At 42.8% G+C, this 407582-nt stretch overlaps 5 protein-coding genes, 3 long non-coding RNA genes and 2 other non-coding genes across 20 annotated transcripts; 6 read left to right on the plus strand and 4 right to left on the minus strand.

Moving 5' to 3' along the window:
* Positions 1-10585: 10585 nt before the first annotated feature.
* On the minus strand, positions 10586-16919 carry Pebp1 (phosphatidylethanolamine binding protein 1). The gene is made up of 4 exons (XM_005336827.5): positions 16669-16919; positions 15515-15624; positions 14748-14848; positions 10586-11517 (listed from the first exon to the last, which is right to left on the minus strand). The coding sequence occupies exons 1-4, from the start codon at positions 16801-16803 to the stop codon at positions 11300-11302; spliced, it is 564 nt and encodes a 187-aa protein (XP_005336884.1). The 5' UTR covers positions 16804-16919; the 3' UTR covers positions 10586-11299.
* Positions 16920-32236: 15317 nt separating this feature from the next.
* Positions 32237-38279, minus strand: LOC144375197 (uncharacterized). The gene is made up of 2 exons (XR_013434686.1): positions 33429-38279; positions 32237-33292 (listed from the first exon to the last, which is right to left on the minus strand). It is a non-coding gene; the product is annotated as an uncharacterized LOC144375197 (long non-coding RNA).
* Positions 38280-55264: 16985 nt separating this feature from the next.
* On the plus strand, positions 55265-79221 carry Trafd1 (TRAF-type zinc finger domain containing 1). Of its 3 annotated transcripts, XM_005336828.4 has the most exons (12): positions 55265-55418; positions 58558-58622; positions 66646-66781; positions 66922-66975; positions 70648-71053; positions 71970-72176; positions 72694-72770; positions 74136-74366; positions 75038-75158; positions 76126-76453; positions 77031-77103; positions 77369-79221. In XM_005336828.4, exons 2-12 carry the CDS (start codon positions 58576-58578, stop codon positions 77426-77428), a joined length of 1740 nt encoding a protein of 579 aa, XP_005336885.2. In that variant the 5' UTR covers positions 55265-55418; positions 58558-58575; the 3' UTR covers positions 77429-79221. The 3 variants fall into 3 exon arrangements, with proteins under 3 accessions (XP_005336885.2, XP_040145355.2, XP_077895184.1); XM_040289421.2 differs by lacking the exon at positions 71970-72176; XM_078039058.1 differs by lacking the exon at positions 58558-58622 and having other exon boundaries at positions 55299-55418.
* A 6156-nt stretch (positions 79222-85377) lies between these two features.
* On the minus strand, positions 85378-263241 carry Hectd4 (HECT domain E3 ubiquitin protein ligase 4). 7 transcript variants are annotated; one of them, XM_078039056.1, is made up of 76 exons: positions 262786-263238; positions 208561-209078; positions 206533-206622; positions 205749-205879; positions 202180-202288; positions 201417-201555; positions 198820-198990; positions 188057-188249; positions 181286-181444; positions 178647-178760; positions 177848-177988; positions 174587-174819; positions 174077-174222; positions 172035-172105; positions 171308-171413; positions 170624-170744; positions 169851-169973; positions 167786-167910; positions 166067-166220; positions 165509-165609; positions 162868-163066; positions 160631-160750; positions 159427-159531; positions 158015-158178; positions 157203-157436; positions 155628-155820; positions 155329-155433; positions 154574-154662; positions 154029-154204; positions 152809-152944; positions 152537-152678; positions 152272-152438; positions 149525-149671; positions 148548-148732; positions 147010-147163; positions 145565-145845; positions 145032-145221; positions 143835-143916; positions 142436-142638; positions 141437-141572; positions 140412-140594; positions 139565-139729; positions 139073-139242; positions 137396-137511; positions 129236-129339; positions 127356-127517; positions 127091-127239; positions 126545-126624; positions 126075-126238; positions 125220-125457; positions 124334-124470; positions 123753-123879; positions 122187-122324; positions 120411-120547; positions 117480-117640; positions 115113-115294; positions 113262-113467; positions 112808-112938; positions 112333-112538; positions 110137-110316; positions 106134-107440; positions 104910-105117; positions 102320-102543; positions 102079-102230; positions 100354-100460; positions 99625-99748; positions 96953-97143; positions 95721-95867; positions 94679-94798; positions 93907-94062; positions 92261-92364; positions 91825-92046; positions 89116-89282; positions 88609-88804; positions 88146-88368; positions 85378-87678 (listed from the first exon to the last, which is right to left on the minus strand). In XM_078039056.1, the coding sequence occupies exons 1-76, from the start codon at positions 262954-262956 to the stop codon at positions 87542-87544; spliced, it is 13245 nt and encodes a 4414-aa protein (XP_077895182.1). In that variant the 5' UTR covers positions 262957-263238; the 3' UTR covers positions 85378-87541. The 7 variants fall into 7 exon arrangements, with proteins under 7 accessions (XP_077895182.1, XP_077895180.1, XP_077895181.1 ...); XM_078039054.1 differs by having other exon boundaries at positions 160631-160777; XM_078039055.1 differs by having other exon boundaries at positions 169845-169973.
* Trnaa-agc (transfer RNA alanine (anticodon AGC)) lies at positions 240335-240405 on the plus strand. The gene has a single exon. It is a non-coding gene; the product is annotated as a tRNA-Ala (tRNA).
* Positions 263242-279545: 16304 nt separating the features above from the next.
* Positions 279546-283086, minus strand: Rpl6 (ribosomal protein L6). The gene is made up of 7 exons (XM_005336830.5): positions 282981-283086; positions 281870-282106; positions 281692-281790; positions 280887-281030; positions 280512-280560; positions 279859-280043; positions 279546-279739 (listed from the first exon to the last, which is right to left on the minus strand). The coding sequence occupies exons 2-7, from the start codon at positions 282104-282106 to the stop codon at positions 279587-279589; spliced, it is 867 nt and encodes a 288-aa protein (XP_005336887.1). The 5' UTR covers positions 282981-283086; the 3' UTR covers positions 279546-279586.
* A 35-nt stretch (positions 283087-283121) lies between these two features.
* Positions 283122-291497, plus strand: LOC120891306 (uncharacterized). Of its 2 annotated transcripts, none has more exons than XR_013434688.1 (4): positions 283122-283410; positions 285322-285398; positions 285978-286156; positions 290820-291497. It is a non-coding gene; the product is annotated as an uncharacterized LOC120891306 (long non-coding RNA). The 2 variants fall into 2 exon arrangements; XR_013434687.1 differs by having other exon boundaries at positions 285978-286152.
* A 5534-nt stretch (positions 291498-297031) lies between these two features.
* Positions 297032-382532, plus strand: Ptpn11 (protein tyrosine phosphatase non-receptor type 11). 2 transcript variants are annotated; one of them, XM_078039059.1, is made up of 16 exons: positions 297032-297264; positions 323539-323661; positions 331013-331207; positions 332992-333184; positions 334673-334789; positions 336257-336370; positions 351209-351305; positions 353954-354033; positions 354161-354319; positions 357392-357523; positions 360702-360868; positions 361780-361847; positions 362373-362524; positions 375377-375489; positions 377012-377108; positions 378369-382532. In XM_078039059.1, the coding sequence occupies exons 1-15, from the start codon at positions 297251-297253 to the stop codon at positions 377079-377081; spliced, it is 1794 nt and encodes a 597-aa protein (XP_077895185.1). In that variant the 5' UTR covers positions 297032-297250; the 3' UTR covers positions 377082-377108; positions 378369-382532. The 2 variants fall into 2 exon arrangements, with proteins under 2 accessions (XP_077895185.1, XP_077895186.1); XM_078039060.1 differs by having other exon boundaries at positions 297033-297264; positions 360714-360868.
* On the plus strand, positions 337179-337368 carry LOC144375526 (U2 spliceosomal RNA). Its single transcript, XR_013435595.1, has one exon. It is a non-coding gene; the product is annotated as a U2 spliceosomal RNA (small nuclear RNA).
* An 11350-nt stretch (positions 382533-393882) lies between the features above and the next one.
* Positions 393883-395099, plus strand: LOC120891709 (uncharacterized). The gene is made up of 2 exons (XR_013429687.1): positions 393883-394056; positions 394883-395099. It is a non-coding gene; the product is annotated as an uncharacterized LOC120891709 (long non-coding RNA).
* Positions 395100-407582: the final 12483 nt, after the last annotated feature.

Genomic DNA, 407582 nt, shown 5'->3' on the forward strand with positions numbered 1-407582 from the left:
TTTCTGAAGCAGCTTAGTTCCTTAGCGTTTATGTATTAGAAACACAGGAAAATAATGTTTCAGAGGGCTCACAAGGAGACACAGAATTGCTCTAATTTGGATCTGAAATATCTTCAAAGGCCCATGTGATGAAGGCTCTGTCCTCCTGCCATAGGCATATTGGAAAGTCTAGCACTTTTAGGGGGTGGTGACTAGTGAAAGGAAGCTAGCTTGTTGTGAGGTGGGCCCTTGAAGGAGACTTGGGACCCCAGCCCCTTCCCATTTTCTGTCCCTGGTCATGCTGTGAACAGGCCTCTGCTGCCACAGGTCCAAAGCAACAGGGTCAGTTGAATGAAACAATAAGCCAAAATAAATCTTTCCTCCTTTAAAGTTGATTATCGCGTGTGTTTTGTCACAGTGACAGAAAGCTAACCAACCACAATAATCATCCCCCAAAACAGGTGTGTACTGCACACTGTGCTTACCATGGAATACCACCCAGCACTTCACACTCCAGGAAGGAAGCTCTGATCAGGGCAGTGGCCAGGCGGGGTTGAATCAAGACCTGTCTGAACTCAAAACCCCAAAAGGGCATCCTGGGCTGAAAAGCCCTGTCATCTACTTCATCCTTTCCTCTGTGGTAAAAAAGGTCTAAGCCACTTTTTTGAAAAGGCCATGAGACTGTGAGATTGCAGGTGCTGCTGTTATAAAAGCCTCCTGTGACCCAGGGTCTAGTTATCAGAAAGAAGGAGTGCTGGTCCCTGCTCCTAACACCAGGTACGCAGTGAGGCTTCGTCTCCTTTAAGTGCCGCTTGAGGAGGTGGCAGAACCCAGGTATGAAAGACAGCCGTGTCCTGCATTCTTCCAGCATGTGCTAAGCTCCCTGAATTAACAAGAATTATGTGTTATAGGTTTGTCACACCTATTGATAAGGGATAGACTTGGATTTCTCCCTCAGTGAATAGTCACCGAGTACCTTGAATGTTTTACCAGGGTGCATGCATGGCCCAGGTCAAACAGGCAAAGATCTGTGCTCTCCCGCAGCTTCCATAGGGCTGGGAGGAAACCAGTGACAATAATTACAATAACAAGGATTTTATATGGTAAGAGGTGCTGTGGAGATAAGCAAAGGAAAAGAGGGTAAGAGATCACAAGGGCAGGAGCAACACATTCACTCCTTCTCTCAAGGAATATTTCTTGAGCACCTATTTTTTTTTTTAAAAAAAAGAGTGAGAGGAGAGGAGAGAGAGAGAGAGAATTTCCAACATTTTTATTTTTTAGTTCTCGGCGGACACAACATCTTTGTTGGTATGTGGTGCTGAGGATCGAACCTGGGCCGCACGTTTGCCAGGTGAGCGCGCTACCGCTTGAGCCACATCCCCAGCCTCCCATCTTGAGCACCTATTATGTCCCTGGGGTGCAGCAGGTGCTACTGTGCTCAGGCTCAAGGTTTAAATCTTCAGTGGACAGAAGGCAGGCAGCAACAGACTTGGTAAGCAGTGACTTAGTCCATGACAGTGCAGGTACTGGGTGCTACGGACGTTTAAAGGAACTGCAGCAATCCCAGTCATGGGGACATCAGAAGATCCCTAATTCGCTGGGTAAACTTATTTCTTGAATTTATCACAATCAGTTATCCGCTTATTTATGTATTGGAAAAGAGTATTCCTGGGCCACTGGAAATGGGCACAGGTAAGAATGGCATGGAACCCTCTGATTTTTGTGTGTGTGTAGTTGTAGGTGGACAGAATGCCTTTATTTTGTTTATTTTTATGTGGTGCTGAGGATCAAACCTAGGGCCTCACAAGTGCTAGGAAAATGCTCTACCACTGAGCCCCAGCCCCAGCACCCCCCCTCTGATTTTGATCTTAGCACTTATTTTGTCACAGAAATACTTCCTCCTCCCAGTACTGTGAACCCAGGGCCTCCAGCACACTAAGCAACTGCTCTGCCACTGAGCTACACCCCCAGCCTGTTGGAGAGATATATTTAGGTTGTTCCTGGTTAGCAAGGCAGTGTAAGTCTCTCTCCTGAAGATTAAAACTAAAACCAGGGAGAAACGCAAAAGCATCTACCTAAGGATGCTACGAAATAAAAGGTGTCTAGGAGCAGCCACCTAGACAGAAACAGAGATGAAACCAAACCATTGGCAGTGAAGAAAAACCAGGAGAATCGTTTCCAGCATTATTTGCCCTGAAATAAATGCTGTTGCCAGGTGTGGTAATGCACACCCATAATCCCAGCAGCACCGGAGGCTGAGGCAGGAGACTCACTCAAGCCTAGAGTATCTCTTTAGGGGGGGAGGGGGGGAAGTTAAAGGAAATCCTTCATACTAGGGGAGTAAATTCAAAAGAAATCTTGGATTAGTAGGAAAAGCAACAGAAATGGTAAATATCTGGATAAATATAAAAGACTTTCTCTCTCAAGTAGTCTAAATCTATAACACTGTAGAAAGCAAAAGTTAAAACACTGGTAAGCATTTTAATGTCTGCAGATAAAATCCATAAAACTATAACAAAATGTGGGGGTTAAAGATCTATATGGTTGCAAGACATCTACATTTTGCTTGCAATGCTACAATTTCTGTTCTAAGGAGACTATGAAAAGTAAAAATGTAACCCCAGGAACCACCACCAAAAAGAAGACCCAAAGAATGATAGCCAAAAATCCAAGAGGTAAAATATTTGAATAATCCAAGAGAAAGCAAAAGACAAGAAGAACAGAGAAATTTTTAAAACAGATAAATAAATCATATCATAAAATAGAAGACCAAAAAAGGCCACCATATTAGTAATTACATTAAATGTTGATGGTCTCTGTTCAGTCCAGTAAGAAGGCAGAGATTGACAGTGGATAAAAGGATCGATCACATGCTGACTATAAGAGACAGAATAAATACAAAAGCACAGAGAATTTGAAAATAAATGGATGGAAAAATGCCAAACAAATAGTCAAAGTCTGCAGGGGCTATGCTGATGGAAACTAAAACTGCCTTCAGAACAAAGAGTATTACCAGAGATTTAAAAAAAAAAAAAAAAAAAAGCCTCAGTCATAATGAAAAAAAAATTCAAGAACTCATAAATAATTTTAAATATACATACACCTAACAACAGTACCTGGAAATAAATGAGTCAAAAATTGACAGAATTAGGGCTGGAGTTGTGGCTCAGTGGTAGAGCACTTGCCTGGCACATGTGAGGCACTGGGTTCAATCCGCAGCACCTCAAAATAATAAATTAAATAAAGGTGTCCGTCTAAAACTAAAAAATACTTTAAAAAAGAATGAGAGAATTAGGGGCTGGGATTGTGGCTCGGTGGCAGAGTGCTTGCCTTGCATGTGTGAGGCACTGGGTTCAATCCTCAGCACCACATAAAAATAAATAAATAAAAGTATTATGTCCATCTACAACTAAAAAAAGGGGGCTCAGGTTGTGGTTTGGTGGTAGAGTGCTTACCTAGCATGCATGGGGAACTGGGTTCGATCCTCAGTACCACATAAAAATAAAATAAAGATACTGTGTCCACCCTAAAACTAAAAAATTAAAATTAAAAAAAAAATTAATGACAGAATTAAATGGAAAACTAGGGAAAAAATATATCTTTTAACTCCCCTCTCTCAGCAATTGACACTAAACACAGAAAAATAAGAAAAAACAGATGTGAACGCTATCAGTGACCTTGACTTAATTGACATTTATAGGACACTGTCTCCACAAACATCAGAATACACTTTATTTTCAAATATTCATCATATGTTCACCAAGTTGAACCATATTCAGGACCATAAAATGACAAATTTTTAAGAATCAAAAATCATACAAAGGGGCTGGGGTGGTGACTCAGTGGTAGAGCGCTTGCCTGGCATGTCTGAGGCACTGGGTTCAATTCTCAGCACCACATGTAAATAAATAAAATAAAGGTCCATTAACAACGAAAAAATATTTTTAAAAAATCATACAAAGTTGGTGGCTAGGGGTGTTGCTAAATGGAAGAGTGTTTGCCTGACATGCATGAGGACCTTGCTTTGATCCTCAGCACTGAAGGGGGAAAAAATTCCCATCACAGTACAGATGTTTCTTAACTTAAATAGAGATATATCCTGATAAAGCCATTCATTGTGAATAAAGTGGAAAAATTTCTAAGTATAACCATTGTAAGTCAGACCATCTGTATGCCATAAGAATATGCACTACTTAGAAATAAAAGTAAAAATGGAGTTCTGAGATCTCTATACTGAAACAGATTTAATTTTTTCCCCCAGTGCTAGCAAAGGAACCCAAGACCTCACACAGGCTAGTCTAGCACTCGACCTCTGAACTACATCCCCAGGCAAGATTTAAAGTTTAAATGGAAGAAAAAAATGTAGTATATTTGTGGATCAAAAGACTATTAAGAGGGCTGGAGATGTAGCTCAGTATTAAGTGCTTTCCTGCCTGCGTAAGGCCCTAGGTTCAATGCCCAGCACAATTAAAAAAAAAAAAAAAAAAACTATTGAGATGTCAATTCTCTCAAAACTGATCTATGGATTCAAAGCAATCTTAATCAAAATCCCAGCAAACTTTCTTGTAGAAATTGGCAAGTTGATCCTAAAATGTATATGGAAACACAAACAGAATAACAATAGCAATTTTTTAAAAGAACAAAGTTGGAGAACTTACCCTACTTGATTTTTAAGAACCACCATAAAGTTATAAAATCAAGACACCTGGGTGTTTGTAAAACAGTAGATGTAAAACAATTGGCCAGTACAGACAATTAGGAAATAATGAATTTATTGGTGAACTGGCATTTTACAATGATGCCAAGATAATTTACTGAAGAGAGAAAAATCTTTCCAACAAACAGTACTAGACCAACTGGATATGCAAGGTAGGAAAATTAAAGCCTATTTTTATCTCACTATACACACAAAAAAAATCAATTCAAAATAATGATAGACTTCAAGAATGTAAAGTAAAACTTCTCAAAGAAAACACAGGAGAAAATCTTCGTGGCCTTCAACTAGGCAAATGTTTCTTAGAACAGAACAAGTATAAAATGTAAGAGAAAAAATAAGTTTGATTTTTATCAAAATTAAAATTGTTTACTCTTCAGGGGCTGGGATTGTGGCTCAGAGGTAAAGTGCTTGCCTAGCATGTGTGAGGCCCTGGGTTTGATCCTCAGCATCACATAAAAAATAAATAAATAAAGATATGTGTTCACCTCTAAGTAAAAAATAAATATTTTAAAAAATTGTTTACTCTTCAAAGCCACCATGAAGTCAAAAAGACAAGCCATAGGCTGAGAATTTTCATAGTACATTTATCAGGCAAAGAATTAGTATTGAGAATATGTAAAAGACTCTTACAACTCAATAATATGAAGAGAATCCCCATAAGAAAGTGAAAAAGGATGGGAATTCTTTCTAAAATAAGATACACAAATGATCAAAATGCTCATGGAGGGCTTGGGTTGTAGCTCAATGGTGGAGCCTCTCACACATGAGGCCCTGGGTTCCATCCTCAGCACCCATAAAAATAAATAAAAATAAATATATTGTATTTATCTACAACTAGAAAAAGAAAAAAATATTTTAAATGCTCATGGAAAGTTTAAATGCTCATGGAAAGTAAGATGGCATCCACGACTGTAAGAGTATGTTGGAAAACACAAGTTTTGTTGAGAATGTGGAACAACTAAAATTCTCATAAAGAAAGATGGTACACCCATTTTTGAAGATAGTTTGGCAGTATTTTATAAAGTTAACCATATCTCTTGCAAGCCCATTCCTAGATTATTGGCACAAAAGAAATGGAAACCTGTGTTCACAGAGAAACCTATACATATGTCCATAACAGCTTCATAGCAAAATTAGATATACCTTGTGCCACCACCAGGTAAATGGGTAAATTGGGTCAGATCCACGTAATGACTGTTGTTTGACAATGAAAAGGAAACATAGCTATATGCAGCAACATGGATGAATCTCAAAAAAATAAGCCTAGACGGGCTGTGGAGGTAGGTCAGTTGGCAGAGTACTTACCTTGCATGCATAAGGCCCTAGGTTCAAGCCCCAGCACCAAAAAAAAAAAAAAAACTAGCCTAGATTACAGTAATCTCCCCTTATCTGTGGTTTTGTTTTCCATAGTGTTACCCTTGGTCAACTGGGGTCCAAATATATCAAATGGGAAAATTCCAGAAATAAACAATTCCTAAGTGTTAAACTGGGTGCCATTCTGAGTAGCATGATGAAATCGTGCCATCCTGCTCCATCCCACTAGGATGTCAATCATCCCTCTGTCCAGGGTATCCACGCTGTATATGCATGCTACCTATCTGTTAGTCATTTAGCAGCCATCTCAGTTACCAGATTGACTGTCAAGGAACCACAGTGCTTGTGTTCAAGTACCCTTATTTTACCTAATAATGGCCTCAACACCTAAGAATACTGATGTTGGAAACTCAAATATTCCCAAAAGAAACCGGAACATTCTTCCTTTCAGTGAAGTTCTCAACTTAGTAAGGAAAAAAAAAAAAAAAAACAACAACTGTTGCTGAAGTGCTAAGATCTACTGTAGAAATGAATTTTCTATCCATGAAATTATGAAGAAGGAAAAATAAATGTGTGCTAGTTTTGCTTGTATACCTTAGACTGCAAAAGTCACAGCCTGAGTATTACACTGCATGATAAATACTTAGTTAAGACAGAAAAGGCATTAAATTTGTGGATGGACAACATATAGCAGAAAAAGCATTTTGACAGGCTGCGCAAGTGGCACCATAAAGACTTCAAAGGGATTCCAAGTACTTCAGCAAAGGATCCCTAACACAAATGACCCTGTCATTTACTGTAAGGGGTGGTTGCACAAACTCCGACACAGGTTTGAACTGACTTCCATAAAAGTCACTGGAAAGATGGGTGCAGGTGCTCACTGTAATCCCCACAACTTGGGAGGCTGAGGCAGGAAGAGTCACGTTTGGGGTCAGCCTGCACAATTTATGAGACCCTGCCTCAAGATAAAAGTAGTTTTTAAAGTGTTGGAGGCATGGTGCAGTTGTAGAGCCCTTGTCCCGTACCACCAAAAAAAAAAGCAAATTACTGAAGTCTGCTGGTGAAGCTCCTGCTGCCACATTTCAGGCAGAATTGAAGAAAGAGAAAAATGCCATCGAAATCAAGTCACCAAATGTGATGCAGCTGGGCTCTTCTGAAGATGCCTCATTCAATAAAATGCCAAGGAGAGGGGGGCTGGGTGGGGCAGGGTGGAGCCCATGCGCATGCGCAGGGCCCTGGTCGGAATGGGGGGGGGGTGCAAGGGCATAAACCATGGTTTTCAATGGCAATGTTCTTTCAAAAGGCTTGGGAGCAGAAAACAAACTTCAACTGTTAATGATCCCTAGCCATCAACGTCCTCTTGGCTCTGTGATCAGAATTACCAACAGAAATAATCTCCTTCTGATATATGTCAAAAGGCCAATAGTCCCTAAGGCAGCGTCATGAGGCCAGCGTCACTCACAGCTCTTCTTCTCACAGAGGCATCTTTCACCTCAGATCATCACAGGAAGAAGGGTGAGTACAGGCCAGTAAGTTATTTTGAAAGATCCACATAACTTGTATTATAGTGTACTGTGATCTTTACCATAGGTCACCATTAGTGGCTGCTGATCTCTAGCTGTGCCTAATTCATAAATAGGTCGTCATCATAGGTGTGTGTATGTACAGCAGAATAAAAGTACTTGTGGGGTTTGGCACTACCCTTGGTTTAAAGCCTTGGCGGGGTTCTTGGAACATATCCTGACAGATAAGGGGACTATGGTTGCTACTACATGACTTCGTTTACATATGTCTCATATATATACACATATATATGAAAATGGAAAATATACTGACAGAAAGCAAAACAGTAGGTGGTCAGGGGTAGGTGTGGAAGGAGGGAGGAAATGTGAAGACACTAGGAAACTTTGGGGGTGATGGAAAATCCTACACTTATGTGTGATAGTGTGCCAACATTATACTTCAATAAAAGTTGAAAAATGTGTATTCTATTTATTGACAGGCTAAGAAGTGAGCTTATCAAAGTAGAACCCCAGATATGGTCCTATCCATACTCATGAAATGTGGTCTTAAGATTACTGGAAATTTTCTTACCCATTTGAATTTCTTCAAGAAAAAGGTGTGTTTGGGCTGGGGTTGTGGCTCAGGGGTGGAGCACTCGTCTAGCATGTGTGAGGCACTGGGTTCCATCCTCAGCACCACATAAAAAAATAAACAAAATAAAGGTTAAAAAAAAAAAAAAAGAAAGAAAGAGGTGGGTTTGGGGAAGAGGGATTAGGAGTAGGAACAAAAAAGAATTTGAGCCAGACACAGGGGCGCACACCTGTCACTCCCCCAATTCATGAGGCTGAGGAAGGATCACAAGTTCAAGGCCAGCCTGTGCAATTTAGGAAGACCGGCTCAAAAGAAGTGGGGGTGGTTGGGGCAGCAGCTCAGTGGTTGAGCACTTGCCTAGCATGCATTAGACACTGGGTTCGATCTTCAGCACCACATAAGTAAAAATAAATAAGGTATTGTATCCATCTACAACTAAAAGAAAAAAAAATTTTTTAATTTTTTTTTAGATGTTGATGGACCTTTATTTTATTCATTTATTTATATGTGGTGCTAAGAATCGAACCCAGGGCCTCATTCATGCTAGGCAAGTGCTCTACCACTGAGCCACAACTCCAGCCCTAAAAAAAAAAAAAAAAGGTCTGGGGATGTGGCTCAGTGGCTAAGCGCCCCTGGATTCAATCCTCAGTACCAAAAAAAAAAAAAAAAAGGTGTGGGGAGGAGGTGGCTGGGGAGGCAGCTCATGTGGACAACATGAACAGAAAAAGCATTCTGATTGGCTGCAGAATGTGGCACCAGAAAGCACTGAACCTATACAAAGGCTTCAGCCAGAGATCCCTGAGACAAGTGACACCATCACTTAACTGCAAATAAGGGACGGTTCCAGAGACTGCAGACGGCTAAAGCATCCCTGGGTTCAATCCTCAGTACCACAAAACAATAAAAAAATAAAGAGAGGAAAAGGGGAAAAGATGGGAAGCCCCAAGTGGAGGGACCACCAGACCAAGAACCCAGGAATGAGAGCGGCTTTTTCAGGTTCATAGCCATCAGAACCAGGGAACTGATGATGGGCTTTGGGGGGCTCTCGTGTGTGGGGTGAATCCACGAGAGGAAAGAAGGAACTTTTGAAGTATAATGTGTGTTATACAGAAGTCCCTTCCTGTAATCCCAGCTACTCAAGGAGGCTGACAAACAGAGGACTACAACTTTAAGACCAGCCTCAGCAACTTGGTGATACCCTATGTCAAAAACTAAAAGGGCACGGTGGCACACACCTGTAATCCCTGCAGTTTGGGAAGCTGAGACAGGAGGATCATAAGTTCAAAGCCAATCTCGACAACAGTGGAGCACTAAGCAACTCAGTGAGACCCCGTCTCTAAATAAAACACAAATAGGGCTGAGGGTGTGGCTCAGTGTTAGGTATCTGCTCAGCATGTGTGAGGCCCTAGGTTCAATCCCCAATGCCACCCCCACCCCCCCCCACAAAAAAAATCACCTTTACAGTCAATTCAGTGATCCACGAGGTTTCAGTTTATGTGAGGCATGTCAAGGGCTGGGGTTGTTGAGCAGGACCTTCTCAACGACCCTTATGAAGGAAAGGGTCTAGTATAATAGAGATAAATATTAAATTGAAAATTAGACACAGAGGCATGTTTAGCCTCCTCAGAAAAGCCCAGTTAGTATTACTGTCAGAGGGAAAGAGGACCAGCAGCTGCACTGTAAAGTCCAGCCCCGAGCAGCCAGCATGTGCAAGGGAGTTTAACAGGAACACAAATTATGAGAGGTGGAGACAAGTAGGGGTCAGGTGAGAGGATGCTTATAGGTCACCCGTAGGATCTGGACTCCATCCTCAGAGCACCTGCAGATTGCCAAAGGGTTTTCGGTAGACAGAGGCCGATGGACTTGGCACCCATCTAAGGACAGATTCAGGGCGCGTGCTGCTGGTCCATACTGGAGACACACCAACTCTGCTGCCGAGACCTGGATTCCTGTGAGCATGTTTTATTCAGGGCTCCAAGTGGTGGCTGTGGTGTTGCACATTACGTTCAGAATGAGCCGTCCCAAGGTCCCTTAGAAAGGCTGGGCTCTGGCAGGGCTGATAAGGGCGCCCTGTAATAGATGCCCGTCTTTATTAAACCCTCGTAATCACACTCTGGGTAAACACGTACCAGAAACAGCCCTGTGGAAATGGGGGACAAGCCTTTTGCACTCTGTCCCTCTGGCAGGCAGGTACAGTTCGCCACTTACACACATTAATTCCATCCATCATTCCTTCGTCTCAACAAAGGATTGTTTTGTTATTCAACAACCCTGTGAGGGGAGGGGAGGCTGACTGAGGACTGGAGGTCGCTCGCACTGTAGATCACCAGCACCTGTAGAGGCCATTCTGGAGCAAGGAGACCCTCTCTGTGGCCCACAGACTAAATCCCGAGAGCTACTGGCACTCAGGACCCGCAGAGGCTGTCTATTGACATCTCCCATTTAGAAAACGCATGCCCAGTAAGGCAAAATACCTGGAGGTCTGGATCATCCCATGCTTTTATTTTTATTCAACAATAAGCGAACAGCAGAATTAACACAACATTAAGCAACTCCAGATCGCTCATAACCAGAGACATGTGATCGCCTCAGATTTCAGGACCCCCCAACAGCTGGGGCCCAGCACCGCCACCCTTCTAGAGGGCTAGGCCTCAGTGGCAGCAGCAAGCCACCCTCCCCCTCTTGCTTTATCCAGCTTTGTTCTTTGAAGGAGCTGGAGCAGGGCGCTCACACCTCCTGTGGTACCTGAGTCCGTGCTGGGGTGCAGCTGAGACGCCAGCCTCTGTTTTGCCAGAGACAGCACTGTAAAGACACATCTCAGAGGTGTCATCGTTCACAATCTGGACTCAGAGTCACAAAGGTAAAGGCAGCAAATCATCTGCTTTTTCAAACTTTCCTTAAAGATTAACTGACACTTGGTTCCTGTAGTATTTTTACCTGGGTTGCTATTCTTTGACTAACAATGCATTGACCCCCTCGCAGTACCAAAATATCCCCCAACAAGAAGTTCAAATTAGATCAAAGCATAAACTGGGATGTGACTATCTAAAATCGTAAAGAACAGGCAACAGAAGTCTCCCTGACCACCTAAAGCACAGCCCTGCCCTGTGCCCAGGGAGTGGGAGGAGCCCTCCATGTGTCACTTCACTAGAGAACACTACCCAGGGCCAGGGCCACTGCCTCGCGGAGCTTCCCCTACTTCCCAGACAGCTGCTCGTACAGTTTGGGCACATAGTCATCCCACTCAGCCTGGTAGCACGTGCCGGCCACAGGGGGCCCCAGTTTGTACTTCTTGCGGAAGGCCGACACCTTGAACTTGCCACGGTTGTCTCCAGAGCGATTGCTGAGAATGGGCTCGTCACACTTCAGCGGCTTGTCCTGCTCGTACACCAGCCAGACATAGCGGTGGAGGCCTGGAGGGAGAGGCAGAGGGAAAGTGGACACCTGGGGTGGACCTCACCCATCTCCACACGACATTTCAACTCAGAGGGACCGCGCCACCCTATTCACCAGGACACTGAGCCCAGAGAGGCAGGACAGGTCAAGCCCCTCACCCAGGGAACAAATCCTTCATTCGAGTCACTGGGGAACTGCAGGCTCCAGCCTTGGCCCATCCCTTGAGCCTCACCTCCAACCTCCCTGCTGCTCAATCCAGCCCACGCCACACTTCGGCCACCTCAAGTCCCTCCCAACACCCCATCAGGACGCCCATCCTTCTTCCACCACAGTAACATCAGAACCTAAAATCTAAGTAAAACACTAACTTTGTAACCTAATCTCCTTGTTAGAAATAACAGCTCTATTAAGCAGTGGTATTCATTCTGTTGCTTCTCATCTCCCTGAATTACCCTAAAATTCCTGGCACATAGAAATGCTAAAAAGAGGAAAAAAGAGAGACATAGATGAAGGAAACAGCCCGTCAGGGGCTGGGGGGCCGTCACACCACACTCAGGCCTCCAAGGTACCAGAGAACATTATGGTTCTACCTCCAGACTTATCTATTGGAAGATGAGAGATCTGCTTTGAAATGACCCAAATCCACTTTTACCAACTAAACAGCAAAAAATGTTTTAGAATTAGCAAGCCAGGTGTGGCGGCACACACCTGAAATCCCTGCTACGTGTGAGGCACAGGCAGAAGGAGATTGAAAGTTGAAGGGCGGCCTTGGCAACTTAGCAAGATTCTGTATCAAAATAAAATAAAAAAGGCTGGGAATGTAATCCAGCGGTACAGACCCCAAGGTTCAATTCCCATTGTGAAGGAGGGGAAGCATCTTATTAACTGCAAATTAAGTAACTCCACTTAAGCACTAGACAGAAATGAGTACCATAAACTTGTTAAAAAGTTATTTAACAGGGTTGTGGCTCAGTGGAAGAGTGCTTGCCTAGCATGCGTGAGGCACTGGGTTCAATCCCCAGCACCACATAAAAATAAAAACAAATAAAATAAAGGTATTGTGTCCATCTACAACTTAAAAAAAATTATTTTTAAAAGTTATTTAAGTATCTACACATCTATGTACCATTCACAACAGCTGAGAGCTGGAAGCAATCCAAATTTTTAGCGATGGGAGAAATGGATAAACAGAATGTACTATATCCATACAGTGAAATATTATTCAGCAATAAAATGAAGATTTTGATGCATTACAACATGGATGAACTCTGAAGAGATCATGCTAAGTGAAATAAGCCAGTCATAAAAAAAGAAAAATATATGATTCCACATGAGGTATCTAAAGAATCAAAAGCATGCACAGAAAGTGGAATAGTGGCTCCCAGGGACAGTGGGAGAGGGAACTGCAGAGCTCTCGCTCAGTGAGCGGAGTTTCCTTTCCATTTGGGGAGATGGAAATTTCAAGGTAGGTTTCCCAACAGTGTGAACAGTTAGTACTACTGAAGTATCCAAGTAGTAAGTTTTATGTTATGTTTTTAATATAGTTTAAAACATAAAACATTTAAAAAGCAAGTTACAAAAAATCATGGTCAATAAAGAGACCGGCTCAACATCAGCCACCAGATCAGGGACCAGAACAACGCAAATGCTACCACTTCACATATACCAACCACAGCACCTAATCTCAGTATGGGGCTAGGGGTTAGAATGTAAAACTGTCAGTTGTTCTGGAGAACTCTGGGGAAGCTCCAAGAGGAACTGTCCACATGAATGTATAGAGCCACTTATTCATAAAATCCAAATGCTGGAGAAACCTGAATGCCAAGCAGGAGAACGGCTCCACAACCGTGCCGTCTTGGAATAGGGAGATGCTACTTAGAAACCAAATGGAATGAACTACTCATACAAGCAACAGCCTGGAAGAACCTCAGACATGATCTTGAATGAAAGAGACCAGTCACCAATAAATGCACCCTGAGACTCCATCTGTATGAGGTAGCAAGATACTCTATGGAGAAAGGGGTCAGAAAACTGGTTGGCTCTCAGGGAATGTAAGTAAAAGAGGATCCTTCTAGGGTGATGGAAATGACCTATATCTTTTTGAAGTGTTTCTATGTGTATGCATCAGTCAAATCTGCTGCCTGAAAACTTACAATCTATGTGTTTATTATATAGGAGTTAAAACTTACTCAAAGAATCTGAAAAGAGAGTGACTGAGGCCTTTTTTTTTTTTTTAATGAGAACACAGCTCCTGCTCAAGAGAATTGCTTTATTCTCATGTGTATTCTCCCCGTAATTAAATTGGCTATTTTAATAACTGCCCTAGAGAACTTAATAGAGCTCTAGGAAATCTGTCCCTTTACCCTCCCTATTAGGAATACATAAGGGGGTTAAAGCCGTCTGGAAGCTTTTAGGTCTAAAAGTAAAACATGAGCCCATGACCAGCAGTCCTCACTCACCAGGTACTTCCTTATAACACTCTGTACTGACTCAAAGCAGAACAATGTGTGCAAAAGCTGGTATTCTGCCATGTTTCACCCACCACTATGTCCCCTTCCCAGCAAATGGGGACATCTTGTAATGAACAACAGGGAACAGCAACCCCCTATGGCTTACGGAGCTCTTATCTAGCTGGAGAGCTGTGATGCAGGAGTCTCTCACCACACATGCTTACACACAGAACAGGACACTGCACAATGCATGCACAGACCTCCAGTATAGTTCTGTTGCAGTCTTCTACATCTTTCCAAGATACCAAACCAGATTTTTGGAAGGACCTCCAGTGATAAATAAGGCATTTTTTTCTAATTAATTTGAAAATTATGATCACTTGAGACTTTTTACAGGAATTAGAAATTGAAACATCACACGGGAAAAACTGCACACAGAAAAGACATAGTTTATCTGTGTTCAACCCACGTGGAACCACCCAAAAAGTATCTAAAACATCATTCCCTTATCCCTGGCTTCCCTGCTTATTAAAGGCCCAGAGCCCAAGAAGCAGACCTCTACAATGAGAATCCATCTGACCAGAACCCAAAGTCCTAACCCCCCCCCCCACTCCTGCAGGTCTGAGCGAGCTCTGGAAGGCAGAGAAGCAAGCAGCCTTGTTTCCAGTAGGGTAAGGGATCTTGTAAATAAAAACAGTACAGCCTGAAAAAACAGACTCAAAATGGCAGCACTTTGGGCCAACCCTGCTGTGTACCTAGCCTCCCTTCTTGCCTCCCTAAAAGCAGCCTTTACTGACCTGTGCCACTGGGAGGCCCGGAGCCCACATAATCAGAGAGGACAGTACCACTGCTGATGTCGTTGCCCTTCATGTTGACCACCAGAAAATGGTGCCATTCCCTGTGCGGAAGAACACAAGACCGTCAGCACCACAGGGGTTAGCAGTCACTGTACACTAGCAGCTGAACATCTAGCACATACTGAATGCCAGGAGACAGAGATGAACACTGCAGGCCCCGCCAGTGCAAAGCTTGTTCAAGATCTGCAGAGAAAGGACCCAGTCCCTTCTCTGCCCTGAGATTCTCTAGGGCAGGGATCAAAAAGCTTTTTCTGTAAAAGACTAGAGAGTCAATGCTTGCAGCTTTGCAGGCCATACTTCTGTGTAGCAACAACTCAACACTGCCACTATGGCTGGAAATTAGCCACAGAGGACAGATATATAAGGTATCATGGCTGTGTTCCAGTAAAAACTCTTATTTATGGACATTGACCTTTGCATTTCATATAATTTTATATCTCACAAGGTATTATCATTCATTTTTTCTTATCCTTCTAAAAATGTAAAAGCCATTCTTAATTCATGGTGTCATACAAAAACAGGCTGCAGGTAGGTGGATTTTGCTATTGGTTTTAATTTACAGACTGGAGAGCAAAGGGGCAGGAAATGCACACTCTGGCTTAAACAAGGCACTAACATCCCACACTAGGTCTACTTCTTCACATTCGACAAGAGACTTATACCAGGTAGGTCAGGTCTCCACCCTCCCCCCTCTTTCCCCAACCTGCCTGTATTTGGGAGACTGCCTGCTGGGAGCATCCGGGTCTGTCAGGACCAAGGTGTAGAGTTTATCTGGATCGAGACCATCCCATGTAATGCTGGTGGGTCTGTTCTGAACCTGTAGGGAGGAATAGTTTGGAGTTCAAAAGTCAGAAAAACTGAAGAAAACAACTCACTTTCTTTGACCTCAGGCTCCTCAAAGGTAAAACCAAAGTAGGAGTCAGAAGCAAAAATGTTTATATTATAATTTTATTTTCAACACCCCATGGAGCTAGTATACCCTAAGTGGTGGGGTCTGGATTAAACAGGACACTGGCTTCTTCTCATAACTAAAACTTTACACTGTCTGGAATGACAATGTCTTTGGATTGGTGACCAGGCAGTCACTGGAGCCTGCCAAAGTGAAGTTGGCATCAACTCAACATTTAAAAGCGCAGAGAAATGTGGCTGAGAGGTGGACAGGAAGTCTGGGAGGGGAGGCTGGCACTGCTGCCTAGCTGCGCAGTTTCTGTGATTATTCAAAACAGTGAAGGGTCTGGGCAACTTATTCGAATCTCGCCAGAGACTTAATGACCAGCAACGAGCAACGGTGTCGAGAATACCAGTTTCTCCACTTTCTGCAGCAGCCTTAGTCCTGGAGTCAAGAGTCCAAAAGCAAAACCATAAGCCTCCGGGCTGCAGAGCGCACCCCCTCGGGGAAGATGCACGCTCTAGAACGCTAAAACAAAGGAGAAACCGCCGGGCGGCACTCGTCACCGGTTACATAATGCGTCACAAAACTCCCGGGTGCCGCGTCGGCTCTCCAAACTGCGGCCTTAAGCACGAAGACTCGGTGGAGGCTCTGGGGGCGTCCAGGGCGGTCAGGGCCCACCCCGTCCTGACTGCGACCCTCGTCCCCGACCCTGCCCGAGGAAGGCATTGCTTGTCTTAGGCCCCTCCTTGATGTCCCGGGAAACGAGCTGGATTTCTCCAGCGGGTCGATCTCCACCCACCCCAGACCGGGTCCTCGGGGTGGCCCCCAGGCCTGTGGCGTGGGCACAGCGACCCCGATCCCGGGGACGCTGCGCACGCAGGCTGGAGCAGCCTTCGCGCCCCAGTCTCACTGGCTCCCACCCGATCCCAGCACAGGCCCCGGCCGCGCACGCCCACCGCCCTGAGGCACCTGGGTCGGCGTCAGCACTTTGCCCAGCTCGTCCACCTCCAGCCCGGCGTAGACGACCCTCAGTGGATGCTGGGGCTGCTCCTCCACCTCCTGCAGGCTCAGTGGCCCGTTCCACTTGCTGAGGTCCGCCGGCATGGCGAGGAAGGGCAGGCGGTTCGGCCGGGAGGACTGCGGGAGGCCACGGACAGACACACGGCGCTGAGTCCGAGCGAACTGGACGGAGGCGGCGGCGTGGGCCCAACGACCACGGGAGCGCACGCACGCGGGTGCAGCCCCGCCCCGCCCCGCCCCGTCCCTCCAATCAACGGTGAGGCCCCGTCCACTCTGCCCTCTGATTGGTCGAACCCTGAAGCGCGGGGCAACTCACGCTCCCGGGTCAAAGCAACCTGCTACCAGCAGCAGCCGGGTTTTGCAGTACTGTAGCTAGGTCTGAAAGGCCTTTGTTTCCGAAAATGCACATGAGCTCGTCTGAGTTTTTATTTTTGTTTTAATTTTTTTGCACAAATATTTGCCCCACATCCTCAATTCAGAAATAGTACGGCCTTGCTTTTCTCTTGCACTTCTTAAAACGAGCCAGAATATTTCACTAATGGGTGCTCTCCCCTGGTGGTAATTGCCTAGTGAGAAGTCCTGAGTAAACATTTGGCCATTTTCTCCACAAATGCGTTTGCACGGATAGCTCATGCACCATCCCCACTTGAACTCACAAGTTTCCTGAGAAATTTTTCTGTTTTTCTTCTTTTGAGAAATGAATTTTTGAAGCATAATTAATCCTATTTTGCTGACAATCCTTATTTTGTGGATTCTGTGACCACCAACTGCTTTCTTTTTACTGAATATAATGAGCACTACTTAATGCGCAGCATGGACAGAATCTAGAGATGTGCAAACCAGCGCCCCCAGTTCAGTTTCCTGATCATTACCACTGCAATGTACCAGGCCCTGACATTCAGCCTCTCATTTTTATCCTTACACCAACCCTGACATTATTCCCACTTCACAGATAAATAAACTGAACCGTGGAGAGAGACGCAGAAGTGAGAAAGCAGCATGAGATCCTGTCTGACTGTAGAAGGTGGCTCTCACTGCTCTAGCTAGAGAAGAGTCCGGTGTAGTCTCTGGCCTCTAGGAAGCTCTCCCCTAGTGCAGGTGTTACATGGCAAATTACCTGGAAGACCCAGAAGCAACCAAGAGAATATGCCACTCAGATCTCTGATAGCTGGGGAAGAAATTGACCAGGGTCCCAATTGCTTTTAGGACCTGGGCAGGGAAATTAAGGCAGGCACTGCTCCAGGATGCATGGGCTTCCTCTGCTGTCAGGACAAACTAGCCTGCTTTCTATGAACCTGCCCTGCAGGCTTAGATGCCTCAAGTATTTAGGTCAGCTGTCTCTCCCAGCCTCCCCTTCTCCTTCCCAGTTCTCTCACAGTCATTTCCCCCAATAAATTCCTTGTACATCTAATCCCATCTCATCATCAGCTTCTCTAGGACCAAGAGTGACACTCCAAGGGTGCTGGGTGTGGGCCAACTGGCAGACAAGGCTGGATACGGCTGAGGGGATAGGGAAGGAAGTGCTCTTTAACTATTTTTATTTTTTATTTTTTGTTTGGTAGCAGGAATTGAACTCGGGGGCACTCAGCCACTGAGCCTTATCCCCAGCCCTATTTTGTATTTTATTTAGAAACAGGGTCTCACTGAGTTGCTTAGCATCTGGCGGTTGCTAAGGTTTTGAACTCAAGATCCTCCTATCTCAGCCTCCCCAGCCACTGGGATTACAGGCGTGCCTGACTTAACCTTTTTTAAACTACAAAAAGTTTTAAAATGTCTGCGTTACACATCTGCCACGTAGCATAATCTAAAGCCACAGGTATGGAAATGAGTTCAGATTCCAAATCATCACCTAGTTCCTGTGAAACCTTAGGGGAGGGTGTTTGGCAGAAGAATGGCTTCTCCCTTTGCCCAAGTCCTAATGCCCAGCGTCAGTGACGACAAGGCAAGAGGAATTACGGCTGCATCTGGATTTAAGATTGCTAACCTCATGACCTTAAAATAGGGCCATTATGCTGGACTATGTGGGTGTGCCCAACACCATCAAGAGGGCCTGAAACAGGGAAGAGCAAGGCAGGGTTGTCAGAACCAGAGTGAGGCCTTGTGAGGAAGACTGGCCCAAAGATCGAGGGGACCCTGAGCCTGGGAAGCAGGAAAAGGAAGGGAAGTGGATTCTCCCCAGAGACTCCAGAAGGAACGCAGCCCTGATGACACCTTTAGTCCAGTGAGACCCCCTTCTTCATTTTTTATTGTTTCTGTTTCCTCAAAGTTGTATTTTTATGTTTTTATAATACAGGTATAATATATGATCCACATGAAAATACATATATAGTCTGCATTGTCTCTGGCTGAATATTTTATTTGAGGATAGGATATGTTCTAATATGTACATGTTCACGTTGGCTATGTAAATGGCCGGGGTTTGGGTCCCACCAAGGCGCAGGTGTTACAGGCTCTGTCCCCAGCTTATTAACGGGAGGTGGCCTTGTAGGCAGGTATGCCCAAAAAGGGGTTGCGGGACCCAAGCCTCTTCTTGTGCTCTTTCTCTTTCTGGCCACAAGGAGAGCAGTTTTGTTCTGCCACCACCACACCATGCTGCCTGTCACAGGCCCCACAGCCAAGGGATCACAGACTGGAACCTTCAAAACTGGGAGCCCAAACAAAACTTTTCTCTTTATAAGTAGATTGTCTCAGGTACTGGTTATAGTGTCAGAAAGCTCACACAAAAATATCCCTTTCAAACGTGTATTTTTAAACAACTGCTTACCATGACAATATCATGAATTATGTAATCGTGAACTTGCTGTTAGATGTTGAGACTGTTTCTCATTTACCCCTTCATTTGGCAGTTCAGGAAGCTGCCAAAGGCCTTAATCCAACTGAGAGGGGACCACGGTACAGGGCACCTGAAGGAGCACCATTTCCCAGGCAGAGCAAAGGAGCCAGATGTGGCCACAAATGTCTATAGAAAGTCATCTGTATTCAGAAACCACAAAATGCCCTGAAGTCCAGTACAGATGCAGCCCTGGGGGAATTTGGGAGCTCCTGGCAGGGAGCAGACACTCGTCACTTGCTGCTTACTCAGAACACGGTTTCCGGATGGGGTGGGTCTGGTCATCTTCCCTTACTATGACAAATATCTGGTGCACATCTGTGATCCCAGAAACTCAGGAGGCTAAGGCAAGAGGACCTCAAGTTCAAGGCCAGCCTCAGCAACTTAAGGAAACCCGTCTTAAAATGAAAGCAATAAAAAGTGCTCGGTACGACATTGAAGATCCATGTATTAAAGGAGGTGGGGAAAGCGGGGGAAAAAAAAAAGGAATGAAAAGAGAAAGAAATTTGGCATTAGAATTTTTTTTATGTGTTCTAATCAGTTATGCATGACAGCAGAATGCTCTTTGATTCATTGTACACAAATGGAGCACAATTTTTCACTTCTCTGGTTGTACACAAAGTTGATTCACACCATTCATTCAATCATACATGTACCTAGAGTAATGATGTCAGTTTCACTCCACCATCTTTCCTACCCCCAGGCCCCCCTCCCCTCCTCTTCCTTCCCTTTGCCCATTGCAAAGTTCCTCCACTCATCCCATGCCCCCTCCCATTAAATTAGAATCCACTTATCATAGAAAACATTCAGTCTTGGGTTTTGGGGGATTCCGGCTTACTTTGATTAGCATGGTATTCTCCAACTCCATTTATCTGCAAATGCCATAATTTTATTCTCTTTTATTGCTGAGTAATATTCCATTGTGTGTATATACCACAGTATCTTAATCCATTCATCTGTTGAAGGGCATCTAGATTGGTTCCACAGTTTGGCTATTGTAAGTTGTGCTACTATAAACATTGATGTGGCTGTGTCCCTGTAGTATGCTGTTTTTAAGTCCTCTGGGTATAGAGGGAGGAGTGGGATAGCTGGGTCAAATGGTGGTTCTATTCCAAGGTTTCTGAGGAGTCTCCATACTGCTTTCCAGAGTGGTTGCAGTCCACCAACAGTGTATGAGTGTGCCTTTTCCCCACATCCTCGCCTACACTTATTATTGCTTATATTCTTGATAGCTGCCATTCTTACTGGAGTGAGATGGAATCTTAGAGTAGTTTTGATGTGCATTTCTCTAATGGTTAGAGATGTTGAACATTTAGAAATTTGGCATTTATTAGTACCCATCTAGGGTCTGTTAGCCTTTCTAGGCTGCTGTCTGTCCGCCTGCCTGTGGAGGCTGGGAGCCTCAGGAGACAGCTGCTGGTCGACCCAAATGAATGAGCCATAAAACCACAGGTTGTTTTTGTTTGTGGAGCGAGGGCAGGAAGTCCACTGATGTGGTTCTCTGTGGAATGGCTTCATACCAGTTTCACTCTTGTGTTTCTCCTAGGGACAGTGGGACAGTGTTCAGTACAGGAGGATTGAACAAAAGTAATGCTCCATCCTATAGCCACAGCTTGAATTCAGAAACTGCCATTGGGGTTCTACCAGGGGCTTGGAAGGGTGCCTTTAGGGGACAGAAAAACCGGCTGCTGGCCAAAAATCTGGGCTAAGGCGTCATTCTGGAAATTAACCTCTACCTGGTCCCTTGGATCCCACTTCTTGGGATTTTTTATATTGAAATTTTTTTTTGGTGGGGAGGGTGGGTTACCAGGGATTGAACTCAGGGGCACTCGACCACTGAGCCACCTCCAAGCCTTATTTGTATTTTATTTAGAGATAGGGTCTCACTGAGTTGCTTAGCACCTCACTAAGTTGCTGAGGCTGGCTTTGAACCCACAATCCTCCTGCCTCAGCCTCCCAAGCTGCTGGGATTACAGGCATGCACCACTACACCCGGCTTATATTGAGATTTTTGTTTCTCTCTTTGAGAATTTCAAAACCTTAAAAAAAAAAAAAAAACCATACTTGACATTCTCATTGACATCTTCTACATGAAATATTTCTTGAAAAGAGTTATCTAGAAAATTGGGGCTGGGGACATAGCTCAGTTAGTAGAGTTCTTGCCTCACATGCACAAGGTCTTGGGTTCAATCCTCAACACCACCAAAAAACAAACAAACAAAAAAAAAAACACCACAAAAAAAAAGAGCCAGAAAATTAATTTAAAAAGCTGGCAAATTCTAGTTCTGCAAAACATTAAAAAATAGAATAACCATATGATCCAGCAATTCTACATATGGATTTATTCAAAAGAATTAGAAACAGAGTGCAAAGAAACACTTGCATCACCTCGTTCATCACACCCATATGCAAAATCCCAAGAGTGGAAGTAACATCTGTGGACATACCGCCTGAGAAGGAATGGATAAAGTGTGATGTACACACAGCCAAACAGTTCCCAGTGTTAAAAAGGAAGGGAGATTTGGTGCATGCTGGAGAATGAGTGACCGTTATGAAGTTGTGCTAAGTGAAATAGGCCAGTCATAAAAGGACAAATATTTGGACAGTGAGTTTTTTATTTTTGTTGTTGTGTTTTTGTGGTGCAGGGGCTTGAACCCAGAGCCTTGTGCATTCGAGGCAAGCCCTCTACCAACTAAGCTATATCCCCAGCCCTGACAGAAAGTCTTTAATGGGTATAGAGTTTCAAATTTGGCATGATGAAAAGGTTCTGAAGATTGGTTGTGCAACAATAAGAATACACTTAACACTACTGAACTAAAAATGGTGAAGAAGGTCCATTTGATGTTATGTCTGTTTTACCACAGTTAACATTGTAAAATATGAAAACAAGCAAATTCTAATTCATAAATATTATGGAATTTTTTAACAAATATTTATTCATTTATTTTAGTTGTAGTTGGACACAATACCTTTATTCCATTCATTTATTTTTATGTAGTGCTGAGGATGGACCCCAGGGCCCCGCAAGTGCTAAGTGAGTGCTCTACCACTGAGCCACAGCCCCAGTCCTTATTATGGAATATTTTTCATGAAAAGGAATGAAGCATGAGAGATGCCACCGTGAGGATGAAGCTTGAAGACACAGTGCTAAGAGAAAGAAACCAGGCACAAAAGGTCACAGATGATGTGATTCCATGTCTACAAAATCCAGAATAGGTCAGTCCCTGGAGACAAAGAGCAAATTAGTGGTTGCCAGGATCTGGGGCAACAGGTAAATAGGGGATGAGTGAGGACTAGGTGGGTATAGGGCGTCTTTTTTGGGTAACGAAGAATTTTTAGAACTTGTTCTAGGCGGTGGTCACATGGCATTGTGAATGTACCAAATGCTACTGAATTAAATGCCTAAATTGATATTAGGTAAAACTCACTTCAATAAAAATAATCAAATTTTAAAAGTCATAGACAAACATATTTGCAGGCAGGATTTCCCCCCGAACAGAGCATCCCTGCAGAGAAAGGAAGGTGAGCATGGAAGAGGAACAGATGTAGACACCATTGTTACTGGTAACAGTCTCCATTTCTTTCTTCAATTAATAGCACTTCTTTTTCCTCTGGGAAACCACTCCTCTGTCACTCTCAGTTCATGTGAGTTAGGCATGGTCATGTGATTCAGACCACCCAATCAAAGCATTGCACGCCTCTGGCTTCAGTGATTGGCTGAGAGACATAAGGCTAAACTAAACTAGGCCAATGAGACTGGGTCCTGGGACTGTATCAGTCTCCTTAAGCTGCTATAACAAAGTTCCCTAGAGTGGCGGGCTTAAACAGCAGAAGTTAACTTTTTCACAGTCCTGGAGCCTGTAAGTTTAAAGTTGAGGTGTCAGCAGAGTTGGTTTGATTTTGTTTTAACTTTATTCTTATTTGTTTATTTTTTTATGTGCTGCTTAGGATTGAACCCAGTGTCTCACATGTGCTACACAAATGCTCTACTACTGAGCCCCAACCCAGCCCAGGGTTGGTTTTTTGAAGACCTCTCTCCTTGGGTTACAGATGTCTGTCTTCCTCTGGTGGCCTCACATGGTCCTTTCTCTGTATCTGTCTTTGTTCTTCTCCTTTTTCTCTCTCTCTTTCTTTCTTTTGATGGTACTGGGGATTGAACCCAGGAGTGCGCTACCTCTGAGCAACATCCCCAGCCCTTTTTTAATTTTTTTTTTTTTTACTTTGCAACAGTCTTACTAAGTTGTCCAGGCTGACTTTGAACTTGTGAACTTCCTGCCTCAGTCTCCGGATTCACTTGGATTACAGGTCTGTGTCATTGTGCCCAGCCTCATTTCCTCTTCTTGTAGGGACGTGGTCGTATTGGATTAGGGTGCACCAGTAGCCCCTTTATTTGCCTTTATTACCTCTTTAAAAGCCCTATCTTCAAATCCAGGCACATTCTGAGGCACTGGAGTTCAGACTTCAATATCAGTTCTAACTCATAGGCTTGGTTGGAACCCCTGGAAAGAGGACTGTCTCTTCTAGTCAGTGTTGCTGAGGAGAGAGGGTGTCCACATGGAGCTGCTGGTCAGCCTTGCCCTTGGCACAGGAGAGGCTGCCCAGGAATGGAGCCAACACTGAGAAAAACAGCGGAGATGAAGACAGAGAGACCCGATGACAGTGGCATTGTTTGACCCCTGTGTCGAGCCAAGCATGGAGCAAGTCTGCCCTTGAACTTTTCAGACACGTGGAGCCAACAAATTCCATGTCAGGCTTGTATCTGTTTGAGTCGAATGTTCTTCACTTGCAGGAAGAGCCCTTGCTTAAAACAGGGGACCACCCATCAAAAAGGAAACCAGGCCTCTCAGATCACAAAACACTGTGGGCTCATTCATTCAGACATTAGTAATGCCAAATTAGTGATCACTCAAAACGGAAACTTTACCATGGATCTGCAAAATGACTTTGCCTTGTGTCTCAGACAATCCACAGAATGCATACCGGGCTCACAACTCTGGGACATCCTCAAGGCCTGTCCCCTGAGGTCCCTGACAGCCAATTCATGGGCTTGCCAAGCCACCTGTGAGGTACTAACCTCTTGAACTATCACTAGTCTAGAAAGAATCACAGGTAGGAGTGCACAGTAGGAACTCCTGCAGAAAGGGGGTGATGCAGAGGGCACAGAAGGGCCATGCCGAGCCTTGTGCAGCTGGACAGAGAGACATGCACCTGTAATCCCAGCTACTCAGGAGGCTGAGACAGGAGAATCACAGGTTTGAGGCCAGCGAGACCTGTCTCAAAATACAAAGGGCCAGTGATGTAGCTCAAGGGTAGAACCCTGGCCCAGCAGGTGTGAGGCCCTGGGTTCAAATCCTGATACTGAATAATAATAATTTAAAAATTTTAAATGCCTTGTGCAGACAAAAGATCAGAGGCAGCAGGAAGTGAGGGTGGAAGTTTGGATGGCGGGGAGCAGAAACTGCCGTGTCCTTGGCAGTGGGAAAAGAGACCAAGTGCTCAGCAAGAGAAGGAAACACGCGGAGAAGTGCTGTATCCCTGACCTGCAGAACCGACCCACTGCACAGCAGCCTCCAGACGGGGCCAGGCCGACACCTTGCTCTTAGGGTCACCTAGACACATCTCTCTTTCTTGAAGCCCAAAGAATCTGACCAAATTATTATTTTTTTATAATAATCAGGATTATTAGAGTTGCAATTGATGGAAGCCCAGTGCGAACTGGTGTTTTTCAAGAAGAGAATTCATTTGTTCTTGGGTTGGCACACAGTGGGTGGTCTGGATCCAGGTGCTTAACTGATTCCACAAATATCTGCCTGCTCCCCTGCTTTGCCTTTAGTTTCAACCTCAAATAGACACTCCTTCTTACTGGGGGTGAGGATATGGGAGATTGAACCCAGGGGCACTTAACCATTGAGTTATGTCCCCAGACTTTTTGTTTTGTTTTTTTTTTTTGATACAGGGTCTCAATAAATTGTTTAGGGCCTTGCAAAGTTGCTGAGACTGGCCTTGAACTAGTGATCCTCCTGCGTCAGACTCCTGAACTACTAGGATTATAGGCATGTGCCACTGTGCCTGGCCAAACTCTGTTTTTATGTGTCCAGAGAGCCACTGTGATAGGCATATTCCAAGATGGCCCTGGTGATTCCCATGTCCTGGTATTCACAGCCCTGAGTGATCCCCTCTCCTTGAATAACTTGCTTCTAACCAATAACATAAGACCCGTTAATGGGATGTCACTTCAGATGGGGTTGTGTGACACTGGGACTTCCATCTTGCAGTGCATACTCTCTGTTGACTTCTCAGCTTGCAGGCTTGTTGGCTTTCAGGCTGTCAGCTGACATGTGGCAGAGGCCCACCTGTAAAAAGGCCCAACCTTGCCAACAACCACCCCGAGAGCTTGGAGGTGGATCCTTCCCCATTCGAGCCTTCAGATGAATAGAGATCAGATCCTGATTGCAGCCTCTGGAGAGACCCTGGGTTTATAGGGGATCCAGCTCTGTCATGCCCAAACTATGAGGCCCTGGGTGGTGACACACACCTGTAATCCCAGCTACTCAGGAGGATCCCATGATCAATGCCAGCCTGGGCAACTTAGACCGTGTTTCAAAATAAAAAGGACTGGGGATGTAGCTCAGTGGTCGAGTGTCCCTGGGTTCAATCCCTGGTACCATGAAACAAACAACAAACAAGTAAAATTCTGAGATTTTTCTGGCTAACTACAGGCAATCACAGGGGCTTCACTGGCGGGTCCCAGAGGGTCCCCTCCCACACCAGCCTGATGCCTTGCAGCCTGTGGGGGGGGGGCTTAAAGTTAAAGATTCAGGCCTCATGTCTGGTAATGCCATCGCCCATACTCATGTTCGTAGCCCAGGCCCTTCATTCTGGGGTCTGTTGACCTGAGACCTGGGCAGGGATCCTTTGAGCACTTCTGCCAAGGACTCCTGCCGGGGTGGGTGGGGCCAACCCTGCGGACACTTGGCTCCTTTCTGACTCAGCACCCAGGGCTTTCCACCTGTAGCCTGTCCCCCATCACAGTGGTGAGTGCTAACTCTTTGGGCTGCTGCATTAACTGGCTCAGATACCTGCTCAGACACTTGACAGACCTTGTCCCAGCTCATCTGAAATGAACCCTCAGCCTTGGCCCACACCTTGATTGCAGCCTCTGGAGAGACCCTGGATTCATAGGGGGTCCAGCTCTGTCATGCCCAAACTACTTAATCCACAGAAATTATGAAATAATAAATCTGTGTTGTTTTAGGCAAGGTTGTGTGGCAATTTGTTTTTCAGCAAAAGGCAATGGAGCCACCAATAGCTTCCGGCCTATGTGCATTCCCATTAGCAACCCCAGGGAAGGAAGGCTTCTCCCTCCCCACAGCCCTAGAAGAAATACAGTGACGTCCTGCCACTCATCCAGGCTGCACCCTGTGGCCAGGTGATAATTCTGACCTGCCTGTGTCCTCGCCCACCCCAGGCCCCATAGGGTGTGAGAGGGGGTCACTGTCCAAAGGAAAATGAATGTGCATCTTCCAGGGTGGAGAGAATTAGAGGCAGAAAAAACAAAAGCAAAACATATGCTCTGTGACTAGCAACGGTGATATGCCTGTCCTCTCAGAGACCTTGTTAATCAGTTGAAGAGACCAATATTCAAGTCCCATAGCAGTTAAGTGTCTTGTACACAGCTAATATTAATTATATATATTGGTCACTTAATTAAAAGACTCCATCTCTGCTTATCAAAATGCAATGAGCTTACTAGAATTTTCTACACACTCCGGATATTAAGAAACTGTATTTATGAGAAAACACTGACCCAGAATTCATTTTGACTTCCCAACTAGTTTGAATTGCCAAGGATTTGCTGTAATTAACATTTGTCCAAAAGTTCAAGGTAAGTAAGCAAAAAGATTAGATAATAAGAGGGTACCAATCCAATTCCATGAGTTGGATCAAAGTCCTAGAAGAACAAATGTTACAGATACAGAAATACAAATTTTTTGCATGTTAATCTGTTTTGCTCTCAGCTGAACTGAATTGGGGTTGCTAGTCGCTGCAGACACAGGAATGTTGATGGGGGGGTATTCGCATGTTTTGTGGTGGGAGGAAGAGTTCTGGGAGAAGGGGAGGAGATGCTTCAGTGAGGTACAGCGTCCTCATTCTCTTTACAGCCAGTGGAATGTAAAGTCATGGTCCAAGGGCTCACAGGAACCCCGGACTAACACTGCACCATGTCTTTTGCATAAGCCTGGGCCGAGTGTCAGTATGAAAGGTCATGGTTAAGTGCAGTTCCCAAGCTACTTACACTGTTTCTCTCCTCCCTGTCTCTCCCTCCAGCCCAAGGTTAATACGTTGGAATTCACATGAGTTATACATGTAGATGTTCCATTGTACAATAAGGAAAAAGAGGTCCAAAATAGTCGACAGATGGAATAAGTTTAGCAGAGGGAATACTTGCTTATATACAGGCAAAGAAAGTTCTCTTCAGTGTAGAATCAGATATTAATATCCCCAATAGGTAGGGTAGCTCAGCAGTACAGTGCTTGCATGAGCCCCTGGGTTTAAGCCCTAGCACTGCAAAGTGAAAAATTATAAAAATTAAAAATTTAGTAGCAACACTGGAAAGTGAAAAGAAACAGGTATAATTGATTTTATTTTAATTATTTTACTGTACCGGCGATTGAATCTGAGCCTCATGCCTGCTAGGCAAATGCTCTACCATTGGGCTATATGTCAAGTCCTTTATAAAATTTTTTAATTTTGAGGCAGGGTCTTGCTAAATTGCCCAGGCTGACCTCCAACGTGTAATCCTCCTGCCTCAGCCTCCTGAATTGCTGAGATTACAGGTGTGTTCCACTATACACACCTGCAATTAACTTTAATAATTTTTTTTGTTTAACAAATATTTCCAAAACTTTATCATTTCTACCATGTAATCAATTTCAAGTTGGAGCGATTTCAAGGGCATGTCCAGGATGTGGGGAGAGATCCAGCTCACGCAGCTGAGGAACGAAGTCTTTTGAGGGGGTCATTGGCAGGACTTACTGAAATTTCACAATGCTTGCCTTTTACCCAGTTATACCTGTTTTGAGAATGTGTCTTTGTGATATTGTGAAATATATATTTGGTCTTCTTCCCATTTCCTGGCACACAAATCCTAAAATCCTTTGGGTATTCAGAGTGTTTTTTTGTTGTTGTTGTTGTTGTTGCTGTTTTTTTTTTTTTTTTTTGATGTTACTGAGTTGTCTGTTGGCTGGCTGCCCCTAGGGACCTTCAGGATGGGGGTTGTCCCTGGGAAGACCAAGTCAGGGTCAGAGTCATCGGGACCTTCATCCCCAACTCCCCAGGGAAGGGAGAGGGGCATAGATCACCCCTGGCTGATGATTTAGCTAATCATTATGGAATGTAAGCTTATGTAATGAAGCCTCCATCACAAACCAGCCTGGACGGGGTTCAGAGAGCAGGTGGTAGCTGAGCCCAGGGTTCCTGCAGGACGGCATGCCCAGAGGGCGGCAGCTTGGCACCCCGCCCCACAGGCCTCGCCCTGTGCATCTCTTCTTCTGGTGTTTGCTGGTATCCTTTGCAGAATGTCCTCTCTCATAAACTGTAACATTTAACTAAACTTTTTCTCCAAGGTCTGTGAGCCACTCTAGCGAACCCAGGGCACCCAAGGAGGGAGCTGTGGGAAGGAAGCTCCACTGACGGCCACATGGTCAGAAGCCCAGGGACAGCAACCTGGGGCATGCCATTGGTATCAGAAGCAGAGGACTGAGCCTCCAACCTATGAGATCTGACACTGTCTCCAGAATTATTGGAGTTAGAGGCCACCCAGCAAGTGTCTGTCCCAGAGCTGCTTGCTTGCCGGCTTGTGGGGCGGGAGATGGGATGGGTATTCCGAAAAAATTGGGGATGCACAAAGAAACAGGAAGGTGGACCCCTCTGGCAGTGGGTTCTCCCCACTCCCGGGGCTCATTGCTTTGTTCTGTGTTAGCTGATGGAGGACAGACCTCTACGGCCACCATGACAGACAGCATAGACTACTGAACTAGTTTAGAACAGTCATCTAACAACTCTATAGCAAAAGCAACAACCACGTGCTCTCCCAGGGGGGAGTGGCGGGAACCTGATGACCAGAGTTGTTACATCATCATCATCATCATCATTATTAAAAATGTCCACTTTAAAAATATTAGGAGATATGAAAAATAAAGAACAAGAAAGTAGGGATCATACACAGGAAAATCCAACAGATATAAACTGTCTCTGAGGAAGCCCAGATGTTGGATTTACTCGACTTGAAGCCAGTTACTCTAGTAAGGCCAAAGAACCAAAGAACCAAACCCAAGAAGCTCAACATCACCCAGCATCACGGAAATGCAGCTCAAAACCAGGTGAGAAGCACCTCGGGCCAGTGAAAACAGTCACTCAAAAAATAAGCAGCAGCAAAAGAAAGTAAGAAACCTGGTGTCCAGGGTGTAGGGAAATGGGGGTCCTGCACCCCAGGGTGGGCCTATGGGAGGGGCAGCTGCCATGGAGACAGTGTGGCTGTTCCTCAGCCAACCAGCCCAGCCGCCTCCACCCAGGAGCCTACTTCAGGACATATTCAAGAGAACTTCAAGCAGGATCCCAAAGGGCCATTCGGGTACCCATGGTCCTTCACGGTAACCAAGAGGTGGGAGCGACCCAGTCACCCGCTGACAGGTGAGTAGATGAGAGTGGCCAACACAGACAGGAGAGAGGGAAGGAGCCCTGTCCCGTGCCACCCCGTGGCCACATCGGGAGGACATTAGGCTAAGTGAGATGCCCACCTGCCAAAAGACAAGTGTGTAAGACCCCACTTACATGAAGAATCTAAAGTACTCAAATTAATAGAAACAGAAAGTCCAACGGGGTCAGGGGGAGAAGAAGTGAGGAGTTGTTCAATAGGTTCAGAGCTGCAAGACAAAGAGCTTCCAGGTCCATCGCACACTTTATTGAACCACACACTTAAAAACAGTTGAATTTGGTGCTTTGTATTTTTACTACAACTTAATCATGTGTGTGTGTGTGTGTGCGTGTGTGTGTGTGTGTTGTGAAGGATTTAACTCAGGCAGACTCTACCATCTGAACTACCTCTGACTCTACCTCTTCCCAGCCCTGTTTTTTAATTTTATTTTGAGGGCCTAAGTCGCTGGGGCTGGCTTTGAACTTGTGATCCTCCTGCTTCAGCCTCCTGAGTTGCTGGAATTACAGGCGTGTGCCTCTGCACCAGGTCTATTTAAAACTTTTAATGAAGTATTGGTGCGTATCACAGCAGGGATGCATCTGGAAAACACTACAGTAAGCAAAGGAGGAAGGTACAGAAGACCTCAGGGCCTGACACAGGGGATCCACAGAGGCTGCTGTGGGTCAGCGGTTGTCAGGGGCTGGGTTGGGGGATGAGGAGTGACCACAGGCAGTGTTTCTTTGTGGGTAGGGGGTTAAAATGTTCTGAAATTAGAGAGTGGCCCTGGTTACACAAAATATACAAAACCTCACCAAATTGTACACTTCAAGAGGGCTTTTTAAAAAGCACGTCGCTTAACAACAGGAACAACAGGTGACCAGGGTGCATTGTTATAAAAAGAATAAGACTGGCTGCTCCCTGGTCCCTGGCTCCTGTCCCACTGTGTGATCTCCCCCTCAGGATGCCATCTGCCATGCTGGGACACAGCCAAAGTGGCCCTCATCAGAGACCACATAGAAGGGGGCCATCCAATCTTGGACTTTCACCCTCCAAAACTGTACGCTAAATAAACCTCATTGGGAGATTAGAGTTGTAACTCAGTGTTAGAGCACTTGCCTAGCATTCACAAGCTCCTGGGTTCCATCCCCAGCACCACAAAAGAATAAAAATAAAAGTCTTTTTTTTATAAAGTATCCAGCCTCAGGTATTGTGTTATACAAATGGAAAAAAAAACTAATATAGTGTATGAACTCATTTATGATTTTTTAAAAATCTCTGGGTTTATGTGCCATGTACAATGCAAATGCATGAAAATGCATATCTGGAAAGATAAATATCAAATGATAATTTTTTAAAATATCTTTTTTAAATTAGTTGTTGGGGCTGGGGATGTGGCTCAAGCGGTAGCGCGCTCGCCTAGCATGCGTGCGGCCCGGGTTCGATCCTCAGCACCACATACCAACAAAGATGTTGTGTCCGCCGAGAACTAAGAATAAATAAATAAATGTTAAAATTCTCTCTCTCTCTCTGTCCCCCCCCCCACTCTCTCTTTAAAAAAAAAGTTTAAAAAATAAATAAATAAATAAATAATAAATTAGTTGTTAATGGACTTATTTATTTATTTAGAAGTGGTGCTGAGTATCAAACTCTGTGCCTTGCTCATGCTGGCCAGGCACTCTACCACTTGAGCCACAACCCCAACCCTAATAATAGTTTTCTTTAGGGAGAGAGAAAGAATTTAGGAAGATTTATTATAGAGACTTTCACTTCCCACAAATAAATGGATTTTTTATTATTCTTTTACAAATTTCCTTTCAAGACAATTAGCATATTTATTTTTAGTTGATTAAGAAAAAGAGTTTTCTTTTTCTTGAGTTCCTTTTTTGAAAATTTGTTCTTTTGGGCTGGGGATGTGGCTCAAGCGGTAGCGTGCTTGTAAGAGGGGTCCGGCGGAGCGTCGGAGGGAGAGACCACACAAGAGACTTACTCCATGCAATTGGCAAAAGGGGATTTATTGGGGATCCATTCCAGCGCGCTGGGGCTCCGTGCTCACTCAAGAAGGGAGAGCAGCCCAGAGCCCAGAGCAAAGGTCAAGCAGAGCTTAAGTACACTTTCTGGAGAGGGCAGTGGGCTTTGCATACATCAGAACAAATCATCATGAGGTGCGGGAAAATTGAACAACAACTCTGAGATTTGATTGGCACATTCATTGGCGGGAACAGGTTGGGTGGGGGTGATTGGTCATTCCTAAGCGGGTTACACATTCAAACTGATTGGTTCAGGCCCTGTGACAAACTGCACAGGCCCCTAGGCTAAATGGCCAGTAGGGCATTGTCTTAACTATCTCAGGAATCTGGGTGTAACAGAGGAACTTAATAATACCTAATCTTTTACATTCAAGCTTTCCAGCTTAGAAACTTTACCCTTTCATTCCCCACTCCTTTTTCTGACTACTTTTAATCTTAAAAGTAATGAATCATAATTATTGGGGAGTCTCATTTTTCATCTCTGTCAGTGGAGCATATTGCCTTCTGATTACCACGAGTTGTCCTGTGTTTCCTGGAATCATTTTTAGCATGGCCTCCATTTTAGATTTCACTCGGTATTAGACCCCGATTTATCTAACTACACTGACTACCTAACTTTAAATCCGGCTTCATTCCCCCCTCTAATTTGGGAACTCCTTACTGCTGTGAGGAAGGGGGACGAAGAGGATCTCTCTGGCTTCTTTAGGCTGAAAAGAGACGGTGTGGGGCAAGCAGTTTGGAGTCCCCCTTAAAAATATCGGGTCTATCGAGTGGTCCATGCTAAAAGTCCAATTGAGAAGTAATAGGCTGGAGGGCCATTCAAGTGATAGGTGGTCTATAAGAGAAACAAGAATTCATTAGTACTGGAACCAGATTGATGCAGCAAGAAATGCCACAGCACAGAAATATGCCAATGAGTATAATGGCCAAAGTGGTAGCGCGCTCGCCTGGCATGTGTGCGTGCGGCCCAGGTCGATTCTCAGCACCACATACAAACAAAGATGTTGTGTCCGCCGAAAACTGAAAAATAAATATTAAAATTCTCTCTCTCTCTCTCTCTCTCTCACTCTCTCACTCTCTCTTTAAAAAAAAAAAGAAAATTTGTTCTTTTTAGATATACATGACAGTAGAGTGGATTTTGACATACTACACATACCTGGAGTACAACCCATTCCAATGAGGATCCCATTCTTGTGGTTGTACATGATGTGGAGTTTCACTGGTCATGTATTCACATGTGAACATAGGAAAGTTATGTCCAGTTCATTCTACTGTCTTTCCTTTTTCTATCCACTCCTCCCAACAAAATTTTAAAAGTTGAAGGGAAAAAGCAAGCTAAATAATTAATAATTTGCTGAGGGTCATTGCCAAGTAGGAATGACACATCAAAATTTCCTTGCCAGCGTACCCCATGTTAAATGGACTTGCCTTGGAAATTCGCTGTGACCTTGCATGTGTGTTTGAGAAAGATGACCCTGCTCAAGGACAAGGGTGGATCCAGGTTTAAGGTGTATCCTGCAGGTTTGAGGAAGTATCCCACTCCTTGGGTTTAGGGCGTTCCAGGTTTAAGACAAGTTTAAGGTGTTCCCGGTTTAAGACAATCTGGGTTTAGGGAAGTTCCAGGTTTAAGGTTATTGCTGCTGGGTATAGGGTGTTCCTGCTGCCTGAGTTCCCCTTGAGTTCTCGTAGAATTGAGAAAGTATTTGGGACATGAATTATGCGGGCAGAACTTGGATTTCCCCAGAACGTGTGGAGAGGCCGGTGTGAGTTTGGGAATAAAGAATTGCTGTTTGAATCTACAAGCTGTGAGTGCCTCCTGATCTCGTGCCCAGCCAAGACTGTGGCAATAATTAGGGCTGGGGATGTGGCTCAAGTGGTAGAGGGCTCCCCTGGCATGCATGCAGCCCAGGTTTGATCCTTAGCACCACATACAAACAAAGATGTTGTTTCTGCCAAAAACTAAAAAATAAATATTAAAAAATTCTCTCTCTCACTCTCTCTAAAAAAATAATTAATAATTATATGGAGATGTCCAGTAATTGACATATGAGATGTAGGGGACAATTTATAAGGCAGCGTGCATATTCTACACATGCAAGTGGCACAACAGACTTAGTATCCTACATGCTTTGTCCCATATAACCCTGTTCTGAGGTTAGAACCATAATTAGTTTCCCATTTTACACTTGAAGAAATGCAAAAAGATAAGTTGTTCGGGTCTCAAGGCTAGAAATATAAATCCAAGAATATTTGATCCCAGAGTCCAGATCAGAGAAGACTAGAATGCAGTTGGGAAACAGCAGGAGAAAGAGAGGAAGTCACTAAGGAATAAGAGTTTAGGGTCAGAGCAGTGTATCCCTTCCTAGGACACTGTATGAACTTAGGTGCAGACACCAGTAAAGCCAGCCCACGAAGGACAGGTGTAACCTAGGGTAGGGAAGACAAGCGACTCCTAGAGACCAGACGTCCCCTGGCAGGAGAGGCTGAACTGATTGCCAAGGAGATGGTTTCAGGCAAGACAGAACCAACCATCTGAGAGATGCTAGAGCTTTATGAGCAAGCATCCCCAGATCAGAACCTCTCCTGAGTGCTACCGTTGGCATCCTTCCTGCTTCTGTTGGTCACAAAGCTCTGTTCACTTAGCATTCACTGAATGTACCATGTGCCACCCCCAGGAGGCGCTGCGGCTTCGAGAGGACCCAGGAAGACACGGGGGAAGAGAGATGAAAACCCAGAAAGGCAAAGGTTGCAGCCGTTTTCCGCAGGTGCTTATGAGAATAAAAAGAGGGCGCCAGTCCCCGCCTGTGCACCAGGGAAGTCCTCTTGGCAAAGGTGACGGCATGAGCTTGAAGAATTGCTGGGAAGTCGCCAGCTGGAGGGAGTGGAGGAGCAAGAGCAGGGCTGGGGGTGCTGGGGCAGCAGGGACAGTTCAGCCTCGAGGGCACAGTCCATGTTTTTTCCCCCAGGTTACCCCAGGACCCCGCACCGTAGCTGGCACTCGGTAGGGGCCAGGGATGCAGTGAAGATGGTAGGACCTGGGAGGAGGGGATGGACCTGAGGCTGGGATGTGGGAGCGGATGGTGCGCACCTCGCAAGAACCCTGGCTGGAAAGTGAAATTCCACATCCTTGAGGTTTTGCTTTTTGGGGAGTAGTGGTTTGGATGTGTTTGAGTGCGTCTCCCGAAGATTCCAGGGCTGGAAGCTCAGTCTGCTGCTGCGTGGCAACCGGAGGCGGTGCAGCCGTGGAGGGGCGGAGCCAGGTGGACAGTGCGGGGGGGGTGGGGCAGAGCCAGGTGGACAGTGCGGGGGGCGGAGCCAGGTGGACAGTGCCGCTGAGCCAAAAAACAAAGTCCACCACGTCCAAGGAAGGGGCTGGGATGTGGCTCAGTGCTAGAGACTTTGCCCAGCACTCAAGAGGCACCGGGCTTCTGTGATCATCCGGGCTCTAAAGGTGAATACATATTGCCAATAGAAAGGGACAAGGAGCATAATTATATTAACAAAGACAAATTCTTGCTTTTCTCCTGCCAGCTGAGAACTTTTAGTTACCCCCAGAAACTGAGGCTCAAAGAGGGAAGAATACTTTTCCGGAGGACTCATAAGGAAACCTGACAGCTAGGAGGACCTACAAGCAGGTTAGAGGGACCTCCTCCCTGGAAGGGGGAGTCCCCTCCACCCTGGGAAGTCGCCAGCTGGAGGGAGTGGAGGAGCAAGAGCAGGGCTGGGGATGGTGGGGCAGCAGGGACAGGTCAGACGTGCACAGAGCTCCCCCCCACACACACACACACCCAGTTTAGAAGGACCTCCCACCTGGAGGGGGGAGTCCCCTCTACCCTAGGTGCGGTGGGGAGCTCCCCCTGACACTCAGGTTACAGGGAACTTTCTCCTGGAGGGGAGAGTCCCTTCTACCCTGGGTTCACTGGGAAGATCCCTGAGACACCTAGGTTAGAGGGACCTCCCCCCTGGAGCATGGAGTCCCCCTTACCCTGTGTGCGATGGCATACCAGCTACCCCCAACACCCAGGTTAGAGGGGCCTCCTCCCTAGAGGGACGAGTCCCCCCTACCCTGGGTGCCATGGCATACGAGGTGCCCCTGACACCGAGGTTAGAGGGATCTCCACACTAGAGGGCGGAGACCCCCTACCCTGGGTTCGATGGCAAACCAGCTGCCCCCGACACAGAGCTTAGAGGGGTCTCCTCACCAGAGAGGGGGAGTTTCCCCTACCATGGGTGCGGTGGGAGCTGCTCCCTACACCCAAGTAAGAGGTGTCTCCCCACTAGATGGCGGTGTCTCCCCTTGCCGGGTGCGGTGAGAGCTGACCCTGACTCCCAGGTTAGAGGTATCTCCCCACTAGAGTCCCCTCTACCCTGGGTGTGGTGGCATACGATAGGTCTCCCCAATAGAGGGGGGAGTCCCCTCTACCCTGCGTCTTGTGGGAGCTGCCCCCGACCCCCAGGTTAGAGGGGGGTCTCCCCTCTAGAGGGTGGATTCCCCCGACCCTAGGTCACGTGACATATAAGCTGGCCCCGATACCCAGTTTAAAGTGGTGTCCCCCCTCCAAGGGGGAGTCCCCCTACCCAAGGTGCAGTGATATACGAGCTGCCCCCGACAACCAGGTTAGAGGGGTCTACCCCTTGAGGGCGGAGACCCCCTACTCTGGGTTCGATGGCAAAAGAGCTGCCCCCCCCGACACCGAGGTTAGAGGGGTCTCCCCACTAGAGGGGGGAGTCCCCCCTACCCTGCGTCTTGTGGGAGCTGGACACCCAGGTAAGAGGTGTCTCACCACTAGATGGCGGTGTCCCCCCTTGCCTGGGTGCGGTGGGAGCTGCCCCCTACCCCCAGGTTAGAGGGGTCTCCCATGAGAGGGCATATGAGCATAGGAGATGACCCCGACACCCAGGTGAGAGGGGTCTCCCCCCAAGAGGGCAGAGTGCCCCCAAATTGGGTGTGGTGGCATGCGAGCTGCCCCCCATACCCAGGGGAGAGAGGTGTTCCATCTCGAGGGGGGAGTCCGCTCTACCCTTGGTACCGTAGCTTACGAGTTGCCCCCGACACCCGGGTTAGAGGGGTCTCCCCACTTGAGGGCCGAGGCCCCCTGACCATGGGTCGATGGCATACAAGCTGCCTCCGATACCCAGGTGAGAAGGTCTCCCCACTAAAAGGGGGAGTCTCCCCTCCCCTGTGTGCCATGGCATAATAGCTGCCCCCGACACCCAGGTTAGAGAGGTCTCCCCCCTAGAGGGTGGATTCCCCCGACCCTGGGTCAGGTGACATACAAACTGGCCCCCACACCCGGTTAGAGGGGTGTCCCCCCCCCTTGAGGAGGGAGTCCCCCCTACCCAAGGTGCAGTGGCATACGAGCTGCCCCCCGACACTCAGGATAGAGGGGCCTCCCCACTAGAGCACAGAGTCCCCCCTACCCTGGGTGCGATGGCATATGAGCTGGCCATGACACCCAGATTAGAGGGGTGTCCCCCTTCGAGGGGGGAGTCCTGATACTCTGGGTGCGATGGCATACGAGCTGCCCCGGACACCCAGGTGAGAGGGGCCTCCCCCCTAGAGGGCGGATTCCCCCTGACCCTGGGTGCACTGGGAGCTGCCCCCGACACCCAGGTTATAGGGGTTCCCCCCTAGAGGGACGATGGTATACGAGCTGCCCCCGACACCCAGGTGAGAGGGTGGTCTTTCCCCTAGACCGGAGCTCCTTCCCTACTCAGGTTAGAGGTGGCTCTTCTCTCGAGGAGGGAGACCCCTCTAATCTGGGCATCGAAGGGGAGCTCCCACTGCACCCAGGGTAGAAGGGACTCCCCTAGAGTTGGGAGACCCCTTTAACCTAGGTTTCGGGTGTACACCATCTTCCCCAGGGTAGAGGCGACACCCCTTCTAGGGGGGAGTCCCCTCTAACCTGGGTGTTGGGGGGGCATTCCCATCACATCCAGGGTCGAGGGGAGTCCTCCCTTGAGAGGGGAGTCCCCTCCACCCTAGGTACGGTGGGAGCTCGCCCCAACACCCAGACTGGAGGGGTCCTCACCCTGAGAGCGAGGGAAGTGCCCTCTACCCTGAACGTGGTGGGGGCTCCCCCCCAACACCAGGGTAGATGGTTCTCTCCTCTAGAGAGGGAAGTCCTCTCTACCCTGGGTGCGGTGGTACACGAGCTCCCTGACACCCAGGTTAGAGGGTCTCCTTCCTTGAGCGGAGAGTTTTCCCCACCCCGGGTTCAGCTGGGGTCCCCTTTCCGAAACCCATATTCGAGAGTCTTCTTCCTGGAGGGTGGAGTCCCCTCTACACTGGTTGCGGCGGAGGCTCCCCCCTTCCATACCCAGGTTTGAGGAGTCTTTCTTCTGAAGGGGGGCGTCCTCTCTATTCTGGGTGTGGCAGGGGTATCCCCCTACGCCCAGGTCAGAGGGTTCTCCTTTCTGGAGAGTGGAGTCCCCTCTTCCCTGGGTGCATTGGGATTCTAGCTCCCCCGGACACTCCCGTTAGAAGGGTCTTACCTTTGGAGGGGGTAGTCCCCTCCATCCTGGTTGCACTGGATCGAGCTCCCCCAACACCCAGGTTAGAGAGGTCTCCCCCCTTTACGGGGGAGTCCCCCTCTACCCTGGGTGCAGTGGGAGCTTTCTCTCCCCCCCACACACAATCTGGTTAGATAGTCCACCCCCCCAGCCCTCCCACCCCCACCCCTCAACGGATGAGTCTCCTCTACCCTTGGTTAGGTGGATGGGAGCTCCCCCCACACCCAGGTAATACATCCAATCAGCAGTCTGAACTCATTGCCCTCATCAGAGCCTTCACTTTTGAAAAGGGAGCATCTACATTGTCTACATTGACTCTAAATATGCTTTTCACATACTTCTCCCCCACTCTGCTATTTGGAAGGAGTGCAAATTCCCTACCTCCAAGGGAACTCAATTACTAATGTCCCCTTTATCTCAGATCTCCTTCAGGCCTCAAAGCTTCCCACTGCCATTGGAATCTCACATTGTAAATCCCATCAGGCAGACACCTTAAACTCTCTGCAGAGGACCTACAATTTCTCTCTACCCTCTTTGCCTCCTGTGAAATTTTCCCAAAAAACCAATCCCACTTTCAATCTCTGCCCACCTGCTTTTCTTTTTACACCAAGCAAGAGGATATCTCCCTTGCTCTAATTAGCTGCTGAATTTCACCCTTATGCCCCTGGTCAAGTGGTACAAATTTCTCTCTGTACTTTCGACACCTTCTTGGGATGGGTCAAGGCTTTTCCTTCCACCAATAAATATGCCAACATCCTCCTTGAACACATTCTTCCCCAATTCGTCCTCCCCTCCTCACTCCAGTCTCATAATGGTCCTGAATTTCCTTCCCATGTTTCACGGTCTGTAGCTAAGGCTCTCAACATCCCCTGGCATTTTCATATCCCCTACCATCCCCAGTCCTCTGGCAAGGTGGAGCATACCAACCATACATACCTTGAAGAACATTCTCACTAAAGTGTCTCGTGAATTATATTTAGATTGGACTAAACTCCTTCTCTTGGCTCTTCTTAGGTTATAAGCCCTCCCAAAGAAGCCACTTAATATCTCCCCTTTTGAGCTCCTATATGGATGGCCTATATCCCTGCTCAGCTCACCACTCTCTGATTATCTGCTACCCCTTGCGCCTCGTCTTTTCTGGCCCCTTCTTGCATACATTGGGAAGCTTCTTTGGCAATACGGTAATGCTGTTCTGTCAAAGCCTCGTTCTGCCTCTTCCCCTTCTTGGACTCTGTCTCCTGGAGACCTGGTACGTTTTAACTACCCCCCAATAGGCTCACCTCCTCCTCTCAACTCTGCAAAACAGACTGAACCCTATGGGGTTATTCTTATGGTCTACCTTTAGGGCATCCCATGTTGAGTTCATAACTCCCATTTAAAATGGTTTTATCCACCCTTTTATACAGTGACACCCACGGGCCCTCCCAAGCTACTTTCTCCAAGGCCGGAACTCCCAATCTTCCTTCGGTCTCTGAGGACCATGAGGATCATGAATACCATCTGCAGAACCATGAATATCATCCTTCCCTTTTTTTATTTTTGCCCTCCTTCCTCATTCTGCGCTCGCTTCCCAGGGGTACCATTACCAGGAATTACCATTCCAATTTCTAGGAGACTTAGAGTCACTTGCTAACCATGCAGTCCCAGCTTGATTCTTTAGCTGCTGTGATCCTGCAGAATCGAAGGGGCTTGATCTTTTTATGATTGAAAAAGGCAGACTTTGTCGGTACCTACAGGAGGAATGCTATTTTTATGTCAATCAATCTGGTATAGTAAAGGATAAGATAAAACAACTCCAACAAGACCTTGAGCATCAGAAAAAACAGCTCTCCTCTGCTGAAGGATGGCAGCTAAGTAACCGCCTTCTCCAGTGGGCACTTCCTTTCCTGATCCCTCTCCTTGTCATAGGCCTTCTGTTAATGCTTTCCCCCTGCATCATTAGACTGGTTCAAGCCCAGATCCAAAAAAATATCTAATCAAACTATAAACCAGCTTTTGTTACAGGAATACCAATCCCTCCCTAAAAATTGGGGCATGGAGAACAGCATTCCACCTGTTAAACCACGACGCAAAGAAATGACCACTGACTCCAATTTAAATCAAATAAAAGCAAGCTTGTAATTCCGGCCAGCCAGGGCTGTCTCTCCAGAAACCCGTGGGAATAGAAGACAGCCCCTCAGCTCTCTAGGAGGAGTGCAGCTTTATAGTACAGAAAGTTGCAAAAGAGTGGCGAGGGTGTCTGGAGAACTTACAGATAACAGAATTTTGACAAGCACAACACAAAGGCAGGTAGTAAGTTAATGGTCTAAATGGTTCAGCACTTAGGGAGTAAATTTAGATCCCAACATCAGAATTTATGAGGCACCACTAGAGTTTCAGAAAGGGTTGTTATCTGGCCAGGGAAAGCCAGAATTTATGAGGTGCTATAATGCCTGCCAGATTTGTGGGACCCCAATAGATCTCCAGGATCCAAATCCATTGCAATCACAGAGTTTTTATTGCAAGCTCGAGCCTGGACTCACAACCATTTCCGACCCAGAGGTCCTGAGGAGTGAGTCCTGGCCCTTAGTTCAATGAGGATCTATAGGTTTTTTGGAGGATACTCTATGTGTCACAACATCACACAGCAAATCATTTCATACCGTGGGAATATCAAACAACTCTTTTTTTTTTTTTTATGGACACAACACAATGCCTTTATTTTTATGTGGTGCTGAGAACCAAACCCGGGTCCTGCCCATGCTAGGGGAGCGCTCTACTGCTGAGCCACAATCCCAGCCTGAAACAACTCTTAACATTGATTAGCACATTCGCTGGCGGGAACAAGTTAGGTAAGACTGATTGGTTAGTACAAGAGGTGGATATGTTTGAATTGATTGGTTTAAACCATGAGGGGTGTATGCGCTAAACTACACTGTTTCCTAGCATTTTATCAATCACCGAGACTACTGGGAGGGTCACCTGGCATTTCAGGTATTTTCACTGTCTCACACTGATTGCTGGTTGCTAGGGGATTGCTATGGGTCCTCACCTAGGGTAACTGAGTCAGGGACACCTGGTGCTGCAGATCTCTCCTGTTATTTACAAACAACTCAACAGGGTGGGTAAAGGCCCCGCTGGACAGGCCTTGAGGTAGAAGCTGATTTCTCAAAAATGGAGTCACATCAGTTTCTCAGTGCCACTAAAGTTTCAGAAAGTTGTTATCTGGTCAGGGAAAGTCAGGCATGGGTGAGTTCAAGGCACAGGCAGGAATTCCAAGCAAGTTTAAAACATTAAAAATCCAGCCAGGCTAAATAGAAATCCTAATATTTTACAGAAAACAGAAATGAATCTTTTATAACTTGTGACAAGATAGCTCCTGATCTTAAGAGAGAATTAGGCTGGGTTTATCACACCACCACCAACCTCCATCATCCTTCCAATGACATCCTGCACCCCTGATGAAGGGTTCAAACGCCAACCTTTCCCAGCAGGAAGCAGTTCTAGAAGATTGACCTATATCCCTGTTCCCTAAGGTACCCAATAAAAAACAAAAAAGCATCTGGATGGCCATCTTAAGTGTCAGCCCTGCCATTTTAAGAAAAAAAGTTTCTTTTTTCCGCCCAAGAGCCTTTCTGAGAAAGGTTCACCATTTCCTCGTACCAACCAAACCCCTAACCGCCCACATTAGGACCTGCTTGGCTCTGATTCCTAAGCCTCCCCCATAAAAATCCCAGAACCCAAGCCTGTTTTGCCTCTCTCTCCTATAGAGAGATGGCCCTTATTTATCAGCTCTGACAAGTAAACTCTTATGTGTATCTCTGCCTGGTTTGCATCTTTCATGATTCTGCCCATCAGGGGCTTTTAAAGTGACTCACAGGCTACTTTCCACTTGTTCTTGTTGTGACAGTCATTTCTGAGATTTTCTGGTATCATTCCCAAAGCCTGGACAGATAAATTTTCCTAAACTGCAGAAAGAAAGGTATGCTATTTCTCCTGAGATTAGTCGGGACAAAGGAAGAGAAAGAAACTTGTGTGTTGAGAGCCACAATTTAGTCGGAATGACGCCTGGCATTTTGCTAGAGGGAATGGTTGAAAGGTGACCCTGTTCTGGGATTAGGGTGGCTCAGGGATTAGGGCATATCCTCTGGGAATAGGGGGACTCTGGGATTAGGGCAGATCCTGCTGGGATTAGGGAAAATCCTGCCACCTACTTTGGAGTTCCCTTGGAGTTCTCTTGGGGTTCTGGGAGAATTGGCGCGTGGAGCCCAGTGGAGGGAGTGTGTTCCTGGGAAGTGTGTGTAGAATGCCGGTGAGAGTTCAGGAATAAAGACTTGCTATTTGAACCTACAAGGCTTTGTGGTGGCTCCGTTATTTGTGCCCAGACAGACTGCGGCACTTGTGCATTTAAAAAATAAACTGTAGGGATTTTGACTGTGGAAATGTACAGGGAAAATTCCCCTGGTGAGAAAACTCCCTGGTGAGTAGTAACAGGCACCCTGTTCCCCAACTTTAAAATGCCCTGTGCCACTCTACCACCTTCCCTGCCTCTGCACCTTGTCTCTATGTCTCCTCTTTATTATTATTTCTTTATAACTGGTGACCAATGTTGGGGCACGAGAAGACTTTTCTCCCCACACAGCCACTTACTCCACAGAGAGTTTGGGACAACAAAATCTGCCCTAAGAGAGACCCCTCCAGACGTTGACAGGTAACAGGGAAGGGAATAGTTACTTATGCCTGGAGTAGGCTTTTAACACATCTGTCATTGTCTGGTACCGATCCCTTATCAATAACTATGGGAAATTCTCTTTCGGATGCTCACTGATGTCGTTGGGCAGAGCTTTCTTTATTACTTTGCAAGGCTGGACCTGCCACTGTAAGCAACACTGAATTTACTGTCTTGCTGACAAAAATAGATTCATCTTGTTCTTGGTACCCAGAAAGTGGCTCATTATGGTCAAAAGATTGAGAGGAGGTAGGTAAGATATTCCATGAGGAACCTCGTGCCCCCATTTCTGTGTTACAAACTCAGTTTCTTTGTAGAGATACTACTGATAAAGCTTTTTTCAACCTGCCTGCTCTTCTCCTCTCTGTGCCTGCTATGCGGTCCCTTTAAATCCCCTATGGCTCCTGTCACAGCAGCAACACAGCCCTGACAACAGCTCTCTGCCTGGACTCCTCAAATTCATTGCCATTGCCTCCATGGCCAGCTGTGGCAGCTGCCCTGCCCCTAGCTAAATCCCAGTTGATTAAGTGTTTGGGACAAGCGGAGGAGGATGGTGGGTCTCCTAACTTAACTGTCTGTCCTATTAAGATAAATTCTGCTAACCAACCTAAAAATGAACCGTTACCTTTGACTATATTTAAAAAGTTACAACTTTCAAATAAAAGAAAAAATACAAGTTTGGACTCTACTGCCATTGAAACATGTTTATCAGTTACTGCTAACTTAAAATGCCCCGGGCCACTCTAATTAACAAATTAATTCTTTGTTTAAATAAACAGTCAATTACAGGGTTATTGGACACAAATACTAAAGTCATGGTAATAAATACTTTTATGGTATATCTTTTTTTTTTGAGAGAGAGAATTTCAATATTTATTTTTTAGTATTTGGCGGACACAACCTCTTTGTCTGTATGTGGTGCTGAGGATCTGAGGATAGGATCGAACCCGATCGGAGCACGCTACCACTTGAGCCACATCCCCAGCCCCTTTATGGTGTATCTTTATGTATGGCCTCAAGAGGCCACCCCAGTCTGGGACAAATAAATAAATAAGTGTCCAAAACTTCCCTATGGCTACCATGCTCTATTCTTTCCAATCCACAGCAAATCATTACTTATATTCAACCATATGTAAGATTTACAAGATTTAAAACAAAAAGAAAAAAAAGAAAAAACTGCACAAAATATGTAAACACAATACTTTATAACACAATACTTTTAAAAATTATCGTATAAAAGAAAAGGGGGAAAATAGTTACACCAGTTTTACCAACATTTTAACTTCTTCTAGATCTCTAACTTTCCTAGCCTTATATTTAAAAGATAAATTACAGGACCTGCAAGATTTATTAAACTTATTAAAAAAAAAAAAACAGTTAAGACAAAAAAAAAAAAAAAAGTATCTCTTTTAAATCCAAACTGCTTGGCTAACTGTCTTATCTATTCAACTGACTTTCTTGACCAGTTCCTCCCTAATGTTACAACACGAAAAGAAAAAAATTAAAACATTATAAATGTACAAACTTTCTTTTTAAAAAAAGTTTTTTCTTAAAAATTTCACAGGCTTCCAACTGGCTCTTATCTAAACTAAAAGTACACTCTAGTCTGATTAAAAAAAAAAAGTAGTATTATGGCAATATAAATTTTTTAATATTCTATATAAGTTGATATATTTTCCTGATCAGTTTTATTTTATCTAACTATAATGGTTTTTACATTCTGTCTTTATCCAAAGTCCAATTTCTCCAAAATTAACTCTCAAATACATTCAAAAATTCTTTTTAATAAATCCTTAAACAGAAATAAATATCATTATGTTAAAAATAAGACTGATAAGTGTCAAGGACAAAAATGGCTAGCTAACTTGAAACTTAATTTCAGTGTCTATGATACCTGACATTTCCAATTGTACAGGCCTGTCTTATATCTATACATTATGTACTTTATATCAAAATTGACATTTAGACAAATAAACACTCATAAATAAAAATTCAAGTAATTAAATAAATCCAAATAACCTAATTCCAATCGAGTAATCAAATAAAAAATATGAATGTCTTTAAGGTTCTAACTTATAGGTTTTTCTAGGTGACCAAACAATAAAGTCTTAATTTCTAAAAATTATCTAAAATATAATATCCATTACTTCTAAAATTTTTCTTCAACAAAACAAAAATGATTAATACCATTAATCATATTTTTATTATATTTTTGTTACAATTAAAATAAATAAGTCATATTTAACATAAAAATTATATAGATATAGTTTCTTAAATACATAAATTAAAAATTAAAACTAATGCCAAACTAATGTCTCAATTTTTCCAATTGTTAAAAAAACAATATGCTGCCTCTTTTCTTTGTTTAACTCTTTCTTTAAAACAGACTTTACAAAAAATTTTTAAAAATTATCAACAATAATGGTAAATCAACTTTCAGTCTAATGTGTCCTTGTCGTTAATAGTTTTTGTTAGGGTCAGGGTTGTGGCTCAGTGGTAAAGTGGTAGCCTAGCATGTGTGAGGCACTGGATTCGATTCCTGGCATCACATAAAAATAAAAACAAATAAAATAAAGATGTTGTGTCCTTCTACAACTAAAAACATATTTAAAAAAATAGTTTTTGTTGAAACACCTTATACCTTTACAACAGTAGTTACTAATTATAATAAAAAATTATATATATTAAAATAATTATATTGTTCTAATTTTTCAGGCTATGATAATTTGCCTTTTACTGTTATATATACTCAATTAATTACTAATGGTCATACTAAAATTTTATCCTTAGCAAACATAAACATTCATGTTTTATATCTTACTTATATAAAAAAAAACTTCATATCTCCAATATTTACAGTTCTTCCTCTGTAAATATTGTTAAAAAATTAACAAATTTTTTAACACCAATTAATTTCACATGCCTCATAATGGACAATTCTCTTTGTTATATCAAGTTATACATTACCCTTCTTTAATTTCTACCATTTCTCTTGTAATATTTGTTCTTATTAATAATAAATAAACTAACAATTATATCCTACCTCAAATCTCTCCACAAGAAGCTAAGTTAACTACCATTGTCCTGACACTGACTATTTTCTACTACTTTAAACATTATTACAAGTTCTCAATATATAACTAAAACTCGTTCCTCATATTTTTATAACTATATTATGCCCTCATTTAGATTTCAACTTACTATCTCTCTCTCTCTTTTTTTTTTAACCCTTAAACTCTTTTACAACATCATATGTCTCCTATCTTCCTCTCTTATATACACAGCCACACCAAAATTCCTGGGCCTTTAATAAAAGGTAACATTCATACCGATAAAACTGTTAAAATTCCTTTGTCCTTTATTTTCAGATACTATAAAATCCCATAATTTTTTTTCATCAAAATGCCCAATCACGGGCTGAGTTGGATCCTCAGTACCACATAAAAATAAATAAAATAAAGTTAAAAAAAATGTCCAATCACTAAAAAAAGTCTTCCATCTCTTCTCAACAGGTTTATGCTATAGTTAACAACTGTTCTCACTATATACCTCTCCAAACTCCTATGTAAAAATTTATAAATTCACAAGACCTACATTCCAATACACTTTGACAAATAAATGTTCCCCATTTCCCTCTTTTTCACCCTTACTCCTTTCTTTATGTTTTTATTGATACTCATTCTAAGTTCATTTGGGCTAATGTGAAAAGGTCTTATATGTTATCTACTTACATTTCTCATTTATTACTTTGTTTTGCCATCATGGACTAGCCTATTTGTTTAAAAACAAATAATACCCCTACATGTACATCTCATACTTTTACACAATTTTATAATATTTTATAATCAATAAAACATAATTTTAAATCATGATATTCCTTATAATCCTACTGGACAAACTTTAGTTAAACAAAAACATCATGCTTTTAAAACTTGCCTTTTAAAACAAAACGAAAAAGGGGATCCAGGCTCGATCATGTAAATAATGCTTTAGATATTATTTTATTTACAGTTTATGCACTCAACATGCAACACAAAGTTAATACTGACAATTGGTCATCTACTTTGGATAGACATTTTATTCCCAAACAGCCATTACCAAAAATTTATGTAATATATAGGTTTCTACCAGACCCAGGATGACAAGCCCCATTGCCTCTGATCACCTGGGAAAAGGATAGACTGCTATGGTTACACCCACAGATCCAGTTTGGATTCCAGCTCCGGTGTGTGAGACCTATCAATTTAATTATGAATGGACATCGGGGACTTCACAACCTAATCCCCCAGGTTTTGTTTGATTGTAAATGAGGAGAATCCCATCAAACAAAAGGACAATGATCTCTCTCCTCGAAAGAGAAGATACACTGAAAGAGGATCCCAAGATACTAGATTTCCGGGGACTTATAAAATCATTAACAACATCAGCTCAACAGCTCTTGGCTTAAATGAGGTTAAAATGTACTCTAAAAAACTTAGTTACTTTATATCAAAGAAGACATTTGACATTTGTTTTTTAGGGCTTGGCTAGCTTCACTTAGCATAATCTGCTCTAATGCCATTCATTTCCCTGCAAATTCTATGCTTTTGTCATTTCTTAGTGCTGCATAATACTCCATTGTGTATAGCTGCCACAATTTTTTTATCCATTCATCTATTGAAGGGCATCTAGGTTGGTTCCACAGTCTAGCTATTGTGAATTGTGCAGGTATAATCATTGATGTGGCCGTATCCGTATAGTGCGCTCTTTTAAGGTCCTCAGGGAATAATCCAAGAAGAGCAATAGCTGGGTCAAATAAAGAGAGCCACTAAGAATAGAACAGGAAGGAAGACCATGAGGAAAAGACTAACAGTAAACTAAGAAGAATGGGGGGGAGAGAAAGGGAGAGAGAAGGGAAAGCATATGGAAATGGTAGGAGACCTTCAGTGATACACAAAATTATAAGAGGTTATGAGGGGCAAGGGGGAGGGGGAAAAAAAGGGGAGAGAATTGAACAACAGCAGAGGAGGTAGAGAGGGAAGATGGGAGGGGAGGGGAGGGGAGGGGGGATAGTTCAAAACCCAATTGAGTCAAATGTATGAAAGATGATATATCATGAGCTCTGTAATGTTTTGAACAATCAATAAAAAAATGGAAAAAAAAACCTTAGTTACTGCTTTGATTGCTAAACTTACACAAAACTCTGTAAATACTTTGGTCTTAACAATATTGTTCTGTAGTTGTACTCCAGCCATGAAATTGAGTAGAGTCAGACTCTTTGACTTCTAAAACCCATTATAATATCTGGGTTTGCTTAACTAAAATTGTTATTTACCTACAAAAATGTCTCATGGTACCCATTGTTGTCTTAGCAGACTAACTGTGTTCTTACCATTCCCACAGGATTTAATAGGCCACCATCCTGATACTGCCACATCGATGTTCATAGCAGCACAATTCACAATAGCTAGACTGTGGAACCAACCCAGATGCCCTTCAATAGATGAATGGATAAAAAAAAATGTGGCATTTATACACAATGGAGTATTACACAGCACTAAAAATGACAAAAATCATGGAATTTGAAGGGAAATGGATGGCATTAGAGCAGATTATGCTAAGTGAAGCTAGCCAATCCCTAAAAAACAAACGCCAAATGTCTTCTTTGATATAATGAGAGCAACTAAGAACAGAGCAGGGAGGAAGAGCAGGAGGAAAAGATTAACATTAAACAGAGACATGAGGTGGGAGAGAAAAGGGAAATTGCATGGAAATGGAAGGAGACCCTCATTGTTATTCAAAATTACATATAAGAGGTTGTGAGGGGAATGGGAAAAAAAACAAGGAGAGAAATGAATTACAATAGATGGGGTAGAGAGAGAAGATGGGAGGGGAGGGGAGCGGGATAGTAGAGGATAGGAAAGGTAGCAGAATTCAACAGTTACTAATATGGCATTATGTAAAAATGTGGATGTGAAACCGATGTAATTCTGCAATCTATATTTGGGGTAAAAATGGGAATTCATAACCCACTTGAATCTAATGTATGAAATATGATATGTCAAGAGCTTTGTAATGTTTTGAACAACCAATAAAAAAAAAAAAACCCACAACATATCCATAAAGGTCTATTCCCCTTGATAAAAACTGTTGCGATTCAGTAAAACTTCTAAGACAAAATTTAACGCTTTGACATTTTCCTTAGTGGGTATCCCTAAACTAACTGTCGGGGCTTATAAAACCACTATAAAACTGGCTTGAGCTATGGTAAAAAATATTAATCATACCTTTACGACAATCAACATGCTTAATAAAGAACAAAAACAACATTATCAAGCCATACTTGACAATTGTGTTACAATTAATTATTTGTTATTATTACATCATAAGGATGTCAGGAGTTTAGTAAAATGTGTTACTTTAACTTAGTGGTAACAGTAATTGTATTTTAAAGGAGTTAGATTACTTTAAAGATATCATTGATAAGGTCCAACAAGATGATGGAGGTTTAGACTTATTGGATTGGCTAACTTCATGGTTACCCAGCTTTACTTGGGTCAAGCAATTATTCACAGGTGGATGTTTTTTAATATTGGGATTATTATGTTGTGCTTGCTGTTACCAATGTTTACCTTATTTTTTACTCTGCTGATGTTTAAGAAAAAACAAATATTATTCATCAAAAAGGCCATAAAAAATAAAAAAGAGGAGATGTAGGGATTCTGACCATGGAAATGTACAGGAAAGTGTTCCCCTGGTAAGAAAACTCCTGGTGGGTATCAGGCACCCGTTTCCTACCCTTAAAATGCCCTATAATCTCTCTTAGGATCTAATAATATAGCTAATATATGTGCATTGTCTAGCTGGTATGGCAATGCCCTGAGATGCCTCTGTGTTAGAGCCTCATCAAGCTTCAACCTTGATTGCAGGCGCATAGCTCCTGGAAATAGAAAAACTTGTTTGCTAGATAACTACAATGTTTCATCAAGCCTGGAGCTGCCTGCCTAATAGTAACTTCAGACAATGGACTTTCTTGATAACTGCACAAAGCTCCTAACATTACAAATTGTAACTGTAAAATGGTATGTGTGAGGCACAGGGTTTGATCCTCAGCACCACATTAAAAAAATTAAAATAAAATAAAGGTATTGTGTCCATCTACAGCTAAAGCACCAAAAAGGCTTATCCTAAGTTTGAGATCATCATTATTTCTACTTTATTCTTTGCTACCCTAGACCATTTGTCTCCTCTGCCCTTATAAACTTGGAATTCAGAGGAACTTATGAGTCACCCACTCAAGGAAAGACTGTTGATCTCAAGAGCCAGGACACCATTCTGTTGTTTATTTATTCAAAATGTATTTATACCAAGTTGGCAAAGTACATGGAGCAACTAGAACTCTCTACTTCTGGTGGGAATATTAATTGCTGCAGAATATTTTGGAAAACAGTTTGGCAGTTTCTTATAAAATTAAAAGACTTCTACAATGATTGATGTAGATGGTGTAACAATTCCACTTTCAACTTGTTTTGATTTGTTGGGTATGGGGGATGGAACCCAGGAGTGCTTAACCACTGCACCACATCCCCAGAATGTTTTAGTTTTTATTTTGAGACAGGTTCACTAAACTGCCTAAACTGGTCTTGAATTTGTGATCCTCTCAAGTCCCTAGTATTATAGGGGTACATGACCTCTCCCCCTATACTGGGTTGGAATTTTTATTATCTGTCTCCATTCTTTTAGTGGTTGTCTACTTTTTTCTTTTCTTTCTTTCTTTTTTTTTCGTACCAGGGATTGAACCCAGGAACACTCAACCACTGAGCCACATCCTCAGATCTTTTTTAGAGACAGGTTCTTGCTGAGTTGCTTAAGGCCTCACTAAGCCTTTGAGACTGGCTTTAAACTCACATCCTCCTGTCTCAGTCTCCTGAGTTCCTGAGTTGCTGGGATGCCTCTAAGCAATTTAGCAAGACCCTGTCATAAAGTAAAAAATAAAAAAGGACTAGGGATGTGGCTGAGTGGTAAAGCATCCCTGGGTTCAAACCCCAGTATCCTTTCCCCTAAATTAAATCAAAAATTTTTAAATGGGGTAAAGAAGAAAAAACACGTTTTATATCATAGGTCATTCAAACAGAACACGGGGCAGGTTGGTTCCATGGTAGAGCATGTGTTTAGTATTCACAAAGACTGGATTTAATCCCCAGCACCAAAAACCAAAACAAACAAACATGGATGGTGTTGTGGCTCAGTGATAGAGTGCTTGCCTAGCACATGTGAGGCACTAGGTTTCATCCCCAGCACCACACACACACACACACACACACACACACACACACACACACACAGCATACAAAGCAAATATCATGGTATAAAAACATAACTTATCTTTGGTTAGAGTTTTTCCCAAAAGTTCCTCTTGTGAGGATTAACATATTTTTTTCCTAGGAAGTAAACAGGAAGGGAATAATTACTTTTTCATTTTCTTACAAAATTCTTTAAAATGTAGTAACTCAAACAGAATACATAAAATTTTTCTCTCAATGTTTATTTACATTTAATATTCCTTTTCTAAATGTGAGAAAAATATTCAATTGAAAGTCAACACAAGTATTGAATTTCTTTTTTTTTTTTTTTTTCACAGTATTGGTGATTGAGCCCTTGGGGAATCTACCACTGAGCTACATCCCTAGCTCTAATTATTTTTATTTTGAGACAAGGTCTCACTAAATTTCTAGGACTGTCCTCAACTTTGTGATTTTACTCTCTCATCCTCTTGTGTAGCTGGGGTTACAGGCTTGTGCCACTGTGCCCAGCAGGTGTATAATTATTGCATAGAATTACTTAAACAATTTTCTTTTTAAATTATGAAATATTTCAAATATATAGAAAAATAGATAACACTCCACCACTGAGCCACAACCCTAGCCCACCATTCTCTTTTATTGCAATACTGGGGAATTAACCTAGGGCTTCAAATATGCTAGGCAATTGCTTTACCATCTCCAACACACTATTTTTTTTTTGGTGGGGGGCACCTGGGCTTGAACTCAGAGGCAGTTGACCACTGAGCCACATCCCAGCCCTGTTTTGTATTTTATTTAGAGACAGGGTCTCACTGGGTTGCTTAGCACCTAGCTTTTGCTGAAGCTGGCTTTGAACTCCTGATCCTCCTGCCTTATCCTCCCAAACTGTTGGGATTACAGGTGTGCACAGGGTGCCTGGCTCCCACCCCACTTTTTCCATTTAAAATTCTATTTTTTCTTTGTTTCCTAGTTACCAGAGAAATTCAATGTGAAAACAGAAAACAGCTGGGTGTGGTGGTCCATGGCTGTAATCCCAACAATTTGAGGTCAAGGCATGAGGATTGTAAATCCTTGCAAATTAGCAAGGCCCTTAAGCATTTAGCAAGATCCTTGCTCAAAATAAATACATGCTGGGTGCAGTAGTACACGCCTGTAATCCTGGTGGCTCGGGAGGCTGGCCCGAGAATGGTGAGTTCAAAGCTACTTCAGCAAAGGTGAAGCACTAAGCAACTCAGTGAGACCGTCTCTAAATAAAATACAAAATAGGGCTGGGGATGTGGCTCAGCGGTCAAGTGCTCCTGAGTTCAATCCCTAGTACCAAAACAAAACAAAACAAATAAATAATAAAAAGAACTGGGAGATGTGCCTCAGCGGATAAGTGATATTGAGTTCAATCCCTGGTATCAAACCAAACAAAAAACATGGAAAAGCATTTGGGAACATATGAAGACAAAGATTCTTCATGTTGCCTATCTAGTCTGATCTGTCTAGTTTTTCTTTTTTTGGTACCAGGGATTGAAATCCCCAGTACTTGGCCACTGAGCCACATCCATAGCCCTATTTTGTATTTTAGAGACAAGGTCTCACAGAGTTGCTTAGCACCTTGCCATTGCTGAGGCTATCTTTGAAGTCGGGATCCTCCTGACTCAGCCTCCTGGGCTGCTGGGATTGCAGGCATGTGCCACTGTGCTTGGCTCAGTCTTTCTTTTTTTTTTTTATATACTAATGAATATATGTATATCACTTTACACACTGAGATATAGAATACTTCCACGATCTGGAAATCCTTCTCATATCCCCTTGAAGTCTGTACTCTTTGAATGAAACCAGTTCCTGACTTCTCTTACCTCATATTTGTTTTGTAACAGTGGTCCACTTTCTGCTTTGAATATAACACTTGCTGCTCTGCCACTACAGTTTATTTTTAAAATGAACATGTTTCTTTTTCTTTCTCTCTCTCTGCTCCTCCCTAATCTCTCCCCCTCCTTAATCTCAGAGGAATAGGATTACCTTTCTTCCCCATTCTAAACGGAGTTATCAGTCCCTGAGTACACACCCACCATAGGAACAAAGTAATCCAGACTTTGGGGATGATACAGAAGAGGTCAGAAATGACTAGAGAACACAGAATAAGTGGCATGTTGCTGGTGAGTCACCTCTTTAAAAGGCCCCCTGGGGCTGGGGCTGTGACTCAGCAGTAGAGAGTTTACCTAGCAAGTGTGAGGCCCTGGGTTTAATCCTTAGCACGACATGTAAATAAATGAAATAAAGGTCCATTGACCACTTAAAAAATATTTTTTAAAAAGCCCCCCAGTTCCTGCTGATGGGCAGAATCACAACCTTTGGGGTAGGAGTTCCCTGTGTATCTCCTTTGCTAGCAAAGCAATAAACCTGATTTTTCCTTTTCCTCAAAGCCTGTTATTGGATTGGCATAGGAAACAAGAACGGAGCTTTCGGCAACATCTTTGCCTGTTTTGACTTATTTATTTATTACTTACTTATTTACTTATTTATTTATTGCTGTAATAGGGATTGACAGCAGGGGCACTTTATCACTGAGCTACCATCCCTACTCCCCTCACCCCCCTTTTAAATTTTGATACAAGTTCTGGCTAAATTGTTGAGAATTTATGATTCTCTAGCCTCAATCTCCTCAGTTGCTGGAATCGCAGGCGTGAACCACCGTGCCTTGTTTTTTTTTTTTTCCCTTGAAATGTTTGAAATTACATGGAATATACTGAATATTTATGGTATTTCTTTTTCTTTTTCTTTTTCTTTTTAAACTAGTGCTAGGGATCCAACCCAGAGTCTTGAATGTGCTAGACAAGTGTTCTTCCACTGACCTATACCCCCTCTAATACCGTATATTTAAACTAACTAGTCTACCTTGTTATAAGTATTGCTTCATAACCTGATTTTCCTGCTTAGGACTATCTTACGAACATTTTGCAATTGTAATCTTCAATATAACCGAAATTCTGAATAGCTATGTTGTTTGTATTACAGGCTCAGTTATGAAATAATACTCTTACTCTGGAGGGAAGAGGAGCTCAGAGAATCCATTTCGTCTGCAAGCAGAAATACTGGCTCTCAAACCCGCATCCCAGGCGTTTATTCTTCCACTGCAAAAAAGCAAAGTGCTTAAATATGGTCCTGGATCTTGCACAAGTCTTGTACGAGGGCATTATAATGACAACAAGAATGACTAATAAGTATTAATGGCTCATGACAAGAGAACAAATGTCATTAATTATTTTAATATATTAGGCATGTTAGTAATGCTTGCACAGTATTATTCATGCAAACATGAATCTGTGTCAGCAGCAGTTGCTAGATCCAGCTTCAGGTTCACAGCTCAGCTCAGCCTCTCATTCCAGATGTGCAGGGGCTGGGATTTCTAGGACACGCCCCCACAGAGCACTAAGGAGCCAATCGGAGCTCGGAGGGCGGGCCCCTGAGAGCGACAATGATGCTATCCAATGGGCCTAGATCCGGGGCCGCCCCTGGCCAATGAGCGCGCTATTCTGCGGCAGTCGGGGGCGCTGAGGCAGCTCTCGGGGCCGTTGTTCAGTGCTTGGACTGAGTGAGGTGGCTCCGAGTCTGTGGCTGTCTCGACAGCTCGACGTTCCTGTACTCCTCCCAGGTGAAGCGAAGCGGCGGCCGCGCTTGCGGCGCTCTCGCGGTCTCCTTTGCGGCCGGAGGCCGGAGTCTGAGGGAGGGGCGTGTGGGCGAGGGGCCGCTAGGCCAGGGTGGCGGCTGCGGGAAGGTGGCGGGGCGGCGGCGTCTCCTCAGACCGTGAAAGGAGGCCGCGCTTTCTCCTCGGGGACCCGGAGCCTTGGCAGCCCCGGGCGGCGCCGCCCCCTTGGCGGCCTGGGCCGGGGGCGCCGAGTAGCGGGCGTCGTCCGCCTCGCCGCCGTGGCCGCCGCGCCCGGGGCGGAGCTGGGCCCGGCGCCGGCCTGGGCTTGGTGCCCGTGCCTCCAGCCGCTGGCGTCCGGGGTCGCGGGAGGCCCAGTGAGGCCCCTGGGCCGAGCGACCCGGGTTCGAGCCCCGCTCCGACCCGCTAAGCGGCGGGTAACTGCCTTCGGACTTCCGCTTTCCGCTTCTGTGAAATGGGATGATGACTTTCACCTGCCAGGATTGGGGTCAGGATGGAGGGTGGTTGGTGTGAGCGTCGGGCAGCGAATGCACGCAGGGTGAATGTCAACTGATATTTACTTAAGGGGCTGCCGCCTCTCCTCTCCCTGAGCCCGCGGTGGCCGCTCTGGAAACCCGGGGGATGGCCCTCCCTCCTGAGGTTGAAGGCTTTCTCTGTGCCTTTTTACTCCTCAAGAAGACCCTCGAGCTACCGTCATCGTCTGTCGTAGGCATCTGAGGCCCAGATAGGCTGAAGACACGGGGGTCTGGAGGGGCTGGTGGAAGCCTTGCCTGTGGTCACTTCCAGTCCCCTTGCAGCTAGAAAACTGGGCAGTTCCTTCGTCGTAGGCGCTTCGTGGTAGTTGAGAGTGGCCATTTAGTGGACTAGAATAGACTACACCTAGAATCAATCAGGTAGCCCCGAGAAAAAAGTTGTCAGACTTTCCCTTTCAAGGGACAAACTTTGTTTTTGTGCTTGTGTGCTGCCTGTCCCTGGTTGACATTTCAAATGGGAGTGGATGGCTTGAATCAGCTCCTTGCCTAGTTAAAAACCCTCAGTGATTTATCATTGCTCTTGGAATATAACCCAGTGTCCTTTCTGTGCTATATAATAAGGCCTTCTCAAGTCATCCCTTTTTTTTCATTATGCTCTTCCAGATCTCCGTTTACTTTCTCTTTCATTTCCTTAGGCCTTTTGCTCTTCCCAGTGACTGGAGGGGTTTTCCCCTATTTCCATTCTATCCCTTTGTTTGTCTATGCCTGGCTGGCTCTTTGCACTTCAGGTCTTAGTTTAAAAGTCATCTCCCTGGAACATTGAACTCAGGAGCGCTTAACCACTGAGCATATGCCACCCCTTGTTATTTTTTGAGACAGTGTCTCCCCAAGTTTCTTAGGGCCTGGCTAAATTGCTGAGGCTGGCTTTGAACTCTCAGTTCTCCTGCCTTAATCCCCCCAGCTGCTGGGATTACAAGCATGTACTGCCACACCCCACAGACACCCTATTCCTTTTTGCCTATGTACTTATCCTTAAGATCCTCACCTTAAGTTAGGTTTATTTTTTGTTGTTGTTTATTGTTTTTATTGGTCACTAAATTGTTCTAAGTCAGATGCTATATTTTTTTTTTAGAGAGAGAATTTTTAAATATTTTTTCTCAGTTTTCGGTGGACACAACATCTTTATTTCATTTTTATGTGGTGCTGAGGATTGAACCCAGCGCTCTGCGCATGCCAGGCGAGCACGTTACCGCTTGACCCACATCTCTCTATATTTTTTTAACTTGTAATATATTCTTAGTGCCAGGGCACAGTGGGTTGTAACATGTTGTAACAACAACAAAAAAATGTTTTTAAAACTGACAGTTTTGGGGCTGGGGATGTGGCTCAAGCGGTAGCGTGCTTGCCTGACATGCGTGCGGCCCGGGTTCGATCCTCAGCACCACATACCAACAAAGATGTTGTGTCCGCCGAGAAGTAGAAAATAAATATTAAAAAAAAAAATTCTCTCTCTCTCTCCTCTCTCACTCTCTCACTCTCTCTTAAAAAAAAAACAAAAAACAAACAAACAAACAAAAACCTGACAGTTTGATAATGCCAAACCTGTTGGGGAGCCTTATTAAAGGTTTTTTTGTGTATCATGGAAAGGAATAATACAACATAAATATTGGTAGTAAAGTTGACAGCTCTTTGCTTTCTTAATTGACATCTTGTTTAAGAAGAAGGAAAAATTTTATAGTGAAGAAACCTTGCACACACCCTCTCAACTAAATGCTCAGAGTTAACGTCACCAATAATAATACTGTTGTTGACATCATGTGTCTTCTGATATAATGCACCAAGATGAGCATAATGTCACTTATATGGTATTTTGCCAAAAATGAATTTAATCCTGAAAAGAAAAATCAGTCAAACCAAAACTGAACGACTTCCTACAAGATAATTAAGCAGTAACTACTAACTGTTAGTAATTAGTTGAACAAGGTCATGAAAGATCTTTAAAAACTGTAGTAGCATCAGGATCACAAAAGACAGGAGAAATAACAACAACTAAATGCATTATGCATACTGAGCCAGAAAAGGGGCATTGGTAGTTGTGTTGTAATTTGAAAAAGATCAATAGATTAGTTACTAGTATCTGTAGAGTTAATTTTCTATATCTGAGAAAAATTATTTTGGGGGTAGGGTACTGGGGATTGAACCCAGGGGCAGTTGACCACTGAGCCACATCTCTAGCCCTATTTTGTATTTTTTTTTTGCTTAGCACCTTGCTTTTGCCAAGGCTGTCTTTGAACTCTAAATCCTCCTTCCTCAGCTTCCTGAGCCACTGGTATTACAGGCTTGCGCTACTGCACCCACTGTATATCTGAGAATTTTACAATGGTCATTTGTGATGTTAACTTTTGGGGAAATTGGGAGAGGTGCCTAAGGGAGTTTTTCATACTGTTTTATTGCAACTGTTTTGTAGCTCAAATTATTATAAAAAGAAAATTTAAAAATAATAAAAAGAAAAATCCCAAGGGTGTTTGTTATCAGAATGCCTCAATGCACTGGTTTTGATCCCATTTTCTTTATGCTAGCTTAGTTTTATTTATTTTGCATGTCATCCTTAAAGCAGAAATGAAATAGAAAGTTCATATTTTTTTACTTTGTAGTTTTCAGGAAGAGTAAAGATGGCTGAATTTCTGGATGACCAGGATACTCGACTATGTGACAACTGGTAAGAGATTAAATCTAAAAAATATTATTGAAATGAGGACAAACCAGCTTTTATAAAAATTGGCTTATTTATTGGTAGGTTAAAATTGGAGTTGTATGGTATACTGTGCAAGTAAAATGGGATCAGAGCTTTCTTTTTTTTCCTACTGGAGATTTAACAAAGGGGCACTTTACCACTGAGCTACATCCCTAGATCCCCAGCCCTGCCTTTTTTTCCCCCCTGGTACCAGGGATTGAACCCAGAGGTGCTCAACCACTGAACCTCATCCCCAACCCTTTTTAAAAATATTTTATTTTGAGACAGGGTCTCACTAAATTATTCAGGGCCTCTCCAAGTTGCTGAGGCTAACTGAACTTGATGGCTTTGAACTTGTCATCTTCCTGCTTTAATCTCCCTAACTTGGCATTACAGGCATGTACCATGCCTGGCTGAGAACTTATTTTTTGTATGTCTGAAAAATATTATATAGTGGGTGTGGTGGTACATGCCTGTAATCCCAGCAGCTCCAGTGGCTAAGAAAAGAGGGTCACAGCAACTAAGCAAGAACCTAGGCAATTTAGCGAGATTCTGTCTCAAAAAATAAGAAGGGCTGGGGATATGGCTCAATGGTTAAGGGCCCCTAGGTTCAGTCCCTGGTACCCTCCCCCCCCCAAAAATTATGTAAATAAAATATTTGGAGTAGATTAGTGTGTGTTCAAAGTATGATGCCAGGATTTCCTTGAGTCACTCTAGTACTAGGAGCAAGGTTTTAAGTACTTGAAACTTGCTGTATATTGAGTGACAACAGTTCAACCAGAACAGCTCAGACAACCCTTTTTTTTTTAATATTTATTTTTAAGTTGTCGTTGGACACAATACTTTTATTTATCAATTTATTTATTTATTTATCTATCAATTTATTTCTTTATTTATTTATATGGTGCTGAGGATTGAATCCCAGAGCCTTGCAGGTGCTAGGCAAGCACTCTACCACTGAGCCACAATCCCAGCCCTTAACTCTTTTTATAAAAGTTTTGCTGCTTAAAAAAATAGGGGAGGAAGTCCAACCTTAATCATTTTCATTTCATGGTTCCACAGCTGTTAGTGAAGGACTGGCTTAATTTTGAATGTTAAGTCTTCAATTGTGTTTTTATTTTTTAAATATTTATTTTTCGTTATCAGCGGACACAGCATCTTTGTTTGTATGTGGTGCTGAGGATCGAACCCGGGCTGCACACATGCCAGGCGAGCGCGCTACCGCTTGAGCCACATCCCCAGCCCTTCAATTGTGTTTTTAATGCCCATAGTGATAAGAAAGAGAAACTCTTTCCTCCTGAAATGAAACCTAGGCAACTTCTGGTTTCTGAGCTGGTTCCTGGTGGGGATTTCTCAAGAACTTACCTTGATTTTTTTTTTTTGATGATACACAACTGCTCGTACTGAATGCTAAAACAAAAAACAAAGCAGAACTGTCTATGCTTTTTAACTTACAAATTGTGGCAGAAGGAGATATTGAATAAGGAAAATAGCTTGTTGTAGATTGAAAGGTTTGAGCCAGATAAAATTTTTTTGTTGTTGTTGTTGCTTTTTTCTTTATGTTCAGCCTGACTTTCAGCAGAATTAGGATATAATTAGAGCAACTTCTAGTCGTAATATTCTTTAACTATATAGATCAAGGATGTCTTAATAAGGTGTTTCTTTGTATTAGCCATTATCACTTTTCTGCTGCTTACTAAACTATTTTGGCATTGTTTAAGTTTATATGTATAATTGTTGATTTCAAATTAATCAATAAAGCAAATGATAACAAGAAATTATTGTGATTTTATAATAAAACACACTGGTTTTATTTTAATTTCAATCCACACTTGAAGGAGTTTAGATCCTAGGACAGCTTGTAAATAACTATGCTAAGGAAGTTTAAGAATGGTGTGCTAATAGAAACTAATGAAGACAAGGTTATTCAAAACCTGAGCAATTTATTTAAAGAAGAAAGCAGATTATCAGGGAAGGCTGAATAAGACTATACAAAGCCCTCCCATCTAAGCAATTTTATTTAAATTTCTTTCTTTAAGCAACTCTTAATATTTCTTTCTTTTTTGGTAATGGGGATTAAACCCAAGGGCACTTTACCAATGGGCTATATCATACCCCAACGCTTTTTTCAAAATTTTTTATTTTGAGACAAGATATCATTAAATTGCTTTGGGCCTTGTTATGTTGCTGAGGCTAGTCTTGAGCTTGGAATCCTCCTGTCTCGGCCTCCTGAGTTCCTAGGATTATAGGCATGCATTACCACAACTGGCAGCTAATTTCATGTTTTAAATTTGTCTTTAGAGCTTTATCTCTATATTAAGGAAAGTCAAAGTCCTCATCAATATTGAGCTGTGATTAGATCCCAATAGGCAGCCAATAATTTGTTGTGACTGAAGATGTTTGCAGTTCTCTCTTTTCTTGTGATATTGTTTGATCCAAGGGAGGTGTAGTTCTAGGAAGTGGAAAGGTCAATGTTAGAAGGCTAAGACTGTACATACTCAAGAATAGATTTGTGATTCTTTATGTTTTGTAGAAGCCTTGGCTTGCTTTTAAATCTTTTCTATCTAAAATGAAAGTTTACTTTTTAACTTGGCTTGGTCCTTCCTTGGAGTTTTAGCAGTATTATCAAGGTAAGCAATTTATATCTTTTAAGTTTGCTATGTAGATAGTTTTTGCTATGTAGTTATGTAGATAGTAAATGCCCTGTGGACTTACCTGACAGCTGCTTTGATTCTTGCTGGTTAGGTACCCCTGGGTTACATAGCCTCCCCCCCCCCCCCCCCGCAAAAAAAAAAGATCTCTAGAAGGGAACAGCTAAATTAAAATGGTATACCAACAGAGTGAAAGCAGTGCTGTATTATCATTGCAAAGCATATATACAGAAATTCCATAAAAAATTAAAATCTAGGTTCTGGAGTTGTGGCTCAGTGGTAGGATTGAACCAGTGCCTCACATGTGCTTGCCTATAATCCCAAGAACTCAGGAGGCTGAGACAGGAGGATTCCAAGCTCAAGACTAGCCTAGGGGTGCTTAATCCTTAAGGAGCCACATCCTTAGCCCTTTATTTTGAAATAAGGTCTTGCTATTATTGCTTAGGGCCTCTCTAAGTGACTGAGGCTAGATTTGAACTTGTGATCCTCCTGCCTCAGCCTCCTGAATCTCTGGGATTACAGGTGTGCACCACTGCACCCAGGGACTTGTGATTTCAACTCTAAACTTTTTGTTTCATTTCTAAAATTTTAGCGGTCTTGTGTATATAGAATACTTATCAACAGATTATTCTGAGTAATCCTGCAAAATGAAAACTAGACATTTATTTTGTTGATTTTTCTTCTAAAAGAAGATAAGAGCTAAAATGATGAAAAAGGAATCCAGGTTCTTTTTACTCTGTTTTTTTTTTTATTTTATTTTTTAGTTGTAGGTGGACACACAGTATCTTTATTTTATTTTTATGTGGTGCTGAGGATAAAACCCAGTGCCTCACGTGTGCTAGGCAAGCATTCTACCACTGAGCTACAACCCCTGCCTTCTTTTTACTCTTAAGTAGTAATAACTGACTTCAATTTTTTTCTCCCTCAGTATTAGGGTTAGAACTCAGTGCCTTGCACATGCTGGGCAAGTATTCTACTATTGAGCTACATGCCTAGCCCTTCTTAAAATTTTTATTTTTATTTTGAGAAAGGATTGCTAAGTAGCTCAGAGTGGCTTCAAATTTACAATTCCTGTGCCTCAAGTCTCCCAAATAGCTGGTATTATAGCACCCTGCTAGATTTTTTTTATATATATATATTTTTAGTTGGACACAATACCTTTATTTTATTTATTTATTTTTATGTGGTGCTGAGGATCGAACACAGGGCCTTGCACGTGCTAGGCGAGTGCTCTACTTCTGAGCCACAACTCCAGAACCTAGATTTTAATTTTTCATGGAATTTGTGTATATATGCTTTGCAATGATAATATAGCACTGCTTTCACTTTGTTGGTATACCATTTGTAATTTAGCTGTTCCCTTCTTTTTTTTTTTTTTTTTTAAAGAGAGAGTGAGAGAGGAGAGAGAGAGAGAGATAGAGAGAGAATTTTTTTTTTAATATTTATTTTTTAGTTCTCAGCGGACACAACATCTTTGTTGGTATGTGGTGCTGAGGATCAAACCCGGGCCGCACGCATGCCAGGCGAGCGCGCTACCGCTTGAGCCACATCCCCAGCCCAGCTGTTCCCTTCTTGAGACCTTTTTTTTAGGGGGGTGGGTGGGTACTGGCTATGGATCCCAGGGGTACTTAACCAGTGAGTCACATCACCAGACCTTTTTTATATTTTATTTAGAGACAGGGTCTTGCTGAGTTGCTTAGGGACTTGCTAAATTTCTGAGACTGGCTTTGAACTCATGATCCTCCTGCCTCAGCCTCCCAAGCCACTGGGATTATATGTGTGTACCACCATGCTCGGTTTCTTGAGAAATTTTTAACTTTCATTTTTTAAATCATTTTATGATACTTTAATGAAATTATTCATGCATAAACCCAAGAGTGAGATTACTAGGTTTACAAGTCTATGATTTGTTGGGCCCAGTGGCACCAGCCTGTAATCCCATTGACTGGGGAGCTGAGATAGGAACATCACAGGTTTTTAAATAAAAAACAAAAAGGGCTGGGGATGTGGGTCAGTGTTTAAATGCCCTTGGGTTGAATCCCCTGTACCAAAGAAAAAGAAAAAAGAGTGTATAATTTTGTGGTACATGCCTATAATCCCAGTGGCTTAATAATGTTTTTTGCCGGGTGCCAGGGTTTGAATTCAACCACTGAGCCACATCCGCAGTTCTATTTTGTATTTTATTTAGAGACAGAGTCTCACTGAGTTGCTTAGGGCCTTATGGTTGCTGAGGCTGGCTTTCATCCTCCTGCTTTAGCCTCCGGAGATGCTGGGATTACAGTCGTCTGCCTTGGTGCCTGGCAAGGGTGTATAGTTTTGGTACTGAAAATTGAACTCTGGGGCACTGTACCTTTCAGTTACACCCCTAGCCTTTTGTTGTTGTTGTTGTTGTTTGTTTTCCTTTGAGACAGGGAATGGCTATATGTATAGGGCCTTGTTAAATTGCTAAGGTTGACCTCCTGAGATGCTGGGATTACAGGTGTGCACCATCATTCCTAGCTCCAGGTTGCTTATTTTAAGCAGTTTGTATATTAAGATCAGTAATGAATTCCAATACTAGTTTTATAGCATTTTTTTTTGTGTGTGTGTGTGTGGGGGGGGGGTACCAGGGATTGAACTCAGGGATATTCGACCACTGAGACACATCCTCAGCCCTTTTTATATTTTATTTAGAGACAGGGTCTCACCAAGTTGCTTACGGCTTAAGTTGTTGAGGCTGGCTTTGAACTTGGGTTCCTCCTGGCTCAACCTCCCATCTGTTGGATTACAGGCATGCGCCACCACACTTTGCCTTTTTGTTAATTTTAATAGGCCTGATGCAAAGGTGCAAGCCTATAATCCTAATGAGTAGGGAGGCTGAGGGAGGAGAATCACAAATTTAAGTCCAACTTAATGAAACCCTCTTTCAAAATAAAAAATAGAAAGGGCTCTGGGTTACCAAAAACAAACAACAATAACAACAACAACAAAACAGTAGTTTAAGATAACTTTTGAGTTTTGTTACCGATGTTTTTGTTTTTTGCAATAGGCTCTCATTATGTTGTCCAAATTGGCTTCCAATTTGTAATCCTCTTGCCTTAGCCTCCCAGATAGCTGGGATTATAGGTGTGTGCCACCTGTACAGTTAAGATGATAACTTTGATTTATAGCTCTCCTTCCACTATATATTTTATATTCTTTTTTTTTTTTAAAGAGAGAGTGAGAGGCAGTGAGAGAGAGGGAGAGAGAGAGAATTTTTTTACTATTTATTTTTTAGTATTTGGCGAACACAACATCTTTGTTTTTGTATGTGGTACTGAGGATCGAACCCGGGCCGCACGCATGCCAGACGAGCGCGCTACCGCTTGAGCCACATCCCCAGCCCCAATATTTTATATTCTTAAAAAATTTTATTTAGGAGGTTGAGACAGGAAGATCCCAAGTTTGAGGCTAGCCTTAGCAAATTAGTAAGGCCCTCAGCAACTTAGTGACCTGTCTCAAAATAAAAAATAAGACTGAGGATGTAGTTCAGTGGTAAAGTGCCCCTGGATTAAATCCTCAGTATTCCTCTCCAAATTAAAAAGAAAAAAAAATTAGTTATAGATGGACATAATATCTTTATTTTGTTCATTTACTTTTATGTGGTATTAAGGATCGAACCCAGTACCTCACATGTGAGAGGGGGGTGCTCTGCTACTGAGGCACAACCCCAGTCCCTCCCCCAAAATTGTTAAAAATTAATTTAAAACCAGTGGTTCTCATAAAAAAAGAAAAAGAAAAAGAAAGAAAATAAAGAAATTAGGAATTTGGGAGAAATATGGGAAGTTAAATTTGTCAAGTTATTCATAGTTTCCTTGTTTATTCATTTGAGTTTTCATCTCTTATAGTTGATTTCTTTCACCATCCAGCCATATTATGAGAGTTCCTTGGGGTTCCAAACTTGACAGTGTCACCATTGAATGAAAAGAAGTGGTACTTTGGGATGTTTCAGTTTGAGAGACTGAGTATAACTGGAGGCATATCATTCATTCTACTTTGAAATACTTCTTCGACTATGTAGGAAGATTAAAACTATAAAAGGAGTTTTCCTTCTGTCTGTTTCTTAATGCAGTGGAGGGTTCATGTATTCAGCTTCAGGAGCAAAATTTGATTATTAAAGATTTGTTGCTAGTTCCAACTACTCGGGAGGCTGAGGCAGGTGCATCCAGCTTGGGCAACAGCAATGCCTCCATTCAAAGAAAGTTTTTAAAAGGACAAAAAACAATTATTATTTTTTTTCCTGTGTTATATGACTATATTGATTCTGTTTGGTATTTATTTTTCTGAATTTTTATCCTAGGTGACATACTAATAGGTACTTTTTTTTTTTTAATTCAGTCTTTAGCTAGACTGCATAGTTGGCTTTTTCCAGTGACTACATCTAAATGAATAAAGTAATGTCTTTGAATAGTGCATCCGCAGTTTGATGGAATGTATACTCTTTTCGGCTTTACTGGTATCCCTCTTACACTTTGGATTGTCCCTTACTCTAGTCTTCTGTGCAACAGAGATATGATTTTTGGATCACTAAACAGAGTGAGTGAGTGAGGAGACAGTGTGGGAACAGTTTGGATTTCATTTTTGTACAGTTTTACAGTGTATTTTATACTGACCCAGGCAGAGATTTTCAAGGCATGTGGGACATAATGAAGGTAATTTCCCCTTACACTTTGACTATCCCAGAGCTGGGATATATACTCTTTTTGGTTTGATTCGTTCAGGTAATGAAACACAATGAAATTAAACTACTTAAGATTGATAATGAAAATAAATGGTAGGTTGTTTGGTTTTGTTTTTCAAATAATCCTGGAGTGGATGGTTTTAGAAAAGCCAAGCTTGCCAGCTGTGGTGGCACAGGCCTATAATTCCAGTGACTTGGGAGGCTTAGGCTGGAGGATCCCAAGTTTGAGGACAGCCAGGGCAACTTATCGAGACTCTGTCTCAAAAAAAATAAAAAAAGCCTAGAGATGTAGCCCTTTTTAAATGTGCTTCTGAGTTTAATCCCCATTACTGGGGGGTGGGGGAAAAGGAAAAAGAAAAGCCTAACGCAGCTTTTTTTGCATCTGACTTCATATTGTTGGTTGTAATCAGCTCTGACTTTGAGGAAGCAAGGCTGAGAGCTTTTAGAGGTAATGCACATAACTGGTAACTCAGAATGTTGCTCAGAGATTCAGCTTTCAGGATTTAATTCTTGAAGTTGGTAATCTAGGTATTCACTAAAGAGAGATGATGGAGACTAGAAATTGGACAGAACAGATTTTCATTGATAATCACTGCAAGAAAAAGCATAGATAGAATAGTTAGTAATACTTGCCTTTTTCTTTGGCCTATTTCTGCAGCAAAAAAGAAATTCCTGTTTTTAACTTTACCATCCATGAGATCCATTGTCAAAGGAACATTGGTATGTGTCCTATCTGCAAGGAACCACTTCCCAAATCTGACATGGAGATTCACATGGCTACAGAACACTGTCAGGTAAACTACCAATTACCCAAATGTTTATGAATGTGTTGTACTTGCTATTGTCCATAACTGTATCATACTTGCTAATTGCACAAATGTCAGTGGTCCTGTTGTCATTATGTCACTTTATTGATTTTTACTTCTTATCCTAGGTGACGTGCAAATGCAGTAAGAAATTGGAGAAGAGACAATTAAAGAAACATGAGGTTAGTCTTCTTGTACTATGAGGGGAGTGAGAGAACATGGGGCCAGTCCTACTGAGATTCAGAGCCACTTGCACAATGGAAACCAGTTTGATGATGTCTTTGTTCTCTACCAGCTTACATGTATACTGCCTCTTATAGCCTACTGGAAACTCTAGCTGTTGCCTGATTTGGCGGCCTGGCTGTTGTACTGTCTGGCTGCTAAGTCTTCAGAGTCTCTCCTTTTGGAACTGATACTTATCATTTCTGCTGGGGTTTGGTTATTGGCAGTCTTATTGAGTAAATTAAGCCTGGTGTTGCCAATGTAGGGTAATCTATTCAGCCTCCCTTACATGGTGTAATTTCATTATGACTTCTTGATCACTTGCATAATATGCTTTTTTTAAAAAAATAAAAATTTAATTATTGTTGATGGACCTTTATTTATTTATATGTGTTGTTGAGAATTGAACTCATTGCCTCACACATGCTAGGCAAGCGCTCTACCACTGAGCCACAACCCCAGCCCCAACATGCATGTTTTTTACATCTGAAGAAATTACTCATCATTTGGTGAGAGAACATGGTATCAAGGCTGGGCTCAGTGGCACATGCCTGTAATCCCAGCGGCTGGAGAGGTTGAGGTAGAAGAATCGCAAGTTCAAAGGCAGCCTCAGCAAAAGTGAGGTGCTAAGTAACTCAAGAGATCCTGTCTCTAAATAAAATATAAAATAGGGCTGGGAATTAGCTAAGTAAAATATAAAATAGGGCTGGGAATTAGCTTAGTTATCAAGTGCCCCTGAGTTTAACCCCCTGTACTAAAAAAAAAGAAAATTTGGGAAAAGGAGGGTATTACAAGAAAATAAGAACCACTCATGGGGATATAGCTCAGTTGGTAGAGTGCTTTCCTTGCATGCACAAAGCCCTGGGTTCGATCCCCAGCACCCAAAAACCCCCCAAACAAACAAAAACAACAACAAAAAAAATAAGAACCACTCATAACCTCGCAGTCTAGAGAACAACATTTCAAATACATTTGCACACTAATTTTATTATTTTTTTCCTAAGCATTTGATCTTTTATTAGACTTCAGCAGCCTTGGGGATATGATTGAGATCACATTAACAAACATAATGAAAACTTCTCTGGCTGTAGCATCTGCTTGCAGTGTAAAATAACCTCCAATAAACTGTTCTCTCTCCTAACTTCTCTCTTACCTATTTCTGGAAGTCCCTTGGTGATAGAACAATTATTGTAAAGATAGGAATACAGGATATTCCCTAATGTGTCTATAAGACTGACTATGACAATTTTAGGTCAGAGATTAACTATGTAGTGTTTTTTAAATTTCTTCTTTGTTGCCAAGCATGGTGGCACATACCTATAATCTCAGCAACCTGGGAGGCTGAGGCAGGAGGATTGCAAGTTCAAGCTAGCCTCAACAATTTAGTGGGTCCATCAGCCACTTAGCCAGACCGTGTCTCAAAAGGGTTGGTGATAGGTCTCCATAGTTAAGCACTTCTGGGTTCAATTCCCAGTACAAAACAAAAAACCAAAAAACTTTGGTTTTTCTTGAATGCATTTTACTTTATTTAAAATTCCTGGCACTTTTTAAGATTATTAACACAGTACTTATGTGGCACAGGTCAATGATTATTTGTCATTTGTAATTAAAACTTAATCTAGTATTTTTCTAGTGAGTGTTTTTTTTTTTGGCTAGGGGTGGGATACCAGGAATCAGACTCTAAGACTTTTCTACTGAGCCACATCCCCAGACCTATTTTGTATTTTACTTAGAGATAGGGTCTCACTGAATTGATTAGCGCCTTGCTTTTGCTGTGGCTGCCTTTGAACTCGTGATCCTCTTGCCACAGCCTCCTGAGCAGCCGGGATACCAGGTGTGTGCCACCGTGTCCAGCTCTAGTGAAATGTTTTTTGTTTTTTTGGGAGGATAGTGGAAATTGAACTCAAGGACATTCAACCACTGGGCCACATCCTCAGCCCTATTTTGTATTTTATTTAGAGACAGGGTCTACTGGATTGCTTAGTGCCTCGCTGTTCTTAAGGCTGGCTTTGAACTCAGGATCCTCCTACCTGAGCCTCCCAAGCTATTGGGATTACAGGTGTGCACCACTGCACCTGGCTAATGAAATGTTTTTTTTTTTTTTAATTTTTTTTTATAGTTGAGCTTACTAGTGGATACTTGTAATCTCAGTTCTCAATGCTCAGGATGCTGAGGCAGGAGGATCTCAAGTTCAAGGCCAGCTTGGGAAATTTAGTGAGACCCCATTTCAAATTTTTAAAAATGTGAAAGACCTGAAGTCTCACCCTGAAGTTTGTGGGAGAGGGGAGGAGGAAAGGAGAAATGAAGTTTTTTGATTCTCCTAATGCATATGATGAGTCTTGGGGTCAAATGGAATTTGGATTGCATCCCAGCTCCTGAGAAGGGCCTGGGGAGTTTGTGGTAGAACACTTGCCTATCATGTCCAAGACACTGGGTTTAATGGTTCAATCCCCAGTACCACTCACATACACACACACACACAAAAAAAAAAAAAATTCTGAATGAGACATTATAGCTACATGAAAAACAATTTTTTTTTTTTTTTTTTGGTGCTGGGGATTGAATCCAGGCACTTGAACAAACACATGGAATATAATTTTAAAGGCATGAAAGAATATATGTAAAAATTATCTCTAAAAACGTCTTGTGTAGAATCTAGAACATAACTTGAGTTTAATTTGGTTGAAAAGAAATTGTGCTCTTTGATATAGTGGTTGTAAAATATGTGAATTTTTTCTTTTGGGGGGGTACTGGAACTTGAATTCATGGCCTTGTGCCTTCTAGGCAAGTTAATTTTTATTTTATTTTTAGTTTTTTTTTTTGTAATTGAAGATGGACAGCATGCCTTTATTTGTTTCATTTTTATGTGGTGCTAAGGATTGAACCCAGTGCCTCACACGTGCTAGGCAAGTAAGTGCTCTGCCACTGAGCTACAGGCCCATCTAGGCAAGTTCTTTACTCAGCTACATCCCCAGCTCCTATTGTATCATTGTAATGTTTTTATTGCTTTAGTGAGACTTTCCCATTAAATGTAAAGGTTTTATTTTTCAACTATTGAGTATGTTTATACTCTGGGGATCATTGATGATTCCTGGAGGATTTGGTCCAGGTAAAGCCAATGCAAATACAAATGTGAAGATTTAAAAATCAGTGTTTTTCTAAAGCACAGTCTTCCTCATTACTAAATACTTTAGACTGAATTGTAATAATAAGGGGAAATTGGTGGAGCTTTGGTAAAATATCTGAATTGCTTTGCTTCTTTTTCTTTGCTTTTGAACAATGAATGATTTTGTTTAACTTTGTTATGTGTGCACAGAATGATGCTATATTTGGGGTTGCTTAGTAGATTCCTTCTCAGAGGTTCTTTCCTTTTGTAGAACCTGTGGCAGGAATAAAAGGGGAAACTGTGATAATCAAATACATAGAAAGCATAGTAGGCAAAGCTAGGGTGGGAAGAAAAAAATTATTTTTCTTTGTTGTGCTGGGGATTGAACCTAGGACCTTATGCATGCTGAGCTACTTCTATCCAGTCCAGAAGAGAATATCAAAGTATATATTTTTGCTTTCTTTGCCCTGTAATAAAACAGCCTCTCCTAGATGTGCATATTAACTGCCTTATTACTCTATTGCAGGAGACTGAATGCCCTCTGCGGCTTGCTGTCTGCCAGCACTGTGATTTGGAACTCTCTGTTCTCAAACTGAAGGAACATGAAGATTACTGTGGTGCCCGGACAGAGCTGTGTGGCAACTGTGGACGCAATGTCCTTGTGAAAGACCTGAAGTCTCACCCTGAAGTTTGTGGGAGAGGGGAGGAGGAAAGGAGAAATGAAGTTACTGTATCTCCTAATGCATATGATGAGTCCTGGGGTCAAGATGGAATCTGGATTGCATCCCAGCTCCTGAGACAGATTGAAGCTCTGGACCCACCAATGAGGCTACCCCGAAGGCCTCTGAGAGCCTTTGAATCAGACCTTTTCCACAATAGGACTGCCAACCAAAGGAATATGACAGCCCCCTTTCCAATTCAGAATAATCTATGTGAGTTGTGCTTGGAATTAGAAAACTGGAACATTATGAAAATTCCAGAGCAAATGGGAACAGGGCTTTGGGGCCAAATAGATCTTGATTAGAGAAATCTGATTATAGTTGGTTAACACTGGGAAAAATACCTAACTTTCCTATAAAAGGTCAAGTTAGGTGGTTACATGCCTGTAATCCTAGCTATTTGGGAGGCTGAGGCAAAAAGTTCATAAGTTCAAGACCAAACTTGGTACCTTAATGAGACCCTCTCAATTAAAAATTAGAAAATAGGGCTGGATATGTAGCTCAGTTGTAGAGCACCCCTGCATTTGATTCCTTGTCCCGTCTTCCCCCACCCAGCCAATAAATAAATAAATAATAGAAGCTCTTCCTTACTGGTTTGCAGTTAGAGTTGATGATGGTGATGATAATGTCAATGCTGTAAGTAGCTAACATACCTCAAACTTTTTTTTGTGTGGTGCAGGGAATTGAACCCAGAGCCTTGCACATGAGAGGCAAAGCACTCTACCAACTGAGCTATATCCCCAGCCCAAGCAGAGTGTTTTGCATATATTCATTTAATTCTCATTAAAGGAATGAGGGTAGGTAAATTGTATAGCTGAGATTTAAATTCAGGCAGTCTGACCCCTACTTTAAATCATACTGCTGTAATACAAAAAATGTTTAGTACAGTGCCTGTCATAGTTATGACACAGTAACATTTCTTTTAATAATACTTTTTTTTAGAATAATAATGGATCCTTGTTTCATGTCAGACTTACAGTTCAGAGACCCATGAGGGCCAGGAGTACTGGTGGAGTTGGCCAAATGGCTTTAAACTTTGGCCCTTTGCTAGGTAGGGACTTGAGAGTAGGGATGGCAACATCTCTAATTTATCTTGAGTTCTAGCTGTTTTTTTTTTTTTTTTTTCTAGTTGAAGAACAAGAAAGGCAGGAAAGGAATAGAAGCCGTCAGCCTCCCAAAGAGGGTGGTGAAGATAGTGCAAACCTGGACTTCATGTTGGCCCTAAGTCTGCAAAATGAGGGCCAGGCCTCCACTGTGGCAGAACAGGACTTCTGGAGGGCCGTTTGTGAGGCAGATCAGTCGCATGGTGGGCCCAGTTCTCTGAGTGACATGAAGGGTAGGTTTGCTTATTCTGCACTGTACTCAAAGCTGGGATTACAGGCGTGCACCACAGCACCCTGCACAATAGCTCCCTTTTTAATATATCTTTAAATATGTTAAATAGATTTTTTTCCTTCTGTTTGAAAATATTAATACTAAGGTATATTTTTTGCTATTTGTTCCTGTTGGCTCTTTTTATTTTATTTTTTTTAATATTTATTTTTTAGTTGTAGTTGTACAGAATACCTTTTTTTATTTATTTACTTTTATGTGGTGCTGAGGATTGAACCCAGGGCCCTGCACATGCTAAGCAAGTGCTCCATCGCTGAGCTATAACCCCAGCCTCCTCCCACCCCCCACCCCCGTTGGCTTTTATGTATGTATGTGGGGATTAAACTCAAGGGTGCTCTGTCACTGAGCTGTATCCCAGACTGAAGTCAGACTTTTAAATAAAATGTCACAAGGGGAATAAAACGTTGAAATCAAGTTTGTTTTTGTTCCTTTTGAGTCTGACCATGTGGCCTGATACCTAGGTGCAGCTGATGAGACCATGTTGCCTTGTGAATTTTGTGAGGAGCTCTACCCAGAGGATCTGCTGATTGACCATCAGGTATGTTGGGAACTACTTGAGAACTGTGAGGGGAAATGTGAGCCCCATGAAGTCTTGAGAAAACTTTCAATACAGTGCCTATTGTAAGAGTGGCAACTTTTTTTTGTACTGTGGAATGACTAATGTAGGTTAGAAACCGTAATCCTCATTCCAGCAGATCCAATAGTCTCATCCCAACCAGCACACTCTCCATATGGTGGTGACTGGTATATATATTTCTGTTGACCATTTTTTGATCCAGTTTCATTTTGTGCTATATTTTGATTTATTGGAGCTTTATTGAAGTCCTTTCAGTTCCATGAAAGGCTTGATGATCCTTTCTGCCTATTACTTTCTCTTCCTTGAAGGCATGTGCCCTTATGCCCTTACCTCCTCAGTATACCCAACAATGTAGACTGTATTTGCAGATTTGGTTCAGCCATGACTGTTAGGAAACTAGCCTGATGGACACTCTGAAGACTAGGTCAGGAGTTATATGTGTGTGTGCCCTGAGAATCTGTGCCTACTTTTCTTTTCTTTTTTTTTTTTTTTTTAATGTTGTTCTTTTTTAGATGTTGGGTGAGCCTTTATTTTGTTCACTTATTTCTGTGTGGTGCTGAGAATCGAACCCAATGCCTCACACATGGCTAGGCAAGCACTCTACCACTGAGCCACAACCCCAGCTCCCTTGTTGCCTACTTTTCTAATAGCCTATCATCCTGTGATATGATCCTTTTGATTCCTGGTTGGTGGTACCACTTTGCCAAGTTCCTTTAGGCACCTTCTGAGTTCTCCTAGTTTCTAAGAATCTCTCAAAACTTTGTGTATGAAAGAACTCAGATATTTTTTGAATGATTGATGGTTTTTGAGCCATTTAGGAATGATTAGAGAGCAGTACTATGTGTTTGAGGATTACTGATTTCCTTCAACACTTCCTTCGTCTGATTTGGTGTGCCTTGGTCTGGCATTTTCAAGACTGCTAAATAGTCCCTGTGTTCTGGTTGACAGAGCATGCCTTCCTCCTAAGTGGAGAGAACAGTATTTGAATACTTATGGGTTTTGGTTTGGGAGCAGTGAAAGACAATTTATTGATGAGGATGCTAAGGAATATTTGGGTTGTACTTTTACTATATGGCAATGGGAAGAATCTTGAATCTTTTAATTTAAAAAGAATAATCACATGAACACAGCAGGAAAAAACAACAGAAATATTTAAAAGTAAAGTGAATGTTCCACCTGCATTCCCCTATTATTTTTATTAGTCCTTCTCCTCACTATAAAGTGCTATCAAAATGTTGTGACTTCTTGTAGAAAATGTTTTAGGAATGTAGTTTTTTCCCTTAGCCTCTGATTTTTTTATTTTAACCTATGTTTTTTAAATGACAGACAAGCTGTAACCCTTCGCGTGCCTTACCTTCGCTCAATACTGGAAGCTCTTCTTCCAGGGGGGTGGAAGATCCTGATGTCATCTTCCAGAACTTTCTGCAGCAGGCTACAAGTAACCAGTTAGACTCTTTGATGGGTCTGAGCAATTCACCCCTTGTGGAAGATAGTGTCATCATCCCATGTGAATTCTGTGGGGTACAGTTGGAAGAAGAGGTGCTGTTCCATCACCAGGTAAGAATCCCTGACGGACTCATCTCCCTGACTCCATGCTGATTCTCTGTACACAAATGTGAGGCTTCCAGAACTGAAAATCTACTTCAGCCTTTGGATTGCATTCCAGCTTGAATAGAAATCCACACCTGTGGCTTTTGGCCATGCCCTGCACCATGAACTGACTATGTGAGGTATACGGTACCTGTAGCCTTGAGACTTTCTCCACCTTATAGCAACTGAAACCATCATATCACTTGTTGAGGACTCAGGGTCATGGGGCCTTACCATGACCAGGCAGATCCTTCCCATTGTGGTGTCATTTGGGACTTGTATTCTAGGTTAGTTGGGGTCTAGTAAGAAAGTCTTATGATTTGGGATGAAGAGGTAGATGGTTACTGCTGGTTGTCTATTAAATAAGCCCCCATATAAATACTGGGAGCAAAGTATAGAAATGGTTTTCTGGCCTCCCAAGACCAGCTCTTCCTTTACTCCTGCACAGATCAGAGAGTGCCACAGTGCTAATATGAATCAATGCTACATTCCAGGTGTGTGTTTCCTGTACCTAGCACTTTCTTAGTGGTTGTCAAAGAACCCCCTCCAGATGGGGTCTGATCACCTAACCAGCTGTTCTTCCCTTTCTTCTCATCACACTCAGTTCTGAGGTACTAATTCTGCCTTTTATTGTTTAGGACCAATGTGACCAACGCCCAGCCATGGCAAACAACCATGTGATTGAGGGGATTCCTAAACAGCCATCCCAACTTCAAGAGACCTCACCAGAGCTGCCCAGGAGGCGTGTCAGACACCAGGGTATTAGCCAGGACATGGCCCAGGCCACAGGCCCACTGCTGGCTTGGGCCTGATTATCATTCTATGGCTCCAATAGGGTTACCTGATCTTGAGTTACTAAGTCCAGTAGGGTCTCCTAGGAAATTTCACAGCTGGCTGTAGTTCCACATTAGATTACGCTATCCTAAGTATAGACTGATAGGGTAATGGCTTTAAGGACACACTTATAAGCTCATAATAATAGAGTACAGAGATAGGAAATCTACAGGTTATAAGCTCTGACACACTTAGAGTCAGAGCTTATAACCTGTAGATTTCCTATCTCTGTACTCTATTATTATGATCCTTATGACTAGGCAAGTAAACTTATTGAAACTTATCACTTCACAATTAAAAAATAATTAGAAGGGCTCATGCTTGTAATCCCAGTGACATGGGAAGTTGAGACAGGAGGATTGTAAGTTCAAGGTCAGCCTCAGCAACTTAGGCCCCCAGCAACTCAGACCTTGTGTCAAAATAAAAATAAAAAGGAGGCTAGGGCTGTGGCTCACTGCTAGAGTGCTTGCATAGCATCTGTGAGGCACAGTGTTTGATTCTCAGCACTGCGCATAAGTAAGTACAATAAAGATCCATTGACAACTAAAAAAAAATTTTAAAAAAGGATGGGGGATTAGAGACATGGCTCAGTGGTTAAGCAGCCCTGGGTTTAATCCTTGGTTCCAAAAAAACCAAAAACCAAAAACATTCAAGGTTTGCTTGCATAACTGTTCATGTTGATGAATGGTTAGCAGGCTGTATTTGAGTCAGGTAATTAATGTGCAGAGTAGACAAAGTAAGTGTTCTTGATTCTCTCTTGGGGTCATGGGCCCCAGTAGCCTTTGCGGGTGATCAGTTATCTTCTCTGCAGTCTTTTTGTTCTTGCCCTGAATCCATCAATAATGATAAGAGCAGGCTTTTTCCTAAAGGTGTAACTATGTTCTCTTCCTAGGAGAATTGTCTTCTGGCTATATGGATGATATCAAGCAGGAAATAGCTAAAGGACCCATCTACCCTCTGCCCCCCAGCAGACCCATTAATAATATTACAACTACCTGTAACCGACTATCAAAATCAACATCAGGCTCTACAACTGGGTGCCAGCCCAACCCTCCTCGAGTGCTGAAACTCAACAACTCAGACAGCCAGGACATCCGAGGGCGAAATAGAAGCAGCCAGAATGGGGCCATGGACACTGATGCATGCTCAGTTCGAAATCTCCACCCAGAATACCTTGTGTCCTCTTTCCCCGTTGGGCCTTCTGCGAGATATGGAGCCAGGTAAGAATCTAGCGTGGGAATGGAATTTGGAAGTAGCTGAAGAGGATTTGGACAAAAGGTCTAGTCACATTCTGGTCCAGCCTGGGTAAGACTACAGTTCATGCAAAGGAGGGAAGAGTTTATCTTTTTTGGGGTGTGTGCAGCTAATTTAATCCAGGACCTCATGCATGCTAAGCATGTACTCTACCACTGAATTATGTCCTCAGTGTCATGGGGAAGAGTTTCGGTTTTGCCCACATTGTCATCTGATTCCATATCCATGCTTTTTTTGTGGTAATGGAGATTGAACCCAGAGGCTCTCTACCACTGAACTATATCCTAGCCCTTTTTTATTTTGAAACAGTCTCACTAAATTGCACAGGCTGTCCTTGAATTTGCGATCCTCCTGCCTTAGCCTCTTGAGTCACAGGGATTGCAGGTGTGTACCACTATGTCCTATGTCCAGGAGGTTTTTTTGTTGGTCTGCTAGTGGAAGGCTGCTTTTTTTGCTCAGCTACCAGCTGTTTTATTCACTCTTAGTTTTTGGACCTTTACTCAGGAGCATATCAGGAACTGGTTTCTAATCCTATTTTTTCAGTGGTAGGAGTGAAGGTGGCAGAAGTTCCCGGGTCACCCCTGCAGCTACCAACTACCGCAACAGAACTGCAAAGGTAACTAAGGGTCCAGCACATAATACTCAGGGAGGACACACACAGGTGGGAATGGTGAGGCTTTTGAAATCAGAAGTTGCTGCGAGTTGGCTGGCTGTATAGAGGTTGGAGCCTCTTCATGAAAAGCCAAAGAATGAAGGGCTGGCTGTTCTTTGGCTTTTGTTGAGGAGGCTTCTGTGGGAGCTGGGCATCCTCAGGGGTCCCGGGGAGGAGGAATGCTCTTTCACTTCCTGTGTGAAACTTCTTCATTTGTGTTGTTCAATAGGCAAAGCCCCCGAAGCAGCAGGGAGCTGGGGATGCAGAGGAGGAAGAGGAGGAGGAGTAGTGGTGTCTGCAGAAACCCTCGCCTTGGTCCCTACCTATGCATAGCAGCCCTTGCCTTGGTGCAGGCCCTGCCTCTCTGGCTCTTTAGGCAGGGGAAGATTATTCTTTTTCTAGGTTATGGCCATTTTGTGTCTTTTGAGATTGTGCTGTGGGAGTTTGGGGGTTTGAGGGAGGGTTAGCAGGGAGGCTGTTGGGAATTGTTTCAGCCTTAGCTGCCACTTCTTGGTAGCATTGAAATACAGATAATGGCCTCTTAGCCCACCAGGACTCCACCTTTTGAAATACCATCACCACTGCCTCTTGGTGCTTTGTGGTCCTGGTGGAAGGAGTAGAGGGTTCTGAAAATCTGGTTCCCATCAGTGAAATGATTTTCTTACCTGTGGGGTCCTAATTTGGGGGCTTTTGGGCAACTTCTCCCATGTACTGCCCCTGCTTGCTCCAGACTCTGGGCCTCTGGTGTGTGTATGGAGCAGCTCTGGTGAAGTGCTCAGGCCAGCTGCTGGATGTTAGGAACAAGGCCTTTGGAAAAGTTAGCTGGAGGTGTGTGGAGCAGGGGCTATTTCTTTTGTCATTTGGCATCACTGCCTTCTGCTCCTTGTGGGTATGGTGACTCCTTTGTCCTCACTGCCCTCTAATGGGGAGGGCTAAGGGCTTCCTGTTCCCACTAGGGCCACACTGGGCTCTGCCCTGATGAGGATTAAAGCCCCAGTCTCACACTTGCTCTGAAAACCAAGTGTCAGAGCCCCTTTCCCTTCTTATGTTACTATTATAATTATTATCAGCTTTCTTGTAATAGAAATAAAGTTTGTACTTGGAGCTCAGCTAAGTCTTGTGGTTCATATTCCTATGCTTTCTGTAGAGAATGGAGCTCCAGTGTGGGCTCCTTCTCAGAGTGCTTCAGACATTGAAGGTGTAGTATTCTCATCTCCATTTTTGAGGAAACTGAGGCTTGCTGTACCTCCGGCAATGACAGGAATAAGGGGCTACCTCCAACTGAAGAGAAAAAGGCAGATTCTTCAAAAGCTCCAGTCCTGAGAAGTTGAGACTTACGATTATTCATCCCCCTCATAACATCATGGTTCACACAGGATTGTTAGCATCATAGGTCTTTTATTTTATTTTTGGTGCTAGGGATTGAATCCATGACCTTGTGCATGCTAGGCAAGCACTCTACCAAATGAGCTGTATCCCCAGCCCTACCATAGGTAGTTTTGAGCTCAGTTGTTCTCCCAGTAACCTACTGGTGGTGGTGGTAAAGAATTGCCCCATATCATGGGTGTGACATTTCATGGGTGTGACATATGTAACAATATTAATTTATATAAGACTGTGTAGCTAATTCTTGGCATAGCCATTACTCTGAAAAGAATTATCCTAAGAGGAAGAAGCCAGACCAAGGGATATAATGAGGGCTAGTTTTCCTCCCTTTTCCTTTTTTTTCCTTCCTTCTCTATCTCCTTCCTTCCTTCCTTTCCTCCCTCCCTTCTTTGTACTAGATACTGAACCCACTGAGCTACACCCCTGGTTGGTTTGTTTTGTTTTTCTCTTTCATTTTGAGACAGGGTCTTGCTAATTTGTCAAGGCTGCCTCAGCCTCCCAAGCAGCTGTAATTCCAGGCGGGTATCACCACATCTGGCTTTATGATTGTTTTTTGTTTGTTTATTTTTAATATTGAATCTTGTAACCTTTAACTGTGCTAAACTGTAGTAACATTTTTGGTAGATTCTATTAGCTTTTCTGTGTATGTCATCATGTCATCTGCAAATAAAGATGATTTTACCTATGCCTTTTCAATCTGGAAACCTTGTATTTTTTTTTCTTTCCTGAAAATCCAGTAACAATGTTGAATAGAAGGGGTGATAGTCTTGTTCCTACTTGTAGTATTTCATGAATAAGTATGCTATCTTTTATCAGTTTCAATAGTTAAAGGGCTGTTTAATTCATTATTTATTTTGATTTATAAAAGTGCTTTTATCTTCCTAGGAATTTGTTTATTTCATTAAGTTATTTATCAAAAGTGTTTATTGTTTTTAAAAAAATCTGTAATATCACCTCTCTCATTCCTTGTGTTGATCATTTGTCTTTTTTCCCTCCATCTGTTTGACTTTAGCAGGGACTGCCAAACTTTTTCTTAAAGACCAAGTAGTAAATATTTAAGACTTTGCAAATCATGGTCTCTGCTGCAGCTGTTCATCAATGCTGTTACAGAAGGAAAGCAGCCATAGACAGTATCCAAATGAATGGGTGATGTGTTCACAACAGAACTATTTACAAAACCATCTGGATTAGTATGGCAATCCCTGATATAGAGCTTTATAAGTGTTACTGATTCCGCTTTGAGGAGCTTGGGGTATAGTTTAGTGGTAGAGCACTTGCTTAGCATGCTCAAGGCCCTGTGTTCAGTCCTCAGCACCACATGCCCACACAAGTTTGCTTTGATAATATTGATTTCTTCTATTTTAATGTTTCCATTTTATTAATTTCCATTCTGATCTTAATCATTTCCTTTTGGGGTGGGGACCATGAGTTGAACTCAGGGGCACTCAACCACTGAGACACGTCCCCTGCCCTATTTTGTATTTTATTTAGAGATAGGGTCTTACTGAAGAATTGTTTCAGCCTTAGCACCTTGCTGTTGCTGAGACTGGCTTTGAACTTATGATCCTCCTGTCTTAGCCTCTCGGCTGTTGGAATTATAGGCGTGTGCCACTGTGCCTGGCTAATCATTTCCTTTCTTGATCTTAATTTTTTCTAGTTTCTTAAAGTCAAAATTGACTTGTTTTGACTGATTTGAGATATTTTATTATGTGTTCATTGGTATAAATTTCCATGTAAGTGCTACATTAGATGCATCTCACAAACCTTGATGTGCTTTTTAATTTTCATTGCATTACAAATATTTTATAATTTTTCCTTTTGTTTCTTCTTTGAGCAGTGGGTAGTTATTAGTGTGAAATTTATTTTTCAAATATTTGGTTATTTTCCACGTTTGTGCTGTTAGTTTTCTTTCTCTTTTCTTTTTTAATTTGCTATGGGTCCAATTTAACAGTCTGTGCCTTTTCATTCGGGTACTTATGCCATTTACATTTAATTATTTATGGTAGTTGGGTTCCCCCCCCCTTTGGTACTGGGGATCAAACCCAGAGGCACTTAACTACCTAGCCACATCCTCAGCCCCTTTTTTTTTTTTTTTTGGTGATGGAAATTGAACTCAGGAGCCCTCAACCACTGAGCCACTTCCCCAGCCCTATTTTTGGATTTTATTTAGAGACTGGGTCTCGTTGAGGTGCTTAGTCCCTCGCTGTTGTTGGCTGGCTTTGAATTCCCAATCCTTCTGTCTCAGCCTCCTGAGCCACTGGGATTATAGGCATGTTTCATTGTGACTGGCTCCCAGCCTCCCCCCTTTTTTTTTAATATTGATTTTTTAGTTGTAGTTGGACATGATACCTTTATTTTATTTATTTTTATGTAGTGTTGAGGATCGAACCCAGGGCCTCACATTTGCTAGGTAAGCACTCTACGGCTGAGCCACAACCCCAGCCCTTGCAGCCCTTTTTAAAAATATCTTATTTAGAGACAGGCTGTCACTGAGTTCTTAGTGCCTCACTGAGTTGCTGAGGCTGGCTTTTAACTCGAGGTCCATCTGTCTCAGTCTCTTGAGCCACTGGGATTACAGGCATGTGCCACTGTGTCCAGTGGTAGTTGGGTTTTTGTTTTTTTGTTACCCAGGAGCACTTTACTACTGACCTATATCCCAGTCCTTTTAAAAAAATGTTTTATTTGAGACAGGGTCTCACTAAGTTGCCCAGGCTGAACTGAAACTTGAGATGTGCCTGCCTCAGCCTTCCAAATTACTGGGAGTGCAGGCGTGTGCCATTATACTGATGGTAACTGGGTTTAAACACACCGATCTTGCTATTTGTTTATATTTTTCTTTGGTATTGGGGATTAAACCCTGTGTCTTGATCATGCTGGTCAAGCTCTCACCATTAAATTATATTCCCAATACTTCCGTGCCTCTTTTTAAATTTTATTTTGAAAAAATCCCCCAGTCTGGTTTGAACTTGTGGTCCTCTTGCCTCAGGCTCCTGAGTAGCTTGGTTATAGGTGTGTACCACTGTACCTAGTTAGGACTCTTTATTGTTACTTAATTCCTTTAGGTTTCTCTTGTACACCTTTAATTTATTATGGTCTTCTTTCAAGTGCTATTGTACCATTCTATTTTTGGTGTTACCGTAGCATATTTCATTTCTTTCTAGCCTTTGTGCGATTATTAACACCTTTTTTTCTATATTTGTTATAAATCCCCCAGTAGGTGTTGTTTGAACCATTATCCTCCTCCCAGCCACTGCATATTGGAGTATTTTACCACTGAGCTACATCCCAGGCATTTTTCATTTTTATTTATTTGTTTCTGGTACCAGGTTTGAACCCAAGAATGTTTAACCACTGAGCCATGAATCTCCAGCCTTTTTGTAAAATTTTGAAACAGAATCTTGCTAAATTCCTTAGGGCCTTGCTGAGTTGCTAGGACTGACTTGAAACTTGCAGTCCTCCTGCCTCAACCTCTTGAGTCACTGGGGCGACAGGTGCACTACTGCTCTTGACTGAACAATTACCTTTTAGAGAGTTTTAGGAAAAGGAACATTTCTATTAAAAGTTACCCATGTAATTATTATTTTTGATATTCTTTCTATAGATCCAGATATCCATCTGGTGTGTTTTCCTTCTGCTTGAAGGACTTGAGTTTGACATAGTACAAACTGGAAAGGTGTTTATTTCTCCCCTTTTTTTGTGTGTGTATGTGATGCTAGAGATTGAACCCAGGGGTGCTTTGTCACCAGCTTTTTATTTATTTTGAGAAGGTCTCACTAATGTTGCCAAGGCTGACCTTGAATTTGGACTCAAGCTGGACTTGCCATCCGCCTGCCTCAGCCTTCTGAGCTGCTGGGATTATAGGGGTGTGCCACTGTTCCCAGTTTGAACCCAAAGCCTTGTGCATGCGAGGCAGGTGTGCTACCAGCTAGGCTACTTCCCCTGCCTGCTTCTGTTTCTTATGCTTAGGTTCATTAAGCTTATGTCCTTGGATTTATAGTTCTCACCAAATTTGGAAAGTTTTAGCCAATATTTCTTTAATCGTTTTGTTTCTTTGCCCCCATGTATTAGATCATATGAAGTTGCCCGAGTTTACTGATGTTCTTTTCACATTTTTTAATTCTTTTTGCTGTGTTCAGATGGTCATTGCCATTGCTTTTTGCCATTAAATTAAATCTGCATCTCCAACCTGCCATTAATTTATTCAGTGTATTTGTGTATTTTTCACTTCAAAGCAACTCAAATTCAACATGTTTATGTTTTCTATGTCTATACTTACTTAAATTTTGCTAGCTTCTTAAACATGGAAAATTGGCCTAATGCCATGACTAAGTAATTCTATCATTTGTGTAATTTCCATTGCTTTTTTTTTTTTTTTTCTTTTTGGTAGGTCTGGCTAAAATTAGAAGTATCACTGGATGTATTTTTTACTTTTACTTTCTAGGTTGCTATCAAGTCTGATGTCTTTGGACTTGCACTTAAATTTCCTCTTTTGAAGCTTTTTCAGGTTCTCACTCCTTGGTATTTGAAACCTCCCCATGTTTGGTGTGTGCTTTTTCCATTCAAAGAGCTAGGTGATCACTTTCTGCCTGGAAACTCATGACCTTTTTCAGAATTTTCTTGAATCATTATGTTGCAAGGTCTGTTTTTTCTCCCTTTGAAAGATTCTAGTTATAGTTAGATGTTGACACTCTAAAATCCTCATGGATTTTCTCTAAACTTCTATTTTTTTTTGGTACTGGGGATTGAACCCAAGGCTACGTAGTACTACTGAGCTATATTCTTGACCCTTTTTAGAAATCTTATTGTGAGATCAGGCTCTTGGTAACTTTGAACTTGAAATTGTGATCCTCTGGCCTCCGCTTCCAAAGTTGCTGTGATTACATGTGTGCATCCCTATGCCCTGCTTATATTGTTTTTATCCTATTTCATGAGAGATTTTCTTAACCTTGTTCTTTCATCCTTAGAGCAAAATTATGTTACTTTTCAAAACCCATGTCTTTTATCTTCACAATATACCCCCCCCACACACACACTCAATTTAGTGGATGGTTGCTTTTTTTTTTTTAACTCCCTGTGTGGCATAGTTGGGTTTTGGGTTTCTTCTGTATCTGGGAACTTTTTGTTTTAGCATTTACTATTGCAGACTTTCCCTCAAACCTCTGATGCTTCCTGGCTGTGTGTCTTGAGTGTGGCACTCAGCAGCCCTTCCAAGCTCTCACCACAGGGCCCTCAGCTGGCCTTTATTTTCCTTGGAAATCCCCAGATGTCTTTGTCTGTCTTAGTTCAAGGGCTGGGGATGTGCCCCAATGGTTAAGTGCCTCTGGGTTCAATCCTTGGTACAAAATCTGCTGTCTGGGGCTGGGGTTGTGGCTCAGGGGTGGAGTGCTCGTCTAGCATGTGTGAGGCCCTGGGTCCAACCCTCAGCACCACATAAAAATAAATAGAATAAAGGTATTGTGTTCAACTTACAACTAAAAAACAAATATTTAAAAAAAAAATCTGCTGTGTGGCTGGGAGAGGCCTTGTTGGTGCTCAGTGGAGAGATTTTGATTTTTGTCCAGATTTTCAGTCTGGTTCTCTCCTCTTCAAGGACTTTGGTACCAGCGATTGAACTCAGGGGCACTCGAGCCACATTCCCTCAGAGCCAAATCCTCAACCCTTTTTTGTATTTTATTTAGAGACTAGAGTCTCAGTTGCTTAGCACCTTGCTTTTTCTGAGGCTGGCTTTGAATTTGCAGTCCTCTTGCCTCAGCCTCCCGAGATGCTGGGATTATAGGTGTGCGCCACCGTGCTCACAAATTTTGGTGAATGCCATGTGTGGATTTGTTGGTAACTCCCAAGTACATGGTGACAGTTTTCCGAAAACAGCTCCAAAGCAGTGGGTGGAGTCAGATTGCTTCATACCTTCCTCAACCATGTGATTGTCTTTCTACCAGTTTTAATCTGTATTTCTCTGCTGACTCCTGAGGATGAGTCTTATTGGGTGGCATCCTTTTTGATGGATTTAGTTTTTGAGAGGCAGTCTAAGGAGATAGATGCAGCACTGGTGAGCAGGCAGATCCTGGGAGCTTAGGCCTCTTTCTCTGGCTTCTCAAGCCTTATAGGGCTCCTTGCTGCGAGTGGTGACTGTGTTCCCTGTTTCCAGCACCTCGAAATGCAGACAGAAAGAAGGAAGAAAAGCCACTTGTTCCTCATCCACGGCCCTTGCATTCCCTATAGAGACATACTCAGCCTATAATCCCAGCGGCTGGGGAGGTTGAGGCAGGAGAATCACGAGTTCAAAGCCAGCCCCAGCAGCTTACCCAAAGCAACTCTTAAGTAAAATACACAACTCTTAATAAAACTTGTATTTAAGTGCCTCTGGGTTCATTCCCTGGTACAAGAGAATACATGTTCAGGACCTTTCCATGAAAAGATGATTTCAAGTACAAGAAGGGAGGAGTTGAAAATGGACAGGAAGTGATGTGGATGAAGACACCCCACAAAGCAGCAGGAGGGGAGCAATCAGAGAATGGCCTTGGGTTCTCCCAGGTATAGCAGTGGTGGCTCCCTGTGCAACAAGAGGGCCGAGCCAGGTCTCCAGCTCTCTCCTGCATTCATTTCCCTCTGCATGTGTGTGGCTACAGGCTGCCCCAGAAGGAGGACTGTGGTCTAGGGTGGTCAGATGCTTCCGTACAACAGCCTGCTTACAGAAAATCCCCACTAACAGAACATGCAGGGTCAGCCTTAGCCTTGATCTTGGCTTTCCACCCTTTTAATTACACTTTCTACATGAAAAGCATAGACTCAAGAGGTTGGGTAGTTCATAAGCATAAAGTGTTTAAGAATCACGTCAAGTCCAAAGAGACCATAATAATTAGAAACATTTTAATTCCTAGCCACTTGGCGGCACTTAGTATCAGAGCCATCTGAGCATGTCAGCCTTTGAACTTGCTCAGCAAGAGTACATGATCACACACTCTTAGGGTAAATCAGAATTAGATGAAGGTTATTTATTGGTGAGACTTTTTTCCTGTAGTGAGCTTCCTTTACACAGCATGGTGTAAATAGCATCAGATTGAATGAAAAGTCTGTTAAATGCAACCATAAATAACTAGAATAAATATACATCAAGTCACTTTACAGCACATATTTTTAGGGCCAAGGTTTGGATCTGTCCGGACCTCAGTGTGCTCTCTGGGTGGAGCAGCTGAGATGGCAGCAGACATCTCACTCACAGCTGTCATGTGACCGAGTGATGGGCCAACAGAAGCTCCCTGAGCCCCTCCTGGGGAGGAAGCTGACAGAAACCCAAGTCCATTCAAGGGATAAGGATTGGAGGGAACCAAGAATCAGATACAGGGAGGAAAAACCACTTCTAGTCATTTCCAAGGCTCTTTCATTTTGCAGAAATAAGAGGATCCTTGTTGTCAGGAACATATTCCTGATGTGACCCCCCCTCCCCCATCAAGGGGGCTGTGGCCCCGGGGGAGGCAGCAGCCAACCATCTTCCTTTTGAGCAGGGGACCTGCTTTGCGGGCCCTGGCCTCGCCTCTAGGGGCAACTCCTGCATCATGTGACACTGACACAGCCATCACCATTAATCCTAGGTTTGTCTTGCCATCAGGTTGGGGAATCTTTTCTGAAATGGTCCTTACTGCATTTTCTAAGCTTAACAGGGAGGAGATAGATGCGAACAGCTCTAACCCTGAAACCCACACATTTTCCAGCCGGCCGGGTCATGGCAGAGGAAAGTGGAGCACATCCTTTTTCTTAGCCAGTCCGCACACTGAAGCTTCCAGACAGCACTGGCACACGGCTTCCTGTATGCACAATATCATACAATAAATACAATGCTGTAGTTCTGTAAGAACTGGCAAGGCCCAAAATGACAGCGTCCAGCAAGATGGCATGTGCTGCTCTGGAACAAAGTACCATTGGACAAAGACTTACTTGGGGCACAAATGCACTGGGGCAGCGAGTGAGCCTGGAGGCAGCTCAGCCCCACCACACACACACACTCGGGGTTAGGAGTGTTGGGTAGGCCACCAGAGGGGCAGAGGGACCCCCTGGAGCCTCCATCTGGACTTGAAGGTCTGAGTTCTGAAGCAGACCCTGGATTGAGCAGAGCACCTCAGACAGTCTTAAAAATGGGCACAGCAGCCCCTCCACTGCACCCTCACGTGCTGGGAGGAAGGGCCAGGCCTGAAGCGTGTGCTTCTCACTCCTGCGGTTTCAGAAAAGGCCCCATTCGGTCACTGTCCCTCTAGCTCTGAGTATGCCTCAACTCCCACAGCTGGGACACATCTCGACTGTTTCTGAGCTAAGGCCAGGAATGTCCCTGTGTCCTCTGCTCCTGAGCAGTCCAGGGGAAACTGACCAGAGGCCCAGAAGAGACAGGTAGCAGATGGGGTTGTCTTGGTGGGAGACGGGGAACCACCACAGGCTTATTCCCAGGAACAGATTCTAAAGCAGGAAGATTAACACAAAAAGCTCCCTGTGTGTCCCCTGCATGTTTGGGCACTGGCCCAACCACTTCAAGATGGAAGGAGGCCTGGAGGCGCTGCCTCAGAGATGCCTGCTTGAGGCCAGTGGGCAGGGCTGGCCACAGGTGTTTGTGGAGACACTGCAGAAAAAACAGGACACTTTGTGTGGCTGAAGTTATGTCACGCCCAGGCTTCTGCTGCAATGTCCTGTGAAAAGGAACCAGCAGGAGCCATATGGCATCAGAATCTGGGAATCATGAGACACAACTTCCAGGAAGATCAAATTAGACACCAACTGTGTGGGAACTAGACTATCCTACAAATATACCACAAACAGGCAGCAAAAGAATCAAACCCATCACAAAACGTACAAAGACAAAAGGTTAAGTCTTCCAGGAGGCCCCAGAACGTGGACGAAAGTTCAGAAAAGCAAAATGTTGCCAACTCCTCACGCTGGGCCCTGGAGGGATGCGCCTGCAGTCAAGTCGCAGGCTTCCCAGGATGGCACAGTGAGTGCCCTGGTGACAGCCTAATTCTTCGGCTTGCTCACTTCAGCCACTTAGGGGGTCTTCCCTGTAGTGAATGGCACAGCGCAGTTTCTCCAGCATGATTTCCAAAGAGGAGTACTGGGGGAGCTTGATCATGAACATGCAGGTCTCCACCCGGATGTAGCGGGAGTCTGGGGAACCTACAGAAGAAACATGGGGGCCAACGTCAGAGGACCAGGTGCATGTGGCTATGGGGGGCCCAGGGAGGTCGGCTGGCCTCTCTGCCTCTGGGTTTGTTTGGCCAACAAAATTTTTTTAAAAATTATTTTTCTGTATTTAAAAGGAGATTTGGGGCTGGGGATACGGCTTAGGTTGTAGAGTACCTGACTAGCATGAGCCAAGCCCTGGGCTTAAGCCCCAGCCCCCACCAAAATAAAGTTAGGAGATTAAAAAAATACTGGGTTTTCATTTTCTTTGAAAATGCTAGGAGATCTGCACCATCAGGATTGTGTTGCCACAGCTCCTCCCCGGCCCTTCCCCTCACTTATGTTTTGGATTTTGGTCTGTGGGATCCTGTTCGTTCGTTGCGCCAGGCCTGACAGCTCCGGTTCCAAACAGAGAAGGGCCTGAGTGTCCCTACTTGGAATGGGAGTGGGAGGGCCAGTACCTGCTGTGCCATCTGGGGGGGCGATCTTCATGGGGTAGGGGGGTACGTGGGCTGTGTCGGGGCCCCCATCTTTACAGGGGCAGGTGAAGGGGATGCGCTCCTGGTTGCAGGCGAACTTGATGAACCTGCACAGCTCCTCCTGGGTGAACGTCTCCAGGGCCCCCCAGAAGAACTCGATGTGTTGGTCCGTCTCCATTAGCCCCACCTGGTACATGGTATGGGCCTGGGGAGGAGAGACCCCAGATGTGAGCAGGCTGGGGTCGCCGCTGAGCCATCCCAGCCTTGGAGTCTACACATGGGCCACAAGCACAGGGCAGTTATGGAGATTACAGTGACAGTCCATGGTGAGGACAGAGTGTGAAGACAAGCTGTTGCTGCGGCCTTCCATCAAAGGTAAGGGCAACGTTGGGTGCCAGGTCCACTGCCACAGCCTGCTCAACCGGCCTGGCCCAGGGCTGCCTACCTTCAGGAACTCGAGGTTGATGTAGGGGAGGCCACAGGTGCGCAGCTCCATCTCCAGGGGGCTGAGGGTGGTGAGCAGCTGCAGGGGGATGATAGAGCCCAGGCCTGCGCGCACGGCTGTCACGCATTCCACGTTCTGCAGCTCCCGCAAGCGCAGGCTGCGGATGGCTGCAGCGTAGATGTCCTTGTTCTCCCACCTGGGGTGAGGGAGAACACCCAAGAGGCTGACAGGGTGCGCCTGAATCTGGGGCCACACTGCTGCAGCCAGAGGCCCCCAGCCTCTCCAGTGGCCTCAGACCCAAGCGCCCCGGGGTCCCAGTCCTGGCAGCTCAGCTCACTCCTCCCTGGCTTCTGGTGTGCCCTTGAGAAAGGCCTTCAGCTGAAGACCATCTTTCTTGGTGCCCAATGTCCCCTCCTTTGGGAAATTCCCACCTGTCACTTGACCCAGGCCCAGTGCCACTGTCACCCTGGCTGACTGGTTTGGTCAGACCCTCCGATGTATACTCACGCCACAGGGATGTGCCGGCCGCGGCTGCACAGCTCCACCTCCTCGCCCGTCATGGTCAGGTAGGTGAACCTGCAGCAGGGCTTGCTGGGGCCGTCAGGACTCTCGGTGGCCAGGTGCTGGGAGGCAATCTCGGCGCACAGGGCTTCCAGCTCGCTCTCGTCGTTGATCTGCAGGGACACAGGCAGGGCAGACTCAGGCTTACTGCCCGCCGCACTGCCAATGCCCCTGGACAGTGGCACTCAGAGATCTATCTGGGCACCACACAGCTTGGCTGTGAATGGGCATGGGACACAGGCCAGGCTGTCAGTTCAGCTTTGGGTCTGTGCCCTAGACCCAGCTAATGAGATCCAAATTCCTGGGTTTTTCCTAATACTGTGTTCAAGGGGCAGCCTTCTTATGCTGGTGTGACTCTGATGACAGGATGGCACCCCTGGTGCTACGGAGGCCATCTTTGCCAGCGTCTGGGAAAGACTGAGACTAAGTTTTCTTTTGGTACCAGGGATTGAACCCAGGGGCACGTAACCACTGAGCTACATCCCCAGCCCTTTTTGTTCTTTGAGACAGTCCCACTAAGTTACACGAAATTGCTGAGGCGATCCTCCTGCCTCAGCCTCCTAAACCGCTGGGATTACAGGCGTGCGCCACTGCATCCAACCTAAGACACCTGGATTCGGCTCTGCCCAAAGCCAAACCTATAAAGAGTGACTATATATTTTTAAATATTCTTAAGTTAGTTGAACCTGGTATTCCTGTCACCTGCCACCAGAGCCCAGACTTAATTCTACCTGTGGAACATGTACAGGCCACTGCCTTCCACCATTTGCCAGAATAAAGGTCCAAAAGTCACTGGAAGAAGTGTACTGGGCTCCTGGGGAGATGACAACATGATCCAGAGGAGAGCAGCCTGCAGCTGCTGAGGATAGTGACAGTTGGGAGTGCTGGAACCCACCCTCTGTTCTCGGTGGCACCCTTCCCAGTGAAGGCTGCAGGCATCCTGCTGGCAGAAGCACAGCTAGCCTCCCTTAATGGCCTTGTGGTCCCCTTCAGCTGAAAGCCTTGGCTGGACTACTATCTGCATTCATGTAGCATCCCTAATTACTATCTTGTAGTCCCAGTCCCTTGCTGTCATGCAGAGCCCCAGAGGACTTCTCAGAGCCGTGTCTGACAGAGATGCTTACACAGGGGGCAGACCCCTTGCTTAGCCCCTTTGGGTGACTCAGCAGTCCTATTTCTGCAGAGCAGCAGGGTGACATCTAAGACCCCTGCTTTGTTGCTCCCATGGCTGGCTGCTTACAGAGACCCTGGCCACCAGGTGCCTCAGTGGCCCTGGAAGTTGCTGTTGGTAGAGTCACCTGAAACCGCCCTGTGGAGGTCTGCGGCCATGGATAGCAGACGGAGGGCCCTTGCAGAGGAGGACTGGAAGGGCTCTCCAAGACCCTCCCCACACTGCTGCCATGGTTCTCCAGCTGAGGAGCCAGGCGGAGTTCTTTGCCCTTCTGCCAGCGAGGATGGCCAGGGCCAGCAGGGCACTTCCCATAGCCCTTTCCCGGGCTTGTGAGGATGGACTAAAACCTCAGCATGGGCCCTTACATACAGGAAGCAGTCTGGAAACTTCATGAAGACAGGAAGTGGGCCCAGAGCCCGGCCCACCTGGGCCTCAGTGATGCTACGGGAGGAAGAGAGGCCCAACAGCCTCAGCCACACCAGCAGCCGGGGAGCACAGGCCACCTGCTCCTCCAGGAGGGGCTGGTCTGATGTTGCCGTGGCCTCCACTGGTGTCTCAGGTGTGCTCAAGGAGGGGAGGAAGGACTCCATTTCAAAGCCTTTGTGGTATATCCCAGATGATCCACAGGGCTGACCTCCTGCGGGCTTTCTGAGGCCCCTGAGCGACTCTTAAAGATGAAACTGGATATGAGAGAGATCACTGGGCCCTTGTGTGCGTATGTGAGCACGCCACGGCAAATTTCCCCTTCCTGTGTATCTATAAAGCATGCATCTAAAAAATATATAAATAAAAGGAAGGGTGAGGGCTGGGGCTCAGTGGTAGAGTGCTTGTCTAGCATGTGTGAGGCCCTGGGTTCGATCCTCAGCACTATATATATATATAAAGAGATCGATATATAGAGATATATAGATAAATAAATAAAGGTATTGTGTTCCACTACAACTAAAAAATATTTTAAAAATAAATAAATAAATATAATAAAAGGAAGGTTCAGTAGAGGAGAGGGGAAAAGGGTGGGAGGACAGGGGAAAAGGGTGGGAGGAGAGAGAAAGGGGAAGTACTGGGGACTGACGTGGGCCTTAGTATGTTGCCTATATATATGACTGTATCCAGATGAACCCTGGTATTATGTATGACTATAATGCACTGGTGAAAACATTTAAAAACTGGACCAAAAATAAAGAAACCAGACCTTCTTGTGGTGCCTCCCCCTGCCTCTTCTCTTTGAGCTGCCAAGAACCCTCCACCTGCATCCTCAGGGACAGACACTGTAAGCAGAGGGCCTGGCAGAGCAGGTCACATCACCCCCGATTTCTTCAGTCAGCAGGGAGGGGCCAGAGCTCCAACACCAGCCCTCCTGACACCGCTAGCGTTCTCTTGGGGATCATTCCTCATAGTGGGGCTGGGGCCCGCCTGAAGCCAAGTGGAGGGGGGGGGGGGCCCAGGGCCCTGCTGCCACCCAGAGAAAATGAGCCTTCACTTACGCTCTCAAACTTCTTGACGTAATTATAGGTAAGGATGTCTGCTTCCTGCAGGTCCTGGTCAGGGTCCAGGGGCTCCCCCACCAGAGTCTTCCAGAAGGAGGGCAGGAGGTCCAGGGGAAGGGGGACATCTGCCCGGATGGCGATCCCCAGCAACTGGCCTAGGAAGTGCAGCAGCTGCTCCTCTCCGTAGGTGATGGGGCTGGGCGTCAGGATGTACTTGCCCTGAGGTGCAGGGGCAGAGGCAGCACTGAACAGGTGTCCTTGGCGCCCACCCACCGCAGGCAGGAGAGGCTGCCACAGGCCCGAGCTCACCCAGGTGGCACAGCAAGGCCTGCCCACCCAGACTAGAGAGGTGCTTGAAAGGCAGAGAGCTAGGAGGACGTACACCAGGGAGCTGACACCACCCTGCGACTGGACCGCCTTGCCATGGTCTCACCTTGTTCTTGTTGACAGCAGAGCTGGGGCACAGCAGCAGGAGCGACAGCGAAGAGCTCTGCAGCTCCTTGCACACCTGCCACAGGAAGTGGCGGAAGGAGCCACCTGCAGGACAGACAGGCTGGATCAGCACCCAGGGGTCCCCAGGAGGAGTGCCTGGAGGCTCCCTCCCACCTCACCTCGAGACCTGGAAGATCAATCAATCTTTTCTCTTTTTGCAGGGCTGGGGACTGAACCCAGAGCCTCACCAGGCTAGAAAGCCTCTGACAGAGCCACACCCTAGCCCGGAAGATTAATTCTTGTCAACCTGACTGTGGCTATGGTGGAGCAGAACTGGGGGAGCTGAGTAAAATCCTGCTCTGCTGCTCACTCGCTGGGTGACCCAGGGGTAGCCCTGCTCTCAGGACCTCTCTGAATGGGGTTCAGTCATGCCTCTATTGAATGGGGGAGAGGCGGAGCCTTGCAGGCTGGGCAGAGGATTCAGTGAGGTCGCAGCCCAGCCTGATGGGCAGCACCTCTCCTGGTGCCAAGCCTGTCCTGATTTTTAATTTTTTTTTAATATTTATTTTTTAGTTATAGGTAGGCACAACGTTATTTATTTTATTATTTTATTTTTATATGGTGCTGAGGATTGAACCCAGTGCCTCACACATGCTAGAAGAGCGCTCTACCACTGAGCTAAAGCCCCAGCCCAAGCCTGCCCTGATTTGCAGGCTTGTTTGGTCCCTGTTCCTTCCCCTGGGCCCTGCTGGGAGCAGGCGGTCTCCTGGAGCGTGTGCTGATTTAGAGGACACTGACGCACATAGGATGGCCATCTTCCAGCTCTTCTGCTGCTGCCTTTCAAATATCTTTGTTTTTTTTTTTTTTTTTTTTTTTTACAAAACTCCTCATCTGTCCCTGGACTTCCCTGTGAGTGCCCCTGTAGGTGCCCTAAGGTCAGCTACACTCACACAGGGCCCCCCTGAGGCCCAGTATGGGGGCTGATGGCAGGGCCTGGCCACAAGGCAGGAGGTTCCTGACTGCAGAGACTGGGAAGGCCAAGGGCAGGGCAGGGTGTCTGGCCCAGGCCTGGCCTGTTCTGAGTACTCAGTGAATCAGCTGCTCTGCCAGAACTGGGGGTCTGCCAGGGGGCCAGTGTTCCCTGCCACTTCTGGCAACAGTGTCCCAAGGACAGACCGCGGGAAATGGAGGACAGAGCTGGGGGACTTTTCCTCCTCCCTCCCACCTAGTGCACCCAGCTGAAGAGAAGTGAGGCTTCTTCCCCCACCCATGGCGGAGACGCTTCTAGAATGTCTAGAGCTAAATAAACATGACTTCCCAGAGAGTGCAGAGTGCAATGATGCCACATGCCACTGAAATTAGGCCTACCTGGTGCCCTGAGCCGAGCCCACCCAGCCCCTCAGCTTGGGCTCTTCCCGGGAAAAGAACTGACCTGCCTCTGCTGGACCTACCACAAGGACAGTGGCCTCGCCCCAGACCACTGCAGGCACCAGCTCTCACATGGGAATAGGGTTGGTCAGTGGGTCCTGGTCAGTCCAGAAGACCTGGCTCCTGCAGAGCGTTGGGGGGCTCTTGGGCAGCTCAGGGGAAATCAGCCAGGAGGCCCCGCATTCTAAACTCCCTAGGGCAGCCCTGAGAGACTCTTACTGGTGCCGTGGACCTCCTCCCCGGTGAAGCGGATGTTGAAGGCGTAGGTGGGGTCGCCGCCACTCGCCAGCTTGACGCAGAGCTGAGAGGATGGCACAGAGGCCAGTTGCCTGGCAGCCTGGCAGAAGTAGGAGTTTTCAGAAGCTCTGATTTCCCCTGGGAAGCGAGAGAGGAGTGGGTCAAAGCGTCCAGTGGCTGTCCCCTACCCTTCCATCGTGGAAGCAGCCTGCTGGGCTCAGTCTGCTCCCCTGGCCTCTGGGTTGTGCCCTCCCTCTGTCCTCGCATCTTCAAATATCTCAGGCCTAAGCATTTGCTAAGTGGTTCCCACCACTTAGAACCTCCTTCCCTCCTCCAAAGATGAGGCCCAGGTCCTTCTCATCTTCTAGAGGCTTCTGAGTGCCTCCAGGGGGCTCCTCCCTCAAGTCCTTGCATTCTGCCAGTGTGTGGGGCTACTGCAGACTCCAGCCGTCCTGTAGGTGCGCCCCTGCCCTTTGATGACAGAGCCCAGCGATCAGCAGGCACATGGCCATCAGAACCCTGCTGTGCTGCCCCACAGTGAGGCCTGGCCATGGGGTAAAGGAAGGCTCCGTCTCTTGCTGTTGAGAAAGGAGGCCCTGAGGTCACCCTGGGCTTCTTAGAAGCCACATGCTGGGGCTCCAGAGCACAATGAAAGCAGCAGCCAGATGAAGGAGGACTTAGTCGCTCCTTCTGTGTTGGGCAGCCCCACCCAGTTTTTAGGCACCACCATTTTGCTCTCTGTAGCCACCCCTACCTCCCACAATTTCCAATGGGTCCAAGGTGATCTCGGGTGCCGCGTGGTCAGCTGTCCTCTGCACAGTGGCATTCAGCACTCGGTTCATCACGGTCACCTTTGTGTCATAGAAGATCAGCCCTGGAGAGAGGAATTGGGAGAGAAGAATGGGCGGGGCTGCTTCCCTTCCTTCTCAGTCACCTCTGTGTCCATCAGAGGCTATGGTGGCCACAGGGTCTTCCCTAGGCAGGTGCTAGGCAGGGCACTCAAGTGCCACACTGTGGCAATGTGAAGCGTGACTGTGCTATTTATCCAAGTGCTCAGTGCCCTCATGTACCCTCTGATTGCTCAGCGGGGGACCCTGTTCTGCAGTCGACACAAACAAGGAGGGTGCAAAACTGAGTAGACAAAGTGCTCACTTTTATTTTTATTTTTTTGGTACTGGGCATTGAATCCAGGGGCACTCAACCACTGAGCCACGACCCCAGCCTGTTTTTTACTTTTAGAAACAGGGTCTCACTGAGTTGCTTAGGGCCTTGCCAAGTTGCTGAGGCTGCCTTTGAACTCATGATCCTCCTATCTTAGCCTCACAAGCCGCTGGGATTACAGGCACGTGCCACTGCGCCCAGCCAGGTTACAAGGCCCTGCCCCTGCTGTAGTTAAGTTTTTTTTCTTTTCTTCTTGTTGTTTTGGTATCAGGGATTGAACCAGGGGTATTAATCAACAAGCCCATCTCCAGCACCACCCCCCCCCCTTTTAAAATTTTTATTTGGGACAAGGTCTCACTAAGTTGCTGAGGCTGACTGTTTTGGGCCATCCTCCTGCATCAGCCTCCCAGGCTGCTGGAATGACCGTCGTGGGCCTCTGCGCCTGGCTGTGGTTGGTCTCTACTGGAGGCTCTGCTGCTGCAGAGGATGCCCGTCTGCTAGACATAAGGTGGGCAGTGGGCATCTTCTAGGCAGTTTGGACAAAGGCCTGGTCATTCTGCCTGGAGGTTCTGGCTCTAGTGCCTTAAAGGTCACCTCTCTCTTCCTGCAGGGTCCAGGCAGGCCCAGGCACTGACCTTTGGCCTCCTTCAGAAGGGCCGCGATGCTGTGGGTGTACATGGGTGTCTGGCGCAGCTCCACCAGGGGCAGGAAGAAGGTCTCCAGCGTGGTGTTGAGGGACTGCAGCAAAGCGAAGCGCAGGCGCAGGCTCTCAATGGGCACATCTGAGGGGGATAGGACGGTCATGCTGGACCTCCGCCAAGCCAGCCCAACACACTTACCTCAGCAAACTCAGGAGGTCCCTGTCACTGGGGAGGATCATGTACAGTGGGACCGGGGGCTGGTTTTATTCCTGGGACCCCAGAGACACTATCAGTGAGCAAGGACCCTCAACGTGCCTGAACATGTGCCAAACAGAAGGCAAGTGTGGGGTCCTGAGGATGGAAGGCCCTTCAGCCTTCCTTTGGGCCTCGGGTGGGCTCTGGGAGGGAGCCCCAAGCCATGTGCATGCAGGGCAAGGGCTCTACTACTGCCCCAGCTTTATGTTGTTTAACTCTTCAAACACCTGAAATAATTACAGCCTACAGGAAATCCAAAATAGCAGAGTCCTGGGTGCCTTTCAACCAGGCCCCACACCAGGCACGCACCACTGCGTCCAGCCAGGTTACAAGACCCACTGGCACGCTGCCTTAACTGTCACCCTCACACCTGTGGCACACTCCACCACAAGAGACTGAAGTTAGGGACAAGTCCTTGCCCGCCTTTACCCCCTTGTGTCCAGAAGTGCAAGGCCCTGCCCCCACTGCCAGGTGAGGCAGCAGCTCATGGGGCCGGCAGGCGCTGGCAGGGCCTGCTCCCAGGGGCAGATCCAGGTGTGGGTGCTGGCCCCTTATTTTCTGAATATATTCCTAGCTTTCGACAAAAATTCGTTGCTTCCCCATCAGGATAATGCAGGTGGCCATCCCCTCTCACACTCCCACAGCAGCCTGGCCTAGAGGAGCATGTGCACGGAGCAGGGTCCTGGGAGCGGCAGTGAGCACCGTGGTGGGCACTGCCTTCCAGCCCTGCGCTTCTCAGTCTGTGGCCTCACCCTGCTGCAGTGAGCACGGGAACAGGCCTGAGACTCCCTTGGCCGTGGTCACAGCCGCCTGTCTCTCCCCCTCTCTCTACACACCTAGCAGGTAGAAGGAGCCCCTAAGTATTTCTGTAACAGATGTCTAAATGGCATCTAGCCCTTCTAAACACTGCTTGTCACAGGGTATGTCCCCACTGGGCATTAGGGAAGGGGTTACTCCAAGGGGCCACATACTCAAGAGACAGGCCACCCTGGGGTCAGTGGCATCGGCAGGGTCCAGGTAAACCTCGTGGGGGTGGAGCCTTGCAGGTGTGATGGCAAGGTGGCGGCACAGCCGATTGATGTACTGCACGAGAGCTACATCCATCTCCAGGGTCCACTTCCTTGAGGCCTTCTGCGCATGTCGGACATCAATGCAGGCACACCTGGGGCAGGGGAGGGGAGAAGGGCCAGGTGGGGGGCTGTCTTCTAGGATGAGGGCTGATTCCTCCTACAGAGCCACATCCAGCCCTGGAGTGTGCTTGGAATTGCCCAGCCTCCAGGGCTTTCTTGGTGTTCAAACTGCTCCTCACCGGAAGAGCTCTTTCAAAACAGGCCTGTGGAGCATTCCAGGGAGGAGTATGCACAGAGCAACCTCTGGCAACATGCACGTGTACTGTTGTGTTAGGGTGAAAGCAAGGTCACATATGGTGACCCAGGCTAAATGTACACCGACTTTGTGTTTTCAATTTTTTTTTTGGGGGGGGGTACCAGGGATTAAACTCAGGGGCACTTGACCACTAAGTAGCATCCCCAGCCCTATTCTGCATTTTATTGTGAGACAGGGTCTCACTGAGTTGCTTAAGGCCTTGCTTTTGCTGAGGCTGGCCTTGAACATGCGATTAATCCTCCTGCTCAGCCTCCCGAGCTGCTGGGATTACAGGCGTGCACTACCGTGCCTGGCATCTGTGATTTCTTTACCCGTATAATGAGCTCAAAATGGTGCCAGAACCTGTCACATTTTCAAAGGAATTCAGAGAGAGGGTGCTTGCCAAGCACGTGGCCATGCCCAGCACATCCATGTGCACAGGGCCAGCTGCTGGACATCAGTAGCCTTTGCCCTGCGTCCTATTCCAGCATCCACGTGCAGGGCTGTTGGCCCAGCTGGTCCGCAGGGTGCTCAGGAGGGCCTTGCCGTAGGGTTGCGTTAGCACAGCAGGAGCAGAGGCTACTGCCTGCTGCTGGGGCTCTGCTGGGTAGATTAGTCCATGCTCAACAACAGAACGCTGAGCATCATGGGAGCGTGTGCAACACCACCACAATCGGATGACCCCGAGTGGTAGGAGAAAGGCAGACTGCAGACAGCATGCCCTTCTTCAGCTGCACTGAAGTCATCAGTTCCCAGGGCAACACTGGGAAAGACGTCCCCTGAGCATCAGGCAGCCTTCACTTTGGGGCACAGAACCACAGGGAATTGCCTGCCTCCTTGTGTGAGGTGTCCAGTGTGCACGGCCTTCCTCTCCAAACCTTGTGCAATTCATCCGAAAAAGGCAGGGTAGCAACCAGCAGGCAGGCAGGCACCTGGCCAGTGCCTACAGCGCCTCCAGTGGCCACACACCACACTGACCACACCACCCAGGAGGGGGACCTAGGGGAAATTGGGGATGTACCTTCTTGTCTCTCCTCACTACAGGCCACCTTGGTCCCATCCAAGGAGTCTCATAGAGAGACCTAGATCCCCATCCCTAGAGAGGCCCTCACAGCCCCTCTTAGGCTGGCTGCCTTAGACAAATCCCTGGCAAAGAGGGAAGGAGGTGTCAAGGCATCGTGTGACCCCAGACCAGCATGAACCAGGCCTTCTTCTATCACAAATGAGCACTAGGCAATTTGCAGTCTTTTTTTAGCCCAATTTGTCCCTTCCCAGTTAGAAATGAGTTTCTAGTCCCAAATAGGTGATTCTACTTTCCAACAAAACCAAGGTTGTCCCTCTTGCTGATTTATAAAACAAGTCCAGAAAACCTGTCCTTCCGTCATGATGCTGAGCCCCACCTGAGGGCTGACTATGAGGCTTCACTGTGAGATGCTGGCCCTGAGCAGCAGACAATTCTCAATTCTGAAAACTGATGTGTGCAGCAGCCTGTGCAAGGCAGCCCCTCTCAGTACTGAGTGCGTCTTGCTATGGGCAGGGCTGAGTGGGTTTGTGGGAGAGCAATCGAGAGGGCAGGGCTCTCTCTGTCCTGCAAATGTATTTGCTTGGGATCCACGAAGAGACAGGAAGGGGAAACCATGTTTGTTTGTCCCTGGAGACTGGTCAGCTATGCCTTGCTGTTGCCCCTGCCTGGGCGGGACAGAGGGTAGCAGAGACTGGAGGGAAGGGGGAATCCAAGGAAAAGGATCTTTGGAATAGGAAATTGTCCCAGTTATTGACTAAATTGTGTCCCTCCCACAAATTCACATGTGGATCCCTCTCCCCCAGTGTCACTGTGTTTGCAGACAGGGCCTTTTCAGAGGTAACTGAGGTTACATGTAGTCACAGGGGGCCCCACTCTAATAGGTCACCTTATAAGAGGACCTTATGAGAGGAGGATAGGACAGACACATGGACCAAGAAGGAGACTAGGGGAGGCACAGTGGGCAAGTGTGCTTTACCTTGGCCTGCCAGCCCCAGGGCTGTGCTGCAGCCACTGTGTATGGCACTCCATTAGCCAGGCTGTGCTGACTATGCCGTCCATAGTCAGATTTGGAGGGAGAGAACAGGGCTTGTTTGGAAATGTTTAGGAAAATCACCTAACGATTATGAGAATTCAGGAAACAGCTCAGAAGGCTTCTGGGGGGACAGACTGGCTCCAGAACCTGTGTTTTGGTGTCGCTTGCAGTTGCTACCCAAGCCATGAGCTAGCTGGTTCAAGGGACAACAACCCTCTTACCTCTCAAAATGAAGATCGTAGCCACAAGACAGAATTGCCCTCCACACGCTGCGGATGTCCTGCTTGGCTCGGTCGATGACAAACTTGTGAAACCCTTCTAAGGTCAGGTACTTCTCCTCGGGGACTGATGGAAGAGTATTCACAGCGTCAGGAATTTGGTAAGAACTGTGCACACGGGTCCCCAACGTGCTCTCCTGGCATCCCTGTTTGTGACCTGGTCCACCTGATCCATCCCTTCTCCAGGCCTCCAAGGCCAGTCACACTGCAGTGCAGGCACAGGGGAGGCCTCAGGCCTCGGCCTCCCACTGGTCTCCCAACAGAACAGGTCTCCCCCTCCCTCCTCTGTGTGAGTCTCAGAAACTCCCCACCGACATCACAGGGAGCCGCTTTCCCCAGTTCTGCTGGGGCCTCGGGTCACCAGCTGAGGACCAGGCAGGGCCTCTGGCAGGAGTCTCCTGTCACCTCTTCCTTTTTCATCTCAGTGTTCAGTGTTTGCAGAACTACTATTTTCACCTCAACTCAATCAACAAAAATGGCATCCTGGCATGGCCAGGAATATTTTCCAAAGTCTTCGGAAAGGCTGCCCAAACTTCAGACTGTGGGGAGTGGGGGGATCCCCGTGGGAGGGAGCCCGGCAGGCAGGAGCCCAGAGGCTCTGTCTGAGTGGGCTGTGCAGCTCCAGGTCAGGAGTGGTTCCCAGGCTGTGTCCTGTTCACGCTGCTCATTTACCTTCTTGTTTTTTTGTGGGCGACTTTTCTGGATCCTTTTCGTCTGGTTTGCTCTTTTCTGGTGACTTGGGCTTCACAGTTGGTTTCTTCTCACTTAAGGCAGTCCTGCTATAGACCAAAGCACTGGAATTAGAATTCCTCATGTCCACACCTCCTCCCAGGAGGCACAGAAGCACACACACACACACACACACACACACACACACACACACACACACACACAAGCTCCCCCAACCCTCCGCTAAGCAGCTCAGGGCGCATGGTTGAGACAGGGCTGGGTTAAGACTGCCTTGGTTCTGAGTGAGAAAAATGTACTGAGCAAATTTCACAGCAAATCAATGCTTTACAAGGTGCCGGATCTTGCAGATGCTTTTCAAACTCTTTCTACATACTCGAGAGCTACAGTGTCCAACAAAGCAGACACTCGTCAGATGCAGGAATTTGGGGTTAAATTAAAGTTAAGTAAAATCACGAGTTTTTCCTCTCTGGAACACTTGAAATGTGGCAGGGTGAGAGCACTGCATTACACCAATAGCACGGACTTCCATACCCACAGAACGGACGGTGCTGATTTAAAAGTGCTACTCGAATCAAGTAATGAAAGGACACCGAGTTGTTCTGGCTAATTACCAACTTCTCTATTCATTCCTGCCAGGCAAGACTTGGCTGTCAGAGTTTCAACGGTGAAAATTTGAGAGTCATAAACTTATACCTAAAGAAAATTCTATCAAGCACATGTACAGATTCATATATGGAGCATGTTGGAGCACTAAAAAAAGGATGATGAGTTTCTTCTGTAGTGGTCTGGAAAGATCTCCAAAACTGGTACTAAACAGACTAGCAAGGTGCAGACACATGTACACCAGCCAGCTTTATGCATGTCCATGTTCACTCATGTGCTCAGACACGTGAGTGACGTGGAAGGCACGTGAGTGATGCTGGCTGTCCCAGGCAGGGGGGCCCAAGGCAAGGCCAGAGGAGAAGAGTGGCTTTTCACTGCACATGCTTTAAGAAAATAATGTACACACATAAATAAAAGGCTCTGTGTGTCAGTGTTAGAAACAGCTGGTCTGGGATGATCTTTATTTTTTTTGGTGCTGGGAATTGAACCCAGAGCATCACACATGCTAAGCAGTTGCTCTACCACTAAGCTATACCCCCAGCCATAGTTCAGTTTTCCCTATGTACACATATGCATTTTCTAATCTTTCTAATCTATAATAACTATGCATTACTAGCATAGTTTTTTTTTTAAAAAGTCTGTACATTAAAGATGTATACTTTTTTTTTTTTTTTTTTTGGTACTGGGTATGGTGCTTTACCACTGAGCTACATCCCCAGAACTCCTCCCCACTTTTGTTTGTTTGTGTGGTGCTTGGGGATTGAACCCATGGCCTTGTGCATGCGAGGCAAGCGCTCTACCAGCTGAGCTATAGCCCCAGCTCCCCTCGCCTTTTTTTTTGAGACAGGGTCTCACTACATTGCCAGGGCTGTCCTTGAACTTGGGACCCTCCTGCCTCAGCCTCTGGGCAGGCGTGCACCGTCTGCCCTCCTGCCGCCAGCTCTGGCTTTCACACACTGCGGCTGCTGTGAGCTCAGTTTCACAGTTGGTGAGGGCTGGAGGCCATGGCAGCGCAGAAGAGTGCCACAGCCTCTCAGGCGCCTGCTGGGGCCCTGCCTCCGCCCGCCAGCTGGCCCCGTCTTCCCGAGTCCTGCGGGCGTGCACCTGACACTGTTGAGCACGGCTTTGTCCTTGGCAGGCGGCTTGGTGATGGGCCGCTTGGTGCTCACCACCTTCACGGGGTGCTGCTCCTTCCCAGCTTTGCTGTACTTGCTCTTGTCAAACTTGGGCTTCGGCACGCCATATTTCCTCAGGATCTGCAGAGCACAAAAGCAGGGAAAGGGGGTCTCAGGCTCACCCAAAAGGGCACCTGCGGCCCAGCACGGCACAGGGGGTGGGGGACTACCTGGGTGAGCTGGTCTTCTAGCACCTTCTTGGGAGGCCGGACATTGGTGAAGAAGATGTGGAGGAGGTTGCCTGGAGTCTGGGAGTTGATCTGCTCCTTGCTGAGATATATGTCAGAGACCCTGATGGGCTTTGCTGGTGTCAGGCTCAGCATCTGCTCTGAGTGGGCACAGCTCTTAAATATCTCTGTCAGGACCTCTCTGGCCCCAGGCACCAGCTTCTCACCTGCCACAGAAGGGAAGGAGGGCAAAACAGTTCTGCCATGAGCACACTAGGCCAGGACTTGCCCCGTAGTTTCAGAAAGCAGTTTTGAGTGCAGACAACAGGCATCTACTGGAGGTGACAAGATCCCCCTCTCTGGGCACACAATGTGTTCAACTCTCCATGCAGTAAGGTGTAGCCCTGTGACTCAGATTTCAGTGGGTCATGAGCCATATCTGGGCCAGGCTGCTGTCCTCTGCACTTGTCCCCTCTACTGGCTGCCTGGAAATGACAGGCTCCCCTGGAATGGTATGCCTCAGAGCTCATTCTGGACACCGCCACATGCAAGCAATGATGTCCCCTGGGTTTGAGCCATGTGCTCTTGAGCAGTTATTAAATGAGTTTTTGCATTATTGGAGGACATGTTGCAAAACCAGTATGATAAACAGGGTCTGGGAGTTGATCTGCCCTTTGTTGATGTGTGACAGAGACTCCGACCATGAGCTAGAGAAAATATTTACTCTTTTGTTCATAATCAAGCCCTCTAGAAGGCACTCTGCCCTTTCCTGGGGGCATCAGGGACACATAACAATTCTGCACTCCTGCTTTCTCTGCTCCCTTCTCCCCCGACCACTCTGGCCAGACTCTCCAGAGCCCATTTAGCCACAGGGAAAAGACTTCCTGTAGATTTGAGGCAAAAAAAAAAAAAAAAAAAAAAAACCCACAAGGTCAATGCCTGTTACCCAAACCCAGGCACTTTCCAGATTCAAAGTGTGAAGACTGGGAAACCCTCAGGCGTCCCATGTAGACTCCTCTACGCCAAATGGGCAGGAAAGGGGAGCAAATACTCGCCCTCAAAGGAGCAGGGCTGGGACTGAGGGGCAGCAAGGTAGCCTCTCAGATGGAAACTTAAGGAGACACTGGAAAAAAAACAAAACCCAAATACACATGATATTAAAATATAAACAGTGATGTTCAAGCAGTCCTGGAGCCTGATATGGTAGGGAAAAAATGGTAACATTGATTTTGATGCTGTCCTTACATGACATTTTAATTTTTTTTTATTTTTTAGTTGGACCCAATACCTTTATTTTATTTATTTTTATGTGGTGTTGAGGATCTAACCCAGTGGCTCGCACATGCTAGGCAAGCGCTCTACCGCTGAGCCACAGCCCAGCCTGACATTTTAATTTTTAATTTTTTGTTCCTTGTGGATATTTTACATTATTTTTTTTCTTTGGAGATGGGGTCTTTCTGGGTTGCTCAGGCTGGTCTCAAACTCCTGAGCTCAAGTACCTGGTTGTAAAGTGGGCACCACATGTTCAGTTGTATTATATTTGACTTTTCAAAATATCATATGAAAATATTATTCATCTTTTTTTTTTTTTGATAGTGAGTTGGACCCAGGGCCTAGCATGTGCTAGATATATGTTCTACCATTAAGTTAGACCTCCCATCTCTCCAAAATACGTGTATCTTAATGGCTGATTTTGGGGAGCTCTTACATTTTGGGCGTAAGACCTCACTTACTTTCCCCTGATCCCAGCGCTGAGGGAATATTTCCAAATTCCATGACTGGGAACAATAATTTGAAAAAACAAAACCTCTACTCAGTGTTATATATTTTTCCTAGAAAATACAAAACAACTTGACTCTACTATGAAATCTCAAACAATATTAAAGATTTAGAGAAAAAAACACACATTAAACATTTTGAGAGAGACTGATAAAAACAAAATAATGACAAAGAACTGTTGCTAATTATTAGACAGACAACTCCCACTGCTTCTGAAGGGGAGCCTGGGGAGACAGCTGGCTTGGACAGATGCCCCGTCTGGATTCAGCTCTGTGGGCAGTCATTAAATTCCTGGGTTCTGGATGGACACTTGGTACCATGTGGGAAAGCCAGCCATGGCCTACCCCACAAGTCTCCAGAATGACACAAGGGATGGGAAATAGGGCTTTGTGAACAACAGCAGGAGCTGTTTCTTTCCTAAGAGAGGGCTGGAAAGGGTAAGGCACAGTGTCCCCGAGCATTTGAGCAAAGAATTATCAGCAAATTCTTTGTTTATTCTGGCTGCACAGGACAGAACAAAATAAATACACACGTACTTGGATAAGGGAAGCCCTGCTAGACAAAAGGGAGAAACTGCCCAGAAGGCAAGCCCCCAGGGGAGTCTGGAGCAGGAGTGCCCACCTCCCCAAGTCCCTGAGTCACTCTTCCGCTCATTTCAAATCCTGCAGCTCCTAGGGATGGTAGTGGAGTCCTTGAATGCAAGATGTTCAGAGTAGAGGAAATGGCGGTGGTATGGAGGGGAAATTTTTGATCAATTTTTCTATAAACCTGAAATTACTCTCAAAAGGGTTCTGTTTTAAAATCCAAAACCTACCTTTAATTGACTTATCATTGAAATAATCTTCTAACCCCGGGCTCCCTTGAGTATCAAACAAACTCTGGTTCACTACAGATACAGTCAGAATCTCTTCTGTGGACATTTCCATCAATTCATCTTCACCATCCAAACTTGATAAGCCAATTAAATCATTATTGTTAAATAAACTTGCTCGAATTTTCTCAATCTTGGCTCGGGATCTTATCTGGGTGAACAAAGAAAAACGGTCAGGATGTGAATTGAGAGTGAGCACTCGGTATGCATGGTATCTTCCCTCCCAACCTTTCCCTAGAATCCTGTCCTCATCTTGAGCTGCCCGCCTTGTGTGTGCTGGACTTCCTTAGAAACACCCCAAATGGGGACTTCTTAGGGGACAACTCAAGTGGGAATCTATCACTAAACCCTGGCTAGGCCCATGGCTTCACCCTGATGCTCAGGGAGTTAACTCCACATGGAGCTGAGGAAGTCCCCAGGAGGAGGCCAACAGACTGAAAGAAGTGGCTGCCGGCCACACTGGGGAGGGCAGTGCAGGCAAGTGCTCCACCTGGCGCTTCGCACTTCCAGTGGCGGGAGGACAGTTTTTACTCCACCTCCTTTTCTTTTTTCTTTCTTTTCTTTTTTTTTTTTTTTTGGTACCAGGGATTAAACTCAGGGGCACTCAACCACTGAGTCCCATCCCCAGCCCTATTTTGTATTTGATTTAGAGACAGGGTCTCACTGAGTTGCTTAGCACCTCGATTTTGCTGAGGCTGGCTTTGAACTTGCGATCCTCCTGCCTCAGCCTCCTGAGCGCTGGGATTACAGGCGTGGGCCACTGTGCCTGGCTTGATGCAGGATTTCTAAACAAGGGAGCACAATAAACAAGTGGAGCCTTGAATTGGAGTGAGTCAGCCATGTGCCCACCGTCTGAAACTCATACTGCCCAGGGCAGAGTGTGCATCTATTCTATGCTGGGGGCACCTGGTAAAGCTCACCCATCATGAAGGTCAGCTCTGCGAGCCCCTCCGCCTGCTGCTACTGTTGGCATTTCCCTTAGGACATGGGCCTGGAGGGGCACTCTTAGAGATGTGACTTAGAGGAGCTGCCCCAGAGAGTCCCTAAGTGCTCCAACATCACCTGTTGGCTCATCCCTTGGAAATAATTTGGGAAGATTTTTAAAAAGGCTCAGGGGATTCAAAATGGCCATGCTGTGAGTGGCTGCCAGGGCTGGAGAGCCATTACCTCCACGACGGCAAAGCCTTTGATGGGGCGTGCCGCAAGGGACTGGTTGTCCAGGGAAGTGACTGTGTACATGGAGCCCATGTCTGACACCGAGGCTGTCTCCGCATTGTCTAGAGGCTCCCCCAGGCTGCCCAGACTGCCCAGGCTGCCAGTGCTGCACAGGGAAATATCCAGGCTCTCCTGGCTGGACACCACGTGGGGCTCCAGCAGGCCAGGAGGAATGGGCAACTCCAGGCCGGACGGCAGTGGGTCCACCGAGAGGTCGCTGACGGTCTGAGAGACCCCCTGGGAGCTGCAGACAGAGGCTTGGCTGGTGGAGGCAGAGGCACTGATGCTCATGGCCGGGGCCAGGCTGCTGGACGTGCTCCCCTCCAGGCTGTCTGCACTGGGGAAGCCCAGCGTCTTCTCCGGCTCGGCCTTCCCATCGCCACCTTCGGCCTTGTCTTTGGGCTTCTTGGGGTCTTCTTCCTGCAGTGGAATGTAGATCTCATCTTTGAAGACCCCGCCGTGGGCATTGCAGGCTTTGCGGATAGCACCTCTGACGATGCCCTCGTCCAGGTGGGTAGGGATGCCAGAGATCACCAGCAGGCGGCTATGGGCAGTGGGGCCCACTAGGGCCTGGCAGGCATCTGCAATGGCATCGCTGGTCACACCCAGGCCCTGGGGGTCCTTCCTGGTGAGGTGCCGCAGAATGATGAGCAAGGTGAGCGCGCGGTGGAACCAGAGCATGTCCTCAGGCTTGCTGCCCCCGATGCTGAGCACGGCGGAGTCGGACTCCACTGTGCGGGAGGACTGCCGCTTCCCAGAGGAGGAGGCCTTTTCCCGCTTCATCTTGACTTTCTTCCTCTTGGAGAGGAGGCTGGGACTCTGCGGTGTCTGTCCTGGAGAAGAAGAGGAGGAGGACGACGAGTCACTGAGGTTTGGGGTGGTTGCTGAGGTCACTCCACTGGCTGTGACACTCATGTTGGTAGGCAGGGTCACTTCGGCAACTGCCAGGCACCCTTCCATGAGTGCATGAAAGTACGTGGAGAACCTGCCCTGGTCGCCGGTTGCCACTGCCCCAGAGCCCCCACAGGTGCTGCCTGAGACCCAGCTCTGGGTCTCCTCGTCATACAGCTTGTGCAGCTCTGACTGCAGGGCCATCAGCATGGCCAGACAGGGGTTGAGCTGCAGGGCAATGGAGGAGGACAGGCCGGCGGGGTGCTTCCTCTGCTCTAGTGCGTGCACCGTGCGCAGGAGCTCTGCCAGGAGGTGGAAGACAAGTTCCTTCACGCAGGCTGCCATGTCTGTGGTCCACAGGAAATTTCCTGAGGCAGACAGAAAATAACAGCGATCACTTACGGGGCAACGACTCCGTGCCAGGCACTGTTCTGGCACCGCAGCAGATGCACGCATTCTCACAACGCCCCGCGGGCAGTTCCTACGTTGTTCTTTCCATTTTGCAGATGAAGAAACAGGTTCAGGACTGAAGCACAGGCCCACGGTTATACAGTTCTCAAGGGAGAGCCAGGACTCAGAGCTGGCAGGCTGGTCAAGGCCTTAACCTCTGTGCCACAGGATGGCAAGCCTGCCTGCTTCTAGAGGTCAGGACAAAGCCACTGCTTCTGTGCCCCAGGCTCCATCCAGCAAGGTGGTGATAAGTTATCAGGACAGAGCCTCCCAAGCACAGATGCCTGCTCCTGGGGCACAATCACACCTTACCACTCAGCATGGAAAAGCTACTCCCTCCTACACTTCTGTGAGTCTTGATTGTGTGATAGGGGCTGGGGGTGTGGCTCAGTAGTCTAGCATGCCTGAGGCCATGGGTTCAATTCTAGCACTGAAGGGAAGGGAAGGGAAGGGAAGGGGAGGGAAGGGGAGGGGAGGGGAGGGGAGGGGAGGGGAGGGAAGGGGAGGGAAGAGAAGGGAAGGGAAGGGGAGGGAAGAGAAGGGAAGGGAAGGGGAGGGGAGGGGAGGAGAGGGGAGGGAAGAGAGAGAGAAGGCTTACTTTGGGTTACTTAGTTAAGTTTATTTATTTGGTACTGGGGATCGAACCCTGGGTATTACACATGCTAGGCAGGCACCCTACCACTGAGCTACAGCCCCAGCCCTTTTTATTATTTTGAGACAGGGTCTCACTAAGTTGGTGAGGCTGGCCTTGACTCTGCAATCCTCCTGCCTCAGCTTCTCAAGTTGCTGGGATTACAGGTTGCACCACCGGCCTCTGTTTATTTATTAAGATTTGATGAACCTTTATTTTATTCATTTATTTATATGTGGTACTGAGAATTGAACCAAGTACCTCACACATGCTAGGCAAGTGCTCTACCACTGAGCCAAAACCCAGCCCCTGTATATTTATTCTTAACAGAGTGCACCATGAACCCCAAGCTTTTGATAGGCAACGCTAGTTAGCTAGAATTTTGTAACAGCAACTGTATATTTTCCTTGTATTTCTTTTACAGTTATGGCAAAAGATATAAATTTTCCCTTTTTATAGTAGCAATATAAAGATTTAGGGGAATACTACCTAGAACAAGCTGTCCCAAGGTCCCCCTCATAAAAGATGTGCATCTTATATTCTCATAGTCCATGTTACCTGGAACTGAACGGAAATGGAGGAAGCTTGTGTGCATAAGCCATTAGGGCTCATGAACATTAAAGGCCCACATCCCACTGAGTCTGCTGAACTCTCAGCTGCAAAAAGCAGGCTTCAGCTGGCTACACAGGACGGGTCTGGACAGGGGAAGATAACTGGACGGGGAGTCTCCAGAGCTGGAGATAGGGCTGACCACTGGGAGCCTCTGGTTAGGTCCAGCACCTACAAACGAGGGGCTGGGTTCCCTGCTTTCTTTCAGGAGCAATGCTGTTTGAGAATTCTCACTGGAAACAAGCTCGTGATTATCCTAGAATATGGGGTCCCCTGCAACCTACACAGAGGCTCTCCTGTCTTCAGGGGCAGGCCGAGGGATGCTACAAATGCTCTTGTAAAGCTTCTTCACTGTCCTTCTTTGACCACTGGATATTTATGTCAGAGGCTTTAGAAAGAAGTGTTCACCAGAACTGAACATGGTGACCCATGAGCTGCACTGGCTACCGCCATCTTGTTCCACAGACAGTGGTTCCCTGCTTACCTCCCACAGGCACCTCCTGGACTGCTTTAAAGAATTTCATTTAATTGTCAGCATTTAAAAACTGGGGAATTCACATTGCATCTGGAGTCCCAGCTTTTCTTGAAGTGAAAATACCAGTTGTGGCAGAAACTTCAAAGATTGTGACCAGTTAGGGCTTAGCAGCCGCCGGCCAGGGCACACCCTCCCTCTCCTTCTTTATTTTTCCCATTGACATTATCTGACCCCCAGAGGTGTCTGGGTTTGCAGTTTTTCCTCACCAACATTTTATTATGATAAAATTCAAAAACAGAAAAGTTGAAAAAATTATACGGTAAAGAAAATTATATGTTCACCATCTGTATTCCACCATTAAAATACTACACTTGCTTTATTACACATATATCCATGTCTTTATTCATCTATAAATCAACTTAATTTTTACTTTTTTCTGAGTAAGTTGTGGATCCCAAAACACATCTGCAGACAAACTATTAATGGAAGACCAATATTTACTTAGAATGTCTTTAAGGTAAATCTGCAGATGGCAAAATGCACTACCTTTTCACCCTTCTGGGGGCTGTGCAGGCATGACACCTGATTCTGTAGCATTGCTTATTCCCACACCACTCTTCACCCCTAAAGTTACAATAATGGCACATATTTACATCTTAAAATAAAGTATGACAAATGATCTATTTTCATGGTTAGTTGCCACCTAAAAATGATGGATTTTTAATCTACAAATCATGCATTTAGGGGTCTAGGCTACGCTACAGTCTATTCTTAAGCCCACCTCAAATGAGGAAGCGGCGGCCGCCTGGGCTGCTGGTGGTCCCTGCCCCACTCATCTGCAGCTACCTCCTCAGGCCCTCGCTGCCACCCAGTGGCTCTTGAGGGAAGGCACGCCTCACCTAGCAGCTCCACCACCTGCAGGAGGACTGAGGTGGGAATAGTGTCAGGCTCATCTTCAGACTTCCCTTCGCCATCCTCCGACTTCCATGACAGCAGCTGCTCTGCGAAAGCCATAGCCAGCGGGAACTCCAGGGGCAGAGAATGCAATACCAGCACGGCTCCAGGAGGGGGAGACACTCCTAGAAGGGCCCAGAAGGAGAATGTGTGACTCTGCATCTGAGCCAAACAAGCCTGCAAAAAGGACCTCTCTGAGGTGCATGTGGAGAAACAGAGGCGGAAAGCCCAACCCTCATCAGTTCAGGGTGGGAATAAATACATGTCCTGAGGCTCCACACTGCAGATGCCCCAGCCACAGGGAGGACAGAGGCCAGCTCCAGATGCACTTGCTGGTGTGCAGAGAGTAGCAATGGGAACAGAGGTGGATAAACATCCCCCATTCAGTTAGAAACCAGTTGGTGGTCTAGGTGCAGTGGTGCTCACCTGTAAGCCTAGCTGAGGCAGGAGGATTATAAGTTTGAGGTCCACCTCAGAACTTAGACCTTGCCTCAAACCAAACCAACTGGCCTTTATGCCCAGAATGGGAATTAAGTTATACTTTAAAAGATACTTCACTAGAACTCTCCCAGCTTTGAAAAGAAATAATTGATTCTTTTGCATGACTGCAATTGCATCAAGACTTTTAAGCCTATACCAAGTGGACCAGCATGGTGTCCCCAAAACCCAAGGTACTACCAGGACTTACTCTCTCTCTCTCTCAGATCAAACACAGGACTCTACTGCTGAGCTACACTCCCAACCCCTCAACCTTACTGCCTTCTGTTAGTGTCATGGTCTAAGCTTGACCCTGCAGCCTGCAGTGAGAGGGAGGAAGCTCTAGACCCGCTCCTCCTCACATCCCGCACCATCCCAAGCCCCATGACAAACACTGATCAGATCAAGTCGGTGTGCTGGGGTGTGGGTGAGTTAGGAGGAACCGTGCTGGCTGGCCTTCTTTGGAGTGAACAGTCACATGGTGGTAACTGTGGAATGGTGGGCAGAGATCTCAATTTATTTTTTAATTTTCATTTGGGGGTTTTTATGGTGCTGGGATTGAACTCACAGCCTGGCACACAGTAGGCATGTGCTCTACCACTGACTCCCACTCCCAGACAGATTGTTTTTAACACCAAGTTTAAAAACAGCTATGAAAACAACAGACTCTAATAAAAAAAGATCATAAAGGCTGGGTGTGGTGGCACAAACCTATAATCCCAGCTACTTGGGAGGGTGGGCAGAGGAAGATTGCAAGTTCAAGGCCAGCCTCAGCAACTTAGTGGGATCCTGTCTCAAAAATAAAATAAACATGAAAGGGCTGGGTTTGTAGCTTGGTGACAGAACATTTGCCTGGTATATGCTAGGCTCTGGGTTCAATCCCTAGCACCAGGAACACAGATCCAGAGATCCTAAAGTTGTTTAGCAGTGACCAAATCACTGAAGAAATGTCCCTCATCCCTTTGCCTAAAGATGCAAGGTCTCAAGGATGAGGGCTGTGAGATAGAAGGCCCATTTTAATGGCTGAAAGTTCAAATATAGTTTATCACTGTCTCTGGCCAACGTGTGTCCATCTTTTCTTGTCAAACATGCCAGTGAGGAGCAGTGCAAGATGGGGACTGAGATGCTTTCCCTTTTGCATCATTCCCTTTCCACGCACACCAGTCTGTGAAGATGACAGGCACCTAGAGCTTCCACAGTGCAGAGGTGGGATCTCAACAAAATACAGAACTCGGGAGACTGCATCAAGGAGGCCAGGGAGTTGAGAGCAGGTGGGTTCCCACCTGGATGGGGAGCAGGTGCTCATTTTGGTCAGTACCCCGTTATACACTCCAGAATTCGGTTTCAATGAGAACCCGAGGAATGGCAACAGGGTCATGGGAGCCGAGGAGGCTGTGAGGACGGGACTGCTCTGTTAAGATCATTCTGAGCAGTACAGATCCCAGGGCACCCTGGTGAAGGAAGGACATCCCTACTGTGGCCTGGGCAGCCTCTGACAGGCTGTGAAATCTATTGCCTCTCAAATACCCTACCCCAAGCAGTCCTGTTATTTACCCGTAGAAACTGGGACCCAGCAAGACACAAAATCCCTCCTATCTTGCAAAAGAAAAGCAGCAGAGCAGGGTGTGCACTGTTGGCATCCCCAGGAGCCGAGACAGACTCACCTAGCTTGATGTGCACCCTGTCTGTGGAGAGCACCACAGAAGGGTACTGGTCAGCTGTGGGCGGAGGTGCAAGCCCAGTGTTGGCCGGGGACGCATCCCGTGGGTAACAGGCAGCCTCGATGAGGTTCAGCTGGCCGGTTCGCTTCACTTTGTGGCCAAGCCCGTACACGAGGACGCGTGCCCAGGGTGCCTTGTACAAAGAGGAGCTGAGAGGGAGGTGGTGTTAATACAGGCTCTGGCCACGCACACCAGAAAGCTGAGTGTGAACGGGCACCTGTCATCTCTATCACCTGCCAGAAGGTCATCTGTATAAGGTGATTTCCCTACCCATGGCAATGTGGGAAGAGATGTGAGTCATCTTTAGAGATGCTACATGTTCACAGCTGAAGATGAGCCCTTCTTCTCCACCACTGCTCCCAGAATCCATTTGGCTTTTCTCTCCCCATCACCTTCATTTTGAGAAAGGGCAACTTACTCTTTGCGGAATCCAGATTGACTTTCTTTACAAGACACCACAACAAAAGCCGCCCCGGGAAAATTAACATCCATATTGACTTTGGATTCGGATATCGGGAATTCTTCGGAGGGGAACTGCTCTGGTGCTGTCTGCAAAGAGATATTAAATAAGGAAAGCCACAGGCTAAACACAGGGAGAGTGTTTTGTCTTCTCATCTCATGAAGCTAAAGGATCCAGCCAAAGCCCCGAACAGAACAAAACAAAAAAGCCTGGAAGGAAGGAAGCTCCGGATGAGACAAGCAGAAGAGCTTCTATGAAAAGGCAATCAAAACGGCCAGTGGCTTGGGGGAGAAAGGGGAGCCATTTTTAGGAAGCTATTAAGACTTGTAACAACAACAAAAAAACAACCAAACAACAACAACAAAAAAACCCCCGAGAACTGCAGTTCAGGTCGTCAGCTCCAGACTTCTACCTGCAGGAAGGAGCAGATCTGCCTTGTGAGCTCCAGAAGGCTCTCCTCGCCCTGGTGCAGGGTGCGGGTGATGGCCACACTCAGCCACTCTCTCACTGTCTGGGAGCTGCCCTGGTAAAAGAGGTCCGTGGCGGAACAGTTCTGGGAGTGTATGCAGTGCTGCAGGGACTGCGCCAGGAGGATGGAGCTGGAGCTGATGGTGCCATCTGGGGACAGGAAGAGCACAGGCATTTACAAGAACCCCACAGCCGGCTTTGTGACCACCTGAGTCAGAAATAACAAATGACCCATCTGGGTAAACTGGCCTGGATGGGGTCACTGTGGATAACAGACATCACCACCAGTCAGAGCATCTAGCAGGGTGGCATTAGTGGACACAGCTAAATGTCTGCTCTCTGTTTAGCAGCAAAACTGCTGCCTAGAATAACACTGGAAGCAGAGGCTAGCAAATGGGTTGAAGCGGGGCCGTTGGGATGAGAGGCCAAGAACCCCATCTATTCAGCTGCTCGGGGCCACCCTGGGCTGCTCCAGGGTGCCTTAGAGTGGCGTTAAAGCAATGTGTCTGTCATCATTGTAAAGCTTCCCACAGGTAGATTTCAGAGTCTCCAAGTTCTCAGGGTGAGCTGAGGGACAGCACTCCACCCAGCAAGCGTAGATAAGACACACACAGGTGCTGGCCGGGACCCCAGCGCCTGTGAGCTGGGAGGCTGCTGGCTGAGAGGCAGCTGGCTGAGAGGCTGCTGGGTTCAGAATACTGCCTGCAGGGGACCTCCCTCAATCTGGTTCCCACCTCTGTTTTGGGGAAGTGAAGGGGAGCTGATGGGGCAGAGGGGCATTCCTGGGGAGCACCGAGAGCCCCCACCAAGGGCCTCAGGCCAAACAGATACACAGGAAGCCTAAAGCAGCTCCCCTGAGGTCCTGGGGAGTTGGACAGTCTGCTCTGGAGGTGTCTGAAAGCAGGGACACCTTGGCTTTCCACCAGGCAGAATGTCTGTGGCAGCAGTACAATGACTAGGTTTCTCCTCTTCTTTTTTGGGTACTGGGAACTAAACTCAGGGGTGTTTTAACACTGATCTACCTTTTTCTTTATTTCCAGACAGAATCTTGCGAAGTTGCTGAGGCTGGTCTTGAACTTGCACTCCTTCTGCCTCAGGCTCCTGAGCACCACTACACCTGTTTGTCTTTGCTTTTGTGTTGTAGAAGAGGTGGCTCTCCCTCCACCCAGACCAACTCTTTAGTGTTTTAGAACTCACTCCATCAGTTATGTGCCCTGTGCCAGGAGTCAGCATCTCTTCCCAGCTCCTCTCACCCCATGCACATGTGAGAAATTACTACAAAATGCACATAGTGATTTAAAAACGCTATTTATCATTCCTTGTGACCCTCTGGGTTGACTGGGCAGTTCAAGGCCTCATGTGTTACTAGTTAGAATCACCTGTGTGACTCCATTTGTCTGAGCTCGTCTGGAGCTGGAATGACCAAGAGAGCCCCTCTCACCACAGGCCTCTCCATGTGGTCAGTTGCTTCACCTGTAAGTCCTTACAGCAGGGTGCCAGGTTCTGGAGGTAGGAGTGTGATCATATTTCCTAGACAATAGTCCATGTTCCCTGACCCACAGTTAGTTTGGAAAGTTCAATGAACACATCAGATTAATAACTAATGTGAATAAAATACTTCCATTTTTCAAAGTGCAAGCAAGCACAACTGCAGTTCTTGGGCTTCGCTTAGCCCCTGGTCTCACAGGACCGTGTCTCCTCCCTCTGTGGGGACGAGCAGACCAGCACAGTCTTGCATGCCTGGCGCAAGCTCAGGGCTCTTCTCATCTGCACTGATTTCTGGGCTAAGTCTTACCTGGGAGGGGAGGGGCGAGGAGCTGATTGGACAGCAGTTGCAGGTGCTCCAGAGTGATGTCTCGGATGGCAGGGATGTGGAAGAGGCGGGTAAACAAGTGAGGGAACTTGGGGGCGAAGATGTTGAGTAGGGCCATGCGGCAGTAGAGCCTGGCCAACGCAGCCTCACACCGCAGCAGCTCCCTGCAGGGGAAAGCGGGAGAGAGGCCCTGAGTACTGAGGGCCAGCAGCAGGGCTCTGAAGGGAAGGACCTCAGTTCAGGTTCCTTTCCTGGCCCACGTTCTGTGCCCCAAGTGAGCTACTTGTGTTCTAAACAAAAACCACATTAGTTATGTTTGATTTTTCCTAATTCAAAAGCACTGTGGGAAAAAAAATGAAAATGTCTACACAAAAACTTGTCCACGTGTAATCACAGCAGCATCATTTGTGAGAGCCAAATATGGAAACACCTCAAATGTCCATTAACTTCGTGGCATGTCCATAGAATAAAACATTATTTTGCAATAAAAAGGAATGAAAGGAAGACCTTTTGGAAGAGGGGATCACTCACTGGGATCTGCATGAGAAGAGCCAGACGGCCCCGTAGCGTGATCAGGAGGAAAGGAGCCTGGCGTGAGGGCAGCAGAAGAGTCCTCCCTGCTGGAGCGGAGGTGGGGAAGTCTACTCCTGGGGAGCAGGGAGCCTCAGAAGGTGAGAATCAGAAGAGTGAGCTGGGATCTGTTTCTAGAGATCACCCTTTTAGAGTGGCCACATCCATTCTGGCTGTTATGGAGGACTAGACTGTATGGCAGTGCTGGAAAGGGAGGGACGGGGACAGATAAGATGCGGCTTGCTGACGGCTCACAGGCGGCAGTGAGGAAGAAGGATGGCTGTGCTGTACTTTCTAGGTATGGGAAAGCCAGAGGGGGCGGTTTTGTGGGGAACTCAGGTTCTACCTTATGAATTACATTTTAGGTGCCTATGAGATGATGTGTGAGTCAAAGGTCAACAAGACCTTTCCTCCATAGAATCACCTTTGGTTAGTCTCCTATGCTCTCAGTTTCTCTTAAAATCTGACAAAGAATGACAGCACGTGACTAGCCTCTTACTGTGAAAGTGAATCCTGACTGACAGGCAGCATCTGGACTGCGAGGACTGTGAGGAAGGACACTCTCAGTGGGAAGCCACAGCTGCTGTGCCTTCTGGAGCGTGGCATGCCTCAGGCTGGAATCTCTGGAAGAGTCACAGGAGATCTGGGCTCTGATCCAGTCACAGGATGCTCAACTATCACAAGAACCTTGCTGGGTTTGGTCGACCCTTCACTCCTGAGCAGTCACGCAGCCCCTGACCTTCTGTGTGGGTCTCTGTGGGTGCTGGAGAAACACTCTTGACCACGCCTCCTGCCCTCTATCTTGCTACTTTGTCTTCCAGTGTCACCTATTTTGGTCTTGTGGATCTGACTAACTGAACTGAGGACTTTCTAAAGGCAATGCAGTATCTGAGTGGACATGGTGAGGAGACAGCTGAACACACGGACCTGGATTTGTAGTGATACACGCTGAGCTTGGTTCTAATCGACACCTTGTGGAGGAACTGTGATGGCCAGGGAGGGCTGGCATGCACAATAGTACACAGAGACCTTCATTTAAAAACTCACTTATTATTATATTTTCTCTGAATTGTTATAAGAATTTTTAAGACCAAAAGGAACAATTCACAGGGAAATTGTATTGGTACACAGCAGGAACTTTGCCATATCTTTCTGTTTTAGTTTCGTGTGTGTGTGTGTGTGTGTGTGTGATTTCTTGTAGTTGTTGTTATAGTTGAACACAATACCTTTATTTATTTTTATGTGGTGCTGAGGATTGAACCCAGTGCCTCCTACGTGCGAGGTGAGTGCTTACCACTGAGCCACAGCCCTGGATGCTGGGTCTTTTGGCTTTAATCTGCTGGCGCAGGCAACTGCCATAGTACTTCAGTTTGCTTCCAGGGCGTGTCCAGTGCCAGGCACAGAGCCAGCATTCCTGGGACACCTGCTAGTTTAGCGAGAACAGTGGGCTGACTGCTCCCACAGTGCCTGGGCCTCTTCCTGATTCGCTACCTCTTCTTGAGTTGCTTTCCTCAGAATAATTTTTCCACTCTTGGAATCTCTAGCTGTCCTCAGCCCCCCAATCTATAGCAGAGTGCTTGTGGCAGAGACCAGATGATTCTATATCCTTCAACTTTTCTGCCTAACTCCCAAAATTTTTCTACTACCTTTTCTGGTTGTCTTCTCTCTTTCTTTAACCCTCAGCTTTGGAAGGAAAGCCTTCTTGTCAAGGATTAATGGTACATGCAGAAAAACACAGTGGATTTCTGTGACTCCTCAGAAAGAAGGGCTCTACTTTACCTGTGAATTTGAAGGTTGGTGTTGTCCAGTGTGACCAGCCCATTGGTGGCAGTCCTTCGGTAGCCTGCAGGGGGCCTTTCCAACATGTCAATGGGGTACCAATACCGCACCAGCACCCCCTCACTCCGGAGATATGTTTCCACCTGCACCAGCTCGTTCACCTACAACAGGAAAAGGAAATGTCCGCTTTTTAGTAACTTTGTTTTCCAAATTTATATACATATACAATATACAAAACTCCCAGTTTTTAGCTATGATGCTTATAATTTGCATCTACTTGTTATTTCATGAACAAAATTAATAAACTGAAAAGGAATTCATAATACATTCTGTCTCTCTCTCTGGTGCTTTGAATTGAACACTTCTCTACGAGAAGTGTTCTGCCACTTAGTTATGCCCCTTGGTCTCCTGTTTAATAAATTCTTAATTATAAATTAACACAAAATAGAAAGGCTAAAAGCCAGTTATTCCAACAAGCAAACAATGCTCAAAGTAGAAAACAAAAACTAAAACAAAAAAACGCCAGTTTGGTGGTGCACACCTGGAATCCCAGCAACTTGAAAGGCTGAGGCAAGATTGCTAGTTTGAGGCAGTTCTTAGTGAGACGTGTCTCAAGATAAAACATAAAATGGACCGTGGATGTAGCTCAGTGGTAAAGTACCCCTGGGTTTAATTCCCAGTGACAAAAACCAAACAAACAACAAACAAAACCCCACAAAGTAGAAAAAACTTTAAATAAAAATAAACACATATGTGTACATGTCTACATGTATGTACATATATCCACACACATGTACAAATGTGTGTTTACATATAATCTGCAAATTAATATGTATTGTCAGATTATAACAATAAATGCTAGTTTCATGCCATTAAGTCTAAAAGTTCACATGTGGTTGGTACTGAGAGTGTTTTAGTTTCCCATACCAGATGGAAAATTTTAATTGGTATAAAAAAACTAATGAAGACCTTCAATGTAATAATAAGTTAACAATTTAAAGAAGGGGCTGAGGATGTGGCTCAAGTGGTAGCGCGCTCGCCTGGCATGCGTACGGCCCGGGTTCGATCCTCAGCACCACATATAAAGAAAGATGTTATATCCGCCGAAAACTAAGAAAAATAAATATTAAAAAAATTCTCTCTCTCTCTCTCTCTCTCAAAAAAAAAATTAAAACAGTGGAGGGTTGGAGTTGTGGCTCAGCGGTACAGCGCTTGCCTGGCATATGTGAGGCCCTGGGTTTGCTCCTCATCACCACAAATAAATAAAAAGATTCATTGACAACTTAAAAATAAGTAAAAAATAAGCTCACATATATCATGCATTCTGGATTTAAATGCCAATGTGATTTTTACTCAGGTTCAATTAAAATTACTGAAGTAATCAAATTACTTGAGAAATAATAGGATGATTACTTTACAAAATTTCCATGTTTCTAATTTTTATTTTCATACATTTCCATTGCTGAAAAATACCATTAGCAATTATCTTCTGATAACTAAAATTGGAAGTCTGTATTAGATGGCAGTGGGAGATTCAGGATTACTGATGGAGTTTTCTATTTAAATGGTCACCTCATTAAACCATTAGTCAATGACCCCTCTGAAGAATTTATTGAGTTACATTAAGTCCTGGTAAAATGTAGTCAGCTAAAGTCGTAAATTTTTAAAAGGTCAATTTCAAAGCATTAATGGTGCTATGCATGGTAGAACATGTCTGTAATCCCAGTGGCTTGGGAGGCTGAGGCAGGAGGAACACAAGTTCCAAACCAGCCTCAGCAACTTAAAGAAGCCCTAAGCAACTTAGTGAGACCCTGTCTCTAAATAAAAAATAAAAAGGGCCAGGAATGTGGCTCAGTGGTTAAGCACCCCTGGATTCAATCCACAGTACCCCCAAAAAAACAAAGTATTAATGGTACCTAACATTATCATACCCCTGAATGACGCTGAAGCTTGTATCTACCTAGTGAAAAAGACAATTCTTTATCGGAGACTCATAGGTTTGATTTCATTAGTCTTTCTTACATGGGAAAGTTCAAAACCATGTAGTTACAGCTTTCAAACAGAATCCTGTTTTCAAAAGTCAGTTCTGGCTTTGCCTTCTCTCACTCTTTTCTGTACTTCCTCTGTCCCGGTCACTCCGAATCCTCATGAGCCCCATGAGAAAGTTTCATAAAATGGAGACAATTAGTGAATGAGTTTAACGAACTCACTTGACAGGTAGGGAAACTGAGGCTGAGACAATTAGTGAGATGATGTGATCCAAATGACAAAGCTCTTTGGTCTGTGTCTAACAATCCTGACAGTGCTGTGTCTAACACCCATTCCAGAACAACGGGAGAACTTCCCCTGGAACTTGGGTGGAGATGAGGTTTGGACACGGCTGTGTGGTAGAGCTGGTGTGGTCTTGGGGAGTTGATGGCACCAATAGTTAGGAGCTAACAGTGAGCTATCAGTCCTGATTCCTGGTTCGAACACACGAAAAAAAAACTTAGGCAAGAAATTTCACATGAGAGCATTTTTATTTGGCATCCTTGTCCTTAATTTGAAGAGAAACCCAAATGAATCATCCCTTCTTTCTGCAGTGCTGGGGACAGAACCCAGCACCTCAGGTGTGCTAGGCATGTGCTCTACTACTGAGCTGCACCCCTGCCCACGAGCTCATTTTCATTTGCAGTTCTGGGGCTTTCACCCAGGGGCGCTCTGCTACCGAGCCATATCCCCAGTCCTTTTTATTTTTTATCTTGAGACAGGGCCTTCCTAAGCTATCTAGGCTAAACTGGAACTTGCCATCAAACTTTTTGCATAGCTTGGATAATGGGCATGTGCGCTGTACCTGGCTTCCCAGAATCACTTTTTAAGGTGCATGGGAGTCTGGGCACGAAGGCCTCAGCACATGAGAGGGCTGATCACTCTGAATGGCTGTTCACTTACTGAATCGACATCTAAGACGACTCCATGAAGTCCAAAGGTTTTCAGCATCCCACGGATGGCAAATTTTGGCAAAGCAGTTCCAACGGTACTGCTGGCTACATTATTACTGTCTGGAGAGCGAGTTACAACTGTGAGACCTGAGGAGGTAGAGGTAGAAACTTAAGAAGAAGTAGCATGTCACTTTGAGACCCTAGATTATAGGGTCAAAAATAGCTCTATGGCATTAAACAATGCCCTCAGCATTTTTACAACAAAAAAAAGAACACATCTCAGCCTGAAAAGCAATACAATAGCATGTTTTAAAGACACTTGTAATTCACGGATGAAAATACAAAAACGCCACTTAAAAATAGGCAAAGAATTTGAATAAACAGTTCTTCAAAGAGAAGGAAAAGATAACACATGAAAAGATGTTCAATATTAGTTATTAATCATTAAGGAAACGCATGTCAAAGCCACAAAGAGATACTTCACACAAAGTATACAGCTAAATATAAAAGACAATAACTAGTGCTGGCAAGGATATGTGGGTATTAGAACTTTCACACATTGCTGGTGGGATTGTACTGTGCTGCAGACATTTTGAAAAATAGTTGGGCAGCTCCTCAAAAAGTTACACCAAAAACCACCAAATGACCCAGCAATTGCACCCCTATGTACACACCAAGAAGAAACAAAAACACATGGCCACACAAAAACTCGTGCACCAATGTTCTCTGCAGCATTATTCATATTAGCCCCAAAATGGAAACAGCTCAAATGTTTATTTTTTTATTACTTTTATCAAATATTTGCTAATGGATGAATGGAAATGCAAAATGGAACATGTACACACAATGAAAAATTATTTGGCCACAGCATGGATGAACCTGGATGAAGAAACCACATGACATGTGATTCCATTTGTAGGAATGAAGCAGAATCCAGAACAGGTAGATCTACAGAGACAGAAAGCAGAGCTGCGATGCCCAGAGGCTGTGGTCACCCTAGAAAAACTACAGGGAGTAACGAGGTCACAAGATTTTTTTGGAGGGGGGACGGAACTGCTGAGCAACTATAGAGGAGCAATCACTGGGTGGTCACACAACTTAGTGAACATATTCAAAACTCCTGAGTTGTACCTTCAAAAAGGTAAACTTTTTTTGGTGGTGGTGATGGTGGAGGAGGAGGAGGAGGAGGAGGAGGAGGAGGAGGAGGAGGAGGAGGAGGAGGGGAGAAGAAGAGGAGGAGGAGGAGAAAGAGGAGGAGGAAGAGGAGGAGGAAGAGGAGATGAAAATAAATATCTATTCCTGTGCCTGCCCATGATGTTCTGGTACTTTTGTGAAGGTCATCTGGTAATTCTAAAAGTGAGCTGTTTTAAATTCTATTTTTCTGTGCTTTCTGTTTTTTTCTTTTTCCTTAAAACATGCAATAGTTTTTAAATTAAGTGACTATATTCTATTAAAATTTTAAAATTTAACCATGAACATAGGGCTTATTGGCTCAGAGCTGGGCCCTCAGCCCAGGCCCTGCTTCCCCCCTTGCACTCCCAGCCCTGCCTCAGCTGCCCACATCAGAGAGCTCCAGGAACATGGCAGAGATACCAAGGGCCAAACAGTTGCTGATGCCTACCCCTGCCCTTGAGGGCTTCACATGGGAGAGCTTGGAAGAGGTCAAATTATTTGGCATATGGAGGTCACCCTAGGAAAACTACCAGCTGCTTGGTTCATGCCTGAGAAAATTCAACTACTGATATCATAGGAAAGTTCACAGGTGAATTAAGGAGGAAAGGAAAACCTTTTCGAACTTTGTCAATTGTGAACTTGTTTGCTTCATCTTTAATATCCTCAATGGTGGGAAGATACAGGTCTCTTGGGATGCCGCCATTCTCCTCATATAGAAATTCCACCGTCTGCCGGGCAATATCCACCATGCCTGAAAACATAACAGACCCAGTAACTCTCCACAGAGCATGCAGTCTTGAGATCAACCATGACACTGACAAGTATCTGGAGTGAAATGACACAGAATCTTTTAAATACTATTTATGGGACAGTGTACTTCTTAGAGAAGGCAACTATGCAGTTTCTACCAAGTGTAAAATACTAAAGGCATTACTTCTGAGAATCTCTCAGACCTCTCTTGCAGCAATACAAGCACCAGTGTGCAAAGATCCAAGAACATTCACTGTAGCACGGTTAGTAAATAATAACCACAAAATGGAAATAGCTTAAGAATTTATCAATACAGGATGGTTAAAAATGATGGATCATTATTATGCAGTCTTTTTTTTTTTGGTACTGGAGATTGAACTCAGGGGTGTTCTATGACTGACTACATCCCCAGTCCTTTTTTTTAAACTTTGAGATAGGGTCTTGCTAAATGGCCTTGAACTTGTCATCCTCCTGCCTCAGCCTCCCAAGTAGCTAGGATTATAGGTGGTACTACTGGGCCTGGCAAGCACCTCTTTTTAAACAAAGCCTATTTGCATTACATAAACCCACCAACTTTATTTGCTATCTTGCTGTAATGAAACGTTATGACAATTTTCTAAGCATAGTTTAAAAAGAGATTGTGATTATAGAAGGATGCTTATGGAAAGAAGCGTCAGAGAGAACAAACAGAAACTGTGGCTTAATACTAAAACATTTTGGAATTAAATGATCTTTCCAAATAGTGGAGAGGAAGAAAAAAAATACTATCCAATAAGCAGGAATAAGAGTCAAAGGGAGAATGCCAAAGTAAAGCTTGTGGAGGCCAGGGATAGATAGCTTCATTAACCTTCTCCAGGGGACTTGATGACAGGAGGCTGATCACCATTACAGAGGAATCCTTTGGGCACTATGAACCATCTACCTATCCTCCTTTCAGCCTTTCCACTGCTCTGCTGAAGGGGAAAAGTCTCACCTCCATCATTACCATTGTGACATGCAGAACTACATTAACTGAGTGCTTACTTTGTGCCAGGCACTGCTCTTAGGAGTTTCAACTACCTATATCAGTCCATTTATTTCTCATACACAAATGAGACTGTTACCATACTGATTCCATTTTAAAGATGAGGAAAGCCCAAGCTCCCATGGCTGATAAACAGCACATCAGTGACTTTAGATGTGACTGTTAACCACTAGGTTCTTCAGATTCCCAGGACAACCATTCCAGCTAAATTTAGCAGTTCATTTGAGTTAAAATGACAGGTAAATAGAGCCTATGAAAGCAAAAGATCCAGAGCTCACTGGCAGTATGGGAGAAGACAAGGTCAAGTCAGGCTGGACACTTGACGAGCACCTCTCCTGATTTTACATCTCCCCCATCTCTTCAAGCCATGCAATAAGCTCCTTGGGAGAACAAAAAGCACCAGACCTAGTTGTAAAGCACCCTTGATCTGGTCCAGGCCGGATTTCCTCTCTGCTTCATTCCGGAAGCGTCTTCGGATGGTGGGAAAAACCTTGGTCTCCCAAGCTTTCACCAGCAGGGCATAGTGGTCCTCCTGAAGGAGAGGCAACCCATGAGCAGAGGGGAGCGCCTCGAGCCGGCAGCATGCCTCCCTCCCTTACAGCTCTCGCCCAGTGGCCTCGCCCAGGTGACACCAGTGATGGCAGCAAGGGGCAGAGCCTCAGATGCCAGGGAGGAATAGCTCAACAAGCTCTTCCCTTCCCTCAACAGCCACTGAAACGCTCTGAGCTCACTGCTGCACTACTGCCACCAGACTGCCCCTCTCCAGCACCTGGACCTGTTCTTGGCCATAGCCCAGCAGAGACCGACATCAACGGGTGGTGTGGAAAGATGAGCACGTCACAACCGTTCAGGCACAGCCACCCAGCTGAACCGTACCAGCGCTGGCCTTGCAACCTTACACCAAAATCATTCCCTGAAGCTCATGGCAGCCATCAGGGAGCTAAATACATATGGCCACCTCCTAACCTGGGTCTCAGGCCTCTTACCTGTGGAATGTCATCATCGTCATCATCATCACTCTCATCGTCTGCAATGGGAGGCGGGTGAGGGTCTGGGCCAGAGGTGATGAAATTCTCATAGCTGAGCTCAACTTTATAATGACAGGAGGTGTCACTATCGTATTCTATAACAAAGCAGGACGACAGCAAAATCAACCAAGAGCAAGCTAGAAAGACCATTAACTTCCTACCCTTGGAAAAGCTGGACTTCCTGAGTGTGCATCATGGGTAGACTCCTAGCAGGTGGACAGACTTAAAGCAGAGTCAAGAAGAACTAGGCATCTATGATTAGCCTGAATCCCAAGATAGTTTTTATGGGTCTGATTTATTCAACTCAGAGAACTTGGAAGATTCTTTCCTATGAGAGAAAAGCAAACACTTCACCAATTTGCAAACCAGCATCCCAGGGGCCAGATGTGGCTTACAGACAGCTTCAGTTTGGTGAGCTCAGTTTTACTCAATTTTATTAAGACATTTTTCAAATACAGAAAAGTTTATGATAGACACCTATGTGCCTACCATCCCGATTCTATCATAGGCATCTTATTATACTTTGATGGCCACAGTTTTGAATCAACTTTTTAAATGAGTTAACTATAAAATGAGAGATTTTATAAATGCTCTGTGATCCTTAGCTACCTCATTCCGTTCTGCTGCCGCTAACCTGTGACAGCTCCCTGAGTTGGAAAGCGCCTCCCTGGCTGCCATGCCTCCCGCCCCCTGTTCTTTCACTTGGACTGGCCCGCCATCCTCAGGTGACCTATGGTACTTAATTTGAGGTCTCCGTAATGGGGATGGCCCAGTGAAATGGGCTTATGGTATGCACAGCACTCTCAACCCTGGCAGAATGGGGCCTCAGGAGGAGGTGACTTACGTTGCTGAGCGGTGGCCACGGCTGCAATCCGGCACAGTGGCCCATGAGTGCCTGGGTCTGATGCAATACTGGTGCCGGCATCGTTGTCACTGTCAGATGCCATGGCAAAGGGCAGGGCCTCGAAGTTTGCGCTAATCTCCTCTGCCAGGTCAGTGCATAGGTCAGCTGCGTTGCGATGGGCCTGCCCCTCGGCATAGGCAAATGGGCGGGAGCCAAAGTTGGCTCGAGTTTTGGTGTTCTGGAAGGAAAGGGCATGAAATAAAGGATTTGAAAGGTCTCTGGTTTCTCTCTCTTCATGGTACAGGGGTCTCATTAAGTTGCTGAAGCTGGCCTCAGCCCTGTGATTATCCTGCTTCAGCCTCATGAACCACGGGGATGATAGGCATGCGCCACTGCATCCAGATTTTTTTTTCTTCTTTATTATTTTTATTTTTTAAATATTTTTTTAGTTGTAGTTGGACACAATACCTTTATTTATTTATTTATTTTCATGTGGTGCTGAGGATCAAACTCAGCGCCTCACATGTGCTAGGCAAGTGCTCTGCCACTGAACCACAGGGTCACTGTCAAAACCTAACCACAGAATCATTTTACCAGCATCTGAAGGAGCACTGCTACTTTTGTCCTTGTACTGTTGTTAGAATGATGGCTAGAAGGAGTCAGAGCAGTTAGACTCTAAGTGCTTGCTAGACTGTGGGATCAGCACGTTGCTTAGGCTCACTTTGTGCTCCTTTCTGTTAACCATGCACAATGAGGTATGTACAGAAGCACACACATTTACTGCCTTTTTCCTTCTCCTTCCTGATAGAAACAAATTACTAAGATCTGCTCTCTTCTCCCAACAAGGTGATTTACCTTTTTCTGAATGTGAACCACAGGCCACATCCCACCAGAGACATCCTCAAGGTATGGTGAAAGGCGCTGCCCGCAATATGTGAAGTACACCCGGCCCTTGGCTGGCTGCCCCGGTGGAGGTGGAGTACCCTCGGTTCTCTCCCAGCCAATTCCTGCCACGTCACCTATAGTAGAGAATAGGAAGGACACACACACATTTCCTCCCTTTATTGACTCTCCAACAAACTTGTAATTTGCAACCTGTGTGGCAGCCAGATAAAGAAAAAAGTGCCCCCTAAGTTACCAAAAGGGTAATGGCCTTATAAAGTGAGAGGTTTGGTGTACACTAGGGTCAGCAATGACAAGAACTTGGTTTTCACTAAAAGACAAACCACATTTCCAGTTCCCAAGTTTATTAACTTTAACCCATTTAGACCCAAACTTGGGACCACCAGAAGTATTCAAGTTAAAAAAGCCCCCACTGCACTCACCAGGAGAGAGAGTCACGTCTAAGCGAACGCTCTTCCACTGGAGCAGACTGGAGCCGTTGTAGTGCACGGCTCGGCCATTGCTAGGGAGAGAAGGAGGGAGTCAAGGGCGAGATGCATCAGCCCACACAGCGGCAGGCGAAGTGCACGGGGAGGGCATCAGCAGCATGAGGGCCACCAGGAACCCTGAAATGTGAGTGCATTTCAACAGGCATTTCTCACATTTTGTGGGGGCAGAGACTGTGGTATCACTTTAGCATCAACACACCTACACCGACGTCTCCCGAACTGTCTTCATAGAATAAAGGATGCGGGCTCAAATCCATTTGGAAACAAAACCAATCTCTTATTGCAGGACAATTAGGAAGGAACGAAGCCAATAGGCACTGTGAATGTCCAAGCGAGGGAAGCAGCGGCTCCTTTCCTCAAGCTTATTTGAAGACACACCTCGATTTTGGCTTCTTATCTACACTTTGTGGGAAGCTGCTGTTCTCTGAAACACTGACCCACTTTTCTTCTCTTTAAATAAAAGTAGTAGCAGTCACTCACTTGTGGAAAAGGCAAGTGCCCACTGGGTTGGTCCAAGCTCCATCTCGTTTCTCGGCTTCTGTAGCAAAGCCAAAGGAAACTATTGGTCCAGTGTCGTCATCAGTATCTCCATAGGAAACAATTTCAATTTCCCAGTAAAAAGATGGGGCCTGAAGAGACACCAGCAGAGGGCACAGTCAGGTGGCTCAGTCAGGGCCCCAACCACTTCCTTGCTCTTTCAGTTTGGAAGAAGCAGCTAAAGGCAATGTGCTGTGTGCTGTCTCACCTGAACTGGCAGAGGTGAGGTGGCGTAGATAAAGGTGCCCCGGGGCAGACCTCCCCCAGCGCTGGGGTCAGCCAGGAATGTGACCGAGGTCAGGTGAGATGAGAACATGCAGGCCCGCACTGGAGGAAACACTCGGGAGGGGCTCCAAGTTATCTCTTTGGGCTACAAGGGGTAGGATGGGGGGGAAACCTCATTCAATAAAATTGCAGACACAAATGCCTCTATCTCCCAAAGAAAACAAAGGCTATCTGATGGTATTAAAATACCAGCATATTCAGTTGTGTACATATATATAAAATAATTTTACTTTTTATTAGAAACATTGGTTTTGTTGGTGGTGCTGAGGACCAAACCCAGGGCCTCACACACGCTAGGCAAGTGCTCAACCACTGAGCCACGCCCCAGCCATATATATACAAATTTTGATTTTTTTCCCCAAAGGGAACTTCTTTTTTTAAAGGCTATCTCCTTCACCACTCCTGTTCCCCAAGACTATTTTCTCTTTTAACTCTGTAAATGTTAATGCTAATACTTTAATCAACCTAATATCATGAAATAGTCTTCTCTATCGGACACAGCCTGTCTTTTTGACCCCCGATTTCACTGTATCCTACAGAGAGAACTGAGAGATGAGACGCAGGGAAAGACTGAGCTCCAGAGACGTGCGTCAGGTCGCCCTCATAGAGGTAGCTCAAGTCAACCTGGATGCCTGGCAATAACAGCTCGAGCACACGCTCCGCTGCTGCTGGCTGACAGAACAGGGAGGGATTCGCCATCTACAGAGGAGAAAGACCTGAGCATCAAAAGTACAGACAGAAATTCATTTGTGTTTAAAAAACTTTTATATCAATGTGCTGACCATGGCAACTGGAGACGATGATGTTTAAAGGGATTTTTTCCTTTTATAAGTTTTATTTTAATTTTTTTACGTGTAGATGGACAAAATATCTTTATTTTATTTATTTTTATGTGGTGCTGAGGATCGAACCCAGTGCCTTACACATGCTAGGCAAGCACTCTACCACTGAGCCACAACCCCAACCCCCTTTTATACGTTTTTAATGTCTTTAAAAAATAAGTTTAAGATCACAGAAAAACTGCAAGAATACAGCAAGTCTTATATACTACCTAGATATTCCAACTTATCTTGTGTAATTCACATAATATACAATTCTCCATTTCAAATACATAAGTCAGTGGTTTTTAGCGTATTCGTAGAGTTGTGCGATCATCACCATGATCTAATTTTAGAACATGTTTTTCCCTGCTAAAAGAAACTGTGTACTTCAGAACTCAAACCCCATCTCTCTCCTTCTAGCTCCTGGCAACCATTAATCTGTTTCCTTTATCTATGGATGCGCCTGAACTAGAAAGTTTATGTAAATGGAACCAAGAAACATGAGGTCTTTGTCGATTTCACTTGGCATGACTTTAGGGTCCATCCATGTCATAGCATTTATTAGCACTTCATTCCTTTTTATGGCCAAATAATCTGTTGCTTGGATATATCATATTTTGATTATTCATTCAACACTTAATGGACACTTGGGTTATTTTCACTTTTTGGCTATTGCAAGTAATGTTGCTATCAACAATCAAATATATAGCAATTTTAAATATTTTGTCACTTTTGTTTTTCAAAGGGCTTTCTTTCTCTGTTGTTAATAACAAAGAGAACTATTAATAAATCAATAAATTCTGCCCCTAATGTAATTTTTCAGTATTCATAATGTCAGCTCAATATGCTTTGATATTCGGATGACCGCAAGCACCTACAAAGGGCTTTGCAATGCTCATCCTAAATGTCCTCAACAAGCTGCTGGCCTTCTTTAATGATGTGTGTTGCAGCCTGCAGCCAGGTAGGAGGTGTGAGGGCTCACCTGTCTCCGGTCAGCCTGCAGGGGAGGGGGCGGGGGCCGGGCGCAGTCCCGATAGAGCATCCTCAGCCGCTCACACTGCACCTCCACAACAGCAAGTCGCTCTCCTGCAGAGGGGCACAGGGAATCTGTGGAAACAACTCCTACAACCCTGAACAGAACTCTGACTCCTCTGGAGTAGCACTGAAGCAAAATTCATTTATAGACATCATTTAATTCCTTACAAAGGAGCAAATGCCCTGGGACATCTTTGACTATGACACAGTCAGCAGCATGGCCATGTGGCCGCGTGCATAGCTTGGATGAGGCTATTTAGATGCAGAACCTGGCTCTACTACTCTGTATTCACTTCTCACTTCCAATACAAGGGTAATAATAGTGCCTAAATCTCATGGTTTTTTTTTCCTTTTTAATTTTTTTTTTAGTTGTAGATGGACACAATATCTTTATTTATTTTTATGTTATGCTAAGGATCATACCCAGTGCCTCACACTTGCAATGCAAGTGCTCTACCACTGAGCTACAACTCCAGCCCTCTTGTAGGGTTTTGAGACGATGAAATGAATTAACTCAGTTAGAGCCCTAAGCTTAGCTCCTAGCACAGGGCAAATAATGGGAACTATTATTCATATTTCTAGTAAATGAAGGCTATTATTCTTAATATCTAAAATGATTTTTAAAAATTAATGCGTATTGAGCCAAATGCAGTGGGGCACACCTGTAAGCCCAGCAACTTGGGAGGCTAAGGCAGGAAGACTGCAAATTCAAGGTCAGCCTCAATAACTTAATGAAACCCTGTCTCAAAAATAAAAATTGCTGGGTGTGGTGGCACATGCCTGTAATCCCAGTGACTCGGGAAGCTGAGTTAGGAGTATCATGAGTTCAAAGTCAGCCTTAGCAACTTGGCGAGGCACTTAGCAACTCAATGTCTCTAAATAAAATACAAAAAAGGGCTGGGGATGTAGCCCAGTAATTAAGTACCCCTGGGTTCAGTCTCCGGTATCAAAAAAATAAAAATAAATAAAATAAAAATCATCTTTATATATCAGTATAAAATGCCCTAGGTCCAGTCCCCAATAAAAATAAGCCAATCAATAAATTAATTAATGTCTATTGAGTGCCTCCTATGAACCAGGCACACTGCTAGATATTGGAGAATATGAAGACATAGGAGGGTATATAAAAAGTGTGAGCATGCACACAAACACACATCCACACAAAGGAGCATAAAGCTTCACTGTATGTTTATGTGACATAAGGCCTAAGCCCAGGCACAGATGAGTGGGCAATAATTTCATTCTAGAATCCATACAGGCTTAATGAAGATAGTATTGACTTCGATCTTACAAGAGACAGAAATGCAATAAACAGAGAAGAAAGAAAATTCTGGTGGCTTGACACTATGAGAAAAGGTCTAGAAAAGTCAAGTGCAAGAGGTATTAAGAATATTTCATGGGATGGGATCCTGGCTCAGTGGTAGAGCACTTGCCTAGCATGTGTCAGTCGCTGGGTTCAATCCTCAGCACCACATAAAAATAAACAAACAAAATAAGGTATTGTGTTCATCTACAACTAAAAAAATTTTTTTTAAAAAAAGAATATTTCACACAACACATGGAAGTTAACACACAATGGATCAAAAAACACCTAAACAACATAAACCCTATAGCTAAAACTATAAAATTCTTAGAAGATGATATAGGCGTAAAGACTCTAGTCAGGCCATTTGGACTATAAATCCGCTAATATTTATTTCATTCCATTTTTAAGGTTTTTTGCTGTTGTTTTTTTGTTTTTGTTTTTTTTTTTTTGGTACTGGGAATTGAACTCAGAGGCACTTGGCCACTGAGCTACATCCCCAGTTCTATTTTGTATTGTGTTTAGAGACAGTATGTCACTGAGTTGCTTAGTGCTTCATTTTTGTTGAGGCTGGCTTTGAATTCATGATCCTCCTTCCTCAGCTTCCTGAGCTGCTGGGATTACAGGTATGTGCCACCATGCATGGCCTATTTCTTAAGGTTTTAAAACCATTAAAAAAATTTTTTTTTTGTAGTTGCAGATGGACAGAATGACTTTATTTTACTTGTTTATTTTTATGTGGTGCTGAGGATAGAACCCAGCACCTCAAGCATGCTAGGCAAGTGCTCTGCTGCCGAGCTACAATCCCAGCCCTTAAACCATTTTTATAGACACAAATTTACAACAGATACTAATGGTTTTTAGATATGACACCAAAAGCACAAGTCACAAAAGAAACCTGGGTAAAGTGATTTCTTCAAAATGAAAATTTTTGTTATTTCAAAGTATATTATTAAGCAAGTGAAGAAACAACCCATAGAACAGAAGAAAATATTTGCAAGTTACATTTGTCTTGGGACTAGTATATCTAGAATACATATAGAACCCTTGTTACTCAATAATAAAAAGACAAATAACCCAATTTAAAAATTTCCAAGGGATTTGGACAGAAATTTCTCCAAAGATGATGAACAAATGGCTAATAAGAATGTGAAAAGATATTCACCATGATCAGTTATTAGGAAAATGTAAACTAACACCATCATGAGGGACCATTTCCCACCTGTGAGGATAGCTATAATAAAAAAGGTAGACAACACCAACATTTGTAAAACGTGGAGTAACTGGAGCCCTACATGTTGCTGGAATGTAAATGATATGGTCACTTGAAAAACAGTCCCTCAAAAAGGAAAGCAATTCCTTAAAAGTTAAACATAGCCAGGTGTGGTGGCACATGCTATAACTCCATGTTCCCAGGAGGTTGAGGCAGGAGGACTGAAAGTTTGAAAGCAGGGTAGGCGAATAAGAGATTCTGACTCAAAGTTAAGTAAGTAAGTAAATAAATAAATAAGTAAAAGGGCTGTGGGTGGAGCTCAGTAGAGAACTTGCCTAGTATGTGTGAGGCCCTTGGTTCAATCTCCAACACCACCAAAACAAAACCACAAAAAAACCCCACAGAATTATCATGTAAGCCAGTAGTTCCACTTCAAGGTATATACCCAAGAGAACTAAAAATATATACCCAAGTAAAAACTTATATAAATGTTTACAGAAGCATTATTCATAACAGTCCAAAGTAGAAACAACACAAGTATCCATCAATCAATCAATAAATAAAATGTGGTCTATTCATACAACAGAATGGGATTAAGCCATACAAAAGAATGAAGTACTATAATATGAATGATTATGAAAATATGATGCTGGTGAAAGAAGCCTGACCCCAAAGGCCACATACTATATGATTCCATTTACATGAAATGCCCAGAAGATGCCAATTTATAGAATAGAAAGCAGATTCGTATTGCCAGAGGCTAAGAGTAGAGATTAGGGTAGTAACCACTTACTGTGTATATGAGCAGTTTTTTGAGAGGACAGAGGTAGAAATATTAAGGAATTAGTGGTGAAGCTCACTGAATTGTCCACTTTAAAGTGGTAAATATTATAGTCTGTAAATTATTCCTCAATTTTAAAACATTCCTGGATTAAAAAAAAAAAAGTAAAGTACACAGCCAGGTGCCTATGATCCCAGCAACTCAGAAGGCTGAGGCAGGAGGATCATTAAGTTTGAGGCCAGCTTCAGTCACTTAGCAAGGTTCTGTCTCAAAATAGAAAATAAAAGGATAGGGGATGCAGCTCAGTGACAAAGTGCCCCTGGGTTAAATTCCCAGTAAGAAAAAGCAAAGCAAAGCAAAGCATAGGGTTTATGTCAGACAGTGGCTAAGGACTAATCTACTTACACTGTAGCTACAGACACATAGCCACCTAAGGGAAGAAACAGACACACCCAATGTAATCCCATGATATGAATCACGAAACAAGAGAGATAAGGCAACTTTAAGACAGAGTCAAAGAGGGGCCATCAGTACAGCGGGCCCATAAGGTGTGTGCCTGGGTCCTTTATATTTGGGGTACAAATGTGGATCTTTGTTTCCCAGTGGTCAGGAGGAAGAGAGAAACTGTTCAATTATAGAGCTTATGGAGGCCATAAATAAGTCACCTAGTCATAAGGAGACCAACTATTTCTCACATACACTTTCTAACTATTTTGTTTAAATGACTTAGAAAATTATTCTGGACGACCTCACATATAGAATAGATGATACAATGACACCTGCAACAATGCTGTTATAATTAACCAGTAGCAGTTTCCATGGCGAAGATTCATGCTAAATAACAAGGTAGAAGCTATGCTTGGGGTTGGGGAAGGGAACAGAGCTTACTTGATAAACTTCATTTGCCATGAGGTTGGCTTAAGGTAATAGCAGACTCTATAGTGTCTGGTGTGAGAATTTAAAAGTCCTACACTTCAATGAAGAAAAACCTTGTTCTTCCCTGTCATAGTAATAAGAAACTGAGTGGTCTGCTGTGACTCTGTCCAGGGCACAGGCAACAGCTTGGCATCAGTAGCTAGGAAAACCAGCCACACGGGGCAGCCGCTGCTCCTGACAAGCAGCCACTCAGATCAGGGCTTTAGCAAGATGATAGAGGTGACAGTGTGGAAAGAAACAAGGTGAGAGGAAAGAGCTGGGAGCACAGTGCTGGTGGGGAGCTGGTGTGGAGACTGGTAGGGCAGGGCTCAACTCCAGAAGGATGTCGGCAAGAGACATGAGGACAAGGTGGAGGCACTTGCTCGGCTACTCCTGGAGCAGCCACAGTACTCGGAGTATTAACTGGAGCAGGGAAGTCAGGAAGGAGAGCTGATTCCTGAATAATCGGCAACTCTGATTATAAATGTGGCACATTCCTGAGGCTGGGGAGGGGACATGGTGGAGAAACAGCCAGCAGGCCTGGATCTCCACAGAAGGGAGACAGTGAAAACTCAGGAGAAGGGCAAGGAGAAGATGGTTCAGGGTAAACTCAGGGCACCATTTCCTGGAGTTTGGTCTGAAGGTCACTGTGCCATAACCACCTGGGCCACTCTTTTTTTTTTTTTTTTTAAAGAGAGAGTGAGAGAGAGAGGGGGACAGAGAGAGAGAATTTTAGCATTTATTTATTTTTTCCTTAGTTCTCGGTGGACACAACATCTTCGTTTGTATGTGGTGCTGAGGATCGAACCCAGGCCGCACGCATGCCAAGCGAGCACGCTACCGCTTGAGCCACATCCCCAGCCCACCTGGGCCACTCTTAACAGCCCTGAGTTTCTGGTGGCTCTTGGGCAGCAGTTTATCTTTTTCTATTATTTTCTTGGGAAGTAGTTTAACATGATTCTGAGTTTTCTTAGGAATTTTCAGATTGAGAGCATCTAGGTCAAGAAATCTGTAAATTAGAAAGTTGGGAGAGGGAGAGACAGCTGAACCTGAGGTTCTGGTTCTCTAAAAGTGTAAAACAAGTCAAGACCTCTTTTGGTTTCCATGGGCTTTGTCTTCAGGTTTGAATCGTGGCTTCCCTTGCTGTTTCAACTCAGAGATCCAGGTAACCTCTTAGGAGTACTACTTCTTCATGGGAACAGCTCCTGGGAGTGCTCCCGTCCTGTGTGACACTAAGTGCTCTCCTCTTTACACAGAGAAGTTATAAGATTTAGATCTCAGTTATTATTACAGTGGCCATATCTGTTACTTAAGTAAGACCAGACGAAGGAAAATAGTGGGAGGAATTCATTGAAATATTTTTGAAAATCTGAGGATCAATATTTACTGTTATAAATTTCATGACAGTTTTATATATCAAATAAAAGGCATTAAAAAATTAAAATCCTAAACTGGGTGGAGTGGCACGCACTACCTGTAATTCCAACTACTTGGAAGGTTGAGGCAGGAGGGTGGCTTGAGCCCCAGAAGTCCAGGGCCAGCCTGGGTAACATACTGAGACTTCATCTCTGAATGAATGAACGAATGAATATCCATTCCATTCTGGCTTCTCTTCATGCCCCACCCCTCCTAATATCACTTATTAAACAGAATTTCTCCTGAGCAGAACTATAATCCCACCTGGGCCATAAGAATCCACTGCTCTGTTACAAAGTAACCCAGAGTACACGATGTTTTCTTTGATTATGGGTAAGTGACCTTGCAGTAGCAAAGTTTGATATTTACTTAAAGCTTCAAGGCTATTTCTGGGAATCTGATAAGTGAATTTTTAGTCACAGTTATTAGTATGCATTTCCCACATGGTTCTCTTTGTTCTTTTCCAATAAGGAATACAATTAGGTGGACAATGATCAAAACCATGTGAGACTACTGCTCTAAACTACTACAAATCTTGGCTTGTACATTAAGCACCAATGTTAATTTTACAAATTAAGACCATTTTATTCTATAAAATATGTAGAAGAGAACAATGAGGAATGGTCCTGTAGAAAAAAAGTGATTAAGTCAGCAAATTTTATGTTTGCAAAAAAAAAAAAATTGTTTGCTACAATCAATTGAAATATTTCTTAAAATGTTTTCTAAGCCAAGAATACGAAAAAAGCAGAGGCAGTGAACTAAGGACCTACCAGAAGTAGCAAACTAAACTATGGGCAAGGACCTGTCCGAAGTAATTTTACCCTAGCAGCCCAGGTAACTCATTTTCTCCCATTTTTTTCTCTAGTCACAGATCTCTCTGAGGTTTACATATGACTGGTTCTTCCAGTTGGAACTTCTACTGAATCTTCTTATAAAAGAAGAGATTTGAGAAGTAAATCAGATACAAATAAAGACAAATATATTGGGGAGAAAAAAAGAATAAAGATAAATTAAGAAATGAAAAACAAATAAATCCCAAGAGAAATGACCACAGGGAAAAAGAATAAAAAAAATATGCACAGAAAAGGTATTAGAGAGTTATGGACAAAGTAAATGGTCTAAGAAATAATAAATAATATAGATTAAAAAAATGACCAAAAAGAGGATTTAAAGAGATTTAAAGGCAAAAACAAATAACAGAAAAAATGCAAGGCAACTACCAATTTATAGGAAATATGAGGGCTAAAGAGCATGTTAAGTGACACCTATAGGGACACAAGCAGCAAAATCAAGACTGGGAAAATCTTTTAGAAAATGTATACCATGCCAAAAAATAAATAAATAAGAGAAAGAGGAAACTATGCTTTATAAGAGTTGTATAAGACATAGAAATTATACCATGAACTTTATTTGGGTCCTTATTCAAATAACCAAATGTAAAAACAAATATGATCTTTATAGGAAAACTAGGAAGTGAAATGCTGACTAGATGTTTACTTTTATTAAAGAATTATTAATAAACCTTATGGGGCTCTCCCAATGAGCTGTATCCCTACCCCCATCCCTTTGATGCCAGGGATTAAACCTAGGGGCACTTAACAACTAAGCCATATCTCCAACCCTTTTGAGTTTTTATTTTGAGATAGCGTCTCACTAAATTGCTTAGGGCCTTGCTAACTTACTGGGGCTGGCTTTGAACTTTTGATTCTCCTGCCTCAGCCTCTTGAGCCACTGGGATTACAGGTGTGCACCACCATGCCCGACTGTAGCCCTTTTTATTTTGAGACAGGGGATTATGAGGTTGCCAAGGTGGGCCTTGAAATTGCATTGTCCTGCTTTAGCTCCCTGAGTTCAAGGGAGGATCATAGGCGTAAGTTACTGTACCCAGCTAAGAGGTCTTATATTTTAGAGAAACATACCAAAATATTTACAGATAAAATAATATCTAGGATTAAAATTATCCCAGGGATGATAGCATAGATGAAGTAGGATCCCCTGTGAGTTGAACTATTAAATTTGAATGATGCAAACACAAGGGTCTAGGACACTGTCCCCCTACTTCTGTATGGTTTTGTACTTTCCCTTAACACCTACCCCCAAGGATGGATGTCAGTGTAAACTCAACCTTGAATTCAAATGTAGCCCATGACAATAGTCAGAATATATATGCCACCCGTTAGGGACTTCTTATTCATATTTCTGATAGGGAAATAAAGGCAATGAATTAATATAGATGGAGAAAAGAAAATATTCTAGCAGGGGCCTAAAGGTAAACTGAAGAATGCCTGCTTCCTCGCTGGTATGACTGAAAGCTTTTGACTTATATCTGTAGGTCTGGGATATAAGTGAGTTGTGATATACACTCTCCTAGAACTCAGCTGCCTCATGTATGAACACAGTTAATAATCCATTATCAAACAGTAGAGGTGCTGATTATGTGCCATCAAAGAGAGTGGTAAGGAAAGGTACAGGTACTTACCAGCACTGCATTCCTGGGCTACCAGATTAAGAACTTCAACAGCTGCTGGACACTGCTGTATGAATTCTTCACAAAATAAGCTGTCTTCTAAAAGCTGGGCCATGACCAGGCATGCTCTTAATGTTAAAAGATTTACAATATTTCAAAGTCATCAATGTTTACTCTCTATAATGTCAACTGTGAAAAACATTTCAATCAATTTTGTCCCCCAGTTTAGACTCTCTACTCCTCTTGCTTTTTCTTTTCTTAAAATATTTATTTTTTAGTTGTAGGTGGACACAATTATTTATTTATTTATTTATTTATTCATTCATTCATTCATTCATTCATTCATTCATTCATTCATTCATTCATTCATTTATTTATTTATTAATTATGTGGTGCTGAGGATCGAACCCAGTGCCTCATGCACGCTAGGCGAGCGCTCTACCACTGAACCACAACCCCGTCCCCTTTGCTTTTATTCTTGGCTGGACTGGCTTGGAAATATACAGTCAGTCCTCCATATCCATAATATCCACAGGAGTTTTGCATCTACAGATTCAACCAACCACAGATCGAAAATATTTGGGAGAAAAAAAATTGCACCTGTACTGAACATACACAGACAATTTTTTGGTTTGGTCATTATCTCCTTAATAATACCATCTATCAACTAGTTATAATGTAGTAGGTATCCTAAAGATTCTATACAGGGCTTAAAATATACAGGAGGATGTGTGTAGGTTCAGTGCAAATACAACATCGTTTCATACAATGGCTGGAACAACCACAGATTTTGGTATCTGAGGCAGGCCTGGATTCCATCTCCCACAGAAGTCCAAGAACGACTGTATTAGCAACTTTTCTCACACAGTAACTATTGAACTGCTTAGATAGTCTCCACTAAACAGATATGCAAAATGCCAGGTGACCAATCTTTTTTTTTTTTTTTTTTTTTTTTAACTGTAGATGGACACAATGCCTTTATTTTTTATGTGGTGCTGAGGATGAACCCAGTTCCTCACACATGCTAGGCAAGCACTCTACCACTGAGCCACAACTCCAGCCCCTAGGTGACCATCTTAAAAGCTTTCTCTAAACTGTGCTATTTGGACAATAACAGAGTTCCAGAAGCAAGAGAGAAAAATATATATGCTGATTTCTCTCTCAGGATTCAATGTACATATTAGAAATTTCTGAGAGGTTCCATGGTCAGAAAAGAAACTTGTTACTCCTATTTAATGGTAAATAAATGTATTTGCGGGAAGAGATTGCTTTCCTTTCCAACACAGATAATTCCCTGGTCTTCTGGTTATCGGTTTGGAAAATGATAGACCAGAAACACACCATTGTGGCTGAAGCCATTTGAAAAAATGGCAGTGTTATTCCTGTGACAGAACAAAGTGCTTCTGCCAGAGCAAACCATGCAGCTCGTGTATGCATTCCACATGTAGTAGCTCAACTGCTTGCTTATTTTTTCAGGAGGACAGCTCAATTTTATTTCCGAGTGCAGAAACAGGATGCAACAAAAACTGCAAAAATCAGGCACTGCAATGAGCTACAGTAAACAGTACAAGACAATGGTTTCTGTTCCACAGCTGGCATGAGCTTCAAGCTGTAGACCCTTAAGCCCGAGGTGGTAGGGCCCACCCAGCACCCCAGATAACCTGGGAAGCATCTGGGGTGGGTGCTTACCTTGTTCTTATTTCAGCCAGGAGCCGGACGACTGCCATCACAGGTGCAGAGCCATCTCCTGTTGCAGGAAGCGAGGTGTGAATTGAGAGACTGCCTTCCTGTGGAAGCAGCATGGACTGAACTGCCTGTACCACCTTTTCAGTAATGGACAGTTTGTGGAGGGGCAGTGCCTGAAGGTGGGACAAGATGGGGACAGAAAGTTAAAGTAAAATCATCAGAGAAAGTCATAAACCAGATCAAATTTATCAAAAATACAATATACTATGGAATATTCCTAACCAACAAAGAAATGAATTTTGTTATCTAGAGGAAAAATTTTCATACAAATGTAACTCTTCAGTAGTTACAACCAATATATAAATAAATACACATCACAAGTAAAATTTAAAATACCAAAGTATCTGTTTCTTTACTTGGCAAGTGCATGTTAACTATTGCAGAACAGCTACGATTTTCAGTGACATTTTATAAAATATTTCAAAATCATCTTACCTCTGACCTTGGAACACAAAGTCTAGACAATGGAATAGTCAATGTGTCTGACGCTTGAGAAGTCTTTCGACAGTCTATGGGTGGAAATCTGACTGTAGCGATACCTTCCTGTTCGTTGATAGAAGCCACTACTCCAATGCTTCCTGATATTCCTCTACCTAAAACCTAGAGACAGAGATGGATTAGCACTACCTGTCAGCTCTGATGTGTGTGCAGCTATCTAAAGTGACAAGCAGGAAGTGTCCGTTTACAGCTGTCATTACCTGCACTACAGTAATCATTTATTCTAGTGTGGGTATTAGCCCAGGATATGAATCAAAATAGTAGGTTTAAAGGTGATCACAACATGCCATCATCTCAAGCTTGCTTGCCTTCCTTCCATTTTCTTTCTTTTTTGGGGGTACTGCAGACTAAAACCCAGAGACACTCTACCTCAGAGCTACATCCCCAACTGCTCTCTCCATGACTTTTTTAAAAAAAATTTCTTTTGAGACAGGTCTCACTAAGTTGCTGAAGCTGGCTTTAAATAGGGATTCTTCTGCCTCAGTCTTCTGAGTTGCTGGGCTTACAGGTGTGTGCTATCATGCCTAGCTCTCAAATTTTCAATTCTAAAATATTGCCAATATTAATGACTTTAGAGAACACACATATTGCAGTTAACATTATAAAGTGTTTCATTAGTTTTTTGAAAAATGTATAGTACCCTGTAGATTAAAATTCATGTTGCTCAGATTCCTTATTTATTTTGAAGGAATGAGGGCTGGGTTTTTTGGGGTTTGTTTGTTTGTTTGTTTTTTAGCTGCTTCTGTATGGGGGAAGCAATGAGGGGGAAATGGCAGTGGATTACCTGAACCTCAGATCCTATCTTGATTGTCTCTTTGAAGCCTCCAAGTGCACACAGTGCAGCGACAGCCTGGCGAGCAATTCTCTGAAGTTTGGCAAGTTTTCTGCCACTGCTGCTGCCATTTTCCAGAATGCTTTCTGCATGTTTCCCCAGTTGTGGAATGTACATCAATGCACGAGACAGAACCTAAGCACAAGAGGCAGCCTGGGTGTCAGGAGTTACACTTGGTTGTTTGATGCCAGGGATAATGAAGTGTCTACCACAGTTCCTGGGTTGTGTTTGTGCTGAAGGAATTTTGGATACAGGAGGTACCAAAAAAACCCCAGGTGTGGCCAATGACATTTGGATACAGGAGGTACCAAAAAAACCTCAGGTATGGCCAGTGACATTTTATATACATACCTTATATAATCAGACAAATCTGAAAAATACACTACCTAAAAATATGGGAGAATCAAACACTGTGCTTCTAAAAGCACTAAGATAAAGCAATCACTCGTCTGAAGGAAGCCCATCTCAGCTTACAGCCTGCCTTCAGCACTTAATTACTTTTAGGACTTCATATAAGATGTTCACTTGAAGAGTGACTATGGAGAGGGGGAACTGATTACAGATATTTGGTTTTGTGACTTGGCTACTATTATAATGATGAATTACTTACTGATGGGGCACTCAGGCAGTGTAAGTCACAAAAAGGCCTCCTTAAAACTTAGTGAGTACACTTAACACATCCAATAAGTGAAGGCTGCATGACCTCCCAATGTCAGCACCAATCTAACACAAGCGAGAATAGGCACTGCCATTTCTCCCTGAGAAACTATCCTGAGCCAACAATCACAGGAGACAGAGATTAACAGAGTCGAAACTGCTAAATCAAAGCAAATTCCAGCAGAAAAGTAGTCTGTATATCTGGTTAACTTGGAAAGTCTTTCTTCACTAAGACGTCCATTGCTGTGCGTGATTCTAAGGCTGAGGTGGAAAGTAGCTCCCTTCTTCCCTCCTCAGGTAAGCAGCAATGCCACACTAACCTTTTCTGCTGTTGTGGTCCATATTTGAGCCGCGTTAGATTCAGGTGCCATTAGCAAGCTATGAAGCAAAGCGATCACTTCTGCAGCCATGCTGTTTGCCACATGCCCACTGATGAAGGGTCGGACAGGGTCAGTCCTGCAAATGTCAATAGGGAAAACTGTCAATACCCAAGGAGGGTTAAAAGTGGTGCAAAATCAGCACTAAGAAGAAATCACTTCTCCCATGACAACCCTCTCAGAGGGTTTTATGTCGTAAAAGCCTGAATCTGGCCCTCCCCACTCTCCCTGTTCCTGGCTGGACCTGTAGTTACACATTTCTGCACACACTCCCATCATCACTATCTGTTGTGTTGTGACGCAGCCCAGAACTGGGATAATGCCAGCACCATGACCTTGAACCTCCAAATTGTGAGCTAAGTAAACCTCTTCTCTTATTGAGCTAGCTATTTCAAGTATTTCATTACAGTGATACGAAGCTAATAAGACACTTTGAAACAACAGACCTTAAATATTTTATTGCATGAGCCATAGAATCAAAGAAAGACCCTGTGCTGCAGCTACTCTTTGCTTGCAAGTAAAAACATCTTGTACAAACTCCTCTGAGGAAATACTCACCTATCCCTTCTATTCCTACAAAAAAAAAAAAAAAATATTCATGCGTTCAGTGGGGAAGTCCAGTTTGAAAGGAAAAAACGTGGCAAAACAGGAGTTTATTACCTATTTTGAAGCATTCCCTGGCTCTCTACATAATGTCCACTACATCAGGAGCAACTCCCTGGGCCTCCACTGGACAATCTCAGATCTACCTGAATGGGTTTGCTCCTTGATGTAGCCCCAGACTCTACTTTGAGAGCAACTTCTACAACAGATGGATATTTTTAGGCCCCAACCATCATTTTCAGTAAATTAAAGGATGAAAAAAAATTAAAACTCTAAAAATAAGCCCATTACAAAGCCAATCTGAGACGAATGGACAGATTCTATCAGTGGCAGGTTTACCTGGCGAGTTCTGAGTTCCTCTCTCTGCAGATGGAGGTTTGGGCAGTTTTCTTTTTGTCACCTGTGGATAGTCCACTCACAGTCTCTGGATTGACAGACTCTACTGGTGGCCCAATGCTGACGATGAGGCCTGACTGTGCCCACTTGGTGGCTTTCCGAAGGGCGGCTGCAGCCTCTTCTGTGATCACTTCGCAACAGCCACCCTGGGGGTTGATTTGAAGAAACTCGTTTCACCCCCAAGCACTAGGCACTTCCAAATCCCCCTCTATTACCAAAGTAATCCAGCAGGTTCATTTGTAAAAAATTCTAACGTCAAATATTACACAGAGAATATCAAATTTCCATAAACATCCCATGCTCTCACCCAGTCTGATCAAGTTGTGAGTCCTCTAGATTTTGTTCCTGCAAATCACAACTTCTATAACCATGGGATCCTACTACACACACCTTTACAATTTACTTTTATCAGTTTGCCACACACATATTTTAATAGTTGCATACTATTTTATTTTACAAATTATGAATTTCTTTAACCAATCTCCTATTTATGGGTACATGGACTCTATTTTGTTTTTCAAACAAATCTCTGAAAAACATGCAATGGACATGTTTTTTTGTTGGACACTTGAGAATGTTTATGTACTCTCACTTGAGAATAATGGTACCATCAAACTTTGCTAACATTACCTGTGTGATAGGTAAAGAGTAATATGTTACTGTTGCTTTTATTACTTTCCTTCAATTGTTTTGGGGTCTGGATATTTAAAAAATATTTTTATGTCTTTAATTATTAAATACCTGTTATTGTCTTAGCAACCTTTCACCTCTCTTAAACTATTTTTAGGTTCTAAAACTATCTTAAGCTGATAAAAACTCATAGGTCAACCTAAGAATTCTCTATTACATTTTTTATTGCATTTCTCTATTATATTTTTAAATTAATGACAAACTGATTTTGACTATTTTCTACCTCTGCCTTTTTTCTTTTTTCTTTTTTTTTTTTTTGGTGGGGATGGGGGTGTGCTGGGAATTGGGGATTGAACCCAGGGCCTTATGCATGCTAAGTGCATGTTCTACCACTAAGCCACACCTACAGGCTTTTCGAGTTCTCTTTGTTCTCTTTAACATGGCCTCTTAAGCCACTGGCTTTAACTTCTTACCCTGCATTTGTGGAAAATCGAATTTTTTTTTTTTTTTTAGATAGGGTCTCACTATGCTGCCTGTGTTGCCCAGGCTGACCTTGAACTCATAGTCCTTTTGCATTGGTCTCTGAAGTAGCTCGGAGTATAGCTACTAGCCACTGTGCCTGGCAGAAGTAATTCTTACAAAAGTTTTCGTAAATGTGGCAAATGCTCATTAATCATGGGTTTACTATAGCAGTTTCTCCCATGAGGTTTACCTTGGTCATGTCTCTATCCATCTTCACAACTTTCTCCATGTTGGCACCAGTACCAAGTCGGAAGGGCCGCCCTTCTGAGCTACTGAAAAAGGGAAGGCAGAGAGTGAGTGGCCTTAGATACACTACTGGAGGCGGCTGCTCGCTGCCAGGCAACTCTGTCATGCTTACGCTGTCCTTAGATGCTAACCCTGGCTTTTAAAATCTACAGTAAGACCCTGCATTTTTCAAAAAGGAATTGATTTATTGTTGCATAATCATAGCACTTTTGAAGTCCAAAAAAACAGCTGTTTTAGAGTTGTGATGGTATCTAGACACCCACAAGAAAACGATGTGCAACAATAAAGCTGAGCAAAGCAGATGCTCTGAAGCTAGCTACAAGGAGGGCTGGTGCCCAGGAGGCACTCCGAAAGTCACCTCCAAGTCATAGCAGGGAAGTTTCACCAGTAGCTAGACTGTGGCTCCCTGGGGGAAACACTGAAACTTCTTTTCTAATAATTCAGCTTTACTTCCTCCTAAAACAGACACTCCTTAGAGATATGCTCACCTGAGCACTGACCTGCCTGACCCTGCTCTCACGACACCTCTATTCTCTCGGCTGTCGCACTTGCAGAAGAGGTGCAATCATGAGGGTGACAACCTGGTCGGGTCACTCATGTGAAGGGATGGCTCTTCCATCTGAGACAAACACCTGTTCTAAATTCCCCTGTGCTAAGCGACAGGCTTTCCTGTCACTCTAGATCACTATGGGATTGTAACATTTGGGCAATAACTATGCTTTCACTTTCTTGTTGAGCAGCTGGGCCATTCACATTTCAGTAAAGCTTTCCAAAAGTGTCTCTTTCTCCACCTCACTCTATATTTGCTGATGGCTGAAAGATACCAACAACTGAAAACCAAACTGTGTTACTGCCCCTCATGACCCAAGTTGTGCCATGGACTCTGCACCTAACACAAACAGCAAGGCGCTTTCAGCAGGGCTCCAGCTCTGCTAGACTGCGGATACCACCTGAGGTCAAGGTGTCAGTTCTGCCTCACTTTCTCCACGTGTCTCTGCAGGGGTGACAGCAACATTGTGGGTCTGCTGGTGGTGTTAGGAGGGCTGCATAGTCAATGTGTGTGAAGGGTTACTCTAGTACACTGTCTGTGGCATGAATAGTGCTTGGTAACATATAGCTACATTATAATCATTAGAGTCACCTTAGTAATGGTTGGAGAACTTCGTGGGAGGACTGGTCTTCCCGTTTGTGGATAAATATGGAGAGCTTGCCGTCCACTGCTTCACTCTCTTCTCCAGGATCTTTATCTCCTTTTAAAGAATTCTTGGGACTGGTTTTTGTTAATGTGGTATCCGGTTCAGAAGCAGTTGGAGAAAGAACTGTCTGACATCCTTAAAGAAAAAAGCAGGCCCATTCAGAAAACAGCAGCATCGTTTCCCCCTAATGAGCAACATTGGTTTGGGAATCTCTCCCCACCCCCCAGCTCTTTCTTCTTCTTCTTTTTTTTTTTTTAATATTTATTTTTTAGTTTTTGGCGGACACAACATCTTTGTTTGTATGTGGTAATGAGGATCGAACCCGGGCTGCACGCATGCCAGGCGAGCACACTACCGCTTGAGCCACATCCCCAGCCCAGCTCTTTCTTCTTAATCACAGGAAGTTCAGGTACCATCCTGGGCCTGACTCACAGGAGGCGTGCAATCAGTGCCATCCTCCTCCTGGGGAGCTTCTCACCTGGGACCACGTAATCTGCCAGCTTTGCTAAGAGCAAGGAGGCGATCTTGGAAGCTGGGTCACTGGGATCCTCCTGCTCACTGTTTAGGGAGGGGACAGAATAGCTCCATGGCGGGAGTTCCACATTTCCACAGTCCTCTACGCTCATCAGTGGCAGTGCCGCCCGGCACAGTTGAAGAATGATAAGGACCAATTTTGGAGATGGGCGCTGGTCAAGCAGCAGGGAGAGGAGCTTGGACACACAAGCTGGCTGGCTCAGGATGGCTTTCCCTATGTGGCTCCTGCAGAAAGAAGAAAAGGTCCAAAGTGCTGGAAAGGCTGACCTACAGACACGCAGAGCCAGAGTTCCCTAAGTGAAGTTAAGCAAATGGAAGAAATCAGACTTCAGAAGGAAGATGTAATGATTTAGCAGTATGCTTTTATGAAGGAAAATTAAGGGTTTTTTTTTTTTTTGGTAAACATTTGATGAGAGCTCATAATTGACCAATAAGACTTTTTTAAAAAGATTTTTGACTATTTTCTGATCTCTGATGTCTACTTAATTGACATCCTAGATTCAGGGCTTCACAGAACGCCGAGACTGGGAACCTAAACTAGAAGCCTTTCAGTTACTCATTTATTCCTTTTTTTGGTGGTGGTACTAGGGATGGAACCCAGAGAGGCTTTACCACTGAGCTACACTATGGTGGGTAGTCAACCACCATAGAACTGCTTGTTTTAAAGACACAGTATGAGAAAGTAAGCTAATTATAGGCTCTGACTCATGATTCTTTTAATCTTGCACTGACGAGGGTAAGATTTTTGGCTATGAAATGTAAGCCCTTTTTATTTTGAGACAAGGTCTCGCTAAGTTGCCCAGGCTGACCTTGAACTTGCCGTTCTCCTGCCTCAGCCCCATGAGTACAAGCTTGAGATTACAGGCATCCACCAATGTGTACCTGGCATCATTCATTCCGTATTAATAGTATTTCAAGAGTAAAATTATCACACAGTGGTGTACAGGCCCCAACACCTGGGGAGCTGCCATGTTACATTCCACGAAGTAAACAGTGAGCTCAGCATCAAAGAACATGCAGTCACAGGTGGACAAATTCTTATAGGCCTCTTACTCACATGGGGTAGTCAACCACCATAGAACTGCTTGTTTTAAAGACACAGTATGAGAAAGTGAGCTAATTACATGTTCTGACTCATGATTCTTTAATCTTGCACTGACGAGGGTAAGAGTTTTGGCTATGAAACATAAATGCATGTATTCGAAAGGCTAATGGCTATTAGCTATACTAAAGCCAATCAGAATACATTATTTCATGATCAATCTTGAAGCAGAACCTTATGGAAAGGGTGTAATAATCTGAATATCTCAAAAGAACCACCATCAAAAGACACTGCAACTATTCAAGGGAAAAGTCAGGTGCCCCCAGCTCTGGATGGACCTTCCACACCTCGAGAGGTCGTTGAGCAGACTCAGGACATCCTGCAGAGCATCATTTCCTGCAGCCTGGTTGCCACAGCACTCAGTGGCTCGGGCAAGATGATTCGTGAGAAGGCTGGACACCTGCCGAGCCAGCCCCGAGTGCACAGCCTCTGTGGAGCCACCTTCAGAGGTAAAAAGAAAGAGAAAAAGCACAGTGACAACTCAAGGAAGCCATGATGAGCCTGAGGGTGTGGTAAGTCCTTCTCTTGGCCTCCTGTATTAAAAGCTCTTCCCTTGACTAAATGTTCTTTACCTGGCTCAACGCCTCACTAATCCAATCAGTGTCTCCTCATTAGACAATATATATACATAAAAAAGTCAAGTTACTCCAAAAACATCCAGTGTTCTTATTGAAAACCAAATACAATTAATCCAAATATGACAAAGGAACATGCACTCTAGGGAAGAATTACTGTTTTACTGGTGATGAAAACATCTTGATCCCCCTCCTGCTCCATTTTGGTATGTGGGATTGAACCCAGGGATGCTTTACCACTTAGCTTCATCCTCAGCCCCTTTAACTTTTTACTTTGGGACAGGGTCTAAATTGCTGAGACTGGCCTTGAATTTGTGATCTGCCTGCCTCAGCCACCTGAGTCGCTGGGATCACAGGCATGCCCCACCACACCTGGCAAAACATCTTGTTTTTTTGTTGTTGGTTGTTGTTGTTTGTAAGTCATACTTTCCTCTTCTCAAACTCTCTGTGGTTCATTCCTGCATCAGGCTCAGTGTACTTCCAAAACTCTTTAAACATCCTTTGTAAAAGCTACAAAATATTATTCATCATTTCTTGAATTTCCCATATGCTTTTGGATCCCTGAGCCTCCACATGCTGTTTACTATGCTTCCAAGTCCTCCTGATCCTTCAGGAGTTGCTCACATGTCACCTCCTCTGGGAAGCTTTGCCTGATACCTAGCACAGCTCATCTCTAGAAGCCTCTGTGCTTCCACAGCACTTTGTAAGAACCTGATGATGGCATTGATTGCACTATTTCCTCTGTCAGACCAAAGTTCTTCAAGGGAGGAACAATGCCTGATTCATCTTCTGCTGGCATATAATAAGCTCTCAAGTCATTAAAATGCACAGCAAATAAACAGATAAATCAATAAGTTCTATTTAAAAAAAAAAGACCTGGGATACTGTGGGGAATTCATCCTTACATTTACTTTTTAAATCAGATTGGTCACTAAAAATATTATTTCAAAATATCCTCTTAAAAATGCAACTGAACAGCTATTTCATAAACCTTTCTACATAGGGCCTGTTAACAGTGTTGACAATTATCCTTTCAATTTTCTGGGGTTGCCACACCTCTTGAAAGTACTAGGATCTCACTTGGTGCTACAGCATAGTTGTATTTCACAGAGCCGTGCTGGGGAAAGGCCTTCATGAGAGCCCATCCAGTCCTGTGATTTAACAAAGCCTTTCTCCCAAGCCCCATCCAGCACACACACACAACACACAATTCACCAACACAAGAAACTGGTGAGTAGGAAGTTTCTCACCTTCCTCTTTTTCCCACTCGACACAGCGGTTGGCCAGCACCTGGAAGGCAGCCCAGGCCATGGTGGCCACTTTCTGCTTCTTGGTTTGTTTCTCACTGGAGCTGGACTCGGTCTGACTGCTCAAGCTGCACAGTCGATCCATGAGCTGGACAAGGCCACTGCGCACCAGGCACTTCTCCTCACTCCTGATAAGGGGCACAGACACAGTGAAGGAGACGCAGCTGACCAACTGAGGGAAACTCGCAAGAAGTTCAGATTATCAAAGGTGCATGACACAGGTTGGTGTAATTCTTTGTCAACAACTGAGGACAGTGCCATGTGCAATTAACAAAGAACTATTTTCTCATAATGGTGACTTCCTTCCTAAATAAGGAACTTCAAATTCTCATTTGTTCATATAGAACAGCAAAGTAAAACTTAATGGAATCAATACAATGGATGCCATGTGAGAAAAAAATAATATATTTTATCATAAGGGGAGTCAAAGAATAACTCCATAAGCACTTGACGTCTTCAAACTACTATATGATCCAAGAGAGGAAATAAATGCATCTATCCAAAAAATTCCTGCCAATGTGGTGGTCCATGCCTGTAATCTTACTGACTGAGGAGGCTGAGGCAGGAGGACTGCAAGTTCAAGAACAGTAGCCACCACCTCCCAAAGGAGGAAAAAAAAAAAAATAGAATCCTGCCAAGTGTATAAGTAATTTCCCAAGGACTTATTTTTTTATTTGAACCTCCCTATCTTTATAATGTAATGTAATCCTAAAGGCAGTAGAAACTCAATCATAAGGAATTTTCATAGGAACTTTATTTGTGTGTCAGGAGGAAAGCTTATTTGTTAAGTATTGAAATCAAATAAAAAATTCAATTTTATAAATTCAATTTTGTAAATTTTTATTTAATGAACTCTTATGGCACAATTATTGTATAATTCCTTTATACAATAAAGGAATAAAGGGCATTTCTATGCTTACCTGGTATAAGGTATGGTACACAAGAGTCCAATGCTATTTGCACAAGCGATAGGGTAACGGGCACACAGAGACACAACCGAAGTCATGGTTTCGCCAAAGGCTTCCTGAACCTGCTCAACCATCCCACCACAGGTGAGCTCTTCAATCCTGTGACACAGAAACCAAGGATAGCGTTCCTGAACATGTCAAGAACAGTGACTGGGGTTAGGGGAGCAAAAGAGTTCTTTCCAGAAACCCAGAATGCCCAGATAAATCCAGAACTGAAGGGACCTTGGAGATCATCAAACTTGGTGTTTGATAAACTACTGGACCATAGAAGACCACTGGTCAGGATTTCTGAATGTGCCTCAAACATCATGGCCCACACTCAAGAAAACTCCAGGAAACCCTGGCTTAGAGAAAGTTCAATAGGGTCCTTTACTGCAGAACTTCTAATAAATTTAAAGGACACAGCCTCTTTAAGAGCAGAAAAATAGTATTCAATATTTACCAAAGCCATTTGATAAAAAAAAAAAAACATTATTTGAGATAGGTCCACAACATCCCATGCAGCATGAATTCTATAAATGCAATTGTATGAGAAAACCAAGGCCCAGATAGATTAGCTAAGCGTCTTTTTCAAGTTTATACTTCAGATGAGCACGGTGGTACAGCCTGAAATCCCAGCGGCTCAGGAGGCTGATGCAGGAGGATTGCAAGTTCAAAGCCAGCCTCAGCAAAAGCAAGGCACTAAGCAACTCAGTGAGACCCTGTTCCCTAAATAAAATACAAAATAGAACTGGGAATGTGGCCCAGTAGTTGAGTACCCCTGATTTTAATCCCTGGTACCCCCCCCAAAAAAAGTTTATACTTCAACTGTTAGCAGGGTATGGGATGCCTGTTGATGTGAAATAAGACTTTCAAAAGTAAAAACTCAAGATGGGATCAATTCTACAGAAATTAATATTAACTGAGAACTGAAACAATCAGGATTTATCTTCAGAAACATGCAATATAATATTTTATGCTAGCAAAAATTTTAAAAAGCAAAACTAAGGTGAGGTTTAATAATAGGGAATTGGTTAAAGAATATGATGCAATGCTACACAATCCCCCAAAACACCAGAGATGATACTGACAGAACAAAGAACAAACACAATAAAATATTAGCAGATGTTATTTTAGAATGATGGATTTACAGGTGGCTTTTAATTTTTAGAAATTTCTGCATTTTTCAAATATTCTACAAATGACACTGAAAATGGGGTGGAGAAAGGAGAATGCTGCTGTGTTGCAGAGAACTAACTTTGGAAGCAGCTGTGGTGCCCACCAGTGCTCCTCCCTGAATCCTCCCTCTGGGCACCCCAGGGCTGAGAGGGCTTGTGGCCAGTAGAGATGATGAGCCAGAGCTCTGGGACAAGGAAACAATTGCTCTCAGGACTGCGGTCTCTGTGGCTACCTAATGACCACGAGCCAGGAAGTAGTGAATTGCCTGGCCTCTTCCAATTGACAAGAAATTTCCCAAGATATTTACTTTAACTCTTAGTTAACACATCTTTCTCTACCTGATCCTCTCCTGTTGTCCACAGTTCCTCAAAGAATTGCCAGGAGGCACAAGCAGCCACCAGCAATCCTAATTCAGGACAAGTAGAGAAATGTCTTTTCTATTTCTACTTGAGGATCTTTGAAGCCCAGCAGGAAACTCATACAGAAAAAGTCTTCCCAAATTAGCTACAAAATCTTCTTCTAGCTGGGCATAGTGGTGCACACCTGTAATCCCAGTGGCTCAGGAGGCTGAAATAGGAGGATCATGAGTTCAAAGCCAACCTCAGCAAAAGTAAGGTGCTAAGCAACTCAGTGAGACCCTGTCTCTAAATAAAATACAAAGTAGGGCTGAGGATGTGGCTCAGTGGCCACGTGCTCCAGAGTTGAATCCCCAGTACCCCCTAAAACAAACAAGCAACAACAAAAAAACCCTTCTAGCCAGACACAGTGGTGCACTCCATAATCCCAGAGACTTGGGAAACTGAGGCAGGAGAATTGCAAATTTGAGGCCAGCCTCCGCAACTTATTGATACCCTGGCCCAAAATAAAAAATAAAAAGGGTTGGGGGGACTAGGGTAGCTCAATGGTAGCATGCTTGTCTTGCATGTGTGAGGCACTGGGTTTGATCTTCAGTACTACATAAAAGTAAATAAATAAAGGTATTGTGTCCATCTACAACTAAAAAGTGGGGGGCTGCTAAGGATGTGGCTCAGTGGTTAACACTCTGAATTCAATCCCTAGTAGCAAAAAAAGGGACAAAATAGACCTATTGTATTGATGTGAAAAGACAGATAACCAAGATATGAGTGAAACAATTTTGATTATAGAAAGGCATATAGAATACAATCTGATTTATGGAAAAAATGATATACTCTTATATGTGCAAAGAGAATTAAATAGCCATTTATACATGTAGTATTGATACAACAAACTCTCACCGAATAGAATAACACATAGACACTTACATTCTGTTATGTATACTGAGATTTTTGCAAAACCAAGTGCCATGTCTATAAAAATAAAATATTCTAGGGGAAAACATCAGCAAATGCCACTGCCTATGCTCTCAGCCTGACAGTGACCTTTGAATAGCTCTGCCCATTCTGGAGAGGACACTAGTTTCTTGATTCAAATAAATTCAGATCCATTGTTTCCAGAGATGGCCTTTGTCTCCTTTTAATCCTAGGTTTATTAACTGCCATTTATTAACAGAAACAACTGACCTGGGTCCTCCCTGGAGGACCATAGTCACTGGCCCCACAAGATGTGTCACTCCCCCAACGCGCACGGCAGCTGTGAGCAGCTCTCGCATGTGCACCAGGGCCTGCTTGCGTGTGTTTCCCCTCCGCCACCTCGTCTGTGCAGCAAGAAGGAAGCTGCTGCTGGACACCTGAAAGGCATGAGAAGGAAGAACACTGACTCCTGCTGTCACAAGACCCTCCGCGCTGTCAGGAACTTTTCATCTGTAGTCTGCAAAATGTGACATACAGCTTGGTCGGGATTGGTGCCAATGAAAGCAAACAGCTGCCCCAGCAGGACGCTATAGGTGGGCTTGTCCCTGCTGTCCTCAATGGCCAACGATTGTAGGAGTGTAAAGGAGCTGCTCCGGTGGCTGGTCACATGTCGACGCCTACAGGAGAGACAAACCAGCCATTGGTCAAACAAGATATGTAGTGGGGAGGGGGAGGGGGAGGGGGTGTTGTTTCAATCAACACATTCAGCAGCATGTGGGAATCCAACCCTGGCCATTAGCCATTTACCTCTGATTTGCTCTAGTAAATTCCAAATCTTCATTACCAATCATTTCTAGATCAGAAGGAGCCGACATACTACGGAGAAAAACAGGCTGCCGGACGGCATGAGATATCACCTTTGTTTCAGAAGCTGATTTACAAGCTGGAACAAAAAGAGGACAAGGTTAAACTTCCTGCTATCCAATGTGTGAGAAGCTGCAGCAACAGCTAAATGTAACACAGAACTACCAAATGGTGTTTGGCAATGGGCTTAGCCATCAGTCCAGTTAGCACAGCACTGATGAGTTTTAGGCCAATTTATTTTGTAACTATCAATGTTCACTTCAGTACAAACATTATAAAAAGCAACATAGGACACAGGGAGTAACTTCTGGAAGCACTAATTTCTTTTTTTTTTTTTTAATCTTAATTTTTTTTTTTTTAAATTTTTCGGTGGACACAACATCTTTGTTTGTATGTGGTGCTGAGGATTGAACCCGGGCCGCACGCATGCCAGGCGGGCACGCTACCGCTTGAGCCACATCCCCAGCCCAGCACTAATTTCTTGATTCAAATAAATCCAGATACATTGTTTCCAGAGATGGCCCTTGTCTCCTTTTAATTCTAGATTTATTAACTGCCATTGGGTGATTGCTCTCCTTTGATTATAGTTGATAGGAGTAAATATCATACTTGAGCTGGAAGGGGACTGACCCTATCTATTGGATATTCCTTAACCATATCAAGGAAGTGGTTGTTTTATAAAAGAACATGTAAATGGAAGAGGACAAAATTATAGGTAAAAACCAGCTAAGAAAAAACAATGTTGAAAAAGTGGAAATGTCATTTTGTCTAAAGAGTAGTTAGAAAACTTAAATCTAATAATTCTTGAAGAATTAAATTTATAGGATTCTATCTTTCAAGTCCTGAAGATACTACTGGTTCACCAATTCAGAGATCAAGAGCCGTTTGGAAGCCTTACTGAGTGGTTCAGGTCTTCACACAGGAACCTCAATCAATTTAGGTGTACATGGCCAGGAAGTGGTAAGTATACTGGACCTCCTTGGCATGTGATCATACCAACACTCAGTACACGTCTCTCTCCAACACCTGTATACATCCTTTGCCCTCCTTTGTTTGTTTCTTTCTTTCTAGGAGTACCCTGGAGTGAATTTTTGACAAAGTGGCTGATATCTACATTATAAGCACAGTGGCACCAGAAGCTGTGAAGGGGTCTTAGAGAGTACCCGGTGTCTCTGCAGGGGTTCCCGAGATGCTCCTGGTGAGGCCAGATTGGGCCGCAATGGTGACATGCAGCAGCAGCTCAGCACGGTTCATTAGACTCTTCACTAATGTCTTCGTTTTAGCCAGTGGATGAGAGGGCTTCTGAATAAGAGAATTCACTTCTTGTAGGAACTTCTCCCTATAAAGAAAGACTGATGTGCACTTAGTCCTCTAGCTTACCAAAATCATGTTTTATTAAAATGACAGAGGAGATGGGAGGAAACTAAGCAAAACAAACCTAATCAACATTGCTTACCCACCCCTTTCTGTATCCAAAGGGAGTGACTATAAACTCGATCACTTTTAGTTCCCCTTCCTGTTCTCAAAGCCTATGCTGCCTTTTGAAGGTTTAAATCAAAACTTCCAGTTTACCAAATGAGTTCCAACTCTCAAATATTTGAGGACTGTATGACATTTACAAAAGAATCTATTGAAAGACTAGATCTTCACAATTTGTTTTGAGCATCAAGGTGATAAATTAGTTTTAATAGTTATTAACATCACTAACCTCAGTGATAGGACCATGTTTTCAAGATCATTTCCATCAAAGGAGACTTCCTTCATTGAACACAAAAGTTCTAGTTCTTTCATTTTGTTCTAAAGAAGAAAAAATCAAGAAAAGATGGTATGCAGATCTACAGAAACCAAGTTTTACTGTTAAAAGGAACAGAAAAGGTCAGGGAATAACTACCACCTTTGGTCCATAGTTCTATTCTTTTTTGTTTTTTAAATATTTTTTTAGTTGTAGATGGACACAATATCTTTATATCTTTATTTATTTGTTCTTATGTGGCACTGAGGATCAAATCAGTACCTCACATGTGCAAGGCAAGTGCACTGTCACAGAGCCACAACCCCAGCCCCCATAGGTCTATTCTTAAAGCACATTTGTAAGTTATTATTTGATATTCTAATGGTTAAAAATGACATGGGTTGCTTTCTGAGGATTTCTCTGGGGATTATTACTCTGTGTTTTGTTTTTCAAGACTTGAAAGAAAATTTTGATAATAATAATCATTTCTTTAAACTTTAAAACTAATCGAAAATAATTATATATATATATATATATATATATATATATATATATATCAACATGACTATTGACATGTTGTTCTAATCAATTTTCATTTGATCCTTTTAAAGAATGAGTGCATTCCTGGTGTGTTCAATGGTTTAGGAAGTGACACTATCTCTGCACACACATGGCTATGCCTCTCTTCCATAATGGCAAAGCCCCAATGGTAAATCACATCCTTTGCTCACCTCATTAAAATGGTAATCATAAAAGAAAGGCATGTTGTTCTCCAGTTTCCCCTGCATGGCATCATCAACCTCACTTTGCCACTTCTGTTCCAGTTCTGCAACACTCTAACAGAGACAAAAATAAAACAGTGGGTGAACAGAAGCAAATTGAAAACAAAGGCAATATGCAACTTCAGACATTGATTTTGTAACAGTAATTTAAAAATTTTTTATCCTGTTTCAAACTTCTCTAACTTTCCAGGAAAGAAATTACTTCTAACAGTTTTAAGACGGGTAAAAACATCTTAGCTTTCACTTACCTGCAGCTGTCTCTCCATGGCATTGAGTTTCTTAAAGGTCTCTCCCATAATTTTACATAGTAAGTCATATTCCTCAGCATGTTCTTCTTGATATTGGAAATTTATTAGGGATTGCAGTGCATCGACCAAGTTCAAGTGCTTAATAACACATGATACCACCATTTCCTCCATCACATCTGGCTGAATCACTTCCCTGGGATTACAATGAATGTGAGTCAGGTATTTTCCAGGCTCTCAATTTACCAGTACTGTACTTTGTATGCTGAAGAATGCAGGAATTGATTTAAACACATTAAGTATTTGGCATATTTCCTTTATTACAATATTACATGTGTATCAATGGTGCATTGTGGGGCTGTATGTTGACAGGTAATACAGCATATTCACTGATAAAACTCAGTTTTATTAGCCAATAAAGCTGAAAAATCAAAATTAAAAATGCTTCCCCTTATTATGATTTGTATATTTTGAGCTAGAGTCATCGGAATTGGAATAGGTCTAAGGATAAATAAAGATCCTCAGAATCATTTAGCTACTAATTAATATTATGTAGTACTAAGGATTGTGATATTTAATGCATATGGACATTTGGAATAGAAATAATAGTGTTTTCTGTATTCATTTTGAATTTCAACCATTCAAATTTTTGTCTCAGAAGTGGCCAGTCTTGCCTGGGAAGGCAGGCCAAAGGCTGCAAAACAGACATAAAACAAGAACACCACAAATACATTTGAAACTACGAGCCTTCATGCTTGCTACTTTTTTTTTAAAATACCTTATTTTATTTACTTATTTTTATGTGGTGCTGAGGATCAAACCCATGGCCTCACACATGCTACTGCTGAGCCACAACCCCAGCCCCTCATGCTTGCCACTTTTGCAGGAATCAAAAATGAAGACATGGGGTTGGGGTCATGGCTCAGTGGTAGAGCGCTTGCCTCGCATGTGTGAGGCACTCGGTTCAATTCTCAGTACTGCATATAAATAAATGAATAAAATAAATGCCCATCAACAACTAAAAAAATATTTTTTAAAAAATGAAGACATGGCTCTAGACTCTAATCAAAGTAGGGTCTGAGTACTAGTAGAAGGTCAAACTACCAGAGAAAAACCTAGAACTTGCCAAATTTTAGTGTTTATGAGTCACATGGGAAATCTGTTAAGACATAGTTAACTGGGCTCCATCCTCAGAGTTTCTGACTCAGTAGGTATGAAAAAGAGACCCAACCACCAACAAATTCCTAGATGATGCTAATGCTGCAGATCACTTTGAAAAATCACAAACTAGAATACTACCTTGTGGGGTGAGCTCTCCAGAGTTCTCAGTTCACATTAACATAACATTTAAAAAAAACAATTTTTTTTTCTTGGTAGAGCAGGATATCAAATCCAGGGCCCTGTGCATGCTAGGCAAGTGCTCTATCACTGAGCTACACCCCCAGCCCTAAGTTAACATACAATTTAAGATTCATTTGCTAGACCAGGAGAAGAAATATAACCCCTTCCATAGTCCAAATGGTTGATTTTTTTTTTTTTTTTTTTTTTTGTCATTGGGGAGAGAAAAATGCAACATACTTTATACTTGGTCTAAATTGAGGTCTAGCTCGCCCAGAAATTTCCCTGAGCTTTATCATGATTCCTGGAGGCAGCCGGATCCGGGGCAGGTCAAAGTAGTTCCCAACAGGAGGCACGAGGACATCCGAGGGGTAGGTGAACTCTCGGTCTTCCTCTATGGTCAGAGGCAGTGGAGAGGGACTTGGGGTGAGGGCAGGCGAGATGACGCCATTGGCCTCCACCTGCCACTGGCACCTAGGCAGACAATAAAGAGGTTCTTCATGCTCTCAAATCAAGATTACTAGAAAGCTACTTGCTGCTTGCAGATATATCAACATATGAAGGAGCTGATGTGTTAGATATTTATTCATTAAACCTTCTTGAGAGGCTAAAGAAAAATGAGCAATGTATGAAAACACATTTTTGCGAATTTACCTCCTCCCCAACATTTTATTCTGAAACTTTAAACATAAAGAAAAATTGAAAGAATTACAGGGTAAATATCCACATATCAACTGCCTGGATTCTACAATTTACACTATCATATTGGTTTATCACGTATCTACCCATCCTTTTGGGGATCCCTCAATTTAATGTCACACTATTTGGATTGGAAAAAAACTTAGGCAGTTCAAAGACATAAATTTAAATTTAGTAATGCAAGGGTCAGAAAGAACCATGGTGTAATTTTCCTCTTATTCCTCAGACCCAAAACCAATGAGATGGTCAGGCCATAGGCACAATTAGTAGGGAAATGTATAAAAAGTCGTTTTCCACATAAAGTTCTTTTTTCTTTGTGGGCAAAACAAGCTCAATTTGAACCTTTTCATTACCTTTGTAAAAGTTTGGACCGCAAAAGCTCCTGACAGGCTTCCTCTTCTTTGGTAATTTCTGGTCCATTGTACAGGATTCTTAACATGGAACAAGCTAACACAGACAGACCTAAAGCCAGGTCCACCAGAAAAGGCAGGCCTCCTGAGACGTCCTCCGAGGACTCCTACAATGCAGACAGGCAAACCACACTGGTCAGTGGACACCGCAGAGCTTTCGACCTGGTCTGCACCATCCCTACCATGGGGATTCACAGAGCGGCAGTGGATGTCATCCCTATGGTACCCAAGTCCAGAACCCAACATCGACAGTAGGTGGCCACACTGGAATGACCTCTGAGTGAGGTTGCGTCACAATTCTAGAGAGAGAATAGCTGACAGGACTGCATATCGCAAACAGCATGAACCATGTGCAAGGAGCCCAGATTGTCTCGGTAGCTCCCTCCCTGCTATGCCCATCCACTCACAAATCACTATTTCTTTTTGTCATCTCAGTCCTGTGCTCAAACCACAATGCTTACAGTGACTGTACTGAGTTCATTAGAAAATGTTTGAGGGCCTTGTGTGTACAGCTCTTCTTCTAGGTGCCTGAGATATAGCACAGGGCAAAACAAAGATCCCTGTCCTCATGAAGCTTACATTCTAGCAAACAGTTCCCCTTTAGAGAGTATTTGACTTAAGCAATTTCCCAGTCAAAATATATTTTTTAAAATTCAGCAACTAAAGGGGTCAGTGGAACTCCTATTACCTTTATTTTTCTTTAAGTTTTTTTTAGTTGTAGATGGACACAATACCTATATTTTATTTGTTCATTTTTATGTGGTGCTGGGGATGGAACCCAGTGTCTCACACATGCTAGGCAAGTACATCCCCAGCCCCTCCCCTATTACTCTTAAAACCCAAGTACTTCCTTTCTACTGAGTGTTAGAATCTTCTTTGCCCTAGCGGCTGGGGAAGTGGCTCAAGCCGTAGCGCGCTCGCCTGGCATGCGTGCAGCCCGGATTCAATCCTCGGCACCACATACAAACAAGGATGTTGTGTCCGCTGAAAACTAAAAAATAAATATTAAAAAATTCTCTCTCTCTCTCTCTCCCCTCTCTCTCCTTTCTCGTAAAAAGAAAAAAAAAAAAAAAAAAGAAAAGAATCTTCTTTGCCCTATGAGCAGATGCCAGAGTTAGGGCACCTCTCCAAGTCTTGAAGATGGAGCCCCTGGCAATGAATTATTTGTGTTGCTGAACTGATTTTAGGTCACAGTTCATTTTACTCCATAAAACTATTACTAATAGTAATTTACTACAGCCAGATGGAAGAGATGGATGGAAAGCGGCCCTGTTTCCAAGGCAAATATGATGTATGTAACCAAGGCATATAGGAGAAAGTACATTTTTCCCACAGCAGCGGTTAGGTTCAAGTACCTGAGCGCGAACTGTGCACGCAAAGCCCCACATAGCTTTATCAGGAGTGTTGTGTTCACGGCCACTTCTCATTTCAAAGGAGAAGGTGACTGTATCTCCTTCCACCTTAAAATTTAAGGGGGGAAAATACACTTTAAAAACAAGACATATAACTTTCAAGAGAGCAATGAATGTTAGAGATTTATTTTCCAAAGGACCACAGAAATGTCTCACTCCTTTTCTCACTTGCTTTTTGATTCAAATTTCATTCCCTCTCATTTAGACGTCAACCTTTTAAGTGTCCCTTCTGACCAAGCAGCCTTAGGGAGAAAGCATCTGTGAAATGGGCTATGACTGCCCAATAGTAGGCTCAGAGTAAAGATTAGTCAAATCTTGAGCATAATCCTAATGAGTTTCTCATATTTCTATTCTTTCTGCTCTCTTTTTGCCTCTTCCCCACTTCACTGGGTCAAGAAGGCAGGCAGATGACAAGCTCTCCTGAAGAACTCTGTGGTGGGAGGCCTGGCTCTGTGATAGGGAACTAGTTCCACAAGTAAGGAGCAAAGGCAGTGAATTAGAGAGCAACCACGAAGGGTGCTGATCCGGATTTGAGTGCAACCAGACTACATCCTGGAGATCATCAGCTGTCTCTGGCTGAGTTACAAGGGTACATAATATTTGTCAATAAGGGACTAGAAACAGACTTAGGAGACATTTTGGGGTTTGATGGACTTCTGAGTTCATATTCACATTCTAGGCACATACTAATAAGTAATTCAAGGGCCCAGATTACAAAGCATGGCCCTAATCGCATCAGTTTGAGACTGGGCCATTATTTTTCTCCAAAGGCCCTAATTTGTTTGAAAACATTAACTCTACACTTTTAAACTGCAGTGGCCTGTGGTTCTGGCTACTCAGCATCAGGAAGTCTGGGGAACTAGCAGACCTTTTAATGAACATGGAAGAAAATGCCATGACAACCTCCATCCATGGAGCGATCTGAGGAAGGGATCCCTGCTCTGGAGTGGACAGGGATCTGATATCCTATAAGTGAAAGGAGGATCATTCTGAAGGGAAATGGATGAGTTGACAGGTTTGGCAAGGTCCCACCTCAACAAAAGTCCCCATGACAAATGTGTTCTAGGACTATAGTTGGCATTTGGGTCCCTTAGGAACTTAGGTTCACTTTTCTTTTCGAGAAAGTGACCATAACTGGATACCATACCTTCACCAAGTCCTTCGGCCAACCAGTTCCTAAGACACTACGGCTGCCATATCCCAGAGTATTGCCTCCATATTCAGCAACCTTCCTACTGTTTGTGTTAGGCCCCGCATATATCACCAACTTCAAAACAGAAAATAGACTGTTAGACTGTAAAAGAAAAACAAAAACAACATCTACAAATAAAAAGGCTGCAAAAAATATTTGTTTAAAAACACATTTATAAACCAGGCACTGGTGTCATAATATAACTAATATTTCCTGATTTTTTTGGCTATAACTGATACTACTGTCAAAGCAGTCAATCATTGGTATTATAGGAAAATCACAGAGAAATAACAATGATTAACATAAAAATATACTTTTTTATATTATCACACTTTAATTAGCTTGGGAATCTCCATTAAAATATTAATATTTTTTTATCTATATACATTTTTCAAATGCTATTTTTTAATCCTAATTATTAATATATAACTCATTAATAATAGGTACAGTTTGACCCCTTAAGACCTCCCCAAAATTAATAAACTGAGCAAATACAGATGGAAAGATGATAATATCTAACATAACAACAAAATAAAAACATAAAAAAAAATCAATGAATACATAGGATTTTAAAAAATGCAACACATTGAAAATAAGCCATATATAATTAGAATGCTGCTTAATGGCATAAAAGGAAAATAACACAAATTTGGGCCAGAAATGGGGCTGCTGCTTCTTAGGTCAGCTTACATGTGTCAAAGACTTTTTTTCCTTACAGGCTGCACATTAATGTCCAGCTGGCTGACTTCCTAACCTGGAGGAGAAACTCTGATAGCCCATTTGGCATTGCAACAATTCCACAGGAGAAACAAAGCTCTGGCTTCTGTCAACACCAAGCCCTGTCCCCACAGTGCACTCTGATTACCTACACTGCACACCAGGTTTGTATCTAAAAGCCGCGTCTTTAGTCCTGGATGTTTATCGTTTTGTGATTTCTTACCCTTTTGCTGACCCCAGCCAGGGACCTCTAGAAAAGTAAATGTACTTTTTACCCATGTAGTAAGCTTTTCGTGCTCCATCACTAACACTAATGTCCACTACAGGCATGAATTAGTGCACATCAGAAGATGCAAACTACTATTTTTAAAGGAGAAACAAAATGACACCAACTAAAATGGCAACCTCTTCAACTTGCACTTTAAATAATCACTTCACTTAAACCTAGGAAATGGGGGTAGCTAACAGGAGGAGCCACGAAGCAGGCTAGACTGATACAAGGGGATATGTATTTTGAAAGGTCCACTAAAACCCGTGTTCTTGCTTCTTGCTCCCAACTAAGGTGAATTCTGGAGATGCCTCCAGGCATCTGGGACTCCTGACTATACTAAAAGGTAGTGGGGAATCAATAATCCCAGTCATGTGTTTTACCACTTCAAGGCAAGTAAAGTTAGGAAAGCCTTTATTTTTAACCTAAAAACCTCCCCTGGTGGAATTTAAGACCACATGTCCTCTCTGAATTCACAGAGGACAGAGATGACACACAGCTAACTAGCTACATAAAAATAGTGTATAGAGAGCTATTTTGTGTGTACAAAGCTATTAATCATCTAGTTGTTCTTTCATATTATCTTAGTTTCATTAGCCTTTCCTCAGAAGTTCAACATGATTTATAAATAAACAATTATCAATAGAAGAAAATACCCCTAATGCAATTCCTGTTCTTTGCAACAGTAAAACCACCAAGTTGGAGACTACTCTTCCGCAAAATCTATATGGGCTCTGAAGTAATGGCAAAGAAGAACAAAAATGTAAATACACATAAAAGAAAGCTTTAATACATCTGATTCCCTTCCACCTTTTCCAAAAAGATGCATGAGAAGCCCCAAGAATGGGGCAGTAAGACCTTTCCAGATGAATGACCATAAGGTGTCTACAGGAATCCCAAGCACAGAGGGAAGGCAGGAAGTCAGCAGAATAAAAGGAAATTTCCCTTTGACTCAGAGTGAAGCTTCCGAAAGCTTACAAAGGTACGCTTTCAACTTGCCATTAAAACACTGTTGTTAGGCTGCAGAGGTGATGGCGCTTAAGTCCCTCAATCACTACCCTTCAAGGCATTATTTTAGGAAAGTCTTCCTAAAAGATATCTGGAGACAGAAATAAGTCAGGAATGGTGACCAGCAGCAAAGAAAAATAAGAAGCATCTAAAAAAAATCAGCTTAGGCAGAAGCAACAAGAACCCAGTGCTTGCTTACTTTGTCATAGTCATATTGTGAAGAGCATCTGCTATCAAATCTCAGATACAGGCAGCGAGCTCCTGGGATATGAACAGTTTCTTTAAACTTGTAGTTGTCTCTGACAGGGTGTACTGTTTCCACGGTTTTCCCAGCAGCCCAGGGGGCGGGAATCTTTAGGCCAGTGAGGAAGCCTGGCTCCTCTTTTTCTTCCAGCATTCTAAAACCAGAGGAGGAGAAAGTGGCTTAGCTTAGCAGCAAAGAAAACAATAACAAGATGGAAACGCAACAGAAACAAGTTCAGTAAATGCGCTTAAATTTCCCACAGAGTGCACTATAACACATTGTAACTTTTTGGGGGGTTGGGGCTTACCAAGGATTGACTCCAGGAGCACTTTACCACTGAACCACATCCCTAGCCCTTTTATTCTTTATTTTGAGACAGGTCTTGCTAAGTTGCTTAGGGCCTTGTTAAGTTGTTGAGGCTGGCTTTGAACTTGGAATTCTCCTGTCTCAGTCTCCCAAGCCACTGGAATAATAAGTGTATGCCTTAGCCCTTGGCACATTGTGACTTTTAAATACTAGCAATAAGAAGTATTTAAACATTTCTTGTATTTGAGGGGTCTCTCCCCCTTGCTACTGTTAGATGCTATATACTCACAAAGTAATATATAAATTTAGAATATATAAACTTAGAATACTATTTTATTTTTAAAGACTAAGTCCCATTGATACCCAGTAGAAGACCTCACTAACTCTCATTTACTCAGGGGAAAAAACAGACACTGTTAAAAACCTTTTAGGTTTGATCATTTTCCAAATCCTTTGAAATTGCCTTTTGTTCATTTCTACATGCCAACTATTGAAAATCCATGAGTCTATGGGACTCCTGTTCACCGTGATTGCTGTTACAGAAAGGAATCTTCGAGAGCCCTTTTTCCTACTATCACTGAACTCTCAAGGTCTTTAGGGTGTGAGCTCATGGAACACAAACTCCTAAGTCCTAAATTTGGCTGCCAAGGAATTATTCTCTTACTCTCTTTCAACTCTGTAGGTGGAGCCGAAGAGCTGTATTGTCTAATACAGTAGGTGTTAGTCATAACATAAGTTTAAATTAAGGAAGATGTCAAATTCACATCCCTGGTCACAATGGCCATAGTGCAAGTGCTCCCTAACTACTTGTGGCAAGGTGTTGGAAAGCACAGATAAAAGTTTTCATAATTGTAAACTGGAAACAACCTGAGGTTCAATAGGATAGCACACTGTTCTTGAGAAACAGGGCAAATCCTTCCTTTCTGATCAATTACTTTTTCAGACAGCTTTAGTGAAACATAAATATGTTTCATAGATACTTGCATCCGACTTGGTAAGTTTGGACATTTGCATACAACCACGAACTTTCCTTCTTCTCTTTGTAATCCTGCTACTCCTTCCTTGAGGCAGTCATATTTCTGTCATTAGACAGACTGGTTTGTAGATTCTAGAACTTTATATAAATGGAATCTCATAGTGTTAAAAGTTTGGATCAAGAATGTCCCCTAAAGGCATGGTCTCCAGCAGGTGGCACTAGGAAGAGGTGGTGGAAACATCAAGAGGTGTGGCCTAGTTAGAGAATGTAGGTAACTGAGGGCAGGTCCTTGAAGGGTATATCCTGTCCTTGGCCCCTTCTCTCACTTTGCTTTCTGGCTGCCATGAGGTGAGCAGCTTTACTCTGCCATACCTCCTAGCCGGGATACTCTGCCTCTGCCTCACCACAGCTCCAGAAACAACAAAGCCATGTGCACCAACACTGTAAGCCAAAATAAATTTTTTCTCCCTGAAGTTCTTCTGCTGAAATCTATTTTTTTTTTTTTTTGCATTGACAGAAAGCTAACTAACACACATAATATGTGACCTGGGAAAATCTTGCTTCTTTCATTGAGCTAAGTATTCTGAGATTCACATACAAATGCACCTATATTCACACGTTGCATGTATCAAGAGCTCATGTCTTTTATTGCTCAGTAGGAGTCCACTGTATGTATATGTCACAATTCGCTTATCCATTCACCTACTGATGGACATTTGGTGTTTCCAGTCACGAATTATTCTAACTAAAGCTTTTATAAACCTTCATGTCAAATCTTCTAATAACCTATTCTTTTTTTTCTCTTGCATGCATACCTAAAAGCAGAACAGCTGGGTCACATGGCAGGTGTATATTTAATTTTTTTAAGAAACTTCCAGCTGGGCATAGTGGCTCTTACCTGTAGTCCCAGCTATTTATGAGGTTGAGGTGACAGTATTATTTGAGCCTAGGAATTGAGGGCCAATCTAAGCAACATAGTGCCACCCTTTCTTTAAAACACACACACACACACACACACCCCACACACAATGCAAAACAACCCCTGCCAAAATGTTTGCCTAAATCATAATATTTTACATCCTCATCATTAGGGTATGAGATTTTTGGGCCACTTTTGAATTGATCTCTTAATTCATGGGAAAACTCATTCTAACTTGTTTCTATAATTCTATAAATTAATTCTATCTGTAAAATTTTGATCCTGTATCTTTTTCCTTTTTTCAGATAATCTTTGCTAAAAATTATTGTTGTAAAAGGAGTACAAGGCTTTCACCAGAAAAAAAAAAAAAAAAAAAAAAACAGCAGTCTCATTACCTCTCATCGGGGAACAGCCTACACTTCTGGTCGGATGTGCCACATGGGAAGCAGCCCACTTCAGCAAACACTGGACACTGAGTTTTAAGCAGCAAAGCCGTCTGCAACATAAAACCATGGGTGCATCTTTAAGTGCTTATTGTCAGTCACCTGGATGGTACTAGAAACAAACAGAATTTCCACTTGAATCACCTTTTTGCAATCCCTGTCTGCTTTCCTTCACTAAGAAATGCATTGCTACTGAGGCCACTGAACACCATTTTATTTAACACATTGATAATGGTTACTCTTAGATGGCGAGGACTAAATGTAGTAGTAGGTTTCAGTTGTGTTGTACGTTACCTTTTTATAGCCTATTGACAACAAAAACTTGCTGAAAGACTACAGTCAGTAATTTAATCCAAAAAACAATAAAATGTGTTCCCTTAACACTCTAGCTTCTTTTTAGAGCAGGATGTTTTTCTTGGTTTCTGAAAGGCATAATTATGTTTGTTGTGTCTCCTGCACCATGATGCAGGCTGGCTGGAAAGCAGGTCAGTGGGGTGCTGAGGGTCCCACCTGGCTGGTGTAGAGCACCAGCTGTACCAGCTGAGGCATCAAGGCGTCGGCCATGGTCAAGGTCTGCAGATTGGGGTGCATCAGGGAGGTCAGTAACACTGGGAGAAGGTGACCGAGCATAGTGGCCTTGGTAACTTGTTCCAAGCCTTTTAACCTACAAAAAGTTCAAGAAAACACACAGCCTAAGCAATGCCTGAGCATGTAGAGAAACCCCTGATATCATCGGTATCTAACAAATTCTTTTAATCATGTCTCCTTGAACTAGTGAAATAGTTCTGGCAATTCAGTCCTCAAATTTCCTACCTTCTACCACTAAGGGAGAGAGGAAGAACAGAGAGTTATTAATAGATTGCACTTTCAACCTGTGATTTGGCCAAAAAATTTAGGCAAGGCATTTCATAGCACCTTCAAAGCATTTTACAAATGGATTCTAAAATGCAAATGCCTGCTCTAGGTGGTTACTAGCTCGAAAGTTCTCGGCCTCTGTGGCTGCTGGCTACAGGCTGCTTACTGCACTGAAATTCTGAAAAGGATAAAGTGAATGGCAATAATACTGCTTCACCTGCCTTTGCTGTGAAAGCGGCTCCTGACCTTGAGTAATTGAGGTTCATGTGGGCCAATGCTTTTTATTGTGGTAAAACACACATAAAATTTACTATCATTAAGTATACATTTTAGTATTATTAATTAATGTGCAATCATCACTACCAGCACTGTAAAGAAAAACTCTATGCCATTAGGCAATATCCCCCACCAACAGTCACCATTCTACTTGCTGTTTGTTTTTTTAATTAAAAAAATTTTTTTAATTTGTTGTTTCTATGATTTTGACAACTCTAACTAGGATGACTCAGTAGATTTTTAACTTCTCTTTAAAATCACATTCTGAATATTCCCATCCTCTGCTAGGAATTAAAGTATGCAGGTCCCCCAAAGAAAGAAATAGGTCATGTAAATTCTCCAAGCTAAGAGGACATTGGTGTTGAACACAAAAGTAGACCTCATGTCTCCAGGCTACATATTTTAATAAGCCCCAAGGCAACACCTATCTGATTATATTGGTCTCAGCCCCCAACTCCCATTTACTCTCTGGAAATTGGTGAAAACCAAGGATGTGGGAATTGACAAAAGTACTAAAACAAAAGTTACACTGCAGGATTGTTTTAGATCAATATCTCTAAAATATGTTCAAAAAACATAGTACGCAACTCATTTGTAATAGCAAATGATAGCAGGAATTTTAATGTGAAGTGCTAAGAAAGGGACTTGTTTCTGTGAAGGGAAGGTTACTCCCTATATTGGTCACTCCTATATTTGAAGAAATCAACTTTCAGTAAAGTCTTGAGATATCGTGTTAACATCATCTTTTGTACAATAGCTGATTATCTGTATCACTAAGCCACTTCTCCTCCTGAAAGTAAGTGGGTGTGGCACCAAGCTAGACAATTATAAGAAAGGCCAATTGGGGAGTGATGATAGAAGTTCCAAAAATCAGAGTGGAGGGCCCTGGAATGTGGCTGATGGCCTAATCTTACCTAAAAGCATTCTAAAGACTTGAGTGGCATTTGGCTTTGAAACAGTTGCTGTTTCAAACCATTCTCTCAAAAATGCCTCTATATTGAATAAACATTTGATGTTCCATTCTAAAAAGGTTTCACTTTTATAAGCAGATTTTTCTTCCTAAAGAGCAGCAAGTCAGTTTCCAATCCATTTCCTCACCTCTGCTCCCGATCTGCTATGTCACTGTTTATGAGGGCAGTGGTGACCTGCTGTAGCATTTCCAACACTTCATCACATCCAGTCAGGATTTGGGTGGCAAGAGCCAAAATACTGACTTTTAGCTCCTAGGTAGAAAACATCATAATATTATTTTTAAGGTCTGTGATGAACAGTCCCTCACAATGACAACATGAAATGATGTATTTAATGATGCATTTTCAAATGAAATGATGAGGTGGCCAAAATAAGCCCAAAGCAGTAAGTTCCTCTGGGATGGCCAGTAGCAATTAATTTGGGAGGCTAAGGTCTGGAGTGTGGACAGAAATATGCAGTATCTCACAGGGAGCACACTGCGTGCCTAGGAGAAAAGGCCTAGCTCCCATCCCATCCAGCATAAGAGAGCGCCTGGTGGCCAGCCCAGAAACTCCAGGTGGAAGATTGCCTTGGGTGGTATGAGGATAGCTAAAGAGAAAAACAGAACAGTAAAAGGCGCATGTATAGGCGGTGGACAAAATGAGACAAAAACACAACATTCTGAAAAAGTACAAGTGACCTTTCACTTAATATTTTAAACCTATTATGCTTAAAATTCAGCAAGTTAAAAAATTCAGTTAAAGCAGCAGGTGCTTACGGGCTATTAAACATTAAAAATTAAGAATTCCTGGGAATACCAATGAGTGTTTTAAGAAACACTAGTTAATATCAGAGAAATGTTTACAAATATTTTCTATTAAAAAATAGAAATACCTAACTTTAGGTGACATCTATGTGTTCTCACATTTTTCCCTGGAAATACTAGACAATTGAACCTATTCTACCTTTACTAAGAATCTATATTTCTCTCCATGGTTTAATTAAGGATTTATGAAATTTAGCCTTTCAAATAGAAAAAAAAACACCCTTTTTTTGTTGTTGGGATTTCTTAGGGTCTTTTTTGTATTATTATAATAACTTTTATCTTTAAAACAAAAGGAATTCTGACCTGTAGAATGAGCTGAACTGTGCCTGAAGTCACACTCATAGTATCAGTGATTATCTAACAACCAGGCAAGGATTAGTGACCTTATAAGCAAAATGCTATTGTCCCTTTTTACTAATTAGGAAACCAAGGCAAGAAAATTTAAATAAATAGTATCAATAATTCAAATTAAAAATTCATGCATGTCCACTGTTTAAAAACTGGTCATAGGAGACAAACTCGTGAATGCAAACTAGCACATCTGGTTTATATAATACATGTGCATAAAGGACTAAGAAAGAGCAAACTGCCACAGTTTATTTGGCTTCCTCGGGAGATTTTCCAGTGTGTTCAAGTCAACAGTGTAAAGAATGAAGTTCTCATTGATTTCTCTAATTTTCCCACAGAGATGAAATTTGTATAATGCAAACAACCACCTTGAGTATCTGTCAAAGTTATAACCACTGCTAGAAAAAAGTCTTTAGACTGCTATAAATTTTTGTCCTGTAGGAACAGATAATCAAGTTTACATAGAAGCTGACCTAAATTAACAACAAAATGAAATGAACTATATAGGTTTAGAAATTAAATTATTTAATACAATATTGAAATAAAATTATCACCTTTTAAAGTCATCTGGGTTGAGACTATAATAATCCATTCAAAATATCAAAACTGTTTAAAATGTTATGCTATCAGATTTTTATATATACATATATATGTACGTATGTGTTTATGTGTGTGCATGTATGTATGTGCATGTAGATGTACATAAACATATATATACATATATCTATATATCTTGCAGGTGTGATGAGATCACTTGTGAGTGCCATATTTTACAGTTCTTAAAAGATGAAAATAAACAAAGGCACGAAAAGACTGACAGGAGCACATGGATGACACATTATGAAAGTGTCACAAATATGGTAATTACTGTGCAATGACATAAAGATCTATGAAATGAGTGGCCTAATACCTCTCACAAGAATATAGGTTACATGGTGAATTCTGACATCATAATATACAGAGATTTAGCTGAGTAAGCTGTGCTTCACATACTAGGTAGAAAGCATTGTTAAAATCAAGCTTGGTGTTTACCTGTACCTTCAATGTCTCTCCCTGCAAGGAGTTGTCACTGTCATCGTTCTCATCAGGTTTAATCAAAATAGTGTTACTGAGAAGGTGATTCTGAACTGCCATCAGATAGCGCAGGCAGGAGGATGCAGCCTTTAATACAAACAAGGGCATTTAAATGATCTAACCCTACTCAAAGAAGGGATCATGTAATCCTCATGTTTTCAAAAGATTTTGACAAGAGAAACAAAAAGAGAAAGTACAGAAAACAGACCAAGTTAGTTTCTCAAGTGATTTGCATACACATGGCTTTCAATGACAGACTTGAACAAATTTACTGTTTGTCTTCTGTTGCGCAATCCTCACTAGTCATTCAAACAAATCTTTCCTCTTAATACTTCTTCTTTCCCTATCCCCATCTCCCATAGAAGACTCTACACAAACCCTTAAAAACCTTTTAGTTCCTATCAGTCTCTGCAAAACACTAATAGTTTAGAAAACAATGCTAAACTACTGAGGAAGGGGGACCCTCATTAGATAAAAGAAAAACCCCCAAATTCAGTCAAACAGTTTATTGCATCAAGCCATAAATTGTAATGAAGTCTTAGTAAAAAGCACTTCAAGTGGATTTTTCTAGTTCTATAGTTCTAGGATAAGAACAATCATTCACTGACTTTCATAAATTATTTTCAGTCTATCTTTGTAAAGTGACTGTGTGTCCACACACACACCTCTCAGTACAGAAAAATGAAAACAGGGACATTTGATATAATTGTGCTTTCAGTAAATACATTTTTACTTACAGGCACAGTTGAAAGGAGCTTTTGAAAATCATCTTTAGAGACAGTTTGGCACTTGGTGATTAAAATACAGGATTCTCGTACAACAATCTTCAGAATGTAGTGTAAAAGTTCATCATTTAGTCTTTAAAATGCAGGAGAAATGTAACAATAAAATGTTGATGGTTTATTAGTAAAAGGAGAACTTTTATATAATTGATCTGAGATAACAAATACAAGATACAAAATTAATTGACTCTACAAGCAAATCATCTTATTAAATAACAATGCTAGCAACTAGGTAATATCTAAGCCAAACATAGCAAAATGGTACCCAATCACCTAATCAAAGTATTTTATAAATAGCACAGAAAAATGACATCTCATTTCCTCTCCCCAGCTCTAACACACATAGCTTCTTTCATAGTTCATCAATTTGCACTGCTTCTCCACTAAGATTTTTGGAATGAGTTCCACTCGTATTTTTATTAAATACTTCCCCTGAGCCCAAATTACTTTACTAATATAACTTACATGTCCTATCAACTGTAGAATTTGTTATCTTTCAATTGATCCAGTCTTTTCAGGTTTAACATGCTAATGACCCCATTAGCTATAACTAGAGACAAACACTGATCAAACACATTTAAATTATGTATTCAGAAGAACACAAAGAAGAGACTAGGAAAATAACATAACTGGTGTCACCTGTAATGATCATCTTCATCACTGCCAAATCGGTTGTTTTGAAGCTGTTCAGCTAAATTGGTTAGGATCACATCTCGAAGCTGGGACAGTCCACTGTTTCTCTCTCCTAACACACAACAAAACTCCATAAAGTACCCTGATAAACAGCACTTAGAAAACTGATGTTATTTTTTAAAAGTTTTTAAACAAAGTATAAGTCAACCACCAAGGGGCACCAGGTATGGCAGATATATATAAAACAACAGAGGCAAAACTACATTGTAACCAATTGGAAACTGTTTCTAGCCAGAGCTTCTTGATTTAAGTGTGACTACCTTCTTGATCTATCATGAAGTGTGATTTGTAATTCCTCCAATTAATTTTGCTTTTAAATGCAAAGTATCTTTAACATACCTTTGTTATTGTTGTTCAGTCCAACTTGAAAAGTTGGATTTAATGTGTGAAAAAATAGTTAGAAATCACCCCAAAATCATTATTTTTAATTGGTAAATATCTACAGCCTGATATATGAAGTTAAGCCTTGGAAACAGATGGGCTTATAAAGCTTAAAAATACATAAAACATGATTTCTGCATTCAGTCTGACTAAAGTGTTGGTATCTATGCAAATACATTTTTAAAATATGATAACAGATAAGAAATAAGAATCTATTATCTTATCATCCAGTTGTTTCCTTAGGGATAAAAAAGAATAGTTGTTCAAGGATAATTTAACAGATAATTCTCACCTTCTGTCAAGACCAACTTAAGTAAGTTATTGATTTCAGTTTCGCCTGGGTACAAGATATTTAAACCAGAGCTGAAATGACAGAAAAGTCAAAAAGTTTTGAAACAAATGTTTAGAATCTCTAAATATTAAATTTTTTCTTTTTATTAAAGGTGACAGTTTGATTACATAAAACTGAGAGCTGGGGATGTAGCTTGGTGGCAGAACACTTGCTTTGCATGTGTGAAGCCTAGGGTCTGATCCCTAGACCACAAAAGAAAAAAAGAAAAAATATCCTGATTACATATATCTGAAGTAAGCATTTTTAATTTTCATTACTAAAACAGCATTTGAACCTAAATTCACTGTCATGATTTAGTCCAATCTCTTCCCTGAAAAACAGGATCCCTCTCCTCCTTCTGTCTGTGAATTACTAACATGATAACTTGTGTGAGGTGCCATGCAGAACTGGTAAGTGATGAAAAGTCAGTACAGTTGAGCCAGTTATAGAACAGATTGTGTCTCAAGTGCCCCTTCTCCCCATCACTCAAGAAAAGGATTCTTGGTTTTTCCAAAAAGGCTGGAAGCATAGAATGACAAACAGTATAAGAATTTTTCCTTATTCTCTTTTTATTGAAGTTTGACATGAAGTACACATATTTAAAGTGCACAATTTAATAATTCTCATGCATATATACCTACAGAACCACCCTAAATAAAGACAGTGAATATACCCATCACCTCTACAACCTTCCTCATGGCTCCAGATGTTTTTCTTTTCTTTTTTGTACTGGGGACTTATCCCAAGGGGCACTTAACCACTGAGTCATATTCTCAGCCCTTTTTTATTTTGAGCCAGGATCTTGCTAAGTTGCTTAGGGCCTCGCCAAGTTGCTAAGGCTGGTCTTGAACTGATGATCCTCTTGCCTTAGCCTCCTGAGCTGCAGGGATTACAGGCATGTGGCACTGTGCCCAATATGGCACCAGATTTCAAATACTGACTTAATGCTCAACAGAAAACAATCTGAAGTATAATCTACTGTGGAAGAAAAAGAATTCCTTGCCCTCTGTGCTCACCCCTACCATATGACTCTTTCAAACCAACCACTCAGTTCTCTCTTGGTTACTAAACTAGACTTGGTGACATTAAGGCCACCCTCTTAGATAAAAAGTTCACCGAATTAAAAAAAAAAAAAAGGTTAAATGACAATAGAAAATGGTCAATAAATTCACAAGATTTTAATCAGGTTAATAAAGGTCAACATGGTTGATATAACTTACATCAGGCCTTCTCTTATGAGAACCTCACAAACCTAGACAATAGATGTTTTTATTTGTTTTGTCCACTTTGAGTCAAGGTTGCCAAAGCTGGCCTTGAACTTGTGATTCTCCTGCCTCAGTCTCCTGAGTTGCTGGGATTGCAGGGGTACACCAACTCATCTAGCTAGTAGGTACTTAGAGGGGGGGGGCAGAGGGGTACCAAGGATTGAATTTAGGGGCACTTAGCCACTGAGCCACATCCCCAGGATTATTGTGTATTTTATTTAGAGACAGGATCTCACTGAGTTGCTTAGCAACTCACCTTTGCTGAGGCTGGCTTTGAACTCACGATCCTCCTGCCTCAGCCTAGGGAGCTGCTGGGATTATAGGCCTGTGCCACTGGACCCCACAATGGATACTATTTTTAAACCCGTTGAATAGCTGAGACAATGGAAGCTTCAAACCAAGGTCTCAGTGAGTAAGGGGTGGAGAAAAGACTAGAACCTAGGGTTGCTGGTTGCCAAAGCTACTCCTAACCACACTGCAACACTTCCAATGAGAACATCTGATTGCAACACACTGTCCACTAACAGGGATTTTGTTTTCATTTTAAGGTTCAAAAGGTGGGATGAAGAAATGCAGGTGCACAGTTGCCTTTGGCCCAGAAGGACTAGCTCAAATCCCTATCTATATATCATTCCCAATGCACTAAGACTGGGCTGCTAACAGCTTGCAAGAAAGAATGCAAAGCCTTGCAGGAGGATAATTTTACAGAGAGCATTAAGAAAAGGATTTGCTGTTTACCTGATGGCAAGACAGACTTCCTTCTGAATTTCAGGACAGATTTGATCTTTTGGTGCCATCAACAACTGCCATAGAAGCAGTCCTGACCGTCGAATGATGTCTCGGTTCCTTTCAGTTTGTGGGCTGAAGAAAAATTTAAACACCACCTACAGAAACAGAAGGGGTATGTCTAAAAGTGCTCATTCTACTGGGGATAAAATTATTCTCCTGAAGAAATCACATTTAGATACTCTTATAAGTAGACAACTGGGTAGATTATTAACTGCTATCTCTTGTGTAAAGGTATAATTATAGTAAATATTTTACATATAGTAATTGCAATAAGCTAGATATAGCAATATTCTGTTAATTGCAGTGAAATGAATATGATTCTAATTATATGACTAAAAAGTGGCAAAATGCAAAACAGGAATGTTATTGAATTCTTACTCTGGTAGAAATTAGCTGGCTAAAGCTGAGGTTTGTGTTTTTTTCTCTACCACTTTCTTACCTCATATCAGTGTTATTTACCTGAAAGACAACGAGAATGCAGCGTATGATACAGGTATCTCCATTAACCATAGCCTTCTCCATGATGTCACAAATGCTGCTCAGATGGTGGGCTTCAATTGGATGCTGCTTGCCCAAGACACTTGTGATGGGAAGATTGGGGTTGGTGGCCAAGAGATTGAGCTGGTGTATGCACATGGCACCAACATGGTGCAGTAACTGGTTTATAACCTCATTTGTGGTTATAGCCTCTTCTAGAAGAGAAGATGGAGACTCGGTGAGGAAAGATGTACTATAGATGGCCCCTGAGGAACAGAGCATTCGTGTACATCAATCAGGAAAGACTACTTGGCTCCTGTCTCTTCCACTGCTGCTGGAGAACAGAGTGTTCCACCACAGAGTGCAGGGGTGCAAACACTTGGGAATTTCAATTCTTTAAGAACAGAAGTAGTTACCATTCATTGAGCCTGTTTTTTTATGCTGGGCAATGAGCTAAATGCTTTTTATACATTACTTTACAACATAGTTATAAATAAGTGAAAAAATAAAATTTCAGTCTGAGCATATGAGAGAATGGGAATCCATATACCAATATATGAAAGACTTCTAGGTACATATTTTGAGAAAAAGAGAAATAGGGAGTTTGTTTTGACATGTTTAGATGGAAATGCTTACTAGATGACCAAGTAAAGGTGAATGCGTAGTCTGGAGTGTAGGCGAGAGACTTGGGAGCCACTAATAAATAGGTGACTCTCTATTCTTTTGCTATTTTTTGTTTGGCTGGTTGGTTGGTTTTTTGGTTTGTTTGTTTGTTTTTTGGTGGGAGGGGGGACAGCTTTCTGAAGATATAATTTGAATACCATAAAACACAATTCAAAATTTTAAAAAAATTTTTTGTTGTTGTAGATGGACACAATACCTTTATTTTATTTATTCATTTTTATGGGGTACTGAGGATCAAACCCAATGCCCTACATATGCAAGGCAGGCGCTCTGCCACTGAGCCACAACCCCTGCCCTTAAATATTTATTAATTATGGTAATAATTAGGATATTTGTCCACAAATTCTCTGATAATATTCTTTCTAGGAGGTGGACCTTAGTTCCTCTTCCCTGAGGGTGGTCTGGACTTAAAAAATTGCTTCTAATAATGCATATGGAAAGTGAAAAGCAGTAACTTCACAGTGGAAGAGCCTGGTAGACATTACTTAAACAAAAGGATCAATTTAATTTTTTGCAGTGCTGGGGATACAACCCAAGGCTTCACACATGCTAGGCATGAGCTCTACCATTGAGCTACAGCCCCAGCTCCAGGTGATCAATTTAAAAATCACTAGTAATAAATCAAGTTAACATGTATTCTGGAATATAATGTAACGTGAAGAGGACATCAGCTCTGTTGTAATTCTTCCCCAATATCCACAACCTCAGTTTAATCATGAGAAAATATCAGACAAACCCAAACTGATATGCATTCTTTGTTCCAAGTTTTCTGATTATTTTTCCCACCAACTAAATCTGTTGCTGAGCTACTCTAATGAATGTCTCTTTACTTTTTAAATCCAGAATTTCCATTTTCTTCTTTTTTCTTTTTGATTTTGTTTGATTGGTTTTTGTTTGTTTTTGATGTTGGAAATTAACCCCCAAGCTAGGCAAGTGCTCCACCACAGAGCTACATCTCCAGTCCTAAAAATTTCTTTATTGAAGTTTTCTGCTTGTTCAGTCATAGTATGATATTTTAATCTTTTCAGACATGGTTCCCTTCAGTTCTTCAGACATATTATGTATTATGGCTGTTTAACGACTACATGTGCTAAGTACAGTATGCATTTCACTGCAGTGTATGTTTACTGATTTCTCTGCTCGAGTCGTTTTTGAAAGCCTTCTTTCTTTTTTTAATTTATTTTTATTATCTTATTTATTTATTTATTTATGTTCTAGGGATTGAAACCAAGGCTTCGTGCATGCTCAGTATGTGCTCTATCACTGATTACATCTTCAGCCCTTGTTTTGAATTTTAAGTCTAGCTTCCCAGGGGATATCCCAGTTCGTTGTCAACCAACAATTAGTACCGTGAGCCTTGAGCCAGTAACACTTCCATCCTGAATGGAGCTATGTATTTTGCAAGAAGGCATCGAAGTTCAGGCCTTGTTACACTCCATCCAGTTTCTACTTTCTGCTGGAACATCTCACATCTCTGTATATCTATGTAGGCTCATGTTGAGCAGAGACGTCTGAACAGTTGGGCCTCTCCCAGCCCTCTTCTGTGTAGATGTGCAAGGAGCTTGTCAAGGTCCCCAAACCTCACTACTAAATTTCTAGCTAGCATGCTGATCTGCTGCTTGTGCTAACCAGGGTCATAATTTAAGCTGAGCCACTGGCCTTCTCTGTGTGTCGCCAAAGCTACTACTACTACTGGTGTGAGATTTTCTCAGCTCTGCTTCAAATCAAGTCAGCCCCTCTGGCAGCAAAACTGCTGCTTTTCACAGTCTGCCCCTTCCCCAGGACTGCTGTGCTGAACAAACTTGAATGCGGGATGGGAGCAGTTCCAGCTAAGATCACCACAGGACTGGAGCCACTTCTCAATTTGGTGTGCCTTTGACCAATTTCCAGAGTCTGGTTGTTTTTAACAAATTTGTCTGTTTTAGGATTGCTTTATGGGGAGTGAAACTGCTGAGCTCTTCATTCCTCCACACCAATCTAGCTGACTTTAAAGTCACAAGATTTTAAGTGAATTTTAAGAATTTTAAGAAACAAAGATCCTGGGCTGGGGATGTGGCTCAAGCGGTAGCGCGCTTGCCTGGCATGCGTGCGGCCTGGGTTCGATCCTCAGCACCACATACCAACAAAGATGTTGTGTCCACCGAGAACTAAAAAAGAAATATTAAAAAAAAAATTATTAAAAAAAAAAAAAAGAAACAGAGATCCTTCATTGGTAAATCTAAGTTTAGGTATGAATAAGTTGTTATCAATGTAAAGCATTATAACAGCATATAATTCCAAGCCAAATACAATAATAAACTCTTACACTAAAGTTCTGACAATGGAGGGACATATGGATTTCTCTTTGAAAAAGTCTATGGACTATTTCAATACCTCTATTTATTTATACTTATTTAAGCATAAACCAACCTTTCAGGATCAAGATAACAAAGGATTGTGGGTTCCTAAGTTCCAAGGGGAGGCTGGGATGCATTTGTCGGTGCTCCAAGTCCCTACCTACTTAGGTGCTGCTGCAGTCTGTGGGTGGGATCTTAGTGCAGGACCAAGAGTGCGTCTCACCTTTAGGTTCAGTGATGATGTGGCTGACTCCCAGCCTCTGGCACACATAATGGAAGGCTTGATTCCCAGGATTACACCACTGATCGATGTAATCATTTGAGCATGTCCACAGCATATTGTTCACTGTATCATAACAGGCGCCTGTGGAATACAGACATTATTTAGTTGTTGTGTAGCCAGCTGCCTCTACACATGTTTCTTATAAGTACTGCTAAAGGATGGAAGGGTAAGGATTCTAATGCTGACAACCACATCTCTGCTCTCACAGATTTCCTTGGCAAAGTGCTAGACTGGGACTCAGCAAGAGGCCAGGATTTAATTTTCAGTTTTGCTTAACTCCTATGTGAGAAGGAATAAGTCTTGCAAAGCATATAGTTCTTAGCAACTGATTTACATGTGACCTACTTCCAAAAAGGGTTTAAGTGGCTTACATTAAAAACCTAGGTAAAAAGAGGACCAACTAACAATACATACAACAAAAAGCCTAACAAAGAAAATAATGCAACATATTACATCACGTTGGTTCTCTACTAAGCATATTCTTCACAGGAACTTTTTTATGGCAGAAACTTTGAGAATTTGTTGTAGGCATCATCATACAACCTAAGAGACAGTATCTTCAATAGCAGTTTATGCAGAGAATTTTACACATGGCAATTTCTTGTATTAATTCCTCAAAATTAAAGGGTAGTATTAAAATTCTTTTCAGAAAAACTAGAATGCCACAGGAATTGACAAGATATTTCCAAATTGCAGAACCTTTAAATTTTCTAAGGAAACATGTGCATTTATTTCTTACCCAATCCTGGTACAAGAGCACCACGACCCAGTGAACTTCCAGCAGCATCTATGAGATCCGCACGACTTGTGAACTGACCATCCGAAATATTATACACCAAGCTGGAGGCTAGGACTTTGGAAACAAACAGTAAGCTATTTAATGAGCCTAAAGATTACTTTTCAAAGATTGTAAGAGTTTGCAGATGAAGTGTCCCCCAAAGACCCATGTGTTGAAGTCTTAGCCCCACAGGTGGAGCTTGTAGGAAATGACTGAATCCTGAGGGCTTCTGACCACACCAGTGGATTCATCCACTGATGACTGAATGAACTACTGGGAGGTGGTAGAAACTGAACATAGTGGGATACAGCGGGGAGCAAGAAAGTCAGTGGGGGTATACCCTTGGGAACTTTATCTTGTCTCTAGTCCCTTTCTAACTGCTTCCTGGCTACGATGAGCTGAGTTCTTTCCTCTGCCATGCCCTTCCACCAAGATGTTCTACCTCAACTCAGACCCAAAGCAATGGAGCCATTTAATCATGGACTAGAGCTCCTAAAATGGTGAATCAAAGTAGACCTTTCCTCCGTAAAGTTGTCTATGTCATGGCAATGAAATGCTAATACAAAGACTTTTATTAAAATCATACCTTTTTTGTTGTTTTCTACTGGTGATAACAATGAGGAGGCAGAAAATATGCAAGACCACTAAAATAAACTATCACAACAATATCTTCATAAATTTGGGCATGGTGCACACCCAGTAATGGTCCTGGGTAATGGGGAGGATGGAGAGAACCATAAGTTTGAGGCCAACTTGTAGCCCTTCTCAAAATAAGATCAGAAAGGCTAGGGATGCTACTCTGTGGTAGAGCACCTGCCTAGCCTACTGAAGGCCCTGGGTTCAGTCCCCAAAACCACAAAAACAAACAAACAAAAATTTATAATGAAATGTTTTTTAAAGTGTTTTTAAAATAGTAACTACTTCATGAAAGTTTTTTCAACATGGATTATCAAAAGGGCAACTGCACGAGTGGTTATGATTATTAACCTCACAAGGCAGCAACATTCACAAGAAGCTTCACTTTTAAGTTGGTGCTCAGTAATGGTGGGTAGACACACAATGGCTCAACTGCTCTCCTTCAAAGTCAGATTTTGACACTAGCAGGCACTTAAGCCTCTACCCTTAACACAGGGTGGAGGAGTGTTGGAAAGCAATGGCTTCAGGTTTTTGGGTTTAAATACCAGCTCTACCACTTCTGGGTGACCCTGGGAAAGTTACTGAACCTCTCAGGGTCCTCATCTATAAAGTGGAGCTAACAATAAAAGTAACTACTTGACACTGACTGTAAAGATGAGTTTAAAACATGAAACCTATGTGTTAGTTACTAGTAGTGACATCCTGTTTTCTTCCCTATTTTAGAATATAAAATTCTGGCACTGTGCCTCTTGAATGTGTTTCTTCTTGTTCCCATCACCTTAGTGATCTAGATCCTCATCCATCTGATTTGAGTCATACCCTAATCTATACTCTTTCTTCTCTATTTTCTACTATTCCACCCTGCACACCAATAAAATTATCTTCCCCCAAATCTCTTTTTTATTGTGCATATTTGCTTTCCCTCCACTTGAACACTTCTATGAATAATACCTGTTTTCCATGCTTGACACTCAAGACCTCAGGGAGTCTTTCCTTCCTGTCCCACTCCACCATGATCCCTTCTTTGATTCTGCAGCATGTACATCTGCTCCCCTTGCTTTGAGCAGTGAGACAGCACCATCTACCGTCTTCTAGTTGTTTCACACATCTCTATGATTTCTCCTGACTAGACTAGGAGCTCCTAAAGGCAAACACCAGTTCTTTCTTGTACTGAGCAGCTCTCACAATAACCAATGTGGAACATGGCAGAGGGAATTTAAGCATCTACCGATTTGTTAGACTAAAACAGAATCACTGTGTCAACTATACTCTCCTGAAAAAACATGGCACCATTAAGACCTGCTTTAATCAACTGGGGCCAATTTCAATAGAATGAAAAGACATGCTAAGGAGACTAAAAAAGTTTAATAGGATTAACGGCCAGCAGAAAGACAAATAGCCCAATTTAAAAATGGACAAAGCATTTGAATAGATATTCCTCCAAAGAAGACACACATAGCTGGGAGCAGTGGCGCACACTTGCAATCCCAGTGGCTCTGGAACTGATCACGAGTTCAAAGCCAGCCTCAGCAACTTAGCGAGACCCTGTCTCAAAATATTTTAAAACGGGCTGGAGATTATACTCAGTAATCAAGCACCCATGGTTTCAATCCCAGGTACCAAAATAAATTAAAAAAAAAAAAGATATTCAAATGGCCAATAAGCATATGAAAGATGTCTAGCATAAGCAGGTGTGGGGCATCAGGCACTCTGCATGCACAAGGCTCAATCCCCAGCACCAAAAATAAATAAGTAAATAAAAACATATTTATAATAAGCTTAAACATTAGATATTTAAAATTTTCTCCTGACTTATAATGACATTGATAATTATTATTTTGTGTTATCAGAGAGTTATTGCAAAAAAGTGTTTAACAGAGTAGTTTAAACTAATTAATAAGAAAGTCTTAAATTTCAGAGTTTGAGATAAATCAGGGAACGTGTCATAAATGAAATTCACTTACTTTTTAAAGATGACAAGCCACTTGTTCCACCAAAAAGAGAACGAGTAGCTGAGCTGCCTGATCCTCCTGGAGGTGGGACCAGCATGACCAGGTATGTGCCACAGGTATAAATGGGTGTCTTCCGGAGCATTTTCAAAGGTAGCCCACAGCTAGTATTTGCTGGAGAAGAAAATGAAAATGATGAGTAAAAATACCTGACACAGATTAATTTGATTATCAGACCAGATTAGCATATAATGAAGGAGCCCCAAACCCAAACAAAGATACACCTAAACTTACTAATGAAAAAAATAATTATTTTCTTGCTTCAGAGTCTGACCAAGACTCCTATTATATGTATAACCATTTCCTTCTTTTTTTAATATTCAATTTTTATTTATCAAAAAAAAAATGAGGAAATTCTTCCAGATGGTGTACATCTTGTTCTTTAAATTTTGACTTTAAGATTATTAATGTCAGTTAATGATTTTTGCCTGAATCAGTTTTTATCGTAATTACTGAAAAATTATTTAATTACTAAGTTTATTTTCTTTGTCTCAAGGTCTGATGAACTCCAAAGCCAGGCTGGATCAGAAGGACTGTGCGGGGCCTTTGGTGCCTGTCTCTGCCTCCTGAAGTCCTGTTTATAATCTTTTATCATCTCCAGAAGGCTTGGCTTAAAGTCCCATCAGGAGGGGACACTCCCAGAAAGACTTAAAAGCCTTAGGGACCAGAGTGATGATATCAAATATGCTGGATTTGTCTCTATGTTCACCATGTTCTAACTTGAGTTGCTGGCCAACTGGTGCCACTGGACTTTTCTGTTGAATAAGCCAGAAGGATCCAATTCTTCCTCGGTAGTAATTTCCAAGTGCATCTCCTTGCACCTTGGAGATGACTGCTGACTCTCAGTAGGTCACTGATGCAGGTGGCAGGACATCTGGCCAAACTGAGTTCAGAGTTAAGTTCTGCTTCTGGCCTGAATAAGACACTGTTCCAAATACATATTTCAGAATACAAGATTCCTACCTTGCTCTTGGGGATCAGCCTTGCTTCTGTCTTCTCTTAAATACTTTTAAACTCCACACAGATGGTTAACAGGAACTGAGAGAGGGCAGAGGTTGAAGCATACTGGCAATGTATCTATCAGGTAGAACCAGAACTAATTCTGCCCTACTTCCACTAATGCCAAAGTACTTTTCAGTTTGAGAAGGAAATTGGTTACCAGCAACAATGTTACCATTATAGTTTGGATCTGAAAGTTTCCCCAAATGCTCTGTGTTGAAGGCTGGGTCCTGCAGTAGTGTTCAGAGGTGGGGCTTTTGGGAAGTGACTGGATCACAAGGGCTCAAGTTGGTGCCATTTTATGTGTCTTCTATACCTTGATCTCTGACAGAGACCTTGCCCCTGAAGCTGTTGGAAGGATTCATCAGGTTCTTTTTTTCTATGCACACTAGGTCTATTTTGAAACCAAGTTGGACTCTGGTCTCAGGAAGGCTGATTTCCTTAGCAAGCTGTTCTCTGGAATGAATCCCAGGGTAGGGGTTGTCCGTGAAGGCCTCGATGAGGGTGTGCAGCTGAGGGGCTGTAGGTGGCACAACACTGTCTGACCTCTGAATCTGTTCCCAAAGGTGATCTCACCAGGGCCTTGGCTTGATTCCAAAGCCTCCTTAAGTTCTGGCATTATCTGGAATCAGTGCCTAGCTCTGTGACTCTGAAACCAAATCTGGATTCTTGACTCTTCAGTGCTGACTTCCAAAACATACTTTTGTTTGGTAGTGTAACTTGGGTGCAGCTTTTGGTTAGAGGTGTTGATAAGAATTTTCAGCAGCTCTTCAATGAATTTGGTGCAAATGTGCCTACAATTCATATGCACAGGCTTAAAGAGCTATCTTGCTCCAGTTGGAAAAGTTCTGATGTCTAGGCATCCATCTAAGAGCTGTTATGACCATTTCTTAAAGGTGTTCCCAATATTCAATTCCTTCCTGATTAATAAAAATCCTTTCAAAAGAATGAATCCTCACATGGATTAAATCTCAAAATAAGAATCCTACTTGTGTTCTCCTGAGGAAACTAATACTCTACTAAATATTCTTTTTCTTTTCATTTTACATAGAACAAATTCTTGATATATTTGTGATATTATATTGCATATTAACATGTTAGTCACCCTCTCTCGAGGTTTGAACCCAAGGCCTCCTGTATACTAGGTCAGCACTCTGCCCTCTGCCCTCTGCCACTGAGCTATATATCCTGGTCCTATATTCTGGATATTAATCTCTTTTTTTTTATCACTTTTTTTTTTAAGAGAGAGAGAGAGTAAGAGAGAGAGAATTTTTTAATATTTATTTCTTAGTTCTCGGAGGACACAACATCTTTGTTTGTATGTGGTGCTGAGGATTGAACCCGGGCCGCACGCATGGCAGGCGAGCGTGCTTCCGCTTGAGCCACATCCCCAGCCCGGTGATATTATATTAATTACAAATAATTTCAAATATTTAATCAACCAAAAGTTTCAACCTAGTAAAAGCTTTCACAACATCTATCACAAAATAATACCTACATAATTTATGACAATCTATTAAACATATTTCTTTATTCATGTTCAGTGGCATAAATAATCATTAATAAAATAATTCTTATTTCTAATCAAGAGGTATAAAGCATACTACAATCTCCCTTATTGGCACAGCTGAAATGTGATGTGAATTTTTTTTCTGTATTTCTTACTGGCACATTAAAATTATACATAATACATACCATTGTTACATATTCAAAAATATAATTTGGCCAATATCATTCCCTAGTATTACCCTTTCCCTCTCCTACAGTGAAGTTTCCAAAGATGTGTTGTTTTGTTTTTCTTGTGGTGCTGGGTCTCGTGCATGCTAGGCAAGCACTCTATCACTGAGCTGTACCCCCAGCCCTGGAGTGAATTTAAGGATTGTCCATATAATTAGCCTAGTAAAGACTGATGATGTCAATGGAAAATGAAGCAGAGCACTTGACTTGGGTAACGATCAGGCTGTAAAACAGAACTTATAGCTTAGATGGATGTCAAATCATTTTCAGATAGTTTAGATCAGAAAAATGAGTAAAGTGAAACCTAATCTGTCTGATATTTGAATACTTGTACTTCTAAAAAGCACCATTTAAAAAAAAAACTGTAACACACACCAAATATATTATTAATTCAGGACATAAATTCCTAGCATAAATTTTCATAAATAAGAAACCCCTGGGCTGGGGTTGTGACTCAGTGGTAGAGCACTTGCCTAGCATGGGTGAGGCACTGGGTTATCTCCTCAGCACCACATGTAAATGAATAAATAAAATAAAGGTCCATCAACAATAATAACAATATTAAAAAAGAAAGAAATCCCCAAACAGCAATGACTGGAGATTTAGCAACTTTGTGGGCTTAACATTTTCACAAAGATGTCTCCTATTTTCTTTTCTTTTTTTTTTCTTTTTGTTTTCACTAAGAGTTGTTAATCAACATTCTTATTAACCTGGTAATAGGTATTAATTTGTCATGGAATGAAACTTCTAGATCCTCTGAATGTTCAATTAATTTTCAAAAGTCCAAAAAAAAAGAAAAAAGAAAAAAAATTTTCAAAAGTCCATTTAAGCTGGTAAATTTTTAATGTAGCAATATCAGATTAAATGAATACAAAGACTATAAATAAGAGTACATGAGATCATATGTTTTGAATACAGATACCATTTTTAACAAAACTCTAAATATACTTTTGCCTTCTGAAGTCTTTTTTTTCTTAATATTGCACATATTTTCTTATCCAACAGATATTCCTTAGTATGTCCATTGTTTAAGTAGGAATCAATTTTCTCCCAACAGACAAACCAAGATCAAGAATTCAGCCTATTCAATGACTTTCTCAATAGGACCCTAAAGCTCAGAAAATAATGCCACCAGTTAATAAATAGGCTGGCATCAAATTAAAAAGCTACTCCATAGCAAAGGAAACAATTAGGAATGTGAAGAAAGAACCTACAGAGTGGGAGAAAATTTTTTTTAGCTATTCTCCTGACAGAGGATTAATATCTAGAATATATATATAAAGAACTCAAAAAACTTAACATCAAAAAAAAAACAAAAACAAAAAACAAAGAACTCAATTACTAAATGAGCAAATAAATTGAACTGACACTTCTCAAAATAGGAAATACAAATGGCCAACAAATATATGAAAAGATGTTCAACACCATTAGCAGTTAGAGCAATGCAAATCTAAACTATACTGAGATTTCATCTCACACCAGTCAGAATGGCAGTCATCAAGAATACAAACAATATGGTTTGGGATTGTGGCTCAGCACTCGCCTAGCATGTGTAGGACCCTGGGTTCAACCCTCAGCACCACATAAAAATAAATAAATAAAATAAAGGTATTGTGTCCAACTACAACTAAAAAAAATAAATATTAAAAAAAAGGAATACAAACAAGATATTATAAATGGATCTGGAGACTATCATGCTAAGTGAAATAAGCCAATCCCCAAAAACCAAAGGTCAAATGTTTTCACTGATAGGTGGAAACTAAACCACAATAAAGGGAGTGGGGAGAAGTCCAGTAGATTAGACAAAGGGGAATGAAGGGAAGGGAGGGAGAATGGGAATAGGAAAGACAGTAGAATGAGTCTAACATAATTTTCCTATGTACATACATGAAAATACCTAAGTGAATTCCTTACCATCGTGTACCCACAAGAATGGGATCCTAATCAGAACAAGATATATTCCATGCTTGAATAATTTTATCAGAATGTATTCTACCATCATGCATAATTAAAAGAACTAATTTTAAAAAGAATACAAATGATAATAAATGCTGGAGAGGACAGAGAAAAAGGAACACTTTTACACTGTTGGGGGGATTGTAAATTAATACAACCACTGTGAGATATCAGTATGGAGGTTTCTCAAAAGACTAAGCATGAAACCACCAGATGATCCAGCTATACTGCTCCTCAGTATTTAACCTAAAGAATTACAGTCATCAAAATACAGAGATATATGCATACCCATTTTATATAGTAGCATAGTTCACAGTAGCCAAACTATGGAACCAGCATAAGTGTCCAACAATAAATAAATGGACAAAGAAAATGTGGTTCATATACACAATAGAGTTTTATACAGTCATTTAAAAAAAAATTCTGACATTTGCAGGAAAATGGGTGGAACTTGAGAACCTTATGTTAAATGAAATAAGTCAAACTCAGAAGGTCAAGGTTAGTGTGTTTTCTCTCATATGTGGAAGCTAGAGACGAAGAATGAAAAGAAAGGTGGGGGATGATTACATGAAAAGCAAAGGCAGACCAACAGCATAGAGGAAGGGGATGAGGAGAAGAGAAGAGGGGAAGGAAGGGGGAAGTGCCAGGGAGGGTATTGGCCAAACTATATTGTTATGTTGTGTGCATGTGCTGATATGTAACAACAAATCCCACCATAAAGCACAACTATAATGTACCAATAAAAAATGTGGAGGAAAATAAAACACTTCATTCATCCTGTCATGAAAATATTTACATAGGTGAAAAAGAACTGCCCTATAAAAGTATTTCCTGAACTCAAATTACACACTCATTCAAGTTACAACTATTAATACTTTCTCACTTATGTTTAGTATAAGCAAGGCCTGAGGCAATACAATAATAGCCTTAAATTCTAATAAAAACTAATAAGGATTTATTTAATAGTCTTTAATGAATGAACCATAAATATTTTTATTTCCTAGTGTTTCAAACACTAAAAAGATTAAAGCATAAAACTGCAATAAGTTCATATTAAGATACATTTTTCTATATATGGCATCTTTTTCTAAATTTATCTTTTACTGCACTTCATGATTTGTCATAAACCAAGGCAGTTGATATATAAGCTGTGAACTTTCTTAGAATAATTGTTCTTAACTTTTTTGGGGGGTGTTGAAAATCAGATGAAAGTTATGATGGACATATATGAAATGTTATTTAAAACTGGAAGAGCATGTTTATGAACCCATTAAAGGCTTATCTTAATTAGGAATTCCTGCCTTCAAGGAATAGACAGTGTTTATAATATGATACCTTTTATTTTTAAAAAGGTGAAAAAAGAAAACATAAATTTGGCTTTAATTGCATTTGCATTAAGAAACCCTGGAAATGCAAATAAAATTTGATAACTATAGTCAACTAGAGGGGAAGAGCACAGAACAGATTACCTCAGTGGGAATAAGACTTCTGTGCATGTGGGTTTAACATTTTCACCAAGATGTTTTTAATAAAACACATTCTTATTAACATGTTAATAGGTATTAGGTTACCACATCGTTTTGACCTTCAGACTTTGTAAATATATCATCTATCTTAAAATATTAAATGATAAAAATTAAATGATAAATTCTAAATAACAAAATCTCCACTGTAGACAGTATATCTCTTGCCTGCTCAAGATTGAATTTAGTGAACATAATGCTAAATATCATCTTTCACATTCATGAATCATATACTAAACATGAAATCAATTAATGTATCCCAACAGTAATGATGGTAAGATATTCACAGCTAAAGCTAGACTGTTTGAATTATTACAGATTCATATGAATTCATGTCCACAACCCACAACAGGAGTTAACCTGGAATGAAACTGGACAATGAGGAGAAGATCATATAAGATGAAAACTCTGCAAAGTAAAGCACTTCAGATGGCACAGAGTAAGTGCTCAATAAAAAGATGCTGAATGGAACCATCCCAAGAAACGGGCCTGAAATGGCAGAGCCACCTACCTGCTTGATCCTCTTTCAGCGTGTTGGAGATGGTGGACCCAGTCAGGGCTGCGAGGGTCGCTGATGGGGAAGCTCTATACCGAGAAAGTCTACTCAGAAGCATCTCATTAATGCTTTTGGCAGATTCACCCTCTTTTCGCATTAGAATTGTGCGTTCCTGAAGTGGGTTGGCTACAAATACACCATTTTCAACCTGATATTTAAAGAAAACAAGATCCTGAAATAATATCTGTTTCCATTTAGTTAAAAAATGATTACTTAATATTATCGTGACCTCGTTGCTTAAAAACAATGCAAAATCTGCATCTGGGTACACCTACCGCTCAAAATTTAAGACCTCCACAGAAATTACTGCCAACAAAAGGAAGGCTATGTGAAGTCTGAGTGCTCTCGTTTTTCATTATGGCCTATATTCAAAATGTAATGAGCCAAGTTTAAATTCTAGGAAAAGTTGTTGATTAAAATTCCTTTTACTCAATTCTACAGGCAACACTCACTAATCATGAGCCTCTGACAGGTACAAGTAAGATGAGAGGAAAACAAATCAGCCTTTGATTTACTGCTAAGGGGAGCTATGAGGTTAATGCCTTCTTGAAATACAGTTGGTGGCTAACATCCAAATTCTCCACCAGCAGTGGTTCCCATTGGCCCTAGCTGCTCGGGTGCTGGCAGAGCCGCCAGGAGGGAGGCAGACTTTGCTGGGAACATATCCCACTTCACCACCACTGAACCCAGCAGTTCTTTCATTCATCAACTGATTATTCCCCAGGAAAATCTCTGGAATTATGATGCCAAAATTCCTTCACCATTCTGGAGCTTGACTTCCAGCACACCACCCGGCTCCCACTTTTTCTTTTTCCCTGGCTTTCCTTCTTGATAAATATCTCTTCCTTCTCATTTCTCTTCCAACCCAAGAATCTTTAGATGCAGCTCCTGGATCTGGGGAGAAACAGGCCCCACCTCTGAAGGTAGGCAAGACTGGCCTGCGGTGGTGGGCTAAGGAGACAGGAGGAAATGGAAGTCTTCAGAAGCCAACAGAAAATGAAGCAGGAATGCAAGGGAAAGTTGGTAGCAGAGAAGTTGGAGGTAACAAGGCAGCGATTCATACAGTGATGAAGCGTTCACAAGGACTTCTTAGAGAGTGGGAAAATGCTGCCTGTTTCCTTACCCTCTGCTTCCTATTTGTCTGAGCTCAGCACCCTCGAAGGAGCAGACATTTTGATAGCCCACCAGAAACTTAAAACCAGAACCATCCACCTTATTCTGGACTTCCTTGCAGACTGAGCGTGGCCAGCCCTCTTGGGATTCTCTGTCCCTAGCCATGGTGGTGGAACACAATCCTGGTTTGTTTCTTCACCCATGAGCACTCAGCTACAGTAAGGCACTCACTGTGCTACCTTGTGGAGCCAGCCCAGGGTGCACCGGAACTCCTCTCTTGCTTCCCTGCTGTTTCCACTTCTCAGCTTGCTGAAGTGGTGCTTGTCCAGGGTCAGCCCTAGCCTCTAGTCCTCAGACCCTCATCTGGACCCTATCCCTAGACCTTTCTGTGGCTGGCTCTTTCCTATCATTCAGGACTCAGGTAGAATGTCACCTACTCAAAAAGGCCTTCCTTTATTGCCAGTCTGAAAGAGAACCTCCTCCATCCCAAGCCAGATCACATCACACCGCTTTATTTCAGCACAGCTCTTACCAGTCTATGGAATCATTTTGCTCATTGGCTCATTCACTGATAGCCCTTCTCCTGCCCTGACTGCATGCTTGCTGCCTGAAAGCAGAGATCCTGCCTCTGCTTGGTCTCCATAAGGTTCCCAGTACTTAGGAAACCTTCAAAAAAAACACTGAATAATCGAATCAAGGCTCTCTCTAACTCAACCTACCTTTCTGTGGCAACTCTGGCATTTTATCTACAGATCCATCCTTGCCACAAAGATCTAGCCCCACCTTTTAAATTTCCCACAACACTCCGCATTGACATTCCTACTTGAATAACCCCTTGTCACCTAAAATGTAACATACCTACTTCTTGCTGCATTGCTTTACCCCTGCCCTCCTGCTGGATCAACGTTTAGTGGTCTTAAGTCTATTTATGTTGCACAACTCTAAATATAACCCTGCAAAGACAGCCAAGATAAAAATCAATCACTTTAAGCTTGGCATTCAAAAACATTACCCATCTGGCCCTATGAGAAAATCAATGGATAACTTAAAAAAAAAAACTGCATTATTGTGTTTGAGTACTTTGAGAATATTGAAAAGAAAGACTGAGGGCTGAGGCTGTAGCTCAGTGGCAGAGCACTTGCCTAGCATGTGTGAGGCACTGGGTGAGTTCCTCATATAAACAAATAATAAAGATATAAAAACGGTATAAAAAATACAACAACTCAAAAAATTTAAAAAAAAACTGATAAAGCACCTTTGAGAAGCAAGGAGGATTGGGGTTTGCTGCACACATGGCCAATTGCTGGGAACCTCTACTTTAGCAGAGCAGCTCCTCAGAGGCTAACAAGCACTGGTTTAGGAAGGAGGGAGAGAGTTGAGTGGGGGAGGAGCAGCACAGTGCTGGGAGTGATGGGAGGCTGCCCTGCTGGCAACCACATGGGTCCAAGCCACTATCATCTAGAGCTGGATGACTGGACCAGCCCCACAACTAGTCTCCTGCTTCAATCTGGCTCCCTCTTCAGCTGCCTCAATCAACCTTTCTCACTACATGGCCCTGTCCTCTGCCCCCTGACTCTAGGCCCTGTTACTTGCTGTACACTATCTGCCACTTCAGTTGGCCAAGACTACCCTATTTTGAGCACTGAGAGGTCCATGCCCCACAGATCCCTCAATTCCAAGCAAAGTGGAATGGCTGGCTACCCTGTGTATCAGTGGCTGCTTCTCATAGTTTAGGTCTGAGTTCAAGTGTCCTTCCTTGGAAAGTCCTCACCAGTAACCCAAATTAGAGTAGCTCCCCTTTCCCATCCACTATCACATTAGCTTGTTCAGGTGTCCAAAAATATGTTTTTCCCCCCCTAATTACAAAGTTAACATATGGTCTCTCTTGGAAATCTCAAGGAGAAAGAGAGGGGGAGGGAGAGAGAGATCGAGATCATAAGTAAGAAAATAAGCCTGCGATTAAGGAAGGAGGATCCCAACTCCATAAACACTCTCAGCAACTTAGTGAAATTCTGTCTCAAAAATAAAAAGGGATGGAGATGTGGCTCAGTGGTAGAGCACTCTGGGTTTAAATCTCAGTGTCACACACACACAAAAAAAGCCCCATTATTCTATTTAGGGATAGGCAGTAAATGTTTTAAGTTCCAGCATTTAAAGAAACCAAAGATAGCTTTGGATACCGCATGTTATTATTGGGATCAATAAAAGGATGCGTCATCGACTTTTAAAAAGAAGACATCCTGGGCTGGGGTTGTGGCTCAGTGGTGGAGCGCTTGACTAGCATATGTGAGGCAGTGGGTTCAATTCTCAGCACCACATAGAAATAACAAATAAAATAAAGGTATATATATATATATATAAAGAATACATTCTGAATCTCTTCCCTTTATGTCCCCCAACACGACTTCACCATAGCAATGTGCTCTCTACTTGGTCCCCTGCAGTAGCCTCCTACTGATCCCATTCTTGCCCCCTATTTATGCTGTGTTCTTTTAAAAAATGTTTCATTATGAAATTTTTAACAATACAAAAATAAATACAATAATTTTATAAAATCCATTTATACATCATCTGGATATGAGTTGAAAAATACCATATTTTCTTCATATATCCCAAACATCATGTTATTTCACCCTTACATGTTCAATATGTATTCCTATAAAATATATTTTCTTAAATGACTACAATGTAATCACACCTAACAAAGTTAACAATACTTCTTAACATGACCTAATTTTGAATCCATAAATTAGATCCAAATAAAACAATTAGAACAATCTATACATTATACACATTTGGTTCATCTTTTTGGTCTCTTCTATGGTTATTTTGCTTCTAAGAGTCTTTATATGTGGCTTTTGACTATTCTTGACCCAACAGCTACAACAAACCTTTAAAACAAAATCCTATCGCCTTTTTGCTCAAAACTCTTGTCCAAGAGCTTCTCATCTCCTTGGAATAAAATCCAAATAACTTTCAGGTCCTATAAGCAAAGGGCCTGGCTGTTCCTCCTATTGTATCATCCATTGCTCGATTCACTCTCTCTTCCCTCTACTTGAGCCACAAAGCTCTTCCTGCTGTCCCACCCTCAACAGGCCAAGCACATCCCTGCCTCAGGGTGGCTGCACAAGCCATTTCTTCTGTCTATAATGCTCCTCTGCCTGGTCTCACATGCCCCATGCCTTGATTTCTATTCAGGTCTTAGGTCAGATATCACCTCCTTAAGACAGGCTCCCCTGCCCATTACCTAAAATAGCCCACCTCCCCCAAAAATCATTTTTCTATTACCTCACTCTACTCCATCTTCCTCATTATACTTATCACTGCTTGAAAGTGGATGCCTATTTCCTCTACTGGAATATAAGCTTCAGAACACTATGTTCCAGGCTCCCATGATACTACCTGGCATGCAGAAGGCCCTCCTCATTCATACCATTCATCCATAATGTTGAAGAGGTATAAATGACAGATTCAGAGGTGGCTACTGAAGGATATGTTCAGGACTCATGGGAGTAAGGTTAAATGAAAACGTCCATTTGTATACAGTGGCTAGGATCACAAGCCCTCCACAAACTAAAGATGCCAGAGGGAAAAAAAACTGTGAGGAGGTTGTGGAGGGGATTTGAATATCCAATGAGGAAACAAGAAAGATCGTCACAACTCCCCTATACCAGCTCAAAGCAGCACCATTTGTCCTGCTTGTCACCTTTAGAAGTCAACTGCAGTTACAAGGTTCCAAGAGAGAAGAAAACAATTAAGCTACTGTGAGTTTGTCACTGTGGGAAAGAGGTAATTCTCTGCAAAACCAAATAAAACTAACAAGCTACCAATCACAGATGCTCCAACCTGAGGGTACAGACCAGCTAACCAAATTTCTAACATAGGCTCTCACCACCAACCTATTCAGATTTTCTCCTCAGGGGACAAATTCCTTCTCTACATCTGCTCCTGTGCTCATTAGATCAAGTCCTCTACCTCCATTAAAACCTTGCCACAGCTGGGCACGGTGGCACACACCTATAATCCCAGAGACTCAGGAGGCTGAGACAGGAGGATCGTGAGTTCAAAGCCAGCCTCAGCAAAATCGAGGCCTGAGCAACTCAGTGAGATTTGTCTCTAAATAAAATACAAAATAGGGCTGGGGATGAGTCTCAATGGTCAAGTGCCCTGAGTTCAATCCTCAGTGCCCCCTGCCAAAAAACCTCACCACAATGAATTTTACTCTCCCCTCTCAATCTCCCACCATATTTTTTTTTTTTTTTTTTTGGCAAATCAAGAGTAATACCAGGCTGGGGTATTACTCAGTGGTAGAGAGATTGCCTCTCACGTGTGAGATCATGGGTTCGATCTCCAGCACCACATAAAAAAATAAACAAATAAAGATATTGTGTCCATTTAAAAAAAAAAAAGAGCAATATCAAATGATAGTGGCCAGCACTGGAAGGGCACCTCTGCTGTTAACTGAAAAGGGAAAGGAAGAGGAGCAGGTCTGGGATTAAAATCAGGAGTTTAATTGGTGGATATTTAGCTTTAGGGGACTATCAGACCTTCAACTGTAAATTCTACTATTTTGTGCACATACAAACAACCACATTAATGTGCACATAGTTTTTTGGGGACAGGTTTTGGCTAAGAAGCAATTTTGAGCATCCTCAGCAGGTGAAGGTGCTTCCGGAGACAAAATAAGATGAAATCAACTGAAGAGGAAGAGCAAAGAAGCAGATGGAAGGTGTCCTGGATACAAGTCCTGGTGCTCATGATTGTTAAGAGTGGGGCAGGCGAGGCTCAGAAAGAATAATCAATGAATTAGAATGCTATGGTGGCCACAAGCCAGGTGAAAACAGGATTGGGAAGGAGAGACTGACCCTATTAAATATTGCTAAAAGACCAAGTAAAAAGAAGGCTGAGTTGACCACTGAAGTTAGCAATGTGGAAATCACTGGAACCTGGTAAGAGCTGTTCAGTGGTGTGAAGAGGATATGAGACTGACTGCAGAGGTTCAAGAAAGAATGTAAGTAGGTAAGATAAAACAGTAACAATAAACCCATTCCAGAGTTTTGCTGTATGTAAAGGGTGGGTATGGTGGAGAGAGCCGTTTCTGTGCATCAGTATGCCTGGGGAATGTTGATCCACTGAGAAAGAAAAGGTGTAAACTCAGGAGCACAGTTGAGAAGAAAAGAAAAGAAAACCAAACCCACCCCCTACCTTTCTTCTCCCATAGCAGGGTCTGAACCTAGCTTATTGTACTAAACAATATAACTTAAAAATTAATCTGTTTCACTCTATGCCTCATACTTTTTAATGACTACACAGCGTTCCATTCTGAGAAAGTATCAGAGGCAGTATGCTAGATACCTATGTTCAGCTCCCAAGGTGGCATTTTAGGAAAGCTGCTAAATTAGTGGCCACTGATGACTTAAAATTATTTTAATTATTTTATTTTTTACATTTTGAGACAGGGTCTCACTAAGTTGCCCAGGCTGGCCTGGATCTTGAGATTCTCCTTCACTAACCTCCAAAGTTGCTGAGATTGCAGGTGTGCAAATCTACCATGGCCATAAAAAAAAAAAAAAAAATTAACAATGAAAAATCACAAACATATGAAAAAAGAGAAAAAAGGATAATACATGTCCATATGTCATCATCCAAATTCAACTATTACAGATATTGCCATACCTGTTTTGCCTACCTTCTTTTTGCTCAAATATTTTAAAGTGTATTCCAGACACCATGTGGTTCTACTTCCAAATACTTCATGAAACATCTCTAAAAATATACACTTTTAAAATGTATCCACAATGTTAATTTACTTAAATTATTTAAAAATAAACTAATTTCCTTAAAAAATAAATTAAGACTAATCCTCTGGTTTCATCTAATATTGCTAATACTTTCATATTCAAATTTCAAATGGTCTCCAAAAGTTCTTTTTAGTTGGTTTTTACAGTTTTTTACAGTTTTAAGTTTTTACAGTTGGTTTGTTTGATTAACTCGAAAAATGATTCAAAGGTGCTTCTTTTAACCTACAGCAAGCTCCTTCCTCCCCAACTTCTTATTTCACACTGCGGGCAGGGCCTATTTTAGTTGTTCCATTTCCTCTAGGGCAGGTATGAGCTTTTGATTATATAACTACATGTCTAAAAATATCTTTATGTTGTCTTCACAATTGATTAATACTTTGGTTGAATACTGTCTTCTGGGTTGAAAATAAATTTCCCTCAGAGTTTTGAAAATGCTTCTCCATTTTTGCAACCAGGAATAAATGCTATTGAATAGCTTGGTGCTTTTCTAATTCATAATTTGTATGTGATTTTTTTTAATTTCTGGAAGCTTTAGAATCCTCTCTTTATCCTTAGTAATCTAACATTTCAGAGGATGTTCAGTGATGTGGGCATTTTCTATTCCTGTGCCAGATCCTATTCCTTTTTAGCCAAGACAGCAGCATCATTTAGTCTGAAATTTCTCTTTTATTATTTCTTGATCATGGAATCTTTTTTATTTTCTTTGTTCTCTTTGGAATTCCTATTAAGAAGACAATGGATGGGTCACTCTATTATATCTTTTATTTTTTTCTCTCATATTTATTGTTCTTTATGTATTCTATCTTCTGGGAAGATAACACTAACTCTTATGAATTTTTAATTTTGGATAATCGTAGTTTTAATTTCTAGGGGCTCTCCCTCATTCTCTGGTAGTTTTTTTAAATGACATTCTATATTATTTATTTTTATTTTTTTGCAGTACTAGAGATTGAAGCCATTAGTGCTCTACCACTGAGTTATATCCCCAGCCCTTTTCTACTTTTACATTTTTATTTTAAGCAGGGCCTTGTAAAGTTGCGGCAGCTGACCTAGAACCTGCCATCCCTCTGTCTCAGTCTCCTGAGCAGCTGGGATTACAGATACGCACTACCGTGCCCAGCTCTCTTCTGTCTTATGAGTACAATATCTTCTCATATCTCACAAAGTAGTCAGTGTTGATGAAGCTTTTCTCCATCCCTTCTACTTCTTTTAAAGTTTTCATATTGGAGGCTTTTCCTCATTCGTCTCATGATCCTTAGTTATTTGCTCTGTTTTTTAATTTTTAATTAAAAAAGATGTAAATGTACACGAAAAGAGAATGGTAGCAGCATGTGTTCCCTATGTGCCCTCCCCAGCTCCAATAATTACTGATGTTTTGCCAAATTTTTTTTTATCTACTGCTCTCCCTTCCACACACTACCTCTCCAAAGTTTGGGGTTTGGATTTTGTCTACTCTTTTTTCTTAAAAGTTCAGCACTAGTCAGGAATTCTAATGACATGGTTAAAGCTTACATGGTAAAACACATCACCAGTGGGTGATTGGCCACAGAAGCAACTCTTTGCAATTCTAATGTCTGTACATAGAGATCTTTTTTTCAACCAGGGTCATTTAGTTTCTTCAGAAAATAAATGTCTAGTCTTCTGCCTGGGCAGCAAGCATCTGAGTGCAAATGTGTGTGTCAAGAAGTGGGCGGACAGGACCTGGGTCAACTTTCAGTCTAGAATCCTGGTCTCCCAACAGCTCTGTGCCACATCTGATGCCTCTAACTCCTGTGACACTCTAAGGAGGAGTGGGCATAAACCATCTATCTTCCTCCTGGCACCCTGAACATATATTCTTCTACTCTTGACATTCCCCACACCAAAGTGTGGCAAGGGTCATCACACTCTACATCTTCTAAAGTGGGGACAAGAGAGAGTGCCTAGAGCTAATGAACATGAAGGAAAGGTTTAACTGTAAATCACAGGAATAGCCAAAGGAAGAACTAAAATGCATGAAATAAGCACATTGGGAATAATAAAAGAAAGGGGAAATTTAGCCAAATCATCATCACAGAAAAAAAAATCGACAAAATCTGTAATTCATAAATAAAGAAACAGCAACACAAGCATTTCACTTAGAGACATGAAGGTAACCAGGAGAAGAATTAAAAACCCATGAAAGTGACAACTGTGACACCTGCTGGGGGTTGGGGGAGGTGGAGCAAAGGAAGCTCCTTTCAGTATGTGAGAGGCTGATGTTTGAAACCTTGCAATTGGGTTTCTCTGATACAATATCTTCTTTTAATTTGACAAAAGCATATCAGGGAAGAAGGGGTTTCAATGTTCCATTATTCCTCAAATAAAGATCTAAAGTCTTGAAACAGCTGATGAGCCTGTTTAGGAAGAAATAAACAAGGAAAAGTTTTCTTACGCTTTTAAAGGTAAGTGTAAGAAACAGTACAATCGCTAACAGACCTACTCAGAGAACACTCTGATGGGACTATTTCAGAGAACTCTGTGGGTCATGGCTTCCTTAAGATACCAGTTTATAATATGCTTAGGAGGAGGAGAGGGGAGGAAGAGGGAGGTAGGGAGGGAGGCAGAGAGACAGGGAGAGGGAGAAAGAAAAGTGTGAGACTAGTAAACAAAGAAAGAGAATGTATTGTTTAGGGCTACTGGACTCCTGACTAATGGTCAACTGGTGGGAACAGAACAGGCTTGGAACCTTCAAGGTTTACTAGACAATTGCTATCACATTCTCTCCCCTTCAGAAATACTAATCTCTTTCCAGAAGGGGGTTCTAAATCACATCATGAAATAAGTTTTATTACAGACCGAGTTTAGGGTAATTTTCTCTTTGGTAAATGCCTACAAATACTATCTACACAAGCTCATACAAGAAAACTTTCTTCAATGATGGGAATGTTCTCTGTCTTTCCTGTTCAACACAGCAGCACTAGCCACAGTGAGAGCTTGAAATGTAGCTAATGTAACTGAGCAAGCTAAATTTTCATTCTACTTAATTTTGATTAATTGAAATTTAGATAGCCATGTATAGCTGGTGACTTCTGCATTGAACAGTGCAGATCCAGACCCTGGGTGCCCGAGTTCTTCTCATTCAAGCTTCTCTGTATTCCAGCTACCCTGGCCTGCCTTGATTTTCCGAAAACATGCTTGCCCCTGCCACAGGAACTTTGTACTTATGGTCCTGTCTTCCTTGATGTTCTTCATTTGCCACCTCACTCCCACCCCCTATTCTTTATCAGGTTAACTACTACTTTTTTTTCACTGACTAAAATTATTTTGTTCACTTATTTGCTTACTGTTTATCGTTAATTTTTAAATTTCTCCACCACCATCACCCAAACCACCCAATTCCAGAGACAGAATTCAGTTAATTTGAGTAAGATACTCTGCCTACCTTGCCCACTACTGTCTTCCCATCACCTGAGTACAACACTGCTTGAATCACCTTCTCACATATGTCTCTACTCTTGAACACTCCCAGTTTCTCTCTACAGAACCAGGCTTGCTACTGAGTTTAGTCCCATACTCCACCACCCATGGGGTTTCTCCATAAACACCCCACTGTCAGCACATCCAGGAATGTCACTGCCAGATTAAACTTTTAGAAAGCTTGGCCTTTTATGCATCTAACCTCAAACATAAAACACCTTCAAAGACACATGAAAGGAAAATTAATTTTAAGAAAACATTGAACATACTGTACGTATGCTAGGATCCCAGGCCATCTGTACATTAATATAAAAAGAAAATAGAAGGGGGTTTCTGTAAAAACAAAAATAAGAAAGCTAAACTTACCACAAGTTCAAAAATGTCCATGAAGACAGAATGTCCCTTTGGTGTTTTTTCATTCAAACTGGCAGGAGACCAGATCCAATAGAAGTAGGTACCATCTGAAGAGAGGTGCACGGTGCTCATAGTACTGCCAACAGGGAGGTGATTGGCTGGCATGGCCACTGTCTGGCACACCTGGACACCAAAGGGAAGAAATTCAGTCCATTGTTAATGCTACTTACTAAGTCACAAATGATAATTCAATAGACTTCCTGGGCAAAATTAAATAATGTGTGAAAAATACATGGCAAAAATAAAAATGTTCATAAAATGAGCAATAAAGTAAACATGAACAACCATGTAACAGATGAAAAGATAGATTATTGATACTAATTCAAATTACTTTTTAGTAGGAAAAATAATTACTAAAACACTTACAGGCTGGAATATGATCAGTGGTAGAGTGCCTAACATATGTGAGGCACTGGGTTTGATCCTCAGCACCATATAAAAATAAATAAATAAAATATAGGTATTGTGTCCGTCTGCAACTAAAACATATTTTTAAAAAACACTGAATCTGCTATGCATATGTTTTATCTAACACTTATTAAAAAATAAATTTTAGACAAATAATACTTTCTGAAATTTCTTAGTAAAGAAATTTAAGACCATAATTGTATTTAAAAGATAGGAATAATGTCTTGTTCATCTTATATCCCAAGCACCTAATTCAGAGCCTAATTAAAATGAATTAGTAAATTTGGGAGAAAGGAAAAAAGAGACAGCAGGAGGAAGTCAAAAGGAAAACAGAAGAGGGAGAAGGGAAAAGGAGAAACGAAGTTTAAAAATATTTAAAAATGACAGTCCGTGCCAGGCACAGTGGTGCATGCCTATAATCCTAGCAATTAGGGAGGCTGAGGAAGGAGATCTTGAGTTCAAAGCCAGTCTCAGCAAAAGCCTCAGCAAAAGCAAGGCACTAAGCAACTCAATGAGACCCTGTCTCTAAATAAATAAAATACAAAATAGGGCTGGGGATGTGGCTCAATAGTTAAGTGCCCCTGAGTTCAATCCCCAATACAGAGGAAAAAAAAAAAAAAAAAAAGACAGCCCATGAAGGAGCCTAACTTAGCACATAGAGCCTCAAAGAAATTGACCATGTCCATCCCTGTGTACTGTGAAAACAAGTGTTTCCAATATAAAGCTTTCTTCAGTTTCAGCATCATTCTACATTAAACACATAGTTACACACTATTTTGATGCCAGAGATTAGCACTTAAAATGAGGGCACATGAAAACCAAGAAAATTGCTGACTAGACCTTTTTTTTTTCCTTAATTCAGGAATAGAAGAGCTGAAAACATCAAAATAAAACTCATTAGAGAAAGTTAATGCCTTCATAAGAAAGTAAGAACAATTTTTAATTATTCCATTGCTTTGGGAGGGTCACTAGTTTTCCCCAGGCAATTCTGACTCCTCAATCCATGAACTTTTATCCAAATTTGTTCTTTCTACCTGAAGCACAAAAACTCATTTAGTTGCTGTAACTACACTTTGAACTTATCGTGCCAGGAAGTCTAGACAGTTGACAGCTACTAAGTGGCCTATGGTGCTCCCAGATTACTCCCAGTACACATATCTAGTTCATGACAACAGTATTGCTTTCTTGGACAGTGTCAAAAAGTTTTTGCAAAAACACAGGGAAAACTGGCATTGCTTCAAATGTAAAATATGTTCTGAGATTTAACATCTGCTTAACTCCTGGGCTTATCATTTCTGTTTCAAATAAATATGAGATGTTCTTATATGTTTGCATTAGTGACAAACAATAACGTCAACTGGACATCCATTTATTCATTAGTTCATTTTTTTTATCCAATAATTATTGAGCACCTACTATGCTCTGGAGATGGTAATGGTGAACAAGATTCAATCCCTGTTCTCTAGGAAAGACATACTTGAGTGACAAACTAAAAGTGATGTGAGCTGGGCATGGTGATGCATGCCTATAATCCCAGCAACTCAAGTTCAAGGCCAGCCTCAGCAACTTATCAAGATCCTGTCTCAAAATAAAAGATAAAAATGGCTGGGGATGTAAGCAGCGGAAAAGCACCTCAGGATTAGATCCCCAGTACCAAAAAGATAAATAAAGAAAACATAACAGAAAGGGTTGGAGGTGTGGCTCAGTGATAGACTGACTCTGGGTTTAATCCCCAGTATTGAAAAGAAATACAGTTAAAAAGTTTATTGTTTGAGGGCTGGGAATATAGCTCAGTTGGTAGAGTGCTTGCCTCACATGCACAAGGACCTGGGTTCAATCCTAAGCACCACAAAAAAAGTTTAATATTTGAGGCAAGGGGCATAGCTCAGTGGTAGCACAAGTGCTTAGTATAAGCAAGGTCCTGAGTTTGATCCTCAGCACACACACACAAAAAGAAAAGTTTATTGTTGGACTTTGAAAGATAAAGAGCACATTCATTCAGATCATGTGGGAAAGTTCAAAGACAATGAAGAAAAAACAAAAATGTCCAAACTATAACAATTAAAAAGAGGCTACTTCTAATGACATCAGGAACTTCTCTTACTGTCTCCAAAATACAAGAGCCATGGTTTTCTGTTTACCTGAAGGGTGTTCTGATCAATGACCTGGAACAGGGAGTGAGGTTTATTATCGAAAGACACAGGCCTGTGGAGAAGACTGCCACTGCCAAAAGCCACCCACCCTGGCTCCAGCTCCTCATTCCGGCAGTACACAAACCCTCTGTGGAAGAGAAAGAGACATGGTGGACCATCGAGCTATGCCTAGAGCCTTACCAGGGACTACACTAGGCACATAGAACATTTTTTGACCTATTTTTTAAAATGACTAGGTAAGGGAGCCAAAGAGTGAATGTTACATAAACTCTGGAACTGACAAACTATGGCAAATATCAACTTTCCACAATGAAATAGAGAGGAGAGAAAGTTGGGGAAAAGGCTTCACTGAATATACTTGGGGCTTTCAAACTGCAATTTCTTTTGACAGGAATTCATAGATCTTATATCCCAACTGAAAAATCACTGCTAATCTAATGTTAAATTCAAGTACAAAAAGACTTAACTAGAAAAATGTCACTTATCAACATGTAGAAATCTTGATCACAGAGGAATTTCTGGCTGGAAACACCGACCTTAGGGGCACCAAACTCTACAGAGTCAACAGTACAATGCATTTTAGAACAACATACTGGGAGGTGACAATAAGATAGGACCATTTGAATTAATTCTACTTGTTACTTAGTAGTAGTGTATGGGTAACCAGGACACACCCACTGCCCTTCTTCAGAGATTTATAAAAGAGGAAAATGTTCCAGCCAAATCATTGAGCAAGTTCCATGCAACTGACCTTAGAGTACCATGTAATCCAGACCCCAATTTGCTTACTCCTCTTCCAACTGAGTTAGTAGTGTACAGGTAAAGACCGTCTGCAGTGAGACAGCGTCCCAAATCAGCATCTAAAATCGTTTTTGTTTTTTTTAAAGAGAGAGTGGGGGGGGGGAGAGAGAGAGAGAGAGAGAGAGAGAGAGAGAGAGAGAGAGAGAGAGAGAGACAGAGAGACAGAGAGAATTTTAATATTTTATTTCTTAGTTTTCGGCAGACACAACATCTTTGTTTGTATGTGGTGCTGAGGATCGAACCTGGGCTGCACGCATGCCAGATGGGCGCGCTACTGCTTGAGCCACATCCCCAGCCCCTGAAATCGTTTTTTTTTTTAACAAGTAAATTAGATGTTTTTTCTAATGAAATTATAAACATGCTTTTTCTAATGAAAAAGTCATTAGGAAGTTGAGTGAAAGACAATCTCCTGCTTAAGGAGAAAACAAAAAAAGTGCTACCCCTAAAATCTTGAACCCCTAAAATCAAATATCTAAAAACATGTGGGAACAAGGAAGATAAGGGAAAGACATCAGGAAAGAGGGCTCATAGTTATTGGTAGAGGGACCTGGTTCAGCCTGCCAAATGTTTTTTCTTTTGAAAAACAAAAGTACTGAGCCAAGCTTAAACATTCCTAATTCTAATCTGAAATGACTAAGAATGTAATTTTACAAATGAATTCATAGTAAGAAAGGCATGAACTCTTAAGAGCCTTGACCATTCATTAAATGATCTTGGATGTCTTTGAACTTCGGTTTCTTCTTCTTTTAGATAAGGATAATAATATGTACTTCTAGGGTTACTGCGATGGTTAAATCAGAAAACACACCTACATTGCTCACTGCTACCAAGCCAGGGTTCCATAAATGACATATTAAATTATGTTGATTTACTAATGGTGTAAGCAGAACTAAAATCTGCTTCTGTGGATTTTCTACTCGGATACCCTAATTTCAGTTCTGGGTGGTATATACCTATAATCCTAGCAACTCAGGAGGTTGAGGCAAGAGGATTACAAGTTCAAGGCCAGTCTCAGCAACTAATTTTAGTTGTGGAGACAAATAACAGCATTAAAATATAATCTCTGGGGGCTAGGGGTATAGATCAGTGGCAGAGCGGTTGCCTAGCATGTGTGAAGCACTGGGTTCGATCCTCAGCACTACATAAAAATGAACAAATATAATAAATGTATGCTGTCAGCAAGCAACTATAAAAATAAAAAAGTTACCTGCATTTATATGTATGTATATATCATACATATATAAAAAAATCTCTCTTTTTTTTAACTTGTAGATGGACACAGTACCTTTACTTTTATTTTTTTGTGGTGCTGAGGATTGAACCCAATGCCTCACATGTGCTAATCAAATATTCTACTAGAGAGTCACAACCCCAGCCCAATAATCTCTCTCCTTTTAAAAATGGTAATTATGTTTTCTCTTAGCTTATCTTCCCCAACTAAAACAGTTTCTCTACGTAACAGTAAATGGTTTCCTAGATTATATTCCCAAGAATTTGCCTTAAAATTGGGTTTATAGATAAAGATTTCTGTGTTTATGTTCATAATCATTCCATTCACTATGTTTCAGGGGAGTTTGTCTTCCTGAAACAGGTCGTATTAGCTAGAAGAAATTCAATGTCACACCATTCAAATCAGTATTGAATCTGCTATTATCTTAAAAATTCCATCTACTACTCTGGGACCTGTACCTACTAGTTCCTCAACAATAACAAACCAGTTAAAGTGGGTAATCATTTTTTTTTAAATTCCATACCTTAAACATTTTAACCTAACATTAATAAATTTCATTTATTCAGGCATCATTAGATTAGAGCCCAGCCCCTTTTGAGTGTGGGTCTGATGAGGGGTAGAACTGAAGGAGACAGACTGAATGAGACTGTCTGGGAACTGACACTTTTTGAGATTGTGACAAGTATACAGGGTTATTACAGCTTCCTTTCAACTTCTGTCAATATTGAATTTTTTTATATTAAAGGTTAAATAGACTTATTCTAATTTGAGAAGATGAGGCAAGAAGATCACTTGAGCTCAGGAATTTAAGGCCATAACATAGCAACACAATGAGGAAAAAAAACCATTATTCTAAAAATTATTTTAAGAAAAACAATTCTTAGCAAAACCAAAGGTACATGGAAGTAAAAAGCAAACAGATAAACTTACTCCATCATCGTTGGTGAGAAACTACTTCTAGGGAGATGCCAGTAAAGGGAGAGAATAAAGACAGGGCTTCCATTCCGAATAAAGATGGAAGCCAGCACCCATACTGTCCGAGAACTGCAGAGGTGCTGTAGGATTTTTACTTGTCTCACTAACTCTGGGAAGGTCATTAATCATTCAGAAGCTTTACCTTTTCCTTTCAGCACTCTCTAGAAGATACAGTGAACTGTGAAAAGGCACAGGGCACTGGGCTGAGATCTGAAAGGTTGTCTGTGGGTGTGGTTAGATGGGGCTCCATGCTCTCAGGGCTGCCCAGAAAGGCTGCCCCATGGAGTGTTGGAAACAAAGGGGACTTGGGGGGACAGAAGGGGCTCTCAACTTTACAACTAATGGCATCAATTGTTTCAAGGCTTATTTGGTCTAGTCTTTCTAAACAGTCACCTTTTAAATGGAAGGGGTTTTTTTGGTTTTAATTCCTATTTTATCAGATATATCATATTTAATAATAATATAATACTAATAATATCATTATAATAATTAATGATATAATAACAAGTACCAATTACAACAACAAACCAGTTTGGGAGTAAGGTTGACTGTTGGCAAGCAGGCAGTTCTACCAGTGGGAGTAGCAGTGCACATAGGGGCCCATGGACTTGGGTATGGAGGACCATGGCTCAGGTCTGGACAACTCTGGACAACTGGGACCTATACCTACTAGTTCCTCAACAATAACAAACCAGTTAAAGTGGATAATCATTTTTTTTTAATTCCATATAAAGTGACAAGAGAGGCCTAATTCATCTGGCACATTAGTCAAGTAGAGGTCACTTAAGAGAGCTTCTGCCATTTTTGCTGAGACAATGTAATCCTGTAGAACTGTATAAAAACAGTTTAAAGCAGCCTACTTCATTTAAAGGGGTTACTTAACAATTCACACACCCATGAACCTTCTCATTTTGCTTTTAGGACAGGAGGGTTCTTGAAGACACAATAAGTTAATAAAAGAAACACATATCATGCAACAAGACCAAAAATTTCAATTTAAGGCTTCCATGTCCAAAGTCAAATATCCTGAGACCAATTTAAGTAATTCATGCTGCCTTGGCAGGAGTGTTTGGAGGATCCCTCTTCCTTGCTGTGGTAAAACCTACCCACTTTCTTACCTCATTGAGTATCTGTTTTTATACTTTTACTGATAAAGCAAACAACAAACACATTGTACAAGAATCTTCAGCTCTTAATTATAAGGAACATAAAGGAACACACAGAACTGTATCTAAAGTACTTGCAACAATAATCCAAAACCATTCTTCTTACATCTTAATATTAATCACAGGATCAAAAAAATCTTGCATTACCTTTATTCTCAGAACTGGAGCCAGTGTTGCTATCGGGCGCAGGCAGCATGTCTTCATACCCCCATGAGACTATGTGTTTGCCCCCAAGTAAACAGGAGGGGGATCCAGGCCCCCCTTCCAAAAGCAACAGTCTATAAGAGGAGAAGGAGAATCGCAAAGAAACTGAGACCATCCATTTCAGCAAGAAAATAACAGTCTATCTACACCCTCCAAGAGCAGAAACTAAAACAGTTTTACATACATACACATCTACAAAGACATTCTAATATATTTTTAAATGAAAAAATACAAAGCAATGCTTGTGAAAATGTTATAACAAAATTACCTCTGTGTGTAAAATATATGTATTTTAAACATATACTTGTGTGAGAAAAAAGAGACACTAATAGAGGGCACAGAGAGAAATGGAGGGCACAAGCCAGGAAGCACACATACTGAAACTTTAGGAGCAGTGAGTCATCTTTGGGTGATGAGATTACAAATGATTTTTACTTTCTTCTTCATGCTTTAGTACATTATCATCTCAAATTTATAAAGAATTTATTAAAAGCTACTGCATTTTTATGAAGACATAAAATTTAAAAAGAATGAAAATAATGTACTTAAGAATACTTTCAAAGAAAGGAAGAAAACAAAATTCTTAAGAAGTTAATTTGATTCTATATTTATTCAGAAATATAAATCATTAATTGGTAAGAGTTTAGCAATATACTTATCATACGAGCCTTTATGCACAAATATGCATTGTTTGGAAGGAGTATAAGGATCCTATGTGAGAACTTACCTATATAGTACATCAGCAACAGGAAGGGACCCAAGATCAGTCTGTTTCTGCAACAGGTGGACTGTGTGGACAAAAGTTTTCAATGATCCCCTAAAAACAAAAGGAAGGAAGAAAAAAAATCATCAAAATTGAAAGCCAGATAATTTAGGGAATATTAGTTTCATTAACCCCATGGTTAATTCCATAAAGTGTTTGTCTGCTCCTGCCAACCAGAAGATATATTATACAAAATACACTGGACTCTCACTGATCACTGTTGGCTCATACAAAACCTGACTGTAGGAGTGGCATCAGGCCAGTTAGGAAGATGTTCTCCATGCATTTGGAAAGGTAAACAATGTTCCTCTAACACATTCAAAAAACAAGGCCCAAATGCAAAGAACTTGATGGTATCGTGCTTTGATACTGCTTTAGTCACCATACCTCTTTCTACAATCTAGGAGAGATTTCTCTGATGAGGTTATATTTAAAGTCCAACAGTATTTCCAGGCTTGATTTTTCAATATCTTTGTTAAGTTCATCCATTTTGCACTAAACTTCATCACATTTAATATGACTAAAATACATTCAAATAATTAATACATAGTGTTGAGAGATATGTCTTCTGAATCCCCCTGCTATTAACCATATCACGATTTTCCTTGCAGGACACACTATGGGACAATTTCCTTTTGGTTTCCAAGGCTTTAAGCTTTGGGAAGTCTAACACCATTAGCAGGACATAAAAAAAAGGTGCTTTTAAGATGCATGAGACTTAACTGTCATGTCTTGAGTATAAATCACCACAAGAATACTTCCCAAACTAAATGACTGCCCATATCAGATGGGAAGTCTTCAGCTTGCTTGCCTCCTTCCTTCTCTTAGCCAGGCTTTGATAGCTAAGTATCATATGCCTACCCCCCAACAGAAATGGATACTCAACACTGGAGCAAGTAGACATAGAGGCCTCCTGTTAATTGTTCCTTTCACTATCTCTAGTGTTCAAAGAACAAAAAACCAAAGAAGTATAAAGCAGGAAGGCAGCACAATATAAAAGCACCAGTTGGAAGCCAGGTTACAGGGGCTCCGAAACCTGGCACTGTACAGTCTCAGTCTTATCACCTAACTCCTCTGAATTTTTGCTTCTTCATCTGACCAACAGGGATACCTCCCTGGGGAACAGTGAGTTTCAAATAAAGGGGCAACAGCATCAACATTTAGAACCAATACTAACTAAAAATTAACACCTGCTAGCTTCAGTCAGATTGTAAGAGCAAAGCTCAAATTCCTTTCATGGCTCATCAGGCCCTATGTAATCTGGGCCTGAGTTGGTCAGGTGTTCTAAATTGGTGTGATCCTCCTGCCTCAGCCTCCCAAAGGATTCCCTGTGGCACCATGCTCATTTTAAATCTTGATAATATACTAAGAGATCTTTCAACTAAATTGATAAAAGCAAGTACTGGGTTCACACTTATGATGCAATTCCAGTGAGAAATAAACCTCCAACTCACTGATGTACTCCTTATAGATAGATATGAAATAATTAAAAGCTCTACAAAATATGTGACCATCCTCCCATCACATTGTGGCTATGTGATAGAGAACATTAACAACTTAAGGATGAATGGATATGGAAGGATTGATTCTCAGAATCTAAGTTGTTTAGCTATTTAAGCTGTTATCATGGCATAGAAGAGAAAACTTGGGTTCCAACTCAGGCCCCCGGTACCAAGTTTTGGTGAAAGCATCATATGCACTGTCAAGGATGTAAAATTCAATACTGAAATCAAAAAGGAACTTTTTTTTTGGTATTTATTTTTTAGTTATAGTTGGACACAATACCTTTATTTCACTTATTTATTTTTATGTGGTGCTGAGGATCGAACCCAGGTCTCAAATGTGCAAGGCAATCGCTCTACCGCTGAGCCACAACCCCAGCCCAGGAACTTTTAAACATTAAGACTTCCATCAAATATACTGGCCTCTTATAACTCACCCAACCCAGATGGAGCAGTCACAAGGTTACCAAGTATGTTCAGTTCTCCTTACCTGGCACATGCCAAAGCCACCAGGGCAGCAGCAGCATTTTCTTTTTGCTTCTGTGGAATGTGGCGGCCTGTGTCAGAAGTCTCCTCCAGCCAAGAGCACAGCAAAGTTTCAATTCCATTGAGACAGTCAGCGGGCTCCTTGGTCAGGCTCAAAGGCTGGCAGTCACGAAGACAGTTCAATAGCACCTCAGCAGTTATGTTACAGAGAGAAGGATCTGTTCTACTCTGGGACTGAATAAGGGGGAAGACCAGCAGGAGCCCCATCCGAGATGTGAAAGGCGCTTGCTCAGGTTGCTGCAACAAGCCCTGGCGCTTGAGCAGGGCCAAAGTTTCTTCATCACCTGAACTTTCCCTTTCATGCTGTTCTTCCAAGGCCAGCTGGCGCTGGGCATTCCACAGTCCTCGCAAGGCATTCAGGCGGTATTCCAGCAGGCGGGCATAGGCATTGCTCTGATTCCCACAAACAGAGCGCAAACGTTCTGCTAATTCTGTGGGGTTCTTGGTCTCAAATGTTAAAATCTAAAAAAAAAAACAGTGGAGAAGTGGGTATGTATTGCTTTCACCAAAGTCATCTATGGAAGCAAAAATGTCTAATGGTATCTAAAAATTGCCTGCATTAGGGCTGAGGTTGTGGCTCAGCAGTAGAGTGCTTGCCTAACATGTATGGGGCACTGGGTTTGATCCTCAGCACCACATAAAACATAAATAAAATAAAGGTATAGTGTCTATCTACAACTAACAATATATTTTTAAAAACTTGCCTGCATTAAAAGTATTTTAATTGCGACCATATAGAAAACACATGTACAACCAGCTCGAGTTAAAAATATTAAGTCTCTAACTCCACTACCAAGTAGATTGTGAGAACAAAACTGTTTTATCTTTATTCTTTAAAATCTAATACATCCAATAATAAATAGTGGATTGTCTGATGTTCTTTGATTCTGAAGCACTCTCCATTCTAACTATTATTAATCCTTTATTTCAATTTGTGACACAGCATAGATTTATCTGGTTCTCATACATTAAGGAATCACCATTATTTTCTTGCCCAAACATACAATTTTCAAGTTTCCTCTAGATTTTCAGCAGCTGGGAGATAATAATTAAATCCTCTATCAATTAAGAAAGGAATCAGCTCTCAAGATAGAGAATCCAACTAAATTTATGATGCAAAGAGTTTATATAAATAAACTTGAGTAAGTTAGAATAAACAGATCATTGTTACCAAGGAATAAAAGAGGACACTCTAGGGCAGGCACACAGAAACAGATTATCAGGCACTAGGGGGGTCTGGTTCTCAGGGAGATAAGGAGTGGAAGAGGCTTGAAATAAAAGCAAAGAAACGTCTGTCACATCATTGGCATTGACATTAAGAAAGGTCAGAATTCACTTTTTGTCTCTCAAACATGAAAAATACTTTCTTCTGTCTCAAGTTTTGCCTTTATAAACTGCTAGCCCAATAAAATAATAAAAACTTCCAGAGCAATGCAAATACTGTAACTGACTTGCTTAGCTATAAAAGTAACTGAATTTTAAAAAAAAGTAACTGAATTAAAAACAAAACTAAACAAATAAACAACAACAAAAAAAAACTGTTTACAGCTTAACAACAACCACAAAGCAAAAAGAATGGAGCAAAAAGTAAAGAAAAACACAGAAGGGCTGGGGATATAGCTCAGTTGGCAAAGTGCTTGCCTTGTACGCACAAGGCCCTGGGTTCAATCCCCAGCATCACAAAAAAAAAAAAAAAAAAAAAAAGCTAAATTAGAAGTTGCTCAAGGGCTGGGGTTGTGGCTGGGTGGTAGAGCACTTGCCTAGCATGTGTGAGGCCCTGGGTTTGATTCTCAACATCACATGTAAATTTTTTAAAAATGAGTAAAATAAAGATCCATCAACATCTTTTTTTAAAAAAGAAGAAGAAGAAGTTGTTGCTCAGGTTAGCAGGAGAGAAAGTAGAAGAGGAAGTTAAGACAACAAGTACTATTGGCAAACAAGGGAAAAGATGGGAGGAGGGGGAACTATTAAAAAAAAAAAAGAGGGCTAGGGTTGTAGTTCAGTGGTGGCACACTTGCTTAGCGCACATGAGGCACTGGGTTCAATCCCCAGTACCACATTAGGGGGGGAAAAAAACCCTAGATAAATACATAAATAGAGGTATTATGTCCTCTACAAATAAAAAGAAAAAAGAAAAAGAGTTTGGGGCCAATATTTAAAAATCCAAAACTTTAAAATCTTTTTTTTTTTTTTTAATCTTTTAGTTTTCGGCAGACACAACATCTTTGTTTGTATGTGGTGCTGAGGATCGAACCCGGGCTGCACGCATGCCAGGCGAGCGCGCTACCGCTTGAGCCACATCCCCAGCCCCCAAAACTTTAAACCTTATGCAAGCCCTGAAATCACTTTTCTGATCATGATGTAGAGGAAAAAAAAAAAAAGATAACCAAATTCAGTGCCAATTTATCTATCAGATCAGAAAAAATATCCAAATATCATAAAATTTTTAACCAACAATTTAGCAAAAGACCAGATTACTGATAAACACTGTATGATTTCATTTACATAACATTATGGAAAAAAATAAAACTAATGATGGGAAACACATCAATGTTTGTCTGGGTAGGCAGGGTATGACTATAAAAGAAAACTATGAGAGTTTTGCAGGAGTGAAGAAACTCTTCTTAATTCCAGTGGTGGTAATAGTTAAATATAAATATAGCAAAATTTGTAAACTTGTACATGCCTTTCAAAAGGTCAGTTTTACTATAGGAGAATTTTTAAAATTAAAAAAGGAAAAATGTGAACTAAGGTACAGTTGTATATAGCTAGGTATTACTGGGTAAGGCTATATTAAAAATCAGATTATTAAAATAAGAACTAGGGACATTTGTACTCTGGATAGTCACAACCCATTAAGAGAGAATGTTCTTTTTCTTTTTTTTTTTTGTTTGGTTGGTTGGTTGGTTATTTTTTTTACTTTTTTTTTTCAATATATTTTATTTTTATGTGGTGCCGAGAAACGAACCCAGTGCCTCACGCACGCTGGGTGAGCACGCTACCACTTGAGCCACATCCCCAGCCCAGTTTGTTTGTTTTTTTTCAGATACAGATTTATACGGGAAAGCAGATACGTATTCAAGATAAAATATGAGCTATTTCAAGAGTGAGAGACAAAGGGCCCATGGGTGCAGGCCTATAAACCCAGTGACACTGGAAATTCTAAGTTCAAGTCCAGTTCTTAGCAACTTAGCAAGACCCTGCCTCCAAATAAAACATAAAAAGGGAGACTGGGGCTGTAGCTCAGGGGTAGGGGGTTTGCCTAACATGTGTGATGCACTGGGTTCAATCCTTTGCACCACATAAAAATGAATAAATGAGTAAATTTTTAAAAGATCATCAGTAACCTTTAAAAAAATAAAAAATAAAAAGGGCTGGGAGTCTAGCTCAATACTAGAGTACCCCTAGGTTCAATTCTGAGTGGGGGGGGGGGGGAGAGAGAGACAGACAGATAGACACAGACACATTGACTTTGTTTTTTAGTGCCTCTTCCCAAGCAAAAATCAGTAACCAGCTTCCAACACAATACTCAATAAACCAAGATTATTGAGATATTTTTAATGATATTTAAAAATCCAAAAAATATAAACTCTGATCTTCACAGTTACGAATGTCTAAACAAATAAGAAAATTTATGTTTTTTTAAAATTTTTCCAATCCTAATTTTGTGATTTCTTCACCCAATAAAACCCTTTGAGCTGGGTGTGACAGCACAAGCCTGTGATCCTAGCAGCTTGGGAGGCTGAGAAAGAACTATCTCAAATTCAAAGTCAGCCTCAGCAACGGTGATGTCCTAAGCAACTCAGTGAGAAGTGTTCTAAATAAAACATAAAACAGGGCTGGGGACTACTCAGCAACACCCATTCCAGGGCCCTTACAAAAACTCATGGCTACAGGCTGTGCTGCTGCTGAGTTTCAGAATTCTGAATTTTGAAGGTCACAGTCTAAATCATTTTATAAAGACATCATACCTTGGCTTTTAGTAAGTTAGCTATGGGGATCTATTCTGGTACTTATGAATATTGAATGACTTGTCTCAGACCTTATATAAAACCACTGCTCTCAGAAACTGCTCCCAACCAAAATGTCACTAGAAAATTAATATTTTTCTCTTTAAAAAGGGGGAAAACTGGGGCTGGGGCTGGGGCTGGGGCTCAGGGGTAGTGCACTTGCCTGGCATGTGTGAAGCACTGGGTTGGATTCTCAGCACCACATATAAATAAATAAAATGAAGGTCTATCAACAACTAAAAAGTGGGGGGGGCTATTTAAAGAAAAGGGAAGATCTCTGTCATCCTTAATGAGAAGGGCCATTAATTGTATTTTTGTGATAAATGCTGAAATCATCCCAGTTAGGGAGTGACTGCAAAGTAACTCGCAGCTTAATGTAATTTTTTTGGTGATACATAACTTGTATTTTTATGCTACAACAACAAAAAGTCATTCTGGAAAGTCTAATAATAAGGTAGGCAAAATAGTCTTTGCTGGCCAAATTTGGCTTTGACCAAAACTTCAATAGTTGACATAGAACAGTTAAAGAAAATCAAAACATTTTAGATAACTTATTTATACTTTATAATGGGGAAAATACAGAAGAGCTATAATGTGAAATGTGAAGTGCCAATATGTATTTCAAGTAAATATGGCAGTGAGGGTGAGTCCAGACAAACTTTTGCAATGGTAGAGAATATTATATACACATATAAAGACAGTGACTAGACTAATTGTTACCAGGAAAGTCAGAAACTAAGGATTTGGGCATAAACTACTATAATATTCTAAATGTAAATATCAATTTCCACCAGCTTTGCTATTCAGAATAACAGAGAGGCAATTCTCTAAAACAGTTAAGAACGAACCTAAAATTACTTTTTCTTATATTACAGCATCCCAAAGAAATAGAAAAAAAATTATTTGGCTTTCTTTTTAAACCGATGCATAAAAACATTATAGTTGTACTGGGGTACTATGTGATGTTTTGATACATACATACACTGTGTAATGTTTACATCAAGTAGAAAGTAGTTCTATTGTAAGAATTTATCCTGAAGAAATAAATGTTCTAGAAATAAGAAATGCATAGAGCAGTTCACTTTAGTCTTCTTAATAACAGTGAAAAAAGTAAAAGCAATCTGTCCTTTTAAAATTTTTAGTTGTAGATAGACACAATACCTTCATTTTATTTATTTATTTGTTTGTTTGGTTGGTTTTATGTGGTGCTGAGGATTGAACCCAATGACTCACACGTGCCAGGCAAGCACTCTACCACTGAGCTACAGCCCCAGTCCCGAGAAAGCTATCTTAATGTCCAAGAAGGAAATGTTTAAATCATACTATATCAAAACAAAATATTATGTAATAAATTTAAAATTATATCAGCTGGGCATGGTGGCCTGTGCCTGTAGTTCCAGTTATGGGACAGAACTGAACCAAGAGTTTGGGGCCAATCTGAGCAAATGGGCAAGACCCTATCTCAAAAAGTAAGTAAGTAAATAACACTTATTTTTAATTTTTAGTAGTATTTATGGTAACAGAAAAATAGGTGCTCTTTTTTTCTCAGTTTAAAAAAAAATGGAGCAATGACAACTTAAATTGTTTCAATATAAGAGTCGTAAACAGAACTGATATTTTTTACACACCAGTGTTATCTTTAAATAACAGGGTTCCTGTAATCCCAGCGACTGAGGCAGGAGAATCATAAGTTCAAGGCCAGTCTCAGAAACTTAGCAAAATCTTGTCTTAAAACAAAAAATAAAGGCTGGGGTTGTGGCTCAGTGGTAAAGTGATTGCCTCGCATATATGAGGCACTGGGTTCCATCCTCAGCACCACATAAAAATAAATAAAAATAAAGGTTCATCAACAACTACAAAAAATTTTAAAAAATAAATAAAAAGGGGGCTGGGAATGTGGCTCAAGCGGTAGCATGCTCGCCTGGCGTGCTCGCCTGGCGTGCATGCGGCCCGGGTTCGATCCTCAGCACCACATACAAACAACAATATTGTGTCTGTCGAAAAATGAAAAATAAATATTAAAATTCTCTCTCTTCTCTCTCTCTCTCCCCCCCCAAAAAAATGGTTTAAAAATAAATAAATAAAAAGGAACGGGTGTAGCTCTGTGGTAGAGCACTCCTGAGTTCCATCCCCAGTACAGATCAATCAATCAATCAATGGCTCAATCAATAACTGGTAGTCAAACAAATGTTGAGACAATATATTTAAAATTTAGTGGACATATCTGACAAAGAATAATCACAAGTTATCATAGGTATTGCTTTCCCTAAATCCTATCTGTTGTACTTTGGCAGCAGTTTTATCTCAAATAATATAGGGCTGATTATGTACCCAGTTAGGAAAAATGACGAGGTGGTGAATGGGAAAAACCACCAAATATTGGAAACTGTCAATGAGTATTAAAATCTTTCAATCTCCAAAATGAAATAAATATTTAAAGCCAGGGTTGGTGGCTTTACAAGCCCATAATTCCAGATACTTAGGAAGACTGAAGCAGGAGGATCTCAAGTTGGTGGCCACCCTGGACAAGTTAGTAAGACTCTCAAAATAAAGCAAAAAAATTATTCACAGTTCCTAGCATGCAAGAGGCCCTGGGTTCAAAAAATTTTTCAAAAAAATTTTCAGCACCACCAAAAAAAAAAAAAAAAGAAGAAGAAGAAGTTGAAAACTAAATCATTCAAGCTCTCATGAGATTAATTATAGTACAGTACATTAACCAATTCATTATATGAATTTGTCAGCATAAAAGGAATTTATATTTGGATTATTTCAAAGAAGATTAACTGACCAGATTTGCAACCTCAATATAAAACTTTTTAATAAAGCAGAATACCAAAACTTCACAAATGTTAGTGTGGAATTTTAAACCCATCTATGATTTTTCTACCATTGTTCACACACTGTGAAGATAGTAATCGTAGCCAAATTGAATGACATATGGCATTTCAAAGAGACCAGAAAGATCTCTTGTGAAACAAGTGAATGACTCATAAATGGAAGGAGAAAACTCTACCTCTAATCATGAAGCTGAAATCAAGAATAGATCACTAATCAATGAAAGCAGACCTGAAGCTGAATAACCTTTATCCAATCTTGGAAATGTGCTCATTCAAACCCACTTTCAACATCTCTTTTTTTTTTTTTAAGAGTCTTCCATTTAACTGATAACCACCATATTAAATTCCACACTTTGTGTTTTAGCTGCTAGCTTGGTGCCAAACCTGGAATGGACCCCAGTTGTCACTAGATCGTTTGGCTCTAACTAAGTCCTAGAAAACTTTCTCTAGTACTCCATGAATTTCCCAGAGCTTCACATAACTGCTGTTGATAGCAGGGCTGTCAAAATTGTTAAGACTTCGACACATAAGAAGTCTCCCTTCAAAGTCTCTCTGCAGGAAAGCTCCCTATGGTCCTGATCCCCACCCAGTTTTCAACTTTTCTCACATCCCCATGAGCAGGGTCCTATTTTTCCATCTTTTTGCTTTTCGTGCCTGAATCCACCCCCTTCAGTATACATCCTGTCTATCCTTCAGAATTTAGCTTAGTTTTATCACCATCTACTTTCAGAAATTCTGATTTCCTCTCTTTCTCCACCACCAACTTTCCAGAATAGCTTTCCTGTGTTTCCATAATATTCTACACATTACTTAATCAAAGGGTCACCTACAAACTACATTAAAAAATGTTTCTGTAATCTCAAGAATGGATCAATAATGAGGTTTTTTAAAATGATGTCCACAAAGGAAAGAGTGAATGATGCAGAGGAGCTCTGTAAAGTTGATCCAGTGCATCAAATCTACATTTTAAAATTTCTCCATGTTATGTGACAACTTTTAATTGCCAAGTACAGTATGTTAGAAACCAACCTGTTCTCTGGTTCTTATGCTGGACACAGCAAGCCAGCTGTGATTTTTCTCTTGCCATGACAACTTCTAAATTTCTCTATATAATCATTTTCTCATTAACATAAAATCTTAACCAATACAGATCATCTTTCTATACTTAATAATCAACAGAATCAAATTAAAGAAAATTATAGGAATGAACTTCTCAAAATGGTTTGATACTATTATAAATGTTATTATTGGGAGAATTTAAAGAAAAAAGATATCTCTGCAAAGACTAACTTTTTAAATATTTTTTTTTAGTTGTTGATGGGCCTTTATTTTATTTATACGGGGTGCTGAGATTTGAACCCAGGGCCTCACACATGCCAGGCAAGCACTCTACCACTGAGCCATGATCCCAGCCCCTGCAAAGACTAACTTTATTAGTTGCTTCAATTATATATTCAATGTAAATACTACTGTAATGTGATATATTCATCAGATATTTAGAATAAATATAGTAAAAATATCATTTTTTTAAATTTTGTAGTACCTGAGGAACGAATGCAGACCTTCATGTATATTAGGAAAGTCTATAACCTTAGCCCTTTTTAAAGTTTTTATTTTATTTTGAGACAGAGTCTTGCTTTGGTTGCCCAGACTGGTCTCAAATGTGTTATCCTCCTTCCTCAGCCTCCTGTGTAGCTGAGGAAAATAAGTGTGTGCCAACTCATCTATTCAATCGACAGTTTTGTTTTGTTTTGTTTAATTTTTAATATTTATTTTTCAGTTTTTGGTGGACACAACATCTTTGTTTGTATGTGGTGCTGAGGATTGAACCCGGGCCGCACGCATGCCAGGCGAGCGCGCTACTGCTTGAGCCACATCCCCAGCCCTGAATCAACAATTTTTAATTAAAAAAAAAGAAGAAAACAAACTGGACTGGGAGTGTAGCTCAATGGTACAGTGCTTGCCTAGCATGCACAAGGTCCTGAGTTCAATCCCCAGAACCATACACACACACACATACACACATACACAGCTCCAACAGGTAACACCCACCACAATCAACTGTAAGGTTTCTTTATACTGTCTTCCATTCCAACTCTGATCTCCAAAAGGGGGAAACTATGCCTTACTTGTGTTGGTATTGCTGGGGTTTAGCACACTGGCTGTCACACAGATGCTTGTTAATTGAATGAATGAGAAGTATATAAATCTCATGAATAATCCTCTTAGGACTTACATCTGTTTTCCACTATACATCTGAGAAACCCTTTCCCATTTGGACTACGTCTAATTTCTGCCTTCTGGAACAATAATTCTCTCCCATATTAAGACCCTTTTAATTAGGTGAGTATACATGTGTTGCAGGAAGTAGACATTAGAATATGAGTTAGGGCAGTTGTTCTCAACTCTGGCTGAACATTTGAATTGATTTTATGAGCTGGGGGAGTCAGTGATAGAGCATTTGCCTAGAATATGCAAGGTACTGGCTTGACTCCCAGCGTGGGGTGGGGTGGGAGATAGTGATTCTATAGAGAGCTTTCTTTAAACTAAAGAGTGGGCCCCACCTCAGTCCCATTAACTCAAACTGTCTGGGGACGGGACCTAGTGTTAACTTATAAAGGTGAATGCAATGAGCAGCCAGTTTCCAACCACCGAGGTAGGAGAACTAGGTTCTACCCTACTTTCTGCAAATAAGTCTCCCTTTATGTTCTCAGTGTGTATTCATTCCTACAGCTGTAAAATCAGGGTCATGTACAGGTAGAGTTCTGAAAAAGTTGAAACAACTAATCAATTGTTAAAACTACTAGGAGCCCGGTACAGTGGCACACCCCTATAATCCCAGTAGCTCAAAATGCCAATGCAAGAGGGTCTCAAGTTCAAAGCCACCCTCAGCAAAAGTGAGAAATTAAGCAACTCAGTGAGATCCTGTCTCTAAATAAAATACAAAATAAGGCTGGGGATGTGGCTCAGTGGTTAAGTGCCCTGAGTTTAATCCCTGGTACCATCCCCACCAAAGGAAAAAAAAAAAAATACTAAGGCTGGTAGAGTGCTTGCCTAGCATGCACAAAGCCCTGGTTCAATCGCTAGCACCCCACCCCACCACCCAAAAAAAAACAAAGAAAGAAAAAAAAAACTACTAATCAATTATTAAGACATTAAAATGCTTCTGTATTTTAAACTAGCGCACCAATAAAAAAGGATTTTTTTCCAGATGACTCTACAGAAGGAAGATTTGACTAGAAAAAAGCTAGGAGAGGTGGGATGAACAAAATGAGGTTTGAATTAAACCCAAGCTTCACGTGAGCCAACGCTGTTTTAGAAATGCTAACACAATCTTAAAACGCATCTGTAGAATTTCAGTGTCAGAAGCAAGAGAAGAATAATCCCTTTTATATTCTACAATCAAAATCTAACTGGAGTATCTTCTTCAGTTCCAAATATCTCATTTTAAGAAGTAATTGACAGGGCTGGGGATGTGGCTCAAGTGGTAGCGCGCTCACCTGGCACGTGTGCAGCCAGGGTTCGATCCTTAGCACCACATACCAACAAAGATGTTGTGTCCGCCAAGAACTAAAAAATGAATATTAAAAAATCTCTCTCTCTCTCTCTCTCTCTCTCTCTCTCTCTCTCTCTCTCTCTCCCCCCCTCTCACTCTCTCTTAAAAAAAAAAAAAGTAATTGACAGACTACAGATTGTATCCAGAAGATGGTGATTTGACTAATATAGAAATCGTGTCACATGAGAAATGGTTAAAGAATTGAGGAGGCGAAGGCTACAAAAGAAAACGAGTCAGAAGGGGCAGCAGACGTCATAAAATTGAAGAACTAACACATGGAAGAAGAGCTATTCTCTATCACTCCAAAAGCAGAAACTGGAAGTTACTGGGATGTACAGTATAATAAAGAACTTTGACAGTGATTCACAGTGTGCATCAGAATCCTTGTATGTTTACTTTAGATCAAGAATGCCTTAAAGATCCACTTCTAAAGATTGTCTTGAAAGGTCTAGGATGAAGCACTGGAATGTACCTTTAAGCAGGCTTCTCAGGGGACTCTGGGTAGTCATTTTTAAATTTAAGTGATACAATCTTTATTAAAGGTATACTATAGGGCTGAGGATGTGGCTCAGGAGATAGCGCGCTCGCCCGGGTTCGATCCTCACACCACATACAAACAAAGATGCGGGGGCTGGGGATGTGGCTCAAGCGGTAGCGCGCTCGCCTGGCATGCGTGCGGCCCGGGTTCGATCCTCAGCACCACATACCAACAAAGATGTTGTGTCTGCCGAGAACTAAAAAATAAATATTAAAAATTCTCTCTCTCTCTCACTCTCTCTTTAAAAAAAAAAAAAAAAAAAACAAAGATGCTGTGTCCGCAAAATATTAAAAAATTTTCTCTCTCTCTCTAAAAAAAAATTCTCTCTCTCCTCTCTCTCTCTTTAAAAAAAAAAAAAGGTATACTATAATTTATATACTTTAAAATTCATCTACTTAAAAGTATACAATTTAACAACTTTCAGTGTATCCACATTTTAGAACATTTTCATAACCCCTAAAGTAAACCCTGTACCCATTAACAGCCACTCTCTATTTTCCCAAATACCCCAGCCCTAGGAAACCCCTAATCTAATTTTTACCTGTAGAGAGTTTTTTTTTAATTTTTTGCATTTCATATAAATGTAATTGGGTCTATATAAGGTCTTTTTTGACTGACCTCTCTCATTTAGCAAAGTTTGCAAAGTCCAAGGGGGATGTATTGCTTCTATGCAGGTCTTTTGGCATCATCCATGTAGAGCTGGTTTTGCAGAAATGCAAAATTCTGACGTTTCCACTGAGATTTCAAAGACTGGCCTGGGGGGCCACACTGTGTGTGTGGCAGAGGTAGAATTCCTATAACAGCCCCTGAGAGGGAAATGTGTGCAGCTTTGAAACTGAAGCCAAAACATTAATGGAGGGCCCAGGAAGTTATAGATGCAAGGGACATGAACATGGAGCAGCTGTGGAAGACAGCGGCAAGCAGCAGACAGAGCCAGCCCAAGAAAGAGTTCATGGGCTGCAACTGGCAAGGCCAAAGGGATGGGGTGCCCCAGCCCTCAGGGGCCCATGCCTGCCATCACAAGCCCTGGATGCCAGGTATGGAACTTCAGGACTTAATGTCTGCTCTGCAAGGTTTCTGTCTTTGGTCCCACCCCTTCTTTCTATGCCCCTAATCCTCCCTTTTGGATTGGGAATGTATACACTGTGCCATTTTATGTTGGAAGCATGTAACTTTTTTTTTTTTTTTAGCTTTTCTGCTTATTATTATTTTTTTTATTACAGAAACTCATTATGCCTTGAGTCTCAGAGAAGACTTTGGACTTGGACTTCTGAGTAATATTGAAATTGTTAAGACTGTGGGGACTCCAGGAGATAGACTGAATGCATTTACATTGTGAAGTGGGACTAGGGATGGAGTATTATGGTTTGAATCTGGAATGTCCCCCAAAAGCTAATGTGATGAAGGCAATACAGCAATATCTAAGGTGAAGCTTTTAGGAAATGATTGATTCACAAGGGCTATTTCATTAGTGGATTAATCTACTTGAGAGATTTACACATTTTTTTTTTCTTTTGGTAACTGAGATTTTAACCCAGAGGTGCTTAACCACTGATCCACATCCCCAGCCCTTTTTATTTTTTATTTTGAGACAGGGTTTTGCTAAATTGCTAAGAGGATGGCTTTGAACTTGCAATCTTCCTGCCTCAGACAGCCAAACTGCTGGGATTACAGACATGAGCCACCATGCCTGGCTGGGTTAATAATTTTAACATACTACTGAGTGGAAGCTACAGGCAAATGGGGCCAGGTTGGAGGGGTTGGAAGAAGCAGGTCATTGGAGGCAAGCCCTTGGAGACCATATCTTATCTCTGGTCCCTTCTCTGCCCCCGCCCCTGCCCTGTGTGTTCTTGTGTTCTTTCTCTTTCTCTCTCTCTCTCTCTCTCTCTCTCTCTCTCTCTCTCTCTCTCTCTCTCTCTCTCATTCTCTAACTAAATTTTTTAAAATTTGCACTAGTTTTACATTCAGAATTAATAAAAATTCCTTGTAAAATGTAGAAGTACCAAATGTTGACAAGAATGTGAAGCAGTAGGAATCCTCAGACACTCCTAATAGAAATATAAATTGCTATAGTAGGGCACAGTGACACAAGTCTCAGTGGCTTGGGAGGCTGAGGCAGAAGGATTGAAACTTCAAAGCCAGCCTCAACAATTAATGAAACTCTGTCTCAAAATAAAAAATAAAAAGGGCTAAGGATGTGGTTCAGTGGTTAAGAGCCTCTGGATTCAATCCCTAATACAAAAAAAAAAAGGATGAAAAAAGAAATTGCTACAAAAACCTTATAAACAACATGGCATTATATAGTTAAAATGAAAATGCAATATGTTGCCAAGCACAGTGACACCTCCCTTAATCCCAGCTACTTGGGAGGCTGGGGCAGGAGGATCCCAAGTTCAAGGCCAGCCTGGGCAATTTAGTGAGACCCTGTCTCAAAATAAAAAATACAAAAGGCTTAGGATGTAGCTCATTGGCACCATGTCCTTCAGTTTAATTGCCACTACTAAAAAAGGTGTGCATGGGGTAGGGGGAGACAGAGGGAGAGAAAGAAAAAAAAGAGCACTCTAATTTCCAATAACTCTGTAACAATCACCACAATTCTCTTAGCTTGAAACAATGGATACTTATTCTTGTACTGTTCTGGAGGATGAAGTCCTAAATTGGTACCCTGGAACTGAAATCCAAGTGCTCACAGGGCTCCACTCCCTCCAAAGGCTCTAGGAAAGGATCCACTTCTTGCCTCTTCTAGCTTTGGGAGACACACACACACACACACACACACTTTTAAATAAATAATTTAAAATATTGTAATTCTTATCATTCCAGCCCTAAAAAGCAGAATAAGATCACAATTCTTACAGCTGATAAGCATTTAAAGGTTTCTCTAGAAATGTAGCTCTATGATTATATAATGAAAATATTTCCAATATGAGGTATTTGTGTCCAGGTATTTTGTGCCTTCAGAAACAGTAGCAGCTGACACACAAGTTAGAATTGGGGTCATGCTGTTATCAGCTCTGACTCTGGAAAGAGCTGCTGGTTGTCTGGGGGAGACTAAAGTCTAGAGCAGAGGATTGGTGGTGGAGACTGCCTCCAGGGAGACATCTGGCAAGGCCTAGAGATATTTTTGGTTGTCACAGTACAGAGGTCCTACTGGCATCTAGTGCTGGGGATGCTGCTAAACGTCCATCAATGCACAGGTCAGCCCCACCACAAAACATTATCTGGCTCAAAGCATCAACAGTGCCAAGGTTGAGAATCATAGTTTGTGGTGAGCACTTGATAGAGAGTGTGCAATAAGGCTAACCACTGCCATCTTATGTTGAGTAGACAATGCACCCTCTTCATTTTATTTATTTATTTATTTATTTTTTATTCTTTGGGTACCAGAGATTGAACCCAGGGTTGCTTAACCATTGAGCCACATCCCCAACCCTTTTTATTTTTTGAGATAGGGGCTTGCTAAGTTGCTCAGGGCCTTGCTAAGTTGTTGAAGCTGGTTTTGAATTCATGAAACTCCCGACTCAGCCTCCAGAGCTGCTGGGATTACAGGTCTGCACCACTGCACCCTGCTTCTCTTTTTAAAACATTTTGACACTCCTCATATTTGTGCACAGAAGGAATTTTAATCATATGCTAAATTTGAACATTTATACGTAAGTTGTATAGATAGTTGTTAAGTACCAAGAGGATTCTGCTAAACTGTAAGTTTCTCAAGAGTAAAGTACAGACTCATTCAACTTTTATGCACTAAAAGCTCAATATGTTTTGAACTGTTTCCCTGAAATAAGAACCAGTGCACAGCACCTGGCGTGTGGTGAGCACAACGGCATTAGCTAATATTATTTTGAAAAATCTTTCTAAAAATTATTTCGAACCATCAATATAGCTTTTAATTTTGGCTATTTTGTTCACTAATGCATCCCAAGTTCCAGAGAACCTGGCACATAATAGGTACCAATATTCAGTTAAGTATTTACACAATGAGCAAGTGGCTAAAAATGCTGCCCAACAGTGCACATCCCTTCCCCTTAAACAAGACAGAACAACAGAAAGAACAGCAGATATGGTAAGGCGCCACTTCCAAATGTATTCCTAGCACTTCCCCTTGAGGCCCCTGGCCTCTGCTGTATCTTCCCCAGTCAGGCCATTGGCTTCTGACCTGAACAAGAGAGCTGAAGTCAGTGTCATCCACAGCTGATTACCAGATTTGAAACCTTAATTCTACAATTATGGCCTCTAACAGTTTGGCTAAGTTAGGCTAAAATACAAATATGCACCCAGCAACTCCTTAATACAAACCACGGATAACCATGGCTGACCACTGAGGACTGCTAAGAAACATGAGAAATGCTGCCTATTATATGCCACTGCATCTTGCCCTTCTCCATTCCTGTTCACAGCTGTAACTGGTTAATTAAAACTGCCTAGAAACCTCACCTATCACTCTACTGGTTATTTCTTCTAAATCAAAAGCCTCTACTTTAGAATTCTAATCCATCTGTTTTCCTAAGTCTGCAAAGAACAAATGTTCAGAAAAACTAACCAAGTAGCTAAAAGTAAATATACCTGTCCTAGCTAAGACTATATGTTGTTGGGGACCAGGAGCAAAAAGTCCAAGGATAAACCACTAAAAATACCATAATACATGTTCCTTAGTTATTCTTTAGTTTCCACCTTGGCAGAACCAGAGTGAATCCAGAAACTCTTTGGGCAAAACTGACAGGTTAGCTGGGCATGGTGGTACCTGCCTGTCTGTAATCTCAGCAACTTGGGAGGCAGAAGCAGGAGAATCATAATTCAAAGCCAGTCTCAGCAATTTAGTGAGGCCCTAAGCAACTTAGCAAGATCCTGTTTTAAAATAAAACAACAAAAAGAGCTGGGGATGTGGTTCAATTATTAAGAACCCCTGTTCAATACCCTCTACAAAAAAAAAAAAAAATGACACACATTAAACATTGCTCACTCAAAATAATATGACTATCAGCCCCAAAGTCTACTCATCCATTTTTCTTTTTGGACATCAGAAAGCCTAAATGGACTCATAACCTAGAATGTCACTTTACAATATCTGAGAGTTAGAGGATTCATTGCTGAATTATTGTTCCAATCCCATGATCAGAAAAACACTAAGGAAAAAAAAATCCAATTTTTATGGTCTCTATCTGGAATCTAAAACTTCACACTTCTGAAAGTTTTGTCAATTATTAAAGTAAAATATATAAATTTCCCCCTCTTAATGTTACTTTTAATATTACTTCTGAATTTTAAAAGATTTCCCTAGAAATGATGCAGGATGAATACACAAAAATATTCTACAACAGGAAAAAAGACCTAGTTATGGTAGGATTTTCTTAAAAACTTTTGCCACCAAAGTTATACATGAAAAACTTGAATAACCAGGCATGGTGGTAGACATCTGCAATCCCAGGAGCTCAGGAGGCTGAGGCAGAAGGATCACAAGTTCAATGTCAGCTTCAGCAACTTAGCGAGGCTCTAAACAACTCAGTGAGTGGGGCTAGGATTGTGGCTCAGCGGTAGATCACTCGCCTAGCAGGGGCAAGGCCCTGGGTTCAATCTTCAGCACCATATAAAAATAAATAAACAATTCAGTGAGACCCTGTCCCTAAATAAAAATAAAAAGGGTTGGGGATGTGGCTCAATGATTGAGCATCCCTAGGTCAATCCCTGGTACCCCCACAGCCCCCCACCAAAAAAAAAAAGAAAAGAAAAAAAAAAAACTTTTTCAGTTATAATATGTTCTGAAATGTGACAACACTCCTAAAATTCAATTTCTTTCCAATATGATTTTTCACCAAAGGAGTCCTTTCTCTTAAAGCAATGTTAAGAGATAATAAAATAAAGCATAAACCATATAAGTACACCCCAAAAGCTTCACATCTTGGAAAGTTATTTCTTAAACACTGTAATTTACCACACTGATGTTTATTTAACTTGCAACACTCTATAATATATAGAAGATACTAATGCAATGAAATATGAGGTTCCTTTTTTTTCCCAAGTAACTACAATTTTTTAATTTTACCAAAAGTCTTAAGATTACAGACAAAATCACCTTCAAAGACATGTCAAATCTTTTTTTATTACACTGGATATATTGTATCAAATATAACAGAAAATAAAAAAAGGTTTAAAAATATCTTTGTTGCACATGGGTAGCTAGTGGAGATATTATCTCAAAACTATACTTCAAATTCTTTGACAAAATACTACTGGATTTCTAAATAAGTAAATTCAAATAAACAGCATTCTCCAAATCCAATTCAATAATCTTTATTTATAACATGACTTTTGATGTAGAAAGTACTGATGAACACTATGAGGATTCAAAAATGTATGGAGATACAAAGATTTTGAACATTGTATTAAAGAAAAAAAATCCACCAAAATATCCACCAAAAGGAGAAGGGCTAAATAATACATGAGAAAGTTAAAAAATAATGAGGTTGAGGCTGGGGATGTAACTTAGTAGTAGAGTGTTCACCTAGCGTACAGGAGGCCCTGAGTTCAATCACCTAAACCAAAATAATAATAATGAGGCCAAAGGGTGTGTGTGTGTGTGTGTGTGTGTGTGTGTGTGTGTGTGTGTGTGTGTGTGTGTGTGTAAAACTCTAATTGCAAAGACCCACATGTAAAAATACTGATTTTTTTTTTTAAAGAGAGAGTGAGAGAGGAGAGAGGGAGAGAGAGAGAGAGAGTGATAATTTTTAATATTTATTATTTTTAGTTCTCGGCGGACACAACATCTTTGTTGGTATGTGGTGCTGAGGATCGAACCCGGGCCGCACGCATGCCAGGCGAGCGCGCTACCGCTTGAGCCACATCCCCAGCCCAAAATACTGATTTTTTTTGTTTATTTGTTTGTTTGTTTGGTTGGTTGGTTGGGTTTTTTTTTTTATTCTTTCTTTCTTTCTTTATTTATTTTTTAGTCACACATGACAGCAGAATGAATTTTGACATATAATACATACATGGAATGTACATACATCAATCATATTGACAATTCTATTCTGCTGCCCTTCCTATCCTCCTTACTCCTCCCCTCCTCTCCCATCCTTTCTCTCTATCTAATCTAATGTGACACTTTTTTTTCTTTTTCTCATTACAACATCATATATATATTCTGTATAATAATGAGGTTCTCCTTCCATCTTCCGTGCAACTCCCCTTCTCCCTCTTTTTCCTTCCCACCTCTCTTCCCTATTTAGTGGTAGTCTTCTTCTCATGCTCTTCTTCCCTACCCCATTTTGAGTCACCCCCCCTATATCAGAGAAGACATTTGGCATTTGTTTTTTAGGGATTGGCTAACTTCACTTAGCATAATCTGCTCTAATGTCATCCATTTGCCTGCAAATGCCATGATATTGTTATTTTTTAGTGCTGAGTAATATTCCATTGTGTATAAATGCCACATTTTTTAATCCATTCATCTATTGAAGGGCATCTAGGTTGGTTCCACATTCTAGCTATTGTGGATTGTGCTGCTATAAACATTGATGTTGCTGTGTCCCTGTAGTATGCTCTTTTTAGGTCTTTTGGGTATAGTCAAGAAGGAGAATAGCTGGGTCAAATGGTGGTTCCATTCCCAGCTTTCCAAGGAATCTCCATACTGCTTTCCAAATTGGCTGCACCAACTTGCAGACCCACCAGCAATGTATGAGTGTACCTTCCCTACCCCCATCCTCGCCAGCACTTATTGTTGTTTGACTTCATAATGGCTGCCATTCTTATTAGAGTGAGATGGTATCTTAGAGTAGTTTTAATTTGCATTTCTCTGATTGCTAGAGATGGTGAGCATTTTTTCATGTATTTGTTGATTGATTGTATATCCTCTTCTGAGAAGTTTCTGTTCAAGTCCTTGGCCTATTTGTTGATTGGGTTATTTGCTTTTTTGTTGTTTAACTTTTTGAGTTCTTTGTATACTCTAGAGATTAGGGCTCTATCTGATGTTTGAGGGGTAAAAATTTGTTCCCAGGATGTAGGCTCCCTATTCACCTCACATATTATTTCTCTTGCTGAGAAAAAACTTTTTAGTTTGAATTTGTCCCATTTGTTGATTCTTGGTTTTAACTTATTAAGAAATTTGGGGCCTGCCCCCACATGATGAAGATTAGGGCCAACTTTATCTTCTATTAGACGCAGAGTCTCTGGTCTGATTCCTAGCTCCTTGATCCATTTTGAGTTGACTTTTGTGCATGGTGAGAGAAAGGGATTCAGTTTCATTTTGTTGCATTTAAATTTCCAGTTCTCCCAGCACCATTTGTTGAAGATGCTATCCTTTCTCCATTGCATGGTTTTAGCACCTTTGTCTAATATAAGGTAGTTGTAATTTTGTGGATTTGTCTCTGTGTCCTCTATTTTGTACCATTGGTCTACCAGCCTGTTTGGTGCCAGTACCATGCTGTTTTTGTTACTATTGCTCTATAGTATAGTTTAAAATCTGGAATTGCAATACCACCAATTTCACTCTTCCTGCTTAGAATTACTTTAGCTATTCTGGGTCTCTTATTTTTCCAGATGAATTTCATGATTGCTTTTTCTATTTCTGCAAGGAACATCATTGGGATTTTGATGGGAATTGCATTGAATCTGTAAAGTGCTTTTGGTAATATGGCCATCTTAATAATATTAATTCTACCAATCCATGAGCAAGGTAAATCCTTCCATCTTCTAAGGTCTTCTTCTATTTCTTTCTTCAGGGTTCTGTAGTTTTCATTGTATAGATCTTTCACTTCTTTTGTTAGGTTGATTCCCAGGTATTTTATTTTTTTTGAGGATATTGTGAATGGAGTAGTTGTCCTCATTTCCATTTCAGAGAATTTGTTGCTGATATACAGGAATGTCTTTGATTTATTGGTATTGATTTTATATCCTGCCACTTTGCTGAACTCATTTACTAGTTCTAGAAGTTTCTTGGTTGAATTTTTTGGGTCTGCTAGGTATAAGATCATGTCATCGGCAAATAGTGCTAGTTTAAGTTGTTCTTTTCCTATATTTATGCCTTTAATTTCTTTCGTCTGTCTAATTGCTCTGGCTGTTTGTTTGTTTGGTTGGTTGGTTGGTTTTTAAAGACAATACTACCTGCTGGTTGTGGTGGCGTACACCTGCAATCCCAGCTTCTCAGGAGGCTGAGGCAGGAGAATCTCGAGTTCAAAGCCAGACTAAGCAACTTATCGAGGCCTTAAGGAACTCAGCAAGTCCCTGTCTCTAAATGAAATACAATGAAATACAAAAAAAGGGCTGGGAATATAACTCAGTGTTTAAGTGCCCCAGGGTTCAATCCTTGGTACAAAAACAAAACAAAACAAAACAAAACCCACACACACAATACTATATATCTTGCATAGAGTATCTTTAGCCTTTGTGACTAAACAAGCTGAGCTGGGATGTACATGCCTGGAAGAGGCCAACTATGGCAGAAAGACAATGGCATAGGCTTTGAATAGTACTGAATGTACCCGAAATCTCTCTTCACAAGGCCTCCTGAGGCAAGTTTTAGAGATCACTTAACAATTTTTAGTAATAAATTTTTATTTCCATTTATTTAGAACAGTTACTCTTGGGACTTTATTTTATCCCTAACCATTTCCAATCCATAATGGCTTTAAGGAGAAAAAACAACAATAACCACATAAATATAATAGCTGAGCATGGTGGTGCACACCTGTAATCCCAGTGATTCAGGAAATGGAGGCAGCAGGATCACAAGTTTGAGGCCAGTCTGGACAACTTACTTAGTAAGACTCTGTCTCAAAATAAAAAAATATAAAGGGCTGGCAATGTAGTGTAGTGGTACAGTGCCCCTGGGTTGGATCCCCAGTATCAGAAAAAAAGAAAAAAATATCCTACACTGTTTTGTTTTAGTTAAACAACTAAAACTAAAAACCAAAATCTGCAGCAATGTTATAATAGTTTCTAGAACCTAATGAGTATTGAGCTTTAAGAACATGGCCTGGTGCTACAGTGTAGCTCAGTGGTAGAGCATTTGTCTAGCATGTAATACATTCTGGGTTCAATTCCTCCCCCAACACACACACACACATACACACACACACACATACACACACACACACACACACACACACACACACACTCTCTCTCTCTCTCACAGAGACTTTAATCGCAGTGTATAAAAATAAACAAAATCGACCAAACAAGCAAAATCTTAATATAAGAAACACAAATTGGAGCAGCAAAATAAGCAATTTAAGGGAAATTCACTATTTTTCAAAAGAAAACTGACTATATTGTTATAGCATTTGTCAGAAGTAAATTCATGAAATTAAGGTAAAAGTAATTTATGTTTTATTCCTTTTGCTTTTTCAAATTTTCTCCAATCAATATATTATGCTTTTGTTAGATGCTATTTCAGAAAGAAAAGAAAGCAAACATCAGTCTTTCCTGAATGCTCTAGAAAGCTATGGCTCAGGATTTCATGGAAAGCCTGCTAATGGAGGAACAACATTTACCAATACTTCTTATGTGCCAAAAACTTTGCTAAGAAGCTTCTATTCACTACAGTCCTTCATCTGGAAAACCACAGTCTAGGTTAAGTAAGGAAGATTACTGTCCCCATTTTACAGATAAGAAAATGGTTGGTCTAGAACAAACCAATGGCCAAGGTCACTTCACTCAGTGCCCATATTCTGAACCATATCACCCATGTTTCCCACACATGCCTGGTAAGAATCACTTGAGGACATACCCTCCAACCCCCCACCCCCACCCTCACCCCACCCCACCACCACCCTCACCCCACCCCACCACCAGAGGGCCTGGGAATCTGCATATGTAAAGGGCATTCCAGTAATTCTTATCAGGTACAACTTGGGAAATGCTTCCCACCTTCCGCTGCCACCCTAACTTTTTATTTAGAATTCAGTCTAGCCAGACGTGGCAGTAGACACCTGTAATCCCAGCAACTTGTGGGGGCTGAGTCTGGAAGATCACAAGTTTGATGCTACCATTAGCAACTTATTGAAGCCTTAACCAATCTAGCAAGAACCTGTCTCAAAATAAAAAAAATAAAAATAAAAAGGGCGGGGGATGTGGCTCAGTGATATAGCACCCCTGGGTTCAACCCCTAATTAAAAAAAAAAGTGAGGGAAAAAGAGGAAGTCTGTTACTACATATAAATTGGCCCTCGTTGCTAAAATGAGCTATTTAAATACCAGATCATGAATTATCAAAGATAAAACTAAGGCAATCTAATGATTGAAGCTACGTTTGGGTTTCCATAGAGAGAAGCAACCACTTCATAACAAGAAGCAGGAAATAAAGCTTTTGTATGAGGCTGCCAAAGTTCCTTGATTTCTACAGTCTTGACAATTGCTCTTCTTTTCCCCTAATCATGATTTAAAGGTGAGGAAGGGAGCAGGACAATGTGTTCAGTGACTGTCCTACTTGGTTGCTCTCATTTTTTTTTTTTAAGTGGAAAAAAAGGAGTCATGGAATTTCACATCCCTAAATAAGATCTTTCCTAGTAGAAACAAGTTATCACTTATTTGCATTGGTAGTTCATATACCTATACGTAGGGGAGATGGTGATGCCCAGGGTCATGTGGAGGATGTACATCTCTCAAAGCACTCAAGATCAAGCCTGGAATTTTCTTTTGCAGTACTGAACATCGAACTCAGGGACACTCTACCTCTTTTTCAGAGACAGGGTCTTGTTAAGTTGTTCCTGACGGCCTGGAACTTGCAATTCTCCACTTCAGCACCCCAAGTTGCTGAGATTACAAGTAAGTACCACCATGCCTGGCTAAATTCATATATATTTTAAAACCTCTGCATGCCAAACAAAACCTATCTGTGGATTAAATGTAGCATTCCAACTACTGCTCACAATCCCTATGGGCTCTAATATTTCATACCTCAACATCTTTCCCCACAAATATATACATTTATTATATAAATATATATTTATATTTCACAGGAAGGGGAACAATGTCCAACTTAAAAAATGATGATAAATGAGTTGGCATCTATCAGTTAAGTTCTTTAAAAAATGAGACTCCAGAACTGGAAATAATCTAGTGATTAAAAGAAAACAAAAACAAAAACAGGTAGACTTAAGGAATTTACTTGCATTTCCATTTCCAATACTAATCTCAGTATGCATATATCATACATTGAACCCCTAATGGACAGAACTCGGAGCTGTGGTTCACAACCTTTCTTCTCTTTCAACAAATTTCAGAGATACATCACACTCTGGTTCCCTAAAGCACAGATGCTTAGGCAGGAGAAGGGGCCCTGTAGCAGGTGTTAAGAACTGCTGATTTAGAACATAAGGACAGTATGGTGGCCCAAGCTGTGTTTGTTCTCATGCCAACTACTCGCCAGATGAACTATAAACACATTCCATTTATATGGATGACGTGTAATAAGGCAATATGCAAGATTCCAAGCTTGAGTTTTTTTAGGCTGTCACCTCATAGGCTCTGCTAGTGTCCCTACCCCAAGCTTGAGCAGAAATACTTCTTTCCTTAGTTTAACAAGCCATAGAGATGACAGGCCATGAAATGGTGGAACACAGTGAAGTGTTAAAGTTGAACATTTTAAAGACCAAGAATTCTAATTGCAGGTGTAAAAAAAATTTTTTTAATTTTTTACTTAATCAAATCACTAAGCACAGAGGAAAGCTATAGTTGCTTTGATATTAAGAAAAACTAGATCAACACAGGAGTTGCTCTACAAGGGGGGTGCATTAGGAGGATAGGACCTACACTTCATCTGGGTGACCCTAATACCTTTCCATTTGTGAAAGCAACTCTAAAGCAAGAGTTAAGGAACTAATCGATTTTATTTTATTTTATTTTATTTATTTATTTTTAAAGAGAGAGGGAGAGAGAGAGAGAATTTTAATATTTATTTTTTAGTATTTGGCAGACACAACATCTTTGTTTGTATGTGGTGCTGAGGATCGAACCCAGGCTACACGCATGCCAGGCGAGCGCGCTACCGCTTGAGTCACATCCCCAGCCCACTGATCGATTTTAATGTTAAAAAGAAATAAGTCCTAACAGATTCTAGGATGCCCCTGAAAAAGGGTTCTATGATGCTCCTGAAATGCCTTGTCAAATGGAAATATAGATGAAAAAATTTATATTCATTAAAAAATTTATATAATTTTTATAACCCTAGTTCTTATTTTAAAATATGCATATATATGCTTTATATATATGTATATACACTGATATTTATATATGTAAGAAAGGGAGAGAGGAGGGACAGGTTCAAAATTTTAACAGTGGATTAACAGGAATTATGGCTAATTCTCTTTCTCTCTGTTTAAGGTATGGGGATTGAGCCCTGGAACTCTTGCATGCTAGGCAAACATTCTACCACTGAGCTACATCCCCAGCACTTATGGTTGATTTTTCTGTTTAATTCCCAAGTATGTACAATAAATAGCAGTTGCCTTTGAAAGGGGCAGGGATGAGCAACATACATACGATCATGGGAAAATACTTAAAATACTATATTAGGAAATAAAGAAGGGTATAAAATTAAAATAGAATATTTCTACTATTTTTAAAATTATACATAAAGCAAAATTTTTTAAAAATTGTATGGGGGCTGGAGCTGTAGCTCAGTGGTAGAACACTTGCCTAGCACATGTGAGGCAATGGGTTCGCTCCCCAGCACCTCATTAAAAACAGAGAACTAAATAAAAAAATAAAGTTTTAAAAAAATTTGTATGGCATTTCCATGTCAAATTATTTGCCAGTGAAGAGTCTAATAGGCAAAGCTAAGCCATACTTCTGGGGAAGAAGTTAGATGAAAATATGTAGTTCTGCTTTTCTCTTGTTGATAGATGAATCTCAACTTATCCATGCTGAGAACAGATGGCAAAAGAAATTGGCCCAAAATGAAGCTATGGAAGTACAAATATGGTGGTCAGCAGGAAATGCCTTATTCTTAATTTTAACCTTTTCCTAGAAACAGTGCCTGGAGTGTTACACAGAAAAAATGGGTGAGCAGGTGTAGGAGGATTTTATTTTTGGCAAAGGCTGAGGAAAAGGGAGAAAACTGAATTTGATTAAAGAAGCCTATTTAATTCTTAAAAAGTAGGATGGGAATACCTTGAATAATCTACTATTTCAGAAAATTTTTATATTTTTGGAAAGGCTATTAGAAATAAGAATATAATACAAAATATAAAAATATAATAAAGAACTTTTTATTTTAGCATCAAATATCTTCTTAGAACTCAAAAGTCCAAAATAAACATGCTATTCTTATAATATGCCCAAACAAAGAAGGCAATGATCATTTCTGGGGAAGTAGCTTGTTACTATTATTTTACACAACCTCTCCTATTTTGGTTTCACAGATTTCCAGAGCAGTACCGTCATGCTCTCCCAAGAACACAAGCATGCTAATAGAAACTCAAGAGTTTGCTTCTGAGGAAACTCAAAAGGACCTATCTTGCTTCCCTTTATCAAAGACACGTGTTACTGGTACCCACAAAGCCAATGAAGTAAGACAGACCCTACCCAATCTCCTAACATGTTTTTACCTTATAAGCTTTATGTTTTAGTATTCTCAGATGAATTCGTTTTTCTAGTCTTCACAGAATCAAGCATCTTTGCAGCGTCCCTCAAATGGACAAGACTCTGTCTCATAAGAAAGATAATCCAATTTTTTAAAATAAGCTGCTGGCAAGACACAGCCTCAATTTTTATTCTATACTCACAACCTGCTGTGACTTATGATGAAGTACTTCTGGCCACACACCATACCACCCTGTGCTCTCCTGGTTATTAAGTCTTTCAGTGAGAGGGCTAGATCAACTCTTCAGGACAACATGGCTAACTAACTCAGCAAATTAGAACCAAATACTAAGAGTGTCTTGATCTACATGAAGGGCCAATTTGTCTCCCCTAAGCAAGTGTTGGACTCTATGTCAGATATCTACCAGAATGTGAATGACAGCAAAATCATCTCCTCAATTCAAAATGTACAGGTGACTTGGTCACTGGTTACCTTGCTTCCTATTTTATGGATGGAATCATCAGTTTTATTTGGGTAAGGGTTTATTTTCTACATCTTAAGAGACCTGAAGAGCTGCATCTACCTTTCTGCGTAGGTACATTAAGTAGCTAGCCCTTGCACACCCTTCCTGACCTGCCTTATTAGTGTTTACAAAGAATTCAAGTTTTCTTGCTTACAAGGTAATAGATGCTTACTGTAAAAAGAAAGGTCCCCAGTGTGTGAAGGGGATCAGGCTCATCGTCAGGTCAGAAGGGGTAGCTTGACACTATCACCTCTACCCAAACATGCAGGGTGGAGTGTGTTCAGTGTCTGCCAGGGCGCAGATAAGGGAGTATGGGTGGCCTTATTTCTGCTATCTCAGAAGATGGCTCAAAACATGGACATCTCCTCCAGGTTACCAATTTGAATAGTCTTTTAATAGTAGAAAACTAGAGAATGGCTTAGGAAAGAGGGCTAAGCAGGTATCCCCATAAACTGAACTCTAGAGATTCCTTGTCTGTCAAAAAAACTATTCATAGTAGCTGGGCAGATAGAAATGAATCTCTCGCTTTAGTAAATAGAAATTTCTAGGCAAAGGGTAAGAGTGAAAGGTGCTAATTTAGCATGTTTAGTTGCACCCCAATGTACCTATAAAGCAGTAGATACATCATGGACGATCATAATACATTAATTTAAATTTTTTAAAACGCTACACTCAGTGACATAAGAAAGATTTCATTGCTAAGAATTTCATCATACCTATTTAGCAATGTAGACTAACAGATGTAATACTGCTTGGTGTGTTTAAAGGAAAAATTCTAATCAACCGTATGTCGCTCATTTGTGTTTCTCTTCCTCTTTTTTCGAGTCTTTAAAACAAAGACTGCTGGGGTGCCGCTCAGTGGCAGGGTTATAGCCTACCATGCATTAGGCCCTGTGTTCAAGCCCTTCTACCACAGAAGAAAACACACACACACACACACAAAAAAAAAAAAAAAAAAAGGACAAAATGACCAATAACTAGCTACCTCTCAGAAATATGAATAAATAAGGTACATGCCTACCTTGACCATTTACTTTCATATTTTGGTGCTTTCATTCAATTTAACAAGTATTCAATAAAACTACCACATTGCATAATAAGAGGGCTCAGGAACACATGCAGTTTTGGGGGCATTGAGACCTTTTCCCATTCAGAAGCTTTTTGGCTTTTATTTTACAGAATGCCTAGTTCTTAAAATATATCAGGATAGTTTCAATATCATCTGGAGGTAGAAAAATGATCAATAAATACAAGCTCTCTGGGGATGGGGGTGTAGCTCACTTGCCACATGTGAGGCCCTAGCATCAAAATAATAATAATAATAACAACAACAACACGGGCTGGGGATGTGGCTCAAGCGGTAGCGCGCTCGCCTGGCATGCGTGCGGCCCAGGTTCGATCCTCAGCACCACATACCAACAAAGATGTTGTGTCCACCGATAACTAAAAAATAAATATTAAAATTCTCTCTCTCTCTCTCCTCTCTCACTTTCTCTATTAAAAAAAAACTTAAAAATAATAATAACAACAACAACAACAACCAAAATTATAATGATTACGATAATAAAGTTACATACATAAGATATCTATTTAGTTTAAGTCACATTAGGTAGCTCAAAATATAAAACATGAGGGGCTGGGGCTATAGCTCAGTGGTAGAGTGCCTGTCTCGCATGAGTGAGGCACTGAGTTTGATCCTCAGCGCCACATAAAAACAAAGATAATGTGTCCATCTACAACTAAGAATATTTTTAAATAAATAAATAAATAACATGGGCTGGGCTCAGGAGCACACTCCTATAAGCCTAGCAACTTGGGATGCTAAGGCAGGAGGATCACAAGTTTGAGACCAGCCACACCAACTGAGTAAGGCCCCAAGCAACTCAGTGAGATCTTGTCTCAAAATAAAAAATAAAAATGTCTGGGGGCTGCGGGTGTGGCTCAAGCAGTAGCGTGCTCCCTGGCATGCGTGGGGCCCGGTTTGATCCTCAGCACCACATACAAACAAAGATGTTGTGTCTGCCGAGAACTAAAAAATATTGAAGTTCTCTTTCTCTCTCTCTTTAAAAAAAAAAAAAAAAGGAAAGAAAAATTTGAAATGCTAATTAGCCATTGTTCCTAGCTAAGGAGTCTTGTGCTTTAATCCTTCCATCTTTTAAAAAATAAATAAATAAGAAGGTCTGGGGATGTGACTTAGTGGTTAAGTTCCCCTGGTTTGATCCCTGGTACCAAAAATAAATAAAAATAAAAACATGAAGAAAAATAATCCAAAATAAGATCATTAGCCATCAGCATTAAACCTTCCCTAAGGATAGAAGTACTGCAACAGAAACATCCAAAAGAAACTTAGGATAGCAGGGAAACAGATTACCATCTTTGAATATTACATTATTTAGGAAAGAAAAAGCTTGTAAATACAAAAATCTTGTGTGTGTGTGTGTGTGTGTATCTATATCTATATCTATCTATATAGATATCGAGGGCTGGGTGGGTCGAGTGCTTGCCTAGCTTGCATGAGACCATGGGTTCAATTCCCAGCACTGCAAAAAAAAAATTTAATTTACACACACATATATATCTACATATGTTTGTATATTTATATATGTATATATTTATATACACACATATTTTTCCAAGTTATACATTTTGGAATCATGCTGTGAAATACGAACTGGACAGAGAAAGAGAGAAAACACACCAAGAAAACTTAACATCCTAGAATCAAATCACTAAGAATCAGAAATCTAGGGCTGGAGGTATAGGTCAGTGGTAGAAGATTTGCCCTGGGTTTGATCTGCACTCAAAAAAAATTTTTTTAAATATTTTTTTAGTTGTAGATGGACACAATGCCTTTATTTTATTTATTTATTTTTTATGTGGTTCTGAGGATGGAACCCAGCGCCCGTGCTAGACGAATGCTGTACCACTGGCCACAACGTCAGTCCCTCAAAAATTTTTTAATCAAAAAAAGGAAAGCAAAAATCTTTCTTCTTGCTAGAGAAATTTAATTATCAGCTAGTCTTTCCTTAATATCCAAGAGCACAATTTGACGAATAAGAAATAAGAAGCTGGAGAGCCACACTCTCCCTTTTGCCCAAGTTTTGAGGTCTCCTGTCTTCTACTTTGCTCCAATCTTTTTCTATGCTTTTATTTCTTTAAGAAACTGAGTTTCTTTTTTTTTAATTTTTTTTAGTTGTTGATGGACATTTATTTTATTTGTACATGGTGCTTAGACAAGCTCTCTACCACTGAGCCACAATCCCAGCCCCAGAAACTGAGTTTCTTTAAGAAAACTGCTTTCAGGTTTTGTTTTGTTTTGTTTTTGGTGGCAGAGGTGCAAGGGATTGAACTCAGGGACCCTTGACCACTGAGCAGCATCCCCAGCCCTATTTTGTATTTTATTTAGAGACAGGTTCTTACTAGGTTGCTCAGGGCCTTGCTTTTGCTGAGGCTGGCTTTGAAGTCTGGATCCTCCTGCCTCAGCCTCCTGAGCCATTGGGATTACAGGCATGCACTACTGCGCATGGCAAGAACACTGCTTTTCTTTTCTGCAATCTAAAAGCTTTGTGCAATCTTACACTGAATCTTCTAAAACCACAGGTTTTTGAAGATAAAAAAAGCTCTATTTCTTATGTTTTACAATACTAAATTGATTTGATCAAAAAGCTGGGTTTTTCCTCACCATATCATAAGAACACAATTTCATCTCTTTTTTGGAGGTAAAGAATTGGGACACAGAATGAAAAATCACAGTCAGGTGCAGTAGCACACACCTGTAATCTAAGCAGCTGGGAAAGCTGGACAGGAGAATGACAAGTTCAGGGCCAGTCTCAATAATTGAGCAAGAACCCCCAGCAAATTAATGAAACCCTCAGCAACTTAGCAAGATCCTGTCTCAAAAATAAATATATAAATAAATGGCTGGGGCTCAGCAGTACAGCATTTCTGAGTTCAATCCCAGTAACAAAAGAAAAAAGAAAGTGGTAGTGTGCTTGCCTGGCATGCGTGGGGCGCTGGATTCAATCTCAGCACCACATACAAATAAAGATGTTGTGTCTGCCGAAAACTAAAAAATAAATATTAAAAAATTCTCTCTCTCTCTCTTAAAAAAAAAAAAAAAGCACTAACCAGAACTATATCATATGTGCGTGCGCACATATGACAACATTGATGTTCAGTTTGAATGTTTGTTTTTACATAAATTGGAGTATGGGTGAATTTAGTTTAGAAAGTAAGAGAAAAATGACCATCTGCATAACCTATCAAAGAAAGGAAAGCAGAGGTTTCGTAGGAAAATTTTCATGTCTATTTTCTAACATTTCAAACCCTAGGCAGAAATAATCCAGGTATAAATACAAGTTGGAGAAGTGGGCTTTAAAGCAGTGCAAACATTAACATCACATCGCCTTCCTCATGGCTTTTAAAGACATTTCTAAAGGATGGGAAAAGAAGGTCAGGATGGAGAGAACAACAAGCAGTCCAACCCAGTCATGTGTAAAGAAGAACTTCGTGTGGGTCATTATAACATAATGCAGAAAGCCTCATTGGGATTTAGCCATAAAATAACACTTAGACACTTAACAAAAATCTCCCTGCTCTACTTATGCCTCTGCAAATATAGGAAGCAAAGAAGAACAGTTTTTTAAAAATGATTTATAAATTATACTCCATGTATGTATAATATGTCAAAATATACTCTACTGTCATGTATATCTAAAAAGAAAAAAAACACTATCAATTTTAGTCAGGTGTGATGATACACACTGGTGGTCCCAGATACTCAGTAAGCTAAGGCAGGAGGATCACTGCTTGCCTGAGCAACACAATAAAACCTGGTCTCTTGGGCTGGGAATGTGGCTCAGGCGGTAGCGCGCTCGTCTGGCATGCGTGCGGCCCGGGTTCGATCCTCAGCACCACATACCAACAAAAATGTTGTGTCTGCCGAGAATTAAGAAATAAATATTAAAAATTCATTCTCTCTCTCTCTCTCCTCTCTCACTCTCTCTAAAAAAAAAAAAAAAAAAAAAACCTGGTCTCTTTAACAAAATGAGATCCTGGGCTATGGCACACACCTGTAATCCCAGTGGCTGAGGCAGGAGGATCAAAGGTTTAAAGGCAGCCTCAGCTAAAGCCAGGTGCTAAGCAACTTGGGGATGTGGCTTAGTGGTTGAGTGATCCCTGAGTTTAATCCCTGGTACCCACCACCCCACCCCCAAAAAAGAAAAAATTAATGAATAAATAAATAAATATAAATTAAAAGGTCTGGAGATGTAATTCAGCAGTAGGGCACCCCTAGGTTTAATCCCAGTGTTAAAAAAAGAAAAACATATAATTTAATAGCCACAAAGGAGACTATGTGTTGGTTATCTCAAATCCTAACTCAATTTCAAACATCATATACCTTAAAAATTTGAGCTTTGTACAAATAAAAATTAGTTTCAACCCAGATGTGGTGGCACACCCTGTAATCTCAGTGACTTGGGAGGCTGAGGCAGGAAGACTGCAAGTTCAAAGCCAGCCTCAGCAACTTAGCTGACTCTGTCTCAAAATAAAAAGGGATAGGGATGTGGCTCAGTGGTTAAGCACCCCTGGGTTCAATCCCTGGTACCATTAAAAAAAAAAAAAAAGAAGAAGAAGAAGAAGAAAACTAGTTTCAAAACAAAGATGAATAGCTGCCCTACAGATAAAATATTCACCTATACTTAAATAAACATAAGATGAAGGATTTGGGGACTGCGAATATAGCTCAGTTGGTAGAGTGCTTGCCTAGCATGCACAAGGCCCTGGGTTCAATCCCCAGTACCACCAAAAAAAAAAAAAAAAAAAAAAGGAAGAAGAGGGATTTGCCAAATAAAATTTTGAAAAATAAATGTGTCATTCCATTTCATCATATGGAAAAAGATTAATCATATTATGTAGACATCATATAGAATGTTCAAGTAGAGGATTTAAAATTTGCCAAAATGAAATGTAGTAAGTAAAAGGAATCTTATTTTTAAGGATTCTTAGATTGTAAACAGAATTCTAAAAAGAGGTGCCTTTTAGGGGATGGATAGTCACTTGCTTCGACACTGACCTTTCTACCATTAAATAGGGAGTGACAATTCATGATCCTGAGTAGTATGAAGTTATGTCCCTCAAACCTGTGAACACCACTTAAGTTCACAGCCTCTGATAGTCTATGTCTATTATGTCACAGATATGCTCACCTACAATATGATTAAGAAATCAAGAGGCCATGTGTCGATGCACTCCTGTAATCCCAGGAGTTTGGGAGGCTGAGGCAGGAGGATAGCCAGTTCAAAGCCAGCCTCAGCAACAGCGAGGCACTAAGCAACTCAGTGAGGCCCAGCCTCTAAATAAAATACAAATAGAAGGATCAGGGCTAGGGATGTGGATCAGTGGTTGAATATTCCTGAGTTCAATCCCTGGTTATCCCCACCCCAAAAAAAGAAACCAGGAGAAGGCTACTCTAATTCCAAAGAACATGGGATGACTGCTAAAACTAAAAGAGGCATTACAAATGACACAAAATTACATTAAAATAGAAATGAACACTAAATAATGTTACAACTATGTGCTTTCCAAAAGCTAAATGACAAGAAATCTGACCCCAGTCCCAATACTTCTATCACTAAGTCGTTTCTTTCTCTTATCCAAGATGGTAACATACAAATATTAACATGACATTTTCAAATAATTTGGATATAGCTTACTATCTTAAGTTTTTCCAACCTTACTGAGCTAGGGGTATAGTAACACATTAAATGAGTATCTCCAAGATCAGAATAAATATGTATTACATTTCTACCATGTATAAATCTCTCTTCAAATTACAGCAAAACTAAAAAAAATATTTTTTAAGATAAAAGAAAAAAAAACCCCACAGTTATTTGTACTTGAAAACTGGCAGAAGAGACTTCTACATGACACTGTGTTGGATATTCTACATCAGTGCTTCACACACTATGCTAAAGAATCAAGTTTTTGTTTGTCTTATTTTCTTTCAATCTACTGTAGAATAATATTTTTATACAATGTAAACAAAGTCAATCATTTTTTAAAAAAGTGAAAAATAGGACATAAAAAATATAAGTCTTAAGTTTTATTATTAGGCTGCACAGATAGCAAACTTTGAAGTTTCTAAGTATTTCCTCTCCATCTTTGTATATATCTTGTCACCAGAGTAACAAATGGTTCCCAGTACATGGATCACACTTTGAGAAGCTCTGCTCTACGTAACCTATTGAATTTTCCAGAGAAATTTTAAAAACTACCAACTTCTCAGTATCGACCATGATAGACCAAAGGAACTCAGTATCTTCTGAACAAAAAGCTGGATTAAGTGATCTCAAGACATTTTCAGCTCTACAAGTTCTATGACTATAAAAGCTTAAGATGTGATGTGACTGGAAAGTAAAACCCACATTCCTAATGGCACCCATTCTCTTCACACAAATAGAGTAAGAGGAAAACTTACTTAAAAAAAAGAAAGAAAGAATGGGAAAAATAAGCTCAGAGAAGAGGAATCAGAATTTAACTGAGAAGCAAATACTGCCACTGAGGAAATATAGCCAAGTAAGAAATACCATTAGTAATCAGACATGGTGGCCCGTGCCTATAGGCCTAACTACTTGGGAGGTTTAGGCAGGAGAAGCATCTCTGCCCCAGGAAGACGTTGAAGACCAACCTAGATAATACAAGGACTCTATCTCAAAAGAAGAAAAAATGAACACCAATTACCACGGTAGTTATTTGGGAGCATTCAGGATGGGGATGTAATTTTCTTATATATTAATCTCTGAAAATTGGACATTAAGTCCATGTGATTTAAAAAAAAATGGTTAAATAAATTTTTAGACATTCTTAACCAGGCATGGTAGTTCATGCCTGTAATCCCAGCTACTAGTTAGGCTGGGACAGGAGGATCCCAAGTTCAAAGCCAACCTCAGCACCCTGGTGAGGCTCTAAGCAACTCAGCAAGACCCTGTCTCAAAATAAAAATTTTAAACAATGGCTGGTGACTTAGCTCATTGGTAAAGCTGTCCTAGGTTCAATTCACAGTACCAAAAACAATACAAAACATTCTTTACCAAAGTAGAGACCTATGTAACAAAGATAAAAAGATTAAACACTGCAGGGTGCAGGGAGCCTGCCTGTAATCCTAGTGACTCAGGAGGGAGGCTGAGGCACAAGGATCATAAGTTCAAGGCCAGCAATGTAAGGAGTCCCTGTCTCAAAATAAAAAAAAATAAAAATATAAAGGGCTAGGGGCATAGCTGAATGATAGAGCACTTCAGGAATCAAACCTAGTACCAAAACCCAAAAACAAACAAACAAAACAACAAAACATTAAATAGTATTCAAAGACTCCTAGATTCACTGTTTCAGAACCCTATCATATTACTTGTCACTTACAAAATGCTGGCATATTGTATGGATGGCATCATTATAATTCTAGGCCTCCAACTCAATAAACATCTACTAAAATCTATTTTATTTTTTAACTGCAAAGCCTCAGTGTTCTCTTCTCTAAAAGATAATTCCTATACTGTCTATTTCACAAGATTATTTTTAGAGGAACAAAATAAGGCGGTCAGTTAAACAAAATATGGTTCATACATAAATAAAATGTCAGGTCCCACCCTAGAATCACTGAACCAAACTAAAATTTAACAAGAACCTCAGGTGGTATGCACATGCTGCTACAGGGCCCAAAGAAAATTAAGAAAAAGGAATGTACACAAGTGCAACAATAGTTTTTTCTTGACTTATGAACTAGAAATGATTTCTGCTTGCTTGTTTTGTTTACTTATTTTTTTATTTATTCATTCATTTATTGTGGTACTGGGGTGAGAGCCCCTTGGGTGCTTTTACCACTGAGCTACCTTCCCAGCCCTTTTATTTTTTATTTTTGAGACAGTCTCACTTAGTTGCTTAAGGCCTTGCTAAATTGCTGAGGCTGGCTTTGAACGTGCGATCCTCCTGCCTCAGCCTCCCAAACTTCTGGGATTACAGGTGTGTACCACATGGGTGAGCACAACCACACCCAGCCCAAGAATAATGTTCTGAGGGGCAACTCTCAATAAGGAAATACCTTGACCTTTTATGCCCAATATATGAAAGAATAAAAGAGAGAAGAAGCCTATATAAAAAAGAATATATAAGAGAAAATTATAAAAATCATAAGAATTGTTTCAATGCAATTTGGAGAAATTACATTTAGTCTCATCTGTTCCTAGCAAAATAACCAACAATATTATTCCTGTTGAAATCAAGATCAAGACAAATATCTACTTTTATTCAACTATATGTAAATAAAAATAAGGATCTCTTTTTTCCAGGTTTTAAAGAACTGTAGGGATATTATCTATTTATCCGTGATGACACATGATTTTAGAATGCACCATGCCAACAAATATTCAGTCCAATATCTGAACTATAATGAGCATTTAATAGCAAAACTTGTATCTCGGGCTGGGGATGTGGCTCAAGTGGTAGCGTGCTCTCCTGGCATGCGTGCGGCCCGGGTTCGATCCTCAGCACCGCATACCAACAAAGATGCTGTGTCTGCGGTGAAATAAAAAATAAATATTAAAAAAAAAATTCTCTCTCTCTCTCTCTCTCTCTCTCTCTCTCTCGCTCGCTCCTCTCTCTCTCTTTAAAAAAAAAAAAAAACTTGTATCTCACATTTTTTTTTTTCATTTTTAAATGCCACATGCCAGTCGCTGTTGAGTATGTTACCTCATATATTTCCTTTAAGTCTTCTCATTGATAGAGAAGAGCTGGGCTAAAAGAGCTGGGCTAAAAGCTGGCTAGATGTGTTGCCACCTAGGCCTGGGCTCCCTCTCTATATCTGTATATATCTGCCAGAGGCGCAGCATTTTGGAGTACCAGGTTATTTGTCACTGACTCAGCACACTATCCTTCTGAGTCCCAGAGGGCACAATAATCTGTATGACCCCACGTGTTAAGATGCATTCCAAAAATGATAGGCAAAGCAAAGAACCATGTAATACAGCATTTTATACATATTTTAAAACTAATGTTGGGCTGGGGGTATAGCTTAGTTGGTAGAGTGCTTACCTTGCATGCACAAGGCCTTGGGTTCAGTCCCCAGCATCACAAAAAAAAAAAAAAAAAAAAACACTAATGTTGTATCAAATATGTTAAATACTTATTTAACATATAAGTGCCTAACTCCAGAAGCAAGAAGGGTGACTTTTTTTAGTACTGACATAATTGCTTGGAGAAAGAGGAGATGAATCTGCCATATCAAAATTTAGGAGAATTGTTCTAGGTCCAGTTAACATGGTGTATCCCCAATTATTAAACAATTACCAAACAGTCTTGCAATCAGTAAGCCTTTGAGCTAAAGGTCCCCTGTCTCTTTTGCTATGGTCCTTGAAAGATCTATCTGTATTCACTGGGACTGTGCTAAAACAACTGTATATATTTATTTGAAAAGAGTCACTGTTCCAGTTGTTTCAAAACTTCCCCACTTATCTGCAAACAGGGCTTAAGTTTTCCTGAGTAATGTCATTGTTTTTCACTTTTTTTCAACATGCTAAGTTTTCAGAATTTCATTCTTGGGCTGGGATTGTGGCTCAGCAGTAGAGTACTCGCCTAGCACAGGCAGGGCCTGGGGTATGATCCTCAGGACACATAAAAATAAAGGCATTGGGGCTGGAGATGTGGCTCAAGTGGTGGCGCGCTCGCCTGGCATGCGTGCGACCCGGGTTCGATCCTCAGCACCACATACCAACGAGGATGTTGTGTCCGCTGAGAACTAAAAAAATAAATATTAAAAATTCTCTCTCTCTCACTCTCTCTTTAAAAAAAAAATAAATAAATAAAGGCATTATGTTGTGGCCATCTACACCTAATAAATAAATAAAAAATAATAATTTCATTCTTTAATAGTCTCAAAAATGCCAGCTCTATCACCCACCTGGTGGTGGCTTTACGAAAGCTAACTTCATCTAGAGGGAAGAGGAAGGCCCTGAGGATGGGAGCCTTTCAGTCCTGCTATTACAACACCAACAGGCTAAGGTGGTTAGAACAGAGGAAAGGGGAGACCAGCAAATCAGGCTAATATATCACTTGTGTGCGCACTAACTGTCCCTGGGGGACCTAGGCAGCTAGTAATGCTGGCTGTTATTGGGATTGGGAGTGGGAAGGATGTGAAGCCTTGCCCCTGTATTCCCTTTTCAAACTTTCAATTTTGTTTGTTTTGTTTTTTGAAGCTGGGGATCAAACTCAGGGCCTCAGGCATGCTACAAAAGTGTTCTATCACTGAGCTACATCTGTAGGAAACCTTAGAAATTTTGAATCATGTGCTGTCTAAAATTTCTAAATATACAGATAATTTATATACTACATTACACATGGCCATAAACATGATTTTAATTATGCGTATAACACAAACAGCAAAATAATCCCATCAATTTAAACAAAGTCTCTAGAGTCTCTCATTCTGATTTATGATAAATAAAGCTAGATGGTTACAGATGTGTACTATAGCATTGTCCCCCGCCCGCCCCCGTATTTTTTTAGTTGTAGATGGACACAATACCTTTATTTTATTTTTTTATTTTTATGTGGTGCTGAGGATCAAACCCAGTGCCTTACATGTGCCAGCTAAGTGCTCTACCACTGAAATACAACCCCAGCCCCTACTATAGCATTTTTAAAGAGAATATTTCCACTATTTCCCACCTCCATCACCACCCCAGCACTGGGGTTGGAAACCCAGGGGTGCTTTAACACTGAATAATTTCTCCAGACCTTTTTAATTTTTTTAATATTGAGACAGGGGTCTAAGTTGCCCAGGCTGACCCCAAATTTGGCAATCCTCCTACTGTAGCCTCCTGAGTAGCTGGGATTATAGACATGCACCACCATGCCCAGCTTCTCTGTTTTAACTATTTCTCGGGCTGGGGATGTGGCTCAAGCGGTAGCGTGCTCGCCTGGCATGCGTGTGGCCCGGGTTCGATCCTCAGCACCACATACAAAGATGTTGTGTCCGCCGAGAACTAAAAAATAAATATTAAAAATTTTCTTTCTCTCTCTCTCTCTCTCTCTCTCTCTCTCTCCCCCCCTCACTCTCTCTTAAAAAAAAAAAAAAAAAAAAAAAAAAACTATTTCTCTAAGCAGGTGTGGTGGTTCACACCTGTAATCCCAGCAACTTGGGACACTGAGGCAGGACAATCACAAGCTTGAGGCCAGCCTCAACAACTTAATGAGATCCTGTCTCAAAAAAAAAAAAAAAAAAAAAAGACAGGGAAACAGCTCAGTAGTAAAGCACCCCACATTCAATACCCAATACCAAAACAAACAAAACAACAACTAAAGAGCTTTTTACTAAGAAAAAGTTATCTTGATAAGGCCCTAAGGACAAGTTGGCCAATCTGTCTAAAAGAACACTATACAAAAGAAATATATAAAACACATACAAAAATTTAATATTTTTTAGTTCATGTATAGTGGCATAAATTGACGTGAACATATTTTATATACAGATACGAAAAATTGTGATCTATATGTGTAATAAGGATTGTAATGCATTCCACTGTTGTCATGTATTTAAAAAATAATAAAATCAATTAAAAAAAGAAAAAAATAATATTTTTTTAGTAGCCACATTAATAAAGATAACAAACCTACCCAATGGGCTCAGCTATAATCCTGGGATAAGGATTTAGGATAAAGAGAGCGATATATGCTAAGTCTCAAAGGAAACTCCCAAAAGTCACTGAAATGCAGAAAGCAGAGCTCTTAAAATGTGGGAAATATGTAAGCTATAGGGGAAACTGCCACTCCACCCTAGCTCCACCTGCAGTGCAGCCCCTAAATACAGCCCTCTGTAAATACTGACCCCCCCCCCAGGAGAGGCTTTCCATTCTTGAAACACTCTGCAACCCCCCTTGAATATGTATCTACCTCCTAAATAAACCTCTGTCTATGCCTTTGTCTGGGATGTGCTGAAATTCTTTCCCATCAAATAGGCCAAGAACTCAGCCGATTCTGAGTCCAATTCCCCCTTCCCTCCTGAACTCCTTGGACCCTTCTCCAAAGACATTTCTCTCCAGTGACAATCCCAGTTCTTGGGAAGCTGAGGCAGAAGAATCCAAAGCTTGAAGCCAGCCTGGGTAACTTGCTGAAACCCTGTCTCTAAATTAAAAAAAAAAAAAAAAAATTACAGGGCTGGGAATGTAACCCAGTGGTAGAGCACCCCTGGATTCAATCCCCAGCACTGCATAAATAGATAGATAGATAGATAGATAGATAGATAGATAGATAGATAGATAGATAGATAGATAGATAGAAACAAAATTAATTTTGATGTTTTAAAATTTAAAACATATTTTACTTAACCCATCACATCCAATATATTATCATTTCAACATTTAATTAAGTAATATTGATATTAATGGGATCTTTCTCCTTTTTTGGGCATGATGTCATCCAAGTACTCTATGCATTATATTTTCAGCACATTCTATTTCTGACTAGCCATGTTACAGGTACCCAGCAGCCACATGTGGGCAATGGCAACCAACTGAACAGCACTATTCTGGAGATTGTTTAAGCAAAACTCCTGAAACCTGTCAGCAGCAAATGTAAAGTAACAATCTGAACAATAAAAGAAACCACAAGAGTATAATTGTACTCTATAGAGAAGATGAAAGTAAAATGAACTTCCGACTTTAAAAACAATGTTTCTCTGGGGATAGCAACTGTTACTGCCTGGGGCCACCTGTTTAAAATGGTTTTCAATTAGAAGTATAAGACACCAATATAAAGTGTTACTGAAATTTTTTTCACATACCTTGAGGTGACCAACATTCTCTTCAGACAAAGGGGAGGGGAGAAAATTGGGCTTTTAAAAAAAGTCATTTTATCAGATATTTTATTTTCTTAAAAAACCCAGCTTCAGGGCTGGGGATATAGCTCAGTTGGTAGAGTACTTGCCTCACATGCACAAAGTCCTGGGTTCAATTCCCAGCACCACACACACACACACACACACACACATACAAAAAATAAATAAATAAAACTTCATTGTAAATGACAGGATATTTGACAAATGGGCAAAGTCAGAACACCCACTTGCCTACCATACTCAAGGCCCTGCATTTGCTCCCCAGCACCTCCCCGACCCCAGCAACAACAAAAGTCAAAACCAAAACCAAAATATGGATTATAAGAAACCTGTCATAATACACTGAAATACAGTTACCAAAATATTTCAACAAACCTATGACATCATAACATAGGAGCTTCATTTATCAGCACATTGGATAACAAGATCTAATAATTACCATATTTCCTAAGCAATGGTGAGCATAAACCATACTTTTTTTTTTTAAAGAGAGAGAGAGAGAGAGAGAGAGAGAGAATTTTTAATATTTTTTTTTTTTTTTTTTAGTTCTCGGCGGACACAACATCTTTGTTGGTATGTGGTGCTGAGGATCGAACCCGGGCCGCACGCATGCCAGGCGAGCACGCTACCGCTTGAGCCACATCCCCAGCCCAATAAACCATACTTTAAGACAGTTCAACAACTACAATATGATAAAATAATACCTATAATGCTTGTTGCAAAGTCACAGGTTCTGCCAATTCTATGGAGGTTTGTTAACTACATTCATAACTGGAGGAAATGCTGAATTTCAGCTAAAAGTATGTGAAAGTAAAAATGTATTTTTACTGTTCCCATCCAAGTTCATAAACCCTGGGAATTCTATTCAGGATAAGAATCCCTCCAGGGGCACTGGGGTTGGGGCTCAGTGGTAGAGCACTTGCCTAGCATGTGTGAAGCATTGGGTTTGATTCTCAGCACCACGTATAAATAAAAAAATATCCTTTGACAACTAAAAAAATTTTAAAAAGAATCTCTACAGGGAGCTAGAGATGTAGTTCTATGGTAAAGTGCTTCTCTGGCATGTGTGAGGTCTTGGGTTCAATCCCTAGCACTACAAAAATTTAAGAAAAAAATTATTTTAAAGTTTACCAACCATAAAGTCATGGGGGTAGGGAATATCCCCTTGGGAAAATAAACTTTTCTTTATTATAAGTTCATCAAAACACCCTTTCCCCAAAGTCTCTAAACATATTTTGAACTTTTTACCCATATTTCCTCTTTTTAGATTAAATAACCTATAAACTGTTTTACAATTATACTATAACTTAATGATTTGGTAGGAACTGATATCAAGAAATAAAGAACAGAGCTATAACAACAAAAACAGCATGGTATTGGTACCAAAACAGACATGAAGACCAATAGAACAGAATAGAAGACACAAAGACACATCCACATAAATACAGTTATCTCATCCTAAACATACAGTGGGGAATGAAGGGAAGGGAGGGGACGAGGGAGGGGAATAGGATGGACAGTAGAATTAATCAGACATAACATTTTTTCCATAAACTTACATTGGAAAAAAGATAGCCTCTTCAACAAATGGAATTGAGAAAACTGGAAATCCATATGTAATAGAATGAAAAATTGAACCCTTATTTCTCACCCTGCACAAAACTCAACTCTAAGTAGATTAAGGACCTAGGCATTAGACAAGTGACCCTGCACTTACTAGAAGAAAAAGTAGGCCCAACTCTCCATCATAATGGCTTAGGGATCAACTTCCTCAATAAGACTCCTAAAGTTCAAGAAGTAAAATCAAGAATCAATAAATGGGATGGCATCAAACTGAAAAGCTTCTTCACAAAAAAAAAAAAAAAAGGAAACAATCAAGAACATGAACATGAACAGAGAGCCTACAGAATGGGAGAAAATTTTTACCACCTGTACCTCAGAAAGAACATTGCCCTCCAGATTATCTAAAGAACTCAAAAAACTCAACACCTGAAAAATCGATAATGCAATCAAAAATGAGAAAAGGATCTGAACAAATTCTTCTTAGAAGAAGAGATCAAATGGTCAAAAAATACATGAAAAAATGCTCAACATTTCCAGCAATTAGAGAAATGCAAATTAAATCTACACTGAGATTCCATTTCACCCCAGTCAGAATGACAATTATAAAGAATACAAGTAATAATAAATGTTAGTGAGAGTGTGGGGAGAAAGGTACTCTTATACATTGTTGGTGGGACTGCAAATTGGTGCAATCACTATAGAAAGCAGTATGGAGATTCCTTAGAAAACTTAGAATGGAACCACCATTTGACCCAGTTACCCAATTCCTCAGTCTATACCCAAAGGACTTAAAAACAGCATACTATGGTGACACAGCTACATCAATGTTTATAGCAGCTCAACTCACAATAGCCAAGGATGGAAACAACATAGTGTCCTTCAACAAATGACTGGATAAAGAAGAAGGGCAGCACAATACAATAGACACTAGTATGGCCCTATGTATAAACGTGGCTGTATAACCAATGTGATCCTGCAATCTGTACACATGGAAAAAGAAGATTATGTACCCCATTTGAATCAAATGTATGATATGTCAAGATCATTGTAATGTTTTGAGCAACTAATAAAAAATTTTTTTAAAAAAAAGAAAGTATGGTATAAATACACAATGGAATATTACTCAGTTGTAAAGAAGAAAGAAATAATGGCATTTGTCAGTAAATGGATGGAACTGGAAACTATCATGCTAAATGAAATAAGCCAATCCCCCAAAACCAAAGGCCAAATGTTCTCTCTGATATGTGGATGCTGACCCAAACAAGGGAGGATGTGGAGGAGAAGAATAGAAATCTATTGGATTAGACAAAGGGAGGAGGGAGGGGAATAGGAAAGACATTAGAATTAATCAGACATAACTTCCCTAGCCTTGTATTTGAATACATAGCCAGGGTAACTCCACATCATGTACAACCACAAGAATGGGATCCTAAATAGAATAAGTTATGTATTCTATGTATGTATAATTTGCCAAAATACATTCTACTGTCATGTATAACTAAAAAGAACAAACTAAAAAAAAAAGAAATAGTTAGTTCTATTATGTACCACTGTTTAAATGCAAATATGTTGACACAGATTCTTCTTCTATTCTTATTTCATTTCAGCAGTAAGAAAACCAAACATATCAACAAAGACAAAGGTCCTGATTCTCTACTCAGTCCAGTAAATAGCTACACCTATTGTTCATATGAAATCAGAAATGCAAACTACAGAGCACAAAGCAAGCACAGTAAACACAGAAAAGATCCATTACAAATACAAGCTGAATGTTAATATTTTGTTGGTATAAAACCACTACTTAAAGCATCTGTAGTTATTAGCATTACTAAATAAACAATTTTTGCATAAAATAGTTTGCAAATTATGTATCTCCTTACTGTTAATCTAAAATTGCTACATACTGTACTCTGACCTAGTAATTCATCCAACTGCAGGTTTTAGTAGAAACACTAGGGATTCAAATTTGTGCACTCTGATGTGTCCCATCATGGAACATTAATTATCCCACATAAGTATGTAATAGCACTTTCTAAACTCAAAGCTCCACATATATGTTCAATGTTATTAGGAGAGGAATTATATAGTACTATTTAAATACCTTTATACTGTAACTTGTCAACAGTAGTAGGTTGCAGAAACACACTTTATTAACTACAAATTTAAAATTCACCAAGCTTTTTATCAAACAATGACTCTAAGCACTAAAAATCATTTAACTTTCTATAAATTGGTATTATCTTTATAATAACAGATTTAAAGTAATAGTAGTAAAATAAAAAACAATCATAGTCATCCAAAAACTATTGTGTAGCCAAGCATGGTGGTGCTTGCCCATAATCCCAGCTAGTCTAGAAGCTGAAGCAGGAGAATGGCAAGTTCCAGGGCAGCCTGGGCAATCCAATGAGACCCTTTTCCAAAAATAGAAAACACAAAGAGTTGGGGATGCAGCTCACTGGTAGTGCCCCATTACCCCAAGTTCTGAAACTGGGGGGTGGGGGTGCACGACACTACTATATAGCCATTAAAAATTGTTATAAATAGAATCCAACAAAATGTATCCAGTAAGAATACAATACATAGTATATAATGCCAGTTTGGTATACTAAAGAATGATTTGAAGAACATAATTAAAAATTAATTTGGGGGGGTTGGGGTTGTGGCTCAGCAGTAAAGCACTTGCCTAGCATGTGCCTAGCATGTGCAAGGCACTGGGTTCAATTCTCAGCATCACATAAAACTCAATAACTAAAATAAAGGTATTGGGTTCAAAATTTTTAAAATAATATTTTTTTCTAGCTGATGTAATTCCAGGCTATTTAAACAGTGTCTCGCATATTTTTTAATATTTTCTACAGTATTCATGTATTATTTTTTATAATCAAAAAGATTTTGCAGCTGGGCATGGTGGCACACACCTGTAACCCCAGCTACTCGGAAGGCTGCAGCAAGAGGATGGCAAGTTTGAGTGCAGCCTCAGCAACTGAATGAGACCCTGTCTCAAAACAAAAAATGAAAAAGGGCTGATGGAGATCTGTCTAGCATCTCAAGGCCTTGGGTTAATTCCCAGTACTGTCCCCATCCCCCACACAAAGTTTTGCATTCACAAAATACAATTCACTTAATATCAGGTTCAAAAATGTGGAACTACTCATTATATTAATATGGAACAGAGAAACTTTTAAGGGAATCTGAGTCCAAATTGTTAAAACAAGTGTTGTGCACTCTGAGCATACTTCAAAACCCAAGGCATCTCAGCCTGGTGAGAGCAGCTCCCTGGCTCTGCTGGCCTCTGGCAGCGTCCCCAAACATCACAGACTAAAAAGTCATCTTCTTTCCTGCCTATATATGGACATGGACTGTATTAACTGGATTACTGACCCAAATGAGGTTATGCCAGGAGCTGAAGGAGATCAAGCAGAGAGGTCCTGAAGTGAACTGATAAGAGCTGGATGGCACCAAGGGAAAACTCTGGCTCTTACAGCTGACCAGGGTTTGGCATGCATTTCCAGATACCCAATTATGCCTACTGTAAAAATAGCAGATTTGAAGAAATAGCAGTGATATATAATGTCATCTATGGAGTGAAAGCCACTGGCTTAAGTAAAATGAAAAATTTTAAGCAAACTCTTGAATTCTAAAATGGTCTCCACAAGGGTGTGAGGAAAAGCAGTCCCATGAAACACTGATACTGGGAGTAGAAACTGGCACAGCCATTTGGGAGAACAATTTGGTAGTATTTATTAAAATGGTCACCTAGGACCCAGCAGTTTTACCTCTAAGGATCTACCCTAGAGAAATACTATCACATGTGCACCCATGGACATGCAATGATGTGCACTGAAGGACTGGTTTGCAAAAGAAAAACTGAAAACTCCCAAAACACCTTCAACACCTAACTAAAAATGACACCTTCCACGTCTGATCTCTGGAACTATGAACAGGAGCTTTGATGGCAAAAGGGACTTTGCAGATGTGATTAAGGATTTGGGGATGGGGATTTCCATAATCTGAGTGGGCCATAAATTAAATATAATCACAAGTGTCCTTATAAAAAGGATGAGGGAGGGGCTGGGGTTGTGGCTCAGTGGTAGAACACTCACTTAGCACATGCCAGGCTCTGGGTTCCATCCTCAGCACCACATAAAAATAAATAAATAAAACAAAGGTATTGTGTCCAACTACAAGTAAAAATAAATATTTTTTAAAAAGGATGAGGGAGGGGCTGAGGATGTGGCTCAAGCGGTAGCGCGCTAGCCTGGCATGCGTGCGGCCCGGGTTCGATCCTCAGCACCACATACCAACAAAGATGTTGTGTCCGCCAACTAAAAAATAAATATTAAAAAAAATTCTCTCTCTCTCTCTCTCTCCTCTCTCACTCTCTCTTTAAAAAAAAAAAAAAAAAAAGGATGAAGGAACCTGCAAGATGGTACCTGCCTGTAATCCCAAAAGCTAAGGAGGCTGAGGCAGGAGGATCACAAGTTCAGAGCAAGCCTCAGCAACCTAACTTTGAAAGTCCTAAGCAGTTCAGTGAGACCCTGTCTCTAAATAAAAGATAAAAAGGGATGGGGATGTTACTCAGGGGTGGAGCACTTGCCTAGCATGCTCAGGTTCTAAATTCAATCCCCAGCGTAACCAAAAATACAAAAAAATAATACTTATACAATTTCTGCAGTCTTCTCTCCTTTTGAAATAGCTGTACTTGTCCCATACTTGACTACCTGCTGAGTTTGCTGTTGTTTTGTTTTGGGGGACTACTGGGGATTGAACCCAGGGACACTCTACCATTGAACTATATTCCAGCCCTTTTTATTTTGAGACAAAGTCTTACTAAATTGCCCAGGCAGGTCTTGAACTTTTAATCTTCCTACCTCAGCCTCCAAGTAGCTGGGATTACAATTGTGCCACCAAACCTGGCTTCATCTGTTGTTATCTACGTTTGTCTATCACTATTGACTAAATTTCTTGCAAAGCAGACTACACTCCTTGTGTCCACCCTATGACCACTGTTATAGAAAATGAAAAGAAGAGGAGGGAAGAGAAAGCATGGGAAACTCTCATCACCACAGGCACTTTATAACCTATGAAAGAACAGGTGCATGACAACCTACCCAATAGCCTTAGCCAACAGAAGGTATTTTGTAACAGTCAATATGGAAGCCAAGAAGGCAGATAATAATCAAAGCTGATTTATTTAGCAAGACTTTAAAAATACAATTGGAGAAAAGCTGAAATGAAGACTATTATCTCATCTGCCTAGTTAATGCAAACCCAGTTGGGAAGGAAGAAAATTCCAGAGAAATCTTTTTTTTTAATCTGTTAATAAGAATTTTGCTTTCATTTATAAAAAGCAGCTGACTAATATGCATAAAACAACATAGCACTTTATAAAGAGTCAAGGGCTGGGGCTGGGGCTCAGTGGTAGCACACTTGCCTGGCATGTGTGAGGCACTGGGTTCAATTCTCAGCACCACGTAAAATAAAGAAAGGACTATCAACAACTAAAATAAATAAATAAATAAATAAATATAAATTTAAAAAAAATAAAGAGTCAATACACTTCAAATACATAATCACTTCCAGGACTGGGGTTGTAGCTCATTGGTAGAGCACTTGCTTCGTATGCGTGAGGCACTGGGTTTGGTCCTCAGCACCACATAAAAATAAATAAATAAAGATATTGTGTCCATCAATGACTAAAAAAAAAAAAAAAAACTTAAAAAAAAAATAAAAAATAATCACTTCCATTTTTATTTCTTACATTAACCCTATTTGTTATTATTATAAGCATTATTATTATTAATCTTTACACTAAGTTTAAGAATATGAACCCTGGGCCGGAATAACGGATTTCAGCCTGAGCTTTGCCACTATGTATATGATATTCTTCAAGTTACTTCTGTATGTGCCAGAGTGCCCTAGTTTTTTATGTATACACATATATTTTTTCAAAAGATAATGTTTTCATGAAGGCTATATGGTTTTACAAGGTTATAAGGTTTTCATGAAGGTTAAACAAGATAATGGGTGTGGACGTTCAGCATAGACACTGGCATGAACTATGCTGTGCTGGTGTCATGGTGATGGTAACAATGATGACAAAGATGTTACACCAGAAGAAGAAACAGGGATAATAAAAGGTGTGGAATTTGCCCAAGGTCACACAGCCAGCAAGGGTCAGAGCTAGAATTTCAATTCCAGTCTGACTCTTTAAATGTGACTTTAACTCCAGGCCATACTATCTCTCAAGGGCTTCAGATGCTTCCTTCTCACATTTCAGTGCTACCAAATGTGCCTAAGAGCTGGTTGAGCTTTTGCCCAATCTCATAGAACACTGAACCAAGATTCAGGGACTCTTACTCCAGCGCTCATTGACTGCATGATAAAGAATGCTACCAATCAACAAGAGCAATTTATTAATGTATCCCTCAATTTTTCCAAATCTAAAGTTTGGAATTCCATAAAGTATGTATACGCTTTCCCAAGGATTTTGCCCTAAAGATAAAAAGGATAGTGGTATTCTCCTAGGACAACAGATCAACAAATATCTACACATCATCTCAAAGATTTCACATAAGTTCCCAAAACCTTGGCTACTTCAGCTGATCACTCCAAATCCAAATGCTTTTGCCCTTCCATGACAACTGAGTTCAACCCCCAGTACAAAAAGAAAAAAAGAGAGAAAGAGAGAAAGAGAGAGAGAGGGAGGGAGGGAGGGAGGAAGGAGGAAGGAAGGAAGGAAGGAAGGAAGGAAGGAAGGAAGAAGCTATTTTTACAGGACAAGAAAATGCTTTGCTCTGCCCACTTAATTCACTTAACTAATATCCAAGAACCTTACGAAAAACAAAAAACACTGCTTAGCCTTTTTCATGTCCTAAGTGTATCCATAAAACACTCTGGGCATTTGTGGGTTTTGTTTATTCAAGTAATAAGTTGCTACAATAAACTGCACATATTTAAAGTGTACACCCCCAAAATCTCCTCATGTTCCTCTATAATCCCTCCCTCCAATCCCTTCCTGCCCACCTTTATATCCAGGCAACGACTACAGATTCATTTGTATTTTCTAGAATTTCATATAAATGGAATCTTCAAAATATTTATTCTTGTTTATCTGGCTTCTTCCACTCAGCATAAATCCATGCTGTGAGTATTAACAGTTTGTTGCTTTTTATTGCTGAGTAGTATTCCATTGTATGGATGTATCACCCATTTATTTACTTATTTGTTTATTTAATTCTCTATATAGCCAAAATGTTTCCAGTTTGAGGAAGTCACAAATAAAGTTGATTTGAACATTCAAGTTCAAGTCTTGATTTGGGGGATGTATATGTGGCAGGGAATGGGAGGTCCTTATAAGCAAACAATGAAGACTGAGAACAAGGGCTGGGGATGTAGCCCAGTCATATCTTGGCCGGGATGCAATCAATTTATCTACCTAGCTACTTATCTAATGCCTATGCCAAACTGGAATTTGTAAAGAAATATGAAATAGAAAACAGAAACCTTTTGGAACTTCACAAATAAGCCATTATTTTGTTTTTAAATTTTTCCTTTATTATAAAAACACTAATGTTCTAGCCAGGCACAGTAGTGCACACTCAAGAGGCTGAGGCAGGAGGCTCACAAGTTCAAGGCAGTTTGGTAAGATCTTGTCTCACCAAAAACAAAAGGAGTTGAGGATCTATCTCCAGTGGTAAGCACCTCTGAGTTCAACCCCCAATACAAAAAGAAAGAAAGATAGCTATTTTTACAGGAGAAGAAAATGCCTTGCTCTGCATACTTGATCCACTCAACTAATATCCAAGAACCTTACATACAAGGCCCTACTTGATCTGCACCCTGCACTCACATCACTCTCCTCTCCCCTCTGCTTACTGGACAAGGACTAAGAGCTCCAAACTTGCTAAGGACGTCTTGTCTGCATGGGCTGCTCTTTCTTCAGCAGCCACATTCTATACTCACATCCTTCAAGTCTCCACTCAAAAGCCATCCTAGGCTTTCCTTTCCTGTTTACCTGATATAAAACAGAGTCCTCCCACATTACTCTCTATCTCTTTAGCCAGATATTCTTTTCCCACAACAATTGTCATCTGCCATAACACTTGCATGGGCGCAGACACACGAACTGGTCCTCCATATCTGCAGTTTCAACCAACCACTGATAGAAAATATTCAGGAAAAATATACAGAGAGTTCCAAAACGCAAAACCTGAATTTGCCTTGCACCAAGCATTATGTTGAATCCACACAAATGAAGTGATGTGTAAGCATGCCCTCAGCAGCCTCCCACAATTTCAAAGACCCTGAGTCTCGCTCCAGCACTCACTGTTTGAGCAGGGTTCCCCTGCCAGTCATTTATGTACCATGCAGCTAGACCTAGAACATGTACAAACCTTTTCCTCTCATCATTTTCCCTAAACCATACAGTATAACAACTATTTGCCTGCCATTCACATTGTTTTAAGTATTATAAGTAAACTATTTAAAGAATGTAGGAGAATGTGCCTCTGTTATATGCAAACACCACACCACTTTATTCAAGGGGGTCTTGCAACCAATTCCCCCAAGTACACACTGAGGGATGACTGTACATGTCACATACTTATTACTTATTATTATCTATATTCTCCTACTAAATACAAGCTTTAATACATATATATGTATATATGTAGATGGACACAATACCTTTATTTATTTATTTTTATGTAGTGCTGAGGATTGGACCCAGGGCCTCGCATGTGCTAGGTGAGTGCTCTACCACTGAGCCACAACCCCAGCCCCTAAATATAAGCTTTTTAATGACAAGGATTTTTATTTCATCAATTGCTATAACCTCAACATCCAGGAGAGTGAAACGAGCTCACTTCTGAATTCCACAAATATTTGTATTAACTTTTTTATTTTTTAGATGTAGATGGACACGATACCCTTTATTTTTTTTTTTAATGTGGTGCTGAGGATACAACCCAGTTCCTCACATGTGCTAGGCAAGTGCTCTACCACTGAGCTATAACTCCAGCTCTATATTAATCTTTTTTTTTTTAAAGAGTAAGAGAGGAGAGAGAGAGAGAATTTTTAATATTTATTTATTTATTTATTTTAGTTCTCGGCGGACACAACATTTTTGTTGGTATGTGGTGCTGAGGATTGAACCCGGGCCGCACACATGCCAGGCGAGCGCGCTACCACTTGAGCCACATCCCCAGCCCCTATATTAATCTTTTGACTAAATATTATTGATCTTTTTAAAAACTTATCTAAAATTAACTGGGAAGAAAATTTTTAATTCAAACATTTTGCTCTTGTTTAAATGAAAATACTAACTCAAGCCAAGCATGGTGGCACACACCTGTAATCCCAGCAGTTTGGGAGGCTGAGACAGAAGGATTACAAGTTCAAGCTAGCCTCAGCAATTTAATGAAGCCCTAAGCAACTTAGCAAGACCTTGTCTCAAAATAAAAAATAAAAAATGAGGGCTAGATATATGGCTCCATGGATAAGTGCCCCTGGGTTCAATCACTGATACAAAAAAACAAAACAAACAAACAAACAAAAAAAAAAACCCTAAATCAATGCTAATTGACTTCTTAGAGTGGATTCTTTTTTCAGATTGATATTTAACTTTACATAGCACTTATAGAGTGGAAAAACCACCAGAATTCAAAGGCAGGAAAGCCCAGGTCTATTTGTTGCCCTGCCATAACTAGTGATGCTATAACCACCAAGAAGTCATAATCTCTCCCAACCATCTAGAATAATTTCTTTCTAAAATGAGGGAAACAATTATCTCTGTGGGTCATTCTAAGTTCCCTTCATGCTCTAAAACTGTGATCTATTACAGTCTTAAGCGTTAAGGTTGCCAGTCACAAATTACTCAAACTAGTTTGGGTTCCACCCCTCATAATCAAATTGTTAACTGAGGATCCTATACAATAAAACCCAATAAAGAATAGCCATTTTCAACCACATATGCATTGGAAATCGAAGCTTAGAAGAGTGCATTTGATTAGGATGGTAGCCAGGAATGGTGGCGCATGCCTGTAATCCCAACAGCTCAGGAGGCTGAGGCAGGAGGATCTGGAGTTCAAAGCCAGGCTCAGCAATGGCGAGGCACTAAGCAACTCAGTGAGACCCTATCTCTAAATAAAATACAAAATAGGGCTGGGGATGGGGCTCAGTGGTTGAGTGCCCCTGAGTTCAATCCCTGGTACCCCCCACACACAAAAAAAGTTATCTTTAAACAATTGATAAACTTCTAATCTTCCTCGAATATGAAAAAGAAACAGTTGTTAGGAAGGAAATAAAGATACTTGTTTATTACACCAACCATAGCCAGTTATAAGATTTAAAATAATTACAAATAGGGCTGGGGATGTGGCTCAAGCAGTAGCGCGCTCACCTGGCACGCGATCGGACCAGGTTCGATCCTCAGCACCACATACAAACAAAAGATGTTGTGTCCGCCAATAACTAAAAAAAATAAATATTAAAAAAATTCTCTCTCTTTAAAAAAAATAATAATTACAAATAGGGTTGGAATATTTGCTCAGTGAGAAAGTACATGTTCAGCATGGGTGAGGCCCTGGGTTTCATGGGGGGGCGGGATTCATACATGCATGGAGGAGTAAAGTATTGATTAGAAGCAAATGTATTTGAAATGAACAGAACTGGGTTAATTTCCAGGCTCTCTAACTATGTCACCTGGAGCAAGCTGTATACCTGTTAATGTTTACTTGTCTCACCTGTATATACAAGAATTGTACAGTGTACTATATACAACTCTTACAATGTGTAACAAGATTTAGCTCCCAAGGTATTTTGAGAATTTAAAAAAATAATACCTGACACAAAGGATATATTTAATCATAATCATTATTAAATAATTAAATGTGAGTATACCCTCACAAACAAATCTAATAGCCACAAAAGCTTTTCTTAGCTGTCTATCTTCTGATGCTATGTAGCCTATATAACACCTGGAAAGAAATGAAAAAAAAAAAAGTTCTTCACTACTGCCAGTCACAAATATTTACCACTTATTCACATGTTAGTTTCTGAGAGGCTATACCACAAATTAAAAGAAAAAAAAATTAAACCTACCAGGTCAGAGAATCCTTTTAAAATCGTTCTTTGGGTGAAACAGCTGACAAGTTCACACAATATATATGGTAAACATTTTAGGAAAGCCAATTTAATGGCACAGGTATTTTAGCTAATCTTATTCGTTCTGATCCTGCAAATAATTCATACACATCCATATCTCTATATATATATACACATATTTATATTTGCTTCCATGAACTTAAGATTAATCTCCAAGACACAAAGAGCATCCAATCCCTACCTTTCACATATAACAGAGCTAATTAAATTGAGATTCCACCATCATAGCATAATACTCCTTGAGTTTTCAGACAGATAAGATACTCAGACATACCTTGCTTTTTATAGAACAGTCCAAAATAAAATAAAATAAAATTATAATTTCATGTTAGGAATTCCCTACCAACTTATATCTTCTTAGTTTTGGTGGCCAGATTGTAAAATAAGTCAATTAAGAGTTCAAAACGGAAATGCTGAAGCAACCTCAAAACCAGACAAATACAGTGGAACGTATTCGCATCTCAAGCACGTCCAAATGTCTCAGCCAACGCGAACAGATCACTGCCATTTCCAGAAACACACATTAATGGGTTTTAATCCATTTCTATAAAATGCTCCTTGTGCTGAAAGCCAAAGTGCATGGAAAACCACAAAACACAAAAGATTCCTCGCATTCCGTTTATAGCCAGAAGACAGACCATCCTCTCTGTGTCTTACCCAGAGGGCCCTCCTTGCGACAATAAGAATTTCATGACACCCCAGGCTACCTACACACCAAAATGTCATCCCACAAAGTGGAATGGCAGCCGCGTCAGCATCTGCCGGCGCGGATAAAACGATACTGCCAGTTTTCCCACCTCTAGGCAAACATCAAACCGAGCGAAGCCAGTGGAAAGTTCCCATTCACCAGGCATATTCGGTTTCCTTCTGCCCCCAACCCCAGCAGCACAACTGCTGAGATCCGCTTTTGCACCTGCCGCGGATCCCTAAGCCTGGGCTTCTCCGCGACCCCTGAGCACATAAAAAGGCCCTGCGGCCTAAGGAGCCTGTGACCCTCCACCGTGAGCGCAGGGAGGGCCGCGGTAGCATCCCTCTCGCTGTCTACACCCCGCTTCCCTGACAAAGGCCGGGTGTCAATCCGAGGCACGACACAGAGAAGTTGCTGAATCGAGGACCGGCAGCTGCCACTACCCTCTCCCGAACACATACACACATACCCCGACACAGAACTTGGGAAGGAGAGCAGGGGGAGGGTGTGCAATGTTTAAATAAAAACGTCCCCAAAGCTGAGCAACCTGGGTGTGCCCTGGGAGTGAGCGCAGGGGGCTTGTGGGGGAGGGGAGAGAGGGCCCGGGAGGCGGCGGCGGCTCCTCCGGGTCATCCAGGCCTTGCAGAGGGATGGTCTAATAAAATGCCGGGTGTCGGGACGTTCAGAAGGAAACCACAAATGAGATCCCCGGCGGGCGCGGGGCCGCCAGGCGGCGGGCGGCGTGCGGTCTGCAGACCTGCGGCCCGGCCGCACCTGCTCGCCCACACACCTGCAGGGCAGCGGGCGGCGGCTCGCGGACCGCGCGGCGGGGACGGGCCCGCGCCCCAGGTGGGCCACACGGCGGGGCCGGGGCCGGCGCGCTCACCTCCAGGTCCGTGTCGGCAGCCTCCGGGGCCCCCAGGATCTCGCTGGGCAGCTCGGCCAGGTCAGTGACCCGGATCAGCCCGTCGTGCAGGAAGATGGTCTCCTCCTTCACCGAGAGCCACTGCGCTGAGTCCGCGGCCGCCGCCGCCGCCGCTGCGGCCGACGAGCCCATGGCCGGGCTGAGGGGTTGGCGCTGAGGAGAGACGCCCGGCCCGGGAGACGCGAGCAGGAGCTGCAGCGCTCACCAGCCCATGGCAGCGGCCGCCGCGCCCGCCCGCAGCGCCCCACCGGCCGCCTCGCCCGCGCAGCTCCGCCCTAGGCGGCCCGAGCCGCCATCCTCCCACCCCGGCCCCGGAGACCCCGGCCCTGCTGCTGCCACAGCCGCCGCCGCCCTGAGGAGCAGGATCCGCCTCTGCCGCTCAGCAGCCAACTGTCAGTGAGACGCCATGTTGGGGGCGGGGCTCCCGGCATGCCCCGCGGAGCGGACAATACAGGCCCCGCCCTCCCGCCTGGCCCCGCCCACCCCACCCCCCCGTGGACCCGGGCGCTGGGGCTGCGGAACCTCGCCCAGCATTCCACCTTGCCCTCCATTCCACCTTGCCCTCGGGCTGACCTGACCGGCCCCTTCTTCCCCTAGCCATTCGGGGTCACCTTGGGTCTGCAAGCACTAGGAGAAGACATCACCGCCTCCCCTTTCCTCACGCCAGAGTAACCCCTCTCTGGGGCCATACCCCCACCCTTAGCAGAACTTGGAGGTTCACGCCCTGCAGTCTAGTTTAAATGAGATCCTTGCAGAAATCCGAAGCGGGGCTCGGGTAGAGTGGTTTCCTAGCATGCTCGAGATCGTGGGTTCCAAACAGCACCAGAGGCAGATGAGGGTGGGGGAGAGCCTGACGCAGAATAGGCATTGCACACCGGTCATAAGCAATGGGTAGAACTGTGCAGTACATACTTAGTATTTACTGAATAGTGTAGTATGGATAAACACTCCAAAAAAAAAAAAAGAAAGAAAGAAAAGAAAAACAAGCGAGAAAGTAAAGCAGCTGTCAACAACTCTTGGAGGCCAGTGCCTGGCATTTAATAGTAATTTTAACTGTTACATTCAACACTGAAATTTATCTTAAAGATCTTAATGACATTCCATTTTTGTAAAAACAAGAAAGGAACAGCTATATGTCTAGAGAAAAATGTGTAGAGGAAAAACATATCAAGCTGTTAATATGAGCTACCCCAGGGGAGTGAGGCTGGTCTGGAATAGTTGAGGTGAAATTGTTCTCTCTATATTACTTCTATACTCTTGTTACTTAAAAACAACAAGAAGAATAGTAAGGTGCACTCCCTTTGTTCCAGCAATTGAACTTTGAGGAAGTTGTCTGAAGGAAATAAACACATAGTCAAGGGAGTAGTACAGGGATATGCAGCTCAGTATGGTTTTTGTTTCTTTCTTTCTTTCTTTCTTTCTTTCTTTCTTTCTTTCTTTCTTTCTTTCTTTCTTTTTTTTTTTAGTTAAAGCATAGCAGAGTTTATTAAAGGAGAAAAAAACCTTCAAGGGAGATGAATAGGCTTAGAGAAAAAAATTGTCCTCAGTCTTGTTTTTAAGAGGAAAAAAATATAATTATTTTAAATGTGGGATTGGTTAACTGAAATACATATCAATAATGTGGAATATTATGAAACCATTCAAAACAATGCTTTTGACCTGGCACAGTGGTAAATACCTGTAATCCCAGCTACACAGGAGGCTGATGTTCCAGAGCAGCCTGGTCAATTTAGTGAGATCCTGTTACAAAATTGGGGGGAAGAAAAAAAAAAAAAGAGTAGGATGGTTCTGGGAGTAGGTCAGTGGTAGAATGCTCCTGGCTTCAATCTCCAGTACCACAGAAACAATAATAATCATAATAATGTTTATAAAGAATATAAATACAAGTGAATGTTCATGATATAATTACTAAATGGAAAAAAACAACTAAAATAGTATTTGGGGGCAAGAAGGTATGGGGGACAGGGTTTGAACTCAGGGGCACTCGAGCACTGAGCCACATCCCCAGCCCTATATTGTATTTTTTTTTTTTAAAGAGAGAGTGAGGGGGACAGAGAGAGAGAATTTTAACATTTATTTATTTTTTCTTAGTTCTCCGCGGACACAACATTTTTGTTGGTATGTGGTGCTGCTGAGGATCGAACCTGGAACGCAGGCATGCCAGGCGAGCGCGCTACCGCTTGAGCCACATCCCCAGCCCCCTATGTTGTATTTTCTTAGAGACAGGGTCTCACTGAGTTGCTTAGTGCCTCGCTAAATTGCTTTGAACTCCTGATCCTCCTGCCTCAGCCTCCAAAGCCACTGGGATAACAGGCATGTGTCCTGGCAGCTGGCCTAAAATAGTAAGTTTTAAAATTCAATTTTAAAATTGGCTGTGGTGGGACACACCAGTCCCATCTTCTCTGGAAGCTGGGATAGAGAGTCTCTTGAACCCCTGAGTCTGGGTAACACAACCTGGGTAACATAGTTTTTGAGACCCTATCTTTAAAAAAAACAAAAACAAAAACAAATATATATATATATATTTTTTTTTGAGGGGGCAGTACTAGAGATTGAACCCAGGGGATGTTTACTATTGAGCTATATTCCCAGATATTTTTGGTTTTTATTGTGACACGGAATCCCACTAAATTGGTAAAGCTGGCCTTGAGATTGTGGCCTCAGCCTGTGTCACTGCTCCTGCTACATAGAAAATAAGCTTTATAGGATGATTGCCTTTTTTTAAAAAAATCAAATGCATATATGAGTACCGGTATAGAATAAAAGTCTAAGTATCATGCTGATAACACTTGGGTGAGTCTAAACAGTATATTTAAAGGTGCCTGGGGACTTGTGGTTTTTACTTTGAAATTTTTTTTTTTAAGTTTTGTCTTAGAGCATGTATGGCTTTTGAAAAAAATAAAAGCAGATTTTTTTTTTTTAATTTGAAAATCTATGTAGCACTTGGGAGTCATTTACCCAACCATTCATAAGGGAATGTAATGCCCTTCAGAGCATATTCACAGAAAGTCCTATAGTTTAAAGAACTGAGGCTCAGAATGACACAGCTTTAGACCTGGCTACTAAGTTGCAGAAACAAGATTCAAACTTACTGCTTCCTCCACCCTGCACCGCCTCCCTCCCAACTAAATAATTCTTACAAGATGTACTGTTATCACAGTCTCATGCTCCTTACAACAATTGTTTATTTTATTGTCATGATATTATTTTCACAATTATTTGTTTAGCCCCCCCCCCCAGATGTCAAAGCCTAGTGTGGCATATAGGATGAAGATAATCAAATATCTGAAATAATATATGAAAAATTGACTCCTGACCCTCAAAAAACGAGAGTTGCTGGGCGCGGTTGCACATGCCCGTGTAATCCCAGCGGCTCAGGAGGCTGAGACAGGAGGATCGCAAGTTCAAAGCCAGCCTCAGCAAAAAACGAGGCACTAAACAACTCAGTGAGACCCTGTCTCCAAACAAAATACAAAAAAAAAAAAAAAAAGGGCTGGGGATGTGGCTCAGTGGTCGAGTGCCCCTGAGTTCAACCCCCGGCACCCCCTCCCCCCAACAAAAAACAAAAAAAGAAAAAAGAACTAGAGAGCTATTCCAATATATGTAGAAAATGCTCCAAAATGACATGGCTATTCCTCTTACACATTCAACTATAGATAAATAGATAGATTAGATTAGATAGATAGATAGATCTATTTATATGATATACATAGATATATAGGGTTGTTTGTTTTGTTTTGTTGCATAGGGGATTAATACCAGGGCACTTTACCACTGAGCCACATCCCCAGTACTCCCCACCCCCCCCTCCGCCCTATTTTGAGACAGGGTCTCCTTATGTTTCTGAGGCCGGCCTTGAACTTGCAATCCCCCTGCCTCAGCCTCCTGAATCGCTGGGATTCCAAGCTTGCGCCACCAAGTCTAGCAACATATTGCTATTTGACATAGTTCGTGGTTTGGGTTTCCAAGGATGAGCAAGGTAGAAAAGTCTTCTCTTATGGAACTGATAGCCTGATGCGGGGAAAGAGACAAGAAGCAAGCAAACCTCAAATCCAGCAGTTTGGAGCAGATCAGTGCCAAGAAAACAATAACACAGGCCGCTGTGATGGGCCCGCGGCTGGGGTGCAAGCAGCGGTGGAGTCCTTGCTTAGCAATTCCCAGCGCATGCGCACAATGGAATGGCTGTTTCATCAAATCCTCACAATAACCCTAGACAGGTAGTATCAATTCTCCCCATTTTCAGCTGGGAAACCACCCAGAATCACTTTGCTCAGGGCCGCAAAATAGTAAACATCAAAGCTCAGATTTGAACCCAGCCAGGGCTACCTGATTCTGCAACCCCAGTTTCCTTATTTTTGCTTTAAGGAAACACCTTAATTACCTTTGCTCACAATTTTAAACTCTAAATAGCCATGGAAGGTAGCTCAAAGGAAAGCTCTAGTAGATTTGTTTGTTTGTTTGTTTGTTTCTGTTACTGGGGATTGAACCTCGGTGCTTTATCACTGAGCTACACCCTCAGCCCTTTAAAAAATTTTATTTTCAGGGCTGGAATTGTAGCTCAGTGGTAGAGCACATGCCTAGCACGTGTTCGGCACTGGGTTCAATACTCAGCATCACAATTTTTATAATAAAAAAAATAAAATAAAAACTTTTGTTTTCAGGAGTCAGGTGCAGGGATGCAAGTCTGCATGCAGTCCCAGCTACTTGGGAGGCTGAGGCAAGAGGATAGTAACTTTGAGGTCAACTTGGACAATTTAGTGAGACCGTGTCTCAAGAAAGGAAAAAAAAAAAAAAGCTGGGGATGTTCAGTGGTAAAATGCCCCTGGGTTTCAATCCTCAGTACCACAAATACATAAATAAAATTTAAAAAATAAAAAAAGAACATTAAACTTTGTTTTATTCCTTAAATTTTGTTTTATTTTATTTTAAATATATTTTTAGTTGTAGGTGGACATAATACCTGTATTTTATTTATATGTGGTACTGAGGATTGAACACAGTGTCTCATACATGCTAGGTGAGCGTTCTACCACTGAACCACAACCCTAGCCCCTTAAATTTTATTTTGAGAAAGGGTCTCACTAAATTGTCGGGGCTGGCCTCAAACTTGAGATCATCCTTCCTCAGCCTTCTGAGTCAGTGCAATTATATATATATACTGCACCTGGCTTGGTATACTTAATTTTATATTTAAAGATCAGGAGTCAAGATGCCCAGGAACCATTGTCTTTCACTTAAATTAATGAAAACAACACGAATTTAGGTCTTAAGGTCCTCAGACTACATAATGAATAGCTATTTAATATTTTGTATACAATTTATTTATTTATTTTTATGCGGTGCTGAGGTTCAACCCCAGTGCCTCACACATGCTAGACAAGCTCTCTACCACTGAGCCACAACCCCAGCCCTAGTTATTTTATTTATTTATTTTGGTACCAGAGAATGAACTCAGGGGCACTCGACCACTGAGCCGTATCCCCAGTCCTATTTTGGATTTTATTTAGAGAAAGGGTCTCACTGAGCTGTTTAATGCCTCACCATTACTGAGGCTGGCTTTGAATTTGCGATCCTCTGGCCTCAGCCTCCCCAGCCTCTGGGATTACAGGTGTGGGACATTGCACTTAGCTAGTTATTTAATATTTAACAACAGTAATTAGTCCGAGGACTGCAGGATCTCCATGAGGCAGCTGATGAATTAATATTTACAGACCCCCCCTCTAGAAATAGTGTCTTTGAGTGGGAATTTTTAGAATGGATCAGGAAGACAAAGAAAGCCATATTTAGTCAAGACAACACACACACACACAGGAAACACCCACTCATAGACAAGAAAGGGCTGTGACTTCTGACTTGTTTGGAATTGTCCTTTCTACTTTCCACTTGAAAATAAGAGAATTAAGATGGGGAAAGGAGTGAGGGAATTTGTTGGCCTGGCAACTCTAAGCTAGAAGCTAAGAGGAAGCATAGGAAAATCAGAAAGAATTAGCAGGTTGGACCTCATCACCCCTGGGAGGCATCTCCCCAAGAGGGTGTGGGCTGGTCCAGGGAGACCATCTCCCTCTGCCCCAGCTGCTGACGTGATAGTCACTGGCCGTGGCTAAGCTGGGCCCCTCTGGGATTTTGTGATAGCTTTCCCTTCTGTTGATTTGCTGTACCAGCTGACTGTCTAAAATGAGTGTGTAATCCTTTACTGGACCCACAAATATGTGCGTGTGGTGAGGAGATAAGTGGCCCTTGATAAACCTTAATAGAAATTGAAGGATGGTTTTAGACGAAGCAGCCGTGTTCATTTTTAAGGCCTTTGAAAAACACCAAGGAAATAAACCACAAATGAACATCTGGTGAACACACACACACACACTCGACAGAACCTGCGGGGGAGATTGTTCCCATCCCTTTAATCACCAGCTCAAGGAGGAAATGCACACACCTACTCAGAATCTTCTTTCTAAGCAGTTCTGTAGGCTCTCCAGGGTCTCATGTCAAGGGAGACTATTTTGGCTCTTGGGTGGGTCTACGAGGGTGCAGGGAAAGGAAATCAGATGAAAGAGCTATTCGAAAACGAGGAAAAAGAAATCCTCCTTGGAGCTCCGCTGAATTACCCAAACTAAGGAACAGTCCTCCACATGGATGGGAAAAAGCCCAAGGAGGAAGCCGCAGCAACTGCAGCCTTCTCCGCTCCAGAAATCAGCCCCGGGGAGATCTGAGAGGAGCCGCGTCCTCCGGCTCCCTCTTGTGGACCTAGAAGGCACTGCTGCGCCAGAAATTCCAGTTCTGGCTTGGAATATTGCAAACATTCCCTGCTACAAAAACAGGTGAAGGAAAGGACGGAGTTGAGGGTGTAACGCGATGGTAGGGGCCTGGCCCAGCATGCACAAGATCTTGGGATCAATCCCCAGCACCAGAAAATTTAAAAAGAAAAGAAAAATAAAGGTCATTCCACAAAGGAAAAGTGAACAAAACTAATCCCACTGATTTGGTATTCACTGAGTGCCTTCTTTGTATGGGAGTCCAACCTGCATTTCTCTCTCTCTCTCTCTCTCTCTCTCTCTCTCTCTCTCTCTCTCTCTCTCTCTCTCTCTCTCTCTCTCTCTCTCAATGCTAGGGATGGAACCAGGGCCTTGCTAATGCTGGGCAGGCACTCTCCAACTGAGCCACGTCCCGAGCCTGAGGTCAAGTTGTCTAAGGGGACCTAGTTGGATCAGTGGGATGCTGTGGTTAAAGCTGATAATTGACAGGTTTACATTCACTAAATGTATTTCAAGGATGATGGGGAAACTTCCTTAGTAGCATGACTACTCAGAGAAGAGCATTTATGTGGAATACAGTGTGTGGTATTTGGATCATTAACCCGCCTGGTTTTGGTCCCAACTCCTTCGCATGTTCCGATGATGAACAAGTTATATCACCTGTCTGTGCCCTAGATTCACATCTTTAAATGGATGACAGCTGGGGATGTAGCTCAGTAGACTTGCCTAGTGTTTGAGAGGCCCTGGGTTTAAGCCCCAGTACCACAAACCGGAAAGAAAGAAATTAAAGGGATGAGAGTACCTTCCTTTGAAACCAAGCAGGGTTGGTTCCTTCTGAGAGCTGTGAAGGTAGGGTCCATTCCAGACCTCTCTTCTTGGCTTGTAGACAGCTACTATTTCCCCTCTGTCTGTCCAGATTTTGTTTTACAAGATTATGTTCTCTTACAAATTTCTTCTTATAAAGACATCAGTTTATTGGCTCAAGACTCACCCTAATGACCTCATTTTAATTTGATGGTCTATGTAAAGACCCTATTTCCAAACAGGGTTATAGTCTAAGGTATCTAGGGATTAGGACATCAGTGCATGAATTTTTTTTTCAACACTGGGTATGGAACCCAGGGCCTCAAGCATGCTAGGCAAGTGCTGTACCATTGAGCTATACCCCAACCCAACGTGAATTTTTTTCAACCTAACATATGATTTGTGTGTGTGGTAGTAGGGGTGGAACCCAGGGGTACCTTACCACTGAGCTACATCCTCAGACCTTTTTATTTTTTATTGTGAGATTGCAAAGTTGCGGGCTAGGGATGTGGCTCTAGCTGTAGCGCGCTTGCCTGGCATGCGTGTGGCCCGGGTTCGATCCTCAGCACCACATACCAACAAAGATGTTGTGTCCACTGAAAACTAAAAAATAAAACATTAAAAAATTCTCTCTCTCTCTCTCTCTCACTCTCTTAAAAAAAAAGAGAGAGAGATTGCAAAGTTGCTTAGGGCCTCATTAAATTGCTGAGACTGGCCTTAAATTTGTGATCCTCCTGTCTCAACTTCCTGAGTTGTTGGGATTGTAGGTATGCACCACCACTCCCAGCTTTTTAAATTCTTTTTCTTCACAAATTTTGGAATTTTTTGTGTCACACTGTCCTGGAACTTATTTTTACATCCGTTTTTTTTATAAAAATTCATTTAATATTCTTTTTTTTTAAAGATTTTTTTTAAAGAGAGAGTGAGAGAGGAGAGAGAGAGAATTTTTAATATTTATTTTTTAGTTCTCCGTGGACACAACATCTTTGTTGGTATGTGGTGCTGAGGATCGAACCCGGGCCACACGCATGCCAGGCGAGCATGCTACCGCTTGAGCCACATCCCCAGCCCTTAATATTCTAATTAATAAAAATCATGGCTTGGGGTATGGCTCAGGAGTGAAGCCCTTAGCTCTAGGTTTAATCTCCAGCACCACAAAAAAAGAAAAAAAAACTTTTTCAAAATAAAATAAAAATAAAAATCAATGTCAATCAGATTTCAGGATCTGTCTATATTACTAGTACTTTTTCATTTTTTTCTCAGTGTTTTCTCTATTCTAGACTTCATATAGAGTGATTTTGGGGGGACGGGAGTTCTGAGGATTGAACCCAGAGGCATTCTACCACTGACTCACATTCTACCACAGCCCCCCTTTTTAATTTGATTTATTTTTTTAATTTATTTTTTTAAACTTTATTCTATTTATTTATTTTTAGGTGGTGCTGAGGATTGAACCCAGGGCCTTGCATATGCTAGGCAAACGATCTACCACTGAGCCACAACCCCAGCCCAACCACAGCCCTTTTAAAAAATTATTATTATTTTTTTTTTAACTTTGAGACAGGGTCTCACTAAGTTGCTGAGGCTGGCCTCGAACTTGTGATCCTCCTACCTCAGCCGCCTGAGTCACTGGGATCACAGTTATGAAACATAAACATGAGCTGGGAACTATCATGCATAGTGTGTCACTTCTCAAGACAGTCTTCTCCCTCCACCACCTAATATACCAAAGTACCTGCTGCCCACAGACTGCATTGAACCATTCCCTTTCCTGAGCTTTGTTTGTAGCTCTGTGGCGACTGAAAATACTAATTCTCCACTCTTCACTTTCTCCCTTATTAAGATTATACAGCCCCTGGGCGCAGTGGCTCACGTCTGTAATCCCAGTGACTCGGGAGGCCGAGGCGGGAGGATTGTGAGTTCAAAGCCAGCCATCAGCAATGGCGAGGCACTAAGCATCTCAGTGAGACCCTGTTTCTAAATAAAATCCAAAATAGGACTGGGAATGTGGCTCAGTGGTCGAGTGCCACTGAGTTCAGTGCCCCCATTAAAAAAAAAAAAAAAAAAAAGATTATACATGCCTGTGTTTTGTTACATGACTACTGGGCTTGGAGCCAAGCCCTAATGTCTCAGTTTAGGAGCAGGGCATACCAGTCAACCACAGACCCAGGAAAGGTGCAATTCATGTTCAATATTGTCAGCCCCTGAGATTTCTGTGGTTCAATACCTTAGTTCCTAATGCTTGGCATGGTGCTTAGAATAAAGCAGCAGCTTAGTAAAAGCTTTTAGCACTAAACGAATTTGAAGATGCCTTGCTAGACAAATTCAAACGTTAAGCCACCATGTCCTTCCACCTTTTGGATGCACTTCAGGCATCCTCTGCTCCCTGCTTGTCACCTGCCTCTTCGTCTCATCTCAGGCCAGTGCCCTTCTGGATCTCAGACAATCACCCTGGCCTTGTCCATTTTTTGTTAAATGATTGTATGATTTTTCTTTTCCCTGGGCCTTGGAACCTGCTGTTTCCCCCTGCCTGGAAGGCCTTTCCCGACCTGTTTGGTTTGGCCAGCTCCTACTCATCCTTCAGGTTTTAGTTTCCCCATAGAAGAGTCTCCTTATGGGATGGGTAGAGCGGCACACTCCTGTAAGCCGAACGACCGAGGCAGGGAGTTCACAGGTTCAAAGCCAGCTTCAGCAACTCAGTGAAACCCTGTCTCTAAATGAAATTAAAAAAAAAAAAAAAAAAGGTCAGGGAGGCTGGGGATATGGCTCAGTGGCTAAGTGCCCCTGGGTTCAATCCCTTGTACCAAAAAATAAAAAAAGAGAGAAGGAAAGTAGAATAGGGGGGCTGGGGCTGGGGCTCAGTGGGAGAGCACCTGCCTAGCATGTGTGAGGCACTGGGTTCAATTCTCAGCACTGCATATAAATAAGTGAATAAAATAAAGCTCCATCAAAAATATATATATATATGTGTGTGTGTGTGTGTGTGTGTGTGTGTATATATATATTTTAAAGTAGAATAGTGGTAACTGGGGACTGGAGTGGGGTTGAAGGGAATGGGGACTTATTTATTTATTGATTGATTGTACTGAGGATTTAACCCAGGGATGCTCAACCATTGACCCACATCCCCAGCCCTGTTTTGTGTTTTATTTAGAGACAGAGTCTCACTGAATTGCTAAGTGCCTCACTAAGTTGCTGAGGGTGGCTCTGAACCCCAGATCCTCCGGCTTCAGCCTCCCAAACCACTGGGATTACAGGCATGCGCCAACACACCTGGCTTGGGGACTTAATTTTTAATGGGGGGCATTTCAGTTTGGGATGATGAAAAAGTTCTAGAGATGGGGCTGGGGGTGCAGCTCAATAGCAGAGTGCTCTCCTAGCATGTGTGAGGTCCTGGGTTCAATCCCCAATATTGGGGACAGGTGCGGAGGGGATGTTCAGGGATGCTGGTGATGGTTATGCAGGAATCTACATATACTTAATACTACCCAACTACAGCATCTGAAATGGTAAATTTTATGTATTCCGTATATTGCCTCAATAAAAATTATTTTCTTTTTGGTACTGGGGACTGAATCCAGGGGTGCTTAATCACTGAGCCCCACCTCCCCAGAGGCTGGCTTTCAACTTGTGATCGTCCTGCCTCTGCCTCCCCAGCCACTGCGAAGGTGGTGTGCACCACCATGTCCCACACGATAAAAGTTCTTTAAAAATTATTGCAGAGCTAGGCACAGTGGCACACTTCTGAGGACTGAGACTGGGGCAGGAGGATCCCAAGTTCAAGGCCAGTCTCAGCTACTTAGCCAAGCCTTCAACAACTTAGTGAGACCCTGTCTCAAAATGAAAATAAATAGCTCCGTGGATGATGTACTAAGGTGCTTTGCCTGTAGTCGGATCACAGCATTTGCCATCATTGTTATACACCGATGATCACAAAAATGAACCAATAGGCAGCCAAGTCAGATTTTTTTTTTTTTTTAAGAGAGAGTGAGATACAGAGGGGGACAGAGAGAGAGAGAGAGAGAGAGAGAGAATTTTAACATTTATTTATTTTTTTCTTAGTTCTTGGCGGACACAACATCTTTGTTGGTATGTGGTGCTGCTGAGGATCGAACCTGGGCCGCACGCATGCTAGGCGAGCGCGCTACCGCTTGAGCCACATCCCCAGCCCCCAAGTCAGACTTTTAATACAAGTCCATCTGACCCCCAAAGCAAAACTTCAATCCTATGCCATTTCCAATTGAGCTGCAAAAAATTATTTTCATTTTGAATTTATTCATTGATTGATTGAGATCACATCATGTTGCCCAGGTTTGCCTTAACTGCTGGGCTCAAATGATCTTCCTGCCTCATCCTTAGGAGTAGCTGCGACTACAGGTGGTTTTTTATTTATTGTTTTCTGGTTTTGGGAATCAAACCCAGTGCCTTGCTAGGCACATGCTCTATGACTGAGCTACAATCCCACCTCCATATATATTTTTTAAACTAATAGATTTTGATTTTTTTGTAGTTTAAAATTAATTTCTCCATTTATGTAAAATATACCAAAGTGCATAAATGTATTCCACTGTCATGTATAACTAATTTGAACAAATTAAAAAGTTTCAAAAAAAATAACAACTATAGCTATAGCTATAAATGGTAATAAAATTCCAAATATACACTATATACAGAATCCCTTTCAAAGGGTTGCTTGAGAGTCATGAGAACATAATATTAAGTAGAAACAGATTTTTTAAAAATTTTACAATCTTTTTCTGGCAAGGTGAGAGAGCTGTCCCCTTACTACCTTTGCAATGCATCTATACACCTGCCCACGCCCCCCCCCCCCCCAGCCATGTTTGACGGTTGAAGTTCTTCAGATTTCCAGTGGAAAAAGCTGGGTCCATCTCCCTCCAGGCTCTTCTTTCTCTCAGGCTATTCTCATTTTCAAAGTCATCAAACACTAGTTTCTCTGTGCTTTTCCTGCCTGGTGTTGGATACAAAGCAGCTCTGCAGGAATCATGGTCTCTAGTCCTGAGCCTTTACTAAGTCTGCTGGGGACCTTGGATAAATCTTAGCCTTTCTGGACTTGCTTTCCCCATCTGTAACTCCAGGGTACAGGTCTCAATTCTGGAAGAGAATTAAGGACACTTCCAGCCACTTTGGGGAGGGGATTAGACATAGACTCTGATTGTATGTGTGTGTGTGGGGGGGAGTCAAACCCAGGGTCTTATGCATTCCAAGCATGAGCTCTGCCACTGAGCTATATCCCTAACCCAATAGACTTAAAAAAATTATTTGTACCTGGGATTGAACCCAGGGATACTTAACCACTGAGCCACAAACCTCACCCCCTTTTGTTTTTTTATTTTGGGATGGGGTTGCTTAGGGCCTCACTAAATTACTGAGGCTGGCTTTGATTCCCCCTGCCTCAGCCTCCCAAGCCACTGGGAAAAAAGGCATGTGCCACCATGTCCAGAAAACATTAATTTTTGAGTGGTTTTAGATTTACAGAAAAATTCAGTAGGTAAAATAGTTCTTATATACCTTTCACAATTCCCCATTTCCTTTATAATTAGTATCTCAGTGTGGCATCTTTATTTTAATTGATGAGCAAATACTGACTTATTACTAAAGTCTATAGTTGACATCAGAGCTATTTGTTATGTATAGTCTATGGTTTTTGACAAATCTATAACATACATCTACCATTATGGTATCATACAATATAATTTACCCACTGTTTATCACTAAATATTTATCCCTGCTGTTCATTTCTATCCCTTATCCCCAATCTCTAGCAAATACTGTTCTTATCGTCCTAGTTTCGCTTGTTTTTTTACGATCTCATAGAATTAGTTCTAAATTTTTATTTTTATTATTATAATGATGATGATTCTTGTTGTGGTGCTGGGGATTAACTCAGGACTTTGCACATGCTAGGCAAACACTGTACCACTGAGCTACACTCCCAGCCTGGATGTCATATATTTTGACTCATAAAATATGGATCTTTCTCAGTTTGGTTTCTTTCCCTCAGCAATATGTATCCAAGGTTCCTCAGAATATGACTTGATAGCTCACTTTTTTTAATCACTAAATATTTCATTATATGGATGTACCAGTTTGTTTATGCATTCACCTGTTGAAGGACATCTTGGTTGCTTGCAAGTTTTGGCAGTTATGAGTAAGGTTTCTAAAAACATTTGTGTGTAGGTTTTTGTGTGAATGTTTCCAAACTCATTTGGGTAAATTGTATTCCTTTTTAACTTTTGGCTTATGTATGTGTATTCCCATGTATTTCTAAAACTGTACATAAGCCAGGCAAGGTTTGTCCATGCCTGTAATCCCAGCAACTCCAGAGGCAAAGGCAAGAGGATAAACAAGTTCAAGGCCAGTCTCTGCAATTTAGCAAGACCAGCTTAAAAAAAAAAAAAAAAAAAAGAAAGAAAGAAAGAAAAAAAAATTAAAGTACTGGAGGATGTAGCTCAGTGGTAAAGCACCCCTGAGTTCCATCCCTAGTACCACAAATAAATAAATAAAATGTAAGCCAAGCACAATAGTCTATGATTATAGTCCTAATTACTCAGGAGGCTGAAGTAGAAGGAACAATTTGAGCCCAGGAATATGAGATCAGGCTGGGCAAAACAGACTGAGTACAGTGGTGCACACCTATAATCCCAGTGACCAGGGAGTCTGAGGCAGGAGGATCACATCTTCAAGGCCAGCCTCAGCAAATTAGAAAGGCCCTAAGCAATTAGCAGGATCTTGTCTCAAAAAGGACTGGGGATGTAGCTCAGTGGTAGAGCACCAGTGGGGTCAATCCCCAGTACCCCAAATCAAAATAAAACTCATGTTGGAGTTTAATACCCATTGTGAGGAATTAAGAGTGAAATGGCCTGGCACAGTGGCTCACGCCTTTAATTCCAGTAGCTCAGGAGGCTGATCCTGAAGATCTCTGATCCTGAAGATCTCAAGTTCAAAGCCAGCCTCAGCAAAAGTGAGGAGCTAAGCAACTACTTGTAACTCAGTGAGACCCTGTCTCAAAATAAAATATGAAATAGGCTAGGGATGTGGCTCGGTGGTTGAGTGTCCCTGAGTTCAATCCCTGGTACTCCCCCGCTCCCCCAAAAAAGAGGGTGAAATGGAAACAGCTGAGCTTAGTGGCACTCACCTTTAATCTATGACTTGGGACTTTTAGGCAAGAAGATTCTAACTTGGTAGCCAGCTTGGGCAATTATGGTGTTTAGGGGAAGTGATTGGAATAAAGTCTCACAATGTTATATTACCAAGCTATAACAAAGAATGAGGGGCTGAGGCTCAGTGGTAGCACACTTGCCTGGTATGTGTGAAGCACTGGGTTCAAATCTCAGCAACATGTATAAATTAATTTAAAAAAAAGATCTATCAACAAAATATACATATATATATAATAAAATTATAGCATTTGCCAGTAAATGGATGGAACTGGAGAATATCATGCTCTGTGAAATAAGCCAATCCAAGAAACCAAAGGCCAAATGTTCTCTCTGATATTGTGGTAACACACAATAAGGGGGTAGGGGGGTGGGGAGAGGGAAGAATAGAAGTTCATTGGATTAGACAAAGGGGGAATGCAGGGAAGGGAGGAAGGATAGGAAAAGGAAAGACAGTAGAATAAATCAGACATAACTTTCCTATATTCATATATGAATAAACAAGTAACTTCACATCATGTACAGCCACAAGAATGGGAAGTTCTACTCCATGTATATATGTCAAAAATATATTGTCATGTATAACTAAAAAGAACAAATAAAAAATTGAAAAAATCCAAATTAAATACAGGTGGTATTGTAGGAAGAGGGAAGGCTGGGCCATAGTTCAATGGCAGAGGGCTTGCCTAGCCTGTGTGAGGCCTTTGCTAGATCTTCAACAGCACATAACACACCCAGAGGGGTTGGAAGAGACCAGAACACATACCTGTGTGTATCCCCCATCCATGTGACACCCTGTACCACCTCTACACTAGGCTGGCAAGGCCATCACCATAACCAGTGATTCCTTGGTTGGACCTCTCAGAACTCAAAGTAAAAACAAAACAAAAAACCCACTGCTTTTTGTGTAACTTCCTGTTTGTGGATCACTGGTTTAATGTAGAGGAATGTTAAGATTCCTTGTGACCATTTTTACAAACAATCCATCATATTTAAAAAAAAATTAAAACACTATGCATTTGGGCTGGGGTAGTAACTGCATGTTGGAGCAGTTGTCAAGCATGCAGCATGAAGCCCTGAATTGGATCCCCAGCATCACAAAGTACGTCCATACAACAGGTATGTGAATGTTGTGATTTTATTCATGGTCATAAATTACTGTAAACACACCAAATGCATTTCAAAGGATACACCGATATACCAATACATTGGAATACTAGTTAATAATAATCACTGAGTTATGATATTAAATATTGTGTTAAGAAGCCAGACTCAGGGCTGGGAATGTGGCTCAGTGGTAGAGGGCTCCCCTAGCATGGGCGGGACCCAAGTTTGATCCTCAGAACCACATAAAAAGTATTGTGTTGTGTCCATCTACACCTAGAAAAGAAATATTAAAAAATAAAAAAGAAGCCAAACTCAAAAAGCTACCTAAGTAATGACATTTTAGAAAAGGGCAAAAACTATATGAACTGAAATTTGATCACTGGTTGCCAGGACTAACAGATGACTATGTAATTAATTAACTTGAAGGAAGATTATGAGGTGATGGAAATTCTTTTCGAGGTCCTTTCATTGAATTGTGGTCAAAAAGGATTAATTTTGCCATTATGTAATATATATCAATAAAACTGATTTAGGAAGCTAGGGTTGTGGCTCAGTGGTAGAGCACTTTGTCTAGCATGTAAGGCACTGGGTTCAATCCTCAGCACCACATATAAATAAATGCTGATTAGTAATGTGAGCTGACATTGGGGGAGGTTGGTGAAAAACAAACCAGATACCAAGGATAAATCTGAAGCCAAAGGGCTCTTCCAAGGCCCAGGAGGGTGCGGTTCCACTCCCCAGAGGGGGTCTCCTCCAATCCCACCCTATACCAGAGGCAAAACCCCATCATACCAGCAGGGTCATGCCCTACCTCCAGGAAGGCTAGAATTTGTCTAAAGACCAACGTAACGTAACGAGAATAAAATAAAAAGGACACAAATAAAATGTATCAGTTATTTAATTAGATTCTTCATAAGAAATTTAGAATACCAATTTGTGAGGATAAATTCCATTTGTTAGAGCAAAAACGGATCGCATGTAGCCCTGGAGCTGAGGGATAGCTTTGATTTTGGGTAGAATTTGTGTGTCCACAGCTTTCTGATCAACCTTGCGCTGCTCTGTGATCTCGTATTTCTAAAGAGAAAATGAGACATTTAAAAAAGGTTACTATTACCAAGTTACAAATACAATGCTTAGCCCTCAATCCCCATCCCCCAAGTGCTGTCACAAGTGACAAGAGAAAAGAACTGTACCTCTTTCTCTGTGTCGAAGATTTCACCTTCCTGGTGTCGGGGCTTCCTCAACTTCTTCTTCTTGAAGTAAGCATCAGTGAGATGTTTTGGGATTTTCACGTTGCTGATATCAATCTTTGTGGAGGTGGCGATAACAAATTTCTGGTGTGTTCTACGCAGAGGAACTCGATTGAGGGAAAGAGGTCCTAAAGAAAACATTAATAAAGTAAAATGGAAACAATTGCTGATTTTAACTTGGCATTAATCCTGATTTAGAAAAATTCTCAACTGTACCAGAATCTAGAATGTTCTAGTATCTGTCTGTCCAGGGCCTTTGCCCCCTCAAATCTTTTCAGGTGACCCAGGCTGATAAAAGACATGTCACTTACTTTTACAGGTTGATCAAAACCATGGTTTTTTTTGTTTACTTTGGTACCAAGGATTGAATCCAGAAGCACTTAACCACTAAGCCACATCCCAGCCCTTTTGCCTGGCTCATTCGGTATTTTAGACGAAAGTTATTTGATATTTGCCCCTTTATCTCACATATATAAGGCAGTGAAATGAGGACCAGAAGCTCAGTATTAAGAAACTACAGCATAAATAGCAGAAACACATATACTGCAAATGTTTTAAAATCTCTTCAGAACATAAAAATCTACGGATTTTCTTACCTGTCACAAGTAGCAAGCCACTGCTCAGCTGCTTCAGGAAAACCACTCTCTATAAGTTAAACAAAAGATTTTTTCCAATTAAAAACTGACTTGTGAAGGCTAAAAATATAGCTCAGTTATTAGAGTGCTCGTCTTGTATGCACAAGGCCCTGGGTTCAATCTTTAGCACCACAAAAAAAATGACTTTTGAATTAACCACATCACAAGCCACCCAAATTTGGTAGCCCAGCAGTTCTGGAAGCAATCACACTAGGCTAACTTAAGAAAGTAGATATAAACACATTTCCAAGCAAATGGATAGGTGTCATCTGTAATGATGAAAGAAATAAGTTACTTATACTGGTTAAATCATACTGTATTAGGCACTCTGCTTACCTTGCCTCTGTGGCGACCAGTGAGGATGATCAGGATGGTCCCAGGAGTGATGCTGGCTCGCAGCTTTCTCACGTGCTGACTGAAGGGTTTCTTGCCGTGGCTCAACAGCTTCCGTGGCACATCTTCAGTCGGGTAGTATCTAGGCTAGAGACAGTTCATGGACTTCACTTACTTAAGTAAAAACCATTAGATCAGAAGAGCCAAATCTGGTATCATGAAAACATTGCTAATCTTTTTCCTTGTTTGAAACTCAAATGCTTTAGTTACATCCTTCTCTTTTCATCTTCCAAAACAGACTTTAAATTTAGAAAAGCTCACATCTTCTATGTACAAAGCATATGATTTAACACAGGAGTTGAGTGTTCAAGAAAAGAAAACTGCAAGCAGGTCACCTATTTAGACTTTGGAAACAGAGATGCAGCTTGTTTTCTAGTTGAAATCAAGTATAACATCCTCACAGCAACAGGTCTCACTCCTCTTTTATTCACAAAGGAATCCAGGGCTTTCTTTGTGCATGTTATCCAAGAGCCCAACCACTGAGCTACAACTCCAGTATAAGTAACTTATTTCATGCAGTCTCACTTTCACTATAAACCTATCAGAAACAAAGCTCAGGAAAGGTAACTCAACTTACATCAGATGTAATAAATGTTTCAAAGACAACTTTGCAAAACCAGAACCTTTATCTTCAACTAGCAATCCTCTGGTAAGCAGGAGCTTATGTGTTATTTAAGTGCACAAGAACATCGTTAAATTTTCAACTTTAATCTAAAAATCTCATTTCACAGCCTCCCCCAAATCTCACCATTTTGCGAAGCTTAACCACCCTGGTACCACCATTCTTGTCACCACCGACTGGTTTTGTAACAGTAGCAAGAACCTTCTCCTTCTTCTTCTTCTCAACCTACAAAGACAAATGCATCAAAAAGAGACAGAGAATGAACGCCGAGACATAATGGTTATTGGTTTTCTTCTTTCCATACCTTGGACTTAGCAGCAGTGTACTTCCTCTTATACATGGCCTTTCGGGAGTACATGGCAGATCGGGAGTATCTGCCAATTCCTCTAACCAGGACAGGGTTCCGGCTGCAGTGGGGCTTTCCTTTCTTGGGTTTCTTATCCGTAGAGTCTTCCTTTTTATCCTTGCCAACGGCATCAGCCTTCTTGGCTCCAGGTTTCTTCTCCTTAGTGTCTGGCTTCTCAGCCTTTTCACCCGCCATCTACCAAAAAAAAAAAAAAAAAAAAAGACATTTTTCATCAATCACCCCAAAACAAGGCAATATTAAAACTGCACACAGAGATGGGCTGGGCTTCCCTTCTACAAGCCTTCCCCCTTAAGATATTGGCTTTCTTCCCCAACTCCACACTAACCCATATTAGGGTCCCCCTGCCAACAGACTAAACTTTTGAGAATTTGCAAATCTCTTACACCCGTTGGATTTTTGCTAAATATCCGGCGAGACCTACTTTAGTATTACTGTTTTGCAAACTTAAAAACTTAGGAGAGTCTTCAATAAAATTTGCAAAGTTCGGAAGCGGCGAGTACAGAGCTTGAAATCGTTTGCTTTCAAAAATCTTTGCTCCCAAATCTTAAGACCACTAGCTCAATTCAACAAATTCGGTTTAGGGAAATGACAGCCCAAACTCGGGTCATTCCCGAAGACATAGGCTCCACGACTAAGAAACTTCCGGTCAGGGACGTGGGGGAAGACGCGGGAGCAACCGGCTTCAGCCTCAAACCTCAACGTGGCTGAGACTAGTTCAGCAGCGTATTTTGTGACCCGGGCTCAGAACGCCGGAGCACACGCTGTTGCCCCGTCCCTCTGGCCCCATCAGCTTGCTCCGGCAGCCCACAGGGACCCCGGTTCCCCAGCCCCAGAGCGTGGGGAACAGCCGGAGCCTCCACCGCATTCCACCTCACTCTTCTCTACCCGCCGCCAATCCAGGTCAAAGAAATAAAGCGTCTGGAAGCCCTCTCAGTTGACCCTGAGCATGCTCGACCCCTGTAGGTGTCGACTTAACGTCCTCGGGTTTCGGATGGCGAAGGATTGAGGTCTTGAAATTCGGTCTTTCCAAGAGAGCCGCCTTCCTTACCTTGCAAGATGGGAAAGAGAACTAAATACCGGGCTTCCGGTCTATATGCAATGACGGGAAGAGGTCTCCTCTCACTTCCTTCCTGTACTAAGGCATCGTGGGAAATGTAGTTTCTCCTGCATCTTGGGATATGTAGTAAGTCCTATACAGGGAATTATTTTTTTCTATTAAGAAGTGTAGGTGGTCCGGAGGCTGAGACAGGAGATCTCAAGCTCAAAGCCAGCCTCAATAAGAGCCAGGCGCTAAGCAACTCAGTGATACCCTGTCTCTAAATAAAATACAAAATAGGGCTGGGGATGTGGCTCAGTGGCAGAGTGCTTGCCTAGCAATGTGAGGTACTGGGTCGGATCCTCAGCACCACATAAAAATAAACAAATAAAGGCTTTCTGTCCATCTACAACAACAACAAAAGAAAAAAAATTAAGTGAAGGTAAGAGCTTTTTGACTTATACTGTTTCATTTCAAAGCCAATCAATTATTTTTAAATTTTAAGAATTACTGACATGAGTGGGCTGGATCTGTAGCTCAATGCCTGAGCGCATGCGTGAGGCTCTGGGTTCGCTCCTTAGCACCTCATTAAAATAAACAAAATAAAGGTATGCTGTCCGTTTACAACTACAGAAAAGTTAAAAAGAAAAAAAAATATTACTGACTTGCTTTTAATTAAGTTTTACCCTTTAAACTTTTTTTTCCGGGGATTGAACTCGGGGCACTTGACCCCACTGAGCCACATCCCCAAGCCTATGTTAGATTTTATTTAGAGACAGGGTCTCACTGAGCTGCTTAGTGCTTCGCCATTCTCCTGTCTCAGCCTCCCTAGCTGCTGGGATCACAAGCGTGCACCACGATGCCAACTGACCCTTAAACTTTTAAACCTGAAACTCAACCAGGTGAGGATGTAGTGAAAATAATTTTTCAACACTTTTTTTTTTTTTTGGTATCAGTGATTGAACCCAGGAGCTGGACACCACTGAACACTGAACACCACATCCACAGCCTATTTTGTACTTTATTTTTAATTTTTTAAAAAATATTTTTTTGGGCTGGGGATGTGGCTCAAGCGGTAGTGCACTCGCCTGGCATGCGTGCGGCCAGGTTCGATCCTCAGCACCAACGTACCAACAAAGATGTTGTGTCCGCCGAGAACTAAAAAATAAATATTAAAAAAATTCTCTCACTCTCTCTTTAAAAAAAATAAATAAACAATATTTTTTTAGTTGTCAATGGATCTTTTATTTTATTTATGTATATGTGGTGCTGAGGATCAAACCCAGGGCCTCACTTGTGTGAGGCCAGGCAAGTGCTTTATCACAGAGCCACAACTCCCTCCCCCTTTTTAATTTGTTTTTTGTTTTTTTTTTTTTGAGTCAGGTTCTTGCTAAATTGCTGAGACTGACTTTGAACTTGTGGTCTTCTTACCTCAGCCTTCCAAGCCACCAGCATTACAGGTGTTTGCCACCACTCCTGGCTTCTCAACACTTCTATAATAAACTAAAATCCAAGTTTTTTGTAGTAAAACTGACTCTTAATTTTAAAAAGGTTTTTTTTTTTTTTTTTTGGTATTGGGGATTGAGCTCAGGGGCACTTTATCACTGAGCCACTTCCCCAGCTGTTTTGTTTGTTTGATTTGAGACAGGGTCTCACTAAATTGCCTAGGACTTTGCTAAATTGCTGAGTCTGGCCTCAAACTTGTGATCCTATTGCCTTAGCCTCCCAAGTTGCTGGGATTACAGGTGTGCACCATTGCACCCAGCTACAAGGTTACTTCTGAGTTTGAAAAATTTTCTCTCTGATTTCCTTTGTATGCCTCCATTCAATCCTGGCTGCCACACTCAGATAAGAAAGTTCTGGAACACTTTTTTTTTTAAGCCTCTGTACTGGAAGCCTTAACATCAGACAATCAGTGCTCCAGGTCTGTCAAATAGGTGCACAGACCATTAAAATTCTCAAAGTACTACTAGGAACCAACATAAGGTTACAACTTTTTGTTTTGCTCATTAAGAACTTAAAGTAACAGTGTCAGAGGTGATGTTGGGGCAGGCCCCAAATGGCTATAGTTAGGCTCCCTTGCTGAGGCTTCCAGTGAGCCATGTTATGCTTTTAATGTGTGACTGAGGCCATGAATCAGCTATGTCATGATTAGTGTGTTCTCAAGGTCAGAAACATTTGCTTGTGAGCAGACACCTGCTTCTGTAACCTGTTAGCAGTGTGCCATCTTTGGCCTCTATATAAAAAAAGGCCTATGGAAATGGCTCAGGGGTCTGGCTAGGATCAATTGCCACCTTTCAATAAAGGATGACCAATATTCCCACAGTGCCTCTCATCTTCTTTCAACTTCCAGATTCCCAAACCTTGTTTCCCAGGCCTGAGCCTTGCATTCAGTGTGACAATTGGCATAGTCAGCAGGCTTCATCGCAGGTAAGAGATACATTGACCTTGGGGGGCGAGGGGTAGTATGTAGTCACCACAGTCATATTAAAATGGGCTCCTATGGAGAATTGGGATACCGTGGATGGGTCACCTGTAAATGCAGAGGAACCTTTGCAAACTTTGAGTTCCTGCTTAAAAGACAGTGTTGCCCAGGAAGCAGCGGGACAAGAGGGGTGGATTTTTCTCCCTGTTTTGAAAGCCAACACGGACCAGGCTCCACCAGAAGCTGCCAGACTCCAGGCCCTCCAGGAGAAGCAGGAAGCCTTGAAGCAGCGCATTTGCAGTTTGGAAGCTGATGTATATGAAACAGGCAGGACCTCGACCTTGTAGGTCACAGTAAAATCTGAAGAAGAGTCTGAGGAGAAGCCCCGGCTGCAAGCCCACCTTATAGTGCAGAAGATGAGACATGAGCAGCCCCAGACCCCTGGAGGTCAGGCAGTGGGGGAGCCAAATGCTACAGAGTACACTACATACTGGCCAGACACCTAGGCAGAATAAGTGGACTTGGGCAAGCAGTGTCACCAGCAGCCTAGGGAGTGCCTGGCTGCGTGGTTTTTGTTATTGTAGGATCTAGGGGTGGACAGCATGGTCTGCTGGTCCAGAGAAGATGGAGCACCTGGCATCCATCACCACCCACCCTTCCCAGAGACAGCCATCGCAGAACAGTTGCAGGCCTGGAAATGGAATCGCTCCCCAATAGACTGGATTTATGCAGCTGTGCGAACTGTGTGGACTGAGGCCAGTAAGTAAGTGGCAGTCGTGTGCTGATTTGGTGCAGATCCTATAAGAGCGTGGCATGCGTCAGGTGATATTTAATCTGAATACACAGGGACCAGATGGTGAAAGGTTTACTGGTGGCATTAGAGACTTGGATTTGCAGAATGCTCCACCCTCTACTTTGATGGTTACTTTAGCCCCATATGTTGGGTGTCCCATTAATGAAGTTGGTACTATGATGGCTAGCTTGGGGGAAGCCAAGGAGGGCAGAGGGCAGTAAAAAAATGCACAGAGTAGCCTGGCATGGTGGCGCACGCCTGTAATCTCAGTGGCTCGGGAGGCTGCGGCAGGAGGATTGTGAGTTCAAAGTCAGCCCCAGCAATGGCAAGGCCCTAAGCAACTTGGTGAGACTCTGCCTCTAAATAAAATACTAAATAAGGCTGGGATGTGGCTCAGTGGTTGAGTGCCCCTGAGTTGAATTCCCAGTACCAAAAAAAAAAAAAAAAAAAAGGAGGGGGATACAATGAGAGGGGTCTGGAAACAAGGTAAACAAAGGAAAAAAGGGCCTGCTAGGTCACTTGTATGCATATGTGGGCAGGTCTCCTGACAGCAGGGTTAGATCACCTGAAGACAGGCAATCAGCCCAATGCAGTCCTCCCTGAGCAACTGTGCCCAAAGCAGCAAAATCTGCGAACAGCAGAGGTGAATAAGCCACCTATATAACTGAAAGACTACTTGGCTGCTTCTAAGAGGGACAAAGGGACTTTGGTCCAGTACATCTAGAAATCCAGCTAAGGTGCCTGCCCTTCGGATATAGGTGGGGGCTGATAGCCACATGTGGAGCTTGCTATCCATGGTCTCCAAACTATATGCAGAGGGAATTGGCCTTGTTGGGGGGCGGGTCCTGGAGCTGAGTGCAGCTTGGTGTTTGGCAACCTGGATAAATTCCCAGGTCCATATGCTCATATTGTTGGCTATGGGGGACAGACCATCAAGGTAAAGCCAGTGTCCTTACCACGGGGGATAGGTCATTTGCCCCTGTGAGCATATACGGTACAAGTGTCTGGTATCCCAGAGTATATCTTGGGTAGAGATGTGTTCCAAGGACCACTGCTGCAGACCCTGGTGGCAGTTCTGCCTCCATGTGTGAGATGTGAAGGCGGTTATGACAGGATATGCAAAACACCTGCCCCAGGTCTTGCCACAGCCCTGGAGGACTGTGACAGTGAAACAGTATTGCCTCATGGGGGACATGCAGAAATTGGAGCTACTGTGCTGGGCATGGTGGTGCATGTCTGAAATCCCAGCGACTCAGGAGACTGAGGCAGGAGGAGCACGAGTTCAAAGCCAGCCTCAGCAATGTCAAGGCACTAAGCAACTCAGTGAGATCCTGTCTCTCAATAAAATAAAATAAAAGGGCTAGGGATGTGGTTCAGTGGTGGAGTGCCCCTGAGTTAAAAAAAAAAAAATTGGAGCTACTGTCTTGCAAGTGGAGGAAGCAGGCAAAATATAGCCCCCAGCCCACCCCTTTAACTCTCCAGTGTGACCATTGAAGAAGCCTGAGGGCACGTGGAGAATGCCTGTGGATTACCAAGAATGGAACAGAGTGGTGCCTTCCCTGTATGCAGCCATTCCCGCAGTGCATGATCTCATGGACCAGCCAACTCTGTGCTGGACCTGGCTAATGCTTTCTTTTCTATTGCTCTGGCCCCAGGGAGCCAGGAGCAGTTTTCTTTCACATGGAAAGGCTGAGAGGACATTTCAAGTGTTGCCACAAGGTTATTTGCATAGCCTGACCACATGCCATGGTTTGGTGGCCAGTGACCTGATCCAGTGGACTCAGCCACCTACTGCACGTTTCATTATTCTGATGGTGCTTCGTTGACTTCTGACTGTCTTATACGAATTTAGAGCTTGCATCCCCGACCTTAGTGGCCCATTTGAAGACATGTGGCTGGTAGTAAACACTGCCAAGGTGCAGGGGCCTGGCTTCTTGGTTACGTTCTTGGGTGTTTTTTGGTTGGGTAAGATGAAAGCTGTGCCAGAAGTCAGGCACGGTGGCGCATGCCTGTAATCCGGGCAGCTCTGGAGGTTGAGGCAGGAGGATAGCGAGTTTAAAGCCAGCCTCAGCAACTGCAAGGCACTAAGCAACTCAGTGAGACCCTGTCTCTAAATAAAATAAAAATAGGGCTGGGGATGTGCCTCAGTGGTTAGCACCCATGGGTTTGATTCTCAGTACCAAAAAAAAAAGAATTGTGCCAGAAGCTTTTGAGAAAATCCAGGCATATGACCAACAACAGTTGCACAATTGCAAACCTCTGTGGGCTCATTGGGATACTGGTGGGCTTTCAGTCCCATGTAGCCCTGTTGTGTCATCCCCTGTATGCTCTAGTGAAGAAAGGGGCACTGGGGGACTGGAGTGAAGTGCTGAGTTGGCCTTTCAGGCCACGAAGAGGGCCACTCAGCAAGCTCAGGTCCTGCAGTGGTAGACCCCGCTCACCCCTTTGAGCTAGATATTCATGTAACCCGGGAGGGTTTGGGGTGGGGCCTGTGGCAGTGGCAGGAGCGGCTGTGAAGACCAGTAGGTTTCCGTCACAGTAGTGAAGAGTGCAGAGGATCTCTGCACCCTGATGAAGAAGCAGCTTGCAGCCCTGTGTGTAGCCTGGTGGCCATGGAGGCCATTACTGGTGCTGCTGAGGGTTTGGTGCCTACCACAAATCCTTTGAGAGGAGAGGTGTGGAACTGGGCAGTCACTCCAAGGACAGGCATAGTCCAGATGCCTGCTCTAGTGAAACAGGGGGCATATTTAGAACACAGGAGAGCTTTGTCCACTAGTCCTCTGTCCCATGAACTTCAACAAGTTCCAGGGCTGCTGCAGTATGCACCTGAGGAAGCACCAGACCGTGTTGATGAGCTTGAGCTGACAGAGTCATGCCCTTTAAGGAAGGGCCAGCCCTGTGGGCCACAGTGCTTGGAGCACTGAGGGGTCCAGTACAAGGCCCTCTGCCCATGGGACAGCTGTTGCTTCACAGCCCTCTACTGACACCTTGTGGCATGATGCGGGAATGAACAGAGCCGCTAGAGGGCTGAGTTTTGTGGCACTGCAGGAACCAGGACCCCTGATTATCTGTCCAGTCAGCTGGTCTGTTTGAGGGGTTAACTCTGTGGGTGACTACCTGGGAAGTAGAGAATTGGATGGTAGGGCATTGGCCTTTGTGGGGTCAAGCCATTGGGCAGGACCTTGGGGCCACAGGCCATGAGAAGGAGATAACTGTAGGACATGGCCCTGGCCACGCCCCCTGACTAGCCCAGGGAATGATGGAGCAGAGGCTTGGGCCAGGGTGTGGTGGCAGCTGCATCATGTCTACAGCATGCAGGTGGCTTGTAGTCAAACATTGGGCTCTGCCTCTAACATGGGATGCCCTGGTAGGGGCCTGCCAGGCACATGTGGTTTGTGCTCAGCAATGCCCACACCACCAATGACTTGGAGCCAGAGGTGGTCAGGTAATGTGTGGACGCATCCCTTTGACATGATGGCAGGTTGACTACATTGGCCCTTCACCTTTCTGAAGGGGCCACATTTGCCTTGACAGTAGTGGACAAGCTGCAGCCTTGTTGTTTGCCTGGCCCAGTGGTCCAGTGACCAGAGTACTACTATTTGCACCCTGGCTGGGTTGACAGCCTTGTATGGCTGGCCCATTACAATAGAGAGTGATCAAAGGACCCATTTCCCAGGTCACGATGTGCAGCAATGGGCAACTCAGTTACAGATTCAATGGAAGCTGTGAGTCCCAGGCCACCCACAGTCTGCTGGACTCAGAACAGCAGTCGACCCACCTGCCAGGAACAGGTGGGCACAGCGTCTGGGCAGTTGTGAGAGCTCTGAATGTGTGTCTCCAGCGAGGGGGACCAGCTCCTGTGAAGGCTTTGCTGCACTGCACAGGGCCCAATACAGGTCCAGGTGACAGCAGAGGATGTGGACTTAAGCCTGGGTTTGAGAAGCAAGGGGATGTTCTCTACCTGCTCCCACTGGATTGAACAGGGCAAACTGTGGCGTGGGTGAGACCCTCGACCAAGAGCCCCCCTCCTTTGATGGGTAGCCCTTTTAGCCCTAAGGGGAAGAGGCTTGGCACGTGATCTCCTTGTGACACCATAGGGGACTAGTGAATTGCTCTCCCCGAAACATGACTTGGCCGGGTCCTGCAGAAGGGACATAATAATAATAATAATAATAATAATAGTTATTATTATTATTTGGTACTGGGGATTGAACCACTGAGTGCTTAACCACTGAGCCACATCCCCAGCCCTTTTCTTATATTTTATTTAGAGACCTACATAAGTCCTTGCTAAGTTGTTGAGGCTGACTTTCAACTTGCAATCCTCCTACCTCAGGCTCCCAAGCCACTGGAATCATTACAGGCGTGTGCCACTGTGCCTGGCTGGGACACAGATTGTAGAGGGCACATTTGGTATTTCCACTTGGCCAATTATGAGTTCCCGGTAGTGGTGCACATAGAGCCTGCTGAAGTTCAGGACCAAGTTGTGTGAGTATGGGACCACTATACAGCAGGGAAGCTGCCACAAACAGCCACTGTACTTTCTTGGGATTCAGAGCTGGCGTGCATCCTCCCTGATGGACATGACTTGCCTGTGCTAGTGCCCGGAACTGCTTTGTGTTTTTGTCTATAGGTGTGTCCTTGCTAACACCACTGTGGACTGGGCACATGCCTACACCAGAGCAGCAAACACCTCTGCCTGCTGGGTATGCACCGAAGTGCCTGGGAGTTCTGCTGCTGGACTACCTAGCAAATCCAGACTATCACTGGACAGCTAGATGTGACAGGGAAAGACTTTTATTGCCACTCAATATGGGATGGCAATGGCTTTTATTAATCCTAGGTGATGGGACTTGTTTTTGTTTGTATGTTGTTATAATGTGTATTTCTGTTGTGGCCTATGGGTGCAGGGCTCTGTCCTCCTCACTAAGGGGTCATTGCAGAAGATTTCAGATACTTAGATTGTTCGGTGAGGAATCTTAAAGGGGTGGTGTTGGGGCAGGACCAGAGTGGTTATAGTTAGGCTCCCTTGCCAAGGCTTCTGGAGCTATGGTATGCTTTTAGTGTGTAGCCAAGGCCATGAATCAGCTATGTCATGGTCAGTGTGTAGTCAGGTCAGAAATACTCTGATTCAGCCTATGTACTCAAGTTCATGAACATTCACTTGTTAGCATGTACCCACTTCTGTAACCCATTAGCTATGTGCCTTCTTTGTTTGGCCTGTGTATAAAAAAAAAAGGCCTATGAAAATGGCTCAGGGGCTGGGTAGAGGCTACTGCCACTTCCAAATAAAGAATGGCCAATATTCCTACCATGCCTCTCATCTTCTTTCAACTGCTAGATCTCTGAACCTGGCTTCCTTGGCCTGGGTCTTGCCCTCTGCATGACAGGTGCGGTATCGCTCAGCAGTAGAGCACTTGCCTAGCAGGCCCTAGGTTCCACAACACCTCAAAAACAAACAAGACAGGCTGAGGAGGTGGCTCAAGCGGTTACACGCTCACCTGGCATGCGCGGGACACTGGGTTCAATCCTCTGCACCACATAAAAAATAAAATAAAGATGTTGTGACCACCAAAAACTAAAAAATAAATATTAAAAATTCTCTCTCTCTCTTTAAAAAAACAAAACAAAACCAAAACAAAAAACAAACAAGACAAAAAACAAAGCAGACTAACATTTCACCATGAGGAATGAATAAATGAATGAAGCAAGTAATTTCCAAGCGAATCTTTTCCATGAAAGGCTAGTTGAGACATAGGTATTTTCTCCACAGTTGGCTTAGTACTTACATCCCCTTATCAGACTATAGACTATGCTCAATGGCAGAGCATCAGAAAAAGGTAGGAATTAAAATGCTTAAAATATATTCCTGCTCTGAAATAATACACAATCAAGGGAAAAGCAAAAAAAAAAATATATATATATATATATATATTATTTCTCCTATTTTACCTGGGATATTTAGGAAAGATTTCTGGGATAGTTGGTTTTTGTTTTGGATTTGGGAGAGTAAATGAGAAATTTGGCAGATGAAAGTGACAAGTTGGCCTGAGGTGGTGCATGCCTGTAATCCCAGCCACATGAGAGGCTGAGGCAGGAGGACTGCAAGTTGGAGGCCAGCCTGGGCAATTTAGTGAGACCATATCTCAGAATAAAAAATAAAAGAGCTGGGATATAGCTCAAGGCTACAATTCACTTTGGGTTCAAGGTGAAAAAATGATAAGAATAGAAAAATAGTACTTACCCCATAGGGTTGTTGGGATGATGAAATAAATTAATGTATACAAAAGCACTAAGAACCATTTTTATGTGTGTGATGCTGGGGATCAAACCCAGGGCCTCATGCATGCTAGGCAAGCACTCACCACTGTACTATATCCACAGTCCAATAATAATAATGATAGTAACAAGTGATACTGGGAACTGAACCTAGGGACTTTTACCAGTGAGCTACATTTTCAATCCTTTTTATTTTGAGAGAGGGTATCACTAAGTCATTGAGGGACTTGCTGAATTTCTGAGGCTGGCTTTGAACTTGCTACCCTCCTGTCTCAACCTCCCAAGTCACAAGGCTTATAGGTGTGTGCCACTGTCCCAAGTCCAAGAACCATATTTGATGCATGTAAAATAATATATAAATGTCAGACCTTTGCTGGGCATGGTGGCACATGTCTGTGATCCTAGCAATTTGACCACAAGTTCAAGGCCAGTCTCAGCAATTTAGATAGCTTTCCTCAAAATTTAAAAAAATTAAAAATAAAAAAAGGACCGAGGTCAGAGTTATGGCACACATCTGTAATTCCAGCGACTCTGGAAGCTGAGGCAAGAGGATTTCAAGAGGAGTCTCAGGTTGCCTAGCTTGGCAGCACATTCCTGCAATCTCAGAAGCTAAGGAAGTAGGATCCCAAGTTCAAAGCCAGCCTCAGCAATTTAGTGGGGGCCTAAGCAATTTACTGAGATCCTGTCTCTAAATAAAATATAAAAAATGGCTGGGGATGTGACTCAAGGATTAAGTGCCCCTCGGTTCAATCCTCATTATCAAAAACAGCCCCCAACAAACAAAAATAAAAATTTGAAACCACACACACACAAAACAACAACAACAAAAACAACCTCAGCAATTTAGTAAGGCCCTAAGCAATTTAGTGAGACCCTGTTTCAATTAATAAATAAAATAAAATAAAGCAAAAATGACTGGTAAGATAGCTCAGTGGTAGAGTGACCCTGGGTTCAATTCCCAGCATCCAAAATAAATAAGTAAGTAAGTAAATAAATAAAAGTAGAGTTGCTCACTTGAGCACTTCAGATATTCTAACAAAAGCCAGATGTGGTGGTACACACATGTAACCCCAGCAACTAGGGAGGCTGAGACCAGTTAAGCAATTTAGAACAGCCCTAAGCAACCTAATGGAGACTTTGTCCATCCACCCCCGCCCCTCTTTTTTAAAATGCTGAGGATGTAACTTAGTGGTGAAATGCCCCTGAGTTCAATCCTTATTTCTGTTGTGGCCTGTGGGTGTATCAAAAAAATAAGGTAAAAATTCTGACAAAATAGTTGGGGGTGTAGCTCAGGGGTAGAGTGCTTACCTACCCAAGTATGAGGCCTGGGTTTCAATCTCAGCACTGGAAAAAGAAAAAAGAAAAAAGAAAAAAGGAGGAGGAGGAGGAGGAGGAGGAGGAGGAGGAGGAGGAGGAAGGGGAGGAGGAGGAGGAGAAGGAGGAGGAGGGAGAAGAGAGAAGAGAAAATTGTGGTAATCTTAGGGATTTTCACCTGGTAAGTGTCCCAGAGTATTTGTTAAATGACCTGCTACTGAAAAAAAAAAAGCATAATTGAACCCCCTCTTGTGACTTGTTGTGGTATTGCAAAGCTTATGATTTATCAATGTCGGTTATAAAATAAAAATTATTATTAAGCGCCTGGTTTTGTCACATATAAAGTGTTCATAAGGGGCTGGGCATGTAGCTCAGTGGTAGAAACCTTGCTTAGCATACACAAGGTCCTAGGTTTGATCCCCAGCACTGCCAAAAGGAAGAAAAGAAAAGCTCTGAACTTCACACAGCACTTTTATCACAAAGCAGACATTTTGGCAGACATTAAATCATTTTAAATCTCAATGAGATTTTCTTGTGAGATTTTCATTTAAGATGAAAGAACTGTGTGCCAGGATAACACACTTGTAATCCCAGTGATTTTGGAGGCTGAGGCAAGAGGCTTGCAAGTTCAAAGCCAGACTCAGCAACTTACTGAGGCCCCCAAAACCTCAATAAGAACCTGTCTTAAAAAACAGACAAACAAAAGGCTGTAGATGTGGCTTAGTGGCCCCTGGGTTCAATCTCTGGTACAATAAATAAATAAATAGAACTGGAGTTGTGGCCCAGTGGTTAAGCACCCCTGAGTTCAATCTCTGGTATCATTAAAAAAAAAAAAGAGGAAAAAAACTGAAACTTGATTGATATAATGAATGACCTATCCAAGCTCCCACATGTACCTAAGTTGAGTCATGTATTTCATAAATTTGTGCCACAGAAGGACAGAAAACCTGTAGGCAGTTGCACTACAGAAATGGCAATGTTGGACTGGTGTTGTAGCTCAGTGGTAGAGTGCTTGCCTAGCATGTGTGAGGCATGGGTTCAATCCTTAGCACCACATAAATTCAAGTAAGTATATTGTGTCCACCTACAACCAAAAATATTTTTTAAAAATGGCAATATCGTCGTAGTCTATGAACTACTTGCTGTATATAAGTCTCCATATTTCTGCTTTCTTAATTATGAAATGGGAATGGAGCTGGGTGCAATGCACCACACCTGTAATCCTAGCTATTCAAGAGACTGAGACAGGAGGATCACAAGTTCAAGGTCAGCCTGGGGAATTTAGCAAGACCTTATCTCAAAAATAAACCAGAGCTCAGTGCGGTGGTGCATACCTATAATCTCAGTGGCTCAGGAGGCTGAGGAAGGAGTATTGTGAGTTCAAAGCCAGCCTCAACAAAAGTGAAGTGCTAAGCAAGTCACTGATACCTTGTCTCTAAATAAAATACAAAAAAAGGGGGGGGGGCTGGGGATGTGGCTCAGTGGTTAGTGCCTCTGAGTTCAATCCCTGGTACCCCCCAAATAAAACAATACAAAAAACTAAAAAAAGGGACTGGGATGTAGCTCAGTGGTACAGCACTCCTGGGTTCCATTGCCAGTAACATAAAATAAATAAATAAAATGAAATAAAATGGAGATGGTATTGAGTGTTGACAGTACTCTTGCCTAAGTGTTAATGTTAAGGTCAACACACAATGATTCAGCTACCCATTCAGTTTCCTCATAAGGAAGTTTGTGGAAGCACTATTTTTGGAGCAAAACCAAAATAGAAAACAAACTCCCCAACACTCAAAACCCTGGAAATTAATTCATTTTATACACACACACACACACACACACACACACACACACACAAATATATACCAATGTAAAGTATACACATATATACATATGATATTATGAACCCATAAATATACACATATTATGAACCCATTTAAAAATTAGAACCCCCCCAAAAAATGTTTGAAGCCAGCTAGGGTGTATACCTGTAATCCAAGTGATTTGGGAGGCTGAGGCAGAAGGATCCCAAGTTGGAGGCCAGCCTGGGAAATTTAGCAAGACTGTCTCAAAATAAAATATAGAGAGGTAGGGATATGTAGCTCAGTAAGAGTATTCTTGGATTCAATCCCTCCTCTATTCAAAATTCGACTCTCCATTTCACTGAGCAAAAGCCAAAGCTATTTATGTAACCCTTTAAAAAATTTTTTTTTTCAGTTGTTAATGGATCTTTATTTTATTTATTTATATGTGGTCTGAGACTGGAACCCAGGGCCTCACACATGCTAGGCAAGTGCTCTACCACTGAGCCACAACCCAGCCCTGCTATTTATGTAATCTATAATACTAACATCTCTACCCTTTTCTAATTTCAACTCACGTACTATTCTCTCTCCAACCCCCCAGAGACCTTTCTCTAGTTATTCTAACACTGGAGGCATCCCTCTGTCTCAGACCTTTTGCAAAATCTCACACTTTGCTGGAGATGCTATTCTGCTAAATTATTCATACTCCTTCATCTGATTTTTACTCAAATGCCATCTCAGTGAAGCCTTTCCTAACTACCCTATTTAAAATGGTAATAGTCATCCCTTCTTTTTTAGGCCTTGCTTACCCTGCTTGATCTGCAGCCTGTCAAGATTAATTGGAAAATTCCAGAAATAAACAATTGACATATATAAAAATTAATATTATATATAAAAACCAGGGATTGAACCCAGGGACTCTTTGCCATGAGCCACATACCTAACCCTTTTATTTTTAACTTTGGGACAGGGTCTCATCAAATTTCTTAGGGTTTGCTAAATTGCTGGGGCTGGCCTTGATCTTGCCATCCTCCAGCCTCTGCCTCTTGAGCCGCTGGGATTACAAGCGTGCGCCACCGCGCCCGGCCATTTTACATATTGAATGACAACCCTATAAAGAAAATACGCTTACTATCTTTATTTTACGAGAATGAAGAAATGGAGGTCACGGAAATTAACATTCCAACTAAGCGGCCTTGCGATGTGGGGAATGAAATGAATGAAACTCGATGTGGCAGTGGGCGCGGGATGGTCACTGACCGCAGGGGAGGGACGCGGCGGCAGGGGGTGCGGAGGGCTGAGGGAGGAGGCCCGGGAGCTCTGGGAGCTGCGTGGCGGCGGCGGCTCACAGAGCCTCAGAACTCGGAGCTCCGGCCGCCGCTGGGCCGGGGCGCTCGGGAACCAGGAAGTAGCGGCGGGCGTCGCGCGCGGTGACGTCACTCTGGAGCCAGCGGCGAGGGGCGGGGGCGGAGGAGGAGCGAGCCGGACTCGGGGGGCGGCTGCACAGTCTCTGGGATCCCCAGGCCTGGAGGGGGGTCTGCGCGCGGCCGGCTGGCTCTGCCCCCCGTCCGGTCTCGAGCGGGCCTCCCTCGGGCAGCCCGATGTGACCGGGCCCAGCGGAGCCTGAGCAAGGAGCGGGTCCGTCGCGGAGCCGGAGGGCGGGAGGAACATGACATCGCGGAGGTGAGAAGCCCGGAGGGGCCCGGTCGGGGCCTCGGCTCGGCCCCCGCCGCCTCGACGCAGCCCCGCCCGGAGGGGGCGCCCCGCCGGGCGCGCTCTCGGGTCCCGGGTGCGGGGCGGGCTCCCTGCAGCCCCCTCGGCCGCCCGGGCCCGGGGCCCGGCCCGCCGCGCCCCCACCCCTCGGGTCCCCATTCATTTCCTGCCTCCCCGAGTTCCGGCTCCGCAGCCCCGGGGATGCCGGTCGGTCCCGGGCAGGTAGAGCCGCCCGGGGAACCGCGGACGCCAGTGGCCCGGCTCGGCGCCGCATTCCTGACCCATTGCCTCATGAGAATTGCCTCATGGTGATTCCGAAATAGCCCCGCTCGCTCGCCGAGGCTCCTTGGCCCGGGACGGGGGGGGGGGGACAGTTGCACGGGGCTGGGCCCCGATACCCCAGCCGCTCTGGGGTCGCTCGGCCGCCCGAGTGCACCTGGGGACTTCACTCGGGACCCCTGAGTCTTTTGTGTGCCCCTTTGCATCTCCTTCCCCTCACCCCTCACGTGCCAGAAATGGAAAAACTGACGGTGTCTGCAGCCTCTAAAAGTATTTCCTTCCTCCGCGATCTTCGCTTTGGGAGGTGGGAGGGAAGGGAGCTTTATCTAATTATTTAATCCTTCAGTACAACCTTAAAAGTCAGGTAACTGTAGTGGTTCCCGTTTTCCGGGTGTGGAAACTGAGGCTCAGAAGTAACCTTCGAGTGAGTGACAGGATGCGAAACAGGGTCAGAAGGACGATTCGTGAGTTAATGAGGTCCCTTGAAAAGTCAAGGTAAAAATGGGACTCTTAGCTAACATTTACTTAGCACTCACTCGAAGGCAAACACGGTTAATCCTCACGACCGATCCTCTGAGGCCCATACTATTATCCCGTTCTAAAGATGAGTAAACTGAGTTTCAAAAGTAGAAGCAGTTTACCCTGCCACTCAGCCAATAAGTGGTGGAGTCAGAATCCCCAGTTGCTGTTGTTACTTTGTAATTATTTCTACTCATTTGTAAGCAGTAATTTTGTTGTTAAACACTAGTATGACCTCGGGTTTTCAAATAATGATACTGCTACTTTGTATCACCACTCTTCACAGACGGCTCACACATAAGACCCATTGTCTAGCCTTTGCTACGATTCTCCAGTTAATGGCCTCTACCTTAGACATATGAAAAATGATTTCAAGCTGTTGGGGCTATTTGAATGAGGGACTTTTCAAAATGTTAGGAATGTCTCCTCAAAACGCACCTGTGTGTTATTCATTCATGGATCTGAAATAAAAAGGAAGGGAAAAAAAAAAAAGCCTGAAAACTTAGGAAGTGAGTGACTTGGACAGGTCTCTTGGCAAGTGCTTGCAGAGCTGGGTAATATATAACTGCATTTCATCAGAGCCCTGTATAGCCTCAAATGTTCTAATTCTTTAGGGAGCTTTTAAATAAAACAGTTGTCTATTCTTTAATCTGTCAAATAGTCATTGAGCCTTTTGTTCCTTGTGTCTGCTCTTCCAGACAAGTAAGGATCTGCTGCTCTAGGAGACAAAAAGACTGGGGCTGGGGGTGGGGAAAGGGGCTGGGGAGTAATAGACCCTACATTGTCCAGCTTCTTAGTTTAGAAGCAGGGACGTGTGGGCATAGTCAAAGCAGCAAGTGGTCAAGATGACAGTTAGAAATGGAGTCATTCCTTCTCCCCTGCAGCCCTCCTATTTCGTACTCACCTATTATAGGAAGAACTGTGTCCCACCTAAAAAATCAGGTTATGAGCATAGCATACATAATTGTTGATTGCTATTTTTGTTTATTTTTTCTTCTTCTTGGTGATTCTTTTTTGACTAGCTTTATTGAAATATAAATAACATGTAATCAATTGTATATATTCAAGTGTATTATTTGATAAGTTTTGACATATGTGTACATTGGGAAACCATCACCTCAGTAAAGATAATGAACATATTCCTCACCCTCCTGTCGTTTCCTCCTGCTGTTTATATTCCCTCCCTTGTTCTTAAGCAATACTATTCTGTTGTTAGTGTATATTAGTTTGCATTTCCTAGAATTTTATATAGAGTGAATTAGTATTGTGTGTGGTTTTTTGTGCTCAACATAAATTAGACTGAGATTCATAAACATTGTAGTATGTATCAGATTCATGCAGTATTCCACAGTACCATACAATCCTGCAGTGTGCTTAGCCACCCACCTGTTGGTGGATAATTGATGTTTCCAGAGTTTGACTGTCACAAGTAGGTGCTGCAAATGTTTGTGTAGAAGAGTTTGTATGGGCACAGAATATCATTTCTCATGCCTACAAGTGGAATGACTGGCTCATACAGAAGATGTATATTTGACTTTGTCGGAAATTGCTAATCTGTCACCTGCTATAATGCCAGTGATGTGGGAGGCTGAGACAGGAGGATCCCAAGTTTGAGGTCAGCCTGGGCAATTTATTGAGACCCTGTCTCAAAATAAGTTAAAAGGGCTGGGTGTGGAGTTCAGTGGTAGAGCCCCCTGGGTTTACTCTAGTATCTCTCTCTCTCTCTCTCTCTGTCTCTCTCTCTCACACACACACACACACACACACGCACGCACGCACGCACGCACGCGCGCGCGCGCGCACACACACATACACACACAAAAAGAAAAAAAAAGAAAAAAAGAAAAAACAGGGGCTGGGGATGTGCAAGCGTTAGCGCGCTTGCCTAGCGTGCGTGTGGCCCGGGTTCGATCCTTAGCACCACATACAAACGAAGACGTTGTGTCCGCCGAGAACTAAGAAAAAATAAATAAATGTTAAAATTCTCTCTCTCTCTGTCCCCCTCTCTCTCTCACTCTCTCTTTAAAAAAAAAAAAGAAAAGGAAAAGAAATTGCTAAATTGCTAACCTGTTTTTACTGGCCAGGTAGGAATGGTGGCACATGCTTGTAATCCCAGAGGCTGAGGCAGAAGGATTGGGAGTTCAAAGCCAACCTCAGTAATGGCAAGGTGCTAAGCAAACTGAGTGAGACTCTGTCTCTAAATAAAATACATAAAGGGGCTGGGGATGTGGCTTAGTGGTAAGGTACCCCTGAGTTTAATCCCTGCTACCAAACACACACACACACACACACACACACACACACACACCCATCCCAAAGTGATTATACTGCTTTCAACCACCACTGCCACTCTTGCGCCCACACTGGGGATTGAACACAGGGGTGCTCTACCAGTAAACTACATCCCCAGCCACCACCACCCCAAATATGTTTATTTATTTTAATATTTTTTTTTTTAGTTGTAGTTGGACACAGTACCTTTATTTGATTTACTTATTTTTATGTGGTGTTGAGGATCGAATGCAGGGTCTCCACGTGCTAGGCAAGCACTCTCCTGCTGAGCTACAATGCCAGCCCCTGTCCCCAGCCCCTTCAGACTGGCCTTGAACTCATGATCCTCCTGCCTCAGCCTCACTAGTAGCTGAGATTACAGGCCTGCACCAGCACACAAAGTTTATAGTTTATGCTCCTACCAGCAGGCTGTGACAGTTGCATGTGACTCCTCTGCATCCCTCCCAACACTTAGTATGGTCAGTCTTTTTAATTTTAGCCATTATAATAGATGTGTCATTTCACTGTAGTTTTATTTTGTTTTTCTCTAATGACTAATCATGTTGATTTTCTTTTCATGTGCTTATTTTCCATCTGTATATTTTCTTTGATGATGTGTCTGTTCAATCTATTTTAGTTTGTATATGTGTGTGTGTGTTTCTGGGGTCTGAACCCAGGGGTGCTCTACCACTGGGCCACATCCCTAGCCTTTTTAAAGATTTTTTCTCTTGCAACAAAAAACAACAACAAAAAAAGCTTTATTTTTATAAAATAAAGTTGCTGAAACTGGCAACTCAAACTTGTGATCCTCTTGCCTCAGCCTGGAGTAGCTGGGATTACAGGGGTGGGCCATTATCCTGGAATTATTTTTTTTTCTTATTAGTGAGGTTTGAGAGTTCTTTATGTAACTTGAGTACAAGCCCCTTATCAGAGTTGCAGATTTTTTTTCCTCCTAGTTTGTGACTTGTCTTCACTTTAAAAACAAAACAAAACAAACCCCCCCCAAAAAATAAACCAGTGTCTTGAAGAACAGAGGTTTTTAATTTTAATGAAGTCCTGTTTATCAATTTGTTTTTGTATGGATCATGCTTTTGGTATTATTTCTGAGAAATCCTAGCTTAACCCAAGGGCTTTTTTTTTTTTTTTTTTTGTCTTTTACAAGTTTAATGGTTTCAGGCTTATGATTCACTTTTTTAACCCCGGGTACAGAGACTTGAATGTAGGGCCTTCTGTATTCTAGGCAGTGTCCACCACTGAACTATATCACCAGCACTTTATATTTTATTTTGGTCAGTGTTTCACTGAGTTGCCAAGGCTGAAGGCTGGCCTCTAAGTGTTGCTTTTCCTGCCTCTGCCTCCTAAATTGCTGGGAATGCAGGAGTGCACCACCAGCCTAGCCCCACCTCTTTCTTGCATGTAGATATCATGTCTTTGCAGCACTATTTATTGAAGAGACTACCTCCAGTGAGTTTGTACCTTGGTTGAAAATCAGCTGTCCTGTTGTGCACAGTGGTGCACACCCATAATCCCAGTGACTAAGAGGCAGAGGCAGGAGCATTGCCAGTTTGAAGCCAGCCTGGGTAATTTAGTGAGACTATCTCAAAATAGAGTAAAAAGGACAGGAGATAGAACTTGGTGGTAAAACAAAACAAAACAAAACAAAACAAAAAGGAAGAAAGAAAAATCAGTTGTCCTTTTATGTGTGGGTCTGTTTTTGGAATCTATTCTATTCCATTGACCTATTTGTCCTTATGCCAGAACCACATGGTCTTGATGATTATTTAGCTTATTCATTTATTTATTATTTATGGGGGTTTAACCCAGGGGCATTCTACCACTGAGTTACAACTCATGTCCTTTTCTTTTTTCTTTTCTTTTTTTAAAAATATTTTTAAAGGTGTGATGGACATTCATTCATTCATTCATGTGTAGTGCTGAGAATTGAACCCAGTGTCTCTCACATGTTCGGCAAATGCTCTACCACTGAGCCACAACTCCAGACCCCTTTTCTTATTTTTTTAAATTTTGAGACGGGATCGCTGTCACTATGTTGCTGAGGGTTGGCCTCAGATTTGCAGTACTCCTGCCTTAGTCTCCAGAGTTGCTGGAACTACAGGCATGCTCCATCATGTGTGGCCTTGTTGTAACTTTATAGTAAAGTTGAATTCAGATTCTGTTAGTTCTCCAACTTTGTTCTTTTTCAAATTATTTTGAATCTAGTATTAATTCATTCAACAAGCAGTTATTGAGCTACTCATGTTTAGCAGTAAGACAGGCAAAAATTTCCCTTTTCATGACCGAGAAAGGAAAAATAATCATGAATAAATAAAGTAGTTTTAGGTAGTAATAAAGGCCTGGGGTAGAGGAACCCACAGAAATGTGAGGAAATGCATTTTTTTGGATATTTTTTAGTTGTAGATGGACACAATAGCTTTATTTATTTATTTTTATGTGGTGCTGAGGATCTAACCCAGTGCCTCACCTGTGCTAGGCCAGTGCTCTACCACTGAGCCACAACCCCAGCCCCTGCATTTAGTTTTGATGGGGAATTTAGGGCAGGTTTTTCTTGGGAGTTATCAAGTGAGCTGATACTTGAATGACAAACATTATATTTAATTTTATTTTTCTTAATTAGCAAAACATCTCCTTTTGATTAGTGTCAATAGGGTTTAGATTTTTGTATGCATTCAGTAATTAAAATACTTGTATATTCTGTTTACTGATATCTTTTAACATCATAGGTAGGGAAACTTAACACATTGAGTAATTAAATAACTCCTAGGTAATTTAGTAGTGTTTTTATGAAATTTAGATTTGTGTGTGTGTGTGTGTGTGTGTGTGTGTGTGTGTGTGTGTGTATGGTGATGTGTTAGGCAAGTTTTCTACCACTGAACTCACTCCAACCTCTGAATTTAGGATTTGAGATTGCTTACATGCCTCACTCTGCACTTGTTCAGCTGCCAAAACTACCTGTAGTTTGAATCTCCCCTTAGCATGTGTTACATCATTTACATTTGTTTTTGTTGCTCTGCAAGATATGTACTTGAGCTTGAACTGAGAGGGGCAGAAAATTGAGCTTGTTCTCAGACTCCAGGCTTTTCGTTTATCTACTGCAGGTCAAGTACACTTTGTCCCAGGCTCTCCCTGGTGGTCATGTTTGTTTATCTCCTGTGGGAGTAAATAAACTTGCCTTGCTGAAAAATAAAAGTTATGTGCCTTTCCAGTTGCAACTGGGTTGTCTTTATTAATGTCATGTCCTGATATGAGACCAGGGTTTTGGCCAGAGTTGCTCAAGTGCCAAGGCTGCTGCTAGGATGATTTGCCCTTCTTGTGTGCGGTCAATGTGAAGACTGTTAGAAGTCGCACATGACCCTTGGAAGCTCAGCCAAATCATGTTTGTAACTGTTGCTAGCAGGCCTTGATGTACTTTGTTAGGCAGCTACAGAACAATAGGGACACAACTTATTCCTCTTTCCTTTGGGAAACACAGGCAGGACTTGCCATCTAATGTTGATATTTTTAAGGAAAAGAAAGGCAAATCCTGGTGTTGGGTAGGTTCTGTGGGAGTTTCGGATTGCACCAGGGTTCAAGATCCCTGAAATGTATTCAGATTCCCTAATATGCAGCCCAGTTCATTACTAAGGCTTTGGAGGTTGTGTGCATTAAGCAGACATGTATGTGCTCTTGTCTTTAGCAATACTGATATATGACAGAGATTATCCAGGTTTGCAAGGAGCATTGAATTTAGAGAGGAGACAGATTTTTATGCCAGCATTAAATAAGTTTAATAAAGTTATTGTCAAATTGATATAAAAATATATCAGTATATAATATACTGTGTTGAATGTATTTATATACTTGTATACTGATAACACATACACACACTGTGTATGATTACATATACATAAATATTTATGTGCCTATAAATGCCTACTTGCAAACATATGCACATACATACAAAGTCTGTTTTCTTTTTCTTCTTTTTTTTTTTTGTACCTCTGATTGAACCCAGGGGCTTCGAACTTGTGATCATCCTGTCTCAGCCTCCCTCCTGAGCTACTGAGAGAAGCCTAAGGTTCTTTTCTTTTTTGTGGTCCTGGGGATAGAACCCAGGGCCTTATATGTACTTCTGAATTACATCCCAAGCCCTATGAAGTCTATTTTTTGTTGTCGTTATTGTTTTTGGTAGTGCTGGGGATTGGACCCGGGGCATTGTGCATGCTAGACAAGCACTGTACCAACTGAGCTATATCCTCAGCCCATGAAGTCTATTTTAATGATAGTGGAATATAGATGATACAGATGTAAGTCTTTATCATCCCATTGACCACAGTAATGAAACATCTATCCATTCATTGGAGAAGTCTTTGAGGTGGGGTTACTACATGCCAAGCCCTGTACAAGGTGTTGGGTGTTCCAGGTTTTAGGAACAGCACATGTGAATGTGCTGGGTGGGAAGTTCTTGGGGTTTTGAAGAGCAGGAGGTAGCAAGTGCAGGAGCTGTGAGATTGGGGAGGGAGTCAGGGAGGGGACTAGACCATGCAGGGATTCTTATTTGTTGATTTATTTTGGATGGAACCCAGGGCCTTGTGCATGCCAAGCACATGCTCTACCACTAAGCTACCCCCTAGCCTTGTGCAAGGATTCTTAAGGTCTTCAGTGTCGTGTGCACCATGGACTGGAGTTCGGATTGTATTTTAAGAGCAGTGCAAAGCCATAGAAGGATGTGATCAAGGGAGCAGCATGCACTGATCTATTTAAAAATATCCTTCTGACTACTGGGAAGACAAGGTTATAGAAGGCTTTGAAGTAGGTAGAAGCAATTTGTGGAAGACATTTTCAGAGGCAGTTTTGTTTTATTGCCTTGTCATCAGAGCATAGATGGTGACCAGTGAGCCTTCCTGAGAAGACAGTGATCTGCACAGGCACATCTGTCTGCTACCCTGGAAAGCTGCCTTTACAGCATTTTTGTAGCTTCTTACTTAAAATGCATGCCTCTATTGACTGCTTCTCTTCGTGATTTATCCTTTTCCTATAGAATTTAATTTTTTTTGTTTTTTAATTTTTTTCTTTTCCTATAAAATATTAAAAAATTAACTAGGAAAGATGTGTTCTTTCATTTATAAATGTGTGTGTATATATATATGTGTGTGTGTATGGTATATATATATGCACACACACATATATGTGTATATTCTTTCTCATATACATAGAATATATTCATATACAAGAACGTATATGGCTGGGGCTGGGTCTCAGTGGTAGAGTGCTTGCCTAGCATGTGTGAGGCAATGAGTTCGATCCTCATCACCACATATAAAGAAAACAAAGGTAATGTGTCCATTTAGAACTAAAAAAGAAATCTTTAAAAAAAAGAATATATATGTGTGCACGTGCATACACACATACACACACCCCACATATAGTTTGTGTATGTGTGTGTGTGAGAAAGAGAGATTGGGGATTGAACCCAGGGCCTTGAGCATGCTAGACAAGCACTCTATCACTAAGCTACATGCTCAGCCTGAAGAATATTCTTGCAATCTGTAAATTACCAAAGTAGAATGCTCTCCTCAAGAACAAAGATAATAATTTTTCCAGAGCAAGAGGTAATAAAGATATTCCCCAAGCTGGGGCTGTAGTTCAGTGGTGGAGCACTTGCCTAGCATGTGTGAGGCACTGGGTTCAATCCAAAACACCACATAAAAATAAATAAATAAAATGAAGTGTCCATTTACATCTAAAAATATTTAAAAAAAGATATATACCCAGGATCACTTTCTATATAGGCTAGAAACAGGTATTAGATTTTGGACTCCTAGCTTTTTGTTGTTGTTGTTGTTTGTTGGTTTTTGGTGCTAGGGACTGAACCCAGGGGAGATTTCCCTCTAAGCTATATCCCCAGCCCTTCTAATTTTTTTATTTTCAGCAGCTTCTTAGTATAGCAGCTTTAAGTTCCTGAAATTATTAGCCTGCTTGACGGTTTCCCCACATCACTGGGGGAGGGAGATGCGTAGATAAAACAAAATATTCAGCATCATTGGATTTTCCTTTTGTTTCATCAGCATTTAAAAAATCTCACTCAGGCTGGGGTTACAGCTCAGTGGTAGAGCACTTGCATAGCATGCGTGAGGCACTGGGTTCGATCCTCAGCACCACATTAAAAAAAATAAGATAGAGGTATTGTGTCAACCTCCAACTAAAAATAAATGTTAAAAAAAAAAGCCTCACATAAGTTCTTAGCCTTAAAAAGCAAAGCCCTTGCAGAATCTATGTTGGCTAATCAGGCATTTATGCATTTTTATTCATTTTATTGCTATTTTGCAGGGCCTTGGGCATCTAGGCAGATGTTCTACCACTGATTTATTTCCCCCACTCCCACCTAGGGACTTAGGTTTTTGGTGTGACTTCCTTATAGGTAGTTTGGGTTTGTAAACCCTTTTTTTTTTTGGTACTGGGGATTGAATCTCGAGGTACTTCACCACTGAGCTACATCCCCAGAACTATCTCTTTTTCTTTTTTCTTTTATTTCTTTCTTTTTTTCCCCCAGGGCTGAGGCCCAAACTCAGGCCCTTGCACGTGCTAGGCAAGTGCTCTTCCACTCAGCTAAATCCCCAACCCCTTTAGTTTTCATTTTGCTAAGTTGCTGAGGCTAGTCTCAAGCTTGTGCTCTTCCTGCCTCAGCCTCCTGAGTTGCTGGGATTACAGGTGTGTGCCACCACACCAGCTGCAACTCATGCTTTCACTTCATCAAACCTACTCAGCACAGAGGTTGTGTGTAGTAGGTCCTGAAGCCCACTTTAGACCTTGACCTGAGGCTCTTCTTCACAAGTCTTAATTTTTTGGTGACACTGAGAAATGAACCTAAGGCCTCACACATGCCAAGCACATGCTCTACCACTGAGCTACACCCACTGCATGCCTCTGTGTCCTCAAGTTGATTCAGTCAACAGCCATTTGTTAAGTACCCACTGTGTATGTGGTGAGGATTGGAATTTGTAACTTTTCATCCTGTCTGGGCTCATTGTATTAATGGCCTTGTTGATAAATGAAGTCATTCTGATTTGTCTTTCTCCCCTCCCTGCAGGTACTACAGATACAGATGTATTACAAAATGTCACAAAACATGACAGTTTTTGCTCATTTGTTTGATTGTTAGTCTAATCCTTATTGTATCAAATTTCTTTTTATTTAATTATTTATTTATTTTAGTTTTCGGTGGACACAATTTTTATTTTATTTTTATGTGGTGCTGAGGATCAAACCTAGTGTCCCGTGCATGCCAGGCGAGCGTGCCACCGCTTGAGCCACATCCCCAGCCCTTGTATAAAATTTCTGCTAGGTGGGAGACAGAGGTGGGGAGTTTTTTTTTTTTTTCTTTGTAGCTAGTATTCTAAGTGCTCATAATCCTAGAGGCCAGCCCTATAGATGCAGATTTCCAATAACTCCATGTTCTCTACTTTCCCTAACTAAAATTTCAGGGTTTGAATTAATTCTGACTACTCTTTGTAGTGATAAGCCTGCTGACAATTACAAAATTGTCAGTGGTTGAACACAAATATTAGACATTTAGTTGGGGAGAAGATTTTGGTAATTTCAAATGCCTTTTGGAAAAATAGCTGAGGAAGGAGAGTTTAAAATATATTCAAGCTCATGGAGAGGGGTTACGGCATGGAAACTCCAATTTCTAATTATATGTCCTTTGACATAATGGAGAGAGAGAGAGCCCCAGAGCCATGAGGAAGTTAACTGTGAACAGGCAGTGTAACTTAAATGACACATACATTAAGATGGCCTGTGTGAAACCAACATAATTAGGCATGGGAAGTATCCACCCCACATGACATGCACCAGCAACGATAACCATAACAACTGTGAAACTAATGCTTATTAAGCCCTCGCTGTGTCCAGCCTGTGTGCTAAATGCTAGTTACTCTCTCCCTTGAAGATATCATTCTCATCTGTTTTGCTCTTAATAACAGGATTGGTGTAATTATAAGCTGTAAATGAAATAATGCTGTTCCTTTAATAAAAGGGTAAGGAGACGACCACCCCTTATCTCCTGCTGCTGATCCTGCTGATGGGTGAGGTGGCGCCTGCCTGGCCTCACCTACAGCCCTGCAAGTTGCCTTTCAGCAGCTTCTACATTCTCGGCATCATCAGGTTACTCTAGGAGTGTTATTCTATCAAATATGCCTGAGTGAGAACCGGCTGAATTTCAAGTCCCACTTCAAAAACAAATAGCAGTGGGCTGGGGATATGGCTCAAGCCTGGCATGTGTGCGGCCCGGGTTCGATCCTCAGCACCATGTACAAACAAAGATGTGGTGTCTGCCAAAAACTAAAAAATAAATATTAAAAAACTCTGAAAAAAAAGATTAAAAAAAAAAACCAAATAGCAGAATTTCATGGTTAAAAGTTGGATTTCTTTATTTGATCATTATATTTTTTCCTTAGTGTTGGGACTGAACCCAGGGCCTTGTGCACTCCCTAGCAAGAGCTTCAGCATTTATTACCATCACTCTCCAGGCAAGTTCACCCTGCCTGCTGGCACCAGGCAAAACATCAATTAGATGTAGATGTGATTTTAACCGGGCATCATGTGTAATTTTTTCTTATTATCCTAGCCAGTTAATAATCACTGAAAAAAGAGTTTGGGGTAATATAAGGATAGAGAAATCTTATTTTTTATAATTATAAGGCTTTAAAATTTTATAATTTGTTATGTAATTTACAAGGTTTTAAAAAAATTTTTATTTATTTTTGGTGGTATTAGGTATTGAACCCAGGGGTACTCTACCACTGAGCCAGAACCCTAACCCTTTTTTATTTTTTATTTTGAGACAGGGTCTCACTCAGTTGCATAAGGTCCTGCTAAATTGCTGAGGCAGGACTTGAATTTTCCATCCTTCTGCCTCAGTCTTCTGAGCTGCTGAGATTATATGTCTGTGTCACTGCAACAGGCCCAGCTCTTTTTAATTTTTATTTCGAGATAGGGTCTTGCAAAACTGCTCAGCCTGTCCTGAAACGTGCGCTCTTCCTGCTTTAGCCTCCCAAGTAGGTGGGATTATGGCAACATACCTGGTTTATTTGGAATTAATTCCAAACCTAGACAAAGGATACAAGAATAAGGACAGTATATGGAGCTAGGTGTGGTGGCACAGACTTGTAATTCCAGTGACTCAAGAAACTAAGGCAGGAGATCGCAAGTTGGAGGCCAGCTTCAGCAACTTAATGAGGGCCTAAGCAACTTAGTGAGACCCTGTCTCAAAATAAAAAATAAAAAGGGCTGGCGATGTGGCTCAGTGCTAAAGTACTCCTAGGTTCAATCCCCAGTATAAAAAAAAAAAAATAGTTTTATTTATTTTTTTTAGTTTTCAGTGGACACAACATCTTTGTTTGTATGTGATGCTGAGGATCGAACCCAGCGCCCCACGCATGCCAGGCGAGCGCGCTGCCGCTTGAGCCACATCCCCAGCTCAGTTATTTTGTATTTAGAGACAGAGTCTTGCTAAGTTGCTTAAGACCTCGGTAAGTTGATGAGGCTAGCCTTGAACTTAAAATCCTGCTGCCTCAGCCTTCCAAGTCACTATGATTACAGGAGTGTGCCACCAAGCCAAGCCTCACCAGTGTTAACATCTTATCCCATTTGTTTTGATCATTTTTTCTTTCTTTCTTACTCTATATGTGTATACAGATATATAATATTTTTTCTGAGCAAATGAACATTTTCTGAACCCTTTACCCCCTAAATACTTCAGTGTATATTTTCTAATAATATAGTTATTCTCTTTATTTTTTTGACTTCAGTAAACTTATTAATGATAACAATAGTTTTGTCTAATCTTGAGTATTCTATCTGTGTCAATGGGCCCAAATGCTATCCTTCATAGCATTTCCCCTTCTTCAGTATTAGATCCAGTTATATTTAGTTGTTGGTTTCTTTAATCTAGAATATTTCTGCAGTCTTTTATGGCAGTGATTTTAAAAATATAACACAAACCATTTACTCTTAAAATATAGACAATCTCCCCTTTTTCTCCTGGGGTGGATCTTACTATATTGTTCAGGTTGGCCTCAAACTTCTGCACCTACGTGATCCTCCTACCATGGCCTCCTTGCCCAGTATCTGGGACTATAAGTGTGTGTACCAGGCCCTGCTTGAGCTCTCATTTTGGGTTTGTCTGATGTTTCATCATTGTTAGATTCAGCATTCTCAACCAGAGTACCGTGTAGGTGAAGTGTCGTTCTTCCGAGTATCAGGTCCTGATGTACATGAAGTCTGTTGATGATTTTAATTTTAATCATGTGCTTAAGAGTTTATCCATTTTTTCCATTATAGAAGTACAATGTATAATAATATTCCTTGCAGTGTTTTCCCAATGTATAATTGCATTATATAATTTTGTCTATTTTCTCCCTTGCATGCAATGGACAGGGAGATAGTTTAAGTCTGTATAAATACTCTGGTCCTTCAGTTTTTCTTTCTCCTTCAGTTCAGCTTCTATTGATGATTTTTGCCTCATCTAATCTTTATTATGTTTGCTAATTGCATATTGGAACTTCTATAGTTTTTAAGGCTATAGCAGTAGCTATTTGTTTAATTTTTATAATTCTGGGGATTAAACCCAGGGGTGCTCTATCACATCCCCAGCACCTCCCTCTTTTTTTTTTTTTTGCACCAGGAATTGAACCCAGGGGCATTTAACCACTGAACTACATCCCTAGCTCATATAATATATATGTATGTATGTGTATATATGTATATATATATATTTTCTACATACCATGGAGTCACAAAGGGCAGGAGCAGCTTGAGAGCTGCTTTTCTACACACCACATAGTGACTCAGGATTGGAAAGCTTGAGAATTGCTGTCCTAATACCCTGGAGTCACTCACTGCAGGCATAGCCTGACAACTGCTGTGTGTATACCATGGAGTCACTCAGGACGGGACAGCCTGAGAACTGCTGTCCTTTACACCATAGAGTCCCTCATGTCAGGCACCACTTGGAAATTGCTGTTGTGTACACCATGATGTCACTAGTACAGGCACAGCCTGAGGACTGCTGTTCTACACATCATGGACTCACTGAAGGCACGCAGAGCCTGAGAGCTGCTGTTCTACACAGAGTCACTCAGGTCAGGAGCCGCCTGAGGACAGTTGTTCTATACACCCTGGAATCATACACATACACACACACACACACACACACACATATATATATATATATATATATATATATATATATATATATGTATGTATGTATGTATGTATATATACACATATATATATATTTTTTAGTTGTTGATGGACCTTTATTTAATCATTTATTTAAATGAGTGCTGAGAATCAAATCCAGTGCCTCACATATACTAGGCAGGCAAGTGCTCTATCATTGAGCCACAACCCCAGACCATCCCACCCTTTTAAATTTTTATTTTGAGACAGGGTCTCACAAAATCTGGCCTGGACCCTGCCTCAGCCTTCCAAGTAGCTGGGATTACAGGTATGTGTCATTGAGTCTGACTGGTAGTAGGTTTTTAAAAACAGATACTGGGGAGTGGTGTGCGGGAGTGGGGTGAGGGGAAGGATACTAAAGCCAGGCACATGCTTGTAATCCCAGCTACTCAGGAGGTTGAGGCAGGGTGGCAAGTTTGAGGCCAGCCTCAACAACTGAGTGAGACCTTGTTTGAAAATAAAACAAAAAGACATATAGATGTGGTTCATTGGTAGAGTACTCTTGGGTTCAATCCCTCATAGCACCCGTCTCCCCTGGGAAAAAAAAATTAGGAAGGGATGGGTAACCCAATATTTTATGTTTTCCGTGCTGTGATAGCTGGATTTACTCAGTGTTTATAAAATGCAACTCATGTTATTAAATAAAAATGCATATATTTATTTAAAGTGTGCATGCTTATTGACTTTATTGAATTGAACAACCTTCAGAATGTATGTGTGATTTTTTTTGTTGTTGTTGTTGTTGCTGTAAAGGCACTTAATGGAAACATTTTTTTCTTTATATAAATTGAAGTTTACAACCAAACGGTTTATAGTCACCCGGTAGAATAGTTGCTGACTTACGTAGAGGTGTTTATGACTTTGGTTCTTTTCCTCTACCATTCAGCATGATAGAACTTTCCAGTTACTTCAGAATAAATATAAAATTCCATTGCTTTAAGTGGGATCTGCTTAATGGGCTATACTGTCATCTACCTCAGCCATTTGTCCTGTGAAAGAACCTCAGCCCTTGTTATTTGGTGCCTACATTGGTGATTGTGCTTGCCAACATGCACCTTTACAGCAAGGGGCCCAGGACGAAGCTGGATCAAGTGCAGCCAGGGCACCAGCCTGGTTTTGGAGGTGAAGAGAAGTGGCCAAAGAGTTCTTTTCCCCACTTGTGTTAGTTTAGTTAAAACATCAAAATTTGATGTTCCCAAATGTATGGGGAGGTTTGGGGCAAGCTTTTGCCTCATGCACAGGGGCCCAAGATCTTTACTTGCCAAATTCTTACAATTCCCGCAGTGGTGTACAAGTGGGGAAACAATTCCTCGTTAGCACCATAAATCCAGTAAGAAGCGACTGTATAACAGTAACCATTTTATTTTGTCAAAGGGCTACTGGGGACCTAGCTGAGGAGAGCCTTTGCCTGGGGTGTCGGCAGCCGGCTGCCTCTTCCTGAGCGGGTGCCTCTATGGGAGGAGGAGGCATCTTTGACAGCCCTGTTGACGCCACGGGTTGGAGATGTGAAACTGTGTGGACGTGGGAGAGCAGTGACAGCGTGCCCGCAGGCTGCTCTTCCTTCCCTTCTCGCGACAGATAATTATTAAGGAACTTACTCTGTAGCTAGGGGGGTGGGGTACACTGAGAAGAACTAGGTGTGTCCTCTGTCCTCATGGAATTGCCAGTCCAGCCTTTAACCTGGCACTTGTAGGAATCGATCACACACGGTGCTGTGGGAGCAGGGGTTCACTGAGAAGGTGGGGTAGGGAATTGAATGTGGGGCCCCCAGAGGGAAAAGCACAAGCAAAGGCCACATGTGGCATGTTTGAGGAAATCAGAGAGGTCATCAGAGCATGAGACTCAGTAGGGACCACATGTTGGAAGGCCCAGCTAAAACCTGTGACTTTAAATATTTTCTCATGCCTGAAAACAAACTTCTTAGTTCCAAAGGTGAAATTGAAGATTTGGTTCACGCTAAGCATTTTACATATATTAATGTATTTCCCTTGCGCAACAATGCAGTGAGCTAAGTTAGTTTCTAATCATGGCAGGAAACCCAGAAGCCATCATGGAAAACTCTGATAATTTAACGATGCCAGATGAACTACTGTCGGGGAAAAAAATAGCCTAGACAGTAAGAAGGGGAAAAAGCTAAGACAAATACTTGCCACACTTATAATAAAGGGGAATTTTCTGATTCTCTCAAGAGTTCCTACAAGTCAACAAGGAAAATATTAATAGGAAATGAACAGTGATAAACTGACAAGTCAGAAAAGGAAAAATAAGTGATCTGAAAACATGAAAAAGAGTTCATTCTTAAAAAGAAATATGCAGTGAGGGCTGTAGCTCAGTGGTAGAGCACTTGCCTAGCAGGCGCGAGGCCTTGAGTTCCGTTATCAGCACTGCCAAAACCAAAAATAAAGAAATAAAGAGGCTAAATTTAAAAAAAAATAATAAAATGGTATCATTTTTTCATTAATCGACACAGATAAAAATTTTTGATAATAAATAGCACTGGCAAAAGTGAGAGAAAAGGTGGTTTAACATGCAAATTCTTTCAAGGGCAATTTGGCATTATTTGTCAAAATGGAAAATTATGCATCTAAGTAAAGCATTTCTAACACAGTAACGTATGGGGATTGGGGTGTATCTTGTGGTAGAGCACTTGCTTGGCACATGTGAGGCACTGGGTCTGGTACATTACAATAAATAATCAAAATAAAGACATTGTGTCCATCTACAACTAAAATTTAATGTATGTAAATGTGTGTAAAGATGATTGTACAGAATATGTTCTGCACATGTACTGCATATTTGTACTAACAAGCATCTGGGACTCACAAGTGCTCTCTAATAGGGATGATTATGGATGGTACATTTGTACAACGGAAGGTTGTGTAGCCATTACAAAGTGAGTACTGATACAGAAAGACTGCTGGGGGCCATAGAAGAACTGGGTGTGAACTGAGCGATGTTCGAGCCATCAGGCAGGGAAATCACTGTTTTGGGAACTCTCAGGTTGTACCCACTGGTTTGAGAATGCCCCGACTCACGTTGGCACCCTGACATAGCTCACAGGTCAAGTTCAAACACAGCCCCAGAGATGAGGGTAACTCACCAAGACCAAACGCCAGATACCTGTTTACTGCAAGACCCCTGCCATACTGAGAAACAAACACGGAAACAAGACTCCTTTCAGACTGAAACCTTATACCTACTGATCCCCTTTGATTTGTACCACTGTAAATAAAGAAAGCAAGCGGCAGGCTTCTTCTTTGTTATAGCCAGATCCTTCTAGTCTGCCTATGCTTTAAAAAAGATTCTTGCCTTTTGTCTATATTTCTTCTTCTTCTTTGAAGTTTCTGATATGTTACTTTCACAGCTTTTATTTCGCAGCCACCCATCCCTCTGGCAGGCCCATTCCCTCACCCATGCCAGATGTGAGGGAAAGAAAGACCTTCAAAGCTTTGCAAATGAAGAAACTAGGGTGGACATCGGGAGAATCCCGTTTGTGTGCATTTTTGTGTGTGTGGTTGTGTTTCACTCAGGTAGGTGTGGAGGGAGTAGTGTATATGCACACATGCACACATACATAGGCATATGTTTATATATACATGAATTTTTTTTGGGGGGGGGTAGTAGGGATTGAATCAGGGGCGCTCTACCACTGAGCTGCACCCCCAGTCCTTTTTATTTTTTATTTTGAGACAGGGTCTTGCTAAGTTGCCCAGGCTGACCTTGCACTTGTGATTCTCCTGGCTGGCCACCTGAGTTGCTGTGATCATAGGGGTGCCCCACTGTACCTGACAGCATAGGACATTTCTTAAAGATTAAGAGACAGTTGTGGTTGGGTGTGGTGGCACCTACCTGTAATCCAGTGGCTCAGGAGGACTGAGAGTTCAAAGCCAGCCTCAGCAATGGCGAGATGCTAAGCAACTCCACGAGACCCTGTCTCAAAACACAAAATAAGCAGGGCTGGGGTGGTGGCTCAGTGGTAGAGCACTTGCCTAGTATGTGTCAAACCCTGGATTGGATCCTCAGTACCACACATATATAAACAAAATAAAGGTATTGTGTCCACCTACAATTAAAAAAAAAAAAAAGATTATGTAGTTACTTTTGACAAGTGAAACTGAATATCTTTTTTTTAAGGCATTTCATTGATTTTTAAAAAATATTTATTTTTCAGTTTTTGGCGGACACAACATCTTTGTTGGTATGTGGTGCTGAGGATCGAACCCGGGCCGCACGCATGCCAGGCGAGCGCGCTACCGCCCGAGCCACATCCCCAGCCCCATGCAACTGAATATCTGAAAGGAAGTTTGTTTTTTCTTGACTTTCTTACCTTTCTGAACCATTATAATAAATGAATCAAAATGATTTTAGAAAGGGCTAAATAAGATCAAAAGGGCTCTAAAAGGGGAGGCTATTTGAGAAATGAATAAATAAATAGGTTAGTGAGGCTGGGGGCATAGCTCCATGGTAGAGCATCCCTAGATTCAGTCCCCGGTACTAGGTGGGGAGACAGTAGTAGCTGGGCTTATGGTATTTCATTTGATGAAGGCTAATAATGAGGCGGGCAGGTGAGAGAGAGAGCAGCAGTAGGGATTTCACTTTCCCTAGAGAGGAGGAAACATTTTATCTCCTTCATTAATGGGTAGTTATAAGCTTACTTTAGGATATGTTTGCAGTGCTAAAAAATATCCATCTTCATAATTTAAAAAGAATTAAAATCATGTTAGAATTAGAAACCGGGTTTCTGCCTGTAAGTCAAATAGCAAAATAGCAAAAGGCAGAAAGTTGAAAGTTGAAAACAATTGGCAGCTATGAGACCAACCTAAGCTGTCAGTGATCTCGGATTAAGTCCCCCAATTAATGGCCGAGTCAGATGGAATTAAAAAGAAAAATCCAATTGTGTTCTGCTCAGAAAAGACAAGCAGACCCAGAAATAATGACAAAGAATAAATCAAACATAGGCAAAGGAGGATTTTGGGATGGTACCAATAATATCAGGCTAAGGAAAGATTCAAGATAAAGAATATTACATAATCATCTAGTAGAGTCATTTCATATTGATGAAAGTTTATTTTTGACAGGGTGTAGTATGGTGGCACAGGCTGATCTTGAACTTGGTGAACATTGTGTCTTAGCCTTTTGAGTAGCTGAGATTTATAGGTGTGCTCATATCTGCTTTTAAAATGTGTTCTTCGGAAGCATTTTCCTGATGTTTCTCTCTGTAGGTGGGTTTTTATCTTGCAGATTGAAAAATATGAGTAAGGGTTGGGGATGTAGTTCAGTGATAGAACATGTGCTGAGTATGCTTGAGGCTCTGGTTCAAACTCCAGAACAAAACAAAACACAGAAACTCCGAGTAAATGATGGAAGAGTGAATTACTGCATCCAGATTTAATGATATGGCTGTTTTTCTGAGTCTTGGAATGTCATTATTTTTATAGATGAAGGATTTTTAGGCCGAGATGAGAACTGAACTTTGGGAGGGGCAGTGGGCTGTAAATTGTCTACCTTAGAATGAAGTTGGATCTGTTTCTTGGTTCCCAGAGAATGAGCACTTTTGAAAGACCCTCAAATTGGAGGTTAGAGCTGACTTCAGTCCTTGAGATTTTACCATTCAGTGACTTTTTCTTCAATTGAGTTGAAGGCAATGTTAAAATTGGCATCCTAGATTTATCAATTTTTTTTTAAGAGAGTGGGGTGGGGGAGGGAGAGAGAGAGAGAGAGAGAGAGAGAGAGAGAGAGAGAGAGAGAGAGAGAGAGAATTTTTAATATTTATTTTTTTGTTCTCGGCGGACACAACATCTTTGTTGGTATGTGGTGCTGAGGATTGAACCCGGGCCGCACGCATGCCAGGCGAGTGCGCTACCGCTTGAGCCACATCCCCAGCCCCAGATTTATCAATTTTTTTATTGCCCTTAAATTTTGAGTTGTAGAAAGCCTTTTCTTGCTTCAAGGTTAAGTAGTGATTCACCCCCCTCCCCTTTTTTTTGCACTAGGTATTGAACCCAGGGATACCTAGCCACAGAGCCACATTCCCAACCCTTTTATATATAAAGTTATAGCTAGACACAATATATTTTATTTTCATGTGGTGCCGAGGATTGAACTCGGTACCTCAAACATATTAGACAAGCAGCAAGTGCTCTACCTCTGAGCCACAACCCCAACCTCCTCCCCAACCCTTATTATTATTTTTTTTTCTCTTGAGACAGGGTCGCACCGAGTTGCTTAGGGTCTCACTAGATTGCTGAGACTGACTCTGAATTTGTAATTTTCCTGCCTCAGCCACTCAAGCTGCTGGGATACAGGCGCACACCACCACTCCCAGCCTGTGGGATAATTCTAAAATTATTTTTCTGTAGAAATTGTTCTAAGTTTTTTCTCTCTAAATGAGGTCAGTTTTGGTAATCCGCATTTACCTAGAAAAATTACTCATTTCTTGTTGGCTTTGTAATTTATTTGTAGAGCTTTTTATTCTTTCCCCCTAAAATCGTGCCCCTTCTCTAGAAACAGGGCTCTGAGCTACTAGAAGCTTTTTCAGTATTCTTGCCCTTTGGGTAGATTTTGTCCTGCTGGAGGAAATTTTGGAGCAATTTTAGGCCTCATATGAGCTCCCCGTTCTCTCCTGGGCAGTTTTTCTCAGAATGTCCTTGCTTGGTGCCAAGGATTGCAGAGGGAAGATGAAAAATCTCTCACTGAGATTTGGGGTATTTTTTTATACTTAGGGATATTTTGGAAATTTGGGCATTCTCTGCATACTACTTACATTGTGGTTTTAAAATATTTTTTAAAAATCTGGTGCCATGTATTTAGCTCAGGGTCACTCTACCATTGAGTTATATATCCCCAGGCAGGGCCTTATTAAGTTGCTTAAGGCCTGGCTAAATTGCCGGGGCTGACTTTGAACTTTTGATTCTCCTGCCTCAGCCTCCAAACTGCTGGGATTACAGGCATGCACAACTGTACCTGTCCAGTGTTTTAAAAAATGTTTATTTTGAGAGAGTCTTGCTATGTTTCCCAGGCTGGCCTCAAACTTGTGATCCTCCTATCTCAGCCTCTGAAGTCACTGGAATTACAGTCCTGTGGCCCCGCACCGAACTAGGGCCTGGTTTTTGTGTAGTTTTATTTTTAAATTTGGGTTCTGGAGATTGTACCAGGGCTTCCCTCGTGCTAATCATGTGCTCTACCACTGCTCCCCACCCCCCACCACCCTGTGTTGTTTTTGAAGGTTATGTGGGGAGAGGGAAATTTAGGCAGTTACCATTGTCCTGTGCACTGTTCCAATCCTTATTGCACTATAACGTATAATATGCACGCACACACACTCACACATACACACACACAATTAATTACACGCAGTATTAACTCATTATTTTTCTCTTTTGGTAAAATGATATAGGTACTTTTATGGTCCCCATTCTGTAGATGACTTAGTAGAGAGCTTAAATAACCAGCCTGAGGTCACACATCTGGGATTTGAACTGAAATAGCCTGGGGCCAGAGTTGTGTTCCCCTTCACCCAGTGAAGGGTTGTCTTTTTATTTATTTATTTATTTATTTTTAAAGTCAAACTCGTTTTCTGAAAGAGCTGGTCCTCAAACTTAGATTATACCAATATTATTTTTTCCATTTTTTTTCTCCTAGTAGAAGGCATATATATGCCACTCAGCTTCAGACTGTCACACGAGGTTAACATGGATGTTTTGAAGCCAAAAGGAAAAGAGATTTGACATTTTAATTGGTTCTTGTGGGTAGACTAATTAGCTTATGTGGGTAGTGTGGAGTTCCATTATACTTTTGGGAAAATTGTAAATACCTGGAGGCCCTCGGTTGCCACTATTTATTCCCTGGAGCTGTGAGGACATTAGCGGGGACAGCAGATGAAGAAGCCGGGGCAGGACTGGCTGAGGTGGCCACAACTTGTGCTGCATGCACAAGACCTGGGGGCTGGATTAAGAGCTGTCAGATAGATTGAGGTCACGGCTTCCCTGTGGGAAATCTGTCTGGATCTTCTGACTAGCTCTCACGGGTTGTACAAGGCAAACTAATATTTTATTCTTTTGACTTGAGCCTTGTGATTTTTCTTAAAGACAATCAGTTCATCAGAATGATGTTTGAAAACCTCCCAAAGCACTATTATGATGCCACAGGAAAAGTGAAAAATAAATTTTAGTTAATATAAACTTCACGGATGTCAAAATCAGACTGAGTGTGGATTCCTGCATTTTCTGATGACTTGTTGTCGGAACAGCCTTGTATTTATTATGATGCACATTAACAATGCCCAACACTTTCTGCTTATTGTGTCCTAAACTCCTGGAGGGCTCTGGGCAGCACATATTTCACACATACAGGGCCTGACATTGGGCTTTCCAGTATATCTTATGCCCTGGATTCTCAGCTCACTCTTTTTTGGAGTGTGTGTACTGGGCATTGAACCCAGGGGCATGTTACCACTGAGCACATCCCCAGACCTTTTTTTTTTTTCTTTCAGAGACATGGTCTCACTAAGTTGCTGAGGCTGGCCTTGAACTTGAGTTTCTCCTGCCTCAGCTGGGATGATAGGTGTGCGTCAGTATGCCTCAGCTCTCAGCTTACTCTTTTTAAAAAATATATATATTTTTTAGATGTTGGTGGGTCTTTGTTTTATTCATTTATTTATATGTGGTGCTGAGAATTGAACCCAGTGCCTTGCACATACTAGGCAAATGCTCTGCTGCTGAGCTACAACCCCAGCCTTCTGCTTCCTCTTAAAAAGAACTGTCATTTTGCAGAGGAGAAATGTGAGGTAGAAAGAGCTAAAGAACTTGCCCAGGTCACGGGGTTAGTAAGCGTGGAGCTTTGGTGTGTTTCTAGGGAGTCCCCATGGCTCTCTGCATCCTCCCTGCAGGTTGTGGGACAGCTCTTCCCGCTCGCACCCTCTCCTCCACTGTCGGGAAGCAGTCTAATTGGGCCAGTGTTTGTTGAGAGTCTCTTGAAAGTCCATTTGCTTGTGAATGCTGGGACTCTACATTTAATATTGACTTAGGTTCCTGGGAGTATTGAGAAGCATTGAATTAGCCTGGAAAGATTTAGAATAATTTGACATTAGAAATTACTCTCTTACTCCAATTCTTGGTGACTTTTGAAATCATTGAAGGAATCTTTCTGCAAATGCCACCCAGGATAGATGTGTGTTTTTAAAAACATTGTATTTGAAATAATTTCAAAGCTACACAAAAGATGCAGAGAATTCTGTTTATTTCTCACCCAGATACACCAGTCGCCAATGTAGCATGTTGCCAAGTCTCCCACTTTCTACATATATGTGTGTGTGTGTGTGTGTGTGTGTACTATGTATATAATTTTTTTCCCTGAACCATTTGAGATAAGTTGCAGACAAGATCTTTCATTGCCCAAATGCTTCAGTGTATATTTCCTAAAAACTAAGATACTTTGTCGCATAATCACAGTGCATCATCAGAATTGTCATTAGAATAGTCCTGCTGTCAAATCCTTAGACCCCTTTTAGACTGTTCCAGTAATGTCCTGTATCACAAAAGACAAAACGAACAAATGTTCTTCCCTTTTACCCCTTTCTTTCTGATACATGTTATTGTCCAGGATCATGCCCTGCGTTACATTTGGTATCTTTTGACTGACTTTTAATCTGGTTACTTCCTCCCGTCAATCCCAGGCATTCATGGTATGACATTTGTGAAGAGTACACACCAATAGTTTGTAGACTCACCTATTTGGGGTTTGCCTGGTGTTCCTCATCATTAGATTCAGGTAGTACAGTTCTGGCAGGAATATCACAGAGACAACACTTGTATTCTCATTGTATTGTATCAGGAGATATAATGTCATTTTAATTCATAACTTTTACTAATTCTTTAAGATCTGCGAAATTTTTCCACTGCATTTTTTTTTTCCTGGTAGGGATTGAACCCAGGGGTGCTTTATCACTGAGTCATATTCCCAGCACCCCCTTTTTTTTTAAATTTTGAGACAGTCTCACTAAATTGCTTAGGCTTTGCTAAGCCTGGCCTCAAACTTGGGATCCTTGTGCCCCAGCCTCCTGAGTCACTGGGATTATAGACGTGCACCACCATGCCTGGGAGTATTTTTAAAAAATAAGCATTTTGGCCAGAAGTGGTGGTGCACACCTATAATCCCAGGGCCTCAGGAGGCTGAGGCAGGAGGATCATGAGTTCAAAGCCAGCTTCAGCAACTTAGTAAGGCCCTAAGCAACTTAGCAAGATTAAGTCTCAAAAAAGTGCTGGGGATGTGGTTCAGTGGTTAAGTACCCCTAGGATCAACGCCTGGTATCCTCCCTTCAAAAAAAAAGCATTTTGTTGGGAGGTACTCCTAGTAAATTACTGTCAATATCATGTTCCTCCTTTTTTAGTTTCATTTTTTTGTGTTGGCAATTGAATGTCCTGTTCTTTCTGAGATATTCACCCACTAGTTTTAGTAGTGATTCCTGAAGTATTAATATGACTTCCAGATGGTGATGTTCCAATTCTTCCACCCTTTCCACACTTATTGTTTGTGATTCTCCTGCAAAGTTTTCCCGTGTGTCATTTTTTATTGTGGCAGAATATCCATAACCTGAAGTGGACCATTTTTGCCATTTCTGGGGATCAGCACATTCATCTGCTGTGCTCCCTCCGTGCCCCCATCCATCTCTAGACTGCATTCATCTTCTCTAACTGACACGCGAACCCCCAGGTGGTACCAGAACTCCTGCAGCCATCATTCTGCTCCTCTCTGGTGTGACTTCTCCAGGGCACCTTTTTCTTCATGGGTTATAATTTGTTTTTACTGCCCCTACTTTGGCCAGTGGGAGGCCGTTCAAGTTGTCTGCCATACTCTTTTTCTTTTCTGGTATCAGAAATTGAACCCAGGGGCATTTTAGCACTGAGCCACCACCCACCTCAGCCCTTTTTACTTTTTATTTTGAGACAGGGTCTCTTGCCAAGTTCCTTAGGGCCTCACTAAGTTGCTGAGGTTGGCCTCCAACTTGGGATCCTCCTTCCTCAGCCTCCCAGGCTGCTGAGATCACAGGCGTGCACACTGTTCCTGGCTGGAGTGCTTTTGCACTGTCACACAATAAATTTTCTATACTTATCTTCTTCCTTTCACTGCCTCAGCCCTAGAATCAGCCTTGAGCCCTTCCTTTTATGGGAGAATGGTGTGAGAAAACTCAGATGAGGGTGTTAGGTATGCTGATTGCTACTGGGGTGTTATTGCTTCCTAGGCTTTTCAGAGAGCTGGGAGAGTGTGTTGGTGTGTGTGTGTGTGTGTGTGTGTGTGTGTGTGTGTGTGTACATACCTGCATATAAACACAGAAGCATATATACTTTTTCTTTCCTTTTTGTGTGCTGAGGTTGAACCCTGGGGTCTTAAATATGCTAAGCACATGCCCTGCTGCTGAGCTAGCCCCCCATTTTGGTTTTTTTACATACATTTAGAATGTACGCTGATAGCTCCAATCGCTGTCTTACGCTCAGTGTTTATTCTGGCTTTCTCGTAACATTTGTATTTCTTCCTCAGTGGTGAGAAACTGGCTCCCATTACCCTCAATGTGTTTACTTATTTATTAAATAATCTGTTTATTTACTAACTTGTTTGCCCAATCTCATTCTGTCTACCAATTTTCTGACCCTGTGGACTTTCTTTTGGGGCCTGGTCCCATTAGTGTGCCTTCTGAATAGCCCCAGGCCCAGTCCCACTGACCATGCCCCTTGTCCTACCTACCACTGTGCCAGAAGGATCCCTGGCTCCTGTGATTGCAAAGGTGGGCGGGGCAGCCGAGGAGCAGAGGAGCAGGGGCAGGGGGGGCCGTGCCTGTTTCTCTTGGTCACCCGCGTGCAGCTCTGCTGTGATGGCATGGAGAGCAGAGCTGACACAGGCCTTTGTTTTTTACTGTTTTTTTTTTTTTTTCCCTTCAAGATGGTTTCACCCAAATATCACTGGTGTGGAGGCCGAAAATCTACTGTTGACAAGAGGCGTCGATGGCAGCTTTTTGGCAAGGCCCAGTAAAAGTAACCCTGGAGACTTCACACTTTCTGTTCGGTAAGTTGCAAGTCCAGCTAGGCACTGCTGAAGCCACTTGCTGTCCTCATTAGAGCTTGAAGGCCACCTTCTGCCAGGTGTGGGACCTTGTGGGACCCTGGCCTGCTCATGGGGCTCTGCTGGAGCATCCTGGAGTGAGGTGGTGGCATTCCTCCTTCCCAGGGACCACCGAGCATGGGTGGGGCAGACGGTGCACATCCTGCAGCCCTCCCCTGCTGGCTCCTGGCTCCTGTGTCTTGAACCTGGCCCTGCAGGTTCCCTTTCCTTACTGTTGAGTCCTTCATGAGAAAAAGACTGTGAAGTTTCTTCAGATGGCTTTCCTTCGTTAAATAAAACATTTCTGAGGAAGTTGTGGTCCCCTTTGTTCCCCTGCCCAGTCCCGTTTCCCTCCCTCTCTCTCCAGAGGAAACCACCATCCAGAGGTTGGCATAGATCCTTCCTGAAGAACATGTTTTTGTACTTGACTGTGTTTGTACCATGTATGAACCATCTGAAGTTGGCTTGTGTGTTTTCAGCGCTCATTGTAGAAATAGTTCTGTAATGTATGTACCATTTTGCAACTTTAAGAGCGTTTTGTTTTAGTTCTATGCTGGTGCCCTTAAATCTAACTATTCACCTTAATGGCGATTTGTACTCAAATGGTCGAGCATACCAGTTTATCCAGGCTCCTGGTGATGGACAGTAGGTTGTTTTCAGTTTTTTAAAAAATAGTTTATAAAACTATATTGAGCATCCTTTTACACATCTCCTTGAGCAGGTGTTGGGATATATTTTTTCTAGCAGTTGTCCTTCACTTATGTTCTTGTTTTCCTTACATTAGCTCCTTCTAGGAACTAGAACTGAACTGCTTTATGAATTTGATTTTGTAATCAATATTATTTATATATATAAATTATTTATATATATATATATATATATATATATATATATATATGGTTTAATTTGTGGATGAACCTTTATTTTTATTTATTTACTTATATGTGGTACTGAGGATTGAACCCAGTACCTCATACATGCTAGGCAAGCACTTTGCTACTGAGCTATAGCCACAGCCCTATCTATCAATATTATTTTTAAATACAGAGGAAAATAAGATCTGTTCTTGAGAATTTATTTAGGATCTCTTTGAGAGTCAGGAAGTGCCTTTTTGGCATAGATTAATTTCTTGAGGAGTCCCTGCCACTAGCTTTTACTTCCGTTTTACTATAAGGAGTGGGTAGAAGCCTTTGTGAGTTTCCTGGGCTTGTCTCAGCACAGAATTTTTTTTTTTTTTTTTTTAATGTGCAGAGAATTGAACCCAATGCCTTCAGCATTCTAAGCACATGTCCTCCCACTGAACCCCTCCCCTGTTGGTTTCTATGCATGTATGTGTAGAATTTAAACTATAGTTTGCTTTACTATTTAGTTATACCCCTAACCTTTAAATTTTTTTTCAAAATTCTAGTTATTTTTAAATTTCTCAATAAGTTGCCAAGGCTGGCCTTGAACCTCCTGCTTCAGCCTTCTGAGTAGCTGGGATTATAGGTGTGCACCACAGCACCTGACCTCAGCACAGATTTGTAACCTGACATTATGTGACATTTAAGCTGTAATGGTTTGAGTGCAATTAGAGTAACAGCAGTGATGGCAGTGAGGAGGCTCACCGTGAACACTGTTGAGGATTGATATACACCATATACTTGTGCCAAGTACACTACACATTTTATTTAATTTTCACAACGACCTGTGAATAAGAACCACTATTATCCTTTTTTTTAAAACCTTGGGCTGTGTTAGTTAGACCTCAGTAGTTACACTGAAGTGTGATGCAGCTTTATTTCACTTTTTGTAGTGCTGGAGATTGAACCCAGGGCCCAGCGTGTGTTAGGCAAGCACCCCAGCACTGAGCTAGGCCCCCGTGGCCCCACTGTTATCTCCATTTTACAGGAAGCTGAGGCACAGAGGTTAAGTGAGTAAACTAGTCTCACCGCTGGTAAGCAGAGGCACACCGTGGAACCAGCTTTTGTTAGTTAGTTTTTTTCTTTCTTTCCCCTGAAATTTTATTTTGAGAAATTTTAGATCTATAGAAAAGTTCAAAGATGAATACAATAAATACCCATACTCCTTTCGCCTGTTAACATTTTGCCATATTTGCTCTTTCCTTTTTTAAAATATTTATTTTTTAATTGTAGTTGGACACAATACCTTTATTTTGTTTATTTATTTTTATGTGATGCTGAGGATCGAACCCAGGGCCTTGCACATGCTAGGCGAGTACTCTACCACTGAGCCACAACCCCAGGCTCCCCCACCCCCAGCTCTTTCTCTTTTTAAATGTATATAATATGCATTTTTTCCCCCTGAACTTCTTTTTTTTGGGGGGTGGGGCAGAATTTGGGACTGAACCTAGGGCCTCATGCATGCTAGGCAAGGTTACCACAGAGCTAACCTCCCAGCCCTGAATTTTTGAATTTTGAATTAACATATAGTAATTGTACATACTTATGGAGAATAATAGGTTTTATTTATTTATTTGGGTACCAGGGATTGAACACCACTGAGCCACATTCCCAGCCCTATTTTGTATTTTATTTATTCTCACTGAGTTGCTTAGCGTCTCACCATTGCTGAGGCTGGCTTTGAACTCATGATCCTCCTGCCTCAGCCTCCTGAGCTGCTGGGATTACAGGTTTGTGCCATCGTACCAGTGAATAATAGATTTTAAAACAGTTCAAAATCCTTAAAGGCCTCAGATAGCTAACTGAGGATCATTCACTCCATGTAACTGGTTTCCTTTAATCTGGAAGAACTCCCTCTCCTGGCCTTTTAAATTTAGTTTTTGACCTTTTGATTTTACAGATTGTCCCCTAGTCTGGATTTTCTGATTTTTTTCCTCAGTTTTAGACTTAGATTAAACATTTTTAGTAAGCAAATAATAGGTGAAGTTGGGTCCATCCCATTATTTCACATCAGAGGGCACATAATATATGTTTGTCCTATCTTTTGGAGGAATTCAGTTTAGTCACCTAGGTAATAGTGTTGCTAGATTTTTCCATTATAAAAGTTACCTTTTTCCATTGGACACGGTGGTGCAGGCCTATTAATTTCAGCTACATGGGAGGTTGAGGCAGAAGGATCACAAGTTCAAGGCCAGCCTACACAATTTAGTGAGACCCTGTGTCAAAATAAAATAAAAAATAAAAGGGTTGAGGATGTAGCTCAGTGGTAAAGCACCCCTGGGTTTAATCCCCAGTATTGAAAAAAAAAATTACCTTTTTCTATTCATAATAATCGAACCCAGGGTTCTCTTACATGCAAGTGGTCTACTACTGAGCTATACTCCTAGCCTGTTTTTAAAAAATTTGAGACAGGGTCTTGCTAAGTTGCCCAGGCTGCCCTTAAACTTGTCATTTTCCTACCTCAGCCTCTTGAGTTGCTAGGATTGCAGGTATATGTTACCAGGCCTGGCTCCTAGCACATTTTTGTGTAGTAAGTTTTATTATTGATGAATTTTATCTGTGTAAATTATATTGGCAATTGAAAATTCACTATTTTTAAATTTTAAATTATTTTCTTCAATATTTACTCATTGGTATTCTTCTGTAAAGAGGTACTCAAGTCAGTCCCTAGGTCTCCCTAGTATTTTCAGTGCTGAGGATCGAACCCAGGGCCTTTTGCATGCTAGGAAAGCATTCTACCACTGAGTTGCACTCCAGCTCTAGCCCCTTTTTATTTTTGAGTGTAACCATAATGATACCTAAGGATGTTTTCTTTTTAGCCAATGTGTTTTAAATTCAGTGGTATCATTTCTCTCTCTCTCTCTCTCTCTCTCTCTCTCTCTTTCATACCAGGAATTGAACCCAGATGCATTTAACCACTGAGCCACATCCGCAGCCCTTTTAAATATTTTATTTAGAGACAGGCTCTCAATGGGTTGCTTAAGCTGGTCCTGAACTTAGAATCCTCCTGCCTCAGCCTCCCTAGTTGCTGGGATTGCAGGTGTGCACCAACGTGCCTGGCTCTCATTCTTTTTAAATGTTCCAAATGCCCCAGTTTTGGCCAGTGTTGCTCCTATAACTTTTGACATTTCCCCAGTAGTCTCAATTACTTCCTTGCTTTATGGTTCTATTTGACGCTAGGATCACCTATTTTATAAACCTTGATTCTTTTAGTGGGGTATTTAGAAACTATAGTGTTAGGGGTGTCTTTATTCCTGATGTCTTACTCTAGGCTCCTACAGTGAATGGACCCAGCTGGGAAGTAAGTATTTATATATTTGAAACCAGGTGTTCTTATGGTTAGTTCCAGTTCAACCCAACTTCCTCATGTGTTCCCATTCTGCAGCAACAACTGTTGTTTTCAATAGCATTAATATGTGACCTCATTTGCCCAGTTCTATAATATAAAATAGTTTTTAGAATTACTATACCACTGTCATATTTTGGGGGGGGATTGAACCCAGGGTTGCTTAACCACTGAGCCACATCCCCAGTCCCTTTTATTTTTTGAGACAGGGCTCATTAAGTTGCTTAGGGCCTTGCTAAGTTGCTGAGGCTGGTCTTAAACATGTGATCCTCCAGCCCCAGCCTCCCAAGTCGCCGGGATTGTAGGTATTCGCCACTGTGCCCAGCTCCACTGTTGTTTCTTTACAAGCCTTTTAAGTAAGCTCAAGATTACTTTGGACTCATTTTGTTCTTAGACTAAGGGTACAAGTACTGTGTTCAAAACTTACTGAAATTCATTTTTGTGGTTGTCATGAACTTACTACACAGGTTGGCTCATTTCTTTCCGTTGGTATTCAGCCTTTTGGTCTTTGTTGATTTTATATTTTGAGTTTGTGAAATGTATAGAATTCAGAAATCAAACTATATAGAAAGATTTATTCTGAGAAATTTCACTTTTCTCTCTGTGACCCCTTGCATACTATCTCCATGCATCCCTGTAGATAAATTTTCACTAATTGCTGGTTTATCCATTGTGTTTATTTTCATAAAAACAAGCAAATATACTTATTATTTTCAGCTTATACCATGATCTTAATTACATTTATTTTAAATTGATACATAAAAACATGAAAATTACACATAGTAATAGGGTAATATGATGTTCATTTTTATAGTTGAAGTATAATACTAAATATATTTCCTTCTGTTTTTTATTTTCACTTATATATTCGTAATTTTTCTTGTCTTTTTTAACAGCTGCACAGTACTTATTGTGTGGATATTCCTTAATTTCTTTGTATAATCTCCAACAGATGGCAATGTAGTTGTCTCCAATATTTCAGTTGTCTCTCATATTTTGAAATATGTATATAAAGCCTTGATGAAATATACATAATAACCTGGTGCATATGTTGTTTTGTGCTTTTGGAAATAATACGTTCAGGTGAATTCCTAGGAATGAGATGAGGAGGGTGTATGCAAATAGTTTTTCCGAATTGTCCTCCATAGGGCTTGGACATTTCCACCAGCAGTGTATGAAAATGTCTGATTTTTCCACAGCTTGACCAGTTGAATGTGGCAAGTTTTTTTTTTTTTTTTTGCCAGTCAGGTGAGAAATGGTATCTCAGTGAGTATTTATCTTCAAAAAGTCAAGTTTTAGAAAAATTTGGGGATGACAAATTAGCTATCTCATACTGGAAACTCTCTTAATTATGTGGGTCTTTAATGTGCGTTTGTGTGTGTGTGTATGTATGTGGTATTGGGGATCAGAGCCAAGGCCTCTTTCATTCTAAGCATATGCTGTGTCACTGAGCTATACCCCCAGCCCTTATGTAATTAAAAAAAAAATTCTTTTTTAGTTGTAGATGGACACAATATCTTTGTTTATTAATTTTTTTATGTTGTGCTGAGAATTGAACCCAGTGCCTCACACATGCAAGGCAAGTGCTCTACCACTGAGCTACAGCCCCAGCCCCTAAAGTAAATTTTTTTTTAAAGTGAGAGTGAGAGGAGAGAGAGAGAGAGAGAGAGAGAGAGAGAGAGAGAGAGAGAGAGAGAGAGAGAGAAAGAGAGAATTTTTTTTTTAATATTTATTTTTTTTAGTTCTCGGCGGACACAACATCTTTGTTGGTATGTGGTGCTGAGGATTGAACCCGGGCCGCACGCATGCCAGGCGAGCGTGCTACCGCTTGAGCCATATCCCCAGCCTCCCTAAAGTAATTTTTAAAGACATAATTACATATAGTATCATAAATTTATAGTGAGTTTTGACAAGTATATTTGTTTGTGCATCCAATACTCCTCCACAATCAAATAGGAGACATTTCCAACCTAGAAAATTCCTTTGGCCCCTTTCCAGTTTCCTTTCTGCAAGAGAAAACTACTATTCTCATTTATATCCTCATAGGCCAATTTGTTTGTGTAATTTCATAAAAATGAAACCATACAGTATATGTCTGGCTTCTCTCTCTCTCTCTTTTTGCAGTGCTGGGTATTGAAGCCAGAGCCTTGGGTGTGCTAGCAAATGCTCTGCCATTGAGCTATACTCTCAGCCTAAAATAATGTTTGTTTTATTTATTTATTCATTTTTTTTTTAGTTGTGGATGAACCTTGATTTTTATTCATTGATTTTTATGTGGTGCTGAGAATTGAACCCAGTACCTCATACATACTTGGCAAGTGCTCTACCACCGAGCCACAGCCCCAGCGCCCCCCAATTTTTTTTTTTTAGTATTTTTTAAGTTGTCAATGGGCCTTTTATTTATTTATTTATATGCAGTTCTGAGAATCAACTTAGTGCCTCACACTTGCTAGATAAGTGTTCCACCACGGAGTTACAACCCCAGCTCCCAAAACGTTTTTGAGATTCCTTCACATTGTATGTCTTAGAGGTTCTTTCTTTCTTTCTTTTTTTTTTTTTTTAATTGCTGTGTGCTATTCCATTGTATGAGTGAGCCACTACTTTTTTTTAATGTAATTTTGCAGTGAATATTTAAGTCTTGAAATTTTTCTATTATGAATAAGGCTGCAGTGAATATTCTTTAATCAAGTCTTTTGTGCCTATTCAACTTCATTTCTTTGGGGATAAAATACTTAGGAGTGAGTGGATTTGCAGGATTATAAGGTAGGTGTGTGTTTAATTTTAACTTTAATTATATGTGTACTTGATTAATGATGATAATAATCATTGTCACTTAATATTTACAATTAAATGGGTCAAGTCATTCAAAGTAGAAGATATACAATGTACAGAAACTAATAAACAAAGCCCTTGGGGTTGAGATGGTCAACTGAGTTTTTTCACTCCCTTTTATGGGTGGGGTTTGTTTCAATGTTTAGGTGAAATCTAATATTGAACATGAGATTCTTTTTTACTAGTACAGATCGTTATTTGTTTTTTCTTCCCCCTTTCTAATGGACTATTTTAGAAGAAATGGAGCTGTCACCCACATCAAGATTCAGAACACTGGTGACTACTATGACCTGTATGGAGGGGAGAAGTTTGCCACCCTGGCTGAACTGGTCCAGTATTACATGGAGCACCATGGGCAATTAAAAGAGAAAAACGGAGATGTTATTGAGCTCAAGTATCCACTGAACTGTGCAGACCCTACCTCTGAAAGGTCAGTGGCATCTTGGTGACCACAAAGCCTGCAGCCCTCCTGTGCCTGTGTTACACAAATACGTTGTTGGGGTCTGCGGGGTCTGTATGATACCAAAGGCTGGTTGATACCTGTTCCTCTGGCTGTAATCCTAACATATTATTAAAGTAAGAAAAAAAGGACTAAATTGCTGTCAGCGCCCTTTCCTTGCAAAAGCTTCCATCCTGTTCCACTCCTTCTCCAGGGTCATATGTTCCTCTGGACACTCGGGATATGCAGTAGTTTTAAGATGTATCAAACTTCAGCTGATGAACTTTGAAAGTGATTAAAGGAAAACAAATGATAGTAGGAATGTCAAAATAGTAGCATTTCTTTGTGGTGGCTCCCGACCAGTTATTCAGCAATGCCACCAACAGATGTCAGTTTAAACCCAGAAGTAGAGAAGCGGAGAGCTCAGAGACTTGGCTTTTCATCCATTCTTTCCATGTTGTATCCACTAACATGTGAGCTTAGAGGGAACCAAATGCTGATGGGGGAGGGGTGGTGGCAGAGGCTTGACTTATTTGTATTGATTGTATTGTTTTTGGACACCCCAGCCTCCCAGCCTCCTCTCTGACTCAGTGCAAATTTTGGGTCTCTTAATTAGTCTTCTAGATTGTGTATCTTCAGATCTGTCTTTTCAACTTACATCTTTATGTAAATGCTATTAATGCTGATAATTTGTTTCTCCAGCTACCACTGTAGCTTCAAGCCAAAAGCTGTCAGCCAACTCTATAAGATTTATTTCTATATTTTGTTCTTTTCATTTGAAATGTGGATAAAAAAGAACTCAGCGTATTCTTTTAGTGATGAGCTGCTAACTTGACCTGCTATCATAGCACTTGCTTTCTTATTAAATAAGACCCTGAGGGGAGAGCCACATCATTAATGTGACTTTGTTAAAGTGTTCTCCATAATAACTTAGGCAGTATTGTCTCAGAGTCTGTTCTTGGATGACCTTGGATGCTCTATTTCAGGCATGCTAGTTAAAATGCTGGCTCCTGAACCCTATTCAAACTTAATGATACGTTTGTTGCTATCTCTGGTTGTAGGGCACTGGAATTCATATGTTTAGGAAATTCTTTCATCCCTACTCCAAGTCCAATATGCATTAAAATTGACATGATAACCTAGTATCTTGACAGCAAATTTGGAAGCCGTTGAAGTATAGCTGGAAAATATGGAAAAATTTGGAATGCTTGAATTAATTGTTGATGAAGAACCCTTTTTATCTAATGATCACATGTCAACACAACACAAGACCAAACACTCACAATGGTCTCCTGTGTCCATCAAAGCTTGTTACTAATGTTTTTAAATGGCTGTGATTAAACAGCTGTCAATGACAAAATGGTGAATTTTATTTTTAAAAGATAGGAGACTTTAAAAAAAAAAAAGCAAACATTGAGGACATGTGTCTCCAAATGATTGTGGCCTGTTCAAGGCATTTGGAAGTCATTTTTTTTTTTTTTTTTTTTTTTTTTTAGTGGTGCTGGGGATTGAATCCAGGGCCTTGTGCATTTGAGGCAAGCACTACCAACTGAGCTATATCCCCTGTCCTGGAAATCATTCTTAACACCTTTGTCCCTTTTCCTGTCTTCTTGGGTCGCAGATTCTACCCAGCAGGATCTGTCGATTCCTGGGAGGAATGTGTCTGTTTGTCAGTTGTACTTAGAAGACCTGACTATTCATAGTAGTTTTTGTGAAAGAATATTGTGAGCCCATGGCTGACCTCAATTCTTTCATTTTCATTGTTTAAAATTTAGGTGGTTTCATGGTCACCTCTCTGGGAAAGAAGCAGAGAAATTACTAACTGAGAAGGGGAAACATGGGAGCTTTCTTGTGCGAGAGAGCCAGAGCCACCCTGGAGATTTTGTTCTCTCCGTCCGCACTGGTGATGACAAAGGGGAGAGCAATGACGGCAAGTCTAAAGTGACCCACGTCATGATTCGCTGCCAGGTAACGCTCCAGTCCTGCTCTGAGTCTGCTACGGGTCTGGGGAAATGTCATCCTTGGGTGATTTTTCTGCTGGGAGAAGACAGACGCCATTACATCCCAAATCAGATTTCCTTTGCTCACTTGGTCAAGGCCTTCCACTGTTGTGGTATACTGTTTATTAGAGTGCTCTCGTTGTTTCATAACTGTTTATTTTCGCCTGTGTCTGGGGTACATCGCCTTTTGCAGTATCTGATCTGCTCTGTGAAGGGCAGCTGGAGTCTGTCTCCAAAGCCCAGTTTCTAAAGAGCTGGGCCCAGTTCCTGCTTAGGCTCCTCAGCCCAGCCTGACACTGACACTTGACCCTCTGTATCTGTGGGTTCTGCATCTGTGAATTCAACCAACTAGGAGTCAAAAGATAGCATCGTACTAAACACATACAGACTTTTCCTTTTATTATTTCCTAAGCGAGACGGTACTACAGCTGTGTACCTAACATTTATGTGTATTAGGTATCCAAGTCATGTCGAGATGGTTTAAAGTATACAGAGGATGTGTGTAGGTTATTTACAAGTACTGTGTCGTTTTATTTGTCTTTTTGGTGCCAGGGCCTTGCGAATACTGAGCATGTGTCTTCCAATGAGCCACACTGTGTCCCCATCCCATGTTTGCTTTGCTGAGCCTGTCCCTTCCAGTCCTCCTGTTGCTTCCTACCCTTCCTACTGCCACAGCTGTTTGACTTTCCATTTCTGGGGGAAGAGTCCATTTCTGGGCTTTGATTGATAATAACAGCTATCTTAGTTTTTTATTTCAGGCTGATTAGTGTATCCATCACCTTACACATTGGCCTTTTGCCTTTTTTTTTTTTTGTAGTGAAAACACTTGAGATCTACTCTCTAAAATATTTCAAGTATATAAGGCATGATTATTGGGCTGGGGCTGGGGCTGGGGCTGGGGCTCAGTGGCAGGGCACTTGCCTAACACATGTGAGGCCCTAGGTTCAATTCAAAGCACTGCATATAAATAAATGAATAAAATAAAGGTTCATCAGCAACTAAAAAAAAAAAATTGAAAAAAGACATAGTTATTAACTGTAGTCACCATGCTGTGCGTTAGATCTCTAGGATTTATTTTCCTGGAGGTATATACCCTTGATCAGTAGCCCCCTTCTTCCCCCACCCCAAGTCCTTGATAGCCACCATTCTACTGTCAGTTACTATGAGCTTGGCCTTCCACATGGGAGTGAGGACACGTAGTCTTTGTGTTTTTGTGCCTGGCTTATTTCATTTAACTGGGTCCTTCAGGTTCATCCAGGTTGCTGCAAATGATAGGATTTCATTTTTTTTTTTAAAATAAAGGCTGAGTAATATTTCACTGTGATGTGAAATATATCCCCCCCCCCATATATAAAATCCTTCCTCTGTAGTGGATTATGTTGCAGCGATGATGAGAGTGTGAGAAAAACAGCAATTTAACATCAAGGTAGTAAGAATTGTGTTTTTACTTTGAAAGGAACTGAAATATGATGTAGGTGGAGGAGAGCGGTTTGACTCTTTGACGGATCTGGTGGAGCATTACAAGAAGAATCCTATGGTGGAAACACTGGGCACAGTGCTACAACTCAAGCAGGTGAGCATATTGGAAAATTCCTTTTCCTTAAAGAATTTGAAAAAATTCTAAATTAGAATTTCCCACACATGCCGAATGTCAGTCAGCTTTCTGTCACTGTGATAAAATACGTAAAAGAAACAAAAAGAAAAGGTTTATTTGGGCTTATGGTTGCAGCCCATGGATTCTTTTTTTTTTAAATTTTTATTTATTCTTTTAGTTATACATGTCAGTAGAATGTATTTTGACATATTATACATAAATGGAGTATAACTTCCCATTCTTGTGGCTGTGCATGATGTAGAGTTACACTGTTATTGTGTACATATCTGAACATAGGCAGGTTCTGTCCAATTCACTCTATTGTCTTTCCTATTCCCTCCCCCTCCCTTCCTCCATTCCCCTGTGTCTAATCCAATGAACGTCTACCCTACCCCCACCTCCCAGTGTGCATTAGCAACCTCATGTCAGAGAGAACATTCAGTCCACGAGCTCTTGACTCTGTTACTTTGGGTGTGACAGCATGGTACAGCATACAGGGGTGTGTGGAGGAGGAGGCCTGTTTTTAGGGGGCCTGGGAAGCAAAGAGAAGGACAGTAAGGGGCTGGGATCCCCATATGCTCTTCAGGAGCACGTCCCCAGTGACCCAACTTCCTTCCACTAGATCCCTCTCTCTAAAGGTTCTACTACCTCCCCATGTGCCATGAACTGGGGACCAGGCCTCCAAAACATGGCCCCCTGGGGGACATTCAAAAATCCATAGTCTAACACAGAAGTGGGCAGAGTGGTCTCAGCAGCTTCCACTTAACCTACCTCCCATCTTCAGTCTTGATCAATTCATCAGGTCTTCACTTGTTACTCATGGCTACTTTTTGTAGGATTTGGAAACAGATTCCAGATGTTATATCTTATGTTTCCATATTTGTCTGTAAAGGCCTCATGAAGTTTTTTGAATTTTTTTTTTTCTCTTTTGTGCTGGGGATTGAACACAGGGCCCCAAGCATGAGCTCTACCATGAGCTCTACCACTAAGCTACACCCCAGCCGCCTTATAGTTTTGTTTTTGTTTTTGCAGTTCTGGGGATTGAACCCAGGGCCTTGCACATGCTAGGCAAGCGCTCTGTTACTGAGCTACACCCCAGCCCTCTCACAGAGTTTTTAAAGCAAGTTTTCCCGGGGAATCCTCCTTTGGTTATCTTTAGGTGATCACGCTTACTTTGGAGTTGTTAACATGATTTCATCTGTAAATAGTTTTCTATTCACAAAGGAAAGTAAGTTTGCAAAGAAAAATAAGTTTGCATTTGAAGAAGACGCACTTTCTGACAGAACAGAACCAAAAGTGAAAGCGCATTAAGAATGTTGTGTCCTGTGACCCCCCCCCCCCCCCCCCCGCCTTTGTGAATACCACCACAGGAGTCTTTTTATTTTGCATTATCATCTTTTTAAAATACATTTTCTTCTTTTTCTACCAACTGCCGAACTTGGTCAGCCTCTCAACACCACTCGGATTAATGCTGCTGAAATAGAGAGCCGGGTTCGAGAACTAAGCAAATTAGCTGAGACTACAGATAAAGTTAAACAAGGCTTTTGGGAAGAGTTTGAGGTAAGGTATTAAGAAACTGTTTTTATGTGCTTGATTCAATTCTATTTTTAATAGAAAAGAAGTTTGCCTCATGTTTGGAGTTGGATCTGAAAGACTTCGGCGTACTTCTGTAACTCAGCCATTGATTGACATGGAACAAGTTGCTGAGGGGGCTTCTTTGAAATAGAAGGGCATTGTGTTCTCAGAAAAGGGAGTTGGCAGCTAGTGTTATGGGGTTGAGCCAGCAGCTCCATTTGGCTCTTTTGGTGTGGATTGCTGGCCAAACCCCAGAAAAACAAAGGGATCTGATTCCTTTGGAGATTTCTAGCACTCACTGGGGTCTTTGAAAAGACTGTGTGGCCTGATGTGAATGAGTCCAAGAGAAAAAGTTCAAGTTTGCTTTAATTTGGAGTTTCAAATTGATAACTCTAGGAAGTCAAGTGGACTGATTCCTCTCCTGAAACCCACCTAGGTAGGATGTTCCCAGTGAACATGTCCTGTGGTTCCTTTTGCACTCTTACATGTCACTTGCCCATTGATACTCTGATCTCTTTCTTTTTCTCCTTGTCTATTTGACAGAAGACTTCTTCACAGCCTTGTGCAGTGGCACACACCTATTAATTCCTAGAGACTGAGACCAAGGGAGGAGGTTTGCAAATTTGGGGCCAGCCTAGGCAGTTTAGTGAGACCTTGTCACAAAATAAAAAATTAAAAGGGTGGGGATGTAGCTCAGTGATAGAGTGCCCCTGGGTTCAATCTCTAGTACAAAAAAAAAAAAAAAAAAAAGAAAAAGAAAAAGAAAAAAAAGAAAAAAGAAAAGAAAAACAGAAAAACAATCGCAGCCTTTTGGCTAAGATCAAGTGTAATATGTATTCTTGACAATTTAATATCTGATGCATCCTCTATCTTAAGACAATATATTAAGTGGATTTTTGGAAATAGGAGATGGAATAGGATCTGGCTCCACTCACTCCATGTAGCTCCATGTATTACAGCACCTCCAGAACAGTGCACCAAATCAAATAAAACAAAACCAAACCACCAACAACAACAACCAAAACCAAACCAAAACAACAACAAGAACCCAAAAACAACAACCAAAGTAAACACCAAACCCAGAAAAATTCTTTCCAAAGATTTTGGCGTGTTCTCTCTATTGATTTATTTTTTAGTTTATGATGAACCTTTATTTTCTTCTTTTATTTATATGCAGTGCTGAGAATCAAACCCAGTGCCTCACACATGTGAGGCAAGCGCTCTACCACTGAGCCCCAGCCCTAGCTTCTTGACATGTTGTCTCTTGCAGTTATCCCCAGTATGGAGCACGGTGCCTGGCACCCAGCCGAAATGCCATAAATATTTGTTGCATGAATATTTACATTTAGCTGATGTTTACATCATTTTATTATTATGTTCTGTTTTGTAGGAGTGATTATTCCATATTTCTTATAGGTCTTTAGAATTTACGAACATTTGTGGAATTAATGAATCAATAATGAACAGGCAAATCCTGTCCTTTTAACCACAGTGGGCCAGAGCAGCTTGGTGAGCTGTTTCCATCCTACACATCCAAAGCCTAAGGCCCAGGGAGGCTAAGTAGATTGCTCCATCTCCATAGCACAGAGATGGGTGCAGACTGGCACATGCACCCTGCTTGTTCCACAGCGCTGACCAGGGACTTGAATCTAGGTTTATTCTCACACCAGGCTTTGGGTTAAAGCCGTGAACCCTGTGGTGAACAAAACAACCTGGGGTCGGCCTTTAAAGAAGCTTCCAGTTGAGAGGAAAAACAATGAAATGCATCAAGGAGAAAGTGATGATGAGTACAAAGAGTCAAAAGTTTTTAGTTTTAGAGGGTTTTTTTTTTTTTTTTTTTGGTGCTGGGGATTTAACCCAGGGTCTAAGTGTGGGCCCTCCCACTAACTACTCCAAGGACTTTTTTAATCCTTTAGAGATGTTTAGTCAGATAGATTACTACTCTGCCTTCCACTCATTGGTTAGTCCTCTGGGTGGTTATTTGCTAACTGGAGATATGATTAGCTTATTTCATTTATGTTTGAATTTTAGAAATTTCTTTCTGTTAAGATTTATAATTTTGTAAAATACTCAGTTTGATTCTAAAATCAAATATAAAAAAACAATGTTTTAAAAGACATCTACCTTCTTTTTTTTCGTACTATGGATTAAACCCAGGATTGCTTAATAACTGAGCCACATCATCAGCCCGTTTTGTTTTGAGACAGTTTTGCTAATTTGCTTAGGGCCTTCCTAAATTGTTGAGGCTCACTTTGGAACTTGCAATTCTCCTGCCTCAGCCTCCTGAGCTGCTGGGATTACAGGAATGTGCCACCGCTCCTGGCTCAGATGTCTATCTTCTATTTTGTTCTTTCCTTCATATATTTTAGCCACAGTTTGAAAAGTTATGGTTTATCATTACACATCAAAAATGTAAGCAAATATATATATCTGTGTGTGTATATATATATATATATATATATACACACACACACACACACACACACACACACACACATACATATTTCTACTTTTTTGAGATATGCAACCTAACTTTATGTACTTTTTTTTTCTTTTGGTACCAAGGATTGAACCCAGGGATGCTTAAACACTGAGCCACATCCCTAACCCTTTTTCTAATATATATTTTTTTAATTAGAGACAGGGTCTCACTGAGTTGCTTAGTGCATCACTGAGTTGCTGAGGCTGGCTTTGAAATCAATTCTCCTGAGTCACTGGGATTAAAAGCATGTGCTACCATGCCTGGCTTACCTACTTTAAAAAAATTTTTTTTTTTAGTTATAGATGGACACAATACCATTATTTATTTTTATGCTATGCTGAGGATTGAACCCATGTACACATGGTAGGCAAGTGCTCTGCCACTGAACCACAAACCCAGCCAACATACTTTTGTTTTTAATCTTGTTTTTACAGCATCTTGGACACCACTCCATAGTAGTATATAGAGATAGTTTCATTCATTTATGTTTTTACTGCATAGTACTCTATTGTGTGGTTGTGCTATATGGTTTATTCAGCCCATTAATGGGCATTTGTGTAATTTCCAAATGTATTACAAGGAGGATTACAATATATAGCCTTGTACATGCATCTTTTCCTATTTTTTGCTGATCAGTTTTAATGTTAATTTTTTTATGTTCTATCTTAAGAAATTGGTGGATGCTACTCATTAAGTTTTATTATGTATTAATATACATTTTATCATTTATGATTTTGGTCAGTATATTCATCATCTGAAAAGTACTGTTTTCAAGTAAAATTTTGGATAAAAAGAATTAGTGAACTCCTTTGTAACCTAGACCTATTTTAATCTCATACTTTCCTTAAAAACAATAGCTGGGTTGGAAATGTAGCTCAGAGGTAGAGCACTTAATCTAGCATGTACAAAGCCCTGGGTTCCATTCCCAGCAGAGTCCAAAAAAAAAAAAAAAAAAAATATATATATATATATGGAAAAAAGGTATTTTAAAAACCACCCTAGCTAAGGTCTAGGGATGTGGCTCTGGGTTCAATCTCCAGCACACAAAAGTAAATACATAAATAGAAAACAGCTGAATCAGGTGTGGTGGTGCATGTGTATAGTTCTAGCTATTCAGGAGGCTGAGGCAGGAGGATTGCAAGTTGGAGGCCAGCCTGTGCAAATATGCAAGACCCTGTCTTAAAAATAAAAAGGGCCAGAACGAGGCTTAGTGGCAAAGCGGTTGCTTAGCATGTGTAAGGCCCTGGGTTCTACCAGTACCGGGGTGGGTGGGGTGGGAGGGGAGTGTGAGCTTGAAAGGAAGTCCTCGCCTACTCTTCTAGCGGTGGAAAAAGACCTTGATTATAAATGCTGACCTGATGGATTCACTCTGTGACTTGTTGGGTTCTGCCCATCTTCTATATATCATTAACAACAAAAAATGGAAAAATTGAGTTGGCTTTGGGGGAAATGGAAAACAAATGAGATCGCATCTGTGCTCTACAAGTTCTCTGCAGAGGTCAAACTGTGTCAGTAAAATTGTCACACATTAAATGAGGGCATTAGTGTTTCATGGCAGCTGAAACTATATCTAAACAGCTGATGACCTGCTTTCTAGATCTCATAAGTGTCTGCTTTTCAAATTCAGTTTTTAAAAATTGTCCTTTAAGGCTACAGCCAGGGGAATCAGGCTGAGGACAGGACAGACGATCACAGAAAAATGTTGATACTTGGAAGTGGATACTCATCATAATTTAAATCCCTAATACTGAAGTTTGGGCCACAACAGCAGGACATTGTTATGTTAGTGATTATACCTTATTGATTCTAGGAAGATGATAAATATGGGATCACGTCCTTTTTACAGTGTGCTCTGATGGTCTTTGAAATGAACCAGAGATCTAAAGTTCAATGTCATGGTAATTTAACTCAGGCAGCCATATTTTATTTGTCTCTATGCCCCACCTTCTGGTTTTCTGCAAAATTCTACATGTCATTTTAAGTATATTTACAAAGAAGACACTTATAAATTATTTTTGCTTTGGATACATCTTAAAATTTGTAGCCCCTTGGGCTGGGGGTATAGCTCAGTCCCAAAGCACTTGTCTAATATGTGTGAGGCTCTGGCTTCCGTCTCTAATACCACAACCAAACTGAACCAATTCAAACCATACCTACCACTCCTATCATAGCTACTGTGCCTACTATACCGCACTGCACCACACCATGCATACCATACCATACCATACCATCCACACTGCCCCACATCATACCATCCCACACCATACTGTTCCTACCACACCATACATACCATACTGTACCAAAATTGTACCATACTATACCATACTTTCCCACACCATCCCATACCATACTATACCACACCATGTGCCTCTTATGAAGCTCTTTGGTTCTCTTCTCCTTTGCTGCAAAATAAAATTCAGGCTGCTGGTCTGCTTTTAGGATACGCTGTCTGATCAGGACACTGAGCATAAGCCTTTGATCTTTCCTAGCGATCGCCCACTCCTGAGCTGCGTGAACATTCTTTGTCCCCAGCATATCTCTGCTTGGGAATGTAAAGAGGTGGAAATTTTTTCTAGATTTGTTGAAATAAAGTTTGACTCAAATAAGACTAGCAGTGAATCAGTGAGAAGACAGGTTACAATTCTGTCATTTTGTGCCTGCAAGGTGTGTGTTGCTTGAAGCTTCAGTCAGCCATGTTCGTCACGATGGGGTGCGTGTTATGTGACTGCGTTTGTAAGATACTCACCCTGCCTGGCGCCTTCTCCTCCCCCCTGCAACTTCCATGCTCTCATTTTTGTAAAAATTATTTTTTAGTTGTTGATGGACTTTATTTATTTATTTATTTATTTATGCATGGGGCTGAGAATCGAACCCAGTGCCTTACACATGCTAGGCAAGCACTCTGCCCCTGGGCCCCAGCCCCAGCCCCAGCCCTCCCTGCATTCTTCATTCTCCTTTTCCCTCTGCAGAATTTTCTTCTTCTTCTCCTTTTCCTCCTCCTCCTCCTCCTCCTCCTCCTCCTCCTCCTCCTCCTCCTTCTTCTTCACAATATCTTTATTTTACATTTATGTGAGGCTAAGGATCAAACCCAGTGCCTCGTGCATGCTAGGCATGCACAGAGCTCTACCACAGAGCCAAGCCCCAGCCCTCTGCTTCTTGATCTATAACCCTCACTAGAGTCCCTTTTGGATCTTCACACTAGTAACTTTCAGTCTTTGTGCCAAAGTCTCAGAGATTCTCACTGGCTCAGATGCCATCCATCTGAGTCCAAGGACAGAATCATATAGAACAAATATGTCTACCTGGAGCACCCTGTTGGGGAAGAATAGTTCTCAAGGACAAGAGTTGTAACAAACTGGGCGGATATGCCCCAAATATCTAACAAAAACTATAGACACTGGTAGTGGCAGTGACTTATCACTTCATTCATTCAATATTTATTAAACAGACTCCACGTGTGCTCAGGTTCTGGGGATGGACATATGGCAGAGAACAAATCATTTTTTTTTTTTTTTAATGGAGCTTATGGTCAGTTGGGAGAGACAGTAAATTAAAGAAATGGTTAATTTTCAGGGAGATGATAGAGAAAATAGAGTAAATAAAAAAGGTGTGTTGCTGGGGATTACTGTTTTACATAGGTCTCTCTGATAAGGTGGCATTTGAGCAGGGATCTGAAGGAAATAAAAGAGCAAATCAGATATATAACCCCAGGAAGAACCTTTCAGGCAAAGGGAGCAGCATGTGCAAAGGCCCTGGTGTGCAGGCATGCTTCACATGTTCCACATCAGCAGAGGCCACGGCATTTGAGTAGATGGGGAAGAGGGAAATGTAGGTGGAACAATGGCAGAGGGATCAAATCATGAAAGGCATTGTGGGTCAGGGGCAGACCTTTGAGTTTTATTTGGAGGAAGATGGAAAGTCTGTGAATTTTGACACTGGAAAATTCTGACACAGAAGTTTTCACCTTCTGGCTGCCTCTTGAGGGAAGGTTACAAGGGGACCAGGAAAGAGGCTGATTTAGTGATCTGAGCTGGGAGGTGATGGGGGTCTGGACCAGGGCCACAGCCATGGAGGTAGTTGGCTCCTGGAGCTATTCTAAGGCAGACTTGTCAATAATTGAAGGTAGCATTGATAGACTGTGATATTATGGAGCCGAGGCAAGGATAAGATGAAAGTGTTTGGCTTGAGCAATTGGTAGGATGCACTTGCCGTTTACGCAGGAGGCTGGAAGGAGGAGGTCTCAGGGAGGCCATCGGCTTTTATTTTGGACATGTTCAAGTTGGAACTGATTGTTTCACATCTCACTGGAGTAGAATCCTTCAATGCATTCTTGCCGATACAGTCAAGATTGGGCGAGGGTGTTCTTCTTAGTTTGTCTTCACCTGGCCAACATCGCCTCACTCTTGAGGCCCCAGCCTCTGGAGCATTTTCTCAGGAAGGCCCTCCCTGTTCCCTGCTCCATTCCTGCGGAGCTCTTCCTGTTATATGAGCGCATAGCTGCAAATTCTTTCCTTTATAGTACTTATCGTGCTGGAGTTCATGAATAATTTGTGTGGTTATTGGTTTAATGTACTACAAATTCTTAGAAGCAGATAACATTAGTGAGTCTGCTGGAATAAAGAGACGCAGCTGACAGAGCACAAAGAGGCACATTTGATCCTGTGTGTTGGTTATCATATGCATATTATCCAGGGAAATGGCTCAGCTCCATCAGATCCGAAAGAACAGATAATCTCTTTTACTCTTTGTAGCCCCAGAATGCAGCAGCAAGCCTGGCACACAGTAGGCCTCCCAATAGGTATTAGTGGATGTGTTGACTATGAGACGCTGTTCTCAATAGCGAGAGGAAGCTGTTGTTGGGTTCAGGCTGTTTGTGTTTATTCAGTGGAGAACAGTTACGGATGCTTGAAGAGTCTGGAGGAATGTTCTGGGCTTGGCCTGAGGTGTTCTGCTTTTCTACCAGTCTGTTTCCATTTAGAGCCCCTATTCAAGCCTCAGTGGGTGCATTTTAGCCTCTGAGCCCTAGAAGCTCTACTTCAGGTTTGCAGTGCTGAATTTCAGAAAGATCTTAATTTTTGAACTTTGTTTGATTAAAACCAAAACCAAAACCAAAAAAAACCCCAACACCATCAAAACAAAATAAAGGAAAAAAACTTCAAATCCAGAACAAGTCTCATACACCTTATTCCCTAGGGTCTTTTTTTTCCCCATGCTTAAAACTCATTTTCCTCAGTAATTTCATTTTTTAAGGCTCCTTCTATTCGTGAGCCTCTTTTCTGAAGTGGTCTGAGCAGATTTCGGTGTGCATGAGCATCGCAGGCGTTTCACTGAGGGCCATTTGGATGTCGTGGGTTCTGCTTGCAGCTCCGCGGGCCCCCATGGCTCCAGGAGGAAGGCGGCCTGCAGCCTGCAGTCCATTTGATTTCCTCAAAGTGATTGGTCCTGCTTAGGGGAGCTGTACATTCTACTTCGAGATGGTTAGGTTTTGTGGAAACAAGACTTGAACTGCACCCCAGAGCTGTGTCTAGAATAATCACTCTTGCTGGGGGCGTCTAGCAGAAATCTTCCCCTTGGTGACTAAACCACACTGCGGTGAGCAGCAACCCTGGCCAGGGCTCCACAGTGCTCCAGGAGACAGGCCAGTGCTGTAACCAGAATTTTCCATCTAGGCCTGAGCTCCCAGTTGCTTTGTAGAGCCGCTCCCTTCCTGGGGGCAGAACATTTCAGTGGTGAGAGATTTTATCCTGAAGGTTGAAAGCTTCTTTCTGGAGAGATTTCTTTGTTTCTGGGGGTTATTTCCTTTCTCACCTGTGCATCGCCCCGTCCCCAGCTGTTTTTCTCCAGGGTGGTTCTGCTGTTGGCTGCCGCATCTTTTCAGTGTCAAGTGCCTTCTTGGATCCTCTCCCACCTCCGCCTGGTTTCTCCCCTTGACCTCTGATGACCTTGCTGCTTTCTGTCCATGACATCTGTCCTGCTCTTTGACTGGCGCATGGTGCAGCCTCCATCTCCTCTCAGCTCTTTCTTCCTTACCCTGTAACACGCCTCTTCCCAGACTTTGCAGCGACACTTTGGAAGGACCCAGTGGCTTTCTGATTGGAATTCCAGTAGTCGTTTCTTAGCCTGGAGGAAGTTTCTGGGAAGAACTGAGGCTGGAGCACAGGGCTCCGTGGGTCCAGGTGAGACTGGAAGGCGCCTGCACGTGAGGAGCTGTGCCAGGACTGCCTGGCGATGGAGGTGCATTTCCTCAGCCGGCCCCTCACTCCGCTGGCCCTCTGCACCCAGCCGGCTCCTCTGGCTCTAAACTCCTGGCTCTTTGGGCAGCATGTCATCGTCCTCCCAGATGACCCTGAGTGTGTGGCATTGTGGAGCTCTGGTTTCACCCTTTGGGTTGTGTATTTCACGATTTTCCTTGTCTGTCATCTTTCTTCAAACTCAAGTATTCAAAATAGGACCTATTATTTTCTCCTTCAAACCAAGTGTCCCCTTTACTTGTTTCTGTTGGTGACACATTTATTCTGGCCTGGAAGTCTGGGATCCTTGCCTCCTTCTTCTCCTCTTTCTCTTGGATCTTACTATTTGGGAGGTCCTGTTGATTTTTCTCTCCTAATGTCCTCTGGTCCTAGGTGAAGGAAGGGTGTTGCTTTGCTCTCTGTTGGGCTGCATATGGGGGGCATCCTGTTGCACCCCAAATATCATGAGGTGGGTTGTGTAACCCCAGACACTCAGAGAGATCAAGCCCTGTCCAGGACTGCCCTGATGGACACTGGTGGCAACAGGATTGCAGCCTCCTGCCAGGGCTATGCCCTCCCACCTCCAAGATGCCACCTGCTCTTGCCCTACCTCCATTTTTCATTCTTGAAGTTCTAGTCAAGAGTCAGATCCAGTGGTTTGCAGTGAGTGTTCTGAAAGCCTGTGGGGTCTGTGGGGAGCAGGGATGCCGCAACCCCCCACCTTCCATGCATAGGATATTTCTGTGCAATGAAAACTTGACCCTTCCGAAATTGGTAAAGCCTCTGCCACTCAGAAGTGCATCGGTGACCAGGGCAGTGGCTTTTTGATGCTTTTTAGGGTTTAAAGATGTGGTTCAGTCTCTGGCTGGTGCTCTGCCTGGGCTTGGGTAGTCAGATGATAATAATCAACTTCTGGTCCTTTCTGAGAGTTCACCGTTTGGGTGAAAACCTTTTGGATGTCTTTCTTAGGAAAACAGGGTACCTTGCAGCCTGGGTCCCACTTTACCTCATCTTTTTTGCTTCCTTTCTGGAATCTTACCCCAGCATCCCTGCAAGAACCAGTGGGGAGTGGGGGTGGAGACAGTTTCATGCGGTTCGACAGGTCATTACAGCCTTTTGTGCCCCAGTGGCTGCTGGTGAGAGGGAGGTCGTGGAAGGTGAGCCATGGTGGAATGTGTCCTTGAGGGGAGGGCTTGGGATGCCAGGGGCACTGGGCCTGTGCTTTGTGGGAGTCTCGGGCCCAGAGGCCTGCCTTGACTCTGTCTTTGTTCAAACCCTGCGTCTGTCTGGAAGAGGCAGTTGGGAACTTAGTGCAGGATAAGGACCACCTCTGGGGGCCCTGGTGGGTGGTCCAGCCAGAATGCCTTGAGCCTCCATGAGGACTTCTCTGGCCTGGAACTCAGGATTTAGCCTGGCTAAGTGTTTCCTTATGTGCAAGATAGTGGTACCCCACATAGTAGCTAAGATCGAATTAGCACATGAAAAGCCTCTTTTTAATTTTTTTCAGTCCTCTTAAGGCACCTAAAAGGTCTTAGTAAGGTACTAACGAGTCTACCTCTAACACTTGCCTGTGTCCCTTTTTGTTACCAAGCCTCAGGCGTGCCCTGGTATCTATGTAGAATTTGATTACATTTTGCTCTTATATTTCTTTTCCTGGTCACCTTCTGTGTGCAGGAGGTGATATGATTTTCCTGTATGCAATTTTTATATGAAATTTCCTTTGGAAATACATTTTATGAAGGCCAATTAAAGAAAACAAGTGGCATTACAGGCAGCGTGTGGAGAAGGCAAAGCATCTCAAAGGTGCTTTTCAAATGACTTCAGACTGAGAAATGCCTCTCTGGCATTTTGCCTGTGATGATTTTCCTTTCATATTGATGTCTCAGGTCACAGCATTTAAAAGAGATTTTTTTTTTTTTGTGGGTACCAGGGATTGAACCCAGGGGTGCTCGGCAACTGAGCCCCAGCCCCAGCCCTATTTTGTATTTTATTTAGAGACAGGGTTTCACTGAGTTGCTTAGCATCTCATCATTGCCAAGGCTGGCTTTGAACTCACGATCCTCCTTCCTTAGCCTCCCAAGCTGCTGGGATCACAGGCATGTGCCACTGCACCCAGCTTCAAAAAGGACTTTAAGTGAGGGGCCTGTGGTGTCAGACCTCACCTGGCAGGTCTGTGGTGTGTCCTCTCTGCCCTCTTTCTTCCTTCCTCTGTCTCTCCTTCTGTCCCCGTTCTCCCTCCATTCATTCATTTAGCAGATATTTTTGGAATGCCTATGGGGTGCTGGGTGTGGTGCTGGTTGTTGGCAGGGCAAGGCAGTCTGTGGTTCTCTCCGAGGGCAGCCAGACTTGTAAAGACAGAGCTGGGACATTCTCACTTATGTGGATACTAAAGCTGATCTCGGAGAAGGAGAGAGTAGAATAGTGGTTCCCAGAACCTGGAAGGGTGTGTGGGAGGGAGGATGGAGACAGAATGGTTGATGGGTGTACAGGGTGCAGCTGGACAGGAGGGATAACTTCTGATGTCTGAGGTACAGTGCGCACTAGGGTAGCTATGGTTCACACCAACTAATTGGACGTGTCAGAATAGCTCAGAGGATTCTGAATGTACCCAGCCCTCAGAATGTTGTGTTTGAATGATATACCAGTTGCCCAGGTCTGGTCATTATACATTGTACACACACATTCAAGTGCCACACGGTCCCCATAAATACATTTACTCTCTGTCAATTAAAAGAAAAAGCCAGACCTGGGGTCCAGGGTGATAAGCATACTTGTGGAGGGTGGTCCTGCAGAGTGCTTGGCACCGAGGACCACGCTCCCCACTGCTAAGGGGGCCAGGGCTCTCCAGAAGAGGAAATACTTGAGGTGTCTTAAATAATAACTACCTGGGCTCTTCATGGTTGCTCAAGGCAGGGAAAGGGAATCCTGGGTGGAGGGACCAGCCCGTCCAAGAGCAGGAAGGCCTGAAGGAGTCCGTGTGGCCGAGACCCTGTCCTGTCTGTTGGTATGGCTGGGAGATCAACAGTCCTTCTCAAACTTCAGTGTGCATTTCAACTGCTTGGAAATGTTGTTAAAATGTGGGTTTTCAATGGGTAAATCTGGGGTCCAGGCTAAGTCTGTGTTTCTTTAATTAATTAATTAATTATTATTACTATTTTTTTTGTGCCAGGGATTGAACCCAGGGGTGCTCTTAACCACTGAGCCACATCCCCAGCCCGTTTTTGAATTTTTTATTTAGAGGCAGGGTCTCACTGAGTTGCTTGGGCCTCTCTTAAGTTGCTGAGGCTGGCTGTGAGCTCACGATTCTCCTGCCTGCATCTTCCGAGTTGCTGGGATTATAGGTATGCACCACTGTGCCTGGCTCTTTTTCTTTTTTCTTAAGGCTTTCAGAATGGGCTAATTATTTGCTTCCTAAAAACTGATCAGTGGTGATTGAGAAATCAGTATGGCCTGACATCTCTGAGCCTCTGTTAGCTCCCATGCGATGCTGATGCGGCTGCTCCTCGGGCTGTGCTGAGCAGCTGGGTGTGTCGTTCCTATAGTGATAATAATTTTGTGGCAACAGCCAGACCTGCTCATGTCCTTGATTGCAGTCCAGGCTCTGCTTTGTGATTTACATGCATCTCATTTAACCCTTCCACCATCCCTGTGGGGTGGGTAATTAGGATTATCTCCATTTTCCACTTGAGGAAACTGGGGCACGGACAGGTTCAGTAGCATGACGGAGCAGAGGGGGTTGAGGCTAGAGGCAGAACTGTTTGGTAGAGCAATGAGAAAGCCTCTAGTGTCATTCTGGAAAACTTTGACTTGATCTTGAAGAGGAGGGAGAGGTGGAAGGTGATTAGCCCGGGTGGGCTGGAGGAATCGACCTTTTATGGCAATGCCCTGACCTGTGCCTTCTGGGATTGAGTGTTGTGTGTAGTCTGGTCACGGGTGAAGGCCATGGAGGCCACAGTGCCTCCTGCTAGGCTCACTTTCAGCCAAGCTGCTAGTCCTTCCCATCCCTCACTCTGTTGCAGTTTTTCGTTGAAGTTCTTCTGCTTCGTCAGCTTGATTGATTTTTAAATGACTGATTCAGTTCAGTGTTTGAACGTCTGTTTGAACCTCACCTTAATGACCTGTCTAAAAGTCAAGATTGAGCCTCCCTCCTAACGCTGCAGTGTGGGGCGGTGAGGCTGGCCCACTGCTGAAGGCTACACCAGCTCACAGAAGGCAAACGGCTTTGATTACTCAATCCAAGCTCATTTAAAGCATTTGAACGATCCTTTCACCGTTAGAGTGCTCCACACATCCTGCTTGATTTCTTTCCAGATTCCAGGCAGCTGAACTCTTTTGTTATGAGCTGTGTGTCAAGACTGAATATTGCGTTTTGAAACCAGGAGTCAAGTACCAATTTAGATTCCTGACTTTTATACATGTTTTTGGAATACAGATAAATGAAACGCAAGTAACACAGTCTGCCTTGGTGTGGACCGCCGACTCTGAATTCCTTGTAGAAATCTTTTTTTCTTTTTTATGCCAGGGATGGAACCCAGTGGTGTTTAACCAGTGAGCCCCACCCCCAGCCCTTTTTATATTTCAGGGTCCCACTAAGTTGCTCAGGGCCTTGCTAAGTTGCCGAAGCTGGCTTTGAACTTGTGATCCTGCCCCAGCCTCCCAAGCTGCTTGGATTATAGGCGTGAGCCACCACACCCAGCCCTTGTAGAAATCTTTAAGGGGAAGTCATTTTGGCATTTTCTGTAGAAAAATTGTTTCTCATTTTAGTCCGCCTTTTACTTTCTTGATTTGCATATTTGTGATTTTCCATTGAAAACTAGACTTGGGGGATTGGAGCACAGCCCAGGGGTGAGGCCTTGCCTAGAGTGCATGTGAGGTCCCGGGTACAGTCCCCAGCAATGCAAAAACACATGAACCAGGCTTCTTGGAAACCAATGGCCCCTTGAAGAGGTGCTTTTTGTAATTTTGAAAATGAAACCTACCCTGGAATACCCTGGCCTGTCCCCTTCAGGCTTCAGTTGTCCTCTTCACCTCCTCAAGTCCCCTCTCTCTCAGGGCCAGTCCTGTCCTGAATGCCTGGTTAGTCTCTTCTTTTTGTGTTTCCTGCCTCCTTTTCCTGCACAGGTTCCAGACACTTGCTTAAAGAGTCCAGATGTGCTCACCCTCACGCCCTGGCTCTGTGCTCCAGGGCTGCTTCCATCTGGGTGGAGAGATCATAGGGCAGTGATTTCTTTCCAGGTTCCAGGCTGGCTGCCTGTGGCATTGACTTGGGTTTTTGGCATAGGACAAAATAGGATGGCAGTATCCTATTTTGCCAACAGAGCTGTTTGTGTGCCCACCATCCAGTGGCACCAAAACCACTTCTATCCACCTCAGGTTTCCAAATTCAAGAATTGACACACCACTAGGTGGCGCCAGAAGGGTTTTCTTCTTATAAATATTCTGTCATTGAATATATAGAGGAAAAAAGCAGTCTAAAAGCAAAAGCAGAAAACCCAAAAAACAGAAAGAGAAGGACTTCATGACCCCACCACCCTGATAGCATGTCACATGACGTTTTTGGTGTGTTTCCTTTTGCTGTTTCTTGTGAACAAAAGTGAATGCAAACATATAGCTTCCGTCGTGCATTGCTGTGGGAGTTTGATCTTTTCACTTAGCTCTCATCATCTTTCCAAGGCATTAAATGTTCTCCTAGAACACTTTTAAAAAAAAGAAAAAGAATTTTTTTTTTTTTGAAACAGGATCTTACTACATGGCTCAGGCTGGCCTCCAAATTGCAGTTCTCCTGCCTTAGCCTCCCAAAGAACTGGGATTACAGGTGTGCCCCACCATGCCTGGCTTAGGACATTTAAAAAAATTGTTCCAGAACATTCTTTTGTATGAATAGACAGTAGTTAGGGAGCCCTTTCCTGTGGTACGTTGATATTGTTCCCAGTGTTCTTGCTCCTGTTGATGCGGTATGAGGATGGGCATTCTTGTAGCTATCAATACAGCTCCGAACATTTCTTAGGATAAATTCCTCAAAGCAGAATACAGAGCTGGGCTTCTATTCCTCCTCCTTCTTTTGTGTCTGTGCTTTTGATGAAGATAACATTTACTTTTCTTTCTTTCTAGACACTACAACAACAGGAATGCAAACTTCTCTACAGTCGAAAAGAGGGTCAAAGGCAAGAAAATAAAAACAAAAATAGATATAAAAACATTCTGCCTTGTAAGTATCAGTATCCTTCCTCAGTAACAGTCACTATGTCCTGGGGGCCATGCACTCTTGTTAACCAGGCCTAGGCCTTAGCCTCTTCAATTGGGAACAGTTTCCAAACTAATCAGCCGTAGTGAGGATTGACAGCCTCATTCACTGTGTTTCTATGATGGTGTTGACCAAGTGCAGTTGCTACTGGGACGCCTCTTCTGTGGTCATTTCCTCCAGTTTGTGAACGTTCCAATGCCTCTGGTACTCCTCTCGAGGCTGTGATTGCTCGGGGTTAGGCCCTGCCAGAATCCCTGGGCTCTGAGATTTGCACCTTTCTTCCCTGTTGACTGGCTCACGAGTGTTGGGTTAGGTATACTTCCTTCCTGGGATTCTGTCCTCATTTGGGAAACAGATGAAGTCCCTCCTGTTGTTCTGCTCATAGACTCAGAGCTGAGTCACTAGAGGTAAAAGTGGGGACCTCCCTCTGCTCAGATGAGGACCTTGTGATATTCACAAAGCCATACCTCTTTCAGCAGGCAGATCCAAAGTGGACCCATTAGGGAGAAAAGCCCTGAAAGGATGTAGGCCCAGGACGAGGACTCCAGAGATGGCGCAGCACAAGTTGTAGTTGGCCTCTTCATCAGGCTAATTCTGTGCCAAACTCTGTATCTTGGTGCCACTTAATCCATATCACATGCATCCCAAGCAGGCATTCTCATTTCCCCACTGTGTGGACTGTCCAGGCAAGGCTGCAAGTACGAGTGAGCGGCGGAAATTGGCCCAGAGCCCCTAGGCACCTCCTCAACTCTCCGGGGGCTCCAGAGCAGGGTCTCTTGGGGGAGCTCTGCAAAGCCATGTGTGGCAGGGGTGGGGGCAAGTGGAACTTCTGTTTATTTATATCCCCATGTACAAGGAGAGAAATTTAAATCTGATGCATAGATTGATGGCAACATATGCATAATATATTTGGCCAACTTAAAAGGAAGGATTGTTTATAGATAATGTGTGTGTGTGTGTGTGTGTGTGTGTGTGTGTGTGTGTGTGTGTGTGTGTGTCAGTGTTCAAGATGCTTTGTTATTGAGGCACATGGTCACATTTGAAGAGCACTACTTCATATCTGATCAGGTCAGAGCCATTTTGTCAGTTAATACAAACTAACTGTGTGTATATGTGTGTGTGTGTGTGAACATAGGCATTCTCTGTCTGCGTGTATATGCATGTAAATGTGGTATGTATGTTTGTCACGTCCCTGAGGCTATTTGTGATGTGTGGGTGAGGACGGGGGAGCGAGGAGGTCCATTTCTAGTATTGATGAAAGGGGATAAGGAATTTGTAGAGAAGCAGTTTGAGCCACAGCGTGATCCCAGTGGGTTTGGGGAGCCTCATTCTTTTTCAGTTTTCACTCCTACTCATGGGGTCAGCTGATACTCAACAGTAAGAAAGGAGTTAAGAAAAGATGAAGGGAATAATTATTTGCAGTTTCTAAATATAATATTGCCTCTTCCTCCCTTAAAAATTCCCAATCAAATGTTTTCTCTGACTCACAACTTCCTTCTTTCTTCCTTCCTTCCTTCCTTTCTTTTCATGGTGCTGGAAGTTGAACCCAGAGCCTCCTCCTATATGCCAGGCAGGTGCTGTACCACCAAGCTATGTTCCCAGCTCACATCTTATGTCTTTAAAGATGGGGTGCAATTCCAGCAACTCAGGAGGCTGAGGCAGGAAGATTTCAAATTTCAAGTTGAAGGCCAGCTTCAGTAACTTAGCAAGATCCTGTCTCAAAATAAAAAATAAAAAAGGGCCTGGGATATAGTTCAGTGGTAAAGTGCTCCTGGGTTAACTCTCCAGTATAAATAAACAAACAAACAAACTTTTTAGTTTGAACAAATTTGGACAAAATTATTACAAAAATAGTATTGATGGTTCTCATGTGTCCACTGTTTGGTTTTCATCATGATAGCATCCTGTCTATCCATAGTGCATTCTTAAAATAAGGAATTTTTTTTTTTTTTTTTTTTTGAGACTGAGGATTGAACCCAGTGGCAATCTATAGCTGACCTACACCCCAGCCCTTTTCTAAGTTGCCCAGGCTGGTCTTGAGCCTGCAATCCTCCTGCCTCAGCCTCCTGAGTTACTGTGATTACAGACATGTGCCACCATGCTTGGTTAAGACAAGGACTTTTTTTTTTTTAATTGATTTTATGTTTTAAATACATGACAGCGGAATGCATTATAATTCTTATTACACATATAGAGCACAATTTTTCATATCTCTGTTTGTATATAAAGTATATTCACATTAATTCATGTCTTCATATGTGGACTTTGGATAATGATATCCATCACATTCCACCATCATGCTAACCCCCTGCCCCTTCTCTTCCCCTCCCACCCCTCTGCCCTATCTAGAGTTTGTCTATTCCTCCCGTGCTCCCCCTCCCTACCCCACTATGAATCAGCCTCCTTATATCAGAGAAAACATTCAGCATTTAAGACAAGGAAATTTTAAAGAAAGCATCATATGGCATTCAGATCGTTGTTGTGCTTATTTGAGGTTTAATGTTTTTTGTGGTTTTATCATTAAATGAGCAGAGCTTGGGCTGGTTGAGACAAAGTGGTTTGTGCAGAAGCTGTCTGAGTACTTACCTGGCTGGGTCCTTTTCTCTTTGCAGTTGATCATACCCGGGTTGTCCTCCATGATGGTGATCCCAATGAGCCTGTCTCTGATTACATTAACGCAAACATCATCATGGTAAGTTGCTTGTCGTGGTGTTTTTTTCTGGTCACACATTCTTAGACTGTTCTTGAATTTTACATTTTTCCTTGTGTCTTGAAAGCAACTTTCAAATGTGTAAGGGATTTTCTTCCTCGATTTCTAGCCTGAATTTGAAACCAAGTGCAACAATTCAAAGCCCAAAAAGAGTTACATTGCCACCCAAGGCTGCCTGCAAAACACAGTGAACGACTTTTGGCGGATGGTGTTCCAAGAGAACTCCCGAGTGATCGTTATGACAACAAAAGAAGTAGAGAGAGGAAAGGTATGTTTCATCATCTTCTCTTCTGATGATTTTTTTTTGGGTGCTGGGGATTGAACTCAGGGGCACTCAACCACTGAGCCACATCCTCAGCCCTATTTTGTATTTGATTTAGAGACAGGGTCTCACTGAGTTGCTTAGCACCTCGCTTTTGCTGAGGCTGGCTTTGAACTCACGATCCTCCTGCTCAGCCTCCCAAGCTGCTGGGATTAGAGGTGTGCGCCACCATGCCTGGATTTTCTGATTACTTTTTAATCTTGTGGTGTTGGGGATGGAACTCAGGGTCTTATCCGTGCTAGGAAAGTGCTCTACCTCTGAGCTATGCCTCCAGCCCTGAAAAAGTCTTTTTGAAGTGTGGATGAGTCAGGTGAACTGTTTTATTAATTGAATAAACAAATTAAGCTCACTCTAACTAACCCTCTGGAGAAAAGGGAGTAAAGAAATTGGCTTAAGATGAGCTTGGTGTGGTTTTCTTTCTTTTTTCCGTATTGTTTTATGAATGCATTGTAGGTGCGAGTGCTGGTGGGATTCACTGTTACGTGTTTGTACATGCACACAGTGTAACAATGTGTTTTGGGCAGTACTACTCCCCGGTATTTTCCCCGTGTGGTTTTCTGAATGTCTTCCACTTGGGCTTTTGGACTGTCTTGGATTTCTTAGGATCTGGTTATTGTTCACCTGTAGTTCCTCAAGTCCTTCCCTGCCCCAGCCTGTCCCAGGACATGGGTTTGTTAAATATACCCTTGGGTGGCTTGAAGTTGACAGGGCCACCAAGGCTTGGTTGGCTGGATCCAGTTTTCTTTTCCTGATGTTTCACTGGGACGGTTTCTTTTGCTATGTCCTCAGTTGGTCTTTTCTTGGGCAGTGTGTGGTCTGCTCTTCGTCCTCTCCAGGGAATTTTTACAGCAGACATTGTGGGTTTCATCTCTAGATGTTGTATGGGGTCTTTTAACATCTTCTGTGTCTCTCCCTTTCACGGTAGGGTTTGCCGTTGTGCTTGTAGCTGGTGCACTGTGGACACCTTTGAGGCCAGATTTGACTGTGAAACAGAGATTTCCTCTAGCAGTGACATTAAGTATTCTTGAATCCACGGACCAGTTACCTCAGCTTTATAGTTTGTTTCAGGTGGGAGTTATCTGCCCTGAGTGTGGAAAGAAGACGCAAGCCCTCTGTCCTGCTTCTTTTTTTGGTACTGGGGATTGAACTTGGGCACTTGACCACTGGGCCACACCCCTAGTCCTATTTTGTATTTTATTTAGAGACAGGGTCTCACTGAGTTGCTTAGTACCTCACTGTTGCTGAGGCTGGCTTTGAACTCGCAATCTTCCTGCCTCAGCCTCCTGAGCCACTAGGATGACAGGTATGTCCCACCTTGTCCAGTTGTCCTGCTTCTTGAGTGACTGGAGTTATAGGAGTCTTCTCTTCTCAGAGGACCTGGGGGCTATGAAGGGGCCTTGTGTTGCTTCAAAGGAATCAGTATCAGTCTGTTAGAAGGTAAGCTCTGAGAGCAGACAGACAGACATTGGGCCAAATCACTGCCCAGTCCTCACCACCTGATCTCTTCTGTCTTTTCCTGCTTTTCCATTCTTTCTTTTCTCTTTGGGGGTGCAGAGAGAGTGGCACGGCGGCTTTTATTCTTGCCACTGCCTTTGTGACAGCCTTCTGTTGGTGTTCACTAGTACACAGAAGGAAAATCGGACTGTGGACTCTGACTTTAAGAGATAATGTATTAGCATTCACATTTTTGCATTTGTTTGCCAAGGTTTGCACGACCGTTTGGAAAACTAGGAGGAGGGCTGTAGCAATTTGCGGATGTTTAAAGTTAGTTCTTTTCAGAGCCATGGTTTAATTTTGTGTCCTCTGTCGAGGTCTCTGTAATGATTGGAACAGTTGCCAAATTGATTGGCTGGTCACAGCATCAAGTTCAATTCGCATTAGAAGGGTTTATTTAGGGAAATTAAAAATTGTTTCAAATCTGACAAAAGGTGTTTGGATCTACCAAATTTTGGAGGCAAAGGTAAATTCAGATTAATAATAAGAAATCACATTCTTCTGTTATTTTATTTCACAGTGCTGGGTATCAAACCTAGGGCATCATGCTTGCTGGGCAAGCACTTCACAACTGAACTACACCCAGTCCCACAACCTTTTATCGAACTTTCCACCTGCCATATTTATTTTCGTTTGATTCACCATTGACTGTGGGGCCTGCAGCTGAGCTCTTCTTTTTAGTTTTATAACTGTAAATTTCTCTCTTTTCTTAATACATACAGTGAGTTTCTCTTGCTGATATTCATGTCTTGGTGGTTGGGAAGGTGAGTGGAGTAGGTGACAGCATTCTTCACTCCGGCTACCTCCCCAGGTAGATAGACTCATCTCCATTGAGCAAAACAGCCTCCTTTTTGGCAACAGGAGTGCTTTCTTTGGTGCTATATTTTTCAATCCTCCTGCTCTGAAGCCGGCAGCTAGCGCAGGCTTGGTGTTCCCAGCTCAGGGAAGGTGACAGGAGGAGTAGCTCTCAGCTGGGGCTGGATATAGAAAGAGCAGCTGGTTCGGAACCCAGAGGCCACCTGTCTGTGATAGAGTTATTCACGTGTGGGTTGATAAGGCATGGAGTCCTCCTACACTGGCTCGGAAATGAACCAGACAGCCCGGCTTGCTGGGCAGCCCATCCACCTCCGGAGTCCTTGCTTGCCTTCCCTCCAGAGCGGGGCAGAGTGCTGGGATTCAAAATGCAGTGGTTGCCAGTCGGTACTCTCAGTTCCATGGGGCCCTCCCTTTTTGCCTCTGTTTTCTTTGAAGATAGCGAGCAAGCCTGGTCTCTGTTTCACCTTGGCCTGGATAGGTCCATTCTGCCTTGACCCCTTTTCACGTCCCACTCTGCCCAGTCCTCTGAGCACCTACTTTCCTTATTCCAACTCTTCTTTCCTTTTGGAAAACCTAACAGGTGCTGAACAGGCCTTTCCCGTGTCTGCGGTCATTAAGCATGGTGGGAACACGTGCTTGCTGCTGGTTTAGGTTTTGTTGTTTTTCAGGTTCACAGAAATGAACACTCTTTCCTCTGCTCCCTTTTAGAGCAAATGTGTCAAGTACTGGCCTGATGAGTATGCACTAAAAGAATATGGGGTCATGCGCGTACGGAATGTCAAAGAAAGTGCTGCTCACGACTACACGCTAAGAGAGCTGAAACTTTCCAAGGTTGGACAAGTAAGTATATTGTCGTTTTTAGAGACTTTGGTAACTGTCGTATGTAGTCATCCAGGGTCTTGCAGTTACTTGTGTTCGATGCACACATGCATTTCTTCACCCATAGGTGCAGTAGCCGTTTATTAGAAACCTTCCATATACCACGTGTAGTTCAGGCACTGATGGCACATTGTGAACAAAACAAAGTCCCTGTCCACACAGAGTCCAGAGAGGGGGCAGATTTAAAAGCCATGACCAGCTAAATTTTTTGATTATAGGTCTGTGAGGACTGCAGGTGGTACTTTCGAGAGTGAATGGGGAGCGCCTCTCTAAGCAAGTGATACTTGAGCTGAGACCCCAAGAGCAAAGGCTGTGAGGCCCAGTTTGTAGTCGGTTCTACACAGAAGATCTTCTGTACTGCATGTGGGTTGGGATTGGGCCCAGTGACTGACTACAAAACACGGGCTGTAGCACACATCTAAAGTGCCATGGTACCCCAGAGACGGCTTCCTTCTGGCTAGAGTATCAAGGAGACCGTCCTAGAAGAGCCCCCTTGAAGGGCTTGGTTTCTGAGGAAGAAGGTGGCAAGCAGAGGGCCTCCTAGGCTAGAGCAGTGTCCGAGCCACAACACTGAAGCGCACAGTGTAGGGAATGGGACTCGGGGAATGAAGGTGATGGGGGGGGGGCGTTGGGGAGATGAACTTGGGCAGACAGAGGTTGGGACCAAGTTGGGAAGTCTGGACTATTATGTTAGGAGATTGAACTTTACCAGTCAGTCCTCATAGAACTGTGCCATTTCTTGTGCCAGGTGAGCTGTGTGTCAGGAAGGTCTGACAGCCCTGGGGTGGGGGTCGGGACTGACCTCATGGCTGGGAGGCCTCTGGTGGTCTGGGTTCTTTCTGTGACGTGGGTGTTGTGTAAATACCAGGGTAAGCGAGAGGAGGAACAGCGCATGTGAGCTACTCCCTGGAGGTGGGGGTGGGGTGCCTGCAGGTCGAGGGGTGGTGTGGCTCTTGCAGGGAGGAGAGGGATCAAAGACATCCTAGAGGTCTGTGTGAAGGGACCATGGCTCTGTGGCAGATGGCAGAGATGCTGGAGGAACTGTTGTGTTTTGGACACATTGAGCTGAGCACCTGAGCAGAGATGGCCATCAGCCATTTGGACATTCATTGATTCATTAATTCAGAGAAATTTGTCGAATGACCTCTTGGTTCCTAGTACTCTGTTGCTTACAAGAGACAGAGTTGGGGAACAAAACAGATAATGTCCCTGCTCTCCTGAGCCTACACTCTCCTGGCTGGAAATCTACTACCCAGTGATTGCACACACAAATATATCACTATAAACTGTAATCAGGCTAGAAAGGAGAGCTGCAGGGTTTGGGTGGGGAGGGCATGGAGGTGCTGTCAATCACAGAGATCTGAGAGGAGCTGGACAAGTAGCTGTTGAATAGAGATGAGAGGCTTCAAGGACACTGGATCAAGGTTCCAACTGATAAACTGCCCACCTCTCATTGTCAGGTGTTTCTAAGTAGCAGGTGGATTTTTCCTCTTGTTGGTGGCAAACCATTTGTCTAGTTACCAGACGCTATTGAGAAGCAGGAATGGGAAATATTGATGTGGGTTTGTGTTTTGTACCCTGACTGGGATGTTGACATGGGACTGGTTGTGTCTCCTGCATTGCTGATAGCATATTGCCCCTCCCCACCTCCTTGAACCCAGGGATGCTCTACCTCTGAGCTCCATCCCAGCCCTTTTAAAATTTTATTTTGAGATAGGGTCATGCTAAGTTGCTGAAGCTGGCCTTGAACTTGTGATCCTCCTGCCTCAGCCTCCTGAGTAGCTGGGATTACAGGCATGCACCCACGCCAGGCTGTGTATCATCTGCTTCTTGTAGAGCATTTTGTGTGCTGCAATGTGATCTCCTTTAAGCTAACTTTCCAGGAAGGAGGAAGACAGGCAGGGACCCTCTGACTGCTTACTAAGGGGCTGTGTGGATGCTTGAAGGGGCTTGGGCAGGTCTCCTCTTCCTTGACTGGCCTCTCTGTGACCTGTGTAGCCACTTGATTTTTAGGCTGCTCAGTAGCATCAAGGCACGTTCCCCCCATGGCATCAGCAAGTTGAATGTGTACAATTCAAGGGACGATCTTAACTGTGGCTCATATCCCATGGATGTACTCAAGTTCCCTGGTGGGGTCTAGTTGCAGCTCTCTCTCTCTCTCTTTAAATACCTTTAAAAATGTCACTTTGCTTCTTCGATTGTGTCCAGAAGCCATGGCAGTGAATGGTTCCACTTCAGTTCCCTAATCGGGATAGAGCCTGCAACATGGTACTTTTTGTAATCTAGATGCCATTTTTGTTGTTGTTGTTTTTAATTATTTAGTTGTAAATAGACTAATAGATGTCTTTATTTTATTTATTTTTATGCAGTGCAGAGGGTTGAACCCAGTGCCTCACATGTGCTAGGCAAACACTCTACCACTGAGCCCCAGCCCCAGCCCCTAGATGTCATTGTTGATCCTTATGAATTACCACTGTCTTCAAAATAACCATGGGTGCCGAGCTGTTTGCTGTTTGTGGGGCAGAGGCTGCGTGTTTCAGCTCATTTCATCCTCACTGTTGTTTTGTCAAGAGGGAGATTATTATTTCCATTTTGCAAATTAAAGTGAGGTTTCGAGATGCTCAAGGCCTCAGTGAGTCTGATTGCCTGGGACCTGCGCCTGAATCTAGGCACTGGACTTTCAAGCCTGACTTCTTTCTCCTTGGCACTAAACAAAGTTTAAAGCATCACAGTGATGCTATAACGCAAGCGTATGTGTGTGCCTGGCGGGAGGTTAGGTATAAAAGACCACAGTGTCTTGAGGGAGCATCTGTTTCCTCAGCTGCTGAGAGGAGGGACCTTGGTCCTTGGAAACCTCGGTTGCCTCTGGAGGTAAGTGCCACATAGATGAGGAGGAGTGGGGACATTTCCTGTGTGGATGGAGAAAGAGTTGGGACTGGAGTTGCCCTCTGCCGTTCAGCTCAGTCCTCCGGACGGGTGTGAGTGGCCCCATCGCTGCCCAGTCAACCCCCACCGCAGCCCCTGGAGCTGACATAGAGCCCTGGGAAGTGGTGCCACCGGCATGCCGAGGACTAGGGAAGCCGGCATCTGGCGCCTCCTCAATCCCTTGATTTATTTAATTCTTTTCTGGTTTTTCTTGGCTCTACTCCAGGGCAATACAGAGAGAACCGTCTGGCAGTACCACTTTCGGACCTGGCCGGACCATGGTGTGCCCAGCGACCCTGGGGGCGTGCTGGACTTCCTGGAGGAGGTCCACCACAAGCAGGAGAGCATCATGGACGCCGGCCCCGTGGTGGTTCACTGCAGGTGATGGCCACAGCCTGTCCCGGGCTCCTCTAGGGCTGGCTTTTACTAACCCACGCTGGTGCTTTAACCGTGCGAAGCCTTTAATATCTAGGTGTGGTAACGTGAGGCATGGGCAAACTGCTGCAGGTGCCTTTTTACCCCCAAATCTGTTTCTCACAGGCCCTGCAGGTCTGCTGGATGGGGGTGGGTGGACACAGCCTGATTCTTAAGGATCCCTCAATCTAGTTGTTTTTGCTTAGTTTTCCTTTTAACATAATAATTTAGGATTCATGTGTTTGATTGTGTTTCTATTCTCTTTTACCATGTAAAGGAGATCTAGTTTCCCCTGACAATATGCTTATTTGCTTCATGAGAGTCTGACCTCTTCCCACCTGGGCCTGTGGTCCCAGCTGTGCCGTGGCCTCTGTAGCACTTTGTGGGCTGCTGGTGCCCCTTTTCAGGCTTCATGATTATACTGGGGAGAGTTTGGTTTCCTACATCTTATTCATATGTTGGACAAGTAGGTGTGTATGAAACTTTATTCATTTTTTTTTTAAAAACTATTATTTATTGAGCACTTACTCAGTGCCAGCCTCGGAGATCAGTGTTTCTCATGCGTCATTCATGTTTGAATCTCACAGCAGCCTTATAAGGAGTGTGCTTCTGTCCCCATTTCATGGATGAGAAACAGGAGCAGAGAGGTGAAGGGACTTGCCTCAGGTGCGCTGAACTGGGGAAGCTGGACTCTGAGTGCAGGTCGCGCTGACCCCAAAGCCCTGTGCTCCTGGCTGACATATTCACAGATATAAATAGACTGTCTTATAAATACTCCCAAGAGCACGCTTTCTTTCCGTTAGTATAAGCAGCTTGGTTTTGAGTGTAAAACCCCCAGGAGTGACCGCCTGTCCCTGCTTTTGTCCTTCTGCCTACAGTGCTGGAATCGGCCGGACAGGGACATTCATTGTGATTGATATCCTTATCGACATCATCAGAGAAAAAGGTAGGTCACCTGGAGGGCAGGAAGCCACATTTCCTGTTTGTAGGTTATGGGAAGGAAGCATCAGGGAATACAGCCTGGGGAAGACAATTCAAATGTGAAAATTTTTTCATTAAAAATCTGGGCCAAAGACTTCCACTTTGGGTATGTTTGCCTGGGAACCAAGTGAGGCTATTGGACCCTTTACACAAAATGAAGCCCAGGAGCTGTGGCCTCCATTGCACATGCATGCTGACCCTCTATTGCACACGCAATGGGGTCTCTCCCAGCCACCCAGTGCTTGGGAGGTCCACTGGGAGGGGAGGGAATTGTGACCTCCAGCACTCTGTCATGTCATCTGCTGGCATTGCTGGCACTGCTTAGAAGTCCAAGTCTTTACTGCTCCAGCTGAATCTGTCCCAGGGCCACAGATTCAATTGGAGCAGTAAAGCCCAAATCTGCTTTCCCCCCAGGTCTGCTGTAAGCTGTGCATTAAACAGTGCGTCCTGGCTCTGTTTCCCCTGCCTCCTCACAGTATCTACTTTGTAGGTGTCGACTGTGACATTGACGTTCCCAAAACCATACAGATGGTGCGATCTCAGAGGTCAGGGATGGTTCAGACAGAAGCACAGTACCGGTTTATCTATATGGCCGTCCAGCATTATATTGAAACACTACAGCGCAGGATCGAGGAAGAGCAGGTACTGGGCCTGGCAGGGCCGGCGTGCGGGTTTCCTTTCCTTTCTGGGTGTCTTGCACACGCTATCCTTTTCAGCAAGAAATTGTAACTATTCTCCAGTTCATAGGACTGGGTTTTCAATCCAGAAGAGCGTAGGGAGGGCACCGGTGCCATCATCCTGTCTGACGGGTTGAGGCTCTGCCATGAGGAAAGATCACGATTGTCCCAGGGACACTTCGCAAGCTGAGAACTCAGAGCCTGGAAGTTTTCAGCCTGTTCCAGTATTGAATTGGGTCACGTTTATCCTGCTTCCATTTCTTAAAATGAATACCTCACTCTTAATAGCACATGGCAGTCTGAACCACTCATTTAGTTGAGTTGGAAACAGTGAAATTTTGATTTTAATAAGCTGGGCATAATGAAGAATGTTAGATTGGAGCCCTTCCATCTGAAGCTATTCACAACAGACACAAAGACGAGTTAATTAGGAATATACTGAGCTGAGGGAGATGGGAAGACTGCTCTTTTGGGGAGCTGAGCTTATTTCCCCACCCCCAACCCCTTTCATGGCTGCCGGTGGGGCAGCGTCTGGATGGCAGCAGTGCTTGCCCATCTCACCCTGCTTTTTTGGGGCACCAGGGATTGAGCTCAGGGGCACTCGACCACTGAGCCACGTCTGCAGCCCAATTTTGTATTTTATTTAGAGACAGGGTCTCTCTGAGCTGCTTAGTGCCTAGCTGTTGATGAGGCTGCCTTTGAACTCATGATCCTCCCATCTCAGCCTCCAGAGCAGCTGCTGGGATTACGGGCGTGTGCCACTGTGCCTGGCAACATGCTCTTTAATGATTTCAGTGTTATAGAATTTAGAAAGCAAATGTCCCTGGTCCCACCCAGAGCATGCTTGCATTCATTTTTCATTCATTCATCCAGCCAGTACTTTTTGGTGCCAATATGTGTCAGCACTGTGTTTATAAGTGTATTGACAACTATTTGGTATGTGGGCCTTTGGATTTTAAAAAAAACGAGTAGGCTTAGATTATTTATTTTTAAGAATAGGGTCCTAGAATATAGTTTTCTGCACTGTGCAGTTTGGATCAGTCCAGAAACTCACTCCCTAGTTGTTTGGGGTAAAGTGAGAAAAAAAAATACTTCTATTTAGTTTTAGGAAAAATTAAAAACATGAAACCCGTGTAACTTCTAAATTAAGCAAAGGGACAAAACTCATTCCGGATAATTGATTATTCTGAAATATAGTCATTTTCCACGTTAGGATTAATTAAACCTTTTTGAGAGTGAAAAAATTTGCTAAAGAAGGACAAATGAAGAAAAGAAAATGACATTGGGTGGAAACCATGTGGAAAGAAGTAGAGAAATAGAAGCGATAGCAGGAAGGAAAAATCTAGAAACCAGAGGTGGGAAGCCCAGGAAAGTGCTAGTGGGGCCGTGTTGAGAAAGTTCGAACATTTTTATTGACAGTGCTTCTCACACTCTGCCAGTCACTTGGAGGGAAGTTGTTTTGTTATTGTCCATTTACAGTAGCAAAATATATATATATTTTTTATTTGCAAAGATAGTATAAAATTTCTTTTAAATAGCTTTTCTGAATATTAGTATTTAACAGTTACTTTTTCATTCATTCATTCATTTTCTCCTTAAGTTCTTATAAAAACTGTATATGAATTTAAAAAATGGAATGTTATGAGTTGCAAATATACATGTCTCTTGGCTTCCAGATGCTCTGGTATATATTTCCAAAAAATAAGGATATTCTCTTACATAATCATGATTGTCAAAATGGGGAACATGGATAAAACTAGTGTTTAACCTATAGATTATAGTCGGATCTTGCTAGGTTGTCCTACTAACTTCCTGTTTGTGGCCCAGGGTCACACGGGGCATTTATCTCTGGTCTCCTGTAGCCTGGAGAGTTTCTCATGCTCTCCTGATCCTTCATGACCTAGACATTTTTGAAGAGTTCAGGCCATTTGTTGGGTAGAATGGCCCTCAGTTTGGGTTTGTCAGTTTCCTCTTATGAGATTCAGGTGGTGCCCTTTTGGCCGAACTGTCACAGAAGTCATGTGTCCTTGGTATAGTACCTCAGGAGCATACTGTGGACTTGATTGGTTTTTGGTGGGGTTAACTTTGATTGCCTGAGTAAGGTGATTTGTCAGGTTTCTCCACCATGAAGTGACTCATCATTCCTTTTTAATTAACATCTTAGGTAGATACTTGAGATCGTGGGAGTAACCTGTTTCATTTACTTTTTGCTTACTGATTTTACATTCATTGATAATTGCCAGGAAAGATTATCATTGCATTTGCCAAAGTCTGGTTTTGTATTTCCATCATTTTTTTTTTAGCTTTACTGAACTATAAATGACAAGTAAAAATTATTTGTTCAGGTTGCACAATATATTTAGAATTGCATGTACATCGTGAAACGATCCATTACCGCACGTTGTTAACTTCTTTTTGTGTGTAGTGAGAATACTTAAGATCTGCTTGCTTAGCGAATTTCACTGTAGACACTGTAGACATTCACTGTGTTCACTGTAGACACCAGGCCATATGTTAGGTCAGAACTTACTTATTGTATGACTGAGGATTTGTATCCTTAGCCCAGTGTCTCCCTATGGCCTCCCTCCATCCCTTAGTAACCACCGTTTTAATCACTGTTTCCATGTGTCCAACTTTAGATTCCACATGTAGGTGAGGTCGTATGTGTCTTCCTCTGGCTGATTTCACTTAGTATAAAGCTCTCCCATCCATCCATGTTGTTGCGAATGGATTTTCTTCTTTTTTAAGCTGAATAATATTTCACTGTCTGTATAAACCACATTTTCCTGGTCCATTCATCCATTGATGGACCCTTAGATTGTTTCCAAATCTTGGTGATGGTGAAGAATGCTGCAGAGAACATGGGACTGCAGATATCTGTGATCATTTCTTTTGAATGTAAACCTTAGTAGTGGGGTTGCTGGATCATAGGATAGCTTGTACTTTAATTTTTTGAGGAACCTCTGTACTTTCTCTCATAATAGTATAACAATTTACAATACTACCAATAACATGTAAGGGTCCCTTTTCTCCTCATTTGCCAACACTTGTTAACTTTTGACTTTCTATTAATAACCTCTTAGTAGGTATGAAGTGATATCTCATTATTGTGATTTTAGTTTTCATTTTTCTGATGATCAGTGATGTTGAGGGCCTTTTCATATAACTTTTGGTCATTTGTATGCTTTTTTTGGAATAATGTCTTTTCAAGCTCTCTCTCGGTCTCTCTCTGTATTGCCTCATTCATTCACACACACACAAAAGTAATTCCCAGCTGGATGTAGTGGCACACGCCTGTAATCCCAGCAGCTCAGGAGGTTGAAGAAGGAGGATCTCGAGTTCAAAGCCAATCTCAGCAATGGTGAGGCGCTAAGTAACTCAGTGAGACCCTGTCTCCAAATGAAATTCAAAATAGGGCTGGGGATGTGGCTCAGTGGTTGAGAGCCCCTGAGTTCAATCCCCAGTACCCCCCACCCCCCCAAAAAAAGGTAGTTCCTATAGACCTTTCACTAGTTTTCTCTGAAGTTAACTTTTTACATAACCATGGTACATTTATCAAAATTGAATAAGTAACATTGATGCATTATCATTAACTGAGCTCTAGAATTTGTTTTGCTTTGTTTCTCTTTATGGTGCTGAGGATCAACCCAGGCCCTTGCTCATGTGGTAGACAAGCCCTCTACCTCAGAGCTACATCCCCAACTCTAGAATTTACTTGGATCCACCAGTTTTCCCACATATATTTTTCTGTTCTGGGATTCAGTTCAGGATCCAAGTTGAGTTTACTGTTCTGATTCCTTAGTCTCCTCTGATCTGTGATACTTTCTCCCCCCACCCACATTTTTTAATTGGTGCATTATAGTTTTACATAATGATGGGATTTGTTATAACATATTTGTAGATACACACAATATAACAATATAATTTTGGCTAATATCACTCCCCAGCGCTTCCTCCTCAGTGTTACTTTATTTGTTGTTCTTTATTTTTTTATGAACTTGACAGTTTTTTTTTTTTTTTTGTATTAGGGATAGAATGCAGGGGTGCTTTACCTCTGAGCTATATCCCCAGTCCCCCTCCCCACCCTTTTTGTTTTTAATCTTGAGACAGGGTCTTGCTGAATTGCTGAGGCAAACCTCCAATTTTCAGTCCTCCTGCCTCAGCCTCCTGAGTTGCTGGGAAATAAGTGTGTACCACTGCACTCAGAGACCTGCATAATTTTGAAGAGTACTGATCAGACACTTTGTAGGATTTTCTCAAGTTGGGTTAGCCTTGGTTTTCTGGTGATTAGACTGGCTAACAGATTTGGAAGAAGAATTACCACTGCGGTGTATTGTGGTTATAGCCGACTGTCCTTCTCCTGACTTAGGGAGTAGATTCTATCAGCACAGCCTGCTTGGGATTAATCTCGGTCACTTGGCTTAGGTTCTCCCTGCCACATTTCTTACTGTTCAGTTAACTCTTGTACCTGTTCCCTGTTCTATTCCCAAGCCTTGAGTCATGTAGTCCACGATGCAGAAGCAAGTTGTATCTCCTGGAATGCGTGGTGACTACATAAATTATTTGGAATCTTTTTAAAAGGAAGACTTGTCCCTTTCTGTACTTACTTACTTTTTATTGATTTATATAAGTTCAGAGCTATGTATGTTGTTTTATGCTTGGTTTATAATTTAATACTATGCTGTTTATTTTGTTGCTAAAACTATTGCAACTTTGGCCACTTTTCAGTTGCCCCCGAGTCCTTTGACGTGCACAGATCCTTTTGTTTTTGAGCACTTCCTTACTTGCTGGCACTACAGGATGTTCCAGGCTCGTTTAAATTTTCCCTGCTCTAGCCCTGGAATTGGCCAGTTCTCTATGGAGCCCCCTCTTCCCTTTATTGGAAACTAGAGTCTAGAAACCGAACCTGGGTGCTGGTTGTGCTCCGATGTTTCGGACAAACCCAGTGCCCCAGGGTACACTCTGGCCTCCCCCTGCTCGTGTGTCACTTTTTCCCCTAGAAGGGAGAAGCCTCAGATCTGTTATCTACAACTCAGTTACCAATTTACCCAACTATTATAAAAACAGTTTGAGAATTGCTAACCTGGACTGCTTCCTGTAGCCTGTGGGGAGCACATTTTAAGAAGCAGTGTAGAGAGGCCTTAGCGTCTCCTCTGGAGAGAACCTCTACAGTCGGACACAGGTCACTTTTACAAATTTTGGAGTAACAAGACCAGGATAGAGATGCGGTGGTGCAGGCTAAATTTAAATTGTTGCAGTTAAATTAAGAAAGACTTGAACTGGCCTGGTGTAGTACTGACCATTTGTTCTTTGGTGTTATTCCTTTGTGGAATATTTGGATACCTTTTGCATTGCAGACATCTTTTAGGTGCTGCCTCACGGGGCTGGAAATCTGAGTTCACAGAGACCACACCCCATGTGCCCTGTTTTATTTGTTTCCCTGGATTTGTGCTTTTTTGTGTATCTTCTGCAGTTTCCATTGAAAAAGCCTCTTCACATATGTTCATTCTTAGCCAGTGCAGAGGCGCACGCTTGTGATCCCAGTGGCTCTGGCGGCTCAGGCGGGAGGATCACAAGTTCAAAGCCATCCTCAGCAACTTAGTGCAGTCCTAAGCAACTTAGGGAGACCAGATCTCAAAATAAAAAACAAAAAAGGGCAGGGGATGAGGCTCCGTGGTAAGGCCTCCCTGGGTTCAACCCCCAGTACCCCTGCCCCCAAATATTCATTCTTCTGTGCATTAATTAAAGCAGGCTGGACTGGTCAGGCAGGTGCCAAATCCTGGGGACTTAAGTGGAGGTGAAGTCAATTCGGCTGGACAGGAGGGAGTTGGGGGAATGCAGGGGGCCATGGGCAAGGTTGGAAAAAGCAGAGACCAGAGTGGGGGCCTGTGGGGACTTGTGAGAAGTGTTAGAGTTGAGACTTTCTTCTGAGGGAGATGGGAAGTCACTGAGGAGCTTCAAGTAGAGGCGTGCTAGAGAAAGATCCCACTGGAACTTAGGACTCTGGCTTGAGGGAGATGAAGGGGCGGGACAGGCTGCGGTGATGGAGAGAGCATGCGGTTTGCACGGGGTGGAGGCCGCTAGTGGGTTTGGAGAGAAGTGTAGGGCCGGTGAGCTTTGGATTTGATGTGAAAGGAGGGAAGGTCTTTGCAGTCCTGACCCCAGAGCACCCAGGGAGGTCATTGCTGCTGTCACCCAGACCAGAGAGTTTCCATTTTACCCTTCCCTCCTGCTCTTGGCTTTTGGACGTTTTCTGGTTCAGAGTTGAGAGGGTAATCAGAGTCACTTCACATGGGAAGACATTTCATCCCAGTGACCATGGGGCCTCATGGTGGCTCCTTCTTCTCGACCTTGACTGTGTGCAAATTGGCAAAGCCTTCAGAGTCATAGACACGCAGAAGGCTTGGTGACCATGCTGTGCCAATGACTGTGAGGGAGGGTAGGTCAATTTTACATTATTTTCTAGGCCTCAGAAGCTCATTACCCTCTACCCTCCAAAGCAGAGCAGAACAGCTTCTGTCCCCTGAGACTACTTCTTGATCTATAAGACACCTGGCCTGTCACAGAAACAGCTAAGAGACAAGCTCATCTGATTTGTGAATCAGTTTTACTTAAGTAAGCTAAAAGACTCCAACATCCTTATGCTTTTTCTTGGGCTACTTTGATTCATTGAAATAATTCCTATGCTGTTTGCATTAATCACTCCTCTTTAGAAAATTGTCATCACTTCATGTAGAAATGTTGATTTTGAATTTTAAGAAGGTGGTAAGGAGGGGGGAGGGAAGCTGCTGTGAGTGGGTCTAGATGTTCTGTAATGCAGATGAGAAAGTTCTAGCAATCTGCTGTACCGCAGTGTATGTTATATAGTTCACAGTACTGTACTGTATATTTAAAAATTTGCTCACAGGGTAGATCTTACATTACATCTTTTTTTAAACTACAACTTAAAGAAGTATTGAATAACAAAGCAAGTTAATGCTTTAGTTTACATTTATTATATATGTAAGATTTCTGTTTGAAAGGAATTAAGATTTTTAAACTTTAGAATAATTTTTAAATTTCTCTGCTAGTTCTTCCATTTAATACTTAATTAAATTTATTGATGACTGATTTTTTTTTTTTTTAATTTTCTGGGGAGCAAACCCAGAGCTTTGTGAATACTAGGCATGTGCTCTACTGTTGAGCTCATCCCTAGTCCCTTAATATTTCATTTTGAATTATGCCGTATCTTTCTTTCTTTTTTTCCACACCCCCCTCCAGTATCGGGAATTGAGCCCAGATGTCTTCTATCATTAAGCTGCATCCCCAGCTCTTTTTATTTTTTATTTTGAGACAAGGTTTTACCCAGTTGCTCAGGCTGGCCTTGAACTTGTATCCTCTTGTCTCAGTCTCCCATCGAGTTGCTGGGATTATAGGTATGTGCCACTGTGCCGGGCTATATTGTATCTTTCTAAAGATTATTTCTTATGTAAGTAATCATTTGAGTGCAAAAAGTCTATGGTATCTTCTCAGAGGCTGTTATTCACAGTCTTTCCTTTTTGTTTTTGGTACTTGGGGATTGAACTCAAGGGCACTCAACCACTGAGCCACATCCTCAGCCCTATTTTGTATTTTTTATTTAGAGACAGGGTCACTATGTAAACTAAACAAAACATTTTCACCTTGGATGAGGATCTTCAAGTAGAGGAGTGCTAGAGAAAGATCCCACTGGAATTTAGGACTCTGGCTTGAGGGAGATGAAGGGGTGGGACAGGCTGCCGTTATGGAGAGGGCGTGCGGTTTGCACGAGGTGGGGGCAATCTTTGGATATCTGTTCTGCAGTCTTTCCTAGATTAAAATTCTCTTAACGACTGCTTCATCCATTAATAGAGGCTAAATATTAGTGGCTCGCATAACTCAGAAGCTTATTTCTCTTCTATGTAAAAGTCTGATATGACAGGCAATTTGGGAAGGGGGTATAGGGTGGCCTGTTCCCTGAGTCATCAGTGAAGCCAGGCACGTTCTGTCTGGTGGCTCTGTTGTCCTCTAGAATGTTTCCTTTCTACGTGGGTGCAGGGAGCACAAGGAGGCAGGGGGCCGAGACTGCCTGTTACGTCGGAGTCAGCAGACTTTCAGTGAAGGGTCAGAGTAGAGGATTGGGCTTTGCAGCCACATGTGCTGTTCCCCTCTTGTTCTTTTTCCTTGGTTTGTTTAAAACCTTTTGAATGTAAAAGCTCTACTTATCTTGAAGCCCTTACAAAGTCTAGGCCCTGTGCTAGATGTGTGTCCCATGCCAGTGTTTTGCCAACTGCTCTTCTAAGGGCTTGGCCTAGAAGTTGTGCATTTTTTTCATCTGTAAAATAGGATCAAGAAAAGTGTCTATTCAAAAGGTTGCTGTGAAAATTAAAAATATGATATTCAAATTGTGGCTGGTACAAAGTGAGCATGTTTCACTGTTTCTGTTATTTAATTTGTATTTAATCCCACCTGTGAAAGAGAATTATATATTTTTAAAACTATTTTTTAACATGGTTTATGGCTTTTTAAACATAAAATTGCTACAGCTGCTTAGCCTAGCACTGTATTTAAATCAGTGCTTTAGTCTTTAAGATATTTTAATTTTATTTTTTTGATAGGTGATCCTCTTGCCTCACTGGAAGTTGACTCAGGGGTGCTCTACCACTGACCAGACCTTCTTTAATTTTTAATTTGAGAAAGAATTTTACTAAATCACCCAGGTTGGCCTTGAAATTGTGATCCTCTGGCCACAGTAGATTGGATCGTGGGTGTGTGCTGCTGTGCCCAGCTTGAGTCTTTTTTTATAACTTCTATTTTTTTGAATTCTTTCTTTTGATTTGATCATGATTTTTTAAAGAAGGTATTATATTTTAAGTGTTTGCATGCTTATAAATGTCTGAACGGGTTTTATATCTAAAGGGTAATTCAGCAGGGTATAAAATTCTTGGGTGATCTTTTCCACAGGATTTTTAAAATTTTGTGTTTGTATGAAATCTAAAGCCAGTTTGATTATTCCCCCCAGTGTTTTCTGCCTGGAGACTTATGATCCTTTCTGTTTCTTTGATGTTTGGGAAGTTGCTATATAGCTTTTCCTACTTTATAGGCTCTTAAAATTTAGATTCAGATGTTTTTAAATTTTTATTTTAATCTGAGGGGTGTTTTCTTGCAATTTATTTTAGAAGCTTTCTTCTTGTTCTTTTCAGGAATTGTATATTGAATCTCTTATGTGCCTTTCTTTTTTCATTTGAAACATAGTTTTGTAGTACATTTTCTCTGCGTTATCTGCAGTGGCCCCTTCTGAATTTTTAGTTATTTTTGCTGCCTTTAATTGGATTTCAGTCTCTAAATAATTTTTGTCTTTCTTTTTCCATGTCTCCCTGGTGTTGTCCCAGCTCCGCTCTCCTCTCCTCTGTGGTTTTATAATCTCCTAGTTGAGCTCATTTTAAAGAAAGTTCATGGCATAGAGTCTGTGAGGCTAATGTGAGCATTGACTTTTTCCTCTTCTCTCCTTCATTTCTTTTGTGATTTGCTTCTCTGTCTGCCTTTTACTTATTGTTCCTTTCTCATTTTGATTTTTTGTTTATTTTCCCGCGGTGCTAGGGACTGAGCCCAGAGCCTCACACATGGTAGAGCGCTCTACCACTGAGCCACGACCCTAGCCCTTTTTACATTTTATTTTGAGACAGGGGCTTGCAAAGTTGCCCAGGCTGGCCTTGAACTTGTGAACCTCTTGCTTCCACTTTCTGAATAGCTGGGGATACAGGCGTGTGCCGCTACACTTGGCTCCTTTTTCATCCTGTTCTCTGTTCCCTGCAGTGGGCATGTATGCAGTCTTATCCTGGCCCTTTCCAATGCCCACTCATTATTAAGTGGGTTCTTTGGAGAGGTTCTTTGGTGGCTGAGGAGGTCAACAGCTTTGACTTGGATTTGTTGTCTCAAATGCTTTGTCACCTTTGTCCTGGGAGCACATCCATCTGCTGGTGTTCAGGAGGTTATTGTGACTCCTTACGAAGTACACTGATCCCTCAGTATCTGAAGGCAAAGAGATCCAGGGCCCGCATGGATACCAGGATCCACGGAGACTCCCCATCCGTTCTATAAATGGCGTAGTATTTGCAGAGAACCTGCACACCTCCTCCCCTGTACTTTGAATCATCTGTAGATTACTGTGATCCATGAAACAGTATAAATGCTCTCTGTTAAATAACTCTTCCACTCACTGTATGGTTCAGAGAATAACAGGAGGAAAGTCTGTGCATGTTTTGGATAGTTTGATCCATGGTTGGTTGAATCTGGAGATGTGGCACCTGTGGATATGGAGGGCAGCTGTGTAGTTTATCAGAGGGCTAACATGCTCCCCGCTTCCGGTCAGCCTCAGCCAGGAGGGTAGCCTGACACCAAGAAAAGCCCCTCAGGACTGTAAATTGGTGAAACCAATCTGGAAAGCAGTATGGAAAATTGGGAATGGAACCACCATTTGACCCAGTTATCCCAATCCTTGGTCTATACCCAAAGGATTTAAAAACAGCATACTTCAGGGACACAGCCATATCCATGTTTATAGCAGCACAACTCACAATAGCTAAACTGTGGATCCAACCTAGATGCCCTTCAGTAGATGAATGGATAAAGAAAATGTGGTGTATATACCCAATGGAGTATCATTCAGCAGTAAAAGAGAATAAAATCATGGCATTTGCAGGTAAATGGATGGAGTTGGAGAATACAATGAAGTAAGCCAATCCCAAAAAACCAAATGCAGAATGTCTTCTTTGATACAAGGATGCTGATTCATAATGGGGCTGGGGGACAGATGAGAGGAATGGAGGAATTTAGATAGGGGAAAGGGGAGGGAGGGGAAGGGGGGAATGGGGGTAGGGAAGACAGTGGAAGGAGACGGACATGATTACCGTGAAATCATGGATGAAAACATGGATGGTGCGACTCTACCTAGTGTTCAACAGAGACATGGAAAATTGTGCTCTGTTTGTGTACTACAGGTTGAATTGCATTCTGCTGTCATGTATAACTAATTAGAATAAATAAAAAGAATAAAAGAAGAAAAGCCCCTCAGAACATGGGCGTGTCTGCTGTATGGAACTGGCTCTCTTCAGGGCGCCCCCACTGTCTAGCCACCTGTGTCCCCAGGTCTTCTCGCCTCCGTGGTACTGCCTTCCACCTCTGTGACACTGATGCACAGGGGTTTCCTTTTCCTGCTGAGGTCTGAGTGCGGACGCTCCTTGTGGGTCCGGGTTCCATGGTGCTGAAGCAGGGGTGCCTTGTAGCTCACCGCCTGGAGTGGTGTTGGTCCCCTCCTCCACCTGTATGAGCTTCCCACGGTTGATCATTTGTTCTTTTGTGGGCTTTGAGTAGAAGAGAAAAAAGGTATTTCCCTGATGGATCTAGATTTCTTTTGTGTTTTACATTTTTATTTTGAAAAAATTTAAAAATATACAGTATCACAACCCATAATTGTCCTTTTACTTTGTCACATTTTTTTAAAGGTTTTTTTCCCTCTTCTAAAAACATCTAGTGTGATGGGTCCAGGTGGGATTCCCTTTGACCCCTACCCCTGCTCCCTCACTCAATTCAACCCCCAAAACCCTAAAGCAGTCAACAGCATCAGGGGCTCATTTTACATTTAAGGTATAAATGCTTCGCACAGTGTCTCCGAGGCCTGTTTGGAATGGCCTCCCAGCCGGCAGCCTGCCATAGTGTTGTCCTGCAGCTGCGGGACTTGTTTTGATGCAGAGATTGTGCCCTGTGTCGGCTCCTCTTCTCTGTTGCCTGTTACTCCACCATGTGGACAGAGGCTTTCCTTTGTTCTGTTTGACTTTCTTAAGAGTAGCCTGTCGCAGGCCACCCTTGTACAACCCTTAGGTGCCAGGTTTTCTCAAAGAGAAATAGATGTTCAGGATTGCAAGATATATGTCTTTTCATTTTTACTAAACACTAACTAGTTAGTACTGCTTCCATGAACTAATTGTACATCCAGCGATGGCACCAGTTTACCCCCTGGCAGGGGATGGCGTTCCCAACAGTGTCTGATGTAGCCACACTGTGTGCTTTCTGCACTTTCCTGAGCAATCTTAAAATGAAGGCAGCATTATATAATGACGCCCCTTTGATGGGTAGATTTTCAGAATTGGTTGTTTTTAGGTGAATATAGGAATAGAAAAGGGTGATAAGCCTGTAACCAGGAGTCCTACTGAATATAGCTCACTCCACAACGTGACAGGATGACATTCCTCCTGGGTTTGTTGTTTGTTTGTTTGGCCTCCTTCCACCCCCCAGGGCATCATTTCAGCCAAAATGAAGTTTCAGAGTTCTGGTGTCTTTGTGGGAGAGGGCAGTGGTGGGAGAGGGGAGATGGGGTAAAGTGCACGGTCATTTCTCTCCTCAGAGTGGAACCATCATCTGTTCTGTGTGCCCTTTGTACTTGGAGTGGGTTTATTTCTGGAGCTCCTTTCTTGGCTGTTTACCTGAAAATCATTAGATGGGGTGCACATGAACTCTGAGATGATTACTGCTGGGGTGGCCCAGGAAGTGGGGAATCCTCTCAAAGCCAGAGATAGGCGTGTTAGGCTCAGGGCCTAGTAAGTGGTCCGTGTGTGACCCTGTGTGCTTTCAAATTGTGGGGTTCAAATGGACTTTGATCGGGGTGGTGTGTTTATATTGAGGAGGTGAGCTCCCTAACATCACAGTCAGAAAGAACACCCACATTCTCTAACCTGTCTGCTCTCTTTGGTGAATACCTTTTTTGCTCCTTCATTTCTATAAAAAAAGTCACAGTTCTCATCCGCACCTTTTGAACTTTCAGAAAAGCAAAAGGAAAGGACACGAATACACCAACATTAAATATTCCCTAACGGACCAGACAAGTGGAGACCAGAGTCCCCTGCCACCTTGTACCCCAACGCCACCCTGTGCAGAGTAAGTAGCGATGAAGGAACCTCTTTCTGCCTGGACAATATGGTGTTCCATAAAGGCTTGAAAGCATCCGTGACAAACCTAGAGCACAGGCCCTGCATGGCCGCCCCATGGCTGGCGGTGCTGTGGATTGTGTCAGTGCCGTCCCAACTCCATCTTTTGCCCCAACTGAAGGCGGTCACCATGCTCTGTATGGGATTCTGAGCTTATCAAGTGGTGACTCTCCAAGAAGAATCCAGGTTTCGGTTTGCAGTGGCGGGGACTGTTGAGGGAGGCAGCGTCCCTTGTTGATGTGCCAAGACTCTTTCTGAATAAGAGGAAGTGAGTTGGCATTGGTGTGCGCGCTCACCTCGATATGCTGGTTTCCTGCGGGTCAGTGGGTGTTCACACCAGGGCTCAGCACGCTGCAGCCCGCAGACCACATCTAAAGCAAAAAGAAAGCTCCTGAGAGTAAGTGACAGAGGCGGTGGCTTGCAGAGCCTGCCACACCTGCCTCCTGGCTCTTTCCAAAAAACGTTTGCTGACCCCTGTTTAACCCTAACGTGCTAAACTGGTCATATTCTAAAGTCACTTTCTGGTTTAGCATTCACTTCTTAGTTTCCCGTAAGGATCTTGTCTCTTTGCTTTGATGTGGGTTTTAAAGCCTGGGGACTGTGACGTGGCCTCTGGCTGTCTTAGGTGGAGGTTCGTGTTCACACTTGCTTGCAGTGGAGCTTCCTCAAACTGCCCCTTCCCGTCCCCTGCAAGGACTGGGAACGTTGGCATTCTCGGTTGCTGCCTGCAGTAGTTTGCAGTGCTGTCGTGAAGCCGACCTTCCTCTCCTGTGGGGGGCAGAATGGGCTCCAGCCACTCCCTTCTTTCTATGGCAGGCCAGCGACTGCGGGGCTGGTTGTCGCCCCATTCCTGATCCCTCCACCCACCCAGGGCATCCCAGGCCCGAAGCCCCTCTAGGCCAGCACCCCCAGCTGCTGGGTCCCTGTCTGCTTGGGTCCCACTCTGATCCCCTCTCCTTGCTGAGAGAGAAACCTGAGCTCCTGCATGCTGGCCCCCCTTGGTCCTACACTAGCCCATCCTCCTCAGGGTCCCCCAGCCGAAGCTAAGAGGAGCTCGTCCCTGTCGGCTGCCGCCTCGTTCCCGTCTTGGAGCTTTTCCCTGTTCTGATGCCTCTGTTGGAAGTGACAGTGGCCCCTTGCTGCATGAACCTGTCCTACCTCCTTCACGGTTTGCCCCAAATGCCTTATGTCCTATAGGGCTCCATGCTGTGCCACCTGGAGACTCCCCACTTCCTCCTCACCCCAGGGAGCACAGGGACCAGTGGCTCCTGTTGTCCTTGTAGCTGTGTGGTGTTATTGCTGTGTGTCTGTGTCTTTTGTCCCTTCCAAGAACGTCTGCTCTGGTGGCAAGAAGGCGTCTGCAGCATAACGGGTGGTTCCACAGGAAGTGGTGTGTGCTGCGCAGGTGCCACGGACGCTTACACTGCGTGTCCTGCGTGTTGTGAGTGTCCCCCTTTTCCTTTTCTCTGCAGAATGAGAGAAGACAATGCCAGAGTCTATGAGAACGTGGGCCTGATGCAGCAGCAGAAGAGCTTCAGATGAGAAGAGCCGCGGGAACTGCAGCCCAGAGTAGGTATTGGGTGCTCGAGGGCTCTGGGCGCATTGCTTCTATAATTATGGCGTTTTTAAGCAGGCAAGGAATCGTGACTATTTCAGCAGAGTACACTGTAATTGGGCTTTACACACCAGCCTCCTTGCTCCTCACCCTGCATTTCCTTCTCTAAGCTGGATTGAGTTTATAGTTCATTAAGCAGCAAAATCAAATACAGAATCAGTTGTGCAAGGGCTGAGGCTGCACTCAACACCAGGAGAGCGGCTGACAGCAGTAGCAAGGGAGGGTGGAGGGGTCACTGTCCCTGCGGCATTTATTAGAGCTGCTGGTAACCAGGAGGTGCTGGGCACAATCTGGTGATACCTGGACAGCCGTGGGAAGAGAGGAGTCAGGGTTTTGAGTTTTCATGTGTGACAGCCTCTGACTGGCCGTGAGATATGGGGACCCTCTTGACCTCTGATGGGATCAGTTCTGCTGCTGGGAACCCATCTCCTAATGCATCTCCTCCCTGCCAATCACCTTTCTAAACTGGAACCCAAGCATGTGGTTTATTTTTGTTACTTGGTACTAGGGATTGAACCTAGGAGTGTTCTACCACTGAGCTACACCAGCCCTTTTTATTTTTTATTTGGAGACAGGATCTTGCACAGTTGCCCAGGCTGGCCTCAAACCTGTGATCCTCCTGCTTCAGCCTCCTGAGTTGCTGGGATCATAGGTGTGTGCCACCACACCTAGCTGTATGTTTTAATAATAACTAGAAACTAGTAGTATATTTCATGTTGAAATTCCCATCTCAGTGGGTAAGGTATCTAAATGTTTAGATCTGCCTTTTAGTAGTTTGGGACTAGGGGTACAGCTTAGTGCTTCCAACTCCCATACTGGGATGGGACTGGTTGAGGGCCAGCAGAGCTGAGAACTCTCAGGTATCCTGACTCCCACCTGGCACTGGGCCCTGAGCTGCCCAGGTGCTGACGGACTGTGCCCTGCCCCTCCTGGACGGCTAACCAACTCTAATGAATGCTGCAGGAACAGGGACCCCCTGCCCTGCCCTGCCCCGGCCCCTGACCCTAACTAATTCTGTGAAGAAAGGATAGGTAAGGAGCGGCCGGAAGGCTGGTTGTAAAACCCAACTGCCGAAACCTTCACAGCACCTTTGCCTGACACGGGCAGAGCCTGGCTCCAGCCCCAGCCCCGAAAACCAGACAAAACAGAACTTAGTGCTTTGCTAAGCTTTTAAACATATTCTCTTTAAATTTTCTACCTTATTTCTTCCCCAGATGTGGACTTTCGCCTTCTCTCTAAAGTTCAAGAACAGACGCAAGGAAGTTTATGTGAAGAATGGATTTGGATCTGGAAAGCTGGCGTCGTGGCTGACTGCCTTTTGATCAGCCACATTTGCAGCCATTTAAAGACCACTGTATTCTAACTCAGCAGTTCATTTCCTCAGATAAGAAGAAGTCGTCTCTACAATGTAGACAATGTGATATTTTATAGAATTTTGTTTTAAATCAAGAAAGCAGTTAAATTGTGCTCTATATTTTAGAGATCATGGGGCTTCAAGTTCAAGTTATGGGCAGTTTTTTTTTTTTTTAATAGCCTGATTTTTTTTTTTTTCTCTTTGTGGGGGATGATGGGACACTTGGAAAAAGAAATGGCTTGGGAAAGTTAGCAGCACCCTTGAGAAGTGGGAACCGTTTCCTTTTCCCTCGCTGCTGTCTTAGTCTGTTTTGTGTTGCCAGACAGGACGCCTCAGACCAGGCGATTTTTAATGGACAACAATCTGTGTCTCCGGTTCTGGAGGCTGGGAGGCCAGGGTGGGGCAGCATCTGCTGAGGGCCTCAGTGCTGCATCAGGGGATTTGGTGGAAGGTGTCACATGCTGAGGGACAGCCAGAGAGGGCCGAGCCTGGTTTTAAAATGAGTCCACTCCTGTGATGACCTTAATCCATTTGTGGCGGCAAAGCCCTGTGACCTGATGGCCCCTTTAAGGCCCCACCTCTCAACACGGCTGCGTTGGAGATTGAGTTTCTAATACAGGAACTTTGAGGACATTCACTCATAGCACTTATCCCTGGTGGATAATTCACCTGGGGGCTTCCTCTTTTTTAGCTAAATGGTCTCCCAGCCAGTGACCGAGACTGTCAGAGGTTGACTGTTTTCACATCGCCGTTAAAAATCATGGGAAAAAAAAATCATGGAAATGTATGAACTAGGGTAAGAGGTGTGTTTTCTCAGCCGATGGCCGTTCCTGTTCAGTGTTGACTGGCGTTTGTGATGGGAAAACAGTTGCCATATTTCCTTTGCTTCTGAGTGACTGTCTTGTGTTTTAAACAGGCTTCTGGGCCGACTGGGCTTTGGTTGTCAGGTGTCGCTCACCTGCCCCCTTCCTTAATCTGAGCTGGGTCCATCGGAGCTGTCCCTCTGCTGCTCTTGCGGGTGGTCCCCCGTGTGTTGGCAGGTCGATGAGACACTGGGATGGCTGGGCTTGGCTCTGCTGGAGTCCTCAGGGTCTGTCCTCCCCGGGGCCTCAGCAGGGTAGTGAGGCCTGTCACCTGACTGCTCAGAGCTCCCACCTGCTCAAGGGCAAACTGGCCAGGCCTCAGGCTCAGACCACAACTGCCACAGCCGCCCTTCCATGCCCTTCCTTGATTAAAGAAGTCACAGGCCCAGCCAGGGTGTGAGGGGTAGGAAGTGGAGGTGCAGTGCCTTGGGGGCCACAGTCTAACATCTGGCACAGCCAGTGCCATGGCAACCAGCTGCCAGTGACCTTGGGAAGCTGCTTCCGCTGTGATAGTGGGAGAAGCTGCAGGTCAGGCTGAGAGAGGAGCAGGGCCTTCAGGAAGCTCTGAACACGTCTTCAGCCCTGAGCACACGTTCCCAACCTCCCCCAAGGGACAGTGGTCTCGCAAGCACAGAGGTGTGTGGGGGACAGAGCATTCGAAACCGAATCCCCTGTCCTCGTAGACCATGGCCAATGTGATGCTTTCTAAGTGCCGCTGGCTTTCTGTCCCGCCCTTGTGGCACCGCCAGGCCGCGGCGAGGAGGAGCAGCCCAGCCGCTGCCAGGTGAGCCAGCCTTGTGCAGGCAGCAGCGAGACTTGCTGATGTCCTACCTTAAGTGCCTTCTCCAGGGACGTCCCCCTTGCCTCAAGTGTTAAACTGTCATCAGTGAGAGTGTCTGAAGACAGCGTTGCAGGGTGACTCTTGTCACGTGTGAGAGCAACTGTGCTGGGAAGTCACGGTCTCTCCCCAGAGCCCTCCTGCTCTGCTCTGAGTGGCAGAGCTGTCCCGGTGGTCGCTCTTTGCGGAGCCCTTTCACTCCCTGAGGTGGTTGGGGAGCGCAATGGCCACCATTTTCACAGATTAAATGAACACTGATGCTCCCCCACCCCGTATTCCTGGGAAGCAGAATTGCTCAGAGCGAGGTGTGGCCTGAGTCACCCCCCCGGCGGATGCAACGAGCAGGGTCTTCCTGTCCAGCCTGCACAGGGAGCTCCCAGCCCAGCGTTTACACCCTCTTCTCTTTACGGCATTGTCAAGTTGACTCATTTGGATTTTGTGGTGGTGTTTTGTCTGTGTGCTTTGGGGACAGAGTCTTGCACCAGCATGCAAGGGTGTGACGGGACAAGGACATCTGCTGAGTTCACATCTCGGTAGTTCTAGATGGGTTGTTTTTGCACTCAGAATGGAAACACCTGATCTCGGCCAGCTTTGTTCCAACACGCTGATTTCATCCAACTATTGTTAAATGAACTGATGCCAACAGAAGATCTGTGGGAAGGCTGCTGGTGTCTGTCTTGTGTTTGGTAAAAGGTAGTTGCACGTTCTCAGGGCAGGTCGCTGTGCATATGGTGGAACCAGACAGAGGGCTAGGAAGATGGGGGTAGCTTGAGGTGTGAGGTTAAGAAGGTGGAAATGCAAGTTCAAGAGGTGGTTCACGAGGAAGTCACAGGCCCTGGGCCAGCGCTGTCAGTAACCGGTGAATCAGGCTCCCTGGCTAGGTGAGATGGGCACAGGTCCGCATCCACTTCTGCACTGTTGCTGGGCATTAAACGCACACAACAGACCATAGCTGGCTGAGTATTTTAAAATTATAAGCATAGGATTTTATATTTGGGGTGAAGAAACTATCTGGCACATGGTATTGGGTTTTTTAAAAAAAGCCAAATTTCAGAGTCTTTATAGCTTTCTTTCTTAAAAAAATAATAAGGTGTCTCATGTTCAGTGTGTGGCTCTCCTGACACCTAAGGTTACCTCTCCCACTGAAATCAGTGACTTTTTAAACGTGGCAGAATGGGGTGAGAAACTGTAGGTAGACTTTCTTGGTGTCTATACCTAGTTGCTTTGGAACAGCCAAGAAAATTGTCAAGATTGTTTCAGGGGTTATTTTACTGGGGATTTTAAGAAATAACAACGGGCTGGGGTTGTGGCTCAGTGGCAGAACACTCACCTGGCATGTGTGAGGCACGGGATTTGATCCTTAACACCACATACCAATAAATAAATAAAATTAGAAAAAAATTTAAAAAGAAGTAACATAAAACCCTGGGTCACTTCCAGTTGAGGGACGTGGGAAGGTGTGCGGTTGGTTGCGAAGTGCAGCGTCGTAGGTTAGTGATCCAGAGGGAGGCTCTGTTGGTGGTGGGAATAAATTTTTACCTAGAAGCACACGCCCCCTTGGTTTGAAGATGCCTTTCCTAGGATATGCATTAGCTTGTGATTTTGTTGAAGTCTTCTTCCTTCTTCCTCTTGAAAAGTGAGTTCCAAACATAGTTTATTGTATCTTCTGTGACTAAAATGTCCACTCCTCCTTCGCCACGGGCAGTTCACACAAGGCAAGGACGTTAAGAAGGTGGCTGTAGTGAGCTGGTAACTATGCTGTATGTCAAACTAATTTTTACAAGTTTCCATCCTAAACCTCAAATCATGTAATTAATAATTTGCCTGTTTATTTATGACCTAATTGTGATTCTTTTATTAATAAAAGCTAATTGAAAAGGACCCTTTATTAAGCCGATGACTAGACCTACATTTAATTTTCCTGCATTGTATGAAGAGTATTGCACCAGAGTATTAAAGATATGTAATATTTTATTGATAAATCTATCCTTTAAAAGGAATACGTTTTAGGATGTCATCATTTTGATGTGAATCATGTAAATGTTGATAATATGCTGTTTATTATACATTTAGTGTTTCAAGAGATCCACTTAATTGCCTTTTTGCCCACGTATATTATTTAGTCTATTTGCAATTGTTTTTTAGAAAATGACATTAAAAGAGTAGTCTATGTAGAGAAACAGTAGTGAATGTTAATTGTCTCCCCACCTGTATTTATGGGTGTTAGTTCAACTGCTTTGCTAGTTGCAAAGCCGTATTACAGAGTAAAGTGTATTTGTAAACTGTATGGAACTAAAAATTAGGAATAAAACCATTTTTCTTATATCATGGTATTTGTCATTTACTTCATCAGAAATGTCCAGGGAACAATTGGGATGGTGGGTCTCTTAGCCCCTCTCACTGGCACCATGTTCACGTCCAGCTGCTCCGAGCTAGAAGGTGCCCTGGGATACGGGGTGGGGAGGGAAGGAATCGGTCCTCAGGTTTCACTGAGTGCCAACTGCAGAAAGAGCTCTAGGAGACAAAGTAAAGCCTAAGGTGCGTCAGACACACAGAGGGATTAGGAAACGCACAGGGCTGGGTGTGGACGCTTTGGGTGGGGTACCGGTAAGGGGCGCTCAGGGAGGAGTGAAGTCCAATGTGGGACAGTGGCGCTTTCCTTTAGAGCAGGTTTAGGCCACATTCAAACCAGGCTGTTGTCTTCTGGCAATAGTGTACACAGCATGAGCAGAAAGAAATTGTAAAACAAAAGAGTGATTAGTTCTGTGATTTGCATTATTTATACTGTAAGACACCGTGGCCTCCTCTCCATCTCAACTGAGTTATTTCATGGAGGTCATCGGATCCAGCCAACTTAGTTGTTTTACTTTATTCAGGAAACGACCCGAGCACCACACATGTGCCAGACACTGGGTTGAGCACAGCCCAAAGCCACCAGGTTCAGCGGCTGCCTACCCAGTCAGAAGACAGCCAGGTGTCCTTGTGAGGCACTTCTGAAGGTGCCTGGGGCCAAGACAGAAGTTAAGACAACTGTTCCCAGTAAGGGGAGTCTGGAAGAAGGGCGGCAGGGCGGTTGCAGGAATCTTAACTTGTAACTTCCAACTTCCGGGGATGGGGGGGGTCACTTGGGTTGTCACACTGCACTAACATTTGGTGACCAGCCCCAGGGGCTGTTGGCATGGACACCCTGGTCTGTGCCATCTCCCGAGAGCTTGGGTTGCACACAGAGGCTGGTGGTGATGACCTGTCCTTAGGTCATGAAAGAACCTTCTAGCCATGTAGCTCCTATTCAGAAGTAGATAGGATATGAAGGGCAAAGCAGGAATTCCCACACAAATCAACTGTGGGCAGAGACCTAAGTGCTTATTCAACTTGACAATGAAAAAGTTCCTGGTGAAGCCCTGCTCTTGGATCCCATTGCATGTCCATGGCTTTGACCTCAAGGGTGGTGAAGGGGACCATGACCTCAAGCAAATGCTTTTATTGCAGATACTTTTTTTCATTTCCTAGGAACCAGCTAAGTTTCCAAACACTGAATTTGCAAAACAATGCTGAGCTGGTGGTAGTTGCTTTTTGATGGTGGTAATAGTGTAGTCACCAAGGAGCTAATATTTGTGTCACTTGAGGTCTGACTCTTACTCAAATATTATCACAATATAAAATGTGGCTACTGGGGAGGGTCGGGGGAAAGAACATGGTTAACGCTTACAGAGCTGCGGTTGGACAGGAGAAGAATTGATAATATTCTGTAGCCCATAGGGTGATGATGGTTGACAATTAATTGTACATTTTAAAATAGCTAGTAGACTTTTGAATGTTCCCAACCCAAAGAAATGATAAATGCTTAAAGTGGTAAGTGTAAATATGCCAATTTCCCTGATCTGATCATTACACATTGGACACATGTTTTGAAACACCACACTGTACCCCATAACTATGTACAGTTATGTGTATATATCTTAGATTTTTTAAAATTAAAAAATATAGCTACTAAAATAAGGGTAATAAGAAAGCAATACATCCAGGCACGTTGGCGCACACCTGTCATCCCAGCAGCTCGGGAGGCTGAGGCAGGAGGATGCCAAGTTCAAAGCCAGCCTCAGCACAAATGAGGCGCTAAGCAACTCAGGGAGACCCTGTCTCTAAATAAAATACAGAATAGGGCTGGGGATGTGGCTCAGTGGTCGAGTGCTCCTGAGTTCAATCCCAGGTACCAAAAGAAAAAAAAAAAAAGCAATACCATACTGTAAGACCCGCAGGCAGTTTATGAACAAAGTAATAGTAGGTGATGCTCGGAACTGATGTCATCGGTACCTGGTAAGACCATGTTCATACTGAACCAGAAGGAATTGTTTGGGGTTCACATCCTCTTCCACGAGGCTCTGGAAGTTAGGTGCTGGGCATGCATGAAGGCGACAGCGCCTCTGGTGGAGAGGAGTGAACCTGCAGGCATGGTCATTGGGTTGGAGGAGGCGGTAGTCAGGGGGGTCAGCTGGAACTGATGGTTGCAGGAGTAAGATTCAGCAGAGGGGCCACGGGAGCTATTCTCGACCAGTGAGAGGGTCCTCTGTGTGTTTGTGTGTGCCCAGAGACGCCGACTGGAGTGTCCTCCTGCTCTCCTGTTGTAGTCAAGGTCAGCTTCTCTGGATCTTTCTAGAAATCTAGACCCTTGCATGGCAAATAGTTCAGCTCTTGCTTCCCCACTTATTCTGAACAGAGGAGACCCCATGACCACGCAGAAGGCCTGTCTAGCTAGCCCTCCTGGTTACCCTGGGGACTGTAGCACGAACATATTTTAGGGTCTCCGTTCGGGATCTGCGTATCTACCCACTGCTTTAACCAAGTTCAGCTCCATGGTGGATGATCTGGCTCCTTGGGCTGGCGTTCCCTCGTCCACCCTGTAGTTTGGAACGAGTCGTTTCATCTCAATGCCATCATTACTGAGATCACAGATTTGTTTGGTTTTGGTGCTGGGGATGGAACCCGGGGCCTCACACTGGGTAGGCAAACGCTCTACCCCGAGACACAGCCTGGCCCTGTCTTTGTTTTTAAATTCCTTCTACTGGGCTTAAAGCTCTTCTGAATTTTAAAAATTTTGTGTATTTTTAAAAAATAGGAATTACATTCACTTAGGAAAATGTGAAAGGTTGAAAGCAGGATATGGTGGAAAGCCTCTTCGGCGCCCGCCTGCCGTCTGCAGGGCTTCCTAACTGTGCACACGAGCCCTGAGCGACTTGGAACACATGTCCCACTCCAAAAGCACTGTGCGCCAGGGTTTTACATGTGTCACTTGGATACCTAACGCCAAATCGTCACCCAGTGAGGCCGAACAGCCTGTCCTGTTCCACCTTGATCAGCTCCACGTCATACAACTTTTCTCACCCTTGTCGTCCGTCACATGGGTGAGACGCGCCGGTTCTGGGTAATTAAATTCTCATTTCTCTTAGAAGTGAGTCTGAGCATCTTTTCACGTGCGCTGGGTTTCCTTTATGTTGCTTGACATTTTCTTTTTTTCCTGTTGAGGTCTGAGTCTTGTTTTGAATTTATGAATAAAGAAATTTATTTCTTTACGACGGATGTGATGGGGCTTACTGAGACCTCAGGATCAATTTCAGTAGCACCCTCTTCTTGGTGCTTTGGCCTTGCCGTGATTATAATTCCCATTCAAAGGCGCTGTTCAGGGCACGCAGGCACCCATTGAATCACGATTTAATGAGCACGTGAGCCCGGCACGGGGCTAGGTGCTCTAGGAATACAAAATAAGTACAGGTCTCCCTCCGGGACTTGAAGGACTTTTGCCATTGAAGGAGAGAAGGCACACACACAGCTTGGGAGGGGCCTGGATCAAGACGAAGGGAACAGGAGCAAACCCAAATACCTTTCACTTGCTAAGCAATAATTATGCGCCCAATATTGTCAGCAGGTTTATTCTCATTACTTCTCTTCCTTTTTTTGCAGTTCTGGGGTTGGAACTTGGCCTCACCCACAGGCAAGCACCCTACCACTGAGCCACACTCCAGCTGTCACACTGATTAGTTCTAACCCTGGAAAGGGGTCCTCTCTGCGGCCAGTCCGGTTCACTGCCCCGTGTCTAGTGCCTGGGCAGCGTGCACAGCAGTTGCAGAATGGACGGCTGGTGGCCATTTCCCGGCCCTGGAGGGCAGAAGTCTGAAGGGTGAGGTCAGGGTGCTGGCGGGACTGCATTCCTCCTGCAGATCCTGGGGACAGTCCTCCTGTCCTCTTGGTTGCTCGGCTTCTTTTTTGTGCAGTACTGAGGGTCGAGCCCAGGGGTGCTCCACCACTGAACTACATCCCCAGTCCTTCTTTTATTTTGAAATGGGGTCTTGCTAAGTTGCCCAGGCTGGCCTGGAACTTGTGATCCTCCTGCCTCAGTCTCTCAAGTGGCTGGGATTACAGGTGTGTGTCACCGTGCCCAGCTTCTCAAGACCCCTGCCCACCCCTCCCTTGCCAGCTCTCCCCTCCATCTTCAAAGCCAGTGCCGGCCAGGCGAGTCTTCCTCACACAGCTGTTGCTGGCTCTGGACGTCCCTACTCCCTCTGAAATATAAAGTCCCCAATGATGCCACAGGTCCACCAGGTAATCCAGAAGAATCTTCCCATCTCAGGGTCACATTTGCAAACACCCTTTGCCATGCAAAGTAATATGTTCACAGGTCCCACGGATTGCCACGGGGACCTCTTTCCAGGCCCCTTGTCCTGTCTACCACCGCACCCCGGGGCCTCTAAGATGCAGGGATGGGGGAACTGTGCTCCTGTCTCTGGAAAGATCTGGAGCTGCAGAGAAGGACTCCTGGCCTCCACGGGGAAGGAACAGCCGCTCCCAACTCCAGCGGCTGCTTCCCTCTGACCCACCCCAGCTGCGAGCCAGAGGGCACCGTTGGGCAGGTGCGCCATGGTGGGTACCAGTCTACAGTGGGCAGGTGCTGCAGGGAGAGGGCTCAGTCTCCTGGCAGACAGCAGGGTGGGGTCTGGATCTGGGACACTTGAGGTGTGATCAGGACCCGCCTCAACCGGACTGATCAGTCTGCCTTTTACACAGGATCCCCAGGGAGCCCTGGGCCCAGCCGGAGGATTTCCCTGTAGAGATCGAGGCCACAGAGGCGGGTCTGAGAATCATCTGATGTCACAGAGCAGCCCCGATGTCCAGGTTGTAGGGCCAGAAGAGGACCAATGTCAGGATCTCAAGAAACAGGGCGAGCGACCCCACAGATGTCTTGAAATTAGCTCCACACGCGTTCTTAACAAACCGAGGGGTGAAATCCCCAGTGTGTGTCAAACCTCTCAGACTCTGGGAATAGAGGGCCGCGATGTCAAGGAAGCCGACTTTACAACTCAAGTCTGCTCAGGAGGTGACAGCTGTCTTGACAGATTTCGAGGTTTGTAGAAAGTAATATATTTTTTTTCGTCTTCATTCATCCCGGCCGGGTGGTTGCTCTCCACCTCATCAGCCTCTTGCACCCTGTGCCGAAATCAGTTTCCTCCTTGATTTCCCCCCCCCACAGGCCCCACTGTAAGCTTTAGAGAAACATCTAGCAAAGGTTTGAGGTCCACTAGCCTCGGCGACCCTCCAGCAGCCTTCTTCCCCAGCATGGAAGGATGATTCCAACATCCTTGGGAAGCACAGTGTCTTTTTATTTGCTAATGACCTTTAGTCTTGGGGACAGAGATAGGTTGATCATTACCTCTGCCTTGGATAATGTGGGAAATGCTTTAGTTTTGGAAGAGGGCGATTTTAATAAGCTGGGGACAGGGAAGGCTGACGGAGGGCTTGGTTCCGAGTCCCGCCTCTGTGCCTTCCGGCTTTCAGAGTGAATGAACTGACCATGAGAACCTCATGCCCCGAACGGTGGGAGGTTAAATGAGCTAATAGACACACACAAGGGGGTCTTTGCTTATTGAAACCAACCATAGACGACACCTCCCCACCTCGCTGTCCCTTTCCAGTGTGGAATTAGTGGTGGTATTTTCCATAAAGTTTCATACAACCATGAGAAGAAATGGAACATGTCAACATGAATTGCTGCAGTCCGGCTGGGGCAAAATAACCCGGGGGGTGACGAGCAAGTTGTGTAGATTGATATAGCAGGAGTGGGAGCCGTTTATTGTAGGACAGGAGGGGTATTTATACATTTCACATAGCTTATCTTAATTAACATAAACTAGATACAGCAGTCAACCAATAAGAAATCTCCACACTTAATGGCTCGCTGGCGCCACTTCACAAACCACTCCTTCTGGCAAAATGCCAGGCTCCATCCCGACTTGTTTACAGACCCTAACAATAGATGAACTGTACGCAGGGCTGAGAGGGATGAGCACATCGTAGAAGACTCTGACAGAGTGGAATCGTTTGGTTTGCATGTTCAGCAAGATGCAAAAACAATACAGTGTTTGGAGAAACAAAGTCATTTATGGTAAAGCCGTCAAGTACAGGAACATCAACGCCCCTTTTTTGGGTAGTTGTCACTTTGAAATAGGATGAATGAGATCAGAGAAGGGAAAATAGGATTTTATTGGCTTCACAAAATGATCATGTGCTGGGCAGGGTGACACACACCTGTCATCCTCCTGTCTGTGGAGGCTGAGGCAGGAGGATTGCAAGCTGGAGGCCAGCCTCAGCAACTTAGCAAGACTCTATCTCAAAAAATAAATAAATAAAAATAAAATAAAATAAAATAAAAATAGCTAAGGATGTAGCTCAGTGGTAAAGTGTCCTGGGTTTAATCTCCAGTATTAAAAAAAAAAGGTTATGTAAGCTACCTTTTTCCATGTTATTAATTTTCATATCTTATATTCCATGTAGTCCCTTAAACATTTTAAATATTTTGGGATACATCATTAAAAATTAACTAAGATAATTAACATGGAAGAATAGAAACAGAAAGGATACTGTTCAAGTCCACTTGGGGCAGGCTCTGTGCCCGGTGCTCCCTATGCCTTCTTTTATCAAATCCACACAGCTGTACCAGGTGGAGGCTATTATATTCTCTGTCCCCCTGAGCAAATCGGGGCTGTTCGCCATCATGTTGAGGGAGCGCTTACTGATTTTTAGGCACTATACTGTTATATGGCATTATCTACTTCTTTTTATTTTTTATACATGCATTATATTATTTCATTTTTCTGCAATCTCCAAGACCCAGGCCCAAACCACAGCTTTAGCCCAGGGGTCCTCCAACTTTTTGAAAAGGGCCAGATAGTAAATATGTGGTGCCCTGAGCCACACGATCTGTATTGAGACCGCTGACCTCTGCTGCCGGCCACATGCAGTCAGAGAGAGTTTCTAAGAGACTCAGCAATGGTCCAAAGAAATGCCCTGGATGGACGCTGACGTTTGGATTCCATTTAATATTCACAAATTACAGAATATTTTCCTTTTGTTTTGTTTTCTCCAACCACTTACAGATATCAAGTTGTTTTTGACTCATGGGTTATAAGAAGCAAGGAGCGGGCCAGTAGTTGGGTGCCTGGTGCACGTTTGTTGAATGAATGACTGAATACAAGCCGCAGTCTCAGAAGGCAGGGGAGGGTGACTGCTCTCTGCTCTGGGCAGCCACCTGGCATACCAGGCACTTTCCAGGGTTTCCGTTAGTGGTGTCACATTACGGGTACCTTCTGGGGTCTGCTCGGGAGACCAGGATGTGTGGCTTGCCCAGGGAGGTGTCTCTTCCCAGAACTACAGCAGAACATCAGCCTCTGGGTGTGTGTGTGTTTTCACGTGTGCAAGCATTGAACCAAGTGATTGGTTTTTCCCGCGGTGTTTTAATTAAAAAAATTCCAAGTCTGCAGAAAAGGTGCTAGGACTTCGGGGTCACATACAGGAACAGGAACAGGGCCCTGTCGCCCCACGGCCACCACCCCTAACAGCTGCCAGGCTGCTGGCTCTGTCTCCATCCATCGCTCTGCACACCTGTCCACATCTGTCTCCCTCCCGCTCACTCTCTATTGAGTCTCCTGGGTACCAAGTGCAGCTCGGATGACATTTTGTCCCCACATGCTGTTGTCTAACATGCAGCTGACGTTTGGACCTCTCGCTCGTCCATACTGGACCTAACAGGTTCCAAACAAGGACCGAGCTTGGGGTTGTTCCTGATTTTATTCAGCCCCAGAGTCTAGAACAGTCAGTCCCCTTGCCTCTGTGTCTGTCTCTCTCTCTCTCTTTTTTTTTTTTTTTTTCAACTCTAGGGGAAAATCATCCAGGAGAAGAAATCGTTGAAGAGCATAAATGAGAAGAAAGCTGAACCAGGGCCCCATCTGGCCAACAGGTTCTTAGGAGCTAACCGGTGGCTGAAGGCCACCGAGAATCCACTCCCAGCTTGGTGGCTGTGTGCATGCTAAGCAGCGGCTCCCAAGGGGGTTGTCAATTCAGGGACGTGCTGACGTCTCCTGATTCGTGGTTAGATGGGGGGAGGTCCGGGTGGGCTGCTGGGGGCGGCAGATCTTGCCTGGTCAGCTCCATTTATTTTCCCATCCTGTAGCCAGTTTCCCCTTCTCTGTGCCGTCTCTCCTAGAGCTGTGGACTGTTCCAGGCACCATTTCTCTCACCTGATGACTATTATTGGCCCCAAACGGTCCCTCCAATACCCACTCTGCCCACTGGATTCTCCTTGCAGCAGCCTCAGTGAACTTGTAAAAATTCAAATCAGATCATTGACCGGCTCCTTCTTGACACCTCTCCCTTGACCCTTAAGACTAAAGATCTAAATCCTTACTGTGGCCCACCCCACCTGGTCTGCTCCTTGCCTTTCTCTCAGACCTCATTTCCTCCCACTCTTGCCTGTCACTGCTCTCTGAAATCCTACCAGAAGGGCTGTTTCTGATTCCCAAAAATGCTTCTGCCTCAGGGCCTTCGCATAGGCTTCATTCTTCCGAGAAGCTCTCCCACTAATTTATTACCAAAGATTGTCCCATTTCAGGGATGACTGGATCATAGGTACAAATAAAGCAGAATCAGTGTTGGCTTTATTTAGGCCATTTCTGACCCATGCAGGTGAGATGGCTGCCCATCTCTTCAGGATTACGCCCCGCCCTCTTTGCAGCTCCTGGGAAAAGAGAGCGCTTCTTTTCTGACAGTTCTTATGAAAATTGTGGGTTTCCTTTAATTGGCTGACCACAGGTCACATGCTCCTTGCAGAACCAATCCCTATGGCCGAGAGGATGGAATATCCTCATTGGCCAGGCCAGGGCCACGTGACTGAAGTGGGCGTGGCGGTGGGTTGGCTTTTCCTAAGCCTCCTGGCCTGAGAGGGCTCTCAAGAGAAGTCGGTTGCCAGGGGACAGGGTACCAGGCCCCCAAACAAGATGCGGCTGCGCGGAGCAGAAGCAAAGCATTAAAAGCAAAAGAAACCACAGAGGGGGAGACAGCAGGCTTTGTGTGACCCTGGGATGCGTGTGACCAAAGCAAGAAGCGCTTGGAGGGCGGAGTCTGGGCTGCTGGGAGGATGGACCTGGATGACCTTGGATGAAAGATGTGCGGCGGGGGGAGTGTGGGTGACCGTGGAGCTCAGGGGGTGTGCGGGGTGGCCGTGGTGGGAGAGGCTGTTGCAATTCCATTTTTGCTGGTGAGGAACCTGGGCCCTGAGAGAGGGGGAAACAATTAGCCCCTTCTCCCAGTGGCAGTCCCAAGACCTGATGCTACTCTTCCTGTTCCCAACTCTGGCATGTATATAGATCAGAGCTGGGGATCCATCCCAGGACCTGTGCATGCTGGACAGTGCTCTAGCATCGAGCTACAGCCCCAGGTCTTTGTGAATTTTTTATTTTGAGACTCCGTTTCCCTAGGTTACTTAGGGCCTTGCTAAATTGGCTGGCTTTGAACTCGAGACCCTCCTGCCTCAGCCTCTTGAGCTGCTGGGATTACAAGTGTGTGCCATCATAATACTCAGTTTATATTTTTATATCCCTTTTCTTTAGGCAAAATTCACTTCAATTACTTTTGGAAAACCAAAGGAAAATATCACAGAAAGTGTTTTTTTCTTTTTTGGTACTGAGGATTGAACCCATACCTGCTTAACCACTGAGCCACATCCCCTGCCCTTTTATTTTTTATTTAGAAACAAGGTCTTGCTAAGTTGCTCAGGGCCTTGCTAAATTGCTGAGACTGGCCTTAAACTTTTGATCCTCCTGCCTCAGCCTCCTGAGTTGCTGGGATTACAGGCATGTGCCTGGCTGATATTTCCTTTTAAAATGTATTAAAAAGAAAAAGGGCAGGAAGAGTCTGGATGAGAGACCATTTAAAGAATAAAAAAATAGTTAATTGTGTATGACAGGGATTTAACAAAGTGTGAGGATGGTTTTGAGTAACTGGATGGTGGGGACACGGGGCACTGGAGAAATCTAGAATTCTGTACGCGGCAAGAGTGCCTGCATTGGTCATGGGAAGTCGTCCGACCGGGGCTCTTGAGCCTGTCCCCAGTAGCAGCAGAGAGTAGTTAGAATGTGCTGGTCTAAAGGGAGAAGCGCCCTGCTTTCCTGCTTTCCCCATCTTCTAAATCACTCTGAATCTAACCCTGACCCAGGCCCTAATCCCCGCCCTGACCCCAACTCTTTCCCTCACCCTAACTCTTTCGCTCTCCCTGAACTTTAATGTCGTCTTACTGGACCCCAAACCTAACCTTCCCATTAACCCCATCCTGAGCCAACCCTGCTCCAAGCCAGGGTCCTGGGCTGCGAGGAGCCTGCACCCGCTTCTCCCCATGTTGGCTACCATCTGGGGGTGAGTGTAGGTTTGTCGCCAGGGGTTCGAAAACACATTGGTCACTTGTTGAGAGCCACAACCAAGTCGGGATGGTGCCTGGCATTTTGCCAGAAGGAGTGGTTGAGGGGTAATGCCAGCGAGCCATTGGGATGGTGATAATTGGGTTAAGCTGTGTATAATTATTGGAATGATGACTGATTGCTGTGACTGGATGATGCTGGATTGGAGCAGGCTGTGTATTCAGTTGTGTGTGTGGATCTCTGCTGTCTGGCAATAGGGCGGCTCCTGCTACCTCGGGTGCCCGCTACTTTTGAGTTCCCGTTGGTTCTCGAGGAGTTTCGGGGGAGTTCTGGAGAGTTCCCGTGGGGTTCGGGCAATAAAGTAGTTCCTGTTTGAACCTACAAGTGGCTCATGACCTTCCGGTTATTTTGTGCCCAGCCAGACTGCGGCAGCCACTAGTTAAAAAAATATATCTTTTCTGAAGCTCTGTGTGTTACAGACCAGGCAGCCCAGAGCTGTCCAGTAGGATCCACGGGAGGCTTTAGTCTCAATTCCAAATGCCTAGGAGGGAGAGACCCTATGTCACTGTCTCTCCCTATGTGACAGGTCCCCCCAAAGCACCTGGATTAATGCAGGAACCTTGGAGATGAACCATTATGAGAGCCGTGACTAATCAGGGGATGGTAATTGGAATGGAGTCGCTGGGCGGTGACTGCAGGCTGGCAGGGCATGGCTGGCAGGGGTGGGACACTGGGGCTGTGCCTGGAGGTTATATATTGTCCCCAGTTCAGTTCCTTGCCTTCTCCTAGCTTCCTGGCCGCCGTGAGGTAAGCAGCTTTTCTTCATCCCCCACCCCCCCCACCCCCCCCCCCCCCCCCCCCCCCCCCCCCCCGCCACGGTGCTCTGCTCAGTCTCTGGACTGAGACCCAAATAAACTTTTCCTCCTCTAAGTTGTTCTTGTCAGGTATTTTGGTCACAGGGACGAAAAGCTGATTAACACACTCTATGTGAGGCGGGCTTTGTCTGGTTGTTCTTCCTGGCCCAATAAATTATGGCTGGGGAGGGGTCATGTCCCCCCTGCCCAGCATCTCCGGCAGGATGGTCTCAGAGCCGAGTGAGTTCCCTACAAGGTCAGTTCTTTGCTATTTGACTCCTCCCTTTCTTTTCCTCCTTACCGCTTCTCACCTAACATATTCTACTTCTTACTCAGTTGATTGTCTACCTTTCCCACTTGAACATCAGGCCTACAAAAGGCACTTCTCTCCTGCTTTCCCAGAACCCAAAACAATGCCTGGTACTTAGTAGGTGCTCAACAAACACTTTTCGGATGACTAACTATGTGCACCACACATGCAGCCACTGGGATGACAAGAGTGCGCCACTCTGCCCGGCTCCTGGAATATCTTGAGAAAATGGGAAATGGGTGTTTGTTTTGGGTTGTGATAAGACAAGCAACTCACATTCAACAAAAGTTAACAGCTGCTCCGCACACAGGTGTGATATTGAGGGATAATTTGCAACCAAAGAAAGGCCGGGTTATTAATAAACGGCTGGGGAGAGGCGTGAAGGGATGGGGAGAGTCTTCAGTGGAGAATGCTTCTGCAGTCCACATCCCACAGGAGGCCCTGGGCAGCCTTCTGTTCCACTCATTTGCAAATTAAGGGACCTATTGTTTTAAAAATAATTAAGTCTAATTTTGCATGTTTGGGAGATGGCTCTCCACCGCCTTGGGGATCTGTATCTTTTTGTGTTGTGCAGAATGCAGATTGATCTCCACCGCTCGGCTTAAGCTGCTTTGCGTACCTCTTAAATGCTGGCCGCGGTCAAGGCTGCTGTTGCTAGGGGACTGAGACCCGGCTCTCGGTTACCTCGGGAGTTCTCTGTCAATCCCTGGAATTCTGCCCTTCATCCCAGGGAGCTTAGAAAACATCAATCCCAGTTTTCTTCCTTTGACAGTTGCAGAAATGGATGCCCAGAGAGGGGAAGGAACGTGTCTGAAGCCACCCAGCAAGGCGGCGGCAGATTGGAACACACGACTCTTCCCACCTTCGAGGTTGGATTCCCCATCAGACCTGTGTCCCAAGTGACAGGCTTTTAGCACGTCCCTGTACCACCTGACCTATTGTCTCCTGAAGGTTCTTTTCTTTCAATAAACCACTTTTTTAAATGTGAAGACATGAATGTAGAAGAAAATCCCATTGCAAATATAAATGGGAAAAATCCTATCGCTCACCAAAATAGAAAATAAATGAAAATCAACGCAGAACAAACCAAACCCCATGACTGCTTAGGGGCATCTAGGTCACCAGGGCTCTGGGGGAGCACCTGCAGATGTGCGGGACCCCGAGGCACCGTCCTGAGACTTCCTGCAGCTCCTAAGGGCAAGGAGCTTCTCCCAGGGTGACTGTACCAACTAAAGTCACCTCCAGGTCACCTAGGGCCTCACACCCGGGGACTGAGCCAGGGAGGACGTCTCTCCTTCCTTGCAAGGCTCTGGCTGAGACCCCGACAGGACAGGATGGCCTCCCTGGGTCCTGGAGCCCACAGCCTGCTGAGAAGCGGAGTGTACCCCAGCTCGCCCTCTGTGAGGACTTGACCTTCTGCAGGCGCCCGGGAGGCTGCTGGGGTGCAGCTGTTGAGGGACAGCGGGGAAGTGGGCGAAGCCAACGTTATGGGGTTTGTTTCAGGTCCTTGGGGTTGGGGTCCCAGGCAGGGGCAAGAAGAGGAGGAGGAGGGAGAGAAAGGAGGAGAGGGAAGGAGGGCTGGTAGGTGGCTAGAGAGGGTGGGCTGGGACTGCCAGCTGCCTCTCAGGGTTGGTTCCTCCTTTCTTTCATAGTCATAGGCTCAATTTTTTAGCTGGCAATTAGAAACCTGAAATTAAAAAAAAAAAAAACCAACAACATTATTTTCTAGCTTCCTTTGTGGCTAAATCCTCGTACATGATATATAAGGGGAAATGTCAGATAGTGGCTTCCGGGAACCATCTTTAAAAGATGTTTTTTTGAGACCTTTCCTTTTATTTCTATCTCTTTCTGGTTGCCTGGAATTTGTATGTGATGGCTGGAAACAGGCAGCTGTATTTGACCAGATAACTGTGCGATTGTCTTAAGTCTACTGGGTGGTGGTGCGATGAGACAGAAGGAGCCAACTTCCCTAAGCCTGTGCATCTTATTTAATTTTATTTGTAAAAGACAAACTGCCACCTTGTTAAAGCCCCTCAACTCTGGATTGAGAATGAGAGGACCTGGGTTCTAGGCTCCATTTCTCCAACTCGGATTCCACGTGAATTTGAGGATGGAGGAAGATACGTAGGCCCCTCAAGGCCATCTGTGGCACCTATTTTAAGTCTGCAGTGCGGCTCCCCTGGGGGATTCTCAGTTCTGCTCTGAGCCTGTGTTTGGATTCCAAGGGCAGCCGTGAGGGCAGGGCGCCCAGGGAGGCCGAAGGGTTCTGGGTTCTGCCTGAGCTTCTCCCAGGTGTTACCCCGTCAGAGCAGGCAAGCTGGGTACCAGTGGGACCGGTAGGCGAGAAAGCACTGGGTATCCGAGGGACCGCAGTCTCTGCTAACTGTTAAATAGCATCACACCCGGGAGCAGGTCTGTCCTTAAATTGCCTCATCCTCTCCCTTAACTCTGCCAAGGACGGATTTGTAAAAGACAAACAGCCCCTCCCTCCCCTCCCAATAGCCGCAGCAGTTGCACAGTTGTTATGTATTTTAAATAAAGCATTTAAAACCACTCAGAGTGCGGCTCCCATCACCATGGAGACTCATCGCTGAAATCCTTTGTTGCCATAGCAACGTCCCACCCTTCACCGTCCCCCCCCACTCCATCCAGCCTGTTTACCCTGAAACTGACACGTTGGTTATGGTGAATGATCGGGAAAAATGGAAGAGGAACTTCCAAGGGCGTAGAAGCATGAAATATCGTGCCAGAAAATAGGTATTTTTCCCATTATTGTAATAAGTACGTTTCACTCTCCTATTTTTATCAGGATAGATGACTATTATTATTACAGACAAGAAAGAGGAAGATCAAGGATGAATTAAAGCAAAAAACGATCCCTTTTGTCACGTCCTGTAGGTGATTTTTTAATAGCTCTCCTTCCTGCATTGAAAACGTGCTTCCATAGCGATTGAGAGCATTAAACCCAGGGTCCTGGCTGACCCATTTTTTGCAGTTTTTCAAAAAAACACCTCAAGAAAACCCTATTGGAAGAACAACCATCTGTACAGAGGTGGCCAGAGCAGGATTTTGGGAATGATAAGAAACGCAAACGGCCCTTTGCCAATGTCAGGGAGCTGGGATGTGTGTGTCGGGGGAGCGGGGTGGGATGGGGGGGTGGGGGACACGGGGCATCCTTCGCTGCCTTGAGGAATGACAAGTTACACGTGTGTGGACATTTACTAGGGGAACGATATAAGGTCAAGCAGATCACAGCGGATCCCAGGGATTACAGGCACGTGCTCTGAACATGTTTGCACACACCTTAAGCAAGACTTGGGGGTGGGGTGGGGAGGATCTGGGGCTGCTGAGCTCCTGGGGGTCCACGAATCTGACCTGAATCTGAGCACACTTAGACCTCTCCCCCAGAAACATCCCAAGACATTCAGCATTTTGCATAGGATTCTGGGAGCTTTGTGGCCCATGGTCAATCCAGGGGCGCACCTCCCCACAGAGGTCCAGCTCCAGGCTGAAAGGGTAGCATTCACTTAGTTCAAGCTCCGGCATCAAGTTTTGGAATTCAATTAAAAAAAACCCATTCAAACTGAATCAGAATTTCCATCCACAGGTTGGACATCCTCTTGTCCCAAATATTTGGGACCAGAAGTATTTTCAGAGTTTGGATTTTTTTTTTTTTTTTGCTTTCAGATTTTGGAATATTTGCATATAGATAATGAGATATCTTGAGGCTGGAACCCAAGTCTAAACACAAAATTTATTGACATTTCATGTGCAACTTCGTGTCTTAAGGTGATTTTTTTTTTTTTTTTTTTGGATTGTACCCAGGACCTTGTGTGTGCTGGGCAAGCGCTCTGCTACTGAGCTACATCCTCAGCCCTGAGGGTAATTTGGCACAATATTTTAAATGCTTTTGTGCAGGAAGTAGCATTCCCCCCATGAGGTCAGCTGTGGAATTATGTCAGTGCTCAAAAAGCTGCAGATTGGGGGGCATTTTGAATGTCTGAATTTGGTCTCAGATTGCTCAGGCTGTGTCTAACTGGCATGCGGCAAGCGGGTTTTCTTGGTCTTCCTACTGTCCCTATCCCTGAGTCGATAACAGTGTCTGTTCCAACGGTCACTACTGACCATTTTTCTGAAGGAAGAGATTACTCAATAGCTGTCCAAAGGCCAAGCATTCCCAGAAGAACTATGATTTTGTATGTGAAGAGCCACCGATGTTTGTCATGGCCGTGTGCATGAAGTGACGGGTGCTTATTATTAATTGGTAATAATAATAATAGCAACTAATTCGAAGCAATTCATACCCAGGGTATATGTCCTAAAGACATAACTGGGTCTCTTTGAGGCACACAGAGTGAGAAAATGGTATTAATTGTGGCAGCAGAAGTTGGAACACTCTCTGCCCACACAGAAGAAGCTGACAGGTGAAATAAGGGGGTTTGGTGGACTGCTGGGGTGCAGGTAACATCAACTCATCATCACAGTAAAACATTCCTAAGAAGCACATAGATCCTTACATGTTCAGCTGGACAAATTGTCATGCTGAACATGCCTACAACACCAGAATCCAAGACAAGAAACAGAATATTAGCCTCTCCCCCAAATCCTCCTGTGTACCTTTCTGGTCACTCCTTCAACAAGGGTCACCACTCTCTGACATCTAACAACCTAAGATTAATTTTGGCATCTGATGCATGTATTCTTTTATGACTGACTTTTTTTTAAAAATTTTTAATATTTATTTTTTAGTTCTTTGTTGGTATGTGGTGCTGAGGGTCGAACCCGGGCTGCACGCATGCCAGGCGAGCGCGCTACCGCTTGAGCCACATCCCCAGCCCTATGACTGACTTTTTTGCTCAGTGCTTTCTTTGTGGAATCCATTCAGGTTGCAACAGGTAGCTGTATACTATTTGCATTGCTGTATAGTATTCCATTTTGAAAATAGATCACAGCTTATTCATCTCTTCTGTTGGTGGGCATTTGGGTTTCTAGTTTTTGTTGTTGTTTTGTTTGTTTGTTTTTTCCTATTTTTAACACTACCTTGAACATTTCAGCAGTGTCTTTTGGTGAGTGAATGGATGTTTTCTTTTTGCAATATTCGTAGCCGTGGACTTGCTGGATGAGAGTGTCTAGGCAGGTTTAGTTCTACTTTGGATGGAACCGTTTTCCAAAGTGGTTGTACCTGTTTGCGCTCTCTCCCTCTGTCTTGCCACATCATCCCCTGGCCCAGCATTCCCTGTAAAATCACTTGTGAAGTAAGCACTGTTTCTTTCTGGTTTCTGAGTCACTTCGTCTCTGATCCGCCCACATGAATCAGCTTCTTGAGGAAGCCCCTTCCACCCACCAGTTGCCTTGAAAACATTGGATGCTAATATCTGTCAAATACGTAAGTGACTGATTTAGTTCTTCTGGAACAAATCCCAAACATTTGCTCTTCCGTTTTTATTTTTAAGTCATCCTTAAGAGGGACAAAATCTGAGCAATTTAAAAATACTGAATTAAAAGCAGATTACCAGTGGTGGGGGTGGGGGGGATGACCAGATTCCTCTAATATTCAGTTTATGCCCCCATCACCACAACCGGAAAAAGGGTTCGGCCCCGGGGCAGCGGGTTCGAAGGCGGTTTCTGGATCTGGGGGTGGGGGCAGGTTAGGATGCCACGTAGGTTGCCTTAATCTCCAAGGGGGCTGTGAGGCCTGTTTCCGGTTTGCATTGTTTCCCAGAGGTTGAATCTTTCAAACTCATCATTTGTAAGAGTCCCTGCAGACCTTGATCTCCGGAGACACCAAAGAAGGTGCAAGCGGATAGGAACCACAGAGGCACCCTGGAGACCTCTCATAAGCCCGGCTCATGAGGGGTCTACACACCCATTTCATTCCCTTGGATGCTAATGCCAGAACTTTAGGCGCTAACCTTGATCGCTTTCTCCCGCCATCCCCACCTCCATCCACCTCCAGACCTGTGCGCTTCCTGCTCTGAAGGCGTCTCCAACCTTCCAGGACTTCGCTCGACCTCCCTGCGCCCAGCTGGACCAGGCCGCTGCTGTCTGCAGGCCGAATTTCTGCCCCCTCTCCTTTGCCTGCAGTCGATCACCCACCCAGACAGCAGGGTGAGCTTTGGGGGGGTCACTCCTTCAAATCCCTCCGCGGCTTTCTGCAGAGGTGCCCTGGTCGTCTTGCGCTCACCGCCCTCGCAGACTCCATTTCTGGACCCTGCCGACCTGGTACCTTCCAACCTGGTACCTTGGCTTAGTCTGGAGGCTTCTCTGGCCATCTAAAGGGCAGGATAGAAGAGCCAGGAGTCCCCTCACCTCCTAGACCCCCATATTTCAACCCATGAGAGGAGGAGGGTCCTACCTCAGGTCCCGTGCCTCTTGCCTGGGGTTCCCCTGAGTGTACCCTATGCCGCCTCCCCAGACCCTCCGCTGCATTTACAGGCCACGTGCTCCGGTGGTGACCTGCCAGCTCACACAGACCAGGGTTTACCTCCTCTCTCCCCTTCCTTCTCCCCTCCTCGGGCTTCCTGAGCTCACCTGCCCAAGAATCAACTTGCACTCGCATCTTTTCTCCAGGGCTGATCCTGGAGGACCCCACATGCAGGCCCTGGGCTCTGCATTCAGGTAACATGGGAATATGTCACCATGGTCCCCGAGGTAGGCGTCACTGCTGCCCTGGGCTTTCCCCTCTTAGAGGTTGACCACGTCTGTCCATTTGCCACTGAATCCCCAGGAGCTTGGTTCACAGCGGTGCTCCATTAATATTTACCGACTGAATGAATGTGGCATTATCATTATCCCCATTTCACAGAGGAATGAGCTACTGCTGAGGGTGTCTAAGTCACCTGCAGAAGTCACATAGCCAGACAAAGGGTCTGAATTTGAACCCAGTGCTGTCCCTTCAGTAAACATCTCAGCTTGGAGTTGCTGAGTCCTTGGGTCAGGGTATCTTTATTTTCATAAGGGGCCATGAGCATGGACCATCTGCATTCTCAGAGGGCATCTTGGGAAACGTTCCAGTGGCTCCCTGTGCTCACCAACGCTTGCTGTGGTCTGCCTTACTGATTTGAACCATTGCGGTGGTTGTGGGGTGATATCTCATTGCGGGTTTAGTTTGCATTTCCCTGATAATCAACCATGTTGAGCATTTTTTTCCACGGGCTTGTTGGCATTTGAAGTGTGTGGGCATGCATATGAATCTATATGTGTGCAACTTTACTTGGTGGGATGGTAAATGGCTCAGTCATGGAATAGGGGAAGAGCAGAGAAGGAGATGGGGGAGAAGAAACCAGACCAACGTGAGGGGGCGGGAACGGGGAGTTGAGAAATGAAAAGATTAAAAGTCATAGAAGGAAAAAAGCAATCTTCTCAGTAGGAAGAGCCATCTGCTGTGGTGTCTGTAGCATTGACCTCGCCTGGTACATGGAACGTGCCCACAACCTATTTGTTGAATAAATAGTAGGCGACATGATAGTTTTTATTATTTATCCAGACTACCTCCTTCTTTCTTCCTACCTCTTTTTCTCTTTCTTCTTCTTTCCTCCAATATTAAAGAGAATATCCCAGATCCCGTGGGCTGGAAGGAGGCGCGAGTGGGTGGCACACGTGGATCCGAGGGAGACACTGACATCAGAAGGGACTTGGCATCCGAGGAACGCACATCCCCTGGGCCTGGGGTAAAAGTGCCCAAGGTCGCGAGGGAGACTAAGGCACAGTTCCTCGCCTCCCGTGAGGCTGTGGGGCTGCCAGGTTCTGGGTGCATCCAGGTGCCATTCTGTGTGCGTGGCGCCCCCTAGGGTCGCGTGCTGAGGCTGGACTCCGCAACCCATCTTGACTTGAAGTGTCAGTGCCTCCTTGAGAGTGTGATTTTCTTTCCTCTCCAAAAGGCGCAGGGACCACAGAACACGGCCCCGATGGTCTGACTCCAATTAGGAGCTCGCACTTGGCTGGTGAGAATCCCCAGACAGCCCGAGCTCTGCTGCTCTTGACAGAATCTCCAGCCCCGGCCGTCGTCGGGCTGGTTCAAGGGGCAGAGCTAGAAGTGCTTGGTAATTGCACCGAGCCGGGGCTGCTTGCTTCCCAATTACTGAGCGGCTGAAGTTATTTGATGTGGGAAAACCCTCTGCTCTGCGGGACCACCATCATGCCCAAGTGAGCGCAGCCGGCAGCAACCGCGCAGATTCAGCGCTCATGAACAGCGTGGCGGGGACAGATGGATGCCCAGAGGGGCCTCTGCCCTTTTTGGTGTCAGCAATTTTCTCTTGGCCTGGGTGCAGCTGAGCCAAGACAGGCACTTAAAAATAATCACCCTTATTGAAGTTAAGTGTATTAATTTGCATGCAATAATGCTAAAAATAATCAACTTTATGGAGGCGTGATTTATGCACAGAGATGCACCCGTGTTAAATAGACCATTTTGATGAGTTTTGACAGGTGCATAACCTGTGTGGCCACCACTGCAATAAAGATATGTGCCATTTCCATCCTCGTGCCCTACTGTCTAATTAGTCATCAGTCCCTAAACCCCAATCATTGATCTGCTTGCTGTAAGGAGAGATCCCTAGGATTTCACATACAGGGATTCACACTGTCTTTCGTGTCCATCTCATTTGGCTTTTGAGATTCATCCAGATTGCTTGTGTATCACTAGCTCATGCCTTTTTCAGTACTAAATAATATTTTGCAGTGTGGTTATACCACAATTTTGTTTGTCTATGTGCATGTTGATGGGCATCTGGGTCAGTTACAGTTTGAGCTATTATTAATAAAGATGCTGTGTGTGTGTGTGTGTGTGTATATATATATATATATATATATATATATATATATATATATATATATACCATCCCCCTTGGGTAAATGCCTAGGAATAGAATTATGTCTGCTTGGGTCTCATGTTAAGACACCCAATATTGTCCCATTTTGCATTGTCCTCAACAACATATGCAAGTTTTGGCTTCTCTGCATCCTCATAAACACTTCCTATTGTTGGTCATAATTTAGCCGTTGTGTTGGTGTGTAGTGGTGTCTCATTGAGGTTTCAATTTGCATCTCCTTAGCGATTAATGATGTTGAACACCTTTTAGTGTGCTTATTGATCACTTATGTGTCTCTGTAAAATTTCACCCGTATTGTAACTGGGTTACTTGCTTGTCATTAAATTATAAGAGTACATATTCCAGTGGCAGGGGACAGAGTTAATCAAGGTTCTCGGTGTGATGAGGGGCATACCGTTTCTTTTTGGAATCTGGCCAGGGTAGTGGGGGAGGGGATTGGGAAACACAACTTAAGATGGAGAGAGAGACAGAAATGACTTTAGCACAAAACACCCAGGGGTCTAACCTCAAACTTCAGTACTGAAGTTTCTGCCTGGACACCTGGAACACTTGTTCAAGCACAGCTTCCCTGGGAGACCAGCCCAGAGTCCTCTTCAGCAGGTGTTGGGTGGGGCTGGAGCTCCGCTTCCCTAAGAAGCTCCCTGGTGACACTGACGCTGTAGGTCTATAGATATTTCATAACACTTCATGGACTCTCAAGCCTGAAGTTAGACTACAGGGAGGACTTCTTGGTTCCCACTTAGTCTCCATTTTGTAGTCTCTGAAGCCCCTCCCTTTCCTTCTGCCCACCCACCCATCCCATTCTGCAGAGCAATTGGACAGAATCAAATGACTGACAATCCATATTGTCTACCTGGAGAGAGCCAAAGAGGTCCGGGATCAAGGGACCAAGGAACCAAAGAGGAGAGGAACAAACAGTCAAGCAGGAGAAAGTTCCGAAGGGGTAGATGCGCTGAAAGTCTAGAACAGAGGTCATAAATGGCTTGCATTTGGTCTGGATGTGTTTCTTTTTTGAGGAAAGATGTCTGTGCTGTGTTTCAAATTCTTTCAGATGGGTTGTTGATATTTATGTGTGTATATTTACACTTTGGTGGTGCTGGGGATCGAACCCTGGGCACTGAGCTGCTTGACAAGGGCTCTACCGCTGAGCCGCACCCCCAGCCCTGGCAACATTTAGGGGTTTGGAGATTTTACCAGCAGTCTGTACTTATTCTTGAAAAAATATTAGGAGACCCTGACATACAGGTTCCTGCCATGCCCCTCGGGTGCACTGATTGCTCCCTGGGTTCTGGGCACCGGAGACCCTCATCTGCTGCCCAGTGGTGAGTGTGACTCCTGTCTCTGTGTGTCATCCTGGTTGGTCCCCTCAATCCTGCCCACTTTGTGTAAATAGATAGTTCAGCGTCCCCCTCCCATTCACCCTGGGGTGCGCTCTGCTTCCTTCCAGCACCCTGACTGTCACCGCAGGTCTGCAAGGGTCGAGGGGGTGATACTGGTGTATATCCAGCACTTCTGGTGCAAAGATGGTTGCCACTGTCCTCCGTCTCCACTCATTTTTCTGAAAAAAAAAAAAAAAACTTACAAAAATACTGACCTTAGAAGTAGGATTAACTACAGAAGGTGGCAGCATCTCCATTCACGTGTGCTTCTTTCCATCCCCCAATTTTTTTTTTTAAAGAGAGAGTGAGAGAGAGAGAGAGAGAGAGAGAGAGAGAGAGAGAGAGAGAGAGAGAGAGAGAGAGAATTTTTAATATTTTATTTTTTAGTTCTCGGCGGACACAACATCTTTGTTGGTATGTGGTGCTGAGGATCGAACCCGGGCCGCACGCATGCCAGGCGAACGCGCTATCGCTTGAGCCACATCCCCAGCCCTCCATCCCCAAATTTTGTTGGGTGAAATAGCTCCACCAGAAACGTTAACAGGTGACCCTTGATGGACTTTTTTTTTTTTTTTTCTTTTAAAGCCAGAGACACATTATGCTCCTCCCTGATGATGATCTTCGTCACCATCGCGATGGACGATGTGGCGACAATGTTCCTTTTGGGGGAACAGTAGCAAGAGCCCTGGGGGAAGGCTCAGCACCCAGGTGCCTCCCTTGTGTTCCTCACAGATGGGGAAACGGGTGCTGGCGTTAAACTGAGGTTCCCCGAGGGCTGCCCTGGAGGGGCAAGTGGATCTGAACTCAGGTTGCTCGGACCCCAGGGCCTGCCCTTAACTCGCCACACTGAAGGTGCCTGACGACCCAATGCTGCCCGGAGCCATCCATGACCCACGCTTGAACCGCCTGGGAACTCAAACGTGGGGGAAGCCACTAGGTAGGAAAGCCTGGCGTCGGGACCTCGCAGCAGCAGCCCTGCAGGTTGGGAAAGCCTGGTTCGTGTGGCTTCCTCCCCAGCTCCGCCACAAGTTCAGCACAGCATTGGAGAGGGGGTGACCCGATGGAGCCCCCCCAGACCCGCGGAGATGGGTGCGACTTGCCAACATGTCAATCAACCTGTTTACTGCAAGACTCCTGCCACTCCACTCAACCAAGGCTCCTCCCTCTGAAGCCTTATCCCTGCCTCTGATGTTCTCCCCCTTAAATAAAGATTCAGGGCCATTTCCTGGTTGTTCAGTTCCAGCTCCTATCGGGACGGGAACACCTATCAGACCCTCTACTTTTTATACTTAATTTCTGGTTCCATGATTAAAGTTCTAGTGGAACTTTTCTTTCTTTTTTCTTTTTTGGTACCAGGGATTGAGCCCAGGGGTGCTTAACTACTGAGCTACACTCCTCTCCCCTTATATATATATTTTTTATTTAGACACAAGTTTTCACTAAGTTGCTCAGGGCCTCCCAAGCTGCTGAGGCTGGCTTTGAACTCGCGATCCTCCTGCCTCAGCCTCCCGAGCTGCTGGGATCACAGGCATATGTCACCGCGCCTGGAGATGTCGTCTGCTGTCACTATCCACAGCCCTACTTCCCTCCCTTCTTCCCACGTCTCAGGTCTAAGCCAATCGGTGCTTCCCATTCCACTAGCTACACTGATTGGTTCAGGGATGGGCGTTAGATTAAAACTGACCAATCAGAACAAACCTCTGGAAGGAAGGCTGTGGGTGTGGCCGGCAGGGGGCCTGTTCTCTGGAGGGGACTTGAATCTGAGAAGCTGTGGCCTGGGGCTGGGGGTCTAGCTACCACGAGGTGACGGCGTGCACATAGCAGAGCTGAGCTGAGAGGAACCAGGTCCTGACAGCGTTTGTCCCCAGAGCCTGGCCGCATTGTTCAGCCACCCTCCCTCCAGTTCTTGCTTCCCGGGTCTGAAGTTGATTGTTTCCTTCTTTTCCATCAGAAAATTCCTACCTGAAGCCGCGGGGGACCGTTTGCCCCTTGATCCTTGTGGTATGATTGTGGCCTCATTATTTTCAAATCTCAGACTTATCATTTCATCTTGAAACATTTCATGTCATTCAGAGGCAAGGATTGTTTTAAAAACAGAATCGGAGTAGGGTTAAAAATAGGGTTGGAGTTGCAGCTCAGTGGCTGAGCGCTTGCCTAGCGTGTGAGGCCCTGGGTTCGATCCTCAGCACCACATTACAAACATAAATAAGTAAAATAAAGGTATTGTGTCCATCTGTTATAAAGAATATTCATAAAAAGAATAGGGTTAAAAATAAAAACAGACCATTACATAGGATCCCTTTTATTCCTCATCGTTGCAGATAAACTTTCCTAAGATTTTCCTATGAAAGGTGCAATTATACTCATTAAACGATGTCCCTCAAAAACTGTCGGTGACTTTGGAATTCATAATGCATTTGGAGTCACTGAGACCTGGAGAGATGCCCCCCCCCCCAAGCACTTATGAGGAGTAGGATGTGAATACTCAGGGGGGTGGGTGTGTTTATTGAACCCAAAGACTACACCACCTTAATAGGAAAGTTAACATTTTAACTTTGCAAGCAGCTGCCAAGAGGAAATTTACAAACTACAAAGAGTAAAATATAAATAAGCTAAAAGAAAGGGCGAGGGGAGAGAAAGAAACGGAAAGGACACCCACGGTTGCCAGTAACTAGGAATGGATGAAATAAGAAACATTTTTGGTTTTAGTCAAACCTTTAGAATTTTTCAAAAGGCTTAAAGGAGAAAAAGAAGGAGGCAGAGAGCGTGTGGGAGAGGGCACTGCTGATCTAGATGAAGCTAAAAATTTAAATGATGGTGAAACCCAGCAAACTGGCATTCAAAGTGTGCTATTAATACAAATGTTCCTTTGAAGAGGGTGGTTTGGTGGAAACCACTTCCTGCTTTCTACTTTCCCTTACCACAGTAGGGCACCTGGGGTATGAAGATTGGGTTCAAGCTGAGTGTGGTGGCACATGGCCTGTAGTCCCAGTGATGCTGGACCATGCAAGTTTGAGGCCAGCCTGGGCAAATTAGCAAGACCTTGTCTCAAAACAGGAAAAGGGCTGGGGGTGTAGCTGTGTGATAGAGCAGCCCTGGGTTCAGTCCCCAGGACCAGAACAGACAAACAAATAAGAACAGAAGACTCTTCAGGGCTGGGGAGGGGGTGGTGGCTCAGTGGTAGACACTTGCCTTGCATGTGTGGGGCCCTGGGTTTGATCCTCAGCACCACATAAGTAAATAAAATAAGGGTATTGCGTCC

Source organism: Ictidomys tridecemlineatus, chromosome 2, assembly GCF_052094955.1.
Source record: "Ictidomys tridecemlineatus isolate mIctTri1 chromosome 2, mIctTri1.hap1, whole genome shotgun sequence".
NCBI lineage: Eukaryota > Metazoa > Chordata > Mammalia > Rodentia > Sciuridae > Ictidomys > Ictidomys tridecemlineatus.

Coding starts and splice junctions, on each gene's coding strand:
- Pebp1 (XM_005336827.5), bottom strand. CDS start 16,803: ATGCCGGCGGACCTCAGCAAGTGGAACGGGCCACTGAGCCTGCAGGAG. Junction 14,849..15,514: donor AGGCAGTCTCCCAAATACAG/GCAGGTTGGGGA, acceptor TCTTCCGCACAG/GGAATGGCACCATTTTCTGG. Junction 11,518..14,747: donor CGGGCCTCCCAGTGGCACAG/GTCAGTAAAGGC, acceptor CTCTCCCTCCAG/GCCTCCACCGCTATGTCTGG.
- Trafd1 (XM_005336828.4), top strand. CDS start 58,576: ATGGCTGAATTTCTGGATGACCAGGATACTCGACTATGTGACAACTG. Junction 66,976..70,647: donor GACAATTAAAGAAACATGAG/GTTAGTCTTCTT, acceptor ACTCTATTGCAG/GAGACTGAATGCCCTCTGCG. Junction 77,104..77,368: donor ACCGCAACAGAACTGCAAAG/GTAACTAAGGGT, acceptor GTTGTTCAATAG/GCAAAGCCCCCGAAGCAGCA.
- Hectd4 (XM_078039051.1), bottom strand. CDS start 262,956: ATGGGCTCGTCGGCCGCAGCGGCGGCGGCGGCGGCCGCGGACTCAGCG. Junction 177,989..178,646: donor TGCTCTTGTACCAGGATTGG/GTAAGAAATAAA, acceptor TGTATTCCACAG/GCGCCTGTTATGATACAGTG. Junction 174,820..177,847: donor CATCATCACTGAACCTAAAG/GTGAGACGCACT, acceptor CTTCTCTTCTAG/AAGAGGCTATAACCACAAAT.
- Rpl6 (XM_005336830.5), bottom strand. CDS start 282,106: ATGGCGGGTGAAAAGGCTGAGAAGCCAGACACTAAGGAGAAGAAACCT. Junction 281,791..281,869: donor ACACTGCTGCTAAGTCCAAG/GTATGGAAAGAA, acceptor TTGTCTTTGTAG/GTTGAGAAGAAGAAGAAGGA. Junction 279,740..279,858: donor TCTTCGACACAGAGAAAGAG/GTACAGTTCTTT, acceptor TTTTCTCTTTAG/AAATACGAGATCACAGAGCA.
- Ptpn11 (XM_078039059.1), top strand. Junction 333,185..334,672: donor ACGTCATGATTCGCTGCCAG/GTAACGCTCCAG, acceptor TTACTTTGAAAG/GAACTGAAATATGATGTAGG. Junction 336,371..351,208: donor GCTTTTGGGAAGAGTTTGAG/GTAAGGTATTAA, acceptor CTTTCTTTCTAG/ACACTACAACAACAGGAATG.